The sequence below is a fragment of the Microcaecilia unicolor genome, chromosome 6, assembly GCF_901765095.1.
Source record: "Microcaecilia unicolor chromosome 6, aMicUni1.1, whole genome shotgun sequence".
In the NCBI taxonomy this organism is placed as follows: Eukaryota; Metazoa; Chordata; class Amphibia; order Gymnophiona; family Siphonopidae; genus Microcaecilia; species Microcaecilia unicolor.
In genome coordinates, this window is record NC_044036.1 from 122,096,493 (window position 1) to 122,578,008 (window position 481,516).

A 481,516-nucleotide genomic window follows, 5' to 3' on the forward strand; every position below is an offset into this window, starting at 1 on the left:
GAGAAACTGAAACCAATATGATCGAAAAAATTAAATGTCCAGACAACAAAGGTAGGCAAAAGCATGTTAGCTTTGGGAAATGTACATAGCAGATGTCTTTGTATTGTGTTCACTAGAAAAGAAATGCATTTCCCTTTTTATTTCTCCAGTGTTAAAGTACATGCTGTTTAAATTCTTGGGGTTCCCAGTTCAATTTTTGTCTCTGTGTTTTCATTTCTAATTTGTGATCCCTTGTTCTGTATTTGGTGAGAGTATGATGACGGGATACTACCAGGGCCGCCGAGAGATTATGCCAGGCCTGGGGCAAGGCCGCCCTCACCCCCCGCTGCTGCCGCCGCCCTCCCTCCACCGCCGATGCCCTCACCGCCCCCCCCCCCCCCCCACTGCTGCAGTCCCCGGTCTCATCTGCCTGCCCTCGGCTCCGTCTGCCTTCGGGCCCCCTGCATTAAAATCGGCAGCGCCTCAGCTGAGCTCAGTTTGGAAAGGCAGATCGCCTCCCTTCTGGCCTTCCCTCACTGTGTCCTGCCCTCGTCTGATGTAACTTCCGGTTTCAGTGACGGCGGGACACAGGGAGGGCCCGAAGGGAGGTGATCTGCCTTTCCAAACAGAGCTCAGCTGAAGCGCTGCTGATTTTAATGCAGGGGGCCCAATGGCGGACAGAGCAGAGGGCATGCAGGTGAGACCAGGGACTGCAGTGCCGGCAGCCTGATCCTGGTGCCAGGCCTCCATGGAGGCCCGGGTCCGGGGAACCTTGTCCCCCCTGCTCCCCCACTCGGCGGCCCTGGATAGTACTAATAGGTGGGAAAATCAGAGGGAAGAAAGAGAGGCCCCCTTTATTTTCTGTCCTGGGCCCTAGCATTTCTAACACCAGCTTGACCCTTGCTGTAGCTGGTGGAGATCCCCAAGCATCCCCAGCTGAGGACCTCCTCCAAAGATGACCAGAATTCTTTTCTACCAAGCTCTGCAGTTGCCAGCAGCATCTTTGAGCCACTATCAACTAAGCACATGTGAGGTGCTAGCATCGGTGGCTCATGGATGTTTCTGCTGTCTGCCAAGCTTGGTAAAAGGAAGTTTTGGCCACCTTTAGAGGACGTCTTCAACTGACATACCTTGGGGATCCTCATTTTCTGAAGTATTTATAATTTGATTTGGGAAGTGCCGGGGTAGGGGTGGAGAGTGAGCAGAGGGTGGAGGCTGATAGAAAATTTGGTGCCCACTCAGTTTGAGCTCAGGCCTACCCAAAATTGGTTGTCTGGCTACACCACTGCTTATTAGACTGTCTACTATCCAGGAAAGCCCATAATTGGGTGGGTTCAAAGAAAACATATTTAACATCATGACATCCTATTATACATTTACAAGGAAATCAAAGCAAACTAAAAAAATAAAAAAGCTGCCCTAGGGCCAAAATTTCACTGCCCATCTCAAGGAACTTCCTTCAACTCTGCATCTCTCAGGATAAATCAGGAAAAAGCTGAACTGTTGAACCCCATGAATAATTCCAATTTCTAAAGTACAGTTTCAGCACAGAATTTCTGTTTTGTGAAAAATAAAAGTAAGCAGCAATGTTGGTCTCTCAGCCTCGTCTTCTGAGCTTTGGAATTCACTGCCCAAGCATCTTAAAATACAATACACCTGGTTAATGAGGATGTCGCTACCCTCTAATTTGTGCTTGGTGGCTAGTATAAAATTAATTGAATCCTTGGTGGCCTCTCAAACAGTACATAAGTGCATAAGTGTTGCCATACTGGGACAGACTGAAGATCCATCAAGTCCAGTATCCTGTCTCTAACAATTGCCAATCCAGGTCACAAGTACCTGGCAAGATCCAAAAACAGTACAATACATTTTATGCTGCTTATCCTAGAAATAAGCAGTGGATTTTCCCAAGTCCATTTTAATAATGGTCTATGGACTTTTCCTTTCGGAAGCCATCCAAACCTTTTTAAAATCCTGCTAAGCTAAGTGCTTTTACTATATTCTCTGTCATCGAATTCCAGAGTTTAATTACATGTTGAGGGTAGAAATATTTTCTCTGATTCGTTTTAAATTTACTACTTTGTAGCTTCATTGCGTGCCCCCTAGTCCTAGTATTTTTTGGAAAGAGTAAATAATTGATTCACATCAAATCCGTTCCACTCCACTCAGTATTTTATATACCTCTATCAAGGATTATATAGTACTCAATATAGTTATAGACCTATGCTTAGCACTGAATTGTTACTTTTAACTCTGGTTACTACAGTAAAAACATTATTGAGTTGTAAAATTCCACCTGTCCTTTTACAATTTGACGTTTCTGGAGCATTTGATACTATTGATCATGTATTAATACTGGATCGATTAAGTGATCTTGGTTGTACTAGAGTTGTTCTAAATTGGTTTAGAGGTTTAAAAAAAACCCCAGAAAGTATAAAGGAAAAAAGATGGGCAATTTTTCAAAATGCTGGTCTTCTTGCTTTGGAGTTCCTCAGGGGTCACTGTTAACATTGGGTTAATTTTAGAATCCTCAAATTTTATGCTTTATCTTATGCAGATGATATATTTATCTTGATACCTTTAGAATGAGGGTTTGAGAAAGGTTGCAAGTTGATTTTAGATTGTATAGAACAGACTTACAGTTGGGCTTCTATGAATTTACTGAAATTAAATACAACTAAAACAAAATTGTATTTTACTTCAACTTTTTTTTAGCTTCCTAATAAAATTGTCTTATCAACTGGGGAACAATTGAATTTCGAGATCTCTAGTAGGGTTTTAGGTATTATATTGGATTCTCAGCTAACAAAGGAAAGCTAATTAAGAAATCTGGGAAAAATTTATTTTAAGCTTCATCAGTTAAGAGCTATTAGACAATTTCGCTTTTCTTCTTTCTCTTTTGTATTAATCATCTCGGATTAGTGGATGTCTCCGAGATGATTAATACAAAAGAGAAAGAAAAAAAGAAAAAAGTAAAAAAGCGAAATAGCGAAATAGCGCTACTTCAACTGCAATTAAGCTAAGTGTAATTTTGATTACAAAAACCTTACTGTTAGGTGAAAGTAAAAAGAAAGAATATAAAAAATAAAAAATGGGGATAGATGATGAATACATGCCCACCATTAAAAAGTGCCTGGCTCACATACATATAGCCTGGTGTCATGAAGGTCTGATGGATCCAATACTCAATACCCTATAAGTAGCATGTAAAGATAAAGATAAGAGGTTGATGCAAGTTGGGTAATAACAAAAGACATATATTCCTATGGGCATCTCCAGTATTTAGCATGTGCTAAAAATGCTAGCACACCTTTGTAAAAGACCCCCCCCCCCCCCCCAGTTATCAATCTACTAGTTTATAGAACTTTATTCCAGTATCAATATGGGCATTAACTAACTATTTGTTGTTCTGAAAACCTTTGAAGATTTATATGTTTAACAAACATTTGAAGGATTTCTGATATGTTTTAGGCTTGCCTTATTCATTTGTTGTGATTCGCTTTGATTCTTGTGCTGGTATAGGCGGGATACAAATACATGTATGGTATGATATGGTATGGTATGCACTTTAAAAATAAGGAAAAGCTGTTTTGGGTTATAAAATACCAGTTATTCTTGATGCCGCTAGAGATACCTAACGTCATCGTAGGCAATTTTTGCTATCGAAGCCAGGAGTTCTCCAAGTTGGAGCTACCTTTTTTTGCATTATCCCTGTAAATGCATCATTAGATACAAGTCCACTAAATATATGTTCTTTGAGCCTTCCCACCTTTTGGCTTTTCTGGTTACTAAAAGGGTAGTGGGAGAGTAAATATCAATTATATTCTGCTCTTTATCCTGACTGTAACACCTTAGTTGCTAATGTTCTTTCTTTGTATTTCTCCATTGTAAGTCTTGGATCCATTAATGGGGACTTGAGTGATGAATAGTTCTTGATTTGTTTAATTATTACTATTGAAATATCTTTTTTTATTTCATGACAGTCACTTTTCTGTACAAGTGGATACTTAATAAATAAATAAATAAATAAATACAATGCACCCTCCAGCATTTCAAGTCTGATCTAAAAACCTCTCTCTTTCAGGATGCTTTCCAATAAACACTACTCTTTTTTCCCTCTTTAAGTATGGAGGCTTTCCCCCTATGTGTCATCCTCACCCTCACTATCTTATCATGAATTATGTAGTTCTTCCCTCCTTTCCTCCTATTTTGTTTTCTCTTATTCTTCTCTTTTTCGAATTATTTTAGCTTGTGTGCTGCTAAGGTGCTTTGTCCAATGAGTGCGATAGAAAGCCTTTAATAAATTTGGGGACCCTCTTATGCACATATAGCATGCATCAAATTGTCATCATCTCCCGGCTAGCACGTGCACCCAGCGGTAATTCCGAACTTGGTGTGCACCAAAAACGCACGGTAAAAATTCTATTTTCTACTGTGGGGGTGTTCCCAATAGTAATCGGCAGTTGGCACATGCTGGACGGCTGCCACGTGGGTAACACATGAGTCCTTACCACTAAGTCAATGGGTGGCATTAAGGGCTCAGGTCGTAAATAGACACACTGGTTTTCATTTTGCCGCACATCCATTTCCTGGCCCCCCAAAACCCCCTTTTTTTCCAGACAAGCTGGCGAAATGGTCCAGCGAGCATCCTATACACACGCCCACACTACTGCAGGCCACTTTTTGGTGCGCCTTTTTAAAAGGGCCTCAGTACTCTAAATTATTGAAACATCTAAAATGTCAGCATAAATGATCTTTGCATAGTCTAACTCCTCAAACCCATATCACTCATACTTCCATCTCCACCTATAGGCAGATACAATATTTTCCCAGTAGAGGGGATATCCTCCTCTGATATTTTCAACATCTTTTCATATATTTCCAACAGAGTTCTGGTAGAAATAAGAAAGCTGTTTTTGGAGAAATCCTCAAGTTCAGAGACGATGGAGAATATTCTACATTTTTTAGCCACTGATAGATTCCCATTTTATTTCAGAACAAATCTGTTTGCACAACTTTCACTTGCAAAGAGGCCTGTTCCAATGTTTCTCATCTCTGAGACAGAGTTGCAGATTTTGAATCCTGAGATCATAACTTAAAATGAATATCCCAAGTTTATTGCTTACATGTTTTATTGTGTGCTTGATGTAATGCTTTGTCAATTAAGTTCACTAAGAGGGTAATTCTCTGTAGGTTCCCTAAAGTTAAGTGCCAGGATGAGGCATGCTTAGCATGAATTCTATTACATGCGTAACTGCTGTTATAGAATACTAGCACATGGTTACGTGCCTAATTTTAGGCGTGCACACCTTTGCTAGCTCAGTGGCTGGAGTGAATGCTTGTACCTAAACTGTCCCAGCAGGAGAGGAAGAACAGGAGCCCCAGATTGTGACCTGACTGACTGCATCTAAGTTGCTGTGATCTGGCTGAGGAAATCGAGTTGGCATTCTCTCTTGTCTCCAGCGCCATTTTTGAAAGCCATCTGACTCCAGTTACAGTTTCTCTTCAACTCTTTTCGATATCGGGGTTCCTGAGGAAGATTACAAAATGGAGCTCTGCAGAGCCAACGGTTGGAGAGTCTCACTACCAATCTGCTGAGTTTCAGATAAGTACTGTTTTAGAGTGACTGTGACGTTATACTAGATTATTGTGACATTTTGCATTTTGGAGTCTTGTTGTTCTTTTGGGGTTCATTTACTATTTTTGAGTATGGGATGTTTTAGTATTATTGAATCACATTTTCACACATACACTAATGATGTACCCAAGGATGTATCTGGGCACCAAATGTGAGAGCCTTAAATAGAGGGCTCAGAGTTCTTGTTGCCTTAGTGAGCCTTAGACACATGGGCATCATGGCTTAGATAACTAAGAGTCACCATTTCTTTCACAACTTTATAATTTTATAATTTGGTGCTTCCCTTTATATTGTTTATATTTTGGGGGGATACTATCTTTTTCATATATTTTGTGTATGTAAACTGTAGGCAGTTAGGCACATAACTGGTAGTATTTTATAATCAGTGTGCGTAACTGTTATTTATTTATTAGGATTTATTTACTGCCTTTTTGAAGGAATTCACTCAAGGCGGTATAAAGTAAGAATATATATATCTTCCTAATGAGATATTGCACTCTCCAGTCACCCAGCTCTGAGCTACTTCTACCTGTTTGACTATTTGCTCACCTCTGCAATAGAGCTGCATCTCCTCAGATTTCTACCTCCAACCACTGTTACAGCTCTCAGAATTACTTTCTGTGCCCTGGGGCAACACTTCTGAACATCTGACTGTGAGTAAATTATCTGTATTTATTCAATAAAGGAAACTTCAGAAAAGAAAGAGACTTCAGGTGTGTGCTGGTGTGCCAAGGTTATACTTCAAGATATTGAGACTTTACAGTTAGGCACCTCCCCCCCCCCCCCCCCCCGACCAGACCAGGCCTCTCTCAGTTCCATGCCCCCCACCACCACCACCCATGCAATTGCACACTATGGAACGCTTAAGTTGCAGGATTCCAACTAAGAGTAGTTACGCATAAAGGACTAGATTCAGTAAATTGCACCAAAAAATTGGTGTGGTAAAAATTATGCATTGAGCGCTATTCTATAAAGGGTATTTGCACTTTACAGATTAGGGTCTAAGTGCCTAATCTGTGCCTAACTTAAGTCACCTACATTTATTCCTGCTGGAACCAGGTGTAAATGCTGATGTGTAAATTAGGCGCAGATCGGGTGTATTCTATAAAAATGCACATAACTCATATGAATGCCCCTTAAACACCACATCAACATGCCCCCCTTGAAATTATATGCTATCCCCCGGATTCTATATAATGTGCTTATATTTAGGTGTGAAATCAAAGTAGATTCTATAATACTGCGTGTGACTTAATTAGTTTAACAAGTTAATGAGCCCTGATAACAGCACTTAACAAGCAATAAGCTCTAATTAACACTGATTAGAATTTAGGCACACAACTCGCTAAGTGTATTCTGTAATGATGTGCGCTGAACTTCTAACATGTGGAGGCAAAAAGGGGCGTGGTTATGGGCAGGGAAATGGGTGTTTCATGGGCATTCCAAAATTTAAGCGCCTAGTTATAGAATATGGCCCAGTGTGCCTAAATCTATGTGCTGAGATTTACACCAGGTTTTCGCTTGGCATAAATGGATGCGCGCAGATATCAGCGCTGAAATATCAACTAAGCATATTCTATAATCAGGTGCTGATTATAGAATATGCTTAGTTGGAGCTGATTTTTTAGGCAACATATATAGAATTGCCTCCTATAGGAGTTGCGTTATACTTTAAACGTTCTACGTTATAGAATATGGTGTGTGTGTAACTTCCAATTAAGGCCAATTAATACCAACAATTGGTTGTTAGCAGCCAATTAGTGGTGCTGATTGGCGCATTAATCAATTAAGCTACATGGACAAATTGGCACTGATTTGTGCACGAACATTTAGTCGCCATATATAAAATCTGAGGATTACTGATAATTAGTACTGGTTAGCACCAGTTACCAACACTATTCTATAACTTATGCATACAACTTTCCTAAATTTATTATGGAGAAGCTGAAGGACTATTTATGCACTGCAGCAGTCCTGTATGCTACATGGCACTTATCTATATCCTTCATATGTATTATTTACTCAGGGGATCTTTTACTGAAGCTTAGCTCGAATTATCTGCAGCAGGGCCCATTTTATTCCTATGGGCCTTGCTGCAGATAACTCGAGCTAAGCTTTAGTAAAAGACCCCCTCAATTGTCTTTTCAAGAATCTTAATAGATTTCTTTGCCATGTATAGGTGCAGATGTATATTTTGGGCAAAATTAGGGCAAAATATGAACCAGATAATCCATGCCAGCAAGTCAATATTTTCAGGAGTAGATAGCTTCTGGTCTCTATGGACACTGTCAGGCTTATTTTCGAAAGTGATCGCTGGCTATCTTCCAACATAAATCGGGAGATGGCTGGCGATCTCGCAAAAGCGGTGAAATCGGTATAATCGAAAGCGGTGTTTTTGACACCATCGCTGCTTTCCCGTCGCCGCGCCAGCAAAAGTTCAAGGGGGCGTGTTGGCGGCGAAGGTGGGACATGGGCGGGCATGGGCGTGGCTACCAGATTACCTGCTTTTGCGGATAATGGAAAAAAAACGGCGTTCAACAGTATTTCGCCGGGTTTACTTGGTCCTTTAATTTTCAAGACCAAGCCTCAAAAAGGTGCTCCAATTGACCAGATGACCACCGGAGGGAATGGGGGATGACCTCCCCATACTCCCCCAGTGGTCACCAACCCCCTCCCACACTAAAAAAAATAAAAATAAAACACTTTTTTGCCAGCCTCTATGCCAGCCTCAAATGTCATACCCAGCTCCCTGACAGCAGTATGCAAGTCCCTGGAGCAGTTTTTAATGGGTGCAGTGCACTTCAGGCAGGCAGACCCAGGTCCACCCCCCCCCCCCTAACTGTTACACATGTGGTGCTAAGTGTTGAGCCCTCCAAACCCCCCCCAAAACCCACTGTACCCACATGTAGGTGCCCTCCTTCATCCATAAGGGCTATGGTAATGGTGTAGAGTTGTGGGGAGTGGGTTTGGGGGGGGATTTGGCGGGCTCAACACCCAAGGTAAGGGAGCTAGGCACCTGGGAGCTATTTGTGCATTTTTTAAACATTTTTAGAAGTGTCCCCTAGGGTGCCCGGTTGGTGTCCTGGCATGTCAGGGGGACCAGTGCATTACAAATGCTGGCTCCTCCCATGACCAAATGCCTTGGATTTCGCCAGGTTTGAGATGGCCGGCATTTTTTTCCATTATCGCTGAAAAACAAAACCGGCGATCTCAAACCCGGCGAACTCTGGCATTTGGCCAGGCTAAACCATATTATCGAAAAAAAAAGATGGCCGGCTATCTTTTTCGAAAATACAGTTCCGGCCAGCTGTTGCGCTGCCACCAAAATAGATCACCAGCGACCTATTTCGCCAGCAACGTTCGATTATGCCCCTCTGTATGATACAGATTTGCATACACAGATTTCAAAAACCTGGGACAAGAGGATGCCGACTCCTTGTTCAGTTGCATAACTTAGAAATAGATTATCTTTCAACAAAAGGCCTCATTTCCTGCAATTTCAGACAAAACAAATATTCAAAGAAAAATGTGTACAAGCAAAAACACCTGGAACTAAAAGTATAGATGGTTAAAGCTAATAATCTGGCAAATGGCACATAGCATTATTTCACACAAAGTTAGAGGGAGTCAACAGCACAGTGTCAATGAACACAGCAAAAGAGTGGAGTCAGTCATGAAGTAGGTTCAAGGGAACAACGTTATCAAAAGTCCTTAATAAAGTTGAGTCCTTGAACCTATGTTGTGGTCAACTCCACTCTCTTGCTTTGGATGCAGCACTATTTGACAAGGCTTTCTATATATTTTTCTCTTAGTTTGTAACTTCTCTTAATTTGTATTTTGTTGCAGCAAATAAATTAACTAGCCATAAACCCCTGGATTCTATGTATGGCACCCAGAATTGCACGGCCAAATTTGTGCATGCGCTCAAGATGCGTACACAAATTAATTGATTAACAAGCCAATTAACATCAATAATTGAGTGCTAACAAACAATTATTGATGTTAATTGACACTCATTAAACTTTGGATGTGGAGGCACCCAGCCAGTCTGATTTTCAAGATACTCATATTTAATATTCATGAGATAAATTTGCATGCACTGCCTCCAATCTTGCAAATCTATCTCATGAATATTCATTGTGGATATACTGAAACTTGACTTGCTAAGCTGCCTCCAGGACCAGGTTTGAGAACCACTTCTATAAGGCATGGTACTTAACTCAGCACATAACTCAAAAGAGGCATGGTCATGGGCATTCTGAAATGTTGCAAGCAGAATTATAGAATAAGGCCTCAGCACACTTAGGGGCCCTATAACTAGGCGCCTAAATTTTTGAATGCCCATGAAACACCCATTTCCCTGCCCATAAGAGTTCTCTTACCTCATGGCCATATGTGTCTGGTGTATTTTTACCCACTGCAGTAAAAAGGTCCCTGACGCGTGGGGAAAATGGCCCCTGTTGCTAGTGCAGGCCCTTTTTCACACAGCTTGGTAAAAAGGATCCCTTAGCTTGGGCACCAGCATTTATACTAAGTTTCAGCAGGCGTAAGTTTGGTGGCTAAAGTTAGGCACTGAAATCGGTACTAAGTGTAGTTCTAGGAAAGATGCCATTTTGAGTGCCATTTATCTGAATACAGCCCAAAGTGTGGTTTTTCAAAAGACATACAAACAAATGGATTTGTAGGTTTCTTGCATTTTGAATTGTGCTTTAATTTTACGCAGACCTGATAAAAGGAGTATTCATGGGACCCTACTGCTTGGTCTATGATGCAGGAGCTGGGGTCTCATGCAGATCATCACAGCCTTCACTAGAACTCATTAACAGTGACAGGACAACATTTTTAAAAGCAGATAGGATAAAAAGTTATTACAGAGAGTGTCAGGACTGATGTTCTTAGTTCAGGTTTCAATTTCATCAAGAAAAATGATTAAATGCTCTCTTTCCTCTGCTGCATCTGTCATAGAGGAGATATGTGTAGAAAAGTTATTGCAAAACTTCCTATGTAGCCATGCCCACTGTTATCAGGGATCTTGACCTTCTGGTCAGTGTCAGAGCCTACATGGAACCTATCAAGCAGGAATATTGCACAAAACTGTGGAAAAGTGGACTTGGGGGAAGTTTTGTTTTGTTAAATGATGGAGAAGGGGACAGGTGACCACAATAAAATGCAGGCCATCATGTTCTCCAAATCAAAGTCTAAAGATATAAGACATCAAATACTTGAAGACAAAAATAAAGAGAATGAAAACCTAGGAATAAGAACAAAAGGGCTAGTCTTGCTGCCAATAAGAGAAAAGAATTGTAAATTAATAGTACAATCTATAGCACACTTGGTGGAGTAGTCTAGTGGTTAGTGCGGTGGGCTTTGATCCTGGGGAACTGGGTTTGATTTAGAGAGCTGCACGGCTTCCGTCCCCGCGGGAATCCCGCGGAACCCGCGGGATTCCCGCGGGGACGGGGGCAGTGCCTGTGGGGTTCCTGCGGGGATGGAAGCAGTTCTGCGGGGTTCCCGTGGGGACGGAGGCAGTTCCTGCGGGGTTCCCGCGGGGATGGAACCAGTTCTGTGGGCTTCCCGTGGAAGTGTAAGCTGCACCTGCACCAGCCTCTCATCTACCGAATACCAATTGATTTGAGTGCTGTCTCCTCCTCCTCCTCCTCCTCCTCTTCTTCCTTGCTTTAACAGCATAAATGTGGAAAGTCTTCCATTAAGGAGGTGGTAGAGTCACAAATGTTGACGGAATTCAAAAAGGTGTGGGATGAACACAGAGGATCTCTAATTAGAAAATGGAAGTTATATAAAAGCTAACCTTAAATGGCTGCATGTGTGTGGATATGTCAAGTGACACTTAGATGGCAACTCTGACTGTGATGAACTAGAGCTGATACCTGGCAGACTTGTATGGTCTGTGTCTCATACATGGCAATCTGGTGTAGGATGGGCTGGAAAGGGCTTAGACAGCAACTTCAGTGGCTGGAACATGAGGACAGTGCTGGACAGACTTTTACGGTCTGTGTCCCACAAATGAGTACATGAATAGGCTGGAGTGGGCTTCAATGGCAACTCCGGCAGTTGGAACATAAGGATGGGGCCAGATAGACTTCTGTGGTCTTTGTTCCAGAAACACGAAAGAAAGACCATAATCAAGTATATAATATCACACTCGTTGATTTAATGATGAATTGATCATGAGTGTGACTATTGGGCAGAGTGGATGGACCGTTCAGGTCTATTTGTTGTCACTTACTATGTTACTATTAATCCTCTTTGCTCCCAGGCTGGTGCACAGACCTCAGCTCTGACACAGGCACGAGAATCAGATGTAACCTGACCTACTGGCGCGTGCATGTGGCGGCCTCTCAGCACACACTCACACTGCCAGTGAATCAGAGACAAATCTTACATGTGCGCACCAGAGTGTTCCAAGTTCCAACTTCCGTTCCTTCCTTGCCTACAGTGCTGTGGCTCAAATCCAGAAAGAGACTGAGGGAGCTGACTGGATCTTTCTTTTATGTACTATTAAATTCTTACGGGGATGGGTGGGGATGGGTTAAATTCTTGCGGGGACGGGTGGGGACGGGTTGGGATGGTTTAAATTTTTGCGGGGATGGATGGGGATGGGTAAGATTCCAGTGGGGATGGGTGGGGACGGGTAAGATTCCAGCAGGGACGGGCGGGGATGGGTAAGATTTCTGTCCCCGTGCAACTCTCTAGTTTGATTCCCACTGCAGCTCCTTGTGACTCTTGGTTAGTCACTTAGGGGGCCCTCTTACTAAGCCGCATAAACGTTTATGTACGCCCAAAATGGAGTTACCATGTGGCTCTTGCAGTAATTTTATTTTTGGCGCACATCTGAAAATAATTTTTATTTTTGGCAGCGCATATCAGACATGCGCCAAGTGGCATTTGGAGCATGTAGGTCATTACCACCTGATTATCGCATGAGATTTTACCGCTAGGTAAATGGCTGGTGGTAAGGATCTAAAATGGGAGAGCGGCAATTTTGATTTTGTCACACGTCCATTTTCGGCAAAAATTTAAAAAGGCATTTTTTTACAGGTACCAGGGCCGTGCCGATGCGGTAAGCGAGGTAAGCGCCGCAGGGGGGCGCCCACCTCTGGAGGGCACCGCCCCGGTGCTTACCCTCGCCCCGGCGCCCCAGCCCAATCGTGGACTTCGGACGTCCCTGCTGCCCTCACAAGCGTAGCGCTTTTGCGAGGCAGCTCTGGCTCTCCCTCCTTCCTTCCTTAGTTCCCGCTCTGGCTCCCCGATCAGCAGCCCCCCCCCCCCCCCCGCGTGTTTTAACCTTTACGCGATGTCAATCAATGAAGAACGCACAACAGACTCGTTTCCAGCTTCTCTCTTCACACAGTGTCCCGCCTTCAGCGTCAGCGATGATGCATTTCCTGTTCCCGCGAGGGCGGGACATTGTGTGAAGAGAGAAGCTGGAAACGAGTCTGTTGTGCGTTCTTCATTGATTGACATCGCGTAAAGGTTAAAACGCGGGGGGGGGGGGGGGGGTGCTGATCGGGGAGCCAGAGCGGGAACCAAGGAAGGAAGGAGGGAGAGCCAGAGCTGCCTGGCAAAAACGCTGCAGACTGCCACATGTAGGGGGGAGGTCAGGGGAGAGGAGAATTGTTGGCCATGTATGGATGCAGGGCAGGGAGAGAGAAGAAATCACTGGACAGGAGGGGAGAGGGCAGAGCAGGGGAGAGAATTGCTGACAGGCATGGATGGGAGGGCATGGATGGGAGGGCAGAGAGGCATGGATGGGAGGGCAGCAGCAGGGCCCAGGGAGAGGACAAATTGCTGGAAGGGGAGGGGAGAGAGGAGGATTGCTGGCTATGGATGCAGCAGGGAAGGGCAGAGAGGGACAAGGATGGACATGGGGGCCCAGGGAGATTACAATTTGCTGGAAATGGAGGGGAGGGGAGAGAGGAGGATTGCTGGCTATGGATGGAAGAGGGAAGGGCAGAGAGGGACAAGGATGGACATGGGGGCCCAGGGAGAGGACAAATTGCTGGAAATGGAGGGGAGGAGGATTGCTGGCTATGGATGGAGGAGGAGGGAAGGGCAGAGAGGGACAAGGATGGACATGGGGGCCCAGGGAGAGGACAAATTGCTGGAAATGGAGGGGACGAGGATTTCTGGCTATGGATGGAGGAGGAGGGAAGCGCAGAGAGGGACAAGGATGGACATGGGGGCCCAGGGAGAGGACAAATTGCTGGAAATGGAGGGGAGGGGAGAGAGGAGAATTGCTGGTTATGGATGGAGGAGGGAAGGGCAGAGAGGGACAAGGATGGACATGGGGGCCCAGGGAGAGGACAAATTGCTGGAAATGGAGGGGAGGAGGATTGCTGGCTATGGATGGAGGAGGAGGGAAGGGCAGAGAGGGACAAGGATGGACATGGGGGCCCAGGGAGAGGACAAATTGCTGGAAATGGAGGGGAGGAGGATTGCTGGCTATGGATGGAGGAGGAGGGAAGCGCAGAGAGGGACAAGGATGGACATGGGGGCCCAGGGAGAGGACAATTTGCTGGAAATGGAGGGGAGGGGAGAGAGGAGGATTGCTGGCTATGGATGGAGGAGGGAAGGGCAGAGAGGGACAAGGATGGACATGGGGGCCCAGGGAGAGGACAAAAATTGCTGGAAATGGAGGGGAGGGGAGAGAGGAGGATTGCTGGCTATGGATGGAGGAGGGAAGGGCAGAGAGGGACAAGGATGGACATGGGGGCCCAGGGAGAGGACAAATTGCTGGAAATGGAGGGGAGGGGAGAGAGGAGGATTGCTGGCTATGGATGGAGGAGGGAAGGGCAGAGAGGGACAAGAATGGACATGGATGGGAGGGCAGGACCCAGGGAGAGAGAAGAAATTGCTGGAAATGGATATAGAGCAAGAAATGAAGAAGAAAGGAGGAAAGTAAAGAAATAAATGGAAAGGAAGCCCTGGAAATGGAGTTAAGAGGACAGATAGCAGCAGACTCAGATACTGGGCCAGCATGATCGGAAAAAGAAAGTCACCAGACAACAAAGGTAAAAAAAATCATTTTATTTTCATTTTAGCGTTTGGAATATGTCCACTTTGAGAATTTACATCTGCTATCTTATTTTGCAATGTATAGCAATTTGTTTCTAAGAATATTGCTGACAGTTCCTGTCAGTGTGGCAAGTGGTGAGCGATCATTTTCACCGGGAGGGGGGGGGGGGGGGCGTGATCATTTTCCCGGGGGGGGGGGGGCGCCAACTGATAGTCTGCAGGGGGGCGCCAGAGACCCTAGGCACCGCCCTGACAGGTACACTGAAAAATGATTCTGTGCGCGGCCAAAATATATGCCTACATTACCGCAGGCCATTTTTCAGTGCACCTTAGTAAAAGGACCCCTTAACCCTCTATTGCCCCAGGTTCACAAAAGTACCTGTATATACTATGTAAACTGCTTTGAATGTAGTTGCAAAAACCACAGAAATGCGGTATATTAAGTCCCATTCCCTTTCCCCTATAAAGTTTATTCAAGGATGCTACAACAAACAGGATTTCTTTTATTTTAATAGCTGATTTTGAATCGAAAATCAACCTCAAAAGACAAAAGCATGTTGTATGAACATAAATATTTTAGCCACGATATTCAGCGGCCATTAGCCAGGTAGCAGCAGCTCCTACCCAGAAAGTGACACTCACCAGGCCAATACCTGGATTTTCAGCACAAATATCCAGATAATGCCATGCCTTTGACTGTAATTTCCCCCCAAAATAAAAATAATGCATCCGCATTGGGATCATCCAATAAGAAGCAGAGTCTGGGGTTCTATTAATTTCCCTGTAAAATTGTGTTGCTTTAATGATCTAATACCTTTTTTATTATTATTATTTTTTACATTCTGGTAACTATTTCTCAATTGGACTATTTTCCCAGATGTGCTCCTGTCATCTGGGAAATTTTCCAGCAGTTCCGAACAGCTTTCTTTCATAGGGTGGAACTTGGCACTTCTAATTTTGTCTAGTTCTAAATGAATCCCTACAAAATGCATGCAGTGATATATAAGCCCTGAGAGGCAAGCAGTGGAAACAGACATAAATGAACTATAAGGTAAATGGATGTCTGGGCTTCATTCACTGAAGGTCAACTGCAAACCCAAGGACTGTAGTAGGTAGTGCTCAATTTTAAATTTTATATTATTTCATGGTATTTCATTTTATTACAAATTGTATTTAATTGTTAAAATGTAATTGCATTTTATGATTGTATAGGTTTTGTTGTAATATGTGCATTTTATATATTCTGAGGTGTGAAAAAACAGAATATTCGTTTTAAAATAAAATAGTTTCACGTGATTTCTCACACCACATTTTTCAAAGAAGAGGAAATTTTATTATTATCAATTGTTTATTACTAAAAGGAGCTACTTTTACCAAACTACCATAGAAAGTTTATATTTCTAAAGAGGAGATTAATGGGAGGGAAAGTATGGCGTGATACAGTGAATTCTGATTTTTTTTCATAGAAATCACATGTACACAAATAGCTTTAATTTGAAAACAAAGTTATCCAACATACAAAATATTCCTACCTACCCTAGCAGCAGAGGACTACAAACCTGGACTTGAACATCAGAATAAACAATTCTTCTAGTTAAAGCCATTGCAAGGGAAGAGAATAGTTTTAAGTAAACATATCTGAAATTCAGATAAATTAGACTCAATTTTTAAAAAAATGTTCTCTTGGATGTTAATAAATGCTTTAACTTTTTAACATCATCTGGCCAGTTTTCTAGTCACCTTCGCTGTGTTTGTGCTTGTCTTATGGATTGTGAGGGTTCTGTTCTTCTGTATCTACATCAGATTTCAGGCTTAAAACCAGGTCACTGCAATAGGGTGCATCTAGTTTCTGTTTTAGGGTTTTCTAATCATGAATTAGTGTGCAAGAACCATATTGTTACTATTCTTGCAGGAAATTTGCAGCAGGCAGTGAAATTAATCTTTCTCTGGGATGCATTTGCAATGTTGGTTGTTTTAACATGAGTTTTACTGAGAAATGCTGGAGGGCAGATATTAATGCAGAGTTTGATCTGACACATGATGGCTCTATCAGTCATATCAAAATGTGATTCTCTTCAGGATACCTTCAGTGCAGGAAGCCATCATGTCATGGGCAGCTTATTCTGTGCAGCTGATATTCTGTGTTTCCTTTTTCTTACCTGAACAATGTTCCACTCGAGGTAAGTTTGTGCTTGAATCTGAATTTTCATGGGTAGATCACCTGGGGCATTATGGGGATAATTCTATAACTGTGCACCTGATAGGCATGCTTACTTTAAAGTAGGCACATGTATATATATGCACCTAAGTGCTTAGGAGTAAACACACCAGCTGTAGAGCTGACGTGTATGTGCCTAAATTCTGGTGATATTCAAATTATTCTCTCACCTATCTATATGTTTCATCCTTGCTTACACCCTATGCTGTATATGAAAATGTTTTACTACTACTACTTATCATTTCTATAGCGCTACTAGATGTAAGCAGCGCTGTACACTTGAACATGAAGAGACAGTCTCTACTCGACAGAGCTTACAGTCTAATTAGGACAAACAAGACAAATAAGGGATAAGGAAATTATTAAGGTGGGTGAATATAAAACATGGGTACTGAACAAGTGAGTAAGGGTTAGGAGTTAAAAGCAGCATCAAAAAGGTGGACTTTTAGCCTAGATTTGAAGACGGCCAAAGATGGAACGACGTACTGGTTCAGGAAGTCTATTCCAGGTGTATGGTGAAGCAAGATAAAAGGAATGGAGTTAGCAGTGGAGGAGAAGGGTGCAGATAAGAGAGATTTACCCAGTGAATGGAGTTCCCTGGGGAGAAGAGTGGAGAGGTACTGAGGAGCTGCAGAGTGAATGCGTTTGTAAGTCAATAAGAGGAGTTTGAACTGTATGTGGAAATGGATAGGGAGCCAATGAAGTGACCTGAGGAGAAGGCTAATATGAGCATAGTGACACTGGTAGAATATAAGTCATGTAGCAGAATTTTGAACAGATTGAAGGGGAGAGCGATGACTTAGTGGTAGACCTGTGAGAAGCAAGTTGCAATAGTCTAAGCGAGAGGTGATAAGAGTGTGTATAAGGGTTCTGGTAGTGTGCTCAGAAAGGAAAGGACAAATTTTGGTGACATTATAGAGAAAGAAATGACAGGTTTTAGCAGTCTGTTGAATATGTGCAGAGAAGGAGAGAAAGGAGTCGAAGATGACCCAAGGTTATGAGCTGATGAGACAGGGAGGATAAGAAAGTTATCCACAGAGATAGAGAATAGGGGAAGAGGAGAGGTTGGTATAGCGGTAAAGATTAGAAGTTCAGTCTTGGTCATGTTTAGTTTCAGACAGTGAGAAATCCAGGCAGCAATGTCAGACAGCAGGCTGATACTTTGGCCTGGATTCCTGTTGAAATTTCTGGTGTGGAGAGATAGATCTGGGCAGGGGCGTATCTGGACTCGGGCGGTAGGGGGGGCCAGATCCAGAGGGAGGGAGCACATTTTAGCCCCCCCCCCCCGGCGCCACCGATCCCCCCCGCCATTTCCGGACCCCCCCCCTCGCCTCCAATGACACCCTCCCCCGCTGCTGTCACTTACCTTTGCTGGCGGGGGACCCCAACCCCCCGCCAGCCGAGGTCCTCTCTTCCATGCAGGCTGCGCCACTGCAAGTTTCAATGCTTCCTGTTCTTCTGAGTCTGACGTCCTGCACGTACAACGCGCAGGACGTCAGACTGAATTCCAAATTCTGAGTCTGACGTTCTGCACGTTGTACGTGCAGGACGTCAGACTCAGAAGAACAGGAAGCGTTGAAACTTGCATCCTGCACGGAAGAGAGGACTTCGGCTGGCGGGGGCTTGGGGTCCCCCGCCAGCAAAGATCGGTGACGGGTTGGTGGCAGGCGGGGGAGGTGGAGAGGGTCTGTGGTATGGGGGTCCAGGGCGAAATCTGCGGGGGCCCAGGCCCCTGTGGCCCCACGCAGATACGCCCCTGGATCTTGGAGTCATCAGCATAAAGGTGATACTGAAAACCATGGGATGAGATCAGAGTACCAATGGAAGAAGTATAGATGGAGAAAAGAAGAGGTACACCAACTGATAATGGGATAGAAGTGGAGGAGGATCCACCAGAGTATACACTAAAAGTACAATGGGAGAGATAAGAAGAAAAACAGAGCCTTGAAATCCAAGAAGTAGGTGGTGAGCAACAGTGTCAAAAGCAGCAAATAGATCAAAAAGGATGAGGATAAAATAGAGACCTTTGGATCTGGCCAGGAACAGGTCATTGGAGACTTTAGCAAGTACTGTTTCAGCCGAATGAAGAGGGTGAAAGCCAAAGTGGATCAAGAATAGCTTAAAATGAAAGAAAGTCAAGACAACGGCGGTGAACAGCAAGTTCACGTATCTTGGACAGGAAAGGTAGGAGGTTGATGGGGTGATAATTGGAAGGACAGGTAGGGTCCAATGAAGGTGTTTTAAGGAGTGGTGTGACTACAGCATGTTTGAAGGCATCAGGAACAGTCGCAGTGGAAAGTGAAAGATTGAGGATATGATAGATAAAAGGGATGACAGTAGGAGAGATAGTGCTATGTAGATGAGTAGGAATAGAATCAGAGGAACAAGTAGTTCGTTTCGAGGAGGAAAGAAAATGTGCAGTTTCCTCTTCAGTGATTTCAGAAAAGAAAGAAAAGGAGGCAGGGGTTGAAGGAGGGTTGAGAGAATGGACTAAGGGAAGGGGAGGTGGAGGTGACCTGGTTGAGAATTCAAGTTTAATCTTGTGAACCTTATCATGAAAGTACTCAGCCAGAGTCTGGGGAGAAAGTGAAGGGGGAGTTGCAGGTGAAGGCACTTTGAGGAGAGAGTTCAGTGTGGCAAAGAGATGTCGAGGGTTTGAGTCAAGAGAATTTGTCAACTGGCTATAGTAGTCCTGTTTGGCAAGTGAAAGAGCCAGACTGGAAGGAGGTCAACAAGAATTTGAAATGTATGAAGTCAGCATGAACACGAGATTTCAGCCAAAGGCATTCAGCAGAGTTGGCACAGGAACATAGGTAGCGGATTCTAGAGGTTAGTCAAGGCTGGGGTTTGGTACACTTTCTCTTCTTGGTACTGTCCCTCCCCAATCTCTTTTTTCATCTGAAACCACTGTATACTGCAGGAACACATTGCCCACCTTCTGCTTTCATCATCTCACCATTTCTTTTGTCTTCTCCCTTCTACTCACCTTAAACATTTTCTTCCTTCCATTCAACCATCTCCATTCTATCTGAGTACATCTTGCCTTCATCGCTGTCATCATGCCTCTCCTACTCTTCTTTTAAAGCATGTGTCCAAAATCAGATGTTCCAATTGCCTGAAGAGAAAAACCAGAAGCTCCATCATTTTCATACCCTATAATGCATCTCTCCAGATCTAGAGCTAAACCCAGCTACTTAGGTGTCCTTTCTATCCGAAGAAAGGAAAAAGAGTCTCATCCATGAATGATCCTTCTTAATGCTGCTCTGTTTGGATTTTGATTTTGGGTTAATCACCTTCATTATTTCCCATAGCATGTCCTTTGCAATATTACCTTAGTTTGGGGGGGAGGGGAGAAACTGGGCCTGTCTGCTTTCCAGAATATCCATAATGAATACAAATAGCAAAGATTTGCATGGAATCAAGTTTGTGCATAGAAACCTATGTCGTGCATAGTCATTGTGAACATCCTGAAAATGTAAGTGGCTGAGGGTCCCCCAAAGAAAGGTTTGGAAGCCAATGCCCTAAGTTCTTCCAGTTCCAAATGATGGAGACATGAACCCGACATACAAATTTAAATGATGATCTTGATAAAGTGGTGGAATTTTACATTGAGGGATAGCAAACTAGCTTGGGAACAGTGGGAATTTGTGATGTAATTAATAGTCCATATATTATGCAGTCTATGCCCTTTGGTATAAAATTAATTGGCTGTTTACTATTTGATAATTCCAGATCCCTCTCGATGTCAGGGAAGATGTGGTGAAGCGTACTTTAGAGGGGATAACTGCCATTGTGATTACAACTGCCTTTACTTCATGGAGTGCTGCCATGACTACAGGAAAGCCTGTACCTCAGGTACAGTCTCGCATTTAAGTCTTTCTTGTCAATGTGAAATTCTACAGGGAATTTTAGAAAGAACATTGAAATCGTATAAACATTATGGTCAAAATTCTGTATATGGTGCGGAAAAATCGGTACTGATAAACTGTTGTACTAAACACTATACTATAATCGGTGCTTAAAGTTGGGCACCATTTATAGAATAGCATTGGGCGTCGGGATCTGTGCCCAATTTTAGGCAAATTCTTGCATCTAAATTATGTACAGATCTCCCTTATTCCTTAAAACGGTGTGTAAATTCCAGGAATGCCCCCAATCCACCCATGCCCCTCCCATGGCCATGCCAATGCCCCCTTTCTTAATCTGTGTAAAATTTATGTGCAGATCTTGGCAAGTAAAATCACATTTTAAATGAAAAGATCTCACTCAGCCGCTTTCAGTATTAAGGTGTTGACATCTTCTCCATCTTCTATCTAATGTCACCAAGTGTGAGTGATAAATGTAGGGAAATAAAAAAAGAGTCATTGATTGCAATTAAAGTATCTAGGAGTGTGATATTTTACTACAGTTATATATTGTAGGGAGGGGAAGGGAAAGGGATGGGATTTGATATACCACCTTTCTGTGGTTGCAATCAAAGTGGTTTACATATTACATAAAGCTACTTATTTTTTGTACCTAGAGCAATGGAGGGTTAAGTGACTTACCCAGGGTCGCAAGGAGATGCAGTGGGAATTCAGCCCTGTTCCCCTGGTTCTCAGGCCACTGCACTAACCATATATTCTGAAAATATTAAGTGAATATTACTAGTAAGATATAAAATTCACTGGCCACAGATCATCCTGTTAGGTTTTGATATAAGGTACTATGTGAAAAATGGATAAAATAATTAAGGGGATGTATCTTTATGCCTTGTAAAGACTTAACAAATTGTAAAGGACTTTCACACATTATCGAAAGTTGTATAGAAAAAAAAGGCCAACAGATGAGTTGCAGGCGATACCATTTTACTGAACTCAATACATTTATAACTAGCTTAAAAGAGCTATGCTCTTTTCATCAGATCAATGCATTGTGAGCTAAGGAAGATGGGTGTTTTACAATCACTGTATTTAAACGATATAGCCCTAATGTAGTTCTTAAGAAGCCACAGATTTTGTCTAAAAATAATATGTTTTGGATTGTGATATCTGTGAAATAAATGTATTTTAAAACAATTTATAATGCACGCTATCTACAAATCTATTACAATACTTTATTATTACAAAGCTTAGGGGTCCTTTTACAAAGGCACGCTGAAAAATGGCTTGCGGTAGTGTAGGCACGGGTTTTGAGTGCGCACAGAATCATTTTTCAGCGCACCTGTAAAAAAGGCCTCTTGTTTTTCCCCCAAAAATGGACGTACAGCAAAATCAAAATTGCTGCGCATCCATTTTGGGTCTGAGACCTTATCGCCAGCCATACACCTAGCAGTAAAGAATTTGGGCGGTAATGACCTATGTGCATTAGATACCACTTGGCATGCGTCTGCTATGCGCACCAGAAAATAAAAAATATTATGCAGACGTGCGTAGCAGACGCACACCAAAATTGAAATTACCACAATGCCCACAAGGTAACTGGGTGGTAACTCCAATTTGGTGTGCATTGGGCGCGCGAAGGCACCTACGCGGCTTAGTAAAAGGGGCCCTTAGTGATATGACATAGAAGAAGTTTGTGTGTTCCTCTGAACTTGTCTCATACTTCCTTAAATTCAGATAAAGTTTTATTTTTTTATATTACATTTGTATGCCATGCTTTCCCCACTCATGGCAAGCTCAATGTGGCTTATGTATTATATACAGGTACTTATTTGTACCTGGGTTAATGGAGAGTTAAGTGACTTGCCCAGAGTCACAAAGAGCTGTGTGTGCCTGCAGTGGGAATCGAACCCAGTTCCCCAGGACCAAAGTCCACCGCTCTAACCACTAGGCCACTCCTCCACTCTCACCTCCACCAACTCAACTCCACTGAATTCAGATAAAGCTCTCTATGCATCCACCATCCTTTCTGAAAAGAAATACTTCTGCAGATTACTCCTGAGTCTATCCCCTTTCACCTTCATCCTATGCTCCCTCATTTCCTTTCAATAGAAACAGACTTGCCTTCTGTGCATCTATGCCATGGAGGTATTTAAAGGTCTCTATCATAACTCCCCTCTTGTAAGAATCAAAAAGGAAGGTGACAAGGCCTGTGGTAGCTTACCAGTGGAGGTGGTAGAATCCAACACTGTGATGAAATTTAAAAATGTTTGGGCGAGATATGGAAAGCACTCAGAGTAGTGCTGCTAAACTCATTGAAAGGCTGCGAAAAACAGGGCGTCCCACAGTAATTTTGCCATGTGTGGGCGCTATCCACATGCTAAAAAATCAAATTTAGTTTTTGGTACAGGGGGTGTCTGGGGGAGCAGAGAGTGGGTGTTTTCTGCAGTAATCGGTTAGTGCAGTTACATTGCCATGCGCTAACCAATTAGCATGTTCTTAGCTTGTGACACCTTACTGTCTGCATAACGCCAGTAAAAATGGCGCTAGCGCATAGGAATGACCCATGCAAGGGCACATTAAGGGGTCCTTTTACTAAGGTGCACTGAAAAATGGCCTGCGCTAGTGTAAACACTTGTTTTGGATGCACACAGATCCATTTTTCAGCACACCTGTAAAAAATTCCTTTTTTTTAAATTTTGGCCAAAAATGGACGTGTGTCAAAATGAAAATTGGCACATGTCCATTTTGGGTCTGAGACCTTACTGCCAGCCATTGACTTAGCAGTAAGGTATCACGCGTTAACCGGGTGGTAATGGTCTACGTGCATAAAATGCCTTTTACCAAACAGTTAGCGCCGTGCACCAGAAAATAAAGATTATTTGCCATCGTGTGTAAAAAATGAAATTACCGCCCGGGCCTCGCGGGAGCTGGGCGGTAATTCCAAATTGAGGTATGTTTGACGCATGTAGGCACCTACGCAGCTTAGCAAAAGGGCTACTATTTAACATTCCAGGGTTGCACAGCGCTGTACAATTAACAAAGAAGGACAGTCCCTGCTCAAAGGAGCTTACAATCTAAAGGACAAAAAGTGCAGTCAATCAAGACTGAGGCAGTCTAGATTTCCTGGATAGAGGTACAATGGTTAGGTGCCGAAAGCGACATTGAAGAGGTGGGCTTTGAGCAAGGATTTGAAGATGGGTAGGGAGGGGGCTTGGCGTATGGGCTCAGGGAGTTTATTCCAAGCATAGGGTGAGGCGAGGCAGAAAGGGCGGAGTCTGGAGTTGGCTGTGGTGGAGAAGGGTACTGAGAAGAGGGATTTGTCCTGTGAGCGGAGGTTACGGGTAGGAGCGTAAGGGGATATGAGGGTAGAGAGGTAAGGAGGGGCTGCAGATTGAGTGCATTTGTAGGTTAGTAGGAGAAGCTTGAACTGTATGCGGTACCTGATCGGAAGCCAGTGAAGTGACTTGAGGAGAGGGGTGATATGAGCATATCGGTCTAGGCGGAAGATAAGACGCGCAGCAGAGTACTGAACAGATTGAAGGGGGGGGATAGATGGTTAAGTGGGAGGCCAGTGAGGAGTAGGTTGCAGTAGTCAAGGCGAGAGGTAGAGCGTGGATGAGAGTTCGGGTGGTGTGCTCAGAGAGGAAAGGGCGAATTTTGCTGATGTTATAGAGAAAGAAGCGACAGGTCTTGGCTGTCTGCTGGATATGGGCAGAGAAGGAGAGGGAGGAGTCGAAGATGACACCAAGGTTGCGGGCAGATGAGACGGGGACGATGAGGGTGTTATCACCCGAGATAGAGAGTGGAGGGAGAGGAGAAGTGGGTGGGAAAACAAGAAGTTCGGACTTGGCCATGTTCAGTTTCAGGTGGCGGTTGGACATCCATGCAGCACTGTCGGATAAGCAGGCCGATACTTTGGCCTGGGTTCCGCGTGATGTCTGGTGTGGAGAGATAAAGCTGGGTGTTGTCAGCATAAAGATGATATTGGAAACCATGAGATGAGATCAGCGAGCCCAGGGAAGAGATGTAGATTGAAAAAAGAAGGGGTCCAAGGACAGATCCCTGAGGAACTCCAACAGAGAGCGGGATGGGGGTGGAGGAAGATCCATGAGAATGTACTCTGAAGGTACGGTGGGAGAGATAAGAGGAGAACCAGGAGAGGACAGAGCCCTGGAACCCAAATGAGGATAGTGTAGCAAGAAGTAAGTTATGACTGACAGTGTCAAAAGTGGCAGATAGGTCGAGGAGGATGAGGATGGAGTAGTGACCTTTGGATTTGGCAAGGAACAGGTCATTACAGACTTTAGTGAATGCCGTTTCTGCCGAGTGTAGAGGGCAAAACCCGGATTGAAGCGGATCTCAAAATCAAAACCGTTTTGCTGTACCATCATTATCCAGAGCAAGATTGGATTCTATGTGTGAGTCTGCATCTTTTTGGGGCCCTTTTACTAAGCCATGTAGGCGCCTACGTGTGTCAAACGTGTGCCAATTTGGAACTACCACCCAGCTACTGCATGGCCCAGTCAGTAATTTCATATTTTACACACGTCCAGTACGCGTGCCAGAAAATATCCACATGCTGACGATTACTGCCCGGTTAACCCATGAGACCTTACCACTAAGTCAATGGGTGGGGGTAAAGTCTCAGGCTCAAAATGGGCACGTGCTAATTTTAATTTTGCCGCACGTCCATTTTCGGTCAAAAAAAAGGGCCTGTTTTGCAGGTGCACTGAAAAATGGACCTGCGTGTGTCCAATACACACATCTACAACAGTGCAGGCCATTTTTCGGCACTCCGTAATAAAAGGACCCTTTTATTTGGCCTCAGCTTTATGGAACTCTCTTCTAGCCAATCTTCGATTGGAGACAATCTCCAAAAATTCAAGCAGAATTTAAAAACATTATTTTTCATTACTTATAATTTCTTTATTAATTTTCAGAATAAACAGGAGCTCACAATATGGTCCTAAGTGCTCATTTACAAACATGTCAAAACATGAGCTCCCATACAAGAGACAACAACCAAGTCCAAATTGAGAGAATAATGAAAAGAGTAAAGAGAAGGAAAGAGAGAAAAAGAAAATAAAAAAGGGGGAAAGGGGGAGGGAGGAGGGATGGAGGTTACAAAACAGAGCTTATGGCATTATTTTTCAGTGGCTTTTTAGGCTAGTAAGCTAATGGACTTAACCGCCATATCCTTTAGTGCTAAAAGATTGTTTTTTTTTCTCTCTACATGTTCTGTTCTTATTTTATTTTATTTTGATTAGGCTATATGGGAGATTTTTGGACTGGTCCAACAATTGTTAACTATTTTGATGGACATGGTCTGAGTGATGGTATATCGAGAGGGGCATTTTCAATATGACGCCTAAGTCTGATTTGGGATACTTTGCTGAAAAAATCCAAAAATCAAGTGGTGACAATAGCGATTTTCAAACCAGAAAAATGTCTTATCTTTTTGTTTCAAAAATGGCCATTTTCTAGACATTTTGTGCAGAGTGTATTTTTCTCTTGTGAACATTATTGAAAAAAATGTCCAAAACAAATACAAACAAAAAGAGCCATTGGAATTTATTGGGGGGGGGGGTGGGGGGGAGGAGGCCAGCATTCTTAGTGGCAAGCATTCTGGCCACACATACATCCCAGCAGAGCAGTGGGGCACCCTGGGGGGCACTGCAGTGGACTTCACATAAAAGGTCCCAGGTACACATCTCACAGTTACCCCTTTATATTGTATGGTGAGCCCTCCAAAACCCACCCAAAACCTACTGTACCCAACTGTACACCACTACAGTAGCCATTGTGACTGCAAGTGTCAACTATAAGTGGGTATAGTAGGTTTTTGGAGGGCTCACACTTTCCACCACAAGTGTGACAGTGGATTATGGGCCTGGATCCCCTTCTGTACAGTGCACTGCATTGACCACTAGGCTACTTCTCCCCCTCCCCCCCCCCCCCCAAAAAAAAAAAAAAAAAAAATTTTTAATATGGTAAGCTCATCACAACATACTTCTCTGGATTTCCCCCATGTAGAGAGTTCCTGTAAAGGGCGCTGCCACGAAGATTTTAAAAGAGGAAGAGAATGCGACTGTGACCCGAACTGCATGACCTTTGGTCACTGTTGCCCAGATTATCATGTCCACTGTGAAGGTAAATGATTCATGTTTGCAGTAGTCCCTGCTGCTGTTGCCTCCTTTGAAAGATCTTTTGTGAGTCTGCATGCTCTTAGTAGACCCACAAGGCCTGCATTAGAAAATAGGTTGGTCCACCAAATCACACCTTCAGGTGTATGCAGTTATAAAAGTGGGGTTTTTTCATGATAGCATACCTTGCTCTCCTTGTTTTATGAAACAAAGATAAATTCTGCTTTAAAATAGTTTTTATCATAATAAAACATGAGTCTTGTTTTTGCAAAGATTATGCCCCAGAGGCACAGAATACGAGAAAGCACTTGTGAGTTTAATGATGGCAGGACAAATATGGGCTCATATCACCCGTAAGCAGTTTGTATAGTCACAAAACCTCCAGTTTTGCTGCATTCATAGTTTTCTCATACACATCACATTCTGTGATCTTGGCCGGACAGTCTTTCTCCAAAGAATCTGTACCTGAATATCCTCGGTGTAAATATAACATTTAAAATCAAATTCACTGATTAAGGGACGCTTTTACTAAAGCTTAGCGCATACTAACGGACATTAGCATGTGCTAAGTGCCATGAGAAGCATGAAATAGAATGCACAGCATTTAGGGTGAGTTAATATCCGTTAGCGCATGCTAAGCTTTAGTAAAAGGGACCCTAAATTTGCTGATGATCAGATACACATTTTAAACAACATGGATAGAACAGTTATTTTATTTATTTATGCACTATTTCTTCCAATTTCTGGAGGAGGGTTGGGGGAGTGTGTCACAGCACTCATAGCAGAGATGTAGCTAGATCTCGATTTGGGAGGAGGCATGAGCACGAAGTGTAGGGGGGCACATTTTGCCCCGCCTCCTCACCACTCTCGACCCCAATCATAACCCTACATACCTGGGCTCGCAGAACCCCACCAACAGAAGCTTTCCTGGGGCAATATTCGCTGCCACGTTTTCTGCCCTGCTTTCCCGCCCCACCGCCATGCTTGTTTTTAGTGAGATTGAGCATGCACGAAGCTCACACATGCTCAATTTCACTAAAAACGAGCATGTGCATGGGGAAATGGGAAAGCAGGCCAGGCAGCAAACTTACCAAACCATGACAGCCCTAACCCACTTATGAAAAGACAGAGGTATAAATATTACACTGGGTCCTAGAGCACCAATATACCTGCTACTGGGAAACTAGGACAAGCTGGACTGTGACACGTTCCTACACAGACACTACATACTAGCAGAATCCTTCACCTCAGTCACATGTGCAGAACATGGACAGACCCTCACCTGATACAGAATAGGGAACCACAAAACACATGCAGACAAAAATTGACCTCCGTTCCCCACCACCACCCCCCTCCCAAGAAAGCCAGACTCAATTAACACTGCAGTACTTGTAAAACAGAAACAAAAATGCATTTTCTCCTGTACACTACAAAAAACAAAAAAAGGAAAAGATGTACATTTCCCAAAGTAGACACATCCCAATTCTTAAAAATGCAGGGGCTGGTTTCATTTTGGCCTGCAGATGGGTCAGCTGACCTGTTTACATAGTGTAAGCCAGAGGGCAATGGACAATAGTCTCTAGACTATTACCACTACACAGTTCACTGTGCTTTTCACTCAGATCCTATGTTTCTTTTATTGCAAAGCAGCTGGATACCATTTTATTTACATTTGTCTGAATGTATTTTGAGGACTCTAAACTTATATTTGGTGCAGCCTTTGATAACACCACTAACTACCTACATCACATGGTCCCAGAAATTGGTCATTACTACATTATTGCTTTTCTCAGTTACTTTTCATTTACCCCTCATTTGTTAAAGACTTGTATACAAGGTAACCTTTTAAATGCAGAATCTGAACCAATTTATTTCAATCCAGCACCTCTGGAGAACCGAACATATGTGTTTCCTTTTTCAACAACCACATCACCATCTGTCCGGAGAAGAATATCTGCAAGAAAAACTCCACCGAAAACCCCAAGAAATATTGAAAGAAATAAAATAAGGCCAGAAGACGTAACTCAAGGTAAAATAATTTACAATGTTATGTGTCTCTCATTCCGAACAATAGAATCAAAGCACAATAATTTAACTTACTCAGGAGCTAAACAAAAACCATCATCGAGTCCAGCTCTCTCCTTATCAGCATCTGCGGAGGGCAGAAAAATGGCATCAAAGCATTAACCTAAAACAGGGGTTTCTGCAATATGCAAATTCTCATGCAGATTCATCATGGTAATCCTGAAAACCTGATTGCCTAGATGTGCCTCTAGGAGAGGGTTGAGAAGCACTGGTATATCGTATAGTGCATTGCATACAATCAATATGATGCCTTTACAAGAGGTACGCATCAGGATCTCTAAGCAGATCTTTTGCCATAATTCTTGAACTGGTACTTCTAGTGGCCACTCTGTAGATTATCTCACATAGTTAAACAAAACATGGGCAGTTCTCTGTGGTACTTCATTCTTTTAAAGAATGCTAGTGTATAATTTAGGTGCAAGCACTGACACCAGCCATACAGCTGGAATAGTTGCTTCTGCACCCAAATGACAGAGAAACATATAACTTATACTACTCTATAAAATTATGCACAAGGGGATCCTTCCCACACTCTGCCAAGTCTTCGCCAATGTATGCACTTACTTGTAAAATAGAACTTAGGCAGATTTTTGGCATTCATACATTTATGTACACACAAACAAATGTATATGAGATTATTCTAAGCATTTATGTGCATAATGGGCAGTTAGAGTTACCCCCAATAAGGTGCTTGTGCTCTAAACAGTGTATTTCTACTATCAGTTTTTCTAAGACTTATTCAAGGCTATGTCCTATAGTTCCTATCTTCAATATTGATTGATTCATTTGATATCTGCTGTCTAACACAATTCCATACAGCAGTTGCAATATATAATATTTAAAATTGCCAAAACAAATTGCATAACCTCAAATCACATCCCTTCCACCCATCAGCAATCTCAACCACTTCTAACCCCTGCCACTCCTCTCACCCTCCAACACATCACCCACACAGTGATGATAAAATCTCAATCCTCCACAAAGAGTATATAACTCCACCTGCTATCCCCTCTCCTATCAGCCACCCTCAACTTCTAAATCAAGTTAATTTCATACTCTAACCCATTGATCCATTCCTCTCACCTTATTATATTCTATGTCTATTTATTACAGTTTATTTTATTTATTATTAGATTCGTGATATGCCACCTTTCTGTAGTACAACCAAAGCAGTTTACATATTACATCCATACAATTACTTCCCTTTGTCCCTAGTGAGCTCACAATCTAAGTTTTGTAATTGAGGCAATGGAGGGTTTAGTAACTTGTTCAGGGTAGCAGGGAAGCACAGTGGAAATCAAACTCAGTTCCCCTGGTTCTCTTTAGGCTACTGAAATCCAATGCACTCAAACATAATCTCTCCCTGTACCATTTTGGAAAGGTTTGAGTAAAAAGCCCAACTTTATCAGCCTTACAAAAATTGATATAACATGACTCAGTATGAATAGTTAGTTGATAGAATTAGGGGAGACATTGGAGGCTAATTATTTGCAAATTTGCTTACCTTTTATGCCTGTCTCTTCACCGTATGAAATAGCAAGAATATAGGGAATAGCACAGGTGTTAGATTTTGTCCTCTTTAGGGGCTGTGTTAAGTGTATGTCTTGTTTGGTTTTTTTTGTTTCATTTATGATTTTTTAAAATTGTAAATCATTTTGCTATGGTAGAGTAGTCAATCAAGTACTGTACATATATAAACAGGGCTGGTGATAGTGGGGGAGGCAAACAGGGCAGCTGCCCTGGGCCCCACAACACAAGGGGGCCCCCACAGTCCTCCATCTCTTTCCCTTCTCCAAGGTCTCCCTCTCTTCCCCTCATCTTCCCTGTCCAGATTACATCATGTTTTTATTGACAGGGGATCATCTTCACGGCAACGATTCTGATATGCTGCCTGTGACTGCCCTGGTGCTGTTCCTCTGCCTCATTCCACTGAAACAGGAAGTTGCATCAGAAATGGGTGGTACGCGGCAGAGGAGCATACTAGCCTCAATGACAGCTTCAGATGTTATGGCCAGTCCTATTAGAGCAGCAAGCAGGTTCCTGGAGTAGTCTAGTGCAGTGCACTGTAGAGAAGGTGACCCGGGTCCATAATCCACTCTATTACACTTGTTGTGGAAAGTGTCAGCCTCCTCCCCCCAACCCCCCCCCCCAAACCTACTGTATCCACATACATGTGGCACTTGCAGCCATAAGGGCTATTGTAGTGGTGTATAATTGGGTACAGTAGGTTTTTTGTGGGTTTTGAAGGGCTCCCCATACAATATAAAGGGGTAACGGTGAGATGTGAACCTGGGATCTTTTATTGAAGTTCACTGCAGTGCTCCCTAGGGTGCCTCACTGTTCTGCTGAGATGCCTGTGTGGCCTGGCTTGATTTTGTGCATTTTTCGCTTGTTTGGTTTTTTTTTTGGAAAATGGTCCAAAAAGGTAGGCGTGCTAAGCATAACAACATCTAGGAAATGGCTATTTTCAAAGAAAAAAGATTGATGTTTTTCTGGTTTGAAAATGATCATTTTCACTACTTGATTTTTGGGCATTTTCATCATAATGTCCAAAGTTGGATTTAGACGTCATATTGAAAATGCCCCTCATTGTCAGTTGTGTGCAACTTAATTTAATAATGAGCTGACAATTGATGTTAATGAGCAATAATAAGCTATAATTGGTGTTAATTGGTACCAAATCAGCAGTTGCATACATGCCTTAGTCACTATTCTATAAGTTGCAGGCTCAAATTCCAGAGTGTGGAACTTCAAGAGAACATGGACCTGGGAGAGGTATGGGCAGATCTGGGGCATGTCAAGCAGTTATACACACAGGTTATAAAATATTAGCATTTACTCATCTTATTGCTTACTGCTAGGCAGTGGTGTAGCTACGTGGGGCCACGGGGGCCTGGACCCCCCTGCCGACAACCCTCTCGACCCCCCTCCCGCCGACAACCCTCCCCCGCCACCGCCGTCAGCTACCTTTGCTGGCAGGGGACCCCAACCCCTGCCAGCCGAGGTCCGCTTGCCACGTTGCTGGCTGATCTGCAAGGCTTCGTTCTGTTTCTGTGAGTCTGACATCCTGCACGTTGTATGTGCAGGACGTCAGACTCACAGAAACAGAACGAAGTCTTGCGCTGGAAGAAGAGGACCTCGGCTGGCGGGGGTTGGGGTCCCCCGCCAGCAAAGGTAGCCAACGGCGACAGCGGCGGGAGAAGGTTGGTGGCGGGGGGGGGGGGTCAAAGTTGGTGGTGGTGGTGGTGGTAGCGGGGGGGGTTGGCTGCACCAGGGGGGGCTAAAATGTGCCCCTCACCTCAGGCTCTGGACCCCCCTCCCGCCGAAGTCTGGCTATGCCCCTGCTGCTAGGTGTGAGCATTTACACCAGCCCTTAAGCCCTTAAGTGTTCGCACCTAAAGTTGGGATGTAAATTCAGACTTATGCAAGTATTCTATAATGGCAGTTGCACATACAACTGTTGTCATAGAACTGGCACTTGGCACGCATCAGTCTGGCACCTAAATTTTGATGACTTTTTGAGAATTTATCCCATGGTGATAAATATCCCAGACTGCTTACTGCCATGGTAGAGGGAGGTGGGGGAAAAGTGCTAGGGTAAGACGGAAGTGGGGCAAAGAGAGGGACCGTTCACCATTGAATTTCACCAGATGTCAGTCAGTTAGTAACATGTTGGTAAGTAAGAACAAATTGATTCAACCAACCTGCTCAGTTGTTCCTACCTACACTGCTCTGGCAATTTTTCAGCTATTTGACATTCTAGTTGTTGATTAAAATTAAATATTGACTTGCCACTGCTTTTTATTCTCTGCTTAAAGCTGAATAATTTTACTTCATAATCCTATCAAGACACACTTTCTACTTCTTCCCTCACCCCACACTTCATCATCATCATCATCATTACCATCATCTCCTGAAGGCATCCAAAGCAATACAAAATTACCAATTAGAAAAAAGAAAATGAAGAAAGTGGTATATGAAGACAGTACAACAAAAAGTATAGTGTCTATAGGTATTATGAACTGGGTTCGATTCCCACTGCAGGCACAGGCAGCTCCTTGTGACTCTGGGCAAGTCACTTAACCCTCCATTGCCCCAGGTACAAATAAGTACCTATATATAATATGTAAGCCGCATTGAGCCTGCTATGAGTGGGAAAGCGCGGGGCACAAATGTAATTTAAAAAAATAAGTTAATGTGATAGTTTGTGATAATTTGCACATGCCTAACAAATCAATGAGAAACCTTCATATATGATACTAGATATGATCATGATACATCCTTATACAGCTAATGTATAGTTATTAAGGGCCATATGCATGGGCACAGATAAAGTTATATCTGGTCCATAGGGGGAGGGCAGAGTAGGAATGCGGTTCACATGGATTTCTGGGACAACCTGAGTTGTTAACATACTCTTTATTAGCCAATCAGGGCCATTACCGTTCTATCAGGTTCAAGTAATGCTTTTCAATTCATGATTACACAGTGCCTGCCACTCATCTGGAAAGTGCCCCCCGCCGCCATTGTCACAGGGTGTAGATAATGCTATAATAAAAATAGAAAGCTATACAAACATCATCACTAATACTTATCTCCAGGAAACAATTATTTTTTTCAATCGAGTAAAATATTCAATAAGCAGGAGAAAGGTTGACTGTCAATGCAGTCATTAACTCTCATTAACACTCAGTCTGCAGACCATTCATTTCAATATGGTTTATATACTGTAATACAGTATTAAAGAACCATAGCAATGATCAGGGAAAAAGTAATAACAATTCCTCAATTAAGTGGTGCTGTATTTTCAACATCTTTTGTCAGAGATAATAGCATAAAGCTCTTCACAGCTGGGGATGGCTCTGGAAACAATACTTTGAAAACCCTTTATGGCAAGTTGGTCATAACCCAAAAGAAACTTTTACCATCACTGCAGCATTGAAGCCAATAATTATCTATACATTATTACAAAATTGAGGCTGATTTTCTTTTAATTAAATCTAAGTATTTTGATTTATTCCAGAACCCCAAGAAGAGCTATTACCATCACTGTCACCTGCTAATGGCAACAAACCTCAAAGGCAACCTCTACCATGGACTCCAAATAAGAGAATGAAAAAAGTGATTTATGAAGATGATACCACAGAAGGTATAAATATTATCTATACGTGTTAATAGAGATCATTTATGTAAATATCCAAGAGGTGGCCTTACCGAGAAATGACAAATATATGAGTAAGATGCTTCTATAGACGGGTGGGTTAGGAGCTAATTTTAGAGAGTTGTGAGAGGTCATTAAAAAGCTATGTCAGAGCTATCCACTTTTTTGGATACTTTGTAGGTAAACCTATTATTGCTGGGGTGGGCAACCTCAGTCCTTCAGTGTCACAATCCAGTCAGGTTTTTAGGATTTCCCCAATGAATATGCCCTGCTTCCATTGTAAGCAAATAGATGTCATGCATATTCAATGGGGAAATCCTGAAAACCCATCTGGGTTAAGGCCCTCAAGGACAGAAATTGCTCCCCCTTCCGCCCACTTGAGGGGCTCTGAATACTGCTGAGGTAGGAATTCCAACCTTGGCAGACTCAGGGGGTGATAGACCTTAGTCAGGAATTGAAACTAAGTCCCTCAGTATGGCAGTGCACAGCATTGCCACTGGGCCAGCCCCTTTTAAATTAAAATCTGTGTTTTACATTTTTCACACCAGTAATAAGCGTTATTTTGTTTCAGACACATAAAGCATCTTTGTGCAGTGCTCTGAACCTTTTTGTTATACATAAGTACATAAGTACATAAGTAGTGCCATACTGGGAAAGACCAAAGGTCCATCTAGCCCAGCATCCTGTCACCGACAGTGGCCAATCCAGGTCAAGGGCACCTGGCACGCTCCCCAAACGTAAAAACATTCCAAACAAGTTATACCTAAAAATGCGGAATTTTTCCAAGTCCATTTAATAGCGGTCTATGGACTTGTCCTTTAGGAATCTATCTAACCCCTTTTTAAACTCCGTCAAGCTAACCGCCCGTACCACGTTCTCCGGCAACGAATTCCAGAGTCTAATTACACGTTGGGTGAAGAAAAATTTTCTCCGATTCGTTTTAAATTTACCACACTGTAGCTTCAACTCATGCCCTCTAGTCCTAGTATTTTTGGATAGTGTGAACAGTCGCTTCACATCCACCCGATCCATTCCACTCATTATTTTATACACTTCTATCATATCTCCCCTCAGCCGTCTCTTCTCCAAGCTGAAAAGCCCTAGCCTTCTCAGCCTCTCTTCATAGGAAAGTCGTCCCATCCCCACTATCATTTTCGTCGCCCTTCGCTGTACCTTTTCCAATTCTACTATATCTTTTTTGAGATACGGAGACCAGTACTGAACACAATACTCCAGGTGCGGTCGCACCATGGAGCGATACAACGGCATTATAACATCCACACACCTGGACTCCATACCCTTCCTAATAACACCCAACATTCTATTCGCTTTCCTAGCCGCAGCAGCACACTGAGCAGAAGGTTTCAGCGTATCATCGACGACGACACCCAGATCCCTTTCTTGATCCGTAACTCCTAACGCGGAACCTTGCAAGACGTAGCTATAATTCGGGTTCCTCTTACCCACATGCATCACTTTGCACTTGTCAACATTGAACTTCATCTGCCACTTGCACGCCTTGGTTGTGTCATGATTGCCTTCTGTGTTAATGTGTAGTTTCTTAAGAAAGGAGACCCAAGAATACATAAGTGAAAGAGAGAATGAATTTAGGTAATGAGACTGCACTATTGAATTGTTACTAAAATAGTATGTTTCACAATATTACAGAACCTTTTGGAGACCCATCACCATTACCTGCTCCCCCACCTTCCTTACCACCTCCAGGCAGCAAAATTACAAGCAAGCGTTCACCGTGGACTCCAAGAAATAAAATAAAGAAAGTGGTATATGAAGGTAGGCATGTGATATAGCTCTACACGCGCTGAAAAATAAATCTTCCAAGAGCTCAAATAAATTACTATGAGTTATCTTTCAATGGGAAGGTCTTATCATTGAAATGCCAATGAAAAGACCTGCGGTCATGTTGGATACATTATAACAGGGAGAAGCATTTTGCACATATTTTAAAAAGGCCTGTTATAAATTTTGTTAGATCACTTCCAGTTAGAAGAATTTCTCCACAAAGAAACACTGTGTGCTTCCCATACTAAATGTGGACTCAATTTGTCATGTTAATAAAATGAAAGGGCTTTTTCCTCCATTTTGTTTTTCCTCCCTTTCATTGGTGCACAAATGTTAACAGACAAGGAAGTAGAAGTGCATAGGCGCCCCATATAAGAGGCTTGGGGAGGCTAAGCCTCCACAGCCCAACCGTTACTTTCCCCTGGCTGCTGCCCTGCCCCCACAAACCCAGGGCTGGCGCAGCGCTGCAGCCAGGCAGCTCTCTGACGGTCCCTCCTTCCCTCCCACCCTCAGATCCCCAACCTGCTCCTCCTCCTCCTCCCCCCCCCTCATGCATGCGTGTGTTTAACCCTTTTACTTTCCGTGGCAGCGATGTCAGTGACGAAGAAGGCACTGCGGGTTCGCCTCCAGCTCCAGCTTCTCCCTTCCCTCTTCACACAGTGTCCCGCCTTCTGCGATGATGCATTTCCTGTTTCTGCGAGGGCGGGCCACTGTATGAAGAGGGAAGGGAGAAGCTGGAGGTGAAGCTGCAGTGCCTTCTTCTTCTTCACTGACATCACTGCCACAGAGAGTAAAAGGGTTAAACGCGTGGGGGGGGGGGCAGGAAGGAACGGAGAGGAGGGCTGTCGGGGAGCTGAGGGAGGACAGGGAGAATCGCTGGACATGGATGGGAGGGCAGGGCAGGGGGAGAGAACAGATCACGGGACATGGAGAGGAGGAGAGATCGCTGGACATGGAGAGAAGGGGAGGGCAGGGGGAGAGAAGAGATCACTGGAGAGGAGGGGAGGGCAGGGGGAGAGAAGAGATCACTGGAGAAGAGGGGAAGGCAGGGGAGAGAGGAGATTTGCTAGACATGGATGGATGGAGGGGAGGGCAGGGGGAGAGAAGAGATCACTGGGCAGGAGAGAAGGGGAAGGCAGGGGAGAGAGGAGAATTGCTGGAGATGGATAGAGGAGAGGGCAGGGGAGAATGGAGAGTTGCTGGACATGGATGGATGGAGGGAAGGGCCGGGGAGAGAGAAGAATTGCTGAACATGGATGGATGAATGGGGGCAGGGGAAAGAGGAAATTTGCTGGATATGGGTGGATGGAGGAGAGGGCAGGGGAGAATGGAGAGTTCCTGGACATGGATGGAGGGGAGAGCAGGGGAGAGAGGAGAATTGCTGGACATGGGTGGATGGAGGGGGCAGGGGAGAGAGGAACTTTGCTGCATATGGATGGATGGAGGAGAGGGCAGGGGAGAATGGAGAGTTGCTGGACATGGATGGATGGAGGGGAGGCAGAGAAGAGGAGAATTGCTGGACATGGATGGATGAATGGGGGCAGGGAAGAGAGGAAATTTGCAGGATATGGGTGGATGGAGGAGAGGGCAGGGGAGAGTGGAGAGTTGTTGGATATGGATGGATGGAGGGGAGGGAAGTCAAGAAGGAGATGCACATGGATGGAGGGGAGGGAAGAGAGGAGAAATGCTGGACATGGATGAAGTGGAGGGCAGGGAAGAGAGGAGAAATGTTGGGCAAGGATGGAGAGAAGGAAAGACAAAGGAAGGAGATGCACACGGATGGAGTGGATAAGGACAGGGCTACAGATGGTAGACAGGACGCATAAGGACACAGAAGGATGGTGGACATGATGAGAGAAAAAATATCAAATGGAAAGAAGACACTGCATAAAACAGACGACACTGGGACCAAAGCGAATAGAAAAACTAAATGATCAGACAGCAAAGGTAGAAAATATTTTGTATTCAGAATTTATTAATTGGAATATGTCAGCTTTTGGATATGTGCATCTGTGATATTTTGCATGTAAGTTTCAATTTTTCTAGTATTGCTGCATGCAGAGTCTGACTTCTTGAGGTAACTTTCCAGTTCAGTATTTTGCCTCCATATCTGTTGTCATGTGTTTTTCATGTGTGATCAAGATGCAGTATTCTGCTAGCGTGTAGTATTTGCAACCCTTTTTGTTTTTGTTTCACTAGGTTGTGTACTGGTGTTTTAGAGCCCAGTGTAATTATAGTGCTGCCTTTCCACGCATAAGGTTGTAGCCAGTGGCGATCCTAGGGGGGGGGGGGGCGGTGGGTGCGGTCCGCCCCGGGTGCACGCCGCTGGGGGGTTCCGCGCGCGCCTGTCCTCCGTTCGTTCCATGCTGCTTCTCTGCCCTGGAACAGGTTACTTCCTGTTCCGGGGCAGAGAAGAAGCATGGAAAGGAGGACAGGCAGGCACGCGCGGCCCCCCCACCACCACCCCCCCCCCCCCAGCGGTGTGCACCCGGGGGGGGGGGGTCCTTTCGCCGGGGGGGGGGGGGGGTTGCGCTGCACCCGGGGGCGGGGCGCATCGGCGATCCGCCCCGGGTGTCAGCCTCCCTTGGAACGCCACTGGTTGTAGCTCGTCCTGTCCTTGGAATTAGTGCTATTATGGTTTGGTAAGGTTATGAATGTGTTTTTGCACAAGTTTGTGTATAGTGTTTTGCAGTGGAGAGATTGTGTGTTGGCCTTACTGAGGTGGCACCAAAACATCAGAAAGGGTGTAGAGCCTAAATCATGACACAGTACCTCTTGAAGGATCTACATATGGTCGTTAATAAAAGAAGCTCATTGTGAACACTATCCACGGTAAAAGGGTGTTTTGTGGCTCTACATGAGAATTGTGATATTATGATCCCTTGTTTCATATTGTTGACGGTCTGCATTTTCCGTATGGGTGGTATATTGGTGTATTAGGGGCTGCCCAGTGTAATATTTATGGTACAGTAAGGTTCTGAGTGTGTTTTTGCACAAAGTTGTGCATAGTGTTTTGCAGTTGAGCGAATATAGTTAGTATATGCTTTGAGCAACCACTTTATTCTTTGACATATGATACATTTCTAATATCTAAATTTAATAAAAGGTATTGTGACTTTTATTTGTACTTTTTTTCTGTGTGTTGTCAGACAATTATGGATGTAAGCTCCGCCCCCTAACCCCACCCCTATGTGAGTTTATCGCTTGCTAAAAAGGAATTACTGCAGGGCTACCACAGCAGCCTGGTGGTAGTTCCCACCCCCATTGCGCCATCATATCTGGCACTACAAATATATATTTATTTTTGTAGCACCGGTGTGTACCCAGCAGTTATCAGGCATTCCTGCGTGCTGCCCAGTTACTGCCGGGTTAGTGTGGGAGCCCTTACCACCACCTCAATGGCTGGCCATGCGGCAAGTGAAGCACTTGCCGCAATGCTATGCCCTGAAAAAAAGAAAGACCTACCTTTTACCCACTGAGATAAAAGGGGGGCCTCGGCACGTGTCAAAAACACGCTCCAACGCAAGCACAGGCACCCTTTTGCCGCAGCTTGATAAAAGGGGCCTTAGGTAGCCCATCAGTATGTAACTTCTGAGAAGTATACTTTAACCTTCCTTAGCACATAGAAAGCCCAATAGCTCTTTGGTATCAAAAAATAAAGGGGCTCATTTATAAAGGTGCGCTGAAAAATGGCCTATGGTCATGTAGACGTGTGTTCTGGGTGCTCGCAAAGTGCCTGTTTTAAATTTTTGCCAAAAATGGACGTGCGGCAAAATGAAATTGACGAGCGTCCATTTTGGGTCTGAGATCTTACCGCCAGCCATTGACCTAGCAGTAAGGTCTCATGTGGTAACCAGGCGGTAATGGTCTATGTGCGTAAAATGCTGATTACCACCCGATTACCGCCCGTGCGCCAGAAAATAAAAATATTTTCCGGCGCGCTTAGCAGCCGTGCATTAAAAATGAAATTACCGCAAGGGCCAAGTGGTAGCCGGTGGTAACTCAAAATTGGCACGCGTTGGGTGCCCATAGGTGCCACGTGCCTTAGTAAAAGGGCCCCAAAACTTCTACCCTCAAAATTTATACTACATACACAGGGAAATTTAAAATAACATTTGCGCCCAAAGCTTGAACTCTTTGCCACGTTTTTGTGTTATCTGAGATACATCAGGAAAAACACATAATTTGAGCCAAAAACCCCAGCTCATTCACAGATCTGAAGAATAAACACAGAGCAACATTGCAGTCTGACTGCAGAGCAAAAGTAACCACCAGTGTGGACCTCTGAGTTACCACCTCTAGGGAAGCGGACTTAGATGTTTTATTGAAAATGCCCCTCCATACCAATTAGTTTATTGATTTTTTGGTTGTGTATTGGGATTTTTTGATTTCCATATACTGTATTAATTGGCATTTCAAAAAGTTATATTTATATCTGCATTGCTTAAACACTGCATGGGATAAGAAGAATGCCACACACAAGAGCAATTTATATTTCATGTAAGCCAAGTACCTGAATTATCTAAGGGGTCCTTTCACTAAGGTGCGCTGAAAAATGGCCTGCACTAGTGTAGGTGCATGTTTTGGATATGCACGGTTCCATTTTTCAGCGCACCTGTAAAAAATGCCTTTTCTTTGGCCGAAAATGGACATGCGAAATGAAAATTGGTGTGCATCCATTCTAGGTCTGTGACCTTACTGCCACCCATTGACTTAGTGGTAAGGTCTCACATGTTAACTGGGCGGTAATGGTCAATGCGTGTACAATGCAGGTTACTGCCCGGTTAGTGCCGTGTGAATAAAATATATTTTCCGGTATGCGTAGTGGACGTGCATAAAAAATGAAATTACAGCCCAGGCCACACGGTAGCTGGGTGGTAGTTCAAAATTGATGCACGTAGGACGCGCATAGTCACCTACGCATCTTAGTAAAAGGGCCCCGTAGATAAGTCATACTTACTCTTCTTTACAATGATATATGCTTTATATTTTCATGCCGGTAAGAAGCGATTATCAGCTTTTAGATTTTTTTCTTTTAATTTGGATTTTGCTCACATCTTTTTCAGTAGTAGCTCATGGTGAGTTACATTCAGGTACACTGGGCATTTCTCTGTTCCTGGAGGGCTCACAATCTAATTTTGTATCTGAGGCAATGGAGAGTTAAATGACTTGCTCAAGGTCACAAGGAGCAGTAGTGGGATTTGAACTGGTCAGCTCTGGATGTCAAAACAAGTGCTCTAACCACTAGGCCACTCTAGAAGGGAAAGGGAAATGGAACTTGATATACTACCTTTCTGAGCTTTTTGCAACTACATTCAAAGTGGTTTACATATATTCAGGTACTTATCTTGTACCAGGGGCAATGGAGGGTTAAGTGACTTGCCCAGAGTCACAAGGAGCTGCAGTGGTGAACTCAGTTCCCCAAGATCAAAGTCCACTGCACTAACCACTAGGCTACTCCTTCTTTGTAGAAAGGAACCGTTCTACAAAGGAGCAGTAGGCCTAACATGAGCCCCGCCTACTGCATGATAAAAGGGCACTACCGCAGGATGCACTGAGACATCCCGAGGTAGTTTCCTGCTCAGCACTCACTAATCCCATTCTGAAAAATATTTTTTATTTTACAGTGAGGGAGGCAAGCCTGCTCTAATCAGGTAGCATGGGCATATTATTGCACACTACCCGATTGGCACAGAAGTAATGTGGAAGTCCTTACCACCTCTTAAATAGATGGTGATATGGGATCCCATGGTAATGGCCATTTCCTAATGGGGAAGTTGGTATGTGGCCATTACTAAAAAATATGGTGACACAGTCATTTTATCACCATGCTAAAAGTGGCCGCTGTGTGCAGAAAACCCATGCACCGACACCAGCGCCAGCCACTTTTTAGCATGGCTTGCTAAAAGGACTCAAAATCATCTTTGTGTATTTCTTTGGTTGCCTCATTATGTCTTTTGTGGTAATGTGTGTTTTCTAAATGAAGGAAGGGGAACCAAGAATATATCATTAAGGGCTTCTTTTAGAAAGCCATGCTAGCGATTCCCGTGCGGCAAATGAGAGGAAGCCTATAGGAATTGAGTAGGCTTCCTCTCATTTGCCGCACCGAGAATTGGTAGCGTGGCTTTGTAAAAGAGGCCCTAAGAGAGAGAATGTATTCAGGAAACAGGAAAGCAGGTATTTTGCAAAGAACAAACAAGGTGACAACTTCGAAGTTAATAATCCTGAGAAAATTATTTTATTTTATTTTATTACAGAACCTTTCACAGACCCATCACCATCACCCTCATCGTTTTTGCCATCACCACCAGGCAGCAGAATTACAATTAAGCGCTCACCTAAGACACCAAGGAAGAAAATAAAGAAAGAGATAGATGAAAATGGTGCAACAGAAGGTGAGCATGCTACAGGGCACTATACAATCAGCAAAGACATAGGCATCCCAAAAATTAAAATAAAGATAAAGTATATCTAGACAACAGATCATCATATGAAAATTGTTCTGATCCGCTGGGCCATCATTTGAGTTAATGCATTTGTAAAATCACAGTTTTGAGTTGCTGAGATATCTACATGTCTATCCAGTTTCACGGGATTATGATTCATACAAAACATTTGAGGAGTAGCCTAGTGGTTAGTGCAGCGGACTTTGATCCTGGGGAACTGGGTTTGATTCCCAGTGCAGCTCCTTGTGACTCTGGGCAAGTTGCTTAACCCTCCATTGTCCCAAGTACAAATAAGTACCTGTATATAATATGTAAACCACTTTGAATGTAGTTGGAAAAACCACAGAAAGGCAGTATATAATTCCCTTTCCCTTCCCTATATTAGCTCTCCAGTGTACACTGAAACTCTTATCCATCCATTTTTATCCACGTCAGCTACCACAAATACAAAGATAAAGAATTTTCCAATCAAGCAACTGTAGTTTTGTTTTCACTGAAATTTCATAATTAATTGTGGAAGTTTATTTTAGGCGGTCATTTACTAATGGTTAGCTACTAATAAACTTCATGTGATGCCTACTTTCAAGTGTGACATTTGGACTTCTGTTTTTGGAAGGCTATTTGCCCATCCCTGCTTTCTTAGGCTGGCTTTTTCCTCCTTTTGTGTGTGCTCGATTAAATATATCAGTGTCTGATTTCTCCAGAAATCCTGCTAAATCCAGGCTGTTCTGAGATATATCCTCCAAAGCAGCAGGGGTTGCCTCAGCCTTCTCCCCTCCATCTTTTTGTCACCACACATCTGATACTTTGAGTAAATGTAGTTATTTATTGCATTTGTATCCCACATTTTCCCACCTATTTGCAGGCTCAATGTGGCTTACATTATTCTGTCATGGCGATCGCCATTTCCGGAGTGAGAGATACATGTGGTATTACATTAGAACATGATTGGCTTTTAGTAGATTAAACAGTCAGTTAGAAAGAGTTCATTATTGGAATTAGAGATAGGGTGGTATTGCGTTCATTCGTGGTAGAGTAGTCTTTGGTAGTCCAGTATAGTGAGTTGGGTTTTATCTAGTTCAGGCTTGAGTTTTGTTGACTGGTAGTTAGGCTGTATTGTTGTGGTATGCCTTTTTGAACAGGTTGGTCTTCAGTAATCTCCGAAAGTTAGTTAGGTCGTGGATTTTTCTCACGGCTAGTGGTAAGGCATTCCATAGTTGCCTGCTTATGTAGGGGAAGCTGGATGCATGTGTTAATTTATATTTTAGACCTTTGCAGCTAGGATAGTGGAGATTCAGGAATGTGCGTGCTGATCTATTAAATGCACTGATGGGTTGATGATCAAAACGTAACGCTGGGCTAGAGCCGATTAGTACTGGACTAGTGCCGGCATTAGTGAAAGCAGAATGCTGAAAGGGCTCTAGCGTGGGTCACAATGTGTGTGCCAAAGATTAGCGCAAATAGCATGCAAATATAGTCAAATAGATGTTAATGAGGTCATTTCCCAATGCTCAGAGAACAGCGCACAAAACAAAACCACCCTGACTGCTGAAAACCTAACGGCAGCTCGGATCAGGCATTAGGATGTTTGAAGAGAGTATTTCTCATGATTCTTTCTTTAAAGCCCTTAGTAGTGAGAGATGAATGTGTACAAGTCAGAACAAATCCGAAAGTGAAAGCACACATTGGCACCTGCATTAAATATAAGTGTAACCCGTGTCTCACTCTCAACACAGTGTTCTGGGGCACTGACTAGCTCTCGGGGTCGGGCACCCCTAACCTGGGCCACATAAACACAAGTTCACTCCACTCACAAACAAGACTTGTCCTTTTGTACTCGACCGTGGGCGTAGGCCAGTGACAGACTTACTCCAGTAGACCATAGGATAATAAACTGGGTTTTACTGGGTACTTTTTGAAAGTCTGGGAGCAAACACTTCACTCTCACCTTAAAGAAATACTACACGCTACTCTAAGGATTGTATTTTATGAAACAGCAACTGTATTAAACTTCTACAACAGGTATCTCAAACAGCTACTTTGTAATCCAACTTGCTATCAGATCCAAACAATAAATCCAGAGCCAGCTTAGGGATATGGTGTATCTTCTTTAATGTAATTTATAATCCTCAGTATGTACATATTTACAGCTCCTCCTATCCATTTACCCATCCCTTCTGGGTGTAACAATCTAAGGCTGTGCCTACAGCACATGTGCAGCAAGCAGTTCCTCCCTTCAATCAGACCTCCCTGTCTGTCCACGCTCCTCTCCTCGAAAGGAGTACCTCTCCGGGCTACCACCTTTGGCTCTGAACAGATCATTCCTGTTCTTGCACCCAGGCTGGAATCCCTTATTTCCCAACTGGAGCACTCCACTTCACGGTTAATGCTTTACTGGCAGCAACCTCCCTCTTTAGGTACATAAGTATATAAGTGTTGCCATACTGAGACAGATCGAAGGTCCATCAAGCCCAGCATCCTGTTTCCAACAGTGGCCAATCTAGGTCACAAGTACCTGGCAAGATCCCCAAAAAGTACAATACATTTTATGCTGCTTATCCTAGAAATAAGCAGTGAATTTTCCCCAATCCATTTTAATTATGATCTATGGACTTTTCCCTTAGGAAGCCATCCAAACACTTTTTAAACCTCGCCAAGCCAACTTCTTTTACCACCCTCTCTGACATGTTGAGTGAAGAAAATGTTTCTCCGGTTCGTTTTAAATTTACTACTTTGTAGCTTTATTGCATGCCCCCTAGTCCTAGTATTTTTTGAAAGAGTAAACAAGTGATTCTCGTCTACCCGTTCCACTCCACTTATTATTTTATAGACCTCTTATCATATCTCCCCTCAGCTGTCTTTTCTCCAAGCTGAAGAGCCTAGCCACTTCAGCCTTTCCTCATAGGGAAGTCATCCCATCCATTTTGGTCAACCTTAGTTTCTTGAACCCATCTAAGGTACCCCCCTCCTTGTCAAGGGTCCCAGTGTGGGTAGAGGCAACCAAAGATCTTGTGCAAACCCCAACAACAGTACTTATTAACGTCTAACTCTTCCCCTACTATCATTCAACAACTAGAAACATTTCCCTCTGCGACTTACCCAAGAACCCCTCTCCCTCCCCCCTTTGGGCTGGATCCTTTACCATCCATAATCTCAGAATCCTCCCCTAAGTAACTTTGGAAAATTCTGTCATGATTTCTAGTAATCCCCATTATAATGGTGGATTACATAACATAACATAGTAACATAGTAACATAGTAGATGACGGCAGAAAAAGACCTGCACGGTCCATCCAGTCTGCCCAAGAAGATAAATTCATATGTGCTACTTTTTTATTTGTACTGTCCTCTTCAGGGCACAGACCGTATAAGTCTGGCCAGCCCTATCCCCGCCTCCCAACCCCCAACCCCACCTCCCACCACCAGCTCTGGCACAGACTGTATAAGTCTGCCCAGCACTATCCTCGCCTCCCAACTACCAGTCCCGCCTCCCACCACCAGCTCTGGCACAAACCGTATAAGTCTGCCCAGCACTATCCTCGCCTCCCAACTACCAGTCCCGCCTCCCACCACCAGCTCTGGCACAAACCGTATAAGTCTGCCCAGCACTATCCCTGCCTCCCACCACTGGCTCTGGCACAGACCGTACAAGTCTGCCCAGCAGTATCCCCGCCGCCCAACCACCAGCTCCGGCACAGACCGTATAAGTCTGCCCAGCACTAGTCTTCCAAGTTAAAAAAAATTGAGAAGCTTATATTTAAAGGAACAGAAAACAGGTGCTAATGTGTACTTCACTTTTGGGTTTGCTTTATGCATGCACACAGGAGCTGAGCTTACCGTGAAACTCTTCTGCATATGCACCAAGCACGTTCCCCCCTTGCTTTCACTTTTACAGCGTGCATATAATTTGCATACTATTTACTTTGAACATTGGCAAACTAGTTTCCTGTGCTGTTCTGGTGATATGGGTTCTGCGCTGTTGACTGTACTGCAGGAGTTCTGAGCACTGGCCCATGAGACTTTATCATACTGAAGAAACCCAAGTGTTCCTCCAAGATTTCACTGTTCTGTGTTTGCAAAGTATTACTTATACTAGACTTGACATTCAGTTTAAAGCAGAGTGTAAAAATCACTATGAGAAGACTCAGAACTCTTCAACCAAAATCTTCTTTAATGCAGTCATTAAACAAGAAAAAATAGCTTACAGTTCAGATATGATGGATGAGGGAAAAGAGATTTTGCCTTGAGAACCGAGAGTCTGTTCTCAACCAAGTCTCTCTCCGTGCCAAAGAGGCTTTTACACTGGTGAAATCATAGAGTTGTAAGTTCATAAGTAATGCCATACTGGGAAAAGACCAAAGGCCCATCAAGCCCAGCATCCTGTCCCCGACAGCGGCCAATCCAGGCCAAGGGCACCCGGCAGCTTCCCAAACGTACAAACATTCTATACATGTTATTCCCAAAATTGTGGATTTTTCCCAAGTCCATTTAGTAGCGGTCTATGGACTTTAGTAGCTTGAAGGAATCATACAGCAAAATACAGCATAAACAGTTTCAGTTCACAGTGGCAACATGCTGCAAATGGACTTTTACAGACCCAATGGAGAGAAATGTAGGGGGGAACAACTAACCCGCATGCACAGAGAACAAGGCCAGCAAATAGAAAGAGTCCCATCAGACACAGGGAACTGCACATATGCTCTGAAAGAGCTTATTATAGGGAACTATAGGATTACAGGGATTTGTAGTCCTATTATATAATCATTTCATCTCCCTCCTTGAAAATGGGGGTCAGCAGTTAGTTTCATGCACTGTCTCTGATCCCATGCACTATTAAATAACCATTCCTTATCAACTTGTTACATAAGTACATAAATACATAAGCACTGCCACGCTGGGAAAAGACCAAAGGTCCATCAAGTCCAGCACTCTGTCTGTCCAGGCCCCAGAACCTGGCAAAAACCCAAAATTTAATAACGATCAATGGACTTTTCCTTCAGGAATCTGTTCAGACCCCCTTTAAACTCAGCAAGGCCAGCTGCTGTCACTACCTTCTCCGGCAATGAGTTCCAGAGTCTAACCATGCACTGAGTAAAGAAAAACTTTCTCCGATTTGTTTTAAACCTACCACATTCTAATTTCATCGTGTGTCCCCTGGTTCTATTATTGTTAGAAAGCATAAACAAATGCTTCACATCTGTCCACTCTACCCCACTCATTATTTTGTAGACCTCTATCATATCACCCCTCAGCTGCCTTTTCTCCAGGCTAAAGAGTCCTAGCCTTCTTAACCTCTCCTCATAAGGTAGTCGTCCCATCCCTTTTATCATTTTCGTCGCCCTTCTCTGCACCTTCTCCAATTCCTTTATATCTTTTTTGAAATGAGGCGACCACAACTGAACACAATACTCCAGGTGGGGTCGCACCATGGAACGATATAACGGCATTATAACATCCTCATGCTTGTTTTCCATCCCTTTTCTAATAATACTCAACATTCTGTTCGCCTTCTTAGCCGCCGCAGCACACTGAGCTGAAGATTTCAACGTCCTATCCACGATGGCTCCCAGATCCCTTTCTCGGTCCATTACTCCTAAAGCGGAACTTTGCATGACATAGCTGTAATTCGGGTTCCTCCTTCCCACATGCATCACTTTGCACTTGTCAACGTTGAACTTCATCTGCCATTTGGACGCCCAATCCCCCAGTCTCACGAGGTCCTCTTGTAATCTTTCACAATCCTCCCGCGACGAGACGACCCTGCATCATCTGCAAATGTAATTACCTCACTAGTTACTCCCATCTCAAATTCATTTATAAATATGTTAAAAAGCAGCGGCCACAGCACAGACCCCTGAGGGACCCCACTAACTACCCTTCTCCAACGAGAATAATGACCATTCAACCCTACTCTCTGCTTCCTATCTTTTAACCAGCTCTTAATCCATAATAATACACTGCCTCTGATCCCATGACTCTCCAGTTTCCTTTGGAGTCTTTCATGAGGCACTTTGTTAAACACCTTCTGAAAATCTAGATACACAATATCCACTGGCTCCCCTTTGTCCACATGTTTGTTCACCCCCTCGAAAAAATGCAGTAGATTTGTGAGGCAAGACTTCCCTTCACTAAATCCGTGCTGACTATGTCTCAATAGCCCATGGTTTTGTATGTGCTCTGTAATTTCATTCTTAATAATAGCCTCCACCAATTTTCCCGGCACCGACATCAGACTCACCGGTCTATAATTTCCCAGATCTCCTCTGGAACCCTTTTTAAAAATCGGCGTTACATTGGTCACCCTCCAATCTTCCAGTACCACACCTGATTTTAGGGATAAATTGCATATTACTACCAGTAGCTCCACAAGTTAATTTTTCAGCAATATTAATACTCTGGGATGAATACCATCCGGTCCTGGTGATTTACTACTTTTCAGTTTGCAGAACTGCCCCATTACATCCTCCAAGTTTACAGAGAAATCATTTAATCTTTCTGACTTGTCTGCTTCAAATACCTTTTCCAGCACCAGTTCTGCCTTACTTATATTTATAAACCTCTATCACGTCTCCCCTCATGGCCCAGTGCACAAAACTCACCGGGCCAGCAACATACAAGCTGGTTTTGTGATAACGGTATTCAACGAGAAATGCACAAAGGGGATCTGCAGACTCTTTATCATTTGCGGTAGCAGACTATGATAATGATATGCAAATTTATTACATGTAGCTGATTACTATGTAAATGTGCATTCCGAGGGATGCACAGCCGATTGAGTGCAATGCACAGAAAGGAATGCTTACCTTGTACAAAGGAAATTTAATGGGAGGTCAGGAGCTGTCAGTAGTGGCTTGAAGGAGGATTTAAGAGCTGGGAACTGGAAGAAGCTCAGGGTGTTTTACAGTGCAGTGGATGTGGACAGGTAGGCAAGGCAGGGAGGCAGAGAAGGCTGAGCCGGGCCAGAGCCCTGACATGACAGACAACATCCTGCTGCAGCCTGTGCAGCAGAAGAAGCAGCTGGACAGCAAGCAGTGGAGTGGGTAAGGGAGAGTCGGGCATGGGGAGGGCAGTGTGCCTGCTCCAGATCCGGCACTCCCAGGATGTGTAGGTGCAGTGTGCCAGGCTCCACATTACAGGAGCTGGAGCTTGACAGAGGCAGTGCAGCTCAGCCGGCTCTCCCTCCTCATCCTGTGTCTCTACTCCTGTCCTGACTAGATGGCAGAGCTCCAGCCATAGACAGTCATGGTCTAGTCTCCTGCAGGCTCTCATGGTCAGCAGTGGGAGGAAAGCAGCTCCCTCCTGCTACTACTACTTCTCAGCCTCTGCTCACAAGAAAGACCTGGGGAGACACTGAGGAGCTGTGGCAGAGATAAAAAAAAAAGCTACACATGGCTTTCAAGCAAAATCTTTGTTTCTGACAAACACACGTCTATCTTACCCATCTGCAGGCTTCAAACAGTATAATGGTTGGCTCATACATACAGGGTGAGAGTATACTCCTAAGGCCTTCCTTCTACTCCTCTGGGACTCTCTGCTTTCCTTTGGATCTAGTCATTTAAATTCATCCCCTGTCCCTCCAGGTTCCCCAGCTATGCTCTTATTAAGCTAGACTAGGAAATTACTATTACTAATAATCATTTCTATAGTATTACTAGATGTACGCAGCACTGTACACATTATATACAGGTACTTTCTCTGTCCCTAGGGGGCTCACAATCTAATGTTTTTGTACCTGGGGCAATGGAAAGTTAAGTGACTTGCCCAAGGTCACAAGGAGCTGTAGTGGTAATCAAACCCAGGTTGCCAGGATCAAAGCCCGCTGCACTAACCATTAGACTACTCCTCCACTGTCCCTTAGCAAGGATCAGGTATCTTACCTGTATACCCCTTATTACGTACATTGAGAACTTGCTACTCCAAGATAGTAGCTGACAACTTTGATCTTGTGTGCCTTAAATTAGTCTGGCTTTTTAGGATATCTACAATGAAAAATTAGTTCCCTCAAGCATGTCAAATAGCAAATCTTCACAATCTTGAAAACCAACCCTGTTTTTGTCCCTAACTTGTTTATCCCTGCTTCTAGGCTTAGCAAGTACTGACGACTATAGACTGGTAGTTAAGCAGAATGTCTTGCTTCACTCTAGAACCTTTGCAGAATCCATTATCTTCACCTTCCACCTCACTGCTATCCCAAAGCATTAAGACACCAAAGAAACGTTCACCTAAAACTCCAAAGAAGAAACCAAGAACAGGAATATATCCGAAAGACACAACACAAGGTATGATTTTGTCCAAGGCATGAGAAGTCCTACCCAAATGGGGGTTCATTTTTTACTTCCTATGAGTTAGCTGTGGTTATAAGTCCCAAGGCATTTGATTTTTTGGTCTTTATGTTAAAATCTAGTGGGGTTTTTTCTAGAAAGGTTCTTGAGGGCTGCACTTTGTTAAGTTTAATATAGCTGTTTTTTTATTATTGTTTTAATAATTTTAATACATTTTAACTATATTCACTAGCAAGTTTTAAAACTTTTAACAAATTTTGTGCAAAAAATCATCTAAATTTGGAGTTTGAATCTGAAATGGCTTTATTACTCTTGCAAAAGTAAACACATGAGGAAACGCATTGACAACCTACTGTTTCCTCAAATTTTCTCTCTAAATTCCTTAAGAGGTGCAGGATTGGCGTGGGAGCCCATACACCGTGATCTATGCCATCTTACCACTTTAAAACCTCACCACCGGGGAATCTGCATTACTGTAGACGCGGTTTATAGAATAGCACTACACGCTTTATTCTGACACACCTACATTTAAGAAGCTTTATATAGAATCCTCTTCATTGTGTATTCTACCATTAGTTATTACCTTGTCTTGACATTAGATGCTGTTTTGCTGATCATTCACTATGGACAGTTTCACAAACACCCACTGATATGGGACTATTGTTAACTAATATATGGTGCTGGCTTTCTTGAAGGAGTATGCTTCTGTGTCTGACTTTGCTGTTCTCCAAGCAAGTAAATTGTTCAGTAGAGAATCTGCCAAATCTCTGAAGATTCTTTGATTATTTTGAAGCATAGCTCATATACGTTTCTAGACCAGCATCCTAGATTCTGTCATAAAAGCCTAAAATATTCCAGAACAAAAATATCAGAAGAATTTCTAGCAGTACTAATGGTTATTTGCTGAAATAAGTAGATATATATTCATGAACTTCAGGTCTATACATAAAAATGTTAATGTTCTCTAAATCCAAAATTGAAAGAGATGTTTATTGAAAGACTAGAAGAATCATTTTTGTTATGTTTCCTCTTATACATTATTGCTGATAGTTTTAAAATGAACATGGCATTAGTGACTACAGAGCTTATATTAGAACAGAGGATTTTTTTCTCCTTCTAGACCCAATTCGGGGCCCTTCAACTACCCCACCCCTGTCCTCCGCACCATCAGATGTCAAAGTGACAACGAAACAGCCTCCTAAATCTTCAAAGAAAATGAAAGCAAAGAAAGAACAAAGCTCAGAGGAGATAAGAGGTACTGAGGGATGAGGGAATTCTGATACAAAATGAAGGACTTCGATGGGCCCTGCTACAGATAACTCAAGTTAAGTTTTAGTAAAAGACCCCTTTTATTTGCTATTTACTTCTTTTTTTTGCAGCTGTATCAAATATTTCAGCATCCATTAGCACTTCTATAGCAGTTATTGCCCACTGTATTTCACCTCGTAGTCAATATTGTAAAGTATTTTATGTAACTCACCTTAACCGTAAGTTAGAACTGGATTGCCAGGTTTGCTAACATTGATTTCACCTGCAGAAACTTCAGAAAAAGAGTTTCATACTAAATCACGGTCATCGGCATCCTCTGAAACATCTAAGAGGAGCAGCAAATCCACATTGAGACGTTCATCCAAGAAGCAAGAGGAAGATGACGCAAAGAGAAAGAAGCTTCCAAAAGAGAGCCGTAAAGGTATGAACATTTGAGAGAGTGGAAACTGATATATTTTGAGATGCAAGTGAAAATGTAGAAATAGAGGTCAAAAAGTGCTAGTTTTAATGAAGAAAATCTTCTACAGAAAGATCATCACACTCTGAGGTCATGAGAGAGTCTTTTACAAAGGTGAGGTAGCGTTTTTAGGGCATGCTAAACACTAGAGACGCCCATAGGAATATATGGGTGTCTCTAGCTTTTAACGCATGCTTATTTTTAGCGCTCACTAAAAACGCTAGCGTGCCTTTGTAAAAGGACTCCTGAATGAATTAATTCTTTGGTAGATTCTATATAGGTTGCTAAAAGGTGCCAAACAATGGACAATAAGTTAGTAGCATCAGAGTGGCGTGCCAAGTCTTTTATAGAATACTAGCATAAGTCCGTAGTTATGTGCCAAATTGTAGGCACAACCACTTATGCCATGTCTATGGTTGACGTCAATGATAGCACCTATATGCAGCAGTTGGGTTCTATACAGTGAAAAGAATTAATGAGAGGTCCCTGACATTCCAATGCTCCTCCCACATTAATGTTCCCTTTATCTTTGTGTGCAAGAAAAATAAAGCACACTGTTTATAGAATAGGGATATAAGTCTGCTACGTGCGCAATTACAAAATAGCACTAATTAGTGCTTGTTAGTGCCAATTGTTTGTATTTATCACTAATTATTTGCCAATTTAGTGCCAATTAATTAATTATGTCAGGCACGTAGCTGGCCCTATTCCAGGGTTGGCAACTACGGTCCTTGAGGGCCACAACTCCCTCCCACCAAACACCCAGCACCAGGCCTCCCTCCCTCTCATCCAGCACCAAGCATCAGGCCACCCAGCACCAAGCATCAGGCCTCCCACCCAGCATCAGGCCTCCCTCCCTCCCACCCAACATCCAGCATCAGGCCTCCAACCCAGTATCCAGCATCAAGCCTCCCTCCCTCCCTAGCACCCAGCATCAGGCATCCCTCCCTCCCTCGCACCCAGTACTCAGCATCAGGCCTCCCACACAGCATCCAGCATCAGGCCTCCCTCCCTCCCTAGAACCCAGCATCAGGCCTCCCTCCCTCCCTCCCTAGCACCCAGCATCAAGCATCCCTCCCTCCCTAGCACCCAGCATCAGGCATCCCTCCCTCCCTCGCACCCAGCATTCAGCATCAGGCCTCCCACCCAGCATCAGGCCTCCCTCCCTCCCTAGCACCCAGCATCAGGCCTCCCTCCCTCCCTAGCACCCAGCATCAGGCCTCCCTCCCTAGCACCCAACATCAGGCATCCCTCCCTAGCACCCAGCACCAAGCATCAGGCCACCCAGCACCAAGCATCAGGCCTCCCACCCAGCATCAGGCCTCCCTCCCACCCAGCACCAGGCCTCCCTCCCTCCCAGCACCAGGCCTCCCTCCCTCCCTCCGTCCCTCCCACCCAGCACCCAGCATCAGGCATCCCTCCCTAGCACCCAGCATCAGGCATCCCTCCCTCCCTCGCACCCAGCATCCAGCATCAGACCTCCCTCCCTCCCTAGCACCCAGCATCAGGCATCCCTCCCTCGCACCCAGCATCCAGCATCAGGCCTCCCACCCAGCATCCAGCATTAGGCCTCCATCCCTCCCTCCCTAGCACCCAGCATCAAGCATCCCTCCCTCCCTAGCACCAGGCATCCCTCCCTCCCTCGCACCCAGCATCCAGCATCAGGCCTCCCTCCCTCCCTAGCACCCAGCATCAGGCATTCCTTTCTCCCTAGCACCCAGCACCAGCCCTCCCTCCCTCCACCCAGCATCAGGCCTCCCTCCCTCCCTCCCTCCGAGCACCAGGGTCCCTCCTCCTCTGAAATTTAAAAGGCATACCTGGTTGGGGTTAAGGCGGCAGCGGCAGCGAAAAGTGTGTTGTTTGCTCGGTGCGCCTTCAGCCTTCCCTTCTATCTCTCAAGCTCTGGTCCCACTCTCATATTTATCTACACAATTACATGATTAGCTATATAATTTTAATACCATTCAATAGATCTAGAAAAAAGTGACCTGCACAAGATGAAATTAAATCTATTTTCTTTCTTCTTTTACTAGCCACAACAGTCTCCCCATCACTAGCAGTGAAAAGTACTGCCATGCCTACTTCCAGTAAAGATCTAAACCCAGATGAAGATGGCAGCGGAATAGACTTTTTAGAGGAAACGTTAATGCCTACTTCTGAGCCTTCCACAACACAAACTTCAACAATTGGAACTGAAGGTATAGCTGAAACACTTTTGCCAAAAGAACATTCTAGCAAAGCCCTCTTGTCTCAGCCTAGTACATTTACTACGTCCTTCAGTACAGTTACACCACAACAAGATTTATTTACAGAGGGGACTCACTCATTAAAACCATTCTCAGCAGAACTACATTCACTGAGCACTTCTGCTAACTTGAAAACAAGTCAAGAAGTCTCCTCTACTCTGAGCCCCACAACAAAGCCACTCACCACATCAGAAAAAAGCAGTTCTGGGTCTCCTACTTTAACTCAACGTTTCAGTGTAAGCACAGTCACTACAAAACCTCAAGTTACACAAAGTACAAAGGAAAAAGTTGATATCTCTTTGAGCTCCACAGCAAGATCAACCAGCATGCATAAAGTTTCAACCTTGTATGATGTGAATTCAATTACTAGCATCCGCAAAATACAAGAGTCCACAACAATACCTTTGCATTCTTCCAGTGGTCCAACTAAGGGTACAATAGGACTAGCATCAACCACATCCAAGGTTACAGACTCTTCAACAATATCTCAAACGTCCCCTTACAGTCTTACTTCTTCAGAAGGTTCACAAGCAACACCTGTGCTGAACTCTATGAGCAGCAGAAGTCAGAGAATGATCACTACAGAAAATACTAAAGAACCTTCATCCACACCTTCTATTTCTTCATGGAGTCAAAGAGATAAACATATTTCCAAACAAACATCTACCAAAGAACCAAGGTCGTTACAGACAACTATGATATCTCCACAAACATCAACTTTTGTTACCAAAAATACAGAAAAATCTACTTACATGAGAAATATACCTAAAAGGACTAATGACCCTTTTGATAAAAATTACAATAAAACCATTTCAACTTCTTTATCTTCTGATTACTTCACCACATCAGGAACAATAACTAGTCCTTTCACTGGATCAGCAACGAGTTCTTCTAGAATGGTTTCTTCAGCATTTCCCCAAAGTACTTCAAATCCAACAGCTCCACCAGGATTGGCAGATCTTAAAGAAAGCACAACTAAAGCTTCTTTTTCAACTCAAGAATCTGCAAGGCATTTTACTTTGCTAAGTATTACATCTATGCCAAAGCAAGAAGCCAGCACTGACGGTATTGTTACTCAAGTTCTTATGATTGCTACTCAAAAAAATTAGAATTACTGAGGTTTCTAATTTTACTCCAAGATAGAGGCATGCTTAATCCATCAGGTGCCCCAAAAGGGGCAAGAAGAGGACATACAACTTCTAATAGAGTTCAGAAACCTTGTATAAGCCCATTCACTTCACAAAAAGGAGAACATTAAAATATTATTACAGAAACTGTAAAGCCCCAGCAGGTGCTCATATTATTAAAGCTTCCTTGATCACTACTCAAGGAATTGGTATTATGTTTATTTAAAATATTTGATGTACCGTCAGCGGACATAGTAGTTTACAATAAAATTATAAAAAGAGTATGCATAAAAAGAATAGAGTAGAACTCCATAAAAATAGGAAAGAACACATTCGCTCTAAAGTAAAACAGGATAGATAACTAGTTCAGTTTACTACAGTAACCTGGTGATGTGTCAGAATATCAGCCAGCCCAACATCACAAGGAGATCTAAATCAAAGTTGAAAAAACTGGGGTTTTGGCAGATTTCTACCATTGCTCCAGAATGCAGAGACATAAACCAGCAGGTGCTTTGAAAATAAGCTTATTTCATATAGAAACTACAACAGAAAATTCCCTTTTAATCCATACTCACACTAAACACATTTTATCAACAAATACTCCTGAAGTGCATTGTCAAGGAGAAAGCACCAATGATTCAATTGCTACTAAAGCTCATACCCTCATTACTGGAAGAATTAATATTACATAGATGTCTACAGTCTACTCTTGTTCTAGAACAAAGAGATATACTGGCCCCTACAGATATTCCTGAAAGATCAAAGGGAAACATAACAGAACCTTTCCCTTTATCTCTAACTCACAATATAGCCACTGTTACTAGAGTTCATAAGTACATAAGCATTGCCATACTAGAACAGAACAAAGGTCCATCAAGCCCAGTATCTAGTGGCCAACAGTGGCCAATCCAGGTCACAAGTACCAGGCAAGCTCCCAAAATATTAAAACAGATTTTATGTTGTTCATCCCAGGAATAATCAGTGGATTTGCTGAAATCCATCTTAATAATGGTTTATGAGCTTTTCTTTTAGGAGTTTGACCAAACCTTTTTTAAGCCCTGTAACATAGTAAATGATGATAGATCAATTCAATTCATAATGGTCAATTTAGTCTGCCTAACAGTCACATTCATAATCAATTCATGATCAAACCAACAATTCAATAGTATTATTAACATTTTACTTCCACTTTAAGATGCCTTCTCCTCTCCCATTGAAAAATAAAGCACCTACACTAATAGCACATGATAACAATGTGGTATAAGTTATGCATACTTGAATCTGGTCAATCCTTTCCATTTTCGAGGATAAGACCAGAAATGTTTGCTTGACATTGGCCCTTCTTCTCAACTAATGGAGTTGCTGTTGAAGCCCAATCCAGCCCATTCTGATCTTTCTTGTCATATATGGGACATACACAGTAGAAGTCTGTCCAGTATTGGCTTTACTTCCTTACTGCTGGAATTGTGTCTAATTACCATCTTGCCCATCATCAATGAAGTCATAACTGTTGATGTGTTAAGTTTTGTTTTGACACTATCCTCTTTCTAGTCAGTGATCCTTTGTGTCTACCCCATGTATTTTGAATTTTGTCACAGTTTTTTCTCTCCACCACCTCCACTGGGAGGGCATTCCAGGCATCCACCACCCTCATTGTGAAAAAGTATTTCCTAACATTACTCCTAAGTCTGCCACCTCACAACCTCAATTCATGCTTTCTAGTTTTACTGCTCTGTTCAAGTATTTCAATGTCTGCACCATATTTCCTTTATACCTTCTTTCCTCTAGGGTATACATATACAGGTCTTCAAGTCTGTATCTGTAGTTTAGATTCCTCTTCCCTACATCATCATCACTTTGCACTTGCTCAAATTAAATGTCATCTGCCATTTGAAAGCTCATTCTCCCAGTGTTGTCAGCAAATTTGATCACCTCACTTGTTATTCCTGTTTTCAGATCATTTATAAATATGTTAAAAAGCAACGGTCCAAGCAACTAATTACTCTTCTCCATTGAGAATACTGACCATTTAACCTTACTTTCTGTTTTCTATCTTTTAACTAGTTCTTAAGTCACAATAGGAGACTGCCTCCTATCCAAAGACATTTACTTTCTCCAGGAGTCATTTATGAGGTACTTTGTCAAATGTCTTCAGGAAATGTAGATACATAATATCAACCATTTATATGTATGTTTATTTACCTTTTCAAAGACATGTAGCAGACTGGTAAAGCAAGATTTCCCTTGGCTAGATCCATGTTGGCTAACTCCCATTAGTCCATGCCTATCTATATGTTCAGTAATTTTGTTCTTTATAATAGTCTCTACTATTTTTGCCCAGTGCTGACATCAGGCTCAGTGGTCCATAATTTCCCAGGTCACCTATGGAACCTTTTTTGGTGCTACATTATTGGCCAAACTCCAATCTTCCAGTATCATGCCTGATTTTAAAGATAAATTACTAATAATAAATCTGATCTGAATTTTTTTTTAGTTCTGTCATACTCTAGGATGTGTACCATCCAGTCCAGGTGATTTGCTATTATTTAGTCAAATTGCCCCATTACTTCTTCCGGGTTTATAGGGATTTGTTTCAGTTCTTCTGACTTATTACCATTAATTATCATTTCTGGCATGGGTATCTCCCCAACATCTTCTTCAGTGAAGACAAAAGGAAAGAATTAATTTAGTCTCTCTACTGTGGGCTTGTCCTCCATGAGCACCCCTTTTACTTCTTGATCATCTAGTGGTCTAGTTGATTCGTTTACAGGCCTCTTGAGTAGAAGCAGAATCTAAAAGTATTACAACAATGTCGGAGCAAGAAGATACCACAGGAAGTAATGTTATTAAAGCTCTTACATTCATTACTTTCCAGTTAATTCAGAGACACAGTATAACTTCTTATACTCCAGTACAGGACCAAATATATACCTTTACTTCACTAAGGAAAAAGGAACTCCTTGTTTTTCATTACTAGTCCTCAAGGGTCATCAATAGGTCATATTTTCCGGATATTCCTGGTGAATATGCATGAGAAAGATCTGCATATAATGACAATAGTAGGCATGTAAACTTACTTCATGCTTATTTATTAGGGATGTTTTGAAAATCTGATCCATTGCAGTCCTCAAGGATGTAGAGTGAAGATTGAGGCCTTAAAGGCTTAGCATTATTCTGGCTTTGAACTGTGCTGCAAATCAGAGGTACAGATCATCTAATAGGCGCCCCAAAGAGTGAAAGTCTCAAACAAAACACACGAGAAATATCTTTACTTCAGGCACATAGCACATCAAAAAAAACCTAAGTCTCCCTTTTACAAATGGCTGCAGGTATGGTAATGCTGACACAGCCCATTCACTTTGAATGGGCTGTTGGCATTACCGCACCTGCAGCCACTAGCGTGACTTTGTTAAAGGGGAAGGGGTAAATATGTTATTGAACTGAGTGTCCCTGTGTTGTCTGTAAAGAAGAGCGCATTGCTGGTAATGGAGATTTTTGTACTACTCAGTTCAATAGATATTCCAGACAGAAGAACAATTCTTAAAAGAATCACAGCAAAATCAAGCTCTTGCATATAGTAGTACTGAAAACATTTAGACTACTCATTTTCTTACTCTGACTTCTGAACAAAGAGATCCAATCAATCCAACAAGTTCCCCTCTCTCTTTCACCCCAAAAAGACACCAGAACCATTTGCTATAAGGCAGAAACTCAGGGGCCCTTTTACTAAGGCATGTAGGTCCTACGCCCATCCAACGTGCGTCAATTTGGAACTACCGCCCGGCTACCGCGTGCCCTGGGTGTAATTCCATTTTTTTTTACACGTGTCTGATATGCACAGCAGAAAATATTTTTTATTTTCTACCACATGGTGCTAACCAGGCAGTAATCGGAAGTGTACGCATGCTGACGATTACCGCCCGGTTAACATGTGAGATCTTACCGCTAAGTCAATGGGTAGCGGTAAGGTCTCAGGCCCAAAATGGACATGCACTGATTTTTATTTTGCCGCACACCCATTTTCAGCAAAAAAGGCCTTTTTTTGCAGGTGCACTGAAAAATGGACCTGCACGCATCCAATACATGCGTTTTTACCAGTGCAGGCCATTTTTTAGGGCACCTTAGTAGAAGGACCCCAAAGTGTATTATTCTAGTAAAAGAGCAGGCTATAACTTTCTGCCAATAGGATCCAGGGGCATAGCCAACCCTCCAAATTTGGGGGCACCCAGGGGTGGAACTGGGGGGTGGTCGACATATACCTTCCTCCCTTCCCCGAGTGCACTAAACATAACTTTGCTGGCAGGGATGACCATGCCTCACCAGCCAAAGAAATACAGTTCTGGATCTACTACTACTACTTAACATTTCTAGAGCGCTACTAGGGTTATGCAGCGCTGTACAGTTTAACAAAGAAGGACAGACCCTGCTCTAGAAAAGAACACCTTTTCTTTAACTCTGTTTCAGTGATTGGTCTTCTTAAAGACTGGCTTTTTCATGTGTAGAATGTTACTAAAGAAGCAGTGCAAGGAGAAGGTGAGCAGCTCCAGAACTGTATTTCTTTGGCTGGTGGGGCTTCGGCATCCCTGTCAGACATTTAAAGGGGTGCTACAGTTCTGGAGGGGACCCAAGCCCAAAATGGAGGGGCCCAGGCCCCCAAGGCCTCCCTCCGTGTGGCTACACCACTGAAAGGAACTACTCTGTTGTCTGGTCAAGATGCAGTCAAGGCAGATGCTAAAAGCTTCTTTTCCTTGCAAAAATTAACATTTTTTTGGTTTCTACTACAAGGACCAAGAGTGACATTATCAAGTGCAGTTTCTTCTTCTCCCACTAACCTAATCACTATTTAGGGAACTTGATCTAATGAGAAGAGTTTATAACGAAGAACAGAAAAGGTTCTAAAAATACTAATGTATCTGTTTTAACTGCTTTTTCTCTAGGGACAACCAGAACTAAATCTGTTTTAAAAGACCCAGATGGTAGTGACATCTCCACACTAATGACTATTTCGACTCCTACAACTCGTCAAAAAGGAAGTTCATGGTTGGGGAACCAAACTACAACCCAAGAATCTTATAGAACCCTTGACCCCACAAAGCCTAAAGAATATAAAAAAACCACAATGCGTTCAGTTTTACGGGAGACAACAGCAAGTTTGACTACTTCTTCAGCTCCAAAATTAAGTAGTGTCTATACTACACTTAATTCATTTACTACTGCTGGTAGTTCTACACAGAGGAAATCTGATTCTAGCCATACAACAAAGCCTAACTCTAAAGATAGGCCTAGAAATAATAGTCTTGTTACATCTAAAAGTGTTGATAAAGGCTACAAAGAAGAAACATATACAACACACCCTGCTCCAGTTAATAGCACACAAAAGCCAACAGACAAAGGAGAAAGAACTACATCTGGAGGTGATGTAAAATAATTTTCTACAAAAAAAAAAAAATCTAAATCAAGACAAAATACCTGTCACTTTAACTAAACATTTTAATATGAATTTTGTTTCAGAAAAAGAAAAACCAAAGAAAACTGTAACAGAGCCAGTTGAGCCAATGAATCAAAGAACAAAATCATCTCTCAGCCCTGAGAAAACTACTGCTCCAATAAGCATACGGTATAGTTTCACGTTACCTGAAGAATCAACTAACATACCATCTCTACAACTGATTGAAGACAGGAGAAGAATTGCTTACCAAACACTAAAGACGTACTCGACACCGGTGTCAACCATTAGCCCCAAAAGAAGATTCCCCAAACGAACAGATTCTACACCATTACGTTACAACAGAACTGCCAAGGTGCCACTCACAAAAGGTTGGCTTTCTTTTCATTATTATACATGCACCGCAGAGTACATTTTCTGTAGAGACTTTAACGGGTTTTCTATTTTTAGTCTATACAAATCCACCTTCTTATGCAGTTAAAAGTATGCCCGTATGCATACTGCATACTACCTAAAACAATACACACATCCCCTATGCATTTACGTTTTCTAAACTGTAATGCACATGCATGCAAGCAGTGTTTAGTCCTCTGCCACTGCAAGTAGATAAGTGGATAACTTATCGGTGTATCTTTACGCCTGATATATAGCAAGTATCTGTGTAGGAAGGCCCAAGGAATATGCCACCCTAAACGGATAACCTAGAGCCACTATTTATAAGATATTTATGAACACCATCCTGTTCAACAGATACATTTATCTAGACCATGGCTGAATATCTTTGCTGTAAGGCTAAACGTTTGACTCCACCCCTGGAATGCCCTTGGCCACTCCTTTTTCTAAATGGATAAATTTTTGACTAGAATGTTGTCCTTTCAAAATCTATTTTGCTGCCCATAATATTGACAATAAAGCAATTATGCAATCAGCACTTGCTGCTGACTGCATAAGTTCTTTTGAATGCACCACTTTGTTTTTCCCCCAACCAACCAATACTGCCCAGTTTCTCTGTGCTTTCTCTAAGTGGGGACAACATCAGCAAATACGTTACATACATTAATCGTAAAATTTGCATATTCTGAGATCACATCAATGAAGTTTAAAATTACATTTAAAAATCAGCATTTAAATATACTTTATAATTTTCTACATATGAAAAAAATCAAACTTTAAGAGAAGATGAATAACTAAAACAGAGTTATAGAAAAGGTACGCTTTACTAGATTACTAAACACAGAATAATTAGTAAATAGACAAACAAAACCTGGGGGTGGGGGTGGGGGGGTGGCTGTAGCGAAAAAATTCATCTTACTTGTTCCTACAAGACTATTGTCCTTTGGTGAATGTGTCCTCACTAAAAAATTCCCCTGAAGTTCACTGTTGTCTTCCAGGTATATACCTTGAAACATATTATTTCAGGTACATAATGCCTTTCTGAAAATCTACAAACCAATGACAGAATCTTAAACTGACAGCAGAAAGACAATGGTACCAGTGTTTTAAAGTCTAAGGACCAAAGGGCAGGAGGAAGTGACATCACCGGCGAAGGATGGCTGCCTAAAAGTGGAGCTCCGCGGTAGCCCAAATAAAGATTGAGGAAAATCCCAGGTAAAACGGAGATCGCCCGAAATATCGCCTCCGAATCGCCTCTGCTAAAGAATGGCTGCCCGAAAAAAAACTGGCAAAGTATAAATTCACGGCGGGAGCTGAGGAAACAGAGAAGCAGGGGAGTGTGAGTACACTAGTTTGAGGGGCCAAGATGGCGCCGGAGGACTCCGAGTCAGAAATTGACCACGAGGAGCTGAGTGCACGGGAGGAGGAGGTCGTCAAGAGCGAAATAGCGAGGTGGTTCAAGCAATTTAAAGCAGATATGATTGTGACCAGGAAAAGCATCCAATCCTTGGTGGCAGCGCTGCGAGAGAAGGTGAAAGAAATTGGGACTAGAGTGGCGGAAACAGAAGAGTGAGTAGATAATATAGAGGAAGAATTACGAGGGTTGGCAACCACTGGTGCGAATGACAGGCGATTGAGAACAGAATTAGAGCAGCAATCGGAAGACCTCGAGAACAGGTTGAGACGCTGCAACTTGCGCTTTAAGGGCATTCCGGAGGAGGAGAACTATAAAAATGCACGAACTATAGTGCAACAGATAAGTGCCTTTATTCTACAACATGGGCAAGAGGAGCAAATGCAGGTGGAGACGGTGGAGATACAGATTGACAGAGCGCACCGTAGTATGGGGCCACAAAGAGGAGACACTCCTAGAGATATAGTGGTTTGTTTCCACGAATACCAGCTGAAGGAATCCATATGGCGCAAAGCCCGCGCAATGGGAGAGATCGTCTGGGATAGTGCTAAAGTACAGGTGTTCCAAGATTTGGCGAAAGGAACCCTTCAAAAGAGGAGAGAATTTAAAGGACCAAAGTTTAGTCAGCAGCAGCTCGTTTCATTTTGTATTTCCTATGATATCCCCTATATGTGGCATAATCTATTATTAATGAACATAGGAGCTAGATCTGTGGGTGCTTGAGCATCCTCTCCCCAAAATATCAAGCGAATTCCTCTACTGTGTCCAAGGATGAGAGGAGGTGTATTTATTTATTTATTTATTTATTTACGTCAATTTATATACCGTATCTTATTGCTACTGCAAGACAGAACGGTTTACAATTTATAAAAAGAAGTACAAATTGGACAAACATTAGAATTTGTGTTGAGTTTAGTACCTCCAAGTGTTTTGAAAAATTGGCTTCTTTGTTACGGAATTACAGTAATCAAGCCTCCTGGTAATTACTACATTAACCAAAGACACAAAATTGTTTATTTTTTTCTAGAAATGATCTAAAATAGCTCAGCTGACACAACTGAAGAAGCATGGCTTAATCACTTTCATAATCTGAGGTTTTTGCATTAAAATTGAATCAACAGTAAACTCCCCCTCCCCCATACTTGTTCCTACTTATCTGTGACTCTTTCCAGGATTAAGATTAGCACTGAAGATAAAATTGAAGGTTTCTTTAGCCACAGAATCTTTTATTCTCTGTCTTCATTTTGAAACTATCAGAGCACATCCACCTGCAAAAGTTTTCTAAACATTTGAGAGCCTAGTGGTTAGGGTGGTGGACTTTGGTTCTGAGGAACTGAGTTTGATTCCCGGCATAGGCAGCTCCTTGTGACTCTGGGCAAGTCACTTAACCCTCCATTGCCCACCACATTGAGCCTGCCATGACTGCGAAAGTGCGGGGTACAAATGTAACAACAAAAAAATATATATATGTGTATCATTTGCTTACATTTGGAAACTAGCTCCCTCTGATGAACAAAATAAAAAGAACTAGGAAAAGAGAATGGCCTCTTGGGCATTTACTGGGGATGTGTTCACACTGCTCAAATTTCCCACCATCACATTTTGACACTGATGGGTAATCTGGTAGGCAGTCTCAGCAGAGAAAGAGACTGCATAGTTAGGGAGTATTCTTTTCCTTCTCACCTTCAGAAATGAATCCTTCAAAGCAAGATGAAGGCATATTTGTAGGGCAATGTAATACTATACTATTGCTATTCATACTAAAATAAATGTTTGGTTTTCAGAGCTGTTCATTTAGAAACTTTCACAAGAAAGAAAAACAAAGGCTGGCAACATCAACAGCGCATGGCCAATTAAAAAAAATGGAAAAAGGCCATTTTTATGGCCGCGGAAAAAACAGCCTTAGCGTGTAGAAAATCTACTCAAGGTCACGCTAAGGGTTTTTGTTTTGCCGCAGCTTAGTAAAAAGACCCACAAAGCTGGCATAAGCAGGCCTAAACTGGATTGTCCATCAAAAGCACTCTATGCTCTTCTCTGTTCACAAGAAAGTCTGTTGGGGGTCACAGATCAAAATAGCTGACTCCCAAGTGATACATAGTATTAACAAGGGAATTTTAACATGAAAATCACACCCAAGGCCAGGATTCTTGGGCTTCAACCCCAATAATTCCCTCTGCCTTTTCTGTGTGCATCAAAGAAAAGCAGGAAAAATATGAATCTTAACACCCAAAATACTCATTCATATTCCTAAAATAAAGATTCACTTACATTATTCTCTCCAAGCTGAGTGCAAACTAAGCCAGCAAGGTAGTTCTCTCTGTTACCACCCTAAGAGAACTCTCCAGAAACCCAGTAAAATTAATAGTATCTGACTGGATCACACTTTAATCTTCTAATGGTAGCCCACTACTTGCCCTATCCAGAGAATGGTATTAGGCAAATTGCAAGAGGGAATCTTGAGGACTTCCTACTAATACTCAAGGACCATATGAGCTGGAGTATTCAATAATGATTTTGGAAAATTATGAAATCTAAGATTATCCCTCCTGGTCTGATTGTCAAAATACTCTAGCTTACATGGTAGCAACACCGAGAGTTTGCAGTTCCTCCAACTGTGACTTCAGACTGTCCATCCTAGTGGTTGTTGCATCTGCACTTGTACCTGTTCCTCAACTGAACTAGCAATAGAATTTAAGTCCTCTTAAAACTTTCTAGCAAATAATAATAGAGGGGAATCCAGATCCTTGATGGCTATCCATAGCAACTCCCAAGGTCACCATGGTCGGTTTCTTCATCTCACGGAGACTCATGCTGGAAGTACCCATTCTCCTCTCTGAAACTTCAGTAGAACTGTCATCAACCTGAGTTTGTATATCCAGCATACTCTGAATTCCAGAGGGGAGGAAGCAGCAGTAGCATCTCTCTCAGAACCAGGACTCAGCAGCACATCTTCCAGCAAAACTGGGGCTGACTGATCCTCACTGCTGCATGCAATTCTGGGTCACAGTAGGGCAGCCCTCTGATCTGTGCTAAGTAATGCCCTCTCAGTGCTCTGGTCCATCAAACAACTTGTGGACCCTACCACAGTAATGACTCTCTCCCCCAGCATTGCAAACACTGAAAGTTCATCTCGGGGTGAGGGAATCACCTGGACTTCACCTCTCTTCTCCATACCAGAAAGTTCACGGACAGCCAGTAAGTTACCAAATGCCAATGAGAAGTGTGGAGCGCATTGCTGGACATCCATTTCAGACACCATCTTAGCCATCAAAAGAATACTTTCTTAGAAAAGTCCTTATGCTTCGCCCATTCAACTTCATCCTATGCCCCATCATTCCCAAGCTTCCTTCCAATTGAAAGAGGCTCGCCTACTGTGCAATTATGCCAAAGAGATATTTAATCATATCTCCTCTCTCCTTCCTTTCTTCCAAAGTATACATATTGAGACCTGTATCCATATGCTTTATGATGAATATTGTGATCTATTTTGGCAGACCCCTCTAGAATATCTCTTTTTTGAAAGTGCAGTCTCCAGAACTGTCTACATTACTCCAAATGAAACATAGAAACAGAGAAAAATGAAGGCGAGAGAGATTGCCAGCAGTGCAACAACATTCCCCATTCCCAGCATACACTGTCTGCCACATTGACCTCTTCCCAGTGCAGAACCAGTGGAGTTCAAATTTTTATCCTTCAACTTAGTTCTTCTCACTGCTATTGAGACAAACATGGGGAAGCCACTGCTTGGCTTGGGATTGGTAGCATGGAATGTTGCTACTCTTTGAGATTCTGTTTGGAATCTTCTTACGCTTTAGAATTCCAGAATCTTGTTATTCTTTGGGGTTCTGCATGGAATGTTGCTACTCTTTGAGATTCTGTTTGGAATCTTGTTACTCTTTAGTATTGCGGAATCTTGCTATTCTTTGGGGTTCTACATTGAAACCCACGATTTGGGTTTCTGCTAGGTACTTGTGACCTGGCTTGGTCACTGTTGGAAACAGGATACTGGGCTAGATGGACCATTGGTCTGACCCAGTATGGCTACTCTTATGTCCTTATGACTATTGTATTTTCCCTGGAGGACCTAAGGAAGTGTGCTTTGGAATTTCCAAAAATTCAAAGTTTTTGACTGTTATTTCAGATTTTATGTTGGTCAATTGCATCAAGTCAACAAATCATTCAGACGTTACTGAATTGTCAAATTGTTTCAGAAAAACTGATTCTACAGTTCTGCTCCAAAAGAAGGGGTCCTTTTACTAAGGTGCACTAAATGATAACACGCCCATAGGAATATAGGACTAGATTCTATATACCATGCCTAAAAATTTGGCACCGACATGAAATTCGCCTAAGTGCATTCTATAAGGTACTAGCCGTTAAGCCCGTAAAAATGGGCAAGTATTGCAGCCCTCCTCTCTCCCCTGGCCTCACCCCGTCCAGCAACCCTCCTCTTTCCCTTGGCCTCCCCCCTCCCTCCATGTCCAGCAACCCTCCTCTGTGCCCTGCTCTCACCCCAAGTCCAGCAACCATGGCCTCTCCCCCTGCCCTCCTCCCATGTCCAGCTACCCTCACCGCCGCCGCTCCCTCCCCCCTCTGTGCTGGGCCCCCTGCACTGACCTGACCACCTCTCACCTCCATGTGAAAGCGCTACAGAAGATTGCGCTCCGTGTGAAGATTGCTCTGCTGCTGCCTGTAGTGTTTCCACATGGAGGTGAGAGGTGCTGTCAGGTCAGTGCAGGGGGCCCGATACGGAGGGGGGCGGGAGTGGCGGCAGCAGGGATGGGGGGAGGGTAGAGGTTGTTTCGCGTGATATTCCTTTCCAGGCGGCAGCGTCGTCGTCCCACAATTCGACTCCATTTCCCTCTCTGTTCCGCCCTCTGACGTCATGACGTCTTGACGTGAGGGCGGGACAGAGAGGGAAGTCTGTACTGCACATTTGCAAGTGAGTACGGTCACTTGCCGTTTATATGTTTGATGTCTCAATTTAGGCATACATTATAGAATAAGTCTAAATTTCCATGCAGTTTATAGAATACACTGAGTGGCCATATGCATGACTAAATTTAGTAACAGGTAGTTATGCCAAGTAAAACCTGATATAAATGCCAATGCCTAAATTAGGAGCAGATTGGGTGTATTCTATAACAACACGCATAGATTTTAGAAATTCCCATGACCCACCCATTCTATGCCTATGACCACACTCCCTTTTCAACTATGTGATTTAGAATTTACATGCAGCATGTTATGGAATACACCTAGAGAGTTCTGCGCATAAATTCTAATTAATGCCAATTAGTGTCAATAATTGCTTGGTAATTGGCAATTACCAACACTGATTGGCTTGTTATCCAATTAGATTATGTGCATTGTTATGGAATACACTTCGATTTCTGTGCAGAAATCTCAGGACAATACATAGAATCCGGGGGATAATGGATGTCTTATCATTTAGCATGCACTAGTATGCACTAAGGGCCCTGTTTTCTAAGTCAACCTAGAGGCGCATTATCGTTTTTAGCATGCACTAAGCATTAGCATGCACTAACCATGTAGATGCCCCATATAATCCCGTGGGCACCTACATAGTTAGTGTGTGCTCATTTTTAGCACACAATAGAAATGCTAGCGTACCTTAGTAACCAGGGCCCTAAATCTGTTAGAGCACCTTAGTAGGAACCCTAACTATCTAAGTTACTATATAAAACCTGCAAAATAAATAACAAAACCAAATGTGCAATACTACATAGAATGGAAGAAAGCACTGCAATTTTATTTATCACATTTATTACCCACTCTATTGACATTTACAAATATCACAAAATGTTTGTGATTTAAATATAATAGCATAAGGACCCCTTTTGCTTTGAATTATACCTATGTGATAGTGTTTAAAAATTATGAATATAATAGAGCTGCAATTTCTCAGCTTAATCCTCCAGAACCACCCAGGATTTCAGGCTATCCAGAGAGAATATGCAGGGAATATATTTCCAGGCAGGCAGCACTATCATTGAAAAGTCCATAAACCATTATTAAGTGGAATTGGGAAAGTCCACTGCTTACTCATGGGACAAGCAGCATGAAATCTTTTTCTCTTTGGGATATTGCCAGGTACTTGTGATCTGGATTGGCTACTATTGGAAACAAGATGCTGACCTTTGGTCTGTCCCAGTATTGCGATATATATGTACTATGTACTTATGAAATATGTCTTTTGCGTGTTTTTTCTGCGGTTTTTTTAGGATATTTTTTTTGAGGATATCCTGAAAACCAGACTGACTGGAAGGTCATTGAGAGCTAGGCTGAGAACTACCGTTTTGGAGTATCTGGAGGATCTTAATCACAGTGTTTTGTTACTAAGGTGAATTTGTATAATTATTTTAATTATTCAGATGAGACGAATTTGTGCAAAGGTGAACCAGCAGATGGAATGACTGTTTTACAGAATGGATCACTGATTGTATTTCGAGGTGAGTCAAATAAAGGGTTTTTTTTTTTTGTTTTGTGGAGTTTATTATACTCTAAGTGATGGCATCCAGGTTTGAGTTTAACAGGACCTCTCTGAGCAGAAATCAGGATTTCCATAGACATTTTACTTTATATGTTGTTGTACATTGTCTGTTGCATCATTACAAGGATATTCAGTTATCTATTTTACCATAGTTTCCTATAGCAAACCTGGCAATATAAGATAATGGGGGTCTTTTTCTAAGGCATGCTAGTGTTTTTAGCACAGGCTAATAACTAGGATGTGCTAAATGCTAGAGATGCCTATATATTCCTATGGGCGTCTCTAGTGTTTAGCGCATCTTAATCATTAGCATGTGCTAAGAACACTAGCACCTTAGCAGGGCCGCCGAGAGGGGGGGACAGGGGGGACAAAATTCCCAGGGCCCGGGCTCCCGGGGGGGGGGGGGGAGCCCGGCACCTCCGCCGCAGTCCGGCCTGCCCGCCCTCCGTCGCTCCCTGGCATTGAATTTAAGCGCCTCACCTTCGAAAGTGCAGCAAGCAGCGGCAGACCACTCCTTCCTTCTGTGTCCCGCCCTCGCCTGATGTAACTTCCGCGAGGACGGGACACAGAAGGAAGGAGTGGTCTGCCGCTGCTTGCTGCGCTTTCGAAGGTGAGGCGCTTAAGGTCAGTGCAGAGGGCCCAGGGGTGGAGAGAGGGCCTGGTGGCGGGTGGAGGGGGGCCCGGTGACCTCGGGTGGGGGGGCCCTGCCCGGAGGCGGCCTTGTCCTGGGCCTGGCCCAGTCTCTTGGTGGCCCCGCACCTTAGTAAAAGACCCCCCAATGTTTTTGTGTCTATTCCCCACCAATAACTTTTTAACTGTTTACCCATCTCCATGATAATTTAAGTCTCAGAGGGGCAGATGCACTAAGGTCCTCAGAAGAGCCCTTCCCTTACTGATTCCATAGCGAATCGGTAGGGAACGGCCATGCATCAAGGAAAGGGAATGCAAATGAGCTGCTTGTTGTAGCTTACTTGCATTCTCTAGTCCCTCGGAAGCCAGTCGGCCGGTTGAGCATGCGCAGAGCAGCCAAGCGTTATGCTGGCAGCTCTGCGCATGCCAAGGACGTCCTTTATGGACGTCCTTCACTCAAAAAACAAACAAAAAAAAAGGAGGTCCCTGACCAGCAGGAAACTTGTCTGAAAAGAGCCCCAGTTAATTTAAGTGCTACTGCTCTGTTGTGTAACATTTCCATTGTTTACTGCTTTGCATGTTAAAGGCAGGCTTACATCAGGCAATTAGGAAGGACTTCTCTGATGAAAAAAAAAGAATCCAAGTGCTTGTCAGGGACGTCTAACACCAGCTGGAAGTCTTCCTGCAGCTTCTGTGATGGGCGTCCTTCTTGGACATGTTTTTCTTACCTGCAATTAGGAAGGACTTCTCCGAAGAAAAAAAAAAGGAAGTCCCTGGTTTTCTTACCTGCCTGAACTGACCACAACCACAGTTCTCTCAACAGTCCCCTCCAAGGTTGTTTTCATCTTGCGCCCCCCCTCCCCCAGGATCGGGACGTGTGAGGATGTCCAAATCAAAACTTTTTTGATGTCCCACCCTCCAGGTCTCTCTCAGCCAATCCCAGCACGTTTAGCTGATACTGGTAACAGCTAAACGCGCTGTGATTGGCTAGGCAGTGAAGGGCATCCATAAAGGACGTCCCTGACGAGCACTTGGACGTTTTTTTCCCGATTTTGTTTTGTTACATTTATAGAAGTTTTTAGAGGCAGCGCAGCCCCAATGAGAGGTACAGACCTCCAGTTAGATTTTCCACGGTTAGGCAATCGGAAAATGGTAGTGCATCTCATTACAATACGATTTATACACATTGGGGTACTAATTTGCTCATCTGCATTCCGTTTTCGTTAGCTGCTATCGTGATCGGAAAATGGCTCGGAGAAGCATTTAGTGCATGCCACGGTTTATTACTTGCTCGTTAATGGCTCATTAAGTTTAGTGCATCTGGCCCAGAGAGTATGTGGTGTCCTTGATGATCCCAACTCTTATAATCCTTGTCCACAAGGAAATAGACTGGTTCAATTTAAATCTCAGGGTGGTCAGGACAAACTGATGCCATCAAGTTTATTTTTTACAGCTGCATTGCCATTGGTTAGTACCTCATGTCAAAGAGAAAATCTAGAGATCATAATGTGTTCATCCTATGTAATGCAATGTACTTTTAAGCAGCACGTTATGGATGAGCATGACCAAAAAATGTTACATTCATTTTCAGAATATTTTAAGTTTAGGATTTTTTTGCAGTTCATTTGATTTATTCGATTTAGTAATTCTTATTAACATGGGTTAGAACTTTATAATGCACACAAATAAAATAAATGCATGTTAATTTGTAGGTTATATGCACTAACATGAGTTGTATCATCTGGTCTACCTAAATTCCTCTTTAAATAACATGCAGAAAAAACCCACTTGATTTATTTTAGGGACCACCGTTATGGAGAAATTTGATCATACCTGCCATACATTCACATGTCTCAATTGGAAGAGGAATCCATGTTATCTGTCACAGGACCCCCCCATTGTATGCAGTGTGCCCTCTAGTAGATAATGTGGAATAATGACATTAGCACACTAACACCATCCTCCGCCCCCTTTATGATTCATGTTTATTTTCATCATCCTGATAAAAGTTCTGTATAAAAACTTAAATGCTGGTTGTTTAATAATAGGTCAGTTTTCAAAATGTTTACCCTGCAAACTTCTGAAGTTAGCTAGGTAAACCTCAAGCTTTGAAAAATTTCTCCCACTCACTGACTTGCTAAATTTGTCCATCCACAGACATTCCCAGAGCGGGTTTTCAGTTCATTTTGACCAGCTACATCTTGCCAGACAACTCTGATCAAACAAACTTTTTCCAGTTAGATTCAGGAGAATTATAAGCTGCAAACCTAACTATGATGTAGTTGAAAAGTCAGCTAAAGATAATTGGGTAAAATGAGTTTCCTGAGAAATGACTTGAAGGCTTTTCTGTTTCAACTGATATTTGCTGAGTCTGGTTTTGGTTATGTACCAACATTAGAAATTAGAAATGTGCATTTAGTTCATTAGCACCCCTCAAGTGTGCAAAATAAATTTAACACATGTTAACCTACAAATTAATATGCAGAAAGTCAATTTGCATATGTTAATTTTTTTAACATGCATTTAAAAATTAGGGAAAGTTTCTAGCAAACTTTAGAAAATTCCAAAAAATTGGAGAAAAGGGGCCAGAAATGGCTTAAAAACTGAAGATTATTTTTCCGCATGATAATCTCTATTAGGAGTCTTTCAATATTATGTAAGAGCACATGGTAACTTGTTTAATGTCCATGATTTCAAATTAAGCTGCAACAGGCTTTGAATGTTTTCTTATCAAATAGTTGTACAGGCCTTGGATAAAAACATTGGCTACTGAATTACTGGTACTGACTATTGTCTTTTTCTGCTCACAAACAGGTCATAATTTCTGGAATCTCAATCAGTTTGGAATAGTGACAGGAAATCCTCGTAGCATCAGTGATGTGTGGGGTATCCCTTCACCTATTGATACAGTCTTTACAAGATGCAACTGTGATGGCAAAACTTTTTTCTTCAAGGTTGGGCATGTTGCGGGCATACAAATTTAAGCATTTTATATACAGATCAGAATATTATGCTTTCAAAAATGCTCATTCAGAATCAGCTAAATATTTTATATCTAAATACTGTTTCAATCTGTAGGGACCCCATTACTGGCGCTTCACCAATGACATAATGGATGCAGGCTATCCAAAGCAAATTGTTAAAGGGTTTGGTGGACTCAAAGAGAAAATTTCAGCAGTGCTGTCAGTGGCAGCATACATGAACAGGCCTGAATCGGTGTATTTTTTCAGACCCGGTATGTTTCCTCTAGTTTTCTACTAAAGAAAAATTGAAGTAGCATATCTTTCTTAGTCTGTGGGAATGAAACATCAACAGATAGTATGCTAGAAATCCAAAAGCAATTTGGTTAGGCAATCTGTGGTAGCGAACAAGACTTTTCAAAGTTTTCCCATAGGTGCCCTTTTAGTAAGCTGTGTAGGTGCCTATGCGCGCCAATTCAAAGTTACCACATGGCTACCACTTGGCCTGTGCGGTAATTTCATTTTTTTACGCATGCCAGAAAATATATTTTATTTTCTGGCGCGTGACAAAAATTGAGCCGCAACTGTGACTTGACGCGCGTAGGCGATTAACGCACTGTTAACGTGAGAGACCTTACTACTAAGTCAATGGCTGGCGGTAAGGTCTCAGACCCAAAATGGACGCATGCCAATTTTTATTTTGCTGCACGGCCATTTTCGGCAAAAATTTTAAAAAGGCATTTTTTACAGACCTGCTGAAAAATGGTTCTATGTGCGCCCAAAACCTGTGCCTACACTACCGCAGGCCATTTTTCAGTGCACCTTAGTAAAAGGAGCCCATAGTGAGTTGTGCTCATTATCAAACATAATAATACTTTAGTCCTTCAACTAATATTTGTTTACATTTCTTAAAATAATGGAAGTCACTACACCGCGTAACACAATTAATTTCTATTGCAGGATTAGTGCAGAAGTATACCTACCGGCAAGAACCTTCCAGCAAATGTAACAAGGGAAACCTTCCTAATATACACTATCCAGTTTACACATACAGCAACCAGCCCAGGAAAAGACAATTTGCGCATAAAATCATTCAATATACAAGGAAAGCAAGGCATCTATATGCTGATGGGATCAACAACGATGGAGCTAGAACAGGTACAGAAGATAAGTGATCACAATATCCTTTGAGATTTTATAGCTTTTAATAACTGCAAGCTTTTGCAACAGTTAATATAAACATTTTTGATTTAAGCGTCAACTAGGCTCTCTGTTTTCTTTTCAAGCAGTTGCTATTTGGAATAACTTACCAAGTACAATTCAAACAGTTCAAAATTATAAGCATTTACACAAGAGGATGAAAACATTCTGACAATTATGATAATACTAATATTTTGTTTCTATTCATTATCATTAATTATTTATTTAACGTCTTCACTTTAGACTGAGTTTCTTTTTATGTACACCGCCTGGAACCTTGTGTTGAGATAGAGTGGTATATAAGACATGGATTAGATTAGATTTTAAGTATTTGGAATTCTCTGGCCATTACTAGACTGCTACATTACAGAAGCAATCTCATCTCAGTCAAACAGATTATGAATGCTAACCCTTTTAAACATGATTTTCTGCAGGAAGCTGATTATTTCGAGGTCGATATTGAAAGCAATTTAACCATCCAGAAACAGCTCCTAGCCAGTTAATTTGCTTGTTCGGGGCCTAACCGTTCATATTTGGCAGCACTTAACTGGTTAGTGTCACTGAAATGTCCGGTTAGCGCCCAACTCAAAACCGGCTGTCTTGGGGGAATTCCGTGGCTGAAGTTAGCACTTAACTAGCCAAGATAACCGCAAAAATGGGATCAGATAATATCTTTGTGCAGTTCGTCATAGCTGGTTAAGTGCTGAATATCATACTTAATTGGCTATGGTTTTGCTGGCTCTGTAAACCCAGAAATTCAATGCCAAAGCCCAGACATGGCCCAGCATTGAATTTCCAGGTATAAAGCCTGTGGTGATCAGCAAATCACTGAGTGCTGCTGGCTGAATATTGATCTCTTCTTGTTTTGGCAAAGCCATGGAATATTCTAAATTACTGGCACTGCTTCAGCTTTTGATCACCCTGTTTGTTCTTGCTTTAAAGTGTACCAGGGCCAGCAAGAGACAAAGCTGGGCCCAGGACAAACAATCTTCAGGCCCTGCCGCTGCCCCCCCCACCGCTACCACTGCTCTCCCCACCGCCTCCAACATCCCCTTCTGCAGCAGCAAATGAGAGATAGTGCTTTGCCGGCTGGAAGTCCTTCTTCCTGCCGCGTCCTGCCTCCTGTGAAGTAACTTCCTGTTTCTGCATAGGCAGGACGCGGCAGGAAGAAGGACCTGTGGCCGGCAGAGTAGTATCTTTTGATTGCTGGCGCCCGGCCCTCCTTGGAAGCCAGGCTCTGGGAATCTTGTCCTTCCTGCCCCCTCCTCTCGGCGGCCCTGAAGTGCATCAAATATTTTCATGTCTCTAAAATTGCCTCTACTTCTCTACAGAATCATAGACAGTTAACCCTCACTAAAGTGCCAAGAAATTTTCTTTCATTTGTAATTATTACCACTGGCTGATTTATTCGCTGTCTGTGCTATGTACATGACTGAAAGGGTGAAGTCAGTCCCTCAATTATATGGGCAATTCTCAATTAACAAATTTAGGGTAAATAAATATCCACTTCCATAATGATTATGCTCCTATTGGTAAATTCTATAAAAACTTAACATAGAAAGGGAATGTACAGCGTCTTGTAAAGCAATGTTGCTCACCTGAAATAGGTAAGGGAAATGAAGGCACACTAGTTGGTGATGTCTTCTGATGAAGCCAAAATGACAGAGCTCCCCTAGCTTAAATTCAAATTTTGTGGTCTAGGCATGCGAAGGGACTCCCGCTTGAAGAGAGCCTGGATTGAGATCAGTTTACCTCATTGCATTACTATGCTGGTCATAGCTCTTCCCTTTCCTGTCTGCAGGGCTTCGTACAGAAAAAAACAAACAAACAAAAAAACCACAGACAAGAAACCAAACCTGCACCATTCTCCACAGCTGACCACTGACTTCCCCCTCACCTGCAGGCATGATGACCATGGGACAGAAAAAGACCTTCCCTGCACTTTTTCTCAGGCCCAATTTCAGCATCAAGTGAGGCACACAAAACGTCTGGCTCCTCCCCCTGGTGCTGGTGGAGGGAGAACTCTGTGGCACGTCTCATATTCCGCCAAAACCGATTTACTCATATCACCCCTCTCCTCAGGTCACTTCACTGGCTTCCAATCAGATACCGCATTCAATTCAAGCTTCTCCTTCTTACCTACAAATGCATTCAGTCTGCTGCCCCTCACTACCTCGCCTCCCTCATCTCCCCCTATGTTCCCGCCCGTAACCTCCGTTCACAGGACAAATCCCTCCTCTCTGTACCCTTCTCCAACACCACCAACTCTAGGCTCCGCTCATTCTGCCTCGCCTCACCCTATGCTTGGAACAACCTGCCTGAGCCCTTACGCCAAGCCCCCTCCCTGCCCATCTTGATAAAAACCCACCTCTTCAATGCTGCATTCAGCACCTAACTCTTCCGTTCACTAAACCCAGACTGCCCCAATTTGACCGCCCCTATCGGACTGTCCGTTCACTTGTCTCTTAGATTGTAAGCTCCTTGAGCAGGGACCGTCCCTCTATGTTAAATTGTACAGCGCTGCGTAACCCTAGTAGCACTTTAGAAATGTTAAGTAGTAGTAGAAGCAGTAAAAATAGGAAGCTTAAAGACTGAATGGTGAGAAGAGATTAAATTTGATTGAATTGATGTGCAGAAAAATAAAAAGTAGAAAGATAATCATGAAAGTTGGGGACGTCCAAAATCAGCTTTTGATTATACCGATTTGGTCGACCCTGGGAGAAGGATGCCCTTCTTCCGATTTGTGTCGAAAGATGGGCATCCTTTTCTTTCAAAAATGAGCCTGTATGTAACTTTGTAAGTCTATGTGCTTTGAAAATGAACACCATGGTGTTATAGGGGCCTCTCATAATTTTTCTGCCCAGGTTCCATTCAATCCTAGCTACGCCACTGACTCTATTGTTGATTTTGCTTTGTACTTACAATTATTGTCTTGTTGCAAGGTGAACCTTCTTCCCGTCCCAGTTGTATGACAGACAAACGTGTTTTTCTCCAGGAGCTGCCTTTTGCACCATCCATCTTTCTCTTAATCTTTATAACCCCTCTTCTTCCTGCTTGTTGTCAGGGATGGTTTTTGTAGGGTGATTTGCTGTATCTGCTTTATGCCACATATACCCCAGGATTCTATATATGGCGCCTTATTTCCATACAGAAATCGAAGCAGCGTTGTTAATTGGATGTTAACAATTATTGGCACTAATTGGCATTAAGATTTACATCCATAACTTGATAAGCGTATTCTGTAACGTAGTGCACCTAAATTCTAAGTCACATAGTTGAAAGGGGGCATGGCCATTTCTAAAATCTATGCACATTGTTACAGAATACACCCACTCTGCGCCTAATTTAGGCATCGGAATTTACAAATGGCCACAACTACATTTGGTCATGTGGAGAGGTGCTTGGCGTTATTCTATGTACTGTGAGGAAACATAAGCCTATTCTATAAAATTTAGGCATATTTATTTCTGCACAGAATTTTCAGGCACCATACATAGAATCTAGTCAATAGTACTTAGTAAACGCTAGAGGCACCCATTAATTCCTATGGGCATCTCTAGCATTAGCGCGTGCTAATTTTTAGCACGTGCTAAAAATGCTAGCGTGTCTACAGCACAGCTTTTCTTTAATTGTTCTTTCAAGTTGAAACTGTAGAGTATGTTAGATCTGTGAAAAAGCTCTTCCTTGAATGCATTTTAAACAGCAGAATGTGAAAAATGCACAAGAGTGTGAAAACTCACGTGGCATTGTATTTTTCTTCTAATTTGTAAATTTATTTAATAAAGGTTTATAAGTTTAATTTCTATTTTTGCCTTAGTACTGCAAATGGGCAAACCAACTCCTAGTAAATTTGAAGGAAGATATTTGGAGAAAGCAAGATAAAGACAGACAAATTTGATTCAATGAAATGGAAACCAAACATGAGCTTAATCTCAGATTTCCACTTGAGGTTATTTGCGTATTTAAGAGTTTGAATGTACAAGTATTTTACAATAAATCTTATCCTGTATTTATATTATTAAAAATCAAATTAGATCAAATCCTTTCCACTATACACCTTCTAAAGATTATTTCATGTTTACTATTCATTTATTCAATTAAATCTGGTGCTATTTTTGTTTAGGGGAAAAAGACCTCAGTGGCTTTAATAGCCCAACATATAATTTAGGCACATTAAAAACCTCACAATTTCACCACCACACTCTTAAACTTTCATAATATTCTTAAATATAAATATAAGACTGTTATGAAAGTTAAATGATATGGGTTTAATAGAAAATAGTTGATAGGATAAACTTGGTAAATTGTGAAAATAAAAATAGGTGGTGATGGTTGACCAGTGATGGTGGTGAGATTGTGAGTTTTTTTTTTTTAATGTGCCTAAACTATGTTGGGCCATTAAAACCACTGAGGTCTTTTTTTCCCCTAAAGAAAAGAACACTGGTTTAATTGATTGAGGGGCCCTTTTACTAAGGTGTGCTGAAACATAGCCTGTGCTGATATAGACGCGTGTTTTGGATAGGTGCAGGTCTCTTTTTCAGCGCACATGCAAAACAGGCCTTTTCTCCCCCAAAAATGGACATGCAGCAAAATAAAAATCAGCACGCATCCATTTTGGGCCTGACACCTTACCGCCACCCATTGACTTAGCGGTAAGGTCTCACATGTTAACCGGGCAGTAATCGTCAGCATGTGTACACTGCCGATTAGTATCCGGTTAGCACCACATGGTAGAAAATAGAAATTATTTTCTTCTGCGTGTTATAGATGCACGTCAAAATTAGACTTACCGCCCGGGGCACGCAGTAGCCAGGCGGTTCTAATTTCACTCGTGTTGTACGCACATAGGCACCTACGCGTCTTAGTAAAGGGGCCCCTGAATAAATAGTAAATATGAAATAATCTTTAAAAGATGTAAAGTGGAAATGATTGGATCTAATTTGATTTTTGGTGTTTGCTACTAGATCTACAGGTCCATCTTGTTTTGACTCTGTTAGATCCATATTATTAGTAGGCACTTCTAACAGTGAATGCAGAGGGGTACCTGATGGTTAGAGCAGTGTGCTAAGAACCAAGGAAGCCTGGTTCAAATCCTACTGCCTTTCCTTGTTAAATTGGGCAAATCACTTAATCCTCCATTATCTCAGATACAAACTTAGGGGATCTTTTACAAAGCCATGGTAGTTTTATTAGCTTGTGGTAGAAATCAGCTGACAGTAAATGCCAAGATGCCCATTATATTTATATGGGTGTCTCGATGTTTACTGTCAGCTGATTTTTACTGTGAGCTAAAAACTCTACCTTGGCTTAGTAAAAGACCCCCTTAGATTGTGAGCCTTCAAGGGACAAAGAAATAGTTACCTAACTTGCCTTGAGCTCTACTGAAAAGTTATGAGCTAAATCCAAATATGTGACTGTAGTATGAATACATAATGAAGTTTTAAATCTGACAATGAATGTGGACCACAGTGTTGGGTGAGGTGTTAGTGTGCTGCCAGGTAGACGTATAAGAAATATGCAAAGAAACAGAATTGGTAAGATCTGTGAGTAAAATAGCTGTCTCCTTCAAGTAAAACAATGGCCATTTGGAAATCAAGTCTGGATAGATGATGTATTAAATGTCCAGACAATCTTGTAATCCTGTCTAGATGAGCATCAATACTTTTTCATAGGTCCTCTGAAATTTCTTTTAGCCATGACATGATGAGTTCTCACCTACATTTTTTTTTAACTCATGTTTATTAAGGTAATCCAGGGGAAGTGTACTAAAAAAAAATTATACAATTCTGCAAGATTCTGATTATTAATTATTTATTTGTATAAAATTCCCCCATCATAAAGACCTGGTCCAACACCCCAAACCTTCTGCCTACCCAGGCTAGAATCCCCAACTTAGTTTGAAACGTTAGGCTCATCTGTCTTCCTCTACATGTTCAACAACCAGGTTTCTCTGTACCCTCTGCAGGGTGGAAACCCCATCCCCAGCAAGATCTCCCAATTCTCAGATACTCCCTCAGCACATGCATTGCCAGAGCTTCTCAACCCCTCTCTATGCTCAGCCATAACTCTTCATCAAATCCCTCCAGCACATACCCCATAGCTCTCTCTGAATCCCCTGTCCCTTTACCACTCACTATCTCAAATCTCCTCCACTAGGAACACAAAGAGCTTTCTCGCTCTCAACACCCCCCTCCCCAGCACTCACTCCGCCATAGGTTTCTCAATCTCTCTTGCACTCATTTTGCCATAGCTCCCTCTCAAACATGCCCCTTAGTTTGCTGTCCTGAATTCTGCTGTGGCACTTCCCCAGCTCTCTCCTCCCCCTACACATATTTCAAGCTTGGCCTCTCACCCCCTACCAGGCATAGCTGCTCGTGCACACCTCCTATTCGTCTGCCTCCCCCCACCCTTTTGATGCACATACACCCCTCTTTCTGCTCTCTCCTGGCCCAGCCAAAAGGTGTCCTCTTCTTCCAAGGTACACACTATCCCATGCTTTCTACACCCCCCCCCCCCCCAGGCTTAGATACAGTTCACTCTCTGCTCCCAGGCATAGCCCACCCCTGAGGCACACACCTCCCCCATTATTTCCTTAGTACAACCCCCAGATGCACATATTACTGAAGTTGTCTTTCCCCTTTCAGACAGAACCCCCCCCCCCCCCAAGGTTCACATGCATTCCACTATCCTCATTCCCTGTGCACATCCCCAGAACTTTGCCCCACAGAGGGTTAGGGAAGGAGGGGCTAACTGCTTATAATATTTATCTTATTCACCAAAGCCTAATCTAGCAATGGAGGAGGGAAAATGGCTGCATGTCAAGCCATGTCCTCCTCCAGTGCTCAGGCTGATGGTTGAATTTGACTGTTTGGTGTTAGTAGAGTAAATATTGCTTTGCTATATTCAAAATTGTACATATTCTTGTGAATTCAATAAAAGTATATGAAAGCAAAAAATAGAGTCTAGGGTTCATTATATGTAAAGGTTTTAAATATGTCATCTAACAATCTCTGTCCAATGTTTACAATACAGAAAAATAAACTGAGGTAGAACAGAAAGATCAAAACTAAGAGACTAGGTAAATCTGAACTGCATTTTTGAATATCAATAATAGTTAATGCTCAAAGTGGCTATTGCTTGTGTGAACCCAACTCTCCTTTGTCCTTAGGTGTACTGCATGAAGAGACTCCAATTCATTCTTATTGGAGGGGATTTCCAAACAGCATAGTCTCTGCCGTATCGCTGCCAAATCCTCAAAAACCGGATGGCTATGATTACTTTGTCTTCTCAAGGGGTGAGTTGAAATTTGATCAATATTTTGCTTCTTGAAAAGCTGATGCTACCTGAAATAAAGATGAATTACAGCCAAAGTATAAAAAAAAAAGACTTCTTTCAATTAAAAAATGTATTTCCAGTGGTGGGGTTAGATTGCTATATGTGTGTAGGCATCTTTCAGATCTAGTGAGACCAGCCAATTGCACTTGTAGAGAAGCTGCAAAATGATGTCCAGAGGATGCAAATTGGATAATTTCCCCCAAAGTAAGTGAGGCCTCTTGATCTAAGATGGGCCAAAGTCCACCAGAATCTTTGGAAATGGGGAAGTATCTGGAGTGGAAAGACCTGGCTTCTTTCGAGGGGAGAATCTCCTCCACTGTGTGTGCCTAAATGGGGGACTATATCTCTGCTTCCAACTGTGGAAGGTTGTGAGTAGGGATGTCTTGAGACTTTGAGAGGGTGGTGTGATGGGGGCAGTCTTGTACAATTGAGTTTGTAGCCTCGAGGTATGTTTAAGAACCAATGATTCATCATGATAGCATGGCCAAGCATCCTGGAAGAATTGAAGGCACCTTCTCTCTTACTGTCAGGTTGTCAAAAACTTGAGCAAGATTTCTATTTGGGGACAGTAATTGGGGATTGCCCATTTCCTGTCTTGCTGCTACTGTCTTTTGGATTGGCTGCTGATCAGGAAGCAGATGAGCACAGGGCTAATACCTATGGAGACTGAACAACTGGAGACACTGGTTCATTTAGGACTAGATTCAGTAAATGGCACCCAAATTTGGGCATAAAAAAAAACTAAGCACTGAGCGCTATTCTATAAACCATGCTCCAAGTTGAGCGCCCTTTATAGAATAGTGCTATGATCCATGCCGTTTTGGGTGTGAGGATTACACCAACAAACTTGGTGTAAATCCTCACACCTAAATTAGGTGCAGATCCCCTGGATTCTATAATACTGTGTGCATCTTTAGTTAACACCCTTGACCAGCCCATGCCCTCTCTTCAGTCACATACTAAAAAAATTTACATGCATATCTTTATAGAATAGAACCTAGCCAGATGTGTGTGTAAATTCAAATTGCTGCCAATAACTGATTAGCACCCAATTACTGGCACTCATTTGTGTCAATTAATTGCACATGTTCAAATTAGTACAAGCAATTTTGGGTGCCACTTATAGAATTTAGGAGATACTGTCTCTGGTAAGATGGAAATACTGGTCTATGGCAGCTATAGAGTCCAACCACTGTGGAACATGATCCTTAAAAGAGATGGGTGTCTCACCTTTTTAACAAAGTGTTTGTTCCTCAAACATGATGCATTTGTGAGGTGGTCAGAAAGATCTTCTCAGAATCCTGAGGATTATAACCACGCTGTCAGGCTGCACAAAAGTGGTTGTATTATAGGCATCGTATGTGGATCATATGAGGCTATATTCACACCCTGAGTTCATTCAAGAGAAAAAAAAGGCAAGGAAAGCCCACTGGGTATGATTTCATGACCTCAAGAGACAGCTGGAGACGGATACTGTGATACAGCAGCATTTGGAGTTGATGAGATGTGATGCACTTGCTAAACATGGAAGTCTGGTAGTACAAGCATTAGAAAAGGATTTTGGAGACTTGGTTTTCTTGAGGACAACTTGCCCTATGACAGAGCAGCGGGGAAACTGTGGCAATGTATGACCAAAGACTGCCTGGCCTAATCTTTTGCAACTATGAAGGTTGTAGCTGTAGATATATATTATCATTAATATTTCTGGTGAGAGCTGACACCACTGCTCGTTTTCTTATGCTCTTAAGAGGATTTTTGTTTGCTACATTTGTATCTGTGGCGAGGGCTCCAACAGACTTGGAGGTATGACCAAGAAGAAACTTGAACAACACCAAAAGAGAAAAGGTGACTGACCCACAACAGATGATACTTTTGAGTGTTCAAAAAACTTTATTCGCAAAATTCAAGACTTGGCATGGGTTGTGTTTTGGCCACTATGCCTGCATCAGGAGTCTAAAATACAACCATATGTGTAAAAAAGGGTAAACATTAAAAATCTCAGATTGATAAAAATAATATAGAAATAGTAATAAATACAAATAAAAAATATTAAATACAAATAACATATATTACATCCATTGAAAAAATAGAAGGGAAGACAGGGAAGACAAATAACACTTAAAAGCAAAAATACATACTATAAACTGTAATTCAGTAAAATCAAAAAAATTAAAACAATTACCATCCTAGAACAAATTATCACCACAATTAAGGGAAAACACTTTGGGCAATGTTGTTCACCATAAATATACTATCATCTCTTAAGACTATTCAGTGCCCATAAAAAAACACGAAAACATTGCAAATGGCAGGTAGTCAACAAGAAGAGACATAAATAATTGTCCCGTGTACAAACATCAAATGAAAACATAATATAATAATGACCTAACAAACTTAAATATTCATTAAATATTGTACATTAATATATATATCATATAAGGACATTATGCATCACAATAAGCAATGCAATAATGGTTCTACAAACTGGTTAAAATTTGAATTACAGATTAAAGTACCTGAATGTGTCATATGTATAAAACAGATACCACACTTTTGTAAATAAAATAAAATTGTAATCAGTAAAATCAACCTTTCTATATGCATATGTAAAAAATGTGCTGTCTGTACATCTATCATTAGCAATCTTTGAAAAGACTGATAAATTTTAATAGACACAGAAAATAATTGTACATCAAACCAAAATCAGTGACCAGGGAGGATAGTGAAAATGATAACTATAACATCTGTATATAACAACATCAGGATCACGTTTATCTGCTGGCATTTTTATTCTTGTTTTTACTTTTCACTATCCTCCCTGGTCATTGATTTTGGTTTGATGTACAATTCTTTTCTGTTTCTGTTAACATTTATTTATTTATTTATTTGTTGCTTATATCCCACATTTTCCCACTTGTGCAGGCTCAATGTGGCTTACAGTAAGTTAAATAAGAGTACAAACTTAAAGATTAGGCAAGCATCTAACAGAGTGAACTAGGTAGGGTAGGGGACAAGGGATACATTAATCAACATAGTAAGATGAGGGGTAAGTCTTAGCAAAGAGGAATGTCTTTAACAACTTCTTAAAAAGGGCATGATCCTCTTGAGTTTTAAGGTGATGAGGTAACGTATTCCAGTGTTTGGGACTCCAGTAACGGAAGGACGAGGCGAAGATTTTCTTGTACTTGACTCCCTTACAGTTCGGAAAATGGAGGTGGAGATATGACCGAGCGGCAGGGTTGGCATTTCTAGGCGGAAGGTCGATCAAGGGGAGCATGTATTCCGGTGCAGTCCCATAGATGATTTTATGTGTTAGAGAGCAGATCTTAAAAGCAATGTGCTCATGTACAGGCAGCCAATGAAGTTTAAAGCGCATGGGTTCGGCATGTTCGAAACGCCTTACTCCAAGGATGAGCCTTAGATAAGGCTTTTCAAATTATTCAAATGCTAACCAGTTTGTAGAACCATTATTGTATTGCTTATTGTGATACGTGGAGGGGCATAATGGAACGAGGTGCCCAAGTTTTCCTGAGGGCGTCCTCGCAGGATGTCCTTGCGAAGGGGCGGGGAAACCCGTATTATCGAAACAAGATGGGCGTCCATCATTCATTTCGATAATACGGTTGGGGACGCCCAAATCTCCACATTTAGGTTGACCGTAGAGATGGTCGACCTTAGAGATGGTTGTCCTTAGAGATGGTCGTCCCCGGTTTTCAGCGATAATGGAAACCGAGGACGCCCATCTCAGAAATGACCAAATCCAAATCATTTGGTCGTGGGAGGAGCCAGTATTCGTAGTGCACTGGTCCTCCTGACATGCCAAGACACCAACTGGGCACCCTAGGGGGCACTGCAGTGGACTTCAGAAATTGCTCCCAGATGCATAATTCCCTTACCTTGGGTGCTGAGCTCCCCAACACCCCCCCCACAACTACACAACACTACCATAGCCCTAAGAGGTGAAGGGGGTCACCTACATGTGGGTACAGTGGGTTTGTGGTGGGTTTTGAAGGGCTCACATTTACCACCACAAGTGTAACAGGTAGTGGGGGGATGGGCCTGGGTCCGCTTGCCTGAAGTGCACTGCACCCACTAAAACTGCTCCAGGGACCTGCTTACTGCTTTCAGGGAGGTGGGAATGACATTTGAGGCTGGCAAAAAATATTTTTAAAGTTTTTTATTTTTTATTTTTTTTTAGAGTGGGAGGGAGTTAGAGTGACCACTGGGGGAGTAATGGGAGGTCATCCCCGATTTCCTCCGGTGGTCAACTGGTCAGTTTGGGCACCTTTTTGAGGCATAGTCGCAAGAAAAAATGGACCAAATAAAGTCGGCCAAATGCTCGTCAGGGACGCCCTTCTTTTTTCCATTATCGGCCGAGGATGCCCATATGTTAAGCACACCCCAGTCCCGCCTTCTCTACGCTTCCGACACGCCCCTGGGGCACCCAAAATCGGCTTTCGATTATGCCGATTTGGGTGACCCTGGGAGAAGGACACCCATCTTCCGATTTGTGTCGAAAGATGGGCGTCTTTCTCTTTTGAAAATGAGCCTGACAATACCCTTATATGATCTATATGTTAATGTACAATATTTAATGGATATTTAAGTTTCTGTTAGTTATGTCATTATTGTATTTATTATGTTTTTCATTTGAAGTTTATGTGCATGTGACAATTATTTATGCCCCTTCTTGTTGACTACCTGAATGCTTTAGCCATTTGCAATGCTTGCATGGTTTTTATGGGCACTGAATGGTCATACGAGATGATGGTATATTTGTATTTAATCTATTGTTTCTGTATTATTTTTATTGGTCTGAGATTTTTTAACGTAAATTTTTTTTTTTTTACATATATGGTTGTATTTTAGACTCCTGATGCAGGTCTTGTGGCTGAAACATGGCCTGTGCCAAGTCTTGAATTTTGAAAATTTACTTTGAAAATAAAGTTTTTTTGAACACACAAGAGAGTCATCTGTTGTGGGTCATCACCTTCACTGAGTGGGTGTTATCTTTGGAGATCTACGAGGGTCTGCTCTTCTGTGTTTTCACCTGATCAAGAAGATTCTTGGCCAGACAGGGGGCTTTGCCAGTTCACAAGGGTATAGGAGTGGCTTTTCTTGCTTATTGCCTCAGATGATGTACTCATTCCCTATAGTGCGCTATTTACTGTATTTTCACACATATAACGCACATGTTATATGTGCTTTTACAAACCATGTGCACCCCCTGAGTGCCATATGCACGGGCACATTAGTATTTTTACTTAGATGTTCTAATTACAAAATTAGTACATTTGTTTTTAAGGCTTTTTCTTTTTAGTTTTTTTTTGCAGATTTTGTGCAGTAAAAATGCCTGCAAGAACCTAAAAAGAAAAGCCCTTAAAAACAAATATGTTAGTTTAGCAAGCAAGCACATCTTAGAAAAATAAACTGGTATAGTGTGTACTATATGCATGGGTGCATTATACCAGTTTATTTTTACATAGACACATAGGGCCCTGTTTACTAAACCGTGCTGTAGGTGTGCGTTTTTAGCACACGCTAACACTAGAGACACCTATATAGTAGCATTAGTGTGTGCTAAAAATGCTAGCGCACCTTAGTAAACAGGACCCCATAATTTGTGTATTATGGGCTCTTTTTACTAAGCAGTGGTGAGCCCAACGCGGGCTTACTGCTCGCTATACAGGAAGTACCGCTGGGCTACTGCAGCAACTTGGCGGTACTACCCACCCCTAGTGTACCATCATTTTTGGCGCTACAAAAATGTATTTATTTTTGTAGCACCAGCGTGTACCCAGCAGTAATCACTGCCTGGTTAATGTGGGAGCCCTTACTGCCACCTCAATGGGTGGCGGTAAGGGTTCCACCTGAAATGGCTGCGCGGCAGGTGCTTTACTTACCGCCCAGCCGTTTCCTATAGGAAAGCAAGACTTCCCTTTTACCAGCTGCGGTAAAAGGGGGCCTCGGCACACATTGACACCAGCGCCAGCCCCCTTTTGCCACAGCTTGGTGAAAGGGGCCCTATATGTGTAATATGTGTTACACGTGTGGGTGTATTATGTGCTGTGATTCAAAGTTCCTTAGGGAAGGCTGCAGGTCTGCAGTTCTTTTCAACCCCTTTCAAAATTTCAGGATACCTATAATCAATATGCATGACGGGACTTAGCATGCAAATCCTCTCATATATACTGTGGTTATTCTGAAAACACCGGTTTAGTGCAGGGGCTCTCAACCTAGTCCTTGGGACTTACCCAGCCAGCCTGGTTTTCAGGATATCCACAATGAATACACATGAGATTTGTATAAAATGGAAGCAGTGGATACAAATCTCCCATATGAATATCCTGAAAATGCAATTGGCCTGGTGTATCCCAATTGTTTTAAGACTCATTTTCAATTTAAACATTTAGGTAGAACTGGCAAGTATAACATTCAAAAACAAAAGACTACATAACCCCAAAATGCTAATTTACTGAAGCTTTTGAAAACTTCTCCAAAGACCACTGTACAACTGCTTTGTTATAAATGGGAAGACCTAATTGCTAATGAGATTCTCTTTATTATTCCCTTTAGACCAATACTACAATGTAAACATGCCTAGCAGAATAGCCATGAAAGCCTCACCTAAGAAGCAACAGAGGACCACTAAGGACTGGTACAAATGCGCAGACTAACCTTCAAACTGGCAAGATCTGAAAGAAGCTGAAAACCAAGTGTGAATAAGCTCTGATTTTATTAACAAAGATGCTGCAGACATCTGCACACAATCTAAGTATAAAATAATTTCAAATAAGCACAACAGTTTTCTTTACATTAAAAAAAGCGCAAAACAGTAATGGATACATCATATTCACAATGGAACACAATATTAAATAGGCAGCAGGTTTAATTTATGTTGCCCCTGTTTAGTCCTCCTCTGCCACCCATTCCATGGGGCATACCTGCAAAATAAAAAAAAACATATATACATGTAAATAAGAAGCCAGATGTATTTCTAGTGCTCCATGTATTGCAATTGCTACATCAGACAACATAGCTCCCACATCCTCAAGACTTAGGTGGAACTACCAGGATGAAGCTTTCAAAGCTGAGTGAAAGCGCATCAGTAGCCCAAGCTACTACACTGGAAAAGAGAAGAGACTGCATAAAAATCTTGGCATGCCTCAGGTTTTTCCAGTTTTTCTTTTTAATTCTAAGAAGAAAAGCCACAAGACAAGATTAATAATAGAAGTGGGCTCTACCTGCCATCATATGATGGGGAAAGTACCAAGAGATCCATGTCTTAAAATAAAACCAAACTGAAGAGGGAAGCCAGTGATCAAATCCCACTTCTCCTGACGGATACTCTTTGTGACCCTGGGCAAAGTCACTTCACCCTCCATTACCTCAGATACCATTTAGATTGTAAGTCCAATTGGGCAGGGAAACAACCTGATTGTTACTTGCTTTGAACTCAGATTTGGAAAAAATGCATAATTAAATCTAAAATCCAAATCTGGATCATATGTATATATCTGTGCTGAATTTCTTTTGCTAAACTTATTGGCAGTGGTAAGTAATCAATGTCACACATGAACTTTACTCTATCACGACCTCACTCTGTATTTGTTCAAACCGGTACGCCTCTCCGGTACTATGTAAGCCACGTTGAGCCTGCAAATAGGTGGGAAAATGTGGGATACAAATATAACAAATAAATAAATAAATAAATAAAATAAATAAAGAAGTTTCAACCAGTGAAACTTTTAGTTTATTTTCTGAGGATCGTTTAACTGCTGTAAGATTATTTGTTATGTTCTGCAATTTGACAGTAATTAAAAGAAAAGACGTTTTCTTTAATATTTGGGTTTTGACTGCAGACTGTGATCCAATTTAACACAGAGACTCACACAGTACTTACTGGGTAAAAGTTCACAGTTTTTTAGGAGACAGACATAAACGAACTCATGCAGAAAACCTCTCAAAGCAGTTCAATCAAACATTCAGTTTATCCGTGGCTTCTGGTTTTAGATTTTAACCCATAAAATACTTTTAATGCAAAAAAAAAAAAACCCAAACAAAAATCAAAACAAAAAGGTGTTTTATTGGACAAACCCTGGAAAAACACTGCTTCCTCCTGGTACTCTCTCCTCCCTAGCTTGTCTTATCTTCCACTCAGTTTTTGTACCTTTCCTGCACGGACTCCTCCTAAATGACACAAACATATATCTGAGTCAACCAGAAAAGGTACCCTGCAATAGTACCTGAGGCACGAAAACACTGGGAAGCTCTACTTTTGTACTCTTAAAAGACCCCTAATTAGCTAAAAAATAAAGATCTAAGTTTAACATTTATAAACACTTAAGGAGAGAGGAGCACTAAATATATTTATTTATTTTTTTTGTTACATTTGTACCCCGCGCTTTCCCACTCATGGCAGGCTCAATGCGGCTTACATATTGTATACAGGTACTTATTTGTACCTGGGGCAATGGAGGGTTAAGTGACTTGCCCAGAGTCACAAGGAGCTGCCTGTGCCGGGAATCAAACTCAGTTCTCCAGGACCAAAGTCCACTACCCTAACCACTAGGCCACTCCTCCACTAATTAAGTATAGTTTCGGTTATAGGGTATAAAGAGCGTGTCAGACTACAAAAAAGACTTCTGGGTTATACTTTATGTTTCTTTCTTAACCGCCTTTAGATAAGTGAGATCAAAGCGGTTTAAGTGCAATAATAAAAGATGGAAAGGAACTCCATATAATTACAGAAAAGAAAACATGCACACCAGAGGAACTTAATCAAATATAAGCAAAACAACAAAACAAATAAATGTATTCATCACATAGCTATTGTTGGTCAAATTAGTCCACAGAGGCACCAAAGGCAAGTCTGAAAAAAAATGGGCTTTGAGGGATGTTTTGGATCTCGGAAAGAAAGTTCAGATCAAAGAGAAGATGGATAATAAGCTATAAAGTGCACAGGTACAGTCCAGTTCCACAACCACAAAATTTACTTCTGAATCTCGTATCATTGATTCTAATGAATAGATAATACATGCAAACAGTGGTTTCACTATTAATATTAACTCTGGAAACAATGAGCTCAATACACATGTACATAAGTATTGCCATACTGGGACAGACCAAAGGTCCATCAAGCCCAGCATCCTGTTTCCAACAGTGGCAAATCCAGGTCACAAATACCTGGCAAGATTCCCCCCCCCCCAAAAAAAAAAAAAGTACAAAACATTTTATGCTGCTTATCCCAGAAATAGTGAATTTTCCAGAAGTCCAATTTAATAATGGTCTATGGACTTTTCCTTTGGGAAGCCGTCCAAACCTTTTTTAAACTCTGCTAAACTAACCACCTTTAAAACATTTTCTGGCAATGAATTCCAGAGTTGAATTACACGTTGAGTGAAGAAATATTTTCCCCGATTGATTTTAAATTTACTGCTTTGTAGCTTCATCGCATGCCCCCTAGTCCTAGTATTTTGGGAAAGCCAAGAAAAAGAATGCAAACATGAACTGGATTAAATGAAGCAGACGCTCATTTTAGAGGCTTCTCCGCAGTGGAAAATAGACTAATGGTAGAACAGCAGCCTGAGGAACCAGGGAAGCCTGGTTCAAATCCCACTGTGGAGGAGTGGCCTAGTGGTTAGGGTGGTGGACTTTGGTCCTGAGGAACTGAGTTCGATTCCCGGCACAGGCAGCTCCTTGTGACTCTGGGCAAGTCACTTAACCCTCCATTACCCGCCGCATTGAGCCTGCCATGAGTGGGAAAGCGTGGGGTACAAATGTAACAAAAAATAAAAAAATAAAAAAAAAAATACTTGCGATCTTGGCCAAGTCACTTATCTCTCCATTGTCTCGGGTACAAACTCAGCTTGTAAGCCCTCTGGGAACAGGAAATACCTACTGAATCTGATTGTAACTCGCCTTGAGCTACAATTGAAAAAGGCTTGAGCTAAACCCAAAATTCCTTCTCTTCATTATGCAAAGGCTTAGAGAAATGAAGAGATCTTTGACATTAACCTGTAAAAGCAGTATCATATCTATTCTTCCTTTATTTCTACATTAGTAAAACTGATCCATCTTTAGCAGCTCAGACACTCACCTCTCTGTCTGGTAAAAGGACGCCCACGAACACCAGTCCTCACCGTCTGTGGTTGGAGCCTCACTCGTCTGAAGGGCTTTGGTTGATTACTGCTTGTATCTGCGAGAGTATTAATGTCTAGCATCATGCTTATGGGACTCTCAATCTGAGGATTCCAATCTGGCTCACCAAATTATTATTTTCTAATACAAAGTACATAGTCTACACTTCAATGCCGCTTCAAAACAAAAATACCTAAGTAGTGCTGGCCTGGTGTCAAATCCTGGCATTGCTATGTGTAAGGTTCCTGGGTTTTAAGATGGCTGTGTATGAAGAGAATCAGTCATTATTTAAGGGTACACTTGAAGGTCAACTACCAGTGTGGAGGAATGTTAAATGTTATGAAAAGTAGACAGGACAGAAGGAGCAGTGCAGTCCACGGATACTTCTACAAAAAACATGTGAAAAATGAGGATATAACAAGCATAATTTTATTTCATGAAAAGGACTCGACACAGCACCGTGTTTCAACAAATGTCTTATATAAGACTTATTACATTTTGGTTATATACGTAACTTAGCTTTTAAATTATATTGCCTTATTTTATTTTTTTGTACTTTTATGGTTTTACAAATGTTTTTATTTTCAGAGTTCTGAAGCAGGCATACTTGCCGAAACACGATGCCATGTCAAGTCCTTTTCATGAAATAAATTAGTGCTTGTTATATCCTCATCTCCCACATATTTTTGCTGGTATGTCCTGTTAACTACTCACTGCACCTTCTAGCCCCACTTTTTAAGAGTGACACCTAGTGGCCAGATTCAAGGCCCATGACTGAATGAGCCCCAGCCTGAGACTATCAGTCCAGTGACCAGATTAAGGGCCCTGTTTACTAAACTGCATTACCAGTTTTAACACTTGTTAACTATGTACGTGCGTTATCTGTGTACGCGCCTACAATATCCCTACAGAAGCCTACACGGTTAGCGTGTGCGCTAATTGTAGGCGTGTTAAAAATGCTAACGCGCCTTAGTAAACAGGGCCCTAGGTATGTTGAGGTAAAATATAAAATAGGGGGAAAATCCCTGGGTAGATGACAGTGATGGCTCATGACAACAGATCCAAGGCCTAGTAACACAAAGGAGGAGGAGGAAACTGTCATATCAAACCATTCCCTCCCCCCTGAAAAAAAACACCAAATGATTGTAACCACACTAAGTCCCTTCTCATCTGAGCACATCATCTTTGGAGAGTAAAAATGCTCTCTGTGACAGAACTCCTACCTCAGAGTGACTGCTGTGCACTCCACTTACTTTTATTACTCCTGAGGGAATCCTGTGCTAAAATGAAAATCCTATACATAAAGGTGTATAGAATTATGAGTATGAGAGCAGATTACCTGCAGAGGAGCTGGAAGGAGGGTCCTGGCTGGTGGAAGGGAGATCAGCCTCATCAGGAGCCTGAAGCGGCTCTTCTTCTGGCTGACTCTCCATTTCCAAGGTGACTTCTGAACTCATGCTGAAGAGAAAAGCAGCATAAATATGAAAATAAACTATTTGTTGTGTATAGGCGTCTATCTTAACACATGAATTTAGGGATTATACCACCTTTTGGTTATCTGAATGTTCATGTGCACATACACTCTCCTATGACATTTACTTATGCATATAAGCCCATTATTTTATAAATATACCCACGTGTAAATTGAAGCATTTACAAGTATGTATCACATACACGTGTAAATACTGATTTCAGAATGCTGCTATTTACAAGTGGAGATCCACACTACTCAGAGGTTAAGGGGCTGTGGTCTGGGTGGGTCTAAAATCTACATTGTGTATTTCCCATTTTGCAAAGAAATATACAGGTATGGGGAATATTTTCTACATAGGGTTTTACAGTAGCTCAAAGACATGCATAAGGGTATTACATGAGGGATTAAGGGAGTCATTCTCCTTAATGCTGTGTAGTATATGTCTACTTCTAAAACAAACCCAATTTAAAATTACAGCCTTAAAAAAAGAATTTTAAAAAAATCAGTGGCACTTACACATGTAGGTTTGTAAACTGGGACACCAACACATGGAGTAGCACCATTTGCATGTGGAAGCTGCAAATCACCACTTCCGTGTATGATTGTTAACACTTCCATGTGGAAGCTGCCAGCTTTGAGCTGTTCATTTTTTTCATATTTGTAAAACACCTGGCTCCCACTGCACATGCTGGCAAATACCCATGCTCTCCTGAAGCTATTTTAGAAAAGGTTCTGTATCAGCTGAATCTTCCTAAAAATACCACCTGAATTGGGTATATTCCAACCTGGATATGGCAACTGTGATCACCATGTTCTATGTAAAATGGGATACCATATTTTTGGGATGCCATGTAACAAGGCGCCTACGTTAACCGCCAAGTATCCTTTGGCACATAGATGATTCAGCCTCTTTATAAAATACTACCACAAATACAGCAGAAACTGTGCCTAGACTGTAGGCACAGACATTATTCCTGCTTGAGAGCAAGCATAATAAAACATACATAATAAGGCATGCTCAAAGGTGGATTTGGGTGGAGTCTCGATGTAAATCGACACTCCACCCAAATCCATCTTTGAGCATGCCCACTGTACAAGTATACACCAGCTTTCATCAGATAGACTTTTAGGCATAACAATGTTATTAGCGGTGTTACGTGTGTGGGAAAAGTTTATAAAATTATCCTCTTAAAGCAAAGTTCTAAGCTTGTCTGGTTTCTTATACTCTATAGTTGGTGAAGAGGGAAAACATAATGGAAGATGCAAACTGAACCCACAAATCTTTCTGAAAAGCAGAGAAGGGATGAATGGTGGTCTAGTGACCTCAGAAACAATCTGCTCTATCATTAGGGCATCAGAAACAATTAAATACCAACTCAGTACACACAATTTCCTGAGTTTAAGTAGGTAAAAGAATAACTGATTGTCTTGGTTCCTTAATACTAAATCAGGTGCCAGAACCGTTTACTTCAAATCTTATTTTTTTTGCATAAATCAGGATCAACTCTATGCAAAGGTGAATTTCTGCAACAGTCTTGCAAACAAATTTAATGAACTACTCTGCAGATCACTTTCTCTTCTCCAGGTCAAGAGCTGGCCACCTTTCAAATGGACAGTACATACAAGCTGATTTTTCCCGGAGATTGAAGGATCTTGAATTATTTTCATCAAACAGCCAAAAAAATGAATCATTGAATCAGAGGGCATAGTACACCTATTTTTCACAGCAAGCAAACTGTCTCAGGCACCGCTCTCATATTACTAGTCCTCAAGGCACCCCAGTCAGCCAAGTTTTCAGGATACCCACCAATGAATATTAATGAGAGAGATTTGCTTGCAGTGGAGGTACTGCATGCAAATCTTGCTCATGAATATTCATTTTGGGTATCCTGAAAACCTGACTAGCTAGGATGCTTCCGGGACCAGGTTTGGGAATCACTGTACTAGACCATTTATCTTGCAGGGTATGGTTCTCATCCCATCCACCTGACTTCAACTATTTTCCTGATTTAGTTAAGAACATTGGCCCCATAACAAGGCAATAACTTTCAACCATCTATTACCTAAGATAGTGTTCAAACTGGCCATTAATAGAAGGGGAACTGCCCTGCATTCAAGATCAAACTAGAATCGGGTGTGTTTATTTGCTCTATCACTAGATCAAAGCTTATCAGCTACCAGTATATAGAGGAACTGAGGGAATCCCAAATAAACTGTCCATAATACAACAGTCTCTTTGAAATACAACCGTTTCACTTCTGTCCTTACTGACTTTCCCCATCAGATTATTCAAATTACCTTTCAGCCACCTATATTTCTCTCTCACGACTCAGCAATTTTGAGACAGTGCTTTGACCTAAAGAAGTTTTAATAACCTGGAGGATGCCTTCTTTCAAGGCCACTCCTGGAATTATCATAAAAAAGTTCTTCAAAACAAAAAATATATCAAAAATTGTAATGAACTGATCTCTTAGTTACCCAATATAAATTTTCCACTATGCAAAACAGGCCTACCTTTCCGATTCTGCCTCTGTAAAGACCTCATCGCCTTCTTCCATACTTGCTCCTGCTTCTGATGTGGATAAATTTCCTGTTGACGTCGTAACCATTGGAACAGACTGAGAAGCATGATCTGATGAATCAGACAGGGTATTTTCAGCAAAAACAGACACTGCAGAAAGACGATAAGCAGAAGAGAAATCTAAATCCCTATCCTGACAACGTTGGAGTTTAAATATATGCACTGCCTCAAAGCAAACGCTAAAGCAGGACGTTTCAGGTACTGAGAAACACATGTTTACCTGGTGCTGCAACTTGCAGGGGCGTAGTAGGAACACTGCGACCACCAGACTCCTCTTCATGGGCCAGGAAGAGAGGTGTGTCATACATCCCCAAGCCTAAAACACAGGCCTTGGTGTAAATTATTTCAAAAACATGGTATGATTCCGCAGCAGAAGTACTGCATGTTTATTTTCTGAAGACTTAACATATTGTTGCCAACATTTTGAAGGTTGGTAATAAGTTAGGTATAAAAGACAATCAACAAAGCCCTAATAAAATGAGAAACAACTTTATAATTTCATTACAATTTCTGTGGCACTTAAAGACCTTTTAACAAATGTCATCAAAATCCAGAGAGAAAATGGTGGAAATAAAAGGCGAGGTAATGCTAAGCATTCTCATTTTTGCCCTCATCTTTTATGGCATTTTAGTGAAAACTGTTCAGTTGTTCACTTTGCCATTTCTTCTGTTCTTGTCATATTTCATACAACTCGTACTGTGTTGCTTTGTCTGAATCACCACTGATAGGAAGCATCATATTCAACAAATTAGACTTTTGCCTTATTTTGTCTTCCTTCTGCATGACTTCTCTCATCAGTCTGGACCATAGGCTGCATTCTCTTTCTGCACTGCCTCCTGTGAAGGCCGACAGTCGCTCAAAAGAGCATGGTTCGGGATAAGGTATCTTTCAAAGATATCACCATAACAGGGAAGATAGAGTATCCTGATAGTGAGGTTGCAAAAGAGATTGTAGTAGATCGGGTATCTTTAAATAACAATAAAAATCAGACAAAAGATTGCCAATTAATACTGTCAAGTACTAAGCATGATGTACTTAGGAACAACAAACATAGTTTGAAATGTCTATATGCGAATGCCAGGAGCCTAAGAAATAAGATGGGGGAGTTGGAATATATTGCACTAAATGAAAAATTAGATATAATAGGCATCTCTGAGACCTGGTGGAAGGAGGATAACCAGTGGGACACTGTCATACCGGGGTACAAATTATATCGTAGTGATAGGGTGAATCGGATTGGTGGAGGGGTAGCATTGTATATTAACGAGAGCCTTGAATCAAATAGATTGAAAATTCTGCAGGAAACAAAACACTCCTTGGAATCACTGTGGATTGAAATTCCATGTGCAAAGGGGAAAAGGATAGTGATAGGAGTGTACTACCGTCCGCCTGGCCAGGACGAACAGACGGATGCGGAAATGTTAAAGGAAATCAGGGACGCAAACAAACTGGGCAACACAATAATAATGGGGGATTTCAATTACCCGCATATAGACTGGGTTAATGTAACATCTGTACACGCAAGGGACATAAGATTTCTTGATGAAATCAAGGACAGCTTCATGGAACAGCTAGTTCAGGAGCCGACAAGAGAAGGAAAAATACTAGACTTAGTCCTTAGTGGTGCTCATGATCTAGTGCAGGGGGTAACGATACGAGGGCCGCTTGATAACAGTGATCATAATATGATCGGTTTTGATATTGGCATTGAAGGAAGTGAAACTAGGAAATCAAGTACGCTAGCGTTTAACTATAGAAAAGGTGATTACGACAAAATGAGAAAAATGGTAAAAAAAAGACTGAAAGGAGCAGCTCGCAGAGTAAAAAACTTGCATCAGGCGTGGATGCTGTTTAAAAACACCATCCTGGAGGTTCAGGACAAATATATTCCACGTATTAGAAAAAAGGGAAAAAAGACTAAACGTCAGCCGGCGTGGCTAAACAGTAAGATAAAGGAAATCATTAGAGCCAAAAAACAATCCTTCAGAAAGTGGAGAAGAGAACCAACTGAAAGTAACAGGATAGATCATAAGGAATGCCAAGCCAAATGCAAAGCGGAGATAAGGAGGGCAAAAAAGGACTTTGAGAAGAAATTAGCGTTGGAAGCAAAAATACATAGTAAAAATTTTTTTAGATACATTAAAAGCAGGAAACCGGCCAAAGAGTCGGTTGGGCCGCTGGACGAAAATGGTGTTAAAGGGGCGATCAAGGAGGACAAAGCCGTAGCGGAGAAATTAAATGAATTCTTTGCTTCGGTCTTCACCGAGGAGGATTTGGGGGGGACACCGGTGCCGGAAAGAATATTTGAAGCGGGGGAGTCGGAGAAACTAAACAAATTCTCTGTAACCTTGGAGGATGTAATGGGTCAGTTCAGCAAGCTGAAGAGTAGTAAATCACCGGGACCTGATGGTATTCATCCCAGAGTATTAATAGAACTAAAAAATGAACTTGCGGAGCTACTGTTAGAAATATGCAATCTGTCCCTAAAATCGAGTGTAGTACCGGAAGACTGGAGGGTAGCCAATGTTACTCCGATTTTTAAGAAGGGTTCCAGAGGAGATCCGGGAAATTATAGACCGGTGAGTCTGACGTCGGTGCCGGGCAAGATGGTGGAGGCTATTATTAAGAATAAAATTGCAGAGCATATACAAAAACATGGACTGATGAGACAAAGTCAGCACGGATTTAGTGAAGGGAAGTCTTGCCTCACCAATCTAATGCATTTTTTTGAGGGGGTAAGCAAACATGTGGACAATGGGGAGCCGGTTGATATTGTATATCTGGATTTTCAGAAGGCGTTTGACAAAGTGCCGCACGAAAGACTCCTGAAGAAATTGCTGAGTCATGGAATCGGAGGTAGGGTATTATTATGGATTAAGAACTGGTTGAAAGATAGGAAGCAGAGAGTAGGATTGCGTGGCCAGTATTCTCAGTGGAGGAGGGTAGTTAGTGGGGTCCCGCAGGGGTCTGTGCTGGGTCCATTGCTTTTTAATGTATTTATAAATGACCTAGAGATGGGAATAACTAGTGAGGTAATTAAATTCGCCGATGACACAAAATTATTCAGGGTCGTCAAGTCGCAGGAGGAATGTGAACGATTACAGGAGGACCTTGCGAGACTGGGAGAATGGGCGTGCAAGTGGCAGATGAAGTTCAATGTTGACAAGTGCAAAGTGATGCATGTGGGTAAGAGGAACCCGAATTATAGCTACGTCTTGCAAGGTTCCGCGTTAGGAGTTACGGATCAAGAAAGGGATCTGGGTGTCGTCGTCGATGATACGCTGAAACCTTCTGCTCAGTGTGCTGCTGCGGCTAGGAAAGCGAATAGAATGTTGGGTGTTATTAGGAAGGGTATGGAGTCCAGGTGTGCGGATGTTATAATGCCGTTGTATCGCTCCATGGTGCGACCGCACCTGGAGTATTGTGTTCAGTACTGGTCTCCGTATCTCAAAAAAGATATAGTAGAATTGGAAAAGGTACAGCGAAGGGCGACGAAAATGATAGTGGGGATGGGACGACTTTCCTATGAAGAGAGGCTGAGAAGGCTAGGGCTTTTCAGCTTGGAGAAGAGACGGCTGAGGGGAGATATGATAGAAGTGTATAAAATAATGAGTGGAATGGGTCGGGTGGATGTGAAGCGACTGTTCACGCTATCCAAAAATACTAGGACTAGAGGGCATGAGTTGAAGCTACAGTGTGGTAAATTTAAAACGAATCGGAGAAAATTTTTCTTCACCCAACGTGTAATTAGACTCTGGAATTCGTTGCCGGAGAACGTGGTACGGGCGGTTAGCTTGACGGAGTTTAAAAAGGGGTTAGATAGATTCCTAAAGGACAAGTCCATAGACCGCTATTAAATGGACTTGGAAAAATTCCGCATTTTTAGGTATAACTTGTCTGGAATGTTTTTACGTTTGGGGAGCGTGCCAGGTGCCCTTGACCTGGATTGGCCACTGTCGGTGACAGGATGCTGGGCTAGATGGACCTTTGGTCTTTCCCAGTATGGCACTACTTATGTACTTATGGATATGGGTCTGTTGGAGACAGGTGCATACAACAAAAACAACTGGTCAGTCTTTTGGAAAGTTTTATTTAGTTAAGAGAATTTATTAAGTGCTATCAATATCCAGAGAATGCATCAGCTGACTTTTTGGATCATGACAGTTTTCATTCAAATCAATAGGACTACTGTCGTTTATTTCTCCCTTGGCTGAACAAAACAGCGAGTAAAGGAAGCACACTGAGAAAGTACAACAACATTGTAGTAAAAAGTGATACCACAACTGCATTTAGCACTGGTTTTAAATTTCAACTAAGAATTTAAACTTTGCAACTGATAATTGTACAGCCCTACTAAATCTTACACCAACAGAATATATAGCTACCACTTTCCTTGTATTCAAGCTAAAATTGCTTTAATATGTATTTAAAAAGTATAAAAATCTCCAAACCGAACTGTAGATCCATCAAAAGAAAATCTCTAAAATTAAAAGTATAAGTGCCTTCTTGAAAAATTTATTTTTTTTCAACGTGACAAAATGAGCAAATCTTTCCCAACTGGAGCAAGAAATATTTGTATGATCTTTATGTTGGCTACAACAAATCCTTCACCAAATACTTCAAGTAATGCATCTTAAGTATCCTTCAAATTGAAAGGACTTGAGTCTGGATAAAAAAAGTGGACTCGGGGTGGAAGTGTGCTCTGAGAAACTGCAGACACAGCATGTCACTAATTCAATCAATTCCAGGAATGAGGAAGTCTGCTAGGCCAATAGTGTCACTATTATTGTTTCTGTGCTGTGATCTTGGGTTTTGTCTTTAAGTTCTGAAGTCATGCCCTACAGATGTAAATCATACAGTGTGTTCTCTCAGGTTTCTACCTATTCACCTACATTTTCTTTTAGAGGATTCAGATGCCTGTTGTAGAAACTGCTTCGGGGTAATCTTGCACCCTGTTACCAACAGATACATGCTAGAAGATTCTGACTGGGCACATAGCCACTGGACTCTTGCTGCTCTACCTCCTACTCTCTAGGACTAACATGAATTTCATTTTGGATCAGCAGTTTCTTACTGCTCCTTTGGACTTCTAGCTCAAACTCGAAACAGCCGCTGTTAGCAACAACTCATGGATTTCCCCCTTATTTTATATCTCCACCCAGTTCACTTAGCCTAGTCATGATGGTGGTGTTGTCGAATTACTCATCTATGGTTCAAAATATTCTACCACCATTGAACTGATCCTGCTGCTTGTGGAGCGCGCATGCTGCTTTAAAAAGCTCTGGGTGGATTTTAATGTAAGCACTCAATCAGAAGTCCAAAGATAATATGGAATAGAAAATAAAATTAGGAGCAGCCTAATGGTTATCACAGTGGGCTGACAACTGGGAGAAGTGGGTTCAATTCTCACTGTGGCTCCTTCTGACCCTGGGCAAATCACTTAACCCTCCACTGCACCAGGTACAATCAACAATCTAATAATAATAATAATCATCATCATAATAACCATCTGAGACACCTCCTTCCAAATCAGCCACAAGGCAGAATAAAAGTTAACCTGCCAGGTTGCGTTAGCCCCAAATGTGTCTTAAGTAGGGCTTACACCTATGTACAGTTCACACACCATAACTTTGCCATTCTACTGTCAGATTTAGGATTAAAGCAGTGGGTCACTGGCCCCCCTCATGTGGGAGGACACACGTTGGACCTAGTGATATCCCCCTTGAGAGAGGACTATCAGATCACTGCAGCCAGAACCTGCCCACTATCATGATGGATCATTGAATTATTGTTTGTCACTAGCATTGCATTTGAAGGGTGTAGGCAACCCAGATGTGGAGAGCAGGATGATTAGAGACTAGAATCAAATGAACCAAGAATTTATGACTCCATTATGTACTACATTTGACAAAGATGTTTTGGAACCTGCAGTGGAGGAGCAGGTGGAAACATGGAATAGTAAACTTAAAAGGAAGTGGACAAGATTATTACTATTTCTACTGCTTCGTAGAGGGACAAACACAAATCTGGTAGTATGAGAGGGTATCACAATGGTTTGAAATTATTAAAGTTCAACTGAGACACCTAGAGAGACAGTGACAGAAAAATAAAACTGTAGCTTTACAAAATCAATGTAAACAATTACAGAAACACTATTAATTCTAAAGTGAGATTGGCAACAATTATTTTCAAAAATGAATAGAGAAAAAGTGACAACATACCAGGTCAGATGTTTTCTCTAGTAAAGAAACTGACAGGTTCTAGGGAAAATAATTCATCAGTGGATATGCCAGTCATAGAGATGCCAGCCATAGAGCAGTTAGGTCAATATTTTCAAACTAAAGGTCCTGAATTTATGTACTTCTTGCTTAAAGGGGGCTATTAAGGCAAACTCTGATTATGTAGCGCCAGAAGTAAAACTTGCAGTACCAAAGCTAAGCGAATTCCAAACTTATTCTTTAATTTCTTTAGAAAAATTAGACCAACGAATTAAGTGACCATGTGTAAAGCTAGATCCCATTCCAGATGACTACACATGTCTAACCCCACTACTACTGCTGATGATTAATAATAGTCTACAGGGAGGCTTGCAGCCTTCCAGATGGAAATGTGCTAGTGTCCGCCCCATATTAAAGGCCCTTTCCTTAGACCCTCACTACGTTCAGAACTATAGACCTATTTCTAATCTGTGCCTTCCAGAGAAGCTGATTGAGCAAGTACTCCTGAAACAAGCGACTGATTTCATAGAAAATACAAACATACTGCATCCAAAACAATCAGGTTTTAGGAAAGACCATAGCACAGAAAGTTTTAACAGCAGTAGTTAGTGAAATGTGGGAACTCCTAGATAATGGTCAGCTTGTCCTAGCAGTGTCCCTAGATCTGGCAGCAGCCTTTGATCTAGTGGATCACAATCTACTTATTCAGCGATTGCAATCTATAGGTATCACATGTACAGCTCTAACATGGTTTAAATCCTCTCTCTCAAAAAGATCTTTTATAGGCAAGATGCCTTTGTATCGCTCTATGGTGCGACCGCACCTCGAATATTGTGTTCAATTCTGGTCGCCATATCTCAAAACAGATATAGAGGAATTAGAAAAGGTGCAGAGAAGGGCAACGAAAATGATAAAGGGAATGGGACGACTTCCCTATGAGGAAAGGCTTAAGCGGCTAGGGCTCTTCAGCTTGGAGAAAAGGCGGCTGAGGGGAGATATCATAGAGGCCTATGAAATATGAGTGGAGTGGAACGGGTAGATGTGAAGCGTCTGTTTACGCTTTCCAAAAATACTAGGACTAGGGGGCATGCGATGAAGCTACAATGTAGTAAATTAAAAACTAATCTGAGAAAATGTTTCTTCACTCAACGTGTAATTAAACTCTGGAATTCGTTGCCAGAGAATGTGGTAAAGGCGGTTAGCTTAGCGGAGTTTAAAAAAGGTTTAGACGGCTTCCTAAAGAAAAAGTCCATAGACCATTATTAAATGGACTTGGGGAAAATCCACTATTTCTGGGATAAGCAGTATAGAATGTTTTGTACTTTTTTGGGATCTTGCCTGGTATTTGTGACCTGGATTGGCCACTGTTGGAAACACAATGCTGGGCTTGATGAACCTTTGGTCTTTCCCAGTATGGCAATACTTATGTACTTATGCAAATATCCTCTGTTACTAAAAAGGCTTTTATTTCTTGAGACAGTTTTATAAGATCAATAAAACATACTTTGATTAATCAGCACTGCAGATGTTACTGCATGCTTGGACTATGGTAACATAGTATATTCAGGTCTCCCAAGTTCTCAGATTAGGCAAATGTAGACGCTGCAAAATACAGCAATTAGGCGCCTCAGAAATGCCCAAATATTTGACCATGTGACTCCTGTTTGTAAAGTATCATTGGTTGCCTGCATTTTTTAGAAGCAGATTTAAGATTTTCTGCATGTCATATAAATTGCTAAGGGAACAGCAACTATTATATTTAAGTGGACGTTTTTGTATATGCCCACAAGATGCCTTAGATCTATGCAGGACTCTAGAACGTGGATGCCTCATTTCTCTAAGGGTTACTGGGCAACCACAAGGGAGAGGGTATTCTTTAGGCTGGCACCAACATTATGGAATGACCTACCTAAGAAATTCGTGCAGAAACCAATTATAAGAGATTCAAGATTTTAGTGAAGACTTACTTCTTTAAGCTAGTATTAAATCTGCAGTTCACACCGTAGGAAAGACTGGAATGTCCTTTCAGAGAACAAATTGTTTTTTAGCTTATTAACAGAATGTGTGGAAGACTAAATGTAGTTTTGAGGAGTGTGTGCTAGGTTTGTTCTATTATTATGGAGTTCCTTCTTTTACTTGAGATTTTTAGATTTTATTTTGTAAACCACTCTGATCTGGTAAAGGCGAGTGGTATATCAAATTTTTAAATAAACAAATATATTAACGGTTTAGTATTTACAGTAGGGCAAACTGGTGGTTATTGTTGTACATATACAGTTTAAGACATTTTGCGTAAGCTAAAAAAAAAAGGGGGGGGAGGCCAACCCCCAACCCTCCAGAATGTACTTCTATTAAAAAGCAATAAAAATATAGATTTGTTGACAGCACTCATCACCACTAATTCCATCCTTTTTGTGAAAGGTAAGTTATTTCATGGCTGGAAAACAGTACAATTTTTACCTCCTTGTGATGCAAGCTGGCCAAGATCTGAATGGCTAGAGCTGGTCTGTGGCATATCCTCAGGAGGTCCGAACCTGAATCTAGGAACCCCAGCAACCTGAGGTGAACTAGAAACGCAGGTCACAATTAGTAAAACATATTGTAGAACTTTATGTCAATGACTGTGCAGACCAGAGCTGTACTGGTCATACTTCAAGCAATGGACTGCATGAACTGAACTTCGATAATGAGAGGGTTTTGATCTCCAATCTGAGACCAAGCTAAACTTTTTTAGATAATCTTTAAGAAACTGGAAAGTACTAGACAAAATTTAATAAAAAAAGAATAACTGGACTTTTCAAATGCCAGCTTCTAGCTTTCTTTTACTTTACTTACTGAATGGCTTCTGCAAACCCATCTGTACGATGTGGCACCACAAGAGTTGGTGTGCTCGGCACGGTCCTGTCCTCGTCGTCAAAAAAGTGTTGCTGCTAAGACAACAAATAAAGTCTTTAAATATCCTATCCTGCACTTTCTGTGTCAACTGCTTTTGACAGTCACGGATATTGATGCACCTCTTGATCAGAACATTAAATCCAGACTATAGACTTGAGTCAACAAGGGTGCAGGTCATCACAGACTCACAACAGAAACAAATTCTACTGTAAACACTTGATAGTGAGAGTGTGTGTGTGCATGCGTATATGTACAGCTCTCTTCTCTCTACATACACACACTCTCCTCTCCTAAGGATGGTCATGGAAAGATGCTACCGGAAGTTTAATGCAGGGTATAATGTGCATGCATGCTAGTTAATACTGCGTAAACTGGACTGAATGGCTGGCTATGCCAATAGGTCCACATTGTCAAGTTTTTGGGTTTTTTTTAAATACCTTATACACACAATGAGAATAAAGGCTTAGTGAATCAAACCCCTGGGATGCATTCATTGAACAGACTTTACAAGACTATTTTAGCCCAATGGATGAGCTTATGTTGAATTCCAGTTTAGCCTAATGTCACATATTTATTTTTTTCTTACAAATATTTTTAAAAATATTGTAGGACTGATTTCATTCTTGCAAGGATTAAACTGGTGTCCCTGATGAAATCACAGTCCTACAAAAATTAAAATAAGTAAATATTGAATACAGGCCTTAATTTTGCAACAGTAATTTCAACTCCAGAGTTGTGTGGAAGTATTTGATTGTGGGAATTAAAACAAAATCTATCCATTCACATTGTGTTTCTACTTAATCAACCAATCCTCAAAAATGAGTAAACTGTTTCTCATATTGTGGACTGCATGTGCATATAATCGATATAATTCAAAATAGGGGGTATTAAAATTCAGACAGGGAAGGATATATTCCAAATATGAATCTCCTCCAGGCATTATCACACAGGTCCTCCCTTCAGTACTTACCATACCACCAATACCAGGGGTCAGCTGAAGTCCTCGTCCCACAGACTGCCTGCGACTCATCTGGATTCTCTTCAAGGCAAAAGAAAAAATTCATGTTTAAAAGTGCAAGATCTCACACAGAAACATCTGTACAAATGGTTTCCAAAATGTAGGCTGCGACTCCGCATGGGATGGCAAAACCAGGGCTATTTGCCCTTCCTCTAGGCCTTCAATGTGACCTATACCCCCTAGCGGCAGTCGCATGAAGCCTGAGTCAGTGAATGTTCACAGGCCCTAACCCCCTCCTCCAGGCTGGGTCTAATATTAGGCTGCAATTCACAACCCTATGCTATCTGTTGTCACCAGTGCTGCTGCCTTCATGTTTTGGATAAAAGGAAGAGGGGGTGGACATAGGAGTGGAGATGGCGAAAAAGTTAGCACATCATCTGAGGTCACGTGAATTTTTAAGCATTAAAATGGTGTTATATTGGATAAAAGTTTGGGAAGCACTGATCTACTCATTTCATAAAATTATCGCACAATGATCATCCTTTTGTGTGGAAGATATAATCAAAGGGCCATTTTATCTGCATACAATGGAGGAAGGCATACCCTATTTATATCCAATTAGGGGTATCGTGAAAACCTGACCCATTGGTAGCCTTCAAGGACTGGGAGTGTATACCAAGGCTGTAAATATTAGCAGCAGGTTGCTTTTTAAGGGAAATAGCAGAGAGAAAAAACAAAGGCGTCTAATTAAATGTGAGCCAATTTATTGAGGCATGAGCTTTTGAGGACCAGAGTCTACTTCATCAGATGGACGCTAATCATGGAAAGCTCATGCCACAATAAACTGGTTAGTCTATAAGGTACCACCTGCTTCTGTCAACTTTGTTATTCCAGACTAACAAGGCTACCCCTTTTAAATCTCATATTAAATGCATTCATCTGTTCATGCTACCAAGCCTCCTAAAAAACCACCAAAACTGCAAATGAGCTCCCCAGTTTGATTATATACTTAATCTAGCAGCTGGGTAAATTTTAGATCTAAAGTGATCTGCTTCTCTTCTCAGGTGTCAGGGTCAGCAACAGCATTTAAATTCAAAAACAACTTCTCATTTCAGGTTCATGTCACTATTACTTTGTCACAAAATTCTTTCACTGCACCGCATTTTAGATCAAGTAAATAACTCACCAGTTCCAATTATTTTAAATGCATCAATACCAAGGGACTATCTGCATCTCTTAAAAAGTTAATTTATGTTTCTTCAAAACGTCATTTGTAATTTACTGAGTACTATTTTCCAGATTATGTCTTTTAAAAGTCATGCCGTATGACTTTAATTCATTCTTCTGAAAATTCTTTTAGCAGCATGCTTTTCTCAAGGAAGTTGCAATAAGGACCAGAAAGGAAACACACTGGTGTGATGCGATTAGTATGTCTACCAAACCTGATGGCTGTCATGGGAAGTCCTGGCAAACTTTGGTTTGGCAGCTACTGCATTTGTTGATAGCTCCAGTCTTTAATTGACTAACATTTCGCCTGAGTTGCGTTCTTATCTTTTCAAAGACTGCTCCATCTCAGCAATCTGCAATGTCCTGACACGCCAGTTGATGATTTTGTCTTACAATAAGACTCCTAAGGCAGGCAATTTGCCAAAACACGGTGCTGTGTTGAGCTGCTTATTGGCTTTTAGGAATAAAACCTGTTTGATATTCAACTCTCTTGTGGTTCATTGGAAGTGTCGTGTTGTCTACACTACTCTCCTGACTTCCTTTCTGCGTTTGTAGTGTCCCTTGTTCCTCCACTTCAGTGGCTGACCTTTCCAAACTTTCTAGAACAGCACCTTAGAAAATAACGCTTCTGCACTGATACAGGGAGAGCAGAATAAAAAACATAAGTACATAAGCACCGCCATACTGGGAAAGACCAAGGGTCCATCAAGCCCAGCATCCTGTCTCTGACAGCGGCCAATCCAGGCTTCAAAAACCCGGCAACCCCCCCCCCCCCCCCCAAAAAAAAAAAATGTTCAATGGACTTTTCCCTCAGGAATCTGTCCAAACCCCCTTTAAATTCCGTAAGGCCAGCTTCTGTCACTACATTCTCCGGCAACGAGTTCCAGAGTCTAACTACATGCTGAGTAAAGAAAAACTTTCTCCTATTTGTTTTAAATCTACCATATTCTAGCTTAACAAAATGTACTATACTGACTTTCAGTATAAATAGAAGAGTGGTAAACAGTCTGTAAAGTGGAATAAGAATCATAGACAGAGAAGAAGCCAAAGTGGTGAACGGGAAAGACTAAAGATTAAATTAAGCTGATTTTAAACCAGCATGAAGAGTCAGATTATAGAAATGAGTGGTAAAAGCAAAAAATGCAAGCAACAGAGAAAAATAAGTTTCAGAAAAGTTTAAAGTTTATTTGATATACTACCTATTAGAAAAAGCTGTCTAAAGCGGCTTATAACTAAAATAAATCAATCTGCTGCCATAAGTCACAGGACCCCAATCCTTGGTAGTAACTAGATGAAACTTATGAAGGCTGCTTTATAAAACAAATGGCATAACAAAGAAAAAAAAAGGTCTTAAGGCCCGATTTAAATTTTCGAAGAGATGGATCCATTCTTAAATTTAGAGGCAAGGGGTGGGTAATTGGCCCTGGAGCTCCATGCCCACCCACTAACTGTCAAACGTTTGGATGAAGAGCCAAGTCTTTACCCTCTTCTTAAATTTATAGTATGAAGGCTTTAACCTTAGATAAAAGGGCAGGGCATTCTAGAACACATGCAAACCTTGTGAGTGCCCTCTGGGGAAGGGGGAGAGACATGAACTAGATTGTACGTAGAGGTATGCAAGGCACAAAAGAGAACATAATGAATGAGTTGTTCTGACAGATAAAGTAGAGTGCAGTAGAGGGCTTGTAGGTCAACACTGGAACCTTAAATTTCATTCCATAAAAGATGGGGTGCCAATGATGAAGTGGAGGAGCAACCTAACGGTTTGTGCAGTGGGCTGAGAACCTGGGGGAACTGGGCTTGATTTCCACTATAGATCCTTGTGACCCTAGGCAAATAACTTAACCCTCCACTGCCTCAGGTACAAAACTTAGATTGTGCGCCCACTAGGGACAGAGAAAGTGACAATGCAATATGTAAACTGATTTGATTGTACTTGAAGAGTTATGCTAGCCCTTGCTCTCAGTAAAATACAGGCCAATAGCTCATAATAAGAGCTAGGCTTCTTAAAATCAAAATCATCTCTGATATAAAAGAGAGCTAGCTTGTAAAAATCAGAGCTCACCTTTGACACAGTTACATTTCACTGTAGCAAGTGCTGAGCTGGCAAGGGAGGGGGGCATTTGCTCTGGGACTGGCACCTGCAAGACGTCATGAGCAAGAGTTGCTATGGTTATGTAGAGATAGTACTGGGTCAGCTGCACCCTGGGTGAGAACATCCAAAGGGGGGCTAGGGAAAGGTTTGGGGAATATGCAAAGTCATCTCACAAGATGCGCTCTGGGCATATCTTGTTTATAGTTAGAGCCTAAGAACTTGTAAAGTCATTTTGATCAACTGATAAGGACCAAGAGCCCTGGTGAGAAAGACTAGGGTCCATTGGAATCAATGAAGTCAAAATTGTATACAAGCAGCAGTCTGAGGGGTATTAGATCAGTGAGTGAAGGAGAAGGGAGAAGGAAGGTTACAAGAGAGGACTCCAAAAGGCCAGAGAGAGAGAGGACGTGTCATGTTATGCTGTTCCACCATGTGACTGTCTGATTTGCTTGTACTGCTACTGGTAAGATTGTAATAAACTATCTTATTATATCTATTGAATACTGGGTTCCTTTCTAATTACAGACATAGCTACAGCTTAGTCTGGGAAAGAAAGCCAGCAGATCAATGTCACAACAAAAAGATTTTATTGAAGATACCGTGTATGAACAAATCGCCCGACACAGGCCGTGTTTCGCCCACCTAGGGCTGCGTCAGGGGCTAATTTGAAACCTTCGTAAAGGGGCAAATATGGTGCATAAAAGTAAAGAAAAAACCAGCTAAAACGGGAATCCTGTGGTCTCTAGCATACACAAATGGACACACCATTATTGAAGCTTCAATAATGGTGTGTCCATTTGTGTATGCCAGAGACCATAGGATTCCCGTTTTAGCTGGTTTTTTCTTGACTTTTATGCACCATATTTGCCCCTTTACGAAGGTTTCAAATTGGATATTGGATTTTGCAGATCGTTTGCCTTGTTGTTTTTTGGGACCCTACAGCTTAGTCTGTGCAGAACTGTCATGAGCAGATACCAGGTTGGGGTGATTAAGGATCTAGAGGGGATTTGCAATTCTGTCCAGGATAGCAAAAAGCCCCTGGCTTCCGCTGCTCAAACAGGAGAGGCAGATCTAATTAATTTACATACTGCAGGAAGGCAGTGTGTAAACCAGTTAGTACTGGAAGGCCAGAAGGGGAGTAACATGATATGTTACTTGCAAAATGTTTGATCTGTTGTAATTATAGTTTAGTGTGATAGCAGAAGCCATTATAGGTCATCTAGTGGACCTGTTAGGAGTGCCTGAATCATTGACTATTAGACCTTTATTATCCAAATGACCCTGATCAAGGGTGTCTTTTGTAGTGCTTAGAAACTTGACTTGGTAACTGATGTAATTCATAGCTTAAAAGTAAGCTGTGTACCAAAACAAATGCCTAAGATAGTAACTGATTCTTTCAAAGCAGGAATCAGGTGAAAGCCTGGCTCTTCTCCCAAGCCTTTAATACATAGGGTGACTTGCCTGTACACCATTCTGTATCTGGACTAGTTCCTTAAATCTTGCTTAACTGTACAAAGAACTTGCCTTGAGTTTAGCCATCCGTCTTTGTCCCCATCTATGTATCTGTGCTTGGCCCCTCAGCTATATGGTAAGCTGTACTGTAGAAAAGCATTATCATCATATCTATGATATTTGAATGTTCTAAAGTGTGCTTATTAGATGGTTTCATTAGTATTATGCTGGCATTGTATTATACCTCTGTTATGTGAATTTCGGTGCTGTTAAATGTATATATTTTTGATCCTGTTTTATGGTAGTCCTATTATTAGGTTTAAATTTGCATTTTCAAGTTTATCACATTTATTGTATTTATATTTGATCATTTTACTATCATTATGATGTTAATAAAACTAAGTTTTATGTTAGTATGTGCCATATACCACCTTGGGTGAATCTCTTCATAATGGCAGTTAATACATCTCAATAAATAAATAAAATAAATTCTAGTGTTAAGAATCATTGGTGAACCAAATGGCACTGCACTTTGACAGAGTTCAGTTGAAAACTGTATACATGGAGCCAGTCTGTGACAGAATTCCTGCAGCAATTCAAAGGGCTTGGACTAGTAGAAGGGGGGTGGGGTGGACAGAGCTGATCTCTGTGGACCACCACAGTAAAGCATGCTATGCTTGTGAAAATGCTAAGCTGTAGAGAAAAGAGATGAACCATTTAAAAATGGTTCCACCCACATCAAGATCAACTAGATGAAGAGATTAACATGGAATGACCCACCAAAGGAAAAGCAGTATTCAAACTAAGGATGGCAATAACAATTTTCTTAAGCTTGACCTTGGTAAATATAGCTACCAAAGCAGGTTCTGTACCATGTTGTGAATGAAAACCCAATAGCCTCAAGTGACAGACATGCATTTAAGTAAAACTACAAGTTGCCTTAGGACCACTTTTTCAAAACTCTTGGAAACAAATGGAAGGTTAGACGTGATATGATAATGCTAAATGATAAATATGTCTATCCAAAGACTATGAACCTCTGACATGCTCCACAGAGACCTGGAGTGGACTTTTCAGCAAAGATTCGAGTACCTGTGCTGGTGGTCCCAGCTCCTGGGGCGGAGCATGAATAGTCAGCCGTGGTGGCAGAGAATGTGGAGGTCTCCTTGGAGACTGAGGTGGTCTGGATCCTGGTCTCTCGGAGGCAGAGGAGGGCTGTTCTCTCCCTTCATGAGAGAAGGTGGACTCGGCAGCATTTGTGCTTCCATCACCTACAGAATAATATATTTACCCTTCATTGATCACCGCTGCCAGAAAGCACATACAAACAAGCTGAACTGCACAATCGTCATTAACTAAAGGTATCACCATGCAAGGAGATAAGTGGTTCACGTTATACAAGCAGAATGAGGCAACAGTGACCCAATTAGCACCCCTAGCAATTAGGAAATTGCTGGTTTCCAACTCATTCTAAAAGAACATTTGAATCATTACACATGCATGACACAGTCACCACAGTCACCCTGGGAAGATTTTTGGGGATGTTTATTCAAATCAACATAACATGAGCTTAAAAATAAAATCCTCAACTTCAGTGGTGAAAGCAGCAGGCACAAAAGACTGAAGGAAAATATTTAGGCTACTCTTCTTTGAAATTTATAGTTGTACAGTCATCATCCAGATGACTGTACAACTAAATATTCTGAATCAACTCAATTTCCAACCTGACAATAAAATTGCAGTGCACTGATAATCTGTTATTTCTACAGCTCTGGAGTTTTCGATATAAAACTGAAAAGGAACCAGTACATCCGTTCAACACATAGGACTATTTATGTCAGTGCTTCCTAAACAAAGTCATGCATGCTGCTTTTATAGATGTAACCTGGGCAGGCACTCTATTGGCGTGCCATCATGATGTACCTGGGTGGAGTTATGAGGCATTGTTGTGGCAACGAATAGATTGAGAAAAGATTGTGTGGAACTTATCTGTAGGTCAATTCTATAGCCTAGGCAATAATATTTACATGAGTGTTACAAATGTAAATGCTTAGAATGTTAAGGAATGTGTTTTGATCCCATGTATGTGTGCACTTATGCATATATAGGCCAGCATGCTGCCTAAGAATTATTCTGCAAATACCTGCTTAACTAAAATGCTTATTTTCAAGGGGACATACACAGAGGGCAGAGCACAGGCAAGGCATAGGTGCGGTGCCCACTTATGTGCATAACTTACTGGAGTTATGTGTGTCCCTACTGACACTTAGACATTTGCACTTACCGCAGCTCTATGGATGAAATAAGTGTGAGTGCCTACAAGGCGCTCCCCAAATGTTTCCCCCCTTCTGTGACTAATAAAAGCCTCTGATTAAATTATGCCTGGATTGCCTGAATGCCAGCCCTGGAACTCCAAGTGACATAAGCTCCATTTCATGTTCCAGCCTCATTGCTGTCAGTTTCTACTCTCTCTGGCACCCCATGACTGCTAAGGAAGTAATCTGCACCAGTCAATATAAAATCTGTAGGTAGCACAACCACATTGTACAAAATGTCACTAGAAAGCTTTGTGCTGTCTGGAGTGAAGCGATGTAAAGCAAAGTTGTACTTATCAGTTCCAGAGAAGGCCCCAAGATAGTCCTTGAATATTAAAAATTATCACTGCAGCTGTCATTGAGCAAGAGAAAATATTTATGTAGGTAGTGTACAGTGGCACAAATAGGACTGAATGGGCCCTGGATGGAAAATTAAGATGGTTCCCTAGTAGTAGGGATCCTTTCACAGCTCCAGTAACCAGAACCTGTGAAATCCAAACACATTCCAGACCTATATAGAAAATCTGTTATAATAAAGCAGCACTAATGTCCAGGACTAAAACAGCAACAACCCTTTCTATAAAAAAAATACAATATACTTCCTGATGGAAAAACAGGCCAAATCAGACCCCTACAAATTCTACATAGAAACTAAATACTACCAGAATACCTCATTTTAGTTATATGCCCAAAACAGAGACCTCAAAAAATATGAAACAAGAGACCACACAACAGTACTAGACACACGAAGGCAAAAAACTGAACTGCAATCCTCAGGTGGATTCTTCTCATCTCAAAAAGCATCCTTCCATTGGGAGAACATTATGTTTATAATTTAATAAAGTTAGAGCCTAGAAAACAATCAGGTCTTAACCTTATAGGCCCTGCCTCTCTGGCTATCATTAGTTGTCCACTTTTATGCATAAGCTCTGTTGTGCTTGCTTGGATGGTAATGTGAAATGAGAATCAACATTCTACATTTTCATCCATTTGCTGCATGTTGAATAAGAATAATCTGTAAGAATAAGCTAGGAGAGATCCTTTCTGAAGCCAGAATAGCATTTTGTTCTTACCACTGTTTTGAGAATCAGCTGCTCTCTGGCTGCTGCCATCACCTCCTCCCATGCTTTCCTCAGTCTCAGTACCTGGGTCAGCACCATCAGCACCCTAAAACAGGGGTGGGGGGGGGGGGGGGGAAGTAGTCATCAATATAAAGAAGCAAATTTACATATTAAAGGATACAGTAACGAGCAAAAGTTAATGAACCTTCTAGGACATTTTGTAACTTAGCAGAATTTATACTAAAAACATGATCCTAATCCAAAACCCTGATAACAGGGAAAGAGTAAAACAGATTTTATGCTGCTTATCCTAGGAAAAAAAAGTAGTGGATTTTCCCAGGTCTATCTTAATAATGGTTTATGGACGTTTCTTTAAAGAAATGATCCAAACCTTTTTTCAACTCTGTTAAGCTAACTGCTTTTACAACATTAAGTTGTAAAAGCAATTAAGTGAAGAAAGATTTTCTCTGATTTGTTCTAAATTTACTACTTAGTAGCTTCATTGTTTTTCTGGAAACAGTAAACAAGCAATTCATGTATTTTACAGACTTCTTTCTATTATATCTCCCCTCAGCTGTCTCTTCTCCAAGCTGAAGAGCCCTAGCCTCTTTAGCCTTTCCTCATAGGGAAGTCGTCCCATCTCCTTTATCATTTTCATTGCCCTTCTCTGTACCTTTTCTAATTCTGCTATATCTTTTTTGAGATGCGGTAACCAAAACTGCATATATTTGGGGTGTTGTTGCACCATGGAATGACACAAATAAATTATAATATTCTCAGTTTTGTTCTCCATTCCTAATAATTCCTAACATTCTATTTGCTTTCTTAGCTGCCACTGCACACTGAGCAGAGGGCATCACCATTTCATCAACAATGACAACTAGATCCTTCTCTTGGGCAGTGACTGCTAATGTGGAACCTTGCATTATATAACAGTAGTTTGGGTTCCTCTTTCCTACATATATAACTTGACATTTGCCTGAAATTCTAAAAATGGCCTTATAATTGCACGCACAACTGAATGAGTCAATTAGCGCCGACAACTGAGTGCTAGTAATTATCGGCACCAATTGGCATTAATTGAAATTTATGAATACATTTTTAGTCACAGGGATCCACATGTAAATCTTACATATGGCTCCAAAGAGAGGGTACGGCCATGGGAGCGTCGGACATCCCTACAATTTATGCGTGCTGTTATAGAATAAGTGGGATCTGCTCCTAATTTAGACACATGGATTTACTTGGTGTAAATCCTTGCATCTTAAAGTTAGGCGCTGATCTCAGCACTAAGTCTACTCTAAAAAAGGTGCCTAACTTTCAATGCCGTTACAGAATAGTGCTTAGTGCATTTTTTTTCAGTGCTGACTTTTTGGCACTATTTATAGACTTTTGTCCTTAATGTGAGCAAGTGCAATCTGCCATTTGGATGCCCAATTTCATAAGGTCCTCTTGCAGTTTTTCACAATCCTCTTGTGATTTAACAACTCTGAAAAACTTTTGTGTCCTCAGCACATTTAATTACCTCACTAGTTCTTCTCACCTCTAGGTCACTTATAAATATGTTAAAAAGCAGCAGTCCCAGCACAGACCTCTGGGGAGCCCCACTATCTACCCTTCTCCATTGAGAATATTGATCATTTAACCCTACTCTCTGTTTTCTATCTTATTCTTAATCCATAATAGGACACTGCCTCCTATCCCATAGCGTTTTACTGTCCTCAGGAGTTGTTCGTGAGGTACTTTGTCAAATGCCTTTTGAAAATTTAGATGCACAATATCAACCGGCTCACCTTTATTCACATGCTTATTCACTCCTTCAAAGAAATGTAGCAGATTGGCAAGACAAGATTTCCCTTGACTAAATCCATGCTGGCTTTGTCTCATTAATTGATTCCTATGTATATGTTCCATAATTTTGTGCTTTATAATAGTCACTACCATTTTGCTTTGCACTGATGTCAGGCTCACCAGTCTGTAATTTCCCCGGTCACCACTGGAACTCTATTTAAAAACTGGCATTACATTTGCAGCCCTCCAATCATCTGGTAACATGCTTGATTTTAAAGATAAATTACACAGCACTAATAATAGCAAGTTCATTTTATAATTTTATCAGTACTAAAGGATGAATACTATCTGGTCTAGGCGAATTGCTATTTAATTTATCAAACTGCACCATTACATCTTCCAGGTTTACAGACATTTGTTTTAATTCCTCCAACTCATCATTGAATAACATTTCTGGCACTGGTATCTCTAAGGACCACTTATGCCGTTTGCAGGGCATGACTCAGCTTGTCCTCCAGGGAGTTGTCTTTGCCTTCCAGGTAGGTGACTGAGGGAAATACCTTAAGAAATGGCCCAGGTCTTCATCCTCCCAATTTCCCAACACCGAACGTATGATCCTGTTCCCACCTACTTGTTGATTTAATACATCACCAACTCATTGTCTGTACCAATTTTGTTGGCCAATCAATCTCTGAAAGCTTTTAGAGTTTTCTATATTGCTCTCAGTTCCAAACAATTTATCGGGTGGCGTTTTAATTGGTGGGACCATGATACCCAAGTGTGCAGCCCATCTACAATGAGCTCCTTAGACCAGCTGGAAGGCCATCTGTCATATTTTGTTCTTTAATACTGTGGAATTTGGAAGGGAATGTCTTTAGCCAAATCACATTATTGGATTGTACCGCCCAACAGGACGGAGTTACATCAAGGAAGCCTTGTCAAAGATCTGACGTTCTGCAGACTTGAGTGGTTTGAATCCACTGTATATAAGATCTATTGAGCTTGCCTAATTTTGAGATTGTTCAAGGCATGTTACATGAACTGTTGAATCAAATGGTCCATTGTTCTCAACATGTTCCATGCTATGTCTGCTGAGTCTTCTGGATTTCTACCACTACAGATACTAGATTGGCGATCCTCTGCTGCAGTAGAAAGGCTTCATCTGAGATGTGTGGCGACAAGCATAGTTGGAACTTAGGATAGCTTATAACTCTATTACCCAGATGGTTATGCACATGGATCTTGTTACCTCTTCTCAAGATTTGCTCTTTTCCAGCCTATTATCTAAAATATGGAAACAAACTCTGTGTGCACAAATATGCTGCTATAATTGCAAGGCATTTTGTTAATGCCCTAGGATCTGTAGTGAAGCCAAATGGAAGTATGCAATAGTAACAACTAGTAAATAAGGCCCGTTTCTGACACAAATGAAACTGGCGCTAGCAAGGTTTTCCTCGGAGTGTGTATGTTTGAGAGTGTGTGTGTGAGAGAGTGAATGTGCGAGTGTGTGTTTGTGTGTGTGAGAGTGACTGGTGAGAGAGTGAATGTGCGAGTGTGTGTGTGTGACAGAGAGAGAGTGAGTCTGGGTGTGAGTGTGTCTGTGTGAGAGAGAGTGTGTGTGTGTGAGAATGAGAGTGTGTGTTTGAATGAGAGTGTATGCGAGTGAGTATGTGAGACACAGTGAGTGTGAGAGAGAGTGTGTTTCACACAGATACACTGTGTGTGAGTGTGTGAGAGATCTCCAATGCTTTTGCCCTAGGTTCTTCCTCCATCTCTAACTTAAATGGAATAGATTCAGTCATTTTTCCTCACAAAATCAATGAATGAAAACTCCTCTGGTGGGAATTTTGCTCTAATTATTTAAATCATATTATCCAATTGTCCTAGGCAATGTACAACTGGAACACATACACTGAAAAAAACATAGCAGAATACAGACAACTAAAACAAAGAATCACTAAATGAACTCATCACCAAGACTAATATTTTGAGGCAGTAAGTGAACTACTCAGACTGAAAAAGCCTGAGCAAAAAGAAATAACTGTTTCCTAAACTGAAGGATTGAAGTTATCACATGTAAGCTCACAGGCAAAATATTCCAAATAGCTGTGCCTACAATCTGAAGAATTGCTGAACGGTTAGCTCCAAGCCTAAAGTACTTAAAGGAAAAAATAACCAATAAAAGTTTACCCCAAGAACACAGACTACGAAATGGCTTGATACAATCTTAAAGATGACATTAAAGTCAGGGGTGCATCATTGTTCAAGGCCTTAAAAATCAAGGTCAACACCTTAAACCTAATTTGCTAAAATACAAGAAGCCAGTGCAATGCCTTCAAAGCCAAAGTAATGTGATCAAATTTCGACAATCCAGTAAGAAGCCTAGCAGCAGCATTCTGCACAAGCAGTTTGTATTTTGGTGGAGATTGGTCTGAAGGTAGGCCAGCTGACCCTTCTTCAGAAAAAACAGAGTCCAAGGAGTACTAAGAATCAGACCTGGAAAAATAATCCAAAGGAGATATCTGGGTCTCTGCCTCTCAACCTAATGATAATGGAGTCAAGCCTTGGATGCGAACTTTCCTCCCCCAATACACTGGAAATCAACAGTCGTGTTGCATATATAGCCTCCAAAGCCATCCAAGGTCTCAAGAGTGGATGCTTCTCGTGTAGGCAGTGTGCAAAGTCTTAAGGATCTGCTGGATGTCTCTGCATCGACATCGATGGTGGCAAAACCACAACACTGTGCCATGGAAAGAAGAGCTTCTCTGCTCATCAAATCTCTTCATAAACTACTAATTGAATGATGCCATTTACAAAGGCACAGGGAAAGTAGTAGGAGTGGCTATATCCTCCTGAGTCACTCAAGGAGTATTGGAAGCCAGGTCTCAGGCAGGCAGAAGTGGAATACATACATACATACATAATGGAGCAACTGAATGGCTTTAAGTATATTCTAAGCTGGAGAAAATTCCCACAGGTGTTTGTTCGGTGATACCACCTCATGCTGTGAGAACCTGCTATCCTGCTTGTCTTCAGAGAACCTTACTAAGCACTGCACAGAGCAGACACAACAATGGACAATTACCTCACTCCACAAATTCATGCGCTCTTAGTACAGGGATACTTTAGCCAAAACCTACCTCACCATCATCGGCTTCATATGCCTCATTTCCATCTGCACTTCCAGTTTCTTCATTACTATCTTCGCCTTCGTCGCCCATCCCCGTATCTTCATCATCTTCATCATCATCTTCATCTTCTTCATAGTCCTATTGATAACGGACACAATATTTTAAGTCACTGGAACGTTGCCTGAAATACACTGATGGGGTACAATGGAGAAATTTGCATCACTGGACTGTGCTGCACCTGTTCTTTGGATTAAATATTAATTTCTAGTAGCTTCAGTCTGATACTGTTCACAAATATTAAACATTCACGATAAAAGAAAGCAAATGCCTTTTAGGGGGCCAAACCGATCCTGTTTGCAATTCACAATGCAGAACAGCATCAGCTTAAAAGTTCAAATTCTCATACCTCTTGTTCACCTTCTTCGTTTTCTTCCTCCTCATCTTCTTCGTCATCACTGTCAATGACGATAACATCAGTCCGTGGAGGCTGCAGATCCTGAATTTGTGAGGGAAGGTCTGAAGGCTGGGGTGAAGGGTCAAGTAAGAGAGACTGAGAGGTCTCTTCGCCATCTTCCATGGTTGTGTAATCACCCTGAGTGCCTCCCTGTAACAAACAGAATTGGACAGGGAGACCACAAATGTGCTTGTTTCACTGAGATAGTTAAATATGCCACAAATGATGGCTTCAAACTAACTTGGAACAATTTTAAAATGCATACCTCTTTCAGGATCCATTATTTAAGGAACAGATAGTGTATGCTTCAGAAGAGGCAGTTCTTTTAATCAGGCATCTGCATTTCCCTCAAAATAAAAGGTCTCTCTATTCAAGGTGGAGGAACTGAGCTCCAGGAATGAGTTACACATAGCTTAGTTACACGTTTTCTGGATAGCTATGGTCCATGAAGCTGACTCCATCCTACATACAAGTGGGCTACATGCAATTCAATGCATAATTATTGCCTCTCTTTTTGTGGTCTATAGTCAGAGACATGCCACACACACTTTTTAAACTAAGCAGAAAGAACAGATTATGATCAGCTTGGCCAAGCCTCAGTAAGAGTACAGGTGACAAGCTAGCTCTGGCTTCTCATGTAAGTAAAAGTCAATTGTTCTTTGGACTCAGAAAGGAAGAGGAGAAAACAGCAAGAAGAAGGACAGGACAGTAGGAATAATATCTAAGTTTCCTCACGACTCTGATATTGCCAGCCAAGGAAGGACTGCCTTATCAGGCATTCAGGGCACACCCTGGTGGGTCAGTCAAGTAGAAACTGGAACTTTCATTTGCAAAAGGCAGTGCTGTAGTGACTCCATAGGAATGAGAGTAGCAGGCAGTGCATTGGCACAAGGAAAGACAAGTAGTATGATATGCAACTACACAAAACCTGACATGCTTAAACTTGATATGAGTTACGCACTTTCCTCAGGTCCCAGCAGTATGTGGTTATTTTTTCATTTTGGTGCACTGGAACTAAAATTATAAGTGCCCCCCCCCCCCCCGGCTGCTTGGGCCTGACGAAAAAAAGTGTAACTCACATCCAGTTAGGTATGTCAGGGTTTAAGTGGCTGTCTCTCATGTTGCACTTTTGGGAGAGGAGACACTGCACTGTTGGTGGCCCCCACTGACTCTAGGTATGGCTTCTTAACACTTCTCTCTATATATACTTTCTCCCATCTTGTCCACAGGCTTGCTGCCAGCACTGTCTCCATAACAGCTCTATTTTCTTTTAGGACTGTATGTTCTCAGCGAGTTTGAGTTATTTGGTATACCAACTTCCATATTACACTTGCAAGACTGTGCAAACAGTGACGTTTAGACACCAGCTGGATCAAGCTCACCGAGAGCCACACAATGTTAGAAGAAAATAGAACACCTGTTCCAGAGATCATGCCTGTTGGAAGATTCTGGGGAAAGCTGGGGGCATTAACAGAGACATGGCTTAGAGGAAATGGGGACAAGATGATAGTGGCTGACTGGAGAGGCTGATGGGAGTTGAGAATGATTTATTTATTTGTTGCATTGGTATCCCACATTTTCCCACCTACTTGTAGGCTCAATGTGGCTTACATAATACTGTGATAGCGGACGCCAGTTCCGGTGTCAGAAATACAGAGTAGTAATAGTGTTAAAGTTCATGAGTAACAGAGTGTCTTTAGGTAGTTGATGAGGGAGAATTAAGTGTTCTGTTCTGGTACAGGTTTCGTTGCGTTGCAGGGTTCGGGTGTTTAGGTTGGATCGTTGTGGTAAGCCTTCTTGAACAGATTGGTCTTTAATGATTAGAATACAGTTAGGGAAGCGTTTCCAATAGGGGAAGTTTTGGCAGAGACACAATCTGGAGATCAAACCTCACTGTAGTTACTTTGAGTGTGTGTCTAAACAGGTGGACTGGCAGCATCATTAAAGAGGGAACCATTCCCTTTACCACCCAGGCTCTAGACACCATCATCTGCTTTGTCCAGCAGTGGTTCTGGCTTTCATGTTGAAGTCTTTTTACCAATGTGGCCCCCGCTTCAACAACAGTGAAAAGTACTGCTCTAGAGTCATAGAAACTTCTTTAGAAGGCCATGAATAATAAAATTATTCTGCAGCAATAGTCACAGATTATCAATGACATGCTTTATACTAGAATATGTATACTTTTGTATTTACCTCTCCCACAGAATCCTGAGACTCCTGCTGGAAGGACTGAGAGTCAACATCAGCATCTGTGCTCTCTTCCACCAGAGCTTCCTCCTGAAGGAAAATACTCAGAGCTTAATAAGCACCTCATACATTTATGTGCAAGGCCACCACACTTGTTCTACTATTGCCTGGAAGAATGGCACATGGCTGGAAAAACAGATGTTTATAAAGCTCAATTTTCTTATTCCAAGAAAAGAAAGGTTCTATTTCACTCAAGATGCATATATCCTGCAATATAAGTACATTTGCATTAAAGCTGACATAATGAATCAATCATCCATCAACAAATATTCAGATCATTTAAGGACTGAAACAAAAGTAAATCACAATGAGTACCCTCTTGCAGTCCCTGGTTATGCAATTAGTAATTATGAAGTGTAGTATACTGTATTTTATTGGCTCAACCACTGTCCATATTTTGTTAGATATGTTATGCAAATTTCTCTCAATAGCACAGCAGAGCATGCCCGGATTTAAGAGGATTTTTAAGGTTCCCAAGATCAGGTAATACTCAGATGATGAACTTATCTCCATTCCACCAGCTATCATATGCCAAAAATCCAGCCAAGAAAGGAAAGCTTAAAGTTCCTATATACAGGACATGACAAGTAAGGAAAGTTCTAACATGTTAAGATTTTATTCACAGAGTATTGCATGACTTGCCTCTTTATATGAGCACAGTATTAAAGAATTATCATCCAACTTGTCTACTGAGGTAGAAGGGATCACAGCAATTGTCCATTCCACCACTGACCCAAGAATCCACTTTGCTGAACCCAGGGATTCCTATAGTTTATAGTGCTTGACAAACCGCTCATACCGACATGCAGATCTAAGCGGTTATCAATAAAATACTAATAAAAATAAGTTAAAATGGGAAAGGAATGCAATAAATTCACAGGATAGATCGCAAACATCCAAGAACAGTTTTAAATTTGGGAAGGGTCTGCTCTTGCTGCCAACAAGGCGGCAGTTCATTTCAAAGTTTTGAAGCAATAAAATATTATGTAGCATGCCTTGTGGATTTTAAGTGGGCTACCTTGGGACTGGGGAGAACTAAATGGTGGGAGTCAGTAGACCTTAAGATGTCTAGGAGGGGGTGTATGGAATTGAGAAGCTGAGTAAAGTATACCACTTAAATAGTAGGCATTTTGAGCTAAGCAAAGTACCCTTATTTTGCATTGCAGGGTCACTGGAATAGAACAAACTACCTCTTTCTATGAGGCTGATTTTGGACACTATAACATTCAAGAAGCAGCTCGACAGACAGCTTGCATGAAGTAAGGCTTAAGTTGACAGTTTGTAATGTTTAGAAATGACCATCAGTTGGAAGTCTAGTTTTATTTTATGAGATAGATACCTACTTTTATTTTATTTACATTTTGTATGTTTTGAGTTTATTGTATAGTTGATTTTACACGTCTGGAACAATTATATATGTAACTCTACCTAGTTTCAGGCAGAACAGAAATAAGTAAATAGACATAACATTTATCTATGTTTATAAGTAGGGATGGGTAATTAAGGCTTCACTGAAAATGATTTTTAATGCTGCCCCCCCAGCCGCATGTTTACCTCATCTCTTCTTCATGGAGTCTCGGGCAGCAGTACTGATTGTCACATGCTGCTTACCTGGAAGACGTGCCTCTGCCACATCCTACTCCCCCCCTCCCCCCAATGCAACTTCCTATTTTCTGCAAGCGCAAGCTAAGACTTCCAGGTCAGCGCTGAACACATCATGTGTGAATTGCTGCGGGTCTCTTGCAGGCGGTTGATGGAAGTGCTTTTCTTTTGTAGATCCTGCGCTATTTTAGTAGCCCTTCTCTGGACTGTCCAACTCCTTCCTTCCAGACAGAGGTAAGGCCCACGATTGAATAAAATAAAGTTATATGCAGCTAGACAGCATTTCTCAACTGGTGAGTTGAAGTGTATGGGCATGAGGGAGGGGGATGAGAGTGCTGAGAGGGAAGGGGAGTACTGATGACCTGCTGGGGTGCTATAATGGGAGGTGGGGAGAGTGTTGGGGATATGCTGGAAGGGGGAGTACTGAAACTTGTAGGGAGGCTGTGCTGGGAGGTGATTGAGAATGTTGGGACACCTGGGAAGTAGGAGAAATGTTCCAGCTCTGCTAGGAAGGAGTGAGAGGGCTGGTGTTGTGCTGGGAGGGATTTAGAGGGCTGGGCTATGATGGAAGGGAGTCAGAAAGATGAAGCTGTGCTGGGAGGGAAGGAGAGTCCTAGAGCTGTTTTAGGAGGGATGGAGAGTGCTGGAGCTTTGCTTGGAGAGAATAGAATTTTAAAAGATGTATGACAGTTTTGAAAATTTAAATATATATATATTTTTGTTACATTTGTACCCCGCACTTTTCCCACTCATGGCAGGCTCAATGTGGCTTACATGGGGCAATGGAGGGTTAAGTGACTTGCCCAGAGTCACAAGGAGCTGCCTGTGCCTGAAGTGGGAATCGAACTCAGTTCCTCAGTTCTCCAGGACCAAAGTCCACCACCCTAACCACTAGGCCACTCCTTTCAAGTTACAGTACCATTAAAGTATTGATTTTCAGTTTCAGTATTACATTTTGTTTGAATTACACTTCATGGCCCACAATGCATGCCGCGTTTAAGAGCGATTAAAAGGTTTAATCACATGATGAATCGTAATTAAAATTTTTAATCTTTGCTCACCCCTTATTCAGATAGTATATATTGCCACAAGTACTGAAGTTTCACACAAATATAAAATTCTACTCTATAAAATCATTTTGCCAGCATTATGAGAAAACCAGGGCTTTTCTTAACTTGTAAATTGAACAAACCTTACTTCCTAAGAACAAGTCAAGTATTTTGATCATTACACACCTCAACTCCAACTCGCTGTACAGCTCTTAGTTTCTTTGGATGAGGCATGTCTACCGTCTCCTCTGAAGCCTGGTCAGCGTGTTCTACAGATGCCTCCTCTTCTTCTTCCCGAGGTCGTTTAGGTAAGGAAGAGGTTGGGGTAGCTGAAACTAAAAGATCTTTTGTCACCATTAGCATGACATAGTAGCAGGGTAAAAACAGAGTGGCAATATTTCAAAACCTAGTCCAAAATAAACCGAGCAGTCTAATCAAGTTGCAAATTTATTTTCTTTTCTACAATATAAGCTTTCCTTTTCTAACCTGCATTATTATATTACTTCCTGTAAAGCTTCTCCTGCTCCCTATATAGCAAATGGCTATTTACATTCTAGTATGCTACATTGGGGGGATGGGGAGGGAAGATGGAATATAGTTTAAATATGCTTCCAAACTAAATTTTAACCTTTATGCTGCTGTACAGATGGAAGATAAATTCCATCTTTGGGACTTCAGAAGACAGAATGTAGTCAGGTCCTAAAATCTTAAATTTGAGTTCACAGTTGATATAGAATGGGAAAATTAGGTTCTTACCTTGGTAATTTTCTTTTCTTTAGTCATAGCGGATGAAGCCATTACGTATGGGTTGTGTCCATCAACCAGCAGGGGGAGATAGAGAGCACTCAACTTTTCAGTGCCTCATGGCCAGCTAGCTCCACTGCCTCTTCAGTATTTGAAGCTTCCAAAGCAGTATGGCAAACCACAATGGGAATAACATGAACTTTCCTCACAGCGAATGATGGCCCCTTATCAAGGGCATAAAGGAGGGAATGAACTCATCCTCCTGGAGGGAATAAACTCGTCCTCCACTTTGTATAAACGGAGGGAATACTTGCATCCTCCTGGAGGAAATAAACTCATCCTCCCAAAACATGAACTGGAGGGAATGAACTCATCCTTCTATAACTGTAACAAGAATCCTGAAGACTGTTTTCCGACTCCACAAGGAAGGAATATAACTTCAGGAAACAAGAACAGCACCTGAAATCAGAATCACTGCAATACAGACAATCATACAGGGAGGGCTCATGGCTTCATCTGCTATGACTAAACGAAAGAAAATTACCAAGGTAAAAACCTAATTTTCCCTTCCTTGTCATCAAGCAGATGAAGCCATTACGTATGGGATGTAACAAAGCAATCCCTAAATAGGGTGGGAACAAGCCACACCACGCGCTAGCACCTGTGCTCCAAAACGCGCATCCCTCCTGGCAGCCACATCCAGCCTGTAATGTCGGGCGAAAGAGAGCTTAGAAGCACTGCAAATCTCCTGAAGAGATAGTGCTCCAGTTTCCGCCCAGGAAGAGAAATCGCTCTTGTGGAGTGTGCCTTAAAGGCTGCAGGCGGAGCCCGGCCAGACAGCAGATATGTTGAAAAGATAGCTTCTTTGAGCCAACGGGCAATAGTGGCTTTAGACGCTGAAGACCCTCTGCGAGGACCTGCAAACAGCACAAAAAGATGATCAGAGGTCCTGAAAGAATTTGTAATTCGCAGATACTGCAACAGAGTCCTGCGCACATCCAAAAGGTGCAACTGCCCAAATGAATCTGGAAACTCCTCCTCAACAAATGAGGGAAGAAAAACAGGCTGATTTAGGTAAAACGCTGAAACCACCTTAGGCATGAAGGAAGGCACGGTCCGAACCGTGACCCCTGACTCTGAGAATTGCAGAAAAGGGTCTCTATAGGACAGCGCCTGGAGCTCTGACACCCGTGTCGCCGAGGTAATGGCCACTAAAAAGACGGCCTTCAGTGTCAAATCTTTCTCTGAAGCACGCCAAAGTGGTTCAAAGGGAGTCCCCTGAAGGGCCTTCAATACTAACCCCAGGTTCCAAGCTGGATAAGGTGCCCGCACGGGAGGACAGAGCCGAAGCACCCCTCTAAGAAACCGTGCCACATCTGAATGAGCAGCTAAGGACACGCCTTCAACCTTGCCACGCAGGGAGGCCAATGCTACCACTTGCACCCGCAGGGAAATATAGGCCAAGCCTTTGTGTACACCGTCCTGCAAGAAGTCCAGAATCGCTGAGACAGGAGCCCACAACGGAGAAAGCGCTCTTGAAACACACCAGACTTCAAACTGGCACCAAATCCTGGCATAAGCCACGGAAGTGGAGCACTTACGGGCCTGCAGGAGAGTGGAAATTACCTTATTTAAGTAGCCTTTGTCTCTCAATTGCGCCCTCTCAATCGCCAAGCCATAAGACCAAAGCGGCAGGCGTCCTCCATGGCCACCGGACCCTGTGACAACAGGTGCGGAACCAAAGGTAACGGAAAAGGAGCCTCCAACAGCATCTGTCAGAGGTCCGCATACCAAGGCCTCCTGGGCCAATCTGGGGCGATGAGCACCACTTCTCCTGGATGCAGCCGAATCTGCAGGAGCACGCACCCTATCAAGGGCCACGGAGGGAAGACATACAGCAAGCCCAGGGGCCAGGGTTGAGCCAAGGCATCCAACCCGGCAGAGCGAGGATCCCTCCGTCTGCTGAAGAAGCACGGGACTTTGGCATTGGAACTGGTCGCCATAAGATCCATTACTGGCTTGCCCCATTTGGCACATATCTGCAGGAATACATCGTCTGCTAGTTCCCACTCCGCTGGATCGATCTGATGCCTGCTTAGATAGTCGGCTTGCACGTTGCTCTGACATGCAATGTGAGCTGCTGACAGGGACTGTAAATGTAGCTCGGCCCAGTGGCAAATTTGTTCAGCCTGCGCGTCTAGAGCTCTGCACTGAGTGCCGTCTTGTCGATTTATGTAGGCCACTGCTGTCGTGTTGTCCGACATCACTCGGACAGCCAATCCTTCCAGGGTCACTTGAAAGGCCAGAAGAGCCAGAAACACCGCTTTCAATTCCAGGCGGTTGATAGACAACCCCAGGCATGCTTCCCCTGGCAATCTGCGCCCCAGCCCTTCAGGCTGGCATCTGTCACCACTAAGCACCAATCGGGGAGCGCCAGCGGCATTCCCCGCCGCAACATGCTATCCGAGAGCCACCACTCCATACTGAGGCGGGCCGCAGGGAGCCAAGAAAGTCTGCACTGATAATCCTGAGATACTGGAGACCATCGTTGAAGAAGAGAATACTGTAGAGGTCTCAGGTGTGCTTTCGCCCATGGCACCACTTCCAAGGTGGCCATCATCAATCCCAGCAGCTGGACAATGTCCCAAGCTCGCGGGCGGGGCATCCTCAGGAGCAGACGGACCTGATTCTGAAGCTTGCACCGCCTTTGCTCGGGAAGAAACACATAGCCCGAGGCTGTGTCGAACCTGGCCCCCAAATATTCTAGAGATTGCGAGGGGGTAAGGTAACGTTTGGCCATATTGACGACCCAGCCCAGAGATTGAAGGACTGAAACCACTCTGGCTGTAGTTAGATGACTCTCTTTTTCTGAGTCTGCTCTGATGAGCCAGTCGTCTAGGTACGGGTGAACCCGGATACCCTCTTGCCTGAGAAAAGCAGCTACTACCACCACGATTACCTTGGAGAAGGTTCGGGGAGCTGTGGCGAGGCCAAAAGGCAAGGCCCGAAACTGGAAATTTTTTCCCAACACTGCAAACCGCAGAAACTTCTGGTGCGGGGACCAAATTGGTATGTGCACGTAAGCTTCTTTCAGGTCCAGAGACATAAGAAACTCTCCTGGCTGTACCGCTGCCATGACGGAGCGCAGGGTTTCCATGTGAAAATGCCGCACTCTTAAGGACTTGTTCAGCTCCTTTAAGTCCAGGATCGGGCGAAAAGACCCGCCTTTTCGTGGCACCACAAAGTAAATGGAGTAACGGCCTAGACCTTGTTCGGCGGGAGGCACCGGGGTCACAGCCCCTATCTGGCACAGACTGTGCAAAGTCTCCTCTACCACCGCCCGTTTGGTGGCAGAACCGCATTGGGACTCCACAAACACGTCTCTCACCGGGGCATCGAATTCTATTCGGTATCCGTCTCTGATCAGGTCCAAGACCCACTGATCTGCGGAGATTTTGGCCCACTCCTCGAAAAAGAGGGAAAGTCTTCCTCTGATGACAGGAAACAAGGAGGGGGCCGGCGCACCATCATTGAGAGGGTCGCCCCTGAACTCCAGGCCTAGAACTGGCAGCTGCGGAACGTTTGTTTGAGCGAAAGGAGTTTCTCTGCTGAAAGCGGGCACGAGAAGTGAACCCAGCAGCACACCCAGGGCGGTACCTTCTAGCTTCACGGAAGCGAGGTCTGTAAGAGGAGCGGACCGCCTGACCCTTAGAGGAAGGCTTCGGCCTATCTTCAGGCAAGCGCTGAGGTTTGGAATCCCCCAGGCCTTTAACAATGTTTTCTAGCTCCTCACCAAACAGGAGAAGGCCTTGAAAGGGCAACTTCATCAACCTTTGCTTAGAGGCCATGTCCACCGCCCAATGTCGTAGCCAAAGAGTGTGGCGAGCCGCCACTGCTACAGCCATTTGTTTAGCCGAAGCTCTGACCATATCATAAAGGGCGTCAGCCAAAAAGGACAAGGCCGACTCCATCTGCGGAGCCACTTCAGATAAGGTCTCCGCTCCATCACCGGGCTGTTCCACTGCCTGCTGTAACCAAGCCAGGCAGGCTCTAGCAGCATAACAGCTGCATGCAGATGCCCGAACAGTGAGACCTGCCAAATCAAAGGACCGCTTCAGAGCTGAATCAAGTCTGCGGTCTTGAATATCCTTCAGGGCAACACCTCCTTCAACAGGGAGGGTAGTTCTTTTTCCACTTTAGGCATTGCAAAGCGAGCCAAATGTTCCTCACTCAGAGGGTATAATTGCCCCATAGCCCTGGCAACCTTCAAAGGTCCCTTGGGGTCAGCCCATTGAGCCGAAATAAGCTCTTGGATGGAGACATGCAAAAGAAAAGCTCGAGCAGGCTTTCTGGTACTAGCCATCCGTGGATTAACAGAGGAGGCTGTGCCACTCCCTGGATCTTCAATCAAGAGGGCTTGTAAGGCATCTGAAATAAGCGATGGCAGCTCCTCGCGGTGGAAAATCCGCACCGCAGACGGATCATCAAGATCCTGTGGCAATTCTGCACCTGACTCTGGCTCCTCAGACCAAGAAGCTCTGCCAGACCCCTCAGAATCCTCATAGCCCGACCACGGGGGGGGGGGGGGGGGGGGGGTCATGTATGCCTTATGCAGCATTAAAACAAAATCAGGGGACAAAACCGCTCCCTGACCGCCCGGATCCTGCCCAGGGCTATCAGCTCTATTATTAGCCTCACTCAGAGGACCCCCCCCCCCCCCCCCGGATTCAGGGCTCTCCATCGCAACGGAGGCCGCGCCATGTGGAAAATCCAAAATGGCATCCGCTGCCAGCTCAGAGCGCGAAAGATCGCCGCTCGCCATGCTCAGGCCGGCTCTACCGTCTGTACAGCGTGATTTACAGAGCCCCGCTGCAGCCATCGACGAAAACGGCGGTAAAATTCAAAATGGCGGTTCGCGCCAAAAACGTCCTGATCGCGGGCCCACCCTGGAGGAGTCAGAAAACACTCTTACCTCATTAGACCGAGTATCACAACTCCGGTCCTGCAGAAGAATCTCCAGAAAAACCTCTTTTCCAAGATCGTTGCGCTAAAGCGCTTTTTTTTTTTTTAACGCTGTGAGGAAAGCAGAGGCAAAAGAGGTAAATAAAATCACTCCGGAGGCTCAGATAAGTGGGAAAGGCGAACCAATGTGCCTGCATCCACTGAGTGGGAAAGGACAGGGAAAAGCAAGCTAATATGTCCACATCCACGGGGGCATGGGTAAGGCAGGGAAAGGGCTGACCTATGTGCCTTCAAAGTGAAGCTGCTATAGCCTCTAAAACCCCGGCTAACAACTGGCAAGCCAGGAGCCACCCCCAGGCAGATTTTTGATGGAGGTTGAAGAAGCTGCAGCCACCCTGCTTGGGGAGATAGAGAATACTGAAGAGGCAGTGGAGCTAGCTGGCCATGAGGCACTGTGAAAAGTTGAGTGCTCTCTATCTCCCCCTGCTGGTTGATGGACACAACCCATACGTAATGGCTTCATCTGCTTGATTACAAGGAAAATATATTAAAACAAAAGCAAATGGCAATATTTCATATGTAAATATCAGAAAAGAAGCAGCCAAAAGAACCAGTGGCTGTCAAATAAAGGAAATTTATTTAAAGGGCATCGAGTGGGTTTACTTGCTTTGTGAAGCAGCTGCCCAGTGTAGGCAACCTTTATGCCAGTGGTTCCCAAACCTGATCCTGGAGGCACCCCAGCAAATCAGGTTTTCAGGATACCCACAATGAATATATCGTAAGAGAGAGTGGAACCAAGTTTCAAATTTAATAAGACTTGATATACTGCCTATCAATTGTGCAGTAAAACAAAATGTTATATACAATTATCAGTACATGTGTCATAAAATCTCTCATGTGATTTATCTCGATTTTAATTCAGTGCATGAAACCAACCTGTGCCAAATACTGCGGAAGAAGTTGTGGGCCTCTCAATGGGTGAACTTTGTACCACTTCCACTGTGGGAGGGGATGGCTCCTGATTGGATGGCTCAATCTGAGGAAGGGTCTGCTGAGTGGGCTGTACAAAAGCTGTGGCCTGTGTCTGTTGTTGGACAGTCAAGATGGGCTGTGAGAGGGATGTCTGAACATTGGGACTGGTAGAACGAACTGAACCACTTGTGCTCCCGAACACAGGAACATGCTCCACTGGGCCTTCAGACTGCATAGCTGTGTGGAAGTAATAAGTACCAACTGAGATACTAACAAAAAGATGCAAAGCAAAAATAAGCATTTTTTTTTAAAGCGAATGCTACATACCTGTAGAAGGTATTCTCCGAGGACAGCAGGCTGATTGTTCTCACTGATGGGGTGACGTCCACGGCAGCCCCTCCAATCGGAATCTTCACTAGCAAAGTCCTTTGCTAGCCCTCGCGCGCACCGCGCATGCGCGGCCGTCTTCCCGCCCGAAACCGGCTCGAGCCGGCCAGTCTCATATGTAGCAAAAGAGATACAAGGGAAGACACAACTCCAAAGGGGAGGCGGGCGGGTTTGTGAGAACAATCAGCCTGCTGTCCTCGGAGAATACCTTCTACAGGTATGTAGCATTCGCTTTCTCCGAGGACAAGCAGGCTGCTTGTTCTCACTGATGGGGTATCCCTAGCTCCCAGGCTCACTCAAAACAACAACCATGGTCAATTGGGCCTCGCAACGGCGAGGACATAACTGAGATTGACCTAAAAAATTTACCAACTAACTGAGAGTGCAGCCTGGAACAGAACAAACAGGGCCCTCGGGGGGTGGAGTTGGATCCTAAAGCCCAAACAGGTTCTGAAGAACTGACTGCCCGAACCGACTGTCGCGTCGGGAATCCTGCTGCAGGCAGTAATGAGATGTGAATGTGTGGACAGATGACCACGTCGCAGCTTTGCAAATTTCTTCAATGGAGGCTGACTTCAAGTGGGCTACCGACGCAGCCATGGCTCTAACATTATGAGCCGTGACATGACCCTCAAGAGCCAGCCCCGCCTGGGCGTAAGTGAAGGAAATGCAATCTGCTAGCCAATTGGATATGGTGCGTTTCCCCACAGCCACTCCCCTCCTATTGGGATCAAAAGAAACAAACAACTGGGCGGACTGTCTGTTGGGCTGTGTCCGCTCCAGATAGAAGGCCAATGCTCTCTTGCAGTCCAATGTGTGCAGCTGACGTTCAGCAGGGCAGGAATGAGGACGGGGAAAGAATGTTGGCAAGACAATTGACTGGTTCAGATGGAACTCTGACACAACCTTTGGCAAGAACTTAGGGTGAGTGCGGAGGACTACTCTGTTATGATGAAATTTTGTGTAAGGGGCCTGGGCTACCAGGGCCTGAAGCTCACTGACTCTACGAGCTGAAGTAACTGCCACCAAGAAAATGACCTTCCAGGTCAAGTACTTCAGATGGCAGGAATTCAGTGGCTCAAAAGGAGGTTTCATCAGCTGGGTGAGAACGACATTGAGATCCCATGACACTGTAGGAGGCTTGACAGGGGGCTTTGACAAAAGCAAACCTCTCATGAAGCGAACAACTAAAGGCTGTCCTGAGATCGGCTTACCTTCCACACGGTAATGGTATGCACTGATTGCGCTAAGGTGAACCCTTACAGAGTTGGTCTTGAGACCAGACTCAGACAAGTGCAGAAGATATTCAAGCAGGGTCTGTGTAGGACAAGAGCGAGGATCTAGGGCCTTGCTGTCACACCATACGGCAAACCTCCTCCATAAAAAGAAGTAACTCCTCTTAGTGGACTCTTTCCTGGAAGCAAGCAAGATGCGGGAGACACCCTCTGACAGACCCAAAGAGGCAAAGTCTACGCTCTCAACATCCAGGCCGTGAGAGCCAGGGACCGGAGGCTGGGATGCAGAAGAGCCCCTTCGTCCTGCGTGATGAGGGTCGGAAAACACTCCAATCTCCACGGTTCTTCGGAGGATAACTCCAGAAGAAGAGGGAACCAGATCTGACGCGGCCAAAAAGGAGCAATCAGAATCATGGTGCCTCGGTCTTGCTTGAGTTTCAACAAAGTCTTCCCCACCAGAGGAATGGGAGGATAAGCATACAGCAGGCCCTCCCCCCAATCCAGGAGGAAGGCATCCGATGCCAGTCTGCCGTGGGCCTGAAGCCTGGAACAGAACTGAGGGACTTTGTGGTTTGCTCGAGATGCGAAGAGATCCACCAAGGGGGTGCCCCACGCTTGGAAGATCTGGCGCACCACTCGGGAGTTGAGCGACCACTCGTGAGGTTGCATAATCCTGCTCAGTCTGTCGGCCAGACTGTTGTTTACGCCTGCCAGATATGTGGCTTGGAGCACCATGCCGTGACGGCGAGCCCAGAGCCACATGCTGACGGCTTCCTGACACAGGGGGCGAGATCCGGTGCCCCCCTGCTTGTTGACGTAGTACATGGCAACCTGGTTGTCTGTCTGAATTTGGATAATTTGGTGGGACAGCCGATCTCTGAAAGCCTTCAGAGCGTTCCAGATCGCTCGCAACTCCAGGAGATTGATCTGTAGATCGCGTCCCTGTTGGGACCAGCTTCCTTGGGTGTGAAGCCCATCGACATGAGCTCCCCAGCCCAGGAGAGACGCATCCGTGGTCAGCACTTTTTGTGGCTGAGGAATTTGGAAAGGACGTCCCAGAGTCAAATTGGACCAAATCGTCCACCAATACAGGGATTTGAGAAAACTCGTGGACAGGTGGATCACGTCTTCTAGATCCCCAGCAGCCTGAAACCACTGGGAAGCTAGGGTCCATTGAGCAGATCTCATGTGAAGGCGGACCATGGGAGTCACATGAACTGTGGAGGCCATATGGCCCAGCAATCTCAACATCTGCCGAGCTGTGATCTGCTGGGACGCTCGTACCCGCGAGACGAGGGACAACAAGTTGTTGGCCCTCGCCTCTGGGAGATAGGCGCGAGCCGTCCGAGAATCCAGCAGAGCTCCTATGAATTCGAGTCTCTGCACTGGGAGAAGATGGGACTTTGGATAATTTATCACAAACCCCAGTAGCTCCAGGAGGCGAATAGTCATCTGCATGGACTGCAGGGCTCCTGCCTCGGACGTGTTCTTCACCAGCCAATCGTCGAGATATGGGAACACGTGCACCCCCAGCCTGCGAAGTGCTGCTGCTACTACAGCCAAGCACTTTGTGAACACCCTGGGCGCAGAGGCGAGCCCAAAGGGTAGCACACAGTACTGGAAGTGACGTGTGCCCAGCTGAAATCGCAGATACTGTCTGTGAGCTGGCAGTATCGGGATGTGTGTGTAGGCATCCTTCAAGTCCAGAGAGCATAGCCAATCGTTTTCCTGAATCATGGGAAGTAGGGTGCCCAGGGAAAGCATCCTGAACTTTTCTTTGACCAGATATTTGTTCAGGGCCCTTAGGTCTAGGATGGGACGCATCCCCCCTGTTTTCTTTTCCACAAGGAAGTACCTGGAATAGAATCCCAGCCCTTCTTGCCCGGATGGCACGGGCTCGACCGCACTGGCGCTGAGAAGGGCGGAGAGTTCCTCTGCAAGTACCTGCTTGTGCTGGAAGCTGTAAGACTGAGCTCCCGGTGGACAATTTGGAGGTTTGGAGGCCAAATTGAGGGTGTATCCTTGCCGGACTATTTGGAGAACCCACTGATCGGAGGTTATGAGAGGCCACCTTTGGTGAAAAGCTTTCAACCTCCCTCCGACTGGCAGGTCGCCCGGCACTGACACTTGGATGTCGGCTATGCTCTGCTGGAGCCAGTCAAAAGCTCGCCCCTTGCTTTTGCTGGGGAGCCGAGGGGCCTTGCTGAGTCGCACGCTGCTGACGAGAGCGAGAGCGCTGGGGCTTAGCCTGGGCCACAGGCTGTCGAGAAGGAGGATTGTACCTACGCTTGCCAGAAGAGTAGGGACCAGTCTTCCTTCCCCCGAAAAATCTTCTACCTGTGGAGGTAGATGCTGAAGGCTGCCGGCGGGAGAACTTGTCGAATGCGGTATCCCGCTGGTGGAGATGCTCTACCACCTGCTCGACCTTCTCTCCAAAAATATTGTCCGCACGGCAAGGCGAGTCCGCAATCCGCTGCTGGAGTCTATTCTCCAGGTCGGAGGCACGCAGCCATGAGAGCCTGCGCATCACCACACCTTGAGCAGCGGCCCTGGACGCAACATCAAAGGTGTCATACACCCCTCTGGCCAGGAATTTTCTGCACGCCTTCAGCTGCCTGACCACCTCCTGAAAAGGCTTGGCTTGCTCAGGGGGGAGCGCATCAACCAAGCCCGCCAACATTGTTCCGCATGTGTATGCTCGTGTAGAGCTGGTAAGACTGGATTTTGGCCACGAGCATAGAAGAATGGTAGGCCTTCCTCACAAAGGAGTCTAAGGTTCTAGAGTCTTTGCCCGGGGGCGCCGAAGCATGCTCCCTAGAACTCTTAGCCTTCTTTAGGGCCAGATCCACAACTCCAGAGTCATGAGGCAACTGGGTGCGCATCAGCTCTGGGTCCCCATGGATCCGGTACTGGGACTCGATCTTCTTGGGAATGTGGGGATTACTTAGTGGCTTGGTCCAGTTCGCAAGCAATGTCTTTTTTAGGACATGGTGCAAGGGAACAGTGGACGCTTCCTTAGGTGGAGAAGGATAGTCCAGGAGCTCAAACATTTCAGCCCTGGGCTCGTCCTCCACAACCACCGGGAAGGGGATGGCCGTAGACATCTCCCGGACAAAGGAAGCGAAAGACAGACTCTCAGGAGGAGAAAGCTGTCTTTCAGGAGAGGGAGTGGGATCGGAAGGAAGACCCTCAGACTCCTCGTCAGAGAAATATCTGGGGTCTTCTTCCTCTTCCCACGAGGCCTCACCCTCGGTGTCAGACACAAGTTCAAGGCCCTGTGTCTGCAACCGTGCCCGACTCGACTCCGTGGAGCCACGTCCACGATGGGGGCGTCGAGAGGTAGACTCCCTCGCCTGCATCGGCGAAGCTCCCTCCGCCAACGTAGTCGGGGAGCCTTCCTGGGAGGTGGCCGCAGTCGGCACCGCACGCGGTACCGACGTCGGGGACCTCACCTCGGGCGATGGGCCAGCCGGCGCCGCGCTCGACGGTACCGGAGGCGCAAGCACCGGCGGTACCGGAGGGGTAGGGCGCAACAGCTCTCCCAGGATCTCTGGGAGAACGGCCCGGAGGCTCTAGTTCAGAGCGGCTGCACGAAAGTGAGCACCAAAAGTTTAAGGGAGAAAAATCTCGACCGAGGCCGAAAAGAGGCCTACCCCGACGACGAAAGAAAACTTACCGGGGCAAAATCTGAAAAATACGGGAAGGGGCAAACGAAACCCGAGAGGGCTTCCGGAGCACTTCCCAAACAGTTTTTAAAGATTTTCCGTAGAAAAAACACGTCGAAAAAGGACGCGCGAGGTCGACTTTCCGGGGCTCGACACGGCGAAAACACAACCGTACCGAGTGCGGACGAAAGAAGACTGGCCGGCTCGAGCCGGTTTCGGGCGGGAAGACGGCCGCGCATGCGCGGTGCGCGCGGGGGCTAGCAAAGGACTTTGCTAGTGAAGATTCCGATTGGAGGGGCTGCCGTGGACGTCACCCCATCAGTGAGAACAAGCAGCCTGCTTGTCCTCGGAGAAACACACGTGCACAAAGGAATCCACAAATAACTTACTTTGCCTCCAGACCCATCTCAAATGTACTTCTTGGTTTTCAAAGATACTGCAGAAATGAAATTCCTGCAGTGACAGTACTGCAGTTCTCTATATGGAGCTGCCTTCCTGTAGTGATATCACAAGCACAATTCTGCCTGCTATATCACTATCAGAATCAATTACAAGCACTATGGGGAGACAGCTGTTTAAAACCAATGCACTTTCTATAATCAGTTTTTACAGAGTTCCTTTATAACACTGTTAAAAGAGGCATCCCTTTAACCTATATACTTGAGTATAAACCAAGATTTTTTGACCCCCCAAAAAAGGGGCCAAAATTTAAATCTTGGTTTATACTTGAGTGCTGGTGTTCCTCCGCTTCCCCCTCCCTATGGTGTACGGTATTATTTTCCTCCCTCTCCCATGTCGTTGCCACTCCTCCCGAACAGAGAGAGCGTCCCCCCCACCCCCACCAATACACCCACAGACCTGCCTCCTCCCTCCGGACCTACTATTTTGCCTGGTGGTCTACTAGCGAGTTGGCTGAAATTCCAAAATGGCTGACGTGACCTCCAGCAGCAATCTCATGAAACTACCACTGGAAGTCAGAGCAGCCATTTTCAATGAGGAAGACAGCATTTGCAGGAGCACGTGAGAATAGCTTCTGCTCGACTCTCTACTAGACCACCAGGCAAAACCATAGGACTGGGGAAGGTGGGTGGGCCTACGAATGTGTCAGGAGGGGAGCTCTCCGTTTGGGGGGTGGGAAGGGAGGGAGGGAGGGAGGGAAGGAAGGAAGGAAGGAAAAAGGAAAGAGAGGGAAAGCATTCTGGACACCATGGGGGAAGGAGAAGACAACTTGAATATAAACCCTCGGTTTATATTCGAGTCAACATTTTTCCCCTAGGAAAAAAAGGGTGGGTGGGGGGGAGTGGAGTGTTATCTCGGTTTACATTTGGATAGGTTTATATTCAAGTATATACCGTACTCAGCAAATTGTTGGTTACAATGACCAGCACTGACTGCTTACCTTCCTGGGACTCCACCTGGGTTGTGGGCATAACAGTAGCTGTTGGAGTGGTGGTTGGTGTGCTCACTGTGGCTGGAGTCACCATTGGACGGATGCTGGCTCTTGGTGTAGGCTTATTTCCAGGAATAGCGGCTGCAGTCACTTTGCTCGGGGTGGCCACTACAGGTGTTGGCTTTATGTTAGCAGTTGGTGGCTCTGAAATACTTGCTCTGCAAATAAAAGTTCTTTTCAGCAAATATAAATTCAAGGTGAAAGCAGATTCAGCTTGAGCATGTATTAATCTGTCCAATTCTTTATTTATAAGGAAATGAACATATAAAATAACTTACTGTGGACAGCAAGATAAACAGCCATAGAAGTAGATGAGGTCATCTGATAGCAATGAATGACTATTTTCTACAGTGTCCCCCTCCCCAGTCCTACATAACTTAGGCCATCTTCTTAAGGAGATTAGGATGGGTACATGTGACTCTTTATCCTGTTATTCATGAAGAACACTTAGAAGGTACGCAATTTGACTTTTTCTGAGGTCAAACAAGATCAATCTGTCATATAAGTGGCCCATCCTTAGTTTAAGTGTGGCATTCCAACAAATGTAACAGCTGTAACAGGACTATTAATTGATGGAGAAAACAACTGGTGTTCAGTGAAGCTCATTTTATATTACATTTTTATTTTTAAAAAGACAATGCCGATATTTTAGTATTTTATAATGGTTATATTGTCATTATAAATGACAACTGAGGTCAGTTTACACCTGTAGAAATAAAAGGTCCAAAATTTCCACAAAAGTTCAACACAAAAGAGAAACGAGTGGAAACACAATTCCAAGAGATCAAGCCAGGATAAGAGGTGAGATGCTCCAAAAAACTTTATTGAGGACCCAACACGGTCCGTGTTTCGGTTTTTAAAAAAACCTTCATCAGGGGTCAATCAGTAGTGGCACAGGGGATATACTGACAGACAAAGGAGCTTGTAAAAATGTAGTCTCTTGAATGAAATAGAAAGTGTTGCCTCGTACCAACAAGTTTAATTTGAAATGGTATTGGGTCCTCAATAAAGTTTTTTGGAGCATCTCACCTCTTATCCTGGCTTGATCTCTTGGAATTGTGTTTCCACTCGTTTCTCTTTTGTGTCAGTTTACACCTGCCATATGCCACCTAAGGTGAATTTCTTCAAAAAGGTAGTCAAAGACCACAGGAGAAAAAGCTAGATTTTACCTTTCCAAAAACTCCTGAGAACAGACCAGTAATGGGAAATGTGGATTGAACACCTTGTCGCAATCATGCAAATCTTCTCATGAAAGGCAGATACTAGGTAGGCGACCAACATTGTTATGACTCTACCATTACAAGCCTTAATATGCCCTTGTACATCCAGACCTACTTAGGTTTAACATGAGAGAATACCATCTGCTAACAAACTGGAAACTGTCCATATGGTCACAGAAATCATACATCTGTTGGAGATCAAAAGAAACAAAGTTGGGTGAACTTTCTATGAACTTAGATTTGGGAAGAAGGTTGGTATAACTGATTAAAGTGAAAATCCACCACCACTTTAGATGAGAATATGGGATGAGTGCACACCACCACCGTGTTACGATTAAACAGTGTAAAAAGTCACCAGGGCCTGAAGCTCACTTACACTGAGGGCTGAAATAACCAAAACCAAATAGGGCAGATCCTTATAAAAGAATAAGGTGTTGTGTGTAACATGCCGACTTAGATGACGAAGGAGTTGTTTTATGGAGTGATAGCCCCTGAAGCAGTTATGATTTGACAAAATGAGAGTCAAGCATTTTGCAGCATGATTTTTGTTTTCTTGGCAATGAACTTGGGACAGCAATTCAACTAAGTACACAAGCTTGTATTATTTTTTTCAGTTAAACACTGATTTATACAAGCTTGTTTTAATATAAATGGTAAAACATTTCTTTCAAAAAGGATGAAGTGGAGAAGTGGCCTGCAGTGGCCTGAGAACCAGGGGAACTGGGTTTGATTCCTACTGCAGCTCCTTGTGACTCTGGGCAACTCACTTAACTTTCCATTGCCTCAGGCACAAGTTAGTACATATCTTTAATATGTAAACCACTTTGATTGTAATCACAGCAAGGCAGTATATCAAATCCTATTTCCTTTTCCCTTCATGCTGATCTTTATTTGCATACGAGAATCCACTTTCTTATAAGACATTTGTCTGCATCATTTTGGATGCATTGTGTTTACTCTGTAATTGCGTTGTATATTTTGTATTGTCAGTTGAGAAGGAATCATGACTCTTGATGCAGGCACACTCGAAACCTCCCGCAGTAGACCTTCAGAAGTGATAAGCAATAAAGACTGATATGCTTGGTATCCTCGTCTTTTGTCACCTCGCTTCTTTTTCCTGCTGCACACTCATAAGGACTGGACCTTTTCTTCTTTTTGTTTGGTCTTTATTGTAACCACAGAAAGGCGGTATATCAAGTCCCACCCCCTTTCCCCTTATCTGTTTTCATTTACTATATTACAAACTTTTTCTCAGAACTTTTGATCCTGGGTCCTTCAACAATGATGTGTACAGTGCCAATGAGAGGGCACAGGACTCAGAAGTTTTGCCGAAGATCTTGATACTGCAGCACTGGCAATGCTTGAAGATATTACTTGACTTCTCAAACACTATGGGGAAAAAAAAGCAAGGCAAAATCAAGGCACTAAGGATAAGGTGGCGGGAGGACTCAAGATGGCAGAAGTCAGATACTCATTCCTCTAAACTTCTACCTGAACATATTTCCTCTATATGTACTTGACTGGCTATAAACATAAGACAAGACAGAAGACTTGACCATCCCAGATGTTCTAAGAGGACCACATGCTGATGGATACCTTCTTCTGTCCTTTTTGAAGGAATTCACTCAAGGCGGTGTACAGTAACAATAGATCAAACATGAGCAGGAGGCAATTAGAGCAGTAAAAATATCTCTCTGTTTCTTCTCTCCATCCTGCACCCCGTGTCCAGCATCTCTCCTTTATCTTCCCTCCATCCCACCACAGGACAGTATGTCTCTCTCCCATTCCCTCTTCAATACCCAGTGGACAATGTGTCCCTACCACTGAGTCCAGCTTGCCCCACCTCATCCCTCCGACTACCACAGACCACAGTCCTACATCTCTCCCCACTATAACATCTCATCTCCCCCTCTCTCTCTGGGTCCTCCAAGGTAATTTTGCATCTCCCCTTCTCTACGCAGTTGTCCCCTGGTAGTTAATCACAACCCCTCTGGGTAGCTTGGCATCTCCCCTCCCCAGCCCCCCCCCCCCCCCCCATAGTTCATCATCTCCCCCTAACCTGCAGGTCCAGATTTTCTTGTGCTCCCTTCTCTTACAAGTCTAGCATCTGTCCTGCCCCCGCTCGCGAATCCAGCAACTCTCCCTCCCCCTCCTAGTCCTGTGGCACTTCTAACCTGCCTCCTTGCTCCCTCCTCCCTAAATACAAGTGAGCAGCTCTCCTGATGCCCTCTGCGAGTCCAAACACCTCTCCTGCTTCTTCGCACGCCTGCGGCACTTCAAACTTTTCTCTTTTCTGCAGCAGTGATCAACATCAACACACGCGTCTTCACCTGGCACTGGAGCCTTCCCTCTGCACGTCTAGGCCCCTGTATAAACAGGAAATTGCATCAGCAGGGGGTGGGATGTGGGTTCCAGTGTCAGCTGCAGACAGCGTATGTTGATTGCTGCTGGAGAAAAGTTTGAAGCGCTGCAGGCATTGGAAGAAAATGGATAGGTGTTTGGACCTGGGAGAGTGTTAGGTTAGCTGCTGACTGGAGCTCAGGGAGGGAGAAATGTAGCACGAGGGAAAAAAGATGCGGCTGCAAACAACTAAAAACAAACTAACAAAAAAAATAAATCAGGCAGTTTCATGGGGATTCCCAAACTCCCACGGCACACCTGGGGAGAAGCCAGAGCATACCAGTTGAAAAACGCCACTTTAGAGGCCTACAGTTTTGTAATTTTATTTATTTATTGCATTTGTATCCCACATTTTCCCACCTCTTTGCAGGCTCAATGTGGCTTACGATACATCATGAATGGTGGAAATATAATTAGAAAATATACATTTAGTGGTACAGAAGGATCTTGGGTAACATGATGATAAAAAACATGATAGTAATATTACAAATAAGACAGTTCTGCATATATGTGGAGGAGTTGTGTATGTTCATATTTGTTAATCTTTGTGGTATGCTTTATTAAAGAAATGGGTCTTCAGTAGTTTGCAGAAGTTAGTTAGTTTGTAGATCGTTTTTAAGTTGCGCGGCAATGCGTTCCATAATTGTATGCTCAAGTAGGTAAAGTTTGACGCATGCGTTAGTTTGTATTTTAGACCTTTGCAGTTGGGGAAGTGCAAGTTAAGGAATGTGCGGGAAGATCTTTTAGCATTCCTGGGTGGTAAGTCTATCAGGTCTGACATGTAGGCTGGTGCACCTCCGTGAATGATTTTGTGAACTAGGGAGCATATTTTGAACGCGATGCGTTCTTTAAGTGGGAGCCAGTGTAGCTTTTCTTGTAGGGGTTTAGCACTTTCATATTTTGTTTTACCGAATATGAATCTAGCTGCAGTGTTCTGGGCTGTCTGAAGTTTCTTGATTATTTGCTCTTTGCAGCCGGCGTAGAGTGCATTGCAGTAGTCTAGATGACTGAGCACCATTGATTGTACCAGATTACGGAAAACGGTCCTTGGGAAGAAAGGTCTTACTCTTTTTAATTTCCACATTGAGTGGAACATCATCTTGGTTGTGTTTTTCGCTTGGTTCTCCAGTGTTAGGTGTCAATTGATGGTAACTCCAAGAATTTTTACGGTGTCTGAAATTGGAAGGTTCAGATTTGGTGTGTTGATGGTGGTAAATTTGTTCGTGTTATGTTGTGAATCTTTTTTTCTTAAATTGTATTTGTAAATGTCTGATAAAATATCAGAGTTTGACCTTTTTTTGTCACAATAGTAAAGTGCTTTTTAGTACAAAGTCCTGTAACCTAGATAGACTATCAATTGCTATTTCTACAAATAGACCCTGTATGTAAATAGCTGGGAACTGATCATGTATTCACCATTCACCTAATATAAATGCTTACTTCCATTTTCTTGCAGACCTCGTCCTTTGATTTGTGTTTCAGGTCTCCCAACTTATTGTGGACATTTGTGGAAAAGACTTTGTTTTTCTTTATTTTAATGGCTTACTTTTTTCTGTATGAAGTATATTTTGCTAGTGTTCAGGCTTTCAAAAAAGGAGAAATAAAAAAGGCATGCAGTTGTGGTGAAAAAGTCAACTGAGCTCACTGTACAAAACCTCAGCGAGAAAAAAATAATTGGAACAAGTGCCTGCATGAAAAAGGGTGTTAAAGATGTTATAGTACAAAGACTAAAATAAATAAAATCGATGTACAAAATGTAGATCTTTATGCGAGAAGGCACAGTACATGGCATGGATGGGCAGACTGGATAGGCCATATGGTCTTTATCTGCCTTTGTTTTTCTATAGCAGGACAGATCTAAATAGCTTCCAAAAGCATGCAGCTTGTCTGACCTGTAGGCCACACTGTTAGTTGCAATCAATGGTCATGCAAATAAGCACAGGCACTGGGGTAAAAAAACAAAACAAAAGTTGTAACAAAAACACAAAAACAAAACATAGAAGTTAGAATCTCTTACTCAGTATCTAAACCATCTTTTTTTCTGGTAATTCTTTGGGCCTTTTAGCTCAATGAGAACTAGCTTCCAGTTTTATGTATATGGTGGCAGAAGCCTTTATTTGCAGCTCTCCAGGTTTTTTTCCCTCCCCTCTCACATTAGTCAGCCACTGAAATAAATCCTCTGGCTGAGAGGATTTCCCTCCACAACCTGGTAAGGGTGAAATTAGTTCTTATCTGCTAATTTTCTTTCCTTTTGTCCCTCTAGACCAGTCCAGAAGCTTGGCTTATGCATTCTTACCAGTGGATGGAGACTGAGAACTAATGAGTTGAATGTGACCTATAAGAGCTCTGTGCAGCCTACATCCAGACAGTATTTCCGTAACAAAGCCAGATGTCTACCAGAATGCTTATGTCCTTGCAACTTTTGTTGTTCTTCCCAGAAAAAAATAAAACTACAAAAAGCAAACAAACCACCACCCAAATATTTGACTCAGAAATAACCTAGATTCCTTCTTCTCCTTTACAGTTTGGAACAACTCCCATGCCCCTAAACTCTATGTAGACTGAACTCTCCTTACTTACTGCAATATGAATGGATTTGGGCAAGAGTACTGGACTGGTCTAGAGGGACTAAAGGAAAGAAAATTAGCAGGAAGTACTAATTTCACCTTCCTTAGCATCCCTTTAGACCAGTCCAGATATTGGGAAATACCAAAGCAGTATCACTCAAGAACAGGAAATCGCTAACCCTCCAGTGAGCACTTGTGCCCCAAGATCCATGTCCTGCCTCACTTGGACATCCAACCTATAATGCTCAACAAACAAATGCAAGGAAGCCCATGTCACATCCTTACAAATCCCCTGTGGGAAAATAAGGTCTCATTCTTCCCAAGATGTTGCCTGACCCCTGATGGAATGCACTTTCAACACCGAAGCAACCAGCCGGCCCTTGAGCCATTAGGCATTGTTGAGTGATTGTATCTTATTTGTCTTTCCTCTTCCCTAATCATTTATTTTAGTTTGTACACCATATTGCTATGTGCTCAGGATCTGTAGTTTAATAAGATTAATAAACCAAACAAGTGGCCTACAATACAATATCTGGAACTTCTATTCCGTAACTTACCAAATGGTTTAGTGCGGATTACAATAAGCATCAACACAGAGAACATTCATCTCTGATATCAGCAGTTAGGTGTACACAGAAAAAAAAACCAAGCTAAACATTTAGGAATTTCCTAAATAATTGGGACTTTCACAACTTCTGGAATCTTAAATAAGAGGATTCTTGTTGTATGAACAAATGTAAGCCTGGCTGATGAAAGTCTTCTTTTCTTTGCAGGTAGACATACAAAGCCCTCCTGACATTCAAGAAATGTATCTGCCTCTGTTTGTTTCCTCCCATCTCTCTCAAAACTAGAAAAGAAAAACTGGACATGGAAGGAAGAAACAACTTTCAGAAGCAAAGAAGAAACTGAGCATAACACTACTTTTCTTTCTAAAAGACTAAGAAGGGCTCACAACATGACAACACCTGCAATTCCAAAAGTTTCATTGCTACTAGAAAAGTAGCGTCCCTCATAGGTTTAAACAGTGACCCTTCCAAGACTGAAAATATTTTCAGGTTTCCCAAAACAGTTATAAGGAAAAAAAAACAACTTACGTTCCTCTTTCACCAGATGCTGGGGTTGGTTTAAGTGTGATCTGCCTCTGCTGTTCTTGAACCTATTTCACAATAAAATAATCCATAAGTAGAGAAGAGCTTTGCAGAAGGGCAGGATAATGACATATGCAAACTAGACACATGCCTTGGCTGCAAAGGTTTAGCTGAGGCCCTCTTACATTGCTAAATCAGATTTTTACCCTGGCAAGTCAACTGCTGGCAGAAAGAAGAACAGAGGTTGTGGGTGGGGTGGGATAAGGCCATTGGTGCTCAAAAGTGTTCTTCTATTCTCCCCATTGTCTTCCAGGCAGCAGGATGAATCAGCAAACAGTGTGCTTTACCTGCTTCCTCCTCTGCTCCGTTTTCTCTGCAGTCAGAACCCCACGGTGTACTTTTTGTGGAAATTTTAAAATGTCTAGTACTCAAAATGGGTCCTATAAAGGACACAAAGTAGAAGACTACATGCTTTCCTTCCACTCCTGTTTAAAGCACACCAATGAGCTCCTCATTATAATTTTATCTATTTGGCTTTGTTTCCCTCATTCCAAGTTTATCATGAACGACTATGTCCAGGCGTATGCTCTGATTAATGTCCGTAAGAGTTGCCTCATTTGTTTGGTCTAATTGCTTTACCCTGAGTGTGGGCTTTGGTGGTGGTGGGAAGGGGGTGGGGGGGTAAACACCCAAAACCTACTCCTTGGACCAGATGTGGGTATATGAAGAAAAAAGCTCTGCAGGCTGTAGTAGTATACTCCTACCAGAACAGTTATGCAAAATTTGTGCAGAATTCCCCCGTCGCACAGAAATCAACACTGCTGAGCAAAATCGGCAGGGCCATGGTAAAGAACGGACCCCCGCCACTCAGCTGACCCACTCGCCTGCTCGACTCTCCGCCCACCGTACCTGTGCATTCCCTGGTGATCTAGTGGCTGGAGGGGGGTATGAAATAACCCCAATCTTTCCTGCCCCACTGCCGCTGCTCTCTTGCTGGTGTTGTGCTTTTTCAAAATGGCTGCAGAGGTTTCAAGCGGTAATCTCATGAGACTACCACTTGAAGTCTTGGTGGCCATTATGAAAAAGCAAGGCACCAGCAAGAGAGCAGCAGCAGTGGAGCAGGAAAGAGTGGGGTTCTTTCCTACCCCTGAAGAGGTACTCCCGCTGCAGCTCCTACTCCTCCTACCTCAGGAGAGTGCAGGGGTGTCAGAAGGGAGGGAGCGGCTGTAAAAAAAATAAAGAAAAATAAGGGTCCAAGAAAACAAAAGGGCAGACGATCTGTACAGGTCAGCCCATTAGATTTATAACAATAAACTATTGTTTGTCTTATATCGAAAAAAAATAATAAATAAAGGGGGGATGCAGAAAAATTTGAAAATTTTGTGCGCACAATTTTTAATTTTTTTGTCACAGAATTGAGGCAGTAGTAGTAGTAAGACCCTTGAAAGAGAACTCTAAAGACAATATATTAGAATTTGAATATTTAGTGTATAGGTCTCTTTTCTGCCAATGTCCTTAAATTTCCTTCTCTTAATGTTGAACAGGAACAGGGAACAGAAAAAAAAAAAAACCCTTCCAGAGCAAGGCCCACTGAAAGAAAGAACTCTATGTCTTGTACCTTATTAGTCTGCTCCTGAGGCTCATCTCGCTGTTCATGGTATCTCTCTTGGTACTCTCGAATTTCTCTCTCCAGACGGCAAATTCGACCTTCGTATTGAGATCTCAGGGCACTCATGCGCACATCCAGCTCTTCTTTTTGTGACTCCAATGCATTGATTCTTTGTTTTAATTCTTCATTTTCTTTGGTCAGTTGCTCTTTTGTACCTACCCAGAAGATACAATCATGCTTAGCAATGAAACACAGCATTCGCCCACTGAAGATTTAGAGGTACGCTCAGACCCAATGTAATTTGGTATACTAAGAACTTTTTTTTAGTTCAAATCTCTGTAACAATAATGAGTTTACAAATAACAAAACTTCAATTAAGAATCAAACCTAGGGGTATTCCCTGGAGGCAGTGTTATGGGCTTCAATACCTACTAAAATTTATAAACAATTAACGAGGAAAACATTCATAATGCACTTGTTAATGGTGTGGGGCTCCCAAAGGGATAAATTGCGAGAGACGAGAATATTATCAACTAATGCGCTGATCACCCAAGAGCCCAGCTTTCCGGCAGGCAGACAGGGAACAGTATTTGTAGGGTGGGCACAGAGGGGTCTGGTCAAATTTCATGACTTACTAGACTTGGGGAAAATTAGACCCTTTGAGGAACTTCAAGAAACTTATGGACTTACACAGACAGACATATTTGCAAGTTAAACACTTTATTAGCAAGCAGGGCTGGTGGAGTTCTAATATAGAGAAGGCGGAAATATTTGAAGATATGTGGAGTTTTGTGAGCAAACGGGGGAGGGGCATAACTCTTCTTTATCGTCATTTCAGGGGGGAGGAATTCATCAAATTTCCTTACATGAAGGAGTGGGAGTGAGATTTAGGGAGTGAGCTAAGTATGGCTGAGTGGAAATTCATTTGCATGGAGGTGAATAAGGCATCTATATGTGTACTAATTAAAGAAAATGCATATAAGGTGCTAAGCAGATGGTACTACACACCAGACCGAGTGAAAAAGATGTACCCTGGTGCTAATGATCAGTGTTGGCGTTGTGAGAAAGCAGTGGGCACGTATTGGCATATCTGGTGGTCATATACTGTCCTGCAAACTTTTTGGTTAGAAGTTGCAAGCTCCCTCACTAAAGTACTGAAAGTCGATTTCCCCTGTGACCCTAAATGGTGCCTTCTGGGGGGCGGAAACAGAAGGGGTCTAAAATGGCAAAGACGTGTAAAACGCATATGCCTGGCAGAAGCGAAGTTAATTATAGCATTTCAATGGAAATCAAAAATTGGACTGACCAGACAGCAATGGGCAGCAAAAATTAAAATTGTGAATGAGATGGAAAAATTAACAGATCGTATGCAGAGGAGTGGGTTCATTTGGATAAAATACTGGGTGTAATACAAAGGTTGAATTAATAAGAATAGGGGAGGGGAAGGGAGATAGATAGGGAGGGAGAAGAAGGGGGGAAGGGGATAAATGGATTCAAGGTAGGGGGGAGGGAAGGCTGGGGGGGATAAAATTAGAGAGTGTGTATAAAGGAAAGAGCACTACGTACTTATAAATGTATGTATCTAAAGTGGTTGTCTCAAAAGCAATGTACCATGTGTTCAACATTATGAGGTGTAATCATTGTTAAACTCTCAATAAAAATTTTAAAGTTAAAAAAAAAAAAAGAATCACAACCTAATTGCTGAAACATTTGAACATTTTTTCATCCCTTCCATCCCAGATCCTTCTCCCTACCCCCACTTCTTTGCCTCATCATTCCTAATCCATGCTATCATTAACATTTCCAGCTGTGGAGGCCTGTGTTTTTATGGACTCCTACTTTACAATCAAGCACTCGCCCTCCGAACCGTTACACCTCTCTCCTCTTCCCCCCACAGAACCAACAAACCAGAGCAAACATTCTTAAGCTAGTCATTCATCTGATTATATCATGCTTTTCCTAATGTACCTTTCAACAAAATAAAAAAGTAATTAAAAGTTTTGCCCCTTATGTGGTGAAAACTAAGCTGCGAGTCTTTGACAGCAGAGACTGAATATCGTCCCCCTCCATATCAACATGAAATTTCTCTCTAAGGCGACAGCCTAGCATCTTGCTCTTCTATGATCACCTATTTATTTCTCTAGTGCCAAAACGGTGGTACACTAGATGTCAACCAATATTGAAATACATATATTTTTCCCCCAATACACAAGCTTTCATAACAATCACTTCTCTTTCGCTTGAACACCCAAAGCCACCACTTTTATCCATTAGTAATCCCAACTGAGACCTAAACAGTGTATAATCTGTGTCCAATGCCATGCCATTCTGGGGCAGTCCCATAACATGTGCATTAACATACCTTGGCTCATTTGACATTTTTTGACAAATTGCTGTGGGAAGTCTCTTTACTGAGGCCCTGTAAGCAGTTGTATTTTATATCATGTGAGCAGCTATATTTCCTGAACTTCCCAGGTACTGCCCAGGTAGTAAATAAATGTTTAGATAATTTTATAATTGATCCATATTTAGTTAGCTGTTATTGTTTAATGAGTTCACCTTTTTCTGTTCAAAGTACATAAGTATTGCCATACTGGGACAGACTGAAGGTCCATCAAGCCCAGCATCCTGTTTCCAACAGTGGCCAATCCAGGTCACAAGTACCTGGCAAGATCCCAAAAAAGTACAATAAGTTTTATGCTGCTTATCCTAGAAATAAGCAGTTGATTTTCTCCAAGTCCATTTTAATAATGGTCTATGGACTTTTCCTAGCAGTCGAGCCAGTCTGCAGGCCTCTCACCTAGGTCTGCCAGCTGGACAGGTAGCCGATCTACCATCTGCTGGAGACAGATACTGAGAAGCCTCTTGCAGGCTGGTGCCCTATATTTGATAGTCTTCATAGGCTTTTGTTTCATGTCTACATTTGCTAGTAGTGGGGTAAAATCTGGATTGGTCTGGTGGGACAAAAAAAAAAATTGGCCAAAATTGAGGAATCTCTCTCATGGGCATTGATTTCAGTTTTTCATCTCATGAAAATTGTACTAGTCTAGAACTAACCAATAATATGTATATTATCAGCATATTTTAGTGATCAGCGTTTCATAATTTTTTAAAGAAAGAAACATGTCAAGCAGAGAGAAACTAAATTCTAACACTGATCACTAAAACATGCTGATAATATACATGTTTATTTATTTATTGCATTTGTATCCCACATTTTCCCACCTATTGGTAGGTTCAACGTTATTGATTAGTTCTAGACTAGAGCAATTTTCATGAGATGAAAAACTGAAATCAGTGCCCATGAGAGAGATTCCATAATTGGTGGCCTATTTTTTTGGTCCCGCCAGGCAAAGAGTCTTGAATGGTGAATTGCAAAGAGAATTTTAATTTACTAACCAAGCTAAATTAATCCATAATTCAAATTTTTTTTTTAGTACGTCATCCTTCACTTACCAGACAGCTGTGCAAACCTCTGTTTGGCAGCCAGGAGTGTTTTCCTGGTTTTCTCTTCTTTTTCGGATATCTGCTGCCGGAGCTGCTCTTCCTGCATTGTTCTGTCTTGCATGTCTTGGCGGATGCGAGACAGCTCAGCCTGCAGCTGTGTTGTCTGTTCCTGCACACGTTTAGCTTCTGTTTCTCTCTCTTCTATGATCTACAAAGAGCAATCAGTCTTCAAAAGCTGAAGAGAGAAGTCAATCTAATTTATAGATTTGGTTGAACAAAGTTTTTTAAAAATGGCCATGCGCACACTTCAGAATCTTAGGGCCCTGTTTACAAAGGCGCACTTGCGTTCATTAGCGTGTGCTAACTGTGTAGGCGCCCACAATATTCCTATGGGCGCCTACACAGTTAGCATGCGCTAATGAATGTTAGTGCACCTTTGTAAACAGGGCCCTTAGCCATTACATGAAAGGCAAATCAGTTTAGTATTAATTCTTGCCTCTCTCTCTCATTTTCAGTTTGTGTTAGCACAACAGCCACTTTAGCAATTATTACTGTTATAAGTATAGACCAAAAATACTGGGGGTTAGAACAGCGGTATAAAGGAATGGAACTTGAGATAGCACTGAACATTACAGAGGGCCATGAAATGCACAACAGGGTCTCCTAATGTTTTTGCAGTGGGCTACAAGCTGTGCATTTCCCTAGGCCAAATCTGTCTTCACTGGGACTGGCACAGTTACAGACCTTTGCTAAACAGAAGGAAGTTAAAGTTATCTCCAGAGCTTGAATTTGTCCTTGAATATCAGAAGCATGCCAGAGAGATTAGGCTAGGTTAGGCTCAGTAAATAAAAATGACCCACTAGAAATAATCTCATTGTTAGAAATAGACTAGATATCTGCACAAGGGCTGGAAAGTTATTAAGCTTGAGTGAGTTTGCATATGCAGGATGGCCCAGTAGAGTAAATACTGAGATTATATTCATCTCAATCTCAGATCAATGTAGTGGTGTCACTGAATATGGACATAGCTAATCTACTGACTACTTACTATACATAGGATACTTAGAATCATGAATAGATAAGTAAATCTGATTTGTTTCTACATAATGATACGTGGAGGGGCATTTTCGATATGACATCTAAATTTGACTTTGGATGTTTTGCTCAAAGTGTCCAGAATACAAATAGCAAATATAGCCATTTTTGAAACAGCAAAATGTCTATCTTTTAAAAAAATTTTTAACTGGCCACTTGCTAATGTTTTTGTGCTCTGTGCGTATATTTTTTTGGTACTTTTTTTGAAAAAAAAAAAACACAAAACCAACAAAACAAAAACACAAACAAAAATAAACGGCAAAGTGAAAAACACACAAAATCAAACCATTGGGATGTAGGAGGAACCAGCATTCTTAGCAGACTGGCAACACAGACATCCCAGCAGAGCACCCTTAGGGGCACTGAAGTAGACTTCACCTAAAAGCTCCCAGGTACATATCTCACCTTTGCTCCCTTATATTGTATAGTGAGCCCTCCAAAAAACTAAGTACCCAACTGTACACCATTACAATAGCCCTTATGGGTGCAGGTGTCATCTACATGTGGATACAGTAGGTTTTTGGTGGGCTCATACTTTCCACCACAAGTGTAACATTTAGAGTGGATTATGGGCCTGGGTCCCCTTCTCCATAGTGCACTGCACTGACCACTAGGATACTCCAGGGACCTGCTTGCCACTCTAATAGGACTGGCTATAACATCTGAGGCGTTGATAGAGGCTGGTATGTACTGTTTCTTTTACATCTTGGGTGGGAGGGGTGTCATTCCTTTATTCCTCCAGTTGTCATCTGGTGATTTAGGGCACTTTTTTGTGGCTTAGTCGTTATGAAGCAAACAAAAAAGAAGCAGAAACTGGGCCTTCAGGATTGAGAAAAAATGCAGTCCTTTAATTTCACAAATACCCGACACGGGCCGTGTTTCGGCGTACAAACGCCTGCATCAGGGGTCTCAAAGAGAACTGAGAAGTGAAAGAACCAAGCTTGGTTCTTTCACTTCTCAGTTCTCTTTGAGACCCCTGATGCAGGCGTTTGTACGCCGAAACACGGCCCGTGTCGGGTATTTGTGAAATTAAAGGACTGCATTTTTTCTCAATCCTGAAGGCCCAGTTTCTGCTTCTTTTTTGTTTGCTTTGTTGTACTTGTATGCTGTTTTCCCTCTCTTTTGTGACTTAGTCGTTATGAAAACAGGTCAAGCTCAAAACATCTTAGTTTTTCTCCTGGATGTTTTTGTTTTGTTCCATTACGGCTGAAAAACATCCAGGTCTTGGGAACACCCAAATCTCACACTTAACACGCCCCTGACATGCCCACTTGAGATTTGGATTGCACTGCAGATGAACTGCATAGAAAAACATCTGGAAAATGGGTTTAGAAAATATTGATTTAGACATTTTGGTGAGAAAAACATCCAAATGCTGCTTTATGCCACTTTTTAGACAGTTCTCTCTTTCAAAAATGAGCCCCACTGTACAAAGAGGACATAAGCTTTTGATGTTGTTTGCATGGCTTTTCTGCCTCTTCTACTAGCTTCTTTATCTTCCTGCAAAACTATGCTGTAATTGACAAATTCCCAAAATAAAGGATATTTAATCTGACTAGATAGTTTTTTGAGGTCTGGCAGTGGAACTACAAAAATTCAGGTATTTCCCTCTTTAGAGATGGCACTGGGTATTAGGATAGACCAAAGACAAGGATTTTCTTACCCTCTGCAGATTTTCAACCTGACTCTCCAGTGCCACACCCTTCATTTCCGACTGGTTCAGAGACTCTTTCAACTCTTGAACTTCCTGCAGAGCTGCTTGTGTCTCTGGCTGCTCTTTGACAGCTGGAGCAGATGTTTCAGCAACTAGCTAAAGAAATGGAATCAAAGATTGGAAATGTATCAAGTGTATTATATTGCTACCTTTAGGGCATACACAAAATAAAATGAAGATACCTTCTCCAATATGAGAGATGATTAAATTACCTGTCCCAAAAATATTTGAAAGGAGACTAATGCGGCATGATTCTTAGATTTAAACCCCACTTTATTTAAACTGGCTATTAGAATTTGAATTCATTATGTACAATAAGTGGTGCATGCTATCTGTTCTACTACTGAAACATCTATTTCTAAACAAATCTCAGGGTCTGCTAGCAAGGAATGGTTTTCAAAAGCTTTATAAATATTTTTAAAGAAAAGTTTATGCAAACAGTTGCAAATACCATGGGACTTCGGACACATAAGAAATGTGGGGATCTTAATATTAGTGGGACCTTCTGGAGGTTTCAACAGTACCTTACTTATGGCTATTTACCCTTTTCAATAGTACTAAAGACCAGGGAATACTCCATGAAATTAACAGGCAATGGCAAAGCCAAGACCTGCCATTTTAGGTGGCCCACAGTTAACATGATAGTGCCCTTCCAACACCCTCTACCCTGTAGCACAGTATATCCACTGTCCTTACCTTATAGATATATATAATATAGGTAGAGGAACAGAGGGAGGGATGCTCTGACTTACATTGCTGCAGTCAAAACAAACAAAATCCCACGAGGACCTCGATTTATTTTAGGATGAGGCATGGGACCGAGACACACTATAGGCTTCTGGGCTGGGTCCTAGTTCTGGGCAGGTCACTGCATATGGTAGAGTGTGGAGGAGGCCAGAGCAGAGACTTTACTAGTAACCCTGCGCAGGCCTTACAGCAGCAATGCTGGGCAGCAGCGACTGATTTTCTGAGGCTAGGCAGATCAGGAAACAGCTGTGCACACAAGACCTATATAATCTAAACTGTGATTGATTGATTGGAGGTCCACCAGGAAATAGCTAATTATGCCCCACTCATGTGCTCCATCCCCTCCAAGGCACCAGGAATGGGAGAGGGTGGCTCCTCTTCATATCCAGTGGCGTTTCTAGGGTGGCTGACACCTGGGGCGGATCGCCGATGCCCCCCCCCCCCCCCCGGTGAAATTACACATCCCCCCCGGGTGCATCTTTACCTGCTTGGGGGGGGGGGGGGGGGTGCCGCGCGCCTGTCGGCTTCGCTCGTTCCATGCTCCCTCTGCGAGCATGGAACGAGCGGCGCTGACAGGCGCGTGGCACCCCCCAGTGGCGTGCACCCGGGGCAGACCGCACCCACCGACCCCCTAGGAACGCCACTGCTCATATCTACAATCAGGGAGTGAGTGGGTACTTATGAGTTAAAAGTAATTCTCTGCATCTACAAAAATCCAACCTTCACCAAGAACAGGTACAGAACTATGACATTTCTCCATGGAAGCCACCATACAAAAATTATTCTGATTCTCAAGGTATGGTCCTGGTCTCTCTTTACCACTTCCTCTTGCTAGTTTTCTCCTAAGTCTTTTTCCAGGTAGGCTTGGAAAAGCCATCACTTATTAGGATCTGGGTATGAATAAGGATTGGATCTACGCCTTAGAATCATGCCGGGTACTTCAGATCAAGATTGGCTAGTTTCAGAGACAGAATACTGGTCATGAGGAACCTTTGGCCTAGCCCAGTATGGCACAGTTTGTTCTTATGAAAGTGAATCAAGGCTCTCTTGATATAAATAGTGACTTAGCTTGAATCCTGCTGGTTGTCAGTAGCAAGGGAGAATAGTTTAACAGAGACTAAGTTGGCCAAATCTGATCAATTTCCTCAACTGGCTAGCCCCAGAATTGGGGCTGGTGCTGCATGCAGTACACTTGCATTTCAGCAAAGCTTTTGATCTTGTCCTGCTTTGGAGGTTTGTAAATAAACTGAGCAATTTAAGAATGGGATAGAGTGCTGGAGTGGATGAGAATCTGATTGAAGGATGGATGGCAGAGTGGTTGTAAATAGATTTCATCATGAAGAAAAAAAAATTGGCGTGTGTTTCAAGGAGCAGTCCTAAGAGATTCTGTTCAATTATACTAAGATCTGCAACATAGTGGACACATGAGAGAGTAAATGGAATGAAAAGAGATCCAAGACAGCACAAGGCAAGTTTAGCTGTTTAGGAGTTGAATTTCAGTAATAATAAAAAAAAATGTATAACTGGGCATTTGAGGTGCAGAAATCTGAAAGCGCAATACTCAGTGGGCAGACATATAGATGTCTAATGGAAAGAGACCTAGTGGGGAATATATCAGATGATTCCAAAGTAGCAAAATAGTACTACACTGTGATGGCAAGAGCTGGATGGGGATCCTAGTACACATAGGCGAAGACCAACTTGTAGGAAAAACCAAAACCAAAAAAGAAACAATAATGCTCCTATCTAGGATCATTTTGAGTGCTCACCTGGAGTACCATGTCCAGTTCTGGAGGCCATACCGCTGAAAGGATTGAGAATGGAAACACAAGTGCTGAGAAAGGTTGGCAGTAACAGCTACAGCCCAGAAAGGTCATAAGGACCTAGAAAGCTGGATGTTTGGGCAACAGTCATGCCAGTGCTGGTGGCTGTTTGGATTATCATGTAGCTATGTGTTTAGATTGTTTGGGGGGGGGGGAGCTGTGTAAATAGGGAATACTATATAATCAACTACCCAGGAGGGTACAATAATACAGTGGAGGAGAGAACAAAAAAGGCCTTACATAAGGAGCGATATCCTACAGACAATCATACTCAATGTCTGGCAATTAGAATATATTCTTAATAGGCATAGCTGAGTGGATAGTTGATCTTTTTGCACCATCCTCTAACTCTACAGACTATATTCAAAATAAATGAAATACAAGTAATCTGTGTAGGTTTTTAGTCAGTACTTTGTCTTACAAATGCATTTGGATAACTAATTTAAACTCTTGAGTGTCATGCTTGTGCATTTTGTTATATAAATTGCTACCCAAAGGATTAATGGAATAACTGAATCAAACATAAGTTACAAAAAAACAAAAAAAAACAAACCCAAAACCTTCTTGACACCCTGCAGGCACCTTATCATGCTGCATCTTCAGATCTTCATACTGAGTCTTGTACCGGCGCCCAATCTTCTTGACCTGAGTGATGGTTTTTAGTTTTTCTTGGATGTCTACTGTTTTAGCTTCCAGCTCCTTTTGCAGGTTTTCCTTTTCTGTCTTCACTCGGGCTAGTTCCTCTCTCACATTGTGTAGCTGATTCTGGTTCGTAGTTACGGATGCATTTGACCTAAATCACAAATAAAACACAAATAAATAAATAGACAAAACCAACCAAAAGCCAGTCTTTCTGAAACAGCAAACACACTCAGGATTCCCACAAATGAAAATTTTCAAAATAGCCAAAAGACTAGAGGCATAGATCATAATTTTGCAGACCATAAGCAAAAAATCTCATAGAACTGAATTCATACATTTTAAAACTATTTTAGTAAATTTAAGTTTTAGATACCAGAATAAAAATCCCCATACCTTGCTATTTCTGCCTTGAGTCGGCCTGTTTCTTCTGTCATCTGCTGTATGCGTTTTATATTCGTCTCCTTCTCTGAAAGGAGTTTGCGGTACTCGTCAAGGTCTGTATCCTTTTGCTGGTTCAGGAGGTGCTGTAAAAGAAAGCTTAAATTTACCACACAGCAGCTCTGCTGTTTTTAACATGGCAGGCCACACACAGGATCTTATGAGGCATATTAATAATGGTAGCTATTTAGAGCAGGTTAGTTTGATGATAGCTATCCAACCAGCAGCAGCTGGCTTTATCTGGAATGCAAGTACAATAAGAAGAAATTAGATCTTACCTGATAATTTTCTTTACATTTGTCCAACTATTCTGGAACATGAAGGATAGTTGAGTCCATCAACCAGCAGGTGGAAATAGAGAACTGAAAACTGAGCTGACATATATCTCTCTTGGCATCCAGTTCAGCTCATCAGTATTCACGTAGACAAGCAGTAGCAATAATACACAGAATATACACAACAACCTTACACAACTCGTTAACCTAACACTAACCAGACAAGCAAACACGTGTGACCTCTGTCATCTCTGGACAACTTGTAAAGAACAAGAGATACGTAGGAAGCACCATGCAAAGGTTGACAGTCATTATTTGACCCATTACTTTGCACAGAGTAAACATCTCAGAAACCTCAGGCAGGCCTCTGGAATAGTGGGAAGGACTAATGGAAAGAAAATTATCTGGCAAGACCTAATTTTTCCTTTCATTATGCAGCTTCCCACTATTCCAGAACCTGTGGGATTGTTTTAAAAGCAATACCTAGTGTGGATAGGATTCTGGTACTGACACCTTGAGAAACGAAGACCCCAAACTGGCTTCGGATTGCAATGCCCACCTTGTAGTATTTGGCAAAAGTATACAGAGTTGACCATGTCGCCGCCTTGCAGATATCTGCTGCAGAAAGTAAGGTAGTCTCTGCCCAGGATGTCACTGTACACCTTGTAGAATAAGCCCCCAAGGCCTGAGGACCCATGGACCAAAGAGGGAAGACATACAGTAAATGTGTCTCTAGCCAGGGCCCTTGTAGGCTTTGGTCCCCATCGAGCCTGGTTCTTTCCAACAGATGAAGAACTTGGGCACTCTAGCATTCCACTTCAACGCAATAAAGTCCCAAAGTGGAGAACCTATTGGTCCACTATCAGCTGAAAACCTTGGCTAGATAATTTCCATTCTCCTGGTCCAAGGAGTGCCTGCTGAGAAAGTTCACCTCCACATTCAAGGACCCAGTGATGTGAGCTGCTGACTAGCAGAGATTATTCTCCACCCAACTCATGAGGGAGACCGCTTCCATCGCCATTGGACAGCTGTGGGATCTGCCTTGCTTGCTGATATACACATAGAGAAGACTCGGACCTTGGTCCCTGTCAGAAAGGGAGCAAAGTCGCGTAAAGCATTCCTCACTGTCCTGAGCTCCAAGTGATTTACCGACCAGAGATTCCTGTTCCATCCAGGTGCCCTGTGCCAGATAGAACTTGTAATGAGCTCCGCAACCCAACTTGCTGGCATTTGTTGTCTTCACCCCCCATTGTGCTATCGGAAAGGGAGCTCCGACATTCAAAATCCTGGGCGACAACCACCACTGTATAAGCCATCTGGCAACCAGTGTCCAAGGAAGATGAAGGACGTACTTCTGTGTCACCGGAGACCAGCGGCTGAAAAGAGACTCCTGTACTGGCTGCATATGAGCCCTTGTCCATCATCGCTGTCATTGACCCAGAACCTGGACACAGTCCGAGACCCAGGGGCTGCCTTGACTAAGGAGACAACAAGTCTGTTGAACCAGCTTCCTGACCTTCTGCTTTCCATGAGGAAGATCCTCTCCCTTGCTGTGTCAAATAGAATGTCCAGATACTCCAGCGTCTGTGACGGGGTTAGTCTGCTCTTCTCAAAATTCATCACCCAGCCCAACAACTGCAGAAGACAGGCAACTTTGTCCATCGTTGCAACACGATATCTGATTGGGACAACGCACGAATGAGCCAGTCACTGAGATATGGGTGAGCTTTGATTTCCTGGCGCCTAAGGAAGACCACCGCTGCCACCACCACCATAACCCTTGGGTAAACGTTCTTGGTGCCATGGCAAGAGAGAAGGGCACAGCCGTGAACTGGAAGTGATAGCTCAGCATCACAAAATGTAGAAACCTCTGATGCAGCAGCCATATGGGTATATGCACTTGTCTTCTTGAGATCGAGTGTGGTGAAATATTCTCCCACTTGAACTGAGGCTATGACTGCTCTTAGTGTTTCCATGCAAAAATGGGACACTGGGAGGAAGTGGTTTAGACCATTGAGATCTAAGACTGGATGAAAGGTGCCTTCCTTCTTTGGGACAATGAAGTAGATAGAGTACCAACTTTGAAAGTATCTGTTCAGCCTAGGGATCTGGAACAATGGTGCCTGAACCTCGACCATCTTGATAAGGAGACCTCAAGAAGAGAGAAGCAACTTAGCGGAGGAACTCCAACTTATAACCTTTTGTAAGACTAGCCAGAACCCACTGGTCTAACGTTATTGGCCCACATCCCTCGAAATTCTGAAAAACTTCCTCCTACTGGAGGAAGAGAACAATGGACTGGCCTCCCATCATTGCGAAGCTCAGCAGGCATTGGGAGCTCTAGCTGAGGATGACTTCCAGTCTGCACGAAATGGACTGGTGTGGTTGAAAGTGGGACTTCTGACCATATTGCTGGTGACCAGGCCGGTACTGCCTGCTGTCTCGCAATTGAGATTGAGAGCCCCATGAAGGCAGTCAACCAGAGGCTTTCGGCTTATCCTATGGCAACCGCTGTGGCTTAGTCTCCCTCAGTTCCTTCACCAAGTTACTGAGATTGTCTCCAAATAGCACTTGCTCTGAAATGGAAGTTTAAGTTAGATGTGACTGACACTGCATCTGCTGCCCAATGCTGCAACCAGAGTTGCCAACGTGCCATAACAGCCAAAGACATACTGCGGGCTGTAATATCATAGTGTCAAGAAACACCTAGCACCCACATGGGGTTAAACCCTGTGGCCACCTGCAGGGTCTGTCCCCAGCACTGCTCAGGCCCGCCTGTACCTGGGTATGTGCACCCTCCTCTCACCGACTGAGTCCTGCTTGCCTCTGGGCAAGTCTCCCACCCTCAAGTTATTCCAAAGTGATTTCTAGGACACTGGGGTCACACTGGGGTCCCACAGTTCCTAGAAAGAACTCACATACCTAAAACACAAACCACCAGTATTCTTAGTCAGTCCAAGACATCAGAGCTAATAAACTAATGAGTTTATTATCACACAAATAGAACAGTGGACGATATAAAATAGGTGGAAAAACAAAAAGCAATAACAGGTAAATGAATAAGGATTAAAAATATCTAAACATTATTGTCACTACCTGGGGAGTTTCAGGAAATTAACTGCTCAAAGGTTTTGAGCAGGGCCTCTGGGAAGAAATGTTTACCTTCTGCATTCCCTATTTGAGACTGGGGAAAATTCAGTACCTCCTGGCTGGATTTGAACTCCAGGGCCAATCAGAGCACCAACTTTGAAAGTATCTGGTCAATGGCACCGTAGACTACCTTTCCACAGGGCTTAAACTGAAAAGAAAGCAGTTTTTTCTACAACAACTTTAAAACACAGAACACACACCACCTGCTGGCCAAACAAGAGAAATACACTGCATGAAATTATTACAATTCACAGGCTTGAAAATCTCCCCGTTTCACCACAAATAGTATCCGCCAAATAGGCCAACCCCACTTCCAGCTTGGCATTATGGCACCTGTCTTGTGTTGCAGACTGCTGATGCCACTTCAGGCACGCTGTAGCCACAAACAAGCTGCACACTGTCGTTTGAAGGTCCAAAGAAGCCACTTCAAAGGCATGTTTCAGTGAGCCTTCTAAGCTTCCTATCCTGTGGGTCATTTAAGGCAATGTCCCCTTCCAATGGCAAGGTGGTCTTCTTGGTCACCACTTTAACAAGGGAGTCCACCTTGGGAAGATGCAATTTCTCTTTCTCCTCTGGAAATAATGGGTAGAGGCAAGACATGGCTCTTCCCACTATCAGCCCCACATCGGGTAAGATCCATTCTCCTTTAATCAGGTCTTGAATGTGTGGAAGCATCGACAAGGCCTTAGAAGGACCTCTGTCCACTGGGGATCGATGAAGATGGAACTCCTGATACCAAAGCAGACAGTTCCCTCAATGAAAAACACTGCCAATATCTCAGAAATAAGAGTACTGAGCTACTTTTTATGAAACAATCTGAGTACTTTCAGGTCATCTCCCTCCTCTAATGGTTCTTTCAATGGTGGCTCCTCTGAATAGGCCAAGGCCACATCAGATAAGGAGGAAGAAGCAGAGACAGACCTCCAAGAGTGAACAAATGAGACCAAACAAAATATCTTAGGAGCTAGAGGGGTGAGAAATTGAAGCACCTTGCAGCAACTCTGACTAAACTCCAGAGACAAAAAAAAAAAGATCCCGATTCAAATGAATGCTCTGTTGGGCCCTGAGGTTGTAAAATGGACAGCTGTGCTCTGTGCATGATCAGACAGAGGTTGTTCATCACTGCAAGTCTGTCCCAACAAAATGACACCCGTTCTCGTACTCTCCTGCGTCACACAGTGCACTGGCCCTAAGTCCCCAGCATATTTGGACGCGGCACCAAATTTGAAGACATGCTGCCACCAATTGTTTCCCCCCATGTCCTGCAGGATTCCCGCTTGCATGCACTGCAATGCTCTGACACCAGCCAGTGGGTCCCACAGCAGGAAAACCATTTAACTGTATCCGCAGGCATCGCCATTCACTGCAAACAGCCCCAGAGCAGAACAATATGGTTCCTAGAAGTGAGTCAGGATCCTTCCCCTGCACCAAGTAGAATTTGTAGCCTTCCAAGTGCTTCCGAATCAAACTTTAGTTTGACTTACTGTTGCTGGCTTCTCCCCCAAGCTCAATTTCCACAATTCTTAACCCAGATTAGAAAGAATCAGGACTGTCCCAAGCACTCCAGTAAACCTCTTTCTTTCTCCTTTTATACAAATTTATTTAAAGGTTGTTCTGCTGGAAAAGGAGAGCTCCACAGGAATCAGAGGACAGGTGAAGGGAGGGAAGAAGTAAATTCGTAAGGCACCAGAGACAGGGATGTGAAGACCTCCAGATATGACTCTGCAGACTCAAGCCACCCACAAAGCTCAACTGGGGAACAGAAGCAAATCATTCAACCGGGAGCTGAAAAATGTGTCTATACACCTGATGGAGATAAAAAGTACTGAGTAGCTGAACTGGATGCCAAGAAAGATTTGTTTCAGCTCAGATTTCAGCTCTCTATCTCCAGATGATTAATGGACACAACTATCCCACAGGTTCTAGAATAGTGGGAAGCTACATAATGGAATTACAGAAGTCCTATCAAAACACAGGTGCTCACATTATAGAGAATCTGGCAGATTACACACAAGACCACCGAAGGCAAGATATTTGTCAATGACCAGTACAGTTGGCTGTTTAGACTAGTATAGTGCTTTGTGGGTGCTGAAGGGAACTAAGTAAGGTCATTTATGCTCTTTCATCCAACTGGAATACAAAGGAGGAAGATAAAATAAAAAAAATAAAACAAAAAACCCAGACCACTGTAATGGCTAAGAAAATCTAGATGGCAACTCTACATAGACAGCAGCTGGCATGTATCTCTATCAGTGCAGACAGGATAACTGGGATATCTTTTTGCTGTCATCTACTATGCATATCATACCATTTTCATTATTTGATACTAGCTATGGGAGAAGAGACAGATAGCCAATGCTTCAAATCCTGTGCATGAACAGGATGCCTGTAATTAATTTGATGTCCAGCTTTCATATCACACTAGTCTAGCAACAGAACTCTGGGGAAAGCTCTTGCTGCTGCCTAACCACTTGGATTCCATGGTTTATCATCAAACACTGGCCTTCCTCATAGACTGTGTTACATTAAGGTAACAAAACACAACCTATTACAACACTGAAGAACACAAAGCTTAATGATGATGTCACTGTACCTCTCCAGCCTTATGGTATGTAGTTAAGTGTTACACTCTTGGGCTGATCGCTACCATGTGGTAGCAGTCAGTGAAAAAGTAGCTGGTATAAGAAAAACACATTTTCAACCATGCAGGGCAATCTGCAACACCTTCTTACCAATTTAATGCTGTTCTGTGCTCACTCACTTCTAGCACCCACCTGCAGCTAATCCTGTAGCCACTTAGAGGATCTGTCCCCAGCATTGCTCAGGCCCACCTAAAACTGTGCTCTATACTGACACCATCCTCCCACCGACTGGGTCCTGCCACTTGCCTCTGGCGAGTCTCACAATCTCAAATTCTCCGGTGATTTCTAGGACACTGAGGCCATACTCCCAGGGGTCCCACAGTTCCTAGAACGCACCACCCACAGACCTAAACCACCAGGATTCTTAGTCAGTCCAGGACAACAGACCTAATATACTAACAGGTTTATTATCAAAGTGGAACAGTGAACAAAGAAAAAATAAAGGTGAAATCAGAAAGCAACAACAGGTAACTGAATAAGGATCAATATTACAGCTATCTAAACACTTTGTCACTACCCGGGGAGTTTCAGTGATTAACTGCTCACAGGTCTGAACACTGTCACTGCATTCTCTCTGAGACTGGGGAAAATCCAGCATTTCCTGTCTAGATTTGAATTCCAGGGCCAACCAGAGCCCAGAGAACCAACTTTGAAAGTATCTAATGGCACTGCAGGTTGCCTTCCCACAGGGCTTAAACTGAAAACAGTCTTTTCTGCAACAGCTTCAAAACAGAAAAGATGCACTACCTGCTGGCCAAACAAGAGAAATACACTGTATGAAAAGATTAATACAGTTCACAGGCTTGAAACTTCCCCATTTTGCCACAATAACACACTTGATTTACTAGTAAAACCTGCGTAATAGATAGTGGCTTTCTAACAGTAGCTCTCATCTGGGTACAAACACACTTAATTGATGTATGAGTTTAGAAGACATTCTACGAGGGTTATCCATTAAGCACTTTCTATATTTGGGGCAGGCTGGCGAACATTAAATTTATTCATTCTAAAAGGCAATTCAGAGATCTGTTTCCAATGACCTGGATTCGGGCCTTCAAGCGCTTTATATCCTCCTCTAGAAGCCTCTTCTCTGCTTGTAGCATGCCACTCTTCTCACTTAACTCAGTGTTTGATTCCTGCAAGGGCAGGATATCTGTCTCCAGCTTCCGCACCTGCAAAAAACATCCAACAGATAAGACATGGAAGGGAAGAGCAAAGCCCGGCAAGAAATAAACACTTCACTACAATAGTTTAAAATGGTACACAGACTGGTGGTCAGCTAACTATGCTGAAGTCTATAGTATGTTGAATAAATGAGTTGTTACCCTGTGTGTTGCCCACTTGAGCTAAAGACGAATGCTTATCATGACAGCATGTGCATTTTCACAGGGAGTTAGCTCCAATTATTATGAACAGATTAGATTAAAAAATAAGCTTTCATCACCTTATGTTGTTTTGAATTTAGAACATCCAAAAGAATTGTCCTCTTAGATATCAAATTCTGAGAGGACGCAAGAAAATTTGATATATCCAGACTATCGGAGAATTCAATGTATACATTTGCCCCTTCCTGGTTTTCTTCATCCTTTGGCAAATAGTAAATCTACTGATATAGATTCAAAAGTAATTTCAAAATACTTTTAAGACGCATTTTAAATAATTCCAAAGGGGATAGGCAGGATGTAACTGGGAAATTCAAAATTCTCAAGTTTCTTTGCCTTGGACATGTTTTTCATTACCTCCAGTTGAAGATGCATAGTAAAACTATCTTTAACAGTAGAAGAAATAGCAGATTGAATAGCAAGCACCTGAGAGTCCATTCTATTCAAGTGTTGTTCCAATTTTACCAATCTAGACTCATGATCTGAAAGCTTAGCAACTGAGTCCTCGGTAAATTTGGAAAGTTGCACCAAAATTACTCTGCAAAGTCTTATCAATCCTTACCACCACAGACCAAACATCTTTCAATGAAATATCCTTATAACTGGTACATGAGGCTACATTTCCTTGAATATCTTGTGACTCAGTCATTGCTGTGGAAACTTAACTGGAGTAAGATCAGCAATCAAACTCTTAACAGAAAAAATGGAAGGAGCACCCACTTGAGTATTCTGCTCCGTGGGTGAACCAATTGCCTCGATAGCAGAGGAACCATACTGTAGCAGGTTGGGGGGGTGGGGGGTTCGATCACCTGATGACAAAGATGCCACAGGGGAGATGTTGCTACCCACTGTTCCTGAAGTAGGCAGATTTTCCATCGTGCGAAAATGCTGGTCTGTAGGCCCTTGACCAAAATTGGCTTTACAGCACTGGTTTTTCCTGCTTTCTGTTTCCCCATCAGGACAGCAAAATCTCCTGTTCCTCGCTAATCAGTTGCTTTAAAGGGGCGGGACCTGCCCCTTTGGGCATTCGGCCTGGCTGGGAAGATAAGGAGAACTGAAAGTTCTCCCACTCCTGCCATTTTGTGGTAAACCTGTTATGTTTTCTGATATGGCAAAACCAAAACGATTATAAGGTAAGCCTTCCCACAGTTAAGGCCTAAAGCTTTGGCTATAGGGATGACTTTTTCCTAAAGTTTCATTGTAAGTGTTTAATTACTTATGTTTCTGACTCTTAGATTTTTCTTGATCCTAGACGTTTAGAGAATTTGATAGATAAGTCTTTGCTAGATTCTGCTAATGTGGATAATAGTAAGGCAGAAGAGACTGTCAAATAGAATAGGGTTCTAAAGGTATAATTTTCTACTTGCTTTCTAGTTTTTGATGCTTGTTTGATCTTTCCTTTTTCTCCATTGAATCTCCATGATGTGGGCTGTAATTTTTTCATTGTTTCCTTGATTTATGTATGAAATTTTGTATTTTTTCTTTATAGTGAACTTAATTTGCAAAATAAAATCAGATTAGAATAGAAACTGGAATAAGTAAGATTTTTATTACTTAAGCGATGCAAGACCAGAGAACTGACTCTGAGCATAAATGCCACTTTTCAAAAGAAGGCATTCTATATTCCTACCCCCCCCTTTTTATTTTTAAATTAGTAGCAATACAAGACTTTATACAAACCTTTGCCTGCATCTGCTGCAGCTCCTGCTCCAACCTCTCCCTCTCTTCTCTCAACATCTTATTGGTCTCTACAAGCACATTCATTGTTTCTGTCTTCTTTAATAGCTCCTCATGCTGGACCATCATTTTTGCTGTTACCTTGGGAGAGAAAAAAAAAAGTCCATCAGCGATCAAATGGATTTTCATTCACTTCTTGTAGTAAAACTTTTCTGCTATTGGAAAATCTAGCACATTAGATAGTTATCCACCAACCATTAACACATAATCTGAAATATTTGCCAAAGTATACAGCGATCTCTTCTAATATCAGCAGTTTTAACAGCACAGTTTATTCCATCTATGCAGACAACAAAATACTCAATATGTAACTGACATGAAATCTGCATGTAAACTAGCTAATTACCTATACCAAAAAGTTTACAATGAGCATTCAGAGGATTTTCCAGACCTTAAAACAATGCTTCCCAACCCAGTCCTGCAGGTATACCTTACTGTTTTCTATATCCATAAAAAATAGGTAGGAGATATATGCGTATATTGGAAACCCGGCATATGCAAACTTATCTTACACATGCTCATTGTAGGCAACTGGAAAAATCAGACTGGCTAGGTATGCTTCCAGCTCAGTGTTGGGAAACAATGCCCTATACCAGTGCTGTTCAACTGTAGTACACCAAGGCTCCAACTTGGCTGGAATTTAGGATGCCCACAATTAATATTTAGCACATATATTTATCTATACGTAGTCAGAGTATCAGGTTAATTTGCATAATTAATTTACATTGGAAACCAGACCTGATTACAACATTCAAAAGTTAATTAGTGAATAACCTCACTGGAATGTGTTTTTCCCATTACTACTAATAGAGACGACTAGGAATAATGGGATCAAAAACTATAACCCTCAACCACTTTAGTTGGAGGGTAACCTGCAAGCATCAGTTTGTAAAATTGACAGTATATTGCCTAGTGATTCAACTTCATTCCCTGAAGGTATTCATCATTTCTTTGAGTTGGGTTTTAAGATTACTGTAATTTGTTTAAATGCAAGAACTGCCTTACTGGGTCAGACCAAAGGTCCATGTAGCTTGGTACCCTGCACCTAACACTGGCCAAGCCAGATTAGAAGTACCTAGCAGAATACTAAAACATAGCAAGATTCCATGCTACTTACCCCCCCCCCCCCCCCCCCCCCAGGGATAAGCAGTGGATTTCCATAGGACTACCTTAACAGTTTAGTGACTTTTCCTCAAGGAACTTGCCCAAACCTTTTTAAATTCAGCTACATTAAATGCTTTTATCATATCTTCCAGCAACAAGTTCAGAACTTAACTATCATGAGAAAGTATTTTCTCCTATTTGCTTTAAATGTATTGAGTAACTTCATGGGCATGCCTGTTACTAATTTACGTTTAACCATTCCACGCCGCTCAGGATTCTACAGACCTCTATCAAACCTCCCTCAGTCGTCTCCCCAAGTTGAAGAGCTTCATTCCATCTCTTTAATCATTTTATTTGTCCTTCTCTGCACCTTTTTAAAATTCTGCTATGTCTTCTTTGAGACACGGCGACCAGAACTGCAGACAATTCTAAAGGTGAGGTTGCACCATGGAACAATACAAAGGCATTATGACATTGTTTTATTCTCCATTCCTGCCCTAATAATGCCTAACACTGTTTGCTTTTTTGGCTGTCACTGCACACAGCTTGGCCTGATGCCGTGGCTTTCTTGAACATAATTTGAATGGTGACCAATGTCCCCTCTAAGCATAGCGGGTGAGCGATTGCTCATACATTTTAGAAGCGTCACTCAAAGATTTTAAATGGTTGTTCACAAAAATACCGATCTGATTTTCAAACAAAATCAAACTATAAAAATTAAATAAAAATTAAACTAAATCAATTACTGACCCAATTTAAATGAGTTTCAAATTAAATTGCGCTATATGAAACTGTCTATGCTGTTGTTTCTTTGTCAGTTCCGGTCTTGTGAAATGCACTGCTAATACTGGCGTTCAAAAATTGTTGGCTTTTAAAACTAATTGCTCACACGAAAAAACATTTGCACGCACCAGGCCACTCCTTAGAGGGAACATTGATGGTGATGCAAATTCTGTTTTACAGCATATAGAAGTGTCCTTGGAAGGGGTAGATATTAGATATAAAGAACTCCATTTCAGATAGAAAGTGAAAGTAGTAAACACACTTCAAATGTTATTCTCCATTCTGAGTATTCTTCAGCCTCCTCAAGTCAACATTTAAATAGAATGCTATATATATAAATTCTTGTTCAGAAATAAGTCACTCTCAATTGATTTATGTTACTATTATTTTGAATGTTCTAGATAAATTTACAATTATTGAAACATGGATGTTATCTTATTCGATTACTATTAATGAATTGTGTTGACTAGGACATTTTTTTATTCATCAAATAACCAGATTTGAGCACGAAATCTTGCACTACATTTTCAAGTGATTTATCACAGGCAATGTCTCGGATATTTGTGCTGTTTATTTCCCACTGCAGTGTGTGACTACTGGCCTTCCATTATTTGTAGTTACTGGCTCTAGATCATGATTTTTCAAATCTTGTCATCATGGTTGGTTTTAGTAAAAATTATGAGTTGCTCTCTTCATCCAATGCCTTTGGTTTTAGTCAATGTCAGCACTTGCTTTTTTGCAAATGATTCATGCAGCTACTCACTGTAAAGACACTAGATTCACCATTCAGACCAGCTATCAATGCATTTGCATCCCACATTTTCCCACCTATTGGTAGGTTCAATGTGGCTTACATGATTCATTGGTAAATTGGTTATAGAATGTATTGAACAAGATTACAATTTCTGTAGTAAATTCTTTGTATTTTGTATTGAAGTTAGAAAGAGATTATCACGTGCCATGATAGTGATTGATTAGTGGATTTAATTTAGTGTTGGAAGGTGCATTAAGTATCCAGAGTACCTGAATGTAACTCACCTTGAGCTACTATTGAAAAAGGTGTGAGCAAAATCTAAATAAATAAATAAATTTGGGTTGAACGATGGAAGCTTGTGCCCTTTCTGTTCATTATCATATTTATCAATGAAGCAGTTCAGTAAACTGGATGGTGAATTAGTTTCAGTGGGGATGAACTTCTTGAAAAGGTGGGCCTTCAGATGTTTTCGGAAGATTAGATAATTGTCTGAGTTTTAGGTCTTTTGGTAGTGTATTTCAAATTTTGGTGCAGATATAGGAGATAAGCTGATTTGTATTTAAAGCCTTTACATGTTGGGAAGTGGAGGGTTAGGTAAGATCTTATTTATTTGTATTCCGGATTGGTAGGTCTATTAGATTGATCATTTAGCCCGGTGAGAGGCAGAAAATTATTTTGTACAATTGAGAGCAGATCTTGAAGGCTATGTGATCCTTGATCGGTAGCCAGTATAGTTTTTGAAGAAGGGATTGGCGCTTTCAAATCAGGATTTTACAAAAAGGAGTCTAGCTGCTGTGTTTTGTTTTCATAATATAGTTAGGACATGTATTTAGTGAGCAGTAAGCTGAGGGGAACTTTTAAATCGCTTGGGCTCTCACTGGAAAGGTGGGTGAAGTTTGGCCAGGTCTGGTCTGCTGGCGTTTCTCCTGGGTGTGGATCTAGTTCATCTAAGAAGGTTTCCAGGTTGGTGTTCTCTTGAGGTAGATTTCTATTAAATTGATAATTTTTTTCCTCAAAATATTTGGCTAGTTTGTCTGCAGGTGGGAGATCTTCGTTCATTGTCTAGTAGATTGTTCACTAATTTGTTTAGTTTCTTCGAGTCCTTATAATCGGAACCTATTTGTTCTTTATAGAATTTTCTTTTGGCTTGCCTTATTTTGTGTTTATACCTACTTAAAATCACTGGCAGCCACTAATAATCCTACCAACTATTATTCATTTTGAAATTTTCTTATTGCTAAAATTATTGAAAAGGTTGTTACTGGCAATTAAAAGACTTCTTATAGAAACATGCATTATGAGATCTGATGCAACATGGTTTCAGAGCTGAGAGTCTGGAAGGTTTCTTTGCTTGATTCTCTTCTACCATGTTTAGAATCAAAAGGCATGACTGTTTATACTAATCCTTTATTCACCCCCAGCTTCAACTGCATTGGTACAATATCAGGTGCCTGTGAAATCTGAAATTTATTTGGGATCGCAACTGGATTCCAGTCTGTCTCTCCACTCGCATATTGACAACGTGATCATCATAGTGATGGTCCTTGAACTCCAGATGGTAATCCTTTGAGGACTTTTCTTGAAGCTTCGGATTTTAGACTGGCAGTAATGACTTTTACCCTACCTTGATGTAATATAGTGTATATTAGAGATCTGCATGGGAATTGGGATTTCGGGAATCCTGCGGGATACCAGTAGGTATAGAAGTTGCCATGGGATTCTTGCAGGGATAGAAGTTGCCGTGGTTTTCCCACGGGGATGCAAGAATGTGCTGTGGGATTTCCACAAGAGTATAGGCAAAATCTCTGGTGACTCCAGAATGAGGCTTGGAAAGCATTGAGAGAGGCAACTGGAGCACCTGAATGAGGCTCGGAACATATGGACTCAGGCAGCTGGGGCGCCAGAATTAGGCTTGGAATGCTCAGAGACGCAGCTGGACTACCATGAGACTTGGAATACACTGAGAGAGGCAACTGGAGCACCCGAATGAGGCTCGGAACGTACGAAGAGAGGCAGTTGGGGTGCCAGAATAAGGTTTGGCATGGCCAGAGAGGCAGCTAGAATACTAGACTGAGGTTTGGAACACTCACTGGTTGAGTGATGACTATCATCCAAAAAAAACACAGGAAGCTGTTGGAGTTGAGAGGAAACAGAGGGGCTCTGAGGAAGTAAACAACAGCGTTGACTCTTGTGGGTATGGGAAGGAATGGATCTTAGTGGGAATGGATGGGTATGGGTTAGATTCCATTGGAGATGGGTGAAACTTTTGTCCTCATGCAACTCTCAAGTGCATATTTTGGATTAGTTGATGTTCCAATTCTCTCACTACAATTGGCCCAAAATGCAACTTCACAAGTTATTACTAGCAGAAATACTTTAAGCAATTGTTCGTAAAACATAAATATGTACCTTTTCCGTTATTCATTCAAAATTGTGAAATTTTCTTCCAGGTGCGTTAGGTCTAAGAAAATCTACTTGTCATTTTGAAAAACTGAAGCATACTTTTAACACAATGCTTCAATATTATGCAAGAAAAAGTGCCTATTTTAGAAATCCTCGTTTTAATGCATTTTTATGTTTATAATTTATTTATATTTTATTGTTTTTATTAGTTCTGCAATTTTTATGAGTATTATTCTGTGATCCACTTAGTATTGTAAAAGATAGATAAATACATACATAAAATATGCTTGCTAATTGCTAATGATACAACTCCAGAAAACCACTCTGGGCTTCATCCTGCTGCATGCTAATCTGGATAAAAGGTCCCACAAATAAACCCATTTATCTGATGCAATCTTTTTTTTTCCTGTTTTGGAAAGACTGGTTTTGCTGATTGTATCTTATTTTGTTTCTTACATAGGTCAATCTTTGACTACAAACCAGAATCAACTAGATTTAAGAAAATTTCAGATTAAGTTGAATAATCAAAACACAAGTTCTACAACATATCAATCTACAGCACAAAGAACTTTTGCTTGCCATGAACTTTAGCTAATTTCCTTCTCTTAACAAGAGATTTTATTCTAGCCATAAGTTCTTGAGGTGGAAAGGATTTCATCTAATTCTTTATTTTCATACAAATCAGATTCCACTTCATTATCCTTTTTCCAGGGCAACAGTTTCAGCAAAGGTAGTCTCCTACCACAAGATGGGCATGCCATTCTACTGGATGCAGTATTGTGGTACTCTACTGCTAGCAATTAAACACGGCTTCTGTACAGACTATCTCCTTGCATTTTAAGCACAGCATTTAGAAAGGTACAGGTAAACCCAGTGTCAGGACCTAAAAGGTTTTGATATCAGAAAAGGAACACACCTGGACCTTTTCTCTCTCTGCATTCAGGCTATCTTGCAGCCCTTGGAGCTCCCTCTCCAAGTGTTCCACACGCTTACGGTAACGCAAACTTTCCACTTGGGCCACATCAAACTTGGTTTCTGCAATCTCTTTCTCCCGTCGCACAAACCTGCAATATGTTAACAGCTCAGCTCAACCAGAAAAAAACATTTGAAACGGACACTTAAAACTATTCCTTAATCCTCCCCACCTGAAAAAAAAAAAAAGCGTAGCTGCTTACCTGTAATGGGTGTTCTCTGTAGACAGGTTATATCAACCATACAAGTAGATGTAGTTATCAATGGTGCTCAGAAAAACCAAGAAAGTTTGTTTTGTGAAGGAATGCAAGAAGGACCAAAGTGCTGCCCTACAGATATCCTGTGACAGAACCAAACTATTTTCAGTCCACGAGGATGCCATGGCCCCTGGTGGAATGCATTTTGAAGGCCTGCAACCGTCCCTTATGGAGATATGGAGCCTATCGCATCTGCTTAAGTCAACAAACTGCGTTGCTATTCCTTTGTTCACACTCCAGTAGAATTCAAACAAACATCTATCTAAAATTCTCTATCTCAGCAAATAAGCTAGCAGAACTCTCTTAACATCCAGATTTAACAAACGCCTCTGTCCTTTGTCTCCCTTGGCATCACCTAAGACAGGGAGAGAAAAGGACCGATTCAAATGAAAAGCTGTTACCACTTTGGGGCGAAAGAAAGGCACAGACGTAACACCACCTTCTCACTTTAAAACAGAAAAGGCTCCCTGCAAGACAAGGCCTGCAATTCCAAGATCCACCGGGCTGAGGAGATGGCTACCAAGAACACTGCTTTTAAAATACAATTCGTCAAAGGCTCAAAGGGTGTAGACACCAAAGCCAAAAGTGCCAGATTCAGATCCCACAGAGAAACCACTGCCCAGGGAGGCGGCCTGATGAGCTTAAAACCTGGAAGAAAATGCACGACATCTGGGGAAGATGCCAATGAGTTCTCACCAGCCAAAGGCTCAAAGGGTGCAGACACCAAAGCTGACAATTGCCAGATTCAGATTCCACTGAGAAACCACTGCCCGGGTAGGCGGCTTGATGAGCTTAAAGCCTGGAAGAAAATGCATGACATCTGGGGAAGAGGGCAATGTCTTCTCATCAACAAAACCTCAGAAACAAGACAAGGCTGCCAAATGAACCCTTCATGGATGACAGCGCCAGCCCCTTATCCAAACCGTCGTGCAGAAAGTCTAAACTTTTGGCCACAGAAGCACACAAAGGGCTGAACCCTCTCTCCTGACAACAACCTTTGAAGATTCTCCAGATCTACAAATAGACCACCTCCGTGACTGCAACATGATAGCTATCACCGCCAAAGAGAAACCTCACTTTCACAGCCTCACTTTCTCAAGGGCCAAGTGATTAGCACACAGCTATGGAATGCATTACCACTTTCCATGAGAAAAATCCACGACCTAACTAACTTGCGGAGGTCACTGAAGACCAGCCTGTTCAAAAAGGCATACCACAACGATTCAGCCTAACTACCAGATAAAGAAACTCAAGCCAGAACTAGACAAAACCCAACCCAACTCTCTATACTTGACTACCAAAGTCTACCCTACCATGAACGAACTTTAACACAATACCGCTCTATCTCCTACTCCGAATATGAACTCTTTATACCCGACTGTTTAATCTACTATGTCAATCATGATCTCTAATGTAATACCACTGTATCTCTCACTCCGGAAATGGCGATCGCCATGACGGAACAATGTAAGCCACATTGAGCCTGCAAATAGGTGGGAAAATGTGAGATACAAATGCAACAAATAAATAAATAAGAGTATGGAGATGTGTCTGGCATAATAACTAGTTCTTGTAACAACAGAGCTGCCCTTCCCTGCAACCATACGGGAACACCTACTGCTGGGCACATCAGATCCTTATACCACAGCTGTCAAGGCCAATCCAGGGCTACCAGAATCAACAAGCCATGATGACTTTCTATGAGTTGAAGAACCCAGCCCACCAATGGCCACGGGTGTGGGAGCACAAAGGAAGATTTGCTTCAGCCAAGATTGCAACAAGATGACTATGCCTTCTGACAATGCTTCTCATCTTTGACTGTAAAATTCAGGTACTTGTGCATTTCTTGCCGTGGCCATAAGATCCATGAAACTAAGACCCCCAAGTGTGAACAACTGCGTTGAGGGTCTTGCAACCCAGACTCCACTCCACAGAGTCCAGGGAATACTTGCTTGGAAAGTTTGCCTGAATGTCATCCACTCTTGCTGTGTGTAAGGCTGAGAGATTTGTCAGATCCATCTCCACCCAGGCCACAAGCCGGGCAGCTTCGATTGCCACTTGACCCCTCTTTGTACTGCCCTGGTGGTTCACAGAGGCCACTGATATCGCATTACTGGAGAGCACTGGTACCACTTTTTCCACAAGGGTTGCCTGAAAAGACTGCAAGTCATGATGAACTGCCTGAGTTTCTAGTTTGTTGATCGACTAGAGGGTTTCCAAGGCATTCTATCAGCTCTGTGTCACGTGCCTGAGGACAGTGAGCTCCACATCCTGTGATATTGGCATATGTAGTGGTCATTGTCCACGTCGGAGGTTTCAGACTTATGGGCAGTATGGAGCCACCGGCTTGCTTCTACCCATAGGGGAGTGCACTGTCGAATCATGAAGGTGTGGGGACCACTGAGACAGTAGATCCCTTTGCAGCAGATATGGTGCAGTGGGCCAGGGCACATATACCTCTACTTTGGCTGCCATTGACCCCAAAACCTGAAGATAATCCTTGGCTTGGGGAGCTCTGGTCATCAGGAGATTGCAGATCCTCCCCCAAGGCAGAAATATTCTTTTGATCTGAGTGTCAAACCAGACTCCAAGGTTCTCCAGGGACTGAGTCGATACAAGATGACTTTTGGCAAGGTTTACCCAACACTGGTGCTCCAAAATACAAACGATTTGGGAGGTGATTCTCTCACTCTCCTGAAAGGATTTCCCTCGAATCAACCAGTCACCAGGACAGGAATGTACCAGAATTCCCTCCATGAAGAGGACTGCTGCCAGAATCACTATTGCCTTGGAGAACGTGAAAGGAGCCATAGCCAGCCCGAATGGAAGGGAGCAAAACTGAAAGTGCCACCCTACATAAGAACATAGCTATAGTGGGTCAGACCAATGGTCCATTTAGCTCCGTATCTTGTCTCCAACAGTGGACAATTCAGGTCACAAGGACCTGACAGAATACCAAATAATAGAAAGATTCAGTGGCTTTCCCCATATCTATCTCAATAGCAGACTGTGGACTTTTCCTCCAGAAACTTGTCCAAACCTTTTTAAAACCCAGATACACTAACCATTGATACCACATTCTCTGGTAATGAGTTCCAGAGCTTAACAATACGTTGAGTGAAAAATTATTTCCTCCTGTTCATTTTAAAAGTAGTAACATGTAACTTCCTTGGGTATCCCACAATCTTTGTACTTCTTAAAGAGTAAAAACTGATTTATGCTTACCCCTTCTATACCACTCAGTATTCTGTAGACCTCAATCATATTCCCCCTCAGCTGTCTCTTCCAAGCTGAAAAGCCCTAACCTCTTTAGCCTCTCATATGAGAGGAGTTCCAACCCCTTTATCATTTTGGTTGCCCTTCTTTGAACCTTTTCTAATTCCGCTATATCTTTTTTTTAAGATATGGCAACCAGAATAGTACACAATATTCTGGTTGCATTCAAAACAAGATAATTGAGAGGAAAAAAAAAAAAAAAAAGAGGAAAATATAGTCAATTAGATTCAATTGGCTAGCAAGGGAAAATTCACTCTAAGGGATATTTTTAGCTAATTCCTTAGGCTAGATGCAAGTATGTAATATACATATATAGGGAAGCCCTTAAATATTTTAGATCTCTGCTTCTATCTGTTAATATAATGGCAAAACCCATGAAATTTGGACCGAACGAGGCGATGAAAAAGAATGAATGGAGTGGAGGAGTGGCCTAGTTGCAAGTACACCGGTCTTGCAATCCAGAGGTGGCCGGTTCAAATCCCACTGCTGCTCCTTGTGATCTTGGGCAAGTCACTTAACCCTCCATTGCCTCAGGTACAAACTTAGATTGTGAGCCATCCTGGGACAGAGAAATATCCAGTGTACTTGAATGTAACTCACCTTGAGCTACTACTGGAAAAGGTGTGAGCAAAATGGAAATAAAATAAAATAAATAAATAAATAAAATAGACAGATAATAGCGCAAACTGTGATATTTACTCTATAAGTACATAAGTAACGCCACACTGGGAAAAGACCAAGGGTCCATCGAGCCCAGCATCCTGTCCACGACAGCGGCCAATCCAGGCCAAGGGCACCTGGCAAGCTTCCCAAACGTACAAACATTCTATACATGTTATTACTGGAATTGTGGATTTTTCCCAAGTCCATTTAGTAGTGGTTTATGGACTTGTCCTTTAGGAAACCGTCTAACCCCTTTTTAAACTCTGCTAAGCTAACCACCTTCACCACGTTCTCCGGCAACGAATTCCAGAGTTTAATTATGCGTTGGGTGAAGAAATATTTTCTCCGATTTGTTTTAAATTTACTACACTGTAGTTTCAACGCATGCCCCCTAGTCCTAGTATTTTTGGAAAACGTGAACAGATGCATCACATCCACCTGTTCCATTCCAGTCATTATTTTATATACCTCTATCATGTCTCCCCTCAGCCGTCTCTTCTCCAAGCTGAAAAGCCCTAGCCTCCTTAGTCTTTCATAGGGAAGTCGTCCCATCCCCGCTATCATTTTAGTCGCCCTTCGCTGCACCTTTTCCAATTCCACTATATCTTTCTTGAGATGCGGCAACCAGAATTGAACACAATACTCAAGGTGCGGTCGCACCATGGAGCGATACAACGGCATTATAACATCCTCACACCTGTTTTCCATACCTTTCCTAATAATACCCAACATTCTATTCGCTTTCCTAGCCGCAGCAGCACACTGAGCAGGTTTCAGTGTATTATCGACGACGACACCCAGATCCCTTTCTTGGTCCGTAACTCCTAAAGTGGAACCTTGCATGACGTAGCTATAATTCGGGTTCTTTTTTCCCCACATGCATCACCTTGCACTTGCTCACATTAAACGTCATCTGCCATTTAGCCGTCCAGTCTCCCAGTCTCGTAAGGTCCTTCTGTAATTTTTCACAATCCTGTCGCGAGTTAACGACTTTGAATAACTTTGTGTCATCAGCAAATTTAATTACCTCGCTAGTTACTCCCATCTCTAAATCATTTATAAATATATTAAAAAGCACATATATTAAAAAGTCCTAGCACAGACCCCTGAGGAACCCCACTAACTACCCTTCTCCATTGTGAAAACTGCCCATTTAACCCCACTCTCTGTTTCCTATCCTTCAACCAGTTTTTAATCCACAATAGGACATTTCCTCCTATCCCATGACCCTCCAATTTCCTCTGTAGCCTTTCATGAGGTACCTTGTCAAACGCCTTTTGAAAATCCAGATACACAATATCAACCGGCTCCCCTTTGTCCACATGGTTGTTTACTCCTTCAAAGAATTGAAGTAAATTGGCCAGGCAAGATTTCCCCACACAAAAGCCGTGCTGACTTGGTCTCAGTAATCCATGTCCTTGGATGTGCTCTGTAATTTTGTTTTTAATAATAGCCTCTACCATTTCCCCCCCGGCACAGACATCAGGACTCACCGGTCTATAATTTCCTGGGTCTCCCCTGGAACCTATTTTGAAAATTGGCGTTACATTGGCCACTCTCCAATCTTCCGGTACCACGCTCGATTTTAAGGATAAATTGCATATCACTAACAGTAGCTCCGCAAGCTCATTTTTTAGTTCTGTCAGTACTCTAGGATGAATATCATCCGGTCCAGGAGATTTGCTACTCCTCAGTTTGCTGAACTGCCCCATTACATCCTCCAGGTTTACCGTGAAGTCAGTAAGTTTCTCCGACTCGTCCGCTTGAAATACCATTTCTGACACCGGTATCCCAAATTTTCCTCAGTGAAGACCGAAGCAAAAAATTCATTCAATCTCTCCACTATGTCTTTGTCTTCCTTGATTGCCCCTTTTACCCCTCAGTCATCCAGCGGCCCAACCGATTCTTTTGCCGGCTTCCTGCTTTTAATATACCGAAAACATTTACCACAATTTACCACTAATATTTGCATGATGTCAAAACATAGTTTTCAACCACTATAAAATCTAATATTTTGGAAGAGTTTTTCCATTATTTCAAGATGAAAATACTACACATTAAGGGGGATTATTTTCCAAGGAGTGCAAAGTTTGCATATACTTTATTCTCAAGACCGTTTCACTTTGAAGACTGCTGTGGGTACATATTACATGTGGTCACTTGCACCTGCTTTTTTCTGTGGGTAGATTTTTGCTGGAAATGTATATGTGAAGATGTGGTTTCCTCTCTTGCAAACAAATCTCCAAGAATGCTTGCTCTCAATACAGCTAAAAATACATAAGCTGTGGAACAACATATCGACTTAAGCACAATGAAGGAGGGCATTTTTCTAAGAACTGATTAAAAAGGATAAACATGTTTTTTACCCAGTAAATAGCTTTGAAAATTGTCTGCTTTTAATTTATGAGGGTTAACCAAAAAAATAGATAGATGAATAAAGTGACTTACTTGAGAATTTCTAGGATTTGCTCTTGTGATTTCCCTTCCTCACTGAGTGAGACATTTAGTGGTTTCTGTATGCTTTCTTGTACAGAAGATACCATCTTATTACTTAGGTTTTCTATCTGTTCATGCAGTAATCTGTTCTGTTTTTCTAAATCTTCACAGCGTGATTTGTGCTTGGTCATTTCATCCTGTGAACACATCAAGAAGAGGTCCATCAACAATACTGAAAGGTGAGAAGTTTAAAATCTGTTTAAAATGGTGCTCCTCCAAGTTGACAAGCTTCAAAAATAAACAATCTTTATGCACTCCTTTTTTTCTCTAAGAAAAGGGTTCTTACTATTGGACTTTTATTGGGGGAACAAGCCCCATAAAGCAAGTATGGAAGCTTACCAACGTATCTCAGACTAATCAAGGTTACCTTCAGCATTCTTTCACACTCCTCCCAAGAGGCTCTACTCTCCAAAAGTTGGGATTCAGCCTTCTGCGCAGCCTCCTCAAGCTTTTGCCGTACCGAAGAAACCTTTGAAGTCTGCTCCTTAATTGCTTGTAGAGCCTCTACATCGGCAGCATGAAGCATTAGCTCTCGCTCATACTTATTCTGAGCTTCCACAGCAATCTTGGCCTAATAAAAGAAACCACAAAATTGGAGACATCACCAACACTGAGCATTAAAGTTGACAACTGTTTCTCTAACAGACAAGAAGGAAAATTACAGGCAGATAAGTAAAATTACAAGGCACATGATCAACTATGGGGTTGCATTCTCTGCTGGTAACTGGTTATAAATACAGTTCATCATAGCATTATGATGAAAAAGTTAACTGACAGGAAATAAGGATAAGGTTACAACTTTTTTTTTTTCAAACATCTTGGAGCTAAGCCCAACTTCCAACAATATTATAGCGCTGCATAGCTAAAAATGTCCGGCATCTTGGGTGCAAAGGTCTAACAAAAGTTGGATTCATTTAGAGCAGAAAATAATAGGCAATGCCCCTTGTGAGCAATATCATGGTTATCACCTCAAGAAATCCGAACTATCTCCACCTGTGGTAACCCCTATACTAAAGGGATGTTAGAGATAAGGAGGCACTCTCGAGTTAGCCTACTTAAGGACAGGATCTCTTGCCTATATGGTTTGCTATGGACTTTTGACCTGGGAGGGAGGACACTTCTTATAGAATATGGGAATCTAGAGGATTTTGTACTTAGATGAAGGTCAAACAATGAATTTTGTAGAACTGGTGAATAAATATGTTATACCTGCTGCCAGTACTATACAATAAACAGCTTTACCTTTTTTATAACAACATTTGAGCCTTGTGTCTATTACTCTTAGTGTTAATGTGCATAGGTATAACTTTTGGACTGTGAATTTTTGTAAGATATCCAGAGTGCTAAAAGAGATTATACTTCTCACTCACTGCCAACCTTTTTTGGGTTTGGTAATATGTGCTTTGTCCCCATAGTCGGAACTCACCTGCTCTGTGCAGTCCCGCCTGCATTGCTGTTCATTACTCACAGCTGTGTTTGCCCTTTGGAGGGCTTCCTGCAGTTCTGTCTGCATGCTCGAGAGACTCTTCTTTAGCTCTGCCAGCTACAGGAAAGTATAAATAAAATGAGCAGATTGCCACAGACTGAACACTTCAAAAGTCATTTTCTCAACATCAAGGGTTTGATATTTAGCATAGTTAAAGCAGGAGAGAGTCCTGTCTTTTTGAACCATACTCAACGTCCTGAGCGAAGTCATCAATTACAATTCCTTACACTACCTCCTGATCTCTTTGTTCCCTTGATTCTCATAGATTGGTTCTCTCATCACCGAAACATGCTCATTATGAGTCTACCCGGCACTCCGCTTATTATTTCTTGGACCCTTCTCTTTTTAACAGTTTAACCTCCTTATTTACGTAGCAAACTCTCTTTTATAAGATTCAAATCCCTCCGCGAAGCTTACTTTTTCGAATTGGCTTTTGGTACAAAATTGCCTACGGTAGAGCCTAGTTGACCTGTATTCTACCTCTTATTTAAGGCTAAGCATTTTAATTTTTTGTTCTCCTTTAGTTAGTTTGGTATGTGTGTGCTATGTATAAGTGCTTTGTCCTATCTGCAAATGGCATTCTTTTCTAATTTTTGTCTTGTTTTTATTAATTGTAAGCCGCCTTAACCCCAGTCCTTGGAATTTGGCATATTATCAAAAATCTAAATAAACATAATATTCATAATAATAAACAAAATATTCAGCGGCACTTAACTGGGCAGTCCCACTGAATAGCAAGCTCCAACTTCCACGGCACTGCTTGGTTAGTGCCGGGTTGGTCCGTGGGTAGGGAGGGGAACGCCGACAGTTATGTGGGCACCAGCCATATTCAGTGCTTGTGCCTGAATAGATAAGAAGGCAGACAGGACTGCCTTTTGTGAGGTCCTATCTTTGCAATGTTTTACTATGTGGATGCCAGCACTAAATATTGCTGGCACCCAATTATTTTCTGGGTCGGCAGTTGACCCCGGATAGTTAATACCAGAGTCCGAATATCTGTGCTTAATTCTGTCTGTGGTTTAAAAACTGCTGACTACTATAGGCTGAAGGGCTTAATTCTGTCTGTATATTACCCTTTAAGTTGCAATGTTAACAGAAAGAAAGCTATATTTAGAATATTTTCCATAGAAAAGTGGTACTGGGTTCTATTACACATGACAAAGAATGCCAATTCACAAAACCAAAGGAGTATATTAACATACAAAATATATTAATTATAAGTGAACGTTGGCATAATATAGGAAAGACAAATGCAAAAACTAGTACAAAACTATACAAATAAATTTAACAACACAGCTACACCATATCTATCTATCTATATCCACCCATCCCTCAATGTGAATTTTTGACAGGTCTTGCAGAGTTTAATACTGTCAGGTTTAGATTATTGCAGTATTTGTTATGCTGGACTGCCTGCTGTGCATATTCAAGCATTGCAAGGTGTGATGAATTCTACAGTTACAGTTAGGTCTCTTATAGCCCGTTAATACCAATTTCATAGTTCAAAGCGGGTTATACCAAGAAGCTTTAAAAATAATCTAAGATGTAAAAAAAAAGTGAAGAAAATAACTGAAACAATCCACCTAACAAAATAAAGCAAAACGATATAATAAATCATTTGTTACTTATTAAAAAGCAGTCTTCAGTCCCTTCTTAAAGAGACCATAAGTGGGTAAATTCCATAATTTGATAAAGAGGGAATGCCACAAACTAGCTGCCTGATAAGTAAACAGGTAAGGAAATATTCTCTTAGAGGTGATCCCCAAGGACTGGGAAAAGTCAATAAAGATGAAACTCAGGTATTATGAGATTGATTTGGAATTGAGTAATGCACTAAAGAGAGCATATATTGTGGTATTAATCCACAAGTGATCTTAAATAAGAGACTTCCCATTTTAAACAACACCCTTGCCTCAATAGGGAGCCAATGCAACTTCACAAAACAGAGTTTAATTTTATCTGATTTCTTTAAAGTTCATTTACTATATAGTTTCTCTAAACATGAGTAAACTACTCCTTTTCTTCAGAGGTTGCGATGGTTATCCATGCAAGATAGGATTAAGTTCAAGCTTATGGTGATGGTTAACCAGTGTGTACATCATGAGTTATCCCAGTATTTACTGGATTGTCTTCACTGGTACCATCTGAGGCGGGCACTTTGCTCTGACAACTTCTGTACATTGGAGGTGCCTGACTTTTGACTTTTTCAATTGGAATATACCAGGAGGAAAATTTTTTCTGTAACAGGCCCAGCAGAATGGAATAAACTCCCAGATGCCTTAGGAGACAATTCAGGACTACTTAAAATACTGTTGAAACAGTATTTCTTGATACAAGATACAATTTGACTTTGGTTTAGCAAGGATGCAGCGTAGTGATGAATCTGTCTGTATTGTTTTTGTTATTTCTTTGTGTATGTTAGTAATTGATATGTTTTATTTCTATTACATATGTTTACGTCTAATAGCGCTTTAGAAATGATTAGTACTAGTAGTATCTTGTACACCATTCTGGATAAGAGCGATATATAAGTGGTAATAAGTGAAAATGAAATGAAATCTTTATAAGAGCTGTACCGAATAGCATATTTTACTATTTGGATGAATATAAATAATGGGCATTGCACTTTAACATAAATAATAAAAGAATCAACGTGAAATCAGAGATCAAGTGTTCATTTCAGTAGGATTTAGCACAGTAGAGCCCTGGATTATTTATATTTGAATTTAAATCACTATTTGATGGAATACGAATAATATATTCGGGGCATAATCAAATTCTAATATTTGTTGAAGATCTAATACATATACACCTATATATATGGAATACATAACCAGTACGGTAGAGATTGGTGTGAAACGGAAATAAATACTGGACTAATTAAACAGACGCAGAATTAGGGAGAGAGATGACTATTTTTTCTTAACATCTGAAAAATCATACTCAAGAAAAGGGGTCAAACAGCCAAAGATCAGTACTTGGATGCTCAAACAGCTTAAGTGTTTCATGAGATTATGAAGCAAAACATAATTCGGATTGCTTTCTGTCCCTCTGTCTCGGTCTCTGCTGCTGGTGAGCTGATGATCGAGATGAATATTTCTGCCTAAAAATAATTTGCATGTTCTCCTAATCCTAATAAATATTATCCCTCTAATATCCAGGTGGTAGCAGTGTTCTTTTGTCTGCAACCAGTGCTAAAATCGGAAATTCAATGTCAGGCCCTGTCCAGGTATTGAATATTTTCTTTTTCCAGTCAAGTTAATATTCATACTTAAATGACCATGGGTTAGTGGATAAAGATAGATCAGTAATTTATGTGGTTTTATTTATCCGCTAAACCTGGCAACCTACGTCTGAATATCAGGATGTAACTGGACTCCATCCATGGAAAAAACAGCTTGGAGTTCAGTGCTAACTGGTCATTTTCAGTGGCACTAACCATAGCAAAATAACAGAAATAGAACACACCAACAAAAACATAGCAATTATAAAAAAAATATTAAAAAAGCATTTAGGAATCCCAGTAGAGAGGTTTCAAGAATGCTGAAAGAAAGACAGGTGTGTTTTATGAGAGAGCAGGATAAAGGATGCACATTATCCCTTTCAACTTCTAAGCAGCTTGTAGATCAAAAGAATAAACACAATCTGAAGTACCTGTATACAAATGCTAGAGCCTAAAAAATAAGATGGGAGACTTAGAGTATATAGCACTAAATGATAAGGTAGATATAAAAGCATCTCAGAGACTTGGTGGAAGGAGAACAATGGGACACTGTGTTATTAAGGTACAAATTGTATCACAATAATAAAGAGGATCAAATTGGAGGGGGGGGGTGCACTATATGTTAAAGAGGGAAGTGAGTCAAATAAAATAAAGATTTCACATGAAACAGATAGCAGAGTGGAATCATTATGGATACAAATTCCACGTGTGAAGGGAAGGCATATTCTTGTAGGGCTGCACTACCGTCTGCCAGGACAAAACGAATAGACGGATGAAGAAATGTTTATAGAGATTAGGAAAGCTGGCAAATTGGGCAATGCTATAATAATGGGTGATTTCAATTACCCTGCAATTATCCGGAATAGGTAGAAAAATGAGGCCGTCAGCCATTTTCTGTTCCAGGGCGTCTTGGAGACGGATGGAAAGTAAAAATGCTTGGAGGAGAAAGAAAGAAAATATTCCCCTGAAGCAGCTAGGAAATAGCGAAACAAGGCTTCCCTGTCGGGATTTGAGGAATTTTGAGAATATACAGCATTGAGGTCTGGATTGAATGGCAAAGACATCAGCATATTAAGCTAAGTACAATTTCCAAGCTTGGACAAGTGATTTAAGTCTCCTATCAGGTTTGTGGTGGCACATGACAGTGCTCCTTTGCAAGAGTATGTGGAGTTTTTTTTTGTGAAGACATATGATTGTAAACGGTTCCCTCATTATATCTAAGGCGTGTCCTTTAAAAAGGAGGTGGAACCGAAAGTTCTGAAGTCTTTTTTTCTCCACTTTTTTATGGTGTGCCTATCAGAGTGCCCTCAAACTTATTGTGTATGAGGTAGAATTGTTCATGTATTATTGATTTCAATTACCCCAATATTGACTGGATAAATATTACATGAGGGAGTGTCAGGGAGATAAAATTTCTAGATTTATTAATAAACGACTGCTTCTTGGAGCAACTGGTCCAGGAACAGACAAGAGGGGGTGCCATTCTGTATCTGGTCCTTGGTGGCGTGCAGTGCATAGTGCGAGAGGTGGCAGTGCTGGGTCCCCTGGGAAACAGTGATCATAACATGAACCCGCAAAGGAAATCTAATGTTGCTGCATTTAATTTTCGAAAGGGCGACTATAATAAAATGAGGAAAATGGTTAAAAAAAACCCTAAAAGGATCGGCTACAAAGGATAGGATACTACATCAAGGGTGGAAGTTATTTAAGAATACCATCTTGAAAGCCCAGTCCAGATGCATTCCACGTATTTGCAAAGGTGGAAAGAAGAGAAAACGATAGCCAACATGGTTAAAAGGTGAAGTAAGGGGATGGAACTCCTCCCGCATGAGGAAAGGCTAAAGAGGTTGGGGCTTTTCAGCTTGAAAAAGAGACAGATGAGGAGAGATTTGATTGAGGTCTACAAAATCCTGAGTTGTGAAGAACGAGTAGAAGTGAATCGATTTTTTACTCGTTCCAAAAGTACAAAGATGAGGGGACGCTCAAGGAAGTTACATGGAAATTCTTTTAAAACAAATAGGAGGAAATATTTTTTCACTCAACAAATCGTTAAGCTCTGGAACTCTTTGCTGGAGGATGTGGTAACAGTGGTTAGTGTATCTGGGTTTATAAAAGGTTTGGACAAGCTCCTGGAGGAAAAGTCCACAGTTTGCTACTGAGACAGACATGGGGAGGCAGCTGCTTGCCCCAGGATTGGTAGCATGGAATGCTGGTAATAACTGGGTTTCTGTCAGGTACTTGTGAACAGTCACTGTTTGGAAACGGGATACTGGGCCAGATAGACGATTGGTCTGACCCAGTATGGCTACTCTTACGTACTGTCCCCCAATCCGAGTAGCAATTTTTGCTATTTGTCCAAATATAATTAGACATTATTTGGCTAAATAAGAATACCAAATATGAACAATTGGCAATAGTATATTAACATAAACCAATGTAATTACTAATTAAAAAAAATATATTAGAAATGGTCATTTCTAATACTTAAACGGTTAGATAGGCTTGACATTTGTTTATAATGTTTTTTTAAAAGCATCACTATTATTCTTTATTTCTACTTTACAACTGAGAATTGTTCTTAGGAGACCAATTAAAAGTTTGCTAAGTTTGATTTAAGAAACACCAAATGTTTTACGTTTTATGGGAAATGCAAGTTCTTCTTCCAAAAAACATGGCCCCCAACTGTACTGCACAGCCTTTCACTTGTTGAAGGAATGGTCAAAAAATGCTTTAGCATGTTAACTGAGATTTGATTGAGTTTTTTTGATTCAGTTTCCACCACAGAAAACAGGGATCTGCAAGGAATTTATTAATTTCAGTTTCCAGGTCTGAAGTTAATAATTTTTTCTTTTACATAAGTTTTATCTGTAGACTAATCATGTGAGTTATTTCAAGTAATTCCTTAGAGAATGGGATATAATAGTCAAGAATATTTAAAAGAATATTATGATCAACAGTATCAAATGCACTGGATAGATCAAATTGAAGTATCAATATTTTGTTGCCAAAACTTAATTCTCTCTTTATGGAATCATGAGCTTCTAATTTTAAACTAAAACTTAATACGGATAAAACTAAGTTTCTAATTGTAACTAACCCTCACCATCCTATGAAGCTTAGTAACTTTACTATTAAGAACAAAACCTATTCCCTTCAGTCATCAATGAAAACCTTGGGAGTCACAATAGATCATTTCCTCACCCTTGAAAGTCAAGTTTCTAAGTTGACCTCTCGAGTGTATTTCACTCACTTTGGAAGCTAAAGAGATTGAGACCATTTTTCTCTAAATCTGTCTTTCATACTTTGGTTCAATCCCTTGTCCTCACCAAATTTGACTATTGAAATTCCACCTATGCTGGACTTAAAGGCGGTCTTCTCAAAAAATTACAAACAGCTCAAAACACTGCTGCTCATCTTATATGTAGATCTCCTCACTTTGCCAAAGCCACTCCTTTTTTTTTATATGAGCTACACTGGTTACCAATGAGAGATAGAATATCTTTCAAATTATGTGTTTTCATTCACCAAATTCTGTTTGGTCAAGCCCCATCATATATGAATAATCTCACTGAATTACTCCTTCATAATGCCGTTTCATCATCTAGAGAATATCTTGTCTTACAGATTTGGAATTCTCTTCCTAAATCAATCAAGTTTATAGTTGATTACCTAACTTTTAGAAGTCTTCTAAAAACACATTTCTTCAGCCTGGCCTTTTTGAATACAAAGAACTCTATTTGAATTTTACCCACACCCTTTTCTTAATCTCGTTTCCCATCAAGTTCTGCCTAATTATGCTCTCACCTATCCACCCTTAATTATTTGTTTGTCCTTGAGATAGTCTAAATACCTGGTTACTTACTGCACATGTATTAATTTGCTTCTTGAACTTATTGTAATTGGTGTTATATTCTGTACATTATTGTGTTTTATTCACTTTATTGTTTGTAAGCCACACTGAACTTGAATCTATTTCGGGCTATTGTGGGGTATAAATGTCATGAATAAATAAATAAACTGTTCATCAAGGTCCATTGCTGAATGTTTTGCTCCTTATAGTGGGACAAGGTAATGAAAATAGTCCCTATCCCCACTAATTTAAACATAGAAATAAGTCGCACATAGCTTGAAGAAAAAAAACTGATTATATAGCTCACCATTTCCAAGTCTATATAGAGAGGTGTGGTAGCTGTGTTAGTCCACTTTTATCTATCTACTTTTCATTTCTATAGCACTACAAGGCATACTCAGCGCTGTACACCATACACAGAAGACAGTCCCTGCTCAAAGAGCTTACAATCTAGATAAGACAGGTAAACAGACAGAACAATTAAGGGTAAGGGAATAAAGAGGTAAGGACAAAGGACAGGGTAAGTGAGTTAGGAGTCAAAAGCAGTGGTAAAGAGGTGAGTTTTGAGTTTGGACTTGAAAACGGCTAAAGACGGGGCTAGACGTACAGGCTCGGGTAGTCTATTCCAGGAATGAGGTGCAGCGAGATAAAAGGAACGGTGTCTTTCCTACGAAGAGAGGCTGAGAAGGCTAGGGCTTTTCAGCTTGGAGAAGAGACGGCTGAGGGGAGATATGATAGAAGTGTATAAAATAATGAGTGGAATGGATCGGGTGGATGTGAAGCGACTGTTCACGCTATCCAAAAATACTAGGACTAGAGGGCATGAGTTGAAGCTACAGTGTGGTAAATTTAAAACGAATCGGAGAAAATTTTTCTTCACCCAACGTGTAATTAGACTCTGGAATTCGTTGCCGGAGAACGTGGTACGGGCGGTTAGCTTGACGGAGTTTAAAAAGGGGTTAGATAGATTCCTAAAGGACAAGTCCATAGACCGCTATTAAATGGACTTGGAAAAATTCCGCATTTTTAGGTATAACTTGTCTGGAATGTTTTTACGTTTGGGGAGCGTGCCAGGTGCCCTTGACCTGGATTGGCCACTGTCGGTGACAGGATGCTGGGCTAGATGGACCTTTGGTCTTTCCCAGTATGGCACTACTTATGTACTTATGTACCAATAGAGGAGAAAGGGACAGACAAGAGAGATTTATCAACAGAATGGAGCACTCGAGGGGGAACGTAGGGGGAGACAAGAGTGGAGAGGTACTGGGGAGCGGCAGAGTGAATGCACTTATAGGTCAATAGGAGAAGTTTGAATAGAATACGGAAACGGATAGGGAGCCAGTGAAGTGACTTAAGGAGAGGGCTAATGTGGGCATAGCGACTTTGGTGACTTTTAAAGGTAATCAATAGAAATAAAACAAAACAAAACATGGAAAAGAAAATAAGATGATAACTTTTTTATTGGACAAGTCTATACAAAAATAAGAGTCCATCAACTGTTACAGGCTTCAGCTGTGTTCTTTGGTTGTCCATGGTTAAGTCCAGTGAATGAAAAAATGTCACTTCAGATGAGGTACTGGTTGTTGGAACAGATAAAAGATGCTTTGCAGGATAACTTAGTTTAGGCCAAACTAGCTCCTTGCTCTGCCAAAATGACGAAACATTCTCATAATTTTCCAAGTTTAAGCTGCTGTTCTTCCAAATCCGTGTGCTGTTTTGGAGGTATTACTGCTTTAAATACTCCCCACTGCAAACCATGATCTTTACCACCATTACTGCAGTAATACTGAGCAGATCCACCCCATGCTCACCACAGTATTACAGCTTTCCCTATTAGCCTGTCGCACTAGTCCCTTATCATTTACTTCAGAAACAAAGCAATATAGTCCTCCTTTGCTTTAACATTACACCATGTAATATGCCAAGTTCCATTCTAGTCATATCATTGGCCAGAAGCTGATGCAGATCCAGTTCTCATTAAATAGCACGTAGATGAGATATTTCAGTTAGATGAAATGTTTAAAATGTCCAACTAATTTTCTTAACTTTATTCTCCCAAACTTCTATAACATTAATTTTATTTATTTGTTACATTTGTATCCAACATTTTCCCACCTATTTGCAGGCTCAATATGGCTTACATAGTGCCGGAATGACATTTGCTGTTTCCGGTGTGAACAAATACATTGTGCTGTTGTGGTAAGATGAAGTTTAAAAAATCATGAATACATAATTGGAGTTTGTGAGCAAAGCAACTCATGCTATGTATCTTTGCATCTCTCAGAGCTTTTATATGTTAGCCCCAACTAACTTGTAAGACAACATAATTTGGTTTTTCAGAATATTCCAATTGCCAGCATTTCTGACAGAACTTCAGTTAGGCGAGCTCCTGTGTAGCTTCCATAAAAATGATCACAATGCATAACCGCAAACTGTTGCTGGAACTTATTGTTGATCCAGTGGGTGTTAACACAAAGGATTCAGTTGTGTTTTCAGGAGTCCAAGAATCAGTCCAAAAATCAATTTAGCTTTATCAATGACATTTTACACATTTACCTTAATCCGTTCATACACTGAAGGGATCATCTTTTTTGAAAAATATATCCCTGATGACACTTTGTAGCTGGGCTGTAGAACGGATGTGGCTTTTTAAAGCCGACATTTTCAACAACAGAGAAATAATCATACAAGTTTCTCCATGCTGGGCTGATCTGAACTTTCCTTTACAGTTTATTATTTCCGGTTCGACCTTTGTGTTACAAAATGAACATTCATATATTATCAGTTTTTATATCTTACATAAATTTAGCTATTTTAAATGGTGTAATTTAGGCTTAAATTTAGCTATTTTAAATTGTGTAATTTAGGCTTTTGTATGTTATAGGAATGCTAAAAAAAGAAAATGGACATACAAAGTACTTTACACTAAAGGACAAAGGTCAAGCAAAGCTATATGCACTGTGTGCAAGACACTGATTTTTCACAGTGTAAGCCAGTTGATAATCTTTACAACCTCTGCTTTAAATAATAATTTAAAGAACAAGCATGATGACAAACATAAAAGCATTCTGGTGAAAATTGCAAAAACCTAGAAAGTTAATTGATCTTAAGTGATTTTATGTCAAAGAAAAAGCAGTGGGATAGACAGCTTCTAGGGTGGATGTATAAGGCTACTGGTGAAACGATAGCCATTGATATTCACTTTTTACAGCGTTTTTATTATTTATATTCAGTTTTAGATTTGGCCAAATACAAATAATGTATTTGGTGTACTATTTGGGGACAAACTAGTCTGAAAACAAACATTCGGTATAGCTTTAGTTCTTGAGGTCAACTAATCCAAAAAAACGTTTTGCCTCTACATGGAGCTCTTCAGTCTAGAGGGCTGACTGGAGATATGATAGAGGTCTATATAATCCTCAGTGCAGTGGAATGAGTAAATGTGAATTAATATGTTTACTTTTTCAAATAGTACAAAAACTAGAGGACAAACCATGAAGTTATTATGTGGTACCTTTAAAAACAAAATTGGAGAAATATTTTCGCTCAACGTACAATAAGGAGAATAAAAAACTAGAGGACACACCATAAAGTTATTAAGTGGTACATTTAAAAACAAAATCAGATTAATATTTTCACTCAGTGCAAAGTAAGGGTGTCTACGCATGGGCATGAGTAGGCATGTATATAATGTTGAAGAGAGAGTTCTGAATTTTGACAGATACTTATACTAATAACAAAATTATTATGCTTAAAGACTAACCAGACATCTTCAATGTGTAATGTATAAACCCACCCTACCTGCTCCTCCATATTGCCCACAGCTTTGTGCTTCTCATCCTGGAGTTCCTGTTTCTCTTTCTCAGACTCCATCAGTTTCTTTTCTAGTTGAGCCTGATACTCTGCAGAATCCTTCAGACGGATTTCTATGGTGGTCCTGGCCTCCTCAGTTACCTTTTCAAGAAAATAGAATAAAAAAGGCTAAACTTTTTCAAAGCTTTAAAATGAGGTAAAGGGTGAGTGCTATTCATCTTAAAAATAATCCACTCTATCTGAAATACAAAAATACAATGGTCTTTAACCATTCAAAGCAGTACAAGTTTGTTTTATTTTTAACATCTCTTCTTGTTGACCATATCAGGACTTGCATAGAACACTGTTTTCAATGTTTCTGAACTCTGAAAGAAAAATGTCACTTCTGTATAAATCAAGTTACAGAATGTTAATACAATTTCTTTAAATTCAGTAGCGTCAGCATCTAGCCTATGTACATATGATCTGTTTTTTGATAACTAAATGGCAACTCCAGCTATCACACTGAAATATGATTTGCTGGGAAGTTTGAATTATTGTGATACTGAGGCAGACAACTCAAATTTGTGAAACGTGCAGAAATCAAAAAGTTTGAGAACTGCTATAAAAAAAACACATGCATATGCTCTGAAAATAAAATCTTTTGTTTTACTTTTCAGTGGCTCATCCTAATCCCTTTGCAATTTCTTTGCACACAAACAGAAGAGTGACAATACAGAGCATAATCTCAAAGGTCTGTGGAACCAAAGAACTTCCTCCTGAGTGTAACCCTCAAAACACAAGAAGCCCCGAGTAGTTCTTATTTCTTCCTCCTTCAGTTCATCATATTACTTTTATAAGTCAATGTTTAACATCTGTGAGATTACTAAAATCTCAAGTTTATGACAGCTGAACTATGTTTGTAACTCTTTAGAGCTTTATTTCTTCTAATTCTGGCTGACCCACCTGTTTTTCTTTGTTGAGAGACTCCTCCAGACTGAGCACCACTGCTTTGTACTGTTCCACGTTGCTGCTGCTGGTCTTCAGTCTCTCCTTCAGATCAATAACCTGTTCTTCCGCCTGCCTTAGCCGAGTTTTTAGTTCTTCTACATTCTCCCCATTAGCGGTAGATTGTTCTGGTAGAGAGAGAGAAAAAAAACACATGTGGTCTTAACCTGTAATTCTATTTTGTAATATTTCCACACTCTGTTTAGTGTTGCAATAGATTGGAATCATCACTGGAAGACTGATCATCTGCATGTCTGAGGGTTTGTGCAAAAGTTTCTATGAGTAGGATATCTGATCAACTACCTAGACACTTTCCCCACAGACATTCTGTAGACCTACAAGAGAAGGATTGCTAGGTAAGTGCTACTTACTGCATTTTAACAGCAATGTTTGAAGCCTTGGCATGGCATTCCTGTACAACTCTACACTTTAGCAAATGCAACCATATGTTGAATACCATATCTGAATACTCATTGGCAGTGCCACATACAGACGGAATTTACTATTCCTGGAAGAGCGTTAAAATCACTACAGTAATCTGCAGTGCATTGTAAAATGCCACCAATCCTGTCAGTGCGCAAGCAGAAAGTCACACAAGCTGCTGGTATTTACATTAGTCCCCCTCTCCCTCCCTAACACCTAAGCCCTGGTATGTTTATAAAAATTTTTTTATATACTGTCTTTTTGTGGTGTCTAGCAGCACCCACTCACCTGGTGGACACAATATGACCCCTCCTTCTCTCTGCCCACCGAAGATGATTCACCCTCATCTCACCCTGACTCGACCCCCCCCATTCTACTACTACTACAATTTATCATTTCTATAGCGCTACAAGGCATACTAGCTGCACCCCCACTCAACATGATCCCTCTTCCCCTCGACTAAAAAAAAAAATCCTTAGCATCTAGTGGCATCCCCCACTTATTCTCTCTCAGGTTCATCTGACCACCATTTAAGTCATACCTTAAAAGAGGCAAGAGCAATGCCTACTAGCTCCTGCCTCTGGCACTGCCATCATAGAAAATGGTGGTGCCTAACCCCATGCAGTGCCATCTGGGATTGTACCTAGGCAGGGTCAGGTGCTATTTTCCCGGATTGTGGCACTGGAGACAGGAACAGATGGGCATCACTCTTACTTCTTTTGAGGTACAACCGGGAAAGGGGCCGACAAAAGGGTTGGGTGGGTGAAGGATGCCATTAGGCACCAGGAAATTTATTAATTTGAGTAAGGGGAGGAGGGTGCCAATAGAAACCAGGGATTTTTAAAAAATTGTTTTATATCAGTGGATTAGGAATTGATTATTGAGAGAAAACAGAGGGTAGGGTTAAATGGCCATTTTTCTCAGTGGAGGAGAGTGAATAGTGGAGTGCTGTAGGCATATGTACTGGGAACGGTGTTATTTAACATATCAATAAATGATCTGGAAATCAGAACGACGAATGAGGTGGTTAAATATGCAGATGACACAAAACTATTCAAAAATTGTCAAAACACTTACGGATTGTGAAAAATTACAGGAAGACTGGGCATCCAAATGGCAGATGAAATATAATGTGGAGAAACTCAAAGAGATGCACATTGGCAAGAATAATCCAAATAATAGGTACCTGATGCCAGGGTCCACCTTAGGAGTCTGCACTCAAGAAAAAGATCTAAGGTGTCACTGTAGACAATACACTGAAATTTTCTGCCCAGTGTGCGGCGGAAGCCAAAAAAGTAAAAAGGATGCTAGGAATTATTAGGAAAGGGATGCAAAATAAGACCAATATTATAATGCCTATGTATCGCTCCATGGTGCGACCTCACCTTGAGTACTGCGTTCAGTTCTGGTCATAGTATATCAAAAGAGATAAAGCGGAACTAGAAAAGGTTCAAAGAAGAGCGACCAAAATGATAAAAGGGATGGAACTCCTCCCGTATGAGGAAAGGCTAAAGAGGTTAGGGCTCTTCAGCTTGGAAAAGATACGCCTGAGGAGGGATATGATCGAGGGCTATAAAATTCTGAGTGGTGTAGAACGGGTAAAATGAATCGATTTTTCTCTCTTTCAAAAAGTACAAAGACCAAGGGACACTCTATGAAATTACATGGAAATACTTTAAAAACAAATAAGAGGAAATATTTTTCCATTCAAAGAATAGTTAAGCTCTGAAACTTGCTGCCAGAGGATGTGGTAACAGCTGTTAGCGTTATCTGGGTTTAAAAAAAAGGTTTAGACAAGTTCCTGGAGGAAAAGTCCATAGTCTGTTATTGAGATGGTGTTATGATTGGGGTCAGAATCCCTCTCAAACTTACCTCTTTCCTGGGGGTCAGCTTCTTAGCTGGTTTCTGTTTTTCTGTCCTGTTTAAGCTAGCTCTCTCTCTCTCTCTGTGCCGGCTGCTGCCAGCATGGGGCTAATTGCCTCACTTCACTGCGGCTGTGGGTGTGGACTGAGTTGCTCTACCTCTCCCTGGGTGTACTGGCTTCAAGAGCTTCTCGGTGCTGCATTGATGTGGGTTGGGCCTCTCGGGGTTTCAATGTGTTCTGCCTGGCTCTAGGGAGAGTGACATCATCTGGGAAGGCCTTGATAAGGAAGTGGTGTTCTTTCCTTCAGGGCCTTCGCAACGTTTGCTTCTGGCTACTTGCTTTAGGTCCAGGTTAGTTTAGTGCAGTGTGCACTTGTGACTTGTGTGTTTGACTTCCCTGTTTTTCCCTTTGGCTCCTCTGCTTTCCCTTTTGTTACGGTGAGTAGCACTGCTGTTAGTGCAGTGCTGGAGCTTGGTGCTGGGAGCACCCTTGTTAGTAAGTGCTTAGGAAGCACCTTTTGTTGTTTGGGGATTTGGCTTTCCTGCTTGTTTCCTTGTGTCTTCCCCGCTTTTCCTCGTGTCCTGTGTTTAGCTGCTGTAGCTGAGTGCTTAGGAAGCACCGGGGTGAGAACCCATGTTTAGCTGCTGCAGCTTGGTGCTTAGGAAGCACCAGTGTTAGGTCTGGCGTTTGTCTTCCCTTCCTTTTCCCTTGTGGCTTCCCTGCACTTCTGTTAGTGTAGGGCGTAGGGGCACCCCTGTTAGTTTCTGTTAAGAGCACTGCTGTTAGTGGAGGGCTTAGGAGCTCTTTGGTTGGTGCCGGGCTTAGGAACACTTTTGGTCAGTTTAGGAGTTAGGCGCACTTCAGCTACAGCCTGTTCTAGTCCTGGTCCCTGTGTCGTCCAGTAAGTCCTGCCGGCTACTCAAACCCAGGAGCTCAACTCCTGGGGGGCTTAGTAGCTAAGTGCAGGTGAAGCTGTGTGGATCAGTCCGGTGTGCTCCAGTCCAGTGTTCCAGTCCTGTGTCCTCCAGTCCGGGGAATTCCAGTCCGTGTGTTCCGGCTCGCTGGGTGGTGCCTGCAGTCCCTGCCGGTGTCGGTGTGCTTGACCAGCGTTGGTTGGTGGGTTTTGCCTGCTGCTGTCGCTCCTCGTCAGCAGCCCAAGGGCTCACGTTTGCTCCAGAGCCCGGCCCAGCGGGCTCTGAACCTGAGAACCTGACAGATGGACATGGGGGAAGCCACTGCTTGCCCAGGGATTGGTAGCATAGAATGTTGCTACTAATTGGTTTTCTGCCAGGCATTTGTGACCTTGATTGGCCACTGTTGTAAACAAGATACTGGGCTAGATGGACCATTGGTCTCAAGTGCTGTGAGGTGTATGTGTGAGGGGGGGGAGGGTGATGTAGGACTGCTGGATTCGCGGGGGGGGGGGGGGGGGGGGGGGTGGGGGGTAGAAGAGTTGTTGGACATGCAGAGGGAGGAGGGGCCCAGCTACCCAGTGGGATTATGATGAACTACCAGGATGCGACTGGGCAGAGAGGGGGAGATACCAAACTACCCAAGGGGTACCGAGAGAGAGAGGGGAGGAGATACCATAGTGGGGAGAGATGTGCGACTGTGGTCAGTGGGAGATGGAAGGAAGAGAGGGGGGGGGGGAGATGCTAGTCTCACAGAAGTAGGGACACATGCTGCACTAGGTATTGGAAAGAGAAAGTCACACACACTGTCCTGTTATGGGATGGAGAGAAGATAAGAGAGAGATGCTGAACACAGGGTGAAGGGTGGAGAGGAGAGACAGAGGACCATGTGGGAAGAATAGGAAATGCTGGGCCATGTTGGTCAGGGAGGGTAGAGAGAAAGGAGGAGCTGGACATGGAGAGGGATAGGATCACAAGGGAAATAGATGGCATGGAGCGGCATAGGGATAGGGACATAGAAGGTCAAAGCTAGATAGAGAGGGTATAGGGACACAGAGGACCAATGCTGAACCTGGGGGGGGGGGGGGGGGGGGGGGTTAGGGAAACAGAAGGGAAATACTGAACATGGGAGAAGCCTATGGTCAGGGAAAAGGGTGATGCTGGACATGGGGACAGGGACACAGAAGGGTGTTGCTGACCTAAGGGGGGTAGGGACACAGAAGGGAACCTATGCTCAAGGAAAAGGGTGATGTTGTACATGGGGGGATAGGAGTGATGCTGAATGAGCGAAGGGGGGGTTGGAATATAGAATGGAGACGTTGGGCAGGATAGGGAAAGGGACAAAGAAGGGAAGATGGATATGGAGAGAAGACCCTGGCAAGACAGAGGATAGTAGAAACCAGAGATGGGACCAATAAAAAAAAAATCAAATGACCAAACAGCAAAGGTAGAACAATAATTTTATTTCCTATTTAGTGATTTAAAAAGGTTAGTTTTGGAACATACAACTGCCAAAGTTGGTATCAGACATGGCTGAAATCAGGGAGAGGGTATGAGAGAAAAAGGGGCTGGCAGAAACCCAGGACATGGTGATATGTTTCACCTGCTAAGGCAGTGCTGTCACACAGCTGACGGCATACTTTGGGAAGGGAGACTGCTGGTTTCTGGAACTGATTTACTGCAGTTTCTTTGCTCACAGACACAGAATAGAAAAGAGCCTTAGTAAATCATTTTCTACAAGAGCTACTGCTGATCTGGAAAGGAATTGGAGTGGAGGAGTGGCCTAGTGGTGAGGGTGGTGGACTTTGGTCCTGGGGAACTGAGTTCGATTCCCACTTCAGGCACAGGCAACTCCTTGTGACTCTGGGCTAGTCACTTAACCCTCCATTGCCCCATGTAAGCCGCATTGAGCCTGCCATGAGTGGGAAAGCACGGGGTACAAATGTAACAAAAAAAACAATTCATGCCCCTTCTCCCCTCCTTTGCCCCCTCCCCCAAAAAAATTTCACTGCAAATAGTATTGGAAGGGTGGGGAAGGAAAAGCGAGATAGACCTCAGTTGCTGGCTCCTAAGGATTTGGGCTGGCTGCTAGACTGCATACAAATTTGTCGAGGCCTGCCCATATTCAGCCCAATGAAAGGTTCCCTGTCCCCTGTGCCTTTCACTTGAACTTTCAACCTCTTTCTTATCACTACCCTCCGTCAGTCTGCGTATGCCCAGAATTTGAAGTGCTGCTTCTACCTCCTCCAGTGGTAGGTCTCTCTTCAGAACATGACATTTTCTTCTATGATCTTACAAGACAAACAGAAAATCTAACACCTAAGTCTGCTCAGCTCAAACCTTTTCTTGTGCTTCAGTGGAGATCCCACCAAGACACAGTCATTTCTTGGCAATATAAGTCTCGGCCAGATATTTAGAACAAGAAAGGCAGAAAAGATCAGAGAGAAAACATGAAGGCTTCTCAGAGAGAATCAGAAAGGAAGAAACCATCAAAAGAAAAGAGGATTTGTATGTTTTTCATCTAGCAGAAAAATCCTTTTAGCTTACCTTCGCCAAGAGCTTGCTGTGATGTACGAATTGCTAGCTGGGCTTCTGTGTTTCTGAGCTGTTGCTTTAATGCAAAAATCTCTTTCTGAGAATTCTTCAGCAGCTCCTTTGTCTTAAGGTGAATATTAACTTCAGAATCATACTGTTTTTTGGTTTCTATGAGTCGAATCTGTATGGAAAAAAAACTGCACGTATAACCAAAGAACGGGTATCAGGAAAAATACAAAGAGAAGAACTCTTCTCCAACAGGTCTCCCCAGTTGTACATGATTTTTAGCATCTTATATTTTTCTCCCTGACAGAAATGGAAGAATTTCTTATATGGTCTATTTCCAAGTATTAAAATTATTTTGCAGAGTCCAATTTTCTTTACATCAGCAAAAGGGAGAAAAATTGCTCAGGTTGCAGTGAATGTGAGATCTATGAACCTATGTACTCTGTGAATGTGAGATCTATGAACCCATCTACTTATCAAAACAAAGTCCTAACACACAGTAACAATTTCATCACTATGAAATAAGCCTTTCAGAAAGCTCTCATTAGCATAAAACCCAGGAAAATCAGCATCTTTACCTAGGATAACAACTACAAACATCAACAAAAGTTTCAGAAGAAACCAGGGTAATTTAAATTATAATTCACTGTGAATTTACAAATACAGAAAGCGAATTTCCAAGAGGAGTAAGGAGATGATATTGTCGCCTATAAGTCTTTGGTAAGACATTTGGACTACAGTGTACAATTCTGGTCAATGTGCCTTCTAAAGCAGGTGTTCTTAACCCAGTGTTCAGGACACACCATGCCAATCAGGTTTTTAGGACACCCACCAATGAATATGCGTGAGATATATCTATATACAATGCAGGTAGCGCATGCAAAATTTATCTCATGCATATTCATTGTGGGTGTCCTAAAAACCTGACTGGTTTGGAGTGTCCCGAGGACTGGGTAGAGAAGCCCTGCTCTAAAAGATATAAGCTGAAGTCTGGCCGGCTATCAGTGGGCCTCATGTTGGATGGGCTTTGCGGGCGATGTGTGCTCTCCGGGAGGAGTGCACATTCTTATGGAAGAGCACCTACTCATTCCATAAAATGTGTACTATTGGTGACAAATGAACCCCCCCCCCCCCCCCCCACAAAATTGAGTTGTATTCTTTTTTCACTTCAGAATTACATTTTAAAATGGGTTATGTCCTTGACATGGGATTTCAAACAAATGCACATCCCAAACATGATACCAGGATACAGATTATATTGCAATGATGGGGGAGATCAAATTGGTGGAGCGTTGGCATTATATGTTAATGGTGACAATGAGTCCAACAGGATAAATGTCCTGCTTGGTACAAAATAGAATGTGGAAACTTTATGGATAAGAAATTCCATTTGTCGCTGGGAAAAATATAGTGGTGGGGATATAAATTTTTGTAGTGGAGTCTCTCCTAGCAAATAGAGAAATTTAAGAAACAATTAGGTGTTACCTGATCATTTTCTTTCCATTAGTCCTTCCCACTGTTCCAGAAAGGGTATGATACATACCTGTAGCAGTTGTTCTCCGAGGACAGCAGGCTGATTGTTCTCACGACTGGGTTGACGTCCGCGGCAGCCCCCACCAACCGGAAGAAGCTTCGCGGGACGGTCGGCACGCAGGCCACGCCCACCGCGCATGCGCGGCCGCCTTCCCGCCCGTGCGCGACCGCTCCCGCCAGTTGAATGACAAGCAATAAAATATAAAACACACAACTCCAAAGGGGAGGAGGGAGGGTAGGTGAGAACAATCAGCCTGCTGTCCTCGGAGAACAACTGCTACAGGTATGTATCATACCCTTTCTCCGAGGACAAGCAGGCTGCTTGTTCTCACGACTGGGGTATCCCTAGCTCTCAGGCTCACTCAAAACAATAACCCAGGTCAATTGAACCTCGCAACGGCGAGGGTACAACAGAAATTGACCTACGAAGAACAACTAACTGAGAGTGCAGCCTGACCAGAATAAATTCGGGTCCTGGAGGGTGGAGTTGGATTTACACCCCAAACAGATTCTGCAACACCGACTGCCCGAACCGACTGTCGCGTCGGGTATCCTGCTGGAGGCAGTAATGAGATGTGAATGTGTGGACAGATGACCACGTCGCAGCCTTGCAGATCTCTTCAATAGTGGCTGACTTCAAGTGGGCCACCGACGCTGCCATGGCTCTGACACTATGAGCCGTGACATGACCCTCAAGAGTCAGCCCAGCCTGGGCGTAAGTGAAGGAAATGCAATCTGCTAGCCAATTGGAGATGGTGCGTTTCCCGACAGCGACCCCTAGCCTGTTAGGGTCGAAAGAAATAAACAATTGGGCGGACTGTCTGTTGGGCTGTGTCCGCTCCAAGTAGAAGGCCAATGCTCTCTTGCAGTCCAATGTGTGCAACTGACGTTCAGCAGGGCGGGTATGCGGCCTGGGGAAGAATGTTGGCAAGACAATTGACTGGTTAAGATGGAACTCCGACACCACCTTCGGCAGGAACTTTGGGTGAGTGCGGAGCACTACTCTGTTGTGATGAAATTTAGTATATGGAGCATGAGCTACTAGGGCTTGAAGCTCACTGACCCTACGAGCTGAAGTAACTGCCACCAAGAAAATGACCTTCCAGGTCAAGTACTTCAGATGGCAGGTATTCAGTGGCTCAAAAGGAGGTTTCATCAGCTGGGTGAGGACGACGTTGAGATCCCATGACACAGTAGGAGGCTTGATAGGGGGCTTTGACAAAAGCAAGCCTCTCATGAATCGAACGACTAAAGGCTCTCCAGAGATGGCTTTACCTTCCACACGATAATGGTAAGCACTAATCGCACTAAGGTGATTCCTTACTGAGTTGGTCTTGAGGCCAGACTCTGATAAGTGCAGAAGGTATTCAAGCAGGTTCTGTGCAGGGCAAGAACGAGGTTCTAGGGCCTTGCTCTCACACCAAACGACAAACCTCCTCCACTTGAAAAAGTAACTCTTTTTAGTGGAATCCTTCCTAGAGGCAAGCAAGACCCGGGAGACACCCTCAGACAGACCCAACGCAGCGAAGTCTACGCCCTCAACATCCAGGCCGTGAGAGCCAGGGATTGAAGGTTGGGGTGCAGCAACGCTCCGTCGTTCTGCGAAATGAGAGTCGGAAAACACTCCAATCTCCACGGTTCTTCTGAGGACAACTCCAGAAGAAGAGGGAACCAGATCTGACGGGGCCAAAAGGGCGCTATCAGAATCATGGTGCCGCAGTCTTGCTTGAGCTTCAGTAAGGTCTTCCCCACCAAAGGTATGGGAGGATAAGCATACAGGAGGCCGGTCCCCCAATGAAGGAGAAAGGCATCTGACGCTAGCCTGCCGTGTGTCTGAAGTCTGGAACAGAACAGAGGCAGCTTGTGGTTGGTCTGAGAGGCGAAAAGATCCACCGAGGGGGTGCCCCACTCTCGGAAGATCTTGCGTACCACTCTGGAATGGAGCGACCACTCGTGCGGTTGCATGACTCTGCTCAGTCTGTCGGCCAGACTGTTGTTTACGCCTGCCAGGTACGTGGCTTGGAGAAGCATGCCGAACCGACACGCCCAACGCCACATACCGACGGCTTCCTGACACAGGGGGCGAGATCCGGTGCCCCCCTGCTTGTTGACGTAATACATTGCAACCTGATTGTCTGTCCGAATTTGGATAATTTGGCAGGACAGCCGATCTCTGAAAGCCTTCAGTGCGTTCCAGATCGCTCGGAGCTCCAGGAGGTTGATCTGCAGATCCTTTTCCTGGAGGGACCACAGACCCTGGGTGAGAAGCCCATCGACATGGGCTCCCCACCCCAGGCGAGATGCATCCGTCGTCAGCACTTTCGTGGGCTGCGGAATTAGGAATGGACGTCCCAGGGTCAAATTGGTCCGTATGGTCCACCAGAGCAGTGAAGTGCGGCAACTGGTGGAGAGGCGGATGACATCCTCTAGATTCCCGGTGGCTTGGAACCACTGGGAAGCTAGGGTCCATTGAGCAGATCTCATGTGAAGACGAGCCATGGGAGTCACATGAACTGTGGAGGCCATATGACCCAGAAGTCTCAACATCTGCCGAGCTGTGATCTGCTGAGACGCTCTGGTCTGCGAAGCCAGGGCCAAGAGATTGGTGGCCCTCGCTTCGGGAAGGTAGGCCTGAGCCGTCTGGGAATTCAGCAGCGCTCCTATGAATTCCAGAGACTGAGTTGGCTGGAGATGGGACTTTGGGTAATTTATCACAAACCCCAGCAGCTCCAGAAGTTGAATAGTGCACTGCATGGACCGGAGGGCTCCGGCCTCCGAGGTGTTCTTCACCTGCCAATCGTCGAGATATGGGAACACGTGCACTCCCAGCTTGCGTAGGTAGGCCGCTACCACCACGAGGCACTTTGTAAACACTCGTGGGGCAGAGGCGAGCCCAAAGGGCAGCACACAATACTGAAAGTGCCGTGCGCCCAGGCGGAATCTGAGATACTGTCTGTGAGCTGGCAGTATCGGGATGTGAGTGTATGCGTCCTTTAAATCCAGGGAACATAGCCAATCGTTTTTCTGAATCATTGGCAGAAGGGTGCCCAAGGAAAGCATCCTGAACTTTTCTTTGACCAGGAATTTGTTCAGGCCTCTCAGGTCTAGGATGGGACGCATCCCCCCTGTTTTCTTTTCCACAAGGAAGTACCTGGAATAGAATCCCTGCCCTTCCTGCCCGGGCGGTACGGGCTCGACCGCATTGGCGCTGAGAAGGGCGGAGAGTTCCTCTGCAAGTACCTGCTTGTGATGGGAGCTGAAAGACTGAGCTCCCGGGGGACAATTTGGAGGCAGGGAGGCCAAATTCAGGGCGTATCCGTACCGCACTATTTGGAGAACCCACTGGTCGGAGGTTATGAGAGGCCACCTTTGGTGAAAGAATTTTAACCTCCCTCCGACCGGCAGGTCGTCCGGTACGGACACTTGTAGGGCGGCTATGTTCCCATGGATCCAGTCAAAAGCCCGTCCCCGGCTTTTGCTGTGGAGGCGCAGGGGGCTGCTTAGGCGCACGCTGTTGACGGGAACGAGCGCGCTGGGGCTGTCCCTGTGCCTGACGAGGCCTTCGGGCCGGCTGGTTGTACCTACGCTTCGCAAAAGAATAGGGTGCAGCCTGCCGAGCCCGGGAAAAAACGCCCGCCCGCGGGGGCGGGTGCTGAAGGCGCCCGGTGGGAGAGCTTGTCGAGAGCGGTTTCCCGCTGATGCAGTTGGTCAACCATCTGCTCGACCTTCTCGCCAAAAATATTATCCCCCCGGCAAGGGACGTCAGCCAGTCTCTGCTGGGTGCGGTTGTCCAGGTCAGAGGCACGCAGCCATGAGAGCCTGCGCATCACTATACCTTGGGCCGCAGCACGAGATGCCACGTCACAGGTGTCAAAAATCCCCCTGGACAGGAACTTTCTGCACGCCTTCAGCTGCCTGACCACCTCCTGATAAGGCCTGGACTGCTCCGGCGGGAGCTTATCGACCAGGTCCGCCAGCTGTTGCACATTGGTCCGCATGTGGATGCTCATATAGAGCAGGTAAGATTGGATGCGGGTCACGAGCATGGAGGATTGGTAGGCCTTCCTCCCAAATGAGTCCAGAGTGCGAGACTCCCGCCCCGGGGGCGCCGAGGCGGTATCCCTCGAACTCCGTGCCCTCTTGAGAGCAGAATCCACGACCGCTGAGTCATGGGGCAACTGGGGCCGCATGAGCTCTGGGTCAGAGTGGATCCTGTACTGGGACTCTGCTTTCTTGGGAATGGTGGGGTTAGTTAGTGGTCGCACCCAGTTCCGAAGCAGCGTCTCCTTCAGGACATTGTGCAGCGGTACCGTGGAGGACTCTCTAGGTGGTGATGGATAGTCGAGGACCTCGAGCATCTCGGCCCTCGGCTCTTCCACAGAGACCACGGGAAAGGGAATGCTTATAGACATATCCCGCACAAAGGAGGCAAAGGAGAGACTCTCAGGAGGTGAGAGCTTCCTCTCCGGTGACGGCGTGGGGTCCGAAGGAAGGCCCGTAGACTCCTCTGAGGAGAAATATCTCGGGTCCTCCTCTTCCCCCCACGAGTCCTCATCCTCGGTATCGGACATTAGCTCATGTAGCTGAGTCCGGTACCGGGCCCGGCTCGACGTCGAGGCACCAAGGTCTCGGTGTCGTCGAGCGGTGGACTCCCGCGCCGGCGGGGACGGAGCTCCCTCCATCGACGTCGACGGGGACTCCACCTGCGTGGCGGTCGAGACCGGCACCGCAAGCGGCGGCGGTGTCGACAGCCCCGGCGCCGGGCTAGAGCTCGCCGGGGGCGCAAGCACCCCCGACGCCGGCACAGCCTGGCGCATCAGCCCTTCCAGGATCCCCGGAAGGATGGCTCTGAGGCACTCGTCCAGGCCCGCTGCCGGGAAAGGCGGTGGGGCCGGTAAGGGTGTCGGTGCCAGAAGCTGCTGGGGGCCAGGAGACGGCACCGAGGTGCCGGAACCCCGACGCGTCGGTACCTCCACCACCGACGGAGATCTCTCCTCTCTGCGATGACGCTTCGGCGTCGACTCCTCTTCAGGGTGCACCGAGGGCTCCCGGTGACGGCGCTTCTTATCTTTTTTCCGGTGCACGTCACCGGTGCCGGAGGGCATGGAGGAGGAGGAGGTCGATCCCCCTCGGTCTCGAGGTACCGGGTCCGACAGGGTTCGGTCCCGTGGCTCACGAGTTGAGGGAGTGACCGGGGCCGACTGCCCACGCGGCCTCTCAACCCCACTCTCACCGGCGGACCGGCGGGCCAACGGGACCTGTTCTCCTGGGGTCGCTGCCATCGGTGCCGATGTCTCGGGCATCGATACCGGTACCGAAGAACCGGCCTTCGATACCGATGCCGTCGAGGTCGACGTCGAGGGGCCGGCGCAAGTTCCAAAAAGACGGTCCCGCAGAACTTGCCTCGCAACCTGAGTCCGTTTCCGGAGACCGAGACACAAAGCGCACGACTTGAGATTGTGCTCCGGCCCGAGGCACTGGAGGCACCAAGCGTGGGTGTCGGTCTGCGAGATCGGCCGGCCGCAGCGACCACACTTTTTAAATCCACTCGGGACCTTCGAGGACATCGACGGAAAAATCGCGTCGGCGAAGTCAAAGTCGGCAATGGTGGCTAAAATCACACCACGAAAAAATCAACCGACCGAGCGGCCACTAGGCCGCAACGTGGCGTCCCCGCTAGAAAGCGAGGGAAAAGGGGGAGCGCGTGCTCCACACGCGCAAAAAGAAATTTTTTTTTTTTTTTTTTTAAAACAATACAAACAAAAAACAGAGGGAACCGAACGGTCCAAGCGACGATCCGCGTAAACGCGGTCGAAAATCCGGCGGCTGAACAGAGAGAGAGGCAAACGCACCACTCTCTCAGTCGCGGGAAAAAAGTAACTGGCGGGAGCGGTCGCGCACGGGCGGGAAGGCGGCCGCGCATGCGCGGTGGGCGTGGCCTGCGTGCCGACCGTCCCGCGAAGCTTCTTCCGGTTGGTGGGGGCTGCCGCGGACGTCAACCCAGTCGTGAGAACAAGCAGCCTGCTTGTCCTCGGAGAACCTGTGGGATAGTTGTGCCCATCAGCCAGCAGGTGGAAATAGACAACTGAAAACTGAGTTGACACATCTTTCTTGGCATCCAGTTCAGCTCCTCAGTATTTACGTACAGAAGCAGTAAGGAGAAACTCAGAATAAGCACAACCACCTTAAACAATTCACTAACCTAACACAAACCAGAAAAACAAACATGTGTGGACCTCTTATCTCTGCAAAACTTGTAGAAAACAAGAGATAAACAGGAAGCACCATGCAAGGTGAGTGTCATTATTTGACCCATTACTTTGCACCACCATCTCAAAAACCTTAGGCAGGCCTCTGGAATAACGGGAAGGACTAATGTAAAAAAAAAAAATTATCAGGTAAGACCTAATTTCTCCTTTCATTATTTAGTTTCTCACTATTCCAGAACCTGTGGGATGTACAAAAGCAATCTCTAGAGTGGGTGGGATCCTAGTGCCACCACCCTGAGGACCAAAGCCCCAAAACTGGCTTCCAAGTGTGCCACAACGTCCATGCTGTAGTGCTTGGCAAAGGTATGTTGTGTCGATTATGTCACTACCTTACAAATTATCTGCCGAGAAAGTAAGGTAGTCTCCTCCTAGAATGTCGCTGTAAGTCTCATAGATTAAGCCTGCAAGGCCTGAGAAGCCTGTTTCCTCACAAGCAAATAAGCTGATACGATAGTTTCCTTCAGCCATCTAGTAACTGTGAGCTTGGAAGCTATAAGGCCACGGTCTCGGTTTACCAAAAAGCACACAGTCTGTCTGATTTGCGAAACTTATTCGTGACTTTGATATCTAATGGGGACGCTGTGTACATCGAGAAGCTTCAAGGAAGAATACTGAGCCTCTTCACCCTCTCTGCAAAAGGACAAAAGCTCCACAAATTGGTTGAGACAAAATGCCAATACCACATTCTGAAGAAAAAGGAACTAAGCACAGGGAGACACCCCATCCCCCGACTCCAAAAGGTGAAGAATGGGATCCCGACAAGAATGACTGAAGATCCAAAACTCTACATGCCGATGCAACAGCCACCAAGAACACCATCTTTAGAGCAAGATCTTTCAAAGTGGCCTTCCGGAGTGGCTCAAAAGGAGGCTTTTGAAGAGCCCAAAGGACTAAATTAAGGTTCCACTCTTGATATGGCATACGAAATGAAGGCTGCAAGCAGCCCACTTCCCACAAAAATCAAATGATATCAGGGTCATCCACAAGAGAGGTCTTCTGTAATTTGGCTAAAGTCACAGCCTGAACTTTTAGAGAACCCAATGCCAATCCTTTCTGAAGACCTGCCTGGAGAGAAACTAGGATGTGAACGATCTAAGCAGAGAAGGGAGAACGTCCGCGTTCAGAACACCAGCCCTCAAATGTCCTCCACACCCTTGCATACGTCATAGATGTAGAGCATTTCCCAGCCTGAAGCAAGGTAGCAATGACCAAGTTAGAAAAACCTTTTTGTCTCAACTGAGCCCTTAAGACCAAAGGGGCACAGATCCTCCATAAGCACTGGACCTGACATCAAGAAAGATGTACTTGAGGAAGTTGGAGTAGATCCCCGGTCGAGCAGTCAAATCAGGTCCATGTACGACAGCCTCTGTGGCCAATCTGGAACTATAAAAATTATTCAACCTTGGTGCAATGCAGTCCTTTTTGACACTTGGCCTACCATGGGCCAAGGAGGGAAGACACAGTAGATATGTCTCTGGCCAGGGCTGCAGATCCCCCAAGCCTAGTTCTTTCCAATCACTGAAGAACTTGAGCACTTTGACATCCTTTTTCGTTGCCATCAAGTCCCGAAGAGGAGGACCCCATTGGTCAATATCAGCTGAAAACCTTGGCTGGATAGTTCCCATTCTTCGAGGTCCAAGAAGTGCCTGTGAGAAAGTCTGCCTCCACATTCAAAGGTCCTGCAATGTGAGCTGCCAACAAGCAAAGAAGATTTTTGACCACTCAACTCATGAGGGAAGCTGCCTCCACTGCCATTAGATGGCTGCGGGTCCCACATTGCCATATAAGAAACCGCCGTCTGATTGCTGGAGAAAACTCAAACCAGGGCACCCAACAGAAAGGAAGCAAAGTTGAATAAGTCATTCTGACTGTCCTGAACGTCATGCGATTTATCAACCACTGAGATTCCTACTCCATCCAGGTTCCCTGTGTCAGATGGAACTTGCAATGAGTTCCTCAATCTGACTTGATGCCACAATCTCCCGCAGTGTTATGAGAAAGGGAGCACTGTCGATCAAATTCCTGGACAACCACCACTACGGTATACTGACAATCAGGGTCCAAGGAAGATGAAGGTCATACTTCTTTGACACTGGAGACCAGCAGCTGAGATTCCTATAATGGCTGCATAAGAGCCCTTGCCGATGGCATCTCTTCCAGCACTGCGGTCCTTGACTCCAAAACCTGGACATAGTACCAAACCCTGGGCCTGCCTTGACTGAGTAGAAGATGAACCTGTTGAACCAGCTTTGACCACCTGCGCTCTGAGAGAAAGATCCTCTCCCATGCTGTATCAAATAGAATGCCCAGATACTCCAGCATGTGAAATGGCGTTAGTCTGCTCTTCTCAAAATTGATCACTCAACCCAACAATACAGAACAAGGACAACTTTGTCTGTCGTTGCCATGCTGTCTGAATAGGACAACACATGAATGATCTAATTGTCAAGAAATAGGTGAACACTGATTCCCTGGAGCAAAAGGAAGGCTGCCACCACTTCCATAACCATGGTAAACATTAATGACTCAATTCACCATCCAACCCACCCAAGTATTAAAATACACATCTTACACCACCCTAACACTTACTTCTCTAATCCCTCATACATCTCCTGCTTACTACTGATTGTATCTAAGATCCTGTCATGACTATGTCATAACAACACTCTGTAAGCCACATTGAGCCTGCAAATAGGTGGGATAATGTGGGGCACAAATGCAATAAATAAATAAATAAATTCTTGAAGCCATGGTGAGACTGAAGGGCAAAGCTCCAACTGAAAGTGAAAGCCCATCACCGCAAAATGTAGAAACCTCTGATATGGCGGCTGTAAGGGTATATGCAAGTACGCCTCCTTGAGATCAAGGGCAGTGAGAAATTCTTCCTCTTGAACTGAGGCCATGACTGCTCTTAGTGTCTCCATGCAAAAGTGAGACACCCTGAGGCAACTGTTTAAACCTTTGAAACATAAGACCAGACGTAGATGTTTTCCTTCTTTGGGATAATGACGTAGACAGAGTACCTGCCTTGTCATTGATCAGCCTGGGGAACTGGAACAATGGCCTGGTGCACCAGCAATAAATCTACAGTGGCCTGAACCTCGACCGCCTTGGTTCCCATTTGACAAAGAGACTGCAAGAAAAGGGAAGCAACCAGACAGGAGAACTCCAACTTGTAACCTGTACCAATATCCAGAACCCACTGTTCTGATGTGATTTTGGTCCACTCCTCCCACAACTCCTGAAGATGTACTCCCACCGAAGGAAGAGAAAAGTGGGCAGGCCTTGCATCACTGCGAAGCTCAAGAGGCATTGGTAGCTCTAGCTGACAGAGGAAGATTGAAAGGAAGTTTGGAATGCCTAAAAGCAGGACTACTGACCATATTGCTGATGACCAGGTCAGTACCGTCTGCTGTCTTGGGATTGAGAACCTCCTGAAGATGGATGACCAGAGGCTTTCAACTTATCCTCTGGCAACCGTTGTGTCTTAGTTTCCACCATTTCTTTCATCAAGGTACTGATATCGTCTCCAAATAGCCACTTGCCCTGAAAAGGCAGTTTAATTAGACGTGACTGACACCGCATCCACTGCCCAATGTTGCAACCAGAGTAGTCAATGTGTCATGACAGCCAAAGACATAACGCAGGCTGCAACCCCTACCTCCACAGGAGTCATCATTCACCCTATCACCAGCACAGCTCGTGTCCCAAGCGGTGAGATATGATTTGCTCCCCGCACCAAATAGAACTTGCAGTCCTCCAAGCGGTTCCGAGTCAAACTTTAGTCAGACTTACTACTGCTGGCTGTCCCCCCCCCCCAAGATCACAGTTTCCACAGGTCTTAAACAGATGAGAAAGAGTATCAGTTCTGAGCCTGTCCCACATTCTACAGCAAACCTCGATCCTTCTTTTTTAAGGTTGTTGTGTTGGAAAAAGAGAGGTGAAATAGGAACAGGAAACAATGTAGAGGTGAAAGGAACAGAATAAGTAAATTCGCAGGGCACCACAGCCAGGGATCTGAAGACCTCTCAATATGACTCTGCAGACTCAAGCCATCCGCAAAGCTCAACTGGGGACCAGTTGATCGACTGGACCAGGAGCAAATCACTCAGAACCAGAGGCTGAAAAGTGGTTCATCCACCTGCTCAAGACAGAAAATACTGAGAAGGGGACTGCATGCGAAGAGACATGTCTCAGCTCAGTTTTCATTTCTCATCTCCACCTGCTGGTTGATGGACACAACTATCCCACAGGTTCTGGAATAGTGGGAAGCTACGTAATGGAAATGCCCATTTCAGCAGAGTCTGTGTCTTCCACTCTCAAGTATCCTTGAGTGTAATACTCTAATTGTGGTCTTCTTTCTTACCAGAATATTCACTTTTGGCACCCTCAGCCTTTCCTTCATGTCGGGAGACAAAAGGTACATTTTCCCATGGCTCTCCCATGCAGAGGCTGGCTTCTGGGAATCTCCCACTCTGTTATATGCGTCCTCCAAAATAAGATCTCCTGGAGTCTATGACTCCGTCGGCTCTTCCACAATACTCCTTAGCTTTAGCGCCTGTGAGATCATGGATAGAAGCTCTTCTTGTCATAAGACCTAACGTCATTGGATCCTCCCAGTCCCTATAGGGAATTCCCCTTCTTTCAATAACTTCTCTAAGCCCTCACCAAACAGAAGCTTCCCCTGCGATCAATTCTGGAGCTACACAGATGCCTAGCCAATACTGGTGGACAATAAGGAAAGGAAGGTTCCAAAAGCTTGTGTTCGCCACCTTCATCTGACAGTAAAGGAGTGAAACTCATGTGTCTTGACTGGTCTGATGGCATATGGAAATTAATGTTTACATTAAATTAAATTCTAATTATCCAAAGTATAAGTAATTTATTTTCAGCAACTCAAAAGCATGGATAAAATATGAATCAGCCAAATCTGAATGAAGCTTTCAGGATATAAGGTTAATTTAAAAACCCCGGAAGATATTTGTTCTTTGAAGCAAGAGAGATGGAAGGGAACAAAACAACCCAGAATCTTTCAGCAATCTCTCTCCCATACTAGTCACAATGGTGAAGAACTTTCCATATCTTACAATTATAAAGGAGAATCTACATAAGCCCACCTGAATGTCCTATATTTTTATACAACATGCAATGTCATTCTTGCTCCAGAAATAAGTACCCTTTGGGCTTTATAGGGCAAGAGAATAGGCCTTTAAATCTGTCGATCATAAACGGACTGCATGAACAGTAATATCCCCTGATCTACACTGCAGATTTTTTTCAGACATGGGGATCCTTAGTTGCCAAAAAGGAAGAGATGGTACAAACATAATCTAATGTCACTACAACCCATGAAGTCAACCAGCTTGGTACCAGTTGGCTACAATTTAAGCATAAATGCAAGAAGAGAAAGGAAGACAGAGAAAAGAAGACAGAACTGTTTGTCTAATGGGGGTAAAATTAGGGATTGAAAAGGTCTGTGGTTGGCAGGTCACGCAGCTAGATCTGACTGACAGGCTGCCTAGCTTCAACTGAGCTTCGACTGGGTAGAATCAACAATGAACCACAAACATAAAGTCCCAATTGGTGTTTGTGTGTGTCTGTTCTATAACATTTTACGCACAGATATTTCTAGATAGAAGATCTGCATTTTAACCGCAGTTAACGGAGATTAATATACTAATCATTAATTGCAATTTTAAAAATTTGCCACATTGTGTATCCTGTCTGTTTCAAACATCTCTTCTACTCTCTTCCACTACTAACCCCTGTTCTTGGCACAATCCAACATCTTTCCTCCCATTCATGTTTCAACACCACCCACCCCTGCACCAGTCTACCTTAAAGGTGGTCTTTTGTTGATCCTTGCCAGCAGCAGTATTGCACATATGTTGCCTGCAGCCTGGTCCAAAGCTACCCTCTGACCCAGCCCACCCGCGCAGAAAAAAAAAGAAGTGATGTCAGAGGCGGCAGGAAAGGCCAGAGGGAAAGCTTCGGGGCAGACAACAGGCCATCATACGTACAATGCTACCACTTCCAGGGACAAACAGAAGAACACCTTTAAGAAAGATCGGCAAAAGGGGATTGAGAATGGTGGAAAATGTGAACCCCGGGTGGGGGAAGGGGAGTGAGCTGCAGAATCGCAAGCTGAAGTGGAGGAGCCACTGGGGAAGCTATGACCAAGGCAGTGAGATCCAGAAGACACAAGAACAGCTTGGTGCCACTCATCACAAAGTTTGTGTCACTGCTCATGGGGGTAGAGGGGAGGGAGGGAGGGAGGAAGGAAGGAAGGAAGGAAGAGACGAGAGAGAATGGACCCCAGGAAAGAGAGATAATGGATGTGAGAAAAGAGGAAAGTGAGAGAAGGAAGAGAAAGCGAGAGATCTTGGAAATGGGGGTGGGATAGAGGGTGATTATTAGTCCTTTAGGGAAGCGAAGAGGGATGGGATTTGATATACCCATTTTCTGTGGTTACAATCAAAGCAGTTTACATATTATGTACAGGTATTTATTTTGTACCTGGGACAATTGGTGGGGGGGTTAAGTGACTTGCATAGAGTCACAAGGAGCCTCAGTGGGAAATAAGTAAATACAACCCCTTTAATCGCGATTTAATTGAACTGAAGCACGGCATAACATTAAATCCAAAGTCCTAGGGTGTGCACTAGGACTTTGCAGTACTCACATCTTGATTTTTGCCAAGTAAATGCTTCTGCTCCACTTCATTTTCTAGTTTTTTCTTCAGATGGGTGACCTCTCGTTCTAGTTTTTCAATCTGGTTATTATACCTCTGTCTGATCTCAGTTTCTGATCTCTCCAAAGTCACCTGCCAGTGAAAAAGAACACATCTGCAATTTACTTTTTAGGAGATGAAGGCTGAAAAAAAAAAAGAAAAGAAAAAAAAAGAAGTTTAGAAAACAGGCTGAATATCCAGAATCTGAACAGTAATCACAGCTAAATAAAATATGAGCAGACTGAAGGGGTTATATATGTGTGTCCAATTAAATAACTTCTATTTTTACACTCTCTGTAATACCCTAAACTCAGAACTCACCAATCTTTCTGTGATCGAGACCTCGGCTGCTGAAAGCACGACTCCGGTTAATGCAGGACAATGACCTCCTATGGAGCACCCACTCAAGTCATGACCACAGGTTGGTAAGCTCTGCCCTAAGTATTGAATCCTCAGTAAAATTGAAATGCATTATATATCTAGTAAGAAAGCAACATATTGTCTCAGTATAGGAGTGATTATCAAGACAATCTTCAGAAAGCCCATAGCCTCACAGGAAATCCAGAGGCTTGTGATCCGATATTCAAAGGGAAAGTCTCCACCAAGTTTTTCTTCAAAAATCTTGCTGCAGCTAGCACTGCAGATATTTTTTACCCCCTAGTTTGCATATCCATGGCATACAGGATGAACATCATGCAGAGAGAAGGTAGACACTGTACAAAACAGTGCCATGGCAAATGATGATTTTAGTAACCCACTTCTCTTTTGAGCTCACCTATTCCCAGTCTCAGACTTAAGTCAAAAGGGGACAAGGTATCCCCTCTGGCTTGGCATTTATTTTATTTATTTATTGTTCACTTATATCCCACATTTTCCCACTCATGCAGGCACAATGTGGCTTACAAACATTAAATAAAATACAGAATAGAAAAATGTAGAAGAATATACAAGGAGTATGCAGGGGGAGAAGCATCTAACAGGGTGAACTAGCAGGGTAGGAGCCAGGGAGGGTGCATCAAGCAGCGGTATAAAGTGAGGAGTAGGTCTTGGCAAAGAAGTAGGTCTTCAACAACTTCTTGAAGAGGGCATGGTCCGCTTGAGTTTTAAGGTGTTACAGGAGAGAATTCCAGTGCTTAGGACTCCAATAGCGGAAAGACGAGGCGAAGATCCTCTTGTACTTGACACCCTTACAGTTTGGGAAGTGAAGGTGGAGGAAGGAACGAGCAGCAGGGTTGGCATTCCTGGGCGGGAGGTCGATCAAGGGGTGCATATACTCCGGGGCAAACCCATAGATAATTTTATGGGTCAAGGAACAGAGTTTAAAGGCAGCCAGTGTAATTTGAACCTTAAGGGTTCAGCATGTGCAAAGCGTTGCTCTCTCAGGATGAGTCTCGCAGCAGTGTTCTGAACTGTTTGGAACTTTTTCAACAGGGAGGCCTGGCAGCCCGCGTAAATTCCGCTGCAATAGTCCAAGTGGGAGAGGACAAGCCAGTGGACAAGTGTGCGGAACAAATCTCTAGGAAGGAAGTATCTGATACGCTGAAGCCTCCACATGGCATGAAACATTTTTTTGGTGACCAAGTGCACATGATTGTCCAGCTGGAGGTGTGTGTCCAGTTGCACTCCTAAAAGCCGCAGGCTTGTGGCAATCGGAAGGACAGAGCCCAATACTGGGAGCACCGTGTCAGTTACTGGAGATGGACGAGAGGATGAGACACTGTGTTTTGTCCTTGTTTAATTTGAAACAGAAGACCTGAGCCCAATGTTCTAAGGTGGAGAAGCAGGCATCAATGAGGTGAACAATTTCTGACACGGTGGTGCGAAAGGGAATGTAAACTGTAATATCGTCAGCATAGATGAAAGGGTTAAGGTCCAGTTTTGCAAAAGCAGCAGCTAAAGGCATCAACATAATATTGAATAAGGCTGGTGAAAGTGGGGAGCCCTGCGGAACCCCACAGGAGGCCTTCCACGGATCAGAAGTAATCGAGTTCACTGAGACCTGGTAAGTTCTTGTGGTTAAAAAGCCCGCGAACCAGTGTAAGACAGGACCTCCTATACCAAAAGAGTCCAGCAGATGAAGCAAGATTTCATGGTCCACCATATCGAAGGCACTAGACATGTCAAATTGAAGCAGTAAAACCTTCCGACCAATGGATAGCTCTTGCTTAAAGTTAGATAAGAGGGTGACCAGGACAGTCTCAGTGCTATATTGAGCTCGGAAACCAGACTGAGAGGGGTGTAGGATATCGAAGGCAGTCAGGAAGTCGTTGAGCTGGACGTTGACCAAGATAATTGCCCTTTTTGCCTACTCCATGTGACAGCAATGTATGAGGATTTTAAAATGGACCTTCCCCAATCCCTGCTCTACCTCATTCACCAGACAGGTTATGCCCCTCTACCAGCAGATACCGACAGAACAAAGATATGTGCACCTGCCCTATAAGGAGCACTGTACAGCTATAAGCTCTTCCTGTATTCTGTCTCCAGCAGATGTCAGATGGGTCATCAGTGCAGAATTGGTGGAAAGATGATGGACACTGAGACTATATAGACGGGGGGGGAGGGGTAGGAGGAAGATTGGCTGAAGCATTTTGCAGAGGTGCAGCCATTTCACCTTAAGGGCTCTAAAGCATGTGGTTCTATGGCAACAGATTCCATTTTATAGGCAAGCAGCCCTACCTTCTTTAGATGCCCTGGCTCTGACAAGAGAGCGCAGGGGTTTTGTGATGGTTTTCTTAGCAGGAACTGGGACGGGCCACTGGATCAGGTCCCTTACCAGGCTATGGAAATGGATTTTCTCCAGAATTATCTTACTTCTCCATTAAGTCTTTTTGATGCTGCAGTCTCGGGGAGCTTCTTGACTCCAGGACTTGGGGGTTGTGCCTCATTCTGCTGGAAACCTGTGGCCAGTGACAAGCCTAAAGACAGAGTGCAGGAGGACTGGAAGGCCCAGTTGGTGCCAGGTCCTGCCTGTGGGTTGATGCCAATATGCAGAACGTTGGGGGGATTCCCTTGGGAACTCAAAGGATGTAGAGTTCCCCATTAGTTGTCCGGTATTTCTGGAGGGAGGAGCAGCTCGCTGTGATTCTTCAGGCTCTGGAGTCCAATATCTCAGAGCCTTCAGTACAAGTGATACTATTCTAGTGGGGGTGGGAGTGGAGGGGGGGGACCTTCACAAACTCTCCATGGTCTCTTTGGTCCATCGGGTAATTGCGATCCAGGTTTTGGCAGAGAGTCACTCCAGAGACTGGTCTCAGGTTGGGTAGGGCTATGGTTGTTAACCCTTTTGGCCCTGAGGAATTGGAGAACCTCCATGTACTTAAAATGGATACCTTAGTCATATAGCAGTCCTTATGGAAGGCGGTACAGTGCTGAAAAACCTCTAGGATCACAGAATTGAGACCCTATTGAAAAAGGAGTTTTAGGTCTATATGCTATGGTTGGTAGTGCATACATGCCCAGGGCCTGCTGGTGTTGGGTCCAGCAGTTTCCCCTAGATCTTTGGGAGGAAGGTTGCCTAAATTTTATTTATTTATTTGCATTTGTATTCCACATTTTCCCACCTATTTGCGGGCTCAGTGTGGCTTACAATACATTGTAAAAGATGGAAGTGCAGTTGGTTGCAGTACAATTATAGGTTACATTGTGAAGAATTATATAAGACAGAGTAAGTTCAGGATATTCTTAGGAGATCGAACAGTGGAATATAACAGGGGTGAGTTGAGAGGGGGCAAAACATAATCGAGGGAACAGGGAGGTCTGACAATTTTATCAGTGGGTAGGGTTTAAGAGTGGTGAGAGCGCGGGAGTAGAGGTTCAGAGAGTGTATTGGTGCAAAGGATGTCACTTGACTGGAGCTGGCTAGGCTTAGTTTGTCATTGCCTTATATGATCTCATTTGGATGTTTGCAGTTATGATCTTGGCCTGAAGATTTTGGAAGCTAAGAAACTTGGCAGTGGATACTGCTTTGGAGTCCTAACTTAGTAAAATTCCCTTTAGAGGCAAGCTCTTGATTGGGGAGCATTTGGAGCTGGTCAAGAAACTTAGCGAGACCAAGTCTCAGAGGGTACCTCAGTTCTGGGAAGGCTATCCATAGTGCTTCTGTTTTCTGGCCAGGTTACTGGCCATTTGAACAGAAAAAGTGGGTATAACCTATCTGATGACCTCCAGTTCCTGAAAGAGTGCCTAGTGTATTGATGGTCCCTTTCCTCACACAGTTGGATAGGGCAGACTGTTATGACAAGAATATGGCAGGATGATGCTATATGCTGCAATTTCTTGCTCACTCACGCTCTTATTTCTCCTTGTCAGTCAGTGGTCAACGAGGCAGTAGTTTAGGGGACAATAATGTCCATTACAGATGTGTTATCTTTTGTGACATTGCTGATTTTAAGAAGAGGATGTTCCATTTTTGACAGAGTGCACACTGTATGCTAAGAGGGAGCATTCATTAAGAAGTACAGCCTCTTTGCACACAGTGCACACACTACGCTGAAAGATATTACATTCCTTAATGACCCCCCCCCCCCCCAAAATAAAAGACCTTAAAAAACGTTTCTGGCTGCCAATCCCTAGGAGCAGTGGGTACACCATCTTCTTTATCGTACTGAAAAGAGAAGGCACTTTTCACTATCTGAAGAACGTGAACTTGGCGATGTGTTCTGCATTTTCACATGGAGATGAGGTAATCTGTGGATCTTGTGGCACTGCAAGGGGTGGGGGGGGGGGGGGGGGGGGGGTTCCCGACATCCTTGGATCTCAAGGAGGCCTGACTCTGTGTCCCAATGGAGGAGGAGCATCAGAGGTCCTCGAATTTCAGTCCTGGGAAGCTATTTTCAATTTCAGGTAGAGAGCTTCTATTTCACCCTTTGTGTGGTCCAGCTATTGCAGACCCTGGAGGCATCAACTTCAGGCAAAGCAAGTTGAGCCCTCTAAGCTAATATTACAGGCAGATCCTAGGTTCTATGGCAGCGATGTTCAAGCTAAACCCTTGGCTCAAGCAGATGCAGCTGTAACAGAGTAAGGGGTGCTCATTTCAGAGCACATACACCAAATCTGGAGCAATACAGAACAGACTAACATGGATCCTGTGTAAGGATGAGAGGAAAACCCATATACTGTTTCATAATGGATTGATAATTGAAGCTCCAGAATTTAATGAAAGGCTTGAAGCTGGAAGGGGTTCCAGCTGAGTGATATTCACTTTGGGCACCAGTCTAGCTGGTTGGCCTCTACTCTGTGTGTTCCTCTATGACCTCATCTGGGCCGTGTCCTGCAGCAGACGGCACTGAATCCTGATCTAGTGGTATTGGTGCTGCTAGATGAGCACAGATGACTGTGTTACATTGACCTAGTCAGCCTCAAACTGCAAAAAAGGCTGGTGAAAGTGGGGAGCCCTGCGGAGTCCTAACTTAGGACCCTCACCCTCAGGAGAGGGTGTTTTGGGCACAAGTACTATACTGATGGATCATCTGTCTTGTTTCTGTCTTACAACTTGACTGCTGAGAGGTTTCATTTGAGTAAAAAAGGGTTTCAAGGTACAGCAGAGGTCTACCTCCATTGTGTATACAAGAATTCAGAGGCTACCGAGGCTGGTGTAAGGAGCAAACAATTTCTTTGTCTCAAGTATCTTTGGTTCACATTTTGGCCTTTTTTCAGTATGGTCAGTAATATGTAATTTATCCTTAAAATCGAGCGTGGTACCGAAAGATTGCAGGGTGGCCAATTAACACCAATTTTTTAAAAAAGGTTCTAGAGGAGATCCGGGAAATTATAGACCGGTGAGTCTGACGTCGGTGCCGGGCAAAATGGTAGAGACTATTAGTAAGAACAAAATTACAGAGCATATTCAAAAGCATGGATTAATGAGACAAAGTCAACATGGATTTAGTGAAGGGAAATCTTGCCTCACCAATCTACTACATTTCTTTGAAGGGGTGAACAAACATGTGGATAAAGGTGAACTGGTTGATATTGTGTATCTGGATTTTCAGAAGGCGTTTGACAAAGTACCTCATGAAAGACTTCAGAGGAAACTGGAGAGTCATGGGAAAGGAGGTACTATTCTATTGTGGATTAAAAACCGGCTGAAAGATAGAAAACAGAGAGTAGGGTTAAATGGTCAGTATTCTCAATGGAGAAGGGTAGTTAGTGGGGTCCCCCAGGGCTCTGTGCTGGGACTGCTGCTTTTTAACATATTTATAAATGACCTAGAGATGGGAGTAACTAGTGAGGTAATTAAATTTGCTGATGACACAAAGTTATTGAAAGTTGTTAAATCGTGGGAGGATTGTGAAAAATTACAAGAGGACCTTACGAGACTGGGAGACTGGGCGTCTACATGGCAGATGACGTTTAATGTGAGCAAGTGCAAAGTGATGCATGTGGGAAAGAGGAACCCGAATTATAGCTACATCATGCAAGGTTCCACGTTAGGAGTCACGGACCAAGAAAGGGATCTAGGTGTCATCGTTGATGATACGTTGAAACCTTCTGCGGCTAAGAAAACAAATAGAATGTTCGGTATTATTAGGAAAGGAATGGAATGGAAAACAAAAATGAGGATGTTATAATGCCTTTGTATCGCTCCATGGTGTGACCGCACCTCGAATACTGTGTTCAATTCTGGTCGCCGCATCTCAAAAAAGATATAGTGGAATAAGAAAAGGTGCAGAAAAGGGCGACGAAAATGATAAAGGGGGTGGGACGGCTTCCCTATAAGGAAAGGCTAATGCGGCTAGGGCTCTTCAGCTTGGAGAAAAGGCGGCTGAGGGGAGATATGATAGAGGTCTATAAAATAATGAGTGGTGTTGAACGGATAGCTGTGAAGCGCCTGTTTACGCTTTCCAAAAATACTAGGACAAGGGGGCATGCGATGAAGCTACAATGTAGTAAATTTAAAACGAATCGGAGAAACTTTTTCTTCATCAATGTGTAATTAAACTCTGGAATTTGTTGCCAGAGAATGTGGTAAAGGTGGTTAGCTTAGCGGAGTTTAAAAAAGGTTTGGACAGCTTCCTAAAGGAAAAGTCCATAGACCATTATTAAATGGACTTGGGGAAAATCCACTATTTCTGAGATAAGCAGTATAAAATGTTTTGTACTTTTTTGGGATCTTGCCAGGTATTTGTAACCTGGATTGGCCACTGTTGGAAACAGGATGCTGGGCTTGATGGACCTTTGGTCTTTCCCAGTATAGCAATACTTATGTACTTATGGTCTCAAAGTTTTGGCCATTTAGCCCTTGGAAGGTCCAGGTTGCAGCTGTAGCTCTTTTTTGTGGATATCTGGAGGATGCTCCATTGGACCTGCATCCTGATGTGGTCTGGTGTTTGAAGAAAGTTTTGCATATTCGACAAGGGTCTGCTCCTCAGAGGTCGGGGGGGGGGGGGGGGGCCACGACACACATTTGAACCTCAATGGACAGCGTCTATTAAGAATCTTACCCTCAAGGCAATATCCTATATGGCTGTTCATTCAACTGGAAAGATTTTGGAGATCTCAGAGTTTTAATGTTGAACCCTTTTTTTTGCGTTTTACAGTGGGGGTGTCAACCTTTCAAAACAGTCCTTTCGTTCTTCCTGAATGTTTTGACCTTTCACGTCAACCAAATGTTCAAACTTTCACAAGGACTGTGGGGTACAAATATCCTCCATACTCTAGATATGCACAGGGAGGCTCTGATGTTTGGAAGAAACCAACAAATGCGGGAACACTCAATGAAGTTACATGGAAATACTTTTAAAAGAAATAAGAGGAAATATTTTTTCACTCAATGAATAGTTAAGTTCTGAACTCGTTGCCAGAGGATGTGGTCAACAGCAGTTAGCATATCTGGGTTTAAAAAAAAAAGGTTTGGACAAGTTCCTGGAGGAAAAGTCCATAGTCTGCTATTGAGATAAGACATGGGAAAACCACTGCTTACCTTGAGATTGGTAGAATGGAATGTTGCTATTAGATTTCTGCCAGATACTTGTGACTTGGATTGGCTACTGCTGGAAAGAGAATACTGGGCTAGATGGATCCTTGGTCTAGCCCAGTATTGCTAATCTTATGTTATGTATGATTGTTTGTGGGGGTACAGGGTGAGGAAAAAAGGAGAAGCTGCTACCAAATCCACTATTGCACAATGGCTCACAGGAAGCCTATCTCCTTAAGGAGAGGGGAGTCCCTAAGTCCAAATTACTGGACAGTTGGTGGTTTGATTATTAAGTAGGATTTGGCTCATGCCTTTATGGGTGGAGCTCATTCAGTTTCTCCTGCAGAGAACTGCAATGGGATCCTCACTGTATTCTTTTGCAAAGCACTTATAGGTAGAAATCCTCACTAGAGAGGATGTGATTTTGCAGCAGAGGTGTTAAGAGAACAAGGGGGTTCATGAATTCCACCTAGTGAAAGGATTTCCATGTTACATTTCTTTATTCTAGACAGGTCTGGTGGAAGGATAAATTTGGTCTTCTCTTCTAATTTTCTATTCTTGAGTCCACACAGACCAGTCTGGAAGCCTACCTGAATTTAAGTCCTTTTGGTTTTCCAGTTTAGATGTTGGTTGCATATCATTTGTAGTTTGGCAGTAGATGTAGTGCTGCTGAATCTTTCTGGATTCTTCCTACATAATCTCCCAAATGAGCATACAGAGGCTTTGGACTCCTCCTTCCCTCATGATTTTGAGGATAGTTTACTTCTGCTGTGTTAACAGAAAATACTGAAGAGAATTTGGCTGCATGGTACCCTTTATAGGGCAGGACTTAAGTCTTTGCTCTGTCTTCATATATTGGTAGAGGGGCACAACACATCTATTCTGATTTTGCACACACATAGAAAGAAACTTAGTAGACAAGATCAAATTTTTTTCCTTTTTTTCAAAGAGGAAATACGAGCTACGGACAGCGCACAAACTGTTCCCAACTTGAGGGGTGACTGTTTTTCTGTGGGTAAATACCTGCTCACCTGAAGAGAACACTTTGAAAAATTGCCTGTTCAGTCATTGTGAACTTCAAAGAAATGGATTTCCATCCTGGAATGTTACTGATAGCCCAATGTGATTTGGCCAGGAGCCTATCTAACCTCTGTATTCTCAGTACATACTCCTTCACAAAACTGACTTGCTCAGGATGAATTTCCAGCATTAGTCAAGCATAAACCTGCCCCTTAACTACCTTAAAGAAGAGTCAGGTGAATTAGTCCCCTTTATCATATATGCAGGGTAGAATTTAGGAGTTACCAGTTGACACACCGCACACTCTATGAATAGGTAATCATTCTGTTTAGAATAAACCAATCAAGCTGTGCTCTGCACTTTGACATAGGAGGAATCTATCCTGCTTCACCAGTGGTCACACTCCAATCACACTTACCTGAATAGCCTGCAAATTTGTGAGCAGCAGGTTTTGGCCCCTTTGTTCTGCTAATAAAGACTCTCGCTCTTGGTTCAGTCGAGCTTCTGCCATTTTCAAGATATCCTTCTCCTTCTTCAAGTTTTCTGCTCTTACCTTTGGGACAGAAAACAAACGGTCAGTTTTAGTTTTGTTCAATTCATAATTTCACTGCATTGCTTCACCCTATTTCACAAATGCATGAGCACAAAAAACCTATACAAAGAAAAATCATATGCTACCAGAGAGTCTGGTGGTGCTGCTCTAAGTCCTGGTCTGGAAGACTGTAAAGGTACTTTGACATCCTCTCTTGGCATCAGCCCAGAGGCACCTTTGAAGCTATGACAGTGTACAGTGGAGTGGGAGAAAATATTCAAGTTAATGAGGAACAGAGCAGTAACTTGTATAGTTAATTTGAATGGGGGAAATGTAAAATGAAAATGAGTCTTCTTAACCCCTCAGTAGTGACAGGGTCATTGGAAAACTATTTTCAAGTAATAAAGAGGGTAGATACATCTAATAATTTGCAGCATAAAATTTTGCTCGTGTTTGGAGGTTCTATTAGTTTTGGGGGCAAGGTTACCCCACCCACAACCTTTTTTTTCAGTATCTGGGAGAGAGGGATCCCATGATGGTTCTTGCACCCCAGTTGCTGCTGTCGGTTTATGTCAGACCACTGATTTGTTTTCAAACTCTTCTGTTTCTGACAGTGTCTCAAGATGGCCACTCAACTGCTGGACCAAGGGTTCCTGGACTCATGCAGGTTCTACTCAAGATATCTGTTAGACATTTGGAGGGTAGTTACCAGAACTGAGGGCCTGTTGAATTTAACTGTAGAGCTCTGTGTTTTCTCTAAGCAAGCAGTGGACAAATTTAAGGACCTTAAAAATAATGTGCCCTTTGTAGAGTCTCAGGGTTAAGTCCCTGGAGTGTCAGGTTTCTGGAGTGGAGGAGTAGCCTAGTGGTTAGTGCAGTGGACTTTGATCCTGGGGAACTGAGCTCGATTCCCACTGCATCTCCTTGTGACTCTGGGCAAGTCACTTAACCCTCCCCATTGCCCCTGGTACAAAATAAGTACCTGAATATATGTAAACCACTTTGAATGTAGTTGCAAAAACCTCAGAAAGGCGGTATATCAAGTCCCATTTCCCTTTCTAAATGGTAGGCAATTGGGATATCTTGAATAAAGAATAGCGTCCCCTTGAATTGTAAGTTAGAGGTGAAGGGAAAGCAATACAGATCTAAAAAATTACAGTTTTTGAAGTTTCCTGTCACTCATCTGTTCCCTGAAAACGTGCTGAAGAATCATTTGGTTTTGGCCTTAACTAATGCACACAATTCTGTTATTCCTAATTGTTACTGCTTGTCTAATGTGGTCAGTGATAATGATGCAGAAGGAGGTTTTGATGCAGTGGACCCTCTAGCAAGCTTCAATCTTCCAGCATTTTAAGAGGTTTTGCAAGATATCACAGCTTGAGACATTCTAATGTTCTCTATTCACTTTGAAGAAGAGAAACTTCTGGTTTTGAAACATTTCTTTTAAAAAAATGTTGTTTTCTTGACAAAAAATGCAAATTTTTCCTGATGTGAATAAAGCTATTACAGTTACAAAGGAAAACTGCTTCTTCAGTTGAAGAGTAGGACACAAATTAAGGGACTACTATTTTTTTTCTTTAAGTTTCCCTAGAAGTGACTGACAACGTTTTGTATAGAAAAGTATTCTCTCTTTGACAGAGAAATTTCTGGTTGATAGAGAAGTGTTATATGTGTGAGTATGGAAGATTTTAGACTTTATGAATGTTTGCAGGTCATTGTACTTATGCCTGAAACCTAATTTTTAGAAAGAAATTTATATAAATTGAAAATCTATTCTTCAATACACTTTACATATTCCCAAACATAAGCTGCATTTGATTTCTTCTTGAAGATTTACAACCAGAAGTGATGCACTGTATATGACACACATGATAAAGACACCTGTTGTTGTGTTATCTGTATTTGAACATCTATGAAAAGTTATCAAGAACTCCTTTCATTCAATAATGAGAGTTTCAGTACAGTTATGCAATCATCATCAGAAACAGCCTGCAAATTGCCAAAATACTGAACTTGCTGAAAGCATTCATGATCACTATACACCTCACCTCTGCTACAGCAAGCTTCTCATTAGCTGCTCTCAGGTCCTGGGTTATGGTATTAATGATTTGCTCCTGCTTTTGAGTCGTGGCTGAAAGCTTCTGGGTTTTTTCATGCAGTGATGCAATTTCACGACGGTATCCTTCAACATTATCTTGAAGCATCTCATAACTTTAAAAAAAAAAAAAAAAAAAAAGGCGCAAAAAAGGATTTGGAAATTAAAGTGAAATGACTCATTTTGCAGCAGCAGAATTAACCCAGTATCTCCTAGGTACACTAATAACTTGCCTCTTTTTGGCTCTAGTCTATTATGTACTAATATTTTTGTTGCTTCCTCAAATTTTTTCTGTTACTATCATAGGCCTCTGCAAGAATTGGTATGAGACAGACCTGGCATAGAAGAGCCTCATGGATTTTGGAAAGGGACCCTTTTCTCTAAATGTGCACATAGTACATAAGTATTGCCATACTGGGAAAGACCAAAGGTCCATCAAGCCCAGTATCCTGTTTCCAACAGTGGCCAATCCAGGTCACAAATACCTGGCAAGATACCAAAAAGTAGAAAACATTTTATACTGCTTATCCCAGAAATAGTGGATTTTCCCCAAGTCCATTTAATAATGGTATATGGACTTTTCCTTTAGGAAGCCATCCAAACCTTTTTAAAACTCCGCTAAGCTAACCGACTTTACCACATTCTCTGGCAACGATGCTTTATTGTTTGCTGAAGTATCTTCTATTTTATGCAGGGACATTAAAAAAGCGCGGGGTGCAAATGTAAAAAAAAAAAAAAAAAAAAAATTATGAGAAAAATGTTGCAAGTTCATGGAATTTACATGAACTAGGGTAATATGTTTCCAGTATGAGGTATCGCCATACTAATAAGAGCAGAGTCAAGAAAATCACCTCAAGGGACAAGATTTTAAGCAAAGGAGAATTCACCAAAACATATACAGTAAATCCAGATATACTCTCAATACTCAAAGCACATTGCTTTGTACACCACCTTTAACGGGTTCATACTGGAAGTTATGTGAATGCAATAAAAGGAATGATATATAAATCCAAAGAACTGTTGTACACTGCCATGCAGGGGGACATGGGTTTGAATCCTGGGTAAGAGCTCTTGCTCTCCAGGCTGGTTGTGTCTACAAATGTACAGCAAGCAGCACTTACAGCCCTAGGTGTTGTTCAGTGCTGATTCCCACTAGTTGAGATAATATTTAACCATCTCTCTGACCTCATGTGCAACTTTCTTCAAATCAGTCACCTTACTTTCAAACTCTTCCAACTTTCTTACCCATCTATATGTTACAACTTTGCCTTACCCTTCAATATCAATTATAAGGTAAAATTATGTATAATCATACCTGATAATTTTCTTTCCATTAATCATAGCTGATCAATCCATAGACTGGTGGGTTGTGTCCATCTACCAGCAGGTGGAGATAGAGAGCAAACTTTTGCCTCCCTATATGTGGTCATGTGCTGCCGGAAACTCCTCAGTATGTCGATATCAAAGCTCCATCCGCAGGACTCAGCACTTAAGAGAATTACACCCACGAAGGGACACTCTGCCCAGCTCACCACCGCCGAAACGGGGGAGGGGAATTAACCCAGCTCATCCCCACACAAGTGGGGGAGGGGAATCCGTCCAGCTCATCCCCGCGGAGCGGGGGAGGGACACCACACCCGCCGATGCGGGGGGATCTGGCTTATCCTGCAACCGCAACCGCGGGAGGAGCTGACTGACCCTAAAACCGCCGAAGCGGGAGGGGTACAAAGCTGCCCTACAGCCGCACGAAGCGGGAGGGAGTGCCGGCAGAATTTAAATCTCAATCCAGCCCCGTAAAACGGAGGGGAGAGGAATGCAGCAGCTCACTGTAACACAAACTCGTCTCAACTCTTGAAGAATCCAAGTGAAAGAAGAACTTGAACACGAAGTCCTCCTGAAGTAACTGAAGGCTAAACTTGAACCTAAAATTCAACCAGAATATAAACAGTACAGATATCTGGGAGGGGCTATGGATTGATCAGCTATGATTAATGGAAAGAAAATTATCAGGTATGATTATACATAATTTTACCTTCCATATCATCAAGCTGATCAATCCATAGACTGGTGGGATGTACCGAAGCAGTACTCACCCAGGGCGGGACATAGAAATCCCTGACCTCAACACTGAAGCTCCAAACCAGGCCTCCGCCCGTGCAGCCACAGTCAAACGGTAATGCTTGGAGAATGTATGAGCCGAAGCCCACGTTGCCGCCTTGCATATCTCTTCCAAGGAGACGGATCCGGCCTCTGCCATCGAGGCCGCCTGAGCTCTCGTAGAGTGAGCCTTCAGCTGGATAGGCGGCACCTTCCCCGCGGCCACATAAGCCGCTGCAATGGCTTCCTTGACCCATCTTGCCACTGTAGGCTTAGCAGCCTGCAGACCCTTACGAGGACCTGCAAACAGGACAAACAGATGATCCGATTTCCGGAAATCATTGGTCACTTCCAAGTATCTGATGATGACTCGTCTCACATCCAGATATTTAAGAGCGGAGTACTCCTCTGGGTAGTCCTCCCTACGAAAGGAAGGGAGACAGAGCTGCTGATTCACATGGAAGCGAGAAACAATCTTGGGCAGGAAGGAAGGCACTGTGCGAATAGTCACTCCTGCCTCAGTGAACTGCAGAAAAGGCTCTCAACATGAGAGCGCCTGGAGCTCGGAAACTCTTCTGGCTGAAGTGATAGCCACCAAAAAGACTGCTTTCAACGTCAGGTCTTTCAGAGATGCCCTCGACAAGGGTTCAAAAGGCGGCTTCTGCAATGCTCTTAGCACCAGGTTGAGATTCCACGCAGGCACCACTGAGTGCAGAGGAGGGCGCAGGTGATTAACTCCCTTGAGAAAGCGCACCACATCTGGTTGCGAAGCCAGGAAAGCACCCTTCAGGCGGCCCCTGAAGCAAGCCAGAGCCGCTACCTGGACTTTAAGGGAACTGAGCGACAGGCCTTTCTCCAGACCTTCTTGCAGGAACGCCAACACTGAAGAAATTGGAGCAGTGAAGGGAGAAAGTGAGCCTGCTTCACACCATGCTGCAAAGATACGCCAAACCCTGGCGTAAGCAGTAGAAGTAGAGCGCTTCCTCGCTCTGAGTTCCAGGAGGTTGATAGACCACTTTGCCTCCGCAGGAGACCAGAGCCCCTGCGCTGTCCTTCCCAAGCAGTGGGCTCCCCAGCCCGACAAAGAGGTGTCCGTCGTGACGACAATCCACTCTGGGGTCACCAGAGGCATTTCCGCAGACAACTTGTCTGTCTGCATCCACCAGCTCAGCGCCTTGCGCACTGCTGGGTCCAAGGGAAGGCGCATAGCATAATCCTCCGACATCGGAGTCCAGCGCTGCAGCAAAGAGTGTTGAAGTGGTCTCATATGAGCCCTAGCCCAGGGCACTACTTCCATCGTGGCCGTCATAGAGCCCAACAGCTGCACATAGTCCCAAGCCCGAAGAGGAGAGGCTACCAGGAACTGGTCCACCTGAGCCTGAAGTTTGACAATCCGATTGTCTGGCAGGAACACTCTGCCCACTTGGGTGTCGAATCGAACTCCCAGGTACTCCAGGGACTGAGTCGGGCGCAGCTGGCTCTTCTCCCAGTTGATGATCCATCCCAGGGAGCTCAAAAGAGCAACTACCCGGTCCACAGCTTTGCCGCACTCTGCATAAGAGGGGGCTCGGATCAACCAGTCGTCCAGATAAGGATGGACTTGTACTCCTTCCTTTCGCAGGAAGGCCGCTATGACCACCATTACTTTGGAAAAGGTCCGCGGAGCAGTAGCCAACCCGAACTGGAAGTGTCGTCCCAGGACTGCAAAACGCAGAAAGCGTTGATGAGGAGGCCAGATGGGAATATGCAGGTACGCTTCCTTGATGTCCAAGGAGGCCAAGAACTCTCCTGCCTTCACTGCCGCTATAACAGAGCGGAGAGTCTCCATGCGAAAGTGCCGCACTTTCAAGGCCCGATTGACCCCTTTGAGGTCGAGGATAGGCCGGACAGAACCTCCTTTCTTTGGTACCACAAAGTAAATGGAGTAACGTCCCTTGCCAAGCTGACTTTCTGGCACCGGAACGACAGCGCCCAGGCGTATCAGATTGTCCAAGGTCTGCTGCACTGCCACAGCTTGACCGGAGACTTGCAGGGAGAGAGTACGAACCCGTCTCTTAAGGGTCGGCAGAACTCTAGCTTGTAGCCGTCTCTGATGACTTCCAGCACCCACGCGTCTGAAGTTATTGTGGTCCACTCGCCCAGAAACGAGGACAGCCGTCCTCCAATCTGCACTGAGGCGTGGACCAAGGCCCCGTCATTGGGTATGAGACCCTGGGGGAGGACCGGAGGGAGCACCTCCGGGACGGCGGTCTCTGCGAAAGGAATGCTGCTTGGGGGAGAAATTCCTCTTGAAGAAAGAGGGGGCAGAGGAAACCCGACTTGCCCGGGCAGTACCGACGGGCTTCCTGCAACCGTCCTCTGGAGGTACCGGGACGAGTACTAGCCCGAGCCCTGACCTCTGGTAATTTCTTGCCCTTGGACGTGCCGAGATCGGTCACGATTTTGTCCAGCTCGACCCCAAAGAGCAGCTTGCCTTTAAAAGGCAATCTAGCCAGGCAGGATTTAGAGGCATGGTCAGCAGACCAATGTTTCAGCCAAAGCCACCGCCGCGCAGAGACTGTCTGAGCCATGCCTTTAGCTGAGGCTCTCAATACATCATACAGCAAGTCTGCCAAATAGGCTAGGCCCGATTCCAGGGCCGGCCAATCAGCCCTCAAGGAATGATCCGAGGGGGAAGCCCGCTGCACCATAGTCAGGCACACCCTGGCCACATAGGAGCCGCAAACTGAGGCCTGCAAACTTAAAGCAGCTGCCTCAAAGGACGACCTTAAGGCCGCCTCCAATCTTCTGTCTTGGGCGTCCTTTAGGGCCGTGCCACCTTCCACCGGCAACACCGTTTTCTTAGTCACCGCAGTGATTAAAGAATCCACGGTAGGCCACAGATAGGCCTCACGTTCACTCACAGCCAAAGGATAGAGGCGGGACATAGCCCTAGCCACTTTAAGGCTCGCTTCCGGGACATCCCATTGAGCCGAAATTAAGGTGTGCATGGCATCATGCACGTGGAAGGTTCTAGGCGGGCGCTTCGACCCCAGCATAATGGCAGAGCCAACAGGGGCTGAGGGAGAGACGTCCTCCGGAGAGGAAATCTTCAAAGTGTCCATGGCCTGTATCAACAGGTTGGGCAACTCCTCTGGGCTAAAAAGCCGCGCTGCAGAGGGGTCATCCGCTCCATCCGAGCGGGGATCCGTCTCCTCCAAGGAATCCGCAAAGGACCGTTGGGAGACCTCAGACACGCTGCCCTCATCTATATCGGAGGAGACAAAGTCCTCCAAGGCCTGGAAATCAACCCGAGGGCGTTTACCTCTGGGAACCTCAACCTCTTTACCAGAAGAGGGAGCAGGGGCAGCGTTTTGCATGAGGAAAGCCTGATGCAGCAGCAAAACAAACTCGGGGGAGAAACCCTCCAGACTGTGCACTTCCGCAGCCTGGGCAACAGCCCTAGACGCACCCTCAACCGGCGCTCGCAAGAGCGGGGGAGAGACATGCTGCGCATCCAAAATGGCGTCCGGCGCGACACTCCGCGAAGGAGCCGCGCGGGAAGAACGGCGCTTAACTTTAGCCGCTTTTGTGCCGTCGCCCAAATTAAGGGCGTTCATGGCATTAATGTCTCCAACCTCAAGGGCGGCCCACGAAGAAGCCGTCCGAGCCGCGTGGCCGGCCAAGATGGCAGAGGCGAGGAGCGGGGGATGGGCGTTTATGGCGGGAAAAACCGCCACGCCGGAGGAAGGACCGGGACATTCATCGGTCACGAAACTGTCACCCAACAAGGGCGAATCAGGCTGTAAGACCCCCGCATCCCCTCTAGAAGCGCTCAAGCGATCCGGGGAGCGACCCTTTGCGCCCTCGCCCTCCGACGCCATATGCCACGAGGAGAAGAATCGGGGAAGCCCCTGCCCGCTATAAAAAGGTAAAATTACCTGCTTGCCGCTCCGAGCTGTAACGAACTGGTGTCCCAGTGAGTAGCTGCAATGAACGTTTAAATAAACGTCGAAATAAATGCCTTTAAGGACGTTTAAAAAAATTTTTTTTTTTTAACGGAGCCAGCGGGAGGGGGGGAGAAAAGGAGGGACCTGGCACCACCAGGTTTGCACTTGCTCAAAAGAGCCCTCAACCCCAGGCCTCAACAAAACCTAAGGATTAGGCTTGGAGGCCTAGCCAGAGCTGCTGCTGTGTGTGACCACCACCTGCTGAGATAGAGAACATACTGGGGAGTTTCCGGCAGCACATGACCACATATAGGGAGGCAAAAGTTTGCTCTCTATCTCCACCTGCTGGTAGATGGACACAACCCACCAGTCTATGGATTGATCAGCTTGATGATATGGAATGTTATATTACGCATTGTGTTGACATTGCAAATAGTATACCATGCCATACTTTGTATTGTTAGTTGAATATTTTTACTGTAGTAACTGCCTACTGCTCATGTTTGATCTATTCTTACTGTACACTGCCTTGAGTGAATTCCTTCAAAAAGGTGGTAAACAAATCCTAATAAATAAAATAAATAGGTTTGGGTACTATGACCATAGGGCACCAAAAGGAGGAAAATCACAGCTTTATCTGAATTAGGTTGGGAATGAGTACATAAAATCAGAATGAAGGTTCATGGTACTTGATCCCTATTATCTTGTTTTTTAATAAGCTAGAATGAGCTTTCTTTAAACTAGCAAAATGAATTCCCTTCCTCCGAGGATAGTTAGATGTTCTGCTAGATCACGCTATTTGTACTCTAGAAAATTTGAATTGTTTTTTAAAAAGCAACCTAGAAACGGCATTATATTAGAATTTATTATTTCTAAACAGCCTTTATCCAAGATGGGAAACAAAAGAAAACACACATAAAATCACAAAGACATTTCCAAACTGCAAGAAACAGAAGTACACAGTTCAATAAATAATAGTGCATCCAAGCCAATGATTCCAAAAGGAGCAGCAATGTTCAAGCAGGAACAAAATATGCCAAGCATAACAAATAGTCTATTAAATGTTTTTTTAAACAAAAAGAACTAATCTTGGTGGAACACCAGTGTTCAAAACTGCTTCCATATACTTGCATTTGATTTCTTATAGAGCATTACTTAGTATAATCTATAATGTATGAATAGATGGGAGGCAGCTCTATAACTTAAAACATGGAATCAAAGCTCTGTACTGCACCTTCTTACAAAGCACAAAATAAAATGCCATTGCATTTTGATCCTGGTATCTTACCGTTTGGAAGCAAACTCAAGCTGTGTGGCAATTTTGGTGTTCTGAGATCGTAAATCTGTCACTTGCTCCTGCAGCTTTTCATTCTGTTCATTCTGTATTTTGTCATTTTCAGCTTTCTCTTTCTTATAGTTTTCAAAGACTTCTTGTAGCTGATAAACAAAACAGAGCATATATTTACTTAAGGAATGCCAAGGGTGTGCTGATAGTAGATGCTGCCTTTACCAGTAGGTGAGCTGGACTTGTGAGCACTGTTCTCTTCAGGACTTTTTGAATGGGTGCACTGCCTGGTTGATCTTATTGACTGCCCTGCTCACAATCTGATGAACATGACACGACCAAACCAGAAAAAGCTAGTCATCTACATCCCCCCCACTCTCTCCCAGTCAGGGGCAGCCCAAGGCAAGATGCCACCTGAGGCAGGGCTGAGATACCACTGCCCTCCCCTTCCTTCTTCCACCCTGTTTCCCAAATTTAGCTTCTTTCATCATGTTCCAAAAGCTGGCAGCAGCAGCAATTCCCATATGCTGCCCTGCCGCTGGTACTGGCCTTTTCTCTACTGCGGCCGCCTCTGAGGAAACAGGAAGTTACATCAGAGAGGTGGCTGTAGTAAAGAGAAGAGGTGTGTGCTGGCAGCAGGGCAGCGTATGGGAATCGTGCCTGCTGACGGTGGCATTTGGAACATGAAGAAAGAAGGTAAACTCGGGGAATAGGGTGGAGGAAGGATGGGGGAGATGCCACTACCGAAAGAGTGCCACCTGAGGCCCACGCTTCAGGTGGCCTAATGGTCGGGTCAGGCCACCCCTGCTCCCAGCATACCTTAAAACTTGACTTTAGAGGTTGCTGGTTGTGGCAGCGATTTACACACACAATGCCCATGGCCAACCACAGAGCCTTCCTTCTGATGTAACTTCCTGTTTCTGCATGGGCAGGACATGGAAGAGGAAAGGCTCTGGGGTCTGCTGCAGGCAGCACGTGTGAAATTGCCACCGCTGCTGACAACCTCTAGAAACAGAGAAGTTTTAATGTAGACTGGGGAGTGAGAGAGAGAGACAGGGGAGTTGCTGGACCACAAGCAGGAGAGGGGGCATGTGAGAGGGGGGATTCTGGACTGAAAGCAGAGGAAAGGGCAGAGAAGAGTGTAAGAGACACATGTGACTTTTTATCTCTGGTTCTACCATGTCAATTCATCAGATTAAGTTAGCCAGGCAGTCAGTAAAATCAGCCAGAAGGCACGCCCATTCAAAAGGTCCTGGTGAGAAAGCAAAGTTACTCACCTGTAGCAAGTGTTCTCCAAGGACAGCAGGACATATAATCTCACAAATGGGTGACCTCATCCAGTGGAGCCCCATCATCGATGCCACTCAGCATTCAAAAAAAGATTTTCCAAGCCATTGGCAGACCTGCACCACGCATGTGCTGGTACCTTCCTGGTTGATGTGACTGCACAGGACTAGTAGTATAATAAAAAAGGCTGAAGGAATACAATTCCTTGGGGAGGTGGAAGGGGATGTAAGAATTTGTGTCCTGCTGTCCTTACAGAACACCTGCTACAGGTGAGTAATTTTACTTTCTCCAAAGACAAGCATGTCAGGATATTCTCATGAATAGGAATCCATAGCTACCAGGCTCACCAAAAACAAAGGACAATAGGGGCTTGCAACAGGCAAGACCAAAATAAACCAATCAACCTACAACTTATACACAATGCTGTTTTAAAGGTGAAGTCTGGAACAGAACAAAAATGGGCCTAGAAAAGTGAAGGGAGTCTAGACTCCAAACAAATTCTACGGAACTGACAGTCACGTCAGGAATCCTACTCAAGGAAGTAGTGAGAAGTGAATGTGTGGACTGAAGACAACATTGAAGATTTGCTAATCCCTTCAATGGAGGCTGATCTCAAGTGGGCTACCAATGTAGCCAGGGCTTGGATATTGTGAGCTGTGACATGACCTTCTGGACAAGTGAAGGCGATACAATCTGCTTGCCAATTGGATAAAGTGCATTTACTGATGGTTGCCCCCATCCTGTTTGGGTCAAGAGAAACAAAAAGCTGGTGAACTGTCTATGGGCTTTAGTCTGCTCTAGACAAAGGCTAAGGACTCACTTACAGTCCAAGGTGTGAAGTGCGCATTTGCCAGTATGGGCATGAAGTCTTGGGGGGGGGGGGGGGGGGGGGGGGGGGGGGGGGAGCTGGCAGAAAGAAAGACTAAATTGAAATTCTAACACTACCTTTGGAAGGAACTTAGGATGCATGCCAAGAACTACTCTATTATAATGGAAACTTATGTAAAATGGATCACCTACTAGGGCCTGAAGCTCACGGACACTGCTTGCTGAAGTGATTGCCACCAGAAATAGAACCTTCCAGGTCAAGAATGTCAGAAGGCAAGTGTCTTTCCCAGAAGAGGTATGGAAGGAAACACATACAGCAGACCCTTCCCCCAAGGAGTAGGAAGGCATCTGATGCTGGTCTGCCTTGTGATCTCAGCCTGGAGCAGAACTGAGGAACTTTGTTGAGATGAGTGGTGATCCACCGAGGGGGTTCCCCATTCTCAGACCATATCTTAGGCTATGTCCATGTTCAGAGATTACTTGTATGGTTGCATTAACCTGCTCGATCTGTCCACCAGGCTGTTGTCCTTCCCTACCAGGTATGTGGCTCTGAGCACCATCCCTACAGCTTCCTGACACAAAAAGTACTAATCTGTATCTCCCTGCTTGTTGACATAATATATTGCAACCTGATTGTCTGTTTGGATTAGAACAATTTTGTTCAACAGCCAAATGGCTCAGCTTGAGATTTATGTGAATAGAAGTCTCCTGAGTGGACCAAAGTCTGAGTGTGAAGCCCATCTACATGAGCTCTCCAGCTCAGGTTGGACGCATCAATCATCAACATTTTACGTGAAGAAGGAATTTGCTTTTGTTTTTCTTCTTCATAAGCAATTAAATATAAACCTGTCGCTTCTTTGTCTACAACATTAGCAAAATTCGCCCCTTCCTCTCTGAATACGCTATCAGAACCCTTATCCAAACCCTTGTCACCTCTCGCTTGGATTATTGCAATTTGCTTCTCACTGGTCTTCCGCTCAGCCATCTATCTCCTCTCCAGTCTGTCCAAAATTCTGCAGCACGACTTATTTTCCGCCAAAATCGTTTTACCCACACTAGCCCACTCCTCAAATCACTTCACTGGCTCCCTGTCCGCTTCCGACTACAGTTCAAACATCTCTTACTGACCTTTAAATGAATCCATTCTGCAGCCCCCCATTACCTCTCTCATCTCTCCCTACATTCCTCCCCGTAAACTCCGCTCGCTGGACAAATCTCCCTTGTCGTCCCCCTTCTCCTCCACTGCTAATTCCAGGCTTCGTTCCTTTTCCCTCACGGCACCTTATGCCTGGAATGGACTTCCTGAGCCTGTATGTCTAGCTCATCTCTGCCTGTTTTCAAATCTATGCTGAAAACCCACCTTTTCACCACTGCTTTTGGCTCCTAAACACTACTCATTTCCCCTATCCTTGTTCCTTCTCACCCAGTACTTTCCTCGCCCTTCATTGTCTTGTCTGTCTGTGTTTTTAGATTGTAAGCTCTATCAAGCAGGGACTGTCTCTCTGTGTCAGGTGTTCAGCGCTGCGTGCGTCTGGTAGCGCTATACAAATGTTAATAATAATAATATATAACCATAGATTTCTAACAGGAAATTACATTACGAACAATTTAAAGAAAACACCACCAGTATAAAAGAAGCAATAATGTATCTTGAAATAAATCTAAAGAGCAGAGGAAGAGAAAGGATGACAAGGAATTTGGAATAGAAGTCCCATGGTTGTACTAGATTGAACTGTCCACCATAAGAGGAAATCTCGCAAAGCGAGAGTGACAGACACTAGACCCACTGGGTTTCTGGAAGACTAACACCACTGAAGAGAGGCACGGGAGTTTCTCGCTCTGTAATTCCCCTTAGAGATATGAGGAAGAAGCGCAAAGGGGAAGTTGAGATACACTCCCTCCGAGTCTCAGATTATTCACCGGCAGTGTACTATCATTGAGGCACTTTCCTGATCGAGCGCGCTGCTCCCTCTTGCTAGGCCAGATGAAGCCACAGCTATGGGAGATGCCAGTACCACCTTGAGTCCGGAGCAGTGTCAAGTGCCTCTTCCTTCTGCTTTAACGTTCAACATCAAAGATGAGCTGCTGAATTCCACATCGCTAAAAGGTACAGTTCCAGAGGAGGAGAGCTCTCAGCGTGAGGAGTCACTCGGTTCATCGCAATTGGAAGAGAGGGCTCCAACTTCACATCTGATGAGACTGAGTATGCCAGATCCTGGAGATATGGAGGGAATTTCCTGATTACCCAGAGTTGGCAGAGTGAGATAAATTTGGAGTCTTTGAAGGTTTTGACACTGTTGGTAAGACCTGCAAATATCTCCCTGGATTTGGTATGGGAGGCTCTTACCTCTTTATTTATTTTTATTTGTTACATTTGTATCCCACATTTTCCCACCTATTTGCAGGCTCAATGTGGCTTACATAATATCGTAATCGCATTCGCCAACTCCGGTAGAGAAGCAAATACAAAGTGATGTTATGTTTTGCTATTACATCTTTAAAGCATATGGTGATAATGTCAACTTCTAATACTAATACTGTAGTAAAAACATTGCAGTTACAACATCAACCAGTTCAGGAAGACACAACTGAATTAAAATCCCTGATTAAGGATAAATCAATTATACATTAAAACTGAAAATATGGAAAACATCTATGAGGTATTTGAACCTTCACTTCTTAAATTTTCCTTAACACTATTTTTTCTTCATTTACTTAAAAAAATATTTGGAAGAGGTTCTATTGATTCCTAAGGAGGCTATACCACGAATTACTAAAGTTTACTATATTGCCTCAAAATCTAGCTCATTGGCAACACAGGGGATTACTCAAGGAGCCACCCACGTTGCAAATTTGGAAGTTACATCACAAGACAGTTTGGATTTAACTCGCTATTTGGACAAATCTGATTCTGAAGTTGTGACTCAGTCAACTTTTCTTGTGACTTGTTTTCCCTCCTCAAGATCATCATGTTATGAAACTTTTTCTTTACCACAGAAAAAAGCTCTTTATGGAATAAAAACTCTTGGAATTTCCTGATTTGACTAAGACCACACAAGAGCGTAGGAAAAGATTTCTTCAAATTAAACAGCAGGCTTTGGCCCTTGGAGGAAAATTCCTGCTATGATCAACAATTGTGAATATGCACAACTTGCACATTTATATTCAGAACTTGTTTCATAATATCTGCTTGTACACTATGATTTTGTTTATTATGTTTGTTTTATTATCATCATGCTGACCAAGATCCTGCAATACCAAATGTTTATCTATTAACATTCCTCCACTACTCATGATGTATTGTAAGCCACTTTGAGCCTGCAAAGAGGTGAGATAAGGTGGAATACAAATGCAACAAATAAATAAATTTCCTGTAAGCGTTGTGTGATCTATTCCTTATTGAAGTATGTATTTTTTGACCAAGAGCAATTGAAGTTTTTTTCTTGATGCTAAGAAATTAGGGCTTACAATAAGGACTGATGTAGATTGTAGGTGTGATAGCTTGAAGTGAAGATTTAACTGTAGCTCTCTCTACTTATTTTCTTCTCTAGGCTTGAGGAATGATATTATATTTAGGGTCTCTTTAATTTGTGGTCTGTATAGCACTCTAATGCTTTTGTAAATTTTTTTAATGTGATTTAAACTTTTCTAAAAGTGTTTTTCTTTTTCAACTGTAATACTTGTAAAATTATGTTAATGGAATCAATCAATCAATCAAATAAATAAATAAATAAGGAGGCTAGGTCCATTGAGCCTCTCTCAAATGGAGACGTGCCTTGGGTGTTACATGGACTATGCAGGCCATGTGGCCTAACAACTTTCAACATCTGCTGGAGCTGTGGCCTGCTGGCTCTGCCAGACCTGAGGGACGATGGCTAGTAATGCCTTGGCCCTGGATTCTGGAAGGAAGGCTTGGGCCTGAACCATGTCTAACAGGGCTCTTATGATCTTCAATTATTGAGTGGGCAGAATCCTGATCTCCTTCTTTGGATGTACGCTTGACCAGCCAATTGTCTAAACAGGGGAAACACATGCACCCCCAGTCTGTGTAGATGAGCTGTAACTACAGGAAGACATTTGGTGAAGACTTGGGGAGGGAACATATGGCCAATTCAAAATCCCTATTCAAAATCTAAGATCCTTCCTGTGACTAGTGTGTATTTGTATGTGGGAGTAGGCATCCTTTAAGTCCAGAGATCACAGGAAATCAGGGTACCCAGAGAAACCATCATGAACCTTTCTCTGGCGAAATATTTGTTCAGGGCCCTTGAATCTAAGATGGGATGAGATCCCCCCAATTTTGGGGGGCACTAGGAAGCACTTGGAATAGAATCCTTTCCCTTCTTCTCCTGGTGGTACAAGCCCAACCGCATGGGCATGCAAAAGGGAAGAGTTCCTCTGAATGCACTGCCCAGTGATGAAAGGCGTCTCTTGGTGGGCAATTTGGAGGAAACTGATGCCAATTTAGGGCTAACCTTACCTCCCTCAGACTATTTGGAGAACCCACCGTTCAGAGATTATAAGACGCCATGTTGCTGGAAAAAATTCATCCTCCCCCCTAACAGTAGGCCATTCGGGACTGATTTATTGAGAGCTATGCTCTCCTAGTGCCAGTAAAAAGCTGGCCTCTTGCTTGGTCTGGGGAGCCCATTGAGTCTTCTGGGGCCTCTGATGTGCCTGGAGTGAGGTCCCTGGGTCTGCTGGGAAAGGTGGGCCAGAGGAGTATACCTACTCCTTTGAGAGTAGTAGAATCTCCTTTGGCCATCACCTGAGAACCTCCAAGAGGTGAAGGCCGCAAGAGGAGTGGGTCAAGAGGGAGAAATTATGTCTACCTGAAAAGTTTCTTTCCTTTAGTTCTTATGACTATTCCAGAGAAGTGGGTGTTGTGTCCATCGACCAGTAGGTGTAGATAGAGAACTCAGAATTGTGGTGTGCTCTATAAGACCAGTGCCCAGCTCTCACAATTAAGAATTTGCAATAACCAGAAGTAGACAGATGAAAAGAAGGTAGATGAGAAAAAATATCATCCTCCTCTCCCCAACGTCTCCATATCCAACGCAAACCATAAAAGATGTAGAGAACCTAAAGAGAAACCAGCCCTGAAAAAGAAACTCAGCGAGAAGGAGGCAAAAGGAAACCAAAAGGCAAATAGCCCTCAAATGTCAGAATCTTTACAAAGGGTAGGCCTCAGGAATAGTCTTAAGGACTAAAGGAAAGAAAATTATCATCAAGTAAGAACTGTCATCCTAGACTATTCCAAAGAAGCGGGATATAACAAAGCAATCCCTAACAGAGTAGAAAGCAGCAGCATCCACTGCCACCCTAAAGACAGAGGACCCAAACTCAGCATCCTTGCACATGGAAAGGTCAACTCTGTAAGGCCTCATAGAGAAGTGCAGGGAAGACCATGTTGCCGCCCTGCAAATCTCAGACTGAGAAACCAAGCTCCTTTTCGCCCAAGAGGCAGCCACACCCTCATGGAGTGAGCTCACAAGGCTCCTGGCACCTACCAGCCAGAACATAGGCTATGGCCTCCTTCAGTCAATGAGTGATCGTCATTGGAGGCCGCCAGACCCCTATAAGAAGGGCCAATGAGGATGAACAGCTTGTCAGACTGTCTGAACTCTTTGGTCACCTCTAAATGTCCACACAGCACCCTACGGACATCCAGAAGATTTAAGGAGGAAAAAAGATTCCCATAATCTTCCCTGCGGACGGCAGGCAGATCAACCTGATTCACATGAAAAGTTAAAACCATCTTAGAAAGAAAGAAAGGTACCGTCCAAAGCGATTAAATTTGCAGATGACACAAAACTATTCAAAGTTGTCAAAACACATGTGGACTGTGAAAACCTGTAGGAAGACCTTAGGAAACTGGAACACTGGGCATCTAAATGGCAGATGAAATTTAATGTGGACAAATTCAAAGTGATGCGTATTTGGAAGAATAATCCGAATCATAGTTACCTGTTGCTTGGGTCTACCTTAAAAGTCAGCACCCAAGAAAAATATCTAGGTGTAATTAAACTCTGGAATTTGTTGGCAGAGAATGTGGTAAAGGCAGTTAGCTTAGCGGAATTTAAAAAAGGTTTGGACGGCTTCCTAAAGGAAAAGTCCATAGACTGTTATTGAATGGACTAGGGGAAAATCCACTATTTCTGGGGTAAGCAGTATAAAATGTTTTGTACTTTTTTGGGATCTTGCCAGGCATACTGTGACCTGGATTGGCCCACTGTTGGAAACAGGATGCTGGGCTTGATGGATCTTTGGTCTTTCCCAGTATGGCAATACTTATGTACTTATATTGCAGACAGCACACTGAAATCTTCAGCCCATTATGTGGTAGTGGCCAAAAAAGCAAACAGGATGTTAGGAATTATTAGGAAAAGGATGGAAAATAAAGCCAAGAAGATTATAAAGCCTCTGTATCGCTCCATGGTGTAACCCCACCTTGAGTATTGCGTTCAATTATGGTTGCCGTATCTTAAAGAAAAGATACAGCGGAATTAGAAAAGGTACAAAGAAGAGTGACCAAAATGATAACGGTGATGAAACTCCTCCCATACGAGGAAAGGCTAAAGAGGTTAGGGTTCTTCAGCTTCGAAGAGACAGCTGGGGGGGGGGGGGGGGGGGGATATGATTGAGGTCTATAAAATCCTGAGTGGTGTAGAATGGGTAAAAGTGAATAGATTTTTCGCTATTTCAAAAGTACAAAGACCAGTGGACACTCAATGAAATTACATGGAAATACTTTTAAAACAAATAGGAAAAAATATTTCTTCACTCAGAATAGTTACATTCTGGAGCTCATTTCTGGAGGATGTGGTAACAGTGGTTATTTGAGTTTAAAAAAAAGGTTTGGACAAATTCCTGGAGGAAAAGTCTATAGTCTGTTATTGATATAGACATGGAGGAAGCCACTGCTTGTCCTGGGATTGGTAGCATGGAACGTTGCTACTATTTGGGTTTCTGCCAAGTACTTGCGACCTGGATTGTCCACTGTTGGAAGTAGGATACTGGGCTAGATGGACCATTGGTCTAACTCAGTATGGCATGTTCTTATGCTCTGTGAAACAAAGAAACGGGTCTTGACAAGAAAAAGAATGAATATCTGAAATTCTTCTAGCTGAAGTAATTGCCACCAAAACAATCTTCAATGTCCAATCCTTCAATGCAGATTTATTGAGAGGCTCAAAGGGAGGCTTCTGAAGTGCACGCAGCACCAGGATGAGACTCCACTTTGGACTAATCAACCTAAGAGGAGGATGAAGATGACTAACCCCCTTCTCAAGAAGCAATATCCAAATAGTAGTAATGTGTTCTCAGCCAAAATTGAAGATACTTCCAGTGGGCTGGAAGTACTGGGATGTAAGAATATGCATCCTTTAAATCCAGAGAGCATAGCCAATCATTTTTCTGAATCATTGGGAGAAGGGTGCCCAGGGAAAACATCCTAACTTTTCTCGGACTAGAAATTTGTTCACGGCCCATAGATCTAGGATGGAAAGCACCCTCCCCCTGTCTTCTTCTGCACAAAGAAGTCCCTTGAATAGAATCCATGCCCTTCTTCTCCTGGTGGAACGGGTTCGACCGCATGGGCCTTCAGAAAGGCAGAGAGTTACTTTGCAAGTACCTGCCTGTGCTGAGAGCTGAATGAATGAGCTCTCGGTGGGCAATTTGGAGGTTTGAGATATCAATTGAGGGCGTATCCGAGATGGATTATTTGAAGAACCCACCGGTCAGAGGTTATAAGAGGCCACCTTTGGTGAAAACATTTTAGCCTCTGCAGCTGAGCACTGCAACCCACAGCACTTTACAGTTTCCACGGGCGCCACCAAAGGCCCAAAAGTGCAGCAGAAAGTGTGGTGGTAAAGGCACAACAAGCAGGAAAGGAGCTGCAAAGCAGTTGTGCCTAAAATAAAGCAGCTGCAGTCCATGCAAGAGCCCCAGAGCAGGTCAGAGGAAAAACTGGGCTTTCTTCTGGGTCTGCTTGTTTTTTATTTTAATAAAGACGCTGAAGGCACTTACCCCAGGCTCTCAGTTAATTCCCCCCCTCCCCCAATGAGCATTTCACATGAACAGTGACCTAGAGACCTCTAGGTATGAAACTCCAGAAAAAAAGGCAACCCCAAAGCTAAACTGGAAGTCAGTTGACCAAATGGACCAGGAGGACCTCTGGAAGAATTAGGAGTTGCAGAGGACACATTCAACCACATGCAGGAGATAGAAAACACTGAATTGTGGGAGCTGGGTACAGGTCGTATAGAACACACAACAATTCTGAGTTCTCTATCTCCACTTGCTGGTTGATGGAGACAATACCCGCTTCTCTGGAATAGTCTAAGATGACAAGGAAAGGGACTTCACAGTGTCAGTTCTCTTCTTGATAAGGTCAGTGACCTCTCCCAGCTGACCATAGAGGTTGTCTTCTTGGTAGGAGATGTCAAGTTTTTCCTGAATGGTTGGTTCTAGGTCTGAAACATGCAGCCAGTCGAGTCTGCACATGTCAATACATAATACAGAAATCTGAGATGTCACATCAAAAGCATCATAGGTTTCCCTGACCCAATGCTTTTGGCACTCCTGCCTGGCTACTAACATATGGAGTTCTGCAGCCTTGTCTGAAGGTAGAGAGTCTGCAAACTCCGATGCACTGCGCACCAAGTTCTGTAAGTAGATGCTCATGTAGAGATGGTAGGACTGTACAAAGGAAACAAGTATAGAGGTCTGGTAAAACGTTTTACCAAAAGACTCTAAGGTCCTAGCATCTCATCCTGGGGGTGCCAAGTCTTCATTTACACCTGCCGCACGATGCAGTGTCATGGCTTTTTTAGGAGGGTCTTCATAGTCAAGTATGTCCAATATGTCCTGTGAAGGAACTGTGTTTTAAGCCTGTAAAATGTATTGAATTATGCATTATGTCTGAAGTGTATTTCTCCTGTTTGGCCAGCAGATGGTGCATGTTTATGCTTAAAATAAAATAATGAGTGGAGTTGAACGGGTAGATGTGAATCGTCTGTTCACGCTTTCCAAAAATACTAGGACTAGGGGGCATGCGATGAAGCTACAATGTAGTAAATTTAAAACAAATCAGAGAAAACATTTCTTCACTCAACGTGTAATTAAACTCTGGAATTCGTTGCCAGAGAATGTGGTAAAGGCAGTTAGCTTAGTGGAGTTTAAAAAAGGTTTGGATGGCTTCCTACAGGAAAAATCCATAGACCCTTATTAAATGGACTTGGGGAAAATCCACTATTTCTGGGATAAGCAGTATAAAATGTTTTGCACATTTTTGGGATCTTGACAGGTATTTGTCACCTGGATTGGCCACTGATGGAAACAGGATGCTGGGCTCGATGGACCTTTGGTCTTTCCCAGTATGGCAATACTTATGTAAGCTGTTACAGAGGACTGATTTATTTTTCTTTTAGTTGGCACACAGATAATAGAAAGTGCCTGTACTGATATAACCAGTTTTTATTTGAAAGTTGGCCTGGAATTTGAAATTACCCAGTAGATGCTGGCTGTTGCTTCAGTATCAGCCTCGGGGGGGGGGGGGGGGGGTGAAGAGAGAGAGAGAGAGAGAGAGAGACAGACAGCGATATTTGAAAAGCCCTGTAAAAAAAAAAAAAAAAACCTGTTATATTTGATAAGTCCTGATCTCCCCAGGTACTAGGAAGTATGCAAATGTTTAGTTTTCTAATTGATCCATTTTTCAATTACTTATTACCGTTTGCTATTTGCACATTTTTTGTTTTGTCCATTGTTCCAAGTTCTGAGAATAAATACAACTGTTTGTTTGTTCTGCCTGTCTGGACTGATAAAGAATCCTGGTAGTTTGTGTGTTGGGTCTGTGAGTGCTTTCTGGGAACTGTGGGACCACTGGGATTGTGGCCCCAGTAACCTAGAAATCAATGGGGATAATTTGAGAGCAGAAGACTCGCCCAGAGGTGGTTGTGACCCAGTCGGTGGGAGGAGGGTGCTGGTGTAGAGCACAAGCAGCAGGTGTAGACGGACCTGAGCTGTGCTGGGGATAGACCCTCTAAGTGGCCACGGGGTAACCCCAGTGGGGTGGCTAGGCATTTCGTGACATGTCCGCACTGGGCTTGTCCTCAACCTTCAAAAAATAAAAAAAAGGAGTGTTCCTCTGGTGAGGACTCTCTTTTTCTGAAGTGGAGAGGGGTCTGATGGTAGACCAAGGGAGCCCTCCTCTGAAGCCTCCTCTGGTTCAATATCAGACGCCCAGAAATTGTCTGAATCAGACTCAGCAAAGTACTCACTCTTGAGTAGGCTGGGCCTGTGTTTGCCTTGGATGACTAGACTGATGTCTAGACTCAAGGCGAGAGTGCTGAGGGACAGATCTTGTCCTGGACACCAGGGGAGCGTCCTCTCCTGATGGGCTGGATACTGCCTGTTGTGAGGCTGAGGCCAACCCCTGTCCAGGCACTGGTGTCAGCGCATGGGCGATACCTCCACCAGCATGGCCCAGAGCTGTTCCTAAGGGGCAGACATCGGTATATGCAGGGTCAGTGTCAGATGCTGTAGCCAAATCAGAAGGTTGGTCCTGGCGTAAAGGAAACTGGCATATCAGTACCGACTCCACAGAGAGGGAGTGGTCCTTTGCACCAACTCTTCTCGGGTACCAGCAGTGCCATTGACGTAGACCTCCAGGACCTGTACTTCAAGGGGGATTGATGTTGGTGCTCCTTTGCCTTTGCTCGATGCCAAGCACTGGGATCCCCTAGTGCCGACAAGGATGATGTGGAATCCTGAGTCCTCCGTGAAGGGTCTGATGCATATCAGTCCAACGGGGCCCTACCAGCGTCCAATGTCTAGGCAGGGGGAAACCTCCTTGATAACGGTGCACCCCTAGTGTCCGATGCAGTTCCACCAACCACAGGGACCGATGCCTCAGATGCCGATGCACTGGATTTAGAAACGCCAGAAAGTTTCTCACATTGGGTCTCTCTACTCTTTTTTGTCCTTTTCAGCATTTCAGAACAGAGGTGACAGAGGCTGTATAACATAGTAACATAGTAGATGACGGCAGAAAAAGACCTGCACGGTCCATCCAGTCTGCCCAAGAAGATGAATTCATATGTGCTACTTTTTTATTTGTACTGTCCTCTTCAGTGCATAGACCGTATAAGTCTGGCCAGCCCTATCCCCGCCTCCCAACCACCAACCCCGCCTCCCAACCACCAGCTCTGGCACAGACCCTATAAGTCTGTCCAGCACTATCCCCGCCTCCCAACTACCAGTCCCACCTCCCACCACCAGCTCTGGCACAGACCGTATAAGTCTGCCCAGCACTATCCCCGCCGCCCAACCACCAGCCCCGGCACAGACCGTATAAGTCTGCCCAGCACTAGTCCCGCCTCTCAACCACCAGCCCCAGCACAGACCGTATAAGTCTGCCCAGCACTAGCCCCACCTCCCAACCACCAGCTCTGCCAGGGAATAAGTTTTCTTGGCAAATATAGAAGGTCAAACAGTTCCATAAAAAGAGACCTAAGTAAGAGAAGGCAGAATCCCAAGAAATATTCAGGTCAGATGAGAGGGAGGTGATTGGTTAAACTGCAGATGTTTGAGAGCTGATTGAGGGAGACCATTGTAAAGAGAACTGCAGTATTCAATATGTGCTATAACCAGCCAAGAGCAGATGTTTGAGACGACTGATGGATAGAAAAGGCTCAAACTTGATCCCACACAGAGTGAAAAAAAACAAAACAAAACTGATCACTGATACACAAAAGTACCTCTTGTACAAAGCTCCTGAACAGCACTCTTCCTGATTAAGGCAACTTGAGAATGGACAGAGCAAATATGCTGCTCAGAAACTATATAGGGGGAAAGGGAATGGGACTTAAATACCGCCTTTCTGTGGTTTTTCCAACTACATTCAAAGCGGTTTACATATTATATACAGGTACTTATTTGTACCTGGGACAATGGAGGGTTAAGCGACTTGCCCAGAGTCACAAAGCGCTGCAGTGGGAATCGAACCCAGTTCCCCGGGATCAGAGTCCGCTGCACTAACCACTAGGCTACTCCTCCACCTATGGACAGCAGACATGCAAAATTTTTAGTTGTGGCTGGAGGCAGCAATTTTTATTCGGACTAGTGGAGAAGTAGAAATAGGGACCAGTTACAGGAATTTTAAGAACCTGACTCTCAAGATTGCTGGTCTCCCTAGCTTGCAGGCACTGATGGTTGTAAAGGAAACAGTTTTGCTGTCTACTGGTCAGGTCTGAGGCACAGCAAACACCAATTATGAGTATGAGTCACAGATATGGTTTTGCTGCACCTAGTACACTTCTTAAAACCACTGGGAATTTTAAGAGACATCGGAGCAAAAATAGTCAAAGTGAAATCAAACGAATCAATTTTTAGAAAGAAATAGGGGAAGTCTCAACCACAGCTCAGGCTTAAGAGTGTAAAAAAAATAAAGAAAACTTAAAAATACCAAACACACTAAAAATTAAAAGGGAGTTAAGAAATAAAGAAAAAAATGAAGAAAAAAGGTCCCACATACTGAACGAGCAGGCACCAAAGAAGAAGAAAAAAAATACATGCTGAGGAGAGCCAGTAAACATGACAGCTCTGTTCTATGTAAACACTAAGACTGCTGGACCAGAGCTCACTTCAGGCAAGAAGGTACCCATGCATGCCAGAGGCTTTGAGAATCTTCTTGAATGCTGGGTACCACCCATTTTGGGGCTCTGCCGGCACAGTCCCTACTGCAGTGGTCAAAAGAGCAAACAAATTAGAAAGTATTTACAGAAGAATGGGATTAAAACAGAGAACATCCTTAATGCCTCTGTATCAACAGATGATGTGATTGCACCTCGAGTACTCTTTAGGGATGCACCATCTCAGTTATAGTAAGACCAAAAGAGGCACAGAGCAACCAGCCTGAAAAAGGAAATTGAACAACTCTCCTATGATGAAAGGGTAAACAGGTTAGGGCTCTTCCGCTTGGAGAAGATGGCTGGGAGGTGAATGGAGTGGAACAGATAAAGTGGGAATAGTTGTTTATCCTTTCAAAAAGTATTCAGACTAAGTTTTCAGACTAGGGGATACTCCATGAATCACATTTAAAACAAACTGGAGAAGGTATTATTTTCACTCAGTGTATAACTGAGGTATGGAATTGGGTTCTAATGATATGGTCAAGGCAGTTAACATATCTGGGTGTTAAAGTGTTTGGACAAGTTCTTGGAGAAGAAGTCTATAAATCGTTATCAGCTGTACAGAAATCAGAAAGCCACCATTTATCCCTGTAAATGAGCAACAAGCAATGAACATACTCTCTGGGAACCTGCTTCATACTTATGAGCATTAATTGCCATTGCCGTCGTCAACAGGGTGCTATGTTCTTAAATAAGATTTTCAGAAGTGCTAGACATTAAGATGTTTCCTCAACTAAGAGCTTATGGACTGACAAACTAGGTCAGAGCAAAGGCCCACTTAAACCAATATTATATTTCTGATTGTCCTTAGAGTAAATGGGTCAACACAAGGCATCTCCCAACAAATTGGTTGAATATATAGCAAACATGGATTAGGGACGCATGAATGTTGGATAACATTTTAGCTTCTAGGAACATGCTGTGTTCCAAAGGGCTGCAAACAGGTCAAGTTTTCATTAGGCTTGCTTTTAAGAAGTAGGCTGTGAAAACTACGGCTGTTTATAGCTATTCTACATGCTGTTTTAGATTCTTTAATTTGTAATTTTTCAATTTATATTTTGTATTTCTTATCTTTTTATCACTTTTTATTCTTTAATTTTTTTAGGGCTATGAGTAACTGAGCGATTAAAGGTATGTATTTTTTTTTTTCTTCCCCATTGCAGCTCCTTGTGACTCTGGGCAATGGAGGGTTAAGTGACTTGCCCAGAGTTTCAAGGAGCTGAAGTGGAAAAACACCCCCAACATACCTTTAATTGCGCCATTGTGATTAAAATTTAAATTGCGCCATTAATAGTGATTAAAATTTTAATCAAAATGCAGCCCTAGTTTTCATACCTCCCCCACCTCAGGCTATCCCAATCTTTAGGCCCCCATTTCATCTTAAATTTTCTAATAACGTTCTGTAAATTGCTTTACTGTTACTGTTCCCTGTCCTTCTCTCCTGGTAAAGCATTACTTCTCTTTACCTGTTTCAGTGCAGCTTTGGCTCCCACTGCTTCTGTGGACTCTACCACTGAGACAGGCACAGGGGTTGACACAGATTGCGGTGCTCCTGAAGAGCGTCTTGGAGTTGAAGTCAGAGAAATCTCATCTACTGACATGCCTGAAACTTCATAAAACACAGAAATTAAAGAGCATAAATACTAGTTCAGGGCACTACATGATCCTTCTGTTTCTCAGGAGGTATTTGAACATTATTATTTATTGCACTTGTATCCCACATTTTCCCACCTATTTGCAGGATCAATGTGGCTTACAAAGACCTGTTATGGCACCGCCACCATTCTGAGCTCAACAGGAAATCTCCAAGTTCCCACTGCAGCTCTTGGATGAACTTGAACAGTAGTACTCAGATGCTTCCCATCTCTCATCTCCACAAAAAATAAAAAAATAAAAAAAAGAGGAAAAGGAAAAACATTTACTTATAACATACGTATATACTGTATTATATAGGGCATCTATATAGATATCTGCAGAGACCAGGAAAATTTATACAGGCCCCTGAAGAAAGCAAAATGGGGTCCTTTGTTGGATTGCGTCTTTTTTTTTTTTTTTTAACCTGCATGACACAGGAGATAAGTTGCAAGTTTTGTTTTTTTAAAGTTTATGGGCTACTTATATTTATGACTTTGAGGCACATTTTCGAACTGGATACACATTTTTGTGCACTTTAACACAAGTTTGAGCACAAGTTTAAAGGAATTATAAAATAAAAAATGAGAGGAGCTTGATGTGTGCTATTTAGGCTCACGGTTTGTCATTTTATTCAAGTGCAGGTAAGCGAGCACTAAATAGCACTAGTATTACACTGATAGGCTTCATTTCATTTATAAAATATTATGAAGTGCTCCCATTGTGTAGCAAGCGTACTAGAGTTCAGACAGCTGATACTTGAATTGAGTTTTGTACTTGGTTTGTGGTGTTTGTAAGGCTAAGTGCTTTGAAAATGAGCCCCATGGTGTCCTATATAGTCACCACAACAAAGTTCCATAGGTGCTTTGAAAATACGCCTCCACGCATCTCCAACTGGGTCAGTATCCTTTGCCTCCAGCAAATGGCAGACAGATATAGGTGTAGCATTTTCTGGACCATAGTGTTGAGCTATCTTCCGGGCCTGGCTGGAAAGTTAGTACCCCAGGTTCAGTCTGGGCAGGCAAGGAGTATTCAGATCCTCTGTCTGCCGTTGCAGGAAACCCTGGAGGGGTCTAGGCCTCTTGTCTCCCTTCTCCCTCCTTTCATCACCTCCTGCTGCCCCCCAGCCACTTTGAAGTTTTGAGAAACAAAAAAAGAGAAGTAGTACTTAAAGATGCTGGTGGAAGGAGAGGAACAGAGTGGATAAAGGGTAGGAAATTAAAACAGCCCTTCTTGCTGCTCCAGGAGAGAAGTGGTATGCGTCAAAGTAGTGGCAACCCCAGCTCCAGAGAACATGAGAAAGGAATCCAAGGATGGGTATGCATTGCTAGTGGCATTGGACTTTCAGCAGCTCAGCTGGGTCAGTCAAGATCTGTGAGTGGCACGGTTCATATCTACCCACCAAATGCAGAGATGACACAGGAAGAAATTAGAGTAATTTAATTTTTTTATTCTGTTCTCTTAAGCTTCCATGGCTGGCGTCATGATTGTTGCAGTTGTCTGGGTCTTGCCGCATCTGAATAAGTGGAACCATTTCAGCCATTGTGCTGTGGCTTACTTCAGAGTACCCTGAAGAAAGACACAGCATGATGGCTGAAACACCAATTCCACTTACTCAGACCCGAACAATCACGACAATCAATCTAATTCTAGTTGAAAGCTGTTAGGAGGATGCAGTGATGTGGCATGGAGGTTCCCAGTGAACACTCCCAAGTACTGCTCCTCCTGCAGTGACCTCTGAGGAAGCTTGGGGCAATGGACCTCATACCACTGCAGGGCAGATGCATATGCTCCTCCAGTGGGCCAGACTGCCTCTAGAGGGAAGGGGACTTGGTCTCAAGCCAACAATGCAATTTGAGCACCTCAGGGAGCTTCTACTAGACACAACAGTATAGAAATTCTCACTGTTTTATTGTGAGCAAAGTTGAGATAGTGAATGATACATACCTGTAGCAGGTGTTCTCCGAGGACAGCAGGCTGATTGTTCTCACGACTGGGGTGACGTCCGCGGCAGCCCCCACCAACCGGAAAGAAGCTTCGCGGGACGGTCGGCACGCAGGGCACGCCCACCGCGCATGCGCGGCCGTCTTCCCGCCCGTGCGCGACCGCTCCCGCCAGTTGAATGACTAGCAAAAGATGAAACACACAACTCCAAAGGGGAGGAGGGAGGGTAGGTGAGAACAATCAGCCTGCTGTCCTCGGAGAACACCTGCTACAGGTATGTATCATTCACTTTCTCCGAGGACAAGCAGGCTGCTTGTTCTCACGACTGGGGTATCCCTAGCTCTCAGGCTCACTCAAAACAAGAACCCAGGTCAATTGAACCTCGCAACGGCGAGGGTATAACAGAAAATTGACCTACGAAGAACAACTAACTGAGAGTGCAGCCTGACCAGAATAAATTCGGGTCCTGGAGGGTGGAGTTGGATTTACACCCCAAACAGATTCTGCAGCACCGACTGCCCGAACCGACTGTCGCGTCGGGTATCCTGCTGGAGGCAGTAATGTGATGTGAATGTGTGGACAGATGACCACGTCGCAGCCTTGCAAATCTCTTCAATAGTGGCTGACTTCAAGTGGGCCACTGACGCTGCCATGGCTCTGACACTATGAGCCGTGACATGACCCTCAAGAGCCAGCCCAGCCTGGGCGTAAGTGAAGGAAATGCAATCTGCTAGCCAATTGGAGATGGTGCGTTTCCCGACAGCGACCCCTAGCCTGTTAGGGTCGAAAGAAACAAACAATTGGGCGGACTGTCTGTGGGGCTGTGTCCGCTCCAAGTAGAAGGCCAATGCTCTCTAGCAGTCCAATGTGTGCAACTGACGTTCAACAGGGCGGGTATGCGGCCTGGGGAAGAATGTTGGCAAGACAATTGACTGGTTAAGATGGAACTCCGACACCACCTTCGGCAGGAACTTTGGGTGGGTGCGGAGCACTACTCTGTTGTGATGAAATTTGGTATATGGAGCATGAGCTACCAGGGCTTGAAGCTCACTGACCCTACGGGCTGAAGTAACTGCCACCAAGAAAATGACCTTCCAGGTCAAGTACTTCAGATGGCAGGAATTCAGTGGCTCAAAAGGAGGTTTCATCAGCTGGGTGAGGACGACGTTGAGATCCCATGACACTGTGGGAGGCTTGATAGGGGGCTTTGACAAAAGCAAGCCTCGCATGAATCGAACGACTAAAGGCTCTCCAGAGATGGCTTTACCTTCCACACGATAATGGTAAGCACTAATCGCACTAAGGTGATTCCTTACTGAGTTGGTCTTGAGGCCAGACTCTGATAAGTGCAGAAGGTATTCAAGCAGGTTGTGTGCAGGGCAAGAACGAGGTTCTAGGGCCTTGCTCTCACACCACACGACAAACCTCTTCCACTTGAAAAAGTAACTCTTTTTAGTGGAATCCTTCCTAGAGGCAAGCAAGACCCGGGAGACACCCTCAGACAGACCCAACGCAGCAAAGTCTACGCCCTCAACATCCAGGCCGTGAGAGCCAGGGATTGAAGGTTGGGGTGCAGCAACGCTCCGTCGTTCTGCGAAATGAGAGTCGGAAAACACTCCAATCTCCACGGTTCTTCTGAGGACAACTCCAGAAGAAGAGGGAACCAGATCTGACGGGGCCAAAAGGGCGCTATCAGAATCATGGTGCCGCGGTCTTGCTTGAGCTTCAGTAAGGTCTTCCCCACCAAAGGTATGGGAGGATAAGCATACAGGAGGCCGGTCCCCCAATGAAGGAGAAAGGCGTCCGACGCTAGCCTGCCGTGTGCCTGAAGTCTGGAACAGAACAGAGGCAGCTTGTGGTTGGTCTGAGAGGCGAAAAGGTCCACCGAGGGGGTGCCCCACGCTCGGAAGATCTTGCGTACCACTCTGGCATGGAGAGACCACTCGTGCGGTTGCATTACTCTGCTCAGTCTGTCGGCCAGACTGTTGTTTACGCCTGCCAGGTACGTGGCTTGGAGGAGCATGCCGAACCGACACGCCCAACGCCACATCCCGACGGCCTCCTGACACAGGGGGCGAGATCCGGTGCCCCCCTGCTTGTTGACGTAATACATTGCAACCTGATTGTCTGTCCGAATTTGGATAATTTGGCAGGACAGCCGATCTCTGAAAGCCTTCAGTGCGTTCCAGATCGCTCGGAGCTCCAGGAGGTTGATCTGCAGATCCTTTTCCTGGAGGGACCACAGACCCTGGGTGTGAAGCCCATCGACATGGGCTCCCCACCCCAGGCGAGATGCATCCGTCGTCAGCACTTTCGTGGGCTGCGGAATTTGGAATGGACGTCCCAGGGTCAAATTGGTCCGGATGGTCCACCAGAGCAGTGAAGTGCGGCAACTGGTGGAGAGGCGGATGACATCTTCTAGATTCCCGGTGGCTTGGAACCACTGGGAAGCTAGGGTCCATTGAGCAGATCTCATGTGAAGACGAGCCATGGGAGTCACATGAACTGTGGAGGCCATATGACCCAGAAGTCTCAACATCTGCCGAGCTGTGATCTGCTGAGACGCTCTGGTCTGCGAAGCCAGGGCCAAGAGATTGGTGGCCCTCGCTTCGGGAAGGTAGGCCTGAGCCGTCTGGGAATTCAGCAGCGCTCCTATGAATTCCAGAGACTGAGTTGGCTGGAGATGGGACTTTGGGTAATTTATCACAAACCCCAGCAGCTCCAGAAGGTGAATAGTGCACTGCATGGACCGGAGGGCTCCTGCCTCCGAGGTGCTCTTGACCAGCCAATCGTCGAGATATGGGAACACGTGCACTCCCAGCTTGCGTAGGTAGGCCGCTACCACCACGAGGCACTTGGTAAACACTCGTGGGGCAGAGGCGAGCCCAAAGGGCAGCACACAATACTGAAAGTGCCGTGCGCCCAGGCGGAATCTGAGATACTGTCTGTGAGCTGGCAGTATCGGTATGTGAGTATATGCGTCCTTTAAATCCAGGGAACATAGCCAATCGTTTTTCTGAATCATTGGCAGAAGGGTGCCCAAGGAAAGCATCCTGAACTTTTCTTTGACCAGGAATCTGTTCAGGCCTCTCAGGTCTAGGATGGGACGCATCCCCCCTGTTTTCTTTTCCACAAGGAAGTACCTGGAATAGAATCCCTGCCCTTCCTGCCCGGGTGGTACGGGCTCGACCGCATTGGCGCTGAGAAGGGCGGAGAGTTCCTCTGCAAGTACCTGCTTGTGATGGGAGCTGAAAGACTGGGCTCCCGGGGGACAATTTGGAGGCAGGGAGGCCAAATTCAGGGCGTATCCGCACCGCACTATTTGGAGAACCCACTGGTCGGAGGTTATGAGAGGCCACCTTTGGTGAAAGAATTTTAACCTCCCTCCGACCGGCAGATCGTCCGGTACGGACACTTGTAGGGCGGCTATGTTCCCGTGGATCCAGTCAAAAGCCCGTCCCCGGCTTTTGCTGTGGAGGCGCAGGGGGCTGCTTAGGCGCACACTGTTGACGAGAACGAGCGCGCTGGGGCTGTCCCTGTGCCTGACGAGGCCTTCGGGCCGGCTGGTTGTACCTACGCTTCGCAAAAGAATAGGGTGCAGCCTGCCGGGCCCGGGAAAAACGTCCACCTGTGGAGGTGGGTGCTGAAGGCGCCCGGTGGGAGAGCTTGTCGAGAGCGGTTTCCCGCTGATGCAGTTGGTCCACCATCTGCTCGACCTTCTCACCAAAAATGTTATCCCCCCGGCAAGGGACGTCAGCCAGTCTCTGCTGGGTGCGGTTGTCCAGGTCAGAGGCACGCAGCCATGAGAGCCTGCGCATCACTATACCTTGGGCCGCAGCACGAGATGCCACGTCACAGGTGTCAAAAATACCCCTGGACAGGAACTTTCTGCACGCCTTCAGCTGCCTGACCACCTCCTGATAAGGCCTGGACTGCTCCGGCGGGAGCTTCTCGACCAGGTCCGCCAGCTGTTGCACATAGGTCCGCATGTGGATGCTCATATAGAGCAGGTATGACTGGATGCGGGTCACGAGCATGGAGGATTGGTAGGCCTTCCTCCCAAACGAGTCCAGAGTGCGAGACTCCCGCCCAGGGGGCGCCGAGGCGGTATCCCTCGAACTCCGTGCCCTCTTGAGAGCAGAATCCACGACCGCTGAGTCATGGGGCAATTGGGGCCGCATGAGCTCTGGGTCAGAGTGGATCCTGTACTGGGACTCTGCTTTCTTGGGAATGGTGGGGTTAGTTAATGGTCGCACCCAGTTCCGGAGCAGCGTCTCCTTCAGGACATTGTGCAGCGGCACCGTGGAGGACTCTCTAGGTGGTGATGGATAGTCGAGGACCTCGAGCATCTCGGCGCTCGGCTCTTCCACAGAGACCACGGGGAAGGGAATGCTGATAGACATATCCCGCACAAAGGAGGCAAAGGAGAGACTCTCAGGAGGTGAGAGCTTCCTCTCCGGTGAAGACGTGGGGTCCGAGGGAAGGCCCGTAGACTCCTCTGAGGAGAAATATCTAGGGTCCTCCTCTTCCCCCCACGAGTCCTCATCCTCGGTATCGGACATTAGCTCATGTAGCTGAGTCCTGTACCGGGCCCGGCTCGACGTCGAGGCACCGAGGTCTCGGTGTCATCGAGTGGTGGACTCCCGCGCCGGCGGGGACGGAGCTCCCTCCATCGACGTCGACTCCACCTGCGTGGCGGTCGAGACCGGCACCGCAAGCGGCGGCGGTGTCGACAGCCCCGGCGCCGGGCTAGAGCTCGCCGGCGCCACAGTCATCGGCGCCGAGGGCGCAAGCACCCCCGGCGCCGGCACAGCCTGGCGCATCAGCCCTTCCAGGATCCCCGGAAGGATGGCTCTGAGGCACTCGTCCAGGCCCGCTGCCGGGAAAGGCGGTGGGGCCGGTAAGGGTGTCGGTGCCGGAAGCTGCTGGGGGCCAGGAGACGGCACCGAGGTGCCGGAACCCCGACGCGTCGGTACCTCCACAACCGACGGAGACCTCTCCTCACGACGATGACGCTTCGGCGTCGTCTCCTCTCCGACATCGGGATGCACCGAAGGCGACCGGTGACGACGCTTCTTGTCTTTCTTCCGATGCACGTCACCGGCGCCGGAGGGCATGGAGGAGGAGGAGGTCGATCCCCCTCGGTCTCGAGGTACCGGGTCAGACAGGGTTCGGTCCCGCTGCCCACGAGCTGAGGGCGTGACCGGGGCCGACTGCCCACGCGGCCTCTCACCCCCACCCTCACCGGAGGACCGGCGGGCCCTGTTCTCCTGGGGTCGCTGCCATCGGTGCCGAAGTCTCGGGCATCGATACCGGTACCGAAGGGCCGGGCGTCGATACCGATGCCTTCGAGGTCGACGTCGAGGGGCCGGCGCAAGTTCCAAAAAGACGGTCCCGCAGAACTTGCCTCGCAACCTGGGTCCGTTTCCGGAGACCGAGACACAAAGAACACGACTTGAGATTGTGCTCCGGCCCGAGGCACTGGAGGCACCAAGCGTGGGTGTCGGTCTGCGAGATCGGCCGGCCGCAGCGACCACACTTTTTAAATCCACTCGGGACCTTCGAGGACATCGACGGAAAAATCGCGTCGGCGAAGTCAAAGTCGTCAATGGCGGCAAAAATCACACCACGAAAACCAAACGACCGAGCGGCCACTAGGCCGCAATGTGGCGTCCCCGCTGGAAGAGAGGGAAAAAAAAAAGGGAGCGCGTGTCCCACACGCGCAGGGTTTCTTTTTTTTTTTTTTTTTTTTGAAAAGGAAACCGGGCGGTAACTAAAACCGATAAAGTTAGAAAAAAAGCACGATCCGCGTATACGCGATCGAACGATCCGGCGGCTGAACAGAGAGAGCGCAAAACACGACTCTCTCCAGGCGCGGAAAAAAAAGGAACTGGCGGGAGCGGTCGCGCACGGGCGGGAAGACGGCCGCGCATGCGCGGTGGGCGTGCCCTGCGTGCCGACCGTCCCGCGAAGCTTCTTTCCGGTTGGTGGGGGCTGCCGCGGACGTCACCCCAGTCGTGAGAACAAGCAGCCTGCTTGTCCTCGGAGAACCTTAGCTACACCCTTAAAATTGACGTGGGGTGGGGGGAGGAGCAGAAGACAGGGCTGTGTGTACAGGATTTCAGGCATTAGGTTTTCTTTGCTTTTGAAGCATCAAGCTTTCTTGATGTGTCAGGCTCAGGGAGCCCCCTTGTTTTAGTCCTGAGAAGGGGCTTGTTCCTCTCACGGGAGAGACTCCAGGCCCTGGAAAAAGCCACACTTATAAGTCCCCTGAGGACTGGGATATGCAGTCCAGAGAAGATTCTGTTTGGTGCACTTCCAGAAGAGATGAGGGTGACTCATCGACAGCCCAACATAACCAAACTGCTGCCAGCTGATAGACCAAGTTATGACACACTCTAGCACGGTGATGGCGAACCTATGGCACGGGACCCTCAAGGAGCTGTAACAACTTACAAAAATGATTTATAATGAAAGAAAATCATGTTATTTTTTTCTCCTATTCTAGTATAATATTTTCAGTGATGTCTGTTTATATGCACCATGGCTGGTGGAAGGGTGTGTGTGGCTATCATAGGGGTGGAGTCATATGTGGTGACCCCGCCCATAATGAGTACCAGCACTTCTCGATAAATAATTAGATTTTGGGTTGCTGTTTGGGCACTAGGTCTCTGAAAGGTTCACCATCATTGCCCTAGCATCAAGGGACTTGGAAATAGGGGATTTAGTTTTAGAGATCTGAGAAAGCCCTCCAAACTCTTTCCAGTTCATCAAGTGATGCAGGCCCTGATTTTAGCTAAGTGGAACACGTTTGAGCAAAGCCAAGATGAAGGTGTGAGACCTGAAGTTGGATGCTTTGATTACAGGGCAATCAAGATGATCGTCTGCAAGACCATAGGATTGAAGTCCTGTTAAAGCAGGCCTTTCAGGTTGCAGCCTTGAGACTGCAGAAGTCAGTATGTAATATAGTTATATCTAGGGCTTATCCTGTGCTGTGCTCAGAGGATGCCCACAGACTTCTTGAAGGAAGGTCTAACCACAAGAGAGGTAGCACATCTGGAACCAAGCTTAGCAAATGTGAGAAATGCTTTGTATGACCTCATGAGGACCTCTACCATGGGCATTGTGGTCTTGGCTCGTCAGCTTTTATGGCTATAAAACAGGACAGCTGATGCTACCTTGAAGTCCAAGTTTAACAAAATCTCCCATTTTGTATGAAGCTTATCTTTAGGGAGGACCTTGAGAAGTTATCAAGGACCAAGGGGGGGGGTGGGGGGGGGGGTGGTGGTTAAGCCCTAATATCTAGCAGAGAGCAAGTGAAGGGAGATCTCGAGATCTGGCTCTAGGAAGCAGTGTTTTCAGGAAGCAAAATGTTACCACCTGGGCAAGGCTTTGAGACAGCAACACCAGTATCCGGTAAGGTATTCAACCTTACAAGACAGATGAAAGGCCAGTTCCCCACAACAGTGAGCCGGAGGAGCTTGCAATGATGAGTCAGGAGTCCCCTCCTCAGGTGAAAGGATGGGGGCAAGCTGTCTGCTTTCCTCAAGAAGTGGACCCTTATGTTGGACCCATGGGTCATGGACATATTGAGGTGGAGAATGTCCTTGAATTTTCCCATCCCTTCACTTATTTATGATCTTGATCTGCAGGGTTCTGGTCAAGAGGATGGCTATTGGAGAATGTTATGCCTGTAAGCGGTGGTTCCAGTGTCCAGGGAGCTCTGGCCTGAGATGCTACTCCATTTATCTTGTGGTGCTGAAAAAAGTAGGATCAGTGTCAAACTCAGCACTGCAAATTTCCCATTTAGACATGGAGACCCTGTGTTCCGTCATTATGGTGATGTATTTGACATCTCTGGACTTCAAAGAAGCTTAGTTTAACATTCTGGTTTGAAGATTACCAGTGTTTGCGGAGGTTCTCAGTCCTAAGGACATTATCAGTCTTAGGTCTCACCATGGTTCTATGCACCTTTTCCAAGGTCATGTTTGTGGTGGTAGTAACACTACATAAAGAAGGGATCTCGGTGCATCTGTACCCAGATAAATGGCTCATCATTACATTATATTTATGCTTATATCTCGCTACCATCTTTTCGTTCTAAGTGGGTCACAGACATTAAAAACAAACAAACCCCAAAACCCCAGGACAAATTTCTGGGAATTATAACAATCAATCACAATTAGAAAACTGACTATAATACATATTTTTAAATAATAAAGTTTTTATGTTCTTCAGAGTGAAACTGGAGGATGAGAGCACGCAATAGACCACTTGTATGGTATAACTGTTGCAGTTCCTTGGATGGGTAGTCAACTTTAAAATGAAAGCTAATTCCCTCTCAAATGCTGGAGCTCCTCAGAGCTTGCTTCAATATGAAGAGAGTGAAAGTCTTCCAGACTCAGATTGCTCAAGCTGCAATGGCAGGTAAAGACACTGCTCAAGACTAGAGTGCTCCATGGCTGGCACTACATGCAAGTTTTGGAGCTTGATGGTGGTAATCAAGATGGGCACTAGATCCGAATGCTCAAGTCCAATGCAGATGATGCTGTTAAAGCAGTGGTCTCCCCGGATGCAGAGCTACAATGCTCAGCCAGCCTATCCTGATAGTTGAACTCCCAGAACCTGGCCAAAAACATATCTCGAATCTGCAGTGGCTGACCCATAAATTGTTTGGAGATGAGGGCAATTCAGATAGTGCTGCAAGCTTTCAAGTCAGTGGTTCAGGGTAAGCCCATCAGGAGCCTATCCAACAACGCCATAGCCAGGGCCTAGGAACAATAAGTGACAGCGACCTAGGAGGCATCTCTCCTTTTTAGCTGGGCAGTCTCACTTTGTGGTGGTGTTGGTAACACATATTGCAGTCTCAATGTTCAAGCAGACTCTCAGCAGGCAAGCTTTGGACTTGAGAGGGTGATGTCAAAGGTGCTCTCTCCCCCTCTTTAAGAGCTGGCGAAGAGCTCCAGTCATGGATCTGATCCCTTACTTCTTCAGTCATTGGAAGTAACAGGGATCAACCAGACTGGACTCACTGTTTCAAAGTGGTCCCTGTCAGGTTTCCTGCATGTTTCTCCCCCATGGCTTCTGCGGGATTGGCTCTTTGTGACATACCCCAGCTTAGTTTTGTTGGTGGCCCTGTTCTGACCAAGATGGCTGTAGCACATGGGCCTGGTTCAGCTTCAGGTGGTTTGTCTGCCACAGGAGATCTTGAAGGGGCAAGATGTAAGATTATCTGGCTGCAGTCTTAGCCACCTTATTTCAGATCCAGAATGGGGAGACTTAGTGGCTTATGTGCGGAGTCTAGAGAATTTGAGGTGTAGTGTGACGACTAAGATATTCAACTGTTCCAAGTTTCCCTTCCTCAGCTCTGGGCTTTATACAGGACAACTTCAAGAAAGGTTTGGCTGTCAATTCAATTCCCTGAAGGTGCAAGTGGTGGTACTGGACTGCATTTGGGTGTGGCTTAAGGTAGCTTATCTTGCCTTTCATCTAGATGTGGTCTGGCTCCTCAAAAGGAGTATCGTTTCATTCCCAAGTGTGGGTGGTCTTTCCCTCCTGAACATAACATAAGAGTTGCCATACTGGGACACACTGAAGGTCCATCGGCGCCAGTGTCCCGTTTCCAACCATGGTCAATCCAGGTCACAAGAACTTGGCAAGATCCCAAAAGAGTAAATATCAGCAAATTTAATTACCTCACTGATATTCCCATCTCTAGATCATTTATGAATGTTAAAAAGCAGTGGTCCCAGCACAGACCCCTAGGGAACCCCACTATCTACCCTTCTCCATGGAGAATACTGACAATATAACCCTACTCTCTGTTTTCTATCTTTTATCCAGCTCTTAATCCACAATAGATTACCACCTCCTATCCAATGACTTTCTAATTTCCTCAGGAGTCGTTCATGAGGTACTTTGTCAAATGCCTTTTGAAAATCCAGATATACAATATTGACCGGCTCACCTTTATCCACATGTTTATTTACTCCTTCAAAGAAACATACAGTGGGGGAAATAAGTATTTGATCCCTTGCTGATTTTGTAAGTTTGCCCACTGACAAAGACATGAGCAGCCCATAATTGAAGGGTAGGTTATTGGTAACAGTGAGAGATAGCACATCACAAATTAAATCCGGAAAATCACATTGTGGAAAGTATATGAATTTATTTGCATTCTGCAGAGGGAAATAAGTATTTGATCCCCCACCAACCAGTAAGAGATCTGGCCCCTACAGACCAGGTAGATGCTCCAAATCAACTCGTTACCTGCATGACAGACAGCTGTCGGCAATGGTCACCTGTATGAAAGACACCTGTCCACAGACTCAGTGAATCAGTCAGACTCTAACCTCTACAAAATGGCCAAGAGCAAGGAGCTGTCTAAGGATGTCAGGGACAAGATCATACACCTGCACAAGGCTGGAATGGGCTACAAAACCATCAGTAAGACGCTGGGCGAGAAGGAGACAACTGTTGGTGCCATAGTAAGAAAATGGAAGAAGTACAAAATGACTGTCAATCGACAAAGATCTGGGGCTCCACGCAAAATCTCACCTCGTGGGGTATCCTTGATCATGAGGAAGGTTAGAAATCAGCCTACAACTACAAGGGGGGAACTTGTCAATGATCTCAAGGCAGCTGGGACCACTGTCACCACGAAAACCATTGGTAACACATTACGACATAACGGATTGCAATCCTGCAGTGCCCGCAAGGTCCCCCTGCTCCGGAAGGCACATGTGACGGCCCGTCTGAAGTTTGCCAGTGAACACCTGGATGATGCCGAGAGTGATTGGGAGAAGGTGCTGTGGTCAGATGAGACAAAATTGAGCTCTTTGGCATGAACTTAACTCGCCGTGTTTGGAGGAAGAGAAATGCTGCCTATGACCCAAAGAACACCGTCCCCACTGTCAAGCATGGAGGTGGAAATGTTATGTTTTGGGGGTGTTTCTCTGCTAAGGGCACAGGACTACTTCACCGCATCAATGGGAGAATGGATGGGGCCATGTACCGTACAATTCTGAGTGACAACCTCCTTCCCTCCGCCAGGGCCTTAAAAATGGGTCGTGGCTGGGTCTTCCAGCACGACAATGACCCAAAACATACAGCCAAGGCAACAAAGGAGTGGCTCAGGAAGAAGCACATTAGGGTCATGGAGTGGCCTAGCCAGTCACCAGACCTTAATCCCATTGAAAACTTATGGAGGGAGCTGAAGCTGCGAGTTGCCAAGCGACAGCCCAGAACTCTTAATGATTTAGAGATGATCTGCAAAGAGGAGTGGACCAAAATTCCTCCTGACATGTGTGCAAACCTCATCATCAACTACAGAAGACGTCTGACCGCTGTGCTTGCCAACAAGGGTTTTGCCACCAAGTATTAGGTCTTGTTTGCCAGAGGGATTAAATACTTATTTCCCTCTGCAGAATGCAAATAAATTCATATACTTTCCACAATGTGATTTTCCGGATTTAATTTGTGATGTGCTATCTCTCACTGTTACCAATAACCTACCCTTCAATTATGGGCTGCTCATGTCTTTGTCAGTGGGCAAACTTACAAAATCAGCAAGGGATCAAATACTTATTTCCCCCACTGTAGTAGATTAGTGAGACAAGACTTCCCTTGACTAAATCCATGTTGGCTTTGTCTCATGAATCCATGCCTACGTATATACTCTGTAATTTTGATCTTTATAAAATAGTTTCTACCATTTTACCCAGGAATGATGTCAGGCTCACTGGTCTATAATTTCCCGGATCACTTCTGGACCCCTTTTTACTTTGGCCACCCTCCAATCATCCGGTATCATGCTGGATTTTAAAGATAAATTGTATATTACTAACAGCAGCTCTGTAAGTTCATTTTTTCAATTCTATCAGTACTCTGGGATGTATACCATATGGTCCAGGCAATTTGCTACTCTTCAATTTGGCAAATTGCCCCATTACATCTTCCAGATTAACTGAGATTTGATTCAGTTTAATTTTTTTAATTTCACATGCTTGATATATCGCATGGGGCCTAACATAGGCTTCAATGCGGTTTACAAAAACAGGTGAACTATACAGATAGAAAAGAGAAAAATAAGAAAAAAAAGAGAAAAATAAGAAAAAAAAAGAGAAAGAAGAAGGGATTTAAAGGATGAAAGGCACACCACGGAGTGGGGAAAGGGAAAGTGGGGAAGGAAAAAGGCAGAAAAACCCAAAAGCAAAGTACATGGGAAAAGTTATGATGGAAGAGCAAATGCCTTGGGTGAATCTCTTCATAAAGGCATTTAATAAATCCCAATAAATAAATGCAGTTCTGAAAAGGTGATTTCTGAAAGATGCAATAGTGGGTTGATCCCAAACCTGACAGGGAAGCTCATTCCCGAGTTTAGGGCCTAAATAGCTAAAAGCAGAATCTTGAGTAGTAGTAAGGTGGATGAGAGAAGGTAGTGGTAAGGAAAGAAAATTATCATCAGCCGACCTAAGGCAACGCAAAGGAGAGTAAGCAATAAGAACCTTAATATGGTTGGGAAGGGGGGAAGGGGCAGAAGGTGCCCTAGATATATAGACCAGCAGTAGAATCTTGAACTTTATATGGGTTGAAATAGGAAGCTAGTGTTCAGATACCAGAAGAGGAGTGACACATTCAAAACATTTTGCATTGTGCAGTAGTTTAACTGCTGTCGATTGAATGAGTTGTAGATGCTTTATATTCTGTAAAGGTAGACCTGCAATAAGAGAGTTACAATAGTCCAAATTGTATATAACTAGTGCAAGAATAAGTAGACATAAAAGTGAGGCAAAAAAGACTGACTCATCAGCAATGAATTTCTGGCACTGGTATCATCCCTATACCTTCCTCAGTGAAGACCGAAGTAAAGAATTAATTTAATCTCTCTACTATGGCCTTGTCTTCCATAGATACTCCTTTTACTCCCTGGTCATCTAGCGGTCCGATTCTTTTGCCAGCTTCTTGTTTCTAATACCTAATGATTTTGCCTCTAATGCAATCTTCTTTTCAAAGTTTCTCTTTGCCTTCCTTTATCAGCACTTTGCATTTGACTTGTCATTCCTTATGCTGTTTCCTATTATTTTCAGTCAGATCCTTCTACCATTTTCTGAAGGATTTTCTTTTAGCTCTAATAGTTTCCTTCAGCTCACTTTTTAACTAATTTGGGGCCCTGTTTACTAAGCTGCGCTGTAAGCGTGCAAATGTTTTAGCATACGCTAACGACAAAGACACCCAACATATTCCTATAGGTGTCTCTATCATTAGCGCAATCTAAAAAGTTTGCACGCCTACAACACAGTAAACAGGGTCCTTGAATTTGCATGGCCCTGGGGAGTCTCCATTTGAGCCACTTTGCAGGGCAATTCTGAAGGATCTGACATTGAAGGTTCATTTGTTGGTGGTAATTTGTTCAGCAAGGATTTCAGAGTTTTAGGCATTATCTTCTAACTGCCCCTGTGCTTTACTGAGGCTTGATGGTGCCCTCATTTCTTTACATGGTGGTTTCTGCTTTTCATTTGATTCAGGTGGTTTCTTTACCTTCCTTCCAAGGGCAAAACTGTGTGGAAGACACTTGTGTTCTCCATACACTCAATGTCCATTGAGCCTGTATGCTCTATTATTTATTTATTTATTTGTAATACTTACATCCTGCACTTTCCTACTCATTAGCAGGTTCAATGCGGCTTACATAGTATAACAGGTTTACAAAGTAACATAGAATGGACAACAATCTGGAGGTGTCCAAAGATTTTGCAAGTTAGATTGCCCTATTTGCTGGTCTAATGAATGACAAGGCCGCTTCAGAGGTCCTCATAGTATAGTGGCTTAACGAGGCAGTCTCTCCAGCATATCTTACCCACTAAGGGCTGACTTACCCACTAAGGGCTGCCTTACCCACTAAGGGCTTGAGAGCCTATTCTATTAGGAAAGTGGCAACTTTGTGGGCCATCACACACAGTTTCACCAGCATAAATCTGTAAAGTACGGATGTGGTCATTACTACATTTATTTTGGATGTTCTAACCAGAGAGGATGCTGAGGAAGCAGTACTCAGAACAAGGACAGACCATTCCCATCAGTTTTTTGATGCATACTATTCATTGTAGACTTGTCTGGTAAATTGAAGGACATATTTCTTACCTAGCTGTCTTTCCTCGAGTTCTACCAGACCAGTCCGGAGGTCCTCCCAGTTATGGTTGGCTATGGCTCTGTTCTCTTCTTTTCTTTGGAAGACTGAATGTCTCTCAAGTGGTTTGGCAGAAGAACCGTATTTTTACCCTTTTCCCACCCTGAGAGGAAACTTTTTTGGGGGAAGGGTTAATTTTTTGCATGTGCTTTGTTACAGAAATACTGATCTAATTAGAGCTGCACAGACTCGTATGTAGGGCAGGGGCTCTGAAGTCAACTGCCCGTTTCCGTCTGTTGGTAGATGAATATAACCCATTTGCTCTGGACTGGTCTTATAGAACTTAAGAAAATTAGCAAGTAAGAAAACTTCAAAATATATGTGATATCTTTATGACAGTAGAAGAGTAATCAAATAACCACAAAAAAGTAATTTTCCATTAAAATGAAAAAAAAAAAAAACCAACCCAACAACAAAAAAATCCAAACCCAAAACAAAAAAAACTTATGTCCCTATAAGCTATTTTTTTTTTAAACCCACACCTTGCACTGGAACAGTTACTCCCGTTGTCTGAGCCAACAGTATTCGGTACATATCACGTTGGCGCACAATAGACTCTACCAATTGCGTCTGGTGTCTGCGGTCCTCGCGCAGCTGCTGAACCTCACTGAGGCATTTCTCCATTTCAACTTGCAGCTCAGAAAATCTGTGGCCAAGAATAACAGCATATCAATAAGTATTCTTTTGTAAGAAAAAGTGCAGTAACCTCACAGATGTCTATAACAGCCTACTTCAGAAACTATGCCCTCTCCTGTCTTTCCCCTATTTTGATAATCTTTAATCTTCAGAAAGCTGAACACAGAAGCAAATTAAAACAGCGCACAGAATTGCTTTTGATATATCGAGCATCCCTTTCCCATCCTTTTAGTTTCTTGAAGTGTTGGATTATCGATCAGGTCCCAAATTTTAAAATGGGTGGGAATCGTGATTTATTACTGTGTCAAAGATTTTTAAATTGAAGATACGACCTTGTGGATTTAATGGACAGATTAAATTGTACTGTTTTAATTAAAGACTGTCATTTACAATAACACATTGGAGTCCATTTATTAAACTGTGCTAGAATCTGGCCTTAGCGCATTTTAACACAGTGCTTTCTTGCATGCTAATGCCAGATTCAGCCCAGCATAACTGTAGGACTTCTTTTTAATAGATATTTTTTTTTCTGGTCGTGCACTAATATATGTATTAGCGCATAGTACCAGTACAACTTTAACAGGAGAGCCCTTACTACCAACTATTTAGGAAAGTGCTCCCACGTTTCATATTATTAGCACACACTAACGTGAATGTGTTAGATGGATAATACTTCCTCACCCATGACATCCCACTCCTGACATTTTTTTTTAAACTATAAATGCTGCACGACTAGCACGCATCGATAGGCACTAATGCATTTTGGGGTAAGCCTTTTTCCTCCCCCATCTGAAGCGTGTGTTAGTGTTTAACACAGTTTAGTAAAAAGGCCCCAAAAGAAAATTGATATTTTTTGTAGCATTCCACTGGATCACAAAATCATTTGATGTGACTGGTATTGTGGATATATAGATGCCATTTTGTAAGCTGTTAGATTAATCAAGGAGGCTTAATATGACAGGAGACGGCATGAGCCCATCTGGCCCATTCTGTGGGCTGAAGCTAGGGGGCAGAGCTTGCTGCCATACTGAGTGACCCTAAACATTCACAGACGCAATTGAAAACAATAGCAAACTTGTGAGGTTCATACTGTTTTAGTAAGCCTCCTTGGTTTTGCATTCTCTTTCTTTCTCTTAGGAGGGCATGGGGGGGGGGGTGTTGGGTGAGTTTGCGAGGTGTCTGTGAAGGGGAGGAGGGTTATATTCAAAATGTTTTTGTCACTGTTCAAGAGCTTGCTTTGTTATTTACAATGCTGTATTTTGGATTTCAGTGGTGCACTATATGCCTTTATTTTTGCTTATGACAAGGTATTTCTATATAAAACCAACAGTAAATGCTTATGACTGCCTATGTGTGGATTTTCTTTTTTTTTTGACAGATTTATTAATTTGAAAGCTTCCCATATATGTAGATATAATGAAATAAAATTGAAAATCACTAAAACAGCATTAAAAATTAATTGTAGCTGCTAGAAACATAGAAAAATGAGAAGAAAATACAGAGTCTATTACTGCTGTTTCTACTAGCTACAATTTGGTATGCTGTTTTAGTGATATTCACTTTTATTTCATGATATATATCTAGATATGGGAATGTTTCAAATAAATAAAGAAAAAAAAATCCTGTTTCCTCCACCTTTAAAGGAACTGCCTATCCAATGGGAACAGCTTTAGACTTTTTACAGATGGACCATGCATAGGCAGTCCCTTATTTCTAATAAGCATTTCCTACTGTTTTCAAAAGTGTTTGAAATTGTTTTGGGTGTATCAATGTGGCAGAAAGTCCCGCTTACTGAATTCAACCCTCATAATGGGCCAGATAAGCTCATGCCATCTCCTGTTCTCAATCTAAGCTCCTCGGCGAGCATAAATCCACATGTTATAGAATGGTCTAGCAGGAAAGAAAGGAAGGAAATCTCGCTTTTTTTAAAATGAACTTTTGATGGCTCTCATCTCTTTGGATCATTCAGCTTCACACGGTACCTCTTATATAACACTAGTATAAAAGGCCCGTTTCAGTAGGCAATGAAACGGGTGCTAGCAAGGTAATCCCCTCCCCTGCAGCGTCCTTCCTGTTTCCCCTGCCCCCCCCTGCAGCCACCCATCTGGTCTCAGGACCCCCTCCCCACCAACCCTCCCTCTGCCCCTGCAGTCACACATGTGCAGCGGCCTTCCTCTCTCCCCTGCTCCCCCTGCAGCCACCCATGTCCAGTGACTCTCCTCTCCCCCCACCCCCCTGCAGCCACTCATGTCCAGCAACCCTCTTCTCCCCCTGCAGCCACCCATGTCCAACGACCCTCCTCTCCTTTCCCCTTGCCCCCCCTGTAGCCACCCATGTCCAGCGACCCATCTCTCCCCTGCCCCCCCTGCAACCACCCATGTCCAGTGACCCTCCTCTCCCCCTGCCCCCCCTGCAGCGTCCCTTCTGTCTCCCCTGCAGCCACCCATCTAGTCTCAGGACCCCCTCCCCACCTCCCTCTTCCCTGCCCCCCCCGCAGCCATCCATGTCCAGCGACCCTCCTCTCCCCCTGCAGCCACCCATGTCCAGCGACCCTCCCCTCCCCCTGCCCCCCTCCAGCCACCCTCCCCTCCCCCCTCGGCGCATCACCCAAACCCCTACCCCCCCCAGCGCATCACCCAAGCCCCTACCCCCCCCTCGGGCACATCAACCCCCTCGCCACCCGCAGCCACCAATACTAACGCAGACTGCGAGCACAGCTGACGGTGGCAAAGCCAACTTAAGGTACAGGCACCAGTCTAGACTTAAGAATATCCATTTTTTAAAAAATAGAAGTGCCTCTCAATTCGGTTTTATTTTATTTTCATTTTTAATTCAAACAAGCTTCCAAATCTGTTGTTTCCGAGGAAACACTTCTTGAAAACAGCTATAACCCCAATTTGATGTGTTTTTTTTTTTAAACAAAAGAATTCAGGATCCATAGCACCTACCTACAATCTGCTGAGGAGACTGAAAAATACTGAGGACTTCCCTGCCTAACACCCAACTTTCCTGCCTAAAGGTATTCTTAACTAGGCTTAGGTAATTAACAATTTACAAGCTAGCTCCATTACATCTAGCTCCATCCCTGGCTGCCTTCAAATCCAGGCTAAAGGCCTACCTGTTTGATGCTGCTTTCGACTCCTGACTTGTCATTTTTATCTTATCCTTGTGTCCTTCTGTCTATCCTTCCCTTAACCTTATTGATCCTGTCTGTTTGTCCTGATTTAGATTGTAAGCTCTTTTGAGCAGGGACTGTCTTTCTTCATGTTCAATTGTAAAGCGCTGCTTATGACTGGTAGCGGTATAGAAGTGATTTATAGTATAGTATAGTATGCTAGCGAGCTTCAGTAGGGTCAAGATAGTATGCTATTATGAAGTGTAAATTAAGGACAACTAGGATGGAATTCAGATAATCCATCATAATTCAAAATGGAGTACTTTGTGAATGGACAATCAAAACACCAAAATCTGATGGTCTTACCAGGGTTCATTCTGAACTAAGAAGAGAAGGGTGTGTCAGTTTCAAACCCCAAGAGGGTAGAGAAATCAATTTGGACTGTTTCCAATAACTAAGGGAGAAGAAATATGCTACTGTTGAGGTCTTAGATGTTGTTCTCCTGCCACAGACACTTATCAGCTGAGGGCATGAGTGGTGGTTTAAAAATAAAATTTAAAATAACCAAACAAAAAGGAGAAAGACACAGATAAGTATAAAAAAGCTCAATAGCTTTCTTCTCGTCTTAGTTGAGTGAGCAGAAAAAGCCAACCGATCAGAACGTGGAAAGGAGTAAGAACCATATTGCTTTTCATTATCAAAAAGACTTACCAACTGACACAAATCTAAATCACCTTAAAATTATCAGATGATTTAACAAACAGGGCTAACAATTTTTGTTTTGTGACCCAGAACTATAGCCCCGTAGCACACGCCAAGCTTATATCACAAAATCAGCTTCCAGTCTTTACTTACTTGGCTGCAGTAGTTTCCTCCTCTTCCTTCTCTTTAGCTTCCCCCAGTTCTCTGAGAGCCAGCAGAAGGCGCTGGTTCTGCTGCTGCAACTCTTCAATGTTTCGGAATGTGACCAGATGCTGGGTTATCACTTCTGAAGAGCTGCTTATATCAGCAGAACTCACTTCTTCATCACGAAGGACATGATTTCCCCTGGCCTCTTCTAACTCCATCAAAAGCACTCGTATCTAAAGTAGTAAAACACAAAACCAAAAAACTAAGATTAAAAAACAAAACAAAACCAACCAACCCCCCCCCCCCCCCCCCCCCCCCCCCCACACACACACAAGTTCAGATTCCTGGTTAAGGCACCAGATGCTTCCACTATTCCTCAGACTGTAACCTTCCTAGATATGAGCAAGAGCAAATGACAGCAAAGCCAATTCTACCCATCCATTAAAAACACTGAGATAAGTGGAGGCATTTGGCGGTCAGGCCCGTACCCTGAAGCAGCTATGGCTTGGTTGGGGTAGGCAGTGGATCTGAATACTAAACATTTACTAAAGATAAGTTTAAGCTACATTTTTATTAAGTAATTAAGAACCTGTAGAGTTAAAAGTTGGAATAGTATGTATTTAGTACAAGTAAAAGGAAAAAAGGTTTGTTTTGTGACCAATGAGTAAGGCGAGTCATGGGCAGACAGCTCATGTGAAATGAGTAATCACTGAGGTCACTGGTAATAAAAGATTGCTTAGAGGGTTGAGCATCAGAGAATGTGGTAAAAGCAATTAGCTTAACACTTCTCTCTCTCTCAGACTATTGCAACTTGCTTCTCACTTAGCTCTTCAATCTGTTCAAAATTCTGCTGCACGACTTATATTCCTCCAGTGTCGCTATGCTCATATTAGCCCTCTCCTCAAGTCATTTCACTGGCTCCCCTATCTGTTTTCACATACAGTTCAAACTCTTTTTATTGACTTACAAATGCATTCACTCAGCAGTTCTTCAGTACCTCTCCACTCTTATCTCTCCCTACACTCTTCCCCAGAAACTCCATTCACCGGTTAAATCTCTCTTATCTGCACCCTTCTCCTCCATCGCTAAGTCCAGACTCCGTTCCTTTTATCTTGCTGCACCATATGTCTGGAATAGACTCCCTGAGCTGGTACATCAAGCTCCATCTCTGGCAGTCTTCAAATCTAGGCTAAAGGCCCACCTTTTTTGATGCTGCTTTTAACCCTTACTCATTTGTTAAGTATCTGTATTTTATCATTCCCACCTTAGTTATTCCCTTATCTCTTATTTGTACTGTTTGTCTGTCCTAATTAGATTGTAAGCTCTGCTGAGCATGGACTGTCTCTTCATGTTCAAGTGTACAGCGCAAATGATTAGTAGTAGTAGGGTTTAAAAAAAAGGTTTAGATAATAGTTTCCCAACACACAGTACACATACCTCAAGGGGTACATGGTGTGTGGCTCTCGGATAAAAAAAAAATCTCAAGCGCGGTGGCATCCAACCCTCCGTCCCTCTCCCGTCTTACAGAGGTTGTCGGACGTGGGGCAGTAACAATGCGCTGCTCGTGCTGACATCACAGCCTACTGTAAGACACAATGTCCTGTTTCCGCATAGGCGGGCGGGAAGGTCAGACAGAAGGCTCCAATGTTGGCACAGGCAGTGCGTTGTGAATCGCAGTCAACAACCTAAGACAGCTTTAAAAAGATATAGGGGGGGGAGCGGAAGGGGGTACTCTGTTAATACTTGTTAGACTTAGGGGGTACTTGGCTTGAAAAGGTTAGTAAAGACAAGTTCCTAAAAAAGCCATTATTAAGATGGACGTGGGAAAATCCACTGTTTATTTCTGGGATAAGCAGCATAAAATCCATTTTACTCTTTTGGGATCGTGCCAGTGACTTTTAATTTAGATCGGCAACTGTTGGAAACAGGATAGTGGGATTAACGGACTTTCGATCTGTCCTAGCATGGCAATGCTTATGGTTCTTACCTGCTGGGAAAGGTCTTTCACTTGTAAATCCAGTCTCTGATTTTCTCTTTCCAGCACAGATGAGTGTTTGTGAGCTTTATCTGTATCATCTTGCAACCGCTGAATTTCCTGTAACGAAAAAGCGAAAATATTATTGCCATTTAGAAACCCAAATTTGGAGCCAACCTACTATACTACACTGTGCCCAAAACTGTATTGTTTACTAAAGGGTGATGACAGATGTCTATAAGCAGGACTAAGGATTCCTAAAGGCACTCGAGAAACCTACTTAGGTAGGTGGTCATTCAGAGACCCTGATCTGTGGCCTTTTAAACCTGAGGCTATGAGAGGCAAAGACAAAGATATGACAAGCCCATATGTAATGAACTCTGATGCTACCTCTTTTGTTCCATCTTTGTAGTAGTTTTCCATATTTCACAGGTATAGATCACAGTTGCCAGGATAGTAGTTTTTAGAGCTTAATTTTCATCATAGTGTTGTTCATATTTGACACATACGCTGAAATACTGATACTGCCTTGCCAAACTTATAATTGACATCTCTCTTGACACTACCATCGCTGGATATAAGACTGCCAAGATAGGTGAAATTGTCCGCTTCTTGGACAGGTTGTAGGTTAAGTGATTAATTGTGTACAGGCCTGTCCACCAACTTGTATGATCTTGGTCTTTCCGTGGCTGATTCTTAGTCAGTCTTTCTAGTAGCCCTGACCTGGCACTGTCAGAAAAAGCAGGCTACTTCACCAATCCTGGGGGCCTTCCTCCAGCTTTCCTGCTTTTTCTGATGGTGCTGGCCCGGTACTGCTTTAAAAAAATTAATCGCTGCAAAAAAAGGAGGTGCTGCATTGGGTGGGGGGAGGAGCGGTGGGGAGAGATGCCTGAGCGAGCCATAGGAAAGGAGAACGCCAAGAGGAGGCACGATGAGCCGAAATTTTGGGAGCCGGCTCCCAAAATTCTTTTTAAAAAGACTAAAAAATGGCTCTTCTGAGCCGGCTCCAGCACACCACTGGGTGTGGGAGAGAAACTGAATTTATTCCATCATTGGTACCTGCAAAGACTTCTTGGTATCACCTATCATGACCATATTACCAATGAAGAGATCTTGAAAAGTGACTCAAAGGCCCCAACTTATTGTAGCTGAGAAAAAGGGTCCTGCTTGCTGGACCTATTCTAAGGCTGTACAATGTAATGGACACCAACAGGTGGGAAGAAAAAGAGATGGAGACCAAACAAGACCTAGGAGAGCACATTCAAACAAGAGCTTCAGTACCTTGGCACCAAATGGAAAAAGATAGTAATTACTGCAGCCATTTGGGCACGCAGAACACTTGCTGTTCAAAGGTGTACAGGCAGACCTGGGTGTAAGAGTGATATGGTGTCACACTGGTGATTTCTTTTTTCCCCGCCAATCAACTGATGCTTATAATGCCATTGCCTAAAGACTTGTTTACAGACTCCCCTATGCTAAGGGATACCCTAGGCGAGTTCTCAAAAAAATCCTACAAGACAGCACGATGGGCTGAGCGTTCGTATTTGTTACGCTTCAGTCAGCGACAACCTACAGCACAAAGTGTATGTGTGTTACCTTATTCTTCTCAGGTACAGAAGATGAAACAGACTATTTTATGACATTTTGGCACATTTTGCAGTTATACCCTTGTTTTCAAGAATTTCCTATTTTTGCTTTTAAATGAGGGAAGAATTTGAGGGATTCTACTGTTTTTTTCTGATCTTAGAGATCTGTACCATCAGTGATGGTCATGGGGCATTACCCCTGCAGGTCTTGCAATTTTTGTGCCTTATCTGTGTCAGGAGATTGTATCTTCCTGAACAGAGTGATGATATGGTTGTGGGGCTTGTTCTCTTGTGTTTCTTATGTAATATATGCGATTTGGTGTCCCTGTCAACTGGTATATATAGGAAAAACTACCTGTTCTTTGAAGAAATGCCTAATTGAACATCGGAGTAGGCTCCGTGGTCAGTCAAGTGGCTGCTGCTCCTTTTAGTTTCTAGTTTTAGTACAGCTCAACATGTTTGAACAGTTACAGTTTTGTGTTTTGGAAATGGTTTGGCCCTCTTGACGTGGAGCAGATGTTAACTCGGTTCTTTTACAGAAAGAGAGAAGGTGGGTCTTTAAATTCAAAACTATTGAGCCTCGTGGTTTGAACACAGAAAATCAACTGGTTTTGATTTCTCAGCATTTTTGATGTGTTGGACAAAGTCGATTTTGATTGGTGGATTTGTAGTTTTGCAGGACGTCATCAGATGATGTCAGACACCCCACTGTTTTAATGGTTGTCGCCATTGCTACCTCATGATTGTTTTTTTGTCAATTGTTTGACTGTGGATTTGGTAAGAAGATTGTGTTTGTGAGTGTTTTAGGAAGGATGAGTGTTTTTTAATACATGCCCTGTGTTTAATTATTTTTTATTGTTGGTTTGCAGAATGCAGGTGGTCTGAGTTAAACTGCAGTTGAAATTTCTCTGGAAACATTCACTGGATCATGCCAAAACACCAGTATATTGCCTTATTAAACCTCCTTTTATAAAGCCAGGCAGGCACTAGTGAGGCTTTGTAAAAGGGGGAGCAAGTGTGCTGGTGGGCGTCGACGAAAGCTTATGTGATAGCGGCCGCTGTGGAATAACTTAAGCTAAGTGCTATCTTGTTTTAGATCGTTTGTGTGTTTGTAGTGGAGTTTATATATTGACTAGTAGTCTTGCTAGACATTATAAGTTAATAAAGGGTTACAGGTTGATGTTTGCAGGTTGCGGAGAGTAAATGATTGAGGCATAGTGACCTTGAGGTTGGAGTACTTGGAATGGGGTGCCCCATAAGAAGCTCCATAACCTACAGTGGTCCATAAGTATTGTTCAAGTACTCTGATACTCTCCTTGCCTTGCAGACATTTTGAAATTTTTGATTAGGCAACTTACTGTTCCCATTCTTTATTTTTATGAGAACAATTTGTTGAGCATCTCTATTTTCTTGGAATGTTTTGCTATGGAATTCAGATCTGTTCCCTCTTACCTTTCTGACATGGTTTGAAAACCTAATTATTCCAAAAATATTTCAGTCAAAATACAATTTTTTTTAAATAATAAAAAAAAAATCAGAACAAAAAGCTATTCTTATGTTGATTTAAAGATTTGACTTACAGACTGTATTTTAGTAGCATTGTTTAGTAGTGGAGTAGTATTATTCTCTTGTAATCTGGCTTGAACTCTGAGGGCTAAGTGAACTAGAAATGCCAACATTAAAACACTAGATGTCTCTTACACTAGACAAACAGTAATTCAAAGAGACCAGTTGAAAAGCCGAGTTATTACAAACTAAAATATAAAATATTAATGTGAATAAAAGGAATCCTCAGTTGTAAATCATACCCAAGTTTTAAGTATGGATGACAATATAAATTATCTTTCATCAAGCTCTTTGTGTACTAGTGAATGGTGAGAGCACTTAACTATTCACTTAACTTTACAATTACAATTAGATTTATATTCCGCAATTACCTATCAGTTCAATGCAGATTACAATAAAAGCAGCCAGTTGATTTAAACTGAAAAACTGCAAAATTAAAATATGCTCAAAATGTAATTACCTAAATAACGAGCAACTAGATAAGCTTTTAGTTTCTTTCTAAAATCTTATTTAATTCTTTTCTAATCTAACCCATTTGGTAATAAGTTCCAGATTTTAGCTGACTGATAACACAGACATAAATGGTGCAGGAGTCAAACCATAAACAACATTAAATATTAGTACACATAATTTGAACAGTATCCTTCCTTCAATACATATTTAAACATTTTAACCCCAAACTCTCAAAAGCAAAAATCAAATGTCTTTATGATAACTCAAGAAACTGAGTCACTTATCTGAATTTTTGCCAGTGCTGACCCGCATAATTAATGCACATCCAATATTTCCAACATCAATGATATCTTCAAAAAGACGTCCCCCCCTACACTTCAAATGACCAACTTCATGGGTTTCATTACCAAAACTGCCTCATGGATTAGGGCGTTAACTCAAAAATTAACAGATGCCGTTCATGCTGCATCCCAAGCTCCAATCTCTGGTCCTCACATATCTGGAAGAAAGACAACAGTCTGGCAGACAGGCTGAGTAGGGCAATGCAACCAACATAAGCTATCTCTAAGTATGGGTGCTGCCCTCAAGACCTTCCAAGAGTGGGGCACCCACTCAGTGAATCTCAACAAGGTCCTTCACTTCTGCTTCAGACTCAAATTACAGAGCAGACTAGTGTTGGATGCCTTCCTCCTCAATGGGGGGAAATATCTTCTGTATTTATATCCTCCAACTGTTTATTGAAAACTTTCTATACCATTGCTTTTCTTTTTCTATTTTCTTAAATATACCATTATTCTATGGTTTTGTGACTTGATTCTCTATAAAGAGTAATGTTTCCCTATAATTGAAATTTTATTTCATTTTTTCCTTATGCAAATTTTCTGTATTTCTGTAAAAAAAAAAAAAAAAGAATAAAATAAAACCATTAAGATAAGATAAGGAGAACTTGCATATTCAGTCAGGCCAGTGAAATCTTGCAGTTCCACCCTAAGGTATATCAAAACAAAGTGATTCTTAATGTAACTCCTATACATACTATTTTTCCTTGTTCAATCATTCATTACATGGCTTCTTTCTGATGCAAAAATTGCCTTTAACTCTCCATTAAGAGAAAACTAATTCACTCTGCTTTCTGTTCTTTACACTGTCAAATGCTATCTTCAGCATTTTGAAAATCCATTCATGAACTCGCCCTTGGATAGGCAGGTTTTCTTGGCTGGTGAAACGGTCCCAGGAAACAGAAGTAGAAGCATTTTAATCCCAACTGGGAACTAGGAATATATTGCCAACAGCACCTAAAAATGAAATGGAACTTGGTTTACTGTTGCTCAGCTGTGCCTGCCAGGGGCAGGCTGTAATACTAGGACTCTTCTCCGCCCCTCCTTGCTTGCTTGGGTTAACTGCACATTTGCTTTGCAGAGTACGATTTCAAGATTCTCTTACTGCACAGCTCAGCACCTTAAGGACATTAAGGTGGTTTACCAATAAAATTGCCAGCTAACCAAGACAGGAGAAGATTAAAATGATAAAATAAGAAAAGCAAAGAAGCTGGAGGATTCATCACCCCTCAGCCCCAAGGGATGTGCCAAAAGCCAGTTGTCAGTCAGTACTTCACAACTTTTAAATTTAGGGAATACGTTTTCTTGGCAAATACAGAAGGTCAGACGGTTCCACATAAAGAGACTTAAGTAAGAGAAGGCAGAATCCCAAGAAATATTCAGGTCAGATGAGAGGGAGGTGATTGGTTAAACTGCAGATGTTTGAGAGCTGATTGAGGGAGACCATTGTAAAGAGAACTGAAGTATTCAATATGTGCTATAACCAGCCAAGAGCAGATGTTTGAGACCACTGATGGATAGAAAAGGCTCAAACTTGATCCCACACAGAGTGAAAAAAAAACAAAACAAAACTGATCACTGACACACAAAAGTACCTCTTGTACAAAGCTCCTGAACAGCACTCTTCCTGATTAAGGCAACTTGAGAATGGACAGAGCAAATATGCTACTCAGAAACTATATACGGGGGAAGGGAATGGGACTTAAATACCGCCTTTCTGTGGTTTTTCCAACTACATTCAAAGCAGTTTACATATTATATACAGGTACTTATTTGTACCTGGGACAATGGAGGGTTAAGCGACTTGCCCAGAGTCACAAGGCGCTGCAGTGGGAACCGAACCCAGTTCCCCGGGATCAGAGTCTGCTGCACTAACCACTAGGCTACTCCTTCACTCTATAGCAAATAGAACCTATGGACAGCAGACATGCAAAATTTTTAGTTGTGGCTGGAGGCAGCAATTTTTATTCGGACTAGTGGAGAAGTAGAAATAGGGACCAGTTACAGGAATTTTAAGAACCTGACTCTCAAGATTGCTGGTCTCCCTAGATTGCAGGCACTGATGGTTGTAAAGGAAACAGTCTTGCTGTCTACACCAAATTTTTTGACACACACCTCCCACCTCTTGGGGACACACTGGTTGAGAACCACTGCTATACATCTATGGAAGCCCACTTTTGCTATCAATATTTGGACAGCTAAGTTGAAATCTGAGTAAAGTCACACATATTTGATTACAAGCTATTATCTGCTAATAGAAAAGTTAAAACATTATTCCTTAATCCGGAGATGCATGAACACATTCAGCTGTGTCCTGAAATTAACCAGAAACCTCAAGTAGGTTGAAAAGGAAAGCAAAAACACAATTAAAAAAAAAAAAAAAAGGACTGGATTGTGAAATCTTTTTTATTCTTTAGGCGATCCCAGTTGGCCAACATATAGGAAGATCTAAGTACCTTAAGTTTTGCATTTCCAACGAGCAACCAGTTCTTACACCATTTCATGAACAAATCTGTGAACACAAAATCTTTCCCAAATGCCTGAAACTGCTCCATACTGCTGAAAACCATAACTTATACTTTGCACGTCCCTTACTCACCCGCATGGCTTGCTCCAGTTTAGCTGAGAGACTTGCTACAGATTTCTGCATGCGTTCATATTCCTCACGCTGGCGCTTCAAAATTGGTGCCTTGGCCTCCACTTCTTTCACAATTTCATCCAAGTACTGGTTCACCCTCTTATTCTCCAGCTTTTCTAGCAGTAACTGATCCTGTGCTTCCACATAGGCATTGTAGAGCTGAGTGTAAGGCAAACACAAGAAAAATAAGAAAGAACATTCTAGGGCAGGGGGAGGGGGGTGGAGAATCGAGTGGGATTTTCTGTGATGATTGATGGCTTGCTATTTTGATGTTTTACGGAGTGTGTGTTTTCAATTGCTTGTTTCTCATGTTGTTTAAAAAAAAAGAAAGAAAATTTCAGGGCATACAATCTCAAAACGTTAATGGAAGAATTAAACATCTTTAATATTTGATCTTGAAGTTACACAGAAGGTGCTCCATTTTCACATGTGCACAGCTAAGGCCTTTGTCTCATGCATTAAGAAGGATCACTTAATATTCCCAATGTGTTGCTGCTCATAGTCAACTAAAGGATCCTTGCTGTAACTGTGGACAGCTCTGCATTTATATAGATTTTTTTTTACAAGAAGACTTGGATCCAAAAGCAAACTCAACAGCACCATCTTTTGAAACAAGTTAGTTCTTACCTTTAGCAGGAATTCTTTGAGGGCAGCAGGATACAAATAATCAACACCGGTGACATCATCTGACAGAGCCCCGTGCAGGAACTTTTCTTCAAAACTGAACTATAGAACTTTTGAGACAGTCTGACTACACATGCACACCATTTCTTCCCTGCCACTGCCACACAGGACTATGCTAGTCTATTACAAGCTTAATAGTTTAGGAAGGTGAGAGGGTATGAGGATTTGTATCTTTCTGTCCACGGACAACACCTGCTACAGGATAAATAACTGCATTTTCTCTGAGGACAAGCAAGATACACCAAATCTCACAACACAGGACTCCCTAATTACAGCTGCCCTTAAAAAAAAAGTGTTGGGGGGGGGGGGGGGGGGGAAATAAAACAATTAACACTGCTATACTGGCAGACATCCAAATTGGTTTTGGTGTCAACAAGCCACGATATTTCTTTCTTTAAAGCAGCCTGGAACTGAAAAGTGTGCCTAGAGGGGATGGAATTGAATTCTAATCCCCAGATAAAATCTGGAGGACTAGCTGGCTAAATCTACTGCTGTGTTGAGGGTCTTGCACTAGACAATAGTGCACGGTGAATGTGTGGACATATGCCCATGTTGCAGCCCTGCAAATGTCTTCCATAAAAACTGATAAGTAGACTACCAAATTAATTCTACTATAACTCTGACATTATGAGCTGTGAAATAACCCTCCAGAGATAGGCCTGCCTGGGCATGACTGGAGGAAATGCAGTCTGCTAACCAAAAAAAAAAGTGTATGTGTTTTCCAAGGGCAGCCCCCATGCTGCTACAGTCAAAAGAAACAAAAGGCTGGGTGGTCTTTTTATGGTCTATTAGAGCTGCCAAAGGACATGCACACAGAAGACTTTCTCTCTCCAATAAAGGAGAAAAGAATCTGAAGTTAGCTTGCCATGTATCCCTAACCTAGAACAGAACTAAGGGACCTTGCTACTGAAAAAGCAGAAAATGGATCTATTGAGGGGGTTCCCCCACTCCTAAAATATTTTGCAGACCATCTCGGCTGTAGGATTCAACTCAATTTGTCTGATAGGCAATTGTCCTTGTCTGTCAGATATGTGGCCTCGAGAGTCATTCCGTAAGAAATGGTCCAATTCTACATTTTGACAATCTCCCAACACTGTATATAAAATCCCATTCCTCCTTTCTTGTTGATGTAGTACATTGGTACCTGGTTGTCTGTCTGAAAACTCTTCTGATTAACTTATCTCTGAAAGCCTTTAGAGCATAATGATATCAGTACAAAAGATGCAGATGAGATCCACAGTTAATGGCAGTAATAAAATAAAGTAGAATGCTTTATTAAAATAGCCCAATGTGGCCACATTTTGCCTATGGAAGGCTGCTTCAGAGGCAGCAAATGTTGATCAGACACAAGGCATAAATTAAAAACAAAATAAAAACAAATGTTTTTTGAATGTAAAATTTTATAACTAAGAATAAAATAAATAAACCAATAAAAATTAACCAATTAAGAACATACACAGACATGCAAATTTGTAAGATTAACCACTTTTAAATGTAAAAATATCAATAAAAACAAACGTGCACCTTTGTTAGTGTGATAAATATAAAACATTCAAAACTAATAAAAATAGACACTTATTTGTCAGGTAGGGTGTGGATCAATTCAATCAAGTAGTCTTAGTTTCTGGATACAATAAATCTGGTGAATCAAGCATAGGAATTTACAAGACACCTCAGTGAGCAACAAGTAAATCAGAGGCAATGAAAATCAGCTTGGGGAAAGAATATGAAAAGGCCTTACGAGAACATTTTCTGGGCCCTCTGCTGTCTGGTACAAGAACAGAATCCTTGTCTAGTCTGGGATGAGTGAAAGGGTAGGGGATACCTATGCCTTTGCGAGTAGTAGGATCTCTTATTGCCTACTGCTGTGATACTTCCTGGAAAAGGAAACTAGGTTGGAAGTAGGTGTGGAGAGGGTCTTAGAGGTGTCACTATGCTGCTTGATAAAAGAAGCAGCTTCATGTACCTCATCTCCAAAGAGATTCAGGGAGCCACAGTCCCTTGAGCTGGCACCAAGATCCATATATGTCCGTGTATTTTCCACAGTCCTACCCTTTTGGCTGCTAGCCTGCAATATCTTTAGCTCTTTCCTTAAGAATAGTGTTGAAAATCTCTGCTATAATGCACAGTATGGCGGTTTTGTCTATTAACTGCAGCGATTTTAATGAGGACACACTGTTTTTGTAGTCTACCTTGTTGTTGGTTTGAATCTTCATGCTCTTACTACAATTTTAGCAATGCGTGGAAGTTCTTGTTGTTTTTTTCAAACATTTATACAGGAGATTTTATCATCACTGACCCCTGACACAGGCGTAGATACAAAGAATCACAGCCTGTGTCGTGTCTATTCAATAAAAATCTCTCGTTTGTTCCAGTCCTAAAGGCCCTTTTGTGCATTTCTTTTGCTGTTACTGCACACTGTGTCACGTAAGTACATGCTGGTAGGATGTTATGCGATAGGTTGGCACAGCATTCTAAAAATGTTTTCTCCAAAAGGCTCCAATGTTTGACCTTACCTCTCAGGGGACACTGAGGAGTACATCTTAGAACGTTTGGCTCTTGAAAGCGGATTCGCCCATCGTGGAATGATGAGGAAGTTGATGCTTTTCATATCTGGGAGCCTTTGTATTATAAAAATGGGGGGAGGGGTGGAGGGTGTCACATTCTCATATGTATCTTCTTCAATATTTTGTGAACAGGCACTGTCACAGCTTCCTTGAGAGGGCTGAGGAACTGCAGGATATCTGATGTTTCTGCAGTGAGTGCCTTCTCAATCTCTAACTTAGATGGGATGGCCTAAACCATCTTCCTAACTCAAATGAGAGCTCCTCTAGTGAGGACTTCACTCTCTCATGAGATGGGGAGACAGGCAGGCACAAACTGTGTATATCCATGATGAATATGATCCTGTTGAACTGGGAGGACTTTCTGAAACTGCAGGGGGCTTTTAGTACATTTCATCCAGAAAAATAGATGCTGTGAAACCAATACGACTCAGTGTTGAAAAGTACTTGAACAGGAGTTTGAGACATTAAGAAGCCTATACTGAACTGATGCAAAGAAATAAAAGCAGCTTTTTAAAAAAAGACCAAAAAACCAAAGTAAGGAAAGCTGTTGGGATGCATGCTGCATGATGGTGCTAAAAATTAAACAATTTGATCAAAAAAGTTTTAAATCAAAAATATGTCAACGACTCCATGGAAAATATAAGACTAGCTTGGTCCTGTGTGACAGTAGCAGGTGGGAGATGACGCACATACTTAGTTGAACTGTCTCAAAAGTTCTATGGTTTGGTACTGGAGAAAAGCTTCCGTATGGGGCTCCATTAGATGATACTACCCATGATGTGAAGATTAGCATATCCTGCTCATCTTCAGAGCAATGTTTTGGGGTTGTTTTTTTTAAACAAAACAAACAAAAAAAAGTTTAGAAATAAATTATTGTAAGGTGTACCTTGCACGGGCAGGATCAAGCATGAAAGTGAGGAACTTCATTCTACATAAAACTGAGGAATAAGCTGGTTCCTACCTCAGTTAATTTCATTCCAGGTTTCACCACCTTGGCTACAGCTGCAGCAGTTGGAGACATGGCCGCCAGCTCTTCCTCAGACAACATCGCTCCTGTTGGATGGCAGTGCTAGTTAAACTACATTTTGACTTTCTATGCAAATCTGACTGGATATTGGCATACATCACAACTCTAAATATTTCTTCTGAGTTTATAAGAAAGCCAACAAGCTGTGATCCTCTTTAGAGGTGTTATCATCCAAGCAGTATGGGTATACCATAAGTGCTGTCATCTGACAAACTAATAAAGGATATGCTGGCATTTTGAAACCAGCTACAGAAATATTGATATTCTAATTTACAATACAAAATGATGTCAAATATTTCACATTATTCTCCAAGCTTTTACAAGTAGTGGTACATTCATTAAACTTATTTTTCACTTAGAAAGAAATGGAAAAAAAAGCCTATGACATGAAAAACAAATCAAAATACTGAGCACTGTTACTTCGAGATCAAAACGAGACATGTGCTCAGTGAATGGCTCAAAGATTAGGAAGCAAATCTTTGCAGAAGCAGATGTTTAGATAATTTAGATGCCAGTAGAAGAAAATATTTTTGTTTTTGCTACTTTGCTTACATTTATTTAGCTTTAGTTATTCTATTTATTAACTTATTTTTCTCTTCTGAATTTGCGGCACCAAGTAACCTCTCTTGTGATTATGCTAGCCCTGGTATACACCCACAGATTTTAAGACGATGCCCCCCCCCCCCCCCCAAAAAAAAACCACCATCAATATCACATCAAAATACTACTGAACTAGAAAAAAAATAAGTTTCAAACAATAGAGCTAAACTAGAGCATTTATTTTTATCTAGAAATATAGGAAAGAAATGTAATTTTTTTTTTAAGTATTTTTTTTAAATATTACATTTGCATTCAAATCACTGGAATGTAATAACTATATCCAAAGGAAACAAGGGAAAACAAGGAAAAAATTAAAAAGCTTAATTTAATCCAAAAGAGCCAAGAAAAGAAATTTATATTCTCAAGGGGAAAAAAAAGGCTAAGAGAACTAACATCCGCAGCCACTGTTACAGCATTTTCCTTACTTGTGCTAAGATATTATATCATTGCTAGAGAAGGAGGAAATAAAGTCTAACCATTTTCTGGGTGGTTCAGAAAAAATATAATTAGTACCATCTAAAGACACAACTTCTACAGGAAAATGTTAAGAGGAAAGTGACACCCAAGAAAAGTAATCTAAGCCTGAGGGAAAGCAATTTCTTCCTTCTCTTCTGAGGATTTCTAGACATTTGATTCCAAAAAACATTACATTAATATGACAAAAATACAAACAAAATATATTACTACTACTACTTATCATTTCTAAAGCGCTACTAGACGTATTATTCTTATCTGGTCCTAAAGCGAAAGTCACACGTAGTCTAGTGCAATCAGATATCGCATCTAGGAAACTTTCTCGGAACGGAGATTCAAAGCTGTCTGGGATCTCACTAATGGTCTCTCTACATCAGAGCACCTAACCCTGTCCCACACAAAAATGGAGGTAGCCCCTTCAATACAATCCGCAGAATTTCTTGCAGATACTTCTTTACCATATCCACCAGCGATATTAAACGGGATTCTCTGAAGCTGAGGAACCGCAAATTGTTCATCCTAGTCTGATTTTCCAAGTATTTCAGCTTATAAGCTGTAGTAACCCTGTCTGATATTCATCACACAAAAATCCTGGAGCTCCCCCACAGCTTCCTCCAACACTTCCCAATGAAACTGTCTCAAGCTTGGCTTTCAAGAAGTTTGTATTTTTAATAAAAGACTTAGATATTAGCTGAAGAGAAGTATGCAAACCTTGAATAACAGTGATCATAATATGATCGGTTTTGATATTGGCATTGAAGGAAGTGAAACTAGGAAATCAAGTACGCTAGCGTTTAACTATAGAAAAGGTGATTACGACAAAATGAGAAAAATGGTGAAAAAAAGACTGAAAGGAGCAGCTCGCAGAGTAAAAAACTTGCATCAGGCGTGGATGCTGTTTAAAAACACCATCCTGGAGGTTCAGGACAAATATATTCCACGTATTAGAAAAAAGGGAAAAAAGACTAAACGTCAGCCGGCGTGGCTAAACAGTAAGATAAAGGAAATCATTAGAGCCAAAAAACAATCCTTCAGAAAGTGGAGAAGAGAACCAACTGAAAGTAACAGGATAGATCATAAGGAATGCCAAGCCAAATGCAAAGCGGAGATAAGGAGGGCAAAAAAGGACTTTGAGAAGAAATTAGCGTTGGAAGCAAAAATACATAGTAAAAATTTTTTTAGATACATTAAAAGCAGGAAACCGGCCAAAGAGTCGGTTGGGCCGCTGGACGAAAATGGTGTTAAAGGGGCGATCAAGGAGGACAAAGCCGTAGCGGAGAAATTAAATGAATTCTTTGCTTCGGTCTTCACCGAGGAGGATTTGGGGGGGACACCGGTGCCGGAAAGAATATTTGAAGCGGGGGAGTCGGAGAAACTAAACAAATTCTCTGTAACCTTGGAGGATGTAATGGGTCAGTTCAGCAAGCTGAAGAGTAGTAAATCACCGGGACCTGATGGTATTCATCCCAGAGTATTAATAGAACTAAAAATGAACTTGCGGAGCTACTGTTAGAAATATGCAATCTGTCCCTAAAATCGAGTGTAGTACCGGAAGACTGGAGGGTAGCCAATGTTACTCCGATTTTTAAGAAGGGTTCCAGAGGAGATCCAGGAAATTATAGACCGGTGAGTCTGACGTCGGTGCCGGGCAAGATGGTGGAGGCTATTATTAAGAATAAAATTGCAGAGCATATACAAAAACATGGACTGATGAGACAAAGTCAGCACGGATTTAGTGAAGGGAAGTCTTGCCTCACCAATCTAATGCATTTTTTTGAGGGGGTAAGCAAACATGTGGACAATGGGGAGCCGGTTGATATTGTATATCTGGATTTTCAGAAGGCGTTTGACAAAGTGCCGCACGAAAGACTCCTGAAGAAATTGCAGAGTCATGGAATCGGAGGTAGGGTATTATTATGGATTAAGAACTGGTTGAAAGATAGGAAGCAGAGAGTAGGATTGCGTGGCCAGTATTCTCAGTGGAGGAGGGTAGTTAGTGGGGTCCCGCAGGGGTCTGTGCTGGGTCCGTTGCTTTTTAATGTATTTATAAATGACCTAGAGATGGGAATAACTAGTGAGGTAATTAAATTCGCCGATGACACAAAATTATTCAGGGTCGTCAAGTCGCAGGAGGAATGTGAACGATTACAGGAGGACCTTGCGAGACTGGGAGAATGGGCGTGCAAGTGGCAGATGAAGTTCAATGTTGACAAGTGCAAAGTGATGCATGTGGGTAAGAGGAACCCGAATTATAGCTACGTCTTGCAAGGTTCCGCGTTAGGAGTTACGGATCAAGAAAGGGATCTGGGTGTCGTCGTCGATGATACGCTGAAACCTTCTGCTCAGTGTGCTGCTGCGGCTAGGAAAGCGAATAGAATGTTGGGTGTTATTAGGAAGGGTATGGAGTCCAGGTGTGCGGATGTTATAATGCCGTTGTATCGCTCCATGGTGCGACCGCACCTGGAGTATTGTGTTCAGTACTGGTCTCCGTATCTCAAAAAAGATATAGTAGAATTGGAAAAGGTACAGCGAAGGGCGACGAAAATGATAGTGGGGATGGGACGACTTTCCTATGAAGAGAGGCTGAGAAGGCTAGGGCTTTTCAGCTTGGAGAAGAGACGGCTGAGGGGAGATATGATAGAAGTGTATAAAATAATGAGTGGAATGGATCGGGTGGATGTGAAGCGACTGTTCACGCTATCCAAAAATACTAGGACTAGAGGGCATGAGTTGAAGCTACAGTGTGGTAAATTTAAAACGAATCGGAGAAAATTTTTCTTCACCCAACGTGTAATTAGACTCTGGAATTCGTTGCCGGAGAACGTGGTACGGGCGGTTAGCTTGACGGAGTTTAAAAAGGGGTTAGATAGATTCCTAAAGGACAAGTCCATAGACCGCTATTAAATGGACTTGGAAAAATTCCGCATTTTTAGGTATAACTTGTCTGGAATGTTTTTACGTTTGGGGAGCGTGCCAGGTGCCCTTGACCTGGATTGGCCACTGTCGGTGACAGGATGCTGGGCTAGATGGACCTTTGGTCTTTCCCAGTATGGCACTACTTATGTACTTATGTACTTATGAATAGCATCTCATATGGATTCCACAGTCATTAAAGCTGGTTTTAACAATACACCAGGACCTTCAGAAGCAGATTCTTTATCCCCCGAGATGACACCTCTGAAACCATGTTGCTCCTAACCTGACAATGTGCTTAAAGGTAAAGAAGTTGTGGTGGGTGCTTCTTCTTAATCAAGGGACTTGGCTGAAGTGATAGCAGTCTTCTCTTATGGTAAATCCCAAAGTGCTCTGGCAACTCCAGAGCTAGAAGGGAATACCCGACACTTAGTTTTCTTCTTACCCATGAAGGGAGTCAAGGTATGCAGCGAAAGAACAGGGAAATCATAATAGCCCTGACAAAATAGCCCTAGACAAAAAGGTCCCTCCCACAAAATAACCCTTGACAAAATATCCCATCACAAAAATAAAACTAAGAACTCAAATAGAAGTAAAAAAAATATATAAGCAACGTGATAAGTAAAAAAAAAAAAAATAAAATATATATATATACACACACAGACAAACTTGGAATATAAACTTCCTTAAAGTTTCTGAAGGCACTCAAAATCAGCTTCCTTACCCTAAATCCCCGTCCCATCCCCCAGCTCAAGTTTTAAGGGATTAGGCAAATTAGAGATTCATGCTGCATTTCAGCATAAACCTTTTAATCCAACTTTAAATTAGATATGGCCAGACATTTCTTTTTCTCATCCACCATGGTTCACCGTGTTCATCTCTAAACAATTCAAGCCTCAAACATGAATTGATAGATTATAATAGCTAGAAAGAATGAGATTAAATGGGACCCAAGTTCTTCATGATCATATTCCCAACGGTGCATATTTTGTCCAATGCATTCATTCAAAGTGAAAGTCTAACAGCAAACTGATGTTAATGCTACCAGTTTATTTCACTCACAATTTTTGCGACTACCAAGGCCTCTTCCTTAGGTGACCTACTACCACCATACACACTATCAAGGCCATGCACTATGAAAATCCTTTTGAAAGACGTGGGTAACATGGAATTTATCAGCTCAAGTTCAGGTTAATAAGTATTTCACTTCAGCTCAAGCACCAACAATTTTTTTTGCTTGCCTCAATCAGGAACTTACACGTTTTACCGTGTTTTTCTACTCTCCACCACCTCTTCATAAAACACCCCAGGTGAGACAGATCTGCATAATCAGTGTTCCTGCTTATAAGTTCCAAGATCAGATCAGTTCAAATTTTCAGGATTAGTGACTCCAGATAGATTTTGATTGGTGGAGGAAATGCTGGGGCATGCCGAGTACGAGCTTAATCCGTCAACATAAATATTCTACAGAACTAATGGACATTACCGAGAAATTCAAGAGGAATGATGCGCTATTAAGAGAAAAACATGCATTAAAAAGGACAATCAATCAAGGCTTACCTAATAGAGAAATCACTTCAGGTCTCAAAGCAAATCACAGGAGTGAACCATCAAACAATGCCGAAAAGTACAAAGGAGTCATACACATGCATGAAAAATAGGGAAGTATCATGCAGGAATTTTATCGTGCAGCAGAGATTAAAATATTGGTAGTAAGATGGAGAGTTAGTAGTGTATGTAAGGAGATGACAAAGCCTGCACACTTTAACACAAGTCATACGGTACGTGAGCATTGCCTGATTGGGCCATTTTGTCAAGGGGTAGTATGTCAGGGGCCATAATGTAGGCTGACTGTTTTGTCAAAGACTATTATGTTGTGGGCTTTTTTCGTTAGCTTTTTTTTTTTTTTTGTCAGGGCTATTTTGTGTCAGGGCTTTTTTGACCCGGTACCCCAGTCTTGATGCCATCTTGGTTTGTAGTTGATTTTTTTTTTTACCAATACTAACGGGATCAGCTCTGTGTAAAGAACAGATAAAGCAACAAGGTGGTATTTCTGCTCTGTGAAAACCTAACAATTTTTTTTTTAGTATGTAATCGATTCTTTCAAAGTGTATTTGGAGGAAATATCTGTTCACATGCTATGTAGTTTTCCCACGAGTAAAAAACGTCAAGCTGCATTAGACAGTTTATCTGACATTTCTAGTCACTTTAAAAGCAAAGGTGTATAGGATTAACTTTTCTTAGCTATTTTTCTTTGTATTTTTTAACCTTTGACTATGTATTAAAAGGATTTTTAAAAATTTCTCAATTTGTGTTTTAGCTGTACCGAATAGCATATTTTAGTATTCAGTCGAATACGAATAATTAACAATATTACTCAGTCCAATACCAAATATGAACAACAGGCATTGAGCTTTAACATTACTAATAATAAAAGAAGCAACGTAGGATTTAGCAATGTAGAGCCTCGGATTATTCGTATTTGAATTTAAATCGCTATTCCGCCAAATACGAATAAAGCATTCGAGGCAGATTCAAATCCGAATATTTGGTACAACCCTAATTTGTGTTTATTGATTTCTCTCAACAAGGTGTTTGATTTTTTTCCCCGTGTGATTTATTTATACTTGGAAATAATAAAAGTATACATTTTTTTCTAAAAAGACATTTATCTATGGGGCATTCTAATATTTAATATGCCCACCTTGCAAAGCTAGCAGTATATGGTCTCTCAAAAAGAGCTCCAAAGGAATTTGAGAGATTTTCATATCCTGGGGGTGCAAAACCAGCCTAAGCACATTTCAAAAATATACTACTATCATACAATTTTCTTGGATTTAGCTGTGCTACAGAAAGGCAGAAGAGTGTTAGTGGCTCTGGCACATCTATAAATGAGTTGGAAATGTTACCTTTGCGTTTAGTGGCAGAAAGCAATTCATTTGCATTCTCCAGTTCCTTCTGCAGTTTCCCAATTTTCTCCTCTAGTTCCTTCACTCTCTTATTCTTAGATACTTCCATCTCAGTCAACTGAGTCTGAACTGCTGTGTTTGCTAGAAACACATCAACACAATCTGTAAGAAGCTCAATAAATACATGCTAACCACATCATTCAAATGATGAGAAGAAAAACATTTATAAAACTGCCAAAAACAGAGTCACATCCAGTAGCATACCAAGATTGGGGCGATCCGCCCCGGGTGCAGGCAGCAGTTGCGCGGCTGTCTGCTCTGCCGGTTCCCTGCCCCTTCTGACATTACTTCCTGTTCTGGAGTAGGGGACCAGCGAAGCAGACAGCTGCACGACTGCTCCATGTACTCCCAAGGTGGTGAGGATGATGCGTTTCGGAGGGGGGGGGGGGGGGATGATACGTTTCGGGGGGGGGGGGGGGGGGGGAGATGAGCATCAGGGGGAAGGGGAACAAGCGGCGACCCGCCCTGGGTGGCAGCCAACTTAGGTACGCTACTGGTATCATCATAAAGATATGGTTGAAAAGATAAACAGGCTCATCTCAATTTTTCATGTTACACCTGCCCACATTGCAAAGAACATATCCCAACTGCCATTCCCAAAACCTGACCACTTGTAAGATCTCTTTTATCCAGGACAGTCCTTTTTATCTTCTTCTATATAAGTAAATTTAGTTAAAAAATGTTTTAATATAAAGAAATGCCATCACTGTGGAGAAAAATCTCATGCAGGTAAAGTCTCTGAAAATACTTACAAAAAAGGGCAAAAAACCTTGCAGCAAGTTAATAATCCACCACCTTTAAGGGGAAATAAACTAACTCTACCTCATGTTCCTCTCATTTGGACCAGCATGTATAGAATATTGGCCCTTCTTTGCTCCTAGCACTATGCCCGTGTTTCAAGATAGCAGCATTGATTACGTATTTCAAAATAACAACTTCCCAATTTATGACTTGGTTCTCCCCTGGCTGCTGAATCATCATAATTCCACACATGGAACTAATAAAGCCTTATTTTATTTTAGATGCAAATAGGGCAGTTTACTAAGTCAGAAGCAATTGGTACAACAACAAGTCATCACTAGAAAGTATTCCAGGTATGTTTGTTTCACTACAGAATTATTTATTTAGTTCCATGCCCTTCTGCTGCATGCTTAAGAGTGTGCTACATTTTAAAAGCATGGCGAATCTAAATTAGTAAGCAATTCTAGGTGATAAGCAGCTCCTACCTTCTCCAGCCTCTTTCAGAAGTTTGTGCAGTTCCTCAACAGCCCGGGTTAGCTCTGTGCTCCTAGCTTCGGAGTCCTCAGCTGCACTCTGAACACAGTACAAAGAGTGTTGTTACATCATGCTTATTTTGTGATATGCAGAAATTACTATTGCCCCCTCCCTCTAATGAGTATCTGCACTTTCACAGACAGCACCATCCAATGCTCCCTCTCCAGAAGTCCACGTAAGGGAAAAATGTAGTCTTACCTAGTTTCCTCTCTATGAATCCAACCAGACTACTCAAAAATAAATGAATTATGCCCCTCAACCAGCAGATGGAGACAAATTTAAAAAGCTGTGAGACATGGCCTACAAAAAAGGTACCAAGTGGCTACATCTGTAACAAAGCAACATCAAACAAATACTCCTCTGAACAATCCTTGAAGGAGGGAATCCGGAATCCAATCCCCTCCTCCCAAATATACACTGGAGAAAACCCAGAAGGCTCCCTGTTGTTGTTCTCCATTATGAACTGTAAGGAAAAAACTGAAACCACCATCCAACTAAATTTTATGCTAGGGTGTGTCTCTGGACTGTTGGTTACCTCAAGGAAATAGCAGGTAAGACCAAAAACTTCTCTTTCTTTTCATCCACCAGAGCAATCCTGAATGAATGGGATATAATAAAACACTGGATGAGATGAAGAAACACCTGCTCTAGGGCACCTAACCTACAGTGCTTAGAAAAAAACGCAAAATAAAAATCAAGCTGTGGCTTTACAAACCTTAACAGGAGAAATCACAGGGGATTCTGCCGGTCATTAACAAACTTCTAGTCAAATGTACCTTAACACCCCTAGGAAGCATAAGACCCTTCAGAATATGCTCTAGGGCATCCAGCCTACAGTGCTTGGAAAAAAATGTAAAAAAAATAAAAAAATAAATAAAGCTGTGACTTTACAAACCTCAACGTGAGAAATCACAGGGGATTCTGCCCAAGTTGTTAAACTTCTAGTCAAATGTACCTTAAGACCCCTAGGAAGCATAAGACCCTTCAGAATGTAAGCTAATTCTATAGCCTCTTTAAGCCATCTCATAATATTCACTTTCATAGTGGCTTACCCCATTTTTCTGCACCAACCACCACTAACAATTTGACTTGTGAAAATAAGCCACTTCTACATAATGTAACAGTACTCTATGCACATTCAAAAAACAGAGAAGACAAAACTCATCTCCACATTATACTGCTGAAAAGGTGGCAAAATATCACTTGATTGACAAGGAAGAACGAAACTTCCTTCAGAAGAAAGGAAGGAATGGATTGTTGCAGCTGTCCTGGTCTTGCCGAATCCGAGTAAGTGGAACCAACCTTTCAGCCATCGTGCTGTTACTTTCTTTATGGTATGCTGTGAGGTCTTCGTTTGTCTTTATATATAGTAGGTTCTCAAACCTGATTGGCTGGGGTTTGAGGTGATTTCGGTGGGAAAGTCTGTTCTCACAATTTTAAATTCTAGCAGAAATGAGGCTAGAACTTCATTGGGACAGTTCTGACTTGGGGGGTGGGAGATAGCCCACCTCTTCAATGTCGCCTTCGGCACCTAATCACTTCATCTCTTCTCAGGAAATCTCATCTACCCCACTTGACATTTCGTCCTTTAGATTGTAAGCTCTTCTGAGCAGGGACCGTCCTTATTCGTTAATTTGTACAGCGCTGCGTAACCCTTGTAGCGCTCTAGAAATGTTAAGTAGTAGTAGTAGTTTGTACTCAGCATCAGTCCTTCTTGCGCTAAATTTATTTTGGATGAGCCCTTTGTTTCCATTGAAGTTATTAGGGGTGTCTTGCTACCTCAACTGGCTCTTTGATTCTTCTTGGCCACCAATGATCTTCTTTCTCTAAGATTTGTGTGTCCTCAAATCTAATCGTATGACCAGTTGCCTTAGCATGAAGTGCTACAGCTGATTTTTCTGTGTTGCAGAGCTTGTGGTGGCTCTTATGCAGCCTTTCCTCTACAGTGCATCTGGTTTCGCCAATGTACAATTGGCCGCAATTGCATGGGATTTTGTAAACTCCAGGGGTCTGGAGCAGAGGTAACCAGTCTTTCACATGTGTGAGTGTGGATGCCAGCTTCTGTGGTGCACTACAGGCTGTTTTGATGTTATTATTTAGCAGTTTTCCTATTTGATCTGTCACTCCTTGGACACAGGGAAGCAATATCAGTTTTTGTTCTGTTGTGGAATTGTCAGCTAATGGTGGTTTCACAGGTTCAGTTTTCTAGAAGTTTTAGGACTTGAGAAGTAGCCCTTTTTCAGTAGCTATTAGCTAGGAATGTGTCCCGGAGACTGTCCTTTTCTTTCTGAAGATTGTCCAGGTCACAAACTCTTAGTGCTCTGTTCACTAGTATACTTAGGACACCTCTTTTTGTGGCTGGACGGTCATGGGACTCTGCATGCAGATTAACAGTTGGTATGGGTGGGTTTTCTATAGCATGTATTCCAGGCTTCCATCTGTCTGCTTTCTGATCATTATGTCCAGAAAGGGAAGGCATCAGTTGGTCTCAGTCTCCGTGGTGAATTTTTTGTTGGGGTGGCCGCTATTCAGATGGTTTAGAAAATCAGAGGCTTTTCTGCCTATGAGACCAGATGACAAAAGTGTTGTCTAAACAGCAGATCCACAGTCTGGGTATGAGTTTGGCACTCTCCAGTAGGGTGGATTCGAGAGGGACCATGAATATGTTAGCTAACACCAGGAAAAAGGGGGAACCCATCGCTGTGCCTTCTGTTTGGGCACAGTACCATTCCCAGTACTGAATGTTGCCTTTAAATAGAATGCTGCTAGGTTACCCCATTTCATTGGTAGTCCACGTCTCTAGCTTCTGGTTTATGACCTTGACTACATCCACTGGGACTTTGGTGAAGAGGTAAACTACATAAAAACTGACCAAAATGTCTGTGCTGCTTAGTCGCAGGCCATTAATGATCTCTATGAGATGGGTAGAATCTCTGACATTCAAAGCTACGTCATCAATTAACGTTTTTAATTTGGGGGCCAAATAGCATGCTAGAGGGTGGGTTAGAGAACTGGAGGGAACTGTCCAAAGAGATACCCCTGCTTCAATAAAATGTAGAAAGATCAAAAGAATAAGGCTAAGAGCTTCAAAATCTGCCTAACTGAATAGACGCTAACCAAGTCCACCACTTTTAAAGCACACATCCTCATATAGAATATTGTGTACAATTCTGGAGACCATATCTTCAAAAAGATATAAACAGGATGTAGTTGGTCCATTCTTTTTGCAGCGATGCTGGGGTCTGGGTTGGGAGTCTCAAACCAAATAATCCGTGTTTCCCCTGAACCTTACTATTGATACTGTACTCTTTCCTATTGCCTGGTTTTCCTTTTGTGGCATGTCTCTCTTTTTAGATTTTAGTCCTTTTTGTGTTCCCCTTATTCTTCCCTATATTACTTTTACATTTTAATAGATGCTTGTTTTCTCTACTGGCAGTATATCAAAATAAATTGAACATTGATCAGTAGCAAATGCCCAATGTCCAGCACACCTCTATGCAGACATGGGCCTTCGCCAGTAGAAGGAAACCAGAATGCCCTACTCTCCACTGCACCAAAAAAGGCTGACAAAATATTACTGCTGCTATGACCCATTCTTCTGTGTCTGCCTTGTCAACTCCTCTAACTTGCAGCAGACCTCTTATGGAGCCACATCTTCCTCTTCCCCTCAACCACTAGCAGCACTACTGTTCTCAGAAGAAAAGCACCCTCAAAGGCAGGACCCTCATTACCTCAAGATGAGTAAAGTGGTATAGTAGCCATGTTAGTCAACTTTTAAAGGTAATAAACAGAAATAAAACAAAACACAGAAAATACCTTTATTATTGAACAAATTTAATACATTTTTTGATTAGCTTTCGAAAATAACTTCTTCAGATCGGAAATAAGCAAATGTTGACAAATATCGGAATATATAAGTGAAACACAAAAGCATTCCAATGACAGTCTCACAGGAAGAGGGAAGGTAGGTTAGGTGAGAAACAGGAGGAGCTGCGTCGGTGAGAGACTGGGAGAGATGGATGGCTGATAAGAGAGGGGCTTGCTGGGAAGAAGCATCAAAACTGCTGGACATCCACGAGTCATGCAGAGCCCCATGCGGTGCTCTCTATGCACACGAACTCGCACCAGAACTTCTGGACATCCATGAGTTGTGCAGAGGCCCACGTGGTGCTCCCTATGCACACCAGTTTCACTTGGGTTGGATGATAGTGGGTGACATCTGTCTTAATCGAACAAGGTTAAGTATCAACGTATTTTCCACCAATGTCCTATAAAGTGGGCACGCCTCCCTGTTCTAACCATGTACCAACCTCCTAACCACTAAGGATGCTCCCGTTCGAAAGGAATGGAGCGTTGACCTGACACACTGCAAAACAGTCTCCTCAGCAGATTTAGAAGAGAACCTGGGAAAATCAGTATTCCAGACCACCGAGGATGATGATAAACCTGTCTTTATAGAAGATAAAAAGTTCCTGAACATCATGATCAAAGAGTTCAGTAAAGTCGAACAGCTGGGTGGCTCCCCTCCCATAAGCCCAAGACTCAACTCCCAAACTTTGTCACTCTCTTATCAACCATCCATCTCTCCCTGTCTCTCACCCACCCAGTTCTCCCTGTTTCTCTCCTAACTTACCCCTCCCTCTTCCTGTAAGACTAATTGGAATGCTTTTGTGTTTCACTTATATATTCTGATATTTGTCAACATTTGCTTATTTCCGATCTGAAGGGTTACCTTTGAAAGCTAATCAAAAAATGTATTGTTTGTCCAATAAAAAAGGTATCATCTTATTTTCTTTTCTCTGTTTTGATTTATTTCTATTTATTACCCCAAGATGATGGAAGAGAAATTCAGAGAACAAGAAGCAGCTGCTTCTGCAGGTGTGTTCGCAGGGGACAGATTACTATTACTCTCCGACTACACCAACAGTTCAGAGAGTGAACCAATACAAATTAAGAAGAAATTTAATTAGTGTCTTGAATCATGTAGTACAGTAACTTAAAGTTCACCTTGCTTCAAAAACCTTAGTTTGTAATGTTTTATTTCTGCTCAATACCTACAGAGAGATTCTCTTCTTATGAACAAGTAGGACTTTAAAACATTAAGTCTACTATGCATCCTGCAATGTTTATTTATTAAAAGATCCTATACAGCTTCATTTCTGCTCTGCATATTTTGCATTATAGTGGTCCGAGGGGGACCACCCTGCTTTTGACTGTACCCATTATGCAGCCTTTTCTTTTCTAGCTCCCACCTTATAGAATTCAAACCACACTTATCTTTGACAAGAATCCTCTCTGCCCACATTTAAAAAGGGTCTTACAATGTGTATTTGAACAGGCCTTTCCTGATTTCATGAGTGGCACATAGTTGTCAGAGGTTTTCTCTTACAGGTTCAGTTGAGATTCTGCCCTTCTTGTCTGTTGATTTTTTAATCCCTTTCTTGTCACCTGCTGATTTTTTTTCCGCTTAGGACTAAACTGTCTTGATATGGTATTTTTCTTTTGAAAGATGGTCTAGCAAATTTTTGTAATAAATGGCAGCGAGACCAGCCCCCAAAATTTGCTATCCTACAGTGGATTAATCAGTCTAATCTGAGCAATATTTGTGAATGGAGATAAGATCAAACAAATGTTTTAAAAGCTTTTTCAAAAGGAGACTGAATGGGTGAACCAGACAAAAAAGCAATCCCAAAACAAACTTCAATCTCACCTTGTATAAGTTAGAAAGTTTGACATTGGCATTTAACTCATTCTGAAACCTCTCTTCCATACTCGATTGCTGTTCTTTTGCCTGAAAAAGACATTTGGGCATCATTTCGAGTAACAAAGTCAGGCTCACACTTCCTGGTACAATGTTAATCTTAAATCACAGGATCAAATGTTCCCAAATTCCAAACCTACCAAGTATTCTGTTTTCCCATCAAACAAAACATTTCACTAATTATTTCTTAATGCAAATTAAGAGGGAAGGTTGTACTGGGAGCTTTGCCATGAAGCCAACTACACATAAGAGAAATCAAGGTGAGAGGAAGGATGGAAGGTAACACATTAAAATATCAAAAAGATGAAAATTCATGTGAAGTACAGTATCTAACAGCTCAGAAGCTATATTACACCAGTAATTGTCTTAATTACTAAAATTTGATGGAATCTTAATTTAACATGGTTGGATTTCTGGTCTACATTTCATGTCATTTCTACCAGAGCACACAACTTGCTATCACACGGTATAAATTCATAGCCCAACATGTGTTTCTTTATCATGGGATGGAAACAGGCTCCAGAGAGCGCACAGTAGGCTCCAAATGATACTCAGTTTGAATGCTGTACTCCATGCCTTCTAATGCTCTAGCAGTGCTAATTGAGACTATTTTCCATGTCATGCACCTAGGCAAATACTTTCATTATGATTCAAGGCAAACAGGTACATATAAAATTAGTGAGGAGGGAAAGGAAACGGATATACCATCCCCTCCAAAAAAAAAGCAAAAAGCAAGCATTTTATGCACTCCCTCATGCCCCCTTTGCTTCCTCCTAATGGTACTTGTTGGTGTTCTTAAAGAGATTTTCCAACTCACCTCCTTTAATTTATTAAGCAGGTCATCTGCCTGCTTCTGCAGATTTTCATTCGATAACTTCAGGCTGGTTACTTGCTCTTCCATTCGAGTGACCTGAAAGGAGATTTGAAAATAACATCTAAATTGGTTTTATTCTGGCTTGGACATTACTACACAACCTTTTAATGTCCCAAACTGTTGTATGCCTACAACTCCCAATACTAAGCATCAAAAGCCTGATCCAGACCTCTTAGGATATTCTGGCCTTTCAACAGAATTGTGCTCAGAGTGAAAAATGACAATGTGAGGAAAAGGAACTACAAGTGCTTTAGACAAAACCACTAATATGTCCCTTTTTATTTCTGAAGATGCCACTCCCCCCTCCCCAACACTAGGAGAACACCAGTGTATTATGGAATAAGTGTTTCATTAACACTGTCTTATAATCCATTTAAACCAACTAATCATCATACTCGCTCAAAGTAGTCAAATGGCAAGACAGAAAGAACTCCTGGCCTCCTGCAAAAGACATAAGATCATGGTTAGGAGGCGGGGATAGTGCTGGGCAGACTTATACGGTCTGTTCCCTGAAGTGCACAGGTACAAATCAAAGTAGGGTATACACAAAAAGTAGCAAATATGAGTTATCTTGTTGGGCAGACTGGATGGACCGTGCAGGTCTTTTTCTGCCGTCATCTACTATGTTACTATGTATGTATCTGAGGTGATCAGCAAGAGAGAAGAGCTCTGGCCCACAGTACTAAGTCCAGTGTCACCATCATCAATCCTAAGAGATAGAACCAAGCCATTCGCTTGTTCTGGATGAGCTAACTCCAGACCTGAGGTGGCTTCTTCACTTTCTCCTTGGGCTGAAATACTTGGCCTTGGCGAGTATTGAATAGATACTCCCAAATATTCCAGCCTCTGAGATGGACAAAGGTTGCTCTTGGATGAATTGATACCCATCCCAATTACTAAAGAAACTGTATTACTCAAATGGAGGCATCCTCATTCTCTTTGAACTATTTTGCCTGTAACAGCCAATCGTCTAAAGAGGGGATGGACTACAATTTCTTCCTTACACAAAGCTAGAGCTAAACCAAAGAAAAATGCAAAACTGAAAACACTGGCCTAGTATCCTAAACCTCAAAAAAACATTGATAAACAGCTCTAATCTAATCATAACATACAAGTAAACCTCTGTGAGATTTAAGGTAGTCAAATTCCCATTTATATACTGCTACAATTATCAATGTTAACTTGGAACCTTTATCATCAAGTTTATTTGATATACCACAGGTAAAAAAAAAAAGAAGTATCTAAGTGGTTTATAATAGCAGAGTCAATTACATATGGACCCAAGACCAAATCAAGGCAGAGGGACAAAACAAAAGATAAAATTACAATACAACTCAAAAATGCTTTAGGAGGAGAGTTATTTAATGAGAAAAAGGGAGGAAAAAGGGGAAAAAAGTGTGAAACAAAGACAAGTGCTCAGTTAACAAAGGAAGACCACGTGTCCACCTCACCAACAAGGCAGCTATCAAATTATTCATTAGGAAATGTGAGAGAGTGGAGATCATCGGCAGCTTAATTTGAAAACTACAAGCGAGCAGGCACTGACCTGAGATCCCGGAATTCCCTGATGTCACCATGGGTCCTAAGCATAAAAGTGCTGCTCCTCCATGAGACGCAGCCATGTGGCTGCAAGTGCATGTCTGAAGGGATGTGACTAAAGGGGCATGCCCCTTTGGAGCCTTTGAGGAGCAGGGAGCAGGAGGCTCTGCCAAATGTCAGCTAAGGGGAAGAGAAAAGGTGGCCGTGTTAGAACAACTCCTGCTGTAAGGTTGGTGAATGGCCCCACGGATTCACATCTACAATGTACAGGAGTGGTCCCCATAGCCAGAACTGAGAGTAGTGCCTCTTCCTCCTTGGCCTCTCTTTTATCGAGTGGTAGATCTCCATCCTCCCTAACCGGCTCTGTTGCAGAAATTGCTAGCACCACGTGGTGAGACCAATGGAACTCTAGCTGGAACTTTGCTTTCACAAGGACTCTCTCTTCTCAATGGGTTTTCTTTCTGTTCTTGAACTGGTGAAGCTTTTAGCTTCCTCTGTCTCGGGCTCCTCTTCTACAGTGAAACCGGCTGCTTCTGCTCAACCTGAAGCATTTTCGCTATCTGAAATTGGCTCTGCAGTTGATAGAATGGAGAAAGCTTTGTATGTTAATTTTTTATTACTGGCTAAGTTTTCTGAAGGGGCTTCCTCTAAGCTGGCTGAACATCAGGATTAGTAAGGTTTTATTTATTATTATGATATTTCTACCCCACATTTTCCCAAGAAAGCTCAGGTTCAATGTGGCTTACATAACAAATTAAAAAGCATTACAAGACAATTAATATTAATACAACTATTTAAAAAAATTATTTTCATATATCTAACGAAGTGGGCTTTAAGTAAACTTCTAAACAACGTATAATCAACAGTGTTTGATATACTTGGATAATGAGTTCCAGAGTTTGGTACTTTGGTTAAAAAAAAAAAAAATTAGCATTATGAATAGTTTTGTAGGTTACGTTTTTACAACTTGGGAGACGTAATATGAGATATTCTCTAGATGATCTTGACCGTAGAAGAGAACTGTTGGCAGGATGGATCTGATTTGTCGAGTGGGGGGCATATCCTTGAAAAAGCGCATGGCGAAACATGAATCATGCTGGATGAATGTCCCCTGAGCCAACATAAATTCTAATACAAACATATTTAAGTGAATCATTATTGAAAAGGCGAAGTTGAAGCATTTATATATTCATATCAAAAGACCAGAGACGAATATGGTGCCGACATCTCACTCAGGTTGACCCATGCTCATCGAGTAGCACTACTGAGATCTTTAAGTGTCTTCATTAGATTTGCTTGGTTATTTCCAGCACTGCTACTGTGCTAAGTGAAGATTTTTGTGCTGGCATTTTAAAGCCATACATTAATAAGGCCATCATTGTTGATTACTCTGGATTAGAGAAGAATAAGTGTTTCTTTTTGAGGTCTAGCAGTTATTTCCTGATGTCTGCAAGTCTACACACTTGCGCATGAAGTCTTATTTACAAGTGAAAGCCAAAGTTTTACCCACCAGCAAACAATTCTTGATAATTGTTTGCTGGTGGGATTTATTTCATATAAGATCAGCTCTAACTGTAAATGTTTTGGTGCTTGCTGTTAGCTGATTATTTCTTTGTTCAGATCATTTTGTGTGGTGTGTTTCTCCTTGATGTGGGCTGTAAGATATTATTTTGTATCAACATGGGAAATTTAATTTTGCTTATTCTTTTTCATGTTTGTTAATATGATTGAAATCTGAAATTAAAAAAAAAAAAGATATATGCGAAGGTAATAGTAGATTTTTAGAGCTATTTTAAATTTACAACAGGAGATCTCAGAATGAATATATAGTGGCAGACTATTCTATATTGTAGGTGTTACACTTGAAAACAGGACTGGCAGGTCCAATTGCTATCTTCATGTATACATAAGCACAGTGACCTATGTTGCAGGGAAGATCGTTAATTCCTTATGTACCAAGATCCTTACGAACTGTATAAAAAAGGAGGGAGGGAAACCTGTGGAGAAAGCTCTACCAGATAAAATAAGAAATGCCGAAAGGAATCCTGGTCACCGGAAAACCAATGCTCCCTTGATAGAAGTGATGTTACTTTTATCTCTCTATATAAAAGGCAAAACCAACGTTCTATGAAGCCTCCAGCCGGAAGTGTGAAGGGGGCGAGATATCCGGTTTCCCTATGAGTGTCTGCCCCGCCCTCTCTGTAACACAGTCAGTGAAGGAAAACAGCAGAGCACGAAATCAAATCGCTGGCTCTGTAACAGTGAAGGACTCAGAGGGGGGAGGGGAGAGAGGCCAGAGGGCAGGGACACACACACTCCCACATGCACACAGAACAAAACATTGCTAGCCCCCGTTTCATTTGCATCAGAAACGGGGCTTTTTTACTAGTATTTCCATAAAAGATAGAATATAGAGGCATATTTTCAAAGCACTTTAGGAGGCTAAGTTCCATAGGTTTCTATGGAACTTTGGGAGGCTAAGTGCTTTGAAAATGAGCTTGATGGTTGCTCGCAGGGCCAGATGTATAATATAACAATCTCCACTGAATATGCATTAGAATATTTTTGTACACCTAGCTTCCTAAATATTCCCAACCTGAGGCACCTTTTTTCTTCCAAAGGAATAAAGACCCTGTAAACTAAGCTCAATTTTTTGCTACAGTTTTTTCAGGAAGCATCAAGCACTCTAGATTATGTTAAACCACCCTTATTGTCTTATTTCAAATAGCCCTGTGTAAAAAAAAGGTCTTAAACCATTAAAAACCTGTCACTTTACCTCATCTTTCTTGTTCTCCAGACTACATTTTAATTCAAGAATTTCATTTCCTTTTTCTCTGGCCAAAGATAAAACTTCCTCTGTTTTAGATTTCAGTTCAGTGTTCAGCCAGGTGTTCTGACTCTGCAACAATTCTTTCTCTTGTTCCATTCGTTTCTCACGATACTGAAAAAGGAAAAAAAAAAATAAAAGAAGAAGAAAAGGAGATATAAAAGTTGAGTGTCAGGGAAAGGTTGGAATAAAAATGACATTATCCTTCATACACTTGTCACATCCTGCACCAAAGTCGGAGTTACACACAGCTTTAACACATTTTTCTAGAGCATATTCAATAGTTCAAATTACTGCAGAACAGAGAATGACACAGGTCCTTGCCCTCGCGAGCACAGTCTGATCCCATCCGCACAAACCCTGAACAGCTAGGATTTTATACTTAAATCATTTTATTACAGTATAAATAGAAACAATATTCTGTACAACTGTTTTATAAAACATCACAAACATCTCCCCTCCCCCCTCACAAACATTCCCTCCGCTATCGAGCAGACTGAACAAGCCAAATTACTACAGAATGCTACATAGAAAATTCATGCTAACAGAATACTTTGGTAACAAACACAGAACACAAATGCCAAATACATAATTGCTAACCAAAAATGATTACCATCAATTAAACCAAAATTCCAAGAAGACACACCCAAGAAAAAGAAAGAGATGTAAAACAAAGATCAAATATGCCAGGGGTGGTGCTAGGGAAGTGCAACTAGGACAACTGCCCCCCTGGAGAGTCTTCAGCCCACTGAAAGCTGAAGAAGGCATGGCCTGGGCTTTGGGGTCCCCTCCCAAATTTCTACCCTGGACCCCAGCCATGGTGGGATACAGGATATACATTTCAAATCTCACACATTCTAATTACAAAATAGAAAATAATTTTTTCTACCTTTTGTTGTCTAGTTTGTTTCCCTCTTTCTTCTCTTAACTCACTCTCCAGGGTCTCCTACCCATTTGACACCATGTTCATCATCCATCTTCCATCTCCGTGTCCCTATCTTTCCCTATGTTCAGCATCTCCCTTCTCTGTGTCCCTTATACTTCCCTATCTAGCATCTCCCCTGTGTCAATCTCTTCGCATTCATCATCATCGCTCTATGTCCCTATCCTCTACCCGTGTCCATATGCCCCCCCCCCCCCAAGTGCAGCATCTCACTTGTGTTCCTATTCTTCCCCATGTCCTCTGTGTCCATATACCCCCTCATGTCTGGCATTGCCCCTCTGTGTCCATACACCATCCGCATGCATCTCCCCTTTGTGTCTCTGCCCCTATGCTCTCCTCCAAGCCCATAATCTCCCCTCTGTTTCTGTATACCTCCCCTCTCTCCCTTCCCACACCAATGTCTCTCTCTCTCTCCATCTCTTCCCTCCCTCCACTGTGTTCAGTATTTTACACTCTTTTCTTTAATCCCCTTGGTTCAGCACCTCTTGCCCTCCCCCCCCCCCCGTAGGTCCAGCACCTCTCTCCCTTACCCCGGGGTCCAGCACCTCTCTCCCTTCAGGCCAGCCTACCCCCCCAAGGGTCCAGCACCTCTCTCCCGTCCCACCAGCGACCCCCCCCCCCATGGCTCCAGCACCTTTCCCTTCAGCTCTAGCCACCCCCCTCCCATTCCCTCAAGTCCACCACGTCTCTCCCTTTCTGTATATTTTTCTGTTATTCACTTCAACATCCAGCACCCCCCACCTTCTCCTGTAGACCCAGCAACCCTCCCTCTCGCAGGTCCTGCAGCCATCCCCTTCCTCTCATGGGTCCAACACCGTCTTCTTCCCCCCGCGATATTTACCTTATGGAGCCTTCAGCCACCAACAGAATCCCCACAGGTCTGTTCCAAAGTATTCCCTCTTGAACCCCCACCAGCTGAGGATTCCGCTCGAGACCCACCTCCCCAAACTGTTTCAAATCCGGAGCAGCAGAGCACTTCCAGCTGCTGACACTGACGGTCCCCTGCACATACTTAGTTGTACATGGGCAGGGGGCTGTTGGTGTCATGAGCTGGAAGTGCGCCACTGACTGTCCCAGGTTTGAAACAGTTTGGTGGCAGCAGTTCCTGAGACCCTTGTCAGCCAAGGTATTTTTTACTATTTTGGAATGGGGGGGGGGGGGGGGGGGAGGAGGAAGAGGTGGTATAGCAGGCAGAGAAGAAATGCAAGGCCCATGCCCGCCCAGACCCACTCAGAAATTGAGCTCTGACCACGCTACTGTAGCAACCACCTCAAACATGCAAGCTGCCAAAACCTTTAACGTTCTATGAGTCAAGTCCCACCGTCATAGTATGTTGCTCACATCTGTAGTCTCTTATTTGAAATAGAGGCCCTAAAAAAGGATTAAGTTTCATTCAACCCTTTTTCCCCTCCAAATCCATGTAAATGAACCTGCTCTGTGGTATACAGGTGTAAGGCATACATTAACGTTTCTTAAAAATCACCTCCAAACTATGTAAATCAATCCAATCATTTATATCTAAACATATGTGTAACCTCATGATTACTGTAGGTAACAGAAAACCCAAAATTAGGACAGTCCTCATCTAACAATGTCATCTTAACCATCTGCCTATTGAAAAATTTTTAACAATTTATTACTTCAGAGGCTAAAAGATAATGTTAGTGGCCAAATGGCTACTGACCTTCACAGAGACTTCAGACGACTGCAGCTCATCCAGCTTCAGCTGCAGCTCCACCTTTGCCGTGTTTGTTTCGATGAGCTTAGAATTCATACGCTTAAGGTCCTCTAGAGAAGAAGCAAACAAGAGCATTAGCAGCCAGTGCCAACAATTAAAACAAAAGCTGACGGTCATCTCACCAAGGCTGTCCCTAGGGTACATAATAATGAACTAAAAAGCCCAGACCTTGACCCATAAAATTCTACTGCCTGTCACCTTCTGAACTCCATTCATTCATTCCCTACCCCCCCCCCCACCCCCACCCCCACCCCATACACACACACTTTTCCCCTTCAAACTATCAGGGAAATGTTTTTCATGATTCCCCTGTACTTCTAGATTGCAATCTCTTGCTCATTCTGTTCTGAGCAAAAGCTTGTCATGAAATCTATTAAGTTAGTCCAATAAAAATATATTACCTTATTTTTGTTGATTTTGTTTATTCAACTTTATTTCTGTGCATTCAAATAGACTAACATAAGAACATAAGACTAGCCATACTAGGTCAACCCAATGGTCCATCTAGCCCAGTATCCTGTTTTCCAAACAGTCGCCAAGCCAGATCACAAGCACTTGGCAGAAACCTAATTGGCAGCAACATTCCATGCTACCATTCCTGGGGCAAGCAGTTGCTTCCATGTCCGTCTCAATAGCAGACTATGGACTTTTCCTACAGGAATTTGTCCAAACCTTTTATAACTCCAGATACGCTAACTGCTGTTACCACATCCTCTGGCAAAGAGTTCCAGAGCTTAACTATTCGCTCAGTGAAAAAAATGTCCTCCTATTTGATTTACAAATATTTCCATATGACTTCCTCAAGTGTCCACTAGTCTTTGCACTTTTGGAATGAGTAAAAAAAAAAAATCGATTTACTTCTACTCATTCTATACCACTCAGGATTTTGTAGACCTCAATCATATCTCTCCTCAGTTTATTCACTGCCTCTTTATCACTCCCATATATACCGTGGTCCATAATATCTTTATCAAATGACTGCAAGAGAGATAAATAAGAGTGGGGATAATTTTTAGAAAGGGTGGTCTGCATATTGAATAGCAGCCGCTGATTGCCACTATTAGTTTAGCTTAAGTCTGCCTTTCAGCATGACTGAATACACAGCTTATCTGGATAGCAGCTGAAAATCACTACTATCCAGATTAATATCATCTTTGTAGTCTCTCCACTATGTAGACAGTCATAGAGCAATTAAATTAATTTTCAGCTTGCCACTATCTGTACAGCAGCTAAAAATCTATGGATAAGTTGTATGTTTACTGAATTCCAGTAAATGTATAACTTCCTTTCAAAACCTGGCCCAACTCTGTCTTAGATATCCTATGAACTCACAAATAATAATCAATAAAGCTTTACTTTGCAGATCCCAAAAAATTTTGTGAACAATTTCTGTTCTTCCTACCATGCAGATGCTCCAGCTCATCAGCCCGCCGTTCAGTTGTTCGCACCAAATCCCTCTTTTCTGCTTCCAGTTCATCTTTTGCTCTGGTAAGCTGATTCTAAAATTGAATAGAATTAGTATCAGGTGAGTAGACTAGAAAAAGTTTTTCCTTGGTTACTGCCATTCCTCTGGGATAATTTACCAAAATCATTATATGAAGAGGCAGACCTTAAAAAGTTTAAAGTGCTGTTGAAAACTCACTTTTGTACACAGACATTTGAGGGAGCACAGGGAACCAGATGACACTGCAACATAAGATAGACTAAACTGAGTAAGAGGTAGTGTATGTGTGGGATAGGCTTTCTTGTACAAATAGAATGAGTATTTTATTTAAACTAATTAGTTTATTTGTATTGTTGTGTTTTGTATAACTTTTAGACTGTAAACTACTTTAACAAGACACAAAACATGTACAACACAGTTGTACTTTGTTTCAGGTGCTCTAACATACCAAAATTTAGTTATATCAGAACTTTATATAGGAAAAATTTATTATTCTAGAAAGGAGGTAGATGTTAGAACAGCGTGCTCAATGCTAAAACGTTTTACTAAATAGTAAAAGAAAGACCACCGTTATGTTGTGGTGATTTTGAGGGAAAACACATTCCAGAAAAAACCTAAAGCTTCCTGCACAACCCCTGAAAAACACAGAATTTCAAGCCTAAATAAGACAAAGTCTAGGATATGCACTGTGGGATTTCAAAAATTCATTGGTGATAAAATGACAGCCAAGTACAGTTGTAATCCAAAATATGGGACAATTCTAGTGGACGCAATGGATTGCTTAGTGATGTTAAGAAACTGCAGGACAAAAGGCAAAAAAAAAAAAAGGAGTAGGGACAGACAACAATCCTTCACAAATGAGTCAGAATGCCAAGGATATCGTCAGTTCAAAATGTTCAAAGCATAACATATGCTCTCAGAAGAGCTGACACAATATTTGTCAGACAGCTTAGAGCAACAACGAGAGAACAGTTCAAAGTAGTGTCCTAAGCCAGGGTATGTGGAGTATGAACTCATCTACTGCTAATGATCCTCACAGTACTTGCACCATGTCAAAGAGTTTCCTTCTGGAGTTCCTAAGATGCAGAACATGCATGCAACCTATACAGGTGTGTTTGAAAAAATACTTTTTAATAAAAGCTTGCGGCTCCCAAAAAAACAGGAAATATTTCAGACACATTTCAAGTATATTCTATTAATCAAATGGAGAAGAAGATCAATCAATTGGAACCGACACCTCTACGATAAGTGCTGCTTTGGTGTTTTCTCCTTTACCACTATGTCTGATTTCCTTGAATCCAGCTTTTAAATATTTGCTGTGAACCATCTCTGCCCATAATCCACTCTCCTGGGCTGCAACTACTGATCTCTCATCTTTCAATGTGCTTCTCCTTAGCCATTCATGTGTCCAGTTTTAATCAGTGTATGGCTCCTGAAGTAACACATTGTATTTCCCACTGAATTTCTGCATTTGCAAACTTTTTTTTTTCTCCTTGTTTGCTGATTTAATGCTTTAAAAGAGTTCCTCCTGGAGGCGATTTCTCCAAATGGGATAGTTTTGTGCATATCATGACAAAAATGAACCTCCCTTCTAAGCCAGAACATGTGGAGTATGATCTCAGACTCTCAAATTTACTGCTAACACTCACCATAAAACTCGCATCTCACTTTTGCAAAATCCCGTTACTTCCTTTCCTACTTGCACGGTGGATTCTCACTCATTCCTTCTGCTCATTTGTACGCATGTTACATCCTATGAACTTATTTCACACAGCTCAGCACTTTTGAATTCATATAGATTGATTCGGGAGACACACACACGACACAGGAAAATATCGGAAGGAGGTTCTGGAAGCCAAATTTAGGCTCTTAGATAGAAACATGAAACCCAGAATCTTCAGGGTAGCATTTTCAGAAATGCTCCACATTCCATGTGCAGGAACCAAGAGGCAGGCAGAACTCCAGAGTCTCAATGCCGGGTCATTCCATGTCAATTCAGCCAAAATTTGGAAACCTCCCCACCTCAGAAATTGATAATCTACCAGAATGGAGACCAACATACAAGATGGAAAACCACAAACTGACTTCTAGCTTTAATGGGTTTTGAGATATTGGCTTTCTATCCAAAGTGTGTGTGTGTGTGGGGGGGGGGGGGGTCAGAACAGTTCACGACCGACAAAGTTTGGGCACCTTTTGGGACTTGAAGACAGTGCCACTGTGAAATTTGCACCACTTATTAAAGAATCTTGTGTAGATTCAGAAACTGCAAACCCATTTTGAGCTGGGACACACGGTTTCTGAGATATTGTCAAAAATGGGATTTTATTTAATCTCACATAACAAAATTCAGCAAACTACTGTGCCAAAAATATTAAAGGAAAAACTTTCATATTTTATCTGTAACACTGGTTAAAATGAGCAATGTGTGTTAATTTTGTGCAGCTGGAAGCTATAGCTTTCCTGATTATGCCTCACTGAAAATGGTCATACTCTGAGAGTCCACTTCAGAGGCAATTTTCATCATGTGGGAATAGTAGTACAAAAATGAGCTTTACATCATTAGAAAGGACTACCTTTCATTTGATGCCAGTTTGGTTCTTGCAAGACATTCATAACAAAGATAATGGCCCAAAATGGATTGTATTCGGGAGATGAGCAGCGAGGCCTGGAGCATCTTTCCCCCAAAAGAAAATAAAGGGAAAAGAAAAGTTCCATGAACGGAAGCACCGCCGAAAAGGTGAAGAAAAACACGCTGAAAGGCACAAAAGAAGCTCTTGGACTAAACAATGTGTGGAAAAAGTACACCCTCTCCTCACTGCGGTAAAAAAGCAACTGAAGTGATGGCGGTCATGCAGCAGGCGGGAAGGCACTCACACATGCGCGGTGGACCGTGCCTTGCGCTCCATAAAGCTCTTCTTATAAGATCCGGACCGGACAACGCAGCCTGCGTTACCCACCTGTGAGGCTAGGCCTGCTTGTCCTCAGAGAACTTCAGTTCTCCAATAAAATAATTTGTATGCCAAACTGTCTATAGTGCATTCGTTACATTAAACATTTCTCACTACTTTGTTGGGATTTGTGGTTGAGCATCAGCAGTGCACAGAGATGTCTGCTCTTTTTTTCTTATTCAATTTCATTTAATAACAAACAGGCAAACATCTACCATTTGCAGATTAGTCTGTCCCAGATTGAATGCAAAAGAGCAGCCTATGCAGATTATCTATTGATATTGCGGAACCCAAACCCTAGTTCTCATCCTTGCTAAATGTTGTCAGTGAACCGTGGGAGGGAGGAAGAACAGAGGATGTAATCAGAACTCATGCCCATGAATGATATCAACCCAGAAAGATATGAGTACCACTCCAACTTAAATAATTTGATACTTAATTTTAATGAAAACAAATGTTGCAGCTTAATAAGGAAGCTATCTTTGACCTACTCACAGATTCTATGGAACGCTGGTCTCCTCTCACACACTCAAGGGGAAGGGGGCAGAGTGGAAGCAGACAGGTCAATTATAGTTTAAGTATGTTTCTGTGTAGATGCTCTAAAGATTTTTATACCAGATTAGAGAGAGTGTTAACTAAATCGATATGGAACTTTCAATTCTTAGGGACACTGGTGGTGGCTTTCCAAAGACTTAATATCATATTGTGTCTCGGAGATACGGAGCTTATTGTTTGACTAGCAAAGCCAAGTCTTCTCTGACCCTTTCTTGGCTGTTGATGGAGAAGGAATTCTATTTTCCTATTCCACTAAGATTACTATTGAGTATGGTACTGCATGCAAACCTGCAGTAGGCAGTAACAGTTCAAGCTACTTTGGAGGTACTGGCGAAGCCGGATAAGAGAAATGCAATACTGCGATAGGAATATATCATTACAGTACAATCTCATGCTTAAAATTAGCAGTAAAGTAATATCTTGGTCAAAACGGCAGAACTTGCGTATCTAAACCCCTCTATGAGATTTATATTCACTTTTTCAAAGCTCAAAGCTAGGAAGAGTAAAAATCAATAAAACATGGATTATTCTTATTAAAATAATATGAAAAGCCTTAAAAATAAAATAAGCTAATATAAGAAACCAAACTAAAAATATAAAAAGTTAAGACTCAAAAGAACCCTAAATCTCAGAGAGGAAGGCTCAAATAGCAATATAGCCAGCAAAACCAAAATATTAATCAAAATTAAAAGCTAGATCAAAAGCTGCATTTTCATTTCTTCCCTGAAATTTGTGTGACTCTTTGAATGGAAAAGCTCCACGAAAAAGGGCCTTAAAAAAAAAAAAAAAAAAAAGTTTTGTTCTAGGTGCCTACCACATCTGGTCTCTTTCTGTGGAGGAATTCTCACTAGAACACCCTGTGCCTAAATAAGGGAAAACAAGAGCTTTAGAAAAAGGCTTTAATAGTATGGATTGAGGCAGTACTACAGGTCACCTTCTGCCATCAGGGTGCGTGTGCTTCAGATGCTGTGGTTATCCCTGAGGTTTATATCTTTCTTTCTCTTTTGTGAAGATCTTGCTTCTTCCTAATATATTTTCTTCATCTTTTCCTAATACATTTTCCATTACGTCCCAGAGATTAATCCAGAATGTTGTGGATTATGCTCACCTACCAGAAGAAAGTGCTATGCCATAAAGGACCTCGTGCAGTAGCTTTCCCTTTCAGTATTCTCTCTACCTCAGCAGCTCTCTAGCTGGTGCTTGCTCCTGGTCTGTCCCTCAGGATCAGTTGAGCTTGGGGTGTCTTCTGGTGCCTGCCGGGTTTGGCTGGGGCTCACCTGGTGGTGCCAGTTCCCTTCCCCACCCACTGCTCCCTCTTCATTCATTTGAACCAGCAATCCTTTATTTTGGGCTGAAAGATCTTCTGCCTCTTTAAAGGCCGTCAAAACTGTTCTATTTAAGAAACATGTACTGTCATATTTAGAGGTTAAGAAACTGCTTATACATCATTAGATCAGATTCAACATGTTATGCTAGTAAATTGTTTTTTAGATGGGGGTTCATTTTCAAAGCACTTAAGACTCCCTTCCTCAGAAATCACGACCTCAGAAGATGTTCATCACACATAAGCAACAAAAAAAAAAATGAAAAAAGCCAGTGCTTGGTCTGTAAGCAAGCACTTAACTCACAGGCTGCACATGGACATTTCCTCCAGTTCAGTTGTTATTGTTGCTCTCCATGACAGCAGCACCAAGGTCTATGAAAATCTGGTACAAGAGGCAGGATCCTATACTGCCTATTGCCTATATCCAATCCAAACTTTTGCCATCCCGTAGTCCCTACCATTTTACTAGCACCAGACTTTCAGTAAAATCTACAACCTCCTAAATTCTAATTAAGAGCACAATGCTTGGCAAGATATGTCTGCTAATAATTTTTCAATACCTGTACAGTAGTGAAGTGATCTTGAGCAGCTTCAAGTTCTTTATTTTTCTCATTTAATGTTCTCAATTGATCATCTGAAGGACAAAAAAGTAATAGCACTGAGAAATCTGAAAAGAAACGTGTGTTATTTTTCCAGACAACCACATTTTCCTACACATGGCTGAATAAGGCCTCTAATGCAATGCAGTGCTTCTCAACCCAATCCTCGGGATACACCCTGCCAATCAGGTTTTCAGGTTATTTATAATGTATATGTATGAGATATAGATCTGCATAGAAAGGAGCAAGCATGTCAAACTGTCTCATGCATATTACATTACGTTATACTTATATCCCACACATATTGTCAAGGTTCAGTGTGGCTCATAATAAGAAAATGTGGAACATCTCCAAGAATTATAAAAATTAATTAAAAAAACCCATGTACATTATACAAACCAATCACTATGTATCAGACTGCCTTCTAATATCGACTGGCAATGACTATCAGCCAAATATGCAAAAGTACAAAAGCCTTTTTATAAACCATCCTTTTTGGATCGGGATATTGTAAAATTAGAAAACACCTGGAAAGACATTCCTAGAAGATAATCCAAATTTAAACCTAACATATATGCAGGCACTTCACCATGAACTATCAAAAATACAAGGTAACAAAGCTTAAAAACAATTTGTGCCTGTACTGGCATTCAATGTAACTAAACCAACAAAGGAGTAACTCTGTCAAATTTAGATGATCCAAATATCAACCTTGCAGTGGTGTTTAACGAAGTTTGAAGCTTTTTAATCACTGTATCCTTACATCCAGTAGAGATTATATTATAATAGTCGATATGTGAAAGTACCAAAGCCTGCACAATTCATTGTAGGCATCATGAACTGGCTAAATGTGCCCCAAGAACTGGATAGAGAAGAACTTGCTCTAAAGGAAGTTTTATTTTGTTTTCAAACACAATAGTAGCAAGACTTGTGAAGTTCCTAGCTCCACTAGTTGAAGATGACAGTGGCAACATCCTTAGCAAACACCAATGGACTCACTTCCTACCCCACAAGCACTCTTAGTGATTTGGAATGTCCTATGTGGCCTCGCTCTTGAAACATTTGGGAATGCCTGGTCCAACTAGTCAAAACGTGCAGTGATTGAGCAACACAGAAGACCGTGAAATGATTAAAGAAAAAAATCCTCAAGAGGGAAAGAGAACACTAGAGGAAAGTGGTTGTGGATAGGTGAGCATATTGTCAGATTTTTAGAACTACACAACTGGTATTCCAATACATAAAAGAGCAGCTTGAAGATTTGCAACAGTTGGTCACAGATTGGGCTCTGATCCTATCTGTTCACCAGGTCACAGAGAAGATAGTCCAGACCTGGGTGGCATCTTTATTACAAGACATCAATTTTGCTCTGAAGTTCATTAGGGTGAAGATCAATTTTTCAATCTGCACACACACCCCATTACCGGGATTCCTAAACCTTGTGGTAAGTACCTTATCACTGCACTAATTCAATATATTCGAAACAAACTTAAGGTCATTTTTGCACTCACCCTATAATGAAGGAAGCAGAGCTCTCAAAAGTTCGTTATCAATATATGAAGTTAGTACTATGAAAATGTGGGAACTACAACTTATTTGATGACCTTTTAATATGTCCACATATCTAGGAACAGTTACACAGCAAACGTTATTTAATTCATGAATCTCTTGGGAAATCATACCATGGATTAAGTTACAATGATATGGACTAAACAAAAAAAAAATGTGTGTGTGTGGGGGGGGGGGGGGGGGGGGGGGGGTCAGAGGGTAGGGATAAGGGGGCTTGGGCTGACACTGGCAGATAATAACATGAGAGGTTTATCTTTTGCTCATATTCTCCTGACCTGAGAATGGTGGTTCTGGCCTTCAAAAGCTAGTAAAAAAAATGTAAAAAGTTAAGCCAATAGAAAAGATTCTTATTTTCCTTTGTTTTCATTTATTGCTTTTAAAATTGACTTATAGCAACACCATCACATCCATCCACTGTCTGTGTAAGAACCTTCCGAATTGAAGTTTAAAAAAATTCTATTGTATCTATTTTGTCAAATACACTAATGCAGAGTTATGAAACATTTTGTACAGAGGACTGCCCCAGAAGTATGAAGATTGGGCTTTCTCTAAAATAGCTAAACAATCTTTTTTGTTTCTAAAACTGACAGAAAAGAATTTATATAAACAAATATTTAGAATCACTGGCATATCAGATGTGAATGTCCCTGTAATTCCGACCGTCTCTCTGCCTTCTAGCCTCTATAGCACTCTCTGCTAAGGGCAACTTCATCAACCACCAACTCAGATCTTGCAGAAACTCTCTTAACATGCATGAGCTACCAACAGTGCCTAAAATTCCCAATTAAAATTGTTGCAGGAAAACCGACAAGTAAAAGTAAAGGGATAATTCTATAACAGGTCACCTAGATGGGGACGCCAACTAGGTGCTGTGGTGAAACACGGGACTTATGTCTGCGATTCATTATGCTGTTTTATGACATCTTTTTTTCCTCAATGCATTTTTCTTGTTTGGCCAGCAGGTGGTGTCTGACCTCTGCATTTTAGTAGTAGCAGACTGTTTATAGCTTGCCTTCCCTGAGGAGGAGAGGAAGCACTGAGGGAAAGCAACCTTCTGTGCTATTGGTTAGATACCTTCAAAGTTATACTCTGGGCTCAGATTGGCCCTGAAGTACAAAATACAGCCAGAATGTACTGGATTCCCTCAGTCTCAGAGAGGGAGTGTGGAGAGTACATATCTCTGCAATGAGACCCTGTTCAAAATCTGTGAGCAGTTATTTTCCTGAATTCCCCAGGTACTACTCAGGTAGTAAGAAAGTGTCTAGTTAGTTTGTTTGCTATTTTACACCTGTTTTTTCACCGTTCCACTTTTTGATAATAAACCTATTAAATTTACTAGCTCTGCTGTCCTGGACTGACTAAATCCTGGTGGTCTGTGTTTCTGGTCTGTGTGTTTTTTCTAGGAACAGTGGGACCCATGGGATTGTGATCCCAGTATCCTTAAAAACCACTGGGGAATTAACTTGTGGGTGGGAGAAAATGAGAGACAAGAGAAACCCAGTGCGGTGGGGTGGAGGGTATGCCAGTATAGACCACGTGCACAGGAGCAAGCGGGCCTGAGAAGTGCTGGGACAGACCCTTTAGGTGGACAAAGGGTTGGCCCCAGGTGGGTGCTAAGCGTTTCGTGACAGGTGCCTATTGTGAAGTGATTTTATAGACACAATCTCTTTCTATTTATAAAATACTAGCACAAAAACTGGCAAAACACTTGCTATATGGCTGTATGCATTTACACCAGCTCAGGAGCAGGTGTAAATGTATATGGCTGAAGTCCAAATATATTTTGCATGCATCTCATTACTCTACCCGTGCTCTATCCCAACTATTCCCTCATACACGGGTTGTGTACAAGTATGCACACCTACTTGTCATATTGCATACTTGTACACATAGGGTCATTGTATAAAAAAAAGACTTTTTATGTGCGTATAATAGCACATAGAAGCAAAAAGTCCTTTATAAAAATTACCCCCGTATTGGTCAAGCCTTCGAGGTCAGTTCTCTTATGCACAAGGTAGTACTGATTGTTGGCACAGTGTGATACACCCCAGTTGTCTTGCCTCAAGAGACATGTCATGGTTGGCTCTGTTCTAGTAACCATATGATGCGAAAAGAAAGATGGGGAAATGTAAATTCAAAGTTGCAGCAGTGCCGTTGCTGGTAGAAGTAAAAGTTTGTGAATGAAACATGTATAACACCATAAAGGCCCTTCCCCCTGATGAAGAGCTTCTGCATGCCAGATGACTCTTATGGACCAACAAATAGATCTAGTGTAATACGCCCACATTTATACTTACTAAGTTTGCCAATTTGTTCTCTCAGATTCTGACATTCCTGAGACTCTGTTACCAGTCTATCTTGACTCTGAGCAAGTCGCTTTTCCACCTCAAAGTACTGTTGCTCTGAAAAAGAAAATACTTGACCTTTGAAGGGAAACCAAGCTACAAAGTAAATAATAGCATAACTACACAAGGCAATTTACAACAGTTTTCAGCTCACAGGATATTTATGGATAACAAGCAACACATGTTAACTGTGCTAAAATATTTAGCACCTGTAGTTAGAGACAAAAATAGTCTCAAAACCAGGCACTAAAGTACATAATGCAAAAGCCCGTTAAACAATGCTCAGAAGAAATTCTATGCAAACAATACGTGCGCCTAATTTGCGTTAATAAACAAAGGGCCAGATGCACTAAATTTAACGAGCCATTAACGAGCAAGCAGTAAACCGTGGCATGCACAAAAAGGCTTCTCCGAGCCATTTTCCGATCACGGTAGCAGCTAACGAAAACGGAATGCAGATGAGCAAATTAGTACCCCAATGTGTATAAATCGTATTGTAATAAGATGCACTACCGTTTTCCGATTGCCTAACTGTGGAAAATCTAACTGGAGGTCTGTACGTCTTGTTGGGGCTGCGCGGGATTTATTCGCCTCTAAAAACTTCTATAAATTTAACAAAAAAAAAAAAATTGGGAAAAAAAAACCATCCAAGTGCTCGTCAGGGCCGTCCTTTATGGACGTCCTTCACTCAAAACAACCAGCCGGAAACCTTTGCCTAGCCACGTCCAAGTGCTCATCAGGGCTGTCCTTCTAAAGTGCCTAACATGGACGTCCTTCACTAAAAAAGGACGTCCCTGATGAGCACTTGGATGTTTTTCTTCCAGATGTTTTTGTGATGGGTGCGAGGACGTCCAAATCAAAAAACTATTTGGACGTCTCTTTCAATTATGCCCCACCTCCAGGTCTCTCTCAGCCAATCACGGCACGTTTAGCTGACACCAGTGACAGCTAAACGCACTGTGATTGGCTGAGAGAGACCTGGAGGAGGGGCATCGGACGTGCTGCTAACACCCCGGGGCAAGGCGGCCGGAGCAGAAGCCGCCATTAGCTGCCAGGTATGAGTTTGATGACACAGTGTGGAGGGGCTTGAGAGAGAAGTTCCGAACTGCGGTCAAGGAGGAAAGTAGAAGACTGAAAATCGGTTCCCCGATCTCTGGCTTGCAGATGCAGTTTGCCGCCTGCGGGATGCCTTACAGGGAGAGAAGGTGTGCCTCGGCAGAGACGTCCTTTTTTTTTTTGTTTGTGTTTTTTAGTGAAGGATGTCCATAAAGGACGTCCTTGGCATGCGCAGAGCAGCCAGCATAACGCTTGGTTGCTCTGCGCATGCTCGACTGGCTGACTGGCTTCCAAGGGAATAGAGAATGCAAGTGAGCTACAACGAGCAGCTCATTTGCATTCCGTTTCCTTGATGCATGGTCGGTCCCTACCGATTCGCTATGGAATCGGTAAGGGAAGGGCTCTTCCGAGGACCTTAGTGCATCTGGCCCAAAGTAAGGGAGGAACATGTCTGGCACGTGTGCACAAATGTTTTGCAGTAAGTGTGGCTCTTGTGCATATGCCCAGACAAAAACAAAAACTATATTTGGGAAGAAAATGGAAGTAACCTCCTCATACCCCCACCAAAAAAAGAGGAAAAATGAGCTTATGGGGAGGGGAAGAGCTAACCTGCACAGAGTGACAGCTATACATCGCTTTACCTTCACCAAGAAACTGCAGTCCATCCAAAACACTACCATTCTTATTCTTTTTGGTGTCCGATGATTAACCATATTACCCCCTTGTTTAAATCCCCTTGTTACCTCCCCATTATCTTTCGAATTCTAATATCAACTCAAAGTTCTTTTTTCTAATGCTCCTGCATATCTCTCATCTCTTATTATTCAGTATAGGCCCTCCCTTGTTCTTTGGTTTTCCAAAGCAAATCAGCTTTCCACAGTGGAATACCAAGGGGGGGGGGGGGGGGGGGGGTGGGGGCGGTCCGCCCCTGTCAGCTGAGTTCGCTAACTTCGCTGCAGCTCCCGCTGCCCCGGAACAGGTTACTTCCTGTTCCGGGGCAGAGGGAGCTGCAGCGAAGTTAGCGAAGTCAGCAAACTCAGCTGACAGGCGTGCGCCGCAGCACCCCCCCCCCCACCCAGCGGCGTGCACCCGGGGGGGGGGGGGGGGCCGCATCGGCGATCCGCCCCGGGTGTCATGCAGGCTAGGATCGCCACTGGCTTTCCACCCTGCTTTATCACACACCAGACTTCAAACCATACGTAGCTCTGCTTTCTTTTCACTCAGTCCTTCACTTTGGAACTCCCGGCCCTTTTCCCTACGTAGTGAACAATCCATCATTTCAAAACTGCCTTTAAAACCCACCTCTTCACTAAGGCTTTTCACATAGGGTTATTTTCCCTACTGCTTGGCTGGTCAGCTTTTGTGCTTTCTGTTTCTATTCCTTTTTTAAATGCCTTTTCTATCCTCTCTCTGTCTTCATAGTTGGCGTTCTTTTCCGTTTTCCTTGTGTTTTTGCTGATTTTATTTGTAAACCACTTTGATTTTATGAAAAGTAGTATGTTAAATGAAAAATAAATGAATCTAAACAAATTAAACTACCCTTCTACATCCATGTCTAACAGACATTGCAATTATCTTCTCGGATGATGTAAAAACACAGGCAACCAAATCTTTGAGAAGGTTGTACCAAAACAGGATCAAAGAATCCTCCACAATCCACATTCCCAGAAAACACCATATTTGTGGAAGAGCCCCCCTCCAAAAGAATGAACATAGATGTTAGCAGTTTTATGAACGACTTTTTAATAATTTTTAATATATCAATGCATGATGCAGACGATGTCCTTTTTTTTTAGGGGGGGGGGGCCACAAGCAAAAGTGCTGGCCAAAACTGGCAACATTTGCATCCTGTGCATTCCTGCTCTGAGAGCACATTTCCTATTGTGGGAAGGACTGTGGAAGACAGGAGAGCTAGACTGAATCCCGAGATTGTTGTTGACTTATTCATTCCCAAAAAATCATAACTGTGTTTCATAGGGCATATTTCTCCCCTGCTAGGGCATACAGAACAGGTTGAATTTTGTCCCCTTGGATGTTTTTAACAGGGTGGATTAGGGTTCCTTGGGGTAGTAGAAGTCATATTTGTTGGGGTTGGAAGGGTAGATGGTAACAGGGGTTTATTTCAGTTGCTCGTTGTTGTTTTCCATTTGTGATTTTTAAACAGTTTTACAGAATATTGCTCCTTTTTATATCTTAATAAAAAGATTTAAATATAAAATAGGTGTTCGAGGCTTGTGCAGATGGGGACAGGATGGGAACAAACTTTGTGTAGCTGTGTTAGTCCACTTTTAAAGGTAATAAATATAAATAAATAAAACAAATAGAAAGAAATAAGATATTTTTATTGGACTAACTTATTTCCTATGTTTTGTTTTATTTGTATTTATTACCTTGGTCAGAGTAGAAGGAAGGCCGGTGTAGACAATGTTGCAATAATCGAGTATGCTTAGAAATAGGACATAAAAGGGTAGCACAGATATCATCATCCAAAAATTGATGAATACAACAGATAAAGTGAAGACAACAAAAACAGGAGCGAACAACTGATGAAATCTGGGGGATGAAAAGACAGTTGAGAATCAATAGTAATACCAAGTATTTCAAAGAACTGACCACTTAAACAGGAGAACCTCAAATCAGGGGACTGACAGGGTGAGTATAGATCTAGTTAATCAAAGTGCTAAAGTTTTGGAGGAGTTGAGTATCAGATGTTTAGGGATAGCCAGTGATCAATGGAATCAAGATAACTCTGTAAAGCAGAGCTTAGGTGCGGTGGAACCTTGGACAGAGTAATAGGATATCATCTGCATAAATATGATCCAAAACCTGGGTTTTTCTTTTTATAAAGGCCAAAGGGAACAGAAAAATACTAGAAGTGAGGAGAGAATTGAGCCCTGAGGAACACCAGTGCAGGACTTGGGAAGAAGAAGTACCCTGGGAAGTCTGCACTACAAACTGTCATTAGCTAAAAAAAAAAAAGGAATGAACCAACAGTGAACTGTTTCAGAAAGACCCAAGAAAGCCAGATGAGTAAGTAAAAGAGAGTGATCCAAGTCGAAGGCCGCATTAAATCCAGTTAAATTAAAAGAACCTGTCAGCCCCTAACAAATGCGAAGGTGAAATTAGATCTTACCTGCTAATTTTCTTTCCTCTAGACCCTCCAGACCGGTCAAGACGCGTGGGTTATGTCCTCCTACCAGCAGAGGGAGACTGAGAAAACACTAAGCTTTTGAAGCCTGTATATATAACCTGTGCAGAACCTCCACTAGCCAGTATACCCCTGACAAAGCAGAGAAACAAAAAACACTAACAACAACTAGCAACCCTGTACGTGGTCACAGTAAACTGCAAAAACAAGAAACATCTTCCGCTTGCTCTTACGGAAACATGTTCCTTTGCCTTTGATAAAACAGTTGGGCTTCTACAGGTGGACTATCAAAGAAGAGCCCCACCTGTCCCGGACTCCTATCACAAAACAGAAATAAACAGTCTGCAATTAGAGAAACAACAATTTACAGCAGCCAAGAATTATCCAACAAACACACCTCCTGGCCTCCAATACAGACAGGGCGGGCTCTTGACCGGTCTGGAGGGTCTAGAGGAAAGAAAATTAGCAGGTGTTTTAATTTCCCCCTCTTGGACCTCTTTCTGACTCCAGATCACACGGGGGACTACAGATACCTATTTCACATAACAGGCTCTGTCTGGTTTCTCCAACCTCCATTGTCACCCAATCACAAGGAGGTCTGCTCTGGGTTTGCATTAGGGGCTGTAATCGAATTCTAATTCCCATAACTACTGCTTTCAGTCTTCCTGGATCTAGGTATACTCTGGGCCATTTATGTTCCCAGATAATGCCTAATAAAAATCTGTCTAAGTTTCTCCAGAAACTGAGTGTATGTGATCTGCCTTGTAAACTAAATGTAAGGTAAAGAGAAGATAGAATAAAGACAGAGAAAGGTTTAAATAGATAGATACATTTTATTTCTTACCCAAAGACAAGTCTTCAAGTTGGTACGAATACAGACATCAGACTTTAATCAGGTACATTCAGCAGACAGATTCTGGGTACATCCGGACAGAGCCCTGCCGTCTGACAGAAGCGTTGGGGAAAATTCCAAAGCTATGGCAATTTGTCCCCTCTTTTATACACAAACCTCTCCATAGAAGTCTATGGTGAGATACCTAGCTCTCAATTTCTGAGATGATACTTTCCCACGCAGTCTTATCAGCATGTTTTGGGAAGCGTTGAGATAACAGTTCCACATCTGTCTGCATCGCAATACTTTTCACACCATCTTAAGAACTCTGTATAACCTCTGTAGCCTTTTATACAAAACTAATAGACTCCATTTTGTTCATCTGATTTAAAGTGACAGTTGTACCAGTTTGTGTCAGGACTCATTGTTCAGACCTGCTTTTTGCAGATTCTCAAATATTAAATCACTTTCTTGTTGTTTGGCCTAGTCAGTACTTTTTCAGTTGTTTTAGCTATTTAAGGTATGTAAATTGACCCACCACTATTCCAGTGGATGGATCCCAAGCGGGGACACATATTAACTTACAGGAAAAGCAAGTCCTTGCGCAGCCAGTCATAGATTTTTAAACCTAGCTGGTATTTTTACAGCCTGAGTCCTAAAATCTGGCCTTCCACCCTTCCGGTGGATCCAGTGAGGGTCTCTTGCTGTAGTATAATTATACACAGGTAAGATCTAATTTCACCTTCCTCAGCGACCCTCCAGACCGGTCAAGACGCGTGGGACGTACCAGAGCAGTAACTAACTTATGGGAGGGACCTACTAAGGCCAGAGGTCAAAACTGCTGCCCCAAAGCGCACCTCGTCCTTTGCATGCACAGGAATCCTATAATGCTTCACAAAGGAATGCAACGAAAACCAAACCGCAGCCCGACAAATATCTAACAGAGAAATCATACTATTCTCCGCCCACGAGGCTGCCATTCCCCTAGTGGAATGAGCAGACCAGCCCCTAGGCAGCACAGGACCCTTCACCAAGTAAGCAGATGCAACCGCCTCCTTCAACCACCGTGCTATGGTCACCTTAGGAGCCGCTGCACCCTTCTTTGGGCCACCATGAAGAACGAACAAACGGTCAGAGGCTCTGAAGTCCTGAGTTCCAGAGAGATAACAACTCAAAACTCTCCTGACATCCAGCTTGGCAATACCACGCTGCTCCGAATCTCCAGCCATATCACCCAACACTGGCAGAGAGATGACCTGATTAACATGGAACTCGGAAACCACCTTGGGCAAAAAAGGAAAGCACCGTCCGCAACGAAACCTTTCCCTCAGAAAGGACAAAAATGGTTCCCTAAAAGACAAAGCCTGAAGCTCTGAAACACTCCGTGCTGAAGTAATCGCCACCAACAAGACCGCCTTTAAAGATAAATCCTTACAAGATGCCGATACCAGAGGCACAAACGGAGGCCTGATCAAAGCATCCAAAACTAGCTTCAAATCCCACGGAGGCACCATCCGTCACTGAGGCGGACGCAGCAACTTAACACCCTTCAAAAAACGCACTACCTCAGGCACAGACGCGAAGGACTTTCACTGAAGCTTCCCACGAAAACATGACAAAGCTGCCACCTGAACCTTCAGTGTAGACAAGGCCAGACCTCTATCAACACCATCGTGCAAAAATTCCAAAACTTCCGCCACCGAAGAGTGAAACGGCCGAACTCGATGGTCTTCACACCAGTGCTCAAAGATTCTCAAAACCCGGACATACGCCAAGGAAGTGGATCGCCTACGGCAACTCAACATCGTAGCAAAGCCACTGGACGAAAGCCCCTTCTTCTTCAACTTGTGCCGCTCAAGAGCCAAGCCATAAGCGAAAACCGAGCCGGATCCGGCATGATTATCGGGCCTTGACACAGAACTGATCCCAACAAAGGCAGGGCCGCCGCCCCTGCCAACCGCACCAGGTCTCCATACCATGGTCGACGCTGCCAATCCGAAGCTACCAGAATCACCCGACCGGAGTGATGTTCGATGCGCTATATTACTCGACCGACTAACAGCCACAGAGGAAACACATACAGTCACTCCCGAAGCCAAGGCAACAGAAGAGTGTCGATTTCCTCCGCTCAAGGGTCTCTTCAGCGACTGAAAAAAAAAAAAAATCTCTGAACTTGCGCATAGCGAGCCGTTGCCCTAAGATCACCGAAAGTCCCCAGACCGACACAACTCACTGGAACACTGACCGAAGAAAAGACCACTCTCTGGGATCTAGAGTGTGCCTGCTGAGATAATCTGCATCTATGTGACCTACCCCGGCCACATGCGCTGCCAAGAGAGCCTGAAGATGAGTTCAACTGCGCCGCCAAGGCTCTTTGTTCCCCCCTTGACGGTTGACATATGCTACTGCCATGGCATTGTCACAGAGCACTCGGACTGCCTTGTGGCGAACCACCGACGTCAAGGCCTGGAGCGTCACCCGAATGGCCCGAGTTTCCAGCCGGTTGATGGACCACTCTGCTTCTGCCCGAGACCACCGGCCTTGAGCTACCTGACTGAGACAATGTGCCCCCCAACCTTGCAGACTGGCATCCGTGACCATTACCAGCCCCTGTGGGGACTCCAACGGCATTCCTTTCCCAAATTGCGCGGACTGAGCCACCAGCGGAGACTGAGACGAGGGGCCACCGACAGCAGACAACACATTTCCAAGTCCTGCGACAGAGGGGACCAACGACTGAGCAGAGCTGACTGTACCTGACGCATGTGCGCCCTGGCCCACGGAACTACCTCTATGGTCGCCGCCATCAGGCCCAGGACCTGACGATAAGTACGGGCCGTCGGCGCCTTCTCTGCAAGGAACCGACGAATCGGACCCTGTAACTTGGAACCAAAAGGCTGCACAAAGGAAAGTGAAGATAAGCTTCCGTCAAATCCAGGGAAGTGAGAAACTCTCCTTTCCTGACCGCACCAGTGACCGACCGCAACGTCTCCATCCGGAAAGAGGGCACCTTGAGTGCCGCATTGACCCTTTTGAGATCTAAAATGGGACAAAAAGTGTCCTCTTTCTTGTGGACCACAAAATAGATCAAATAGCACCCTGAGCGTTGCTGATCTGAAGGAACAGGAACCACGGCTCCCAACGCGAGCAGCCACCGCAGAGTGTCCCTCACTGCTGCCCTCTTGCTCCAAGACCGACAGAGGGATTCCAGAAACACTTCGGGAGAACAGCTTTCGAATTCCAGCGCACATCCGCCTCGAAACACCTTGAGAACCCACTGATCTGACCTGATTTGGGCCCAACTCTGGTAAAACAGACTCAGCCGAGCCCCAACATGCACCAGAGCCTGAGCCCGCACACCTTCATTGGGAATTGTGGCCTGAATACTAACCTCCCGCGGAAAAGCCACGCCCTCCGCGACGACTCTCACGAAAGAACTGTGTGCGCTGGAAAAAACGACCCCTAGAGGTCCTACTACTATTAAACATTTCTATAGCACTACTAGACTTATGCAGCGCTGTACAAATTAACATGAAAAGACAGTCCCTGCTCAACAGAGCTTACAATCTAAATTGGACAAACAGACAGCTAGGGGTAGGTCCCACTCGATCTGCCCGGCCTATACCGCTGAGCCTCCCTAAACCGTCCCCGAGAGGAACTAGTTCTGGCCCCTGCCTTGAACCGAAAATCTGGAAGCCATAGAACCTTGGTATCACTAAGACCTCACACTAACTTGTCCAAATCTTCTCCAAAGAGCATAGCTCCCTTAAGTGGCAGAGACCCACAACCATAGCCATATTTTTTGTCTGAAGTAGGCAACAAATCATAAAAGCCTCAGACAAAAAGGATGAACCCATGTCCAAGTCGGCTACCTCCTGACCCCCAGAAGAACCAACATCTACCGAATCATCCAGGAGCTTCTCGGCCCAACGAAAACATGCCCGAGCTACCAGACCCCCACAAACCGAGGCCTGCAGGGCTAGAGCCAACAAAACAAAACTACGCTTGAGAAAAGATCCCAACTTCCTATCCTGAGGATCACGGAGGGCCGTTCCTCCATCAACCGGGATAGCCGTAGCTATAATTACTGCCGTCACTACTGCATCTACCGTGGGAGCCTTAAAGGAATCCCTATCGTCCTGAGGGAGGGGATAAAGCCTCGCCATTGCCTTTGCCACCTTACACGGCAAATCCCATTCCTGACAAATCATCTCCCGGAGATCCTTGTTCAAAGGGAAGGATCACGCCTGACGCTGAATGCCCTTCACCAACGGATCCTGGACAGTTTCCCCCAAAGCCACCTCAGGACCAAACTGAAGGGTGGACGACACCTGATCTATGAGTTCTGACAGCTCATCTCTATGGAAAATCCGCACTACTGAAGGATCCTCTCCAGGAATCCAACAATCCTGCTCCTGAGAGCCGTCAATTCCATCTGACTCCCCCAGATCACTAAGCGCAGCTTCTGCAGCTACAGGAGAAAAACATTGCCTGTCCTCTGACCACTCTAACCGTGGTCTCTCAGCCAAGACGGAAATAGCCCCCTCTTCCAATTGGGGGGGGGAGGGGGGGTCCCGATCTCCAGGCCTGATACCGCGTCCAGACAAAATCTGGAGGAAAGCCCACCATTCCTGGACCGTCATTAGGCCCTTTTGTGCCAAAACGGAGGCCGCAGGCCCAAAACCAGCCGGCTCCACGGGCCGCGTCAGACTCAAAATGGCGGCTGTTCCCGCCGAAACTGTTCCCGCTGACAGCGGCCCTGCCTACGCTCCCGCTGACCCGGAGACTCCCGACACCATCGATCCCTCCGCGGTCAAGTCGGGGGGTGCCGCAGCCACCTTTATAGGTGCACCGCAAAGCTACACTGAGCGCCCGGCGCCTCTACCCCTCACCACGAGCACGCGCGACATCGGAGGAGCTGGGCCGCCATAAACCACGAGGGAAGGGAAAAGCTGTTCCGCAAACGCGCCAAACCAAAAACTCACTCACACTGCAAAAGCACTGGAGAAAGCGCTGCTCTCTCGTTCCAGCAAGGAATCAAAACCCCCGTTCGGTCCGCTGAAAATAAAGAAATAAATGCCCTTAAAGGCACAGTACTCCAACTCTGGCAGCTGGAAATTGTAAGGCACTCAGGCTACAATACTGAGAAAGCAGCCGAGGCACAAAGCTGCCAAGCAAAACGAAATAGAATAACTGACCTTAAAGGCACAGTACTCTAATTCTGGCATCTGGAAATTGTAAGGCACTCAAGGCTACAATACTGAGAAAGCAGCCGAGGCACAAAGCTGGCAAGCAAAATGAAATAGAATAACTGACCTTAAAGGCATCGTACTCTAACTCTGGCATCTGGAAATTGTAAGGCACTCAAGGCTACAATACTGAGAAAGCAGCCGAGGCACAAAGCTGCCAAGCAAACAGAAATAGAGAGCAGCACAGGGGGAGGGACCCAAACATAGGTGTAACACCCCAGGGGAAAAACTGGGCCCCACCAGACCCAGGGCCCCAAAGCACTTTTTTTTTTTTTTTTTACACACACACGTACAGGGTACTGCAACAGAATAAAGTTTGGAAGGAAAAAATCCTACGACCCAATGACAAACTACCTCACCAGATTATTGGAGACTGCACAGGCTGTCAACTGCTACCTCTGCTGAGACTGAGAAAATACTGGCTAGTGGAGGTTCTGCACAGGTTATATATACAGGCTTCAAAAGCTTAGTGTTTTCTCAGTCTCCCTCTGCTGGTAGGAGGACATAACCCACGCGTCTTGACCGGTCTGGAGGGTCGCTGAGGAAGTGAATGTTATTTAAGAGTGTACAGTGGATAAACAGGAAAATAAGTGTCAAGAGTTGAAAATACTCCTTGACACCAGCAGCAAGGTGAATCTGCTGCAGTAGCAGTAAGCTGCTTAAGCAACTGGGCACGTGATGGAAGGATGTTGCAGATGGTAGGAATCCGATCAGCAAACAAGTCTAGTTGCCACAATAAAGGCAGATAATACACAAATGAATTAATTTAACAGTGCTTCATTTAAATCTAAAAACAGCTTCTGCAGTTTATCACTGAATACAGTTGCCAGTTGTCTAAGGTGTGTTAAGCTTTTATTATTACATATCGGAACAGCATCTATAAAACACCAGTATCATTTAGTTGGAAGACTGTTTAAGGCTACTCTCAAGTTTTATTAGAAAATGACATGAGGACAAAGACTGTCCCCCCAAGTCATTCTCTACTCCACAGTTTTCAAAGCTGCTACATGCTTTGAAGACTGGGTGGGAGGGGACAGGAAGCAATAAAGGTGTTATCTTTCAAAAAGAAATGCACAAAAGATTTAGAACATCAGGCATTCTACTTGCTAATTCTATTATTTACATTCCTCCAGAATGTAATTTTAACCTACTAGACAGAGTGAAGTAGGCCTCCAGATAAACAGAAAAAGACTGCGCTTTCAAACTAAAATGGGGAGGGGGGAGGGGAGCCAAAAGTCATCTAGGAGTATACCTGAAAGATACTATTGAAATAGGGCATTTAGGGAATCCCAAAAGAGAGGTTTCAACAATGATGAAACACTGTCAGCTAGCACATGGTAAAATTATGTATAATCATACCTGATAATTTTCTTTCCATTAATCATAGCTGATCAATCCATAGACTGGTGGGTTGTGTCCATCTACCAGCAGGTGGAGATAGAGAGCAAACTTTTGCCTCCCTATATGTGGTCATGTGCTGCCGGAAACTCCTCAGTATGTCGATATCAAAGCTCCATCCGCAGGACTCAGCACTTAGAGAATTACACCCACGAAGGGACACTCTGCCCAGCTCACCACCGCCGAAACGGGGGAGGGGAATTAACCCAGCTCAATCCCCACACAAGTGGGGGAGGGGAATCCGTCCAGCTCATCCCCGCGGAGCGGGGAGGGACACCACACCCGCCGATGCGGGGGGATCTGGCTTATCCTGCAACCGCAACCGCGGGAGGAGCTGACTGACCCGAACACCGCCGAAGCGGGGGGGTACAAAACTGCCCTACAGCCGCACGAAGCGGGAGGGAGTGCCGGCAGAATTATAAGTCTCAATCCAGCCCCGTAAAACGGAGGGGAGAGGAATGCAGCAGCTCACTGTAACACAAACTCGTCTTAACTCTTGAAGAATCCAAGTGAAAAAACTTGAACACGAAGTCTTTCTGAAGTAACTGAAGAGTAAACTTGAACCTGAAATGCAACCAGAATAAAACAATACAGATATCTGGGAGGGGCTATGGATTGATCAGCTATGATTAATGGAAAGAAAATTATCAGGTATGATTATACATAATTTTACCTTCCATATCATCAAGCTGATCAATCCATAGACTGGTGGGATGTACCGAAGCAGTACTCACCCAGGGCGGGACATAGAAATCCCTGACCGCAACACTGAAGCTCCAAACCGGGCCTCCGCCCGAGCAGCCACAGTCAAGCGGTAATGCTTGGAGAATGTATGGGCCGAAGCCCAAGTTGCCGCCTTGCATATCTCTTCCAAGGAGACGGAACCGGCCTCTGCCATCGAGGCCGCCTGAGCTCTTGTGGAGTGAGCCTTCAGCTGGATAGGCGGCACCTTCCCTGCGGCCACGTAAGCCGCTGCAATGGCTTCCTTGACCCATCTTGCCACTGTAGGCTTAGCAGCCTGCAGACCCCTACGAGGACCTGCAAACAGGACAAACAGATGATCCGATTTCCGGAAATCATTGGTCACTTCCAAGTATCTGATGATGACTCGTCTCACATCCAGATATTTAAGAGCAGAGTACTCCTCTGGGTAGTCCTCCCCTACGAAAGGAAGGGAGACAGAGCTGCTGATTCACATGGAAGCGAGAAACAATCTTGGGCAGAAAGGAAGGCACTGTGCGAATAGTCACTCCTGCCTCAGTGAACTGCAGAAAAGGCTCTCGACATGAGAGCGCCTGGAGCTCGGAAACTCTTCTGGCTGAAGTGATAGCCACCAAAAAGACTGCTTTCAACGTCAGGTCTTTCAGAGATGCCCTCGACAAGGGTTCAAACGGCGGCTTCTGCAATGCTCTTAGCACCAGGTTGAGATTCCACGCAGGCACCACTGAGTGCAGAGGAGGGCGCAGGTGATTAACTCCCTTGAGAAAGCGCACCACATCTGGCTGGGAAGCCAGGGAAGCACCCTTCAGGCGGCCCCTGAATCAAGCCAGAGCCGCTACCTGGACCTTAAGGGAACTGAGCGACAGGCCTTTGTCCAGACCTTCTTGCAGGAACGCCAACACTGAAGAAATTGGAGCAGTGAAGGGAGAAAGTGAGCCTGCTTCACACCACGCTGCAAAGATACGCCAAACCCTGGCGTAAGCAGTAGAAGTAGAGCGTTTCCTCGCTCTCAGCATAGTGGCGATGACCTTGTCTGAGAAGCCCTTCTTCCTCAGACGCTGCCGCTCAATAGCCAGGCCGTAAGACCAAAGGGGGAGGGATCCTCCATCACCACGGGACCCTGATGTAACAGGCCCTGCTCCACTGGCAGCCGCAGAGGATCGTCGATTGAGAGCCTGATCAAGTCCGCATACCAGGGACGTCTGGGCCAATCCGGACCCACCAGGATTATCCTGCCGGGATGTCTTGCCACCCGGTCTAGGACCCTGCCCAACATGGGCCAGGGTGGGAACACATAGAGAAGCTCTTGTGTCGGCCATTGTTGGAGAAGAGCATCTACTCCCAGGGATCGAGGGTCCCGTCCTCTGCTGAAGAAGCGCGGCACTTGGCAATTGGCCGATGACGCCATCAGATCTAGGCTCGGCTGGCCCCAGCGCTTCGTGATGTCCAAGAACGCCTGAGCAGATAGCTGCCACTCTCCGGGCTCCAAGGTATGGCGACTGAGAAAGTCCGCCTTGACATTCATGACTCCGGCAATGTGGGCCGCTGACAGCTGTTCCAGGTTCGCTTCCGCCCACTGGCATAGACTCATAGCCTCCTTGGCTAGAGGGGCGCTCTTGGTACCTCCCTGGCGGTTGACATAGGCCACAGCCGTGGCATTGTCCGACAGTACCCGTACAGGCTTCAGCACCAGTACCGGGATGAACTCCAAAAGCGCCAACCGAATGGCTCTGAGTTCCAGGAGGTTGATAGACCACTTCGCCTCTGCAGGAGACCAGAGCCCCTGCGCTGTCCTTCCCAAGCAGTGGGCTCCCCAGCCCGACAATGAGGCGTCCGTCGTGACGACAATCCACTCTGGGGTCACCAGAGGCATTCCTGCAGACAACTTGTCTGTCTGCATCCACCAGCTCAGCGCCTTGCGCACTGCAGGATCCAAGGGAAGACGCACCGCATAATCCTCCGACATCGGAGTCCAGCGCTGCAGCAGAGAGTGTTGTAGTGGTCTCATATGAGCCCTGGCCCAGGGCACTACTTCCATCGTGGCCGTCATAGAGCCCAACAGCTGCACATAGTCCCAAGCCCGAAGAGGAGAGGCTACCAGGAACTGGTCCACCTGAGCCTGAAGCTTGACAATCCGATTGTCTGGCAGGAACACTCTGCCCACTTGGGTGTCGAATCGAACTCCCAGATACTCCAGGGACTGAGTCGGGCGCAGCTGGCTCTTCTCCCAGTTGATGATCCATCCCAGGGAGCTCAAAAGAGCAACTACCCGGTCCACAGCTTTGCCGCACTCTGCATAAGAGGGGGCTCGGATCAACCAGTCGTCCAGATAAGGATGGACTTGTACTCCTTCCTTTCGCAGGAAGGCCGCTATGACCACCATTACTTTGGAAAAGGTCCGCGGAGCAGTAGCCAACCCGAACGGGAGGGCTCTGAACTGGAAGTGTCGGCACAGGACTGCAAAACGCAGAAAGCGTTGATGAGGAGGCCAGATGGGAATATGCAGGTACGCTTCCTTGATGTCCAAGGAAGCCAGGTACTCCCCTGCCTTCACTGCCGCTATAACAGAGCGGAGAGTCTCCATGCAAAAGTGCCGCACTTTCAAGGCCCGATTGACCCCTTTGAGGTCGAGGATAGGCCGGACAGAACCTCCTTTCTTTGGTACCACAAAGTAAATGGAGTAACGCCCCTTGCCAAGCTGACTTTCTGGCACCGGAACGACCGCACCCAGGCGGATCAGATTGTCCAAAGTCTGCTGCACTGCCACAGCTTTGACCGGAGACTTGCAGGGAGAGAGTACAAACCCGTCTCTTAAGGGTCGGCAGAACTCTAGCTTGTAGCCGTCTCTGATGACTTCCAGCACCCAAGCGTCTGAAGTTATTGTGGTCCACTCGCCCAGAAACGAGGACAGCCGTCCTCCAATCTGCACTGGGGCGTGGACCAAGACCCCGTCATTGGGTACGAGACCCTGGGGGAGGACCGGAGGGAGCACCTCCGGGACGGCGGTCTCTGCGAAAGGAACGCTGCTTGGGGAGAAATGCCTCTTAAAGGAAGAGGGGGCAGAAGAACCCGACCTGCCCGGGCGGTACCGACGGGCTTCCTGAAACCGTCCTCTGGAGGTACCGGGACGAGCACTAGCCCGAGCCCTGACCTCTGGTAACTTCTTGCCCTTAGACGTGCCGAGATCGGTCACGATTTTGTCCAGCTCGACCCCAAAGAGCAGCTTGCCTTTAAAAGGCAACCTAGCCAGGCGGGATTTAGAGGCGTGGTCAGCAGACCAATGTTTCAGCCAAAGCCACCGCCGCGCAGAGACTGTCTGAGCCATGCCTTTAGCTGAGGCTCTCAAGACATCATACAGCAAGTCTGCCAAATAGGCTAAGCCCGATTCCAGGGCTGGCCAATCATCCCTCAAGGAATGATCCGAGGGGGAAGCCCGCTGCACCATAGTCAGGCACGCCCTGGCCACATAGGAGCCGCAAACTGAGGCCTGCAAACTTAAAGCAGCCGCCTCAAAGGACGACCTTAAGGCCGCCTCCAATCTCCTGTCTTGGGCGTCCTTTAGGGCCGTGCCACCTTCCACCGGCAATGCCGTTTTCTTAGTCACCGCAGTGATTAAAGAATCCACGGTAGGCCACAGATAGGCCTCACGTTCACTCACAGCCAAAGGATAGAGGCGGGACATAGCCCTAGCCACTTTAAGGCTCGCTTCTGGGACATCCCATTGAGCCGAAATTAAGGTGTGCATGGCATCATGCACGTGGAAGGTTCTAGGCGGGCGCTTCGTCCCCAGCATAATGGCAGAGCCAACAGGGGCTGAGGGAGAGACGTCCTCCGGAGAGGAAATCTTCAAAGTGTCCATGGCCTGTAACAACAGGTTGGGCAAATCCTCTGGGCGAAAAAGCCGCGCTGCAGAGGGGTCATCCGCTCCATCCGAGCGGGGATCCGTCCCCTCCAAGGAATCCGCAAAGGACCGTTGGGAGACCTCAGACACGCTGCCCTCATCTACATCGGAGGAGACAAATTCCTCCAAGGCCTGGGAATCAACCCGAGGGCGTTTACCTCTGGGAACCTCAACCTCTTACCAGACGAGGGAGCGGGGGCAGCGTTGTGCATGAGGAAGGCCTGATGCAGCAGCAAAACAAACTCGGGGGAGAAACCCCCCAGACTGTGCACTTCCGCAGCCTGGGCAACAGCCCTAGGCGCACTCTCAACCGGCGCTCGCAACAGCGGGGGAGAGGCCTGCTGCGCATCCAAAATGGCGTCCGGCGCGAAACTCCGCGAAGGAGCCGCGCGGGAAGAACGGCTCTTAACTTTAGCCGCTTCTGTGCCGTCGCCCAAATTAAGGGCGTTCATGGCATTAATGTCTGCAACCTCAAGGGCGGCCCAAGAAGAAGCCGTCCGAGCCGCGTGGCCGGCCAAAATGGCGGAGGCGAGGAACGGGGGATGGGCGTTTATGGCGGGAAAAACCGCCACGCCGGAGGAAGGACCGGGACATTCATCGGTCACGAAACTGCCACCCAACAAGGGCGAATCAGGCTTTAAGACCCCCGCATCCCCTCTAGAAGCGCTCAAGCGACCCGGGGAGCGACCCTTTGCGCCCTCGCCCTCCGACGCCATGTGCCACGAGGAGAAGAATCGGGGAACCCCCGCCCGCTATAAAAAGGTAAAATTACCTGCTGTCCGCTCCGAGTTGTAACGACCTGGTGTCTCAGTGAGTAGCTGCAATAGACGCTTAAATAAACGTCGAAATAAACGCCTTTAAAGACGTTTAAAATTTTTTTTTTTTTTTTTTTTTTTTTTTTTTTTTAACGGAGCCAGCGGGAGGGGGGAGAAAAGGAGGGACCTGGCACCACCAGGTTTGCACTTGCTCAAAAGAGCCCTCAACCCCAGGCACTCAACAAAACCTAAAAATTAGGCTTGGAGGCCTAGCCAGAGCTGCTGCTGCTGTGTGTGACCACCACCTGCTGAGATAGAGAACATACTGAGGAGTTTCCGGCAGCACATGACCACATATAGGGAGGCAAAAGTTTGCTCTCTATCTCCACCTGCTGGTAGATGGACACAACCCACCAGTCTATGGATTGATCAGCTTGATGATATGGAATTGCTTATTTCCGATCTGAGGAAGAAGGGCAACCTTCGAAAGCTAATCAAGAAATGTATTAAGTTATGTCCAATAAAAAAGGTATCATCTTATTTTCTTTTCCATGTTTATTTTGTTTGATTTCTATTGATAACCTTAAGAGTGGACTAACACGGCTACCACACTCCTCTACTTAACAATGATGAAAAAAAGCCAGGAGTATTTAAGGGGAGAACAGAGTAAAGGATACAATTTTATCCCTGTCAACTTCTAAGCAGCTTGCTCATGCAAGGAAAAAACACAATCTGAAGTAGAGCTGCACCGAATAGCATAGTTTACTATTCAGTCAAATACGAACACTGAAAATGAATAATGGGCATTGAGCTTTAATATGGCAAACAATAAAAGAAGCAACGTGAAATCAGAGATCAAGTGTTTATTTCAGTAGGATTTAGCACAGTACAGCCCCAGATTATTTGTACTCAAATTTAAATCACTAATTGGCCAAATACAAATAATGTATTCAGGGCAGAATCAAATTTAATACAAATATTCAGTACAGAGTACAGACCTAGTTTGAAGTGTCTCTACACAAATGCTAGAAGTCTAAAAATAAGATGGGAGAGTTAGAGTACATACTATTAAATGAAGAGGTAGATATATATATAACTAGTAAAAAAGGGGCCCGTTTCGGAAAAAGATGAAGGGCGCTAGCCAGGTGCTTATCGAGGGGGGCACCGGGATCTCCCAGAAGTGCTGTTTTGGCGCCGCTGTCTGTACCGGCCCGCCCTCGACGTCATAGCGTTTTGACGCGAGGGCGGAGCTACAGTTCCCTCTCGGTGTTTTATTTTTGTTTTGGGGTCGCCGCTACTCCGCCGTGTCAGCCGAAAATCGGAGCGAAGTCCTGTTGGTGTTTGTTTTTTGTTCTGTCCTCGCCGCTACTCCGCCGTGTCACCGGAAATACCGAGGGGGACTCCGGGATCTCCCTCCAAGTCCTGTATCAGCGCCGCTCTGTCTACCGCCCCACCCTTCATGTCATCGCGTTGTGACGCGTGGGCAGGGCATACAGACATGGGGAGTTGGATGGGCTTTGGGAGCACGAATCCACGATCCCTTTCCTGCGGAGGCGCATGTGTGTTGTCGGCTGTGGGGCGTTCCTGGTTTAATTGGCACTTGTGTTGTGGCGCGGGGCGTCGTGACGTAGTGTCAACGTCATGACGTTCGACGCGAGGCCATGACAGACAGGTATGGGCAGTGGAGAGGCTTCACCACCATGAATCCACGAACCCTTCACGAAAGTGGGTGGAGCTTGGGTGGCTTCATTCGAACGTTGGGGTTGCGAATTATGTCCAGATGGGGCGTGGCTGAGGGCGGGTGTATGAGTGAGAGTGAGAATGAGTGGTGTGAGAGGCTGCAACAGTACAGGGCTTCAGTGTTTCCCTGCCACACAGTGAGCTTCAGAATTGGAGGTGAGAATTATTTATATAGATAGGCATCTCAGAGACCCGGGGGAAGGAGATCAATGGTTAATAGGGTATAAATTATACTGCAATGATAAAAGTGGATCAAATTGGAGGAGGGGGGGGGGGTGCTATATGTTAGAGGTAATTGAGTCAAACAAAATAAACATCTTACATGAAACAGATAGCAGCTTGGCATCATTATGGATTGAAATTCTATGTGTGAAGGGAAGGAGTATACTGGTAGGGCTTGTACTACTGTCTACCAGGACAGAACAAACAGACAGATGAAGAAATGTTTACAGAAATTAAGAAAACCAGCAAATTGGCCAAAAGTATTATAATAGATGACTTCAATTACCCCAATATTTACTGGATAAATGTTACATTTGGAAGCACTAGAGAGATAAAATTCCTAGATGTAATAAACAACTGCTTCTTGGAGCAACTGGTCCAGAAACCGACAAGAAGGGGAGCTATTTTAAATCTAGTCCTTAGTGGAATGCAACACATAGTTCAAAAGGTAACGTGTTGGGTCTGCTGGGAAACAGTGATCATAATTTGAGCTGATATCTGGAGTGAAATCACTAAGGAAATCTACTGTAGTAGCATTTCATTTTGGAAAGGGCAACTATGATAAAGTGAGAATAATGGTTAAAAAGCTAAAAGGATTGTCTGCACAGGTTAGGACTTTAAATCAAGCATGGGTGTTGTTTAAAAATACCATTGTGGAAGCCCAGACCAGATGTATTCCACGTATTAACAAAGTTGGAAAGAAGAACAAACAAAAGACAGCATGGTTAAAAGGTGAAGCGAAAGAGGCTATTACAACCAAAAGAACATCCTTCAAGGAACGGAAAAAGGATCACAATGAATAAAGTAAGAAGCAACATAAACACTGACAAGCTAGATGCAAAGAACTGATAAAGAAGGCTAAAACAGAATATGAAGAAAAACTTCTGCAGATGCAAATACTCATAGTAACAACTTTTTCAGGTATACCAGAAGCAGAAAACATGTCAGGGAATCCGTGGGACTGTTAGATCATAAAGAAGAAGAAAAAGAAGCATTCAGGGAAGATAAGGTCATAGCGGAGAGATTGAATGAATTCTTTCCTTCAGGCTTTACAGAAGAAGATGTGAGAGATCTACCTGTACTAGAAATGGTTTTCAAGAATGATGATGCGGAGGAACTGAAAGAAATCTCAGTGAACCTGAAAGACATATTGAGCCAAACGAGCAAGTTAATAGTGATAAATCACCTAGACTGGACAGTATATACCCGATACCGAAAACTTAAAAAATGAAAATTAGAGGGTGGCCAATCTAAGCTGATTTTTAAGAAGGGTTCCTTGGTGATCCAGAATATTATAGACCGGTAAACCTGAAGTCAGTGCCAGGGAAAACAGTGGAAACTATTAAAAAGAATAAAATTATGAAACACACAAACATGGTTTAATGAGACAGAGTTGGCATTGGTTCAGGCAAGAAGTCTTGCCTCACCAATTTGCTTAATTTCTTTGAAGGCATGAATAAATATGTCTATAAAGGTAAATCGATTGATGTAGTGTATCTAGATTTTCAAAAAGCTTTTGACAAAGTTCATGAGAGACTCTTGACAAAATTAAAAAGTCAAGGGATAGGAGGCAAATATTCTGTTGCGGATCAGGAATTGGTTATTGAACAGAAAACAGAGGGTAGGTTTAAAGGGCCATTTTTTTCAATGGAGGAGGGGGAATAGTGGAGTGCCATAGGGATCTGTACTGCGACCAGTGTATTTAATATATTTATAAATGATTTGGAAATCTGAACAAGTGAGGTGATTAAATTTGCAGATGATACAAAGTTGTTAAAACACATGCAGACTGTGAAAAATTGCAAGACCACCTTAGGAAATTGGAAGACTAGGTTGACGAAATTTGATGTGTACAAATGCAAAGTGATGCACATTGGGAGTAATAATGCAAATCATATTTACCTGATGCTAGGGTCAAGCTTAGGAGTCATCACTCAAGAAAAAGATCTAGGTATCATCATAGATAATACTGAAATCTTTTCCCAAGTATATGGTAGTAGCAACCAAAAAATCAAACAGGATGCTAGAAATTATTAGGAAATGGATGGAAAATAAGACCAATAATAATGCCTCTGTATTGCTCCATGGTGCAACCTCACCTTCAGTACTGCATTCAATTCTGGTCACCGTATCTCAAAAAAGATATAGCAGAATTTGAAAAAGTTCACAGAAGAGTGACAAATGATAAAGGGGATGGATCTTCTCTCATATGAGGTAATCAATAGAAATAGAATAAAATAAAACACCAAAAAGAAAATATGATACCTTTTTTATTGGACTAACAATGCATTTTTTGATTAGCTTTCGAAAGACAGCCTTTCTTCGTCACATCAGAAAAATGTATTAAGTTAGTCCAATAAAAAAAGGTATCATCTTATTTTCTTTTCTCTGTTTTATTTAATTCTATTTCTATTGATTACCTTTGGAAGTGGACTAACACGACTACCACATCTCTCTATTCTCATATGAGGAAAGGCAGGCTAAAGAGGTCAGGGCTCTTCAGGTTACAAAACAGTTGGTTTTGGGTGGGTGGGTGGGTGGGTGGGAGGGAGGGAGGGGGGGGGGGGGGGGGGGTAATGACTAAAGTCAACAAAATCCTGAGTACTGTAGAATGGGTAAAAATGAATCAATTTGTTTACTCGAGCTTCAACAACTACAAAGACTTGGGGACATTCAATGAAGTTACTTGGCAATACCTTTAAAACAAACAAGAGAAAGTCTTTTTTTCACTCATGAATAGTTAAGCTCTAGAACTGGTTGCTGGAGAATGTGGTAACAACCATTAGCTTATCTGGGTTTAAAAAAGGTTTGGACAAAGTTTCTGAAGACCATAGTCTGCTACTGAGACAGACATGGGGGAAGCCACGGCTTACCCTGGGATCGTTAGCATGGAATGTTGCTACTACTTGGGATGCTGCCAGGTATTTGTGACCTGGATTGGCCACTGTTGGAGGCAGGATACTGCCCCGACCACTTTAGAAAACAATTAGTTTTACTGTACTTTCATTTAAAGAAAAAAACAGCCCAGTTGCTTTTTGATGCCATTAAAACTGACAATGTTTGAAAGACGATTTAGCAAAACCTTTATCACTGCACGCTTAGGGCTCCAGCCCCGCCTTACCGCTGTCCACCCTGAACTTCTCATGCCGGGCCTTCAGAGAGTCGATTTCACTCTGCTGGTCGGAGAAAAATTTCTCCAGCTTGCCCTGTACAGGCCTGGGCAGCTTGGCTATCTCCGTTCGCTCCAACACTTGCTGGAGCACTGCCGCCATCTTTGCAAAACCCGCCGAGCCGCCGTACGCGTCGCCTAGGAAAAAAGCAGCGAGCGTAGAGTAGCGGACGGACATACTACTGCGCCTGCGCAAAAACGTCACTAGGAACTCTGCGAAATGTATCTTGAGGAATTCGCCTCTACAACGGAAGGGAGTTGCTGGGAAATGTAGTTTTACTTCTTTGCAAGGTGGTGGATTGTCTGCGTTTCAAGCCTCGTTCTCTGAGACGTGCTTTTCTGCTATGTAATTGGCTTCGGTTGTGATGACGAGAACGGAATTGTCAAGCTTGCGGAGACGGGGCTTGTGAGTGTGAACCAGCTTGGTATGTATTATGTTCAGCGAGGAACTTAGCACATGTTAAAACTAACGAGCTCATAAGAACAGCAGTTGTTTCGCAGATAAGGATCTCGAGAATAAATTGTTAGAACTGTAAGGTAGAGCTGCCAAATTACCCTTTCCGGGGGAGGGGGGAGACTTTTTGGCTAGTCCTGGTTTTAAACTTACATCCCAAAGTAGCGTACTATTTATAGTCCATGCTTCTGTCCATTGAAATCAGTGCTGCATGTCCCATAAGTGCAGGAACAAACAGTGGGATATAGCCCCAGCAATCCAAAGATGGACAAGCAAACTTTGAGTTCTTAAATTGAGATTGATAGACGGACTTTCACGGTCCCATACGTGCACCTGGATGAGATTGACAAAAATCCAGAAGTGGGCAAAAAGTCTGTCTCCTGGAATGGATAACTTGGTAGCTCTGGTAAGGGCTGGTGAGTGGTTGAAATTTTAGGTAGACAGAGTAAGAAAACTTCCAAATGAGGCTTCTATTGGGGTGAGAAGATTCTGACTGGAAATTATTCAGGATCGTCTGTTCACTGATAAGGTTAAAGCACAGATGCTAGAGGTGGGCTATCCCAAAGGGTGAGATTTATCTCCTCAAAAGCGAGATGGATGACCAAAGCATGACATTTTTCAGGTGTGTCCAAAATATAAATCTAAAAAAGTTTTAACAGTCATATTGCTTTGCAAATGGAACAACGAAAGCAGCATTAAACAACGAAAGCAGCGTTAAATGTTTGGTGCTTCTATAAGGATATAAACAAAGTGGAGGCAAGATAGGCCATAAGTCATATTTAATTTGTTATGCCATTCCTCAGCGAATGGTTAGTGCAGCGGGCTTTGATCCTGGTAACTTGGGTTCAATTCCCACTGCAGCTCCTTGTGACCTTGGGCAAGTCACTTAACTCTCCATTGCCTCGGAGTACAAACGCAGCACTGTACACATTATATGCAGGTACTTTCTCTGTCCCTAGAGTGCTCACAATCTATCACTTAGATTGTGAGCACTCTAGAGATAGAGAAAGTACCTGCATATGTGTACAGTGCTGCTTACATCTAGTAACGCTATAGAAATGATTAGTAGTTAGCTAATAATATCTGAGTTCTTTACAAAGATAAAAATAAGTCTCTGTTCTGCCCTAATTCGGCAACACAATCAATATCAAATACCAATCATAAAAACAATAGCAGAGGTAGTATTTCAATTTTAAAGAGTCAGCAAATTTGCAGTACTTGCATAAGGGTATATAACACTATGATACAGCATTATGCAACCCATTTTTCTCTATAAGATGGGGCTTGACACTCCTGAGGACAGTTTATAAAAGACTGAAAATTGTCCTCTGCTCCATGGTTAACAATATGTGCATTGATGCCACATACTTGTAGGTGCAAGGAAGAGGGATGAGGCATTATGCAGGAAGGCATGATCTGATTTCTTCCTACTGTTGTAGCCACCTGCCTTTTCTTCCATTAGGTTTTCTCCTCATGAAAGTAATGATCAGGTCAGTTCACTGGCACTGTAGCTCAGATGAGTAAGAGAGGAGATCTCACAAGGGTGCAAGACTGAGACAGTTCACGGGAGGAAACACTCCTAATGTGTGAGACTTACCATTTTTGGTTTCGACACATCCTAGGTCCCCATGGGACTTAGAAATTGCGTGCTGGCACCTGGTATTTCTTGCCCCCGAATGTTTTTGTTGTCATCAACCTTGTAGTACTGCTGCATTTTTCCCACTTCCCCCACTATGGTTTCACTCTCTGAAAGCCTGAGCTGTGCAGTAGAGGAAGTATCGCAAGACTTGAAACCCCCAAAACTGCCTAAACTGGTATCTGAGGCTTACAATCTAAGTTTATATCCATGGCATTGGGAGAACTGGGATTTAAGCTGTAGCTGTCTTCATTCTCAGCTGCTCTAATCATTAGGCTACTTGTCCATGTGCTCTACAGTACTATCCACAGTGTAGTGCTAGGTTAACAGGGTGAGAACACTGGGGTCAATATTCAGTCAGTGGCAGTGAGCGTTTAGCTGACTGCCAGCATTATTTCCGGATATTCAGTGCCGGGCCATGTCTTGACTTTGGCATTGAATATCTGGGGTTTTTTAAGCTAGCTTGGACATAACTGGTTACGTCAATATTCTGAACTTACAACTACTACTACTTAACATTTCTAAAGCGCTACCAGGGTTACGCAGCGCTGTACAATTTTAACACAGAAGGACAATCCCTGCTGAAAGAGCTTACAATCTAATGGACAAATGTAGAGTCAGTCAAGTAGGGGTAGTCAATTTGGGGCGTTCTCGATTACATGAAAGGTATAAAGGTTAGGTGCCGAAAGCAATATTGAAGAGGTGGGCTTTGAGCAATGATTTGAAGATGGGTAGGGAGGGGGCTTGGTGTAGGGGTTCAGGAAGTTTATTCCATGTGTAAGGTGATGCGAGGCAGAATGGGCGGGGCCTGGAGTTGGTGGTTGTGGAGAAGGGTGTTGAGAGGAGGGATTTGTCCTGTGAGCGGAGGTTTCGGGCAGGAACATAAGGGGAGATGAGGGTAGAGAGGTAATGAGGTGCTGCAGGCTGAGTGCATTTGTAGGTAAGCAGGAGAAGCTTGAACTGTATGCGGTATCTGATCGGAAGCCAGTGAAGTGACCTGAGGAGAGGGGTGATATAAGTATATCGGTTCAAGCGGAATATAAGGCGTGCAGCGGAGTTCTGAACTGATTGAACTGGCCATGGTCTAGCGCATAAAGATAGGACTATGATTTCTGCAGTCACGTTTATGTGCTAAAACTGGCTGGTTAAGTTCTGAATATTGTAACATCAGTGGCTGAGTACTGACTCCGCCCCTGGAATGCCCCTAACATAGTTGGATTTTTACTTAGACACTAACCAGTCATTTTCAGCGAAGATAACTGGTTAAGTGCCGCTGAAAATGGCTGGATAGCCACGAACAAGCGATTTAACTGGTCAGCAGTTAAATTGTTTTGAATATTGACCAGATTCTGTTCATTATCCCCTTTGCTGCTCTTACTCCTTGTTCCATGTTTCATTTGTAATCAGGAAGCCTAAGAAAGGAAGAGAGCAGCTGGTATTCTCAATTTCTTCCAATGCTGCTTGTAGGGCTAGATAGCTGATTAGCTAATCATTACTCTGGTTAGAGTTTGTGGCTTGTCTCATCTGTTTGGGGAGCAGGGGTTCTTAACCCCAGTCCTGGGGACACACCTAGCCAGTCAGGTTTTCAGGATACTCACAATAAATATGTATGAGATAAAACTGCCTCCTTGGTATGCAAATGTACCTCATGATATATTGTGGGTATCATGAAAACTTGACTGGCTAGGTGTGTCCCGAGGACTGGGTTGAGAATCCTCAGTTTGGAGTAAGATTTTGCACTAATCTGGTCCCAAAACAAAGAAAAAGGTTCTCATGAAGGTTTTACTGGCAATATGAGAGAAGAATCAACTAAGGCAACAAAAAAGTGGGTGTGGAATTACAAAATCGCTAAAATAAACAGAATAATCCACAATATGAAAACATTGACTATATCAAAAATTTTATAAAAATGAAGGAAAAGTCTCAAAGAGCTCAAAATCAGATTTATAGAGCTGACATGTTCAAACGATCTCGTCGTCATTGGCAAAAACCTTCCAAAAATTATCTCTTTTATCAAATCTCATCAAATATAGTTTTGTAGTACAATCCTTACTATCTTCCAGCATTCATAGTATGCATTCATAATATGAGAGAAGAATGCCACACTTTGGAAATGTATTTATTAGTAATATAAAAATATATATATTAAACTGATATTATTATGGTAAAACAGTTAAAAAAACTTAGCAGTAAAACTTATCGGTACTTGTTAGAACAGTGAAGTAGCTATAACATTTCAACTAATAATTATTCCTGATACATAACTAACAGATAAACCAGTGGTTCCCAAACCTGGTCCTGGAGGCACCTCAGCCAGTCAGGTTTTCAGGATATCCACAATGAATATTCAGGACCAAGTTTGGGAACATCTGAGATAAACAATGAAGAACCACATGCCAGAGGTCCTGACTTACTTGGAACTTAAAAATACTTTCTACCTAGTCCACTAGACCAGGGCTCGATAAATTTCTTAAGAATCTAGGAGCCACCCCAAAAATATAGGAGCCAAACTTGGAATGACTGTAATTTTTATTTAGTGTGGAAAACAAACCAGCAGATCAGTATAATAGCCAAAAAGACTTTATTGAGGATACCGTGTATGAAACAAATGCCCGACACAGGCCGTGTTTCGCCCAACAATAGGGCTGCGTCAGGGGCTAGTCTGTATCTTTCTTAAATAAGATCGGTATCAAATTATATGTCAAAACAAGGATATAAGGAATCTTCTTCATAAAAAACCAGCATGAGCAGCATAAAATAGAATATCCTGGATGACGCCAGATAGACAATGAGTAGCCTGCTAACTGCATAGCACAGAATTCTGTTTGTTTATACCACACTTGATATACAGTCTTTCTATAGATACAGTCAAAACGGTTTACATATACTATTTTTGTAGGTAGTTTCTGTCCCTGATGAGCTTACAATCTCAGGTTATTTGAACTTGGGGAAATGGAGGGTTAAGTGACTTGCCCAGGGTCACAAGGAGCTTCAGTGGGAATTGAACCCAGTTCCCCAGGATCTCAATCCACTTCTCCCACGGTTAGGCAGCAGTGGGAATCGAACCCAGTTCCTCAGGTCTGAAACCCACTGCACTAACCCATTAGGCCACTCCTCACTCTCATGCTTACTGTGCAGTCTAGCAGCGAGAAGGGTGCTATCCAGTCTTTTACATTTGAGTGTCACATGTCTGATTATGTCTCAGTTGGCGAGAGATTATATGTGTGTGCTCAATGTAAAGAACGAGTCCCTTCTCTTGAGGTTAGACTTGGAGGAGCTGAGGGAGACAGGGAGGTACATAGGGGAGACCTACAGGGACGTTGTAGAGAAGTCCCACCTCCAGTCTGGTAGCCCCTGTGCTTCCGTGGAAGAGGGAAGTCTCCTAAAAGGAGAGTATTCACCCTAGTAGAGTGGTTCAGATTTTACATTTAGCCAAAGCAGCAGAGGAGGAAGCTGTGACCTGATGTGAGTTGATCTTTCCTTCACTTCTGATCAGTGCCAGGGATGGGGCTGTGTGCGTGCAGCTTTAGAGGAGGAGGTAAGAGGTATTGGAACTGCTTTGTTTCCTTCCCTCAGCCCCAGCAAAGTGCCCATGTGTTCGGAGCTGCAGAACCCAGACATAGATCCCATTTTATAGTTACCCTGGCGCCTGGGGTATGTCAAGCCCTGCACTAGACCATAAGTAATATGACACTATCCTCACCCTTTGGATGCACTTGGAAAAGTCCATTGCTTTCCCACATGGCAGGTTCCATCTCTCCCTCTCTTGGCCTCCAAGCTGATGTTTCACAGCTGGCTCCTGGATAAGGTCCAGTGGCGTTCCGAGGGGCGCCGACACCCGGGGCGGATCGCCGATGCGCCCCGCCCCCCCCCCCCCCCCCCCGTGCAGCGCACCCCCCACCCCGGCGAAAGAACCCCCCCGGGTGCATGCCGCTGGGGGGGGGGGGGTGCTGTGCGCCGGTCAGCGCACCCCCCCCAGCGGTGTGCACCCGGGGTGGACCGCCCCCACCGCCCCCCCCCCCTTGGTACGCCACTGATAAGGTCAAATAGGATGCCTCTGCTCCATTCTATCTTCTGTCTGTGCTCATAGTGGAAGGCTGTCTCAGCAATGAAGCTGGAATGCACACAGCCATCTTTGGAACTAGTCTTAGCTATGGCTGATATTCAACCCTGTACTGGTTGTCATTCAAGTTTATTATGAGCAATGCGTAGGCACTCAGAGGTTCCCCCTAGGAACTATATATTGGATGGTAAGATGATACCTATCAAAGAAAGGTGCTCTCTGTCCTTCCTGAGAGTCCCTGAGTTAGCAGCAAGAGTGCATGAGGACATTGTATCACATGTAGAACAGTTCTTTGATTGGATGAGCTGGGCACACAGATACTTGTTTATATAGCTGTGCATGTGGACAGTAGATGAGGTAAGGCCTTGGCTAATTAGGACCACTGAGCTGGGTAGATGTTGATTATCAGCTTGGTCCATGATAGCTGTCTTGCAAATGAAATAATGAAATAATGTTGTGATTGAATTTACCAAGGAGGTTTTTATGCCGATGATGAAAATGTCCTGCTCTTTCAGCTTGTAGCTGGGACCTTCTTGAGGCTTTTTCCTAATTTATTATTTAATTTTTACCACTGCTTACAGTTTTGACTATGAGAGTCTCTTTTTCTGTTCTGCATGGTTTGATATTTTTTGGTTCTCTTCCTAATTTATGTTGTAGTGTATATAGTTTAAAGCCATATTAGATTATTAACAGTAACATTGACAAAATGCACTATCACAAGTGTTAACACCATACAGACCCACTAGTGCTGTTTTGGACATTTTATCTAATGGAATGAAATAATTTCTCATTCATATTCACTTTATGTGTCTTGGCCACATTGTTGATAAAATACTGAAGCTGTTGAATTTGAAACTTAAAAGTTTACAGTGTTTCTGCTTTTCAGACTGAAATGATCAGTATTCCTGACTGCTGACACTTCAGAAATGGGGAGAAGTTACTTTGTGGAGGAAGCAGTGGGACAATACCTTTCCAGTTTTATTTCTACAGAGAAAAATTATGTTACTGGACTGTTAATAGGACAGGTAGGTGCATCAAGCCTCAGGAAACCAGTCTCGGTCAGAATGTAATTGTTTTAAGAATGAAAAGTGATCTGTGGATTGACTTCAGGTGCCCAAAAAAATTATTTTTATTCAACTTTGTGCAGTGGCATAACCAGGACTGATTCTTTTTTCTTTCTTTCTTTTTTTTTTTTTTTTAATGGGCTTGAGGTTAACCTGAGTGGGCACTATGCATTGTAGATGTTGACACCACTTCTGGTTCTCTTCTCAGCGACCTGTGCTGCTGTAGTTGACTGGGTGGCATGACCCCAAATTAGGGAGGGAGGGGCATTGCCCACTTGTAGTTGTGTCCCTGACTTTGAAAATTGTTTTAAAACAAAATAATTATTTCCACAATGTCCAATTATTCATTTATTGGTGCTAACCACCTTTATGAAGCGCGTCACCCAAGGCAGTATACAACAGACATAACTTTACATAAAATGTACAATTGTGTTAACAGCACAACAATAGTTAAATGGCCAAATATAAACATAAATACAAAAGATAAAGATGGGTAGATTAAATTCTAGCAATAGGTATAGCATGTTATAGTGACACAGCTATATGTACATTAGAACAATACAGTAGAACAAATACACAACAGAAATATGATAAGCATCAGTGGAATACCAATGATACACCATAACAGACAGTATGGAAGAACATTCATCTAACACAGATACAATACTTACAGTGTCAGCTCAATAAGTAGAGGTAGTCCTGAATTCAGTGTAGGCCCTCGGGGAGTAAGTTCCAGGGCAACGGGGACTTCTCCTAAGAAGGCTGTCTGGCAGGTATCGCATTGTGAACTTTCTTTTGTTAAAGAGTGCAGATATTGCTGATCCTTGAGAGAACCTTAGAGGTCTCAAAGGCATGTAAAGGACTAACTTAGTCTTTAGGTACTCTGACGCATTTTGTGTGAGGGCCTTGAAAATCTAACATAGAGTTTTGAATTTAGCCCTGAAAGGTACTGGTAGCCAGTATAGTTTTTGCAGGAAGGGTGCATTGTGGTCACACCACTTGCAGATCTCTTATCAGTTGTGTTGCAGCATTCTGAATTAGTTTCAGCTGGTGCAAATTCTTTTTGGGTTGACCAATGTATAGGGCAATGCAGTAGTCCAATTGTGATGATATCACAGCATCGGCTACTGCAGTGGTTCCTAAATCAGTCAGGTTTTCTGGATATCCACACCTAATATGTATAAGAGAAATGTGCATGTGGTGGAAGCAGTGCAGTGGAAGGTGGTGTGCAATGGCTTCTAGAATAGTCCCAGTGATAGGAATTAAAGAAAGTGTTCCCTTCCATTATCAGATTACAGTGAATTTTAAGATAAAAATGTCGTTTGCTCAAGTGTTCACTGTAAATTTTTTCATTCCAGACTAGATATTGAAATATTGTTAAATATTTCTGGATGTTTGATAAGCAAAGAAATAGCATGTATTTGCAGTGTAATATAAAAAAACTAGTAAAAAAGCCCCGTTTCTGATGCAAATGAAATGGGGGCTAGCAATGTTTTCTTCTGTGTGCATGTGGGAGTGTGTGTGTCCCTGCCCTCTGGCCTCTCTCCCCTCCCCCCTCTGAGTCCTTCACTGTTACCTGCCCTCTGGCCTCTCTCCCTTCCCCCCTCTGAGTCCTTCACTGTTACAGAACCAGCGATTTGATTTCGTGCTCTGCTGTTTTCCTTCACTGACTGTGTTACAGAGAGGGCAGGGCAGACACTCATAGGGAAACTGGATATCTCGCCCCCTTCACACTTCCGGCTGGAGGCTTCATAGAACGTTGGTGTTGCCTTTTATATAGAGAGATTAAGAGTTAGTATGTGACTAGTAGCTTCAGAGGGAATATCAGCCCAGGACTTTATAGAAATCACTAATTCACTGAACCATGGAGCATCCACACCCCTTGTACTGATTGCCTTGGTAATAGGAAGAACATTCTGCAGGAGGGGGCAGGGCAGGGCGGCTGCAGGGTCTGTGTGAGGTCATACCTGCTATCAGGTCCCTGGGGGTGTATGCATTCATATGCATTTTTTTCTGGGAGGAGGATCCACAGCTCTCTTCAGATTATCAAAAGGGTCTGTGTCCCAAATGAGGTTACAAGCTACAGATATAGAGCGAGCACTTTCTTTCCTTGGGTGCCACAGTCCCTCTGATTTTCACATGCTGCTTCGTATGTTCTTTAAAGGTTTCTGTAACACAAATAGAAGTGATGAGAGAGAGCAGCTTTGTCTGACTGTCTTGAACTGACACACAGAAAGGATCGATTTCCAGCCATTTACCATTACTTGCTCTTTGTAGTGTAGTTCACAACGAGACTATATCTTGCTGGCTGTTCGGACTCCCTCCAAGGAAGAACAGAGCGAGAGCCCCAAACGCAACCCTATTCAGCCGAAACTGAGTGACCTTGATGAGGAATGGATAGCAGAACATGCCAACCAGGTAAGACCAGCTCATGATTCCTTATTCTAACTCAGTTTGCTTGGTTGTAGAAGAGTAACAAAGTGATTGGACACACTACTGTCAAGCCCTGAAAACCAGATGATGATCTAAACGGATGCTTTTCTGAAGAGCTCCACGAATTTGCTACTTAGAGTCACAGTGGAGAAGCATAAGATGAAGTCATCTGTTTCCCTTGTCTTGTTCGGAACATGGTTGGTTGCGCAGATGATCCAGAGATTCATGTTGAGCATGGTCCAGCAGTTGTGTTTGTAATGCATGGAGAAATGCTGGCCCATAGTGGCAGCAATGTTTAATACAATTTGATATACCACCTTATTTGCGAACAAGTCGGAGCGGTGTACAATATGTAGGTGACAGTTGTGGGAATGGAGAAATCTATTGTGCAGCACGTTAATGGTGTTTTCAGAAGTGTCACCAATTTGGAAGAGGGTGTGGACGGAATTGTTCAGGTACGTGTGAGTTTAGGGGCCAAAGCTGCTGAGATGCAATAGTGTGTTAATAAAAGATCTTGGAGTAGTGCACCACAAGTTGGAAATGTTTCAACATGTGATTTTTAAATGTTCCCCAGTCAGGCATGTTATTTCTGATGGATATGCTAAGGAGGTAGTATAAAGAGGTTGTAAAGGTCCCTCCTCAGTCCATTTCACCAATAACCAGGGTATATATTTATCCCAGAGTTCAGTAAAAGGGAGGAAAGAGATAAATGAGGAGATGAAGAATGTAGTCTTGATATTTCTGGAGAATTTGCAGTTAGAGCCCTGTTTGAGAGCGATGCTGCTGGTCACCTATGCATTGCAACCTAACAAGATCTGAACATATGAGATGTACTTCAAGTTCAAGAAAGTTTTTTGGGATCTACAATATCTGTATTTCCTGAAATCTGTTTAGATTTGTGTTCTTCGCTGCAAAGCCAGTGGTGGCCTCCATCGACCCTAAGTATGGCTCCCTGACTCTTTCCCCAGTACACTATCTCCTCCCTTATCTTTTCCAGATTTACTGTTGGGATACTTCCATAACAGTAACAGTTATTTTGTTTATCACGCAGCTCTCTGTGAGTTTGAGCTATATGCTGTCCAAAATCTCACTCTCTTCTCACAAGACACCACCGTTCAGTTCAAACTGATGGCAAGCTATGTGATGCTGGAAGAAAACAATAGGTGTTCAACAGGTGGCACCACAAACAAGCCTCCAAAAATATATAGGGGTGGGAGCCAGCTTAAAGGGGAGAGAGGTAAAGATAGGAATGTGGAGGTTGACCTCAAAGTGTTATTTCCTTAGGAACAACATTTGTGTTGAGATTCCTATATCTTTGTTATTAAGTTGAAGGGTGTAAAGTATATTTTCTCTAACCTTAATAAACTGTAAAATTTTCCTTCAGCATGGAATTGCTATTGACTAATGATGTCTGATGGTACTTTCTCTATTTGAAGTTGTAGAGATATTAGCCGTGGTCTATTCATATCTTTTCCTCTTTTTTTTTTAATTGTCTTGTGTTGGGTTTGTTTGACTGTTTTTAATATTTTGTTCTTTTCTCTCTCTTGATTTATTATTTTTATTTTTTACAACTTCCTTCTCTCTCTATTTCTGTTGTTTTCCCTTGAAGGATCTCTTTCCCTTTCATGTTCCTCGCTCTCTCCGAGAGGATGGTATCATGCCCATTTACAGCTCCTGGAGATGCCCACTTTTCTGTGCAGTGGCAGCAAAGCTAGAGGTCTCCTTGTGACAGTTTACAGAGCTACATGGATAGGCCTTTTGCAAGAGTGAATGGAAATGCAGGAGGGTCAACTGAAGTGTGTCATTTAGAAGGGAATCTATGGGAATCCTTTGGCCTGAAAATGATCTTGCTCTGGAATCATGCTGATTTTCAGGTATCAGCATGATTTTGCTGTACCAGCTCACTGCATTGCCATCCATGTGTGGCAAGAAGGTGATTTGAAATCCTTAAGAGTACCTCCAACATACAGGAAACATGCCTGTTTTAGTCTGGAACTTACACTGACATAGTAGCATGTATAATTTAGAAAGATGATTGTAAGACATAAGGCATATTTTTCTAAGTAGCTCCTCCAAATCTGTGTTACAAAATATCCCTAGAAAGCAAGGACTGATCTTGTTTCTTGCTGCTTCTGTTTCTTAGGTCTCTCGGATGCTGCCTGGAGGATTGCTTGTCTTGGGAGTTTTTATCATCACCTCTCCAGAGCAGAGCAAAGATGCCCAAACTGTATTGCGTAAAGTAAGTAACCAGGGATTGAGACCCAGTGGCAGTGCACAAAGGAACTGTTAAGAGTTGTCTGGCCAAAAGACATGCCCTGGGACCTGATCCTAAAGATAAGAGAAACAACCCTGTTACCCCTGTTAAATTATTTATTATTTTTTTTATTTTATCAACGTTATTTATCTGGTATTGTAAATTGCTTATAAAATATGTATAAAAGCATTGACTTTTATGCTGGCACATACACACACAAAGCTCCCTTTGCTCAGAGCAAGTGAAGCTTTGTGTGGCAGTGTGGTAACGTGAACGAGGGTGGGTCTGGAGCCCAGGTAAGACAGTGCCAAACAGCGGTTGTAGGTAAAAGAAAATATGATTTATTATAAGTATGAGGTAGAGGGATCCTCTTCCATTCACAGGTAGGGGGAAGAAAATAAACACAAAATTGTCCTTTTTAATTGTAAAACACAAAAAGGGTTTAGCCAGTGGCCTGTTCTGCAGGGCCACGGCATACATTACTGTTTCTCAGCATGGCAGTACAATTTACTTGTCTCTGGCCTGGTTCTCCAGAGTTACCAATATAGTCTCAATCAGTTACTTGAGTCAAAAGTCCAAAGTTACAAAGGTCCAAGTTGAACTTGGCCTACCTGACTGTAGCAGTTCCTGCATGGGTGGTGGCTGCAAGTGCAGTTTAATGTTGCTGCTTTCCTCTAGGCCTCCTTAACTTAGCTATGGCCTCAGCTTATATTCTTCTGGACCATGGCCTCCTGGCTCCACTCCTCATGTGCCACTTCCCCCTTGGACGGGACTATAGGTTTTAAGGTGGCTCTGGAAAGGAAGAGGGGCAGCATCCTATAGACTCCCTTGCAGGTAGCTTTCAGGAAAGTCATTTTATAATGACACAGAGGTGCATAGTTGTCTTTATAAAATTGGTGCAATGTTTACATCTGTGTGCCTTTCCTGCTTAGGCAACCTCATATATGATTAGCCTTCATATTCCTTGGCACAAGGATTTCTATAAGCTATTCTGCTTGTTTATCAAGCTACTTATATGCTCCATACCTTTAATTGGTGGATTATGTTTCTTTATACTCAGCACTGTATACAGAAAATAGTGATAAAATGTGGAACTGGACAGTATGAAGGGTTTTTTTTTTTTAATAAAAAGGTGCCTATTTTGTAAAGACATCAACAAAGCAGTGAGGCAAATACAATGAGGATGTTTAAAGATCAAGGACCTTTATTTAAGTCACAAATATGACACATGTAGGACCCGATACAGCCGTGTTTTGGCATGTAAGCTTGCCTCAGGGGTCATCAAACCTGTGAGCATATGTCGGTGGGAATGCAAGTGGCAAATGTTTAGAAGAAATCAGTCCTTTAGTAAATCAGTTGCAGTGCCATGGCACTCTTGGTGTGCCATGCGTTATCAGCTCCAGTAAACCATTCATTATGGCCGTAAGGTTTTGGATCTTCTCCTCCTTTTTTTGTTCTCCTATTTTATAAAGGCAACATAGGCATCTGTGTTCCTTTATAAAACAGGCACCTAGAACCAGCCCAATAGTACGCAAATCGCCTTTCACAAATTTACACCTTTGATAAAGAAGATATAAATGTGTGCCTGTGCTTGCCTATTTTATATAATAAGTAAATCTCACCGGCTCTAAATACAGAAATTATCACAACAGCTGTTCAACTAATATCAAAATACTATATAATAATCTCTTCTGTTAAAAAATGTAAATATACATGTAATGTGAATATAGAAAACAGATCTTCAGAGGTGACCTTCCACTTAAACTATAGGCTTTGAAAGTCTTCATCAATCCAAAATCTTTGAAATATTTTTTTTTCATTTTATTTATCAATTTTTGTAGAAACAGTCAATGTCTGTAAACTTATTAACTTATGCTCTAACGCTATTCCTTCATCATGATAAGCGTTACTTATCTGACTTGCATAGCGGAGGTAATTGTGCCAACACATGTTTTGTCCAAAGCTTTCTCAAGGCATCCCCTTCAGTTCTTCTGCAGTGTGTGTCACGACCTGCTGCTCGATATATAATACTCATGTACATCAGAATTCCACCCCAGCAAGTGTCTATGGGCTCCTTTTACTAAGGTGCACTAATGGTTAGTGTGCACTAAATACTCAGAAGCCCCTAGAAATAAAATAGGCGTCTTAGCATAAGTACATACATAAGTACATAAGTATTGCCATACTGGGAAAGACCAAAGGTCCATCGAGCCCAGCATCCTGTTTCCAACAGTGGCCAATCCAGGTCACAAATACCTGGCAAGATCCCAAAAAAGTACAAAACATTTTATACTGCTTATCCCAGAAATAGTGGATTTTCCCCAAGTCTATTTAAACCTTTACCACATTCTTTGGTAACGAATTCCAGAGTTTAATTACACGTTCAGTGAAGGAAAAATTTTCTCTGATTAGTTTTAAATTTACTACATTGTAGCTTCATCGCATGCCCCCTAGTCCTAGTATTTTTGGAAAGCGTAAACAGACGCTTCACATCTACCCGTTCAACTTCACTCATTATTTTGTTGACCTCTATCATATCTCCCCTCAGCCGCCTTTTCTCCAAGCTGAAGAGTCCTAGCCGCTTTAGCCTTTCCTCATAGGGAAGTCGTCCCATCCCCTTTATAATTTTCGTCGCCCTTCTCTGCACTTTTTCCAATTCCACTTTATCTTTTTTGAGATGCGGTGACCAGAATTGAACACAATATTCGAGGTGCGGTCGCACCATGGAGTGATACAAATGCATTATAACTTCCTAATTTTAGTTTTCCATTCCTTTCCTAATAATACATAACATTCTATTTGCTTTCTTAGCCGCAGCAGCACACTGAGCAGAAGGTTTCAACGTATCATCAACGACGACACCTAGATCCCTTTCTTGGTCTGTGACTCCTATCGTGGAACCTTGCATGACGTAGCTATAATTCAGGTTCCTCTTTCCCACATGCATCACTTTGCACTTACTCACATTAAACGTCATATGCCATTTAGACATCCAGTCCCCCAGTCTCATAAGGTCCTCTTGAAATTTTTCACAATCCTCCCGCTAATTGTTAGCACACCTTAGTAAAAGAAGCCCTAAGAGTGGTACTCCTGCAAGAATGTGCCCACTTGTCCAATTTTTAAGAGCCATTTTCTGCATGTAAAACTGACTTTGTACATGGAAAATTTATATAAGACTACCTGCTGTGTAGGGCTGGAAAAACAATACAAGGGAGAATGGGGAAGAAACAATTGATTCCTTAGCGTTGACACTATACATGCAGATCCAGAGACTACATCTGCTCACGTTGTGTGAATAGAATCGTTGCCAGTGGAAAAGCTGCCAAATTTAAGCTTGCTGCTCTCCCTTTTTTCATTTCCTACTTGTGGGGAATTCTTTACAAGATGATACGTATGGGGGAGGAAAAGAAACAATTGAAATCTGTCTTTCTCAGTTAGTTTTTACAGTGGAAAAATCTACAATGAAGAGCAGATTGTGGAGGCTGATGGAGAATGATGTCTCAGATCGAGTGACCCTGCACTTTTGTTCTGTCACAAAGAAGTATCCTTTATCTTGAAAGAACAGTGTGTTTCATACAGGCTCCTCAGCCAGCCTAGCCCTCTTCTGCAGCAGGAGAGATTCCCATCTGTTTGTCTGGTCTGCAGACTCCTGGATGGAGGAAGGGATTTCTGTGAGTAAAGAGCCAATTGAAGGCTCAGGAAGTTGACCCCAAAATCCCAGAATGGTCCTGAATTTCAGTTTTGTGGGGCTTGGTTTCAAATGCAGATAATAGCAATTAGGTTGTGTGTTTTGTTTATTCTGTTCTTATGTATTTGTATTTAGAAATTTCTATACTGATAAATCAAACTTTTTTTTTTTTGTAGGTTAAGCAAATTATAACCTCACAATTGAATTTTTTTTACTTTTAGAATGATTATTTTTGTCCAAACTTGTTTACTTTATGTTGTGGAAAAGGTGCAACTCAGTGGTGAGGATTAGTCAGTGCAGGCATCCGTGACATGCAATGGCAGAGAATAGATTTGAAACAGCCTCTTGGAAGCCATCTTGACTCTTCTGCTGTTGCACCATTGAAGTCATAGCAGGATTTTAAGGGAAATGTATTCTTTAAAGGCATAGCAGATACCTCACGTGACACTTACATACATAATGTCCCTGAGTCTTCTAAGCTGTATAGTTAGTTTGTTTTTTTTCTGTTAACTTTTATAGTGAGTTTGGTACATATGAATGAAGCTGAATTGACAGGATTAGAAGTCAGAATGCAAATTGAATTTGCAGAACAGGCACAGCACAGGAGGCCCTTTAACCTGATCCATTACAAAATAGTCACAACATGGGCTATGAGAGGGGGACACTGTTAAGTGCCCACTGCCATAGCAGGGTACATCACTGGTGGGGAGAAGGGACACATCAAACTGTGCTACCTCGGGGGGGGGGGGGGGGGGACAACATTATATCCTGTCCCACCCTCAGAACAGGTACAATCTGATGGGGGCACTGTATCCCCCCTACACTGTCATACTAAAATGCGTCAACCCTCCTCTGAAGGGACCACTTCTAAGAGCAGTAGGGTGCCTATGAGTTCTTTGGTGCTTCTGTTGAGGCTGCCAAGTATGGTGCCAGTTGGTGATTGTGTATTGTTGCTGCTGCTGTTGTTGTTTTTTTTTGGGGGGGGGGTTGAGTGAGCAGGACACCTTTCTCATAGGAACTGTTTTAAAAACATAGTTTCATTTCACACAGGGTTCCAAAAAATATTTTGCAACTTCCCAATTTGAATGTTATGAAAATTTCATCTACTAGGAAGCGTTCTTTTTCTTACATTCGTCCTTCTCTTTGGAACTCTTTGCCTGAGGAACTCCAAAATGCTTTTTCATTGCTGTTTTACATTTTTTATTGTAATTGTTTTTTTCATATGATTGTATTTTGTAAACTGCTTTGACACTAAGGTATAAGGCGGTATATAAAATGAATAAATCCAAGTCAATCCAAATAACTCTGATCTAAAGCTGAGCCAGTTATGTATGGGTGTAAGACTCTATAACCTTGTGCCAGTCTCCATTGACTTACTCTTTATATATGCCCCAAGGGTTAGACCTTGACCTTTGAAGTCATATTCAAAAGTTTCCTTATAGGCACTCGGGGTCAGTGTCGATCGTTTTCAGGCCAAGGACAGAAATTTGAAAGAGGCTGCCGAAGCTCACCAGCAAGGTGTATCTCTTTCATTTTTGACAGGCCCAGATCAAATTGCCTTATTTGCCTCCTTCGTAACACCAGCCCTTTAAGGTTCTGAATGGGAAAAAGGTTTTGACAATAGGATCCTGTTTTTTGTCTTTAAAGTCCTCAGTCTTTAAATAGTTCTGGTTTTCATGATTTTATTTTGACATATATGCTTTTTCCTTAACTCCTAAAGAATGCTGTGTCGAACCTATGATGTTCGAGATGCAAAGGTAAATCTGATGAATGCTTGTCCAAGCAGTTATAAACATTATCTAGTGACATGTCTATGGACTGTTGAGAGAGTGTGGGTCCTGTCTTGCAAAATCTGGATGTACAATCATTGGACTGTTTTTATATCAGTTTTATTAAAGATATCACAACCTGCAACAAATCCAGTTTTCTCTTGAACCAATATGATTAATACCTAGGGAGAAAAGTTCACCAATTTGGTAAATTGAATTAATATATTATCAATAAATGCTTGACTAAAAGACTTTTTTTTTGTTTAAACCAATACATTTTGTAATTGTGGTCTTCCATCTGTAAATCAATTACACCCTCAGGAATTACGTGATGATGCACCCCAGAATTTACCACATAATGCATGCATGCATAGTTAATGAGCTAGCTCATTCTCCAAATAGCAGGGAGAGCTTGAATGGAACAGAACTTCTGTGGCAACAGCCCGGGGGGGGGGGGGGGGGGGGGGGATTCGTTGCCAGAGAATGTGGTAAAAGTAGTTAGCTTACCGGGATTTTAAAAAGGTTTGGATAGCTTCCTAAAAGAAAAGTCCGTAAACTGTTATTAAGATGGACTTGGGGAAAATCCACTGCTTATTTCTAGGATAAGCAGCATAAATGTATTGTACTGTTTTGGGATCTTGCCAGGTACTTGTAACCTGGATTGGCTACTGTTGGAAAAAGGATGCTGGGCTTGATGGACCTTCGATCTGTCCCAGTATGGCAACACTATGTATTTTATAACATGGAATTTACCTGCCAGCCTTCAGGAGGTGGGGTGTGGAAAGCTGCAGTAAAGAGAAGCTGTTCTGTCCATTCTTCCTGCTTCATGTGGCTCTCTCAGATTGTAAAGTGGCTGGTGATCCAAGCCTTATGCTGTTTTCTTGAGTCTTTGAGATCATTGCTGGATTTTGGGCACCATGTGGCTCAGACACTGAAAGCTGCAAAATGCAAGAAGACAATTAGGTCAGGGTGGGATGCTTGCAGTGTCTGAAGGTGAGCTGGAGAGGGAGGGATAGGAGAACTAGCTAGAGAAGTAGAGATGGGGAGGAAAGATCTGCAGGAGAGGCAATGGGGGGGGGGGGGGGGCAACAAGCTAAAGAAACTTGTTGGGGGAGAGACGGGGGTTAAGTGGTTTTGTGTGTGAGAAAGAGTGTGTTTGAAGTTGTAAGGAGAAGAAAAGAACCGTATAAAGGGGAGAGCTAGCACAGTTTGGAGGGGTGTGGGTTAAGAAAGAGGGGTAGCTTCAGACAAACAAGCACCAGACACAAAGATGCACCAAAAATGTTTATTTCATGCTACTTAAATTTTATCTTTGTGCTGCTGATAAACAATATTGAGGAACAATATTGGATGCAGAGTTTTCATAACATCCATATGCAAATGTGTGTGTATGTTTTTGCATGTGCATGTAAGAAATGAACAGGGTATAAGTGGCTGACACATTTACTCCCATAAGTATTCTTTGTTCATTTGGAATGACATACAGTGTTTTCTAAAAGTCTTCACACCCTTCTACAGTTTTCACAAACAATACAGTTCAAAGTACATTAAAGCAGACATTTGTTTCATTGAACTAAGCAACATACTCTACACTTTCAATGTGAAAACAATTATAGAAATATTTTTAAAAAATAAAGAAGAAGAAGCCAAAAATTCTTGATTGCATCAAGTCGTCACACCTCTTGACTTTATGCTTGGTGGAAGCCCCTTTTGCAGCTCTAACAGCCATGAGTGATTTAGGATAGGCATCCTCAAGTTTTGTACAGTGGGCATGGCAACATTTTCCCCACTTGTCTTCACAGAATTGTTCAATCTTCTTTATGTTTACTGGGGATGGTCTGTAGACCACAGATTTTATGTTGATTCCAGTTCTGGGCTTTGACTGAACCACTTCAAGGCATTCACTTTCTTTTTGCTATGCCACTCAAATGATGCTTTTGCTTTGTGTTGTGATTGTTGTCCTGCTGTTTCAGGTCTAAGGCTGAGTGGAATAGGTTCTCCTCCAGGATCTGCCTGTACTTTGCAACATCCATCTTTCTCCAGGTCTTCTCAAGCCTTCCTGTCTCCATTGTTGCAAGGCATCCCCACAGCATAATATTGCCACTGTAATGTTTTGCCATAGGGATAGTTTTAACAGAGTTGTGCTGTGTTTTGTTTTACACCACACACTTGTTCTGTAATCTATGGCTTTTTATCAGCAGTTGCTGCCTTCTTTCCACCCCCTTTCCCCCATACAGGCCATGCTAATGAAGTAATCTTGAAATTGTTGAATAATCAACATTTCCCTAGTTTCAATCAGAGATCTCTGTAGTTCTTTTAAAATAATCTTAGCCTCATAATGATCTTCCTCAGTAATTTCTTTAACTCACAGCTACTGACTTTAGAAGGCCTGATTTAGTCAGTGCCTGGTATTGCTCAGCGGCGTACCAAGTTTGGCGCGGTGGGGGTGATCCACCCCGGGTGCACACTGCTGGAGGGGTGCAGAGAGCAGCCGTGCACCTGTCGGCTCCGCTGGTTCCCTGCTCACTCTGCCCTGGAACAGGTCACTTCCTGTTCCGGGGCAGAGGGAGCAGGGAGCCGAGAGCCGTGCAGATGCTCCCAGCAGCTAAGAAGGCACCCGGGGGGGGGGGGGGGGGTGATGCGCCGGGGGTGTGTGTGTGTGTGTCATTGAGCCAGGGAGGGGTGTTGTGCTGCACCCGGGGGGGGGGGGGGGGGGGGGGGGGTGCATCGGCCATCTGCCCCAGGTGCCAGCCAACATAGGATCGTCACTGGTATTGCTAAATTATTTGCACTTTACAATAAATGATCTGACAGCACCTTGAGGAATATCCAATCACTTTGGTGAAAGACTATAAGAAAAACTCAATCTGTACCAGTTGAATAAGGTTTTCTCAGAGTTGTTGCAGCCTATCATGCAATATAGCCAGTTAGTGGATATTCAGTGAGAGATAACCAGTTATCTCCCACTGGATATCTGCGGTTAGGTGCTTAAACGCTATTTAACCTGTCAGGAGCCATTCCTGGCCGATTAAATAGTTTTCAATATTGAGGGTTAACATTAAGGAGTATGCTACAGAGATAACATATTAAGGCATATGCTACGGAGTCTTGGAGTCAAACAGTTTATAAATGACTCCCATATAGCCAAAAAGCAATTTGTCACTTTCTCCCCATTTATAGCAGTCAGTTTCTCCATCCTCAATAGCTCATACATATGATTTCTCCATTTTTTTTTTTTTTTACAATTTTAAATAGCAGCTTGTATTTATTTATTTATTTATTTATTTATTAATTAGAGTTCCGCCAAACCAGCTGATTGGAAATACCAAAGCAATGTGTCATCATCTTGGCTACCGCTAGAGTGTGCTGTTGGCATTAACCTCCTGATTCCGCTCTCTGCCACTTCTGCCAGTCGTGAGATTCACAAGAACATCCGGGTAACTATACTGATATCATATATTGCATAACGGGCCACTTAGCAGATCATTGTGGTATTTGTTCTTTTAAAATGGACAGGTCAGAACGAGCTTTCTGAACAGCTGAGAGTACTTCTTGGCAATATGTATGATCCTACATGTGTGCATTTTGTCTTATCAGGTTCACTCATTACCACCCATTTCAGATAATCAAAGTAGCCGCCAGTCAAAAAAAATCAGAATTCCCTCACAGGAGCATTAATTTTGCCACATGGGAGAAAAGGAGAAATTATATCTTGCGTACAAATTTTCTTTCCTTAAGTCAATTCAGACCATTGCCCCATGAGTGGGTATATACATGTTCAAAAATGTCTGGTCAGCTTGACAGTCTCCTTGAAGGGAGATCATGTCAACCCAGATAAGCTAATGAGAGTAATGAAATGGGGCAATGGAAGGTTCTGAAAAGGTGGCTGAAAAGTGAAACCACTGGAAGTAACCAATTGTAAGCTGACAAGATTGGAAGAGTGGCCTAATGGTTAGAGCACCGGTGTTGCAATCCAGAGGTGGCCGGTTCAAATCCCACTGCTGCTCCTTGTGATCTTGGGCAAGTCACTTAACCCTCCATTGCCTCAGGTACAAACTTAGATTGTGAGCCCTCCTGGGACAGAGAAATATCCAGTGTACTTGAATGTATCTCACCTTGAGCTACTACTGAAAAAGGTGTGAGCAAAATCTAAATAAATAAATAGTAGTAACCCAGAATTTGTGATAGTCCGGGTGAATCAGAATGTGCAGATATGCCTTGGACTGATCAAGAGAGGTGAGAAATTCACCTCGGAGCACAGCCACAATGACCAACTGCAGAGTTCCCATGTGAAAGAGAGAGACCCTGATGTCCTTGTTGACCCCTTTGAGGTCCAAGATCAGATGAACAGACCCCTTCTTTTTGGGGACCACAAAATAAAAACAATACCTGCCAAAACCTGTCTCTCATCCAGAAACACCAGAACAATCACACCCAACGCCAGTAACCTGGCCAAGGTCAGCCGCTCCAGCTGCCTTCTGAGCCACCTTGCACAGGAACTCCACTAATAAATTGGGAAGCAGGAGGAAGTGACGTCATCCAAGGAGTGTGGACATCTGAGAGTTGAGCCCCAATGGGGCAGTAAATAAAAAGTGATATTTTTCTTCCTCTGTTTTGATAATTTGCAGTGATCGAGAGCTACTGAGCACATATCTTCTAATGTCTACTACACCAGTGGTTCCCAATCCTGGTCCTGATTTGTAGTGAGAGCAAAAAACGCTAGTGGTACATGCAGATCTCATTGTGGATAGCCTGAAAACCGGACTGTGACAAAACAGTGGGTTTCTGAGCCTGAAAACCGTATTATTTTATTAATTGTATTTCTCCTAATTGGCCAGCAGATGGCGCTTGTTTTGAGTTTTAAAGCTGTTGCACAAAAAGACTTTCTTTTTTCCAGTTTAAGTTTATGGAAAGTTAATCTGCAGTACCATTGGCCAAATTCTTTCAAAGTCAATGCCCTGGGGCTCTGATTGGCCCAGGAGTTCAAATCTAGCCAGGAGGTGCTAGATTTTTCTTTAATCTCAATGTGGGGGTACAGAGGAGAAACATCTCTGTCCTGATATCCTGTTCAAAGCTTGTGAACATTTAAGTTCCTGAACTCCCCAGGTGCTACCCAGGTTGTAACAAGTGTTGGATAGGTCAGTTAATCCTTGTTTTGGTTATCTGTTATTGCTTGCCATACTTTTCCATCAGTTTTTTTTCCCAAAAGTTCACTGTTCAATATTTTCATGATGATAAACCTATATTTATTAGCTCTGCTGTCCTGGACTAAGAATCCTGGTTTGTGTTTTTGGGTCTGTTAGTGCTTTCTGGGAAATATGGGACTCCTGGGACTGTGGCCACAATGTCCTAGAAATCGCCGGGGAATAACTTGAGAATGGGAGACTTGCCCAGAGGCAAGTGGGACACAGTTGGTGGGAGGAGGGTGCTAGTACAGAGCACGTGCCCAGGTGCAGGTGGTCCTGAGCATTGCTGGGGACAGACCCTCCAGGTGGCCACAGGGTTAGCCCCAGGTGGGTGCTAGACTTTTTTTGACACTGACTGGTTGGGGTGCCTCTAGTAGCAGGTTTGGGAACCACTGTTCTACACGGAAGTGATTGGAGAAATTTTTAATTTGCACTGAATACTGGGGATTCTTGGTGCTTTCAGTCTGGCAGGGATGACTTGACCAGTTCCAAAATGGCACCGGAACAGTCTGAATCAGATGATGGTTAATTGAGCACATCTGTTGCGAGCAGCAGTTAAGTTTTTCAAAGGGGGACATTATTCGTTGGTTGAGAGCTTTGAGGGACGAGATGAAGGTGATCGAGGGATCGGTAACTGACTGGAGCACATGGAGGAACAGATAGAAGGCCTAGAGCCAGATACATGCACAACATAAAAAGAGAAGCAGCAATATTTATTTATTTATTTGGGACATTTATATCCCACATTATCCCAAACAAATTTGGGTTCAATATGGCTAACAAGAAACATTAACAATAATACAATACAAATAATTTGAACATACGTGGAGGGGCATAATCGAGAATAGTCTATGCATTGATAATATCAGTTTACCATTGGAGTCCTCCCTGAACATCTTGAGAGTGACCTTGGATAAATGTCTTTCATTTGAAGAGTAAGGACAGATAGTAGCTAACAAGGAGTTCAGAGTATTATGGAAATTACGCCATATAAGATCAAATTTTAAGCCAGAAGTGTTTAGATTGATTGCACAAGCAATGGTGCTGTCGCACATCGATTATTATAATATAATATATATTGGCTGTAAGAAAGTGGTGATAAAAAAATCTTTGAACCTTGTTAAATATCACGGCACAATTGATAGTTGAGGTATCTATGTTTGATAGTCACCCGATTATTGGTGCAACTGCATTGGTTGCCAGTGCACATGTAAGTTGTTTTTAAGCTTTGCACCAGCGTATATGTCTAGGGGCCCTTTTACTAAGCCGCATAAGTGTCTACGCGCGCCAAAATGGAGTTACCGCCCAACTACAGTGTGGCTCTTGCGGTAATTTCATTTTTGATGTGCGTCCGACACGCGTCTGAAATATTTTTTTTATTTTCGGGCACGCGTAACAGATCATTACCGCCCAGAGTCTTTACCGCTAGGTCAATGGCTGGCGGTAAGGTCTGAGACCCAAAATGGACACGCAGCAATTTTGATTTTGCCGCACATCCATTTTTTTGGGGAAAAAACAGGCCTTTTTTATGGGTGCACTAAAAAATGGATCGGCGTGCACCCAAAACTCGCGTCTACACTACTGCAAGCCATTTATCAGTGCGCCTTTGTAAAATGACCCCTAATTTAATTAGATTATCATTGAGGACCATTACTCGTGGATATAGGTAGTTTTTAATTTTACAATACCCAAACCCAAAAGAGATGATGTACAAGAAGGTCTTTGTTAGTACATTTGCATATTTGGCAGCTACTCAGTGGAATGAATTACCAATTGATATTAGAAGGCAATCCAATTATATGGCTTTCTGAAAGTTATTGAAAACTTTTTTATTTAGAACATTTTAAAATATGAAATAGTTGTATGAGCCACACTGAACTTTGTTGCTATGTGTGGGATACAAATGTCATGTATCATTATAATATCCCTAGAAAAGTTTTGTAAAATCCCCTTTTATATATATCTTTTTTGCCTGGTTCATGAGAATTGGGAAATCCATTTCCAACTATGTTACAATCTGCAAGACCCTCATTTCTTTTTCCGGTGCTCTGTTGCTTTCCTGACATTGCCAACATCTGTGGTTGCTCTCATTGAGATTTTTAACAATTAGCGGTTTCCCACACTTCAGCCAGAGCACTTTATTATATTTGTAGTCTGATGTAAACTGCTCTGGCAGGCCGATCAGAAGCACCGTGCTGTTCTAAACAACGCTCTAAAAATATCACTGGAACAGCGTGTGGCTATACTGCCCCTATAATCAAAGCTAATAGCAATCAAATTTATGCAATGTAAAGAGGCCCCCGAAGAGGAGGAAGGGGGGTGCAGTGAGGGAGGGCTAGCGGTCCCACTAGACCACCAGGCCATTTTTTTTCAATGTTTGGGGGGGGGGGGGAACGTAGTGGTCCCACTGTATCACCAGAGTCCTTTAGAGTTTTGGGGTGGGGGGGCCTGGAGGTCCACTGGACCTCCAGGCCTTGTGTTTGAGGAGGGAGGGCTTAGGTTTGACAGGTCCAGGAGAAAGTCCCAGACCTGTAAAACCTCTTCAGTGGTCTCCCCCATTCCCCCCTTGCTGGCAAACCCTAATGCCAGGTCCAAGCTGGTATAGGGTTTGCAGCAGGAATAGCGTTCTTGTTTGTCACGCTGCCTGCTGATCATTACGGAGGAATGTGGGAGACCCTCGTTTGCATGCAATCTGCAATCAGAGCCAGCAAGCGCGTTGTTTCACACGATCACCAGCTCTGATCCTGGGGTGCGGCACCCGCGTCTGCTTCTGATCATCGGGACCTGTAGGAGAAGTGCAGTATAGAAATCTCTTATGGGGAGTGAAAAAAAAAAACAAAAATAGCATTTCTGTAGTTCCCATTCATATGGTTAAAAGAGAGAATAAAAATATATACAGTTGTTAAAATGCCCCTAGTTTATAATGAGAGCTGCTCAGAGTGGCAGCATTCCCACATGAGGCTGAAATTAATATATTTGGGCCTAAAAAAAAAAAAGATATTGAGGACTAACCTAATGGTTAGAGTAGCTGATTAAGAATCAGGGAGCCAGGGTTCAAATTCTTCATCCCTCTTCTTCTCTTCATTCCTTCCTGTGTTACCTCGGGTACAATTTAGATTTTCAGCCATACAGGGACAGGGAAGAATCCACTGTTCCTGACTGTAACTTATCTTGAGCTTAGATTTAAAATAAGGCAAATTACTATTTGTGGGCAGAGCAGAGGTCATTTGATGGATAGTAGCCGTTCCACTACGTGTTCCAAACACCTACCTTCTACCTCTCTCAAGTCAGAGACTAGGTGTGCAGATTCATAGAAATCTGGCAGGAGCCATGGTGTGAACACTTGCCTGCATCCCTGGAGCTGGATTGAGATCACTTTCTCGTTTCACATAACCTACCCAAAGCTGGAGGCAAAAAGTTTTTGTTTTTGTTTTTTTCTTTAATGTTGTAACCATTTCAGATGTTGGCTTTATTTGCCCTCGGAGGCTAAAAGGATAATTTGAGTTGAAATTAATCCTGTTTTCTTACATTGGGATTGTGAACTATCTTTCCAAGAGAGACTATAATTCTGTGAATTTTTGCATGAATAATAGGTATTCCGTTGTGTGTTAATAGAATGCATGTTTATGTTTAGGTTATAAGAAAGCTGGCATCTTGTTAATAATATTTACGTTCTTTTTGTCTGCACATCATCCTTAAAAGCTTGGTGCATTTTCTTTTTTGCCTTTCAAGAGTGGGTTAACAGACTGGGCTGCACAAATTGAGAAAAGCATTTTTCTGATCAATGGGCAAGTGAAAGAGGAAGACTCTGAGTTGTTGGAAGGCCAGGTAAGTCTAGCAGAAAATTCCAGCTGAGTAAAAGCTTAAGACAAAATGATGTTTTGTGTTGTGTGTTCTGGGATCAAACAATGATGCAAAGTGAGCAGTGATCTAGTCCAACCTGTGGGAAAACACTCCTCCACTCCTTTTCCACAAGCATAGTAACCTGGTTTTATAGGGAGGATTTTTTGATCAAGGCTATTATTTGGGTATTTCCCCCGCCCCTATCATGATGCATTATGGGATTTTTGATGCTGAAGAAGCAGGATTGTATATACCAAAATCATCAGAGCCAAAAATTAAAAAGTCAGAACTGTTCATGTCTCTCTCTTAACAGTGGATCAGGTTGCATCCATCATGGTGGCAGCTGATTTAGCATGGCGCTATTTGAAAAGAATGTTCCTACCATTGAATTCCCATCTCAAAGGCCGATCAGGCAGATTGCTTTTATTTGAAATAATAAGATATAATAATGTCTTCCTTGATTTAATACATGTTCTAATACATAATATTTTTTTTTCATAAAATAAAAGTAAACATAAATGAAGAAAACAGTCGAACAGAGAAAATACTTATGGAGGACTGACAAATGTTAAACTGTTAACGTTATTCACTCTATATACTTGAATAATATTTAATAATAAACTTATATTCCATCTTTTCAATTTTAACAAAATATGCAAATCAGATTTCATTAAAAAATATATAGATGTACAGTCTGTGATTAACATACTAAAATTAAAAAATAATAAAACTATACTAGCATAAAATATTTGGCAAACGCCAAATAAATACCGTATTCTTTCTAATAATAGCCAGAGATCCAGTCATTGGGGGGGGGGGGGGGGGGGGGGGAGGTAGAGTGGAGGAGAGCAATGCTGATTACCGTGGAGGAGAGAAATGGTGCCTCCATTAATACACAAAATAATTCAAACAACCCTGTTCAGCTTGCTGACGTGCATTTGACCACTGCACAAAACCAAATAAAGTGCAGAAAAACAGCACAAATGAGAGAGAGAGAGAAAAAGCAAAAAAAAGAGAGAAAAAGGCAAGGAGTGAAGCCTCAAAGCTAAATACCCCCTCCAAGAGATGTGTAGACAGACCTTGATTTTGGGTAGGGCCTGAGCCCAAAATAGGGAGGGCACATTTTGCCCTTCCTCCCCACTGCTCTCCACCCACACTGCAGCCCTACATACCTGGGCTGGCAGGGGTCCCCAAGCCCCGCCATCAGAAGCCTTCCTGCGCTGATACTTGACACCACACTGCCTGCTCTGCTTTCCCACAAGCATACACGCAAGGGAGGGGGGGAAGAAAGACAGGCAGGACAGTGGCTAATATCACTACACAAAAGCTTCTTGCCAGCCCAAATTGGGGGGGGGGGGGAGCAGGTCCCCCAGGCCTCCCCCGTGGCTACGCCACCACTCCAAGACCAAGTGTTAACAACAGGGACTACAGTAGAAACTAGATCACTGCCCACTACCTGTCACTAACACAGAATGTGGCACAGGTGAAGAAAAAAGCCAAATGGCATTAAATAAAAAAACTCTATAAGAAGATTCTCTGGAGAATCTTCTTATAGAATTTTCTGGCGAATTAATGTTTCCGTGCCCCACAATTGTTGTGTTTTAGTGGATTGAAAAAAAACTCCACCTCAAAAATGTGAAGTCACAGTATGTCAACAAAGAAAGTCACTGAAAGCCAGTGTGAGTACAAAAAAACAAACAATGGTACCGGAAGGAATGGTCTAAAACAAACTGGTACCTGGATAACTACCCAGGTAAAGATAGGACAGCCTTCCTGTTTATCTGGTTAGTTACCTGTTTAGCAAACTGAATATTGTTGCTAAGTGGGTAATTCCCGGCCCCTGGACTTGGCCCCTGGACCTCCTTGGCGCTGACCAGATTTTCCACAGCACTATCAGGATGTAACCCAGTAAGCGGGACTTATCCGGATAAAACTGCTCCTGCTTGGATACGTCCTGCTGAATATTAGGTCCTGTGTTTCAAATTTATGTGTGGCCTGTCCTTGATAGTATTTTCTGACAAAGATACATTTCCTTAGCATCCTTCCAGACTGGTCCAGATGCTTGAATGTACATACTCCTATCAGCACATGGAGGCTGAGAACTGCTGACTTCAGAGTGATCCTATAAATAGTGTCCAGCAGATGATAGATGTGGGTAAGCCTGTGCTGTCTTGACTAGTTCAGTTAGGCTGGTTAACTGGAGAGCTCCACTTGGGGCCCTTGGGTCAACACCAGAGCAATTTGGAAAAAATGAAAAACAACCAAGAGAGAGAGAACTTGGGATCTCCTGTTTGAACAGTAAGGGCAGGGGTCCTTGTGACCCAGCTTGTGGCCGGAGGTGCTACACCTAGGTGGCCAGGCCTCCCTTCCTTCTTGTTCTTCCATTAGGGGCCGGTTGAGGAATTGTGTGTGTTTGAGCTTCCCCACGGGGTGGGGGAGGGGAGAAGGGGGAGTGGGAGCCAAGAATTCCTATTTGGAAGTAACCAGTAACACACAACCAAAAAAGAAAAGAAACATGAAAGCAAAGGAAAACCAGAGTGTGCATCGCTGAGCAAGGGAGCCTTTGGCAGCTGCTACTTCAGTTGTCTGTCTTTGCTTCTGTGCCGTCCTTTAGGCATCCGACAGAGGGAGGAGGGGGTGCTCCATGGCCCTGTCAGGAGAAGGCTTAGGTGTTCATGTAGATGGCAAAGGCTGGAAGGGGGGTGTTACCTCAGTGGATGGGCACCAGTTTTTCTAAGCATATTTTGTAAAGGCAACATATGCCCCTATATGCCTACAGGTAGTGGATGCTTCCAAGAAGCAGTCAGAAGTCAGAGTTTCTACCAGAGGTGGACCCAGATTACCATACATCAGTGAGTTCTTACGGTCATGAAGGGTACACCGTGGAGTTAACACAGCCTTTGCCAGACAATTTCCTGGAGTCTCCCTGCTGATCCATACTAAACACACCGGCGATCAAGGTCCATCTGCAAAGGATATTACAACTACAGCCCTGTAGTACCCATCTCTCTAAAGGAATGAGTTACGGGAAAATAATTTACTTCATGGTCCACCAAAAGGAAGGCACCTTTTAGCCAATACTAGGTGAACAAGTCTCTCTGGTTTTGAATGGAAACATTGAAGTCTGTTATCGTGGTGGTCAAGTGGGGAGAATTCCTGACATCCTTGGACTTTATGAATACTTATCTCCACATCCCTATTTGATAGGAGCATCAACAGTTCCTCCATTTTGCTGTTTTATGACAGCAATTTCAGTTTTGTGCTCTGCTGTTCAGTCTAGGAATGTCACCTTGGACCTTTTGCAAGGTGATGATATTGGTGATGGAGGCCTTGTGCAAAGAAGGAATCTTGGTACATCCTTACATGAAAGATTGGCTGATCCAAGCAAAATCCTTTCAAGAAGGTGAGTGAGTCACCTCTTGTGTGGTACACTTCCTGAAGCACATAGGCTGGGTGATCAATCCAGCAAAAACCAAACTGGCTTCATAGAATATCTGGAAGACCATTTTGATCATTGGCAGGGGTGAACGCTCCTTCTAAAGACAAGCATGCAGAAGTTGCAAGTGCAGGTCCGAAATCTCACTGGTAGGAGTCTGCCAATTTAGGATTACTTTCAGATATTAGGCTTCATGGCAGTGATGCTTGAGATAATCCAGTGGGCCAGAGCACACATGCAGCCTTTCTAGGAATCTCTTCTGTGTTGGTGGTCTCCATAGGCTCAGGAATTGGATGTGAGGCTTCCTCTTCAAGGGGAGGCAAGGAGGAGTCTAACATGGTGACTTCAGAGTTCCAGCCTTGCCAAAGGCATGAATCTGAAACCTGTAGAATGGACAGTGGTAACTGGGGAAGAGGTATGAGAGAGAGACTGAGTGAAGGCTCAGAAAGAGGTTTATGACACAGAGAGAGACTGGAGAGGAGGTTGAGAGAGAGAAAGACTGGGTGAGGACTGGGAAGGATTTATGAGAGAGAGAGATGCATGAGGATGGGGATTGCTGGAATCCTGCAGAACCTATGGGATTCCTGTGGGTATGAAAAAAGTTGCCACAGGATTCCCACAGTGATGGAACAAGTTGGCGTGGAATTCCTGCGTAAGTGTATTCAGAATCTCTGGTGAGTCCAGAATGAGGCTTGGCATGCATTGAAAGAAGCAATTGGAGACCCAGACTGGCTGAATAATGAATTCCATTGAAAAACCACAGGAGGCTGTTGGGGTTGGAAGGAAACAGAGGGCTGCAAGCAAGTAAATAATAGTATCAACTCCTGCGGGTATGGGTGGGGACGGAGGAGATTAATTGTGGGGATGGGTAGGGATGGAGTGGGAATGGGTTAGATTCCATTGGGGCTGAGCGAGGATGGGTGAAATTTCTGTCCCCATGCAACTCACTGTTCTGGAGAGAACCCAGGCCATTGTAATATGTGAAACAGAGGCAGTTGCCCCTTTTGTTTCACCAATCAAGGTGGTGCTGTCACTTAGCTTACAGCTTGCTTTGGGAAAGGAGACTGCTGGCTTTTGACACTAATTTGCAGAGGCTCCTTAAGGGACTGATTTACGCCCAGCACATCCATCCCCTTCCTGAATGCCTCCCATTCCACAGAGCATCCACCCACATCCCAAAGACACTACCAATGCCACCACCTTTCACAGGGTATTTTTAGGAGCAGTCTAAAGATATTAACTCTCAGTCTCCATCTTCTGGTATAAGTGTGTAGACTGGTCTAGAGAGACTAAAGGAAAGAATATTAGCAGGTAAGACCTAATTTCTCCTCACCCTGCGATGACATCAAATGGTGAGTACCTGCTTGTTACTATGCTTTTGAAAATCATTGTGAACTCCCAGGAGAGAAGTGCTTTGCTCTCAATCCATATTGCCTGGTAACATCCAATTCTGCAAATATTTGAGTGGAAATGTAACCTTAGGCCAATCACATTAAGTCTTTTCCACTTTGAAATTTTGTTTCATCCCAGCAGGAAGCATTAGTTGTAATCCCATTATGCAGGTAGCTCCTAGTTTGGCTGGTAGTTGTATAATTCTGTGTATAATATTATTTCATTTGATTCATATTGGATTTTATTTTCACTTCTTTAGAAGAAAGCTTCAAGGGGCACGAGTCAGCCTGGTACCCAGACCTTTAACGTCAAAGTCCTTTTGCCATTAGTAAGTACAAGATAGTTTCTCAGTAATGGTTCAGTGGTTCCAGTAATGTGTTTAACTGCTTAGGGGGATAATTTTACAGAAGGCCACCTATGTTACTTCAAAATAGGCGCTAGTTTTTCTAAGTATATTTTATAAAGTTAGCATAGGCCCCTATGTGCCTTTATAAAATAGACATCCAGTAACACCTACATACTTATTGTATAGAAGCAGGCACACTTTTTCAATGTGCCTAATTTTTTTGCACATATATGCTACTGTACACTTTATAAAAGGGGAGGGGAATTTGGATTTAACTCATACCTTTTTCAGTTGTAGTTCAAGGTGAGTTTCATTCAAGAACAATATTTTTTCCCCTGTCCCTAGAGAGCTTACAATCTACAGTATGTTTGTACCTGAAGCAATGGAGGGTTAAGTGACTTGCCTGAGGTCACAAAGACCAGTAGTGGAATTTGAACTGGATTTTCTTGGTTCTCAGCTTGCTGCTCTAACCATTAGTCATTCACTCCTTTGCACGTGTAGAACAGGCTTTCCATACAGAAAACCTGTATAAAAATTACCCCCCTAGTGCACAAATCTGCTTTAGCTTCCAAAAATGGGAGCTAACTTGTTCTGCCCTGTTATTTGATATGCCACAAGATTTTCACATTTTGAGTCTTGATATTTTTCTCTCAATTTATAGAAGGAGATAGATTAAAGAACATGGAGGCACTTGAATGTTTATGGATAGTCCTGCCTTGCAATCCATACGTTTCAGCTCATTTGAGTTCTCTCAGGTTATAGGACAACAAATATCTAGTCATAATGAATGGTAATTTTTAGATGGATTTCCCATGAGCAAGTAGGTGTTCAGTCTTGGAAAATCCCTATTTGAAAATTCCTTTCCTCCTCTTCCTGTCAAGAAAAAGGGGTAGAGCTGAGGACAAGCCAGGGTAGGATAATTGATATGTGAATGGATTTAATTCTGATTTAAAAAAAAAAAAAATTCACCATTGCACTGGCTGCCCTACATTTTAGTAACATAGTAAACGATGGCAGATAAAGACCAGCATGGTCCATCCAGTCAGCTCAGAAAGGTGGCCAGGTTTGCATGTTCAGCTCTGTCTAGGGACCCCCCCCCCCCCCCCCCCCCACACACACACACACACACAGATTCACATGCACACCTTTGTTAGGGTTATATGTGCTGCCCTGTGCAGGTTACCCCCCCCCCCCCCCCCTTTTATACTGTCTCTTTTATTATGATTATTTTATTTATGAGTCATTTTTGTTTTGAGTGGAAATATGATCTATACTTTTATTCCATCCTCTTGCCATAAAGAGATCCTTTTGGTTTATCCCACAGTTTTTCAACTTCTGTCACCGTTTTTCTTCTGCACCACTTCCCATGGAAGAGCATTCCAGGCATCCACCACGCTCTCTGTGTAAAGATATTTCTCCGAGGACAAGCAGGCCATATCCTCACGTGTGGGGAATGCTTGTTAGTGTATTACAGCTTTAGAACAGCACGTGCATTCCAACTGTTCATGCAAGAGTGCGGAACCTGCAGTCTTCTTCCATCTGCCTTGAGGAAAGGATGCACTGTTTCGTGGCTTCCTTTCAGCAGCGATTTCTTTTTTTTTGTGCCTTCCCTGTGGGATTTTTCTCCCACTTTTTTCTTCTTTTTCCCCATTTGGGTTTTCTTTTTGTTTCCCTTATAGTTTTAGTGCCATTTTTCCCCAATAAGTTTCCTTTCTTTTTTCGTGCTCGGTAGGCCTTCTTAGGCCTGAACTCCAGTCAAGGTTTATTTTTCCTTTTTTCATGGTGCTTAGCCCCTTTATAAAGTTACCATTGAGTCTTGATTTGTCCATGTAAGTTTTTCCTTCCATTTCATCGAAGGTTTCCAGTGGCTTTAAGTGCTGGGCCTGGTGCAGTAGGACCTTGTCTGGCGCAGACACCCATTCTTGGTGTCTTCAGTATTTGGGGCCTGAACATACCCCCCTAACTGTATTCTTTGTCTTTGTATGTCGAAAAGAACACAACTTGCCAGAGAGGCTCAGAGAGAGAATTTTTGGAGCCCAGCCTGAATCATCAACGTCAGCATCTTTATTGGCATCAAGCCTTGCACTGGCGTCAGGTATGTCAGTCACCATGGCTGCGAGACCCTTGACAGACACGGAGTGAGCATACATCGAATGGGTCTCCACCTGCCTCGATGCTGGCTGCTGTGCAGCACCTTTGGGACCGATCAGCATCAGACACAACACCAAGACGACATAGGGATTCAACGTCGTCTTCGTCAGAACCGAGGACTGTCGATGACTGGCATAGGGCAAAGGCCAAGAAGCATTGGTATCGATTTCCCTCGATGCATGGTGTTGGAAGCTCTGGGGCACAGAGGGATTCGGTCCCCAAGAAGCTTTGGTGCCGGGAGGACTGCTCCCCCTTCATATAGGAGGTGCTGATGCGTAGGTCTCCAAGCAGCCAGGATCAGACATATGTTTTGACCCTGGCAGTTCAGCAGCCTTTCTCCGAACCAATGCCCCAGCCTTTCCCGACGGCCTCTCTCGATGAGTGCATCCAGACCATGGTCCATGAGTACTTGGCAGGAATTTGCTGCCCTGCAAGGCCCTCAGCCTGCGGTGGCAGTTACTTACCAGTTTCGGCAGCTGCCCTTGTGGGCATCCCTTTGACGTTGGTGTAGGAAGCTTCTCCAGAGATTACTTTGGAGCCTACACCTTGACACCCCTCTCGAGGTTGTGGTCCCTCTGTGTTGAGGCAGGCTCGGTGTCAGCTGTCCCATGAGGAGTTCTTTGCAGACACCGATGAGGAGTGCTCATGGGAGTCTGATGAGAATCCATGGTACTCGAAGAGGAGGCCTATGGTATCCCATCTGACCCCTCCCCTCCAGAGGAAAGCAGGAAGTCTCCACCTGAGTGCCTTTTCTTCCCCAGTTTTGTCAGAGAAATGGCGTCTGAGATTGGCAGTCGCCATGTGCTGGGGGGAATAACCTTTTTTGGAGAGAAGTTGGAGGAGGTTGCTGACCTCATTAGGAAACACACTGAGACCATTGATTCTCTCTCTCCCGCTGGGTACCTTCTGCACTCTCCTCCTTGTCCAGGAGGTTTCTGGGCAAATTGAAGAGGGGTCCCTACTACTCGTAGAGGCGTAGGTACGCTCCTTCTTCTTGCCAGCCTCAGCAGGCTCAGACCCAGCACACTCGTTCTCCTTAAAAGCATGCACCAAGGCCCAGCCAACTCCCCAGTAAAAACGGGATGAGTTTTTGACTGGATCCAGCAGAGCTTCACACCCCAGCGTGCTTGGTCAGCTCAGGAAACGGATCTTCAGATCAACCTCCTGGAGCTACAGGCAATCTGGAACGCTCTAAAGGCTTTCAGAGATCGGACAATCAGGTTACAATGTAGTACACCAACAAGCAGGGAGGTACGATATCATACCCGCTGTGGCAGAAAGCCTCCCAGATATGCCACTGGGCTGTCCAGAACAGGATAGTTATCAGGGCCACATACCTGGTGGGCAAATCCAACACTCTGGCCAACAGATTGAGCAGGGTCATGCAATCACACGAATGGCCACTCAGTGCGAGTGTTACCCAAAAGATCTTATGAGAGTGAGGCACCCCCTCGGTGGATCTCTTTTCCACTCCACAGAACCACAAAGTCCAACAGTATTGTTCCAGGGTCAGGGCACGCGACAGATTAGCGTTGGATGCCTTCCTCCTCCATTAGAGGAATGGTCTTCTGTATTCATATCCTCCCATTCCTCTCGTGGGGAAGACTTTGCTGAAACTCAAGCAAGACCAAGGAACCAGGATTCTGATTTTTCTCCGAGGACAAGCAGGCTGAATAGTATCACTGATGGGTCGTCGTCCGCGATGGCCCAGGAGACCGGAGATTAAAAAGCTTAAAAGTTCTAGAAGAAGCACGATGCGCGTGGGGACAACGCACCGCGCATGCGCGAGTGACTTCCCACCCGCGACGCCCGCGCGCTTCTCTCAGTTTTCTTTTTTCCGCGATCGAGAGAGTTGGATTTTTCCTGTGCTCTTCGTTTGCCCAGGAGACTGTGAGTCGCGTTTACGCGTTTTTCTTTTTCTTATTTTGTTCCTTCGATCTTCTAATTAAAATTTTTTTTTAAAAAAGTTACTAGTTCCTTTAGTTTTTTTCTTATTTTTTTCCCTTTTTCAAGTTTCCTTTCTTTTTCGCTTGCAGCAGCTCAACCACGTTTCCTTTTCCCTTTTGTGCCTTTTTTCAGTGGGCACCATCGAGTCCTTTGACTTCGCGGACGCTATTTTTCCGTCCATGTCCTCGAGGCCTCCCAGCGGCTTCAAGCGCTGTTCTCGCTGTAACCGGGCCATCTCGTGTACTGACCCTCATGCGTGGTGTATCCAGTGCCTCGGGCCCGATCACCTTCCAACTGTTTGCAAGTTGTGTAAGTTAATGAAGAAAAGGACCCAGGTGGCTTGAGAGGCTCAGCGCGAGAAGCTTTTCTCAGATCGGCCCGGTGCATTGGCATCGGTACCGAGGGCATCGACGTCGAGAGATAAGGTAATGGCTGCCGAAAGACCTTTTACAGCTGGGAGCAGTGAGGCATCAAGCGAGTCTCCGCCCGTCTCGAGACCTCCTGCTATACAGGTCCCCCAGGACCGCCCTTCATCGGACCCAGCCCCGAGGAGGCGTGAGGATTCCACGTCCTCATCGGTACCGAGGAGTGTCGATGACGGGCATCGAGCAAAGGCTACAGGAGATTTAGAGGATGTCATTCATCTTTCCACCGATTTTTGCAATTCCCTACAATGGTGGACCATTCTCACCAATCTGACCTTGGGACGTCCATTCCAAATTCCTCAGCCACAAAAAGTGCTGACGACGGATGCATCCCTCCTGGGGTGGGGAGCTCATGTAGATGGGCTGCACACTCAAGGAATCAGGTCTTCAGATCAACCTTCTGGAGTTACGAGCGATCTGGAATGCTCTAAAGACTTTGAGACCGGCTGTCCAATCAAATTATCCAAATTCAGACAGACAATCAGGTTGCAATGTATTACACCAACTGACGCTTCACATCCACCTGTTCCACTCCACTCATTATTTTATAAACCTCAGCCGTCTCTTCTCCAAGCTGAAAAGCCCTAGCCTCCTTAGTCTTTCTTCATAGGGAAGTCGTCCCATCCCCATTATCATTTTAGTCGCCCTTCGCTGCACCTTTTCCAGTTCTACTATATCTTTCTTGAGATGCGGCAACCAGAATTGAAGACAATACTCAAGGTGTGGTCGCACCATGGAGCGATACAACGGCATTATAACATCCTCACACCTGTTTTCCATACCTTTCCTAATAATACCCAACATTCTATTCGCTTTCCTAGCTGCAGCAGCACACTGAGCAGAAGGTTTCAGCGTGTTATCGACGACGACACCCAGATCCCTTTCTTGGTCCGTAACTCCTAATGTGGAACCTTGCATGACGTTGCTATAATTTGGGTTCTTTTTTCCCCACATGCATCACCTTGCACTTGCTCACATTAAACGTCATCTGCCATTTAGCCGTCCAGTCTCCCAGTCTCGTAAGGTCCTTCTGTAATTTTTCACAATCCTGTCGCGAGTTAATGACTTTGAAAAACTTTGTGTCATCAGCAAATTTAATTACCTCTCTAGTTACTCCCATCTCTAAATCATTTATAAATATATTAAAAAGCAGTGGTCCTAGCACAGACCCCTGAGGAACCCCACTAACTACCCTTCTCCATTGTGAATACTGCCCATTTAACCCCACTCTCTGTTTCCTATCCTTCAACCAGTTTTTAATCCACAATAGGACATTTCCTCCTATCCCATGACCCTCCAATTTCCTCTGTAGCCTTTCATGAGGTACCTTGTCAAACGCCTTTTGAAAATCCGGATACACGATATCAACCGGCTCCCCTTTGTCCATATGTTTGTTTTCTCCTTAAAAGAATTGAAGTAAATTGGTCAGGCAAGATTTCCCCACACAAAAGCCGTGCTGACTTGGTCTCAGTAATCCCTGTCCTTGGATGTGCTCTGTAATTTTGTTTTTGATAATAGCCTCTACCATTTTCCCCGGCACCGACGTCAGACTCACCAGTCTATAATTTCACGGATCTCCCCTGGAACCTGTTATACTGCCAAATGATCCAAAGATATCATGGCAGTGTACAAATAGAAATAAAATAACGGAACATGAAGATAAAAATATCCACTTAACAGTTGAAGACAAACATGAAAAACAAATACAAGTGAGAAAGTAAAGGGAAAGGTGAGCATAGAACAGAATAGTTAAAACCTATAACATAATAAGGATAGAAAAAGAGGAAAGAGAGAGCTAAGAATAGAAGATAGTGTCATGAATTAGGCCCTTGTTTTCCTCCTTTCTGTGAATGTCAATGTGAAAATATAGAAAAAGCCAGAGATTTTCAACAGTTTAATAGCCAAAAGTATAGCAGTTTAACAACAGACTGTAGTTCAGGAAGGCAAGAGACAGTGCAGGACGGTAAAAGACAGAAGCCCTATCCTCTTTCAAGGAAAGCTGGGCAGAGATTTAGAAACATATTTTAATTTCCTTTTTTTCTCCTATAGTATATGTCCAACAAACTCTCAACAACTAAGCAATATAGGTAAAGATAGGAGACAAAAAAAAAATCTAAAAGCAAAAACCACAGCCAAACAGTGGAAAAAAGTAGCCAGAAATTACTTGAGACTGTGATTGATTGTCATTACTGCTATCTCCTCTGGTAGGCTGTTACAGCAAACCTGCTAGAATTCAGCATGTTTAAGATAGGAGAGAGGAACAGAAATGCATATGCTCTTTTACCCAGAATTTTAGAGGGCCTCAAGGGGGCAGCCAAGCCAGTTTGCAGTTTTGTATGGCTTTGGTAAGTGAAGATGGTGAGATAAATTAGTGCAGAGTGGTGGTAGGATTTGATATGTTTCAGATATTATAGGAGGGGTTGGGAAAGTGGAGAGAGAGGATTGTCATGTCATTTATCAAGGACTACATGACTTCTTATCTGCACTCCTCACCTACCAGGAAAAAATGATTTGGAGCAAAATCCTATAGTCAGTCAAGCTTGTATGGCTGACCCCTGAGAAATTTCCTTAAAGTAGAACTTAGTGGTAGTGAAAGGGAAGGGTGAAGACTAGCATAAGAATAATTCAAACGTCCTGCTGGTGGTTGAAATGACTATTGTCTTCCAACTGTTTCTATGCTCATATACTCAATGGGGTAGGACAGCCATTGTAGATTCAGCTATTCTGTTATACTGGTGTTATTTGTCATACTGTGCCTTTCAGGCAAGTCTCAAATGGTAACCTAATACAAAAAAACACAAGCTTCAGCTAACTTTTCTATATATAAACAGTGCTCAAAATACACTTTTGGAGAAAAGCCCTCAGAAACCGACGGCAATCTTGCCGAAGGTTTTAAACACAATTACGTAATGAATTTTCACATGTAAAGCGTTCAGTTTCTATCACTGGGCATAAAAACTCTAAAGGAAAAACTAGTGTTGTTTTCTAGTTTTAAATCTTAATGTTCACTTCTTATAATAGCATTAGCAGGATAGTGCTGGAATCAGAGAATCAAGATAAGTTTTGATTTTCTATTGAAATATATTTTTTGCTGAGAAGACTATTGCCCTTTAATGCTATTATAAGAAGTGAACATTAAGATTTAAAACTAGAAAACAACACTACTTTTTCATTTGGAGTTTTTATGCCTAGTGATAGAAACTGAACGCTTTACATGTGAAAATTCATTACGTAATTGCGTTTAAAAACTTCGGCAAGATTGCCGTCGGTTTCTGAGGGCTTTTCTCCAAAAGTGTATTTTGAGCACTGTTTATATATAGAAAAGTTAGCTGAAGCTTGTGTTTTTTTTGTATTCGGTTACCTTTTTAGCTCCAGCATATACTGCAATTTATCATTTTTTGCTCTAAGTCTCAAATGGTACCAGTTGAAAAACTAATGCACAAAGCTGGTATGTTGGATCTGGGCAACCAATATATTCTGAATAACAGCTCCTTATTGCACAGTAAAATTGTCACCTGTAGATGGTGCCAGAATACTACCATGTAATTGAATAAAAACACAGCTCTCTGCTTTGAGTTCTGATTCATGCAAATTGGAAATAGTTTTGGGACTGTTCATGTGGCTAGTGGAGCAACTTGGGAGGTTATTTTCATTGTCTCTTTTTTTCAGCCACAGCGCCCTAATGATAGATGTACAGCTACTGTCCAGGTCTGCAAAGGCTCAATAAACGTTAGAGGTGTGGTGAAATGCCGAGCTTATGTCCACAGTAACAAGCCCAAGGTGAAAGATGCCATCCAGGTAACTGAAACTGTGATTAGCTCCTGAGGAGCATTATTCTACTTTTCTTTCTTCTTTAGTATTTCTCAAAAATCTTTGGCCACGAATAATAAGATTTCAGTTTATTGATTTACAATCACTTTTCCAGTGAGCTGCCCAGTAAATAAAAGCCTCGGCTGGCAGGCGTTGCAAATCAGTTCACTAAAAGGCAGTGATTAAATAATACAGAACATCAAAATTACATTCAAAATCAAATTAGCAGTGAGAAGAAACCAAAAAGAAAAATTTTCCCACATTACCTGCAGGCATTGCTTGCAGATTTTATTAGTTGGGATTGTATTCCCCAAGGCAGTGCTATACAGAATTCTCCAGACAGGTTTTGCAGTACTCTTGTTTATGTGTAGAATGGCATTTCATCATGTGCATGGATGCAAATGCATGCAACTCTGACGTCGATACATGATTTTTACAAATACCACAGTCCAGCATTTCATTGAGCTCATCTTACCCCTCAGCTCCTACCCTTCAGCAAACCCAGAAAAAGTTGCAGGTCTGTATACTCACAGTAAAGAGGAGGAAAAGACTTAAAATCATCACTTGCGCTGGCTGCAGAAGAACAAGCTAACTATTTACTCCTCCTCAGACCTAGCATTAAAATCCCAGCATTAGAAAACCCTGCGCTAAGCACTTCTCTGCATTTGTACTGAATAGCTAATAGTTTCATTACCATGAGATGTAAATGTGCAGTGTGCTGATGTCTACCTGAGGCTTTGTGCACAGTTAGCTCATGTGCAATACTTATTTCTAAAAGGGCACCCACAAAATAGTGCACAGAAGCCAAACTAACCTTTGTGCAAAGCCTAGCGTTTTTTTTTTTTTACTGCATCGGCCTCTCGGGGGGCAGAAGACCTAACTCGGAGATCAAACTAGGGCTCTTCTGCATGGCCCTGAGCCACTGGACTGGACCACCAGTTGCTTTGTAAGATACTGAATAGTGAAACTGAATAGAAGAAGCATTCTTTGGTGCTTTGTAGCAATTTTTTTAACTTGATTTTTAACTACGAAGAGTTCCTGAACACTTTAGTATTTTTCTGAATATGTGGTACTTCAGTCGTATGCTCTGAGAAAAAATCTCCTCCACCTTAATTAAACTGGAATAGGGGTCCATTAAGATCCCTTAAAGAACGACATCCTGCCCTGATCTTCCATCACTTCATGTTCATCACCTCTTGAGATCGCTCCAGCCAGCATTCCAAACATGCCAGCATGAGGAAGTCCTTCTTTGATATTATTATAGATGACTAGCATTGTAACTCATGATCTTTCCAGTGCTTCTTTCTGCTCTATCCTCATATCTAGGATGCAAAGGGCTGTGGGCTTTTTTGGTTCTCACTTGTTTCCTTCTGTGTATTTCCACAGGCTTTGAAGAGGGATATACTAAACACTGTATCAGACCGCTGTGAAATACTTTTGGAGGATCTGATCCTAAATGGGGCACCTGACGATGGTATGATTTTAAACCTACAGTAGTATTGAGACATATGTAGTCTGTTGCAGAGGAAATCCTGCAGTGGCCAAACCAGCACTGAAGAGCAGATCTAGGAGGCTGGATTGCGGCATGGCCATTCTGAAGGCAGAACTGGAGGAAAAGGAGCAGTGGTGGTGATAGACTTTGGTGGTGTGGCAAGTGATGGATTGCGTAAATGAATTAACAGCTGTTTCTGTTTATCGCAAGGCTTTCCAGACTGATGAAGGGTAGAACAGGGCCTCTCTCTGTGATGAGCTGTGAGAACAAAGACCCTAATATGGGGGATGTGAGCAATGAAGAGCAGGATGTGTAGACATGAATCTTGTTCTTAAACTTACAGCGAGTATAGGAGCCATCCACAGACATGCCAAGTCACAAACATTTGGCATGTGACACGCATCCGGACCCCTTCTCCAGTTCACACACATAACCGATCACTCCCATGGTCTGGGAAACTTGCTTGAGGCTGTCGCCTGTAGCGCTGAACAGACTCTGCTTCTGGCCAATGTACAGCCTTTCTTCTGACGCTCCCACCTCCTCTGGCAATATTTCTGATTTCTGGAGGCAGGAGTGGCAAAATAAAGACCCCATGTTGGCCCGAAGCAGCTTCTGTTCAGCGCTATTGGCGGTGGCCTTAAGCGAGTTTGGCAGACCGCAGGAGCCAGGAAAGTCAGAGATGCCAGCCAGGCCACTGGGGAGCAAGGGGAGGAAAGGGAGAAAGTGTCGGGGAGGTGAGTGGAAGACATGCCAGGATGATGTGGGGGAGGGAGAGAGAAAGAGATGCCAGAATGGTGGGGAAAGAAGGAAGAGGGAGATGTATTGGACCTCCAAAGGGGAACCGGAAGAGGAGTGAAGGAAGATAGGAAAACTTGCTGGACCCTTGAGAAGGGGGCAGAAGGAGGGAACAGAGGGAGAGATAATGGCCTGCTGGCGGACAGGAAGAGGAAGAGATGCTGACATGTTGGGGTGCCGTCATAGGGACACAGGTTATGTTGGACAATGTAAGAATAGGGACACAGAGGGGGGAGATGCTCAACATAGGGGCAAGGACACAGGGGTGATGCTGGGTAGGGTGGATAGGGATGGATGGTGAGCGTGAAGAGAAAAGAAGTGCCAAATGGACAAGGAGACCCTGACAAGATAGTTAAGAGAAGACGGAGAAAAGCAGAGACTGGGACCAACACGATTAGAAAAGTAAAATTATCAAACAAAGGTAGGAATTTTTTTTATTTTCTACTAATTAGAATATGTCAGTTTTTGGAATATATATATATATGCTAGAGCTGGTTTAAAACATGGCAGGGGCTCGTGAGAGAAATCTTACTCATTGGCTTTAAATCTCCAGCATTGGTGTGGTAAATCTCCAGCTTTGGGTGGGCCACCCTTGGCGTCTTTGCAGCCAGGAATTTCAGCAGAACTAATTAGATCAGCTTCATGGCTCAGGCCATGGAGTTTCTGGAAAGAGTCTCCAGTCTGGAACTGCTGAGTACATTGCAGAGGTATACTCCGGCCTGGGGAGGAAGGAAGGCCTCTGCCATCATGAGAGCATTACAGAGGGGTTAAAGTTCAAGGAGATCCCTCCTCCAGCTCTCAGCCAGTGAGGGACGCCAGTATTGTCCAGCCAGACCATCTGCAGTGACAGGAGAGTGCTAAAATGTGAGAGTAAAAAAAAGCTGAACTATTGAACTCTAATAAAAGTGACATCTGTTGCCTACATGGAAATCTGCTCATTGGAGGTTTGAATTCTCTTTTAGAGTTCTCATATTTAAACAGTTTATTTTTACATTTTGTTTTATACCAAGTTTGGGGAGTTGAGGCAAGCAGCCATGCTTTTGGACAACAAATCTTAATGCATATTTTACTATTCGGCCAAATATAAACAATGAAAAATATTATTTGGCTAAATACAATTACCAAATAAGAATAATGGGCATTGAGCTTTAACACAACAAATAATAAACGAAGCAACGTGAAATGGATCAAGTGTTTATTTCGGTAGGATTTAGCACAGTAGAGCCCTGGATTATTTGTATTCAAATTTAAATTACTATTTAGCCAAATACGAATAATGTATCCGGGGCACTATTCAGGGCCAAATCGAATCAAATACAAATATTTGGTACAGACCTACTTTTAAACACAGGAAATAAACCTCCTGCTGGGAAAAGAACAGTGTAAATCACTCCTGGATATATTTTCAGTGCTGTGGAAATCTCTGGGAGGATGAGCAGAAATGAAGGTCGCAGTGGTGTTCTTTCACTGCACCCTCTTTCCAGGCTGCTGCTCAGTGGCTAGCAGGGTAGAGCAAGAGGTATTTGTGCCCTTGCAGTTTTTAGTCTTTCCTTTTGGTGGCGTAGGTACTCTGTCACTGAGGATTACTTTGCTGTTTGTGCTTGTTAAGTAAAGGTTGGCGATTTAGCTATTAAACCCAGTGCAATCTACCATGCTATCCCCTGGAGAGATATATACACACTGTGCTGTGTAAAACATCTGCTTCATACCCTCTATATTAAGATTTACAGTCAGTGCTACTGTTTTGGTACTTGAGGGAGGTGCTTATGTGTATATGTTGTGCTGTATTATGTTCATTTGTGGAATGAAATCTCTATTTAATATCTTGACTCTGCCTCTGACATATTTGCCTTCTAGATTCTAATAGACCCTGCCATGCATTGCCTCAAAGAGTCTTCACCCCATTGGCTGGATCCTATGTCATGCTGTGCGATTATATGCTTGGGAATGAGAGTGTCAGAGAAATTCAGGAGCATATACTGGAGATGCTGGATCAAAATGTGCCAACAGAAGATTTTGAAATTTCAGAGGAGATAAATACAGGTAAAACACAAATTCTAAGACAGAAATAAACAATACAAATGTTAATAGTTTCCAGTTGCACTGCTCTTTTCAAGGAAACCAGATCTGAATATGTGTTACATGCTTCTACTAGTGGAGTGGATAACATAAGAATTATTATACTGAAGATCAAAAGTACAGCAAATCCAATTTCCAATAGTGTCTGATCCTGATCACAAGGACTTGGCAGGGTCCCAAAAGATAGATTCCATGCTACGTATCCCAGGGATAAGCAGTAGCTTTCTCTAAGTCTATCTTAATGGTTTATGGACTTTTCCTCCAGGAACTTGTCCAAACCTTTTTTTAAACCCAGCTACTACACTAATTGCTTTTACTATATCCTCCAGGAATGCATTCCAGAGCTTAATTATGCATTGAGAGAAAAGTATGTTCTCCGATTTGTTTTAAATGTACTACTTAATAACTTTATGATCTGGCAGCCTGTCTAGCACCTAGTCTATATGGCTGTAGACTGTAATCAGCTTTCATAATACTTTTTTTTCCCCCTGTGTTTCCACATGGCCTCAGGAGGTTGTGTTGCTCTGCTAATCCACATGGAAATCTCACTGCTCATAGATGTTCCACCCAATATTATGTACCGAACCTACACCTTCCCAGCATTTAAGCATCCCATTAACTAGGTGGAGTAAAATAACAAAAAATGCATTGCTCTAGGGGTTTATGAAATTTGTAGCTCTTAAACACTAGAAGAACAATTCTGGACAAGCGACTGTGATTAATAATTGATTTATAGCCTTGTGGATGGCCCTTTGTTTATGCATAGCACCATCACAAAATACTTTCTACCTTGAAATTTCATTTTAGTCTGAACAAAAAAAAACATTTTTTCTTCTTCAGCCCTTGTTGCTTGTAGTTTCCACTACATGATCCAGTCAAGGAGCAGTTTAAAGAGATAGAAGCTCGCTCTGATAGTGCCTTCAGACAGAGAATTAGGGGGATATATAGAAAATTAAAAAAAAAAAAAGTATAACCACACACTTAGATAAACCAAAATAGTTTTAACCAGTCTAATTAAGGTAGCATTCTTAATATGCTAGTAGTAGTGTTTCAGTGATGTTACACTTGTTTCTAATAATCCTGTATCCAATCTACTGATACCTTTATTGAGTATATTGCCTAATTGACCAAGATCTTGGTGTAAATATGGGAGAAGGCTTCTAAGTCTTAGTAAATGGATAAGTGTTGGGTAGTAACAGATGATAACATCCTGTACACCTAATTTCTGTGATGAACCTGGTGAGATCATTGACCTCAAGATTGAAGCCTCAGTGGTTGACTCATATCAGCCTGAAACCAGACTTACTGTCTTACTGTATATTCAGGTTACATGTGTATAATTTCAGGTATGCAAAGATTTCTTTTTATAGATTTGTGGGTTTTATCATGTTGAATGGGTACCAACATTCTTGAAATTAGCCTGAAAATAGAGTATATAACTCAATAACAGAATCAAGTGCATGAATCGGAGTCTCAAATGCAATCTTTATCATGCATTGTTTTAACATCACTGTTTTGTCATATCAAATTAAAGCACACCAAAGAGTGTGGTTATAACATATATTGTATGCAGCCTGGGCCACAAAGCCCATTTCTGAGTGATTCAGGTGCATAGGAATTGTCATAAATGAACTGAATACATTTCAAATTTACACTCCGGTTTACTAAGCAGAGCTAGTAGCTGTCCATGTGCTAGTGCTGACACGGCCCATTAACTTAGAATGGACACCTCTATTTATATTTGATATACAGTGCACTCCATTTAAGTGCACGTCGGATATGCACATGCTCTGTTTAACAGCATGCTGTACTTCGGTCCCGTTTTTGGCGCCATCAATTTCTATGGGGACAAACTTCGGTTTAGCGCACCACTGATAAGTGCAAGATTCACTTATATGCATGGTTTAAGACCGCTCATCTGCAGGAAAGATTCCGCATAAGCGCGCGCACAGAATATGGAAGCCAATTGGCGCGTGACAACCAACGAGATTTCAAATTTACCACCCCTTTAACTGCCACAGGCAGAATAAGTGAAAGAATGCTGTTAGGGTATACACTGGAGTCGTTGTCGCGGCGGAACTGTAAGACTTTAACATTGGCTGAACGAATAGAAGTTCTTAAAAAATTAGAAAACAAACAAAGTCAAGCATCTATTGCTAAAGAATATGGTGTCAATCCCAGTCAAATTTCATGTGTCTTGAAGCAGAAAGATCAGCTTCTGGAAGACTGGCAAAACAATACAAATCCACACAGGAAACGTAAAAGGGCAGGAAAAGCTGAGGCGGTAGAAGATGCTCCTCTTCGGTGGTTTTCTCGAGTCAGGAGCAGACAGTTTCCTGTCAGTGGTCCACTGCTTATGGAGAAAGCTAACCAGCTAGCTGAAAGTCTTGGACTAACTGAATTCAATGGGTGGTTGGAAAGATGGAAGGAGAGGAACAACATAAAATTCAAGAAACAGCATGGTGAGAAACAAGACGCTGATGACTTTGGTGCTGAAAATTGGGTTGTTTCAGTTCTTCCTACCATCTTGAACGAGTTTGCACCTTGTGACATTTTCAATGCTGACGAAAACGGTCTCTACTGGTGAGCGATTCCTGATGGAACACTTGCATTCAAACTTGCTAAAAATACTGGAGGTAAAACGTTGAAGGACCGACTGACGATCCTCCTTTGTTGCAATATGGATGGGAGTGAGAATTTAGAACCCCTCGTCATTGGAAAGAGCAAACAGCCCCGTTGCTTCAAGAAAGTTAAGTGACTTCCTGTGTCATACGAGGCTAACGCAAATTCATGGTTGACTGGGGAAATATCCCTCGCATGGGGCTACATCAATTCACCACCTCACTGGAGAGTATTCTCTAACTGCCAACAGCGTGTCTCCAATAAGTCACTATTGCATTCATAAAGCCATATGATTCTTCAGACTGTCATGATGTTTCTGGTATCCAATACACCACATGTCTCAGCTATGATATTATGAGGATAATTTTTATGTCACTATGATATTATGAGGATAATTTTTATGTATGTTATAATAATAATAAATGTTTGTAATTACACATAGCTGTGATTGTTGGTATTATTATTATTATTATTATTACATTTGTATCCCGCACTTTCCCACTCAGAGCAGGTTCAATGCGGCTTACATAGTAATGGGAGGTACAATATAACAATATAATATAACAAATATAACAGAATAATAAAAGAGATAAGTAGCTAGAGATAGGTAATGGAGAAGGGAGAAAGGTGGGAGATATAGTCTGGAACAATGTCGTTGTCTCTTGGGTATGTGTTGGGTAGATGGGTTCATAAGCTTAGTCTGGGTCATTTGGATAGGCTTGCTTAAATAGATGGGTTTTTAGTGCTTTCTGGAAGGGTAGATAGTCACAGATTGGACGGATAGTAAATGTTACAGCTATATTGGAATATTTTTACCCAGTTTTTTTTGGATATTTTGGTGTTCTCAAGGAAAAAGCCAAACTTTTGCTTATTTGTGAAAGCAATTTTTTCTTGCCCTATATAATCAGGGAGCTTATTTCAAAAGACTGCCACTCAAGCGGTAACCGGGCGGTAATGGTCTACGCGGGTAAAATGCTGATTACTGCCCGCCCACCAGAAAATAAAAATATTTTCTGGTGCACATATCGTACGCGCGTCAAAAATGAAATTACCACAAGGGCCATGCAGAAGCCGAGCAGTAACTCAAAATTGATGCACGTTGGGCGCACGGATGTGCCTACGCGGCTTAGTAAAAGGGTCCTCAAGTGACTAATTGATCGTCTGTGAGTTTAACCTGAACCTTGGGATGGAAAGTTACCAATTTTTCTCACAAATGTTAGTGTGAATGTCATTTCTTTACACTGATTAAATGCTGGCTGTGCCTAGACTGGTGAGAATCTTGTTTGTACATGCACGGCAGATTCTAAGGAGGAGCATCACTTCTGTCTCTCTGTATTACTGCTGCAGAGAAATAGTTTTCAACCACTCCTTATAAATAACAACTGAGCCACCCCATTTAACTATTGGAAATTCAATGTTATTAAGTCTTTCTCTGTTATCAGACCATATGAGAGAGGTACCAATTGTTTGTAGACTAATACTTACTGCCTCCCCTGCTGATAGGAATGTCAGTACGGGATTACATAATGTAAGAACTTAACCACAGCAAGATAACTCTTCCCATTTATTGATTCTCTGTGCTTTTTTTTGTAGAAAAAAAGGTGCCGGTACTCGTTATGGGTGGGGTCACCACATATGGCTCCGCCGTTGTAGCCACACCCACATTAACCACACTCCTTATACCAGCTATGGCCCATATAAACAGACATCATTGAAAATATTATACTAGTATAGAAGAAAAAAAATAACTTGTGATTTTTTTCATTATAAATAGTTTATGTAAGCTGTTACAGCTCCAGTATACTACATAACATAAAACCTATAATTTAAATTTAACAAAATCCACTCCTTATTAATTTTTTACTCCATCATTATTTAAAATCCATGCTTTACATTGTCCATTCCAGTTGTATTCATGTTCTTCCAAAAGTCTGTATCATAAATTAAAGCTATTTTAGCTCATTGTCCATCAGTTCTTTATATAGAAAAAAATCCTTTCTTGCAGCTCTACACAGTGCTGTGTTTCACCAACGGCGTCCTCAGGAGCTCTTTAAACATCGCATTAGCACAGCGATATATCACTCTGATTCATCCCTTGTATATATAACAACTGCAATGGCTGTGAATACATGTTACACCATCAGTCTCATATCTATTAATTTCAACATTCTAGTTCATATACATGTCAAATTTACTTACAATACAGATTTTTCATCAAACTCCTTTCGGCACTATCTCTCAGACAGGAGCTCCAGTATACCCAGTGCAAAATAAGACAGCAGATGTAAATTCTCAAATTGGACATATTCCAAACACTAAAATGAAAATAAAATGATTTTTCTACCTTTGTTGTCTGGTGACTTTGTTTTTCTATCCATATTGGTCCCAGTCTCTGATTCTGCTGCTCTCTATCTGTTCTCTTAACTCCGTTTCCAGGGCTTCCTTTCCATTTATTTCTTTACTTTCCTCCTTTCTTCTTCATTTCTTGCCCTGCATCCATAAGTAAAAGCTGTGTCCTCCTCCGTGGAATTGACTGGAGGAGGTTTAACGTGGATCCAGCTTTTGCCTATTTTCTCCATCCATGTGCAGTTTTTCTCCTCTGTTCCCTTTCTCTCATCTCCATCCATGTGCATCTTCTTCTTTTTTCTTTCCTCCCCTCCATCCATGTCCAGCACTTCTCCTCCCCTCCATCCATTTCTCCTCTCTCTTCCCTCCCCTGTATCCATGTAAAGCAATAATTCTCTCTCCCCTCTCCTCCATCCAAGTCCAGCATTTCTCCTTTCTCCCCGCCAACCCCTCTGTAGTTTTCAACCCTTCCTCCTACTGTAGTCTCACTGCTTCTCATCCTTTGAAGTTCACTCCATCTGTCTATTCTACCCGCTGCCACTCAGAGTTGCAGTCATTTACCGCCCCCCTGATAAGTCCCTTCCTTCCTTCCTTACCAACTTCGATGCCTGGCTCTCCGTTTTTCTCGAACCCTCATCTCCGTCCCTCATTCTTGGAGACTTTAACATACACGCTGATGACCCATCCGACTCCTACGCTTCTCAGTTCCTCACTCTGACATCCTCCTTCAACCTCCAGCTGAGCTCCACCACCCCTACTCACCAAACTGGCCATTGTCTTGACCTCGTCCTCTCCTCTACCTGCTCACCCTCCAATTTCTGCGCCTTTGCACTTCCTCTCTCAGATCATTCAGATCATCACCTGATCACCTTCACACTTCATCACCCTACCCCTCAGTCCCGCCCAACACTAACCACTACTTTCAGGAATCTCCAGGCTGTCGACCTTCCCACCTTATCCTCTTGTATCTCTAATCTCCTCCCTTCCATCATGTCCTCCGAGTCTGTCGACAAGGCTGTCTCTGCTTACAATGCCACTCTCTCCACTGCTCTGGACACACTTGCACCATCCATCTCCCGTCCCACAAGGCGTACTACTCCCCAGCCCTTGCTGACCCCTTGCATCCGATACCTTCACTCCTGCGCCCGATCTGCTGAACGCCTCTAGAGGAAATCTCGCACCCATAACGACTTCATTCATTACAAATTCATGCTATCCTCCTTCCAGTCCTCCCTATTCCTTGCTAAACAGGACTATTACACCCAATTGACTAATTCTCTCGGCTCCAACCCTCGTCGTTTCTTCGCCACCCTTAACTCCCTCCTCAAAGTGCCCTCCGCTCCCACCCCCACCCCCCCTCACTGTCTCCTCAATCACTAGCTAACTACTTCCACGACAAGGTGCAGAAGATCAACCTCAAATTCACCCACTCCCTCAGCCAACCAACCCAGGCCTCCTTCTCCTCTTTTCCTGATGTCACCGAGGAGGAAACCGCCCACCTTCTTTCCTCCTCGAAATGCACCACCTGTTCCTCTGATCCCATCCCCACCAACTTACTAAACACCATCTCTCCTACTGTCACCCCCCCCCATCTGTCATACCCTCAACCTCTCTCTCTCCACTGCAACTGTCCCTGACACCTTCAAGCATGCTGTAGTCACACCACTTCTCAAAAAACCATCACTAGACCCTACCTGTCCTTCCAACTACCGCCCCATCTTCCTCCTATCCTTCCTGTCCAAGATACTTGAACGCGCCGTTCACAGCCGCTGCCTTGATTTTCTCTCCTCTGATGCCATCCTCGTTCCACTTCAATCCGGTTTCCGCCCTCTACACTCGACAGAAATGGCATTCACTAAAGTCTGTAATGACCTGTTCCTTGCCAAATCCAAAGGTCACTACTCCATCCTCATCCTCCTCGACCTATCCGCCGCTTTTGACACTGTCAATCATAATTTACTTCTTGCTGCACTATCCTCATTTGGGTTCCAGGGCTCTGTCCTCTCCTGGTGCTCCTCTTATCTCTCCCACCGTACCTTCAGAGTACATTTTCATGGATCTTCCTCCATCCCCATCCCACTCTCTGTTGGAGTTCCTCAGGGATCTGTCCTTGGACCCCTTCTTTTTTCAATCTACACCTCTTCCTTGGGCTCGCTGATCTCATCTTATGGTTTCCAATATCATTTTTATGCTGACGACACCCAGCTTTATCTCTCCACACCAGACATCACTGCGGAAACCCAGGCCAAAGTATCGGCCTGCTTATCCGACATTGCTGCCTGGATGTCCAACCACCACCTGAAACTGAACATGGCCAAGACCGAGCTCATTGTCTTTCCACCCAAACCCACTTCTCCTCTCCCTCCACTCTATTTCAGTCGACAACACCCTCATCCTTCCTGTCTCATCTGCCCGCAACCTCGGAGTCATCTTCGACTCCTCCCTCTCCTTCTCTGCCCGTATCCAGCAGACAGCCAGGACCTGTAGCTTCTTTCTCTATAACATCAGCAAAATTCGCCCCTTCCTCTACGAGCACACCACCTGAATTCTCATCTACTCTCTCATCACCTCTCGCCTTGACTACTGCAACCTACTCCTCACTGGCCTCCCACTTAACCATCTATCCCCCCGTCAATCCATTCAGAACTCTGCTGCCTGTCTTATCTTCCGCCTAGACCGATATGCTCATATCACCCCTCTCCTCAAGTCACTTCACTGGCTTCCGATCAGGTACTGCATACAGTTCAAGCTTCTCCTACTAACCTACAAATGCACTCAATCTGTAGCCCCTCATTACCTCTCTACCCTCATCTCCCCTTACGCTCCTACCCGTAACCTCTGCTCACAGGACAAATCCCTCCTCACAGTACCCTTCTCCATCACCGCCAACTCCAGGCTCTGCCCTTTCTGCCTCGCCTCACCCTATGCTTGGAATAAACTCCCTCAGCCCATACGCCAAGCCCCCTCCCTGCCCATCTTCAAATCCTTGCTCAAAGCCCACCTCTTCAATGTCGCTTTCGGCACCTAACCATTGTACCTCTATCCAGGAAATCTAGACTGCCCCCAATTTGATTGACTGTACTTTTTGTCCTTTAGATTGTAAGCTATTCAGAACTGTCTTATAATATATCTGCTTGTTTTACTACTACTATACTCTATCTTCATCATGTTGCCCAAGATCCTTCTGTAATACTAAATGTCTATTTTCTAATGTATTTCCATTACACATGATGTATTGTAAGCCACATTGAGCCTGCAAAGAGGTGGGAAAATGTGGGATACAAATGCAATAAATAAATAAATAAATAAAATAAGCTCCTTTGAGCAGGGACTGGCCTTCTTTGTTAGATTGTACAGCGCTGCATAACCCTGGTAGCGCTTTAGAAATGTTAAATAGTAGTAGTAGTGGTGTTTCTGGCTGGAAGGTCAATGAGGTCTGTCATGTATCCCGGGGTCTCACCATAGAAGATTTTATGCACTAGAGTACAGATTTTGAAGGCAATCCGTTCTTTGATCGGGAGCTAATGTAGTTTTTCGCGTAGGGGTTTGGTGCTTTCGTATTTCGTTTTTCAAAAAAACAGTCTGGCTGCGGTGTTTTGAGCGGTTTGGAATTTCTTTATGATTTGTTCTTTTAGCATACTGGACCTGAGATTCAAAGCCAATTATGCATGTCTCCTTGTGAGGGCATAAAACGCCTATCCATATATATATTTTTTAAATTTATAGATAATATCTGGTCAAGTAGATCATTGAACAGGAGGGGCATAGCCACAGGTTAGCCTGGGCTCATTTACTTACCCAGCAGCCAGATGCAACTCATGTAGCTAGTGGGGAACCTCAAGCCCTGCCAGCTGAAAAAAATGCAAAGCTGCCTCCAATCAGTACAGTTTCAGCAGTTGATGGCAGCATGTTGCATTGTGCAGAACTGAACATGCTCCCAATGCTGGCATTTGTGGCTCAACATGCCACTGCTGACTGCCAGAGATGTACAGACTTGAGGCAGCTCCATATTTTTTTTAGCTGACAGGTCTTGAGGATCTCCACCAGCTATGGTACTTTTAATTTTAATGGGGAGAGGCAAAGGAAATGGGGATCCTTGTGCCCACCCATGTTAAATGTTCCCTCCCCCCCCCCCCCCCCCAAAAAAAAAAAAAAATCTTAAGTGTGGCTATGCTACTGCTCAGTGTCCAGATATTATCCATAGACTTGTTGGTTAAGTTAGGGGAACAGTCAGTGAGGAAAAAATTATCTGGAGAGCACCACTAGCATTTAGCATAAGCCAGTGGACCACACAGCCTGAAAATTGGCTCAACTGTTTATATTATTACTAATAAGGACCTTAGCATTGATGCTGCTCACAAATCCTAGTTTCCAAAAACTGAAACCTCAGTGAGCCAAAGATGCAGAATACAGCAGGGAGAGGGATTTGAAAGGAAATACCATGCTGGCCTCATCAAAGCTAAAATTCTTCAAGGAAAATGTTACTATGTTAAAACCAACCGTGCGGTTGAGTAGCTCTATTGAGGCTCACAGATGCTCAGAGAGAGTTCAGGTCCCTTCCTCAGACCATCCTGGCCTCGATCATATGAGATACATCAATGCATTTCATTGCCAATGGTACACACTGCCAATCAATTGCAGTACCTTTTGCTAGAGCTGATGGCTTATTCCTAAGTTATGCCCAAGTTATATGCTGTTAACCTAAGCTAGCATTATAAACCTCTTCTACTTTTTATTTGAAAACTTTATTTTTTAAGAATCTATAGGAAAGGAAGGGATCCATCTGTTTCAGAGTCTCCTCATTTCTGCTCTGACATCACTCTCGTTCTCTGTACAACAGGCACATATCCTGAAATGAGCGGGGCATTCCAGATGGATGGCACTGATGGGGAACCAGTCAAGAAACTTGGAAAAGCTAGACCTGTTTTGAAGGTCGGAGCAAACATGGGTATGTTCTGAACTTTTATTATGTTGCAGCATATAAAATACAGTTCCCTCCCGAGTGCTGCCAGTCAGAGTGACTGCTGTAAACAGGGCAAAGAAATGGATGTGCAGTGAAGGCATTAAACATCAACTCCTTTGGTTTAAAGCTCCAATATTGCATCAGAATAAATGAGGAGATGATGGGCTGGCTGCTGTTTGAAGGACTGCTGAAGAGTTTCCCATGTACCCCAGACAGGTCTGCATGGATTTTTGCAGATTGCCTTGAAAGACACTTTACAAAGCCAAGCAGTTTTTAATCCTAGCAGTAAGGATAATCTGCCTCTACTACTGATTACCCTCTTTGTAGGAAAGTATTAAGCACTGAGGAAGAAGGAAGTTCTTTATTTATAAAGCACCAATAGAATGACCCAACACGGGTCCTTGTTTTGGCGGACACAGCTGCCTATCTCAGGGGTCACAAGAAACACTCTATGTTCAAATGGTGATGTTTGAACCTGGTGGATCGAATGAATAAATACTTCAAGGTAGCACAGTGCGTTCAATTTACAGTCCTTCATTGTGGCTGTGCGTTCAGAGCTGTTTTGTGAGATTGTACATCGTATGTTGAGTGCAGTGTGTTACCTTGAAGTGTTTATTTATCCAGTGCATCAGGTTCAAACATCACCATCTGAACATAGAGTGTTTCTTGTGACCCCAGAGGCAGGCTGTTGTGTATGTCAAAACACGGACCTGTGTCAGGTCATTCCACTGATGCTTTATAAATAAAGAACTTCCTAATATCTCCTCCCAGGCTGGAAGTCATTTTGTCACCCTCTGCTCCGGTATCGTTTCCCTTTGACATCTCATGAAGGTTGTATCCTGTCTCTGCTTTCTTATTCCTATCAAGTGTAGCATGTGTATACCTCTTTCAAAAGCAGCTGTGAGTAGAGAGATGTGGTAGCCGTGTTTTCCACTTTTAAAGGTAATCAATAGAAATAAAAGAAAATAAGATGATACCTTTTTTATTGGACTAACTTAGTACATTTTTTGATTAGCTTTCGAAGGTAACCCTTCTTCATCAGATCCATTTGATGTTTCACTTATATATACTATTATTTATTAACATTTGTTTATTTTGGATCTGATGAAGAAGGGTTACGTTCGAAAGCTAATCAAAAAATGTACTAAGTTAGTCCAATAAAAAAGGTATTGTTATTTTCTTTTCTATGTTTTCTTTTATTTCTATTGATTGCCTTTAAAAGCAGCTGTAAAATTGATGACAGTACACTTCCCTTTATATGAGGGGATCTCACTGGTTATACCTTTACAATTGTTCATCCAGCAAGTACATATGGTTCTGAATGATGACTTTATGCCAAGCATAAGACGTGCTCCAATTTCTCCTACCCAATCTTCCTTCCCACTCAGCCTCTTTTCTTCTTTCTAGTTCATGTTGTTGAGGTTTTTGGCTGAGATAACTTGCGTGAGAAAAGATATCACATGGTCCTGTAATGTGTTTCCCTTTTGGCTATGTATAAAGAAACCAATGCAATGTTTACAGGTGGGCAAGAGCTTTAAATAGTTCTCCTCCTACCACCTTCTCTCTCTCTCTCTAGAGTGATCACAAACACACCTCTCTACCTGGTGGACTATCCCTGTCATCTGACACGACTATCCTTTTCTCCTTATAGGTATGGTCCTGGCAGCAGCAGTCGCCCTCCTAGCAGCAGCTTTCTCCTTTCATTACTTCAGCAACTAGTTCGTATTCATAGTTCACCTTCAGATCAGCGTGGGAACACTGGTGCAACTTTTTCACCTTCTCTACCTGTAATCTGAGCTAGGCCAAATGAGCTCAGTGCACTAGCAACCAAAGAAACTGCCCGAGTTTCGTATATACAGTGCAACAGCCTGTTATCTGTTACAGCATGCAAATAGTGTAGGTGGCTCAAATTTCTGGCATTGCCAGAGCCATGCAGGCTGATTATACAATGTCACTTAGGTATTGAGGAGAAGATCAAAGGGAACTATGTCTTTTATCGACTTTCTGATCCACTGAAGGTGCTTTGGCCAAAAAAAATAGTTTGTAGAGTAGTTTAACCTTTAGATTGAATGATGTTTTCAAGGACACAGGAAGGAGAACAAAACCAGACCTGTGATGATTGCCAGCGCATCTTAGTGGATAAATCTCTGCGACCAATCACGGGTACTCTTTAATGAACATAATGTAAATAATCATATAAATACGGTCTATAGAGGCTATATGCATGACACAGGATGAAGGAATAGCTTTGCCAGGACACACCAAGGGATGAATATGTTTCAGGTTAATTTATAGGTAAACTTTTTTTAAATTGAGAGCATTTAACTTGAGCTGAGTTTCATAAATATTTATGTCCAGGAAAATAAGCCAGAATAGACAGTGATTATGTGTGCAAGAAAACATTTGTCGTCATGCTGGTGTTGCAGTTATCCTTGAATTCCAGGAAGCTGTGAAGGATCAGTGTTTCCTTGCTACAGTCATGTCTTCAGCCAGAATATGGAGCGAGAGGGATGCAAGCCCCAAGTTTGTGAAAGTGAGAGCTAATTGGCCATGGATCCAAATCTAAAATTGTTGATACTTTTCCTGCACAAAAGCTCTGTGAGTTGCTGAGCTTAGATTAGGAAGGGCTTGCTAAGAATAGTAAACTGTGCCCTCCTCTGCAAAGCTCCCTGTCCCCTTTAACACAGATGAGGAGGTAAGTAAGTGGTGAGCACTCTGGTATATTTCCTTTTCTGACCATAGTCTAGCACAGACAGTGAAACTAACATCAGAATGCTATGGGATGATTTTCTTCCTTTGCCATCAACTTCTTATTTCTTTTGCAATTAAAACTTTCTTGTGAGTACAGAAAATATGTTAGTCGAAGATTTTCTTCCTTTGCCATCAACTTCTTATTTCTTTTGCAATTAAAACTTTCTTGTGAGTACAGAAAATATGTTAGTCGAATTTGCTAATCAAGGCTATTAAAGGAAGAGGGAGAGGGTGATTTCCAGCTTCTTTGATTAGAAATCAGGCTTAAATCACTCCTGTTGCTCTAAAAATTGTGGGAAATCATATTGTATTAGTGACAATAATTCGTATCTTGTCTGTTTCTCCGGCTATTTCTTTTTAGTTATATTGTGTAGTGAAGACAATATACCTAATCACATTGCTGAGTCTATCTTTTCTGTTCATCTGTCCAGTCACATGCATCAAATGTGTGCTGACAGCCCTTAGAGTTGAGAGCATAGGCAAGGGGCCTTCTTGCAACCTCGTTTGCCACTTAACTTTGTGAAAGTCTTAATGGTGGCCTGAAAGAACTGGAAACAGCAATGGCAAAGCAGGAGAGCCTGAGAGCTATTTTAAGGGAAGTACTTGGTGTAGAGTGGGAAGGAGGGGAAATTTCCTTTTTCATGGGCCGATGATCAGAAGCAAACACAGGCACTAGAGGCTGTTAGCGCTATACTAGCGCCTGAGTTTGCTACTGCCCCATGATCAGAGCCCCCGAGCGTGTGAAACAACGCGCTCGCGGGCTGTGAACGCAACTACCATGCAAATGCATGCAAAAAAGGGCCCTTAGCGCAAGTAGCATGCATATTCATCCCTAATGATCGGCGACCAGCGCACCAAAGATTGACTCGCTGGCTGCAGCAACCCTACACCAGCTTCCCCTAGCTAGGTGGCTCCTTTTGGTGTTAGGCAAGTCAAGTACAACGTTAAATTGTAAACCCTCTAGGGACAGGAAAATACCTACTGTACTCACTTGGGCTACCACTGAAAGGTGTCAGCTAGGCTCTGTCTATCTTCAATAACAGCTCTGTTCTCAGGTATTATTGGTGGAAAAACTCCATCCCCTCTGGTTGATAGAGGCAGTCTTATATGGCTCCAGATGAACTGGAGCCTCTTCCTCCTCTAGGGTAATTGGTTGTTTTCCTATTGAGCAATGCGTTTGACTGCTGTTTAACAGATACCTTGGAACCTTCCCTCACTTGGTTCTTCAAGGACCCTTTCACACTACTCTCCTTTCTGACCTGCTGAGGAGCTTTCTTTTCTCCTGCCCTTGATTCCTCAGCACACTACATGGATTAAGAGCCTCCATTCCATCTCCTTGAACCAAGATAGAACATAGATTGTAAGCTCTGTCGAGCAGGGATTGTCTTTTCATGTTCAAGTTTACAGCGCTGCGTATGTCTGGTAGCGCTATAGAAATGATAAGTAGTAGTAGTAGAACTCTCCCCTGGGGCCGGACTATCTTTCTCACACAAATTAAAGATCCCTCTGCTCCAAGACCATCTGTGCACCCTACTATCAATACTGGAGAAGGAAAGAGGTAAGCTTAACTTACCACTTATTATCTCTGTTAATGGTGGTGGTGATGGGGGAGGAGGTTATGGCTTGGAGTAGAGGAGATTTGGGGATATGGGAGATAAGATATAGATAGCAGCATTTTAGAAAGGGCATACAAATCAGAACTGAGATGTCCAGATCAGAATGTTTCAAGTTATGCTAGTATTTTGGAATAGGCTCTGTTGACGTAGAGTTTGCACTAAAACTAAAATACATCCTTGAGTGGACATTTATGCACATTTGTTACATCTAAAATATCAACTGTACCAATCCAGTGACATAAATGTTTATGTGCTGGTTTATAGATGTGAATGTTCTGAAATGCCAAAATACATGTGTGTGCACTGGCACATAAACTTTTACATCAGCCATTTTATATAATACATACTTATTTTTTCTAGGGTTGTCACAGTCTGGTATCCCTTGCCAGTTTTTAATTCACAGGAGGTAGATCAGCCAGAGAAGGGATTAAGAGGCGATTTTACCTAAACCTTCCAATGGAGTGCTGCTTGATATGAGCATTTTTCTGAAACCTAGATGATCCAGATAGCAGATATAAATCCTGACATTGATCTTTTCAGATATAGACATGCATTCCCCTTCTAAAATGGGGAATACATGTTTATTCTTTGCCTCAAGGACTTCATTAGGAACTCTCCTGTAAGAAATTCAAATCACTTCTTAAGACTCATTATTTGATTCAGGCTTTTCTACTTTCTAATGTACAAAAAGTCAATTCCAATAGTAGAATACCAGGCTCCGGATATAAATAGGTAACAGAGCAGTAGTGGAAGCTATATAAAACTAGATTAAATCTTGTTAGTTTTGTTTTTATACCTTATAAATTTGTGACAGGTGGAAGCAGGGGAGTTCAGTATAGGCTGACTTTCAGCCGAGCACTACTTCAGTGAGACTTGCTGCCTTAAAAGCGGCTCACATGAAAAGCTCTATACATCATTATGCACTCACCCAAGCTTAACCACCCCCTTTTTTTTTCAATTTATCTTACGCATGACAAAAATGCTGTAACTTAAACTGAACACTACAAAACTTAACTATAAACTAACCACTACTGTTCTGATACTACCAGAAGCCTAAACGAGGCATATAAAGAGCCGTCTAATGAAATCAAATTTTAGACGAGTGAAGCAAAACTTTTAGTTACTTCTTTAACTCCAATCCACTGTAAAATGCTGGAAACAAACATGAGCCTACTTATCTGGATCATATAGAGGCGTATTTTCAAAGCACTTAGCCTTACAAAGTTCCATAGGTTGCTATGGAACTTTGTAAGGCTAAGTGCTTTGAAAATGAGCTTGATAGTCTGACCCCACTCATTCGCTGTAAGCTTTTCATTTCAAGGATTCTTCGTCAAGGACGCCAGTGGTAACTTTCTCAAGAAGCCTCCATTACAATCTGATTCCCATCGTGGTGCTGATCGTCTTTTAAATCATACAAGTATCTCCCATTCTGCAACTGTTCGGCTAGTGGAGAAAAGCCTTATGAACAAAAGAACTCAATTCAGAGTGTCAAATCAGTTCTTGACAACCATAACAACATTAATTTTGACAAAAACTTATTTTGAATTTAATAATCAGTTTTATATACAGCTACAAGAGGTGGCAATGGGAACTGCAGCTGCCCCCAGTATTGCCAACCTATATGTGGCAGACCTTGAACAGACATTAATTTATCCATCAAGTTGGAGGTGCCACATTTCCAATTGGGTCAGATTCATCGATGCTATATTTTTCATATGGACTGCCTCAGAGACACAATTGCAAGAATTTGTGGTTTGGATTAATACTCTAGATCCTCACATACAGTTTACTCATACTTTCAGCAATGATCAGATCTCGTTTCTAGATACCATGGTGATCAAAAAGCAAAATCTTTTGAAGACTACAGTATACAGAAAAAGCACGGATCATAATAATTATTTGTAATTTGATAGCTGTCACCCACGCCGACTCAAAAAGGTGATTCCTATTGGCCAATTCTTAAGAATAAGGAGAATTTGCAGTACACAGGATGAATTCCTCTGTTAGGTGGAAATTTTGACTCGGCGTTTTTTGGCAAAAGGTTATCCAGCCTGTACAGTAAAACAAGCTTATCGTCATGCGCTTTATGCTAACCCTGAATTATTATTAAATTATACACAGAGCCTCAAGAGAAACATCTGTGTACTATCTCATTCTAATAAATCAGCAGCTATTGCTCAGAGTATGCATAAGCACTGGCACGTTTTACAACTGCACCAGGCATTTCAAGCTCACCCTTGTATAGCATTTTCAAGGGGTAAAAATATATCTAATCATCTTGTATCCTTGAGTTTCTCGAATTACAGGATGCCATCAGATGCAAATGAAGGAAGTCACAAACCATTTGGCCATTGTAAAGCCTGTCCTATGTCTCTTACCATTCGTGTGTGGCAACGTCCAGACACTCAGCAAATGTACAAACTCAGAGCGAATACAAATTGTCAGCAAATGTAATTTATGTTATATGCCCGTGTGCAAAGTTGTATGTGGAACGCACCAGCAGAAAGATAAGACAATGCCTGTGCGAGCATCGTAGCAGGCTAAATAACAGAGTACTTACAGCTCTGATGGTAGCCCACTGTATAGAATTGTGCCATACTTTTGAACAGATGCAATGGTTCATAATTGAACAAATTTCTGAGCATTTCCAGGGAGACCGAGATGCGCTTTTGGCTACATGCGAACAATTTTGCCCCTCAAGGTCTCAATGACAGCATTGAATGAAATGCCACAATTTGACTAGTGATTGTCAAAAACGAATAACACGTGCTACGTGTATACATATTTCAGTATGATTTAAAAGACAATCAGCGCCATGATGGGACAGATTGTAATGGAGGCTTCTTAAGAAAGTTACCCTGATGAAGAATCTTTGAAACGGGAATTTCTGTTGGACATTGGGAAGCTTACAGTGAATGAGCGGGGTCAGAATATATGATCCAGATAAGTGGGCTCATGTTTGTTTCCAGCATCTTACAGTGATTGGAGTTAAAGAAGTAAATAAAAGTTTTGCTTCACTTTTCTAAAAATTGATTTCATTAGACACCTCTTTTAGGCTTCTGGTAGTATCAGAACAGTAGTGGTTAGTTTATAGTTAAGATTTTTGTAGTGTTCAGTTTAAGTTACAGCATTTTTGTCATGCTTAAGATAAATTGAAAAAAAAAAGGGGGTGGTTAAGCTTGGGTGAGTACATAATGATGTATAGATCTTGTCATGTGAGCCGCTTTTAAGGCGGCAAGTCTCACTGAAGTAGTGCAGTGCTCGGCTGAAGGTCAGCCTATACTGAACTCCCCTGCTTCCACCTGCCACAGATTTATAAATTATAAAAACAAAACTAACGAGATTTAATCTAGTTTTATATAGCTTCCACTACTGCTCTGTTACCTATTTATATCCGGAGCCTGGTATTCTACTATCGAGATTGACGTTTTGTACATTAGCTTTTGATTTTTTGTCTCTCCCTTGGGGGGTTCTACAATGTTATTGATAGTTTTCCACTTTCTAAGCAGCCCAATTAAAATTAACGCCTTTTGTAATCAGTCATAGGACTGCCCTGCTTTGACTTCACCGCTCATCACTTGTCTTTGTATATTTTTGCACACCCAACCCTCTTTATGTATCTCACACTGTTAAATAATTTTCCTACCCCCATCCCTCCCTTATAATGATCCATTGTAACCAAATCATCTTGTTTTCGCTCCTGTCTCCTTCCAAAGAAAACTGATTTTTGCATTGTGAACCTCTTAGATGGTTGGTTGTTGTTTTTTTTTTTTTTTTACTATTTGTGATATATCAAATAAATGTGAAATATATCCAGACCATCCCCCTTTGCCATATGCACAATTTTGAGTTTTAGATGTTTATTTAATAAGATTTAATTACTGCCTTTTTTGAAGACATTCACCCAAGGTAGTGTACAAGATCCATCTGGACATAGACATTATCAACAGAAAAAAATATTCCCCCCTATATATGGCGCTCAAAATTGAAATCACCAACTTGGACGCATACCCAATTTGCATGTGGAATGGAGCCAATTAGCATCAATAATTGGATGCCAATAATCAATTATTGCTAATTGGCAACAAATTTGAATTTATGCATTAATCTTTGTAGTCAGTATTCTATAAAGATGTACATGTAAATTGTATGTGTGGATCCAACAAGGGTGCGTTGCCATTGGATTTAGGCATGAGGATTTACACCAGGTTTCAGTTGGTGTAAATTCTTGTGCCCAATATTGGACGCAGATGCCAGCACTGACTGCTATTCTATAAACGGCACTCAACTTTGAACGCTGTTTATAGAATAGCAGTTAGCGCTCATTTTTTGGCGCCCAAATTCGGGTGTCATTTATAGAATTTAGTCTATTATACCATAGTATACTATTTACAATGTTGATACAATACACAATAAAACATCTTAATAGTATTGGGGGTAAGTGAAGGTGGAGCACATAGACCAAGGGTGTCCCACCTCTTCTCACCAGTTGGGTTGTCAGGATTTCCTCAATGAATATGTATGACATCTATTTGCATACAATGGAGGCAGTGCATGCAAATAGATCTCATTCATATTCATTGGAGAAATCCTGAAAACCTGTTTGGATTGCAGCCCTCAAGGACAAGGTTGGACAACCCTCACATAGACAGATAACATAGAGTAATAGGAGTTAGCGAATAAAGGGACTAACTTAAAGGTACTTGCAGGTGGAGTCAGAAAGGTGCTTTAATATGATCTCAGCAAGTCCTGCTACAGATATGTACATCCTGGCTGTGTAAAACTGGAATTTATTTTATTTTTATTTTTTTTAATTTGTAGCCTACACTATCTTGCAATTCTAGGTGGTTTACAATAGAACCATATATAGTAAAATAAACATAAAACAAAATCATATATGAGAGACATATATCCCACCTTGGGTGAATGTCTTCATAAAGGCAGTTAATTTTTCCCAATAAATAAATACATACATACATTAAAAAATGTTCTAGGGATATGCACAACAAAAATACTTTTAGATCATTTTTTTTAGAAACGTTTGCATTTCCCCCTAATTCTTTTGGTTTATTTCGCAAGCAAAGTGACCTTATGCATATTAATGCATAGACTAATGTGTTAAATTGATTTTGAGGACACTTAAGGAAGCCTTTTCCTGCATTGAATTGGATTGGATTTATTAATTTCATATACCACTTTGTACTAAGTGTTAAAGTGGTTTACATAACTCCAAAAAAAAAAAAAAGACAAGCAGCTAATACTGAAAGCAATATAACAAAGCCATATCCAAACAATCAAAATCTATATAATTAAAACATCATGTAAAATATTGCTGAGGGTCTGTAAAAATTTGAGAAAACAACTAAAATAAGATGGAATGTTACACAGTTCATCTGGTAAAGAGTTCCACAATGCAAGGCCAGCATATGCAAATGAACTTCTCCTCGTTGATAGTCTAATCACATGAAGACCTGGTAGTTGCAGACAGCTTTTTTTTGTGACAAGCACAGTGTTGGCCAAGAAGTATATTTCATCAGCTTGTTTGAAAGGTACACATGAAAGCCCAAACAAAGTGATTTGAACAGTAAGCATAAGACAAGCAGCCACAGGAAGCCAATGTTGTAATATGTTCGTACTGAAGTTGTTGCAGACTAGCTCTACTTCACATTGAAAAGTGGGTTACAGTAGCCCAATCTGCACAATTTTAACCAGATTAGACCTTGGCTATGTTGGTTTGATGTATCATGCAAAGATGAAAAAAAACCCAAGATTTTAAAACATTTCCTATTTGTAAATTCAATTTCAATGCACTATTATTACACTGTAGGTCCAAAATTACAAGATCTTGAGACAGAGATAAAGGTCTACCAAATACTTTCAGTAATGCATGTAAAACACACTTTACGGGAGATCCACATTAGAGGATTTCTCAGCATTCAGTCTGTCATAACTTGAAGTTTGTTGTTAAGATTGGAAATAATAGCTTCATGATCATCTTTTTAAAAGATGATAAACTGAATATTGTCTGCAAAGACATGGGAATCAATATTCTAACCTTCAAGCATTTTGCTAGGAGAGCCAAGTACAAATTAAAAAGTATGAGCGAAAGGAGTGATTCTTGCGGGACTCCTCGCTTCAGACATCTTTTAGATGATTTTTTTTATTACAACAGACTGTATGAGTATGATGAGACAAATAAGAATGGCACCATTTCAGTACCTCAGATTTAATTCCAGAGCTTTCCAGATGGTGCAATAATTTTTGATGGGGAAACTGCGTCAAAAGCCCCACAGTAAGATCCATCTGTACCCAAAGGGCATCAAATCCCTTTCAGCCTTAACCAGTATCCCATATACAACATCTGACTCAGTGCTGTGATTTTTATTAGGATTTATTTACCGGCTTTTTAAAGGAATTCACTTAAGGTGGTCTACAAATAGAATAAGACACACATAAGCAATAGACAGTTACAGCAGTAAAAATATTCAAACAATACAAAGTGTGGCATAGTATGCTACATTATAATGCCAACACAATACATTTTAATAGAGAGCATAGGGTGTAAGCAAAGATGGAACATATAGATAGATAAGATAGAGTTACAGGAGTAAACAAAATAAGGGACTAGTTAAAGAGAGTTGCAAATGAGGCCAGAAAAGTGTTTGAAAATTATCTTGGCTAGGGTAGGAGTGGATAAACATGTCCTGCTATAATACGTGCAGCTGGTGTCATTTACTTCTTCCGTTAAATGCCTGGTTGGAGGGCCAAGTTTTCATCTGCTTCCTGAGGTACAGATAGTCTTGTGTTAAGCAAAGCCTTTCAGAGCGTGGGGGCCACTCTGGAGAAGGCTCGCATTGTGTGATGTCCTTTGGAGAGGGTGTGGTTGAGGAAACTCCTTGTGAGGACCTTAGTGACCTTGAAGGTGTGTAGAGGGAGATCCTGTTCTTCAAGTACTCTGGGCCATTTCCTTTAAGGGCCTTGAAGGTCAAACAGAGTTTTAAATCTGGCTTTGTATTGTACTGGTAGCCAGCGAAGTTCATAAAAAAATGGTGTGATGTCATATCGCTTACAACCTTCTATTAATCTTGCTATAGCATTCTGAATCAAATGGAGCTGGTGCAAACCCTTTGTAGTCAGACCAGTGGCATTCCTAGGGGGGCGGACACCCGGGGCGGTGCCCCGCCCCCCCCGGGTGCAGCGGCCCCCCGATGCAGCACGGACCCCCCCCGGTAAAAGACCCCCCCCCCCGCGAAAGAGCCCCCCCGGGTGCATGCCGCTGGGGGGGGGTGCTGCAGCGCTCGCCTGCTGCGAGTTTACTAACTTTGCTCATTCGCTGCAGCTCCCTCTGCCCCAGAACAGGAAGTAACCTGTTCCGGGGCAGAGGGAGCTGCAGCGAACGAGAGAAGTTAGCGAACTCTCACAGCAGGCGTGCGCCGCGGCACCCCCCAGCAGCGTGCACCTGGGGCGGACCGCCCCCACCGCCCCCCCCCCCCCCCTTGGTACGCCACTGAGTCAGACCAGTGTAAAGTGGATTACAATAATCCATTCTTGATGTTATCATGGCATGCACAACTGAGACAAGGCTTGCCTTCTCAATGTAAGGAGACAGGCAGCACAGTTGTCACAAGTGATGACATCAATATGCAGACTGATGACAATTCAAAAAGCCATTGTTATCCGAGAATTCGTTCAATTGAACCAAACCATTCTTTCCAATACTTTTGCTAGCAAAGACAAATTTGAAACAGGCCGAAAGCCTGAATAACCCATCAGTTGGTTTCTTGCCTTTTTAAAAAAATCAGAGTAACAATGGCATCCTTAAGACAATTTGGGACTTCACCAGTAACCAGAGATAAATTTACAAGATATGTTAGAAATGGAACTATCAATTCTCTACACATAGACAAATAGTGAAAAAGGATTACATGTACAAAATAGCAGAAGAATTTAAAGACTGAAGATATCTAGTAACATTGGCCTCTGTTCCTGCTTGAAATGTATCCCAAAAAACATAATATTTGTTTGAGTCAAAGTGACAATTCAGCCCTTTCAGGATTAGCATGTTGTCTACCACAGGATGCATTTTATTCCTGTGGCCCTGCTGCAAATGCACTAAACTTTAGTAATAAGTATGTAAGCATTAAAGTGTCCTTTATGGAGGAAAACGCCTTGAGAAGCACCTCTTCCGTATTTATAACAGGGTGAGGGCTAGGGCTTCACCATCATCGGCGGCTAAAAACCTCTTTATTTTAAAATTATTTTTAAATTTCTAAATAAATGCATAGCACTACCGTACAGACCCGGCACCGGCGAGTACTTCCGGTGACGTAGCAGAGGGGCAAATGAAACCAAGGAGGTTCCTTAGCAACGGTCGTGGAGAGGAGGAATCTCGTGTAATACTGAAGACCGGTGAATAGATTTATTGAAGACTGTTGGTTCTGAAGTAGCTAATGCGAAACAGGTCCTGTTGACCACAGTCTGATCACGGTCTTGGCTGAAGAAGGCTGTTCGTCTGCCTAAGTTAAGTAATTTTCTAGGACTGTGCTTATGCATTTATTTAGAAATTGAAAAATAATTTTAAAATAAGGAGGTTTTTAGTCGCCGATGATGATGAAGCCCTAGCCCTCACCCTGGTATAAATACGGAAGAGGTGCTTCTCGAGGCGTTTTCCTCCATAAAGGACACTCTAATGCTTACATACTTGTGACTGTGTTTCTATATTTATATGTATTGAAGTGGGAGGAAACCAGTTCCCTAATAATACCTATAGTTTATAGCTAATCTTTAGTAAAACAGACCCTATTTTTTTTTTTTTTTAAAGCTATGCTAGCATACTGAATGCACACTGATGGATTTACATCTCTATAATACAGTGATTCCCAAAACCTGTCTTGTAGGAACCCCAGCCAGTCAGGTTTTCAGGATATCCACAATGAATATTCATGATATCAATTACATACACTGCCTCCTTGGTATGCAAATCTGTCTCGCATATTTGTTGTAGATATTCTGAAAACCTGACTGGGTTTCCCCAGGGCAGATGTGAGAATCATTGCTATTATGTCATTTAAATATGCAGTTTTGGTTAATCAAGCCAGTTAATAAACTATTTATTTCATTTTAATGATATTTCATCAGATTTCTTTTTCCATTTTTATTTAAAGATTTTGGTAGCATTTGAAAACTTTGCTGTGTGTCAGTCAGAGAAAAATTCCAACTTCATTTAGGTGGAGCCATAACTGGCATCAGCCTTATCGAGCAAAGAACAACCATTTCTTTCTCTCGGTGCACTCAATAAAGAGAATGAAAACCTTTTTAAAGAGACAACCACAGCCATCCCTCCCTTAATATAACAGAACATTGGGAAAAGTTACTTCCCCTCATCTCTTTAGATAGCATAAAGTTCTGGAGTGAAATACAGGACTCCTGATTTTCAGCCAGCAGCAGGCAGCTCAGTTAAAGCTCACTCCGGCGCTGAACCTGGGTATTCAGTGCTGGACTTTTTCCGGCAACCAGCATTGAATATCCAGTTTCATCTTTGGCCTCCAGCCGATAACCGGTTAAGCTGATACTCAGTGCTAATTGACCATCGGCTAGCTAACCCAGCAGTAACCAGATAGCACATGGTGCTGCCCGATTACCGCCAGGTAACTACTGCACTATAAAATAGGGAGTGGGCTGGAACTACTGCCAGCACCCACATTGGGCCAGAGGTAGCTCCAGATTGGCCCATCGGACTTGATATACCGCCTTTCTGAGGTTTTTGCAACTACATTCAAAGCAGTTTACATATATTCAGGTACTTATTTTGTATTACTATCATGTAACCCAAAATCCTTCTGTAATACCAAATGTCTATTCTCTTCTTATTTCCACTATTCATGATGTATTGTAAGCCACATTGAGCCTGCAAAGAGGTGGGAAAATGTGGGATACAAATGCAATAAATAAATACCAGGGGCAATGGAGGGTTAAGTGACTTACCCAGAGTCACAAGGAGGTGCAGTGGGAATCGAACTCAGTTTCCCAGGATCAAAGTCCACTGCACTAACCACTAGGCTACTCCTCCACAAGGTCACAAAGATAGGACAGCTATTTATGCAGTTCTATTTATGTGCTAACCTTGCGCGGTTAGTGCTGAATATCTGGTCCTAAGTGTGACCTGCCCCTGAAACACCCCCAAAACAGTTGGCTCCCATTTGTGTGCTAACAATGAATATTCTGAAGAGATATCCAGTTATCTCCTGCTGAATATTTGTGGAAAGCCGGTTACATTGTTTCAAATATCGGGCCCAGGATTTTTTTCTTTTTCCAAAGAAACTGAGAGAGCACATGATCAATTTTCCATAAAACTTATCAGGTGACAGAAAAGCTAATATACTTAACAATAAAAGTTATCTGAGGTACAGTGGTTTTTTGATAGATCCAAATGTGCCCCGCCAGGATATGAGCAGTTGGTAACCACATTATAATTACCCTCAATCAAGGTTAAACCCACATTAACAGAAGTAGTTAAGTTTAAATTATTCTGGTGTAATGCCTCCAAGGTATTTGATCTTATCCGATAGAAAACACTGATGAATCTGACCCTAAATTTTTTTTCCTTAACTACTAAGTAGAAAATACCTATTACCTGGCCATCAGTAAAATTTCATTTGACAGCTTACTGAAGTGAATCATTAATTTGCGAATGTAATACGAGTATGCTTTAATGACTTCTTGAAACTCCATTCCATTATTTTAAGTGTTTTCAACTCTATACAATTATCTGTATACTGTATATTAACGAGCAGGATATATTAGATTTTAGGACTACAAATGTATGCCATTAAAAGAGGACATTAGTTCTCTTTTTAAAAAAATAACCCCCAGTTTAAAAGCCACACGGCTATGCCAACCCAGCTGTGTCAGCGTAAGCGCGTGGCTTACTAAACGGGGCTGGGGAAATGTTTTTTAAGTTGCCACAATTATATGAAAAGAATTTGGATACATCAGAGATCTACTCAAACTTGTGATTACTCAGAAGATATGTGAGATTTTAAAATGCTGCGTAAGCTATTCAGTATCTCCCATCCTTGCGTTGTCACGTCTGAATATTAACCTTTCCTTCTCAGGTAGCAGACCGTACGCATTTAAGTGAGATTCCACATCCACAGCAAAGAATTCCTCATTAAACTTTTCTGTAACACTGATAAAGTTGCTTATCAGCTCCCCATTTTTATAGGCTAGTACAGTTGGGAGTACATTTTTTGAGAAGCGATCATTCGCCCCTGTTTCAGATGCCTTTATTTTACAGAATTTGACTGAGGGATAGTCTAGCGCAAGGTAAGCCAGGCAGTTGTTCAGTGTGTCACATCCTTTGAGGCCGTCCTCATAGATATGAACAATGATGGAGGTGCTTTTCTGTTCTTTGGCAATCACTTCCAAAACCTCTTCACCGCTCTTAAGCTCACACAGATATCCATATCTGGGCCCAAAGCTCAGCCTCTGGTGCATGTCCTGCATGCATTGCTTGCGGTATTTTTGCAGGCAGTTTTCATCCTCTTTGTCATGAATCAACCCATATTCCTGCGTACTCATCTGTGAAAATTCCAAAAGTTTTGTAGCATGCAAAGTTGAAAAATATCAGAAACAATTTAAATATGTTTAAAAGTGTGATACTAAAAGCCTATGGCACCAAAAAAAGGGAGCAGACTGGGTGGATCCATATCTGCCATCATAGTCTATGCTTCCATTTACTGAATACTGAGTCTTTGTAAAATTGTGATTTGTGGCTTTGCACAAAATCCATTCCTGAAATCTCACAAGAAATAAAACTTTACATATTTTCTCACATTTCAGTGTCACTACTGTGATAAAACCAAGCCATGATAATCTGTGATGGAATTTACAGCTTAAAAATTGAGATCTTTTGACATCTCTCATATCTATCGGTGATACTGTGTGACTGTCACTTAAAACATGCTTGCAATGGAATGTTGAAACAAGGTTTATTTTCTTGCTAGGTGAAAATGCCTACATTAATGAACAATAGCTTTTTAGAAGGTTTACCAGCACTCTGACCTCGTGTGGGCCTTCTAATTTTACCATTTGTATCAAACATAACTGCTCTAAAGATGTCATTCTTTTACTCATTAGGAAGTGAGATACAAATGGAGATCATTGATGTGATATAGGTATTTTCTTTATTTCAGAGCTTCTCCTGGAGGCATACTTAGCCAATCGAATTTTGGGGATTACCATAATGAATATGCATGGGAGATTTATTTTAGATGCAGTCTATCACCAATGTATGTGAATTTATGTTATGTATATTCATAGTGGAAATCCCAAAAACTTGACTTGCTAAGTTTGCCTCCAAGAGAGGAAGAATTGCTTTATTCTGCCATGTCAACTCCCCTTTCAAAGACATTTCCAAGCTTTCTATATTGGGATAAAGATTTTTGACTTTTCAAAGAGAATATGGTGTGTGTGAACTTTTCCTTTGAACCTTGCTATGGGTGAAAAATTTGACCAGCTTTTTGTGTCATGAGGGGTATAACGAGCAGAAGAAAAGAAGGTGTTGATGCCCCTGTACAAATCATTGGTGAGGCCCCACTTGGAGTATTGTGTTCAGGTTTGCTGAGGATGTAAAAAGACTTGAAGCGGTTCAAAGAAAAACAATGGAAATGGTATGGAGTTTGTGTAGCAAGACGTACGAGGAGAAACTAGATGACCTGAACATGTTTACCCTGGAGGAAAGGAAAAACACTCAAAAAAACAATAGGGAATGGCACAGGGACAAAGTTTGCCCCTGCCCCACGGGCTCTGTTCCCATCCCTGCTGAGACCCTGATTTTATATTTAAATCTTTTTATTAAAGTATAAAAAGGAACAATATGCTGTGTAACTGTTGTGTATAAATTAAAAATAAAAAACAATAATAACAATGAGCAGCTATAATAACCCTCCTTCCCACCACCACCCTCTACCCTTCTAATACCAGCAATAGCTGATTTCTACTACCCCACGCAATCCAAATCCACCCTGTTAAAATGCCCAGGGGTACAAAATACAAACCCATTCTGTATGCTCTAGAGGGGAGAAATAAGCCCTATGTTATGATTTTTTAATCTATGGATGAATAAGAAGTCATCTCAGGATTCAGTCTAGCTCTCCTGTCTTTTCACAGTCCTTGATGCAATAGAAGATGTGTTCTTAGAAGATGTGCTGGTAGCAGGATGTACAGGATCCCCCATGCAAATTTTGCAAGTTATGGCCAGTATGTTTGCTTGTTTTTCCAAAAAATCAAAATATCTTTGTAGACATCACTCAAACATAAATAACAGTCCAGTTCATTAACAGGCTTCAAAGTAGAAAATGACCTGCCCTGTCCCCATGGGATCTGTCCCCGTACCCATCCCCGCGGTTACTGCAGTTCCCCGTCCCCGTGTCATTCTCTACCCTGGGCAACCCCACTACCTACCCTTCTCCATTGAGTATACTGACCTGCACGGTCATTTCATTTTTGAACATTTTTACCTACTGTGGTAAAAGAGGCCCTTGAGCACAGCAAAAACGGCTTCCACTGCTAGCACAGGGACCCTTTTTCTGCAGCTTCATAAAAGGGCTCCCATTGGATATCCTATATTTTTAGGTTTTCCAAAAATATGGATACAAGGAGACATGACCCTCCAGGGACAGGGGTTACCTAATATATATGAATGTAACTCACCTTGAATTGCTACTGAAAAAGATGTGGGCTAAATCCAAATAATAAACAAAATTCCAGCAAAGGCAGTAAATGGAATGGATCCTCTGAAAAATTGGCATAAATAATATCTCTGTTTTAATTGCTTTGATTCTGAATTGTTGTTATTCTCACCTTGCGGTTGAAATTTTCTCTGGTGTTTGTATGTTCTTTGCCTGGAGCCTTATATGGAGATGACATTTGTCTAAGAATCTCTTTCTTGTTTGGAGATATTGCTTCCTGGTCTTCACTTTCTAATTTAAATTTTCTCCAGTCATTGATCACTCCTTTTGGTCCTGGGATAGGAGTAAAGAGTTACTCTCATTCTCATTGGTCAATCCTGCTAAAACTCTTCTAATTTACAAGGTGCTCATTTTCAAGGCACAAAGTCTTACAAAGTTACATAGAGGCTTATTTTCAAAGCACTTAGACTTACAGTGTTATTTATTTGTTACATTTGTACCCCACATTTTCCCACCTACTTGCAGGCTCAATGTGGCTTACATATTACAGTAAAGGCGTTCGCCAGTCGGTTGATAACAAATACAAGGTTGTATTGTGGTCGAATGAGGTAGGTTTGTGTCAGGCACCGTGAAGGTCGAAGGGAATGAGGAGTGTATATTGTCCAGTATGATCATTGGTTGTGCTGTGTTGCTGGATGTGTGGATTTACGTTGGATCGGTGGGGTAAGCCTTTGGAAGGGCATTTTCATTACTGCATCTAAGTCGGACTTTGGATATTTTGTGCTGAACACCCGAAATCCAAATAGTAAATGCACCCATTTTCGAAAAAAGAAAAACATCCATTTTTTTTAAATACCATCTTGAATAAGGCTTTGTGTGTTTATCTTTTTAGGCAATTTTCAAAAAAAATGCACAAGTTAAAATCACACAAAATCAAGCCATTGGGATATAGGAGGAGGCCAGCATTTTTAGCAGATGGATGAATCCCCCAGGCATCCCAGGAAAGCAATGGTGCACCCTAGGGAGCACTGCAGCAGACTTCAAATACATAATCCCAGGTACACCCCTCACTGTTGCTCCCTTATCTTCTCTACTGAGCCCTCCAAAACCCACTATTCCACACTGTACACTACTACAATAGCTCTTGTGGATGAAGGGGGCACCTATATGTGGGTACAGTGGATTTCTGGTGAGTTTTGGAGGGCTCACAGTTTCCACCACAAGTGTGACAGAGGGAGATAGGGACCTGAGTCCCCCACTCCATAGTGCACTGCACCCACCACTACGTTACTCCAGGGACCTGTATGCCGCTGTAATGGACCTGGCTATAACATCTGAGGCTGTCATAGAGACTGGTGAGTACTATTTTTATTCACATTTTTTTTTTGGGGGGGGGGGGGTGGGAGTGGGTCAGTGATCAATGGGGGAGTAAAGGGAGTCATCCCTTAAACCCTCCAGTGGTCATTCCTGAATCCCTCCAGTGGTCATCTGGTCAATTATGGCACCTTTTTGTGCCTTATTCGTTCTAAAAACAGATCTAGCCCAAAACATTGAAGTTTTAGTCCCAGACATTTTAGTTTTGTTCCATTATAGCTGTAAAATGTCCAAGTGCTAGGAACGCCCGGACGTATTGCAGATGAATTGCATAGATAAACGTCTGCAAAATAGATTCTGAGTTTTGAGAAGTGCTTTATGACACTTTTTGGACATTTTTCTCTTTCGAAAATGAGCCCCACAATAACCTTTGTAACTCTTATGTGCTTTGAAAATGAGCCTCTAAGGTGCCCTATTACAAAGGAGCGCAAGTGCTACCGCATGGGTAACATGCACCAAATTGGCTCTACTGCTGGGCTACCGCAGATGCCTGGTGGTAGTTCTGAGTTTGACACGCCCAGCTTCTCACAGTAGAAAATTATTTTCTACCATGGGAGGCATTCCCAGCAGTAATTGACAGCACACCCATATTGCCACGCACTGCCTGATTATCCCATATCGCATGAGCCCTTACCGCCTACAAGCTCCATCTCTGGCCGTCTTCAAATCTAAGCTAAAAGCCCACCTTTTTAATGCTGCTTTTAACTCCTAACCCTTATTCACTTGTTCAGAACCCTTATTTTATCGTCCTCACTTTAATATTCCCTTTTCTCTTGTTTGTCCTGTTTGTCTGTTCTAATTAGATTGTAAGCTCTGTCGAGCAGGGACTGTCTCTTCATGTTCAAGTGTACAGCGCTGTGTATGTTTAGTAGCGCTATAGAAATGATAAGTAGTAGTAGTAGAATTGAAGGTGGTAAGGGCTCAGGCAGTTCCATGCACTAATTTTATTATTAGTGTATGGCCATTTAAAGCTCCATTTAAAAAATGGCCTTTTCCCTGCCACAATAGAAAGTGGCCTAGAGCATGCCAAAACTACTGCAGTCCACTTTTTACCGTGGTTTACTAAAAGGGCCTCTAAATGTCTTGGTTGAAACTGACCTCCTCCTACTCATTGCTACATTTATACTTTTCGAGTATATGGCTAATCTTTTGGAAAGAGATGATGATGATAACCTATAGAACCCATTGCTTTCAGAGGATAACTACAAAGCAGTTTACAATTAAAAATAAAATTGGAGCTAGATTCTACATATGACGCCTAAAAAATCTACGTCGGAAATAAATACAGCTAGGCATATTCTATAAACCGCACCAAAAAACATGCCTAGGCATATTCTATAAATTACGCCTAAAGTTGGACACGGTTTATAGAATATGCCTAGTGGCAACTAAATGTACACATGGCTATTTATACCAAGTAAAACGGTGAAAGATTTCCATGCCTAAGTTAGGCGCAGGCCAGATGTATTCTATAACAACGCGCATAGATTTTAGAAACACCCATGACTCGCCCATTCCACACTCATGGCCACACTCCCTTTTCAGCTGCCCACATTAGAATTTACGCACATCACTTTGCAGAATACGCTTAACAAGTTATGCATGTAAATTCTAATTAAAGCCAATTAGTATCAATAATTGCTTAAGTGGCAATTATCAGCACTGGCTTATTAAGCCAATTAATTTGCACACGTACATACAGAATACGGCCAGATTTGCATGCACAACCCAAGTTGCACTGTATAGAATCCGGGGGTTATTGCATAACTTTGTAGTTCCTATATTTTTGTAAACTGTTTTGGAGCCTTTTGGGAGTTATTAAAAATACTAGATTAGATTAAAATTAGCATGGAAATAGTATTGATTCTAGGGCCTGTTTAATAAGTAGAGCTAAGGGTGCATTAGCGTTTTTAGCAAAGCTAATGATTAGCATGCGCTAAACGCTAAGTCGCCCATAGGAGCATATGGACAACTCTAGCATTTAGTGTGAGCTAAAAACACTAGCGTAGCTTGGTAAACAGGGCCCCTAGTTAATAAAGCCTACCATACAGAAAATACACTTTCCCCTAAATTCTATAAAAGTTGCTAAAAATTGCGCGTGCAAATTTGGGCATATGCCCAATTTGTGCATACAATTTAATGGAATAATGAGCCAGTTAACACTGATAATTGGAATTTTAACAAGCAACTAGAGGTGCTAATTGACTTTAATTCAAATTGTTGCACGTAAATTTATGCAATGCGGTCATGAGAGGATCATGGGCGTTCCTTTAATTTATGCATGTTGTTATAGAGTAAAGGGGATCCACGCCTAATTTAAGCATGGGAATTTACACCTAGGTATAGTAGGTGTAAATGGTCATGCCTAAATGTAGTCTCAATTCCTGGCACTAAGGTCTATTCTATAAATGGCGCCTAACTTTAAGCATCATTTATAAAATAGCTCTAAGCATTATTTTTTTGGTGACAATTCTTTAGGTGCCATTTATAGAATTTAGTCCTTTCCTTAGTGCAGGCAGCAGATGAATCCAGTAACTGGTAGGTTATATCCATCTACCAGCAGGTGGAAACAGAGATTACAAACTGAAGTGAGTGATACTGGATGACCAGCCCCTCCATCAGCTAGTATATCTCTATCTTTAGCAGGTGGTGGACAACCTTTCACCAGCTCCTGGATTCTTCTAGACTGGGGCTACTCCTGGGCCTTTTTTTTTTGGCCAGTTGAGTTTGCGGGTGTTTGGCCATTTTGAGCCATCCTTAGGGGCATACCTGTCTGGGTTCCTGCCTCACCCTGTGTCGCCTTGCCTCCCTGCAGGTCTTTTCTGGCTGTTCCCTTCCTCATCAATTAAAAAAAAAAAGGGTAGCCGACAAAAAAAAAAAAGATCCGAGTTGCTGAGTTGGGGAGCAACAGGAATTGCACACACAGTTAGTGCTCCCAGTCTATTTACCCTGTGGGGTGTTTTGTTTGCTTGCTGGGTCTTTTGGCAGAAGATCTGTGTTTGGGAAGCATTGTCTTAGCCTGGGCCGCTGGTGTATGATAAATTCCTTTGATTTCTTCTTCCCATGGTATGCCTCGCAGGAATGGCGGAAGAAGCAGTAAAATGAGTCAAAGATCCGCCAAGGGGCTGTGTATGGCGGGCTGTGCTGTGGGTCCAGAGCCATCCCTTTCCCGTTCTGATGTGGTTGGCACGTGCACCATTTTGGCTCCCTCTCCCGACGCAGCTCCCTCCTGTCAGCTGATCACGGTTTCTGTTTCTCCTGTGGGTCTTCCCTTGGGGGCTGCTGCAGGTTCCTCCACAGGGGGGGGGGGGGGGCTCTGGAGAGACTTTTTCCCCAGAGTTGATCCTTCTTTTACATCAAGCCTACATTAAAAAGGACTTTTTCTCAGCCCCAGCTTCAGGCCCCAGCTATGCCTTGCTAATGCGGATGAGTTTTTGGCCCCTGTCCATCTTTGTCTCCCTGAGGACCCTTCCCTAAAGAGAAGGCAAATCGCCTCTCTTTTGGAGGTGGCGTATTTGGGACCTGGTTACCCGTCTCCCGTTGCTGCATTCTCAGGGGTCTCCCGGGTGGATTACTTGAAAGAGGGAGAGGAGGACCAGTAGGAACCTGATGACCCTACAGCCGTCCATGTGTTCCATAGGGACAAGCTGCCGGCTCTTATTTCAATTGCCGTGGATACGGAGGCACAGGCTGCTACCTCAGTTAATCCTAAAATGGCCAGCACAAGAAAGCCTTTTAAGGCATTTCCAGGGCACGAGGCCATCCAGAAACTTATTTCAACTCAATGATCAGATCCTGACAGAACCCTCAAAGTAGAGTGATGTCTCACCTTTATCCAGTTGTGGTAGACCAAGCGGAGAGGTTTATTCTTCCTTCTGTGGACGCTCTGGTAATGGCAGTTACCAAGAAGACCACACTTCCAGTAGAAGAGGGTGTCGTTCTTAAGGACATGCAAGACCGCCATCTGGAAGCTTCTCTTAAGCATGCCTTTGAGGTTTCCACTTTGGCTCTTCAGGCCTCAATATGTAGTTCGTGCGCAGCCAGGGCCTGCCTCAGTTGACTTCAACAGGCTCTGGAACAGAACTAGGAGGCAGCCTTTATGTTGGGTTCCCTTGTATCCCACATGGAGTTTGTCCTAGCTTATCTTGCTGATTCCTTGTATGATCTGGTTTGGACTTCAGCCAAGCAGAGGCTCTGGCAGTTTCTTCTCACCAGTTGTTGTGGCTATATCATTGGGCAGTTGATTTTGCGTCCAAGCTCCTTTTTGGAGAGGATTTGGAGCACATTGTCAAGGATTTGGGGGATTCCAAAGGCCAACAGCTCCCGAAGGACTTGCCCAGATCAACCCCACGACCGGGGTCTGTCAGACCTCATTTTACGGATGCTCGTTGTTAGTGCCCTGGTCATCCTACGGGCACTTTCCAGTGTCCCCGCTTTCAGCAGTGCTCTTCCTTTCGCGGGGATAAATGACCAGCAACTAACTCCACACATTCAGGACTTGTTGGGCATTCTTCCCAATGATAGGGCGCCAGCCCACACTTTGGTAATCAGAATTGGGGGTTGACTGACTCTCTTTTATGAAGAATGGGCCAAGATTATCTCAGACCAATGGGTGCTGGATGTTAACAAAGACGGCTACAGACTAGAGTTTGCTTTGCCCACAGGTGATGCATTTTTGGAGTCCCGTTGCGCCACCGCTTTCATGAGAGTGGCGGTCGAAGTCACCCTGTTCTTCCTCTTGGAGATCGGGGCCATGGTGTCAGTTCCACCACCGAGGCTCAGGTGGGATGGTATTTCATTTATTTCTTGGTTCCACGAAAAGGAGGGTCATTTTGTCTTATCCTCGATCTCCGCAAGGTGAATCAATTCTTGAATATCCAGCATTTTCGCATGGAGACTCTGCAGTCTGTTTTTGCTGCGGTTCAACCAGGAGAGTTTCTGACAGCATTGTACCTCAAGGAAGCTTACTTCCATATCCCTATTTGACCCCGCACCAGTGTTTCCTTCATTTTGCCATTTCCAGTTTCAGACTCTGCCGTTTGACCTGTCCACTGCCCCCCCCCCCCCAAACACACCTTTTCCAAGGATATGGTGGTTGTGGCGGTGTTTCTACAGAAAGGGGGGATCAGAGTTCATCCCTATCTGGATGACTGGCTGATTCAGGCAGACTCGGTGCAGGAGAGCCAAAGGGCCACCAACCGAGTCATTGCTCTGCTGCAATCTTTGGGCTGGGTTATCAACTTTCCCAAGAGCCATCTAGTGCCATCTCAAACGTTGGGTTACCTGGGAGCTCGCTTCAACACAGCCCTGGGCTGGAGGAGTGGAGGGACAGACTTCGTTCTCAGATTTCCCATCTCCTACAGTTGTTGACTCCCCGAGCCTGGGACTACGTTCTGGTTCTGGTGTCCATGGCCATATCCCCTTTTCAATTGTGTGCATGAGAATTTACACACACCACATTATAAAATATGCCTAGAATGTTGTGTGCATAAATTCTAATTAAAGCCAATTAGTGCCGCTAATTGGTTATTACCAATTATCGGCACTGATTGGCTTGTTAATCAATTAAGTTGTGCATGCAATTTGGCCATGTGGCCAAATTAGCATGCACAACTTAAGGTGCCAAATATAGAATTTGGGGGTTAGCGTGCAAAATTGTGCGCACAGTTATACGTGTAAGTTAATTGACAAATTAATAGCTAATTTTTGATGGTGATTGGAGTTCATTGACACTAATTTGCAGTTGTAGGCGTAATTGTACTTAGTCGGTATTCTATAATCTTAGTGTACAAATTCTGTAGTCCATAACTGCAAGGGAGGTGTGGGCATGGGTGGGTCAGGGGTCTATAAGGTTATAGACTATCGAGAGTTACACATGCGACTGTGACATTTACCTCAGCCATTAACATGGTGTAGACGACTGAGCCTAAATATTGGTGTGTAAGTGCTGACTGTGTGATTATTCTATAATGGCAATTACATGCATAATGGGTGATACAGAATTCATGCTTAGCATTCAGCATCCCAGCACCTAACTTCAGGTGACATGTACTGAATTACCCCCTATCCCCTGTATTCTATACATCATGCCGAGATTTCCGCATGGAAATCGAAGCGTATTCCATAACAGTTCACATAAGCTAATTGATTAATAAGCTAATCAGCGCTGATAATTGGATGTTAAGAACCAAATAGCACTAATTGGCATTAATTAGAATTTACTTGCTAAGCCTATTTTGTAACGTGGTGTGCATAAATTCTAAGTCACTAAGTTGAAAAGGGGGCATGGTCATGGACGTATCTAAAATCTATGCATGTTGTTATAGAATACACCCGCTCCATGCCTAATTTAGGCATCGGATTTACACCAAGTTTTACTTGGCATAATTGGCCCCGTATTATATAAACCGCATGGAACTTTAGGCTTCTTCTAAATTAAGGTGCACTTTATAGAGTACGCATAACCGAATTTTACTTTGGCGCCAAATTTTTAGGCATGATATAGAATCTAGGCCTATATGCCTCACATTGGGACTGAGGAGGGGGGTTGTAGGGGCCATTGGCTAACCAGATCTTAAAGGCACCCTGGGAAGAGAGACTTTGGGGCTCATTTTCAAAGCACTTAGCCTTCCAAAGTTTGGAAGGCTAAGTGCTTTGAAAATATGCCTCATAGGCACCTAATCCAGGCATGAGAGCCCTTTAAATTTCAGCAGCCACTACCATGCGAAGCAGATTTTTTTTTTTAATTCACACGTTATTGTAGCCAGCAATGTGCGAAGTTCTTGGATGTGGAATGTGTGAAAAATCTCTTGTGAAATTTAGCTAAACAGGTAAGCCAGGAGCTCCTCTGTATCCTGTGGCTAAATTTCACAAAAACAGGTACAAGAAATACATGAACACATGATTGTAATCTGCTAAAGGAATCACAGATGCAATAAAAAAATGTACTGGTTCATTACCTAACCAATTTTTATGCTCTTGTCGCATTTACTGTATGCCTTAGTTTTCCTGCCTTTACCTGTATTCGTGGTTGAACCTTCAAAATTGTTTTCCTCATCCATGCTGTGATTATCATGATCCTCCATGGCTATGACTCTCTGGATCTATGGGTTTCATAAAACAACATGGTTACTGAAGTGAAAGATAACAATACACAGGTACTACATACTATAAACAGTGAAATATGCATGACTAATGAATTTATAATTATTGTTCATTTGAATTTATTTCTTATATTTATTTTATTTTTGTTACATTTGTACCCCGCGCTTTCCCACTCATGGCAGGCTCAATGCGGCTTACATGGCACAATGGAGGGTTAAGTGACTTGCCCAGAGTCACAAGGAGCTGCCTGTGCCTGAAGTGGGAATCAAACTCAGTTCCTCAGTTCCACAGGATCAAAGTCCACCACTCTAACCACTAGGCCACTTATAGACTTTAACAATATTCTATATAGCACAGTAGTTTTAACCAGGATCTTGTAACATCAGCTTGGGTTATTGACATGATTTAACAGCTAACCTAAGACAAATAAGCTTTCAGGAAAACAAAGGTCCTTTTTTCAAGCAATGTTTTACAAGAGAAACTGAGGTTCCCTCTAGAGTCCAACCTCGGCCCTTACCCAGTCGAGTTTTCAGGATTTCCACAATGAATATGCATGAAATCTATTTGCATACAATGGAGGCCGTGCATGCAAATAGATGTCATTTACATTCATTGGGGACATCCTGAAAACCTAACTGGGTTGCGGCCCTTGAAGACTGAGGTTGGACAGTCCTGCTCTAAAGGAAAGAACATTACATGTTGTGAGCTCTTTGCATTCATCATTTATGTATCTGCGTGTGTTAAATTATTTTTTATTAAAGAGAACAGAGACAGTAAGCAACAATAAAACATAGTTTGTTTTTAGCATAATATAAAACATTGTGTTAACATTATGAACAATCCCCCTCTCTCTCGCCTCAGAATATCTGACAAGCTAAATACAAAAATACAAAGTAATATGAACAGGGCAGCATATGGGGATCGCTGTTGCCGTCGCCTTTTGAAAAACAAAAAAAGAAGGGGGTCTGGAGAGGGGGAGTTGAGGAAGGAAGAGGGGAAGATGCTGCTCCATAAAGAGTGTCACCTGAGGTCGCCTGCCTCAGTTGGCCTAATGGTAGGGCAGCCACTGCCTAAATGTTTGAGTTTAGTCAAATTTTGAATATAAAGTTATGCACTCAGCCCTAGGCTAATTTAGGAACGTAATTTAAAGTTAATATTTTGATTCACCAAAATTCTAAGGATAGAAAAGAAAATATTGGCTAGCTTGATAATCATGCAATTAGTACCATGCTGTATGCTACTCACTCACCATGTAATTTCTAACAGTGGCATTAACCTGATTTCTTCTTTGATCTCTTGCCAAATAAGCAAAGGAAGAAACAGCACTTTATCTCCTCCATCTAACTAAGAGCAAGTAATCAATTAATTGATTAAGAGCTAAAAAATAAACGATCTAAGTCTGGATCTCTGACATGTCCAGTAGATTTGTAACGGGATAAAGAAATGCTCAGATGCAAATCATCAACCAAGTGTTAGCAGATGGCCTAATACTAGGGCCGGTGTTAGACATACTGGGACACAGGGTAAAAATTAAGGCAGGGACCCTCTGATTTCCTCTCCTCCTTGCCCCCTCCCCCTATCATCCCACCCAGATTACTACCATATATAAAACAACCTTAAATGATTTCTTCACACACAAAATACAGACAGACTTCTCCAAATACAGAACAAGGGATCACAAATTAGAAATAGAAACATGAACAGCAAAATGTACTGGGGAACCCCAAAAAATTAAACTCGGCAAGTACTGCAACACTGGAGAAATAAAACAGAAATGTACTTCATTTTGTACAGAACACAATCTGTGTCATAACCATCTCCCTTGCTGTGGCTGGTGGGAATCCTCAAGCTCTGTCAGCTGAAGACCTCCTCCTCTGGTCCATAAACCAGAACGCTCCAAGATCTGCAGCTTTTGGAGCTGTTGCCACCCCCCTCTTCTAATGCTTGGCTTTCATCCGTGCATAAAAATTGAGTATGCGTTGGGGGGGGGGGGGGGGGGGAAGACATGACATTGGCATCTTGGGGACACTACCACCAGCTGCAGAGCTTGGAGAGCTGTGGCTGCTGGACTGTAGGAGGAGGTCTTCAGCGGATGGGGCTTGGGGATCCCTTCCATCTCAGGTATTTATATTTTGGAGTGTGGAGGGTGAGGAGAAAATTTGGTGCCCTCCCACCTTGGGCTCAAGCCTCTCCCCCATCAGCTGTCTTGGCTATGCCACTGAACATAGTATAAAAACATTTGCAATGCACACATATCCTAAAGCTAACATATTCCAGTTAACAACTTCAAAATAAAACACTTTTTTCTACATTTGTTGTCTGTCCATTTGTCTTGTTCTGTCCCTCAATATGCCTGTTTTTAGCATATTGATCTTTCCCTTTCAGCTCTTTCCTCCCTTTTTTTCTTTTCTGCCTCTGTCCATTCAAGTTGCACCCTCTTTCTCACACTTCTTTTTAATTTTCAGCTACCTATCAACTTTTCATCTTCTCTCATGCCCTTGTTATCCCATTTCCCATCTCACTCCTTTCCTAGCCTCCTATTCCCTTCTATCTAATCCCTATTACCACATTTCTCTCTGTACTCACTATCCTCTCACTCAACTTCTTGCCACCCCCTTGGTCTCTTCCACATGGTTCTACTATTTCCAGTTTCTCTTCACTCTTATAGCCCAGCATCTCCTCTCCCACCCCATTCCATCCTCATGGCCAGACATCTCCCTGTTCCTTTCACTCCATCCCCTAGCATCTTCTGTCCCATCTGTCTTCCCTCCTGCCCCCCATGGGTCCATATCTCCTTTATCTCACCACCCCTCATGATCCAACATTGCTCCCATTCTCTTTCCTGTTCTTTCCCCCCTCCCCCTTGATCCAGCATTTCTCTTTCCTCCCTCCCTCCCATTGTTCAGCATCTATCTCTCTCTCTCCCTTCTACCCCAAGGTCCAACATTTATCCCCCTCTTTTCCCTCCCTCTCTCTCTTCCAACCCCCTGTCCAACATCTGTCTCTTTCTTCCAGACTTCCCTTCCATCCAGGATCTCTTTCTCCCTTCCTTCCCACCACCCCAGGTCTAAATCTCTCCCTTTCTCTTCCCTCCTTCCATCCCATTGGCCACTATCTCTCTCTCCCTCTCTATTTCCATGCCCATCTTTTCTTCCTCTTCACCTCCTCAACCCCCAGTTCAGCATTTTCCCCTATCTATGAACCTCCTCCTCCCACCCGGTTTACCTTAAAACAGGGGCAGAGGCAGAGCTTGCGGTGGGAGGGGGCCAGAGCCTGAGGTGGGGGGCACATTTTGGTCTGCCACCCCCGCCACCGCCTCGCTGCCCCCTGCTGCCCTATTGCTGCCCACCCACTGCTACAGCAAATACCTTGGCTGACTGGGTCTCCAAGCTCCGCATGCTCAGTTTCACTAAAAGGAGTGTTCCGGACATGGGGGGGAAGACAGAGCAGGGTAGGCAATGTGGCGGTGCAGGAGACCAGCGCTGGACAATGCTTTAGCTGGCAGGGTTTGGGGACCCTCTAAAGCAAAACCAGGGGCCCACAGGAAATTTGGGGGGTCCCAGGCCCCCGAGTCTTCAGGTAGCTATGCTACTACCTTAAAATAGTTCCAGGGGGCCCCATGGTCCATCATCTCTTCTTCTCTCCATCCCAGTCTGATATCTTCATCCTTGCCCCTCACCTTCCTGGTCTACCTTAAAAGGCATTTCTCTTCCCAGGGAGTCGCAGGCACAGCAGAGATTCTGATACGCTGCCTGCAGCCTCCTCAGAACCTTCCCTCTGCCATGTATTGCCCCCCCCCCCCCCCACCCTCTGACACAACTTCCTGTTTCTACCCGGGTGGAAAAAACATTTACCACATATTAATCCCCGAATTCTGTATAGTGCGCCTACAGATCCGTGCCAAAATTGAAGCATATTCTATAAAAATATGCATAATTTTAATTGGCTTAACAAGCTAATTGGTGTTGATAACAGCTCTTAACAAGCAATAATGAGGACTATTTGGCAATAATTAGAATTTACTCGCACAACTCGCTAAGCGCATTCTGTAATGAAGTGCGCCTAAGTTCTAAAGCACACAGGCAAAAAGGGCATGGTTATAGGCGGGGAAATGGACGTTTAATGGGTGTTATGAATTTTACATGTGCAGTTATAGAATATGGCCCAGTGCACCTAAATCTATGCTCCGGGATTTATGCCACATTTTCTTGGTGTAAATGGAGGCGTACAGTTTTAAGCGCTGACATATCAACTAAGTGTATTCTATACTGTGCCTAAATCTAGATGCTGCTTAGTCGGCCTTGATTTCCACATTGATTTTTTAGGTAGCAGAATATATGCTGATATTCTGGTCATTTACATGTGTTCTTGGCACTTAAATGTTGATGCCCTTCTTCCAGCTGTGTAATATTCTATAAGGTGACTAAATGTGATGATACATAGCTTAAAGGTGGGTGGAATCTGGGAGGGGAAATCATTTACACATGTAGATTATAGAACACTACGATCTATGTGCATTTTGTAGCAATCTAGGTGCGAGCATTTAAATCAGCTCTATGGCTGGTAGAAGTGATTGTGCGTACATTCTACGCATATTTTTGCATGTTACACCGGTATACTACAAAGAAATGTGTGCATTTAACTTTTCTTTATAGAGCAGGCTCATTGTAGGAACCTAAATGTAGGTGTCCCTGTATAGAATTAACTTCCATGCAATAAAGTGGATGCATTTTATGTCACCTAACAAAATAACTGTCAAATATTAATAACCATTCCTTACCAACATACTTTATTATAATAATAATCAAATATTAAAGTTATATGTAGCTATGAACACCATTCACTCCCCTAATTTTCATAATAATTTCACCACAATGTGAACATTCAATTTCCACATACTCCAATGAGTTATAAACTCATGTTGGGTTAAACCATTTATTAATGTTGACTCCGAAATAGCAGCACATTTTTACAGCCATGGATAGAATCCAGCCTGCATGCGACTGAAAATAGTCTCGATCCCTGATGATGCTATATAGTGAAACATGGCTCCATGTTGGGTCAGAGCAGCAAGCTTGATGTACTAGTAAGGAGTCAGATTGTAATTGATTTCACATACTCATTGTTTGAAGGTTCTTAGAGGGAAGTAGTCATCAGCTAAATTGGTTTCTGATATTGCAGTTGATATAAAGAGACCATGGTAAAGCAAACTGAAAGATAATGGTCTCTCCGGTACTTTACGACAGACATTGATAAATGGTTTAGCCCAACATCAAGTATAATCTTAAGGAGATCTTCTCCAATTTTTATAACTTATTAGAGGACGTGGAAATTGAATGTTCACATTGTGATGAAATTATTGTGAATATTAGAGAAATCAATAATGTTCATAGATACATATAATTTTAATATTATAATAAAATGTGTTGGTTATACATATAAGGGATGGTTATTAATATTTGATGGAAATGTAAATTATAACTATATTGAAAGTATAATTTACCCAGATTCATATTTTATGACCAAGCAAAACAAGACATATTTTTGAGAGATCCATCTGCTTTGTGTGGTTTTTACTGCATTGATAGCACTGCAGCAGAGCGGAATAAGCACATTTCAGAAGCATGGTTGTTACTATACCCACTGGAAGATGGTGTTTGGCAAGGGATAAGAGAGAGATACATGGACTGAGATGACCAGGAACAGGAAACAAGATAGTTTGGGAGTGAGAGGAACACTAGAATTAAGTTTGGAGGGTGGGAGAAGTGGAAGAGAATGGCCATCAATCTGGCTAAGGATGGAGGAAAGACTTAGTAGCACAAGGAAGAGATTTGAAAGAGGGCAAGAGAGAGAAAGTCTGGTGGGGATATATTGTGTGGCACTCATCAGTGTTAGAGTCCTGCATAGAAAGGATTTTGCCAGCTCACCTTCAACCCCCTTTGGATCCAAAGTGGTCATGAAGACCACTGAGGAGGCAATTAATATGAATGGAACATGCAACCTATCATAGATGCATCTGAGGAAGTGGAGTCCTCAAAAAGCTCATGTATCAATCAGTTGGTTAGTCTACCACATATCATCTGTCTCTGTTATATTTGTTTTCCAAACTAATATGACTGCCCATCTAAAGATGTATGTTGCCACCCCAATTTCAGCCCAGGAGTAATGGCTATGGAATTGATACCACAAGTTGAGGGTGAGATTGAGTAGCACAAGTGACATCGCCACAAAGACTTACCACTCATAGGCTCTGTCTTGTGGATGGAGACAGCTGGTATAAAACTACATTGGTTAATTAAAAAAAAAAAAGGAGGCTAAGTAGACAGTCAGCATAGGATCCTGTAAGCATGAAGCATGTACAGGCAGCCTTTTTTAGAATGGCCTCATCTAACACCGGCTAATGAATTACTTCTATTGTTCCTTACTTGAAAAGAGCATAATGTTAGGTCTAAAAAAAATGTTTTATCATAAATTAGAGCAATGTCCTCAGCAACATTGCTAATCCAAAGACAGACAAAAGTAGATCTGTGCTGTAGAAATCTAGGGGTCAATATTCAAAGCATTTTAAATGGGCAGGAGAGGCTCCTGCTCCCTTAAATCGCACTGAGCAGGCCAGCCACAGACATTCAGCGGCACTTAACTGGGCAATGCTGCTGAATATCGACACTAACCCACCATCTTGAAACTGGGCAGGAGAGGGTGTTATTGAGACAGAGTCGGGGATGAGCCAGCAGATATGCAGATGCTATTCAGTGCCAGTATCTGCATAGCTAAGTAGGTAGATAGGACTGCACAAAAAGCAGTCTTAACACTGTTCAATTAATTATGTAGGTGCTGGTACTGAATATTGGCCATCATCTGTATAACTTCTGGGTAGTGCCCTGAAACAGCATGTAGTCTCCTCTCCCTTTTAGACCCCCTCCCTCCCTCCCTCCCTCCATCCCAAACAGCAAAAGGCCCCTCCCTCCCTTCCAACCCTCCAAACAGCAGTAGGCCCTCTTCTGAAACCCTCCCCCACCCTCAACCCTATAGGTTCCCCGGGCCTACCTTAACCTTTCCTGGTGTTATAGTCCCTTCTTGAAACCCCAGTACCACAATACTACTCCTAGAGATTGCAACACCCATTTTGAGGCCTCAGCTGGCAAGGGCAGGAGTGGCTAGAGTTCACGCCAGCTTTGCAGAATATATTGCACCACCAGGGAAGATTAAGGTAGGCCAAAAGAGGCTTAAAGATGTTGGGGGGGGGGGGGGAATTCAGGTGGGGATGTATTGCTATGTGGGATTTGGGAGCGCAGGAAGGAACCTATTGCTCTTTGGGGGGTCAGGAAGGAGGGGGGCCTATTGTGGTCCTTTAGGAGGGGAATTATAACTCTTTCAGGTGTAATCAGTAGGGAGGGGAAAGGAATCAAGGGGGGCAGTAGAGGCTGACTGACTTTTGGTTTCAGATTTGCACTGAAGCTGACCAAAATCCAGGTTTCGGTGGAAAATGCTAAGACATTTTTGCCTGAAAATGAAAGTCTCTACCCCCGACAGCACCACCACCCTGAGTCCCCCCCAGGCATCAGTAGGCCCTCCCTAGGCCTACCTTAACAACCCTGGTGGTCTAGTGGCCTCTTTGAGGGGCAAGAAAGAACCCCATACATTCTTGCCCATTGCTCTGCCTGTTGCTGTCACCACTGCTTTAAAATGGCTGCTGAGACTGCCATATTAAGATTATTCTTGCTTATGCTGGTGCCAGTCTCCAATTGCTGTTGCTTATATTGTCGGTAATCTCAATATGGCTGCTGGGACCTCCTGCAGCAGTCTTGGCAGTCATTCTAAAACAATGGGCAAGAAAGAATGGGGTTCTTTCCTGCTCCCAAAGAGGCCACTAGATCATCAGGGCTTATTAAGGTAGGCCTGGGGAGGTCCTACTGATGCTCAGGGTGGGAGTTAGGGGGTGGTGGTATGGGGGGCAGCAGCTCACGGGGATCCATTCTCCATCAGAGGGGGAGAAGGAATGGGGAGGCTGCATCTTCTGTTAGAGCGGGGGGGGGGGGGCAGGTAACTGAGCCACAGATTTCAGCCGTGGATTTGGTTTTGGTCAGCCTCCAAGTGGCAGCAAAGTAGTGATGCACTTATGAAGGTTCTGACTGAAATTCAGCCAGGACCCATATAAAGGTTTTATGTGGTCCCAAGTGTAAAGGTAGCCCTGTTCAGAATTATTTTAGCAGCTACACTGCAACTTGCGGTGTAAACCCAGTACACACCACAAGACACGGTATAGCATTTACATAATAATGAGCTGCTTTTCATGCATTAGTGATTTAAATAATGTTGCATTAGTGTAACTAACACAGCCTGTGTTAATGCCCTTTAAGTCGTGTTAAGGGGCAAATTGTGTAAGTTATTGCTCTAATGAGTTTGGTAACTTCTCCCCTAAATGGCTGAAACATTATTTCAGTGATTAGTGTGGGTCAACAGCAGTAAGTCTCAGACTGGCAGAGAAAATAGCATAAAAGCATGCAAGTTATTGATAGTAGATACTCACCTGGTTTCAGAACAAGTTGACCAATTTGAAATTCTTGTGTAGGAGAAAAGAGAATTTTTTGTAATGTGACATTCCACACCAAAACAACTGCTCCATTTCAGGATAGCAAAATTATAGCAGGGCTATGAATTCAAATGCTTCCCTTTACAAGGTGGGCTTCAGGGAGAGTCCTACACCTGACTGAGCAATGCTGCTCCTTCTACATTCAATAGCATTAACTAGGTCCTAGGAAAGCATTGACAATTATCAGAGAAAGGGAAAAGCTAATGTTTACAAAACACAGAATCAGAGACACTTGCCCTTGATATGAGACTAAATGCCCAGTGATCTGGGTCTAAGTGAAACAGTTTCACACATTATAGTAGCTTCCATCTTTAGAAACATTTTCAAAGTTCTTTCAAAGGGCTTTCCTATACAAAGAATTCCAGTTCTAAAAATGTTCTGCTAAGGAAGTGAAAAAAAAAATAGTTCCAAGCGATTTTCTAACATGGTAACATTGTGGAATTCAGATTTCCAGGTTCAGAACACTGAATGGCTGACTTTCAACATTCTCTGATAGGTAAAGTCAGAACAAATTCTAATTAGGCAAGAATAATTAAAAAAAAATGGTTAAGCTAAATAAAACATTTCTTAGAAAACTACCATGTAACAAAGCAATACCTTCCTGCTAAGAATTACATTCCTTATATCATGCAATTACATGCCTAGTGCATACATGCAAAGTGAAATGATCCAAAAATATGACAAATTCAACCTGTTCTTTGCGGTGTCTGCTCCACTTTTCTTTCTCTGGTCAATGTCCTGTAAAATGGTTGGCGGAGTAAAATGCCTGACAGGCGAGGATTGTCCTTGAGGGCAGAATTAAGATTTGGGTCTCTGGATCATGATGATGCAGAAATAGTGCAGGATGACTAATCGGATTAGTGTAAAGTAATTAGCAAATCCTGTTCACAAATGTGGCTCCATGAGAAGCCAGGAAGAATGGAAGGCAAGAAGCTACACTGGAGATTTTAGTACAAAGGTTTACCTTGTAATCCAACTGAAAAGGCAACGGTAAAATGCAAAATCTGAAAAGGAAGTACTTACATCTTTGTTATCAAAGAGAAATAAAATATATATAAAATGTATTTTATTTATTTATTTATACAATTTTATATCCCACAATTATTCAAAAACAAGTTTCGGTTCAATGTGGCTTATAGTGTGATTTTCTGTTACATGTGTTACAGAACATTAGTGATGTATGAGATTAATCATAAGCTTTCTGACATAGATTTGTTTTTAGTTCTTTTCTGAACTGGAGATAGCTGTTGATGCTTCTTATGGCCTTGGGGATTGAGTTCCACCATTTTGGAACCCAGGTAGCTAAATCCAGCTTTGTAGATGGATTTGTAGGTGATGTTTTTTCCCTCTCTCCTTTCCTTTCTGAGGACTACCGTATTTTTCGGACTATAAGACGCACCGGACCATAAGACGCACCTAGGTTTTAGAGGAGGGAAATAGGAAAAAAAAAAAAATTCGGACTATAAGACGCACTTTTTCCCTCCTCTAAAACCTAGGTGCTCCGGTGCGTCTTGTCCAAATTCCTCCCTCCGAGTTGGGGATCGCCCTCCCTAGAGTTACCTCCCCTCCCCCCGGCCCTGTCATGACCTCTCCCCTTACTCACGCGATCTTCCCTGGTGGTCTAGTGACATTGGGGCAGGAAAGAGCTTCCTCTTTCCTGCCCAGCGCGCTGCTCTCCATCCTCCTGTATGCTGCCTGTGACGGTCTCGGCGAGATTCAAAATGGCCGCCGAGAATTGAAGTCTCGGCGGCCATTTTGAATCTCACCGAGACCGTCATCACAGGCAGCATACAGGAGGATGGAGAGCAGCGCGCTGGGCAGGAAAGAGGGGGCTTTTTCCTGCCCCGACGTCACTAGACCACCAGGGATGATCGCGTGAGTAAGGGGAGAGGTCGTGACAGGGCCGGGGGGAGGGGAGGTAACCCTAGGGAGGGCGATCCTGAGCTCGGAGGGAGGGCGGGTGGCCTGCTAAACTCTTCCTTCGGACTATAAGACGCACCCCCCATTTTCCTCCCAAATTTTGGGGGAAAAAATGCGTCTTATAGTCCGAAAAATACGGTATTTTATTTTACAGCATAAGTCCCCTTTTGGCAAAGGTGTGATTGTATTTTACAGTATGAATCTAGTATTCTTCATTTTATTTGATGGCATGAGTCTAGTATTCTTTATTCAATATATAACTGATCTTTATCTACTCTACTCCAAAATTTGTTTATAAAATTTTTTTAATATATTGTTCTGGCCAATATATTTTCTTACATATAATTGATATACCATATTGTATAAAATTGAGATACCTCTCCTTATAGATTTATTTCAAGTTCCAAAGTATATGCTTTTCTAGATGTATTTTTATAAATATATGTGCAGTTTTATGTAGTCATAAAATTTTACTTCACTTTTTATGATGCTATATGAGAGCTAGAGTGTTGAACACATCCATATTGAAGGTATTGTTTATACAGCTTAACAATTTACTCATCAATGGGGTTCTCAATGATTAATTTGAGCTCTTGATAAATCTGCTTTTCAGTTCGAATTCATAAACATGGTCTTTATTGACAAAACAGGTCTGAAATATACAACTGTTTAGATGTTAATATATTGTACACCTATTTATATATGTTAAATCTCATCAGCATGTATTTTATGATTTCTTACACGTTTGATATGTTTTTGAGTTATAGTGATATATAATGATTTGGTTTTTTTTACATTTCATACATATGTTTGATATGTTTTTATTTAGGTTATAGTGATGTATAATGATTTTATTGTGTTATCTATTTAATAACTGTCATTTTAATTTGAAATTTTCTTTTCTTCTCTTTTTAAATTATTTTAATCATTTATATTTATATATAATTAAATAATCATTTATATATATTAATTAAATAGCAGTTAACGAGTAATAACTGGGCACAAACAGCCAATTATTGCAGTTAACTAACTCCAATTAGTATTTGCGCATGCATCATGCTAGGTGCTATTCTATAAAGATCCGTGTGCAAACTTTATAGTGTGCAACTCAAAATGGGGTGTGTTGATGGGAGGAGCATGGGCAGGCCAGGGGCATTCACAAAGATGCGCACAGTATTACTGAGTACTGGGGATCCTCACACCCAAAGTATGGCATGAAAACAAGCTGTAAGTGCTAATCTATATATGGCACACAACTCGGAGCACTGTGTATAGAATAGCACTCGACACAAATATTTTCAGCACCAAAATTTGGGTGCCATTTACTGAATCTAATTCATAGAGGGCAATTCTATAAGGAGGCACCTATTTGGAAGCTATTCTAAAAAAGAAAGTAGGCATCTACTTTCTTGTACAGAATATTGGCATACATCGTACTTTTAGATTCTCTACAGTGTGCGTATCTACATTGGAATTCAAAATACTAGACAAATTTTCTCACTCACATCCTCTTAAGGTTCCTGATGTAGGCCTATTAAGCCAAAACACGACTCATGTCGAGTCTTGGATGCCAATAAATGTTTGACATTTTCACATCGTCTGGCTATTGTTTTTGTATTTGATTTGTAGAATACTGGCATAACAAGTAAAATACGCACTTTTAAATTAGATGTGACCACTTACACCAGCCATAGACCTAGTATAAATGATCATGCCTATATTACTAAAAGTGTGTAAATGATAGTATTCTATAATGTACGTACGTAACTATGTACCTTCCAACACTCTCCTCAGACTCCACCAATGCATACTCCCAGTGGCGTAGCAAGGGGAGGGCGGGAGGGGCGGTCTGCCCCGGGTGTCAGCTCAGGGGGGGGGGGTGTCCCTGCCAGCTCCCCCCCCTAGGCGAATCGACACCCCCCCGACCACCTCCCGCACCCTACTTTTAAAAAGAATATCGGGAGGCGAGGCGCAGCGCCTCACGCCTGCCCTGCACGTAAAAGAAATGTGGACCGTCGGGTCTTCCCTCGCTCTATCTGTCCCCCCCTCCTCTGCTGACACAACTTCCTATTTCCGCAAGGGCGGGACAGACAGAGTGAGAGAAGGCCCAGCGGTCCACATTTCTTTTACGTGCAGGGCAGGCGCGAGGCGCTGCGCCTCGCCTCCCGATATTCTTTTTAAAGGTAGGGTGCGGGAGCTGGTCGGAGGGAGAGGGGTGTCATTGTGCTGCACTCGGGGGGGGGGGGTGCAACGGCGAACCACCCCGCCCCGGGTGGCAGCCCCCCTGCTACGCCACTGCATACTCCCACCTTCAAACTACACGCCATTGCATTTAAGCACCAGAATAGCATGTATCTGGCATATTGACATTTACATGTATGCATATAAACATGTGTGCATATATGCTGGTATTCAAGCCATTTGTGCATATTCTTGGCACCTAAGTGTTGATACCTTTCTTCATAGAGGGGCCCGGTTGTGGTCGGCCCCCCTTTAATGGGTGTGCCTGGTTCTTTCCCCCTTCCCGGTTCCCAATATAGTGATGTCCTTTTACTAAGACATGCTTAGTGCAAGCCATGCTCAGTAGTTTTTGCATGTAAGCCTCTAAAAAATAACATTTGTTTTTTAGCGCTAGGGGTGGGTCTGGGGTCAATGTGTGGGCATTTTCTGCGCTAATCAGCACAGCTACATTGCTGTGCACTAACCAATAAATGTATGGTTAGCACATGAGTTCTTACCACCTATACAATGGGTATCAGTATGGGCTCATGCGTTAATGGCCACATGCTAATGGGAAAATTAGCGTGTGGCCATTAATAGTGAAAACAGAAAAATCATCCATTTTACCCCTGCGGCAAAAATGTCCTTAGCACGTGGGAATGACCTGCTTAAGGATGCGCTAAGGCCACCTTTTACAACAGCTTGGTAAAAGGGTCTCATTATTTGGATATCAGAGATTATTTTAGATGGTAATAGTATTCCATTAGTTTCAGAAGTGTAAAAGTGTACTGCAATCACTCTGGATACAAGATTATCCTTTTGGCCTTGTGGTTTGAGAGTGTTGTAAATTATGTTTTCTAAATTAAAAATGGTTTGAAGATTAAAATGTTTTCCATGATTCATATTAATGAGCCTTCTTGGGGTCCATTTACCAAGCTGCGGCAAAAGAGGGCCCACGGTGGTGTTGGCGTGTAGGATTGCTGCATGTTGAGTCCTCCATTTACTGCAGTGGGTAAAAAGTTTTAGTTTTCAAAGGGGAAGTAAATGGACACGCGCTAAATCAGTACATTGGCATGTAGCCATTTACTCTCGGTGCCCTTACTGCCTTCTATTTAGGAGGCAGTAAGGGCTCCTGTGCTAACCTGGTGGTAACAGGGCAGGACAAAATGCTGATTACTACCGGGTAAGCCCCTAGTGCTAGAAAAAAATGTTCCTAGCACCAGAAATGGTGCAAGGTGGATGCCGAAACTACTGCTGGGTTCCAGTGAGCCCAGCGGTAGGGCCAATTTGCCACATGCCATTATCGCGGTAGCCCTACTGTGGCTTGATAAATGGGTCCCTTAGTGTTTGGTGTTCAAGTCAAAAGCTTCTCTTGGCATTCCCTTCTACTAATTCTGTTCACAAAGTGAAAACATGCTCTTGTACTTTCTTGAAAGCCTTCATTGGTATCTGGAAAGCGCTTCCAAGCAATATTTTTAGAGAATAATTGAAATTGTAGTTTTGAAATTTTATTTTGTTTAATCTTTTCTTATTTTACTGTTTATAAAATATTTTATGTGTTTCTATTGTTATATGCTTAAAAGTTTATGATAAATGGATTATGAACATTAATAAATGAAATAAATAAATTAAATCATTTTATTTTCATGTACTGCCTTTTTGAAGAAATTCACCCAAGGCGATCTATATAAAAAATAAACTGGACATAGGTAATCAGGTAGTAATTCTATAAAGAGGTGCCTAGATGTAGTTGCGCCGATGTAGCGCAAGGACTAGCTTAAACCCAGATTGGTGCACTTAAATTCATTCATTCATTCATTCAAGTATTTATATACCGCTTAGACCTAAGTAGTTTACAGTTTCATTTTACAGGTGCTGGGTCTGTCCCTAGTGGGCTCACAATCTAAGTAGTATATTGTACTACAGTTGTACCTGGGGTAATGGAGGGCTAAGTGACTTGTATACCAGGTTGATGGCAAGAGCAAATGGACACACCTAATTGAGCCAAAAAACACACACACAACTGACAGTATTCTATAAGTTGAGCACCTATGAGGGAGACATGCCCATTTCCTGCCCATGCTCTACACAGATGAATGAGCCCTTGCATTTATATGCTATAGCACTATGTGCCCTTATAGAATAATGCCAAGGGTGCATGGATATGTAAGTGCCAATTAACCCTGCATTTACACATGTGCAGTTATAGAACTGACCTTCACGTGATTAAAGCAATAAAAAATATTCCAATAACAATACACACCATTACAAAGGAGCCCTTTCACTAAGCCATGGTAGGCATTGGCATGTGCCTACGCTGTAGCAAAAAGCACTGCCATTGGATGTGCTAAGGCATCCTGAGGTAGTGTGCCCATCAGCATGTGCTAATCCCATACTAAAAAATGTTTTTTATTTTTCAACGCGGGAGGCAAGACTATGGGTGGAGAGTAGGCATGCCCTGTGCTAATCGAGTAACATGGGCATATTGCCATGTGCTGCCCAATTACCACAGGGTTAGTGTGGGAGTCCTTAGAAACATGATGGCAGATAAAGGCCATATGACCCATCCAGTCTGTCCATCCTCTGTAACCCCTAATTCTTCCTGTTCCTAAGCGATCCCACATGTTTATCCCATGCCTTTTTAAATTCTGGAACAGTCCTCGACTCCACCACCTCCACCGGGAGGCCATTCCTCGCCTCCACCACCCTTTCTGTGAAATAATACTTCCTTAGGTTACTCCTAAGCCTATTCCTTCTTATCTTTGTCATATGCCCCCTTATTTTAGAGCTCTCCTTCATTTGAAAAAGGCTCTCTTCATGTACATAAATGCCCTTGAGATATTTAAACGTCTCTATCATGTCTCCTTTCTCCCTCCTCTCTTTCAGCGTATACATGTTGAGGTTCATAAGCCTGTCCCTATAATTTTTGCATTCAAGACCGCTTACTAATTTTATAGCCACCCTCTGGACCCACTCCATCCTGTTTATATCTTTCCATAAGTGCGGTCTCCAGAACTGCATGCAGTACTCCAAATGAGGCCTCACCAGAGACTTATACAATGGCACTATCACCTCCTTTTTCCTGCTGGTCATGCCTCTCTTTGTGCACCCAAGCATCCTTCTAGCTTTGGCCGTCGCTTTTTCTACCTGTTTGAAAGCTTTATGGTCGTCCGACACAATCACCCCCAAGTCCCGTTCTTCCTTCACACACTGAAGCACTACACCCCCTGTACTGTACCATTCCCTCGGATTTTTGCAACCCAAGTGCATGACCCTGCATTTTTGGGGATTAAACTTTAGTTGCCAAATATCGGTCCATTCCTCTAGCTTCGCTAGGTCCTTCCTCATGTCATTCACATCCTCCAGGGTGTCCACCCTGTTGCAGAGTTTAGTATCATCTGCAAAGAGTCAAACCTGACCAGACAGCCCTTCTGCAATATCGCTCACAAAGACGATCCCTGTGGTGCTAATAAAATAGGTGTCAGCAAAGGCTCCTACGGTAATGGCCACACACTAATTGGGAAATTAGTGTATGGCCATTAAAGAAACATATGGAAATGTGGCCATTTTACCACCATGCTACAAGTGGCCACATCGCATGGAAAACCCACGTGCTGACAATAGCGCTGGCTACTTTTTAGCATGGTTTGATAAAAGGGCCCCATAGTATGCTACATAAGAACATAAAAATCTACTGTTTTGCCTTTGTTGGATTACTGCAACTCCCCTTATTCTGAAATTTCAGTAAAACTCATGAGGAAACTTCGATTGGTACAAAACACAGCTGTGAGGTGGATAGATTTATTTATTTATTGTGGACATTTATATCCCACATAATCCCACCAAGGCAGGCTCTATGTGGCTTGCAATGTTAGAGTAAGAGTACAATACAATAAGTCATATGCAAGATGAAGTAGAGAGTAGAGGAGGGGAGGGGGGACAACAGAGGGGAGGAATGAGGCAATGCAGGGGATCAAGCAGGAGTGGAGTAGGAACGACTACACAGGTAAGTCTTCAGAGATTTCTTGAATAGGCTGTGGTCGGCTGTCTCTCTTAACGTTGATGGCAGAGCGTTCCAAAAACGGGGGCAAGTGTAGCTGAACGACGAGGTGAAGAGCAGCTTATATCTCAAGTTCCTGCAGTTAGGAAAGTGGAGAGTCAAGTAGGTATGGGAGGACTGTATGGAATTCTTGGGCGGGAGGTCAATGAGGCTAAACATATAGGTTGGGGCTTCCCCGTAGACAATCTTGTGAGCGAGAACACAAACTTTAAATTCAATCCTGACTTTGATCGGAAGCCAGTGGAGCTTTTAACGGAGAGGCTTCGCTGCCTGAAACCGCGATTTGCCAAATAGCAGTCGCGCCGCTGTGTTCTGTGCAGTCTGTAGTTTCTTAAGGACATGCTCCTTGCAACCAGTATAAATTCCATTGCAGTAGTCAAAGTGGCTTAAGACGAGTGAGTGGGTTAGCGTCCTGAGCAGGTCAAAAGGAAGATACTGCTTGATACGCTTAAGAGACCTCATGGAAAGGAACATGCGCTTCACGACGGACAACACTTGGTGCTCAAGGGTCAGGTGGGGGTCCACAATGACCCCAAGAAGTCTCATACTGGCAGCGACAGGAATGGAGACGTTCTGCGCAGTGACTGATGCCAGGATAGACTTGGTAAACTGGGAGGAGAGGATGAGGCACTGCGTTTTTTCCTGGTTGAGTTTAAACTTAAATGTGCTAGCCTAGTGAGACATGATGGTGAGGCTAGTTTGAATCTTAGCTGTAATTTCGGCAATGGAAGAGCGAAAGGGGATGTAAATGGTCACATCGTCAGCGTAGATGAAGGGATTCAGCCCGTTGTTCTTTGAGGTGAGTCGGTTGAAGATCAGGATAATGGCGGTCCAATAGAGTGAGGAAACTCAACACACATTCTGTTTTCCATATTAGATTGCTATCTAATTTCATCCTTGGAGAGAACCCTTGTTCCAGAGGTGTATGGAATCCTGCCTAGGGATTTCCTTGGCAACAGATAAATGTTTATTAGCAGGGCTCAAGATATGATTGGAGTGGAGGAGTGGCTTAGTGATTAGAACACCAGTCTTGCAATCTAGAGGTGGCCGGTTCAAATCCCACTGCTGCTCCTTGTGATCTTGGGCAAATCACTTAACCCTACATTGCCTCAGGTAGAAACTTAGATTGTGAGCCCTCCTGGGACAGAGACATATCCAGCATACCTGAATGTAACTCACCTTGAGTTACTACTGAAAAAGATGTGAGCAGAAATCTAAATAAATAAGTAAAAGAGTAGCCATACTGGATCAGACCAATGGTCCATCTAGCCCAGTATCCTGTTTACAACAGTGGCCAGGTCACAAGTACCTAGCAGAAACCCAAATCATGGCAACATTCCATGCTACAAATCCCAGGCCAAGCAGTTGCTTCCCCATGTCTGCCTCAATAGCAGGCTATGGACATTTCCTCCAGGAACTTTGTCCAAACCTTTTTTAAACTCAGATAAGCTAACTGCTGTTACTACATCCTCCGGCAAAGAGTTCCAGAGCTTAACTATTTGTTGAGTGATGAAATATTTCCTCTGATTTGTTTTAAAAGTATTTCCATGTAACTTACTTGAATGTCCTCTAGTCTCTGCACTTTTGGAACAAGTAAAAAATTGATTCATTTCTACTTGTCCTACACCACTCAGGATTTTGTAGACCTCAATCATATCTCCCCTCATCCAATTATTTTCCAAGCTGAAGAGCCCTAACCTCTTTAGTCTTTCCTTATACAAGAGGAGTTCCATCCCCGTTATCATTTTGGTCGCAGAGCACACATTAAAGCTTCTTGGTAGACAGCACTGGGGGGGGTGGATAAGTGGAGGTGGAACATGCAGACAGATAAGGTACAGTAACTGGAGTTTAGACAGAAAATAAGTCTGATTAACTTAAGGATAAAATTGCACATGTGGTCATAAAAGGTGTATGTGTCATAAGTAAGTCCTGCAGCAGTAGTAAGTGCACCCATGTTAGTCCTTGTGTGTACTATCTAGTTAATTGCTTCTTTCATCAAAGGCTTTAGGAGAAGAGCCAGGCTTTTACCTGCTACCAGAATCTACTGCAAAATTGGGGGGAAAAAGTGTTCATATAAATTGCTCTCTATTTCTCTTATTTACTTCTTCTTATATAAGAAAGAAACCCCAGACCGGGTTTGTTTTGCCAGCGAGAAGCACTGTGTAATTTTAGCTGTCATTATAGTCATTAGTAACTAGGTGTGCCTTATGTAATTTCTGCACAAATTTTCAGCTTACCGTACCAACACAACACACATTCTGTTATCCATATTAGATTGCTATCTAATTTCATCCTTGGGGAGAGCCCTTGTTCCAGAGGTGTATGGAATCCTGCCTAGGGATTTCCTTGGCAACAGATAAATGTTTATTAGCAGGGCAAAGAGAAAATGGAAGCCTACTTGTTGTGGATGTTACTTTGCTGTTCCGAGAAACCTTATAAAAATAAAACAGAGAAAGATTTGGTATGAATGATTACATAATAATGGTTTGTCAACCTTATATTTCACCATTATTACGTCCTCTTTTGCTTGCAGGTCCTGGACTTCCTGTTAACCCGCTCTTATTTGTGGCAGACACATAGGTGGCAACTGAATCAATTGGCGCTGATCAAGGTGCTACATTGAGGCATAATTAGCGCCAACTATATAACGGCTTTGTGTGCTTAAGCTTTTATAGAATACTAGTGCAAAATTATACTGGTACTCCACTAATTAGGCATGCCCACTTAGGTCAATGACTGGCTAAGTGGGTATGCCTAAGTGTGCCATCCAATGCAAGCATCTAGTAGTATTCTGTAAGTGATATGCATCACTTGGCAATATGCCCATGACACACTCTTGATCTAAACATGTACACGCCCCCTTACAGTTATTTAAATAGTTCCTAGCACTTAACCTGCATAACTACCAATTATTGGTGCCAATCAAGCACATTGTGTCTATGGAATGCATATAATTAGACCTACCCCTTTTATGTTCCACTTTTCTACAAAAGCTAATCAAGATTATTTAGGGTGGTCCACAGACACATAAGACTGACAGGTTTGTTTATGAACTTGCTCCACGGTCCATTTCATCAGATCTTATGTCTGCCGGTCCAGCTAATTTGCAGAAAGCTCCTATACACATTCTGTCCAATGCCCCTGGCTGCAACACTTCCTCTCTTTGCAAGCTGCAAAAGCCAGCTTATCACGAAGCTTATTTCTGGGTCAGACAAATGACAAGATTTTAAAAGCAGGCAACTTTAGGCCTCAGAAACCTTGGCTTAGTGAAGGCCCAGACAGGTTCATTATTTAAGTGCTACTATTCTGTAACCTAGTGTGAGACCCCAAACGAGGGTTAGGAGTGGGCCGGAGATATAGTGCAGCCGGACAAAAGGTATGAACACAAAATAAGTATTTATTTACAGAACTCCCCTGGCCTATTTCTTCACAGGACCCAAGATATAGTGTGGGTAAACCTCTGCAGTTTAGGAAATACAGTTATTAAGCAGGCATCTAGCAGCAGGCCTATCACAAGTTGAGACTGCCGGGGTTGCCATGCCCCAAGCACAACCTACAGTTATCTTCCTTCGGAGGTTCAGGTCTGGCTCCAGCAAGATCTCAGCAAAGCTTCCGAGTTTTAACAAAAGCGCAAGGCTGGCTTACATCAGACAGGTCACAACAGCCCTGATAATTTCTCTCTGAGACACTTCAAAAAGGGGACAGGAGGAATGGGGCTGACTCACAACACCTCTGTCTCAAACACCATCTTCACTCCTGCTGGTTTGGGACACTCTTTTATTTATTTAGATTTTGCTCAGACTTTTTTCAGTAGTAGCTCAAGGTGAGTTACATTCAGGTATTCTGGATATTTCTATGTCCCAGGAGGGCTCACAATCTAAGTTTGTACCTGAGGTAATGGAGGGTTAAGTGACTTGCCCAAGCTTACAAGGAGCAGCAGTGGGATTTGAACTGGCCACTTCTGGATTGCAAGACCGGTGCGCTAACCACTAGGCTACTCTTCCACTCTTTGTATGGTTTCTCCTCAGAGGACTGTCTGATATGGGTGGCCCTATAGCACAGCCCTCTGAATCACTGAAACACACAAGCCCCTCCACCACTTCAAGATGATGTCCCTTTGGAGGGGCCCAGAACTATTGTTAGTAATATGTAATTTATCTTTAAAATCAAGTATGGTAACGGAAGATTGGAGGGTGGCCAAAGTAACCCCGATTTTTTAAAAATAGTTCCAGAAGTGATCTGGGAAATTGTAGACTGGTAAGCTTGACATCAGTGCTGGGCAAAATGGTACAGACTATTATAAAGAACAAAATTATAGAGCATATTCATAAGCATGGATTAATGAGACAAAGGTTTAGTGAAGGGAAATCTTGCCTCACCAATCTATTACATTCTTTGAAGGGGTGAACAAACATATTGATAAAGGTAAGCCAGTTGATATTGTGTATCTGGATTTTCAAAAGGCATTTGACAAAGAACCTCATGAAAGACTCCAGAGGAAATTTGAGAATCATGGGATAGGAGGTAGTGTTCTATTGTGGATTAAAAAGTGGTTAAAAGATAGAAAACAAAGAGTAGGGTTAAATGGTCAGTATTCTCAATGGAGAAGGGTAGTTAGTGGGGTTCCCCGAGGGTCTGTGCTGGGACCACTACTTTTTAACATATTTATAAATGACCTAGAGATAGGAGTAACTAGTGAGGTAATTAAAATTGCTGTTGACACAAAGTTTTTCACAGTTGTTAAATTGCAAGAGGCTTGTGAAGAATTACAAGAGGACCTTATGAGACTGTGAGACTAGTAATCCAAATGGCAGATGATGTTTAATTTGAGTAACTGCAAAGCGATGCATGTGGGAAAGAGGAACACAAACTATTGTTACGTGATGCAAGGTTCCACATTAGGAATCACTGACCAAGAAAGGGATCTAGGTGTCATTGTTGATGATATGTTGAAATCCTCTGCTCAGTGTGTGGCAGTGGCTAAGAAAACAAATTAAATGTTAGGTATTATTAGGAAAGGAATGGAAAACAAAAATGAGAATGTTATAATGCCTTTTTATAGCTCCATGGTGTGACTGCTCCTCAAATACTGTGTGCAATTCTGATCACCGCATCTAAAAAAAGATATAGTGGAATTAGAAAATATACAGAGAAGGGCAATGAAAATGATAAAGGTGATGGGACAACTTCCCCATGAAAGACTAAAGTAGCTAAGGCTCTTCAGCTTGGAGAAAAGACGGCTAAGGGGAGATATGATAGAGGTCTATAAAATAATGAGAGGAGTGGAATGGGTAGAAGTGAATCACTTGTTTACTCTTTCCAAAAATAAAAGGACTAAGGGGCACGCAATGAAGCTACAAAGTAGTAAGCAAAACAAATTGGAGAAAATATTTCTTCATTCAACGTGCAATTAAACTCTGGAATTCGTTGTCAGAGAATGTAGTAAAAGCAGTTAGTTTGGCAGGGTTTAAAAAAGGTTTGGATAACTTCGTAAAAGAAAAGTCCATAAGCCATTATTAAGATGGACTTGGGGAATCTCCACTGCTTATTTCTAGAATAAGCAGCATAAAATGTATTGTACTGTCTTGGAATCTTGTACTTGTAACCTGGATTGACCACTGTTGGAAACAGGATGCTGGGTTTGATGGACCTTCAGTCTGTCTCAGTATGGCAACATTGATGTACTTAAGATCTTTGTTCCCGCTGTATACACATATCCCTCCTCACTCCACTGCACATACAATCCACTACCACCAAACTCCATTACCTCCAACCCCACAGAACATCTGCATGGCCTACATAATCACACACATCCGGGGGAACTGTAACTCATACAAATGTAGTTCATAGAGTTGCAAAACATGCACTTTGAGAAATTGCCATGCAGTTTTAGACTTACTTCCATTTCAACAGAGAACCTGGCAAATTTTGTCTCAGTATTTTGTTTCTATATTTTCCTAAAATCATAGCACCATCTAATGGTACTTGGAATGCTTGGTCAACCAAAGTATACTAAAAAATATATACAGAATTCTTGGAGTTCTTCATTATTTTGCACAATACCACACTGTATTGCAGTGTTTCATTGAGTTTTGTGGGGTGTTGCTGACATTTCCTAGAAATGAAACAGTTTTTGCAAAATCTAATCTAATGTAATCTGGCATTTATTTATTAAACTGTTAATTCCTCTATGGATCTGAAGCAGTGTGCAAAGAAGAAGCATTATCTACAATATACAATTAAGATGTACAAAAATACAAATTACACAATGCAGCTAGAAAATACACTTGGAGGGGCATTTTCAATATGACATCTAAACTGGACTTTGGATGTTTTGCTCTAAATGTCCCAAATCCAAATAGGAAATATGGCCATTTTTGAAACAGCAAGACATCTTTCTTTTTATTTAAATGACCACATGCAAGATCTTTTCATGCTCTGAAAGTTTATCTTTTTGGGCCATTTTCAAAAGAAAAGTGTCCAAGTGAAAAACGTAGAAAAATCAAGCTATTGGGATGTAGAAGGAACCAGCATTCTTAGTAGACTGGCCACACAGACATCCCAGGAGAGCTATGGGGGGTAACCTAGGGGGCAACTTCAGTGCACGTCATATAAAAGCTTCAAGGTATACTTCTCATACTTACACTATATGCTGAACCCTCCAAAACCCACTTTACCCAACTGTACACCACTACAATAGCCCTTATGGGTGAAGCGGTCACCTATTAGTGACAGTAGGTTTTGGGGGAGTGGGGGAGGGCTAACACTTTTCACCATAAATGTAACAGGTAAAGTGGGATATGGGCCTGAATTCTTCTCTCTATAGTGCATTTCACTGACCACTATATTACTCAGACCTGCTTGCTGCTTGCTGAAGCTGTCATAGAGACTGGTAAGTACTATTTTTATTCACAGTTTTGGGGGTGGGTGGGAGGAGGTCAGTGAACACTGGGGGAGTAAAGGGGTTCATTCTCGATTCCCTCCAGTGGCCATCTGGTCATTTAGGGCACCTTTTTGTGTCTTATTTGTTCTAAAAACAGGTCTAGACCAAAACATTGAAGTTTCAGCCTTAGGTGCTTTCATTTGTTCCATTATGGCTGTAAAACATTCAAGTGTTAGGAATGCCCTACACCCGACTCCGAAATGGCCCTGACATGCCCCCTTGTGAGTTGGACGCACTGCAGACGAATTACAAAGATAAACGTCTGCAAAATACGTTTCGAAAATACTGATTTGGATGCTTTGAGAAGAAATTCATCCAAATGGTACTTTATGACACTTTTGGATGTTTTCTGAAAATGAGTCTCATAGTGGCTCTTATGTTTAACCCTGCTTTGATTGCTGCTGAGTCATCTGTGGAAGAACAACTGAAGGAAACTGGACTGTCATATGGCGAGGGACCTTCAGAATCTCACTAAAAGCTTTATTTTATTTTATTATTTAGAGAAACTCCCTATGTTTACTTGGAAGCCATTTGGGGTAACTATCAAGGGCCTGGGTTAGTACTCGATGAGACAGCTGGTTCAAATTTCTCGGCAGGTTTAAGGCTTAAGGGAGAAAGTATTTGAACATGAAAAGAACTTACTGATCAAAAATCAAAACTGCTTTCCTAAGGAGAAGCTAAACTAAAATTTTCTACTTTGATATAAATGATCTAGAGTATATGGCAAGAGTGGGGATGTGCATTTATCAACACACATTTAGGGCCCCTTGTACTAAACTGTGCAAGTGATTCCTGGCACAGCAATTGCGACACAGCCTATTCAGTTCAAATGGGCTTTGTTACATTTGCTGCATGGGAATCACTAGCATGGTTTAGTAAAAGGGCCCTTTTACTAAGCTGTGGTAAAAGGGGGCTTGTGCTAGCAACAGCGCATTTTTGATGCATGCTGAGGCCCCCTTTTACTGCAATGGGTAAAAGGCTGTCCACTTTTGGGAACAAGAAATGGCCGTGTGGTAAGAGGAAGACAGGCGACAATATCTGCAAACCCTAAGAGAAGCTGGTAAAGTAGTCAGGAAAGCAAAGATGCAAATGGAAGAAAAAAAAAATAGCTAATATGGTAAAATGAGGAATAAAAATGTAGAAGCTGATAAAGATATGGCAGCATAGCTTAACAAATATTTCTGTTTTGTGTTCACAGTTGAAAGACCAGAAGCAGGACCACAGAAGACAAACACAGTAGGAATGGAGGGGTGGTAGTCCCTCAACTTAAAGCAGCAGAAACGTCCAAATGGTTTACAATAATTGTGCACATTAGAACCAGTTCAATCTTATCTGCATGCTAAAATTGCTATGTAAATTCTCTTTATATTATGATGAATTGGTATATTGGTATTTTATGCACTATGTTTGACTACAATATACTTCTCGTTATACCACTATTGGTTATGTTCCTTTTTTGGTGTTGTTACTGTCTGTTTTTATTTGTTATGAAAAAAAAACAACAACGATAAAGTCTTGGAAAAGAAAAGAAAAACACCAAGCATGAAATGAGACATGGGCATGGATGGGGATTGCACTTTGTGGAAGTAGTTACTGATGTTAACTGTTAGCATGGCAGAAAATGTGGCATATTTAATACCCTCTGAGTAGGTGTAGCTAATTGCATTTCATTATCCAAGTAATATCACTATATTTATATGAACCATTCAACTGAAGGATGGCTCTATTGTTTGTCCATTTGTAATCAAGATGCTTTAGAAATGTTTCATAATTCTCTTCTATTAATGAATGGCAACTCTTAATTTTTACCAAGGCCTCTCCCTTTATCATTATTTCTCACTCAGCACAGTAATCCTTCAACAATAGACAAGAGCTGTTATGATTAATAATACTTATTTCATCTCTGACAATTGTAATTGGTGCTGTAGGAAAGACTGTGTGAGTGATGAGGCCACACAGGGTGCAGATATGGAGGGCACAAAAGTTGCTTTCAGCCCTCTGTCTCCTATTATTGGCAGTAGCAAAGTGGGTGGGTTGGGGGCAGGGGGAACACCGGTGGGCAAGTTGTACAGGGCAGAATTATAGCTCAGTACGGTATGCTATAAACGCTACCAACATGGAAACTCTTTGAATGGCCTGCAGCTTTTTGCATAGTTGAAGAAATTCTCAAAATGTGTAAATACCTTTTGTGTTGTTTGTAGCTAGTAGCAATGCAACAGTTGGGTGGTAAATCAAAAGAAAGTGGTTCTGCCAAATATCTGTTAGCACTTTTACATATAATTAGCAAATTCACTTTTCTGACATTCACATTTGAAATATAAGAAACTCTGGGAAATCTCGTGTTAGCCAGTATTGATCGACGTAATTACAGCTGAACCCTGAGCCGATGGTAAAATGGACCCACAGATGTCATATGCTCGGTCCTAGTTTTAGAGACTGCATTCAGCAAGCTGTCATGAAAACTCTCTGGTATGAAAGTTAACATAGATTTTTTTTCCAAATCTAAATTATTCCATTCGTGTTTTATGCAGCTGTTTTTGGGATGTTGACAAAATTATAACCAAATTTTATTTGTGACTTAAAACATGCAACTCATAGACATTGGATATCTTGAAAAGGTGATGTATGCCCCCTTGATGAAGATTTTAAATCATGTTGACTGTAATAAATACAACTGGTTCAGATTATTGTGTGCAGAATTTTAAAACTGTATTGATCAATAAGAAAATTGGATGCTTGATAGGTTGTATTACATTTTATTGCACAAACATAATTGTAATAAACTGATATTGTATAAGAGCTTTTCAATTTGCTGAATTGGATGCACAGAGGGGTTCTAAGATGTCCAAAAAGCTGCACAGTACCATATCTGTTGATAAGCTTTTGCATATTTGGGACCGAAGGGGTGGAACTCTTTGCTTCTGTCCATGCATTTGGAAGTCCTATCTGAAGTTCTATAAATTAGTAAAAGCTAGTTAATTCTAGCATACGTTTGATGTCATGAAATGAGTGCTGAAGGCTAGTGTTCACAGGTTATAAGTGGGTAAGAGGAATTAAAAAAAAATGATATATATGTTTATTTTGTCCTGAAAGCCATGCTTCTTCAAGAGTGGGGAAAGGAAAGACCATTCAACCTGATCAATTGCTTTTTCCATGCCAAAACTGATTGCCAGCACTGATATCTGGTATTCAGTGGCATAGGAAGGGGGGGGCGGGAGGGGCGGTCCGCCCCGGGTACACGCGCTCAGGGGGTGCTGGCCCCGCTGGTTCCCTGCTCCCTCTGCCCCGGAACAGGTTACTTCCTGTTCTGGGGCAGAGAGAGCAGGGAACCAGCGGGGCTGACGCAGCTCCGAGCGACGTGCACTCGGGGCGGATTGGCCCTCCCGCAGGTAAGTTTCTCCCCCAGAGGGGGTGCGCGCCGTGCTGCACCTGGGGGGGGGGGGTGCGCAGCGGCGACCCGCCCCGGGTGTCATTAGCCCTCGCTACGGCACTGCTGGTATTCACAACATTATGCAATGGCTGCATTCAATTTCCTAATAGTGATCACTGCTTGTCTGCCTTATACAAATCCTACTTATTATCACCAATCAACCTGGGAAGAATTTTTGCTAGCCTGTCCTCCAAGACCTTGGCAAAAATCTTGACATCTATACAGTTAATTTTTTCTAGCAAAAAAGGTGCCGGTACTCAAATGCTAGGCCATCCTTCAGGGGTGAGGTGATCACTGAGGGAGCCACTCCACAATAGCCAGGCCCCCTGCAACCAGTCACAGAATCTATGACAAGGCAGAATTGGTGTGTAGAGCCTGAGCTCTTTCATTAAAACTTGGGGGTCCATGGGTCAATTTTAGCAAACAATTGGAAAAGGTGCCAGTACTCAGTACCCCCAAGTACCTCCCTCAAAAAAAAGCCCTGCATCTATATTCAACAATGATATTCACCAATAAAATTCCAGGACAAGCATCTGCTTTGGGAATGATGGCTATTAATGCCTGATTCATGAATCTACCAACAGTACTTTGCTGTATCAGATGTGAAAGGTACGCCTCTTTTTCCACTGAAATCAGTGCTGACTAAGTGTATTCTACAATCGGTGCCTAGATTTAGGCGCCGATGATAGAATGCGCTTAGTTGATATTTCAGCGCCTAAATCTATGCGCATCCATTTACACCAATAAAAATATGGTGTAAATCCCAGTGTGTAGATTCAGGGGCACTGGGCCATATTCTGTAACTAGGCATGTAAATTTCAGAACACCCACAAAATGCCCATTCTCCCGCTCATAACCACGCCCTTTTTTGCCTGCGTGCGTTACACGTTTGGCGCACATTGCTATAGAATATGCTTAATGAGTTGTGTGCCTAAATTCTAATCAGTGCTAATTAAGCTCATTATTGCTTGTTAAGTGCTGTTATCAGCGTGCAATAGCTTGTTGAGCTTGTTAAATTGTGTGCATTCTAGGTGTGCTATGTAGAATCCGAGGGTAAGGGGGCAACCTGCACAAATCCCTCCTGTAGAGCACTCTTTCAAAACACCTAGAAGTCTCTGGGAGTAGCTGTAAATCCGGATGTTCAGAATGGTGAGTGCAATATGAATAGGGCTAGATTCCACATATGGCACCTAAAAAAATCAGCACTGAAATCCCCCGCTTAAATGAGATTCTATAAGTCGTGCCCAAAGTGTGGCGCAGTTTATAGAATAAATGCTTAAGCAAACAAGTCATGAATAAGAGTGCTGCCATTTTAACCAATAAAAACATTAGAGCATAAGAATGGTCATACTGGATCAGGCCAATGGTCCATTTAGCCCAGTATTCTGTTTCCAACTGTGGCCAATCCAGGTCACAAGTACCTGGCAGAAACCCAAATAGTACTAAAGTAAAAGGGAAGACAAAAAATTATATATGTACAGCCTCCCTTAATGAAAATTAAATGCACCAAATATGTTGCAAAAAACTTTGTAATGAATGTGCACAGATGGCAAGTTGGCGTCAGACAAAGGGAGAAACAAGCTATAAGACCTCGTATAGCACTCAGCTATTTCAGGACACAGCTTATATGGAAGTGGCAATCATTTGCCAACGTTTCTGTCTCATTCATTTTTTACTTTTTATTAAATACAAAACAGGTATGATAATATAAAAAATATTTGTTAAAATAGCAACCACTTATCTTCAATAGTGCCCACTGCACTGTCTTTTAGCAAATGAACATGAATCACCTGATGCCTTCTTAAAGTAATGGTGTTTCGGTCAAGCAAAGACCTGCATCCGGAGTTAATCACAAGCAGTTGCAAGAATCTAAAATACAAACATACAATGAATAAAAACAAACTCAAATAGAGCTGCTGCACAATACAAGAATATATATAAAGCAAAAAAGGATTCTTTCTATATTATTGTATCTAAAAAAGACTTACTTCCCAAATTGCAAAACAGCAATAACAGGTTGATCTCTTGAGTTATAGTGAAAAAGCTTAACATAAGCTACGTGGCTCACTTCCTCCCACAGTGGGACCTATGCTTCTAAGGTCTCCCTGGTTAGTTATAGAGGGATCTTTCATAAGAGAGGGGCAATGTTCTGAAGATCCTGTCACAGGCATCCAGATTTGGACGCCCAAATTTCAGCATGCTTCTAAGATGTGTGCACAGTTTAATTGGCTAATGAGCTATTAACCATCAGTAATTGGTTGCCAAAAAACAATTATTGATGTTTATTGGTACCAATTAGGATTTGTGCATCTGGTTCTGTGTCTAAATCCCATAGCGCGCAACTCAAAAGGGGGCATGGCCATAGGACGAGCATGGGCGGGTCAGGGCATTCCAAAAGCCGGGTGCAGTGTTATAGAATAATTGGTCTCTCTGCCCAATTTGGGCATAGGGATACACCAGGTTTCAGCAGGCGTAAGTCTGGCACCTAGAGTTGGGCGCAAGAATTGGTGCTAAGCTCTATTAAGTAAAGGGCAGGCATCCTTTTTAGAATTGCACTTAACACCGATCTTTTCTGGTAGTATCACAGACTGAATGACCAAAACAATTAATATAATAATTTAAAGGTAACACATTCCAGAGTACTGGAGCCTGAACAGAGAAAATAAGTTCATGCGTCCAACAAGATGGGTCTTTTTCTGACTTGGTACATCCAACAAGCATTGATTCATTGACTTCAAAGTAACCCCCTAGAGTATTTTGTTGTTTTCTCAGCAACCACTTGGAATTTCAATGTGAAATTTTACAGCTTTATTTGTTGTTACTATCTATGTTTATGCGCTGAGTGGAATGAGATTATCCTTAAACATGGCAAAATTACAGACTTTTTAGTGAGACCACCAAGCGATTTTTGTGCATTCAAAAATGTTTGCACTGTAAAACTACCATTATTTGAATTAAAAAAAAAAGGGGGGTATCAACTTACTGTTAATGTTGTCACAGTGACATAGACTTTTGTCTGGGGAGCAATGTTTAAGGCCTATCACAAGCTCCACCCAAAGCTGTAAGCAATTGCCAGACTCAAGGAAGCACTTCAGATGATCTGTGACAGTCTGCCACAGGGACCAGTGGACAAGACTGTTAACTTTCCAAAGCGACTGAAGTCCTATGTTAGAGCTGGGGGTGAACACTTTGAGCATTGACAGTGACTGCAAAATTCTGAAAGATTGTTAATTGTATTGTTTGAATGACACTATTTTTTTGTGTTTTAGCTTGAACATTTTTAATGTGCAAAAATGTTCAAGCTAAAACACAAACAAAATAGTGTCATTCAAACAATACAATTAACAATCTTTCAGAATTTTGCAGTCACGGGCCTTTTAATGTGCAACAATCACTAGATAGTAATGCTAAAATGTCAGTAACATCAATATAGCTTAAGATACCGAGTGTACCTGAATGTAACTCACCTTGAGCTACTACTGAAAAAGGTGTGAACAAAATCCAAATTAAATAAATAAGTAAATGTTGTTTAATAGTAATATGTCAGTGAGATGACTAAATAAGTACGTAAAATTTCTCATTGAAATTCAAAGCAGTTGCTGAGAAAATGGGGAGTATTACTTTTTTTTTTTGCCTCACCCTGTATATTCTTAATAATTTATATATTTATTTTATTTTATTGAGCTTGATATACTGCTATTCACACTACAAATGCAGCAAAGCGGTTTACAATTAAAAATTGTCCAGAGGAACTAGGAGAGATTAAAAGTTGATGCTATAACATCAGTAAGCACTCAATGTAATGCAAGGTCCAGGGGCTAATGGTGGCCCCCTGGAGTCTCTCCAGGTGGCCTCCATCATCATTTTCTCTGCATCTCTACACAAACAGAAAGGGCGAAGTGGATGGGGGAAAGACCTGCATGCTTGAAGGACAAGGTATTTCTTAGTAGAAGAAGAGAATGCATTTGGAAATGCCCACCTTCTTGAAGATACCCCCATGAAAAGTTTGAAAGTAGGTTGGTGTGGATGGATGTCATTGACACATATTGATACCAAAAAGTGTGAAAGTATATTGAATGCCTAAAGAAAGAATTCACTATAAAACCTCCTCATTAAAAGGGCACAAAAGAGAGTTCAGTATAGAGCATACATTTCAGTGAGTCAAACCGCAAAAGTTACTCTCTATATTTGAAACCCTTAACTATTCACCAAGTACAATGTAACTTAAATTTCCAGTATCTAATAAAATAGAATTATAATGAAACCAATACGGAACTTACAGTAAAACAGCGACAAAGTTGGAATTTGAGATGTCTGCTCCTGTTTGCTCCTTATCCTCCTGTGCTTTTTGTACTGGTTGCCATTTTGTATGTAGTTTGATGATTGTTTGTATCTAAGATTATTGGGATTAAGTTTTCTCCCTATGGTCACTAGAGGGTCTAGGTTGTACATGGATGCTCACTGAAACAAACCGTTCTCTTCACCATAATGGTTTAATTATAATTCTATTTTATTAGACACTGGAAATTTAAGTTACATTGCACTTGGTGAATAATTAAGGGTTTCAAATATAGAGAACATCTCATGATGTATACAGCTTTCAAGTGAGCTGCTTTTGTGGTTTGACTCACTGAAATTTATGCTATGCTGTATGTACAGCCTACAATGTATTCTCTTTTGTGCCCTTTTAATGAGGAGGTTTTATAGTGAATTCTTTCTTTAGGCATCTGATATACTTTTACTCTTTTTGGGATTGACAACTCTTTGTATTGCCTCTCCTTTGGGATTCTTTTCAGTAGTTATTGACACATACTGGTCAGCCATGTCATGGCCCCTTAAATGAAAATATTTGGTGGCTCTTTTTCAGCTCATTTGGATCCAAAACAGTCCCAATTTAAAAATTAGTGATGACCACTGATGTAGATAAATGATGATCTCACTGGGCAAAAGCCAATGGGTAAAATTTAATAATTTTAGCCTGGAAAAACACAGTTTAAATGCTGGCAGTTTTGGAAATAAAGGAAAGTAGAGTGAGAAATATTAAAGACAGAAGGGTCTAACAATGAAAGTACCGTGGTATAACGTTGGTGGCTCCTAAACGCAGTTCTGATGCACTGTCTTTTGTAGGTCATTTGAAGTTTGCATTGGTAAGAACAGCTGCCAGATGACTGCCAGTTCCATGCACACACATAAAAGAAATGAAACAAACCCACAATGTTTATACTATTGCTTGTTGTAAATCCTTTAGGTACAATAGTTTACTTTATTACAGACTTGATCACTAAACCAACTATTTCCATGAGTAAGGCTTCCTGTGTCTTCCTCAGATTTTATGCAATACTGGAATTATGGTTGCAGTCTACCTCCAGCAATACTGTTTGCTTTTATGATGAGTGATATTCATTCAAGTATATATATATATATATATAAAACTACATATAAGTACATAAGTATTGCCATACTGGGACAGACCAAAGGTCCATCGAGCCCAGCATCCTGTTTCCAACAGTGGCCAATCTAGGTCCCAAAAAAGTACAAAACATTTTATACTGCTTAGCCAGAAATAGTGGATTTTCCCCAAGTCCAATTTAATAATGGTCTATGGACTTTTCCTTTAGGAAGCCGTCCAAACCTTTTTTAAACTCTGCTAAGCTAATCACATTTTCCACATTCTCTGGCAATGAATTCCACTGCTCCCCACCAAAGGCCTCTGGACTCCCTGCCCCCCTCAAAAAATATGAATAAGACTATTCAATCACTTTCATCCTTGCATTGACAATTACTGTCTCCTATTGAGTTCTCGATTTGCTAAAAGGCATGACAACTTTACTGATTGCTAGCATGCATTGATGCACATTATTTACTGCAGGCCCCATTTTATGCAAAGGGACCTATTTAGTAATAATATATTACATGCATATTAATGAATTAATGTTTGGTAGCCCTTAATGCTCAACTAGGAATATGCATTTGTTAGCTTGCATTCGATTTGTTATTTATTTATTTTTAACTACTAGTTCAAAGTAAGTTACTTTCAGGTATAGTAGGAATTTCACTGTCCCTTGAGGGCTCACAATCTAATTTGTATTTGAGGCAATGGAGGATTTAGTGACTTGCCCAAGGTCACATGGAACATTATATAAGAATAGCCATACTGGGTCAGACCAATGGTCCATCTAGCCCAGTATTCTGCTTCCAACAGTGGCCAATCCAGGTCACAAGTACCTGGCAGAAACCCAAATAATAGCAACATTCCATGTAGAACCCCAAAGAATAGTAAGATTCTGGAATCTTAAAGAGTAACAAGATTCCATGCATAAGAGCTTAAGAGTAGCCATACTGGGTCAGACCAATGGTCCATCTATCCTAGTATCCTGTGTTCAACAGTGGCCAAGCCAGGTCACAAGTACCTGGCAGAAACCCAAATCGTGGCAACATTCCATGCTACAAATCCCAGAGCAAGCAGTTGCTTCCTCAAGTCTGTCTCAATAGCAGGCTATGGACTTTTCCTCCAGGTACTTGTCCAAACCTTTTTTAAACCCAGATACGCTAACCGTTGTTGCCACATCCTCTGTGAAAGAGTTCCAGAGCTTAACTATTCATTGAGTGAAAAAAATATTTCCTCCTATTTGTTTTAAAAGTATTTCCATGTAAGTTCCTTGAGTGTCCCCTAATCTTTGTACTTTTGGAACGAGTAAAAAATTGATTTACTTCTATTCGTTCTACATCACTCAGGATTTTGTAGACCTCAATCATATCTCCCCTCATCCAATTCTTTTCCAAGGTGAAGAGCCCTAACCTCTTTAGCCTTTCTTCATATGAGAGGAGCTCCATCCCCTTTATCATTTTGGTCACTCTTCTTTGAACCTTTTCTAATTCCGCTATATCCTTTTTGAGATACAGTGACCAAAGCCGTACACGATACTCAAGGTATGATCGCGCCATGGAGGAATACAGAGGCATTATAGTATTTTTGGTCTAATTTACCATCCCTTTGCTAATAATTCCTAGCATCCTGTTTGCTTTTTTGGCCACTGGCGCACACTGAGCAAACGATTTCAGTGTATTATCTAACTATGATTTGGATTATTCTTTCCAAGGTGCATCACCTTGCATTTGTCCACATGCAGAATCTCAAATAGTAGCAACAAGCAGTGCTTCCTCATGTCCATCTCAATAGCAGAATATGGACTTTGTATTTTTTTAGTGCCACAGGTGTGTTTGGGGGGCAGAGAGTAGGTGTGCCCAGTGCTAATTTGGTTAGCACAGCTATATTGCCACACGCCAACTGATTAGCGCATGGTTAGCACGTGAGCCCTTTATGCCTACTAAATAGGTGTTGGTAAGTACTATTAGCACCTGGCCATTAATGTGAAATATGTGTTGGTAAGGGCCCCTTAATTCTTAAACTAATTTGCAAACATACCTTGTAGTGATTCTGTATTTCTGAGTTCTTTATTGAAAGAGGGCGAATCCCTGACCCTCTAGAGCATGTGCCTGCTTGCCAAACCTTTCTTTTCAAATGCTGACATAAACCTCAAGGTGGTGGGGTAGTAATAATTTACCCTGGTTCAAGAATTAGCTCTCCCATCTTTTGTATTCTTAGAAACTCTGTTAATTCAACTTTCTTCTTCTCTATCTCTTCATCTCGACTGATGTACCATCTGCCTGCAGCAGAAAAAGATCTCTGAGCTCATGGTTTCATTGCCAATACTGCAACCTGCTGTCCAAACGTATTAGGGGTCATTTTACTAAGCCGCGGTAAAAAGTGGCCTGTGGTAGTGTAGGCGCATGTATTGCATGCGCGCCGGGCAAATTTTTACCGCATCTACAAAATAAGTATGGAATATTTTTGAAGGTTTTGTTGAATATTTTATGAATGCAACATATGATTGGGTTTACCTCCAGTGGTACACATATAAGAACATAAGAACATGCAATGTTGCACCTGCTCTAAGGCAGGTGGAACTTTTTGTATGGGTATACATTCACCTTGTAACTCTGCTCCTAGTTCATCTAAACAAGGCCTTCTGCAATGCCTACTTATTTCCCATGTAATACACACATTCTCTTGTTGGCATTCATACCTGCACAATGTTATATAACCAAACAATTTTATAGCAGTCATTTCCTATGTGTGAAATGTATTTTACACATGAAGTATGCTTTATAAAATTACCCCTTGCTGTATATTACATATATTTATTTATTTGTTGCATTAGTACCCCATGTTTTCCCACATCTTTGCAGGCTCAATGTGGCTTATATAGTACCGTGAGGTGTTAGCCACCTCCGGTGATGAAACAAATACAGAGTGATATTGTTACAGAACATTAGAGAATCAAGAGAAGAAAAGTGATATATTGTTCGTTGTGTTGCTGAGTTCAGTTACTTAAGTTGGATCAGTAGTGTATGCCTTTTCGAACAGATCAGTCTTTAGTGATTTCCAGAAATTGAGGTGATCCTTCATTGTCTTTATGGCTTTCGGTAATGCGTTCCATAGTTGTGTGCTTATATAGGAGAAGCTGGATCCGTAAATTGATTTGTACTTGAGTCCCTTGCAGCTAGGGTAGTGAAGATTTAGGTATGTTCATGATGTTCTAATTGTGTTTCTGGTTGGTAGGTCTATGAGATCAGCCATATAACTCAGGGCATCACCATAGATAATCTTGTGGACCAGGGTGCAGATTTTGATAGTAATACGTATATGAATATAAGTATATGAATATATACTTAAATTGCTTCATACAGCACACAACACAGCAGCACGATTAATTTATGGGGCATTGAAATTTAACAATGCCACCCCTTTACTTCCTGCATATCAATGGCTTCTAATCAGAGGTCGAATTATGCTCAAAACATGTACACTAATTTTTAAACTTTTGCTTGGTATGGCACCTAACTATGGACCCTGTTTACTAAGCCGTGCTGTAGGCGCACTATCGTTTTTAGCGTGCTCTAAAAATTAGCACACGCTAACACTAGAAACACCCATAGAAATATATGGGTGTCTGTAGCGTTAGCACGTGCTAATTTTTAGCGTGCGCTAAAAACGCTAGACTGCCTTAGTAAACAGAGCCCTAAATGACAAGCTAGAAATGCAAAGCCAATGACAAGAGAATATTTATTACATCTACCTAGTTGTAAAAATGTAACATACAAATCTGTTTATACAGCTAGATTTGGTTATCTAGGATCCAAATAGTCGAATCTCATTCTAAAAGAAATCAGAAACATAAGCTACTATCTTCTATTCCGAAAAGCTTAAAAAAATTATCTGCCTTACAAATATTTCTCTATGTAATCATTAATATAAAGATCTCATTCCAATTATATGTATACTGTTACTCACTGTTTAATTGTAAGCCACATTGAACCAAAATTTACTTTTTGGATAATGTGGGATATAAGAATTAAATAAATAAATATTGATTTACAAAATCTAAGCAATTCCATGGTTCCAATAAATTCCAGTATTACGTTGACTAAACATGATGAAGAATGCTGTAATGGATGGGCATGGTAAAATTAAAAGGTAAATTCAAGGTTCTGAAAAGATTATCAGTAGCAATTATAGTAAACAACAAACATTTCTCAAAATGTCAGGAGGAATAAATAAACACAAATCTGACTCTTGATTTATGCTATTAAAAAGCCAATTATCAGCACTAATTAGCTCATTATTCAATTAGGTGCCCTTTTACTAAGCTGCATAGGTGCCCACGTGTGCCCAATGTGCGTCAATTCAGAGTTACCACCCGGCTACCACATGACCTGGGTGGTAATTTCATTTTTTACATGCATCCGCTATGCGCGCTGGAAAATAATTTTTATTTTCTGGTGCACGGGGGAAACTGGGCAGTAATCATCATTCTACGTGCGTAGACAATTAATGCATGGGTGCCACGTGAGACCTTACCACTAAGTCAATGGGTGGTGGTAAGGTCTCAGACCCAAAATGGACGCGTGCCAATTTTTATTTTGCCGCATGTCTATTTTCGGCATAATATTAAAAAAAGGCCTTTTTTACAGGCGCGCTGAAAAATGGATCTGCGCATGCCCAAAGCACATGCCTACACTAGCGCAGCCCATTTTTCAGCGCACCTTAGTAAAAGGACCCCTTAAATTGCATGCAGAAATTGGGTACACACCCAGATTTGCACACACGGATTCTGTCAATTTTTATAGAATTAGGGGGATAGCTACTAAGACTATGCACATGCTGAATGAATGAGAGATGATCATCTGTACATTATCAAACTGGAAATTGTATAAAATCTGAGGAAACTTCATGAGTAATGATAAGAATAGTTTATTTCTTTGGTTATGTGCCTTTTCAAGTGGCCCAAAAGATATTTGTGTTAGCTGCTTCCTAAGTCAGTAGTGACACATCATTTGGATGCAGACAAACTAACTTCAAGGGATATGACTGGATAGTGATCTATGAAGCACTCATTTTTGGAAAGGTCAGTGTGGTATTTAAAGGTTGGTGTGATGCAGTTTGGCTAATTTACTTTGGATTCTTTTCAAGTTGTATTAGAATGGACCCTTGAGAATTTTCCTAAGATGTTAAACTTGAGCTTTTGAGACCAGGTGGGTTCCTTCTTCAGAAGTAACTAATATGGTCTGTTTTCCATTCAGAATTCTCAAGCAATCAATGTGATTTTAGGGGTAGAATATAAAATCATATTTTTTTGTGTTAAGAAGTTAGGTGGCGATTAACATTTTTAAATTTCATATTCTATTATACATTTTTAACATAACAGTGAATGAAATATTAAAAAAGGAATTGATTCACCTGTTTATCCTCCAGAAACCAGGCTAACGTGACATGACTAGTTATTGGGTAGACAATAAGTAAAGAGGTCTACAGTTCAAAGCATTAGCAGGGGCTGGGGGGAGGGGGACATGGAATACAGAGGAGGGATGCATTTTGAGCCCACTCTGCTCCAAACCTAAGGAGGCATTAATTGCTTGTTTCTGCTATGTATAAGTCTTATTGTCCCTTCCAGACATTCATAGTTGCTCTGTTGATGTTGGAACCCTAGAGAAAAAGGAGAAGCCACACCAGTTGTGATTAGGCAGAGATATCAGAGCCATTTAAGGAGAAAATTGCTCTTGACCTTTTACATCTCCATTCTACTTTTCCATAAAACACTCCACAAAATGTATGTAGAATATCCCAGCACCCAAAAGCATACCAAAATAACTCCTCTTATTACAATCTGAAACCAAATAGAAACGCCTAAAGTGACATGAGGAACTTCAGACTTTCAAGACTAACATGTATTCAAAAACTAACCCCACTCCATGCACTTCCCCATGTACATGTTCTTTTATCCTGCCTCACAGCTGTCCTCTCCATAGAATAACAGTATTCACAAGACACAAATCCCATGATTTTTCCTTACATCTTGCTCTCAGCATCTGCCATGGCTTGACTAACTGCATTTCTCCTGCTCACTCAATCCCAAGCCTCCTCAGGTATTGAAACAGCCTCTACCTCTACAGCTAGCAGCCCTATGGACAGTCCAGATCAACCCAAAGGCCAACCTCAAGGATCTAGGGATCCAGCTGTAAGAAGCCTTGGAGTCACCTCCCAAAATAGAAAGAAACATCTTCCTTCAAAGGTAGGAGCCCCACATGTGTGCCAAAGAGGAGGCACACCTACTTTGGGCCATTTACTCTCCAAGGGGTCCTTTTTCCAAGTGGAGGTAGGGCTACCACACGGGTAGCGTGTGGCAAAACAGCAGTCCCGCAAGGTGCACCCATGCGGCCGGCAGTAGTTCTGAGTTTGGCGCATACCATTTCCCATGCTAAAAAATAGTTTTTAGTTTGTATTGCAGGGGTGGGGAGTAGGCATTCGTGGTGGTCATTGGGCAGCATGGGCACATTGCTGCATACTGCCTGATTACTACTGAGTTAGCTTGTGAGCCTTTACTGCCTTCTAAATAGGTGGGGGTAAGGGCTCAGGCAGTAAATGGTCACATGCTAATTTTGATATTAGCATACGACCATTAATGACTCTAAAAAATGCATTTTTCCCAACATGGCAAAGCGTGGCCTCAGCGCATGGCAATTCCATGTGCCAGCACTACCATGGGTCGCTTTTTACCGTTGTTTGGTAAAAGGGCCCCCAAGTGTCTTGCTCTCTAACTGTGCCTTCTTGACAACTTTGCCAGTACTGTGTTATATCCTAGGATGTGACACCTGCTGCACAGTGCAGTTCCCCCCATATTCTATACAGGTCGTCAAAATTCAGGCATCCAAATTTGGGCACACATCCCAGATCTACGTGCAAAATAGTTAGTTAATGAGCTGTTAACAATCAACAATTAGTATTAATTTGCCCTATTTTGTGGGATATAAATGCTATAAATAAAATGTGTGCCTATCAGGCTTTTTTTTCGAAAGAGAAGGACACAAATCAGAAGATGGGCGTCCTTCTCACAGGGTTGCCCACATCTGCAATAATCGAAAGCCGATTTTGGGCGTCCCTAACTGCTTTCCTTCGCGGGGACGACCAAAGTTCCCAGGGACGTGTTGGAGGCATAGCAAAGGCGGGACTTGAGCATGCCTAACATATAGGCGTCCTCGACCCATAATCGAAAAAAGAAGAGCGTCCCTGACGAGCACTTGGACAACTTTACCTGGTCCTTTTTTTGTTACGACCAAACCACAAAAAGGTGACCGAACTGACCAGTTGACCACCGGAGGGAATCGGGGATGACCTCCCCTTACTGCCCCAGTGGTCACTAACCCCCTCCCACCCTCAAAAAAATGTTTCAAAAGATTTTTTGCCAGCCTCAAATGTCATACTCAGGTACATCGCATCAGTATGCAGCTCCCTGGAGCAGTTTTAGTGGGTGCAGTGCACTTCAGGCAGGTGGACCCAGGCCCACCCCCCCTACCTGTTACACTTGTGGTGGTAAATGTGAGCCCACCAAAACCCACCAGAAACCCACTGGTCCCACATCTAGGTGCCCCCCTTCACCTGTAAGGGCTATGGTAGTGGTGTACAGTTGTGGGTAGTGGGTTTTGGAGGGCTCAGCACACAAGTTAAGGGAGCTATGTACCTGGGAGCTTTTTCTGAAGTCCACTGCAGTGCCCCCTAGGGTGCCCGGTTGGTGTCCTGTCTGGTGGGTGTCAAAATATTTAATCATTCTGGCTTCAAAGATCTTATGTTCCTGTATTGTTTTAAAGTTCCCTTTCAGTATTCTTACCCTAAAATCACTGGTACAGTGTTCTGGTTTTGTAAAGTGCTGCCCCACAGAGGTGACATCCTGGTTTGACTTAACAAAGATCTGGGTTTTCTAGCCCATTATAAACCATAAAATTGTACTGCTTTGTCACCCTCTTATCTCCATGCATATCTCTGGGTCCCTCATTCACCCAGCTCTCCCCGTCTCTCACCTAACCCATCTTCATCCTGTTAGACTGTCACTGAAATGCTTTAATGTTTCACTTATATATTCTGTCATCTACCAACATTTGCTTATTTCCGATCTGATGAAGAAGGACTACCTTTGTAAGCTAATCAAAAAATGTATTAAGTTATATCCAATAAAAAAGGTATCATCTTATTTTCTTTTCCATGTTTTATTTGTTTTATTTCTATTGATTACCTTTAAAAGTGGACTAACATGGCTACCACATCTCTCTACTCAAGACTAATGAAGAAAGCAGAAAAAGAAGTCAGGACCAATAAGATTTGGAAAACAACATATCTAGGTAAAGGTAGGAATTAATCTTTTTAGTTTCAGTTTAGTGATAGAATATCTCAGCCAGGGGCGTAGCCGGACCTCGCGGAGGGAGGGGTCAGAGCCCGAGATGGGGGGGCACATTTTGGTCTGCCGCCCAGTCACCGTCCCCCCCCCTGCCGCCACCTCGCTGACCTGCTGCTCCCCACCCACTGCCACAGCAAACACCTTGGCTGGCGGGGGTCCCCAACACCTGTCAGCTTAAGCCTTGTCAAGTGCCAGTTACCTGCCCTGCTCTGTCTTCCCCTCATGTCCTGCACGCTCCTTTAGTGAAGTTGAGCATGCTCAGTTTCACTAAAAGGAGCATGCCCGATGTGATGGGAAGACAGAGCAGGGCAGGTAACGCGGCAGTGCCGAAGACTGGCACTTGACAAGGCTTAAGCTGGTGGGGGTTGGGGATCCCTGCCAGCAAAACCAAGGGCCCACAGGAATTTTGGGGGGGCCCAGTCCCCCATGGCCCCACATAATTACACCACTGATGTCAGCTTTGAAAATGTACATCCTTTTTCTCTCTTTATATTTTACACAGTACATGAGGAATTGCATTTCTGTTTCTATTTCTCCAGTGTTACCCTGCATACAGAGTCCAGCTTTTAGAGTTTCTAATCCATGCTTTGTACATTTTCATTTCTAATTTGTGGCCTGTTATTCTGCATTTGGTGAATGTTTGTGTGTTCTGCAAGTATGACCAAGGCCAGATATTCTGCTAGCATGTAGTTTCTATGTAGGGATCCAGTTTGTTCTCTTTTTCCAATAGGACACATATTGGTGTTCTAGACCTTGATGTAACATTTTTTGGGCTGATGTTCAATGGGAAATAACTGGTTAGGCAGGTTCCTAACTAGTTAACTCCTGCTGACCAGGTGATTCCTGAATTTTCAGGGCACATAACCATATAGTACAACTACATATCTGGGGAGACTATCTGCTTACTGTTGGGACAGTCTGTAGACTGAGGGCAAGATGCACTAAACTAAACGAGCCTTTAACGAACAAGTTTTAAACCCCGGCATGTACTAAAGCCCAATTTCCAACGAAGGTAGCAGCATACGAAAACGGAATGCAGATGAGCAAATTGTGTAGAAACCCTATTGAAATGAGATGCACTAAGGTTTTCTGCTTGCCCTAACGCTGGAAAACTACGGGAAAGCTAACGAGAGGTCTGTACCTCTCGTTGGGCTGCCCAGCTTAAAACCGTAAATGTAAAAAAAAAAAATCGTGAGGGCACAAAAACGCTCGTCAGGAGCGTCTTTTATTGACGGCCTTGCCTTGCCCCCCCTCCTCCGCCCGAGGTCGCCGTTGCTCCCCGCTCCCCCCTGCATTAAAAAATCATAACTTTAGGCAGCCCCGGCCCGCCTCCCTTCCTCCCTTCCTCTCTTTCTCCTCAGCTCCGCCTCCCGACATCCTCCGCCCCTGTGCCCTACCCCCACTGCCCCCCCTAAGATTTGAAGGGGGCAGATTTAAAAGGCCCTGGCTGTGCCTGAGCCTTTGGTCCGAGTTGAGGGGACTCCGGTGGCTCCAAAAACATGTTTGCTGTACCAGAGTGCCTGCACCCATGGCGGGACCACAGCTCACCCCCAGGACCCCCCTCCCAGAGGTTAAAAGATACTCAGGTTACATATGGGAAGCTTTCAAATAAATAAAAAATCTGTCAACCTCCCCCCCCCCCCCACACACACAAATAGGCAGTCACAAATCTTAAAGTTTGCTATTGTTTTCAGTAGCATCTTCGAATGTTTGAGGTCACACAATATGGTGGCAAGCTCTGTCCACTGGCTTCAGCCCACAGAATAGGCCAGATAGGCTCATGCCATCTCCTGTCATAAAACATCCTTGAGATATTCAGTGCTGGGCATAATTCGAGCACTGGCATTGAATATCAGGGTCATAGGCAGCTGACAAAACTTAACCAGGTACTGGTGATATCCAGACTGGTACCCAGGTAAGAGCCCAGGTTAAGTTTGGACAACATATTCAGACTGAAATTATCCACTAACCCCCAGATTCTATAAACAACAACTAAAGTTCTACACACAAATCAGCACACGTAGCCAATTTGCGTACAGAACTTAATTGGTTAACAAGCCAAACAATGCCGATAATTTGATGTTAACAAGCAATTATTGGTACTAATCAGGATTTCCATATATAACTCGCTAAATGTATTTTATAAATTGATGCACGTAAATCAGACCACGTGAATCTCAAAAGGGGCCATGGCCACGGGAGGGGCATGGACGGGTCATGGGCATTCTGAAAATTTACATGCACGGTTACAGAATATGCCTGATCCACACCTAAATAAGACATGTGCATTTACACCAGGATTTAGTCGGTGTAAATGCCTGCACCTATATTTTAGTCACAGGACGGCCACTATGCAAATTCTATAAACCACACCTAACATCATGTAAGGTTTATAGAATAGCGCTAAACACATTTTTTTAGGGCGCTGATTTTTTAGGTGCCTTAAATAGAATCTAGCCCTAACTGGGTAAATGCCAGTTCTGCCATGACTCTGCCTCCGGACAACCCTGGCACTAACAGGACAGTACTGTAATGGTCACACTGGATTTTTAGCATCATTGTGTGGTTAACTGTTGCGGAAAATCTGGGGATTCTCTGCTCTCAGCAGTTTAATTGGGCAGAAGCCTTTCTTGCCCAGTTACATTTTTCTGAATATTTATCCCTTGATGACACACCTGAAGGAGCCCTAAAGGAATGCGTGCCCTCTTAAAAGAGGACCAGTGATACGATAGTCCTAGCTTGCTGCAGTGTATAAACCAAGTAACATGCTTACTGTTAGATATTCAGAGCTCTATGCTCCCTCTTGTTCTTACAACAAACTCTGCCAGAATGAACCGCAAAGAAATGCAAGCATCCAATTCTTTCCAGTTTTCACCTGAAGAACTCCAGGTAGACCAGGCAGAGTGAATGGTTTGAAGAATAATTTTCTTCAACAGCATATAAATATTTACCTCCAGCTGAGAGACATCAGTACAGTGGGAGCTCCCACGTGTGCCCTTGAATATCTATGGATTGAACACAGCCCAACGCCTTCCCCCTCCTCCGTTCCTTTCAAGAAGAGCCTGTTAAGACCAGTTAAAATGCTTTCCAAGACCTGCAACAGGAAGGTTAGTCTACCATTAACTCTCCTGAAAGTACTTAGGATCACATTTACTAGAGATTTTTTTTTTTTAAGATAGAAATAAAAAGTGAAAGAAATCTCTGGTTTTTAAAACTTTGAAAAGTGACTTGTCCATGTTGATTAATGTCAGAATATAGTAAATGCATACAAAAGTCCAGTTTGCTGAAGGCAGCCACTTGTGGGTCTAAAACCAAATGTATTGAGGTCATAACACACTTACAACTAGATTTACTAAGTTGTCCAACTGCTTTAGCATGCGAGAACACCATTAAATGCACATTATTTTACCACAGGTCACTTTTATGCAGTTGGGTCTAGGACATGATTTACCGAAGTGCACTACCATATTAATGCAAGCTAATACTATTATGAGGTAATTCTATAACGTAGGTGTTACAATGTATGCATCAGTTACATGCATAAATGTTTAGAACAGCAGCATATATGCACCCTAGTGCATGAGTGGAGGAGTATCCTAATTGTTAGTACAGTGAATTACAATCCTGGAGACCTGGCTTTAAGTCCCATTGCAGCTCCTTATGACCCTGGGCAAGTCACTTAACCCTCCATTGCCCCAGGTCCATAAAAAAACACCCTAAATTGGGAGTTCACTAGGGACAGAAAAAGTACCTGCATATAGTGTGTACAGCACTGGTAGCACTACAGAAATGCTAAGTAGTAATAGTACATTTTACAGATTGGTGGAATTAGAAAAGGTACAGAGATGAGCAATAAAAATAATAAAGGGGATGGGACGACTTCCCTATGAGGAAAGGCTAAAGCGGCTAGGGCTCTTCAGTTTGGAGAAAAGACGGCTGAGGGGAAATATGATAGAGGTCTATAAAATAATGAGTGGAGTAGAACATGTAGACGTGAATTGCTTGTTTATTCTTTCCAAAAATACCAGGACTAGGGGACATGCAATGGACCTGCAAACTAGTAAATTTAAAATGAAACTGAGAAAATATTTCTTCACTCAACGTGTAATTAAACTCTGGAATTAGTTGCCAGAGAATGTAGTAAAAGCAATTAGCTTTGCGGGGTTTAAAAAAAGGTTTGGCTCGCTTCCTAAAAGAAAAGTCCATAAACCATTATTAAAATGGACTTGGGGAAAATCCACTGCTTATGTCACTTGAGAGTGTTGTAAAAGTCAAAAAGCTATTAGCCACATACGATTTTGTTTGTAGATTTAGGATGGTGGAGGCTGAATCAATGATTAAGAAACAAACACGAATAAGCGATTCACTTGATAAGTGAGACAAACATTATCGTGTATAATATATGAGACTCTACCTCACCTTAGTTTATTATTATTGCCCTTGTGGTTATTTCATTTGCATTTATACACTCTGTGTATATTTTTTGTTATTTTATGTCTATGGTAAGCAGCATAAAATGTATTGTACTGTTTTGGGATCTTGCCAGGTACTCAGCAATGCTCTGCTTGATTTTATTTTTAAATAGCTCATCTTACAATAGAGTTGAGCTAAACCTCCAAATATTTTATTTGGTCCCACTTTTGTTATTTCTAATATGAGTATTTATACAGGCATGATCTGAAATGTGGATTGTTTTAATTATTGCCACCACTACAAAGGAAGTCAAATATTTAGAAACCAGCAATTAGTCTAATCAGGAACATGAAGTATGCGGAGAAGATTTTATTTGATTTGGGTCAAAGCAGTCTTCAATAAAACATAACAAAATGTATAAATAAAAGAAAATAATACAACTACTAAATATAAATAAAATATAACATAATCACAAAAATAAATACTAATGACATCCATTTTATAAACTGAAATGCCCAAACTATGAACAGGGCAAAAAAGGGATGTGGATATCTTTGTGGTAGCATAGGAATGACCATATCATAAAATGGCCACACAGACATCCATGTGGAGGCATAGCCTGATGGTTAGAGCAGTCTGCTGAAAATGAAAGCAGCAATCCTGAAGACACAGGGTGAAATCCCACTGCATTTGTTCATATTTTTCTGTTTTAAATTGTGAGCCCTCCAGGGACAGAAAAATACCTACTGTGACTTCCACTAATCCCTCCAGAGGAGAACTGTTTAATTAGAGCAACTTTCTGTAACCTAGATGTGCCAAATACTAGGTTTAAAATATAGACACTCATCTTCTTGGACATGGATGGCCTGTCTCCTTCTACAAACAGAACTGGACATCCATCTTTTGGCTCTTCCTTAGTCCTGCCCAAAAACATGCCCACGCCAAGTCCCCTTGCCAGATTGACTTGGAGGGGCATTTTTGAAAGGGACGTCCAAGTTGCGATTTGGACGCCCTTGCAAAACGGCGAAATCCAGGAGCGGGGAAACCCGTATTTTGGAAACAAGATGGACGTCCATCTTTTGTTTCAAAAATACTGTCAGGGACATCCAAATACTTAAAATGGGACGTCCCTAGATTTGGACGTCGCTAGACATGGACGTTTTTGACTTTTGGCGATTTTCAAAACCAAAGACATCTATGTCAAAAATGACCAAATGCAAGCCATTTGGTTGTGGGAGGAACCAGCATTTGTAGTGCACTGGTCTCCCTGACATGCCAGGACACCAACTGGGCACCCTAGGGGGCACTGCAGTGGACTTCATAAATTGCTCCCAGGTACATAGCTCCCTTACCTTCTGTGCTGAGCCCCCCCAAACACCCCCAAAACCCACTGCCCCCAACTGTACACCACTACCATATCCCTTACGGGTGAAGGGGTCACCTAGATGTGGGTACAGTGGGTTTGTGGTGGGTTTTGGAGGTCTCGCTGTTTCCTCCACAAATGTAACAGGTAGGGGGGGGGTATGGGCCTGGGTCCGCCTGTCTGAAGTGCACTGTAGTACCCACTAAAACTGCTCCAGGGACCTGCATATGCTGTCATGGACCTGAATATGACATTTGAGGCTGGCACAACATATTTTGAAAGATGTTTTTTTGAGGGTGGGAGGGGGTTAGTGACGGGGGAGTAACGAGAGGTCATCCACGATTATCTCCGGAGGTCATCTGGTCATTTCAGGCACCTTTTTGTGCCTTAGTTGTAAGAAAAACAGGTCCGGGTGAAAACATCCAAGTTTTCATCAGGGACGTCCTTGGTTTTTTTGATTATGGGTCAAAGACGTCCATGTGTTAGGCACGTCCAAGTCCCGCCTTCGCTACGCCTCCGACACGCCCCTTGAACTTTGGACGTCCTTGCGACGGACTGCAGTTGAAGACATCCTAAATCGAGCTTCGATTATATTGATTTGGACATCCCTGGGAGAAGGACGTCCATCTTCTGATTTGTGTCGAAAGATGGACGCCCTTCTCTTTCGAAAATGAGCCCCTTAGTGTTACAGGTTCATATGCTGGCTTTATAAAACAGGGTTTTGGATGTCCCTGCAATATGAACATCTTAATGCTGGTTTTCAGACGTCCAAAACAGGATGAGAGCTTCTAAAATAACCACCTTTGTGTCTCAGCTACTATTTTAGTTGTGGTTAAATGTTTAAAAGACTTGTACTAACATATTAATGAGCTTGGTCTTTGGATGAGATTTTTTCCTCTACAGTTTTCTGGGAAAGATAATTATTTGTTTGAATATAAAAATTAAATTAAATATAAGAGCTAATTAAGAAGCAGAACTCCTAAAGGCAATTTTTTTTTACATTTTAAAGACCAGAAATTACTAGAGGGCTAAGCATAGTTGCCCCCTCAGTCTTTTAAAGCCCCTAATGAAATGAGTATTCTGCTGTCATTTATGAATGGCTCTCAGCAGATGCAAAAGCAATCTTCTGTGATATAAGTGCATTCCTATGCAAGAATTTTTTGGATCACCTAACCTATACCTAGAACACACCCTCTTGGAATCTGGTCATCTGGCAACAAAAAGGTGCCCTGTAAAATTGGCATTCATAGGTGTATCTCAAATAATTATACAGCATGCACAAGTGTGTGTAAGTTATGTAAAAAAAAATGGAAGGAAAAAGCCTCAAGAGCTTCAGACTTTCTAGCCTAAGGAGCTACCACTGTTTATCATTGGCATAAAAAACCTTCCATCATAAATGCACAGTCACTTAGGGGCCCTTTTACTAAGCCACGTAGGTGCCTATGCGTGCCCAATATGCGTCAATTTTGACTTACTGCCTGGCTACCACATGGCCCTCGCGGTAATTTCATTTTTGATGCGCGTCCCCTATGTGTGCCGGAAAATATTTTTATTTTCTGGCGTGTGGGTGTTCATCAGGCAGTAATCATCATTCTACGCACGTAGACCATTTCCCCTCAGTTACTGCCTGAGACCTTACAGCTAGGTCAATGGCTGGCTGTAAGGTCTCAGACCCAAATGGATGTGCAACAGTTTTCATTTTGCTGCATGTCCATTTTCGGCAAAAATTTAAAAAAGGCGTTTTTTACAGGTGCACTGAAAAAGGATTCTGCGCGCACCCAAAACACGCATCTACTCTACCGCAGGCCATTTTTCAGTGCACCTTTGTAAAAGGGCCCATTAAATATTGAAATGTTCAATCTCTGATAAATCTTTAATAAATTTTATTTATTTATTTGTTGCATTTGTATCCCACATTTCCCCACCTATTTGCAGGCACATTGTTCCGTCATGGCAATCATCATTCCAAAGTGAGAGATGTAAGTGCTGTTACATAAATAACATGAATGACAAAATAAAATTAAGCAACCAGGTATAAAGAGATCATATTCGGAATAATAGATAAAGTGGTAATGTGTTAAAGTTCATATGAAGGATCGTTGCAGTATGCCTTGTTGAAGAGGCAGGTTTTCAGTGATTTTTGAAAGTTGGTTAGGTCACGCTGGTTTTTCACGTCATGGTAATGCATTCCATAGCTGTGTGCCTATGTAGGAAAAGCTGGCTGCATGTGTTAATTTGTATTTTAGTCCTTTGCAGCTGGGGAAATGGAGATTTAGGAATGTGCGTGCTGATCTTTTAGTATTCCTGGGTGGCAATAGCTGACTGTGCTGAAGAACCTTCTTCACAAATTCATATGAAAACCCATGATCAGCGATGGTCAGCATTTTGCTTAGCTGTTTCAGGGCCAGTGGATTAAATTCTTATAGACTGTAATACAAGGCTGACGGTATGAAGGCTCCTACGGTTTTAGAAAATGGTTTCCTCATATGTGGTGACATCAGATTCCAAAACCAGGGTACTTCCAGACTACACTAAGACCTTCCATTGGAAAGTTTTTGCTCTTTATAATATTTTACTTTACTTCCATTCGTAAGTTGCCTATCCAACTACATTGGTTTGCAATTTAGGTTCTTCTTTCCCTTAATTCTTGTATAGTTGATTCATAGGTGCATGCCATCTACATGTGTAAATCCTGCTATTTATATGCATAATTACCACTCATGTCTTCTAAAATGATCTTCTAAATATCATATTATAAACAAGGAGGGGCATTTTTGATATGACATCTAAGTCGAACTTTGGATGTTTTGCACTAAACGTCCTAAATCCAAACAGCAAATGCAACCATTTTTGAAAAAACGAAATGTCTATCTTTTTTTTTTTTCAAAAATACCATTTGTTACAAGATTTTGTGTTCTGTGTGTTTATCTTTTCAGGCTATTATAAAAAAAAATGCACAGAGAAAATCAAGCCATTGGGATGTAGGAGGGACCAAAATTTTAGAGTACTGGTCCCCCATACATCCCAGGAGAGCAATGGGGCACCCTAGGGGGTAATGCTGTGGACTTAATATAAATGCTTCCAGGTACACATCTCACCTTTGCTCCCTTATCTTGTCTGCTGAGCCCTCCAAAACCCACTACCCCAACTGTATACCACTACAATAGCTCTTGTGGGTGAAGGGGGCATCTATTTGTGGGTACAGTGGGTTTCTGGTGAGTTTTGGAGGGCTCACAGTTTCCACCATAAGTGTAACAGGTAGGGTGAGGTATGGTATTGGGTCCACCTATCTACAGTGCATTGCACCCTGCACCCACCACTACACTACTCCAGGGACCTGCATGCTACTCTAATGGACCTGGCCATAACATCTGAGGCTGTCATAGAGGCTCATAAGTACTATTTTTATTCACATGTTTGCGGGGTGGGAGGGAGTCAGTGACCACTGGGGGAGTAAGGGGGTCATCCCTGAATTCCAGTGGTCATCTGGTCATTTAGGATACCTTTTTGTGTCTTATTCATTGTAAAAACATGTCTAGACATTGAAGTTTTTGCCCTAGACATTTTGGTTTTGTTCCATTATGGCTGTAAAATGTCCAAGTGTTAGTCACACCCTAAGCCTGCCCTAATCTTGCTTTCGAAACACCCCTGACATGCCTCCGTGTGATTCGGATGCACTGTAGATGAAATGCATAAATGTCTGCATAATAGGTTTCAAAACTACCAATTTGGATGTTTTGAGAAGAAATTCATTCAAATGGTGTTTTATGACACTTTTTGGACATTTTTCTCTTTTGAAAATGAGCCCCATGGTGACATACAGTACAATAACAAATTAAACTTGTCAAATAAAAAGTATATTAACTGAAACTAGTCAGATACAAGTTGAAACTATATGCCCTCACAACAGTTCTGCTCTTCCCAAGACAATTTACTGTCTATCACTTCTTGATCAGAGGTGAAATATATTGGGATGAGAAATTGTACTTTTTCTTTTGCTGCCCTAAACAGTTGGAATTTGAATCCAAAAGATTTACATCTTATTTGAAAGCTGCTAAGTTTTAGAACATTTAGATAAATACAAAATCAGTTGTATGTGAATGGAGATTATAGGAATTTTGTATAAGTATGTGAGATTATGGAAGACTATAGTCATGCATGAGATGAAAAATTTTATTGTATTAGAATTGACTGAGTGGATGTTTTATTGAGTGATTTTGTTTGTTTTATGTTAATGTTTAAGCCACCCAAAGCCAATGTAGTTGAATAGGCAACTTATGAGCGGAAGTAAATAAAATATTATAGACAGCAAAAACTTTCCAATGGAAGCTCATAATTTAGTCTGAAAGAACTCTGGTTGTGGAGTTGTTTTATGCAATGTTTTATGTGGCATTTTATGTTGTTATTCCTAATTATGTATGTTTTATTGTAATCCACTGTGAGCTGTGGAAATCAAATTTGCTTCAAAACCAGAAATTGCTGGGAGTGGCCAAGATGGCGGCATGAACCTGGTGAGCAACACAAGCTCTTCTCTGCTGTTCCTTGGAATTTCCCTATACTCACAATTTTTTTCACAGTTTCCTGGTTTCCTATGATGCCGCATATGATGAGGAAGTGGGTGGTGAGACCCACTCCACCACCAGTGCTTACCTCCTCCCCCATTCAACAGAGAATGGAATCCTATGCAACCAGGCCTGCAGCTACTAGAACTGGGGTTGGAGGCTCCGCTTTGTGATAGGTTGAAGGAGGAACTGCCCAATTAGAGTACAAGACTACCTTATCTCCTCAGGAATCAACCACTATGTCTGGCATCTGTGATGGCGTCTTCTGAGGAGTATGCGTGCAGCTGGATGAGGCACGATAGGCCCATGGTGGGGGTGATGACCCACCTGGAATTCACATTGTGGTCAAGGATAAGCTGTTTCTTCATAGAAAAACTGAGCAAATGGGAGAATTTTAACAGAAGGCTAAACCTCAGGGTTTTGAACTTTCCTCGAGTTACTGGGATATTACTTGTAGATATGTTTAAAAAATATCTTATAGAAGTTTTGCATTTTTCCTCTGAACTTATTATTATTAATGTCCCTGTAGGCCTGTAAGAAGTCCTCAGGGCCAGGTAGTATCTGAGGGTAACCAAGAACAACAAGTGGACTTAAATAATATTTTGGAAGAATCTATACCAGAGTTAACACAGAAATCCACATTAGTGGCTTCATTTGTTTTCAAACAGGACTAAATACTGTGATGAAATTCCATTTTCATAACTCACAGACTTTATTTCATTGACATAAAGTATGGATTTATCCGGATGTAACAAAAGCTACATGAGAACATAGCTTTGCTTGCCTTCAGACTGGAAACGCTTAACCTTGGACCAATCTTTAAACTGGTTTATCCCTATAAATGTTTGGTATGGTTTGGGGGGGTCCAAATATATCTTTTTTCCCTATAAAAATTTAAAGCTTTCCTGGATCTTAAGGTTATTTAAGATTCAGTCTGGTTAGAGATATATTGGCTATAGTGAGTGTTAAGCCTTATTACAACAGTGATTGTTTCTTCTTTTTTTTTTTTTAGGATATCCTGCTCCTAGTTCAGATCACTCCCCCTCCCCTTTAACTGTGGTCTAAGGAAGACTAGATATCATTTTTCCTGGAACAGATTGTATTTTCTTTTTTGTATTATTACTTGTCTGCTTTTGCTATAGCAAATGGATACTTGTGTGTTGTTGTTTGAAATTGCATACATAAATTAAAAGACCCCCCAGAAATTACTGATTCTATTAAATATAGTATGACCCACATTTTTGTAAGCATAACACCTAACAAATAGATTTTTCCCTTATAAACATCTACACAAAGAATTATTAGAATGATTTAATGTAAATGTGGCATATTAATGCACGCATCAACCTTTTCTTATATGAGCGTGCAGCTCTGGAATGCATTGCCACGTAACCTGAAAGCGATCTATGAACTGACCAACTTCCGTAAAGTACTAAAGACCCATCTCTTTGACATGATATACCACAAAGACCAAAGCATGTGAAACTCTCACATATATCCAGAAATGTAAATTAATGCCTTCTGTTTTATTAACCAAAATCTTTCTGTAACACCAAATGTCTACTCTCTCCTCATTTCCACTATCCATGATGTATTGTAAGCCACATTGAGCCTGCAAAGAGGTGGGAAAATGTGGGATACAAATGCAATAAATAAATAAATAAATAATAGTATTGTCGCACAATTTTATAAAACAAAATATTCTGTGCCATCATTTCCAGTGCTATGCAAATTTGTAGCACTGGATACTACCTGGTGGTAATCGGGCAGGGTTACTTCAGGGTTAGCGCGGGACCCCTTACCGCCACCTTAATGGGTGGTGGTAAAGGCTTTCCCCTGAAATGACCGCGTGGCAAGTGCTTTACTTGCCGCCTGACCAGTTTCTGAAGGAAAGCGAGATGGCCCTTTTACCAGCTGCGGTAAAAGGGGGCCTCGGAGCACATGTAAAACATGCGCCAACACCAACGCAGACCCCCTTTTGCCACAGCTTGGTAAGAAGGGGGTTTAGAGTTCGTAAGTAAGTATTAAGGTGCACTAATGGATTTAGTGTATGCTAAATGCTGCATAGCCCATTGGATACCTATGGGCTGCATGACATTTAACATACACTACCTTCATAAGCGGGCACTAAGGGCCTCTTTTATAAAGCCGAGCTAGCGACTCCTGCACGGTAAACGAGAGGAAGCCCATTCAATTAGCTCACATTTTCTCCAAAAAGGCTGAGAAATCCAAGCTGTCTTCCTGCTGCATCCTTCTCCTGTACGTACATCCAAGTGTTTCCCCTTCTTCTGCTGCTGAACCTGCTACCCTGGACACACAGGCACCAATTTGTCTTTTCTTTTGCTGCTGACCCCCCCCCCCCCTCACAGAACACAGGTCCAGCATCTCTCTCCCTCCCACTCTTCATAGGGTCTCTGGCAGCGATTCCCACATGCTACTTGCATCTGATGCTGATGCCTTCCCTCTGCTATGTTATGTCAAGGTGAAATAGGATAGACAGGGGAGAGAAAGCAACGCTGGACAACAGAGGGGAGATAAAACTTTTGGCCAGGATTAAAAAATGTAATCATACTTAAAAATTTTAAAAAATTAATCAAATTAATAGTGCACTAAATACCCACCCCTAGTTTTCACGTAAGAACATATGCCTTGCCATACTGGGACAGATTGTGGCCAATGCAGGTCACAAGTACCTGGCAATATACTACAAGAGTAAAACCAAATGTATACTGCTTATGCTAGACAAAAAAAGTAGTGGATTTTCCCAAGTCCATCTTAATAATGGCTTATGGATTTTTCTTTTATGACATTATCTAAACTTTTTAAAACCCTACTAAGCTAATTGTTTTTATCACATTTGCTAGCAACAAATTCCAGAGTTTAATTACACGTTGATTGGAGAAATGTTTTCTCTGATTTGTTTTAAATTTACTACTTAGTAGCTTTATTGCATGCCCCCTAGTCCTCATATTTTTGGAAAGAGTAAACAAATGATTCACGTCTACCCATTCCACTCCACTCAGGATTTTATAGACCTCTAACATATCTCCCCTCAGCCGTCTCTTCTCCAAGCTGAAGAGCCCTAGCCTCTTTAGCCTTTCCACAAAGGGAAGTCATCCCATCTCCCTTAGTCACCCTTGTCTGTACCTTTTCTAATTCTGCTATATCTTTTTTGAGATGTGGAGATCAAAATTGTACACGGTATTCATGGAGCGATACAAAGGCATTATAATGTTCTCAGTTTTGTTCTCCATTCCTTTCCTAATAATTATAATTCCCAACATTCTATTTGCTTTCTTAGCCACCATTGCACACTGAGCAGAGGGTTTTATGTCCGTTTTGTTACAAGAGAAATGTTAAGTGTGCACCCTGTTTGCACACAGTGCATACTATTTCCAAAGAGGGCACACTCTTTCTTGATAGTGCACACATGCAGTATATCAAGAATCTAATAAACATGAAACATAAATATGCACAGACTATACATGAATATATATCAGACAGGTAGCAAATTTCAAAATAAAAGAATGCACATACTTTATCCTTAAAAATTAGTGCAAAGTTGCCAGGCAAAAAGAATTCACGGACTTTGTCGAAATTGTGGATAGTTTGAAACATGTGCCATAATGTACAATGCAGTCATCATTTTTGAGACTGTATCACAGCTTCTGTTTTTCACCTATAGATGGCACAAATGGACCGAGGTAGCAGTTTGGCATTTAAGGCCTGATTCATCAAGGTCTTTTCCCAGAGATACAGAATGGGAAAAAAGCCTTAGGGAATAGGCCCGTTACATGTCTAAACCTGACCTGCACTAGGTAGGACAGATCCTGCAGCTGGTTCATACTGACCACTGCTTGACACAACAACTTCAGAGTATACACTGGTTTGACTCATTAAATTTCAATTTACTGAACAGTGAGCTCAGTGAAATATGATTTACCCAACTGCTTCTTTCTTGGAAACAAACTTAGATGTATCTTCTGTATTCAAAATGGAGAAATCACAAAATCTAGAAGCCATGTCCAACACAATTGTGATATTTCCAATATAAGACTGTGCTTTTTCTTTATCAGAATCAAATTGGCAAGTGATGACGTTGAACAGAACCTAGTGTGACAATGATGAAGAAAAAGCATTTAAATAATAAAAATAATAGTTTAATGTTTCATCCTGGGTTAAGCACGTTTACCCTAGACAAGAAAGAGCATTTAATGGGGCATTATGGAGAAAAGCTATGATCAGATGTATTCAATTCCTTGATTTAGAAATGCATCTTCTCACTGCCTCTAATAGGTCAGTATTCAGATTGAATTATCCTTTAATTCAATATATACACCCATTTTCACACTTAGCATGCAAGCATGCATAGGTTATAGAGTAATGGTAATGATGCATGTAAGTTCATTGATTAATAAGGCAGGAATTGGCACAACCAACCAAATATCAGTGATACCTGGAGTCAATTGCTGCTAATTAGCTGTAATTTGGAGTTATGTGCATAACTGCAATTGGGCCCTTTTACTAAGGCACAATAGGCCAAATGCAAGCCTGCCACGTGCTAAAGGGGCCCAATTTGTGTGCGCAATTTAATTGAATAACAAGACATTTAGCACTGATAATTGGGCCCTAATAATTATTGGTGCTAATTGGGCTTAATTTAAATTTACACACACATATTTACGTGCCAGGGTCGGCACATAAATTTTATGCATCGTTCCAAAAAGGGGGTGTGGCCATGGGTGGATCAGGGGTGTTCCTGCAATTTATGCATACTTTTATAGAATAAGGGGGATCCACACGTGAAGCTAGCACAGGTCCCGGTGCTATGCGCAATTCTATACACGACATCTAACTTTGGGGGTCTTTTACTAAAGCTTAGCTTGAGTTTTATTCCTATGGGCCTTGCTGTAGATAACTCGAGCTAAGCTTTAGTAAAAGACCCCCTTCGAGTGCCATTTATAGAATTTGGTCCTTTATGTCTAAATTTGAAAGTGTCTTTTTGATGCTAATTCTAAAGAATGCAACAAGCACTTAGCAGACATTTCAAGCATATAGAAACATACCAAATGTTCAAAATTAAAAATAGCCCTATCACTGCTCATTGCGAGAGGCTTGATATGACTTCCCTTCTTGGAGGCTTTCTCCAGGGAATTCATCAGTAAGGATGTGGACTCACTTTAAAACAAAAAGAGCAATGCAGTGAAGTGGCCAGGTGGTGGGAAAATCTGCTGGAGAGGATTAGGGAGTGAGGATGATGTCTGCTGGGGAGGGGGTTTGGTGTTACTGTTTTATATACATCTGCCCCTTTGCATAATAATGATGTGCATGCAAAGCATCTCATTATTATATTGTTTGCACAGCAGTAAAATATTGTATGTTAAGGTAAAATAATGCATGGTTTTTCCATTTAATATGTGCTTTTTGAGAAAAACACATGTTCTTAACTACCACCCTAAAACTGAAGCTAAAATGAAGTGAAATAAAGTATAAAAAAACAAAACCAACATAAACAAACCCTCCCCTGAAAAAAAAAAAAACAACCTGACCATGCATACTCTCTATTAAGTGGAAGGGCATAATCGAATGGGGTGCCCAAGTTTTCCTGAGGGTGTCCCCGCAGGACGGCCCTGTGAAGGGGCAGGGAAACCGCTATTATCGAAACAAGATAGGCGTCCATCTTTTGTTTCAATAATACGGTCGAGGATGCCCAAATCTCAACATTTAGGTCGACCTTAGAGATGGTCGTCCCCGGTTTTCGGCAATTATGGAAACCGAGGACGCCCATCTCAAAAATGACCAAATACAAGGCATTTGGACGTGGGAGGAGCCAGCATTCGTAGTGCACTGGTCCCCTTCACATGCCAGGACACCAACTGGGCACCCTAGGGGGCACTGCAGTGGACTTCACAAATTGCTCCCAGGTGCATAGCTCCATTACCTTTGGTGCTGAGCCCCCCAAACCCCCACTCCCCACAACTGTGCACCACTACCATAGCCTTAAAGGGTGAAGGGGGCACCTAGTTGTGGGTACAGTGGGTTTCGGGTGGGTTTTGAAGGGCTCACATTTACCACCACAAGTGTAACAGGTAGGGGGGGATGGGCCTGGGTCCGCCTGCCTGAAGTGCACTGCACCCACTAAAACTGCTCCAGGGACCTGCATACTGCTGTCAGGGAGCTGGGTATGACATTTGAGGCTGGCATAGAGGCTGGCAAAAAAGTTTTAAAAATTTTTTTAAGGTGGGAGGGGGTTGGTGACCACTGGGGGAGTAATGGGAGGTCATCCCCAATTCCCTCCGGTGGTCATCTGGTCAGTTTGGGCACCTTTTTGAGGCTTGGTTGTGAAAAAAATGGACCAAGTAAAATCGACCAAATGCTCATCAGGGACGCCCTTTTTTTTTTCCATTATCGGCCGAGGATGCCCATCTCTTAAGCACACCCCAGTCCCACCTTCGCTACGCCTTCGTCACGCCCCTGTGAACATTGGTCGTCCCTGTGATGGACTGCAGTTGAGGGCACCCAAAATCGGCTTTTGATTATGCTGATTTGGGCGACCCGATTTGTGTCAGAAGATGGGCGACCTTCTCTTTCGAAAATGCCCATGTTGGTGTACATTCCAAGCACATTTTTAATATGTACAGATACTGCAGTTGTTACATTGCAAGAAGCCATGTTCAAGCCTACCCTTCTGGGAGGAGTCCATTTGATGAGAAGACAGCAGCTAGATCATGCTAGGTCTTACCTAGCTGGAGGACAGAATTTTCTTCTCAAACCCGTTATTTAAAAAAACCTCTTTGGCTGCAGAAAAAAGGAGATACACCTTTTTCAATGTTTAAATTATTGACTGCATAATAGACAAACACAATAGCTGTCAGGTATTAGGTTACCCAGTTAGGACTAGGTTCAGGAAATGGTGCTCAAAATTCGGTGCTGAAGAAAATCAACGCTGAATGGTAAATGGTGCAATGGGACGGGCGCACTTTATGGAATACCACACAGTGCCAGGAACTGTAGGAGCAAATCAGGCACTACACTGAAGCAATATTCTACAAGATGAACCTGACTTTCTACACACTTTGACCATGTCAGTTTCCATGCAGAGGCTTGTTCCTGCAACAGGCCTCAAGTACATTGCTGATACATCAAGGCTAGGCAAATCAACTGTTCCCAACAACTTGTTTACTGTGCCAGGGACCTTCATGGAGAAGAAGAAAACATCTAAGGTATCAAGAGCCTTGTCCTTGGGCCCCCAAAGACATAACACTGGAAAACCTCAGACTTTATTTCTAGTCAGCATGCTACCAAATCAGAGGAAAGGGTATAAAACCCCCTTCCATAAGCTAATAGCTAGCTGGCTGTTATCCTGGGCAGTTCATATGAGAGCTGCTATTAGCTGCCTCCAAGCCAGCCACTTGATGAAGGCTCGTTAAATGATATGTGGCCTCCTTGCCTGCATGCTCAACTGCCTATACAATCTGCTGACCAGTTGAGATTCCTGCCACTGCCTACGGAAGAGGAGAAACACACTTGCCAACCCAGCTGTTGTGCCTCTGTCAGCAGCTCTATGACTACTTCTGGATCCATTGTGAATGGTATCATCTGTCAGGTTGAACTGCTTCCTTCTTAGTGCTTAGTGCTTGGGGTGTCAGGTGTCCTATAACTTTTGGACTAGGGGTAGTGTGCGTTCTCTTCATTCTACCTTGACCGGTACATAGAACTCAATACTTTGTCATCAGTGTGGGTGACACTGCATAATTATTGTCTCTAATTACATTTGCTAACTTACCTTTAATTAAATCAGCTTTTCTATTTTTTTTAATACCAAAGGGACCCTTTTACAGAGCGGCAGTAAGCCCAACGAGGGCTTACCGCTTGCTTTTCGGGGACTACTGCCAGCTCAACATGGCCACCGGCGGTAGTCCCACCCCGAGTGCGTGCCATTTTTTGGGGAAAAGAAAACCACCAGAAATGGCTTGCTTGGCGGTAACCTGGTGGTAATCGGGCAGCGCAGCTACTGCTGGGTTAGTGCGGGAGCCCGTATCGCCACCTCAATGGGTGGCAGTAAGGGATCCCCACCACATGGCTATGTGGTAAGAGTTCTCTTAGCACATGGCCATGTTTTGGGGGGGCTTTTTACCTAGTGCAATAGAAAGGGCCCTGGTGCATGGGAAAAATGGCCCCCGCTGCTAGTGCAGGGCCCTTTTTCCCGCAGCTTGGTAAAAGGACCCCTAAGGCTTGTGTCTATAATTTGGACTGTTCTGAATATGGATTGCATGAGTGGGAAGTTTGTGATATAGTCCCAGAGTGCTAAATTACCATTATTTGTCATATTTGTACTTCCCTCACTTTGCCGGCCCTCTAATGAGGCACAGTTATTGTGTTTAGTCCCCACAGATCCGCACCCAACTTTGGGCACGAGGATTTATATGAACTGAAAACAGGTGTAAATCCTGGCACATAAGTTAAGTGCGGATCTCTGGTGCTCACTAATACTGCGCACATCTTTAGTGAATACCTCTGTCGTTGTTTTCTCTATAATATCACCAAAATTCATCCTTTCCTTCTGAGCACACTACCAGAATCCTTATCCACTCTCTTATTACCTCTTGCTTGGACTATTGCAACTTGCTTCTCACAGGTCTCCTACTAAGTCATCTCTCTTGCTTTCAACCTGTTCAAAATTCTGCTGCACGACTTATATCCCACCAGTGTCGCTATGCTCATATTAGCCCTCTCCTGAAGTCACTTCATTGGCTCCTTATCTGTTTCCGCATACAGTTCAAAGTCCTCTTATTGACTTACAAGTGCATTCACTCTGCGGCTCCTCAGTATCTCTCCAGTCTTATCTCCCTAAGATCTTTCCCAGGAACTCCGTTCATTGGGTAAATTTCTCTTATCTGTACACTTTTCCTCCACTGCTAACTCCAGACTCTGTTCCTTTTATCTTGTTGCACCATATGCCTGGAATAGACTTCCTGAGCTTGTACATCAAGCTCCATCTCTGGCTGTCTTCAAATCTAGGCTTAAAGCCCACCTTTTTGATGCTGCTTTTAACTCCTAACCCATACTCACTTGTTCAGTACCCATGTTTTAGCATTCCCACCTTAGTAATTCCCTTATCTCTTATTTGTCTTGTTTGTCCTAATTAGATTGTAAGCTCTGTCAAGCAGGGACTGTCTCTTTATGTCCAGTGTACAGTGCTGCGTACGTCTAATAGTGCTATAGAAATGATAAGTAGTAGTAATAGTAGTAGACATGCCCATGCCCCTCATATAGCCACACTCCCTTTTGAGTTGCACTCTATAAGATTTGTGTGAGGATCATTATTGAATAGGGCTTATCAAGATGTACGTGCAAATCCAAATTGTTTGCCAATTAATGCCAATAATTGATTATTGGCACTAAAAAGCTAGCCAGTTTAGTAGCATACACATCTCAGAATAGCATGCAATTTTGAACATGTAAATTTCCGGCTTTTTATTTGCATGAAAGTGAAAACACTATCAGCATCTGATGTAACTGGTGGTATGTTTCTCTTGCATGGACAATTAAATAATGCTGTACACAAGTTAAAGTGTGCTAAAAAAAATCATAGTGTCGGCATATCAGATTATTTCTGTTTCCGATCTGCAATGAAATGGCACAGGAATGACCTGTTCTGGTTCTTCTCGTTATACAGTGACTTCTCCACATCACTGTTATTTAGATCAGTTTTCAGTGGGCAAAGGCATGCTGAGCAGCTATGCGCTGGGACGGAGGCAGACAGAGAACAGGAATGCTGTGTGGATAGTCTGGAAAGATCAAAATCTGGAAGGGATCAAAAGTAGGGAGATAATTTAAAGGAAAAAGAAGGGGTCTGTGATTGGTGGTAGGAAGACAGGAAGTCAAGCTCCTGACTATATCCTTCAATTACTGACCTGATTCCAGTCTGACAGACTGACTTTTTTTCACGTGTTGCTGACCTGTTGGTATTCACCAGGGCTTTTTTTTAAAGGGGTACTGAGTACCGGCAACTTTTCCATTGTCTGCTAAAATTAACCCATGGTTCCCAAGTTTTAATGAAAGAGCTCAGGCTCTACAAACCAATTCTGCCTTGTCATAGATTCTGTGACTGGTTGCAGGGGGCCTGGCTATTGTGGGGTGGGTCCCTCAGTGATCACCCCAACCCTCAAGGGTGGCCTAGCATTTGAGTACTGGCACCTTTTTCACTAGAAAAAACACACTGGTATGCACAGAAGAGATGAAAAGTAAGTTGGTCAATTAGGGGGTAATTCTATAAGGAATCACCTAGCTTAGGTGGGATGAACATGACCGTCCATGTGTAAACGAGCTCTTAAAGAATACCAACTGTCAGAAATGTGCATGGCTTGTTTTGATGGTGCACACTTTGCTGCTGGATGTGTGCATGGGTGGAGTCTGGGCAGACCAAAACAGAGGAAATCCCTTGCAAACAGCAACAGCACACAACCACCGCAAAGGAGGCAAAGATCACATGGACGATACTAAAAGTAAGAGTCCTTTACTCACATCTACAGACTCAACTCTGTATGCACAAGAGATTGTCCAGCTGTGTGGTAAGTACTTTGCAAGTTGATAAAACTACTAATTACTAATTCTGGACAACATTATGCACTACAGTTACATCCAATAAGAGACTCCTGAGGTGGGCCTTTTGACCGAAACACAGACCCATGTTGAGTCTGTGGATGTGAATAAAGGACTCTTACTTTAAGTATTGTCCGTGTGATCTTCATCTCCTTTGCTGTGGTTGTATGCTGGAGTTTGGGCAGAACATGAGCAGAGAGTACAAATATGTGCATAAATGATAGAACATGCACTTTATGTGCATTCTGGCTAATGTCTAGGCAAGGTCATTTACATCAACTATAGGGCCAGTGGTAGTGGTCGCTCCTAAATGTCCATGCGCCTACTTTACTTTGTAGAATAGGCTTCAAATAGATGTCTGCATAACCTCTTATCCTATATCCCTGCTATAGAATTACCCTCTTACCCCCTAATTCTCTAAAGCTGCCCAAAATTGCATATACAATTTAATTAGTGAGCTAATTAATGCCAATAATTGGCTTTTTAATAAGCAGTTATTGACACTAATTAGATTTAATTGGAATTTACATGTGTACATGTGAGTTAAAACAGGGGGCGTGGAAATGGGAGTCATGGGTAGAATGGGGACATTCCTAGTATTCATGCGCACTGTTATAGAATAAGGAGAGATACGAACTTAATTTAAGTGTGTACATTTGCATCACTTTTCATTTGGTGCAAGTGGCCATGCCTAAACTTAGGCGTGATTAATGGGTATAAGAGCTATTCTATAAACCGTGCCTAACTTTAAACGCCGCTTATAGAATAGTGCTTTTTTTGGTGCTGGTTTTTTCGGCGTTATATATAGAATTCACTCCTTGGGTGTGATTCTATAATTTGGCCATGCAGTAGGATCCAGGTTCCTGTATACTACAGAATACCAGCTATGTAAGTTAAGTGGGTATTTACAGAATAGCACGTAGGCCAAAAATTGCCATTATGTGAACATGTGCATACACATATATACACTGGCCATTTATGCATATAATATGCCGCATCTCAAGAAAGATATAGTGGAAATGGAAACAATACAGAGAAAGGTACCTAAAGTTATTAAGGGGATGGAACAACTCTCATATGAAGAAAGGCTAAAGAGATTAGGGCTCTTCAGCTTGGAAAAGAGCAGCTGAGGGGGGGGGGATATAATAAAGGTCTATAAAATCCAGAATGAAATGGAATGGGTAAACGCAAATCGATAGTTTCAAAACGCACATGTCAGGTTTATAGAATACGTCGAGCAGCCACGCCACTAAATTTAGTCACAGGCAGTTATGCCAAGTAAAACTTAGTGTAAATTGCTGATGCCTAAATCATAGGAGCCAACTTTTCAAAATTATTGGGGATGCTAAGCCCAATGAAAATAACTCCTCCTTGGACACATACAAAAAATTTTCTCAATCTTAGGGGTGCTCAAGCACCCACAGCACCTACAGAGTCGGCTCCAATGGCCTAAATTATATGTAGACTGTGTGTATTCTATGACCACGTGCATAGATTTTAGAAATCCCCACGACCCACCCAGCCCACACCCATGGCCATGCCCCTTTTCAATTATGCAACTTAGAATTTGTGTGCATCACATTATAGAACATGCTTAGACAGTTCTGATCGTAAATTCTAATTAATGTCAATTAATGTCAATAATTGATTGTTAAGTGGCAATTGGCTTGTTAACTAATTAAGTTGCATGCGCAAATCCAAAATATGACTAGATTTGCATGTGCAAGTTAAGTCGCACTATATGGAATCCGAGGGTAAATGTAGAAAAAAATAACAGCTGTTGGATTACAGGACATCTTGATTATTAAATACTTTAAAAAAACATAGTAACATAGTAGATGATGGCAGAAAAAGACCTGCGCAGTCCATCCAGTCTGCCCAACAAGATAAACTCATATGTGCTACTTTTTGTGTATACCTTACCTTGATTTGTATCTGTCATTTTCAGGGCACAGACCGTATAAGTCTGCCCAGCACTATCCCCGTCTCCCAAACACCAGCCCCGCCTCCCACCACCGGCTCTGGTGAATACCCTATTCACCAGAGAATACCCTATTCACCAGGAAGGGTTTCACGATCAGTACAGGACTGTAGACTTGTATCCCCTAGTTTAAATAAGGTTACATGGGAAAGAACTAGAGAAAGAGCCTTCTATTGTTTAGCCCTAACTCTTTGGAATAGATTTCCCAAGGAATTAAGAACAGAGGCTAGTCTAAAAAGATTTAAAACCTTGCTTAAAACTCATTTCTTTTGTCATGCATTTAACTTACTTGAGGAAAGGATTGAGAAGATTTACTGAGAGAACTACAGTTTAAGAAGGTTTAACTGTGAGTGTATGATTGAATACCTTGAGAGAATGGATAGATCTTTCATGTTAATCTATGGCATTCTTTTATATGGTGTGAAGCCATGCCCAGTGCATCCCAGGATGCACTGGACAGGGCTGGGCGCTGACATTTTCCAGGTGGCGCTGATGGAAGAGGAGGGAGGCCACCTCCCTCCTCTAACTAAAGGTAGAGGGGGTGGGGAAGGGCCGCTAGACCACCGGGTGGGGGGGGGATTAACCCATGGCCCACTGGGCCACCCCTGAACCTGTGACAGAGCGGGTTGGGGGGACCTGTCGCTGTGTGTGGGGGGAGGGGGGCTTGGGTCGGGGTTCCTACGGGGGGCTGCTGCATTGTTTATTTCTGTGCATACAAATGGATTATCATGACAACCATGCTGCTTTATCCAGTTCATGAAAACTGTTTCAGGTTACAAAATTGCATTCTGGATGCAAATTAGCCTTTGACTTATCTACATCAAAATTTATAATTTGTGAGACATTTTTGAAGCATATTACTAGACTGTTCCTGCACCAGAAGAAAGCAGGTATTGTTTTAAATGTCCTTCTCCTGCCTGTCAGAGAAAAAGAATTGTGGCATCAGACCTGCAGGAGAGGAAAGAAGCTGCAGCACAGGACAGCACAGGATGAGACAGAGCCCCCCTCTCCCCCCTGTATTCCAGGTGCCTAGTTTATGTAGTACTTCCATTTTTGTCACTAGCCCTGCTGGAGTGCT

At 42.8% G+C, this 481,516-nt stretch overlaps 4 protein-coding genes and 1 non-coding gene across 11 annotated transcripts; 3 read left to right on the forward strand and 2 right to left on the reverse strand.

Annotated features, from left to right (window-relative positions):
- Positions 1-649: 649 nt before the first annotated feature.
- On the forward strand, positions 650-88,325 carry PRG4 (proteoglycan 4). The gene is made up of 19 exons (XM_030206755.1): positions 650-676; positions 20,604-20,726; positions 22,844-22,946; positions 26,768-26,884; positions 33,986-34,111; positions 35,792-35,917; positions 42,184-42,321; positions 50,516-50,650; positions 51,774-51,908; positions 52,191-52,343; positions 54,413-55,690; positions 60,690-61,166; positions 61,264-61,569; positions 69,401-69,478; positions 72,964-73,103; positions 73,228-73,384; positions 74,070-74,267; positions 81,478-81,603; positions 88,221-88,325. Exons 1-19 carry the CDS (start codon positions 650-652, stop codon positions 88,319-88,321), a joined length of 4,044 nt encoding a protein of 1,347 aa, XP_030062615.1. The 3' UTR covers positions 88,322-88,325.
- Positions 88,326-88,363: 38 nt separating this feature from the next.
- Positions 88,364-335,945, reverse strand: TPR (translocated promoter region, nuclear basket protein). Of its 5 annotated transcripts, none has more exons than XM_030205416.1 (51): positions 335,781-335,945; positions 313,591-313,695; positions 309,689-309,762; positions 304,260-304,356; positions 302,804-302,907; positions 300,126-300,290; positions 295,754-295,846; positions 294,886-294,966; positions 289,127-289,214; positions 287,841-287,981; positions 280,879-280,970; positions 276,628-276,825; positions 270,098-270,205; positions 268,117-268,343; positions 263,993-264,156; positions 247,213-247,355; positions 230,943-231,091; positions 223,582-223,744; positions 221,420-221,554; positions 212,016-212,156; positions 197,538-197,706; positions 191,751-191,920; positions 190,794-190,946; positions 179,860-179,976; positions 178,801-179,004; positions 178,386-178,570; positions 171,686-171,833; positions 165,669-165,806; positions 163,647-163,778; positions 156,495-156,625; positions 156,042-156,252; positions 152,839-152,985; positions 150,090-150,288; positions 146,643-146,848; positions 145,031-145,092; positions 137,699-137,907; positions 130,977-131,249; positions 124,521-124,669; positions 121,630-121,713; positions 119,389-119,586; positions 118,992-119,120; positions 114,073-114,166; positions 111,777-111,955; positions 105,923-105,991; positions 104,893-104,984; positions 104,518-104,624; positions 96,060-96,155; positions 95,773-95,929; positions 93,124-93,242; positions 91,744-91,842; positions 88,364-88,588 (listed from the first exon to the last, which is right to left on the reverse strand). In XM_030205416.1, exons 1-51 carry the CDS (start codon positions 335,929-335,931, stop codon positions 88,533-88,535), a joined length of 7,101 nt encoding a protein of 2,366 aa, XP_030061276.1. In that variant the 5' UTR covers positions 335,932-335,945; the 3' UTR covers positions 88,364-88,532. The 5 variants fall into 5 exon arrangements, with proteins under 5 accessions (XP_030061276.1, XP_030061273.1, XP_030061272.1 ...); XM_030205413.1 differs by having other exon boundaries at positions 104,893-104,987; XM_030205412.1 differs by having other exon boundaries at positions 124,521-124,678.
- LOC115473610 lies at positions 217,090-217,196 on the forward strand. The gene has a single exon (XR_003942702.1). It is a non-coding gene; the product is annotated as a U6 spliceosomal RNA (small nuclear RNA).
- Positions 335,946-336,190: 245 nt separating the features above from the next.
- Positions 336,191-392,877, forward strand: ODR4 (odr-4 GPCR localization factor homolog). 3 transcript variants are annotated; one of them, XM_030207478.1, is made up of 14 exons: positions 336,191-336,253; positions 342,852-343,006; positions 345,323-345,463; positions 347,622-347,717; positions 351,167-351,273; positions 353,141-353,177; positions 356,486-356,626; positions 362,108-362,203; positions 367,306-367,374; positions 375,585-375,713; positions 377,112-377,199; positions 379,870-380,055; positions 389,900-390,007; positions 391,674-392,877. In XM_030207478.1, the coding sequence occupies exons 2-14, from the start codon at positions 342,908-342,910 to the stop codon at positions 391,739-391,741; spliced, it is 1,365 nt and encodes a 454-aa protein (XP_030063338.1). In that variant the 5' UTR covers positions 336,191-336,253; positions 342,852-342,907; the 3' UTR covers positions 391,742-392,877. The 3 variants fall into 3 exon arrangements, with proteins under 3 accessions (XP_030063338.1, XP_030063337.1, XP_030063340.1); XM_030207477.1 differs by having other exon boundaries at positions 336,198-336,253; positions 342,868-343,006; XM_030207480.1 differs by lacking the exon at positions 345,323-345,463 and having other exon boundaries at positions 336,198-336,253; positions 342,868-343,006.
- A 12,567-nt stretch (positions 392,878-405,444) lies between these two features.
- On the reverse strand, positions 405,445-416,539 carry PDC (phosducin). Its single transcript, XM_030206756.1, has 3 exons — positions 416,473-416,539; positions 408,253-408,413; positions 405,445-405,969 (listed from the first exon to the last, which is right to left on the reverse strand). Exons 1-3 carry the CDS (start codon positions 416,537-416,539, stop codon positions 405,445-405,447), a joined length of 753 nt encoding a protein of 250 aa, XP_030062616.1.
- Positions 416,540-481,516: the final 64,977 nt, after the last annotated feature.

Coding starts and splice junctions, on each gene's coding strand:
- PRG4 (XM_030206755.1), top strand. CDS start 650: ATGGCGGACAGAGCAGAGGGCATGCAG. Junction 55,691..60,689: donor GCAAGAAGCCAGCACTGACG/GTATTGTTACTC, acceptor CTTTTTCTCTAG/GGACAACCAGAACTAAATCT. Junction 61,167..61,263: donor AGAAAGAACTACATCTGGAG/GTGATGTAAAAT, acceptor ATTTTGTTTCAG/AAAAAGAAAAACCAAAGAAA.
- TPR (XM_030205411.1), bottom strand. CDS start 335,931: ATGGCGGCAGTGCTCCAGCAAGTGTTGGAGCGAACGGAGATAGCCAAG. Junction 105,992..111,776: donor AGCTGGGACCACCAGCACAG/GTACTCGAATCT, acceptor TTTGCCTTGAAG/AGAATCCAGATGAGTCGCAG. Junction 95,930..96,059: donor CCTGCAAGTTGCAGCACCAG/GTAAACATGTGT, acceptor GTCTTTCTGCAG/TGTCTGTTTTTGCTGAAAAT.
- ODR4 (XM_030207478.1), top strand. CDS start 342,908: ATGGGGAGAAGTTACTTTGTGGAGGAAGCAGTGGGACAATACCTTTCC. Junction 356,627..362,107: donor AGATTCACAAGAACATCCGG/GTAACTATACTG, acceptor TTGCCTTTCAAG/AGTGGGTTAACAGACTGGGC. Junction 362,204..367,305: donor CTGAGTTGTTGGAAGGCCAG/GTAAGTCTAGCA, acceptor TCACTTCTTTAG/AAGAAAGCTTCAAGGGGCAC.
- PDC (XM_030206756.1), bottom strand. CDS start 416,539: ATGGAGGATCATGATAATCACAGCATGGATGAGGAAAACAATTTTGAA. Junction 408,414..416,472: donor AGGTTCAACCACGAATACAG/GTAAAGGCAGGA, acceptor CTCCTATCCCAG/GACCAAAAGGAGTGATCAAT. Junction 405,970..408,252: donor GAGAAAATTTCAACCGCAAG/GTGAGAATAACA, acceptor GAATTTTCACAG/ATGAGTACGCAGGAATATGG.